Source organism: Bubalus kerabau, chromosome 17 (genome assembly GCF_029407905.1).
Source record: "Bubalus kerabau isolate K-KA32 ecotype Philippines breed swamp buffalo chromosome 17, PCC_UOA_SB_1v2, whole genome shotgun sequence".
Lineage (NCBI taxonomy): Eukaryota > Metazoa > Chordata > Mammalia > Artiodactyla > Bovidae > Bubalus > Bubalus kerabau.
Window position 1 is genome coordinate 42,434,302 of NC_073640.1, and position 482,264 is coordinate 42,916,565.

The 482,264-nt window shown below is 42.2% G+C and overlaps 10 protein-coding genes and 4 non-coding genes across 39 annotated transcripts; 7 read left to right on the top strand and 7 right to left on the bottom strand.

The window, feature by feature from the left end:
- Positions 1-18,617: 18,617 nt before the first annotated feature.
- AP1G1 (adaptor related protein complex 1 subunit gamma 1) lies at positions 18,618-99,800 on the top strand. Of its 2 annotated transcripts, none has more exons than XM_055553672.1 (23): positions 18,618-19,182; positions 44,362-44,565; positions 54,103-54,227; positions 58,389-58,530; positions 60,127-60,223; positions 61,347-61,423; positions 64,529-64,624; positions 65,074-65,154; positions 65,353-65,451; positions 70,657-70,712; positions 71,748-71,861; positions 74,718-74,858; positions 75,757-75,811; positions 86,046-86,168; positions 86,338-86,427; positions 86,722-86,849; positions 87,782-87,886; positions 88,561-88,702; positions 88,887-89,013; positions 93,715-93,822; positions 93,944-94,104; positions 96,985-97,083; positions 98,485-99,800. In XM_055553672.1, exons 2-23 carry the CDS (start codon positions 44,365-44,367, stop codon positions 98,584-98,586), a joined length of 2,469 nt encoding a protein of 822 aa, XP_055409647.1. In that variant the 5' UTR covers positions 18,618-19,182; positions 44,362-44,364; the 3' UTR covers positions 98,587-99,800. The 2 variants fall into 2 exon arrangements, with proteins under 2 accessions (XP_055409647.1, XP_055409648.1); XM_055553673.1 differs by lacking the exon at positions 18,618-19,182 and adding an exon at positions 19,195-19,297.
- LOC129632625 (small nucleolar RNA SNORD71) lies at positions 72,143-72,228 on the top strand. The gene has a single exon (XR_008704615.1). It is a non-coding gene; the product is annotated as a small nucleolar RNA SNORD71 (small nucleolar RNA).
- Positions 99,801-106,659: 6,859 nt separating the features above from the next.
- On the top strand, positions 106,660-169,896 carry PHLPP2 (PH domain and leucine rich repeat protein phosphatase 2). Its single transcript, XM_055554098.1, has 19 exons — positions 106,660-106,844; positions 115,596-115,873; positions 125,827-125,960; positions 133,705-133,895; positions 139,464-139,589; positions 140,737-140,891; positions 142,641-142,787; positions 143,171-143,401; positions 144,950-145,152; positions 147,001-147,061; positions 150,504-150,599; positions 151,902-152,057; positions 154,337-154,537; positions 157,817-157,979; positions 158,162-158,292; positions 159,400-159,510; positions 160,778-160,972; positions 162,328-162,559; positions 164,897-169,896. The coding sequence occupies exons 1-19, from the start codon at positions 106,746-106,748 to the stop codon at positions 166,049-166,051; spliced, it is 4,065 nt and encodes a 1,354-aa protein (XP_055410073.1). The 5' UTR covers positions 106,660-106,745; the 3' UTR covers positions 166,052-169,896.
- A 1,434-nt stretch (positions 169,897-171,330) lies between these two features.
- Positions 171,331-186,252, bottom strand: MARVELD3 (MARVEL domain containing 3). Of its 2 annotated transcripts, none has more exons than XM_055554360.1 (3): positions 185,755-186,133; positions 182,908-183,035; positions 171,331-173,305 (listed from the first exon to the last, which is right to left on the bottom strand). In XM_055554360.1, exons 1-3 carry the CDS (start codon positions 186,114-186,116, stop codon positions 172,668-172,670), a joined length of 1,128 nt encoding a protein of 375 aa, XP_055410335.1. In that variant the 5' UTR covers positions 186,117-186,133; the 3' UTR covers positions 171,331-172,667. The 2 variants fall into 2 exon arrangements, with proteins under 2 accessions (XP_055410335.1, XP_055410336.1); XM_055554361.1 differs by lacking the exon at positions 171,331-173,305 and adding an exon at positions 176,383-177,801 and having other exon boundaries at positions 185,755-186,252.
- Positions 186,253-186,271: 19 nt separating this feature from the next.
- On the top strand, positions 186,272-246,722 carry TAT (tyrosine aminotransferase). 6 transcript variants are annotated; one of them, XM_055554349.1, is made up of 13 exons: positions 186,272-186,409; positions 187,417-187,504; positions 238,098-238,344; positions 238,484-238,588; positions 240,565-240,632; positions 241,485-241,643; positions 241,866-242,004; positions 242,415-242,467; positions 242,764-242,916; positions 243,575-243,703; positions 244,018-244,101; positions 244,820-244,918; positions 245,659-246,722. In XM_055554349.1, the coding sequence occupies exons 3-13, from the start codon at positions 238,110-238,112 to the stop codon at positions 245,797-245,799; spliced, it is 1,365 nt and encodes a 454-aa protein (XP_055410324.1). In that variant the 5' UTR covers positions 186,272-186,409; positions 187,417-187,504; positions 238,098-238,109; the 3' UTR covers positions 245,800-246,722. The 6 variants fall into 6 exon arrangements, with proteins under 6 accessions (XP_055410324.1, XP_055410327.1, XP_055410329.1 ...); XM_055554352.1 differs by having other exon boundaries at positions 238,131-238,344; XM_055554350.1 differs by having other exon boundaries at positions 186,335-186,474.
- LOC129632652 (U6 spliceosomal RNA) lies at positions 223,431-223,534 on the bottom strand. Its single transcript, XR_008704639.1, has one exon. It is a non-coding gene; the product is annotated as a U6 spliceosomal RNA (small nuclear RNA).
- A 2,045-nt stretch (positions 246,723-248,767) lies between the features above and the next one.
- Positions 248,768-361,002, top strand: ZNF19 (zinc finger protein 19). Of its 3 annotated transcripts, XM_055554357.1 has the most exons (7): positions 248,768-248,978; positions 253,324-253,398; positions 349,975-350,119; positions 352,718-352,781; positions 355,419-355,545; positions 356,101-356,214; positions 357,330-361,002. In XM_055554357.1, the coding sequence occupies exons 4-7, from the start codon at positions 352,749-352,751 to the stop codon at positions 358,415-358,417; spliced, it is 1,362 nt and encodes a 453-aa protein (XP_055410332.1). In that variant the 5' UTR covers positions 248,768-248,978; positions 253,324-253,398; positions 349,975-350,119; positions 352,718-352,748; the 3' UTR covers positions 358,418-361,002. The 3 variants fall into 3 exon arrangements, with proteins under 3 accessions (XP_055410332.1, XP_055410331.1, XP_055410333.1); XM_055554356.1 differs by lacking the exon at positions 253,324-253,398; XM_055554358.1 differs by lacking the exons at positions 253,324-253,398; positions 356,101-356,214.
- Positions 288,099-295,118, bottom strand: CHST4 (carbohydrate sulfotransferase 4). Its single transcript, XM_055554359.1, has 2 exons — positions 294,873-295,118; positions 288,099-290,058 (listed from the first exon to the last, which is right to left on the bottom strand). Exon 2 carries the CDS (start codon positions 290,055-290,057, stop codon positions 288,882-288,884), a length of 1,176 nt encoding a protein of 391 aa, XP_055410334.1. The 5' UTR covers position 290,058; positions 294,873-295,118; the 3' UTR covers positions 288,099-288,881.
- Positions 340,233-340,305, bottom strand: TRNAG-CCC (transfer RNA glycine (anticodon CCC)). The gene has a single exon. It is a non-coding gene; the product is annotated as a tRNA-Gly (tRNA).
- Positions 361,003-372,608: 11,606 nt separating the features above from the next.
- On the top strand, positions 372,609-387,576 carry ZNF23 (zinc finger protein 23). Of its 14 annotated transcripts, none has more exons than XM_055551687.1 (6): positions 372,609-373,038; positions 373,447-373,547; positions 378,433-378,497; positions 380,891-381,017; positions 381,677-381,790; positions 385,178-387,576. In XM_055551687.1, the coding sequence occupies exons 3-6, from the start codon at positions 378,465-378,467 to the stop codon at positions 386,974-386,976; spliced, it is 2,073 nt and encodes a 690-aa protein (XP_055407662.1). In that variant the 5' UTR covers positions 372,609-373,038; positions 373,447-373,547; positions 378,433-378,464; the 3' UTR covers positions 386,977-387,576. The 14 variants fall into 14 exon arrangements, with proteins under 14 accessions (XP_055407662.1, XP_055407663.1, XP_055407674.1 ...); XM_055551686.1 differs by lacking the exon at positions 372,609-373,038 and adding an exon at positions 373,068-373,325; XM_055551688.1 differs by lacking the exon at positions 373,447-373,547.
- A 187-nt stretch (positions 387,577-387,763) lies between these two features.
- LOC129630618 (translation initiation factor IF-2-like) lies at positions 387,764-396,725 on the bottom strand. Its single transcript, XM_055551130.1, has 4 exons — positions 396,605-396,725; positions 390,328-390,428; positions 389,894-390,199; positions 387,764-388,003 (listed from the first exon to the last, which is right to left on the bottom strand). The coding sequence occupies exons 1-4, from the start codon at positions 396,723-396,725 to the stop codon at positions 387,857-387,859; spliced, it is 675 nt and encodes a 224-aa protein (XP_055407105.1). The 3' UTR covers positions 387,764-387,856.
- Positions 389,862-403,501, top strand: TLE7 (TLE family member 7). 4 transcript variants are annotated; one of them, XM_055551703.1, is made up of 10 exons: positions 389,862-389,923; positions 399,677-400,084; positions 400,198-400,220; positions 400,387-400,445; positions 400,900-401,112; positions 401,196-401,437; positions 401,617-401,758; positions 401,892-402,045; positions 402,776-402,849; positions 403,149-403,501. In XM_055551703.1, exons 2-10 carry the CDS (start codon positions 399,777-399,779, stop codon positions 403,251-403,253), a joined length of 1,320 nt encoding a protein of 439 aa, XP_055407678.1. In that variant the 5' UTR covers positions 389,862-389,923; positions 399,677-399,776; the 3' UTR covers positions 403,254-403,501. The 4 variants fall into 4 exon arrangements, with proteins under 4 accessions (XP_055407678.1, XP_055407679.1, XP_055407676.1 ...); XM_055551704.1 differs by lacking the exon at positions 389,862-389,923 and adding an exon at positions 390,271-390,411; XM_055551701.1 differs by lacking the exon at positions 389,862-389,923 and adding an exon at positions 396,960-397,118.
- Positions 403,502-407,938: 4,437 nt separating this feature from the next.
- TRNAM-CAU (transfer RNA methionine (anticodon CAU)) lies at positions 407,939-408,011 on the bottom strand. Its single transcript has one exon. It is a non-coding gene; the product is annotated as a tRNA-Met (tRNA).
- Positions 408,012-433,084: 25,073 nt separating this feature from the next.
- CALB2 (calbindin 2) lies at positions 433,085-461,308 on the bottom strand. Its single transcript, XM_055552763.1, has 11 exons — positions 460,184-461,308; positions 449,770-449,846; positions 446,899-446,988; positions 443,813-443,893; positions 440,355-440,411; positions 439,679-439,756; positions 439,133-439,188; positions 438,777-438,816; positions 438,567-438,620; positions 437,745-437,816; positions 433,085-433,764 (listed from the first exon to the last, which is right to left on the bottom strand). The coding sequence occupies exons 1-11, from the start codon at positions 460,275-460,277 to the stop codon at positions 433,648-433,650; spliced, it is 816 nt and encodes a 271-aa protein (XP_055408738.1). The 5' UTR covers positions 460,278-461,308; the 3' UTR covers positions 433,085-433,647.
- Between the last annotated feature and the right edge of the window lie 20,956 nt (positions 461,309-482,264).

Here is a 482,264-nt window from a genome sequence, read left to right on the forward strand (position 1 = left end):
TTCCTGGACCTCGGGAACTGACTTTGTGAAATCTTTTGGGAACCTCCCGGAACACTGAGGCGACCCAGGTCCGGGAGAGTATTGAGATTCCCCCTAGAGACCCAGGATGGAGAGGGGAGCTCTTTAAGAGTTGAGAAATGCCTCTGAGGGGGGACGAGAAATGGACCGGAACCAGGATCTAGAGGAAAGTGAAGTTAGTGACTTGAAAGTCTGTGAAGAATGAGAGGATGGGGGAAGTACAGTGGGAAGCAGCTTAGCGGGAAGAGGGCTTGACTACTAGATGAACTGTTTGGTCACCAATTATTGACAATTAACTTGTCGACTTGATAGTAATATGAACATCTGATTAACTTAAGTGAAAAAAGGGAATTCCTTGATGGCTCGATAGTTAGGATTCGTGGCTTTCACTGAGCAGGAAACTAAGATTCCGCATGCTGCAAAGCCCTGCAGCGTGGCCAAAATAGAAAAAAAAAAAAAAGGACACCAATTGATTTATGCTTTGATTACAACTATGTAAAAAAGTAGTTCTGCATACAGACAAAAGCTGAACAGAGGGAAAAAAAAAACTATTGGAGAGACTGGATTCTGAGTAGATTTTGTTCCTTTTTAGTTTCTGCAAACTTTGTTCAGTAAATAATCACTGATTTTTGTTCGATTTTGAAAGTTCTACTGGCTGGGCTCTTGCTATTAAGCCTTTGGAAAATCATTTTACTACTTTAGGCTTCAGTTTCCTTTTATGTGAAATGAAGAGCTTGAACTGGGTGAAGCTGCTGCTGCTGCTGCTGCTACTAAGTTGCTTCTGTTGTGTCCGATTCTGTGCGACCCCATAGACGGCAACCCACCAGGCTCCCCCGTCCCTGGGATTCTCCAGGCAAGAACACTGGAGTGGGTTGCTATTCCTTTCTCCAATGCATGAAAGTGAAAAGTGAAAGTGAAGTCGCTCAGTCATGTCCGACTCTTAGCGACCCCATGGACTGCAGCCTACCAGCCTTCTCCCTCTATGGGATTTTCCAGGCAAGAGTACTGGAGTGGGTAGCCGTGGCCTTCTCCCGAACTGGGTGAAGGGGCCGGAGTAACACATAGATAGGAGAGATCGCGAAACATTTTAAGTGAAAAAATAAGCGAAGATATACATTGTGAGATCATGTATTTATTTTAAACAACGTAATGTTACAGTTGCATATATTTATGTATTTGTACAGAAGAGGAGTGGAAGGATATGTATCAACTAGTTAACATTGGCTATCTCAGGAGAGGAAAGTGGAACTGGGTGGTGGCCAAGAGGAACAAAAGAGACTTTTAGTTATTGTTTGGATTTTTTTATTGAGAATATTACCTTAGAAATATTAAATGAGCAAGTTAAAATACAAATAAGGTATATGATCTCTAATGTTCTTTCTAGGAAACACTTAGGCCTCAAATTTGATATTTTCTCACCTGGGTGGGTCCAAAGAATTATCAAAATTATTGAATACTACACACACACACACACAGACACACGTGTGTGCACACACACACACACCCCTACACCCAAATGGGTAAAACATAATGACACTACTGATTCGTAGCCATCTAAATCAGCAGAAAACTTTGCTTTGTGAATATTAATATTATACATAACAATTATTTTCTCAGTTTGGCCAAGAAGGAAGTCCTGTGGTTACTCAGGGACCCTGTTTTAGTGCTAACTGGCAGAATGGTTTCTGGTTCATTTCTTCGCTCACAAAACTGGCATTGAAACTGCCAAGATCAAGACCTTTGGACCATCAAAGTGTATTCAACGATAGCCAGTTTCTCCCAGATCAAGATATGCAATCAGAGACCTGGTTTTCAGGCGAAATTGATGCAAGCAAAATGTTTTTTGGCTGCCAGTCATTAACATAATGACATGGTTCAAAGGTGTGTGTCTATTTTTGTTTAAGGGTGTTCTGAATGGTGAAACACTAGTGATTTCCTGGTTTGATGCTGCAGTCCCAAAAGGGTAGGTCATATCTGCTGTATCTTCTTCTAGAACTCTTTACTCCAAGCAAGCCTCATTTCTTTGGTTGTACATATTGATGGTTGTTGTTTAGTTGGTAAGTCGTATCTGGCTCTTTTGTGACGCTATAGACTGTAGCTCGCCAGGTGCCTCTGTCCATGAGATTTCCCAGGTAGGATACTGGAGTGGGTAGCTATTTCCTTTTCTAGCGGATCTTCCCGACCTAGAAATTGAACTCTCATCTCCTGCATTGGCAGGTGGCTCCTTTACCACTGAGCCACCAGGGAAGGCCCACAGGCAGGGTAAGCTCAGACAACTATCCCAACTGTTTGTGATGCTAAGGAATCAATCAGAGATAACTTTGGGATAAAAACTTGGGAAACCATGTTTGTCACAACAAGAGGAGTAGGTGGCTTTTTTTCATACTCTCTTATCTTCCTGCTTATATGCTTTAGCATACCAGGGTGTCGTTTTAAGAAAGGAACTTCAATCCTTAGATCCTATGGCAGAAATGACAACTAATCTTAAGCATATATTGAAATTATAGAAACCTTAGCAGATTTGACTTTCCCTAGAAACATGTTGGTTCCTGATATTAGATTATTTGGGAAAGTTTTCTAATTGTTTCCAAATGTAGGAATGTGCAGTTTTTAGGCTTCTGTTTTATCTACTTCCCTGTGTTCTCATTTCCACATGCCTTTAATGTTATGCAACCTCTCCAGGTTCCAATGGGGATTGCCCTTTCGAATTCATTAACATTTAGAAGAAGGTCTTATAACTTCTCCAAAGTGACTATTATGTCCTCTGGGGAGGAGAATATCCCTCTGTTGTCTACTTCCTCAGACACTTGTTAGAGACTTTCACTATTTGTCAGAAACTTCCGGCAGAACTCTCAAAAGTTGCAGTAAAAACACTGACGATTACAATAAACTGAAGGAGATCTAGCCCTTATTTGAATCACAAGCGTCGTATCTGGGGAACTGGTCCATAGAGAAGCAAGTGCATTCAGGCCAGTACTAAGCAGCCAGGAGTTCCTTACACGGGATTTGTTAAATAAATAAATGTGTGCGTGCTCAGTCGTGGCTGACTCTTTGCAACCCCGGGTACTGTAGCCCGCCAGGCTCCTGAATAAATAAAGTAGATGTGGAAAAATTAGAGCCTCTGATAACTCTCTCTTTGGCTAGGAAACTTCTCAGCAAGGTGATTTGCGAGCTGCTGTGCCTTGTGGTGAAATCACATTCAGCTTTGCCTTCAAAGCTTATGCCTTTTGCAGACAACTCGCAGCTGGTTGTCAGTCGCCTAGAATTCCTGGAAAAAAATTTTTTTTAGAGTGAGGGAGCATAGCAAGCTGCGCCTCAGATTCCTGTGCACTTCATGCTGCCACCTCCCAGTCCCATGGCATATCTCATAAGACCTTACTTAGCAACTCTGAAATTTAAAGGCATGTTCCTGAATTGTGGGACTGATTATTACAGTGATCAAATTGTTTAAAAATTTTCAAACACTCTCCTGTATCTTGGTTGTCTCAATACCAATCATGGTTTTGTAAGATGTTAAACCACTGGTGAAAACTGAATAAAGTGGGTCCTCGGTTGTTCTGTATTACTTCTTACAAACCACATGTTAACCTACAATTATGTCAAAATAAAAACTTTATTTAAAAAGAAGTTTCAGGCTTCCCTAGTGGTTCATTGGTAAAGAATCTGCCTGCCAGTGGCTCAGTTCAAGTTCAGTCCGTGAGCTGGAATGATGCCATGTGACTATGCACCAAACTATTGAGCCTGTACTCTAGAGCCCAGGAGCCACAACCACTAAGCCCACGTGCTGCAACGACTGAAGCCTGTGAGCCCCTAGAACTCATGCTCAACAACAAGAGAAGTCACTGCAATGAGAAGCCCGCGTACCACAGCTAGAGAGTGGCCCTCAATTGCTGCAACTGGAGAAAAGCCCATGCAGCAACAAAGACCCAGTGCAGCCATAAATAAATAAATAACATTTGTTTTTTTAAAAAAAAATATAAAGAGTTTTCCAGGGAATTCCCTGGTGGTCCAATGGTTAGGACTCTGCACTTCTACTATAGGGGGCTCAGGTTCAATCCTTGGTCAAGGAACTAAGATTCCAAGTATGGCCAAAAGAAAGAAAAACATCTCCGAAGGTTTAAGATGTAATGTTATGTCCAAATGACTGGACTTCTCTCCACCAAAGCACAGTGCTTTATCTAGCCAAGCCTTTTTTAGATGTGTAATAGCTATTAAGTTTGAGGTCCTGGGCAAATTTTTCTGAAAGAGCTTCCTTAGCTTTTTTCAAACACACACAGAAGATGCTCTTTCTTCTATCAGGTGACAGCTTAAGTCATGTTATATCCATGAATATGAGTAATAGCTGATTTCTATTGTCTTCTTTCTGTAATTTATGTTGCCTTTTGCTCTTTCCTTATTCCAGTGGGTCACATGTGCCATGACCCCCTCAGTAAACTGAGAAACTGAGGATCTCTGATTATGAGAAGGGTTCAAGTAAAATAAGTAATGCATGTAAACACAGTTTTCTCAGTGCTGCATAAATAGCACTGTTTATTATTGAATTACTATGGTCTATTAGATTATGGTAGCGGAGAAGCAGATATTACCCAAACTTTCAAGCTGATTTTTAGGCATTCTTTAACCAAATCTTGCAGAGGGTGTTTGGGCATTACTTATATAAGGAACCTATGGAAAGTATTCAAAACAAATGACGTATAGAGAAATCCAGTGGTACTCATTATTATTATTGTGAACAAAGAGAATGACATTGATGGTGTACATAGAACTTGTGAACTTTATCAACTGTATGTCCAAGTGTCCTTTAATTCTGACAATCAGGGATACATATTGATTTTTTTCAGTTTTTTGTTTTAAATAAAAACATTATTTCACACTATGTCATATATGGCCCTATTTATTAAAACACTCCTCTTTATCAGTTCATTTTCCTAAATGCATGCTTTGTGCTGCAGCAGAGCAGACCCAGAAAATAGGAAGGAGGCGATTTACTATCTGGCCTCTGGGAAAGAGGAACAAGCTCGGATCAGAGCACATTACCTGATAATCCTACTGCCGGAGGCCATGGAGATCTTGGAACTGTACTGGGGACCTGCTGCTGGTTTACTTTAGCTTGATCCAGGGCACAGAGTGAGACCTACTGAACTTGCATCATTTGTCAGGCTCAACAAAATTGCAAGGCATTTCTGCCACCTAGTGAGGGTGGCACTGGGCTCTAACTTGTGTGCATGCTCAGTTGTGTCTGGTTCTTTGTGACCCCATGGACTGTAGCCCACCAGGATCCTCTATCCATGGAATTCTCCAGCAAGAATACTGGAGTGGGTTGCCATTTCCTCCTCCAGGGGAATCTTCCTGACCCAGGGATTGAACCCACATCTCCTGCATTGGCAGGCTGATTCTTTACCAATGAGCCACCTGGGTATTTGGGACTGTGTCAAAAAGCACTGTCTCCACTTGGTAGAGAACTAGTCCTGCTTGACAAGAATATGTCAGCCACAGAACCATTTTTAAAACCAACTAGTTGTCTTTCCCCGCCCTGAGCTGTAAAGATGTAGTATAAATGTGTAGAAAAGTTAGGAAGTACAGACAGAATCTGGAGATAAGAATTTTGGTATATTTATTTCAGTCTGTATATGTTTATCTGTATGCATCTCTGTGTCTGTATATATACTTATTTATACTGATAGGTACATAAAGGTTTGTGTGCGTGCATGCTTACTTGCTAAGTTGTGTCTAACTCTTTGCGACCCCATGGACTGTAGCCTGCCAGGCTTCTCTGTACGCAGAATTCTCCAGGCAAGAATACTGGAGTGGGTTGCCATTCCCTCTCCATGGGATCTTCCCAACCAGGGATTGAATCGGGTCTTCTGCATTGAAGGCAGATTCTTTACCAGCTGAGCCATCAGGGAAGCCCAAGCACACATTTTCCTAGATATAACTGGCTTAGTAATATGAAAGAATCTAATCCAATTTAGCAGTTTCAACTTTTGAACATCTTAATCATGACTACATACTTAACTGAGGACTGATACTCAGCTGGGACACAGGGAGGTGGCCTCAGAAGTTGTTTTCAGGCTGGTGGACACTCTCATCATTCAGCGTGTCCATTCTGATTGGACTGTGCCTTGTTGAATATGTTGACTATTACCTCTGATATAATTCAAAATACTTATCATAAAATCAGATAATACTAATTAGAAAATAAAAATATTTTTTCTTGTGTCCCTCAGATAAGGCTGCCTTATGATACAAGCACAGCATCTCCTTGTTGTTGCTAAACTATACATCTTTTAAAAATTATGCATTTTACATAACAGAGACAAGAAAAATGAAGAACTATGATTCAAAACTGAAATACTACTTAAAACCTTTTTGTTTATTTCTTTGTAGGTATGTGTGTGACCAGATTTGTTCTGCTCTTTATTTTGCAGCTGATGTGCAAATTGAATGTGAACACTCAAACTCAGGTTCTAGTGGAGCAGTACCTATAGAAATGGCTAAGAACTATGTGTGTGTATCTCAGCCTGACTCTTTGCGGCCCCATGAACTATAGCCGCCAGGCTCCTCCATGGGATTTCCCAGGCAAGAATACTGGAGTGGGTAGCCATTCCCTTCTCCAGGGGACCTTCCCCACAGGGATCAAACCCTCATTGGCAGGTAGGTTCTTTACCACTATAATGTGCCATTTAAATCCAAAGCAACCTTTATGGTGAGTACTTTCAAGAAGAGAGAACTGACTTAAAGCTAAGATTTTTATTGTGCACTAGATTTTTTTTTTTTTTTTAACTTAAGAATGTGGCTTCCAGAGTTGTTCTGGCAGGATTGTAAACGGGTGACCTCTGCACCTTTTCTCCACCCACATACTTTTTCTAGCAGAGATGGACTTCTATGGTCAGATGACCCTTCTATTTAATAAGTTGTTAGCAATAGAGGAGAAAACAAAGATGAAGATATGTAAAGTGTTATGCCCAGAAGCATATTTAGTTCTTAAGATCTCTTTATCTGAGCATTATTTTACATTAAAAATAATCTACTATTTTTATATATTTTTTAAAATATTTATTTATTTTTGGTTGTACTGGATTTTGGTTGCTGCTCACAGGCTTTCTCTAGCTGTGGTGCATGGGCGTTTCCTTGTGGCTGCTTCTATTGTTGGGGGGAGAAGGCAATGGCACCCCACTCCAGTACTCTTGCCTGGGAAATCCCATGGACAGAGGAGGCTGGTGTGCTGCAGTCCATGGGGTTGCTAAGAGTCGGACATGACTGAGCGACTTCACTTTCACTTTTCACTTTCATACAATGGAGAAGGAAATGGCAACCCACTCCAGTACTCTTGCCTGGAGAATCCCAGGGACGGGGGAGCCTGGTGGGCTGCCGTCTATGGGGTCACACAGAGTCGGACACGACTGAAGCGACTTAGCGCAGGCTCTAGGGTCAGCTTCTGTATTTGAGGCATGTGGGTTCAGTAGTTGCAGATCACAGGTCCGGTTGCCCCATGGCATGTGAAATCTTCCCAGACTACGGATTGAACCACATCCCATGAGGTGGCAGGCAAGTTCTCAGCCACTGGACCACCAGGGAAGTCCTATTTTGCAATTAAATAAAGAGCTCTTGCAATAAAATCTACAAAATCCAAAGGCACAAGGTACCATCATTGAGCCTTGGTTCAGAGTTTGAGTTCAGTAGTAAAAGGACCCTTATTTAGATCCAGCATTTATTAACTGTGAGACTTCAAGCAAGTGACTTACCCTCACAAAGACTCAGTTGTCTGGACTGTAAGAAAGGGGGTAATAACATTTAAGAGCTATTAACAGATCTCAAAAGCATGTTGAGATGATTAAATGAGATAATATGTATAAGGAATTTATATGCAGGGCCTGGCACAGAGCAAACATAATCAAATTTTGCTTTTCATCCTCACATCATTACCACAGAGAATGGATTAAGCTTCCAAAAGGTGGTCATGAATTTTTTAAGGGCAGGAGAAATTTCTCCTTAATGCCTTCAAACTGACAGCATGGACCATGTTGGACTGTGGTTAAAGGGCACACTTGTCTTTTCTGATGCTTTGCTTCCGATGGTTTCCTGAAAAGGACTCTTTTACTCTTTTTTTTCTCTTCCAAAGAGTTATGTGGTTTGTTGAAAAATGACATGTAAAAAAAATTTAGACAATACAGAAAGGGACTAAGAAGAAGAAAAAGCCATATGAAATGCCACCAGAGTTGTGCCTAACAGCTCAGTATCTTCCTCCCTAGTCTCTAGGTGATCTCATCCAACATTGTGGGTTTTTTTTTTTAAATTTTAAAAATTAGTTATCTATTTGGCTGTTCTGGGTCTTAGTTGCACATGCGATATGTGGTAACTCGTTCCCTGACCAGGGGTTGAACCCAGGCCTCCTGCATTGGGAGTGTGATGTCTTAGCCATTTGACCTCGAGGGAAGTCCCCAACATTGTGGCTTTTACTCGCCTTTGTGGTGAGGACTTCAACATGTATATCACTAGCTAAGGTCTCTAGGCTGATATGAACGGCAAGCTGATGTATTTGCCTGCCTTCCTGATATCTCCTTGGATATTTCAGAGGCATCTCAAACTAACGTGTCCCAAAGTGCTCTTCCAAGAACCTACTCATTCTACAGTTAATGGTGATGCTATGCTAGGGACATATCTTTCTTGACTCTTGCCTTCCTCTCAATCTGACAGTACCCTGAGCTAACATGGAATAATCTCTGGCCTGGTATTCTTGCCTGGAAAATCCCTTGGACAGAGGAGCTTGGTAGGCTGCAGTCCATGGGGTCACGAAGAGTAGGACACGACTGAGTGACTTCACTTTCACTTTTCACTTTCATGCATCAGAGATGGAAATGGCAACTCACTCCAGTGTTCTTGCCTGGAGAATCCCAGGGACGGGGGAGCCTGGTGGGCTGCCGTCTGTGGGGTCACACAGAGTTGGACACGACTGAAGCGACTTAGTAGTAGTAGGATGATTGCAATATCCCCTTAACTGGTTTTTCTGCTTCTACCCCTTTCCCCCCATAAACTGATGTTCAGTGTTTTCTGCTTCTACTCCTTTTCCCCATGAACCAATGTTGGGAGATCTGGCTAGTACCTAGATTAGGTTGTGTATCTCCTCTGCTTTTTAAAAACCTCCAGTGACTTTTTAATCTCACTTAGGATAATAGGCACCAGCTTTCCTCTGAGCCAGGAGGCCGGCCACATCCACTCTCACCTCTTTTCTCTGGCCTCGTTCCCTCAGCTCTCTGCTTGTTTACTCTGCCTCAGCTACACTGGCCTCCCTGTGCTTCTTCAAACACACACCTGCTCCCTCCTCAGAACCTTTGTCCTTGGGGACTCTGTGTTTTCCGGCTCTCTGCCTGGTCCCTCCCTCACTTCCTTCTGGTCTGTACTCGAATGTTCTCTTCTCTGGGAAGCCCTCTGAAGCTACCTTCTCTTCCCTCCTCACCACTTTATATTTTTTCTCTACTGCTCTCATCTCTGAGATCTAACACACTGTATCCTTCACTTAGTGGTCTCGTCTGTCTCTCACCCTGCAACATCAGCTCCATGAGAACAGGGACTTTTCTCTGTTTTGTTCGCTGTGGCATCCCCAGCTCTGTGCCTGGTTTATATTATGTGGTCAACAGATTTTTGTCAAATGAATGAATAAATCCAGAGTTTACTAAAATAAACTAAATATGAGGCTAAAATATGAGAAACTTTCTTGTAGACATTGTTGTTGTTTAGTCGCTAAGTTGTGTCCGACTCTTTATGACCCCATGAGCTTTAGCACACCAGGCTTCCCTGTCCTTCACTATCTCCCTGAGTTTGCTCAAACTCATGTCCATTGAGTAAGTGATGCCATCCAGCCATCTCATCCTATGTTGCCCACTTCCCTTGCCCTCAATCTTTCCCAGCATCAGGGTCTTTTCTAATGAGTCGACTCTTCACATCAAGTGGCCAAAGTATTGGAGCTTCAACTTCAGCATCAGTTCTTCCAATGACATATCTATGCATATTGATATCTAGTTCTTAAATACTGGTGCACCACAATGTCTGACCTCACAGGTACTCAAAACATAGTCACTGAAACAGAGAGAAAGAAGTATGTAGGCCAGAAAGTCTAAAGTTTGCTTGAACTGTCATTGACTTACCCTAGACTCTAAGCTTCATGAAGGCAAGAATCATGTCTCCTTGGCTTGCTGTTTCTCCCCCTACAACCCCCTTAGGGCCTCTAAGGGTACTTGGCATATAAAAGTGGTAGGCAATAAATAAATGTGTCATAAATCGAGATGCCAATGTGATTCTTGCCTCAGGCTGAAGCCCCAGCGGACCGAGTCAATATTGGACTTTCTGAGGATGTCGAGAGGTACTCTTGACAAAAGCAGTGGAACTGTCACAGGACTGGTGACCTACTTGGGGCATCGCCAGATTAGCACCAGGGCCCTCACCTGTGTCATCTCCAGCCCCTTATTTCTCATCCCTTCCTCCTGAAAGGTCAATATGGTTAGGGAAACTGAATCTGGAATGGGACTACATATAGTGCTAGAATATATTTCTAAATGGGCTCTTGAATAGTAAGCCTGTCTGAAGTTATGTTTTTGTTTTTGACCCCACCACGAGGCATGTGGGAATCTTAGTTCCTGAGCCAGGGATTGAACCCGCACGTCCTGCAGGGTAAGCTTAGAATCTTAACTGCTAAACTGCCAGGGAAGTCCACTGTCAAGGTTTTTTTTAAGGCAAGGGGGGCATATTTGCAATCATATTGCTGATATTTGATGTATTTTTATGATGAATTCATGAGAAAATAGGGCTATAGTCTTTTATCTACCTCTTGACAATACCACAGTAGAGACTGCAAAGAACATTTTTAAGAGCTGGCCTATTTGAAGTGTTAATGTATAGTGATTTAGATTAGATCTGTTCAGTTTTTGTAGAATGAAAGCAATTTTCTCTTATATTGAAAATAGTATAAAAATCGCATTTATTTGTGTACATAATTCTGGAGAAGTAAAAAAAAAACCCTAAAGAACCATATACATTAATTTGTTTACTCTTTGTTCCTTCAGTATGAAGGAAACAAAGAGAAATTGTTTTGTTCTTTTCATCTTGTGAAGGTTTTCTGCCCCATGAAGTTCTCTTTTAAACGATTTTATATTTCGGTCGTAATTTAACTCTGGTTTTCCTTGTGAATTTACTTGCCTGAACCACTTTGTGTATTGCTCAGCTTCTACTCTTGGAATTCAAGTCCTCTGCTTTACAAATAAAGTGAAGAAAGCTTTATTATCGAAAATTTAAATGTACAAAATTAGAGCAAATAATAAAATGATCTTTCATGTACCCACCCCTCAGTTTCAATGTTTATCAATATTCTACTGCTCTTATTTCATCTACTTACCTCTTCCTAACACTCTTTTTGGAGACAAAAGGAACTTAATTTAAATCTCAAACATTATACTTGTAATTTTACCTGTAAATACTTCAGTTTATATCTATAACATATACCTTTTACTTTCATAATATGAAACAATGTTATTATGATGCCCAATAAAATGAAAAATAATTCCTTATTATCATAATACTCACTATCTCAAAAATGCATTTTTACAGTTATTTTGTTGAAATCAGGATCTCAAGAGACCCACACTTTGTATTTGGTTTATATGTCTCTCTCTTTTTTTCTTTTTTTGCCACACCAGGAGGCATGCAGGATCTTAGTTTCCCAACCAGGGATCAAACCCATGTACCTTGCAGGGGAAGCGTGGAGCCCTAACCAGTGGATCACCAGACAATTCCTGGTTTTGGTTTCTTTTAATTCTTTTCATCTCTAATACTTTCTTCTCCTCACATCTTCCTTTTTTTTCTTGCCACTTATTCGTTGGAGAAAGAAACCTCTAATTTTATTAAACTGAATCATCTTTCACAAGTAGCATCTTCAGACTCAAAGATAACAGATTTTCCAATTCTTGTACGAGGCCATAGGAGATAGAAGATGTAAAACCCATCATTGCGTCTAAGGCTAATTTCCCCAAGGCATAAAACAAAACAAACAAACATACACCCTTCACCTCAAATAAGAAGGAAGCTTGACTGTGTAACTTAAGTTAATTTTAGGAACTATTTATTGGAGGCTTACTGTGAACAAAATATGCACTTGGAACTCAAAACTAATTGCTTCCTAGTCATGTTTTTTCTTGCAGAATGACTCCTATAAGAAAAAATGATTTGCTTCCTTCAGTGGTTCTTGTGAAATAGAGGGAATGCTGGTAGAAGTTGAAATTGCTTAATATGCATGCTGCTACTGCTAAGCCGCTTCAGTCGTGTCCAACTCTGTGTGACCCCATAGACAACAGCCCACCAGGCTCCCCTGTCCCTGGGATTCTCCAGGCAAGAACACTGGAGTGGGTTGCCATTTCCTTCTCCAATGCATGAAAATGAAGAGTGAAAGTGAAGTCGCTCAGTCGTGTCCGACTCTTAGCGACTCCATGGACTGCAGCCTACCAGGCTCCTCCGCCCATGGGATTTTCCAGGCAAGAGTACTGGAGTGGGTCGCCATTGCCTTCTCCGTAATATGCATGAAGATATTTCAATTATTAAGACTATTCTGGGCTTCCTTGGTGGTTCAGGGGTAAATAATCCACCTGCCAATGCAGGAGACATAGTTCAATCCATGATCTGTGAAGATCCCACATGCCATGGAACAGCTAAGCTTGGGCGCCATAACTGTTGAGCCTGTGCTCCAGAGCCTGGGAGCCTCAACTGCTGAGCCCACATGTCACAATTACTGAAGCCTGCACACCAGAGAAGCCATCACAGTGAGAATCCTGAGCACCACATCTAGAGAGTCGCTCCCACTCGCCCCCCAACTAGAGAAAAGCCTTCGTAGCAATGAACACCTAGGACAGCCAAACAATAAATAAATTAATTAATTAAAAACAAAGTAAAACTTTTCCTCCATTGGTGAGAGAAGTTTATTAGTGGTTTACCAGAAGTACAGTGCATTCCTTTCTAGACGCTAACAGCTTTCAAAGTGGATGTGAATCTCAAAGAAATATTTAACACAAAAAAAATGCTTTAAAACTCCTACCAAAAAGAAAAATACTACCACACTAGATTATTCTGGCACATGTTTTGAAAAATTGTGCCTGTTTAGAGAGAACTTAAAGAACATAGCCAAACAAATGTAACCACAACTATCATTCGCATGATGGGGGAATTGTCCGGTTTTCCAGCCATATTATATGCTGCACTCTCAAAAGTGATTACAGCTTACTGTCTTTGAGGCTGGGGTTTCTTTCTGGGGAGCTGTATTGTTGTGACTTTTAATTACTTTTAGAAATGAACAAGTGCAGACTTAACGCTCAAACTTCTTCTAAGTCAGAATCTTTCTTAGTACTGAACTGACTGACTGGGAATCAGAGCTCCTGGGCACAGATTTTAATACGGCCACCTGTGTGTAGGTCTGAAGTTTTCTCCTTTATGATCCCTTCCATCTCTTGAACTTTATGGTTCTCTGCCTCTCCTTGGGCTAAGGAACCTCGTCCTAGCCCTTCTTCAAGTTCTGGTTCATCCTCTGGCGTGTGTGAGTGGCTTAGCAGAGGAGTTTGGTGTTTCCTGAACTGGGTACCAGGAACTGGCTGCCCCAGTTACTGTAGATGTCCCAACACTTCGTGGACTGCTCAAACTAATTTTAAAGCATCTCGTAGGACTGACTGATTTTACAGGAACAAGGATGGTGCTATACACTTAAAGGAAAACCAAACTATTTTATTGTGAATCCTTCCAGGCAAATGATGATGCCCATACTAAGGAAATAAAATTACTGGAGCAGGAAACAATGAGTCAGAAGCCCTGCTCTATTTCTGGATGGTACGTCCTTCTCTGGTGGTCTCAGTTTTTTTTTCTTCCAGTTTTACTGAGATATAATTACACAGCACTGTATAAGAATAAGGCATATAGCACAATGATTTGACTTATATACATTATGAAGTGATTATCTTAATAAGTTTAGTGAACATTGATCATCTCATATAGGTATAAAATTAAATTGTTTTTCTTTTGATGGGAACTCTTAGGGTTTATTGTCTTAGCCACTTTCACTATCATGTTAGGAGGTCAGAGTTGGCCGTTGGAATATTAATTTTTACATCATTTCTGGTTTCTATCATAACTGTAGGATTGACTCCTAAAACCTTTTCTCAGGATAGCAGAAACTGTGATTAGGGACCACCCTTAAAAGAATTGTAAAGAAATACTTTTTGTGCAAACATTACATAAACATCAGAGGGACTAATTTTACTCCACTTTCAGGCTTATTTATAGATTCCGTGACTCAAACGATAGCAAAACAGACCTGTAGAGCTGCTTCTTTGACTCATGTCAGTGCATCTTCTCTGGGATTGCCTGCCCCTTCACTCTCCTTTCTAGGCTGAGGTCTCTGGCAAGTGCAGGAGTAGGAAGAGTTCCTTATGAAGGACTGACCACGTTTCTGTAGAGAGGGCTTTCCCCATGCGCTGCAAGGTCATGTGGTTTCAGCTGCTGATACTGAATCAAATCCTGCTGATACTTAAAAATCCTGCTGCATCTAAGCCCAAGAGAATGGGTTCCCTTCTAGTCCCATGGATTCTATCAGACATGCCATGTCTTCCAGAAGCTATCTTTTCACTGCTCAAGCTCCAGTGACCTCTCATATTTCTGCTTCTTTTGAAACTAGGACTTATCTGCTGAGTAGTAATATCACTGATATTTTTCTGGATTAAAAAAAAAAAAACCTGTTTCCCTCAATGAGATTGTAATTATCTGCAGGGTAGGGACTGTCTCTTTGCAATGTCTATTACAGATTCTATGCACCCAGGTCAGTGTGTTGTAGTGGAAAGACTCAGGAAGTACATTCATTGAATGGTTACTGTATGGACTGAAAAATATATCCAAGGTTGGAAGATCTAGATTTGAATCTGATCTCTGCTGCATGAAGGTGTGACAAATCATTTAACTTTCATGAGTTTCTGTTTCCTTATATCTAAAATAGGGATGATAATATTTATCCTAAAGGCAGCTAATATCTATTGTGCCCTTATATCTACTGGCACTTTGTGCCAGTTGCTAAGTACTTTAAATGTATCTGCTCATTTGATGATCACACCAGCCTTAAGATGCTGATGCTATTTTTTTTTAGGTGGGGGGTGTGTGTGGAGCCCCTTGGCACACAGGATCTTAGTTCCCCTACCAGGGATGGAACTCACACGCCCTGCAGTGGAGGTGTGAAGTCTTAACCACTGGACCGCCAGTTAAGTCCCAAGATGTTGATGCTACTATTAATTCCATTTTACAGATGGATACACTGAGGTTCAGAAATGCTCAGAGATGTTAGGTAACTTGTTGCAGGCCACACAATAAAGAGAGGAAGAGCAAATTTAAATCCAGACAGTCTATTACCAGAAAACAACCTTTATTTTTTTAAACACTTTTAAAAATAATATTTTAAATTTATTTTTATTGGGTGTGCTGAGTCTTCATTGCTGTGCAGGCTTTTCTCTAGTTGCGGCATGTGGGGGCTACTTTCAGGATGTCGTGCTCGGGCTTCTCATTGTGGTGGCTCCTCTTGTTGCAAAGCACAGGCTCCAGGGTGCAGGCTTCAGTAACTGAAGCTTCCAGGCTCTAGAGCAAAAGCTCAGTTGTGGCACAGGAGCTCTGTTGCTCCATGACATGTGGGATCTTCCCAGCTCAGGGATCAGATCCGTATCTCCTGCACTGGCGGGCGGATTCTTTACCACTGAGCCACTAGAGAAGCCTGAAAACAACACTTTTAACTACTATGTTATTGTGTTTGCATGATTTACCAGCTCACGGTGGGTGAGGAGCAAATGAATCCATATATATGAAAATATTTTTGTAAACTGTAAGACAACACACAGGGGCTTCCCTGGTGGCTTAGCAGTAAAGAATCCTTCTGCCAATGCAGGGTACATGAGTTCCATCCCTGATCCAGGAATTATCCCACATGCTGTGGAGCCCTCGAGTCCGTGCTCAGCAACAAGAGAAGCCAGCGCAATGAGAAGCCCTCACACTGCAACTACAGTATAGCCCCTACTAGCCACAACTAGAAAAAACCTGAATGCAGCAATGAAGACTTAGTGCAGCCAAAAATAAACTAATTATTTAAAATTTTAAAAAATTGTTAAAAAAAAAAAGATCTGCCACGCAACTGTTATCTATTCCTAGAAGTTTATTGAATCCTTTCTGGCTATGGCTGTTTTAAAAACAAAAATCTCCTTTAGTATTTGGATCCATAAAACTGCATTATCTTATAAGACTTTTTCCCCTCAAAATGTGAAAGTCTTTTTTCCCAACTAAAAACACAATATGCTTTTGAAAAAAAATATAATAAAGATAATAAAAGTCCTCTATAATCCCACCATCCAAGATAATCATTTTTACATTTTATTCTTCAACTTCTCTGCATATACACATTTTTTGGCTTCCCTGGTGACTCAGATGGTAAAGAATCTGTCTGCAACGTGGGAGTCCTGGGTTCAACCCCTGGGTCACAAAGATCCCCCCCTCCCCCCGAGAAGGAAATGGCAACTCACTCCAGTAGTCTTGCCTGGACAGAGGAGCCTGGTGAGCTACAATCTATGGAGTTGAAAAGAGTTGGACAGGACTGAGTGACTAACATTTTCACTTTTTTCACTTCATACTTTTTACAAGCTCATTTTATAATACCATTTTGCAATGTTTTTGAAAACCTGCCATACCATGCTCATAAAGATAGTTGGAGCTCCAGTCTGGTCAGTGGCATGATATTCCACTTTATTGATTTGCTGTAATTTATCTGAAATTTGAGATTATGTTTGAATAGGTGGGGAATAAGTCTTCCCAATCTTTAATAGCTAGCCGCAGAGATCAAAGATCTCAGGAAAATAATCGTGCTTTATGTTAGGTCAATTGCTTTAAATTTTCAGTTGCATTAGGGGAGGAGTTTGGTAATTATAAAGATCAATATAAGTAAAAAAATGTACATGAAGGGGGTTTACATTTTATAATGTCTGTCATTTTCTCTTTGTTCTACCACTTGGCATGGTAGAATAGAAGCTCCTTCCTGTTTCTTAAGAAGCTAGTTTAACTTTCCTTTTGTGGTTTACAATGGGAAACACTTAAATTCAATTTCTAAGCAAATTTTTGTGACTCGCAAACAGAATGTTTTAGGTAACTGTTTTGCAACCTGCAAACTCCTTACTTTCATGGGCACTCCATATTGTACTTTAGCATGTGTTCATGCAGTGAAACAGTGAAATCTACGTTATGGAATGATTATGGTGTTCTAGTTTTACACTTTGCTTCCACCCCTGCGGCCCAGTAGTAAAAGAATCTGCCTGCAACGTAGGAGACTCCAGTTCGATCCCTGGGTGGAGAAGATCCCCTAGAGTAGGAAATGGCTACCCACTCCAGTATTCTTGCCTGGAAAATTCCATGAACAGAGGAGCCTGGTGGACTACAGTCCATGGGGTCCCAAAGAGTTGGACAGGACTGAGCTGCTGAGTTTTACACTTGACCTCCCCTGTGATCAAGAGCTGCACTGTGCATGAACAGGATATGAGGCAACTGAAATCCATAAGCATTCTGCTCCCCAAATCATTTGCTCTCGGTTTATAGCACTCTGAGTGTGGGGGAGGGTGAGTGGGTGTGTACCAAAGGGAGGAACCCCAGTGGGGGAGGGGAGAGGGAGGGTCGTTTAGCAAGTTTCAGCTTCTCTGAGCCTCAGTCTCCTTGTTTGTAAAACTAAATTCCTTACGCTTGTCTAGTCTGATTCAGGAGGTTGTCTCAAGGGTCAAATTAGATTATATATGAAGATGGGATATCAATATTTAATAATAAAAAGTGATAATTACTAGTATTAAGCCCTTGGCCTCCTTTCTTTACAGCTACTTGGCTCAAGAACGAAATTGCACAGGCGGGGCTACCCAATTCAATTTTTGTTAACTGTTTTGAAATTCCCTGCATGAAAATGACTAAGGACAAAATGTACGACCTCCTGCCTGTGACAGGTCCTAAACTCAAGATTTGTGGTTAGTTCTGTTTTCTTTGACATCTAGCTAGGTGCTCTGCTTTATTCACTTTTGGGAATACTTATTGCCATTTCATCTGAAGGAATAGTAGGTCACCTTTTCTTTGAAAGGGCAGTGATATCTTGGCTTTTTTTATGTTCACATGGAAAATATTCGTGTCAGGTGTTAGTAATTATTTATCAAGCCAAGACCTGTATGGTTGGGCTGTCTTCAGCTCAGGTCATTGGTACATGGAGTTACAGTTGCAAAGTCCATTCTGGAACGGTTTTAGCTACCACTAGTACAAATCTCTTTTTACAATGAGGAAACTGAGACCCAGAGAATCTAAATGTCTTGTTCAATGTCAAAGGTTGACAGGTGATGGTGTGCTTGAAATCTATTCTTCTGTGACATCCTCTCTTATTTTTATAAAATGCGTTGCAAAGATGACATAAAACTTCAGAATCCAAGACTACTTGGAGCATGATCCTAAAGTTAACCTACAGAGAAAGCTAAGGTCTCAAAAGTGATAGGTAAGAATTTGGGGTTCTGGTGGATTAGGACCAGCTCAGCCAGGCTCATTCTCCACCTCTACCTGCCTCGCCTCCCCATGTCCTCCGCTACCTTGCTAGCCCCACCCTTTTCAGGTGACCCCACCACTTCCTGGTAGCCCAGCTCCCATCCCACCGCAGGCGGAACCAATGTTCGTGGGCTCTGGGGTCCATCGGATCTTTCTCGCTCAGACTCTTCGCAGCGGTGACTCGGCAGCGGCGTCTCGCGTCATCAGTGACAGCCCCGAACCTTGCTACGCTTTGCGTCGCTCTTCCAGGAGCAGTCACCTCCTCCTTGGCAAATAGTCCTCGGTGGGGTCCGAGTTCTTGGATAATAGGAGAAGGGAAGCACGAGAAGTTGCAGTCTGGGGACGCGGGACCGACAAGCAGAGAGAGATAGGGACCTAAGTTTCTGTGATAGTGTTCAAAGTTAGTTAAAAACTCCTTCCCACCTAAGATCCCTCCGCCTGCAGTAGCGGTGGTGAGGCCGAGGGAGCCGCCATTTTGGATGTTCGGTTCCTGCTGCCACTGCTGCCACCGCCCCCGGAGCTGCTGGTTTCATTCGAGGTTTCGGGCCGGTGAGTGTCAGTCGCGGCGCTAAGATAATACTTCTTGTTTTACTCTGCGCCTGCCAGGAGCGCTCGGCCGGAAGTTTCCTGTCTATCCCAGGGGTCCGGTCCCAGATCGTGGAGGGTGAGAAGAGAAGACAGAGACTGGGCCAGGAGAGACCGGGAGCACAGGGGTGGTTCCGACTTTTTGAGGGCCAACCCCGAGGCCTCAGACCCGGAGGCTCCGCACGCGGCTGCGTCTGTGTTATGGCGTTGCCCGGCCGGTACGGGCCTCCTTGGACCCATTGACTTTCTCAGGCTGCACTCCTCCTTTGAGGACTCATTGAGAGAGCCTGGGGTTAGCGGGGCGGGTCCCTCCTCCGCGTGTCTTCTGTGTGCCACGTATCAGTGTTCTTGTATCTTGCATCCTAGTCAAGTCTTTCGTGAAACTCTCTTTTGTATTTCCAAATGCTCAGTTAGTTAATCGTTGTCTGCATCCGCATTGCCGTTCTCTTTGAACTGGACGTCGGCCTCGCCTCTCTCTAACCTTCCGACCAACTTTCCCAATTTTCTGGGGTTCCCCCCATCTTTTTTCTTAAACTCACCTGCGAATACATTGGTTACCCTTCTCTGAAAGTCCTGATCCTGCAGGCATCAGTTATTAATAATTCTCCCGATTTTCTTGGCGGTTTGACAGAGTCGGGACGGTTGGTTGTGTTTCTCAGTTAGGGTTTGGTGTAGGAGATTCGTCGAACCACTCGCTCAAGAGTGTGCTTCAACAGTACATGTTTATAAAACTGAGTAAAGGGTTTTTTGGGGGAAGATGGTAGGGAGAGGCTGTCAAATGTTTTCTCATTTGTATTTTCTCATCCCTTCCTGGGCTGAACACGTAGCTTCTGGGTACTTTTGGACACTTAACATATTTTTGTTGATGCTGTGTATCCCTGCCCAGGGCAATCTGCCTGTGAAGAAGAATCTTAGTCTGACATTGGTAGAAGGGAAAGTAATTTTTTTTTAGATACTGCAGGGATTAGTTAACAGAAGAGAGGAGTGACGATTTCTTAGTGATTTTAACTTTCAAGTGGTTTGTACAGTAGTGTTCTTCGATGATTAACTCCGAAAAAATACTTGGATTGACTTCGTGTATGGTATTTTTCTGGGGATAGTTGGATTTTAAATATTCACTTTTACTGTTCCCCATAATGCTTATCATACTGTATACACTTTAACCTTTGCTTTAAAAATAAAGCCTCTCCAGGCACCCATAGTTTCACCACTTTCATTCTATTCTTGAGGTATGTTTGCAGTATAGCATACTTGAATAAAAAGCATTTCACTATAATTCACTGATTATTTCCTATAATTCAAATTAAATGAGCGTGACTGAGTCACCTCTGTTGCATCTCAGCCTGGGTTTTCACATCTGCAAAAGAGAGATGTAAATTATTTGAGATGGTACCCTAGTGACTGCTGAAACTTAAATTTATAACTTGAACTTGACCAAATCTTTCAATACTTGAAATCCTAATCCCTGTATAAGTGCATTATTCTTATCAGGTTATTATCAGGTAGATTAATTCCTGTACTAGTCATATGATGTCTCAGTAGAAGAGTGAATGTTTCATTGTAAATAGTCAGTGTTCTTGGTATTTGTTTTCAGGAGACTTTTCAAAAATGTTTTATTTCCTGTTTGTATATCTACTTTAAAGCCATGGAGTCTCTTTTTGGTTTAAAGGGCTGTCTAACAAGATAAATGGAATCCTCACTCATATACTTGGGCTTCCCTGGTGCTTAGATGGTCAAGAATCTGCCCGTGATGCTGGAGACCTGGGTTCGATCCCTGGGTTGGGAAGATTCCCTGGAGGAGGAAATGGCAACCCACTCCAGTATTCTTGCCTTGGAGAATCCCCATGGACAGAGGAGCCTGGTGCGTTGCAAAGAGTCGAACAGGACTGAGCGACTAAACACAGCAGCACTCATATACTGAGTATCGCCTTGTAGTTGCTACTGAAATGTTGATTTCTGAGTTACACTATCAAATACTCCTAATATTAAATATTGGGCGAGCTATCAGATGGGTGTTAGTTCATTTCATGGCATTAAGTACTGGTATTTAAATGTCATTCATTCTTGGGTAGTTTGCATTCAGTTGGAGAAAGCATCCTTTTGCCTTGCAAATGATAAGTGTTGTTTATTTTAGTGCACCTTTGATTGATCATACTTGAATGTCTACTTGGTGTAAGGGATTGTTGGGGTTCCATACTTGAAATAAACATTGTTTAGGAAACATTAATTTCTTTTGTAGCAGTTGCTTGTTCTTTGATCTGTTTCACTGACAGCAATTCTAGATTTGAAGATGAATTTTAGAGTGAAAATATAAAGTACAAAAATTGTCAGCAATGCTTTGGTGATATTTCATCATACTATTTATTTTTAAAAGTGGTCTTGAGTCTTGAGATTAGTCGTGTGCAAAAACAAAAACTTATGTTTTTGTGATTTGTAATAATTCTATGCAAATTGAAAAAGTTGAACGAATATTTTCCAAAAGATTATTTTTAATTAAAAAAATGGAATTGGGAAAACACATACCAAAACAGATTATCAAAATGCTTAATCTCCTTATTTGCATTTGATGAGGATTTAAAAATTTTGTATATACAGCAGGATGTAATTGATATCAAGACTTTAAAACTAATTTGGATTTAGCTTCAGAAAATCTAAAACTATTACCTTTCTTCAACCTGCAGCAACTTGTTTTATCTGTTTTAGGGGCTTGTCTTTCGGTCTTCCTTTATGAATTGTTTTCAGTTCTTGATTTTGACTTTCATCCTTTTGTTACTTGTTCAGTTTCTTTCATGCAGGATGATGTTACAGTAGCTGTGTGTTTGTTGCTCAGTAGTGTCTGACTCTTTACGACCCCATCGACTAGCCCGCCAGGCTCCTCTGTCCGTGGAATTCTCCAGGCAAGAATACTGGAGTGGGTAGCCATTCCCTTCTCCAGGGGATCTTCCTGACCCAGGGACCAAACCCAAGTCTCCTACATTGCAGGTGAATTCTTTACCACCTGAGTGGTAAAGAATCTGCTTGAGCCACCAGGGAAGCCCATTAAAGTAGTAAGCAGTTTTAAAATTAAGAGAACATATAGATTTATGTAAGCGCTTATATTTGTTGGCTTACAGGTTTTGAAAATCATTTTTGGCAAAAAGTGATAGTTTGGATTCTTTTGGATTCTTTGATTTGCTTTTTTGTATAGAAAATTTTGTTTCAGTAAAGGCATCATTTCTACATTTAAAATACATATAAGGTTTTTCTTCACTGAAGGAGTCATTGAAAATACTTAATTTGCTATGAATTCTGGTCACTAGAACAATCTGTCAGAGTTTGAAGGGTCCAAAAGTGGAAGAAAAAAAAAACCCCACACTTGCCAAACTTGTTGAGTCAGTATTAACTAACACTTTTGTACAAAAAGGGCAAGGGTTAGGATAATATGATTAAAATGAGAAATGCTTTTTTTACTAGGTACTTTGAAGTTTAGCCTTTTTTGGTGGGGTTTTGTTTTGAACTACTCTAACTATTGGAGAAGAAAATTAATGAGTTATAAATGTTGCCAGTGAAAAACAGGCTTAGAAAGAAAAAAGATTTTTTTTAAAAGATGAAGAAAACATATGTGACCTTTGTACTTTATTAATAATTAAAGACATCTTAAAGGCAAGTAGTGTTCACCCCCCTTTCTTTGTTGTTACAGTGCAGCAGTCACAGTGTAACCTGATAATCCGTTGCTTTGCTCACTCCAGTTTGCCTGTGTAGCTGATTGTGTTGGGCTGAGCATCCTAGGCTGTGCAGCTTGTCTGGCTTTGAGATTAATGTTATAGATTCTTGGAAAGAGCAAATATGAGAAAGGCATGTGCTTATTAATCTTTGGAGATGTAAAACATTTGTAGTCTCCTTGTCAGCGTTTAGGTTAAAATTAAGAATATCATAGCATAGATGGTGTACACTATTTGATCGTAAGATTTAACTTTCGTAAATGATCACACAGTTGTACAACTCAAAAGAAGTTCCACTAGTGTTTTTACATCTCAGTTTAGTTTCTGCTTGCTAAACCTTACTCTTGGGAAATTGTTCAGTTTCAAGCTGAAGAGAAGGAAGGGAAGTTAATTTTTAAAATTCCTTTTTAAAGTCTGCACAAGAGATTCCCTTCCCACTTTTTGAAATTTTTGAAAACATGATACTTTTAAAATATAGTGAAAATACTGGTTTGAGATGGATGGGGAAACTGAGGAAGAAATAGGTACACTGTGTAGAGTTAATTGAATCTTTGTAGTTATTGTTAGGGGTTTTGGGGTCTGAGTATTGAAGGAAAACTATTGTAAGAAGAAAGAGCCTTGGGGTTCACTAGTGGACCAGTGGTTAAGACTCTTGATTGCACTGCAGGAGGCTTGGGTTCAATCCCTTGTTGGGGAACCAAGATCCTAGATGCGTCATGGTGTGGCCAGAAAATAAACAAGAAACAAATAAAAGAAGAAGGAAGAGCCTCTTTTTCTAATAGTCGCTGAGTTGTATCTGACTCTTTGCCACACCATGGACTGAATGAAGGCTGTCAGGCTCCTCTGTCCATGAAATTTTCCAGGCAAAAATACTGGAGTGAGCTGCCATTTCCTACTCCAGGGAATCTTCCTGACCAAAGACTTGAACTTGTGTCTGTTTTGTCTTCTCTGTTGGCAGGCGGGTTCTTTACCAGTGAACCACCTGGGACTCCTTTCTGTTAGTACTCAATCAATGTATGTAACTTTTGAAAATGTGTATTTCTATCAGTGAAGGCATGGGCACTGTATTTTCTTTAGAAGCTTTACATGATGAACGTTTAATAAATGGTGTTCATTATTTAAGAAAGTAGAATGAGGAAGTTGCTTATAATTTGACTCTGCTGTCATTTGGGTGTGTTATTTTATTTACGCACGCTGAACTTTTGTTGTTCCTTGAGCACTTAAGTGTTCTTTCATTCATTGTACCTGTTCGGCTTACACCTGGAATGCTTTTCTTTCTCCCTTCCAACTAATGAATCTATTCTTTCTTCCTCTCTACCCCAGGCAAAGGATTGTAGTATTTTTTTTTTTTTAGTGTTTGTGCAATTGTTTACTAGTCCTGATCTTCAAAGGACAAGAACTATCTTAATTTATGGCATCCCTAGTACATAGCACGTGTGTGCATGCAGAGTCCCTTCAGCCGTGTCCGACTCTGTGTGACCCCATGGACTGTAGCCTGCCAGGCTCCTCTGTCCTTGGGATTCTCCAGGCAAGAGTACTGGAGTGGGTTGCCATGCCCTCCTTCAGGGGATCTTCCTAACTCAGTGGTCAGACTCAAGTCTCTTGTGTCTCCAATATAGCAGGCAGATTCTTTATCCACTGAGCCACATGGGAATCTCATAGGAGTTGACTGCAGGTCATTTACTTGCGACTGATAGAGTTGATGTTATTGAAATTTATTTTCAGATTTAGAACATATACAAAACCTTATCTGTGTGTCTTTGGAAATATTATTTAGATATTTAATTCCAAAATGGATATTTTCCTATTCTACTTGTAATTTACTCAGACCCTTTGTTTTGCCAAAGTTTCAAGTGACAGCAAAGAAATTTGCTCTGCCTGCCATCTTTTTTCTTTCTTTTGAATACCTGTTATGTAATTCATTATGCTCAGGGAACTAATAGTAAGCTGAGAACTTCAGTCTTTTTCCTCAGAATGGGAATATGTTGATAGTTTAGTGATTTGTTATCGACTTTCCCACTGTTTTTGAAGGCTCTACTTTAACAGTGCTGAGGCGTTTTTAAAAAGTTCTTAATCTATTTACAAAATAATAGATGTCCACTGTAATAAATTAAAAAAAAAAAACTAAAGACACACTTCTAAAAAAAAACCTGTTCATTTCCCCAGCCGCTTTGTTGTTACTCCCCAACCATTTTACCAGGTTTTGAGTATACTCCAGTACCTCTCCACGCTTGGTTAAGTACTGTACATACAACATTAATGTACATACATGGCGTGCTTTGTTTTTACAAAGGGTAGATCATACTTTTTATGTTACTCTGTAACTGAAACTTTCCTTAACACCTCATGGTCAGTAAGTATAATGCTACCTTGTTTTAGAGGGGTGGGATGGGAGGGTGGAAGGGAGGCTCAAGAGGGAGGAGATACATGTCTACTTCTACTTACAGCTGATTTATGTTGTACAGCAGAAACCAACATGGCATTGTAATTATCTTCCAATTAAAAAAAGGAAACCCTATCATGTCTCCCAGTGTGGATGTACTCTACATAATTTATTCAGTCATTTTCTTGTATACGTTTGGGCTGTTCCGAGATTTTTGCACTACAAACAGTAGTGCACTAGACGACCTTTTACATGTCCCTTTATTTGCTGATGCTCTTATTTCTACAGAGTGGAATCTCTTAGGTGGGATTTCTGAATTAAAGGAATTATATTTTAAAGGTTACCATTGCTGGATTACTCTTTTAGTAGGTTGTCATAATTTCCATTTCCACTAGCAGTGGGTTCATAATGTCACATCTTTAGATGACATTACTTAATTTTATTTTTGCTGGTCTGCTAGTTGCTAAATGGTTTCTCAGTTTTGTCTTAATTTTAATTTCCTTGATTATTGCTGGAGCTAGTCTCTTTTACTATGTTTTGTGGTCTTTTGGATTTCCTTTACTGTGAATTGCCTGTTCATGCCCTTGCTTCATTTTTCTTTTTCTTGTATCTTGCAGGAACATCTCATGGTATATTAATTCTTTGTGTATAACACATGAATTTATTAATCTAGAGTTAAATTTTATCTGGTATAAAGTAAGGGGTCTTATATGATTTTCTTTTGTGTAGAGAGCCAGCTGTGTCCAGACTAAATAAACCATCCTTTCTTCAATGAATTGAATGCTGCCTTATCATATGTTACGTTCCCATATATGTTTGCTCTATTTCTGGATGTTCTGTTTTACTCTTCCTGTACCATTATTTTGCTGTTTTGAATATTATAGCTTTATATAGAAAGTTAACGCTCTGTTAAGCGCTCCTGTCACTGTACTTTTAAGTTTTTTTGACTATTCTTAAATATTTATTCTTATCTATATTGGTTGAATATAATTCTGTTGAGTTCAGAAAGCTTCAAAAAAGCCAAGTCACTGTTTGGAATTGCACTATATTCATGTATTAATTTTGGAAGGCCTGACATTTTTAAATAATGATAACTTTTCCATATTATAATGTTTCCATTTATTGAGGTCTTATTTTAGTTTCTTCAGTAAAGATTTCGTAGATTTAGTAGTTGTCTTCATCTAGTTCATGTACCTTTATTGCTAAATTTATTCCTAGATATTTTACAATTTTTGACTCGGTTATCAGTGGAACTTCAACCCCCACTCCCCCCCCCCCCCATTTCTAACTAATGTCAAACATAGGTTAAAAATGAATCTTTCATTTCCTATAGACCAGTGCTTCTCCTCTCCACCCACTTCTTGGCTATCTCAAATTAACAGAACTTGGATTCGTGAAGAATATGCTAGGGAAAATTTGTTGTCTTAGTATTAAGTCACTTTCTCATAGCTTTCTAAAGTCATCTGTAGAAAAGTGCCCATAGATAACTGTGACTCTAGCCTTTTAGGATGAGTGCCACCTTTTTATTTTGAAAGTTTGCAGTTTTGCTTTATTCATCCATTCTTGTGGTTTTTGTCAATTTGAATCTTTAAAGCAAGAATTCTCAAATTATGCATGTTCATTATATGAAATATATCAAAATATATGGAAGTTAAAGCACCTATATTCACATGAGGTACAGATATCTTCCTTAAGATTTATCTTACTTGTTCAATTCAGTTCAGTCACTCAGTCGTGTTTCACTCTGCGACCCCATGGACAGCAGCACGCCAGGCCTCCCTGTCCATCGCCAGCTCCCGGAGCTTGCTCAAACTCTTGTCCATCAAGTCGGTGATGCCATCCAGCCATCTCATCCTCTGTCGTCCCCTTCTCCTCCTGCCTTCAATCTTTCCCATCATCAGGATCTTTTCCAGGGAGTTAGTTCTTTGCATCAGGTGGCCAAAGTATTGGAGTTTCAGCTTCAGTATCAGTCCTTCCAATGAATATTCAGGACTGATTTCCTTTAGGATGGACTGGTTGGATCTCCTTGCAGTCCAAGTGACTTTCAAGAGTCTTCTCCAATACCACAGTTCAAAAGCATCAATTCTTCGGTGCTCAGCTTTCTTTATAGTGCAACTCTTACATCCATACATGACTACTGGAAAAACCATAGCTTTGACTAGACGAATCTTTGTTGGCAAAGTAATGTCTCTGCTTTTTAATATGCTGTCTAGGTTGGTCACAGCCTTTCTTCTAAGGAGGAAGCATCTTTTAACTTCATGGCTGCGGTCACCATCTGCAGTGATTTTGGAGCCCCAAAAAATAAAGTCTGTCACTGTTTCCATTGCTTCCCCATCTGTTTGCCATGAAGTGATGGGACCAGATGCCATGATCTTAGTTTTCTGAATGTTGAGTTTAAAGCCAACTTTTTCACTCTCCTCTTTCACTTTGATCAAGAGGCTTTTAGTTCCTCTTCGCTTTCTGCCATAAGGGTGGTGTCATCTGCGTAGCTGAGGTTATTGATATTTCTCCTGGTAATCTTGATTCCAGCTTGTGCTTCATCCAGCCCAGCATTTCACATGAGAGTTCATCTTACCCTTTAGGGCGTATCTTTAAAAAAATTAAGATTTTATTTGAAGCATTTTGTGACCGTTTTTGATAATTGAGGCCTCTATGGTATATCTTTGCTAATATTAGGGTTAAGAGAGTGAAAAATTGCTTTTTATTTTGTGTCAAATTGATCATGTTCATCTGTCATAGTTTATTTTGCCTTTATTACTTTTCATATGAATTAAGGTGACTGAATTGTTCAGTAGGCATATTTACATTTATATATATCTAATTTTAAAACCTCAGGTTTGGTGAGTTTTGCTTATGGATAATTAAGTTTAAAAGAAGATTCCTATAACACTGACAGTTGAGGGACAATTGAGCTTAAGATCTCATAGAGGGATACCAGGTGACTGCTTAGACAGGGTGTGGTAATATCCTAATGTGGTCACACATTTCACAGCCTTCCCCTTGAAGATCCAGAAATTCCATTTTAGTATTTCACCTAGGAATGATTCATCCTGATCAGACTTGCTGGTGTGTAAGTTAGGATAACAGTGTTGTAATTCATAAGGGGTTATACTTTTCTGTTGAATTACCTGTATCTACTTTGTGGGGTCCTCTGTTCCTTGTATGGAGGTGTTTGGGAGGCAAGGTGCTTCAGAAGGTGATTAATAATCAGAAAGTTGCATTGTGAGCCTGAAACCAGATCCTATAAAGTTGCATGGGCTTGAGTGTTTTATCATTCTAGGCCAAGGTGAAACTTGAAAGAACTGTCCCTGACAATGGTGTTTTGCCTCTCCAGAGACCAAAATACTTATCCCCAGATTTAATCTCTTCTATTCAAACAGTGATTTATTAACACTGGCCACCCCTTTTTCTTCACTCTGTAGAACATTTCCTTTCTATGAACACATTTCTTCATACAGGAGAAATAGATGTGTGCTGCTTCCCCCTCCCTGCCCACTTTACCCCAAAGAAAGAAAACCACAAGAACACAGACAGTGAGAGAGCACAGCTAAGTCAGATTAATGACAGGTAGTGTCTGTAATCAAGAGGGAAATGGCACCCCACTCCAGTATTCTTGCCTGGAAAGTCCCATGGGTGGAGGAGCCTGGTGGGCTGCCCTCTGTGGGGTCGCACAGAGTCGGACACTATTGAAGCGACTTAGCAGCAGCAGCTGCAGTGTCTGTAAGATACATTGTAAAGTAAAAATCTGGTTGAAGCATAATACTGTTGATTAGTTTGGTTTAAGTTTCTTACTATTAAGCTTTCTTACTATTTTGGTCATGGTATTTTTGCAAGTTTTAAATATACCAAAGCAATTCAAATATACATATGAGATAAAAATCTGAAATAGGGGTTTTGTGTGGAGTGTAATTTGAAAGTATAGGTCATATGGAGAGTGAGAGAGAAACATGGCAACTTCTGTTGGAGGGTTTTGCCCAGTGTTAATTTGGGTCCCTTGAGCACTCTCAGCCATACTTAGAAGTCTGTGATTGGTGGTAAAGTTAACATAAATTTTATTTCTTTTCTTACTGTTTATCAAGAAAGATTTCAAGTACAGTGGGTGTCTAGAAAAGGAGATAATTTTCATATTGAAAAATCACTTTTAACTTGGGATTTCTTTTTAGATTTAGAGTTCAAATACCTTTAAGTTTAGAGGAAGCAGAATCAGATAGCAGTGGGAATCCCACCCTTTATGTATTTGTCGGCTGTCAGCTCAGCGCTCACAGCCAGAGAGTGTGAGGTCAGGAGTGGGAAGAAAGTTAAATAAGTATGATAGAATAGAGGACTGGGTCAAGTCCTGATGCCTTTTCTATAGCTGTTAGTGAGGATCCAGTGCACTTTATTTTGTATTCTCTGGAAAGGACAAGTACATTTTCTTTAAATAAGGCTCTTCTACTCTTCAGAATTCAATAAATGCATTATTTGTTCAGTTCCTACTCTTCAGGCAAGGGGAATATAAGGATTAATAAAATAATCAAGAATCAGGCTTTAGGGAGCTTGTATATGAGTGGGAAAAATAGGTATTTCAGAGGAAAAAAAAGAGGTGATCATGGCTTGGAGATGGTATTGATGGTTTTATCCTACAAAGGGTTTTGTGGAAACTTTGGAAAGTAACTATTTTCTCCATTTTAGGGATAAGATTTAGGTGAATTGGAACATTTGCAGTCTTTTTTTTCCCTGGTCTCTTCTACTATTTAAAAATTTTCTTTTCTATATGAAGCATTTATAGTTTTGATTACTTTGATATGTAAAATAATACTAATTTAGTTTTAAGCTTCAAAACCCAATTTTGTTTAACCATTTTGGATAGAAATTTTTCCAAAATGAATTTTATACTTCCTTTTTTTGTTTTCATCCTTATTTATCAAATTATTAAATAGAATACATTTATTAAAAATAGAATATGTTAATAAAATAGAATACATTAATAAAATAGAATACATTTGTCCACAGCTCCTGTTCCTTAACAAATCAGACTTAATTTTTTTGTGTTTGCTTTTCATCCTTGTCGTACTAAGTGTTTTACTTTTTATTTTTAGTTTTTAAAAAGATAACAAAGAGGGACATTTTATTTTGAAAATATGTGCAAGCATGTACATATAAAACATGTGGATATTTAGGCATTGACTGAAACCATTGAAATACTAAATGTGTTAGACGTAAAAAGAGAAATTGACAAAACATAATCATGGTAATAGACTTAAATATATCTTTCTCAGTCTTTGATGGATCAGGTAGTTAAATGAATGAGAGTGGACAGTATTTGAACTATATAATTTTTAGAAATTGGTTATTCCATGGATACTGTTTTATTTTCATGTAACTGTTAGCTTTAGTTTTTAGGGCAGCTTTATTGAGATATACACAAAATTGTATATATTTAATGTATAATTTGGGCTTCCCTTGTGGCTCAGTGGTAAAAAATCCGCCTGCCAGTGCAGGAGAGTTGGGTTCGATCCCTGGATTGGAAAGATACCCTGGAGAAGGAAATGGCAACCCACTCCAGTATTCTTGTCTGGGAAATCCCATGGACAGAGGAGCCTGGCAGATTACAGTCCATGGGTTGTGAAGAATTGGACACAATTTAGTGACTAAACAACAGTGTATATAATTTGATGAGTTAGGATATAACTTTATATTCAGTTTTTTTCTACCTTCTGCCTTAAATGTTAAATGTTGATCTTTATGAGCCATTCCTTGATGAGCCATGATCTTATTTAAAAAAACTGAATATGGTACTGTTTTTAACTTGTTAATATTCCTAGGACTTCAGGGAGAGTTGAAGACTTTTTACTAGCACACTAAGTGTCCTCAGACTGCTATGCTCTGTGTGTGTCTTAAGTGTGTATAAGATAAATGCTTTAATTTTGGATTTTTTTTAAAAAGTTGTAAATCAAGGTAATTATTGTGGAAGTCAAAGGTAGAGATTTATCAGTGATTTGGTCTTTTCCTTTTTGATTAATCATCTATAATTTTTAATAAGAGAAATCGGTAAAGGGCACAATCTTTTTTCTAGATTGTGGAATTTTTAGAATATTTGTTTGTATTTTTTAGAATACAGCAGGCGCTGTCCTCTTGACAAATTTTCAGTTGCACAATATAATATTGTATAGGCACTGTATCGGAGAAGGCAATGGCACCCCACTCCAGTACCCTTGCCTGGAAAATCCCATGGATGGAGGAGCCTGGTAGTCTGCAGTCCATGGGGTCGCGAAGAGTTGGACACGGCGGAGCGACTTCCCTTTCACTTTTCACCTTCATGCATTGGAGAAGGAAATGGCAACCCACTCCAGTGTTCTTGCCTGGAGAACCCCAGGGACGGGGGAGCCTATGGGGTTGTACAGAGTCAGACACGACTGAAGCGACTTAGCAGCAGCAGCAGGCACTGTATTGTTATAGCAGATCTCCAGAATTTATGAATCTTGCTATTATGCTTTTGAATGCTTGCTTCAGTTAGATATAAATTTTATTTGTTTGTTTTGCAACCGTTTTTTTTTCCCCCTTGCTGTTAGGTGACAGTTTAACTATCATCAGTGTCCTTTCCCAAAACAACTTTCTCCTGGCTCCCACTCTCTTCAGTTTTTCTTCCAGTTTTCTAATTTGTTCTATTCTGGAAAAAGCTGAATAAGAACCTGCAAATAAAGTACATGTTCCAGGTCGATATGTGTTGATGTGAATCTCTCTGTTGGCTGCATGAGATTATAAAAATGTGTTTTAGATTCTCAGCTATGTTCTGTATAGCTGAGTCATTACTATACATTGTATCTTACGTTTTTATTTTAAAGGATAGAGTTATTGTTTTTTATGATAGATGTTTAACCTGTTATATGTTGAGGAATCTCATGGTTTTTGAGTATTTGAAAAGCAAGTAAACACTTTGAAAAAATAAGGAAATCTACATCGTAATTAAAATAGGTAATGTGGTCTACAGCATTCATTACATATGTCTAATACATGGATGTATTTGAATCTAATTTTTAGAAATATTTCAGATATAAAGCACATGGAAAATAATAATAAACATTCATTTACCTACTGCCTAGTCCAAGAAGTAAAATACCACCAATGTAGCTGAAGCTTCCTGTGTACTACCCCAGTCAGAGTCCCCTCTTTCCCAGATGATTGTCTTTGGCATACACATTCTTATTCTTTTACTGCATTTTCACAGTTGAGGTATGTTTTAGGTGTACAGCAAAGTGATTCAACTGTACATACACTCTTTTTTTTTTTTTAATATTTATTTATTTGGCTGCCCCAGGTCTTGGTTGCGGGATATAGGATCTGTTTCCCCGACCAGGGATTGAACCCAGGCCCCTGCAATGGGAGCACAGAGTCTTAGCCACTGGACCCCCAGGGCAGTCCCCAGTTACACATGTACTCTTACTGCATTTTTGTAGTAGATCTAAAGAATCTAGTAGATCATACTTTCATGTCTTTTAAACTTTTATAAATATTAATTCTGTGTGTCTTTCTGCAACTTGTTTTTACTCAAGATTATTTTATTCAGGGGTGATTTGTTCATGTAGCCAACATTCGTTTAGTGATTACTACGTGCTAGGCACTTTGCTAAGACTTTTATGTGTATTCTGGTTTGTTTCTTGTAACAATTCATTGAGGTAGATACTCTCCGCATTTTAGAGACGAGGAAACTGAATTCTGAGAGATTAAGACATTTACACAAGGACACAGCTAATAAGTTGTGGAGCTGGCATATAAACCTAAGTAATTTTATGTTGTTTTAAACAGTGATAGGGTCATTGAATAAGGGTACATCATCTCTTATCAGTCCTGAAATTGCCAAAAGACGTTCTTCATAATTCTTTTGGTGTTAAAGTCTGATCTGACCAGATGTGAGGCTGTTTATAGTATTTATTTCTCTCCTTGGTGTGAATATTCTTATGTGTTACTGCAGAAATATTGTTTGATAATAGAACAGATGCTCCAGACCTAATGGGCAAATTATAACGTATTGTGTAGGTACTATATTACCTTTCTAAAATCCAGAAAATTTATTTCCGTTCTCCTCTAAAGGTTTTGAATGAGTACTGGTACTGTGCTACGTAGGGGCTTCCCAGGTGGCTTAGTGTTGAGAAATCTACCTGTCAGTGCAGGAGATGCAGGAGATGAGGGTTTGATCCCTGGGTCAGGAAGATCCCCTAGAACAGGAAATGTAACTCACTCCAGTATTCTTGCCTGGAAAATTCCATGGACAAAGGAATCTGGCAGACTACAGTCTATGAGGTTGCAAATGAGTCGGACAGGACTGAGTGAATAAACGACTGTGCTACAAACCTCTTTCTATATATGTATGGGATTTTGGATTTGTTTGATTCAGAAATTGCTCAAAAAGAAAAAAATGTCTACATATATTGAGTTAGTTTGGCCATGACAATATTTGGCTTATCATAAATACAGTGTCCTGTCATTGATTAGCAATTTTTGCCTTTTATTATGTGGCTGGAATTTAAAAATCTGTTTTCTTCAGTAGACTTTGAGATCTTAAGGATAGAGGCTATGTCCTTGCCAGTCCCTAGCACCTATTACAATGCCTGGCATAGCAAAGGCTCAGCAAATATTTGTTCAATGAGTGATTGGCACTTACTGGTATAACATGTTTCCCTGTTACTTAGGTCATCTCTGGGGTAGTGTGACTAAGTGAATTGAACAAGGAAGAAAAAGAAGAGGTACATGAAGCTAACTTCTGATTCTGTATTTTTTACATTTTCCCTTTCCATTTTGAAATGGATTTAAATGATGCTTATGTTGATGTGTTGATGTTGTTTATGATATTGTAGTCTCTGTTTTATAAATGGGCCTTCAGCTATTCAACTTTTTTTGTTGTTCATTTTCTGTTTAAAGACCTTGATCTTGCTGCTTTCTCAGTTCAGAATTCTCAAACTTAATGTTAAGTGTAGTATATAATATTTTGCTCATTATTAAAGCTTGGTTTAACTTATTTTTTCCTTGTACAGAATTACCTGACTGTACAAGCAGTCAATTGAAGAGGCTACCTTTGATTTGTAAAGAATGATGCTTTTAAAATAGACTGAAAATAGAATGATATGTAGTATGATCATTAAATATTTGTTCTCATAGATTTTTAAAGCTGATTCAATACTCTTTATTTTTTATTTTAATTTTTCAGTTTTCAGTATTCAGTATTTATTCAATACCCTTATTTTACTGCTGAAAGAGAGGCTTAGAGAAGTCAAGTGGCTTGCTGTAGGTAGTTGGGCCAACAAGGGTGGTTAAGTACTAGGATCTTCTTTTTACTGTTTTTGCACTAACATTTCTTTTAAATCTGTTCTTTTCTTTATAGACACTGTGTCTGAGGGATATTCAACATGTTAAGAGTTTTTGTTTGAACAATTTAAGAAGTTTCTTATTCAAAATATAAAACCATAGTCGCTAAGGTTTATTAATGTAAGAAGACTTGGGGAGCAGGCAAGAGGAGAGGCTAGCTTACTGGGCCCAATTCTCTTCCCCAGTAATTTTTCCTTCACTTGTAACTCTTTGACTTCAATTACTATTGCTTCCAGTGCATAGTTCCTGTGGTGTGACTCCCTCCTTTTGGTGCCTTGGCCAAAACATAGACATGACATTTTGTTTTTCTCAATTTTTAGAATAGACCTTCTTACATATCTTAGGTAGAAATAAAGAGAAATACAAGTTCTTAAAGATTTGTCCTTGGCCTTCTCCATGTATTTAAAGCATTACCCTCTTAGTCTCAGTTCACTTGTTTGGAAGTCCAAAATAGCTGTAGCTTGACAGGCACCCTTTCTGAACTGCCTGGGTTTGAAAAGCACTCCCTTTCAACCTGGTACTCAGGATCTCTTTTCTAGATGGCTTGGTACTTCTATGGAGCTTAGCTCAGTAGAGCACCTATTAGTTCCCTGTCCCTCATAAGCCCCGTTTTTCTGTGATAAATTCCTAGATGTAGCATTGCTAGGTCGTATGGTAAGTGTATGTTGTAAGTTTATACGAAACTGTCAAACTGTTTTCCAGAGTGGCAGTACCATTTTGCTTGCCTTCCAGCGCTGTGTGAAAGAGAGTTCCAGTTGCTTTGCATCCTCTCCAGCACTTGGTGTGTTAGCCATTCGAGTAGGTGTATGTTGTTGCTGTTAAATTGTTAAGTTGGGTTCAACTCTTGTGACGCCATGGACTGTAGCCTGCCAGGCCCCTCTGTCCATGGGATTTCCCAGGCAAGAAAGTTATCTTATTGTGGTTTTAATTGGTATCTAATGCTTAATGTAGTTGAGCATCTTTTAAATATGCTTATTTACTATTCTTATAGCTTTTTGGTAAAGTGTCCATTTTTAACTGTTTTGAGAATTGTGTCTGTGTTCTAGATAAATACACATCCCTTGTTGATACGTGATTTGCAAATATCCCAGTCTGTAACTTGTCTTTTCATTTTCTTAACAGTGTTTTTCATAGTGTAAAAGTTGTGTATTTTTTATAAAATCCAATTTTATCATTTTTTTTTCTTTTATGGATTGTGCCTTTGGTATAACCTCCAAGAACTCTGCCTAACCCTAGGTCATGAAGGTTTACTCCTATGTCCTCTAAAAGTTCTATAGTTGTATGTTTTATATTTAGATCTAGGATCCATTTTGAGTTAATAAGGTGTGAGAGTTAGGTCAAGGTTCAGGTTTTTTTCTTTCTCTTTTTGCATGTGTATGTTCAGTTGTGATGTGCATTAAGTTGTTCATACTAATACCTAATTATCCTTTTAATGTTTGTTATAATATCTCCTTTCATTCCTAGTATTGGTAATTTGTATTGTTTCTCTTTTATTGTCTGGCCAGAGGTTTATCAATTTCATTGATTGTTTTTAACAACAAGTTTTTGGCTTCATTGACTTTTTTTTGTTTTTAATTTCATTGATTTGTGTAGTGTTTACTTTTTTGTAGTTCATTGCGGTTATTTTTATTTACTTTTTAGCTCCCTGACACGCAAATTCATGAAGCGTTCCATTTTTGGGGGGTTTCCCTGAGAGTTCAGTTGGTAAAGAATCCGCCTGCAATGTAGGAGACCCCGGTTCGATTCCTGGGTCTGGAAGATCTTCTGGAGAAGGGATGGACTACCCACGCCAGTATTCTTGGGCTTCCCTTGTGGCTCAGCTGGTAAAGAATCCACCCGCAATGCGGGAGACCTGGGTTTGATCCCTGGGTTGGGAAGATCCCCTGGAGAAGGGAATGGCTACCCACTCCAGTATTCTGGCCTGGAGAATTCCATGGATTGTATAGTCCATGGGGTTGCAAAGAGTCGGACACAACTGAGTGACTTTCACTTTACTTCCCTGACCAGGGTTGACCAGGGGTTGAACCCATGCCCTCAGCAGTGAACGTAAGGAGTCCTAACCACTGGACTGCGAGGGAATTCCCTCCAGTTTTTTTTTAAAGTAGAACCTTAGTTGTTAGATTGTTGACATGTAAGTCCTTAATGCTATACATTTCCCATTAACCATTGCTTTAATGTATAACCCAGATTTTGATGTGTGTTTATGTTTTTGTTGAGTTCGGCATGTTTACTAATTTCCCTTGATACTTCCTTTTTCACCCATGCATTATTTGGGAATGTATTGTTTAATTTCGAGGTAGATGGAGAGTTTTCCAGTTAGCTTTTAATTCCATTATGGTCAGAGGCCTTTTTTTTTTTTTTTTTTTTTAATTTCCATTCGTTTAACTTTATTAACTTTTTTTTTTTTTGCTGTGTGGCTTGTGGGATCTCAGTTCCCCAACCAGCAATTGAACCCCAGACAGTGAAAGCGCTGAGTATTAATCATTGGACTACTATGGAATTTCCTAACTTTTTCCCCCAAATGGTCTAGGACATGGTCTGTCTTGGTGAATGTTCTGTAATTAAGAAGAATGTACATTCTGTTGTTGGTTGTGGTGTTCTGTAGATATTCGTTAGATCCAGTTAGTTAACAATATCATTCAAGTTTTTTGTTTTATCCTTGGAGAACATGGTGAAGTCTCTTAACTATAATTGAGGATTTGTTTATTTTTCCTTTCATATTTGTCAGTTTTTGTCTCATATATTTTTTAACACTATTGTTGAGTATGTTTGCAATTGGAATTGTTATATTTTCTTGGTGAATTCACGTCAAGCAGTGAGAGGATAGGGAGGGATTACTGCGTGCTCGTAGGGTCTCAGCTCCTCTGGTCGAGAGGAGTTTTGCTTTTCCGGTTTTAGGCGCCTGCCTGGAGGGCACTGCCATTGCTTTTTTGCAGCAGCCACCAGCGGTGTTACCCCGGGGCAGGGGAGAGGGAAGGAAAACACGAAACAGAATTTCTTCCTTTGTCCTTTATCTTTCTTTTCCTGCTCCTGAGAAGGAGAGGGTTTTTCTTAGAACTTCTTCTCTGTACCCACTGAGCACTTCCAGATTTGGGGCTTCCCTTGGGTACAAGCTGAGCAACACTGGAGGAAAATGACAGCTTCTTGCCAGTTTGATGTAGCTTCAAATTCCTCTTGCTTTCTCTAGTCTGCTCACTGTCATTTGCTTTGCAGAGTCCTCAGGTAGCTGTGGCATGTATTTTTTCTAGGATTTATAGTTCCATTCAGAAGGAGAGAGGCAGGACTCCATGGAGTGTTGTTTACTCCCATTTTCACTGGAACCAGAACTTTTTGTTTAGTTTTGTTCTTAGAATATATTCTGAAATATACTAAATCCTTTACTTTTTCATTCATGCCTGTGTAAACCAAAAAAAAAAGTTTCAGTAAACAAGTGTTTCCTGCCATCAAGCCGTCAGCCACTGCTGCTACTGCAGCCATCTGGTGGTGTACCCTAAAGGGAATTCAGGATGGAGAAGAGAGAATACTGGCAGATAAGATGCGGATCAAAGGAATGACTTCAGTAAACCCAGACTCTGGCATTTTCACATACACAGAAAAGCACTAAAATCATTAACTTGAGATGTCTGGTTTTTGTGATTAGCAGTCATCTTGTGATGTTTGTTGGATTACATGTTTTTGGTTTTTTTGCCTCCCGCCGGTCAAAACTCATATGTCCTGACTCCTCCCTTATCTCTTTGGAAGGTTCCCTCTGATCTGTCTGTATCCGTGGCCTATAGTGAAAGTGAAGTCGCTCAGTCATGTCCGCTCTTTGCAACCCTGTGGACTGTAGCCCGCCAGGCTCCTCCGCCAGGCAAGAATACTGGAGTGGGTTGCCATTTCCTTCTCCAGGGGGTCTTCCCGACCCAGGGATTGAACTTGGGTCTCCTGCACTGCAGGCAGACTCTTCACCATCTGAGCCACTAGGGAAGCCCTGAGCTATGCTGCTGCTGCTGCTGCTAAGTCACTTCAGTCATGTCCGACTCTGTGTGACCCCATAGAAGGCAGCCTGCCAGGCTCCTCCGTCCCTGGGATTCTCCAGGCAAGAACAGTGGAGTGGGTTGCCATTTCCTTCTCCAATGCATGAAAGTGAAAAGTGAAAGGGAAGTCACTCAGCCGTGTCTGACTCTTCGCGACCCCATGGACTGCAGGCTACCAGGCTCCTCCATCCATGGGATTTTCCAGGCAAGAGTACTGGAGTGGGGTGCCATTTCCTTCTCCAGGGCGTCTTCCCGACCCAGGGCTTGAACTTGGGTCCTCTGCACTGCAGGCAGACTTTTCACCATCGGAGCCACCCGGGAAGCCCTGAGCTATAGTTTTCAGTAATTCTCCAAATAAAACATAGTTCTCAACTTTTTACGTCGTGCATTTTTTCAGTTGACACCTATTAAGATATTTTCTTGTGATACAGAAAGAAATCAAGTAGTAGTAAGTTGTCACAGCCCAAGGGAAAAAAAATCTTGTGTTTCTCTAAGCTAGAGGCAGCCTAGTATTGGAGGAAGAGTGCTGAATGGGGGAATCATGAGATATGAGTAATGCTAGTGACTAATTCTGTGACCTTGTACGAGGTAGTTAACATCCTGAATCCTCCATTTCCTCCCCCTAGCATTTACAAAGCTAGGGGCATTGCGACTTCCCTGGTGGTCCAGTGGTTAAGACTCCACACTTCTAATGCAAGGGACCATCCCTGGGTGGGGAACTGAGATCCCATATGCCTCACAGTGTAGCAAAAAAAAAAAATACTAGAGAAAAAAGCTAGTGGCATGAACTATATTTCTGTGACTCTGAGGCTGATAGCTGAGAAGTTGATCAAGGTAACTTGTTTTTCTCTCAGCTGTCTTAAACTTCTGTGATTTCCCTCATATTTTGGGACTAGATTTAGGCTTTTTCTGATAGTCTTTGTTGGCTTTGTAGAGGTCTTCTAGAGAGAAGTTACTTACTAGCAGAGTATTACCATTGATACTGATTTTTTTTAAAGTAGTTTTATTTATTTCTTTATTTGGCTTTGCTGGGTCTTCGTTGCCGCATGGGCTTTTCTCTAGTAGCAGAGAACGGGGGCTACTCTCTGGTTGTGGTGTACAGCCTTCTCTTGCAGAGGCTTCTTTTATTGCTGTGCACAGGCTCTAGGGTGCACGGGCTTCAGTAGGTGCAGTTCCCGGGCTCGAGAATGCAGGCTCTGTAGTTGTGGCGCGTGGGCGTAGTTGCTCCGCGGCATGTGGGATCTTCCTGGATCAGGGATCGAACCTATCTCCTGCACTGGCAGGCAGATTCTTTACCACTGAGCCACCAGGGAAGCCCTTGATTGATTTTAGATGTCTCTTGTTCCCCACACACCAAGTTAAGGTTAACAGTAAATAAGATTCTTTTTGAAAATGCAATTACTGGGCTTTAGACAGTCAACACCTGATTTTACATTTGGTTCTTGATCTTTCAGAGCTGTAATACCTTTATACTTTTCTTAGTTTATTTAGCTGTGTTGAAAGTAAGTATGTAGTACATTGGTTTTGCTTGCCTTTAGATTTTGTTTTGTCCTAAAGTCATTGATATTTATGATTATTGTGAAAGTAGTGGTTCTTTATATGGACCTCTATTAATATTTTTTATTATGAAAATTTTAAGGACTTAGATGCCTTGTTGAAGCTTTTTGATTTTTAAAAAGCTTTTGGTGATGAACAATTTCTAATACACAAGAAAATAGAGAATAATATAATGTATTGTCATGTATTCATCATATACCTTCATCAGTAATCAACATTTGCCCATTTTGTTTCATTTTTACCCCCTCCTCTTCTCTTTCCTTGATGTTTTTCCCCCAAGAGTATTTTATTTATTTATTTATTTTTAGTTCTACTTGTTTATTGCTATCACCCCATCTCCTTCCACCTTCCTCATGCATGTTCAGTCGTGTAGCCCCATGGACTGCAGCCTGCCAGGCTCTTCTGCTCATGGACTTTTGCAGGCAAGATTACTGGAGTGGGTTGCCATTTCCTTCTCCACCCTGGGAGTATTTTAAAACAAATCCTAGCAATCATATAATTTCACATAGATACAATATTTATTTTTGAAGTACTGGGAAGAACTTCTTGCATCTTAATACCAGGTTCAAGTGCCTAGCTCTGTCACTTGCCAGCTTTGTGACCTTAAGCAGGTTGAATAGTTGCTCTGAGACCAAGTTTTCTCAAAGGCAAAGTGAGGATAGTGATTTTCCATCCTTATTTTAAAATGATGTAAGGGACAAATGAAATAATGACGATAATAAACGTAAAAGTGCTTTGTAAACTACAGACATTAACCCGCAAATAGTTCTATTAAAAAGTGACAAAATGGGTTTAGCCAAGTGCAGGCAGCTGGAGGGGCGCCGCTGAACTGATCCGCTGAGCCTGTTGCTTCCACTGCCGACCCGTGCTCTGTGACCTGCGATTCCAGATCCCTTTTAGATTGGCCTAGGCGCCCCAGGCCCGGTCCTGGCGGTGCGTCTGGGGGATGAGCAGTGGGCAGCAGGCCAATGGGGCCCTGTCTGGAGCAAGGTGCTGCGGAGCGACACGGTCTGGGAAGACAAGGATGAATTTTTAGATGTGATCTACTGGTTCTGACAGATCATTGCTGTGGTCTTAGGTGTCATTTGGGGAGTGTTACCACTGCGAGGTTTCTTGGCAATAGCTGGGTTTTGCCTGATCAACGTGGGTGTCGTGTACCTCTACTTCAGCAACTACCTGCAGATGGACGAGGAAAAATATCGCGGCACATGGGACAGAGAAGGTTTATGACATCGTTTACCTTGTTCATGCAGAAGAAGGGTTTATGAACGTTTACCTGTTCATGGTCACCTGGTCATCTTCTGCACTGCCATCCACTGTGACTGACGGTGCACGACCCCACCTGCTCCCTGCCCGGTCCAGAGGACCCTCTTAGTCACAGCACAGAAGCATGATTGGTAGGGGCTCCCCAGCCACATGGAACCGGGAAGACCTATGTTTCCTGGACTGAAAGTCAGTGTGTTGGGCGTCAGTGTCTTCTGCAAGGGTTGCAACCTGAAACTTTAGAGAACCATCCACCTTTTGAAGAAGCACTTTTGAACTCTCTGTTGCCAACTGTTTCTTCTTGGAGACCATTGTGAGATATCTGTTTGCCGATTGGAGCTGTCCTTTGATTTGCTGCACCTCTGGATCTGGATGAAACATTAAATTGTCTTCCTTCTCCATCAGGTGTACAGTTTTTAAACTGCCATCATGGGCATTTCAAGTCTTCTGAAAACAGTATGGCAGTATGTGCATGGTCCATAGCATAGTACAGGCAGCATCTGATAACAGTTTTCATTGTAGAATGTTTTCAGATGTTTGAGTAAATCAGATCTTTAATTGAGAAAAAAAAATGACAAAATGGCATTATACAGGTAGCTTTGTGTAGTTTAGGACACACAGTCTTAAGAGGGCCGGTATGCTGGAGCTTATCAATACCTAGGGAACTTTTCTGAATTCCTAACGTACCATCCCTACCTTGAGGATTGATACCATAGTGAACTGATTGGAGTGGGATATCCTACGGGTTTATTAGATTAGAGCAACATAGAAGATGATTGGTTTAGGATTCCACAGCTAATAGGTACTGAAGGTGATTGTAATGATTGTCTAATTCTATAATTTTTATTAACATGGAGGTATAATATGTATAAAATAAAATGCACCTATTTTAAGTATACACTTTGGTGAATTTCATAAGTGTATACATCCATTTCTATCACCCCAAAAGATTTCCTTGCTGCCCAGTCCAGTCCCTCTCCCCACAGGTAATCATTGATCTCTTTTCCATCATTGTAGATGAGATGTGTCTTTCTTAAAGGTTTCATATAGGTGAAATCATACAATATGTGCTCTCTTGGTCTTACTTCTTTTGCTCAGCAGAATGTTTTTGAGACCCTTGTGGGTTGTGTATTGGTTCTGTTTTATTCTGACAAGTATACTTTTATATGGGTATGCCAGTCATGCTTCACCTGTTTATGAACATTTGGGTTGTTTCCAGTTTTTGGCAGTTACAAATGAAACTTCTTTGACCATTTTTGTTCATGTGTTGTTGAGAACACATATTTTCATTTCTCTTGGGTAAACACTGAGTGTATTTGCTGAATCATATGCTAAGTGTATATTTATATGAAATTGCCAAATTGTTTTAAAGTATTTGAGCTATTTTACATTCCCGTGAGCAATGTGTGAAAGTTCATTTGTTCTATATTATTGCTTAAAATTATAGGCATTCTAAGGGTGTAGAGTGTTATCTCCTTAATAGTTTTAATTTACATTTCTCTGTTGACTGATGACATTAGCATCTTTTCATGTGCTTGTTGGCCATTCATATATTTTATTTTGAGAAGTGTCTAATCAAATCTTTTCCCCATTTTAAACTATGATTATTTTATTTTATTTTTGAGTTATAAGATATGTATTCTAAATACAAGTCCTTTGTAAGATAGGATATAATGACATCTTTTGAAGGGTAAAAGTTCAAAATTTTTATGAAATCCAGATTATTAATTTTTCTTTTGTGCTTTGTTCTTATATATTAAATCATTGTTTAACCCACATTTCCAAAGATTTCCTTCTGGGTCCCATTTTGAATTAATTTTTGTATATTGTGTAAGGTTAGGGTGCAGGGTTAATTTTTATTTTTTCTCATGACACTAGTAGTCTTCTGGACAAAAAAATGTTGCCTGCCATTTCAGTAAACACAGAATATTATGACTGTGAAGACATCAGCCTGTGCAGCTGCCCCTGATGGTACACCTTGAGGGGAATTCTGGATGGAGAAAAATAGGATCCTGGCCCTGGATAGTTAAGATATATATCAAAGGAATCATTTCAGTAAGCCTAGACTCTTGAATCTTGTCAAACATACAAAAGCATTAAAATCGTTACTTTGAGATGTCAGTTTTTGTGATTAGCAGTCATCTTGTGATGTTCAACTACATGTGTGTTATTTTTTCACAGCAAAACCTATGTATCCTGGCTCCTTCTTATTTCTTTGAAAGACCCATCTGAGAGGCTGTATTCTGGGCTATAGTCTTCACTAATAAAACATAATTCTCGGCTTTTAGGTTGTGCATGTTTTTCAGTTGACGGTTTTGTCTGCTGAGATTGGTTTATTGGTTTTTTTCTGCCACATTTTCAAAGAATACTTAGTATATACTGAGATGATTATGTTTCTCAGATAGGTGTTTAAATTTGATATTTGATCTTTTCTCCTCATCTCTTATTTTGTTGAATTGAGCTTTGATTATGATATTCAGTATTCATCTCATACTTTGTTGAACTATGTTGAGTTTAACGACAGTTGAGCAGAAAATACCTATCTTCTTTAAGGTTAGGCATGGTCCTTTAGTTAATTTAAGGATTGTGTAAAGATTTGGCTTGATTTAGTTCCTAAGATATTTTGATATTAGTGATAGACTTTTCATTGTTAGTGTATTTTATTTCTTACTTTGCTTTAGTTACCACTTAACATTTTTATTAGTGTTCTTTACATAAATTTAATGAATTGAGGGGTTTGTATGTAATTGCTTTGCTGGAACATTGTATTACTGGACTTAACAAGTCTTAAATTCTTAAAAATCAGAAATGTGTGTGGAAAGTTGTGTATATGGTTTTGGTAGAATGTGAACATCTTTATTTAATGTCTTTCTATATCCAGAGGATGCCAGCCCCCATCAGATTGCGGGAGCTGATCCGGACCATCCGGACAGCCCGAACCCAAGCCGAAGAACGAGAAATGATCCAGAAAGAGTGTGCTGCAATTCGGTCATCTTTTAGAGAAGAAGACAATACATACCGGTGTCGGAATGTGGCAAAATTACTATATATGCACATGCTGGGCTACCCTGCTCACTTTGGACAGGTAGGCTGGGGTGAGACCACATCTAGCAAAGGGTGCTGTGCTCTGCTTAGTCGCTCAGTCCAGCTCTTTGTGACCCCATGGACTGTAGCCTGCGAGGCTCCTCTGACCGTGGGGATTCTCCAGGCAAGAAGTGGGTTGCCATGCTCTCTTCCAGGCTAACAAGGGTACTCTTATTTTAATGTCAGTAGGTCAGGGACTGTTAGTCTTTCCTGTCAAGGAGGACAGGATATTTTTGATGTCCCAGTAGTCTTATTATTATGGAACTGAGGGTAGAATTGAGAGAGAAAGCTGCTGACCTGGGAAGGCATGATATTGCCATCAGTTGTCTTTTCCATTGGGAATCTCTGTAATTATGTGGATTAGAGTATGTTTTGATGGTGGCAGTGTGTTTAAAGATTGACTGGGATTAACTGGTAGGTTGTGATTGTTCTGTCACATATTCTGGACTATGATGAGTACACTTTTAAGAAAAGTTTACTAAATGTTTTCTTAATTATTTTCTCAGTGCAGTAATATTATAACACTACCAACACTGTTGACAGTTGTGTTTAAGTAAAAGAAATTTGATGAATGCCAGGTAATGGCATTTAAGGATTTTGTCCTTAACCTCATTCCTTGATAGCTATAGCCACTGTGCAGTTCTGCCTCTTGTTTCACTCCCACACACAAACACATATTTCTTTTTAAAAAAAAAAAACACATATTGCTTGATACAGCCAGTCTGGGCCTGATAGTCTTGGTGATAAGTACTTTCTTCTTTCCACTTTTATACATGGTAAGGGAGATTGAGCTACAGAGAAGGGTGTAGTGGGTTGTTTTTTTATTCTTATGAATGCTATTAAATTTTATTTCACTTGAAAATTTAATTGTGTGGTAAGTAGTCTTTCTGAGGAAAAGACTGCAAAATTGAAAGAATGTAAAAAAAGTAAAATAAAAGAAAGAATGTGCAACACTAGGTACAAAGAGAAAAAATACCACCCATATTTGCATTATTCAACAATAATATTATTAATGTTTTGACATATTTGTCAGGAAAGATGGCCATCAGTTTATTTTCTGTTCAGCTCACTAACTTCAGTGGAAGAATATACCCGCACCATTGAGTTAAAATAAAAAAGTAATGGGATTGAATCTTCCCAGGCTGACTTGGGTGACTTTTATGCTCATTTTGGGGCAGGGAATAAGATCAGCCTCTCAAGAAATTCATGGTTAAGAGTGGGAGAGCGTTAATTCCCCAAAGGAAAATTGAGGTATTAATATCCGAGGAAAGGACCAGATACTAGGCAATCAAAAGCAACAGCTGTCTCCTATAAATAAACATTATATGCTTTTGCCATATCAGAAATGGATCTAGGTGGTTATCCATATAGCATGTGACATAATTAGTATAAAACAGATAGCTATTCATGTATTCTTTTTGGTTGATTTTAAGTAGACACATTAAGTTAGATAGTCAAGTGGAGGAAAGGCTCCTAATCCTTCCACTCAGAGAGTGCTGCTGTTAAAACACATCATGAGAACAGTAGATTTATATACTCCTAAGGCTGTTCTTTAAAGACAAACTCTTGAATTTAAAATCATAGGGTAGACTTTGGTGATATTTCATTTTGTACAGGAACTTTATATATATGTCTAAGATTCATTTCTATGACATATTTAAATAAAATATGTTTTCCGAGTCTATCTAGGCGGCATTTTTTAAGAGAAACTACAGAGGTCATTTTGAAAGGATTTGGTAGCCATGAGAGAAGGCTGTCTTGCCTCAAAATGAGAAAGTTTGAGCTTTAATAAAAGAGCAGTAATTGGGGACTTCCCTAGTGGTCCAGAGTTAAGACTCTATGTGTCCACTGCAGGGGAGGTAGGTTTGATCCCTGGTTGGGGAACTAAGATCCCACATGCCATGTGGTGCAGCCAAAAAAAAAAAAAAAGTAGTAATTGTAGTTGAAACATGCCAAATAAGTTTGTATCAATAGTTCATCATAATTAAAAAAATTTGAAAGTGTTATTGGCTGTTTTTGGAAAATACTAGGGAAATGACTCATTATTTTGAAAACTGGTAAAGAAAAAGAAAGAAATATTTATCCTGCCTTTTCTATCCAGTTGTTCCTTGTAAAATAATTATTGCTAAGTTCTTTCCGAAGGAACTATTGGTAATCCAATGGTATATATAGAGAAAGTTGCTCCTTAGAGGAATAGCCCAGCTAATAAATGAAGAAGGGATGGAAGAAGAATTAGGGTATTACCATTTTCAACCCCTGATGATCATCAGTGCTGCTGATGTCACAAAAGAGATAAAACCACCAGCAATAATTAAAGCCTCCTGTTAAAAGTTCATATCACCACCTGTGAATTATATTTGCTAAATCAAAACAAAACTGTTAAACGTGAATCTGATCAAGCTTCCTTGTCCATTTAAAAAGAGACATTTACAAGTGTTCATATTGGGAACAATCTGTATGTCCACAAAGAGAATAGATAAGTTGTATATTCATAGGTGAAATACTCTATAGCAATGAACATGCCTAAACTGGAGCTTCTTGTCTGGATGTAGGTAATGTTCAAAAGATGTTGGGTGAAACGGGCAGGAATACAATATGATACTTTGTGGAAAGTTTAAAGCATTCAAAAACAATTGTCTTTTTCACGTAGAGCTAAGGACATACGACATGACAGTGATCAACAGCAATTTTGAGTTTTGGTTACTCCTGGGATGAAGAGAGGGAACTTAGACTGAGGCAGACTATTCAGAGGGATTTAATTGAATTCATCATACTAAATTTTTAAAAATAAATGGGATAAAACGTTAAGATTTGTTGAAGCTTGTTGGTGGGTCAAATTTTTGAGTGAAATATTTCATAATAAATTTTCTCAAGAGAAAAAAAAAAGGGATACAATAGGAATGTTAATATGTATTTTCTTCTCAACCAGAAGAATGAAAAAACAGGCTCTGGTTCATATAGATTTTATGTTGCCAGTCTGTATAGTGGTAAAGCAATTATAACCTTGTTCTTCAAATGTGTGTGTGTTTGTAAACGAGAAAGTTATTTCTGAATATTAAAATGAAATAAAAGTAACTTTTAAAAAATACCTAACCAATCAGTTGCAGATCCATTAATATTTACAATATTTTTTTAATTTTTATTTATTTAATATAAATTTATTTAATTGGAGGTTAATTACTTTACAGTATTGTATTGGTTTTGTCATACATCAACATGAATCTGCCACAGGTATACATGTGTTCCCCATCCTGAACCCTCCTCCCTCCCCATACCATCCCTCTGGGTCGTCCCAGTGCACCAGCCCCAAGCATCCAGTATCATGCATCAAACTTGGACTGGCGATTTGTTTCATGTATGATATTATACATGTTTCAATGCCATTCTCCCAAATCATCCCCACCTCTCCCTCTCCCACAGTTCTAAAAGACTGTTCTATACATCTTTCTAAATTCCATATATATGCGTTAATATACTGTATTGGTGTTTTTCTTTCTGTCTTACTTCACTCTGTATAATAGGCTCCAGTTTCATCCACCTCATTAGAACTGATTCAAATGTATTCTTTTTAATGGCTGAGTAATACTCCATTGTGTATATGTACCACAGCTTTCTTTTTTTTCCTAGTTTTATTTATTTATTTTTAATTTGAATTTATTTATTTTAATTGGAGGCTAATTACTTTACAATATTGTATTGGTTTTGCCATACATCAACATGAATCCACCATGGGTGTACACGTGTTCCCCATTCTGAACCCCCCCTCCCACCTCCCTCCCCATACCAATATTTTAATTGCATCTTTTCATCGAGATGAGTGTAAACATCATAAAGCTTGGTGTTAAATTAAAAGCAAGTGTCATGTGCATTTGACCTTTTGGGAAATTATTCTAAAAGCTGACAAAATGAGTGCAGCTTTTTTTAAAAGGGCAACCAGGTTAAATGTTGATAAAAGGCAGTATTTCTGCTTGGTTCAGAAAAATGTGACAAAGCCAGAAACTTGGTAAAATTATCCTTTTAAAAATTGTTTTGCAATTCAAAGAAAATTGGAGGATTGCATCTAGAAAAAGTATGTAGAAAATTAAGTTGTTAGGTTTTCCATCTAATCTACTCCCTCCAAATCTACTGTATTTGTTGTAAAGGGGGACAATGATTTCATTCCCTTCAGGCTTGTTGCTAATGACTGTCTGGAGTTTCGGAATGCTTCTGCTGAGAAAATATTCTGCGAAAAATTCAAGGATCAGCTGGAGATAATTAGTAGCTATTTGCCTTGAAGACATGGCATGTAGGACAGCTGTTTGGGTGCTGTCTTCCTTGATGTGGCTGTTACCTTAGTGATGAGGAACTAGGCCCAGATGGTGAAACAACTGGCTTAGGTCTCTTAGCTAGAACCAGTCTTAGACTCAGCTCCTAACTCTGATTTCTTTCTCTTCCACTCTGTGTTATGTACAGAGAGAAACTTTTCTCAAATGTTTTCTTTCAATTACTAACCTGAATTTGGTGTCCTTCCTACCCTGTTTTCACAGTAGCTTGTGCATGACTGTCATGGTATATATATCATATTTTCTGATAAATATTCAAATGCTGGTTTTCTTTTATGTATCCTTCTAACAGTATCAGTGGGAATGACTGGTACATTGGTTTGGGCACAGCAGGAACTTACCAAATTAAAGCAAAACCACCAATGACTCAGAACACTTGGAAAGTAAATATAAAAAAAAATCAGTGAGTAGCGAAGAGTTGTGACAGTCAGCCCTTTGGCATGATAGTTGGGGAGACAGAAGGTTGCTGTGGATAAGCAGGTATATTGAGGGTGTTGTTAAAGGAGAAATTGATAGTAGGTGAGGAATACAAAATAACTCAGCAGAAAAAGCATAGCCTTCATGGAGTATAGAGATAAGAAAGGAGTACTTAACAGGCTCCGACAATAGCATCACAGATATGATAGATAGAATAGCACAGTAATTGCTCATGATTTTAAGTTATCTTTAAAAGGCTGATTGCTTCCATTTACTGAGTTATATTTGCATAGGGTTGTGGTCTTAAATTTTCGAAGACTTTTTCATGAAATGATTCCAAGACTTAAATGCTTTTTTGAAACATATGTTGTTTAACTTTGGAGGGAGAACAAATTATTTCATCTTTTTTTTTTCATTTTTTTTTTATTGTATTAACTTTTCTAACCCTAAGTTCTCTTTGTCCTGCAGTTTTTTTCTCCCAGCCCAATATTATTCATCTTTGTAATAAACAATGACAGTTCACTGATGCAAAATTTAAAAGATACAAAAGGATATATGATGAAAACTGTGCTTTCCATCCACTTCCAGTCACTTAGTTTCCCTCCTTACAGGTGACTTGGGGTATTCATTTCTTGACTATATTTCCAGAGATGCTTTATACATCTCCAGGCAGTGGACATATATATTTTTTAGTTCAGTTCAGTTCAGTCGCTCAGTCGTGTCCGACTGTTTGTGACCCCATGAATCGCAGCATGCCAGGCCTCCCTGTCCATCACCAACCCCCAGAGTTCACCCAGACTCATGTCCATCGAGTCGGTGATGCCATCCAGCCTTCTCATCCTCTGTCGTCCTCTTCTCCTGCCCCCAATCCTTCCCAGCATCAGAGTCTCTTCCAGTGAGTCAACTCTTTGCACGAGGTGGCCAAAGTACTGGAGTTTCAGCTTTAGCATCATTTGGTATATTCTTTCCTCTTCCAAAATTATATTGTAACATACTGTTTGCACTGTTCACCTACTAATCCATCTTGAAGATTAGTCCATACCAGTATATAACGAGCTTCCTTGTACATATTTTTTTTTCCAGCTTTGTTGACATGTTCATGGTAGTAAATCCAGCATGGTATTCCATTTATGTATGAATCATAATTTATTAAACTGATGTCTTATTAATGGACACTTATTTGCAATCTTACTGTTTGAAGTAATAATAGTACAGTGGAATAATATCCATTATCTTGCTCACGTGTGAATGTAAATGCTTTGTCAGTTCCTAAAAGTGGATTTGTTGAGTCAGAAAGATATGTGTGTGTGTAATGTAGACAGATACACTCTTTCTCACTACGTCTTGTGCCAGTTTATACTCTCATTACTAATGTCCTTGCACTGTTATAATAACACTTTTTAAAAAATCTTTTTTAATATAATAGGTTAAAATGTGATATCTCAGTCTGGTTTTGATTTGCATTTCTTTTTCTTTTCTAATAACTTCACTGAATCATATTTTGCATATCATATAACTCACCCTTTTCAGATGTACAGGTCCTTTTTTTTTTTCCCAGTAAATTTTCCTAGTTGGTTTTGCATTTGTTTTGTGAGGAGATTGAACTTCCTTTTGTACTTTAGTTATTTTTTTTAGTTTGAACTGTCTCTTCATATTCTTTGTCGGTCTTTTTTAAAAGTAAGTATAGAATCCTGTTGTACAGGATTTCATGTCTGGTTGCAAGTAGTTTTTCTAAGTTTGTCATTTGCTTTTACTTTGTTCACAGAGTTTGAGATAAAAGCAAAAGCTTTCTTTTATCTTGGTGATGGACTGTTTATGGTGGATTTAAAGGTAGATATGTGGGTTAGCTATGTTTCAGGTGGAAGTTTAGGTAGCTATAAATGAGGAGTAGAAGTACTGGGATGAAGTTGAGGTTGTTGTCTTAAGAAATGGATACATTTAATTGGTGACTACTTTTCTTCTGTAACTTACCTGTTGAGTTGTATTTTTAGTGAGGGCTGCTCAAAAGTGAATGCCCTCTCCTCACTACCCACATCCCATTGTGTTCTGCTTCAGTCATTTTCTTTTTCAATATTTGAAAACTTTGTAACAGTCTTAATAATGACACATGGTACATTATGAGTTCAGTTGCTGGCCACTGCCACGTAAGTGTGAAGTGTGATCAGAGTCAGTCCTTCACTTGAAGATGTATTTCAGAGACCATTTCCAGTATATAATCTTATATTTTCCCCTCAAATTTGTCACCTTCAAAAAAAAAAAAAAAAAAAAAGAAGCAGCTCATTCTTGAAGCAAAGTCACTGTACCAATGGAGAATATTTAAAAGAAAGAATTTAGTGTTTGTCTCTTTATTTTACTTTTTCTTTTGGTATTTAGTTAGTAGTTCTAACAGCTGTCACAAAAAAACAGCAAATTGTACTCACTAGTCATTGATGAATTTTGGTCTATCTTAAAACCTGGCTTCCCAGGTGGCTCAGTGGTAAAGAATCCACCTGCCCAATGCAGGAGCCACAGGAGATATGGGTTTGATTCCTGTTGCGGAAAGTTCCCCTGCAGGATGAAATGGCAACCTACTCCTGTATCGTTGCCTGGAAAATTCTTTGGACAAAGAAGCCTGGTGGGCTATAGTCCATAGGGTTGCATGGAGTCAGACGCAACTGAGCACGCAATGTGCGGTGTGCACACAGACACGCCCACGCACACACACTCTTAAACTTGGCCTTTAAAAATATGAAGTAATATTAATGCCTAAAAATGTCCTTCTCATTAGTTCATCTTAATTAAAAAAATTTGGGGTGGTTTATTTGTTTAATGCTTGATGTTTGTCAAAAGCATGATTCAGTAAGGATGATAAACATTTCGGTGATATCTTGATTCTTAGGACATTTTCTTTCACTGTTAAAATATTATTTATAGAATGATTAAGTGAGAAGATTTAAAAGCCTTCAGTTTGAAAAAGAGAAAGATTTTTCTAATAACATTTTAACTTGTGATTTTTCATTCACCTCAGCAGTTACTTTTCTGCTGACATTTAAGAATGACTTTAATCCTCTACTTCAGAAATTGTTCTTTGAAATATAAATTGTGTAGATAGAAAGGGTTGTTAGATAATCTTTGTTGATCTCAGAGGCATTTCAGTTTTCCTTGGGATCCTGGTTATTCTCTCTTAGAGGCTTCTTTGACTTGCTCATGATGCTATAGTCATCCCACAACCTCTTGGTGTTTTTAATGTAGGTACATTGAGAGAGCAGTTTTTAAATAGCTCAAGAGGGATTTATTTGTAAACTCTTTTACTTTCCTCAATTTGACTTTCATACTTACAGGCAGATTCTTGTGGGAAGTAGTATCATGAGATCTCACATTGCTATATACACTGGTCTGCATCTGAGCCCCTTTCCTTGGAATGCTGTGAGTCTAAATGGGAGCATAGTTTGAAAAACTCCTCTTAAAGAGTTTTAACTTGTGTATACCCTTTGAAAACCACTGCCCTAGAGGGAATGTTTGGCTTCTTCCTTGTTAGTCAAGATGAAATCATAAAGTATATATCAGTGATTATGAAGTTCAAGAAAGTCTAAGTAGAGAGACAGACTAATTGCAAGGACTTTTTTTTTAATTTAAGGATTTTTTCATTTATAGTATTGTCTGTATTTCCAGTGTACAGTGAAGTGACTGAGTTATATGTATGTGTGTGTGAGAATATATATTTCAGATTAGTTTCATTATGTTAAGATACTGAATATAGTTCCCTCTGCTATACAGTAATGATTGTTGCTTATCTATTTTATGTATAGCAGTTTGTATCTGTTAATTGCTCCTAATTTACCCCTCTCTCTCTCTTCCCCTCTGGCAACCATAAGTTTTCTACCTTGATCTGTTTTCTATTTTGTAAGTAGATTGATTTGTTTTACTTCTTAGGTTCCACATGTGATACCATGTACCATTTGCCTTTCACTTCACTTAATATGATGCTCTCTAGGTCCATCCATGTGGCTGCTAATGGTAATACTTGGTTCTTTAATACTCTATTATACACAGGTGCATGCATGTGTGCGCACACATGCGCGCATACCCCGCCCCAAACCTTAAACCAGTCATCTGTTAATGGGCACATGGGTTGTTCTGTATCTTGGCTGTTGTAAATAACTTCATGGATTCTTAAGCTCTGAGGGTTGTGTAAAGAAAGAATTATGTAAGAGGAAATTGTATAAAATATTTTAGGTTAATTCTATTACTGAGTTTTCCTGTGGCTTTTTGTTGTTGTTTACTTCTGTTTGATTCCTAAAACCTCTCCTCTTCATAGTTCAAGCCTCAAATGTAGCACTTTTCCACATAATGTTAAAGTTAGTTAATTGTTCTTCTTTTTTAATTGTACCTTCCATGATGTTTAGGACTGTTTGACACTTGGGTGCATTTCAGTTACTGAGCTTTTGATATTTCAGAATAGGAACCAGACATTAAATACACACATGTGTTAGGTGCTCATTTAATGTACCCTAGGAATTAAATTAAGAATAAGGTTTATTAAACCCTTATGATAACACTCCCGTAGTCTGTATGAATATTTAGATCTAACATAAACTTCGCAGATTATTTGGATGGCAAGTACGATAGGGCCTTAACTAGATACTGTATTCCAGAGCTTGATTATTATCTTTAAGATATTGAAAGATCTTAAGTCTTTGCCTTTTATTTTTGTGGTTTGATGATATAGGTTATACCTATGTACTTTAGTTATCCATTGAGTCTGGGTTAAAAACATTGTTTTCCTGATTGAAATTTCTTTTTTTTTTTGTAATTTGTAGTTGGAGTGCCTCAAGCTTATTGCCTCTCAAAAATTCACAGACAAACGCATTGGCTATTTAGGGGCAATGCTGTTGTTAGATGAAAGACAAGATGTCCATCTTCTCATGACCAACTGTATCAAGAAGTAAGTCTTAATTTCTCTCTTCTAATAACTGCTTTGTTTTTTTAGGTCTTTTTAATAATATGACATCAAGGCTTCTGTTTATTGATTTTATATTTGCTGTCTAGAATATAATTGAGTTGCTTTTGGTTCTGGAGCTTATATGTAAAGAGGATAAGGAAAGTTTTAAAACTTCTGTAGAAAAAAAGTAAATCTGTAGGGGATAATTTAAATGAAAGTATTGTTGTACATCCTGAGTCATAGCAACTATTTAGCAATAAATAAGCATTTGGACTTTGATAGAATAGAAAAAGCATTGGTAAATCTGAGCTTTCTTATCATAGAATTTTTTGAATACCATGAATTATGAGGCACTGTATTTATTAAATAATTACCAGTATATTCTAAATGAATACCATTTAAAGGTAAAAAGAGAGGTCTTGCTTGTCAGCAGTCTAATCCCAGATTTCAGTTGCTGACAGTTGTATTTAGCCTGTGAGCTTTTGTGCATAAGTCCTTTTTTCTCTAACAGGTGCTTTACTAATTTACTAGTCCAGTTATGTGTTTACCTTAGAAGCTGAGGAATGCTTGCCATTCTAGAAAAAGTAGAAGACCTGCGAGTAGGGAGTTAACAGTTCTTCTCAGTATCCCTCTTATAATAAATTTCTGTTAAAAAGCTATGAAAGTTCTGATGGCCTTATTGATTTAAGGTTCTTTTTGGGTTCTTTTGCTTTTGGTATGTCTACCAGTTTATCTCCCTTTTTAGATTTAATTTTTAATTTACAGTATTTGTGTAATTGACAGAAGCAGGGGTTTATAGGCGATCAGTTTGTAGACATTGAACTCATATATTTTGCTGTGGTAAATGTTGTAATTTAAAATTTCCCGATAATGAAAAAATTTTAAATGAGAATTAAGATTTGCTTGTAAAAATATAGTATCTCATTTAAATACATTGACTCTTCAGCTTTATTTGGGAAAATTTTGTTCTTTTTGGCCTTGAAATAAATATTAATAATGAAAATACTAAGTTGCTTCAATTTATTCAACAAACATTGATTGCATACCTGTTGTATGCCAGGAGCTATTGTAAGTGCTGAGGATGGAGAATGAAAAAAGTGAGCAGAAATCTTTGGTGTCATGGAGGTTACATTCTAGGTGTTTAACATGACTTTATACTCTTATTTTGGACAAGGCTCTGCAAGTTTCTTTAATTTTTGTTCTTACATGCTCTGCTGCCCTTATTACTCAAGCCTTTAGTCACATGCTGATAATTTGGCAGTTCTGCCTAGCATCAAGTTTTGAGCCAACTTAAGAATAGGTTTGTAGCTTGATTAAAATTAAAGAATGAGGCATATAGGCAATGAAGGAATCTGCGTGTATAATGAGACCCAGCCAAGCCCCAAGTGAATTTAGGAGAGAGCTACTAATAGTTGGGAATTGATCCGATACTTCAGTTTAAGTTCAGTCAAAGGACTTTGGATCATTCAGTTTTTTAAAATCTTTTAATGAATGGGTTTTTTGTTTATTTGTGAGGTTTCTTGCTTTTTGTTTGTATTATAGGGCATCATAGTGTACTAGTAGTTTTTCTGTTTAATGATGGCATGTTTACCTCATTGTTCATTGGTCCAGAAAAACTTTTAAGACATTAATGATCTTGGACTTAAATCTTTAAAAATCAGACACATTATTTTAAGAGCTTGCCTTATACATATATTCTTAATCATTGAAAAATGAATGAAGAGTTAACGAAATATTTTTTGGGAACCAGGACCATAATTAAGTTAAAGTTTATTAGTAATTTTTATCTTAAATATTCAAATTAGTAGAAAGTAGCAAACCTGACTGACACTTTGCTTTTGTTTCTTTTCCTTTCTTTGTTCTTCAGGAATTTATTCATTGGTTCATTAAAAATTATCATTAATGAAACCTTTACAGTGTTGACAGCAATACATTTTGTTATGAAATATAAGCTATTTTCCAGAACAAACAATTCAGAGAGAAGAATGGCATTATTTTACACTTTTGTAAATATCTTTAATGTCTAACCTAATAGAATAGGTTAGATGCTTGTGTTTGCTTCTGCATTCATTTTCTTATGTTTTAGTTGAAATATATGAAGATCTAGCCTTTCACAGATAATGTTTGAAAAAGGAAGAGGGCTTTAATAACCTTTCAGATAACTATGGATAATCTTCCATGATACCATACCAAACTCCACAAGTGGTAGTTTCATTAGGTTAGTGTAGAATCTGAAACTGTATCAGTGAAGTTTGTTTTTTTTTTTGTTATATTGAAACCCATCCATACAGTTTGACTCTTTTGTTTAGTTTTTAAACATCATGCTTAAAGCATTTGGAGAAAATTAGTTCACTGAGTTTTAAAGTATTAATAGACTGTCAGGTTCATGATGGCAATACAAATATTCCAAAATTCTAATTTTCACTTTCAAAGCTTAGGTTTATCATTGGCAACAAATATTGTCACTTGTTGCCCTTGAAGTGATAGGCTTACTTGGCTTTTCTTCCAGAAAATGTTTAAGAAAATAATCACATCTTAGTAATTATAATTGTTATTTTTCAGGTAAAAATGATGTTCATTTTAAAAACAGCTGGTTCGTAGTTTAGCTTGTAAATGAAACAGATACACAAGTGCTTTTCGCTGAGATTGTCCCTTATTTCATTATGCATCAGAAGTATTTCATGCATACTTTCCATTTTGTCACACAGAATATTAAAAAATGTGCACTCAGGAGTCAAGGTATGAGGGAGTTCCTTGGTGGCCTAGTGCTTAGGATTCTGGGCTTTCACTGAAGTGACCCAGATTCAATCCCTGATCAGGGAACTGAGATCCTACAAGTTGCATGGCATGGCTTAAAAAAGAAAAAAAGTCAAGGTATAATTAAGCTAGTTATTTTTACTGCTTTGTCATGAGTGACTGAACAGCAGACAACAACAAAATGGGGAGTATTAAGTGAAACTGCCTCCCTCCCTTCCTTCTTTCACCGTTAAGTGTATGGCAGTGAATTCAGTGACTGGTAATACAGTTTGGTGCCTCTTTCCTGATATGTGCTAGTGTGCCTTAGTTCTTCCCATTTACACTGATAGTGCAATAAAGCTGACAAATAATGAGTTAGTATTGTGAAAGTATTTGTATCTCATGGACCCCCTGAAATAGTCCTAGGAACTTCCAGAGATTCTCTAATCACCGTTCGAGAACCACTGAACTAAAGGATTTTAAAATACTCTTAAGGCTGGTAGAAGTAGCATAACTCAACATAGGAATTCAGCTTCTGCATAGTAAGAGTTGATTATAATATATAAATGCATTTACTATTCAAACTTTTAATGCTTCAGCTTTTCTGAAAATACTTCCTGGCTGGTTTAGAAATAGTTTTGTGCAGTAATCAGTGCCTGTTAGAATTTTTTGTATCTGTTCAATTCAGTTCATTTCAGTTCAGTTGCTCAGTCGTGTCCAACTCTGCGACCCCATGAATCGCAGCATGCCAGGCCTCCCTGTCCATCACCAACTCCCAGAGTTCACTCAGACTCATGTCCATCGAGTCAGTGAGGCCATCCAGCCATCTACTAGATATTGAGCCTCACTGTAACATCTACCTTAGTTTAAGATGGTTTAATTAGCTGTTTTTTTAGTTATTGTTTTTCTTCTTTTGAATAAATGTAAAAATTAATATCAAGGTTAATACTATGCTCAAAGATTTTAGAGTGTTTCTGTTGTGATGTTTGTCATCTTAAATGCTCTAGCAGTAGAGATTGTGTTTTCTAAATTTTTTTTTAAACATTTTGGTTAATATCTTACTTTTTTGTAGTTAGTAGTAGAGCATATTAAAATCTTTAAAGATAGAGTTGTGCTTCATATTCTGTCATTGCTAGTAAAGAAAGTTCTTTTGGCATCCCATAGATAGTATGTTGTATAGATTCTGTTACTCGTGGTGTTTGGAAACGCTGGGTTGTAAGCATGTAGAACAAACTGTCAGTTTACTGTGTTGTAATTTGTATTAATAATAAGGTTAGAATAAACTTTTTTTTTGCAAAAATTATCCTAATATTTTCCTTATGAGAGAAATCATGAATCATTCAGAGCTTTCTTGTTAGATTGTGAAGCTTCTTCATTGGGAGCACTGGGCAGGGCATATTCATTTCTGCCGCCTTCTGTCTTTTGCAGTGATCTCAATCATAGCACACAGTATGTACAAGGGCTAGCACTTTGTACCCTCGGCTGCATGGGGTCCTCAGAGATGTGCAGAGATCTTGCAGGAGAGGTAGAGAAACTCTTGAAAACCTCCAACTCTTACTTAAGAAAAAAGGTAACTTTCCATGAAACGGAATGTCTGTGTTTGGAATAGGGAGTATTATGGAGAGAAGGCACATTATTCATTCTTGAAAGCGCAAGGATAATATAACTTTCTCTGTGCATTAAATGTGTTTTAAATGACTGTATATGAATCACTTGTTCATAAGTCAAAATCTATTTTTTATACTAATTTTGGAGGTGATTTTTTTATTGCTATTTAACTCTCCAGTTGGTAAGTGATTGTGGACACTTTAATTTTCTTAATTCCTCACTTTTCAAGAAAATTGTTTATCAACAAACAAATAGATGGCATACCTAATTACTTTCTAAATTACCTGACTCTAACCAGTGTTAAACAAAGTGATAATGAACAGATTGTTACAAATTTATTTTAGTGCCCATGCCTTTGTATTAGGGCCTTTGAATCTTGGAAGTGCAGTTCCTTGGGACCTAGATAATTATTAGGGAATGATTTAGCACCTCCTTCCTAAAATTGGTATATCTAAGTGGAATAGTAATGGAAGACAGTGATTTTATTCTCTTATATGCTTTTATTTGTTAGTATAAATATTTTGTTGTTATTTTATTGTGCTTGAATCTTAAAGCCTTCATAAATAAGCGGTATAAAATTTAGGACTCTAGAAGGGACATAAAATCATCTGATTGTCATTGACTGTGCCTTTTGCATTTAATGGTGTGAGACAAAGCTGTTTAAAAGGGCCAAGCTGTTTTCCAGGATCATGTGCTGCTAATGATGGCTAAAGGCCAAAGCCAGTCCTTTCTCTTAAAGAATGTGTGGGCTGCTCTTGTTCAGAAAGATTACATAAATATTAAATAAAATATCCCTGCAGATTAGGAAAAAATTGTTTTCCTCAACTGTAGCATGGGAAGAATTAGTTGAAATCTTTTCTTATTAAGTACCTAAATTATGATATTCAATTCCAACAAGTAGTAGTTATGGTTCCTTTGCGGGGATGGGGGAGAGTAACTGAAATCAGTCTTTGAATGTCCCTTTCTTTACTGTCAACAAGCTAGGGCCATCTTTTCTTTAGTAGAGACTGGCTAACAGAGAGACTTAACTAAGATACTAAGTAACTTTCAAATGATTTTCTTGATTTCAGTAGAGGTTGAATGGAGAAAGTATAGGTATTATTAAAAGTAGCAGCAGATTTAAAGCATCTGCAATATATGTATCTTTCACCTGCATAGTGTTTTTATAAAACCTTTTGGTTTTCTTACTCAGAAGAACAATGATCACTGACAGAGTCTTTATTTTTTAACTTTGCAAAGCTGCAGGTAAATTATATTTAGCAAAATTGGTAAGCTCGTGTTAACAGATGGTCTGGTTGAAAAAAGTTGTTGTCCACTTATTTGGTAATATATGACCAAAGAGACAGGTGAGTTAGAAGTTCTCATTAATGCAGTAGTATAAATTGGACAGCCCTAAGCAATTAATAACTAATAAATCTGATAATCAGATCTATACCTCCTTTCTTTTTTCATGTAGGTGAATTGGTTGACAAGGTTCTTTTGTTTGTAAGATTGGTTGTCCTGACTTTAATTGAAATAAATCTTCTTTTGTCCTTTTATGTTTTTTTTTTTTTTGTAGGCAGCACTTTGTGCTGTTCATGTCATCAGGAAGGTTCCTGAACTTATGGAGATGTTTTTACCAGCAACAAAAAATTTGTTGAATGAAAAGAACCATGGTAATGTGATTTGGATGCACTCATGAAGTACTGAGGGAGAAGGAGAAAGACAATAGTCTTCAGGCAGTCTTGGCCTCTGTCTCACACAGTGGACTCAGCTTTCTGCTGTGCTTGGACACCTTTTCCAGGAAGGGCCAATGGGTTGAATTTCTCTTCTACTCTCAAATACTAGCTTTGTAATTAGAGATTGATTCCTTTATAGTAAGCTTGTTTTTCATTTCTGGTCCCCTTTTATTATATCAAAAATACTATATTAACTAATACTCAGTGTAATTGCAAATGATCCTAGCCTTGATTTTCATGTGTGAAACCTTTTGACTTCTTGGCTATTTCTTTATCTCTTTGCCATTGTAGTGTAAGATTTGTGAAACTCTTTGTAGGTTACTTGTAACAGGAATTTGTAATGGGTACTCAGACATATAAAACTTATGAGGAATTAGATGGAATGTATGTGGCTGTTCTTTACTGAACATTTTATTCTTGTTTTGAATTTAATGAAACAGATTCTGAGTGAAGAAAATTCTTGTGTCCTAAATGCTAAGAAAAAAAGTGGTAACATGTATTTAATTTGATCAATGCAGTCCTCTGCCTAGAAGATTCAGAATATACTTGTTGAATAAATGAATGTCTAGGGCACATATTTAGTGTTAAGTATGTGCTTCTTTTCACTCACTCTTGAACAAGCAAATTTACTTTGTCATTCATGCCTATATTTTGTCTGGAAATTTAAAGTCTTAGTAAGATTTTTCTTCTTGAAATATCTTTCAAAAATCAGCTAAGAGCTTAGTAAATTTGGAGCAGGTGATATCCAGTTTATGTTGACTGAGCATGTCTTTATGGATATTCTCAAATGGAGAGGCTTGTACATTGGATGTCATTTGTAAGCAATTATTTTGGCCACGTAACTTTAGAATATTCTGATTTGACAGATCATCTGTGTTAAATCAGCAGGTATCTATGAATACCTTCTTTGTATTCAGCTCAATGCTTAGATTCTTGGGAGATTAAAAAACAAATGTAGCAGCTACCTTTTTGGAATTGACCTTCAGAACTGAAAGCCCTGTGCTATGAAACTGAAGAATACAGCCTCATTTTTTAGTTTTCACCGGCTCTTTTCTTTCAGGTGTCCTTCACACTTCTGTAGTTCTCCTCACAGAAATGTGTGAGCGAAGCCCAGACATGCTTGCACATTTCAGAAAGGTAGGTGCCATTCTGTATATCTAAGCCTCTCTTGATTGAAAATGGTTTTCCTAAAGGACATGATTTTCTCACTTAGGAATTTTCTTTTGAAGGAAAGGTATGGAACTGAGTAAAGGACTTAACCAACCCTTCTGTGTGGTAGGAAGTCAGCTTTAGGCATAGAACTGACAGTAGTACAGTGTTTCCCCTTTCATAATAGAAGTCTTTTCTCCTTGGCAGACACGCCGATCTCTCATGTGCTTTATCTACTGTTTTCACATTGAAATTAGGAAGTGTAACCTGAGGTCGAATTACAAGCAGGAATTGTGTGTGTGTGTGTGCGTGTGCGTGTGTTTTAAGGCAGGTGATTTCTTTTTTTTTTTTTTACCCTCTTAAGGTGAAAACTGCAAACTGAGATTTGATATTACCTTTACCTAACAGAGAGTCCCCCTCTGTTCATTTTGTGCTGTGGTGACTCCAGTGGTGGATGTCTCTAGCTTTCTGAAGTCCCTCCCTCCCTTTCTTAGAGCATTCTAGAATGGAGATTTTTGTTTTTTTCCACTTACGTTCAGAAGGCACTAGTAAGCAGGACTCAGAGAAAGACTGTTTTTTGGATAATTACATGCATTCAGTTCCTTTTATAGGATGCTGACCACTTCATATATTGGGTTTACTTTGTACTTTAGATCTAATGAAGCTCTAATAGCAGCTCTTCGGGCGGTGTGGCCGGGGGGAGCTTTTTTTTCCTCCTTAGATGATCATGTCTTGATTAAAATATTATAAATATAGTATGAGGCCCGTATCTGTCCCTAATGCTTGCTTTGTATGTTTTGTTCCTGTTGTCTGTTTGGAATCCTGCTGTATGTTAGAATGAAAAGGTAAGAATTAACCCTCATTTAGATGGTGCATGCTGGCATTAGGTCCTTAGTAGCTTTTGTGTATCCATCCACAAATGTGGCTTAAAAAATATACTAATGCTGAATCTGTGCTTAATACTGTGTTATTTGTCATAGCATTTTTGGCTAACTCCTTAGTCCAGATTTGGTCTTGTCACTTAAACTCCTGATTCCACAGTCAGCCTTGGATTTCAGTTGCAGCCTTTCCTGATTTTTAAGCCTCCTTCTCTGCCTTTCCTTTATCTTCACCTGAGAAACTTTGAGCAGTTTCCCAGTGGCATTGGTGATGGCAGTCTAGAGCAATTTGGAACCAAAACACCAAACACTGCTTCTTTTTGAAGTAGATACACTTTAGAACCGTGTCTGGGTAACCTCATACTTTAAAAAGCTCAGTACTACTTCTGAACTTTAAATTCAGACTTAGAGCTTTAATTTCTTCTTGACTTGCACTCTATCTTGCCTTGAAGTTTTGGAGTGTTAAAAGATTTTTGAGGTAGAGTGGGTGGGCATCAACTGATTTTCATGGCTGCAGCTTTTCCCTTTGTCATTTTATTTTGTTTGTCTCGTCATCAGTTTTAGTAACTTGCTTTTTTGTCTGAAAAATAAAGCTTGGTTCCAAGAATTTGTATGCTGAACACTTAGAGATATTTGTGCTTTTTGTCCCAGGGTGCTCTTATGTGGTGTGAGCTTCGTAGCTGAAGAAAAAAGAATTTTTCCGAGACAGAAACCAGATTTAAAAAAATAATGAAGGATATGTGTAGTACAAAAAAGTAGACTGTTGAGAAGTATGCAAGGCGAACTACTTTTTAGTGCAGAGCTTGGTAACTAGATGGTTCCAGTTTTATTACATTTTAAAGCAGTTTATATAGTTACATTATTCTGACTTCTTATTGAATCTGTCCAGAGTTGAGAGATTTAATGAGGATTCTGTTTAGAATTTACAGGCCATTGTAAGCTTAGATTTGTTTGAATCTTGGAGTTGTCCAAATTAGATTTTTGTTAGGTGACTTAGGAAGTGCTAAATTCTGAAGTGTTATGGCCAAACCTATTCACACAGATTATGTTGTCTTATATTCAGCAGTAGATTTAGTATTGTGTTTTGAGTGCATTCCTTGAGCCCAGCTTGGCTTTTGTTTCAGTCTTGATCCACTTAGAGAAGAATCCAGATTCAATGAGAAAAAGATAATTGAGTTGCAGCAAAGTTGGGGCTGTTCTGATTGCCTCCAAGACAAATAAGATTCAGTTTGCTTTGGATGGTTCTTAATGTTAGGTGATTAGAGTTGTTTATATAGCTAAATTGAGTTTGTAGTTGGAGACTGCAGAGGTTCTTATTGTGGCAAACATTTTGAAATGGGGTTTTGATCTTAAATGATTTCTCAATGAAGTACAATAAATAATAGTATTTAAAGCATTTTTAAGTTCAGCTTGGCAATAAAATTGCCTCTACTGTGTGTCATCAGTCAGTCTAATGGACAGAGTTAAAAAAGAAGGGCATTCTGACCATAAGGAATGTATCATTTCATTAGTAAGATAAGATAGGCAACAAATGTATGATTAGGTGCTGAAATTGAATTTTATCAAAAATTGTGTCATATGAGTTAAGAATAGGACAGAAACAGCATTCATGACCTTGCTTTCTTCCTCAGGAGAAGGAGACAGTTTTTCATGTGTCTTGTCAGTGTTGGAGACTTTTGTATTCCCTGTTGTTTATTGGGAAAGGATATAACTGACAATATAATAAGAAGAGAGAGTTTTGTTTTCTTTATTTGAGATAGTTTGTTTTAAAACTAATTTTCATAAAATTACCAGAGTTTTGGATGTGGTAGCATTTTATATCCATATGTGTTAGATAGATTAAAAATTGAATATGTTTGTGCAGCCTAGGTGTGTCAAGTCCCATAGAAGTCCCCATAGGCATTTGTTTTACTCGGTTCTCTAGGCTTTCTGACCTACTGTTATTTGTAGTATCTTTGCATATATTACTCTGGAGTAAAAATGTCTGTTTTGGTTTTAATTCAGATAGCATACATACTCCTTCTTGAGTTCTGGGCCAGAATACTTCTAAGTTATGTCTATGAAACATCAACAGTATACTAGGATTTTGTATCACTAGAATTTGCTTGGACTCAGACTCTTGAATCTGTTTTTTTCTAAGCCAAGTTAACCTCTGCCTGTTCCTGAGAAATTCTTTGATGTTCACTGTTTTTTGATGCATTTCTCTTCCCTGCAGCTTGTGCCCCAATTAGTTCGTATTCTAAAGAACCTCATCATGTCCGGATATTCACCAGAACATGATGTTTCTGGGATCAGTGACCCCTTTTTGCAGGTGAGCTTAAAAGAAAGTTTAGGATAAATGATATATTTTGGAATGAATTTTTCCTTCCTCTTATGTTTGTGTTGAGTAGTTTTGGTAGTTAATTGATTAAGCTAATTACATTAATAAATGGTGACACAATTCTGTATTAGATTAATAGGATAAAATTATATTTGTAATAGTCAAATCATATACCACATAGAAACGTGATTTTCCAGTGTGCTATAGCTCTGCAGGTAATGGGATCCTTTGACTGTTAAGTGTAGATTGTCTAACAGCTTCATTAAGACATAGAACCATACATAACTGCTCTAAAGATCATGTTTAAAATTCTTCTGTTTGAATTTTGACCATTTCTATTGGGATCTAAGACTTCGTTTAAGTTATTTGAATTTCGTATCAAGCAAAGTTCCTTTGTGCTAGACAGAATTTGTTGATGTTTGTCATATTTTGCACATTAGGTACGAATTTTGCGGTTATTAAGAATTTTAGGACGAAATGATGATGACTCAAGTGAAGCTATGAATGATATATTAGCACAGGTGAGTAGAACAAAACTTGTGTTTTTGTAAACACCCATTTTAGTATAGCAGGGAGCAGATTGATTGTGATTATATGGAGCAATTTTTATTTGTGTTTTCTCATTGGTGGCTGAAAACAATCACAAAATGTCTCTTGTTACCTCTGGATGTTTTTTGGAAACATTGTTTTGTCACGTAACACCTTCTGTGTCTTTTCAGGTTGCCACTAATACGGAGACTAGTAAAAATGTAGGAAATGCTATTCTTTATGAAACCGTTTTGACTATCATGGATATTAAGTCAGAGAGTGGACTGCGAGTAAGTTTTTAATCTTTACTCTCAACATTTTATTTTAAAATAATTGACTTGGAATTTGGAAATTAACTTTAGGAAAGAATGATGCAGAATGTATCATGTTTTGGTACCTAAAGTATCATTCTATCCACTGAAGGATTAATGTTGATTATAATAGAAATTGGAAGATTTTACGTATGTTACAAATACAGATGATGTTGAATGAAGGAACCATTTCAGAATAAGCTTTTGTTTGGAACCGTGATTTGAGTTGGCCTCATTCACTTCAAACAAGATGGCAGCATATTTGAGTTAATCCATTTTTCTTAAATATTTATTTTTATTTAAAAAAATGAACACATAAAGTAAAAAAAATTCAATACAAAATGGTATCAGTTCAGTTCAGTCACTCACATGTGTCCGACTCTTTGCAACCCCGTGGACTGAAGCATGCCAGGCTTCCTTGTCCATCACCAACTCCCGAAACTCATCAAACTCATGTCCATTGAGTTAGTGATGCCATCCAACCATCTCATCTTCTGTCGTCCCCTTCTCCTCCTGTCTTCAGTCTTTCCCAGCATCAGAGTCTTTTCAGATGAGTCAGCTCTTTGCATGAGGTGGTCCAAGTATTGGAGTTTCAGCTTCAGCATCAGTCCTTCCAATGAATATTTAGGACTGATTTCCCTTAGGAATGACTGGTTTGATCTCCTTTCTGTCAAAGGGACTCTCAAGAGTCTTCTCCAACACCACAGTTCAAAAGCATCAATTTTTTGGTGCTCAGCTTTCTTTAAAGTCCAACTCTCGCATCCATATGTGACTACTGGAAAAACCATAGCTTTGACTAGACAGACCTTTGTTGGCAAAGTAATGTCTCTCCTTTTTAATATGCTTTCTAGGTTGGTCATAGCTCTTCTTCCAAGGAGCGAGCAAGCATCTTTTAATTTCATGGCTGCAGTCACCATCTGCAGTGATATTGAAGCCCAGAAAAATAAAATCTCTGTTTCCATCGTTTTTGCATCTGTTTGCCATGAAATGATGGGACCGGATGCCATGATCTTGGTTTTTTGAATGTTGAGTTTTAAGCCAGCCTTGTCACTCTCCTCTTACACTTTCATCAAGAGGCTCTTTATTTTTTCTTTGCTTTCTGCCATAAGGGTGGTATCTGAGATTATTGATATTTCTCTCAACAATCTTGATTCCAGCTTGTGCTTCATCCAGCCCAGCATATCACATGTTATACTCTGCATATAAGTTAAGTAAGCAGTGTGTCAATATACATCCTTGATGTACTCCTTTCCCAGTTTGTAACCAGTCTGTTCCATGTCCGGTTCTAACTGTTGCTTCCTGACCTGCATACAGATTTCTCAGGAGACAAGTCAGGTGGTCTGGTATTCCCATCTCTTGAAGAATTTTCCACAGTTTGTTGTGATGTACACAGTCAAAGGCTTTGGTGTAATCAACAAAGCAGATGTTTTTCTGGAATTCTCTTGCTTTTTTCTATGATCCAGTGGAGGTTGGCAATTTGATCTCTGCTTCCTCTGCCTTTTCTAAATCCAGCTTGAACATCTGGAAGTTCACAGTTCACGTACTATTGAAGCCTGGCTTGGAGAATTTGAGCATTACTTTGCTAGCGTGTGAGATGAGTGCAGTTGTGCAGTAGTTTGAACTTTATTTGGCATTCCTTTTTTTTGGAATTGGAATGAAAACTGATCTTTTCCAGTCCTGTGGCCACTGCTGAGTTTTCCAAATTTGCTGGCATATTGAGTGCAGCACTTTCACAGCATCATCTTTTAGGAATTCCATCACCTTCACTAACTTTGTTTGTAGTGATGCTTCCTAAAGCCCACTTGACTTCACATTCCAGGATGTCTGGCTCTAGTTGAGTGATCACACCATCGTGGTTATCTGGGTCATGAAGATCTTTTTTGTATAGTTCTTCTGTGTTTTCTTGCCACCTCTTCTTAATGTCTTCTGCTTCTGTTAGGTCCATACCGTTTCTGTCCTTTATCAAGCCCATCTTTGCATTAGATGTTCCCTTGGTGTCTCTAATTTTCTTAAAGAGATCTCTAGTCTTTTCCATTCTATTGTTTTCCTCTATTTCTTTGTATTGATCACTGAGGAAGGCTTTCTTGTCTCTCCTTGCTATTCTTTGGAACTCTTCTTTCAAATGGGTATATCTTTCCTTTTCTCCTTTGCCTTTAGTTTCTCTTCTTTTCTCAGCTATTTATAAGGCCTCCTCAGACAACCATTTTGCCTTTTTGCAATTCTTTTTCTCGGGGATGGTCTTGATCACTGCCTCCTGTTCAGTGTCACGAACCTTCGTCCGTAGTTCTTCAGGCACTCTATCAGATCTAATCCCTTGAATCTGTTTGTCACTTCAAGTGTATAATCGTAAGGGATTTGATTTAGGTCATACCTGAATGGTCTAGTGGTTTTCCCTACTTTCTTCAATTTAAGTCTGAATTTGACAATAAGGAGTTCATGATCTGAGCCACAGTCAGCTCCTGGTCTTGGTTTTGCTAACTGTATAGAGCTTCTCCATCTTTGGCTGCAAAGAATATAATCAGTCTGATTTTGGTATTGACCATCTGAGGATGTCAGTGTGTAGAGTCTTCTCTTGTGTTGTTGGAAGAGGGTACTTGCTATGACCAGTGTGTCCTCTTGGCAAAACTGTGTTTGCCTTTGCCCTGCTTCATTCTGTACTGCAAGGCCAAATTTGCCTGTTATTCCAGGTGTTTCTTCATTTCCTACTTTTGCATTCCTAGTCCCCTATGATGAAAAGGACACTTTTTTTGGGTGTTAGCTCTAGAAGGTCTTGTAGGTCTTCACAGAACCGTTCAGCTTCTTCAGCATTAGTAGTTGGGGCATAGGCTTGGATTACTGTGATATTGAATGGTTTGCCTTGGAAACAAACAGAGATCATTCTGTCATTTTTGAGATTGCACCCAAGCATTTCAGACTCTTTTTTGACTATGACAGCTACTACATTTCTTCTAAGAAATTCTTGCCCACAGTAGTAGATATAATGATCATCTGAATTAAATTTGCCCATTTCAGTCCATTTTAGTTCACTGATTTCTAAAATTCGATGTTCACTCTTGCCATCTCCTGTTTGAGCACTTCAAAGAAAATGGTATACAGGGAGGAAAATGTCTGCTTATTGATTTTACGTTTAGACTTAATTCTTCTAGTCAGCAGTTGTTACCATTTTCTAATGTACATTTTGGGATGGTATTCTATTCATATTTAAACATATCTCTATGTGTGTATTTCTTATCTTGCCCACTTTTAAACCTTTTTATTTAAAATAATTTTAGGCTTATAGAAAAGTTTCAAAAATAGTTCAGAGTTCCCATAATACCATTCAGTCAGCCTCCCCTAATGTTAACATCTTGTTTTCCTGTAGTGTAATTATCAAAACTAAGAAATTAATATTGTTTCAGTACCATTAATTGAATTACAGATTTTATTCAGATTTTACCAGTTTTTCTGTTGATGTCCTTTTTCCTTTCCAGCACCAGTCCTTGATCCCATGTTGCATTGATTGTCATGTCTCCTTAACTCCAATCTTGACATTTCCTTCATCTTTCCTTGTCTTCTGTGACAGTTTTGAAGAGCACTGATCAGTTATTTTGCAGAATATTCCTGAATTTGACAGTCTGATATATTCTTATAAAAATTAGTTTGTAGTTACGCTTTTTTGGTGAGACTACCCCAGAAGTGTTGTGCCCTTTACAGTTTCATATCTGGAGGTACATGCTCTTTATTTGTCTCATTACTGGTGATTTTAACCTTGATCTTTTGGGTAAGGTGGTGTCTGCTGTGTCTCTCCACTGTATAATTGTTATTTTTACTCTATGTAATTAAAAATATTTTGGAGGAAACACTTTTGACACTATGCAGATACTCTGTTCTCAGACTTTTGCCAACCAATTTTAGTATCCTTCTGAGGATCTTGTCTTTAACAGTTTTTTGGGTGGTGCTCTAATGATTCTTTTCTATTCTCACTTTTTCTTCTTTAAGTAATTGGAATTCTTTTGTAAGGAAAAACTCTCCTTCAAGTGTTTATTCATTCTTTCAACCACGTATTAATATAATGATTGCTAATCCATTGCTTTGTGAGAAACAAATATACTAACTACACCACAGTATTTGGGTACAGGTCTTTTGACATCTGGGTGGTTCTGCACCTTATGCTTATCATGTTAGATGAAAACATTATGTTGGAGCTAGTTTATATTCACATATATAGAGACCATTCTCATTTTAAAAAAGATTGGTACAATATGCATAACATAAACTCTATCATTTTAACCATCTCTAACTTTGTAGTTCAGTGGCGTTAAGTAAGTACCTTCAGACTGTTGTATAGCCAACACCCACCATTCATCTTCAGAACTTTTTAGTTTCCCAAACTGAAACTGTGTGCCCTTTAAACAATAATTCCCCATTATCCTCTGATCCCAACCCCTGGCAACCACCATTCTACTTTCTGTCTCTATGGATTTGCCTATTCAGGATATTTCACCTAAATGAAATCATATAATATGGGGTGTTTGTGTCTGGCTTATTTCACCTAATATAATATTCTCAGGGTACATACCTGTCATAGCATGTGTCATGATTCATTCTTTTTAATGGTTGTATAACATTCCATTGCATGAATGTGCCATAGTACATTTAGGAAAATTGCTATTAATGAACACTCCTATCATTTGTGATTACAGATAGTGTTGCAGTAGATTTTTGTGCATATGTTCAAGTATATTTGTCAGCTGAATTCCTAGACGTGAAATTGTTGAAGCAGGGGATATATTTTCATTTTGTAGTTTTAATTATTTATTAATTTTTTTGACTGTGTCATGAGGCATGGATTAAACTCGTGCCACCTTCAGTGGGTGCTCGGAGTCCTAACCTAACCATCCAGTGAATACCTTATTTTTATTATTTATAGTTATTGCCAGATTTCCCTCCAGTGAAGTTGTACCAATAGTATTTTCCTGCTAGCAATATAAAAACTTGAAAACATTCTTGCAGCTTTTACTGTTGAAATAGAATATGATTTTAAGAGTTTGCCTTCAGAGGTTTTTTTTGGCTAGTAATCCATAGAAGTGCTGATTAAACGACCACCTTTAAATAGTTTGCACTCATCAGAGGCCAGGAAGTGATCCTTAAACAATATAGATTTTTTATTTTCTTAAATTCTTAACTTGTGCTATTTTTCTGTAGGTCCTAGCCATAAATATCCTGGGTCGTTTCTTATTGAACAATGACAAGAATATCAGGTAAGTAAGCTGAAAAATATTTTGTATCTGGCTATTATAAATTCAGTGTATTCATGAGTGACTTTGCTCAAGATCACACATGTAGAGTGACATGTCTAAAACTTCAACTCAGGATTTTTATTTTTAGTCTAAAGACTGTTTTGATAAGAATTTGAGGATTTGCCTCATGAGTTAACTTTTAGTCCTTATTTATGCTTTACCTTTAGGAATCAGCAAACTTTTTCTGTCTGGGAACAGATGGTCTCTATTATAAACTACATGGGCCTTAGGGTCTCTTTGGCAACTACTCAGCTCTGCCTCTTGGTGTGAAAGCAGCCACAGACTGTTCTGCATTGCAATAAAAATTGATTTACCAAACCGGACAGCAGAGGGCTGTTCTAGGCTTAGTTTGCTGACCCCTCTCAATTAAGAAGAAAAATAGAATATTTCGGTTACAAATCTAGAAGATGTTTATAAACTCCAGCTACTTTTAAAAAGTGAATGAATTTATCAGTGTTATTTTTTTATTCTTTCTTATCATGTTATGATTGAAAAAAAAATGTGGAAATAATCATTATGGTACCCTGAATTATCTTCTCCTTCCAGAAGAATTTTTTATACTTAGATGGTAAATTCAAAGTTTTGTAGGGGCAGTTTTGGTACTGGTATCAAAAGCAGAGAAAATACAAATGATAAAATTTAAATAATTTCCTCTTGCATTTTGGGGCTCAGGCAGCCTGAAAAGGCATACTGTATGCTTATTTTGTTGTGGTATTTGAAAGAGTTTGGAAGAATCGCGTCTATCACTTTTAGAAGTTTAATGGAGTTGGCCATGAATGTAAATCTAAATCCCAGGCTTCTGGTTGCCGCAGTTTTTGATTATAGTGTTGTTTATGGGTTTGCAGCGTTTACATTTTACTAAGTCTGTTGTATCTTTTAAATATTTAACCATGTACGGTTTTCAGTAGTCATTGAACATCATCTTTGTCATTAAGCAGAGAACTATCCTGAATTTCCCGTTTTAATTCTGTTCTTCTGCAACTTTGTTTCATCCAGATATGTAGCTTTGACATCTTTGTTGAAGACTGTGCAGACAGATCACAATGCAGTACAGAGGCACAGAAGCACAATTGTGGACTGTCTAAAAGATTTGGATGTCTCCATAAAACGGTAACAGATAATTGAAAGTTGTGTGCTCCCCCCCCAATCCTCCGTCTGATAACTTTGTAATAGAGTTTTGAGAAGGAGAATGTTGACATTTATGTATTTAGTCATTATTTTGACAGAGTAAATCCTTTTTTCCAAAAGGATTGGCAGGGAGAAATTTAGATCAATGAAAGAGACCAGTAAGGAATACTTAAGTGCACCCTGAAGTTATCCTTGGTTCTTTGTTAAATAAAACAGGTGCAAGTAGGCTGGGCATACGTTTACTCATCAGAGGTACTGTGTTCTGTGTGCTGGAGGATGAAGATACGAAGTGATCCATCGGCTGAGTGTTCTGTCACTATGCTGAGACTCGAATGGCTGACAGCACACATTTTCTCGCAGTACTTATGCCCCAAGATACTAGAGGCAACCTGTTAAAACAGTGCATCTGGGAATGACTTTTAGGCAGCACATAGGACTTAAAAAAAAAAAAACAACTTGGAGTATGGCTGATTAACACTGTTCTGATAGTTCAGGTGAGCAGCAGAGAGACTCAGCCATATATATGCGTGTATCCATTCTCCCCCAAACTTCTCTGCCATCCAGGCTGCCACATAACGTTGATGTGGCATACAGTAGGACCTTGCTGGTTACCATTTTAAAATACAGCAGTATGTACATGTGGGTCCCAAACTCCCTATCTCTTCCCCGATCTTCTCTGCTGGCAACCATAAGTTCATTCTCTGAAGTCTGTTTCTATTTTGTAAATAAGTTTATTTGTATCATTTCTTTTTAGATTCTGCATATAAAGGATGTCATATGATATTTCTCCTCTGTCTAACTTACTTTACTCAGCATATGACTTTGAAAGGCATATATTTTTTTTCCTTGATCAATTAACTCTACTGGTCCTCCTCTTAGAATAACTGTACGTGTTTGTAAAACCTAGTTATAGTAGGCTTCAATGAACTTTTGGTTTACTGTTCAAACCAGAAAAAATTTAATTTGAACTGATCTCTGAAACTATTCACTTAACAAACATTTATTGATAATTGAGTTCCTTTTATTTGTAGAGGACAGGTGTTAAGTGCTTGGGCAAACTAAAAATAAGACCTGGTCTCAGTAATAATGACTTTTATATAAAGCTTTGTGAAGGATTTATAAGCACCCTCTCAGTTGGTTCTCAGAGCAAGCCAGTAAGAGAAACTAGACAATTACTTCTCTCCTCAGTTAACAGATTAAAGTACAGTCCCAGAGGAATCAAATGACTTAACTCTAAAGCTTACTCCTTGAACAAGGCAGTCTTCAGAATAGAAATCAGACTTTCTGACTCCTATTGTGTTGTTTCTCTATCGCTCTTGACTGGGCTTTGCATTTCAAAAGTAAAACCTGGGTCTTTCCACAGGTTGTATAGCAATGGCAGCTAAGACTCTGGAGCCAGAAGGCCTCATTTCAAATCCTAGCTTTGCCCTTAATAAACTTGGTCTGGTTAATTAGTCTTTCTGTGCTTCGGTTGTCTCCATGTACAGTGTAGATACAGGAGCACCCACTTCCAAAGGTTATGTGGGATTAACTGGACTAGCATATGTAAAGCACTTAACCACTGTATACGAATTAGCTATTATTGCATTTCTTAATGCAATCTTAAGGATTGAGTTTTTGTTGCTTGTAGATTAAGATGAAAGTATTTTCAACTTATTAAATTGGTATTTTTGAAAGTAAATTATATGCCATGGTTTGACATTATTGACCAAATATGAAAAGATGAGTGTAGTAACTAGCATATCCATATTTACCTTGGTTGCCAAATTTGATAGGCAGCTATTTGTTGTTGTTGTTCAGTCGCTCAGTCATGTCCAACTCTTTGCAAGCCCATTGCAGCACACTGGGCTGCCCTGACCTTCACTGTCTCCCGGAGTTTGCTCAAACTCATGTCATAGTGATGCTATTATAGAAACTCCTGTTTGCTCTCATACCGCATATCTTTTTTTCCTTTTCATGGCGCTTACTGTCTTTTTTTGTTTTTCTTTCCAGCTTTATTGGTATATAATTGTATGAGTCTAAGATGTGCATCACATTGCTTTGTCACACTTTATTGCAAAATGTAACTCCTGCAGCATATCACATAATTACCATTTCTTTTTTGTGGTGAAAATATTTTAAATCTACTTATTTTAAAATATTTAAAATCTAGCAGCTTTCAAGTTTATTAGTACATCATTATTAATAATAGCCATTATGCTATACATTAAATCTCCAGAGCCTGTTTATCTTACACGTGGAAGTTCATGCTCTTTGACCAATATCTCCCTATTTTTCCCACCCCACAGACCGTGGTAACCACCATTCTAGCTGTATGTCTATGCATTCAGCTTTTTTAGCTTCTACATATAAGTGATATCATACAATATTTGTCTTTCTCTAACTTATTTCACTCAGCCGTCAGGGTTTGTTTTTATTCTAATCACTTGTATACCTTTCGATGTATGTTACATCATCTTTGGGTTGAAGTGGATGTAGTAAAAGAGTTTGGTGACTATATATCACATTTTTAACTGTTGATGCAGAGAGATAGTATCTTTGAGTATTAATTTCTTTGCCTCTCTTTTTGAGCCTTTTAGGTATTCTAAATTTCAGCTTCATAGAACAGACTGTCTTTAGTAGTGTGTATCTTTTGGGAATTTTCGAAGAAAAGCATTGATGAAAGTTCAAAATAACTTTGTTAACTTTGGTTATCTCGTGTGCAAAGATTGGGATTACAAGATCACACAAAGACATCAATACATCCACTGGTGCTTGGTGTTCAGGGACAACATACCTGGGTCTTTGTTTCATTCCCACTGTAACTATCATAACTTTTTTTCCCTCCCTCCATGGAAGGCGTGCAATGGAATTGAGTTTTGCCCTGGTAAATGGGAATAATATTCGAGGCATGATGAAGGAGTTACTTTATTTTCTGGATTCATGTGAGCCAGAATTTAAAGCAGACTGTGCATCTGGAATCTTCCTTGCTGCAGAAAAGTAAGATTTAACTTTTACATTCATTGGTAAAAAATGCTTGGAACTTTTTGGAAAGCATCTTTAAAACATGAGGGAAATATTGTAAACATGTTTAAATATGTAACGTTTATTTCAGGCTTCCCGTTAGAAATTGGGTTTGAGAAGGTCATTCTAGTCAGTATTTATGTTAAGCATTATACTAAGACCAAAATAATCCCACTTTTATAAAATCTCCTCTTGTATCTGTTCTTTAACCTCTCTTCTATGATTCCCTTTTAATGAAGAGAATAGAAAAGTTACAACATTTGCATTGTGGTTCGTGTAAAACTTTCTGGGATGAAGTCCTCAGGATTTTGATAGTATGGTTATTTCTCCTCTTTTCACTGTTAATTTAAGGGGAGGCAAGTTCCTAGACCTGGTGTTACCTGGGTCTGGGAACAGTGTTCTTTCTTCTTTCTTCTCTGTCCTCTCCTGTCCTGACTTTATGATTTGTTTTCTAAGAAAAAAACTGGAGACAGAGTCCTCAGTTCTCAACTCAGCAACTCCTATTGCAGTATTTACATATGAATTTGACCATGTACTGTTTCATTATCCATTGAAATGGGATTTGGTGCTAGTTTAATTGCTTGTAGTTTTGAAGGTGAAATGCGTCCAGATACAGCCTCTTAACCTGTGAACCTCAAGACTATAGGACAGGAGTTTTGAAAGTCACTGTGTATGTGTGAATGTGTATAAGAGTTGCTTAGTCCTGTCCGACTCTTTGCAACCCCATAGATTGTAGCCCACCAGAGCCCTCTGTCCATGGGATTCTCCAGGCAAGAATACTGGAGTGGGTTGCCATTTCCTTCTCCATTAAAGTCACTGAGCAGAACTTAATTTACAGGTTCCAGTTTTTTCACCCGTGCCATTGTTTTCTCAGGTATGCACCTTCCAAACGGTGGCATATAGACACGATTATGCGCGTTCTGACAACGGTAAGTAGTTTTTTTAGGTAAGTGTGTACTAAGTGCTGGATGTGTCAGTTAATGAGACAGACAAAGCTCTTATTCTTATGCAGCTTATGTTTTAGTGGGGGAGATGGGAAATTCATGGGGAAAGAGGGATGCTCCTGTCAGGCAGGGGGGAATGCTGTGAAAAATACTAGAGCAGCATGAGGAACTATAGTGATGACAGAGGAGAATGGGATATGGGGCAGTGGGCCAGGTTCTTGGGTAGAATAGTCAGGGCAGGTCACTCAGAGGAGGTAACATTTGAATAGAGAACTTGGTAAAGTGGTGAGCTGTGCAAAGATTTGGGGGAAGAGTGTACAAACCAGAGGGAACAGTTGGTGTTGCAAAGCCTGAGGGTAAGTAACAAGCTTGACGTGTTTGGAGAGCATCAAGAAGGCCTGTGCAGCCAGTAGACGGAGAGAGGCAGAGAATGGTTTGAGGCAGGGGCTAGATTCTGTAAGGCCTCACAGGAGTTAGGATTTTATTTTGATATGATGGGAAATCATTGGGAAGCTTTGTTTAGTTTTGTTTTGGCTGTACTGTGTAGCATGCTGGATCTTAGTTCCCAGACCAGGGATCGAACCCATGCTCTCTGCAGTGGATTCGCAGTCTTAACCACTGGGCCACCAGGAAAGTCAAAACCTATCTTTAAGAAAATGCTCCAACTTTTCATTTTTCCAATGAGTTTATATTCTCTTATTATACGGTTATATGCCTTTTCTTCTTTAGCCTGTTGATGTACTAGGTTACATTAATTGATTAAAAAAAATAATTTAATTGAAGTTTAGTTGGCTTGCATTAATTGAATTTTTAATGTTGAATCAGCCTTCCATATCTGGAATAAATACGACATGGTTGTGGTGTATAGTTTTCTTTAATACATTATTAGATTTGATTTGCTAAAATTTTAAGGATATTTGCACCTGTGTTCATGAGATACTGGTCTATAGTTTTCTGTTCTTGATGTTTTATTTGACCGTTGTGTTATTTAGTAGTGTGTTGTTTAATCTCCACATATTTGGGGACTTTTCAGCTATCTTTGTATTGCTAATTTCTAGTTAAATTTTGTATGATTTCTGTTCTTTTAAATTTAAGACATTCTTAATGGCCCAGAATGTGATCTGTCTTGATGAATGCTCCATGTGAGCTTGAGAAGAATGTTTATGCTGTTGTTGAATGACGTAGTCTGTAAATGTCAATTAGATCATGTTGAAGCTTTCTCTTAAAAACATTCTGCTTTTTCCCATTAGGGAACAATATACATGTCCCAGTCACATCACTGATTACTTGCTTTTTAGTGTCTTGCCTTTCCTTTCTTCCAGTTTCTCCAAACTTCTCCCTCCATCTTTGTGTTTCTTAACAGGAGTGAGTATCCTACCAATCTGGGATTTTGTTTCTTTGTCTTTTTCTGTTTCCTCTTCAAAGTACACGTGTGTAGGCCAGGTCTTGGTCCTGTAAATCAGATCCACTCTTCTATCCAATAATGGGAGATTGACCAAGGTGGGCACAGCTTCCACAGTTTGTATGCCCTGTGCATCTTGGTTATCATAATGCTCTTGTGAGACCAAAATTTAGTTTCCTCATAGGTTAAATAGCTTTACTTTGTTTCCATGGTGGTAAATCTCAGATTCCATTTGTCAACAGGACAATAAAGAGATCATTGTGTGTTTTTTTTTTTTTGAAGTGTGGATAATGAAATACAAAACACTTCCCATTGCTGGGGCTATGTATTGGTTCTATATTTATAAACTCTAGTTTTTGAAGGACAGTTATGTTTTAAAGAAATTCGGATTTTTAGAAACTTACTGTTTATTTCAGTTTTATCTTATTTATTAAGCCTTTTTCAACTGTTCGTACACAGCCCTTTCTCCATATCCCAGAGTAGTGTGACTACCATAGCTGGCTTGTATGCTTTTATTTATTTATTTATTTTTTAATCTCAGTTTTATTTATATATTTATTTACCTTTACAATATTGTATTGGTTTTGCCATACATTGACATAAATCCGCCACAGGTGTACATGTGTTGCCCATCCTGAACCCACCTCCCTCCCCATCCCATCCCTCTGGGTCATCCCAGTACACCAGCCCTGAGCACCCTGTGTCATGCATCGAACCTGGACTGGTGATCCATTTCACATGTGATAATATACATGTTTCAATGCCATTCTCCCAAACCATCCCACCCTCGCCCTCTCCCACAGAATCCAAAAGACTGTTCTGTACATCAGTGTCTCTTTTGCTGTCTCGCATACAGGCTTATCGTTACCATCTTTCTAAATTCCATATATATGCATTAGTATACTGTATTGGTGTTTTTCTTTCTGGCTTACTTCACTCTGTTACAATAGGCTCCAGTTTCATCCACCTCATTAGAACTGATTCAACTGGATTCTTTTTAACGGCTGAGTAATATTCCATTGTGCGTATGTACCACAGCTTTCTTATCCATTCATCTGCTGATGGACATCTAGGTTGCTTCCATGTCCTGGCTAGTATAAACAGTGCTGCAATCAATATTGGGGTACCCGTGTCTCTTTCAATTCTGGTTTCCTTGGTGTGTATGCCCAGCAGTGGGATTGCTGGGTCATATGGCAGTTTTATTTCCAGTTTTTTAAGGAATCTCCACACTGTTCTCCATAGTGGCTGTACTAGTTTGCATCCCCACCAACAGTGTAAGAGGGTTCCCTTTTCTCCACACCCTCTCCAGCATTCATTGCTTGTAGACTTTTGGATCGCAGCTATTCTGACTGGCGTGAAATGGTACCTCATTGTGGTTTTGATTTGCATTTCTCTGATAATGAGTGATGTTGAGCATCTTTTCATATGTTTGTTAGCCATCTGTATGTCTTCTTTGGAGAACTGTCTGTTTAGTTCTTTGGCCCACTTTTTGATTGGGTCATTTATTTTTCTGGAATTGAGCTTCAGGAGTTGCTTGTATATTTTTGAGATTAATTCTTTGTCCGTTGCTTCGTTTGCTATTATTTTCTCCCATTCTGAAGGCTGTCTTTTCACCTTGCCTATAGTTGCCTTTGTTGTGCAGAAGCTTTTAATTTTAATTAGGTCCCATTTGTTTATTTTTGCTTTTATTTCCAATATTCTGGGAGGTGGGTGATAGAGGATCCTGCTGTGGTTTATGTCAGAGAGTGTTTTGTGTATGATTTCCTCTAGAGTTTTATAGTTTCTGGTCTTACGTTTAGATCTTTAATCCATTTTGAGTTTATTTTTGTGTATGGTGTTAGAAAGTGTTCTAGTTTCATTCTTTTACACGTGGTTGACCAGTTTTCCCAGCACCACTTGTTAAAGAGATTGTCTTTTCTCCATTGTATATTCTTGCCTCCTTTGTCAAAGATAAGGTGTCCATAGGTGCGTAGATTTATCTCTGGGCTTTCTATTTTGTTCCATTGATCTATATTTCTGTCTTTGTGCCAGTACCATACTGTCTTGATGACTGTGGCTTTGTAGTCGAGCCTGAAGTCAGGCAGGTTGATTCCTCCTGTTCCATTCTTCTTTCTCAAGATTTCTTTGGCTATTTGAGGTATTTTGTATTTCCATACAAATTGTGAAATTATTTGTTCTAGTTCTGTGAAAAATACTGTTGGTAGCTTGATAGGGATTGCATTGAATCTATAGATTGCTTTGGGTAGTATACTCATTTTCACTGTATTGATTCTTCCAATCCATGAACATGGTACATTTCTCTATCTATTTGTGCCCTCTTTGATTTCTTTCATCAGTGTTTTATAGTTTTCTTTATATAGATCTTTAGTTTCTTTAGGTAGATATATTCCTAAGTATTTTATTCTTTTCGTTGCAATGGTGAATGGAATTGTTTCCTTAATTTCTCTTCCTGTTTTCTCATTGTTAGTGTATAGGAATGCAGAGGATTTCTGTGTGTTGATTTTATATCCTGCAGCTTTACTATATTCATTGATTAGCTCTAGTAATTTTCTGGTGGAGTCTTTAGGGTTTTCTATGTAGAGGATCATGTGATCTGCAAACAGTGAGAGTTTTACTTCTTCTTTTCCAATCTGGATTCCTTTTGTTTCTTTTTCTGCTCTGATTGCTGTGACCAAAACTTCCAAAACTATGTTGAATAGTATTAGTGAGAGTGGGCACCCTTGTCTTGTTCCTGACTTTAGGGGAAGTGCTTTCAATTTTTCATCATTGAGGATAATGTTTGCTGTGGGTTTGTCATATATAGCTTTTATTATGTTGAGGTATGTTCCTTCTATTCCTGCTTTCTGGAGAGTTTTTATCATAAATGGATGTTGAATTTTGTCAAAGGCTTTCTCTGCATCTATTGAGATAATCATATGGCTTTTATTTTTCAGTTTGTTAATGTGGTGTATTACATTGATTGATTTGTGGATATTGAAGAATCCTTGTATCCCTGGGATAAATCCCACTTGGTCATGATGTATGATTTTTTTAATATGTTGTTGGATTCTGATCGCTAGAGTTTTGTTAAGGATTTTTGCATCTATGTTCATCAGTGATATTAGCCTGTAGTTTTCTTTTTTTGTGGCATCTTTGTCAAGTTTTGGTATTAGGGTGATGGTGGCCTCATAGAATGAGTTTGGAAGTTTACTTTCTTCTGCAATTTTCTGGAAGAGTTTGAGTAGGATAGGTGTTAGCTCTTCTCTAAATTTTTGGTAGAATTCAGCTGTGAAGCCATCTGGTCCTGGGCTTTCATTTGTTGGAAGATTTGTGATTACAGTTTCAATTTCTGTGCTTGTGATGAGTCTGTTAAGACTTTCTATTTCTTCCCAGTTCAGTTTTGGAAAGTTGTACTTCTCTAAGAATTTGTCCATTTTTTCCAAGTTGTCCATTTTATTGGCATATGGTTGCTGATAGTAGTCTCTTATGATCCTTTGTATTTCTGTGTTGTCTGTTGTGATCTCTGCATTTTCATTTCTAATTTTATTGTTTTGATTATTCTCCCTTTGTTTCTTGATAAGTCTGGCTAATGGTTTGTCAATTTTATTTATCTTCTCAAAGAACCAGCTTTTGGCTTTGTTGGTTTTTGCTATGGTCTCTTTTGTTGCTTTTGCATTTATTTCTGCCCTAATTTTTAAGATTTCTTTCCTACTACTAACCCTGGGGTTCTTCATTTCTTCCTTTTCTAGTTGCTTTAGGTGTAGAGTTAGGTTATTTATTTGACTTTTTTCTTGTTTCTTGAGGTAAGCCTGTATTGCTATGAACCTTCCCCTTAGCACTGCTTTTACAGTGTCCCATAGGTTTTGGGTTGTTGTATTTTCATTTTCACTCGTTTCTATGCATATTTTAAGTTTTTTTTTTAATTTCTTCTGTGATTTGTTGGTTACTCAGCAGCATGTTGTTCAGCCTCCATATGTTGGCATTTTTAATAGTTTTTCTCCTGTATTTGAGATCTAATCTTACTGCATTGTGGTCAGAAAAGATGCTTGGAATGATTTCACTTTTTTGAATTTACCAAGGCTAGATTTATGGCTCAGGATGTGATCTATCCTGGAAAAGGTTCTATGTGCACTTGAGGAAAAGGTGAAATTTCATTTTTTGCTGGTGAAATGTCCTATAGATAGCAATTAGGTCTAACTGGTCTATTGTATCATTTAAAATTTGTGTTTCCTTGTTAATTTTCTATTTAGTTGATCTACCCATAGGTGTGAATGGGTATTAAAGTCTCCCACTATTGTGTTATTGTTAATTTCCCCTTTCATACTTGCTAGCATTTGTCTTATGTATTGCGGTGCTCCTATGTTAGTTTGGGTGCGTATATATTTATAATTGTTATATCTTCTTAGATTGATCCTTTGATCATTATGTAGTATCCATCTTTGTCTCTTTTCACAGCCTTTGTTTTAAAGTCTATTTTATCTGATATGAGTATTGCTACTCCTGCTTTCTTTTGGTCTCTATTTGCATGGAATATCTTTTTCCAACCCTTCACTTTCAGTCTGTATGTGTCCCTTGTTTCGAGGTGGGTCTCTTGTAGACAACATATATAGGGGTCTTGTTTTTGTATCCATTCAGCCAGTCTTTGTCTTTTGGTTGGGGCATTCAACCCATTTACATTTAAGGTAATTATTGATAAGTATGATCCTGTTGCCATTTACTTTATTGTTTTGGGTTGAGTTTATAAACCCTTTCTGTGTTTCCTGTCTAGAGAAGATCCTTTAGCATTTGTTGGAGAGCTGGTTTGGTGGTGTTGAATTCTCTCAGCTTTTGCCTGTCTGTAAAGCTTTTGATTTCTCCTTCATATTTGAATGAGATCCTTGGTGGTACAGTAATCTGGGCTGTAGGTTATTTTCTTTCATCACTTTAAGTATGTCCTGCCATTCCTTTCTGGCCTGAAGAGTTTCTATTGAAAGATCAGTTGTTATCCTTATGGGAATCCCCTTGTGTGTTATTTGTTGTTTTTCCCTTGCTGCTTTTAATATTTGTTCTTTGTGTTTGATCTTTGTTAATTTGATTAATATGTGTTTTGGGGTGTTTCGCCTTGGGTTTATCCTGTTTGTGACTCTCTGGGTTTCTTGGACTTGGGTGATTATTTCCTTCCCCATTTTAGGGAAGTTTTCAGCTATTATCTCCTCAAGTATTTTCTCATGGTCTTTCTTTTTGTCTTCTTCTGGGACTCCTATGATCCGAATGTTGGGGCATTGAACATTGTCCCAGAGGTCTCTGAGGTTGTCCTCATTTCTTTTAATTTTTTTTTTTTTCTTTTTTCCTCTGTGTTTGTTTCATTTATTTCTACCACTCTATCTTCTACCTCACTTATACTATCTTCTGCCTCCGTTATTCTACTGTTGGTTCCCTCCAGAGTGTTTTTGATCTCATTTATTGCATTATTCATTATATATTGACTCTTTTTTATTTCTTCTAGGTCCTTGTTAAACCTTTCTTGCATCTTCTTGATCCTTGTCTCCAGGCTATTTATCTGTAACTCCAATTTGTTTTCAAGGTTTTGAATCATTTTCACTATCATTCGGAATTCTTTATCAGGTAGATTCCCTATCTCTTCCTCTTTGGTTTGGTTTGGTGGGCATTTATCCTGTTCCTTTACCTGCTGGGTATTTCTCTGCCTTTTCATCTTGTTTATATTGCTGTGTTTGGGGTGGCCTTTCTGTATTCTGGCAGTTTTTGGTTCCTCTTTATTGTGGAGGTTTCTCGCTGTGGGTGGGGTTGGATGGGGGTGGCTTGTCAAGGTTTCCTGGTTAGGGGAGCTTGTGTCTGTGTTCTGGTGGGTGAAGCAGGATTTCTTCTCTCTGGAGTGCAGTGAAGTGTCCAGTAATGAGTTTTGAGATGGTCAGTGGGTTTGCTGTGACTTTGGGCAGCCTGTATATTGAAGCTCAGGACTATATTCCTGTGTTGCTGGAGAATTTGCGTGGTATGTCTTGCTCTGGGACTTGTTTGGCCCTTGGGTGGTGCTTGGTTTCAGTGTAGGTATGGATTAATGTTATGTTATTAATCCTATGGATTAATGTTCCCTGGATTCAGGAGTTCTCAGGTGTTCTCAGGATTTGGATTTAAGCCTCCTGCCTCTGGTTTTTAGTATTATTTTTACAGTAGCCTTAAGACTTCTCCATCTATAGAGCACCAATGATAAAACATCTAGGTTAATGATGAAAAGATTCTCCACAGTGAGGGATGCCCAGAGAAGTACACAGTTACATGGAGAAGAAAAGAGGGAGGAGGGAGCTAGAGGTGACCAGGAGGAGAAGAGGGGGAATCAAAAGGGGAGAGAGCAAGTTAGCCAGTAATCACTTCCTTATGTGTGCTCCACAGTCTGGACCGCTCAGAGATGTTCATGGAGTTATACAGAGAAGAGAAGAGGGAGGAAGGAGACAGAGGTGGCCAGGAGGATAAAGAGGGGAATCAAAAGGAGAGAGACAGATCCAGCCAGCAATCAGTTCCCTAAATGTTCTTCACAGCCCTGAACACACAAAAAGATTCACAGAGTTGGGTAGAGAAGAAAAGGGGGAGGGCAGAGATAGAGGCGACCTGGTGGAGATAAAGGAGAGTCCAAAGCAGGAGAGAGCAGTCAAGCCAGTAATCTCACTCCCAAGTAAAAATGGGTACTGAAGATTTGGTTCTTAAAGGCACAAAGTTGATAACAAGTACCAAAAAGCAAAGATTAAAAATACAGAGTAGAGGTTAGATTCTCAAAAATACAATGTTAAAAAACAAAGTCACAAAAATTATAAAATATATATATATGAAGTTTGCTTTAAAAATAGGGTCTTTTTTTTTTTTTGCAAGGTAATAGTAGGTTATAAAAATGAAAATTAAAGGAGTAATAGGGGACTTAAAAATGAAAAAAAAAATTTTTAACTTAGAAAATGATAATAGTAAAAATATACCTAGGACTTTCTCTGGTGGTGTTGCGGACAGTGTGGGGTCAGTTCATTTTCAGATAGTTCGTTGGTCCAGCTTGTACTTCTCAAGGTCTATAGGCCCCTTCCTATGTCGTCATTGCTAACTACAGGGTTTTAATCTATTGCACCTGTCACTTCCAAAGTGGTTCCCTCTGTTTATTTTAGCTTCTTCTGTTTGCTGGTCTCTTCAGTGTCTTAATTTCCGCCCTGACACAAGGAGGGCGGTGGTGGTCACTTTTTTTAGCCTCACTTGTTCAGTCGTGTTGTGGGGAGGGAGGAACACTACAAACCAATATCACTGGCGTGTGCTCACAGTGATTCAGCCACACTGGGTTTGTCCCCACTCATGGCGTGTTGCTTTTCCAGTCTACCCTGTTCAGGCTCTAGGTTGCTCTGCTGGGAACTGTCTGATGCTGGCCCTGGGTTGTGTGCACTCCCCAGGTCTAAGCCACTCAGGTTCAGGTTTTCGGGCACTCCTCAAAGGCGCAGACTTGGTTGAGCCTGTGTTTTGTGTCCGTCCCAGGTTCAAGCAGCTCAGGTGACCAGGTGCTTGGCGAGCATGTCGCCCCCAGTTGAAGGCTGCGACTTAACGCCTCCCCCGTCCCAGTTGCTCGGTTTTCTGGGTATACAATGGGCACGCCTTCTCAGGTGTGCTGTGTGTCTCTTCTGGGAAGCTGATCTCTGGCTGTGACCCTCCCTGCGGATGTCAACCATCCAGAATCCCAAGAAGTCTTGGTTAGCAAGGAAGTCTGCTTGCAGTTTGGTGTAGGATGCCTCTCTGGGGCTGTGGTTGCCCGCTTCCAGCTCTGGCTTCCCTCTCCTGCCTATCTCCTGCGGGGGATGGGCCAGTCCTCAGCCTGCTAACTCTGCTTCATCCTTTGTTCTGTGAGTGGGCCTGGCAGTATCTTAGGTTAGGGATTTTCCTGGGATAACTATCCCACAGTCTGGGTTGCTGTCTCAAGCTAGTTCCCTCGGATTGCCCTCAGGGCATTCAGGCCTGGTCCTTACCGTAAGCAATACAACCCGCTCCGCCCTGTCCCTTCCCCACTTGCTAGTGGGGGATGCAAGAATCTGGGCTGCTGCTCCGATGGGAGTTGCTGTTAGCACATAATCTGTGGGTTTTAATTATTTGTTTATTTTTCCTCCTGGTTATTTTGCCCTCTGAGATTCCAAGGCTTGCCACAGACCCGCCAGAGAGAGTATTTCCTGGTGTTTGGAAACTTGTGTCTTTTTTAAGACTCCCTTCCTGGGACGGATCTCCGTCACTACCTCTTTTGTCTCTCTTTTTATCTTTTATATTTTGTCCTACCTCCTTTCGAAGACAATGGGCTGCCTTTCTGGGTGCCTGATGTCCTCTGCCAGCATTCAGAAGTTGTTTTGTGGAATTTGCTTGGTGTTCAAATGTTCTTTCAATGAATTTGTGGGAGAGAAAGTGGTCTCCCCGTCCTATTCCTCTGCCATCTTAGGACTGCCTCGCTTGTATGCTTTTAACACCTGTGTTGAGGAGTTGTGGGGAGGAAGAGGTTGTTCTAATTAAGTTCCCAGTAAATGTATTTCTTACATTTTTGCATTAGTAGACATTCTATTTTGAATAGAAAGGGCTTTTCTTGAAATTCTAAACCTTTATATTTTAATTTTACTTTGGACAAAGAAGATTTTATCTTTTTATAAAACCTTAGAACTTAGAATATTCATTTAAATAAGACTTTGAAATTTGAGCTGCTTCTGAACATGAGAATTGGAAACAACTTTATCTTGGAGGGTGTTTTGTAGTCATCTCCTCTGAGCAACAACAGCACTAGCTGACTTTTCTTATCATTACTGTGTGTTTCTTGGGGTAACTGTCTGCATTTCCTTTTAGGCAGGAAGCTATGTTCGTGATGATGCAGTTCCCAACTTGATCCAGTTAATAACCAATAGTGTGGAGATGCATGCCTATACTGTCCAGCGCTTGTACAAAGCAATTCTTGGTGATTATTCTCAGGTAAGTACTTTTACTTGAGGGGGGAAATTGCTGTTATTTTTCTGATATGTTCTTATTACTGTCACTCTTAGAGGTGCCTCAGTTGTGACCTTTATGGTTGGATGACCTATATGATTTGTATTAATCCTTTAAAGGATAAAAATCTTTTTCAAACTGACTCTTTTGACAGCAACCTTTGGTGCAAGTGGCTGCATGGTGTATAGGTGAATATGGAGATCTTCTTGTATCTGGCCAATGTGAAGAGGAAGAGCCTATTCAGGTACCCTTTGTCACTCGTGGTTAAGAAAAGGGAAGACAGTGTTTTTGGTTTTAAGAGTAGTATTTAATGAGTTGAAGTCGATTCCTTGAAAACCTTTTAAAGAAGCAGTGGTAGAATTATTGATTCATTGGAAAACTTGCTCATTTTTCAGTTGGAACCTACTGGGCCATTGTGAGATTTGAAACTCACCTTTAGGTCCCTCTCCCCACCCCATCATAGTGACTTACATTGTTTCTCTTACCTTCTGGCTGAAGAGAAGTGAGAATGTCATGTTTCCATTTTTTTTCTCCCCAGGTAACAGAGGATGAAGTGTTGGATATTTTAGAAAGTGTCCTAATATCTAATATGTCCACCTCTGTGACACGAGGTTATGCCCTCACTGCCATCATGAAGCTTTCTACTCGATTCACCTGTACTGTAAAGTGAGTATGGGGAAAAAGTAGGGTGAACGCATTTTATAATTTTAAAAAAACTTTTATTTTGGGAAACTTCAAGCAAAGCCAAAAGTAGAATAGTAAAATCAACTGCCTATATCTGTTACTCCTCAGTAACAGTCATCACTTCATGGTTAATCCTTATTATATACTTTGTTCCCTGTTATCCCTTCATCCCAACACTGCTTAATTTGAAGGTAAAAACTAATGTTTTTAAAATCAGTTATCTGATGTCTGTTTTCTTTTTTAAAGTACTGAAGTTATTTTCCCATGTAAGGGTTCTGGTTTATTATTATTTTGAGATATCTGAATTGGAAGAAAATCATTTTGGTGTTTAAATCTTTAAATTTTGCTTTTTTAAAAAAAAACACTGTTTTGAATAGAACTCAATTCTTGGGTCAGTTTCCCAGCCAATCATATTTAATACAGACTTGGTTCTCTCAGACCTGCTGCTTTTGTTTATAATGTAAAGCCTCATGAAGAATGATATTTTTTAGTGTTTAAATTGTGAAGTATAAGAATTTGGTGTTAGGCAGTGACACTTTGCTTATAAAAGTCTGATGCTATGACCCTTTTGTTGATAAAAGCTTATTACTGTAAAGTTATTAAAGAAGGGAATGAATACTATAAATTTGTTGTTTGTAGCAAATTAATAATTAGTACTTCTGTTTATGAAATTTGTATGAGATATTCAACAGACAAAGTCTAGCATTAGAACTAGAATAAATTCTGATGGTCTTGAGCTATCTATTAGATGACCGTAAAGGAAAGGTCTTTTGTTTTTGAAAAACTATGTACATTAAGAAAAGATGAACATTTCAAAATTTTAACCAGAAACCTCTGTTTTAAACACTGTTCTTTCTGCTTGTTTATGAATTTTCTTTTGGATGTTTGAATTTGTTTGTCATTTTATCCCAAAGCCGAATTAAGAAAGTGGTTTCCATCTATGGAAGCAGCATTGATGTGGAACTCCAGCAGAGGGCAGTAGAATACAATGCACTTTTTAAGAAATATGACCATATGAGGTAAGTAAAAGAAACCAAACAATGCATGTGCCTCTTAGCATCCCAAACACTTTGTTGTGATAACCCGTAAAGGAGTTTCATCCCTCATGCTTTATTGGTGGGACATCACAACCCCGTTCAGTTCTCACGGCTTGCCTACTTGTGTTTTGTTCGTCTTCTGTTATGCCTAGCCTCTAAAGAAATAAGTGAACCGTGTTCTTTTAGTCCCCTTTTCCCCTTCCTCTTGGTAAGGAAAGTTTTCTTCATTTCCATTTTATTTGGTGAAGAAGTGAGAGTTGTTTTATCTCAGGAGAATCTCATTGAGATACCATTTACTATTACCATTGTGTGTATCTTTTTTCCCCTTTCTGTTGTGCAGTATCTTCTTGATTGAAAACTGCTAATATGTACTTGTTTATCTTTCTTTCATTCCAATTTCTCTGTCACTTAGAATTCTCAGGCTCTTGGGGTTTAGATGGACAGTTTGTCCGTTCAAGGTTTCCTGCCTGCCCTTAATCCAGTCAGGAATGTAGGTCACATATTCTTGTAATCCAGCTTCTATTTTAGTATATGTGTTGGGATGTGGGGAGGGGAGATGTCTCTCCACATTTGGCTGGAGTATAGTTAACAGTGATTGTTTTGGGTAGGGAATCTAGGTTAACTGCCTAGAATTTAACCACTTCAGATTCTTCCAGGTCTGCCCTGCTTGAGAGGATGCCTGTCATGGAGAAAGTGACCACAAATGGCCCTACTGAGATTGTACAGACAAACGGAGAGACAGACCCAACTCCTCTAGAGACAAAGCCACCGCCCTCAGGGCCACAGCCCACCAGCCAGGTAGCTTTTCCCTTGCTTATCCTCATGATCTTTTGGTTCCTTAGACCCTATCTCTTAGGTGATTCCCTTCAGTGTTCCTGGGTTGATTGATAATTCTGTTCCCTGTTTTTAAGTATTGAAAGGGCTTTGTGTTAGATAACAGATTAGACAGTGACAATGAATAAGATATTATTTCCTTGTTTAGGCCAATGATTTATTGGATTTGTTGGGAGGAAATGACATAACACCTGTTATTCCAACTGCACCTACAAGCAAACCAGCTTCTGCTGGTGGAGAGCTTCTTGATTTGCTGGGAGACATCAACCTTACAGGTGAGGCCAGACTAGAGTTAATTTCATGCTTGGCCAGGGATAAGGGCCTTGAATGTAGACTTTCTGTCTAGCACATGAGACAGTTGAAAATGGGAGAGGGTAAGTGAAAAAAAAAAGAATCTTCACAACATCTGGACTATGTTGCCATACTAATACTCTAGAGGTAATTCATAGGGATTCCTCAAAGTCTAATTTTTAGTTTTTGGAGAGTAAATTACTCACAGTGTTTTAAGACAGAAAGAAAAGTCTCAGGCTAGAAAAGAAGCACATCCCAAGAAATACATTACTTTTTCTAGGTTTCTTTCTACTCATGGTTAGTTTCTAGGAGCTGTGGCCATTTGTGGAGAGTGGAAAGATGTTAACCTGTTTTCCTCTTTCCCTCTCCCCCTTTCTTTCTCCTTCATGTTAAAGCAATGGAAGGATAAAATTATCCAGGATTATAATATTCAAACATAACTTTTCATTTGGGGATATCTTATCTTTATTGACATGTAGTAGACATTTATAATTAGTGTGTTCAGAGATACTGTAAACACAGGAGTTCAAGAGAATATCACTGTAGCATATAATTTCTATCTTAAGTGACTTCTCTAAAAGTGAAATGCAGAGTTGCAGCATACATGACCTTGAGTGGAAAACAGCCATAGGTTAAGGATGTTGGATGCTTATCTAGACTGGCTATCACAGGCTTACAGGTTTTTTCCTAACATAACTGCCTCCCAGAACTTATGGTTTATATTTATGTCTTAACAAAATTTCAAAATATTGCTTGTCATTGCTTAGGGCCATTCACAGTCAGTTTCAAATCCCGGGATGCCAAAGCTGTCCTGGATATATGGAAAAACAAGAACAACCCCATTTGAAACAGTGTACGGGGACCTTCCTGGCAGTCCAGTGGTTAGGACTCATGTGCTTTCACTGCCAGGTGCCCAGGTTCAATCCCTGGTCAGGGAACTAGGATCTCACAGGCTGTGTGGTGAGGCCAAACAAACAAAAAACCGGAACACAGTGTATAGATGATATGCTTTACTTATTAACATATTAGCATTTCCATGTTAGTGTATAATCTTCACAATTTTAATTTTGAATGGTTGTCTAATATTTGGTTAGTTTAACCATTATTTATTCAGTTCCTTACTATTGGGCATTTTGCTTATTTCCAGATTTTTCTTATCATAACTGATGCCTCAGTAAATATTGTTATTACATAAATTTGCCCAAATTTATTTTGGGTTTACATTCTTAGGCTCAGTTAAGTTAGGCTTACTCTTTCTGAATCTGTTTAAAAATGATTCTTATCATCATAGGGTATTTGTGAGGAATAGTGACTTCGTGTGTGCATAACACATAGTAGGCACTTGGTAAATGTTACTTACTTTTTCCTCAATGTCTGTGAATTTCACTGTATAGTCATAAATAAAAAAGCCCTCACAGTTGAAAGATTGACCCTCTTATTAATTTTTATTTTTTCAATCTAGGGAATGTTTTATATTTGTCCATATTTGTATTATACATGAATTTCCTTTTTGCGCATTCCTTTTGTTTCCTTTAACTCATTTATTCTGGAGCCTTAATGTTTTGTTTTTGTTCTGACTTTCTTTTTTTTCTAGTGTTAACAAGAAAAAGCAAAATAATGAAATCTAGCTTTTTTTCCCCCTTATTCATAATGTATTTTACTTTTTTAATTTATTTTTTAATTAGAGGAACATTGCTTTACAGTGTTGTGTTGGTTTCTGCCATACAACAACATGAATCAGCCATAATTACACACACGTCCCCTCCCTGCTGTGCCTCCCTACCCTCACCCTATCCCACTTCTCTAGGTCATCACAGAGTACAGAGCTGGGCTCCCTGTGTTACACAGCAGCTTCCCACCAGCCATGTATTTTACATGTGATAATGTGCATATGTTGATGCTACTTTCTTCATTTGTCCCACCCTCTCCTTCCCACTCTGTCCATTCGCTACATCTTCATCTCCATTCCTTCCCCTCAAGTGGGTTCATCAGTACCATTTTTCTAGATTCCATATATATGCATTAATGTAGGATATTTGTTTTTCTGACTTACTTCACTCTGTATAACATAATGTGTTTTAAATGCAATTCCCCATTTTTTTTACAATATTAAGTAAAGTTTTGAGTTCTAGATTCTTTAGCCATCATTACAGTCAAATCCTGATGTACCATCATTTAAATCAGTATAAATTAGAAAATAAATTTAGTATGTGCTTTTAGAAAAACTTAAGCACTGAGTTTCTGTTGTTTTTTCAGAACTACCTATTGTACCATTATAGGAGGGGGAAAAAGCTACAATTTGAAGGACTAGGGACCAGCAGCAGCAGCAGGGACCCATACGTTGCCTCTGTGTCTTGGGTAGCCTATGATTTTCCATGGAAAGACGTTTCTAAAATTGTTTTGAAATGGAAATTGTGGGGAAATTACTAGATTAGTTTTATAAAAACTAGGATAGCTATCTGAATATCTGTTCATGTTCTTCATTGGTAATCTGACTGCACATCCTGTGGTGTCCTCCTCTGTTTTAGGTCTCTGTGCTTTGCTTAGTCATATGTATTTCTACCTTACTTGCTAATTTTTACTATATGATTTTTTTTTTCCTAGTGTACTTGGGTATTTTTTTTAAAGCTAATTCAACCTTTATTTCATTTTGTGAATTTTAAAATGGTGTAATTTCAGCTAATTTCATAAGTAGTTTGACACCAATTTAAGCATAAAATGCATTGTTTCTTTTGGTGAATTTTCTTATGCTTCTTCTTAGAATCTTGATTTCTGTCAGTTCATGGTCATGTTCTATCATTTGCCCTCCATAACTTGTTCTTACTTGGAAGGATCAAATAAAAATGATAGACTGACGATTTTGTTTCCCCACTTCATACCACCTTTCCCAGGATGTGTGTGTGTGTTAACATAATACTCTGCAATATTTAATATATGTAAAACTCAATAAATAAGTCTTGTCTTGATCTTCTTAGCTTGGTAGATAAAATGTTGCTAAGATTGTTGACATTCTCTGTGTACTACCGCCTTTTCTTATTCCCTCTTGATCCCAGAGGTAACTACTATCTATCCTAAAATAGTGTTAGCTTTGGTGTTTACCATTCCCATGTATTTTTGGAATGTTAGAGTGTGTAGTAGTATTTTGGCTTTTTAGAACTGGTATCCAATCGAATGTGTACTTTTGTACCTTGCTCTTTTGCTATGCATTGACTTTGTGAATAATCTATGTAAAGTGTATTTCTAATGCATTCACATTTTTATTGCTGTATGTGTATAGTATTTTGGGCTTTCATGGTAGCTTGGCAGTAAAGAATCTGTCTGTCATTGCAGGAGATATGGTGACACAGGTTCAATCCGTGGGTCAGGAAGATCCCCTGGTGAAGGAAATGGCAGCACACTCGAGTGTTCTTGCCTGGGAAATCCCATGGACAGAGGAGCCTGGTGGGCTACAGTCCATGGGGTTGCAAAGAGTTGGACACGACTTAATGACTAGAAAACAACAGACAGTGAATAGTATTTTATTTTGTCAGTGTACCACAATTTACTTACCCATTATTTTGATAGTGAACATTTTGATTGTTTCTAGAATTTCCTTGTTAGAAGTTATCTTGCCCTGCACATTTTTTGTATATGTCTCCATGTGTAAATATGCAAGAATTAAAGCATTCCTAAGAAAGGCAGTGGATCTCAATTGGGGGAGATTTTGCCCACCAGTGTCTGAAGATACTTTTGGTTGTCAGAACTGAGAGGATGCCAGTGGTGCTGAATCCTACAGTGCACAAGACAGCCCCTCACAGCAAAGTCTTATCCAACCTGAAATTTTGTTAGTTTTGCAGTTGAGGACCTTTAGTTTAAGGGTATACTTGTATTCAACTCTGTTGTTGTTTAGTTTCCAAGTAGTGTCTGACTCTTCGGCGACCCCATGGACTGTAGCCCTGCTAGGCTCCTCTGTCCATAGTATTTCTCAGGCAAGAAGACTGAAGTGAATTGTCATTTCCTTCTCCAGGGCATCTCCCTGACCCAGGGATCCAACCCACATCCCTTGCGTTGCAGGAGGATTCTTTACCGCTGATCCGCCAGGAAAGCCTGTATTCAACTCTGCTACTGCCAAATTGTTCTCCAGTTCACAACCCTGTGGCAGAGATTAGAATTCCCCATTGCTCCATAGTCTTACCAGTATCTGGTGTTATCAGACATTGAAGTATTCACCATGCTGGGGGGATGTGAAGTAACACCTCATCGTGGTTTTAAATTCCATTTCCCTCATTACTCATAAATTTGAGTATCTCTTTTTGAAATTTCATTCATGTTTGGTCTGTGAATTGCTTGTACATTTCTCTTTTTTCTTTTTTTTTGCTTGTACATTTGTCTTACCACTTTTAAATTGGGTTATCATTATTGACTTGTAGAAGATATTTATAGTTTTGGATACTCATCCATTTGTTATTTTGTAGCATACACTTTCTTCTGCCTTTGGTCCACTTTTTGGTGGTATTTTTTAGTGAACAAAAGTTACTCATTTTAAAGTATTTGAAATTTTTAATTCTGTGTTTTTATGGTTCATGCTTTTTGCAAATTGTTTAAGGCTTCCTTCCCTTAATTTGAGATCGTGGTAATTTTCTTATGTGTTCTCTTGGTGGCATTTGTCAGCTAAGATGGACTTAACTGTGGGATGTGTCATTTAGGTGCTCCAGCTGCTGCTCCTGCCCCTGCCTCAGTCCCACAGATATCCCAGCCCCCCTTCTTGTTGGATGGGCTTTCATCACAGCCTCTCTTCAATGACATTGCTACAGGTACCGTTACTGGTGTTATCATCATTAGACCTATGAGAAGTAGTTGTTGAAGAAAGGAGGTAGTGATTTGGCAAGCCTTAGGCTGACTGCAACTCGACTGATCTTCCTGTGCTCTCCCCAGGCATCCCCTCCATCACAGCGTACAGTAAGAATGGCTTGAAGATTGAATTCACCTTTGAACGGTCAAACACCAACCCCAGTGTCACAGTGATCACGATACAGGCCTCCAACAGCACAGAGCTGGACATGACGGACTTTGTTTTCCAGGCTGCAGTACCAAAGGTACTATAATTGTCTTCTTGGCCTTTATCCTTGAATTAAAAATTGCTGATTATTTTTTTATGCGTTTGGTAAGGGATATATTTTAGTGCCTAGAGATTAAATTTGCAGATTCAACTCAAACTAACAGTAATGTAACTGTTACAGTCCATTGGAGCATGTCATTTTTAATGAATACTTCTGCTTAGTCATAAATATTCTTACAGTTAGTATTATAGGATAAAGGAAGTACAGTCTAAAAGTAGTTAGTAAGAGAGTAGAATTCTACAAGGAGGTTCATTAATGCTCTGAGTATTGAGGATAGATTGCAGTTCTGTAATACAGCGGTGAAGACCTAAGAAACACAAATTCTAACATGGAATTAAAGTTCAATCAAGATGAGAGACTGCATATATTCTCTTCTAGTCACTGGATCAGAATTTAAAGTTTTTGTCTCTTGATGGTGTAAGTGAGAGAAACATTCCTCCTTCACTAACATATAGCTAACTATTGATGCAATGACTGCTTGGTTTTGTAAATTGAAGTTTTGTTTATACCAGTTCTTAGTTTAAGGAGTGTTTATGTTCATCGTTGAATTATGAAAAATTTTGAAAAAGGAGAATTCAGAATGAGGAGTGGGCAAGATTTATCTGTAAACGATGAGATAGTAAGTATTTTAGGCTATATGCTGTCAAAGTGCCATTACTGCGATAATACATAAAGGCGCATGGCTCTGTTCCAGTAAAACACTTGCAAAAACAGGTGTGGGTTCACTCTTGGCCCATGGGCCATATTTTACCAACCCCTGGGATAGATTAGGCTAATCGAATCTTTTCAGTGACTTGTGAGGTATGACATTCAGATAACACAATTTTGGAAATTGAAGACTTTTATTTGTGGTTATTGCTGCCTTTGCATCTGTCTTTATTTTCATTTTTAGGAGTTAGAAAAGTGTAGATGTTTTAGAAGCGGTAGAGTTGGTGGTTTCAGTACTAGTTGTATGACATTAAGCAGGTTACTTAATCTTTATGCTTCAGTTTCTTTATTTGCAAAGGGGGCCTGTCATCATGATATCTACTTCATAGGGTTTCTATGAGGAATAAATGAGTTTTATGTGCCAGGTACTGTCTTGTTTGAAGCACTTTTCATGTGTTAGCTTCTACAAATTAGGGTTTTATACTTATTACTTTAGGCTGCCGCTTTAACACATACCACCTCTGCTTTAAAGCATGGCCTTATTCTTGGTGCTGTACTATACAATTCCTATTTGCATGTTATGATGTATCTGGAACTTCAAAACATTGTATATTTCATAGATTCTACTAATAACTGATTTTGCTTTTTGTTCTGAAATTGAGGTACTTTTTTTTTTTTTAATTTTTTAATTGGAGTATAATTGCTTTACAATGTTGTGTTAGTTTCTGCTGTATGACAACGTGAATTGGCTATACGTATACATATATCCCCTCTGTCTTTAGCTTTCCTCTCACCCTCCCCGCCCTCCACCCATCTAGGTCATCACAGAGCACCAAGCGGAGCTCCCTGTGCTGTTCAGCAGCTTGCCAGTAGCTGTCTGTTTTATATATGGTGGTGTATATATGTCTGTGCTACTCTTGCAGTTCGTCCCACCCTCTTCTTGCCTCCCTGTGTCCACAGATTTGTTCTCTACATTGGTATCTCCATTCCTGCCCTGCAAATAGTTTTAATCCGTATGGGTATATTTTGAAATTGATGCTCTTGTCATAGTTTCATTGGCAGCCTTTCTCTCAGTGGTGTATAAAATAATGGTGTGGATTACAGTTGATGGCATCTAACATTAATCAATTAAATGTAAACAAATAAATATTTTAGTTTATGTAATTTATCTTGACAGTAGACTTATAAGTCCCAGGGTAGGTGTACCGTGGACCTTCCTCCCTTCTTTCCTCCCTCCTACCATTTCTTTCCCCTTTGCCCTTCTTGATTTTCTCTCTCTCCATTCCCTTCGTCCTCTCCCCCTCTTCTTTTTTTTTCTCTTTCTCTTTCTCTTATTCTCCTCTCCAATATTTTAGAAGACTAAACTTTAGGAAATTAAAAAAAATAAGCCTAGTCTATAAAATAGCAATATATATATATATAGACATGTATACTTTACTGTGCCAACTATGACTTACCTGTCTTGCTCATAGCACTTTTATCCCTCTTCCCTGTAAACACACAAACAAATCTACCAACACTCAACAAATTATGGTGTTTGCTTTTTCACGTCTTTCACTGTATAGACTAGTTCTGCACGTAATTTTTCTGCTAGTACTTGTGGTGTTTCATTGTGGAGACCCTGAGGTGTTTCACATCCGTGTGAACAAGCTGCCTCATTTCAGCCTTTCCTGCACCTCCGTCATGTAGGAGTGACCCTTGACACATTCTAGATTATATAGGCTTTAGAAAACAAAGTTCAAGTCCCTGATCTCAACTGTCCAAATACACAGAAGCATGAAGGCTTGTTGTTGGTGACTAGTGTGCTGGTTTACTATTTTTAGAATCCTTTTCATTTCTTTCTAGTTTTTTTTTTAGCCACAGTCACCCAGGTTTTTTGTTTTTTCACCTACATAGTTGATCAGTTACTATTCAGTGAGGCTACTAGAACAAGATTTGTTTACCTTTTGAAAAGTGCTTGGCTAAAGTTGCTTCTATCAGAAAGGAGAAGGTAGCTCGTTGCTGGAAACGATAGTGTTTTATAACTATGAAGTGATAGTCTGCATGCTGGGAATTGCTGATTATCTGGAAAACAAATAGAATTTAGTAGGAGGTATATCGGTTAATTGAACCATCATCTGGGTGTCTGACTTGACTTGTTGATATCTCTGACATAGTATTAAGCGTATTTTCTGAAGAGTGCTCTTTGTCTCCCCCACACCCCACCAGACATTTCAGCTGCAGCTTCTGTCTCCTAGCAGCAGCATCGTCCCAGCATTTAACACGGGGACCATCACACAGGTCATTAAAGTTCTGAACCCACAGAAGGTGAGTACCACATTCAAAGACAGTATCTGAGCAAGACATAAGCATTTCCCTAAAATAAAATTTACTTTGTTTCTCTTAAGTTGTTTTTTTTTTTTCCACTCATAGCAGAAAATATATCTGTTAAAATGTCTGGCCTTACCTCCTTGTTTTTTTGTAGACAATAAATGAAGCCCAGACACATAAAATAGTTCAATGGCATCTTATTAAAATACACATTTAAATATTTCTTTATTTAGAGGCTTAAAGATCTAGTCTTTTGCATGGGGAGGGTGGAAAGCTTACACATTTTAGTCTTTATACTAGTTGTTGTCTGAGGTTGAGAGCATTTGTTGAACCAGATATTCACATTTACTACAGTAATTATTAGGTATGCATAGCAGAAGTGGAGACATTTTTAATGAAGCAGCCCAATGAAAAATAACTTCAAACACCTGAAAGTAAGCAATATTTTTATTACATCGTCTCAAAGAAGTATATTGGCTCCACTTAATATTGATCAGTTGACTCATTTTCAGCAGTTTTTGAAAATGGTTCAGAGGATTTCTAGAAACTTCTGAGAGATCTCTAGTAGTGTCTCATAAATACCAGTATGATTTCCTCCTCTTAAAACACCTTGGTTCTCTTCTGCTGTCCACTGTATTTTGATTGTCTGCCCAAAGCACAAGTACAAATTCTTTTGATGATCTGATACAAAGAGTAAACATTTTCTTAGTATATTAATGTTTGAAATCTGCCTTATAAAGTAAACAGCACGTATAATTGAGTTCTCTTAAAATACAACTGTTATCATAGGTTAACTCTTCTTTTTTTTCTTTTATGCCTTGAGAACAAAATAAGTTGATATTCACATTTACTGTCAGTTTTACGGACAAAACATCCAGTATATCTGAATGTAGAGTATAATAGATGAGTATGTTTACCTCCTTTTTCTAGAAAATTGGATACAAGGGTTGATTCCTTGTGAAAAGTACTCAGCAAATGTTACTATGAAAATGCTCCCGGGTGGTTTGTCCTGTTAATGTGGTTCTAGGGCTGGAGCCAGCGCTGCATTCTGGAGGTCGTTTTCTCTACTTGACTGCGTGACGTTGGCCAGTAGCTGCAGTGCTAGGTGTTTGCTTTTGTTGTGGTTTGCCTATGTGCCACTTTTAAGAGACAGTTCTGCTTCAAAATAATTTGTGTTTTCTGTGATCAAAAGTCCATTTGTAGGACTTCCATGGTGGTCCAGTGGTTAAGACTCCATGCTTCTACTGCAAAGAATGCGGGTTTGGTCCCTACTCAGGGAACTAAGATCCCACATGCTACCCATTGTGGCCAAAACAGAAGAAAAAGTCTGTAGACTCTACAGATTCTGGAGATTTTATTTCAGTGTGTCATTTTTTATTTCTTTTTTCCTCTCTTCAGCAACAGCTGCGAATGCGGATCAAGCTCACATATAATCACAAGGGCTCAGCAATGCAAGATCTAGCAGAGGTGAACAACTTTCCCCCTCAGTCCTGGCAATGAGGGTCCAGCACCATTCTCATTCTTATCCCACTCAATCAAAGGAACTCTGGGAAGGAGGTTGTGATGGCTGGCAAGTCCCCCCCAACTGTACCATGGGCATGAGGAACTGAAGAGAACTGTTGAGGAGGATTTTTCCTGAAGTTATTGCTGACCTTGAAGCATTGTTAAAGACTAATCTCCTCTCCTCCACTGTTGAGGCCGGCTGCTTCTGGAGACTACTTTGCACTCTTCCTCGTCTCCTCCTGTTTCCGCACTTCTCCACCCCTCCTACATTTACAGCCAGAATCAACATTCCCTGGGCCCCCGAGGAAATAAGCAGCTGGTCTGGAGGAGAGGACTGGAATCCATGACAAGAAAACACTCACTCTGTCTCTGCAGCAAAGAGTTGCCCCTTCTTTCTGCCGTGTTTCTTTGTGGACTGGGTGAGGTGGGGTACTTACTCCTCACTAGCAGGGTTACCATCTTCAGGCGCTTCTTACATCTGGCATTCAGAATGGAAATGTAACAGTGGACATGAGGGAGCCATGCCTTTTTCTACTGGTTCCCCCGATGTTTGAAAGAGGCATTAGGCTCCTGGTAGCCTTTTCTGTGCATTGCTGTATATACACAGACACACACATGTATATGTATGTTTGTTACCAAGGACTGGTCAGACCTTGAGAGGTTATTTGTAAACACTGGACAGATGCAGTTAAGAAGAGCTTGTGTTGAGATTTGGCATGAAGGTTATGGTGCTCTATTTGTAATAGAAACTTCCAAGGCTCTTCCAGCTCCCCTTTCTCTCCATTCTTTTAGCTGTAGTCATGAATTCTCTCCATGATTTTTGAAACTGATTCCCCTTAAAGTACAAAGTGGACAACTTCTAAAAGATATATTAATAGTTATTAATGCCCCTGTTTCCACCACAAATTTTAAAGTTTCTCCTAAACCCATAACTTGCCTGATGAACTATGATAAATGGGTGGAAAGAGGAGTTTGCCACTTCTAAAGTACAGACTCCTCAACAAAAGCACCTTTGCCCATATGAAGAGTGAGTATCTGGACTCACCCTAGAGCGTATTGGAGTCGTCTTCTCCATCACTCCAAACCTCCCTTTTTATTTCCTGAGCCTGGCTTGGACCTTGGCATTCCGTTTGAATTCCTTCTTCTAACTGGAACATTTGTGTTGTATCTGTAACACTGGCACTGAAATAAAGACCACACGGTTAAAGAAATCTTTCCTATATTGTACTTTATGGTGTTGGAATGAAGCCTTGAAGCTTCCTTGTCCCCTCTGTCAGAGGAAGTCTCAGGGACACTGTAGGGTAGGAGTATCGTTTCCTGAGTCTGAGAGGTTGGTCTTTCTCTTGAGAGGCCAGTCTCATGAATATCTACATCAAAGCCTTGAGATCTGGAGCTTTTTAAACTAGTGAGAATGCCTAGTGCTTTTCGAAAGGCCCCTCGTGGTGTCCAGTCTTAATGCTGAGGTGCGGGCATGAGGTAAGGTGGCTCTCCTGTGGTGCATGTTGAATGCACCATGTGCCTTCAGGCGCACAGGCGCTATGTCTGATGTGCTAAAGAAGAGGAAAGGCCAGGCCCACCTTGCTCTTAAAACATTTTCAAATGTTACTGTATTGAGTACAGTATAAGGACTACTTTGGCTTTGATCTTAGAACTGGGTACAGATAGCCATTGTTTCCTTTCCATTTCACCAAGCCTTTACTGAAAAGCTTCAGTGTCTTGTCAAATCTAGCTCTGTATCAGATGCTAGACTATTCCTAACATTTGACAAGTAGGAGTTGAACTAAAGGCTCCAATGGGGGAACTTTCTGGTCTTATTTTAGTATATAAGAGCAAGATTTGCTAAAACTTACTCTGCTGGGTAAATGGTTGACTGAGTCAAGAACAGAACATTATCTTGTGCATAGTTTTCAGTAAAGTAAGTGTGGACTAGTGTACGTTTCAGACAACTGCTCTGCCTGTATGATGAAAAGTAACCTTTAAAGGTTTCTTTGTAGACAGATTTCATTGGATGGGCATTTAACGCTGTGAAACGTGATAGGATTAACATAATATTGGTGGATTTCTTGAATAGAATTTGTCTAACATTCCTTTTTGTGGTTGAGGGTTTATTTTCTCTCTCACGTTTATAGTTAACCAGCTCAAGTTTCTTTAGTTGAACCAAACTGAATCTCAGAAGTCTGCTGAAGATCATGCTATGAGACAGCACTATCTGATGGGGCTGGAAAAGGGGCTACTCTCAGAACAAAGTCTCCTTGGGTGAATGTAGTTTTGAGGTAGAGTTATGTGATCATCCATGGCTTCGTCCAGACAGAGTAAAAATTGGCCTTAACACAAAGGATGCTGTGTAGAATATGTAATGATTCCAGAGAGTGAACCTAAGCACCATATTGAAGAACTAGCAGCCAGATGACTTGCCTAGGACACTGATGGTTGTGAAGACTGTTTCAAATGATAGGATCTTGGAAAGCTTCAGCGTGCCTTAGTTTCTAGGATCAGAATTCATTCTCCTCTTACTTGGCCTCAGTGCTAAAGGAGAGATGTCTTACTTTCTATCAATACTTGCACATTTTAGTTCTTTCTTTCCCTAGTATAACCATCCAAGGGGGAGCAAATTTGGACAGACTTACAACTTCAGAGCCATTGTGAGGAAAGAGTGATTTCCATGGCTGCTCTAATAACTCTAGGGTGATAAGCCGTTGAGCCTACAAGCACTTACTTGGATAATTTCACAAGCACTTTTACCTCATTTTTTCTTCCTCTTCCAGAGTAGTTTTTATTCTCTATGTCCTCCCTGCCCTCACAGGAATCCTAAGGGATAATTCGTCTAAGTAATCTCAAAAAATTGTAAGAAGGGTGCTCTACCCAAGAAACTTTTCCCCCAGTGCTCTGGTGCTTTACCTTGAGGTGATTTGGACAGCCATGGAACGCTTCATGCTGTGTATAGTGATCATCTGTTCATTTTAAGGTCTTTCTCATTTAAAGAAACATTCCTCAGCATAACATTTGGGAGAGGGTTCTCCCCTCTTGCTAGGTTAAAGGGTGGTTTGTACCCCTTGTTTGTCCCATTGATATAAGAAAACTGTCAGCACTAATGGTTTGAGTGTTTCCATCTATCATATAACATGCTTTCCGTGTTGATGTTCTTATAAGAGGTTGAAAATGAGGGGACACTGTTTTTGAGGGTCAACTTCACTATCTTCTGCATTAGAAAATACCAGGCTATGAGAACTAAGGGATGGAAAGTCTGAATGCGTTAAATTTTTTTCTAGTAAATGTATCTTATCCCCACTGTAATAAACAGAGAGGGAGCTAGAAAGCAAAAAGTGGATATTCATGTACTCTGTGGTTGGTAGAGAGGTGGTACATGTCTGTGCACTTGGGTTTGGGAATGGGGAGGATCACCGAAGAGACTAGCTCAGAAAGTCCTCAAGTTGAAAACACTTTGACCATCTCTTGCTCAGGAGGGTGGGGCTGCTTGTAGAACTGGAAGTGAATAACTTCTTTCAAGCAATAGCAGAGAGTGGGTCCCATCTACAGGGTTCCAGGACCTGAAACATTCAAACAGAAGAAAAGGCTGAAGCAGCTTGCAGAGTTGCTTCACGAACTTCCACGAGGCTGATTCTGGCTTCCAGATGGAGCATTGGAGGTTTTTTCGTTGTTTTGTTTTTGGAACCTGCTGTTGCGCTTTGTGTATTTTTGTTTTTGTTTTCTCTTTGGGGGCCTCATGGGAAAGAGCTTCTGAACTCTTTCCTCGGTGAACTCCAGTGTGTCCGTGTATAGTCCCTTTTCTTTCATAATGTTGTAAGTTACATTTTCATTAAGCCCCATCACATCTTCTTTACTGTAAAAATATTAAAAGGCTGTTTCCAAGTGGGATGGCTAATGAAGTTCTAATTATTGCAGACATATTTTTGAGATGTAAAAAAAATTTAAAATTAAATGATAAGTCTTGGAGGCGAGTGAGGAATAAAATGGATGTAAACATTTACATGGGATGCATTAGAATTCTGCTGTGTGTATTGTCTTTTGGTTGAAACAAATTATGAACAGTGACTAATAATAAAAAGTCAATACTCAATGATTTAAATTTTGCTTCCTCACTTCTTCCAAGTGGGTTGGAGAAGCCCTGGATGGGTTCTTATTCCACAGCTTTGAGCTAAAACCCACTAACCAGTTAATGTTCCTTTTCCACAGAAAACTTACAAGAGAGAAATTTAAACAAATTAAAAAAAAATTTGTTCAGTTCTGTTGCTCAGTTGTGTCTTGACTCGTGACCCCAAATTCTCCAGGCCAGAATACTGGAGTAGGTAACCGTTCCCTTCTCCAAGAGATCTTCCCAACCCAGGGATTGAACCCAGGTCTCCCGCATTGCAGGCAGATTCTTTACCAGCTGAGCCACAAGAGAAGCTCACCCCCACCCCCACCCACCAAAAAAAAAAAAAAAAAAAATTTGTAGTTAACAGTGAAAAGTGCAGTTGGAAATTTTAACCAGTGACGGTTTTCATGCTGATCTTCTCCACATGGGTGAATTCTCAAAAGTAAAAATACTGAATCATGTCTAGATGAAGTATGTATTTGAAGGTGGTCATGGACTTTTAGCTATAAGCTTCTGTTTGTGGCTTTTTTATCTGTGACTAGGAAGAGGAAGCCTTGACCAGCCAAAATAAATTCTGTTTCCTGATCTATTTTATACAAACTCTTCCATAGAAGTGAGAGTGGTTGAAAGTTGGGAGCTTATACATGATCCCTGACCTTGACTGAGATAGGAGGAGAGTGTGATAGTCCCCTAATTGAAAAGTAGAAGGAAGTACGCCTTAGCAATTAATCTGGTTTATGCAGAAGTGACCCTTGGTGCTGTTTGATAAGTGACATTTCTATAATCTTTCCTTGTATGTGGCTTAGTTAAAATTCATATTTGTTTCTAATATTAAATTTACTTGACATTTTCATCTTTGTGTAATGAGATGAAAATAAAAGAATTACATTAGAAAATGTTAGGCAGTAATAGACTCCAGACATTTCCCTTACAATACAATGAAGAATAGCAGATTTGAACTTCCATCCAGAAGGACCAAATTAATTTTTATCACTTTTAAGTATTTTTCATGCTATTTCCTGCCCTAGTTCAATTGTCTCCAGATTCAAAAAATATAGAAATGTTCAAAGGAAAAAACAGTCCTATAAACCTGGAGGCCAGGTTAAGTCCACCTTGTTTATTCAAAACTAAAAGAAGGAATATCTACATCTGCTCAGCCTATGGTAGAAATAACAAAGGATTGAGGCCTAAAGATGACTTGTGATCATTGAAGGAGCTGGAACTAGCTATAAAGAAGTACATGTAGAAAGCTCTTAAGACTCCTTTACCAAAATCTGGTAGACATGAACTCTCCTTTCCCAGACTTCTCTTTACATTTTGTAGTGAGGATTAGGAAGAGCTCCTAGAATAAACTGTGTGTGTGTGTCCTGCCCCAACCCCTTTCAGGTGGAGAGAGGTATGCATAGCTGCTTATAGAAAGAATACAGAAAGGAGGTAGTCTAAAGACTTCTCTGTCTCTTGGCTTGATTCAAACAATGAATTTTATAATGATGAACCTGCAGTGAGGGCAGATGGATTTTTGCACAAAAAATCCCAGAGGAATTTATTTTTAGGGTTAGTCTCAGCTGTTTACCATTTCCAGAAACTGTAGTTACATAACCCTTGGCATACATAATACACACTGCCTTGAACTGAGGGGAGAAAATGGATATGTGACCCTTGAAACAGTACAAAATGTTAATGGCAATACATGATTTGAAAGGAAAACTCAGAATCAACTGGTTGTCACCACTCAACTGGATTGGATCTTAACAATGGAGACTTTTAAAGAGCTGTATCCTAAGTTACCCCTGCAACACCTGGGCTCGTAGCTTTTTGTTGTTCTGCTTTTGAAAGAGGTACTACTGTTGCTGCTGAAGAAGTAGTAAATACATAACTCAGCATATGCTGGTATTCTGAATTGATGCTTTAGCCCACTATTCCATTAATCATAACAACAGCAAACCCATCATCTAACTGCTGCTGTTTCCCAGCATGACTTCTAATGGAGGTCCTGGTAAGACCTTCTGCTCATGAAACGTGGAAAAGGTAGTGTGTAATACCTCAGGAAATGGGCTTTTAGAAACACCCTGAGCTGCATTCATTCTTTTTTCTGTCTCTTTGCCCTTGGTCAAGTCCACTTCTGTCCCCATATTGATGCCTATCCCTTACATATGGGTGTCCTTGCTGGAGCAAGTTACTCAATAAGCACTGAAATGGGAATCCCAACAACTCTTGAGTAGCTTTCTTAAAGGTAATTTCAGGATAGAAGGAAAACTCAAGAGGCAGATAACATAAGCTTTTTTTCATCTTATGCCAGACTGACAGACATTATTTTAAATTCACTAAAATGAAACATGAAGATAACTGGAGATTGGAGTTTTGGTGTATATATAAAGTAACTCAAGTGAAGGGAGAAAGTAGTGACCAAACTTCCACAGAAGAAATAATTTGCACAGAGTCAGAATCTTTGAGTCAAATTTTGTCTTAGAATTTAAAATGTCTATAAATGGAGCAATCTCCTAGAAGAGAGGGGAACAGTTTGCAGTGTTAGACCTCAAACTCTCTTGTACTAAACCTGTAATTAAAATATTCTTAACATATATTTGGTCTGGACTAGGTAAGCTGAAGGAGTGGATAATTGGTGAAACCATTTATACCAATTATTCAAAGGGTAAGAAACTTTTTTTTCTGCTTCATTCCTTAGCAGTTGCTTGACGATTCAGACCTGTGTAGGAGGGGAAGACCTAAAAATTCAGAGGTCTAGAGGGTTTCCTAGGAAAATATAGAGCAGAATTAAGAATAGGACTGAGGAATTGAGTGTATCTTCAATTTGAAAATTCAGAATAATGCTATGCTATGCTAAGTCACTTCAGTCGTGTGCGACTCTGCGACCCCACAGACGGCAGCCCAACAGGCTCCCCCGTCCCTGGGATTCTCCAGGCAAGAATACTGGAGTGGGTTGCCATTTCCTTCTCCAATGCATGAAAGTGAAAAGTGAAAGTGAAGTCGCTCAGTCGTGTCCGACTCCTAGCAACCCCATGGACTGTAGCCTACCAGGCTCCTCCGTCCATGGGATTTTCTAGGCAAGAGTACTGGAGTGGGGTGCCATTGCCTTCTCCGTCAGAATAATAGTGACTGCTATGAATCATTAGTATGTGTCAAGTACTTTGTATGCATTTGCAAAATCTTCAGACTTAACTACTAGATAGACAATTTTCTGTTTCACAGCTAAGAACCAAAGGCTTAGATCAAATAACTTGCACAAGGGTATAGAGATAATAAGGGGTAGAGCTGAAATTTGGAATCAGGCTCTCTGATTTGGCTCACTGGCCGGCCACAAAACTATCACTGCAGGAACTAAAAGAAAATTAAAAATTTCTGAATTAGAACTGCAAATAACAAAATAGAGATCAGACCACATTACTGTTTGAAGCAGAGAACAATATTCAGAAAATTCTACTACATGAAGAGAAAGGGAATTCAAATGTGGCTGGGAGGCGAGATGACATTTTGTACAGGAGGCGGGGTCGAATTTTCTGAAGAATTTTCTGTGACCATCTACAACAAAGAGAAAGGGCCTTGCTAAGGTGGATATTCTCAATTCGTCCAATGGCTTTGCACCCGTGAGGGTGACGGACCAGTTTTGGAGTAGAGGAAACGTCTGGGAGAGGTAAGTCACAAAAGCCACCTTCTGCAGAAGGCAGCATCTTCCCGTCTCTGTTGACAGGTGCAAACCTCCCTTGCCCCTTGTCCAGCCCCTACTTAGGAGTCGTGGAGAGCAGAAAATAACTCTCCCTGCGCCTCAGTCCTCCAAACTGAAGGCAGCTGACAGTAAAGGCCCAGCCATGCGGCGGCGCCGGGCTCCGCCCGTGAAGTTCCCGGCCGACTGCCGGCGGCTTGCGTCCCTTAGCGCCCGGGACGCACCCGGCCCGCAGCTACGCAGGCCAGGGAGGGGCGGGACTCGGGGCGGGGCCAGAGGGCTGAGTGGGGCGGGCTGCTGGGTGTTCGCGCGCGCCGCCGAGGCTCCGCGCGGCGTCGCGCCGGCCGGGCGTCCCTGTGCAGCCGCCGCTAGCCGCCGATGGGGGAGGTGGAGCCGGGACCCGCGGGCCCGCTCGAGCCCCCGGAGCCGCCTGAAGCGCCCGCGAGCCGTCGGCCGGGGGGGATTCGGGTCCTGAAGGTGAGGTGCTCGGGCGGGCTGGAGAGGGAGAGAGAGCAGGGAGAGGCCGCCCCTGCCCCGCCCGGTGGCTGAGGTAGCAGGCGACCGCCGCCTCGCGTCGGTCAGTCAGCCTCGCGGCTCGGTCGCCCCTAAGCCCGGCTGGAGGGGCCGCTGCACCCGCTGAGGCCTCTGGGCCGGGCCCCCGCCGAGGCCGCGGCCGCCTCCGTCCCCACCGCTGCCCATCCCTGGCCGCGCGCCACCCGCCTCACAGGCCCACGCCTTGGGTCTGGCGTCCACCCGGCCGCCGCCGCCCACTCGGCTCCTTCAGGACCTGGGGGCCCGCCTCTGCTCCCCCCGGCCGCGCTTGCGGCCCCGGGGCCGGCGTCTCCTGGCCCGAGAGCGGAGCTGGAAGTACGCAGGGCTTTCTCCCCGGACACCTGAAGACATCACCGCAGCGGGAGGATGGCGGCGGTGATTGGCCCGGCGCTGAGGTGTTCGGGGCTGCGCCGGCTGGCGCGGCAGCCTCTGCCCTCGGAGCTTCCCACCGAAGTTAAGACCTGCTCCCCGCACCCGAGCGCCGGCCTGGGAGCACGACCTGCCCCGCCTGCGGAGAGAATCTCCGGAGGAGCTTAATATCGGGGAAGCGCTGGGCGTGTTGCAGGAGGGAGGAGGGGTTGGACAAAAAGGGGACATTCCTGCTGGCGGGAGCGGGGCTGACAATCCAGGGACACGGTGATGGGGGAGCAGTTATGCAACAGGCAGCTAACGGGGCTTTTTGGCAGGAATTGGAATTAGGGGGAGTAGGAGGAAATGATGGCAGATGCCGGCAAGGTGTGGGGGGAATGGAGTCTTCAAGGTGATGACGAGAAGTTAAAAAGCACAAGGAATGTAGGGTGGGGTGGGGACAGTGAAGGTGGTTAGAAGGAGAGATTGTGGAAGATTCACTGGAGGGAGTTTTAGCCTTCGAAATATCTAGTTGGAGAGAAATTTTTCCGTAGGTCAAATATGTAAACTAGGTGTCCTGAAGAAGGAATGGAATTCCTTCTAAAGTTCTAGAAGAGGAATCAGCAGGATTTAAAACTTGCCAGAGAAAAGGAAGAGAGCAAAGAAAAATTAAATTTGGCGTGTTTCGAAAATACTTTGCAAGACAAGGGAAATACATCATGTTGAAAAATTTATTAAGTAATGATCGTTGGGATTGAGAGTGCGCACCAGGTACTCGCTACTAAGGTTATTCGTAGGACATTACAAAGATGGCAACACTGAAAAAAATAGTAGATTTGAAACATCTGGTGAATCCACGAAACCACATAAATTAGAACTCTGTAAAATAAAAAAAAAATTCTGCTACCTCCCAATCTTAATACAGGAACTTGAAATAACTTTTCATAGTTAACTTCTGCTTCCACATACACCTTTTACATATTTATTGTAAACTATTTAATCATGTTTTAAATTTAATTACTCAAAGGCTTTTGGATATTTACTGTAAGGTCACAAAAATGTAAATTGTGAATGAACTTTAAAAAATTTTGCTGGCCTGGCTTATCAGGAAAAGGGCAAGTCTGAGAGATAGGTAATGCCCTCTGGCCTTGAAGGTAAACAGCCTTTGCTATTTTTACAGCAACTATTTTTCCATGGGGAATGAGATGTGGGAGGGAAGGAATTGAGAAATAAGGATCTTTATTGAAGATTCCCACCATCCTACAGTTCCAGGAAAAGGTCCAGCCTACTACTGGGGTTCCAGTCTGGAGGCCATTAGAAAGATTCCAGAAATTGATACTTAGTCTAGTGCTGATCTGGTGGTATGGGAGGCTAACAGTGTCTTAAGACCTTTGCATCCTTGCAAATAAACGGGATTGACTGAAGAATAGGTGCTGTGTGTTTTTTCAACAAACAAAAGTTGACTTCAGTAGCTGAGTGGTTGAATTTTGTGCCAGGTGAAATGGGAAAGGAATATGTAAGTAGAAGACTTTCAGAATCTGTCATCTCTTAATACTCTTCTCCAAAAACCCTTTGACAAAGACATCATTCTTTTTTGTAACTCTTCTATTGCTGTTCAGTCACTAAGTCATGTCCAACTCTTTGCGACCCCATGGGCTATAGCGCGGTAGGCTCCTCTGTCCTTCACTGTCTTCTGGAGTTTGCTCAAATTCATGTCCTTTGAGTCAGTGATGCCATCTAATGGTCTCCTCCTCTGCCACCCCCTTCTCTAATACTTAATATCAAATCATGAACATCAATTATAGCTAAGCTGGTGTAACTTAGTCAGGTGAGATCTAGGGCTTCCTGGGTGGCTGAGCAGTAAAGATTCTGCCTATGATACAGGATGCAGGAGATGTCAGGTCAGTCCCTGGGCCAGGAAGATGCCCTGGAGGAGGGCATAGCAATCCATTCTGGTATTCTTGCCAGGAAAATCCCATGGACAGAGGAGCCTGGCACAGTATGATCCATGGGGTCACAAAGGGTAGGACACAACTGAAGTGACTAAGCACACACACACCACTGTATGGAGTGTTGGAAAATTTGATTCAGAATTTGGATTCAGAATCTTATTTAGTAAACTGCTATTTAGAATATAGTCCTTCATAACTGTAGTTGGAATATAAGTATGATGTTTTTAATATTCTTTAAGATTATCAGGAGTACACTTGAAGCAAAAATTTCCAGATGTTTGCTATAGTTAGGCTTTTTTTTTTTTTTAACTCAGTTCAGTCGCTCAGTCATGTCCAACTCTTTTACTTTTGTTTTTTTACTGAGTCTGTATAATAAATGAAGTAATAGTTCATCAAGTCAGTGACTGCTATGAGACCGGTTTTTTCAATAGTAGTTTCAAGTTTTTATCAAAATGATGTGCACATGTGGCTTTTAAAATAAATCACTAACAAAGATTTTAATGAACTGAAATATTCTTCCTCTCTTTATCTCTTCCATCCATTTCAAGATATTCCTTAGCATGTGTATTCTGAGATGAACCCGTATCATTCTGAACTTTTGAATGTGGGAACACATATCCTACTTTAGGATATTTCACAATCTAGAACTCACTGAGTGTGGTGAGTTACTTCAGTAGACCCTGTTCTACCATGCATATCTTAGAGTCAGTTGTGTGTGAGCGTTTAATAGTTTATCACCTTTGAACTAATCAGAGCCAACCCTCAATGTTGTCTTCATTTTTTAGAGGGTGGAAAGTGTAAAACTGAAGTAAGTACTTAGTTCATTGCTTACTCTGAAGATTTCTACTATCTAGAAGTATCTTTAAATCTTAAATGTGCTCTTAATACACTTGTTTGATGGGAGGATGATTATGGTTGTGTTCCCTTTTAGAGAAGCTTGTCAGTAGTTCTTAATTAAGAAGAGTAAGTGAGGAAATAAAGTATTTTCAATCTAGCAATTCCAGTGGAATAGTGATTCAAAAAGCTGCAGGCATCTTAGAGGAGAGAACTGACCTTCCCAACACTTCCTTGATGGTTTAGGTAGTGGAGAAGGAAGTGAAGTGAAGTGAAGTCGCTCAATCGTGTCTGACTCTTTGCGACCCCATGGACTGTAGCCTACCAGGCTCCTCGGACCATGGGATTTTCCAGGCAAGAGTATTGGAGTGAGTTGCCATTTCCTTCTCCAGGGGGATCTTCCTGACCCAAGGATCGAACCCGGATCTCCCGCATTGTAGGAAGACGCTTTACCGTCGGTAATTCAGCAGTGACTGATGATAGCTAAGGGCTTCCCTGATGGCTCAGTGGTAAAGAATCCGCCTGGAGTACAAGAGACTCAGGTTCAATCCCTGGGTTGGGAATATTCCCTGGAGGAGGAGATGGCAATCTATACCAGCATTCTTGCCTGGGAAATCCCCTGGACGGAGGAACCTGGTGGGCCACAGTCCATGGGGTTGCAAAAGAATCGGACATGACTTAGCGACTAAACAGTAATTATAGCTAAGCAGTTCATCTAGATTTTTCCCAGAAGGCTATGCCTTGGTATCTAGGCCTTTGAATGCCCATTGAACAGGTTTAAAAGAATGATACCTACTGAAGTTCTAATTCAGCAGTTTATTTTCATAGGGTAGAATATGTCATATAAAAGGAGATATATTCTTTGACCAACAACACATGTGTTTCAAGAGCGTAACTTTCTTAAAGAATTTATGTATAGTCTTTTAAGGGAAATAGATATTCACATTAAAAAATTACTGTTAAACATTCTTACCAAAGAAGAATCATGGGTGTAATGTAATACCTCCTGGGGTCTGCCTTGACTTTTCTAAGATTGAGAAGGTTAATGGGATATTGTTTGACCTTAAGTTTTTTTAAGGATTCTTTTTGATGGATTTGTGGAGTAGTGTCCATGGCCCTCTCGACAGCAGTGAACAAACTTTCTCTCCACTGAAAATGCATGGTTTCTTTGCATAAATGCAGCTGTACCATATGAAACACTGTTTTCAGAGGATCAGTTGATCTTTCCCAATTGATCTTTCCCAAAGAGTAAAAATAAGAAATACTTAAAATCAGTTGGTTAATTATGTATTGGTTAAGATTATTTAGTTGTGCAGATATGATGGTCCCTGTGTTTATACGTGCTTGTAAGCCCTTTGTTAATTCTGATATGTTCAGTGAGAAAATGCTCTTGATGAGAATAAAGAGACCTAGTTCCCACTTGTAGCAGGGCTTTACTCTGTTTATCTGAAGTTAGTATCAGTAATAATCCTCATGGTTTTGATTTAGCCATACTGCAATCCCTAAGATCTATAAAATGATCAATTTACCTATTATCCTAAATTTAAACAATGAAGCCACTCTCATTTCTTATTTTTCTTTCTCTCCACATGGGGAATATGTTCTTTTTCTGCCCCTGTCTTGATCATCTTCAGAGATTGAATTTTAGGTGCTACTGCTGCTGCTGCTGCTGCTAAGTTCCTTCAGTCGTGTCCAACTCTGTGTGACCCCAGAAACGGCAGCCCACCAGGCTCCCCCGTCCCTGGGATTCTCCAGGCAAGAACACTGGAGTGGGTTGCCATTTCCTTCTCCAATGCAGGAAAGTGAAAAGTGAAAGTGAAGTCGCTCAGTCGTGTCCGACTCTTAGCGACCCCATGGACTGCAGCCTACCAGGCTCCTCCATCCATGGGATTTTCCAGGCAAGAGTACTGGAGTGGGGTGCCATTGCCTTCTCTGTTAGGTGCTACACTTATCTTCAAATATTTAAGCTCAGTAAGTACAAGAATAATATCAGCTTTATTATAGATATTTCTGTTTTCCAATGAGGAATATTAGCAAAAGTATTTGCTTTGTGGCTGATACAAAGGAAAGATTATAAGGTTTCCTATTAAAAAAGGAGATTTTTTTTTCCCCCCAAGTTTATTCAGCTTCTTGCCAGAGCTAGTCAGGCTTCAGTAGGGACCAGGGATAAATTTCTGTGATATCAGCTGAGTTGTGCATGCATCTCTGTGCCACCTAGGCTCTAAGGCACTATAGTAGGTTCTCAGTGTATAACAGAGGAGAAAATACCAAATACATAATTAAAAACAAAAGTGATTTACATAGTAGTGGAAGTATGTTTAAGGTGAAAAAGTTCTACTGAGGAGAGAGTAATTAATTCTTTCTAGATCAGATCAGTCGCTCAGTCGTGTCCGACTCTTTGCGACCCCATGAATCGCAGCACGCCAGGCCTCCCTGTCCATCACCAACTCCCGGAGTTCCCTCAGACCCACGTCCATCGAGTCAGTGATGCCATCCAGCCATCTCATCCTCTGTCTTCCCCTTCTCCTCCTGCCCCCAATCCCTCCCAGCATCAGAGTCTTTTCCAATGAGTCAACTCTTCGCATGAGGTGGCCAAAGTACTGGAATTTCAGCTTTAGCATCATTCCTTCCAAAGAAATCCCAGGGCTGATCTCCTTCAGAATGGACTGGTTGGATCTCCTTGCAGTCCAAGGGACTCGCAAGAGTCTTCTCCAACACCACAGTTCAAAAGCATCAATTCTTCAGCTCTCAGCCTTCTTCACAGTCCAACTCTCACATCCATACATGACCACAGGAAAAACCATAGCCTTGACTAGACGAACCTTTGTTGGCAAAGTAATGTCTCTGCTTTTGAATATGCTATCTAGGTTGGTCATAACTTTCCTTCCAAGGAGTAAGCGTCTTTTAATTTCATGGCTGCAGTCACCATCTGCGGTGATTTTGGAGCCCAGAAAAATAAAGTCTGACACTGTTTCCAATGTTTCCCCATCTATTTCCCATGAAGTGATGGGACCAGATGCCATGATCTTTGTTTTCTGAATGTTGAGCTTTAAGCAAACTTTTTCACTCTCCACTTTCACTTTCATCAAGAGGCTTTTGAGTTCCTCTTCACTTTCTGCCATCAGGGTGGTGTCATCTGCATATCTGAGGTTATTGATATTTCTCCCGGCAATCTTGATTCCAGCTTGTGTTTCTTCCAGTCCAGCGTTTCTCATGATGTACTCTGCATATAGGTTAAATAAACAGGGTGACAATATACAGCCTTGAGGTACTCCTTTTCCTATTTGGAACCAGTCTGTTGTTCCATGTCCAGTTCTAACTGTTGCTTCCTGACCTGCATACAAATTTCTCAAGAGGCAGATCAGGTGGTCTGGTATTCCCATCTCTTTCAGAATTTTCCACAGTTTATTGTGATCCACACAGTCAAAGGCTTTGGAATAGTCAATAAAGCAGAAATAGATGTTTTTCTGGAACTCTCTTGCTTTTTCCACGATCCAAGGGATGTTGGCAATTTGATCTCTGGTTCCTCTGCCTTTTCTAAAACCAGCTTGAACATCAGGAAGTTCACGGTTCACATATTGCTGAAGCCTGGCTTGGAGAATTTTGAGCATTACTTTACTAGCGTGTGAGATGAGTGCAATTGTGCGGTAGTTTAAACATTCTTTGGCATTGCCTTTCTTTGGGATTGGAATGAAAACGGACCTTTTCCAGTCCTGTGGCCACTGCTGAGTTTTCCAAATGTGCTGGCATATTGAGTGCAGCACTTGCACAGCATCATCTTTCAGGATTTGGAATAGCTCAACTGGAATTCCATCACCTCCACTAGCTTTGTTCGTAGTGATGCTCTCCAAGGCCCACTTGACTTCACATTCCAGGATGTCTGGCTCTAGGTCAGTGATCACACCATCGTGATTATCTGGGTCGTGAAGATCTTTTTTGTACAGTTCTTCTGTGTATTCTTGCCATCTCTTCTTAATATCTTCTGCTTCTGTTGGGTCCATACCATTTCTGTCCTTTATCAAGCCCATCTTTGCATGAAATGTTCCTTTGGTATCTCTGATTTTCTTGAAGAGATCTCTAGTCTCTCCCATTATGTTGTTTTCCTCTATTTCTTTGCATTGATCGCTGAAGAAGGCTTTCTTATCTCTTCTTGCTATTCTTTGGAACTCTGCATTCAGATGCTTATATCTTACCTTTTCTCCTTTGCTTTTCGCTTCTCTTCTTTTCACAGCTATTTTTAAGGCCTCCCCAGACAGCCATTTTGCTTTTAATGGGAGACATGGAAAACTCCATAGAGAGGGTGACATTTGAGTAATTTTGAGGAATAACTACTCAGATGGACAAGACGGAGGAGGACTTTTCAGATAAGTCATGGAATTGTGAAATAGTTGGTGTTTGGGGGGAGTTGGATATGACTGAAACAAAGTGAAATGCAGTGGGGAGTGGACCAGGAGAGGTACATCAGGGTAGCTATTTGTGGAAATTGGTTTTTTTATTAAAGGGAATAGAAATGGCCCATTATAAAAATAGAGCAGGTAAGTATTGATCTTTAGGGACTTCTTATGTTGCTGCAGCAGTTATTTTTGCTTTGAGATGATATGATTTTACAATGTATATGCATACCTAAGTTTTCAAATGCAACAGGAATTTTTTTTTTTGAAACATGAGAATGGAAAGAATATTTGTGCAACTTTGTGTTGATTCTGTGCTTGCTTATTTGGAATATAAGGCAGAGAATGAGGACCCTCTGCCTCAGATGTATATCTACATCTCAAGTCTTCAGATGGAGATATACAAAAATGTTTATTGCAGCATTGTTTTTCACTGTTTCCAACAATGAAAAATTAGAAACAATCTAAATGCCTTTAGCAGGAGAAGGAATAAATTTTGATGTGTTCATGCAGTGGTATTCAAAAGAATGAGCTGGGTGTAATATCACAGATATATTTCTAAAGCAGTGTTGAATCAAGGGGGAAAAAAATGACAGGGTGAAACATACATATGTCAGGTTTTAGATACAGTTTTAAATTATGTAAAACAATGTTAGATAGAGTTTATAGATGTATACATACAGGGCAAATGTAAAAAAATGCATGGGATGATAAACACTAAGTATAGTGGAGTGTTTGTTTCTGGGGAGGGAGAAGGGAAATGGGGTTTTAGGTAGTGGGGGGCTTTAGCTATATATGTAAGGTTGTATATATGTTCTTTAGAATAATGATCTGAACTAAATCTGGCAAAATATAAAAGTTTGTGGAAGTTAGGTAGTGCATACTACTGTTGTTCTTGAAGTTTTTCTGAAAACAGAAAGAAAAAAGGGGTCAGAAAATGATGGGCAGCGACATGAACAGCTGCCAGTGAAGAGAATGAAATTTTCTAGTTGTAGGGGTGGCGTGACAGGTGCAGAAGGCTCCATGAGAGGAAGTAGTACCCAGCTGAGTATTGGTGAATAAGGAGTGGAAAGGTGGGATAAGGGCCAAATATGTCTAACTCAGTCGGACAGTTGGGCTAACGATTTCTTTTTCTTAACTTTTTTTTTTAGAGAAATATGAAGCGCAATGGGAGCAGAAATTGTTTGAATAGGAGAAGTAGGTTTGGTTCTCGGGAGAGAGACTGGCTGAGAGAAGATGTGAAGAGAGGCTGTGTTTACCTGTATGGAGCGGACACGACCACTGCCACTACAACCACCACTTCCTCTGCTGCCTCCTCCTCCTCTGACTTACATCTTGTCCTTTGCACAGTAGAGACACCAGCATCAGAAATTTGTGCTGGAGAGGGAAGGGAAAGTCTTTATTTGCAGCTTCATGGAGACCTGGTCAGGTGAGATCAGAGTTTTACCATTAATTCTACTGCAGTATAAAGTCATATGTGTTTCTGCTTGGAAGTGGGCTTTAGGATTTTATTCGTGCTGAAGCTGATGATGGTTATAGTCACAAGGCTTGAAAATAGACTTGTCCTTAGGATGCTGACATTAGAATCCTTGAATTTAAAAAGTATTAGAGGAGGAAAATTTGATAGTTACTTCATTTGGGTTACATCATAGGTTGAATATCTAAATTAACTATAAATAATTTTTTAAGTTTTATTTTCTATTTAAAAAATTGTTTATTTTTATTACTTTTGACTGTGCTGGATCCTCATTGCTGTGCACAGGCTTGCTCTAGTTGCGGCGAGCCGGGGCCACTCTAGTTGCGGCGCATGGGCTTCTCATTGCAGTGGCTTTTCTTGTTGTGGATTATGGGCTCAAGGCACATGGGCTCAGTAGTTGTGGCGCATGGGCTTACTTCCCAGATCAGGGATAGAACCTGTGTTGCCTATGTTGCAAGACAGAATCTTACACTGAACCACCAGGGAAGTCCCTGAAGTTTTATTTTTTTAAGTGATACAGGTAAATAGAATGAAATAAAAAAGTGTAAAAGGAAATAGAGAATGACAAGCACCTATGCTCATGCATGAGTATGTGTCACTATTTGTATATAAATTTTTAAAACTGATGGTGCTGTATGCAGCACCTTGTCAACTCACTATCTTAGATACCTTTCCATATTAATATTTTATAACTTTCATTTATTTAATGGCTACATAGTATTCCATTCTACAAGTCTACCATAAATTTAGCCAGTCTCCTATTAGTGGGCCTGTAGGTTGTTAGCAGTTGTTTTTACTACAGGCACTGCTGCAGTGAATATCCTTGTACCTGTGATATTTCTCCCACGTGGAAGTCATCTTAGGAATGGAATTGCTGTCTCAAAGGATATGTGCATTTTTTATTTAGATGGATATTGTCAAATTCCTCTTCATAGAAGTTATACTTTGATGAATAATGTAAAAGTATACCTATTTCCCCCTTACTTTCTCCAGAACATGTTAGTTTTAAATTTCACATGTTTTGACATCCTCACGCGTGAGTACATACTTGATTGTGAATAGAAATGATTGTCAACAGTTTTTAGAGAATTGTAAATTCAGCATTCCAAGGACAAATCTTTTTTGAAGCCTGAAAACTTAGATGTTTGGAAATCTGATAGGAATTTTGTTATTTTAATTTTCATTTATGTGATAGAGTGAGGTTGAGCATATTTTCATAAGCTTAAAAGCCATTTGTGTTTTCCTTAAAATCTTATATAAATGCGAAGAAACAAAGTAGTCTCAAAGTAGTCTTATACTGTGCATGTGAACTCTTTGATTCAGCTTTAAAAAAAAAACTCTATTAGCTCTTGAAGTTAGATCTCAGATAAGAGCTCCTTAAGTGCCTTTCTTGCCTCCCCTTTCTCAGTAATAAGTAAATGTCTCCAAACAGAATTTCAAAACTGTGGATTCAATACTGTTGAAAGTGAGAAAGGAGGCTCCTGCTTCCACCTAAAAATGTGGTAATTATAGTAACACATTTAGCTGAGCTAAAAATTGATACCATTTTAAAAGTCTAAACTGAGGTTTATTATGTGTTCCTTTTAGAAATTGGACAAATTCCTGAAAAAGTAGATTAGCACTTGAATGTTTTCCTTGTTCACCAGTTAACTACATTTCCTAAATCCATTTGTAAAACGAAAGGATCGGACTGGGTGATCCTTAGGCTTTTCTAAATCTTAACACTGATTCCGATCTAATTTTATCAGGTGGAAAGCCTTGACCTACATTATAGCTGGTAGTGACTGATGTAGTTCAAGTATTTAAACCTTACACTTACTCATCTGTATACCAATGTGTATGTATACAGAGATATTAGAAAAGTGGACAAAAGCCCATTAGAATTGGCTTGCTACTACTAATTGTATTGTTAGTTGTTAAGAGTCCAAATGCAATACAATTTACTTTTGTGAACCTAAACTGTTCTTAAAATGGAGAGCGTAGCTTTGATAATTTTGTAATGAAATAGCTCTTTGGAAACAAAACAATGAATTGATTAGAAAATAATGAAAACACTATTGAACTGTAGTTTGAAGATATGAATGTATTTTTTCCTTTTTCTAAAATTAAAAAAAAATTTAAATGTTTTATACAATTTTTAAAGGTTGCACTCCATTTACAGTTATTACAAAATATTGGCTGTATTCCCTGTGTTATACAGTACATCCTTATAGCATGTCTTATACCGAATAGTTTGTACCTCCTCCTCGCCCACCTCTATATTGCCCTGCCAAACCTCCCCCGAGCCCCTCACAGGTAACCACTAGTTTGTTCTCTGTGTCTGTGAGTCTGCTTCTTTTTTGTTACATGTTCACTAGTTTTGTTGTTTTTTTAGATTCCATATATAAGTGGTATCATACAATATTTGAGATATGAATATATTTACTTTGCTGGAGTAGGAGATAAAGAAGTCTTAGTTAGCCAAAGAAACAATAATGATAATGATAGATTTTAGCTAACATTAAGTGCTTTCTTTTGCTAGTTAGCAGGCTTACTAGGAGAAGGCAATGGCACCCCACTCCAGTACTCTTGCCTGGAAAATCCCATGGACGGAGGAGCCTGGTGGGCTGCAGTCCATGGGGTCGCTAAGAGTCGGACACGACTGAGCGACTTCACTTTCACTTTTCACTTTCATGCACTGGAGAAGGAAATGGCAACCCACTCCAGTGTTCTTGCCTGGAGAATCCCAGGGGCCGGGGGAGCCTGGTGGGCTGCCGTCTATGGGGTCGCACAGAGTTGGACACGACTGAAGCGACTTAGCAGCAGGCTTAGTGCTTTATGCATTTTTTTCTCCTTAACTCCTCATAGTAACTGTAAGAGAGGTAGGATTATTCCTTTTCATTGAGGAAAATTGAGGCTTTTTGAGAGGTCCGGTAGTATGTTCAAGGTCAGGCAATATCTCTTCTTTAATAACTTTTTTGCTGTTTATTGGAGTGTAGTTTACGATCACTGTAGAGATTTTGGAAAAAATGAAAAAATGTACAAAGAAATAATACTTTCCAATACTTAGACTTTTAGTAGATTATCTTATTTAATCCTCATGATAATTTTGTGTGGTAAATATTCTCCCCATTTTATAGATGAGGGAAATGAGTCTTAAAAGGGTTAATCATTTCATCTAGAATCACTCAGCTGGTGAGACCTGGAATTTGAACTCTAGATTCTGACAGTAGCTTCCATATATTGCCTTCCCCTTCCCCCAACACCCTGACATTTTTTTTCAGATCTTTTTCATAATTAGTAGGTATGTCTAATTTTTAAAAATTACATAGTTGGACTCATACCATTTATTTATTCAATTTTATTTACTGCTTACCTCAACTAATTTCCTGGTGTCATTAAAAATCCCTTAGATACCAGTTTTAATAGCTACAGAATACTCTATTTTATGCATATGTTGTAACTTATTTAAAACTTGAGAAGTAATATGCCGTAACGGTTTAGAGCTTGGGTTCTGGATTGAGAGCTTGTGGGTTCAAATCCTGGCTCAGACAGTTAACTATGCAAGTGACCTAATGCTTTGTCTTCAATTTACTAATCTATACAATGGAGGATGATAATATTTATGTTACAGAGTTATCCGAGGGTTAAATAAATTATATATGTTATGAAGATTAAATGAGTTTATACTTGTAAGGCTTCTTAAACTCTAATGTCCACCTGGGGAGCTTGTTCAAATACAGATTCTGATTCAGTGGCTCTGGGGTCTGTCTGTATCCTGTTAAGCTCCTACGTGATGTGCTACATTTTGAGTCGCAAGGAAATAAAGTACTTAAAATGATGCCTGGTCCTAGTTAGTGTTAACCTCTTTGGGTTGCTTCAAGTCATTCAACACTCAGAAGTAGTGTGATAACTAAACTTCGCCCATGAATTTTTTTTTTTTTTTTTTCCCCCATGAATCTTAAATTGTTGATTTCCGTGGGCTGGGTCCTAGAAATGGGATTATTGGCACTAAAATTACCCCATTATTTTTCCTAAATCATCCATGATTTTCTTCTTTGCTTACTCTTTTTTAGTTATGGACTTGTCACTTGAATTTAACTGAGGGGTTATGAATTTATAGAATTTTAGCACTCGAAGGAACCTGAGAGAGATGTCTACTAGGAAAATGAACCCGACCTAACAGCCCTGCCACCTCCTGCCCTTTCCATCTGGGAATATGTGTGGGGGCCTCGCTTTTGTCGTCACAACTACAGGAGAGAATTACCAGCATTTAGAGAACAAGGGCCAGAGAGCCTTAATATCCTCAATGTGTGGGAAAGTCTTGTACAGCAAAAATTGTCCTGCCTAAAAGGCTAGCAACTTCCCTATGGGAGTCACAGAAACCATTTTTCTTCGTTTTATAGATGTGAAACCGAGGTCTGGAGAGGTCAGGTCCACAGCACATTCCTGCAGCTGCTTGGTGCTAGAGCTATAGCTGGAACACAGGTGTCCTGTCTCCCAGTCCAGTGTTCTTTACATAATATTTGGTCTGTCTGTTTTATTGGACTGTTTAAGTGATAAATGACTCACTAGTGAAGCTTAGTGTGATCATTGCCTTCTCTTTGAAAAGTTGTAACAACATTACCTTAACAAAACGAAATGCCCTTTGGCTCATGGTCATATATTTACTTTTATTTTTAGTCATCAAAATGACTAAGATTTTGGTGGCTGATACACTATTTTTTAAGATAAGTTAATAATTGATAAGATATGTCTAGCAGAAAGTTATGCCCTTGCAATTTGGAATCCTGAGTTGTAATTCCTTTACTATCACTGACTTGCCGGGTGACCTCTTACAAGTGTCTGAAGTTTCGTTTACCATATTTTAACATTAAAAGGGGGAGTGGAAAGTCCTGTTTCAGAATACGTACTGAGCTGATCAACTCTGGGGAAGGAAAAAGATTATTTTTGTTTTGTTTCATATTTTTGTACTCTTTTAAACTATAAAAGAATGTGTTATACATTAAGTAATTTGTCTTTTATTAAAACTTTTGTTTTTACATTTTAGTTTTTCACTTCTGAAATTAGTGTGTATTTTACATTTGTTGGTAGGTCATAGTCTAATTGGCAGTGTTTTTTCTTAATGGTTATTGCAATGCCGTCTGGTTTACTGTGATACAGTTCTGACACTAACCACCCAGACTTTGCACAGACGTCCTTCACAAGTTAAAGGACATTACACCTGCAACTATCACAACGTTATTGCACCCCTTTAGGTTCAGGAATTCACTAGAATGTCTCACCGAACTCAGATCAGATCAGATCAGATCAGTCGCTCAGTTGTGTCCGACTCTTTGCGATCCCTTCTCCAGGGGATCTTCCCAAACCAGGGATTGATTCTCTATTGTCTGAGCCAAATGAATATACACATAGGGAGCATCCATATTACCCTCCCAGCCCATGAGTGTGTTCATCCACCAGGAAGCTTCAGTACAGAGTTTTTGTTGAGTTATAGGGTAGGATTGATTGATTTAATCATTGATCTTGTGCTTGAACTCAAATTTAAATCTCCAGCCCTCTCCTCCCCCAAGATTGGGCTCATGTCAAGCCCCAAGCCTCTCTTCAGAAGGTTGGGCTTTCTGTGACCAGCTCCGTCAGCTCATCTCTTAGCATAAACTGAGACGTGATCCAAGGCGCTTGTGAATAACTAAGACACTCCCATTACTCAGGAAATTTCAAGAATTTAGAATCCCCCTCACAGAAACCACGGACTACAAAGACTAGCAGGATTCTTATACAACAGTGATGCATAAAAATAGTGTATCTTTGAAATGAGGATGTATCAGACTAACGATGTATAGTAATTTAAAAACATAACTTTTTACATTCCTGGTATAAGTTAACATAGGAAGTACTTTGAGCTCTCTTCTGCATAAATTATTTTAACTATTTTTAAAAATAATATTGTTTGCCTAAAGGCGAGGCTTTGTAAGGAAATTGACAAAGGTTCAAACCCTGATGTCATATGTACTAATTATGCGACTCTCTCTTTTAGTTATTTCCTAGTTTTGTAAAATGTGAGATACTTCTAGCATAGCGTCAGATGTGGAGTAAACATTCATCAAAGTATCCTTGTTTTCTATATCATTATATGTATTGTTGGTCTTAAAAGTTTGCAGATTTTACATTATTGGCCAGAGATTGAGTTTTAACCTGACTTTGATGTATAAAATGCTGCTCTGTGCTGTGTTAGGGTCTTGGATACAATGAGTTGGGTTGCAAGAATGTACTCCCACTATTAACTAGAGTTCTTGTGGAGTGATTGTTGTTGTTTAGTCACTATAGACCTACTCTTTGGGACCCTGTGGATTGTATAGCACACCAGGTTCCTCTGTCTTCCACTGTATCCTGGAGTTTGCTCGGTTTCATGTTCCTTGATGTGGAGTGATCCCTGAAATGAAACTTACTCTTCTCCTTCCTGTAACTTAACTGTGGGCACTGTTCAGAATAACTGTTGGCTAAGAGCTACAAGGGCTACAGTCCATAGCGTTGCAAAGAGTTGGACATGATTGAAGTGACTTAGCACGCAAGAGCTACAAACACTGTTGATAGCATTACTGTATTGGTTGGCTGGTTTGAAGAAAAATAACCAGATGCACATATATTCAGATTTACAAGGACTATTGTAGCTTCTGGAAGCCCGAGAAACACAGTTAACAACAATAGTCTTATTGTCTCTTCTTAAAGCCTTAACGGAAGTATTTCAAATGATGAATGGAACCTTTCTTTGCTAACATATTCTGTCTTACACCTGTTTTGCAATAGATGTATTTCCTTTGATTTATGAGAGATTTAACACATAGCTAATTAGCAGCCTGTTAAACTTTTGGAACTTTGAAACACAGAACTGATCCATAAGCATATGATAGCATTTTCCCTCCCCCATACTCTCTACTGTCTTAAGCAGATGAGTTTAATGAGTAAATAGAATTAGTCCCTCATTTTACTTGTTTTTGCAGTTCTTGAAATATTTCTTGTTTGCTCATTTATGCTAAATTGATGAGAGCAGATGTAGAGATTCTCTTAGTTTTTTCCCTCTCTCCCAGGGAAAATACTTTCTTTTGGTGGAAATAGTTAAAGAGGGTTTCCAAAATCTACAGAGCCTTTTTAGATCAGGAAATCTGATGATGCAAAATATGTTAGGATATTTCCAATTCTCTTGGTTTTCCAGAGAGAAATAAGAAAATTGAGCTGATAAGATAGAGCTTGAAAGTAAAATTTCTTGGTCTTAATATGTGATCATTATAGTTATATATAGTCATATATATATACCATATATGTGGAATTATAGTTAAATACATTGAACTCTGTATCCAAAAATAATAGCAGTGTTTAGGTAGAATTTGTATTATACTAGGAAGATCTCTTGCCTGGAAAATCCCATGGATGGAGGAGCCTGGTGGGCTGCAGTTCATGAGGTTGCTAAGAGTCGGACACGACTGAGTGACTTCACTTTACTTTTCACTTTCATGCATTGGAGAAGGAAATGGCAACCCACTCCAGTGTTCTTGCCTGGAGAATCCCAGGGACAGAGGAGCCTGGTAAGAGGCTTTCTATGGGGTCACACAGAGTCGGACATGACTGAAGCGACTTAGCAACAGCAGCAGCAGGAAGATGTTTTAGATACATCATAGACCCCTAAATTGTAAAAGACCCTAAAGATCATCTGGCTTGACTTGATTCCTAGAGCAGACTCTTCTAAATTGTCTGTGACAGGTGGCTCTCTCAGAGCTATTTTGATGGACAGTCTGTTTCATTATTGGGCATCTCTAATTATTAAGGTTCTGCCTCATTTTTAATCCAAGTCTGCCTGTGCAACTTCTTCTCACTGGTCATAGTCCCTTTCTTTGGATCAGTCTAGACTAAATCTAATAACCATTCTTGACATGGAAAGACGGAGCTGTTTATGCCCGTGGTCACCCTGTCTTCAGCTTAATCCTTCAGCCAGTCTTCCTGTTACATGACTAATTGACCCCTCCAGGATAGTTTATTACAAGTCTCTTAAAATGTATCCTTCTTTGAAGGATTCTACCATTGTATGAGGAAGGTGCCCAATATTGTCACAGCCCTTTGTGGACTTTTCTTTATTTGATAGGAGATTCATTGTAACTGATGTTTTTATTCTGAAAAGTATATTTTCCATTTCTGTTAAATTCAGTATTTGCTGATCTTTGTAGGCTTTTAGTTTTTTGGTTATTCCCCATGTAGTAGTTCTGAGTTTACAGAAGCTGGAAGTCAGAACTGAGCCAGGAGGGTCAGGAGGGGCCACATCGTGGCTTTTATTTTTATCTTTTTTTTTTTTGGTATGCATCAATATGATTTCCATTTCTACATTATAATTTTTTTTACAGTTGTTTATATTTCACTTTGTAGTATTTTCATTTCATGTTTTTAAAAAGTAAATCTTATTGCCAACTAGTATTTTCTAGTTCTTGAACCACAAAACACAGATCCTTCATGTCTTTATGCCTTGATGGAAGGTGTATCATGTTTCTTGCGATTAATACAGGTCTTAAGTTTTCTAAACAGAATCCTTTTAAAGAGTGATGTTCTTCAAGATCTTTTAAACACATAGGCTTTCCTATACTTGTTTTTTGATTGTTGTTTCAGTTGGGGGAGACATTCTATTTTTAGTCTCATTAAAATTTTATTCCGTTCCTAAGAATTTTTTGAATAATAATTGTCAGTACGTTATCGAACACTACTACATGTGAAATAATTTTCTAAGCCCTTTATGTACTGTATGATATCTTCTTATAAGCAAATAAATAAATACTTCTAGTAACGACCCTGTGAGTTAGGCACTGTTCTTATTCCCATTAGGCTGCTGAGGAATAAGTCAGTGAGGTTAAATAATTTGTCTAAGAACACACATGAGCTGATAAGTGGCAGAAGTAAGACTCAGACCCGGGCAGTCTGACTTTTGGAGTTCATGCTCTCAGCTGCTGTACTTGTTATAACTGTTTGCTGTCTCCTAAAATAATTGTAAAGAAAGCATTAAGTTCGCGTGATTTTAAAGTATGCAGTATCCCCAGAAGCCACAAATGATTACTGACATTCTGGCTTTTCCTTGCTTTCAGTCATAACCATGAAACAGAATGATTTCTGGGTAATTACTGGGCAGTTTCATTCCTAACTTTTTTGGAAAAATCCATCTATGAAGCCAGAGGTCAGCAACCCAAAGTCTCCATTTTTAATTGTGTTCCAGCTTATGTGAAATCAGTTATGGGCGAGTATAATCTTTTACACCTCATAGTTTTGATGCCTTTAAGTTTGAACCAGAGATTCTCAAAGGACCCTCTGGGGTCTCTAAGATTCTTTAAAGAGGTTCATGAGGTCAAAACTATTTCATAATAATAATGGGGTATTAATTTTCTTTTTAATTCTCAGTCTCATAAGCATATAGTGGAGATTTTTAGAGACTACATATCTTAGAGCTTATCTGCCTTCTGTTATCCAGTTATTAAATAGATTTACAAAGTGCTGAACAGTATAAATCTTATCACCACATTTGTCCTATTTTGAAAATACAGTTTTCAGAAAATATTTGTTAACATGTAATGGGTTTATTGTTACTTAAAAATGAATAAATGTTTAGAAATTCTTAATTTTAGTTTCTCAGTAAATAAGTAGATAAATGTCAATAGGTATACCCCATGTAACTATCAGTAGATAAACCCCATGTAAACAAAAGCTCTTTGGGGGCTTCAAAGACTACGGAGGGATCCTGAGACCAGAAACTTTGAGCACCACTGGTTGTATCATAAGATATTAAAGAAAATTGATATAGAAGTAAAAATCTAGAGCATATTGGAAGATTTTAAAAATCAAATAAAGTGTGTTTATAACTTACCAAATATTTTTCTTCTGAATTGTGTAAGCAGGAGACTGGAACCTACCGAACGACCTCTTCAGATTGTTTATGATTACTTATCCAGGCTGGGGTTTGATGACCCTGCACGAATACAAGAGGAGGCAGCAAATCCTGACCTTGGCTGTATGCTCCGATTTTATGGTGGTAAGAATTTTTCAGTGGCTTTGTGAATATATTAACTGTTTTAAAAAAACGTTTTGTTTTGTATTAGGGTATAGCCAGTTAACAATGTTGTGATAGTTTCAGATGAGCAGCAAAGGCACTCAGTCAATCATATACATGAATCCATTCTTCCCCCAATCTCTCCTCCCATCCAGGCAGCCACATAACATTGAACAGAGTTCCCTGTGCTTTATAGAAGGTCTTTGTTGGTTATCCATTTTAAATATAGCATTAACTATTTTTAATTGATTATTTGTACCTGTAACTTCAGCCTTTTAAAAATATTTTATTCAAAGCTGCCTTAACTTAGGCCGTCAGAAAACAACAGCAAAAGTCTTCTCTTTTTATTTTTGCTCTTTTTGTTCTAGTGTTTTGCTGACTTCCGAATTATTATGTACCTTTGCCACCATGTTGATCAAATCAGAGCTTTAGTTTCAGATTTTTAAATTCCTTATAAGGTTCATGAACTTCTGGACAGTTCGAGAATGTTCAGAAGTAGGTAGTTATTATATATGACTTAACATTTGATGGACTCATCAGATGTGTATATTGTTGAATTTAGTAAGCTTTATTTTTTTTTAGGGTTGTTTTTCCTTTCAGTGTATGGGTCTTGCACCTCTTTGGTTAAATTTATCCTAAGTACTTTATTCTTTTTTTAAAAAAATTATTTATTTTTTTATTTTTGGTTGCATTGGGTCTTTCGTTGCTGTGTGCGGGCTTTCTGTAGTTGCAGAGAGCAGGGGCTGGTTTCTAGTTGTGGTGCGTGGGTTTCCATTGCAGTGGTTCTCTTGTTGTGGAGCACAGGCTCTAGGTACACAGGCTTCAGTAGTTGTAGCTCACAGGCTCTAGAGTGCAGGCTCAGTAGCTGTGGTGCATGGGCTTAGTTGCCCTACAGCATGTGGAATTGTCCTGGACCAGGGCTCGAACCTGTGTCACCTCTGTTGGCAGGTGGATTCTTAAACACTAGACCGCCAGGGAAACCCTGAGATAGTACTCTTTATATTGGCTGAAGCTGTATAGGCTTGAGTGGGCTGGAAGATTCACTTCTAACGTGGCTCACTCATGTGGCTGTTGGTAAAGGCCCCAGTTTCTCACCAGCTTTTGGCAGGAGATCTCAGTTCCTCGCTATGTGGACCCCTCTCTCGAGCTGTGTAAATATCTTCATGTTGTGGCAGCTAGCTGCCCCCAGCAATGAGACACACACACATGCACACGAGCGTGTGCATACATGTATATACAAACACACATACCGACTTCAGTTTTTATGACATAGTTTCATAAGTCACCATTCTTTTTACCACTTTCTGTTCATTAGAATTGTGTCACCAAAAACAGCATACACTGTTGAGTGGGGAATTAGGCCTCATCTTTTGAAGAAAGGAGTATTAAAGAATTTGAAGTATTTTTTGAACCAAATATTAATAGCTTATCAATCAGCTTTCAATATTTCATGTATAGAGCCTTTGGTGAGTTACCTTCGGTTAGAATATAGTCTTAATAAGGTGAGGGTCAGAGGGGCCCAAGTTCAGGCCAGTTAGTTTTGATGTGTTTGCTGAATATAAAAGTTGCTCAGTACTTCAAGGGCCGTTGTGCAAATGCCAGTTATCAGACTTGCTGGTGTGGGTGCTGGGGGAAAATGAGTAGAATGACTCAGTGCAGATTCATGATATAAAAGCCTTGAAATAACATATGTGACTAAAGATGAGTGGGTATTATGATTGATCACAGAGATTAAGAGAGTCAGTTAATCAACTCCTTATTATGTATGAGGAAGTGGAGTCTGGGAGGTGTGATTTGCTGGGACTGAATAGTTCAGATAGCATAGCACCCAGCCTGAGCGTTTTCTTTATGTCCCGTATACTCTCACAGGTTGTCTGAGACACTTCCATCCAAGTGGCATAAACACATACAAAAGAATCACATATTATGTTCCCATTCATTTAAAACTTGAAAACAAGCAAAACTTAGCCGTATTGTTTAGAGACGTGTGACAGGACCACAGTTTGTCCATCAGATCTGCTCTTTCCTTCTTCCGTGACAACACTAGGCTTGACTGCTCAGCTATACCTCATTCTCAGTCTTTTATGCAGTTAGATGTGCGCCTGTGACAAAATTTTCTTCAGTGGTAAGGAATGAAATTGTTGTGTGCCACTTTTACACCTGGTTCCTAAACCTTCCCATGCAGACTTCTTGTTCTTTTCCTCTCCTGTAGGCTAGGAGGGCAGTCATCTGAGCAACTTTGAAGTCATGTGTTGAAATGGCAAAGCCACCTTCAGCTGGAGTTTCTCAACAGAGTTGACTCCTGGCAACCCATACTGCCCGCCCTAGCAGAGAATTAGATTTCTGTTGAATTAGATATATTCTTTTTGTTACAGTAGTTAAAACTGTTATAACTAATACATAAGTAGCAAAAATACAAAGAAAACAAGGAAATGATTATTCTAAAAGTCAAGAGAATGGCTGACCTCTAGGGTTGAGGGAGGAAGTGATTCCTACAAGTGGTGTTTTTGAGTCAGTACAAGTATATACCAATAGTGGCTATCTATTAAGCAATGACATATAGTGTGATAATTATATGATATACTAATCAATTTGGTATATACTTGTTGAGAATATTCTACCTTTTATTCCTATCTAATGTGTATTTCTAGAAATATGGTTTTGTTTTTTTTACGTAAATCCTATCATTTGGTATTGGTCTTCATGCTTTTTTCTCCTAGCAGCATTTTGGAGGTCTTTTTTAAAACTCTTTTACATGCATTTCTTTACGTTGCATACTGTTGAATGTCACATATGTATTAGAGTTTATGTAACAGTTTCCCTAGTGATGCGCTATTTTACATAGCGTCATGGTAAAATTGCATCATTGTACACCTGTTCTTCAAAGTGTATCTTTAAACATGAAATTATTGGGACTTTTAATATTATTAGCATTTAAAGTTTTTACTAATCTGATGCATTAAATGATGGCCTCATTGTTTTAATTTTGCTTCCTTGATTTCTAGAATGGTGGAATATTGTTTCATAGTTATATTAGATCTTAGTTTCTTCTTTGAATTAGCCTTTATATATTTCTGTTTATCTTTTTTCTTACGATCGGAAAGACTTGTGTATATCTTCTGAATATAAATCCTCTGGATGCTGTATTTGTGACATATTTTTCTTCCAGCTTGTAGCTTGTTTTGTAGTTTTATTTATTGTTTTTTATGGTGCAGAAGACTTACTTAATCATATTTATGAATATTTTCCTTTAATACATTTACATTCCTTTCCTGTCCTAGGTCATAAACATCCTCTGTATTTTCTTGAAGTATTTTTATAGTTTTAAAATGTGATATGAGGTAGGAATCTAACTTTATTTTTTTTTTTCTCTACTGATAGCCAGTTGTCCCAACAATACTTATGAAATAGCTCATCCTTTTCCTACTGATCTGATGCATTGCCTTTATTAAGTTCCTATATAGGCAGAGGTTTATTTTTGGACTCTATCCTATTACATTGATCTCTTTGTCTAATGCTAATACCAACACTATTTTTTATTAATATACCTACGTGATAGATTGTAATAGATGATGGGGAAGTTCCCCTTTACTGTTCTTCTAGAAAATCAGGAAGGTCTCTAGAAACAGAGAAATCTTTCTGAAGAAGTAGTTTTTGAGTTGGTTCCTTAAAAATGGGCACAGTTTCAGTAATCACAAAGGAAAAGGAGGACAGAGGAAGGGTATTAGGAATTTCAGTGCATGTTCTGTGAATCAGATAATTTGAGTCCAGATTGTTCTGGGCCTTGAGTGCAATATCAGAAATTTGCCCTTCATTTGACAGATGGTAGAGGAAGTGATGGGATCCAAGTGGGGCTGAGAAAGATGATTCTGGCACCAGAATGGATAATAATTCAGGCTTGAATTAGGGATCTGAACTAGGGAATGGAAGGAATCATTCATATAGAGACTTTTTGAAGGAATAGTAAGTGTTGGTGGTTGATTAAAAAAAGGAGTTGAGGAAGAGATCCTAAGAGGCAAAACTGACTGAGGTTTTGAGCCTGGGTGGCTTTGGGAGAATGACAGGACTTCAGTTGTGAGAAGGATCTGGTTTCAGGCAAGTGTAACTGTAAGCAGTGGTAGACATCCAGTTGGAGATGTCTGGCAGGTAGTCAGATATGTGGAACCAGGAGCTTTGGAAATACAGATCTGGGAGTCAGGTACATGGGAGTGTTAAATCTGTGGAAGCTGTTAAAGATTGAAAGTAATACTTAAAATATAGGAAAAGAAGGAGGCTTAAGGCAGGACTTTCGTTATATTAATAATGACTATCTTTTATTATATACCCTCACTATGTGCTGAGCACATACTAAGGTGCTGAGCACTCTGTGTACTATTTTTCATTTCATCCTTACAAGCATTCAGGTAGATACTATTACTCCAGAGAGGTCTTAACTGATTCTAAATCTCATCTTCTTAACCTCTAAGGTACTCTTAGTATTTAGTTGATAGAGAAACAGTTTAGAGAAATAAAAAGGATCCATAAAATGTGAGACCTGGGCAGGACTAGGGATCATCTAATCCAGCTCCTTGGTCTTTAACTTGGGAAATTAAGGCCTAAAAATATATTAATAGAACTTGTTCAGGGTCATGAAACCAGATGGTGGGATTGCTTCACCAACCACTGCTTCCAAGTTTGAAATTTGTTTTGAAGTTTCCTGTTTTACTCTTGCGATGTAAGTAAATGTTTCATTTTTACCACCGATAATATCAGCCAGTGTTTATTTGTCGGTTTAACTTTTTATTTTGAACTAGCTTTAGATTTTCAGAGCAGTTGGAAAGATAGCACAGAGCGCTCCTGCACAGCCTTCATGCAGTTGCTCAAGCAGTTGTTCTCATATAAACAGTGCTTCATTTTCCTCTGGCTTCTTTAAAGATTTTCCCTTTGTCTTTAATTTTCAGCAATTTGATTATGAACTGTCTGGGCTTGACTTTCTTTGTGTTCAGCCTGTTTGGGGTTCTCCAGCGTTCCACATGTTCTGTCCAGGTTTTATAGGTGAATTCAGTGGGAGAGACAGGGCCGAGTGTACTTTCTCTAACTCAGAACCAGAACCTTAGTGGTATCTTTTGATTAAAAGAAGTATTTCATTTTGATGGAGTCCAATTTAGCAGTCCCTCCCTTTATTATTTTCTAGAAGTTATATTGCTTTACTTTTCAGTTTATATTCACAAGGTCTGTGTAACTTCATTTTTTATTGTCTGTTTTGAGTATCATCATGATCTCATGGGCTTATGTATATTTGTTTCAATTCATTGCAGACATTTTTCTTTCTGATGCTTAATTTGTCTCATCTCAGTTCCTGGGAGCTCTTTCAGGTTGCCTTCTGTGTCCTTCCAACATGACCCCAGTAGGGCTACGCAGTTGGCTCAGTGGTAAAGAATCTGCTTGTCAGTGCAGGAGCCACAGGAGATGCAGGTTCAATACCTGGATCAGGAAGAGCCCCCGGAGGGGGAGATGGCAACCCATTCCAGTATTCCTGCTGGGAAAATCCCATGGACAGAGGAGCCTGAGGGGATATAGTCCATGGGGTTGCAAAGAGTCAGACACGACTGAGTGACTAAGCCTAGCCCAGCACAGTCTTTGGTAATATTCCAGATTTTTCCATTAAGTTCTTACACAAAAAGATGTCCTAAGCTGATCTTGTCATCATCTGATTCACACCAGGAATAGGTGATTTTTCTAAGGACTCCTGGTTCATTTTAATGAAACATAATGTTTAGAGATTATACTATGGGCATTGTTAGAGAACTCTCCTTGATTTTTTAGAAACATTTTTTTTTCTTAAATTATAAAACAATCCATGTTCTTTATGAAAATGAAAGTGTTAGTTGCTCAGGCTATAGCACACCAGGCTTCTCTGTCCGTGGGATTCTCCAGGCAGAAATACTGGAGTGGGTTGCTAGACCCTTCTCCAGGGGATCTTCCAGACCCAGGGATCAAACCTGTGTCTCTTGCATCTCCTGCATTGGCAGGTGGGTTCTTTACCACTAGCACCACCTGGGAAGCCCCTATTTTCTATTTTCTTTATAGACATTTCAAAGTATACCATAATTTTCCACTTAGAGTCTTGACTTTTGAGATTGTAAGTCTGTTTTTAACTAGAACTATTAGTCATTCCAAACATTTATTAGAACTTCCTCATTCTGTTTTTTACCACTTTCAGAAGATCAGAGACTTAACAAACCCTCCAAAAATAATAAGACAGCATATTATTTTGTGTATAAATAACTTATTCCCCCCAAAATTGAATATTCCTTTCTGAGAGGAGCTACAGATAGCTACTATAGAAGCACAAATGAGAAGAAAAGAGCCTTAAAAGGATAAACTTATAGAGTTTCTTAAAATATTATTTGTGGGCCATCTGCATTTAAATTACTTGAGATACTTGTTAAAAACATGCTTTCCTTTGTTCCATCCCAGATCCTCTGAAGTAAATTCTCTGTGGGTAGGTCTTGGCGTTCTGCATTGTAAACTAATTCTCAGATAATTCTTGGGCACATAGAAATTGGAGAATCCCTGATCTAAAGGAATTCTACAGTTGAGACTGAGAGGGAACTGGAGAAAACTGGAGTGCTTTTGTAGCTTTGATAGAAACAATAGGGAGGGTGGAGTTGAAGAGTGAGAAGGAAGAAGAACCAAACTCCCCAAGGAACATGGAATTTAGAATATAGATGAAAGGATTGGCCTAGACTAGAAGGAGAAATGGTGGTGTTAACATACAAAGTTTAAAGCTTTGAAGTAAGCCAGACCATTTCCTCATTTTTTATACAGGAAACACACAGTCAAAAGGGTACCATGATGCCAAGGGTTTAATCAATTATGTAATAGTATTGAGTACAACCCAGTTTTTTTCACTTCCCAGTCTGTTGCTGTTTGCTCAGCCTCATACTGTTGCTACTTCTGTTCGTTTCTGTGTAGAGTTACTGTCTATTTCCAGTAGTACTTTAACCAAGAACATTTCTTCTGTCATAATGCTGTTTTGTTCACTGTTACCTGTCGTGTGAAGTTTTATAAAGGGTGGTAAAAGATAGAGACGCTCTTGCATGTCTGTATCAGCTTCTGCTACCGTGATTGGGATAGTTGATTGAAATATCAGCCAAAAGCTTTTCCTCACAAAGAGCAGGAAGATGGAGGATTGTGTACAGAACTAGTTATTAATTTCTTCCTTCTGCAGTAGACTAAGCACAATAGTTGCTGTCTCTTATTCCATACTTATTTTGTATCTAAAACCATGCTTACTACTTTACATTCATTATCTTAATTTTTTATAAGGACCTTCCAAAGGTAGGTAGTATTAAGATCTGAACTGTATAAATGGGGAATGTCAAGGTCAGTGAGATTATGTAGTTCAAGGAATCAAAGTAAGTAGCAGAACTCAAGTTTGAGTGTATGACTCCCGAGTCCATGATCTTAACTACTCTGTCATACTGCCTTTCTTTGAGCACATGGGAGCTATGACTGGAAGAAGGATTGACAGTGGCATCCGAAATTCACAGTGCTCCCATTATATAACTTCAGGGCTGAACAACATTTTAAGACTGAAAGCTTATTTTGTAATACTTATATTGCTTGGTTACTTAAATCTGTATTAGGGTTGCTGAATGTTGACATGTAATGCTTTCTTTTTCCCTTTCATTATTTTTGTACTACCTTAATGGTGGTTTCTAATGTACTCTTTTCTTTTCAGAAAAACCATGCCAGATGGATCATCTGGATCGAATCCTTCTGTCTGGCATCTATAATGTACGCAAGGGAAAGACCCAGCTGCATAAGTGGGCTGAACGCCTGGTTGTTCTCTGTGGCACCTGCCTCATCGTGTCCTCAGTGAAGGATTGTCAGACTGGGAAAATGCACATATTGCCTCTGGTTGGGGGAAAGGTAAGACCCACAAAGATAAATTACTCTTTCTTTGGTCATCTTAATTAAAAAAAAAAAAAAAATCACATATGCTTTTCAGAGTTTTTTCCACATCTTTTCAAAGAAGCCATTCTGAACATTATTAAAGATTACATCACAAAGTTTTTGCATTCTTAGGTTTAAATGAAACTGACTCAGGCTAATTTACACATAAAACAAGTTTTTTACATTACAGACCGCCTCAGAGGTCCAAAGACTATGTTGTTGATCAGTTGCTAAGTCGTGTCCGACCATTGTGACCCCGTGGACTGCATCATGCCAGGCTCCTCTGTCCTCCAGCATCTCTTGTAGTTTTCTCAAATTCATGTTCATGGAGACTATCCATGCCCCAGATTCTTCTGCAGAACCCGTCTGTTGAAGAAACCCCTGCTTCCACTGCTAGGCACTACATGCTGTCAGTAGCACCACCAAGAGTAGCCAGGGGCTGCTGCCGCTAGCAGCTGCCTTTGGAAACTAGAAGTAGTGGCTACTTTTGGAAACTAGGCTGCCTTTGGAAACTTAGCATCCTCCACCAAAACAGATTCTTTCCTATTTCTCCTTTTCCCCCATTAGACTGAAATTCAGAGTCTGGAGTGCTCATTAGCTCCTATCAAGCAGCCAGAGAGACCTTCATTTTTTGCATCTGTACAAGAGAATTCCCCATGATAGGAAAAGCAGTTCGAAGTCATCAGAGTGATAGATGACTGGAAACAGATAATGCTACTGAGAGAAAATAAATGTCAACTTGTATTTTATATCCAGTTGAAGTACTTTGTAAGAATGAAGGCAAAATAGAACATTTTCAGACATTTAAAAACTAATGAGGGACTTACCTGGTGGTCCAGTGGCTAAGACTCGGTGCTTTCACTGGGTTCAGTCCCTGGTCAGGGAACTAAGGTCCTGCAAGCCACGCTGCACAGCTGAAGGGGGTAAAAAAAAACAACTTAAAACAAATGAGCTGGCATATACCCTCACTGAAAGAACTACTAAAGATGTATGTCTAAAAAACAACACCCCTCCAAATAAAACAAACAGGGGAAAGAAGAAAACAACAAAGGATCGAAGGAAAGTAAATTCAAAGGAAGGTATAAGATATAAGAACAGATGATGAGTGGAAACACTGATAAATTATATAAGATATAAGAATAGATGATGAATCAAATACTGATAAAATATGGTAGTAAATTTAATACTGATTGTAAAAAGATTTAAATTTTTTAATATTTTAAATATAAATTTCAACAACTAAAGCTCAAACTCCTGAACAGCATTCAGGATGTGGTGATGTGTTCAATGAGGAACATGTGATGCAGTCTTTGGATAAGAGGAAAGAAAGAAACTGAAAGAACTCGCTCAGTCCTGTTGACTCTGCTACCCCCATGGACTGTAGCCTACCAGGCTTCTCTGTCCATGGGATTTTCCAGGAAATAGTACCAGAGTGGGTTGCAATTCCCTTCTCCAGGGGATCTTCCCAACCCAGGGATTGAATCCAGGTCTCCTGCATTGCAGGCAGACGCTTTACCCTCTGAGCCACCACCAGATAGCTTTACGCTTTGTTAGAAAAATGGTCAAGTACAAACTTAAAAATTTTAAGGATGACTACTAAAAGTAGAGTGGGAAAAGAAAATATAAACTCTGTAATGCTAAAAGAAGGCAGGAAAAGGGTTGAGAAAAAGGAGCAAAATAATTAGCATGGTAAGTTATTACATATTACAGTGACATGGAAGTAAATCCAAATATTTTCTACTAATTACTGTTTATAGGAGACACACCTAAAACTTAGAAGGTTGAATGTGAAATGATAGAAAAATCACACTAATCAAATAGCAACCAAAAGAAAGTTGGTATGGTTATATTAACATCATACGAAGCACATGAAAGTTTGTATGCAACATAGGACTTGTGTCAAGACATTTACAACTTGGTAATAGACAAATAACCTATTTTGGCAAAGTTGAGAAGCAACTGGGAACACAGTCACTTTGGGAAACAGGTTTTTTTTGTTTCTTATAGTTAAAAATCAGCTTTTCAGATGACTGAGCATTTCTCTTAGATACTGAGAAATGAACACAAGTATTTCCAAAAAGTATAAGTGAATGTTCATAGCAACTTTGGTTATAATTGACCCAAACTGGAAGCAACCCAAATGTTCACTGAGTGGTGAATAGATAAAACAGATGTGCTGTATCCACATGTGTTGTATTCACTGTGCCACTGAGCAGTGAAAAGACATGAGCTGCTGATACACACAGGAAAAAGGGTGAGTCTCAAAACATTAAGTGGAAAAAGCCAGATGTAAAAGCCTATTTATTGTATGATTCCATTTACGTGAAATTAAAAAAAACAAAACTGTAGTCATAGAAAAGAGACCAGTGGTTGTGCCAGGATATGGAAGAAGGGGATTGGCCGCAAAACAGCCATGAGGGACGTTTTGTGGGTGATGGGGTTGTCCAACTATGTATCTCATCAAATTGTTCACTTAGAGTTTATGAATTAGAAAAAAAACGTAAACTTTATGTAAATTATACCTCAGTAAACTTGTCTCCTGAGAAAGACATTAATGTGCAAAAGCGTTAATAGGGATAAGGAGGCTCACTGGAAACTGATGAGAGGAACATTTTATGTGTATTACCATGTAGTCTCAACATACATATTGCAAAACTTAACAAAATTACTCTGAAGTTGACAAATTAACTTCTAGTGGGAGATTTACAAGCCTTTCTCAGAATTTGACATTATGTGACTATTTTTCTGTGTCAAACATCCCATAAAAAATATTTAGAAGAAAAGATTATTCTAAAGCAATCAGTAATGCCTGTTCTTCATTTCAACAAAGTCCTTTATTTTGACACAAACTCATTGAATTGTGGTGATTTATTACTAATAAAAATAGCCTAGTTGTAAGCATCACAATTGAATGTTATGAATATTATTTAATTTTATTGGATCTTCTTAATATGATTCTTATTAGTTTAAAAGTATTTTGTGTTTCTGCCATTTGGTTCAGTCTTTACTTGGCACCAGAAGTCTAATGATTTATAACTTGGAAGTTTCCAGCTGACTCACCGAGATTCAGTAGCTATGACATACAGAAGTGAGATGTCAGACAAAGATGTAAGTGGTTCCATAGCTATAAAAAGACTTCATCTTCATCAATGGTATATAGGCTGGGTTGGTGAAGAAAGCTGTTGTTGTGCTATGAATCCGTACCATCACCCCAAGTGGGACTGGAGGAAGTTCTGACTCTTTCCTCAAGCCCAGTGAAAGAGGTTTCAAAAGAACCCATGGAATCCTGATTCAGGTTCCCTGCAGTAAGGGGGACATAGTGCACTGGTGTCCTGCCTTCTGACCAGGAAGTCTTGAGGATGAGATAGGCTGCTTTAGTGATTGATAGAGCACAGAGCCTAACTCAGGTGTTGGGATCCTTGTGTATTCCTTGGGTTTGTTAGTATGTGACCCAACTGGGTTAAGAGGAAACACTAGCCATTGGGTGGGTGGGTGGATTTTCATGTCTGGTGGGGCCACCTGGAGGGGCCAGCAGACATCACTGGAGGACAAGCTGTCAGTGGACCACCAGGTTCCTTCACGTCTGAGGAGGGAGTAGTCGCCTATTGGAATAGTATGCATTAGCCTGGTTAAGGAATCTGTAGGTGAGAAGCCGCTAATGGTTGAATTAGGGGGCTGGTATCCAAAGAACCTTCAAAAGGACCTATTGAGGAAGATTATCCCCTTTAAAATCTAGTAGGTCTGGAGAGCATGAAGTCAGGTTATGACTCTGCTAGTTTAGTAATAACCTTTGGGTTTGTATGTTCCCTGTTCTTCATTCTGCCCCATGTTTGTGCTGGACGGGGTCAGAAATGGCTTCTAGCCCATTACCTCGAAAGTAAGAGAGGGGGTGAGTCCAAAGAGGAGGCCAGGGTACCCCTTGCAGGCAGGCAGACAGCTATCTCCAGTGTACCACAGTGGTGGCGAAAAGGTATGGAGCAGTCTTATCTTTGAAGTGGAAACTTTGGCTCTTACCTTGTGGGCCTACAGACTCTCCTGTTCTGAAACTCCCCTGCAGTGGAAGCACAAAATCCTAACCACTGCACCACCAGAGAATTCCCCCTTTGGTTTTTTCTAAACAGCTTTATTGAGATGAAATTCATATACTGTACAGTTAACCCATTTAAAGTATGCAACTCAGTGGCTTTTAGTAAATTCACAGAGTTGGGCAACCGTCACCATAATTGATTTTAGAATACTTCTATGACCCTTTGAAAAGAAATCCTGCACTACTTAGCCTTCATCTCCCCATTCCTTCTCTAGCCCCAGGCATCCATTAATCTACTTTCTGTCTCTATAGATTTGCTCATTCTGGACATTTCATATGAATGGAATCATACAATGTATGGTTCTTTATGACTGGCTTCTTTCACTTAGTGTAATGTTTTCAAGGTTCATGTGGGTTGTAGTGTGTATCAGTGTTTTATTCTCATTTATGGCTGAATAGTATTATATGATGTACTACATTTTGTTTATACATTTACCTGTTGATGAACATTGAGGCTGTTTCTACTTTTTCCTATTATGAATAACTCTGCTGTAATTCACAGAAAATTTTTGTGTGGATGCATTTTTTCTTGGGTATATACCTAGGAATGGAATTGCTGGGTTACATGGTTGCTGCTACTGCTGCTAAGTCACTTCAGTCGTGTCTGACTCTTGAGACCCCATAGATGGCAGCCCACCAGGCTCCCCCGTCTCTGGGATTCTCCAGGCAAGAACAGTGGAGTGGGTTGCCATTTCCTTCTCCAATGCATGAAAGTGAAAAGTGAAAGGGAAGTTGCTCAGTCGTGTCTGACCCTCAGTGACCCCATGGACTGCAGCCTTCCAGGCTCCTCCATCCATGGGATTTTCCAGGCCAGAGTACTGGAGTGGGGTTCCATCGCCTTCTCCGGGGTTACATGGTTACTTTTAACCTTTTGAGGAACTCCCCAACTATTTTTCAAAGTGACTATACCATATTACATTCCCAGATTCAGTTTCCCTGCATCCCTGCTAATGCTTGTTACCCAACACTTGTTATTATCTGTGTTTTTTATTTTAACCATCCTAGTGGATATGAGGTGGTACCTTGTGGTTTTGATTAGCATTTATCTAATAAATAATGACATAGAGGGCTTCCCAGGTGGTGCAGTGGTAAAGAATCTGCCTCCCAATGCAGGAGACACAAGAGAGGCAGGTTCAATCCCTGGGTTGGGAAGATCCCCTAGTGTAGGAAATGGCAACCCACTCCAGTATTCTTGCCTAGAAAATTCCAAGGACAGAGGAGCCTGGCGGGCTACAGTCCACAGGGTCACAAAGAGTCAGACACGACTGAGCACACACTCAGTGATGTAGAACATTGTATCATGTGCTTATTGGTCATTCCTGTCTTTGGAGAAATATCTTTTCAGATCTTTTGCCTAGTTAAAAGACTTGAGTTGTTTGTCTTTGTTATTGTCCTGTGGTTTTTTGGATTGGAATTGTTTTGTTTAATTGGTTCTGGTTTTCTCCCCGCTTCTTCAGGTAGAAGAAGTGAAGCGACGTCAGTACTCCCTCGCATTCAGCTCAGCTGGAGCCCAAGCGCAGACCTATCTTGTCAGCTTTGAGACTTTGGCTGAGTACCAGAGGTGGCAGCGGCAAGCTTCCAAGGTGAAAAGCTGTCAGACGTCCTCATGGGGAGATGAGAGCAGAGAAACCAACAGAAAGATATTTTGAAACTGAACTTACTCCCAAGAGATTGAATTATAATTCTTATGTACATCACTCCAGGCTTTTCTGAATACATAGTGAATGAAATGGAATTCTCCCAGGTCCTTAACTTATTATTTATATTGGCACAGTGCAGAACGCTTTCAAAAGTGTTTTCAGGTACCAACTCTGTGAGGAAGGTAGGGGCTTGAAGGAGTAGAGACACAATGAGGTTCAAATGACTCTCCCCCCACCTTGGTGGTCCGTGATAGATGGAGCTGTCCCCTAAAGATGAAGTGCTCTAAAATTATATTTCATTTTCCAAATTCTCTTGTCTTCTTAGCCATCTTTTCAGGATTTAAACACATTTTTCTTTATGGGGCTAGGTAGTTGCATTAAAGATTGTTTCAGTATAATGACATGCCACCAAAACATGAATGACTTTTGTAGTGATGTTTTGTTTTTTTTAGATCCATTTTCACAGCCCATATTATATTAGTATACTATTATAGCAATATAAACCTTGTTTCAGTGTTATTTCTGTATTTGTGATAGTAATCTGTATGAATAAAACTAGTTTCAATTTTAAACAGCTTCTCTATTCGTCTGCCCTTGTAAAGACAAATTAATATTTTTTGAGCATCTTTTACATGCTAAGTAGCAGTGCTGCATACTTGGTTTTTTAATTTTCCTCATGACAGATGAAGAAACTGCGCAAGTTAGGAACTGAGCTTGTGTGGCTACAAAAGGCCATATTAAAAGATCTTTTAATATCACATTCTGTCCTGAAGTTTTGAACAGTTACTTGGAATCATCTTAACTTTACTTCCTGCATGAGCTGTTACTAACTTTCCATCTTTTGATTTTTTTTTTTAACTTTTACTTGTAGACACATTACAGCTTATGCCTGTTTTTCAAGCATCTTACAGTTTTGGGGAAAAAGTAAAAATTCACTGCTTCTTATAAATGAGTACTCAGATCTTATGACCTTTTTTGTCTTCCCCATCTTATTAATTGGTTCCTTGTTGTGTCAATGCTGTTCCATCCTCTGCTGGGTGGGAGACATTCAGCACTGGCTCAGATGGCTCTTCTCTGTGACCTCATCCAGGTGGTGTCCCAGCGCATCAGTACCGTCGACCTCTCGTGTCACAGCCTTGAGGAGGTTCCTGAGCATCTCTTCTACAGTCAAGATATCACCTACCTCAACTTGCGACACAACTTCATGCAGTTAGAAAGACCAGGGGGCCTTGACACTTTCTACAAGTATGTGGGGCACAGGTTTCCAGACCAACTTACTAAAATCTAATTGTAGTCAATATCTGTAGATAAGCATGTTTACCCATTGTGTACATATTTGAAAATTTCCCCTCCCTTTTGAAGAAGTAAGAATTTCTGTTCAGTTTTCCCACTCCCCCTTTTCCCTCTGTATAAGATATGATAGATGTAAAGTTTCTGACATGGAGGCAGCATCAAGCTGCCCTTGATCTGGATAATCTTTTTCTATAAGTCATTGACAGTGGAGCATGATCTGCAGCCAGGGTAAATAGAGAGATACCATATTTGGGAAGTTTTTAAATCAAAAGTTTCAGACTTAAATAACTTAAAGGAAATAGGCCAAATTTCAAGAATTCCACTCCCAGGTTAGGGCTTTTATCTTTCCTTTGCACCTGCTCTTGCCAACTCACAAGCCTTTTGTCAGTGATGAAACCTCTCTCTCCTAATAAAGGAACCATTTCAGTCCTAATTGACAATGACCCATATATTTTTCCATCTTCTTTGTTAGAATATATTCCCCATTCCCACCCTCCAACTTCACCTCCTTCCTTTATTTAAAAAATGGGTAGAAGTGAATAAATATATGGTGTAAGTAATTGGGCTTCTTGTGGGGAGGGGAGAAATTGAAAGTTAAAGTGTTCAAACTACATGGTAATCAAAAAGCTAAATACACATTGAAATGACATATTTTACATACTTCGTAACTAGTATTTCATAATTTTCAAAAAGTGTATGATTTTTACCTCATCTGAAATGCTTTGCAAAGTTTTCAAATATAAGCCTCTATGTCGTAATGAGATAATTATTTTAATAATATTGATGTTTAAAAATTAAAACAAGCTATAATTTTAAGGAAGTGGACTTCTAGTATTTCCTTCTGAATTTCTATGAAAATAGGGTTAATCTTGTTTGAGGGCTGGCTTAGGAAATTGGAAGTCAAGGTGCCAAACCAAAGGAACAATCAGTACTCGAAGTCAGGATATATGGAAGACAAAAGTTGAAATTTTCAAAGAAAAATGTTAGAGAGGGGTACCATGGATTCAAGTCTAGAAGCAGATGATACGGTTCATCATTGTGGAGATCGTCACCTTAGCCGTACCATCTTGCACTGGTATAATAATGAAGTGTAATACTCCTAAGTAGAATTACAGGAGTGACTCTTTAGGATCCAGTTTATGATGATACTGTCTATCAGTGAGACATTATATAGATACTTCTACAAAAATTTGAAGTGTTGAAAATGACTATTTTGTGTTGTGTATCATCACATTACAGTAAAACTGCATATCACCTACATATTTTTAAACTAAATGGCTCAGTCATTTACAAAAAGAGAAATTGCTGGTAATGAGATTTGATCCACAGGTTTGTTAGCTAGTCCTGTGTCCATGAATTGATTAATTGTAAGGTTTTTGTATATTCCATGTAGACATTTAATAAAGGAAATTATTTGAAGCATATCAATAATGGTATTGATTCAACTTGATAGAAAATAACTGTACCATTGTGAGTTTTCCAAGAGTTTCTGCCTTTCTGAGGAGAAGAGAGAACAGCTCCCATCTCACCAGACCTGGTTTCCTTGACAGCTCAGACTGGGCGTTAGTCATCCCGGTGTCTGTGCCACACACAGTTTGACACATACTGAATGTTCAGTAAATACATGCAGAACACATTCTTTGATGGACATTTATAACATCACTTTTTCATTCAATAGTATAATATGCCTTTGCTTTTTAGATTTTCTCAGCTGAAGGGCCTGAACTTGTCCCATAATAAGCTTGGGTCATTTCCTGTATTGTTATGTGAAATTCCTACCCTGACTGAGCTCAACCTTTCCTGTAATGGATTCCACGACCTGCCGAGTCAAATTGGCAGTCTCCTGAAGTAAGTACCTGATTTTTACTGGGTTTGTCTTTTCCTTTGTTTGCAGTGTAAGGAACTTGTCTGCTATTTGGAATAAAGGTAGTTCCATGAGCTCTTGCAGTGAAATAGATCATGTAATTATGAGAATTCTAGTCAGCAGCAATTACTTGCCTACAGAAGAGACTAGTCCCTCAGTTTTAACCACGGAGGCTCTGACTACCTTTGATGTTAAAGGGACCATCTGTATTTAAGTCATCTTAGTAAGTCTCTATAGATAGACTGAGGGCATCTAATCATATTGGACTTATAATAAATTAGTATCAAGTAAAAATCCATAATTCTAGTTCTATCCATTCCAGTTAAAACGTTTCATCAGGGAGTTTTGTGTTGTTTTCTTCTTGCAGTCTTCAAACCCTCTGTCTTGATGGCAACTTCCTGACCACTTTACCTGAAGAACTGGGAAATCTACAACAGCTGTCCTCCCTGGGAATTTCCTTCAACAACTTTAGTCAAATTCCCGAGGTTTATGAGAAACTCACTATGTTAGATAAAGTGTTTATGGCCGGAAACCGAATGGAAGTGCTAAACCTGGGGGTGCTGAACCGAATGAGCCATGTCAAACATGTGGATTTGAGGTGAGGTCATTCTTTTTCATTTTTGATTGCACTGAGTCTTCACTGCTGCTTGTGGGCTTTCTCTAGTTGTGGCAAGCGGAGGCTCCTCTTGTTGCAGAGCACAAGCTTTAGGCACATGGGCTTCGGTAGTTGCAGCATGCAGGCTCAGTAGTTGTGGCTCGTGGGCCCTAGAGCACCAGCTTAGTAGTTGTGGTGCACGGGCTTAGTTGCTCTGTGTCATGTGTCCCAGAACAGGAATCGAACTTGTGCCCTCTGCACTGGCAGGGGGATGCTTATCCACTGCATCACCAGGGAAGTCTGTTTTGGTCATTGTTCACTGCACTTTCTTTTTGTCTACCTCTGATGTTCCTTTACATTTTCTTTTTAAAAATAAAAATAAAGACTCTTGAAACCATTAGGATTTTAGAACAATGTATGTTTTTAAAGCTGTAGTAAAGCTTCATTTTTCACTTAATGGTAGAGAGATTTATGAATGAGGTAGGTGTACCATGTGGTAGAGATGAAGATTGTTCTGACTTACCTCCTAGCAACATTTTATGAGAATTCCCATTTCCTTTCATCCTTACCAATGTTGGATTTTAGCAGTCTTTTTCCTTGTTACTGTAGTAGGAAGAAAATAGTATTTCATCATTTTAATCAGCATTTATTATGAATGAGGTTGAGTATCTTTTTGTATGCTTATTGGTGGTTTGTATTTTTCCATAATAAACTTGACCATCTTTCTGTTGAATCATTGGGTTTCTTCTCGATATCTGTAGTATTAGAATTGAAATGTTACCAGTTTTACTAGTAATATATTTTAATGAGTTTTATTCCTTTTTAAAATTATTTATTTGTAATCTTTTCCTAAATGAAAGTAGTAAAACACACATACTGAATGTTCTGTCATTTACACTAATCCATTGATGTCCCTCATAAAGACATAGTAACAAAAATTTATTGAAGAATAGGAAAATGAGAACAAGCCTGCATGCATTCAATCATATACCTGTATAGAAGAAATCAAAGAAGTCATCGTTTTCTTTTACTTGCCCTTGAACTATTCCATATAGGTAACAGACTGTTTTCCTCTCCCTTAATTAATGTAATGGGAATCTTGGCAGTGGAGAGTAGCCAGATCAGTGAGAGGCAGTGTGGCTGTTTGCTCTTGCTTTTATGTGGTACTTACTCTATGACTGTCCTGCTAGTCCCAGCCCCAAAGGTTATCCTCATCTTCTCATTTCTTTGTTTTATTCCTTCATCCCTGCCTAACCTTACTAGGTATTTGGATGCAGGTTTTAGACTAACTGTTTGTGGACATGGTCCCCTTTTCTTTCTCTTTAATTTGTACATGTGTTTGCCAATCTACACAGTCTCTAACTTAGCTTGTAAACAAAGAACCCAAGGTACAACTGTCTGTGGTTATTTACATAGTACCTTGCAAAATGAGGCAAGGAGTAAAATTCTTAAGTTGTTTAGGAAAGAGACAAGAAGAACATCTGTTTTTTCTTTTGGTAAGCACATTTAGTAGAATTTATTCTAATGATTTTCTTATTTCTGAATATTAAGGATGAACCATCTAAAAACCATGATTATTGAGAATCTGGAGGGAAATAAATACATCACCCACATGGATTTGCGGGACAATCGGCTGACTGACTTAGATCTTAGCTCCTTGTGCAACTTGGAGCAGCTGCACTGTGAGCGGAACCAGCTGAGGGAGCTGACGCTCAGTGGCTTCTCCCTTCGAACTCTCTACGCCAATTCGAACAGTGAGTTCTCTACCCAGCCTCCTGTATTTCCTCTTGTACCTCTTGTCTGAGCTATCCAAGAACAGTGGCATATGAGGTGTTCCCCAGCCACTCTGCCAAGTGGAGTTTGAGGTTCATGGAGACCTAACTTTAAGTTTGCAGTCAGCACTTCAGTGGTTGAGATATGCATAAAAAGACATTGCAGGATTATTTGAGCTTCACTAAATAAACGTTATAATAATCAGGCATTTTGCAAAATGCCAGGATGTTAGGGTGGGCAAGCATGTTCAAAAGAGAATATCAGTAATAGTCTTGCAACATGGGTTGGCCAGCTGCAGCCCAGGGGCTAAATCTGGCCTGCATCTCATTTTGTGTGGCCCTTGAGGAATGGGTTTTTATGTTTTTTAATGGTTGGGTTTTAAAAAAATCAAAGGACAAATAATTTTGACATGGGTAAGTTATATGAAATTCAAATTTAATTGAATAAAGTTTGATGGGAACACACCCACGTTCGTTTGCATGTTAACCACTCTCCTGCTACAGTGGCAAAATGATTGAGTAGTTTTGCCAGAGACCACATGGCCTGCAAAGGCCAAAATGTTACTAAATGCTTAGCCCTTGACAGAAGATTACCAGTCTCTAGTCTAAAACCTTGTGCTGCCTTAGTTCCAGAATGAGAAGCCCTTCACTTCAATAGTGATTTATTTGCCCCAGGGCTATTTTTCAATGTAAAAGGCCTCATAGTTGTTGAGGCCATTCTGTTTATAGAGAATTCTTTACTAAGGAAGTTACACAGTTGACTCTTGGAAAACATAGGTTTGCAATGCACAGGTCTGGTTTTTGTTTGTTTGTTTGTTTTTGCTTTGTTTGGCCATGACATGGGGCTTGGGGGATCTTAATTCCCTGATCTGGGATTGAACTGGGGCCATGACAGTGAAAATGCTGAATTCTAATCACTGGACCACCAGGAAATTCCCTGCACAGGTATACTTAAACATGGAGTTTTTTCAGTAGTAAATACAGTTGGTCCTTGAATAATGCAGGGTTTAGGGGCATCTCAAACAAACCCTTTAGACAAAAATCTGAGTGTAACTTTACAGTCAGCCCTCTGTTTTCATGATTCTGTATCTGTGGATTCAACCAATCATGGATTGTGTAGTATTATAGTATTTATATATGCGTATATATATGTATATACATATATATGTATGTGTGTGTACAGATATATATATATATATATAAACACTACATAAAGTTTTGTATGGATTTTCAATTGCTCAGAGGGTCAGTGCCTGTAACCCCCACATTGTTCAAGGGTCAATTGTAACTGCTTTTCTGTGTTTAAAGAAGAAAAGATATTTAATTTCACTAAGTGTCAAAGAAATGCAAATTTAGATAATACCTTTCTATCACAGAACAGAGCAAAAGAATTGTTCTGTTCACAGAATCCTTAAATTCTACAACCTAGAAGAATTCACGCCAACACTTGAGGTTTTGACACCTTAAGAGTAAAGAACTCAGCTTTCAGCTTCACAGGATTTATCCAAATAGTCAGTTACAGAGGGAAAGGCCCTCCCTAGTCATCAGGGATGTCTTTTACTGAATTTATTACAGTATTGCTTCTGTTTTATGTTTTGATTTTTTGGCCATAAGCCATGTGCGATCTTTGCTTCCCAATCACAGATCAAACCTGTGTCCCCTGCATTGGAAGTCAGTCTTTGGACTGCTAGGGAAGTCCCTACTTACTGGTTTTTATCTTTAGTTCATCTCAGAAGATGACACAAATTTTTATCGATTTTCCCCCATGTTTCCTCTGAGTTACATTCTTCTTTGGAGAATGTCACTAACACCAATCTGTTCTCTGATTAGGATTGACAACAGTGAATGTTTATCCAGTACCCAGTCTGCTCACGTCTCTAGAACTCTCCCGGTGAGTGTGTCTCATGGAGTGGTAGTTGTTTCATTCCTATACTTAAGAGATGTCTGTGGGCACTCTGGCAGTTTTGAGATATAGGAAATCCCAATATGTTGAAATATTTGGATAATAGAGAAGGGCAAAAGGTTGGCTAAAGGAGTACATTTAATGGCCATACTATCTAGTCAAAGTACTGAAGCTGAAGCTCCAGTACTTTGGCTACCTGATGCGAAGGACTGACTCATTGGAAAAGACCCTGAAGCTGGGAAAAATTGAAGGCAGGAGGAGAATGAGATGACAGAGGATGAGATGGTTGGATGACCTCACCGACTCTATGGATATGAGTTTGAGCAAGCTCTGGGAGTTGGTAATGAACAGGGAAACCTGGTGTGCTGCAGTCCATGGGGTCGCAAAGAGTCAGACATGACTGAGCGACTGAACTGAACTGATCTAGTTAAAGGAAAGGTGCCTCTGAATTACTCATTGTTACAGTTTGTGGATTTAGAATGAGTTGCAAACAAAGACCTATTTCCCTTCCATGGGCATTGATTTTTCCAATTGGAATCAGATAATTCTTGGTTTTGAGTGACTTAAAATGTTATTCTCTTACTCTTGTGAGCCATGTCGATCTGATTTGCAGAACGATGTTAATTATATTCAGGATTTTATTTCTTCTGTCAGTGGTCAAGAATAAACATAAATGAGGTTTGCTTTCTTTCCTTCATTCATTTTTAACACTGTGTTAGGCATTCAGGAGTCAGTGGCTGAGTTTTACAGTCTCGTTTTACAGTCTAGCTTGTCTTGACAATCGGACAAGCAGTGAGAGGGCAGAATCATAAGTGCTGTGAGTATAGAGTGGTAGCAGCATGTGGAACGGGCAGTGGGCGGAGTCCTATATGGTCAGAGTTGCCACAAAGTTTAAATGAGACAATAAATGCAACATTATAGCCTAGTACCTCGCATAAAATAGTCTCTCAAGAAATATTAGCCACTATAGCCAGGTTTCCTTTTGTTGTTGTGACTTTATCATCATTATTATTAAGCTGTTGTTCTAGATTCCCTTCCATACATTTCTCTCTGTTGTCTTCCTGTCAGCAAAACCTCTGCATGGTTCGTGACGAAGATTTACCTTCCGCACTGAACTTGATCATTACTGAATAAAATCATGTGGACCCACCCTAAATTCACAGTTTCCAGCCTCATCTGGGGTTTCTTCTGTTGTCAGTTCTTTCCAGGGTCTTGGATCTGTTCCAAATTGCTTGGCTTTTTTTGACCCCTCCCCTTTTTATGTCCTCTGCTTTGAAGCTCAGCTTCCCACTTGACTGAGAAAATAGAGGTCATTGTGGGTGATCTCCCTTAGCTTCCTACCCCCTTGCTAAAATTCAGGTAGATCCATATGCTTTCTCAGCTTTCTTTATTCCAGGCCAGCCCAGCCATCTGTGCCTTTGATCGCATCCATTCCCACTGCCCTGAACCTTGCTGTGTTAGTCAGCCCTCCTTCTCTCCTTTCACATGTGCTCAGTGTCTTTTTTGGTTTCTGTGCACGTTTATATCTCCTGTCTTAACAAATAAACATTCCCATTATCTTGCACCCCTTCCAGCTACTATTCTGTTCCTTCATCTTGCTCATCCCTTTTTTTGTCCACATTTCTCAAGAATTATCTGTATTTCTTGGCACATTTTCCTGTTTCCAGTTGTTCACGACAGCTGGCTTTAGACCTCCTCTTGTGGAACTTTTCTATATTGACACTGTTCACCTTGCTCTCTTTTATTCAGCCATGCTGTTTCCTTGGCTGGCTGATACAGTCTGATTTTTTTCATGCCCCTCTGACCATTTCTCCTGTCTCTTCTTAGCCAGCCCTTTAAAGGTAACTTGTCTCAGGGTCTGTCCTTGGCTACTGCACTTCTCATTTGACACAATCTCATTTACTCCCAGGATCTCACTACACTTCAGTGTCAGCACCCAGAGCACCAGTCCAGACTCCCTTCTTTCAGCCTCAGACCTGTGTGTCCAATTTCATAATAGATGTTTCCTCCTGCATGTCTCCAAATACCTCAGATATGTGCAAAATGAGATTTATTATCCGCCCCTCCACCAGCACTTTAACTGGTTTGTCTTGTTTTCTGTTTCACCTTTTGGTGTTATCATGAGATGATCAGCTCAAGATGGACACTGCTGAAATTCATGATTCTCAGCCTCATTTGGAGCTTCTCAGTCCCTTCTCTGGATAGGATTTCCTCTCTGATGTCACTTTTGATTCTTCTCTCTGCTCTACTCACATGTTTACTCCATTTCTAAGTCATTTTAATTTTTGCCTCCTAAGTGTTTCTGGCTCCTTTCCCTTCCCTTCCAGGTATATCAGTACTCATTGAGGCCCTTATCATTTCCTTTTGGGATAAAATTGCCTCACAGTTTCCTGATTACGCTTCCTTTTAATAATACAGCCACCTCAGCCAGACCTCTTGTGTATTCAGAGAGTGAGCTCTTTAAAGTGCAAAACCGACATGTCTCCTCGATGCTCACAAACCCTTCAGCGATCCCCCTACACCTGCAGGATAAGGTCACAGCCTCTGAGAGATGATTAGGTCTTTCCAGCCTTGTTTCTTCTCACTCTGCTCCGTATTTGCTGCTCCAGCATCACCAAACTACTTACTATTCTTTTCTTGCCTCTGTGCTCTAGCGCATGTTGTCAACCTCTTGCTTGACATGCCCGCCACACCTCAGGGCATTGTGCAACATTCTACCACGAATGTCATGTTTCTTAGGGGCTTTGCCTTGAAGGGCTTCCTTCACTGAGTAGTCAGAGCAGCTTCTGCATTTCGCTTGCAGCATTTGCTTCATTCACTCTGCCTCATCATACTGATCCATCCATCAGTAGAGACTTTGAGGCTTAGGGAAACTAAGTAACATCTGAAAATAAAATTCCTGTGACTGAGGATCTGCCCAGTGCTCTACTAAGATTTGAATTCACATTCTGAATGATCTGGCAATTTCCCCTGACATGTTACCTTTTGTTCTTGTTTCCTCACTTTTATTTCTTTGGTTCTTTTCCCCCAGAATTCACTTCTCTTCTCCCCCAGTCATCATCACCTGGGGATATCCTCCTCAGCTTTGAAGATATGTGTACTGTGCCTCATCTTCCTTTAAGGCTTCCTCCCCTCTCTCTCCTCTCCCATCCTGCCACGTGTGTGCTTTTAGTGCTAAAGGTCTTCATATCTTCATTGAGTCCCAACATAGTTGATCCAGTATCACACACGTGTGTGCTTCTTTCTCTCCACCTTTCTGTCAGCAACAGTCATTGAGCATCTACTGTATTCCAGGCAGCACACCAGGGGTGCCCTGGGGATTGTGCTTCTGCCCTTGGGGAGCACAGGGGTGGATGTGTTACAGACTGGTGACACGGTGTGAGTTCCTCCTCATTCAAAATGATACCCTTTAATCATTTATTTTCTGCAGAAATCTGCTAGAGTGTGTCCCTGACTGGGCCTGTGAAGCAAAGAAGATAGAAATACTAGACGTGAGCTATAATCTCCTGACAGAGGTTCCCATGAGGTATTCATGTGTTAATATATATATTATTTATGCATTTAATTAAATAATTTTCCTATATTTGGGTTGCCTGTCAAGGATGCTTTGATTCATCTGTTCAGTAAACATTGAGTATCTGTTGAGTGCAGGACAGCATGAGTGCTGTAAGGAATACAGTAACACGTCAAGCCTAGTCTTGGCTGGCAAGGAACTTAGTAAGCAGACAGTAAGGGTGACCTGTGCAGAGATAACTGTGATACAGTGTACAAGAGTTGCTGGCAGAGGTCAGTGACTTGTTAGTGATAATAGAACATTTGTACTGAGTAATTTGTTATGAGCTGGGCAATGTGCTAAGAATTTTACTTTCATTATCTTATTTAATCCTGTGTTAACCTTATTTTATAGGTGCTGTTACTTCATCTTACAAATAAGGAAACTAAAGCTTAGAGTGGTTAGATAGTTTGTCCATTGTTAACTAGGAAGTGATAGGAGCTGGCGTTTAAATGTAGTCATTCTTACTCCAAAGCCTCACTTTTGGCCACTGTGCTGTATAAATAACATGCCTTAGAAATTCAGAACTTTGAATAATTAGGGGATGCTGTGTGGAGAATACCTGTTTGAATTGACCTTTATAAGATGGTGGGGTTTCTATATGTGGAGGGGAAAAATACAAACATTGGGGGATGAGGGGTGGTACCAAGATGTGTAATGTGAGGTCATTACCTAGCAGAATCTTTAAAAGTATACAGGAGGCTTTGTACATAGTAGGTATGAACATGGCATTAGAGTCAGCCTTTAATCCAGATCCTGAGTATACCATTTACTACGTGTGATGTGAGATCTTTGGCAAACCAAAGTCACTTAACCCTTCTAACCTAATTGTTAAATGGTCTGGCACATTTTAAGAACTGAATAAGTCATAGTTTTTGTTACAATAAATTTTTTAATGAACTTATTATAATTGATTATATTCATGTTGATAAATTCACTGAATTTTCGGTGCTGTCTAGACGTGAAATCTAAATTGATTTATGGCACAAATTGCTTTTTTTGTTTGGGGCTTTTTGTGTTTGGGGCTGTGTGCTTTCATTAGTTTATCTTTCCCCAGAATGACCTGAATGACTTCCTGGTGGGTGGTGGGTAAACATATGGTCGTGGCTGCTTTCTTGGCTCAGGTACCTGTCTGTGATGATACTGTCTAGAAGAACACGTTTCTGTACACTTCCTGATTTTAGTTAACTAGCCAAGGGCAGACTCAGGAAGAGAGATTTAATCCTGTTTTTTTTTTTGTTGTTGTTGTTGTTTCTTTGTGCTCTGTTCCCTTAGAATCCTTAGTAGCTTGAGTCTTAGGAAACTAATGGTGGGACACAATCATGTGCAGAGCCTTCCCACGCTGGTGGAGCACATCCCTCTGGAGGTGTTGGATGTCCAGCATAACCTGCTCACCAGGCTGCCAGATACTCTCTTCTCTAAGGCCTTAAAGTAAGTGCTGTAGATTTTATTGAGAAGAGCAGGACAATGGATAAGCAAACTACCTGGACTTGTCATTGGAGTGACCTTTGAAACTATCTTTACAGAGTGTTTACTTCATAGTCCGGCTACAGGTGGACTTATTTGCAGTTTGTATGGAATAAAATATGACACTGTCTTAGGAGGCAGGAAGCTTCAACTCAAAAGGTGAAATAACCATCAAATACTTGGGAAGTTATGATGTTGTAAACAGGTTTCAAGAGCTTGGGAAGGTTCAGGCTTTCATCTCAAAAAAGGAATACAGTTATGATCTTCAAAGAGAGGCTGCAGTGTTCTGATACAGCTTCTTTGGGCACTTTTCAGCTTTTGCCTTAGGAGAAAAGGACATACCACTGAAGTTAATTTAGTTTTTGCTTCTAGCATTGCCAAGCTATCATTAAATTACACTCTTTATCTGCAGGCCTTTTTTACTCCCTGCTTTGAAAACTGTGCATTTAAATGCAACATTGTTCCAAAAGTATTACTTGCTTTCTCATTGTAAATTAACAAATAGTAAATCTTCCTATTTTAATACCCATAATCAGGTTTATTTAACACGTATGTCACCATTCAATGAAAACTAGTTTTTAATTATAGTCTTCTGTAATATGGAGAAGGCAGTATTGTCTTCAATTTAGACATGGAGAAAGCAGGGAGAAGCAGTAGTAATTAACATAAGGCTGCAGGACGCGTACAAAAAGCATTTAGCCCACAAGCGTCTGGCTTGTTCTTTGTTTGGCAGCTTTGTTGTTGTTAAGTCGCTCAGTTGTGTCCGACTCTTTGCGACCCCATGGACTGCAGCATGCCAGGCTTTTGGCAGCTTATACATCTCTTAACGTATGATATATTTGGTTGGATTTTCCTAAAAATCTTTGGAAATTCTAAAAAATGCATGAAGGAAATTTTCTCTTTGAAAAGTTTACATGGAGTCTTAGTGCAGTAACATTTGTTAATTAGCAAGTATTTGTTAGTAATGCATTACAATGCCTTTCATTCTGATGAAATCTGAATAAAATTAGTTTACAGCTTTAGAATCTGCAGTAAAGAAGTTACCTAGAGGTTGTAGCAAACTGTCAATAATATTTACTAGTATCTCTGCACAGAGAATTTGGGACATACAAAGATATAGACACACAGTACCCTCAATAACTTAAAAGCTAACTGGAGATACAGATCACACAGTTTGAGGATGACTTAAGAACACATAAGTTTAATAATATATTAACTGCCTTTTATTGACCGTGTTCTATATGTACCAAACTCCGTGCTAGGCAGATTTTTAAAATCATACCATGTTTTACTTATTAGATAGGTGAAGGTTAAAGTGAATTATGATATTCAGTGTTGACAAAAGTATGAGCCAACGCATTCTTTGTATCCTTCTTGTGGGAGTATAGTTTGTTATAGCCTTTCTGGAGCTGATTTTGGCAATATATGTATAAAAATCTTAAAGATATATGTAGCCTTTAACCCCCGGAGAAGGTGATGGCACCCTACTCCAGTACTCTTGCTTGGCAAATCCATGGATGGAGGAGCCTGGTAGGCTGCAGTCCATGGGGTCGCTAAGAGTCGGACACAACTGAGTGACTTCCCTTTCACTTTTCACTTTCATGCATTGGAGAAGGAAATGGCAACCCACTCCAGTGTTCTTGCCTGGAGAATCCCAGGGACGGGGGAGCCTGGTGGGCTGCCGTCTATGGGGTCGCACAGAGTCGGACACGACTGAAGTGACTTAGCAGCAGCAGCCTTTAACCCCACAGCTTCTGCTCCTGGAAATGTAGCCTAAAGAAATAATTGGGTATGGGCTCAAAGATATTCATTACAATGTTTATAATAACAAACAATTGGAAATAGCCAATATGCCCATAATTAAGGGATTATAGAGGGAGTGGCTAAATAAATAATTCTATTAAAATCAGACAAAAATTTTTCCAAAGGGTGACTTCACAGTTCACATACTTGTGAATGTAATACTCAGCAGCATCCTTTCAGTGGACATACAGACAGAAAAACATGAAGCTGGCTTACAATCAAGCCAGTGCAGAAGCCCAGGAACTTAACTGGCATGAGTTGAGTAAAAGGAACTTTCATTGGATAAAGTCAAGCAGAGAAAACACCCTGGAGGAAATTATTTTGTCATCAGTTTGGGAGCATGGAAAGGCATTGTTACATACTAAGATGGCATGATGGTTTCCACATCAGAAGGCAGCAAATAGCCATAAAGGAAATGATGGTTTGCATGTGTCTGTCAGTCTCAGATACTTGAATGCGTCCGCAAATAGTCTGGAGTCTCTGCCATCTGCCTGTGCTGGGGAGGAGAGCCTGAGTGCGCTACAGCTGCTCTACCTGACCAACAACCTCCTGACAGATCAGTGTGTGCCCGTCCTGGTGGGGCATCCGCACCTGCGCATCCTGCATCTTGCAAACAACCAGCTACAGACGTTTCCTGCAAGGTAAACAGATCCAGACTCTGATCGTTTCAGACATGTAACATGATTCCACATTTGTCAGACTGTGTCACATATCTTTTACTGGGTGCTCTTACTTTATCTTGACCGACTTACCGATCCCTTACTTGAATGAGAAGGTCTGTTTGTACCCTTTTGTAAGTATCATTAACCACAGAGGTTGTGGTTAAAATGTGTTTAATTCTTAGTATATAGGTTGAATGTCTGCTGTATGTCAAGACCTGTGTACATACTAGGGAGACAATGATAATTAAGTTGCAGTCTCTGTCCTCAAGGAACTTGAATTTAAATTAGGGAAATAAACGAGTATTATAATATTGGCAGTTGCAGTTCAGTGTAATAAATGCAGGATGTTAAAGATATGTGCAGATAGCTGCACTGCAGAGATGAATAGTATTCAGCCAGGCTACATTTATAAGACATAAGAGAGACATTTGGTATTGTCAAAGTTTTAAACAGCATCAGTGGAGAAATAAGTATCTTCCAAAATACCTTTGACTAAAAAATTTTTTTAGAAAATTTGACGCCAGAAAAATTCATGAAGGTAGTTACTAAAAATCGTGTTTTCAAAACCTAAACACATAGGAAAGTGACATTTGATATAATTTGAGTGAAATTATATATATATATCATAAAATTATATCATTTGATAGAATTTGAATGAAAACTATTTTTTTCTAGTTTTGTTTTACAAATTTTCTTAGAAATGTGCTAAACACAGAAAACACAGAGATTGTAATTTTTGTGATTGTTTATAAAATATTTGGAGCTTATAGAAGACAAGCACAATAAACTTGATTGCTTCCTTGAAAGAACTTGAACAATAGCTTTTAAAGTGAATGCAGAATCTTAATTTCAAGATGTGATAGATCTCTTGAAATCCTAGCAGATTAGTTCACTTGGCCTCAAATATGTTCAGATAAAGTGAAAATGACACACCACTGAGAAGTTATATGAGTTTATGAAGCTCTTGGGAAATACCAGATGTAATACTCTTGAAACTTATGAAGTCCTCCTAATCTGATGATACTTAGTGCTGGACTAGTTCATTTCAGTTCAGTCGCTCAGTTGTGTCCGACTCTTTGCGACCCCATGAATTGCAGCATGCCAGGCCTCCCTGTCCATCACCAACTCCCAGAGTTCACTCAAACTCATGTCCATTGAGTCGGTGATGCCATCCAGCCATCTCATCCTCTGTCGTCCCCTTCTCCTCCTGCCCCCAATCCCTCCCAGCATCAGAGTCTTTTCCAATGAGTCAACTCTTCGCATGAGGTGGCCAAAGTTCTGGAGTTTCAGCTTTAGCATCATTCCTTCCAAAGAACACCCAGGACTGATCTCTTTTAGAATGGACTAGTTGGATCTCCTTGCAGTCCAAGGGACTCTCAAGAGTCTTCTCCAGTACCACAGTTAAAAAGCATCAATTCTTCGGCGCTCAGCTTTCTTCACAGTCCAAATCTCACATCCATACATGACCACTGGAAAAACCATAGCCTTGACTAGACAGACCTTAGTTGGCAAAGTAATGTCTCTGCTATCTAGGTTGGTCATAACTTTCCTTCCAAGGAGTAAGTGTCTTTTAATTTCATGGCTGCAGTCACCATCTGCAGTGATTTTGGAGCCCAGAAAAATAAAGTCTGACACTGTTTCCACTGTTTCCCCATCTATTTCCCATGAAGTGATGGGACCAGATGCCATGATCTTAGTTTTCTGAATGTTGAACTAGAGTAATCGGAATATAGATAATAAAACTAAATGGAATTCAGGAGCAGAGTTTTAAGGAAAATATGTGTTCTAACCTGAATCATAAGTCTGCTGTCATCTCCTGAACACCGTTATAATTGCATGGGCACAGTCCAAGGCTTCTGTTTCCTTTGGACTGTGTTCAGAATCCAGCACAGTTCTGGGTGCTCAGTAAGAGTCTGATTGAGATATAGATTCTGTGTCTCTGTGTAAGAGAAAAACATGAGGTTTGGACATGGGAACACCTTAAATACATATGATTAAGTTTTTTTAAAAGTTATAAAACAGTACATGTAATAAGCATCATGTTTTAATTAAAAAAAAATAGGGTTTCATGCATTTAAAAGGACAAGAATACTCACCACCAAATTGTCATCAGAGATTAAATCTGGTCATGGGGTTAAAAGTTTTTTTTTATGTTCAGCTTTATTTTTCAATATTTTTCAGCAAGTATTATTGTTGTAATAAGAAAGCAATTTTAATTCACGGAATTCAATTATTACAAAGTATTTATCAGTATTCTAGCAATGGAAATTATCTGTGATATATGAAAAGGGCAGAGTTAATGCAAAATCTGCTTATGAAAAATTTGACAGGAAATTCAGCAAAATGAAAATAACTTTTTCAGATTGGTGGTGGTACTTTGGATTTATTTTTTTTATTTTTCTGAACTTTCTGTTGTGGGCTTCCCTAGTAGACCAGTGGTAAAGAATCCACCTGCAATGCAGGAGACGTGGGTTCGATCCCTGGATCAGGAAGATTCCCTGGAGAAGGAATACCCACTCTAGTGAATCTTGCCTCTGAAATCCCATGGACAGAGGAAACTGGGAGACTGCAGTCCATGTGGTCACAAAGAGTCAGACTTGACTTAGCAAGTAAACAGCAATAACAAACTTTCTGTTACAGCAGTTTATTATCTTTACAGTTTTAAAAAATCTAGATAAAGGTGTTAGGCCCTCTGAAGCTATTCTGCTTACTGCATAGAAAGCTTGGCTTACTCCAGGGGGACAGTGTGAATGGCCTGCATCACAGCCCATGGCACAGGGTTGTGTTTATGCTCGGCACTCGATAATGTTTATGGAAGCTGGATTATGTTATGAATAACTATGGAAATTAAAACTGAAAGAAATGTTAGTGATAATTTAGTACAACTTTTTATTTTATAGCTGAGGATATTGATGTCCACTGACACTAACTTACCCAGTATTTTGCTACCAGTTAGTGGCAAAGCAGTACCGTAATTAGTCGACTGGTTAACCCTGGGAAGATGTTCCTGCCCTGAAGATCCAGCAGCTGCAGTAGAACCATGGGACACTCCAGCTCTCAAAGTGCACTGAGAGGGAGGCAAATGAGGCTGCAGATGAGGCTGAGGCTCAGTGGGAACATTCGTTCACCGTGGTGGCTGTTCATTATGGCCAGTTAATCAGGCCACAGGCTGGTCCTATCTGTACTCTGGCTACTGTAGAACTTGCTTGGCAGCTGCTTGTTTAGGTGCAGTATGGTATTTTGGTGTTTCTTTTTCAGCAAACTAAATAAATTGGAGCAGTTGGAGGAACTAAACCTAAGTGGTAACAAGCTTAAAACCATCCCCACGACCATTGCGAACTGCAAAAGGCTGCACACTCTGGTGGCCCACTCCAACCACATCAGTATTTTTCCAGAAATACTGCAGTTGCCTCAGATCCAGGTACTTCTGTTTGCTGTGTCCTGGGGTGATGGCTGGAGTGTGACTCCTAAGAAAGGGGCAGTTTGGGATCACAGTATATTTAATTGACTCTTGGGAAGAAATGAAATTCCCTTTGAGGATATAGTGGGAGGTTGAATGTTAGGGAGTTAAGAATTAACTTAATCTCTCCCTTTTCCTTTCAGTTTGTAGACCTAAGTTGCAATGACTTGACCGAAATCCTGATTCCAGAGGCTCTGCCTGCTACTTTACAAGACCTGGACCTGACTGGAAATACAAATCTCGTTCTGGAACACAAGACACTGGACACATTTAGGTAGGAAGACTTCTGAAGTTGAATCCACGTGTGCTCTTACTCCCACCAGCCTTGTGTGGTTCTTCATAATGACTGTGCAGACCTCAGTTTATTAAAGCTGTAGGATGACTTAGGTCATAAAGTCCCTCGGTTCTCGTCTTTGATCCAGTTTGTGTTGGGTGTTCTGTCCAACAGTCAAGCTCAGCATCATGTTTGCTGCTCAGCTGCACCCCAGTACCTTTATAGGGGACTGCATCCCACAGGCTTGCAAAGCCTATACTTGCCCAGCCTCACGACCAAAGAAAAAGCCCAGAGGTGGCAACAGAGACATCATGGTTTAAAGGGTAGGGGGTTCTTACTTGTTTGAACCAAGGTCCTAGAGCAACACCACCATGTGCAGCAGATGGCATGCAGGACACAGTAGTATCTACTACAGACGGGGAGGGCATCGGTTACCTGGGAAATAGCAGAGGAGCACGCCCCCTCACCGTGCCTTTGATAAACTGTCATAGTAGAGATAGTTCACATCTAAAGATCAGAACAGTCACTAGCTAGGGCTGGGTGAAGTGGTGGGAGGTCAGGGGTGGGGTGGGGCATTATGTATGACTTTATGATTAGGCTCTCTGATTAAGAGGGACGGTCAGTCGGGTGAGTAGGGTGTGAGTGAGACAGGAATTGGTCAAGCAGGGGAGGTACAGAGAGCAAGAGAACAGCTATCTTGAGTGGTCTGATCATATAGCAGGCATAGGTAATTTAGGTGGCACAATTACATTGTGTTACGTCTAAGACAGTGCAGAATCACTCACTGTACCAAGACTTCACTGTATCAAAATACTTCAACTAAGTAGACAGTTGGTTGAAACTAGAAATCTTTGTTGTGCTTAGTTTTTGAGTGAAATGAATGGCATCAGTTATTACAAAATTGGCCCGTATGTCTTCCTCCTACCCCTTTTCTTTCTTTTCTTCCTTCTTGGTCTGTGGGCCAGCATACTACTTTCTTGGGTCTCTCTGGAAATGAGTCTTAGTATGTCAACAGATTATTTTATAAAAACAAATTATTGTTGGGATAGCTTTTGTAAAATAGAGACACATGTAAGGTTTAAACCTCCCTTCCTCCAATTCCCACAGCCATATCACCACCCTGAAAATTGATCAGAAACCTTTGCCAACAACTGATTCTACAGTTACATCAACCTTTTGGAGCCACGGACTGGCTGAGATGGCAGGACAGAGAAACAAGTGAGTATCATGGCCATGAAGACTGAGAAAATTCTCTTGACATCTGGGAACAGATCTAATGCTGAAAGCTAGGCCATGTTGTTCTCCTGGTTTGACATAAATAAATCACAGAATGTCAACATCAGATAAGATTCCTCTGAGACCGTAATCCGGTAAGACACAACAAGATGAATGTGCACAGAACACTCACACCCCACCTCATGACTAAGATGGGTTACTGCTCCTTTCTTTATCAGTCACAGCTTTGTCCCATGCTAACCTTCTTTCCCTGTAGTTAAGATTTGTTGATTATCAACCATAGAATAGCCCTGCTTTTTTTTTTTTTTTAACTTTTTTAAACATTTTTTTCTCTTATTAATATGTATATTTTAAAATTTTTGGCTGCACCGTGAGGCAGGTCCCTGACTGGGGATCCTTGACTGTACTCCTTGCCTTAGAAGGCAGATTCTTAACCACTGGACCAACAGGGAAGTCCCAGAATAGCCCTGCTTTCTGACAGCACCCAATCTAGTATGACCCCTCACTTTGTTAGACTTTCCCCAAAGTGATCCAGCCAAACCCAAATCCTGTACTAGGTTTTTTCCAGTACCCACTAACATACTCCTGAGTCCCATGGTGTGCTTTCTCTTGTTGTTACATGATAAACCCAACTTGTTGAGCTCCAAGTGTGTTGTACACTTTGGGGAAGTCTTTGACTGAAGAGTGTTGATAGTAGGCCTTTATCACTACTGAGAAAAAACATCTTTCTAGCCTTCTGTAACATTGAAGTGAAGTGAACTCGCTCCGTCGTGTCCGACTCTTTGCAACTCCATGGACTGTAGCCTACAAGGCTCCTCTGTCCATGGAATTTTCCAGGCAAGAGTACAGGAGTGGGTTGCCGTTTCCTTCTCCAGGTCTGTTGCGAAGGTAATATACACTGCTCCTGAATGTGGCTGAATTCCCCCATTTCTTATGACATCAACTGTTTAAGATGTTGCTTACTTATCTTCTGTGTAACACTTTTTTTTAATGTGTAGATGGGGATTTACCACTATTCTTCTCCACTCTCAATCAGCACTTAATTTTTAATTTTTTAATTTTTGGGGGGCACCACATGGCATACAAGATCTTAGTCCCCTGACCGGGGATCAAACCTGTGTTCCCTGTGTTGGAAGTGCATCCTAACCACAGGACTGCTAGGAAATTCCCTTCCTTTTTTAAAGAAGGCTCCCTGGAGAAGAATGCTTTGCCACCGACTTTCTCTGTCTTTCTTCTGTTTCTGTGATAGGTTATGTGTATCTGCTCTAGCTGTGGATAACTTTGCAGAGGGGGTGGGAGCTGTGTATGGCATGTTTGATGGTGACCGGAACGAGGAGCTCCCTCGCCTTCTCCAGTGTACCATGGCAGATGTGCTTTTGGAAGAGGTACAGCAGTCAACAAATGACACAGTTTTCATGGCTAACACCTTCTTGGTATCTCACAGGTAAGCAGGTGGGTTGGTCTGGGTCTCAATTATAAGTACAGGAGCAAGGTGAGATCTTGATTTTTGTGTCATGACCGTTCTGTCCATCAGCATGGAACATGGGGACTGTGGCTCTTTAAAGAGCCTGTGGGAGCCATCTGTTTTCTCTCTTGAAACCAAAGGCTGCTGAGAATCTGGAAAGCCCAGACAGCATGTGTAATAGGTTATGTATGTGTTATGTGCATTTCGGGGAAGGAAGGTGGTTAAGCCTCTATATGATTCTCCTAAGGGTCAAAGACCTACAGAGGTTAAGCACTCATCAGATTCTTGTTTTTAAAATACTTATTATTGAGGATTTACCAACTAATCTCCTCGCTGATGCCTAAGCCACTTAAAGGCAAACACCCTATAAACCAAACTGTTGAAAATCTCTTCGCGGCTAATAGAGCATCTTGCCCAGCAGGTGGGCTGCTTAAAGCATATGTACAACTGAGAGAGTGACCCTTTGCATACTCAAGGTTCAGATGGAACAGCCCGGAGCCCAAGCTGGTTTCACCTGTCATTATAACATAAAGATGTTGGGAAAGAAGTCTATTTTTCAGTAATAGAATTGAGCCTAGGGACTTGGCAAAATAAAGCATTTGGAAAAGGAAACTCAATTTATGAAGCACTTCCCAAGAGCTGGACACAGTTTCAAGCATTTTTCATACTGTATCTTTAATTTTCTAAATAAGCCGAGGAGGTGAGTATTTTAATCGGAAAAATTTCTTGGAGCATTAATTTGCTGAAGATCTATAGCCCATAAATGGGAGAGCTGGAATCTGAAACCAGATCTTTCTGATAGCATCTGCTCTGTGCTTAGCATTGTGTACCAAGTGCTGGGGGTTAGGGGTAAACACCATGTGCATGGGAGAAATAGAAGGAAAACTGTGGGCCTTCTTTTGGGGAACTTACAACCCAAGTAAGTGGTTCAGAGTGTTGTTCTAGGACCAGAAGCCTCAGCATCACCAGAAGCTTGGTGGAATGTAGATTACTGGGCCAGCCCTTTGCCCACTAAATCAGAAACTTAACAAGCACTTCAGGTGATTCTGATTTGCTTCAGTTGGAAGCCACTGAGTTAGGTCATTGCCGATTATGATCAATCAGAAGCAGCAGAGAAAGTTACCTCTTCATTGCCTTCTTTGCCCCTACCCTTTTGGTAAAATTTCTTAGCTACGAGTAGAAGGCAAAGCTCTCTTCACCATCATCACTCATATCAAGATGGATGAGGGTGAGGTGGGTTCATGGTCAACAGAAAAATGAGGAAGTCTTGGATATGAAGGACCGCTGCTTTCTTCTAAAACTAGCCGTTTTCATTTTCTTTTATTTCTAAACAGGAAATTAGGAATGGCTGGCCAGAAACTAGGCTGTTCGGCTCTCCTTTGTTACATCCGTCCTGACACTGCTGATCCAATGAATAGCTTTAGCTTGACTGTGGCTAATGTTGGCACATGCCAAGCAGTCCTGTGTCGAGGGGGGAAGCCAGTGCCACTCTCTAAAGTCTTCAGCCTGGAACAGGATCCAGAGGAGGCTCAGAGGGTGAAGGACCAAAAAGCCATCATAACAGAGGTAAATCTTACACTCCACCAGTCACTTCTACTCCTTGAATCTAATGAATGCTATTCTACATAGAACAACGAAAGTCCATTTTCTTCCTATCAAGCCTTGTAAATTGTACTCAATCCAGATAATAGTTACAGAAGAAAATCTAATGAGCAGCTAATGACTAGCAGAAAGAAAGAGCAAAGTAATTAGAAATGAAAAATCCTAAATTGTGGTCTTTAGACTTACACCTAACATGTAAAATAAATGTAAATGTCCCCCTTGGTTAATTTTCATCTGGTTTCTTATTCCAAAACACAAGAAGAAAAAGTTTATAGTTTGACATCCCTGTTCTGAAGTGCAAAGTTTCAGAGTAGTTTTCCTGTTTATGGCTGAATATATTCTGGTATTGTTTTGGGTTTTTTTTTTAATAAAGAAGCATCAATATTTCTAGTATTTCATAACTCTCCTCCTTTTTCAGAAGTTAGCATAGGACTTTTGCTTTCAAAGAGACTTTAGCAATTACATGTGAACATTGTTTACTGCAAAGCAGAATTTTGTTCAGATCTTCTGCCCATATTTAATTGTTTATTTCTTGACTGTTGAGTTCTTTGTGTATTTTGGATACAAGTCCTTATCAGAAATGTTTTGCAAATATTTTCCCAGTCTGTGGGATGTCTTTCATTCCTTTAGTAGTGTCTTTTGCAGAGCAGAAGTCTTTAGTTTAATGAAGTCCCACTTACCAATTTTCTTCCTCATGGGTCATGCTTTTGGTATTGTATTTAAAAACTCATTGCCAAACCCAAAGTCACCTAGATTTTCTTCTGTGTTGTCTTCTAGAAGTTTTGTCTTTTACATTTAGATCTGTGATTTATTTTGAATTAAATTTTTTTGTAGTAAGTGTAGCTTGCTCCATGTCCAGATTTTTTTTTTTTTTTGGACATGTAAATGTCCAGTTGTCCCAGCAGCAAATTGCCTTAGCTCCTTGTCAAAGATCAGTGGACTCTTATTTGTATGGGTCCACTTCTGGGCTGTGCTGTCAGAATTTTACAAGAAGGACTGTCTAAAAGATTCCATCCAAGGAAGCACAAAACCAAAAAATTATCCTGCTAATGTGGTTGATGCTATGAAGATTCTGGAACTATGATCTTAGGAGGGTCTTTCAGTCAGAACAAATGAAAGATAAAAGATAATTTTTTATTTGATTAGTCTATTACAGAATTTAATTAATGCTGTTAAGATTTTTCTTAGGGAGTCCTAGACAAGTAGGAAACATTTTTATAATTATAGACATGTATTGTTTGTTACCTGCTTAAGCATTGTACTTTTTGTTTTGTTTAACCTTCACAATAACCCCCATGAAAGAAGTGCTTTTATTTTTATTTCACAGATGAGGAAAATAAAATTACAAATTTTTAGAGTTTGTGACAAGTTCTGATAAATAAGAGTGCCAGGATTTTCACCCAAAGAATGATTACAGCTATGAAATTAATATATTGAGGGTTTAGGTGGTTTTGTTTGGTTTTCTCTTAAGAAATCAGTATGAAGCATCTGGCAGATGAACATGCCCAGCTTGCAACCAGGGTTATTCCTTTTCCTCTGAGTTTAGAATTATATCATTCTTGATACGACCCTTAGAGAGTAGGTAAATTATGCCATGGATTCAGACTTTCCTTTTCTAGGCCAAATAACTTCAGGGATTATTCAGTGCTTTAGCTATAAAGATTCTCTTACCCAGTTAATATCTTCAGTCACAACTTTCAGTCCCAACTCTGCCTTTGTTATTTATTTATTTGGCTGTGGTGCATCTTAGTTGCAGCATATGGGATCCAGTCGCCTGACCAGGGATAGAATCTGGGCCCCCTGGATTGGTAGTGTGGAGTCTTAACCACTGAACCACAAGAAAAATCCCCCAACTCTGCTTTTAAATGAGAAGTCATTTTTAGTGACCCATCTGAGTTTTGGCCCCTGCCAGAATACGAGTGATGGAGAATTAATGATAGTTTTGCTTATTATTTTCCTAACAGATGTTTCTCTATTTAAGAACATGCTGAGGCCTATACTTAACGTTAGAGCAAATATCTTTTGAGATGGAGGTGCCTTTTAACCACTTAATTTTTATTGGTTTTAACTCAGTCCTCTCAACTATTTGTGGTATAATACCCATTTGATATTCTGTCCTTTTGGAATTCTATACATTTATTTCTTGTAAATCCACTTAAAATTGCACAGACTCTAGGAGAAAACCATATACCATGTCAGCTCTATTCTATTGTAGAGCCCTAAGTGTTGTGATCTGGAAAGATATAAAATTGTGTGTCACTGTTGCTTGTTTCTCAAAGTTTGCATTCTGCTTATCTCTAGGACAACAAAGTGAATGGGGTGACCTGCTGTACCCGGCTGCTGGGCTGTACATACCTCTACCCTTGGATCCTCCCCAAGCCCCACATATCTTCCACTCCACTCACCATTCAGGATGAGCTGCTGATTCTGGGAAACAAAGCGTTGTGGGAACACTTGTCATATACAGAAGCGGTCAACGCAGTACGCCATGTGCAAGACCCATTAGCAGCTGCCAAGAAGCTGTGCACATTAGCCCAGAGCTATGGTTGTCAGGACAATGTGGGGGCGATGGTGGTTTATTTGAACATTGGTGAGGAAGGCTGTACTTGTGAAATGAATGGGCTCACGCTCCCAGGTCCTATGGGATTTGCTTCAACCACCATCATCAAGGACCCACCCAAGCCGACCACTCCTTCCTCCAGTAGTGGTATTGCCTCTGAGTTCAGTAGCGAGATGTCCACTTCAGAAGTGAGCAGCGAGGTGGGGTCCACTGCTTCTGATGAACATAACACTGTTGGCCTGGATGCTGGCTTGCTTCCGAGGCCAGAGAGGCGCTGCAGCCTCCACCCAGCACCTACTTCTGGGGTGTTCCAGCGCCAGCCCTCTTGTGCGACTTTCTCGAGTAACCAGTCTGACAATGGCCTGGACAGTGATGATGACCAGCCGGTAGAAGGGGTCATAACAAACGGCAGCAAGGTGGAAGTAGAAGTAGATATCCACTGCTGTCGGGGGAGGGATCTTGAGAACTCACCCATCCTTCCAGAGAATTCTCCTGCCCCGTGCCCTGAGGACCGTGCTAGAGGATCGTTATTTGGGATCCGAAGACAGAACAGTGTGAACAGTGGCATCCTTCTGCCAGTGAGCAAAGACCGGACCGAGTTACAGAAGTCTCCCTCCACTTCCTGTCTCTATGGAAAGAAGCTCTCCAATGGCTCTGTTGTACCCCTGGAAGACAGCCTGAACCTCATCGAGGTGGCCACCGAAGCACCCAAGAAGAAAACCGGCTATTTTGCTGCCCCCACTCAGCTGGAGCCAGAGGACCAGTTTGTTATACCTCGTGACCTAGAAGAAGAAGTGAAGGAACAAATGAAACACCACCAGGAAAGCAGGCACGAGCCTGAGCCCAGTGAAGAGGATCGGACCGAGCTCCCGGAGGAGTTTGACACGGCGCTGTAGTCCTCCCCCAGGGGCCACGGCATCGCGCAAGGCTGCATGGTGTAGGGTAGGGGACCCTGCCAGGGGCATTCTGCCTCTGTATCTCAACCACAGATGAGAGGGGGCTGGATCTCGGAGGTGGAAATGGTGAGAGCTGTCAGGGTCTTGCTCTGGATAAGCTAGTCAACACCATCAGTGTTAAGTTTCATGTTTAACCTGCATAGGGATCCCCAGGTTCCTGGGGAGCGGGTGGGCATTACTCTGTATCAGTCTTGCCACCTGCCGTTAACCCTTTCTCTCCTAGGATAATTTTGAGAATTTGCCTGCCTGGGCAGGAAAGGGACTATTTCTGTGGAGGAATAACTGAAGATTGGTTCCTTTTACTGATTGCTGCTGATAGATCTCTGTGACAGAGAAATCACCTTCTATCTCAACCTGATGGGATGTGATGTGACTAGTCACATGGCTTTTCCTTCTTCTCTACGAGAATACAGCCTATTGAAATGATGTTTATTGGAAATGTAGAACCAATCAAACAGATAATTTATGTTTGTGATGTAATGAGAGCACTTTCCACTGACTGTGAACTTTTTATTTTCAAATCTGCACTCGAGCCAATCTTCTTAGAGGCAGCCCAGATCCTTTGTCCATAGGCAGGATGATCATCGGGAGTTGGGGCCAGCTCTGAGGGTACGAGGAAGGGCCCTGGGAAATGGACTGTTGGATGTCAGACTGTGAAAGTTCCTGAGAAACAGGGGAGTAGGATCTTCTTTGGGGGATGAAGATGGGGAAGGGGTGAGGAACAAGACTACTTCCCCCAAATCACAAAAAGAGAATAACTGACAAATGCGACACCTGATAGGAATCTCCCAGAAGATCACAAGAGAGGCATTTGGGGATTGGCCTCTTTCCATAACATGAGGTGGAGATGGCAGTCAGCCTTCTAGTATGCAGGGCCCAAGGCTGATGCTGCTGCTCACATCCAAGTAACCTTGAGTTACAGCAGACGACTCTGAACAGACTGAGGCTGAATGAGAACAGATGGATGGATGGATGGAGCTTCCAGTTAGACAAGTTCCTTCTCTCATTCTCAAGCCTAGAGATGGTTTTCTAAAACATAAGGAGTGAGTGGAAGTTTCAACTTTTAATGGTTAACAGAGTCTTCTGAAAATGCTTATCCACCTCACATGGCTTCACAGTACTGGGCTCAATTTCCAAAAAACTTGATTGAGAAAATCCTAAGCTTACAGAAAACCTGGTTTACTGATTTTTTTTTTTTTTTTTTTTTGCACATTCCATGTAAGCCTAGCAAAATGCAGTTCATTCCATATTTCTGTTCCATTGCCTTTTCCTACAAAGTTTTGACATTGCTTAATTTTACCCAGTGGGGAATGTGCTTTGAATTTTTAGAATACTTTGACAATTGAAAATAGAGTAGAATCATTTTTAATCTGTTTCATGAGAAATGAAATGTTAAAGATAGGGTTGATCTATACATACATATGTTGGGGGTTTTATTTTAAGTTTTGCTGAAGCAGTAGTAGAAAACCAGATGACCTCTCCACAGATAGTTAGGTATCCTCATCTTCTCAGAGGCCTGTACCCATGTGTATGTGTCAGTGAGGTACACACTCTTGGAAGATTCCATACCAATGAGTGTCTGGTGTTCACCCTCTCTAAGATATGAATTTGAGTCCCCAAATTGTCAGGAATATTTTTTTCTGTGTCAAACTACTTGTTAGCTACTGAAAAATTTTAGAACTCAGGTCTTGATTTGAAGTGAGGAACATAATATGGTTCATACAAAGTTCAGGTGCTGTAAGAAAGATGGGAACAATAGTGTGTTGCCGCCTTATTTTTTTATGGGAAAATGGGGGGAAAATGAAGGAAAAATGAAGGGAAAACCCAAGATGATAGTGATGAAAATTATTTTGGGACGATACCACTTTAATAATGTAGTCTTTTTAAAATTGTCCTTTATCTGTGAACTGTTTCTTGTCTCTTTGTTTCCCACCCTACGCTAATTGGAACCACTACAAAGCCCAGTCATGAAACTACTTAACTGAAAGTAAATGTATTTACTTTGTAATCAGAAGAACCTTCAAATTCCCAGTGTTCTTTTATGTTTATGTCCCAGGTTTATGTTCAGGAAACGTTAGGTTGTATGAAAATCTTTAATATAGGCTGTACCAAAACCAATCGCTCTTTTTTTTTGTAAGTTCCTTTGATTCATTTCCCTCTATAATTGCTGTTTGTTAAAACAGAGGATGAAAAGGCCATAGCCCATCACCAAAAATACACAGAACCCTCTTGACCTATGAAGTCATTTACACTTACTGTGTGAGCTGATTAGGTTGTCAGGTGGTGAAAGCCAGTAATCTGTCTCCAGGTGAATGTAATCTGCTTCCCAGGACTTTACCCAGAGGACGCGTTCCCCAGGTGGGCAAAGGCCCGTTGATCTCTAGCCCAGAGGTCCCAGCCTCTGCACGATACTCAGGTCCCTGTGTGTACCTCCCATTTAATGGAGCTGTTTAAGAGAGTTTCTGAAAGAACATCACTCCTGCTTATGGGAGTAGTCCAGGAGTCCCATGGAAGAAAGAAAACTATACAAGTCTTGGCAGCCATGGTATTTTTATTCTTATCCAGATGGATTGGAAATGTATTTGAAAATTTGAATGCTAGTATGTCATAGAGCTACCGTGATACCATAGAGTCATTGAATTATTACTCCTCATTCAAGTGAGGGCTTTCTTATACTACTGTAGAGTGTATGTGCAATAAGTTGATGAATTCATTTTCCTGATGTATAGAAGAGCCAACATGAGCAGCTTGGTAATCATTGGGTGCTATTTTAATTGTTTGTAGCGAGTGCTATTTTCTAGGAGATGGAGCCAGTTAGGTTTGGCTGATCTGCTGAATATCAGATGATGCCCTTCTTTCCATGTCAGCTCTCAGCAAAAGCAGGTACTTGGAAGCCACAGGCTCCCCTCCTCTGTCTACTCAGTAATCACTAATGAAGCGACCTCCACAAGGGAGCACTTGGCTGTTGTCGATAAACATACCAATTATTAAATAGTCTCCAAGCCATTCAGTGATGTCTGCAGCATCACTCTAGAACTGTCTTGTGTCACTTTTTTACTTCCCTCTGGGTGGGGCCTCTCAGACTCCCTCGTTCATGGAGGCAAGTTAATCTTTCTCTCCAGTTAGTGACTTTTGCCCCATAGTTGGGTAAGCACTTCCTAGACTGAGAAAAGCAGCTACAGTAAATCCTGCTCTGTTTCCCTCATTTGGTGACCATTCAATCACACATAAGCTCCTTGTGTTCTAAATTTCATGCACTTCTCCCAGACGCTATAGGGTTTTCTCTCGCTGTTGCCAGTGGAGGTCATCCAGACAGTGAGTTCATATCTTATGGTTTTGTGCAATCATTGTCGTATTGTAGTCCTAAGACTCATTATAGTGTATTTTTGATATTTTTGAAATGTGTTAAATTTTTTAATTCAATAATATGAGCCAGAGCATGTTGCAGCAAATCTATTGTTTGTAAAAAAATAAAAATAACGATAACAATAATAATAAATAAAATAAAATGGAATATCTTTTTCATGGCTTTGTTTTAAAATGGAATACCTGTTATTTTATAAGTACTTTATTTTAGCATGAAACTGTAATTTTCTCTAACTTGTATGTAGAATTAGTTTCTTAACCAAAAGCACCTTTAGGATTTTTCTGCTTTTTCTTGCTTTAGGGGAAGATAAGTGAAATCACATTCCATGACAAATATGAAGCTATGAGTTAAGGCAAGAATAAATATTTTTGATCACCTTTTAAGCTGAAATAGCAATAAAGTTTTTTACATTAAGAAATATTATATTCTGACTTGGTTTATATGTTTAAAGAAATCCCAAAGACAAGAAGCATGGTCCTTATTTCCATGCAGGTTATTAGCTGATGAAAGGGAACTCAACTTGTGAATAATCTACAGCTCCTCTTAAACCACAGAGCTACCGATGATACAGCGGAACTAAGTGGATAATCTGGCCATCATGTCTGTCCTAATGGCTTTGGAGTTAGACTTTAAGGCCGTGGGTTTTGGCTTACAATACCTCTGATCTAGGTAAGTCTCTAAATTGTTCCCCTCCCCTCCCCCTATTGGTTGTCTCCCATAATTTCTGGATGTCCAGGCAAGATTAGCTACCTCTCACTCCAAATAAAGCCCCAGTTGAAATAATTTTGCAGGTTTCCTCCTCATTTAGCAGAATTTATTACACGTCCCAATGTGCTGGGCCCAACGCCGCCATCTGTTTTCATACCTCAGTTCCATGACACACAAACCCACCTATTCCAGGGCGGCATAAGTGCTTCATGTGACATAATTTTCCTGGTACATCAAACACAAGAACACAAGTCACTCGGAACACGTTTCAATGTGTGATCCACGGGGTCTAAGTTTTGCCTCTGCTACTTAAAAAAGATTTAACTTTAGGCAAGTTCATCTCCCTAGGCACAGTTTTTTTCTCGATGTTAAATGGAAATAAGAGTCTCATCAGCTGAGTTAAAATGAGATGATGCCAACAAATACTTCTTAGCTCAGCACTGGACCTGGCACTGAGCAGTCGTGACAATGAAATGTCAACCATTGGGTGAGCCACTTAAGCCTTCCTGAGCCTTCGTCTCATCTGTAAAGTGTAAGAAACCTTGACCAACTGACCTGACAAGTGATAGTAAGGCAAGTTTGGCTAAGGCACTTTGAATGTGATGGAGTGTTACTGTAGTGATGAGAGGAGCTGAATTGATGCTGTATAGCTGGGCCTGGGCACCATATGGGGGTCGCAGAGGCAGAAGTCCTCATATTCCCAAGCCCCTGACCCAGACATGTCAAAGATCTACTCAGGACATAGTTGAGGGGATAAATCCTAGGTGAGAATAGTGTGTGTTCGGAAGTTTTGGTGGGGGGTGGGGGGTGCTTGGGGTAGGAAATGGGTTGTTTGATTTTTGCTGCTGTTAAACCTGTCTTACCACTCAGTGAAAACTGCCAGGGACTCCAGCCATTGCCTTGGGCTAAGGTGGTGGAGCGGAAGCTTCATTCTGTGGCCTAGGTGTTTGTATTTTAAGGTCACAATGTGGACTTTTAGTTGATTGTTTTCCTCCAAGCTTTACTTTTTGTAAAAGTATAATCTAGATCCCTCCCCCCCCCCCCCCCCCCGTTTCTGTATGAGGTTTAGTTTTGATCCTTCGCCTGGGATAGGTTTTATAAGAATTAAGAGTAGGATGGATTTAAGAGGTGAGGGGAAAGATGGTATATTCAGGGAGAAGAGCTAGCAAACATGCAGGAGTAAAAATGTCCAACCCATGTCAGAGGAGATGATGTTGACAGTTGTTTTCATAGTCATTTTGGCATATGTTGAAACAGGCTTATGTTGGCTGATTTCTAACTGTATAGACAGTCTGAGATTTATGTCAAACTTTCTGTTTTTAGAAATGTACTAAAAATTCGGTTTGAATTTATTTAATCTCATGAAAATAAGTTATGAAATAAGATGGCAACTAGAAAAAAAACTACATAATAACATTTCTAGTTGCATCCCACATGAACTGAATATCTGAGACTAGTTGTAAATTATAAGAACAGCTATAAAACTTTAGATTAAAATTATCAAAAGAACTTTATTTTTGAGATTCTGTGTTAATGAATTGTTACATTATGGAAACAATTCAGGATCATGAAGAATTTATAATTAACCTTTGAAGGCCTAATCTGTAGGGCACTGTAAGGGATGCAGAAATAAAGATGCCTCCAATATACCTGTATATTCCAGGAAAATCATCTGCTTTATCTTTGCATTCAGCTGTATAACATGTTTTAAGAAGTTTATGAATTATTTCTCACTATTTGGAGGCCTCATATTTCAGGAAATGATAAAATCTTCCAGGAAGTGAATTCCAGTCAAATAACTTGAGAAAGAAACTAACCTGGAAAGGTGGCAAAAACCATCTTCTCTGAGCCCTAACGCAGGAATCCTGAGGAGGACCATGTATGCTAAAAGCACTTGCCTTCAGGTATCAGGGATCCAGCCCCCCATCTCTAATAGAGGAAGGCTTCTTGGGGTCATGGCACACTATCTTATCTAGGGGGCAGGAGATTTTTCTTCTAGGGAGAGAGTCAGAATGGAATTACTCGTTTGAAATCTAACCACACAAAGGCTTTAAAATCAGTCCCCTGGGATCATATACAGGGGGAAATGGCATGTTTTTCTTAATGACTTTAGTTCAGACAGGCAAGATACTTCTACTGCCTGCTACTGCCTGACGTGTTATTTTCATCTTTCAGAATTCCTCTGGCTAATATTTAAGCTATTATTATTACCTTACCATTTGGCAAGAAAGCCAAACCATAAGCATATATGCAGACTTCCTAATGTTTCTCTTTGTAGTAAAGGTGGAGGTATTTTTTGCACGCTCTCAGCCAACAAAGACACGGATAGAAAAATGGGACGATCATCTAGCTTTGCATTGGTTCCAGAGGGAGGATTTATGAAATCAAATATGTGAAAACCACATCCGTGTAAAGTGTGATTTTAATGGACCCATCTTTTTGAGAGAAACAAGATGGGTTGACTTTAGGTTCCAGTGGATCTCAGAGTACTCCAGACCACACGTATTCTGGTGCATCATTGTAATTTCTCTGCTGTTCCTGGCTGGCCTTGTACTGCTTCTGTTCTCGGTAGCTCCGCAGGGCCAGCACCACGCTGGCGCCATACATCACCACCAGAAGACAAGCAAAGGTGGCAGCCGCTCCATCAGTGCCTGCCAGCTGGCAGTTCATCCAGGTGAGACCCTTGCGGGCATAGACCCTCTCTCTTGTCCTGCAAGTGTCTGTGGCATTGATCTGCAAGGCTGCGTGGAGGTAAATGCCGATGCCCACGCAGTAGCCCACTGCCGCCAGGAGGCTGAAGGCGGCCTCCAGGAGGAGCCACTTCCCCGGCAGTTTGTGTAGACTTTTGGCTCCTTGGAGTAAAACACCCAAGGTGAGGACACCGAGCCCCAGAGAAACAGCCACGCCGCCGTATATCAGGGGTGCCCGGAGGATTGTGTACTGCTGGTCCAGCTGCCGAACCTGCTCCAGCTCGGTGCCCTCAAATGGCGAGTAATAGTTGTTCCCAAAGCCGCCGCCGCTGGCAAAGCTGGCACTGAATCCGGCCAGGACAAAGTAGGAGGCCACGATACACATGAGAACCATCCCATTCAGTATCACCTCCACTATCTGTATCACACCTAGGAGGAGAGAGATGGGGGATTTAGCACTGCTCACTCACCCAGGAAAGCTCCCTAGGTCAGACAAGAGAAATAACATCGGTCAGCTGATTGTGAGGACACACATTCAACATTAACATCCTTGGTTTTGGGGGGTTTTTTGGCTCATCTTGGGGGGGTGGGTGCTTTCTTTTTTGGCTACACCATGTGGCATGTGGAACTTTCCTGACTAGAGATCAAATCCATGCCTCCTACAGTGGAAGCACGGAGTCTTAACCACTGGACCTCCAGGGAAGTCCCCGTTTTTTATTTTGTTTTAGCACTTGTGTTTGAAAAATCAAAATGCCACTGTGGAAAAAGTTTTGGCAAACTACACATACACTTAACCATGTGACTTTGCAACCCGTACCCCTGAGCATTCATCCTAAAGAAATGAAAACCTAGGTCTACACAAAAACATGTACATGGATGTCAGAGCAAACCCAAATGCCCTCCAATGGGCGAACAGTTAAACAAGCTGGTACAGCCCTCCCAAGGGGAAACTCTACTCAGCGGTGAAAAGGAACGAGCAGTTGATACTCGGAACAGCTCGGATGGATCTCAAGGGATTCATAATGAGTGGGAAAAAGAAAAAGCCAGACTCCAAAGGTTACATACTGTATGATTCCATTTACATAACAGTCTCAAAATGAGAACAGATTCATGGTTGTCAGAGGATGGGGATGAGTGGGGGTGGGGACGGGAGGGGTGGAACTGTGAGTGGGGGAGCCAGAGAGACGCCTGATGATGGGGTAGTTCTGCAACTGACTGTGGTGGTGCTCACACGAATCTGCACGTGCGATACAACCTCAGAGACCTACACTCACACAGATTCGAGTGCATATAAAACCGGTCAATCCTAAACAAAAGCTCTCAAGATTGGCAGTTTCCTGGCTGTGATACCGTACTACAGTCACCACTGGGGTAAACCGAGTTCATGCCATGCAGCGCAGCACTGTGCTGTATTAGCAGTGTTCCGTGAATGTATAATTATTTCAAATTTTAAGGTTTTAAAATAATAGAAGTGACATAAAAGCTTGTAAACTGAAAAAAAATTCACCCATGTCACTGTCCACCCTGTTTTCTACCCCCAACCACTTTCAGTGTTTTCTAATACAACTTTCCAGTGTTCCTTTATGCAAATAAAAATACTCAAGTCTGAATTTCATCCCCCCACCTTCCCCTGCGAGTGTCATGGGGACACCACACACACTGCTCTGCATCGTGCTTTTTTCATTGACTCATCCCTACAGATGTTTTCAGATCAGCTCCGACAGGGTCCCCGTGCCCTGTGACGTGGCCTCCAACCCCACCTGTGGGTGGACCAATCTACTCAACCAGGATCTTATTGCTGGATACCTAGCCTGTTCACCTGGGGCGTTCTTCCAAGTTTAAGGAACCCACAAATGCCACGAGGCAGGAGACACCAGCAGGTGAATGGAGATAAACGTCGTCTTGTCCAGAGTCACCTTTCACTTCTCCTTGAAGGGGACCTCAGCCTCTCGTGAGGTATATTCCTGGGAGAAGGTCTCCTGTGGTTCCCTCAGGTGTCAGGGATGAAAACAAAGAGGAGGCATAAGAACTTACGAGTGGGAGTGCAGGCTCACTTCCCCGCTCTTTGCTGCCTTGTGACTGTGCCCCTCGATGGCTCTAAGCCTCAGATACTTCATCTGACAAATAAATGAAGGTAATGCCTTCTTTTGTCTGTCTTATCCCACAGGGCTGGGGTGAGGCCCAGTTGAAAGCAAGTATCTGAAAATACCTGGAAAATCATAAAATGTTATGCAAGTGGACGGTGATGCTACCTAGTAACATTTATAAAATGAAAGAGGATTAGTAAGAGATTTAGGAAATGGGACAAGTTTATGAAAAGCATGAATTCCAGAAATCAGAAAAACCCTCTAATATACAAAGGGGTACCACAGTGTTTATAAACTGAGCAGCTAAACACCAGTGTGTCTACAGTACTTAGGCAACAGCTACTGGGCTTGCTGATTCTATCTCCTGCTGGGCCCACACAAATTCCAAAGAGGTCCACAGGACAGAAGTAGCAATAATTAAGGACTCTGAGAGCTGAGAAGCTACATTCTTCTAATTTAAATCTGAAAATAACATCAGGCCAGAACTGCATACTCCTACCCCAGGCACCATAAACTACTGGCTACTCTCTCCCTACAGCGAATTGACGCAGAGATCATTCTAATTCATGGAGAGTAGCTATCTCCCCTAACCATACCTTTCTCTGCCTTGGTTTTCCTTCTGCATGCAATTAATCTCTCACCCTCTGAAGGGAAGCAGGAATGCTGTGCTAATACAAGATGTGGGCAGCCCGAACCTCTCCTTCTGGGACAGATTCTGCCAAAACAGCAGAGTCATAATACACAGAGCACATATCTGCCAGCCTGGAATGGAATATATCTGGATCTTGTCAATCACTCCATTGACTAAAACAAGCAAGAGGAATAACGGTCTGTTGCCGGGTCCAATGATGAAGAAATATGGCCACTGAGTATTACTCAGAGCACTGGCCTACCCGGCTTTGCTGAAAACAATGAACAGGTTCAAGTATTTCCAAGCATGCGGTTAGTGCAGAAAGATTCAGACATCAGGAGAAAAGAAAAGGGTGGCCTACTAGGAGCCTGGTGGGCTACAGTCCATGGAGTGGCCATGGTTTGGACAGGATTTAGTAATTAAACCACAACCACCACTAGAGCCAGCAGTTAGGGATAAGCTGTAGAGGGAAATGAAAACTGAAACAAATAGATTTTTGTTGTAAAATAGCATCTTTTTTGGGTGAGGCTGCTTTTGTGGCTAATCAAATTAAAACTCTTCTCCAAAAGCAAATACTGTTAATACTTTCTTATATATTCTTCAAGAAGCTTTCTAATCATATACAAGCAAATATATGTATTTCCTTTTGTAAACCCAAATGGAACTCACCTTTTAAATGTGCCAAGTAAGGAAATAATATTATAAATGTAAAGAGAACCATCACCTCCAAATCAAAATTTTTTCTTTGGATTTTTATTGGTGTCACATAAAGCAAAGAACATATTCACTTCTACCAAGAATATATTATAATGGGCCATAAGTCCTAATTTAACATGCAGTAAGAACCCATGAGGTTGTCTGGCCAAAAGTAGCATTCTTCTGCTGGGAAAGATTTTACATTCTTTGATTCTGGATGGATCCTGAATTCTGGTTGTCGAGTTGAATCTGTCGTACAATGGTACATTTACAAGAGGTACAAAAAACGTATTGAGCTTTCAAGGCCATTGTAAGGGGGCTTGTTAGAAAACCTCTTTTGCAACCCAGTAAAATAATCTGATTCCTCTTTCCTCAGCCCACATCTCCTCCAACTTAAATCTCACAGAAGTGGTCTCCCCAGCATCCCCACCCGCCCTCACCCAGAGCATTAAAGAAGTGAAGAATCTAGAGTTCAGTGAGGAAAAAGTTTGAGGCTGAAATGTTTTTTCATGTCTATGTGGCTTTTCATGCACATTGAGGATAAGGTTCTTCAAGTACCCTTGGTTATCTCCCTTTATTCAACCAAGAGTGCATTTTGCCACAGCACATGCCTTTTCCTTGTGGCTCCTGGGCTCTGGTTTTGGTGTGTTTTTATTGTTTTATTTTCATCTTTGTTTTTTAAAGTCATTTTGGTCAGTCCCTCACCAACAGAGAGCTCCAGAACCAGGGTTTATTACATCAGGTAGTGCTGTTCCAAGTACCCTGGAATTCAGCCCAGCAAACCAAAGCTGGACTGTTTACCTCCTGAGGGCTGGCAAGTTCTACAACAAAGCATTCCACGAAAGACGGTAGTTCAGAGTAACTTCCATCACTCAAGTTTGGTGGAATGTTTTAAAAAGCCTAAAACTCCAATATTTCTGCAGGCTTCTCCTTCAGCTTTCTGACCTTTTGGTAACCCCTGATGGCCAGCGCGGCCCCCACTGCAAAGACCCCAATGCCCAGGGCAGCAAAGATTCCAGCACCAATGTCTCCCCCATGGAAACTGCAGCTGAAGCCACTGTATCCTTTGCTCTGGTACAGCTCCTCCCTCTCCTTGCACACGGGAGAGGCGTAGGCAGCCGAGAGGTTGTGGAAATAGAAGTACAAGGCCGGGATGTATGCCCCGGCAATAAGCATGTGCAGCACACCTTCAATCACCAGCAACAGGGGGCAGTGCCACGGCACCCGCAGAATGCCCAGGATGAGGACGAGGCAGCAGAAGGCCATGAAGGCTCCGCTGCAGGCCATCGCCACAGTGACCGTGGGCAGCTTTAGCTGGTAGAACTGAATGTCCAACTGCTGTGCTTTCTCCCCGTCAGCACCACTGAAACCACTGTAAGCCCCTCCATACTGGTAGTAGTAAATTCCCCCCAGGCTGGTGATGCCCGTGTAGCCCCCCGTGGAATTGTAAGACACAGAGCTGCAGGCCAGGATCAGCAAGTTCAGGAGAACCTCCAGCATTTGGCAGCAGGCTGCAAAAGAAGGGCGTGTTACCATTTTGAGAGATGCTGTTTTATACTTGAAGACTTCCACCTCAAGGCTTATCTTCCCCGTGGCAGCTCATGCCAGAGCCAGCTCCTTCTTCTGCCCCTTGGAAGGCCTTGAGCAGCCAAAGCTGCAGGATTAGCACTAGATGGTAGCAGGGAACCGTGGCCTCCAGAAACTATGTCAGAGGTACTTTGGACTGAAAAGGGTAACTCTAAAAACAGCAAAGCAGCCGGTCCAAGTGGCTGCAGGACGATGAGGGGAGAAGTCAGGTCAGGGAGCAGGAAGAAAGGTGTTGTTTATGGAAGGCAAGAAGATTCTCTGTCGTAGCCCTGCCCTGCCACAAAGGCTGAAAAAATAGTTATGTCCTCTTTAGATGTTTTGTGGCCATCTTCAATTTGCTTCCCTTGTGGCTCAGCTGGTGAAGAATCCACCTGCAATGCAGGAGACCCCAGTTTGATTCCTGGGTCAGGAAGATCTGCTGGAGAAGGGATAGGCTACCCATTCCAGTATTCCTGGGCTTCCCTTGTGGCTCAGGTGGTAAAGAATCCACCTGCAATGTGGGAGACCTGGGTTTGATCCCTGGGTTGGGAAGATCCCGTGGAGAAGGCAAAGGCTACCCACTCCAGTATTCTGGCCTGGAGAATTCCATGGACTATATAGTCCATGGAGTTGCAAAGAGTCAGACACAACTGAGCGACTTTCTTTCAGTTTGGAAGAGGAAACTTCTCCAAGTTTGAAAAAGATTATAACATAGTGCTTAAAAATTACAATTAAGTCAGAAAAAAGCATGGAAGTTATCCATCAAAATATTAATCGTGGTTCACAAGTACCAGAGATAGGAAAGATTAAGTTAATTAATTACTGAAATATAATTAAACAGTAAAACATAACTTATTGTTCTTAGACTTTAACTCAAGAAGTAGTAGCTCCGATGGTAAAGAATCTGCCTGCAATTCAGGAGACCTGGGTTTGATCCCTGGGTTGGGAAGATGCCCTGGAGGAGGGCATGGCAAGCCACTCCAGTATTCTTGCCTGGAGAATCCCATGGACAGAGGAGCCTGTGGGCTACAGTCCACGGCATCGCAAAGAGCCAGGCACGACTGAGCCACTAGCACTTTCACTTTCAAAGAGCAAATCTGGGCTGTGATACTTTCCCAGAGCTGGATTTTTTCAGGATCCTTGGCTGGACAATCAAAGAGCTCCAGCTTTTCTACCAAACCTGGCTGCTTTCCTTAAAGTCAGTTTTATTGTGATATACCTTATACACAACAAAATGAACCCACATTAAGCCCACAGCTTGACAGAGTCTGACAAATGTGTATGCCATGTAATCATAATCAAGATATAGACTGTTTTCATCCTTCCAGAAAGTTCCCTAAAACCCTCTGGGGTCAATACCTCGCCCTCCTCCTCAGGCCACCACTGATCTGCTCTCTGCCATTAGAAACTAGGTTTGTCTTTCTCGCATTTCATGCAAATGGAATCATACAGTTGTGTGCTCTTTTGTGTATGGCTTCTTTTTCTCTTCATAATACAAAGCTGGGAGTTGTATGTGCTTGCATGGTTCTGTGGGTCAGCTGACTGTAGGATCAGGCTGTTGCATCTCCCTGGCTTTTACAGAACCAGATTTTGGGCCTGGGTCCAGTTGGTCTAGGGTTTCCCTGGTGGCTCAGTGGTAAAGAATCTGCCTGCCAATGCAGGAGACATGAGTTCGATCCCTAGAAGTTGGGAAGATCTCCTGGAGAAGGATGTGGCAACTCCAATATTCTTGCCTGGAAAATCCCATGGACAGAGGAGCCTGCTGGTCTATAGTCCATGGGGTCCCAAAGAGTCAGCTGAAGAGCAAACACCAGGTGGTCTAAGCACGAAGGTGTGCTACACTTGCACACTCACTAATTGAAACCAAGCACTCTCAAGTATTATGTTTACACTCTGCCATTCCCCCTCCAAAATGCAAATGGCCTTACTGTTTTATTTAATTATAAAAGTAACACACAAGGATGGTAAAAAAAAAGAAAGAAAATCTAGATGAAACAGAAACATAAAAATGATCTAAAGTCCAATCAATAAAACTGGAGAAGCCACTGTTACCATTTTTTTTTCTTTTGGACTTTCCTACCACATGTGCATCATTTTTGCTGTTTATTTGTTTTTAAGTAAGAATAGGATTCTCTTCTCTCTACTATTATATAACCCATTTTCTCACTTAATATAGTGTGAACAGTTTTTCTACCATAGCAAATATAAATATATTATTAAAGGATTATAGGATGCCATGATGAATTTAAATAATTTCAATGTAAAGGATATTTAGGCTTTTTGCAGTGTTTTGCTATATGGGAGCAGATATATGTTATGTATTTCCTAATAGAGTTTGGAGAGGCTCCACAAACTCCTTATTCCTGTTGTAGCTTTAAATAGAACCAGAAAACAATCACCAGGGATAGGGGAGATGTCTGGTAATACGTTTTTAAAAATAAAAGCCCAGAGCCTCTCTAGGCCTTACTTGCCCCTTAAAGGATCTGGCTCACTGAGTCAGCACCTCTCTCTTAAGAAGCAGTTATGCACTTCAGGTCATTCATTCCTCTGATTCTGGCTGAATATTTCAGATCTGTTAATGAGTTAACACTCTTAGAGTTAGCCATGGTTTGAAATCTTGACATAGGCTCAGTCCCATAAGCACTGGGTAAGGATATTGAGAATGCAAGGGTAATGGGGTACTGAGAAAGCAAGTTGAGGAGCAAAATCTCCACAACTGTCCCCCTGAACCTTTTCAGCATGGTCACAAGTCAATTCCATAGGCAGCAAGAAGCCATCTCAGAACTAAACCTCTAGGCTCTGAATGACAGACACCACCACTGACTATAGAGATTATAACATTTGGAGAGAGAAATTAAATTTTAAAGGATGGTTTGCAAGTAAGGCTGCAAGCTGAATGCAAACATTACCTTTAAAAAAAACCACACACACTTTCCTTGTTATACTGGCCTAATTTTTCTCTTATGATATTTTCCATTATGATTTGAGCAACAGAGGTCTAGAGGAAGAGGAAAGGGACAAAAAGGGAAAGGAGAAGCTGCCCCAAATGCAAATCAGAGGGAGCCAGGAGGAAAGCAGGCGATGTATCTCCTTCCCAGGGAACCTGTAACTCCTCACCATCCCTCCAAATAATAAACCCATAGCACAATCTATACACACACAGGATTCCTAGTGATCTGATATGCACATGTAATATTTGTACTTGCTTATTATCTGATCTTTATCCTCAGCCTTTAAAGATTTTGGTAGCTGAGGAGTCTTGCCCCAAACCGTGAATTCAGGGCTTATCTCTTTTTGTCAGTGTTCTACTGAACTTCCTAAGGGTGACTCAGCCCAAACTGAAAGGTCTCCCTAAGAAGTCAGGGCCACAGCTGCCTCCCCTCTCTGCCCGTTTGCCGGGGGAGGAGGACGTGATTTCACCGATAAGGAAAAGAAGTCACAGAAGATCTAAGACAAGGCTGAAATTCTTCAGGTGACCTTTATCCAGGTGTGCCTTTCCTACTGAGACAAGTTCCTGGCGTTCAATGACTGCCGCTCTCCAAACAATACAACCTTGTGTACATACACGGGTCTCTGTGTCCAGAGATCTTTATAAGCGCTCATTTGTTAGCTTCTGACTGCTGAGCCATCCTTTCACTATCTTGACTCAGAAACCCAACCTCTAGGCCCAAAGCCAAATAACCAGAAGCAATCAAAGCTAAATCAGGGGCCTCAAGCTCGGCCCTCTCCTCTCTCTTGGTAAATCAATCACCAAAGAAGAATACCTCTAGAGAGAAACCTGTTAAACAGCCTCTGGCTTGTTCCTACTATTTATATCATCAAGAAAAGAAGGTCAAGCACATAAACCATATCAGGCCTTAGCGTTAGGCTCTAAGTTTCAATTCCAGCTCTTCCACTTCACAGCTGTGTGACTCTGTATAACTTACTGTACCTCTCTGAGCCTCAGGAGTTGTTGAGAGAATTAAAAGCAATGGGGTGTGCCAACATATGTAAACTAGAGTAAGGATTCTTGTACCCAGATTACCTAGAGCTCTTCAATAAGAGTTCTACGTAATCCTATAACAATGTATCTCACTGTAATCATTCCAAGGGACACTTTCAGGTGTAAGTTTCATGATTTCTCCCCCTCAGGCTGAGAAGTTTTCCCCTCTTAATCATAGGCAGCTGAGGTAAATTTCTCACCAAATCATGTGAGCCATAAGGACTCACCCTGAAAACCTGATTTTCTTCATTGTTGGCAAGGCCAAGCCTGGTGCTAGGATGGGAACTCTGGAAAACCACATTTGGAGCTGACACATGATATTATTTAAAATCACGGTTCTTCAAACTGTGGATTCTAAGTATGTTTTTTTTTAATATTTTATTTTACCTTTATTTATTTGGCTGTGCCGGGTCTTAGTTGTGGCACGCAGGATCTTCAGTCTTTATTGCAGCATGCAAACCCTTAGTTGCAGCATATGGGATCTAGTTCCCTGACCAGGGTTCGAACCCAGGTCCTTTGTACTGGGAGTGGAAGTCTTAGCCAGTGGACCACCAGGGAAGTCCCTTAAGTGTGTTTTTTTGTTTATTAATAACACAGAACAGGATAGAAGTTGGTTCATGATGTGTGTGTATTTCTTACTGTGGGTTTCGGTCAACAACATTTAAAAGCCATGATGGCATGTTTGGGCATCAGATCTGTCCTGTGGCATGAGCTCAACCTGTCTGCCATCTCCAGGTCATCTTCCCTCTCTAGTTCTGACCACCTTGCCTGATGAGCCCCACTCTGACAGCTGGCATCTCAGAGCTGGCTCTGCCTGGAGGTCCATCTGCAGCCTGAACATTGCAGGCATGGCTGCCTCATCACCCCTAGGCATGTCCAAGAAGAAACATGGGAAACCTGGCCACCTGTTTTTTGTTTTTTTAAAACATGTGATCCTCATGCGGGTATGAAAACAAAAATGCTAGGAAACCAAAAGGGAGGTCTGCTTGAATTTTTGTCCCACCAGCTTGGACCCCTTCCAGGACCACCACCAAAGGTAAGTAAATGGTCTGCCTTCAAAATGGCTCACCTCTCCCGGTGCACAGGTATCTGCACTTGTGGCATTCCAGGAGCCCTTCAGCCTCTGACTGGTAATATACCACTTCCTGTAGTCCAGGCCGGGGGTTCGAGAGAGGGTAACTCCCTGAAGTGGGTTCACTATAACCAAACACACACATGGCCATTAGCAGGCTTTAAATTCAATAGCTTGTTCAGTATTAGAGCTCTGGACACCTCATGCTGGGCCCAGAGGTTAAAGAACACACAGAACAGAAAATCTGCCGCAGTTTTCATACTCCAGAGAATTTTCTGGCTTAGTGGTTCCAAAGGGTGTTCAAACACTTGGCCCAATTCTGCTAAGTACGTCACTTATCCCGGTAATTCTGAGCCCTACCTCTCATGCTGGCTTGTTGGCCTGCTGGGGAAACGGGGAGGGTGGCTATTGAACAGGTAGCTGGGAACCACTTGGGGGAGCTTTTCAGTTCATTGAGGATGGGCTCTCTTCAATACTAGTTTGCATTCACAAGACTGATGTCCAGGCTGGGATTCTCTTCCTTCCCTTGTTACTTTGAAAAGAGGTGAATCAGCAGTAATTCTCTAGGCTCTGGTGGTATAGACAACTTTGCACATCATAGTTCTCCCTCTTCTTCTGACAGCCCTGGCATATTCTATTCTGCCCCTTCTTCTCATCCCCTACTCCCAACCTTCCCCATCACTTTATCCAGCACATCTTGGGCTTTTGTCCAAGATTCTGTGGTGAATGGTGGGGGCTGCATTCTACTACCTGGGCTCCAGGGATTCTTATAGAACACAGATCTCATCATGTACCTTTTGGGTTCAAAATCCATAAAGTCCAAACTTTAAGCACAGTGCCGGAGGGCCCTTGTTCATCACTCTCCACTCACAATCTCACTTTTACAGACCCAGCCCTAGTGAACTGCCCCTCTCCCTGCCCCAAAAGATGATCTGCATTCCCATGCCTCTAGATCACCGTGTCACCATGAGAGACAGCCTGGAGCTCCTTCTCCAGAACTCAGCTTTGAATCTGTCTCCTCTGGCAAACATCCAGAGCCCAATTAGGGCTCCAGCTCAGTTCTCTCTGAATCGGTTTCTCCTGGAGCAGCACATTTCACATGTGCTGCAAATTGGGCTATTTACTTGTCAGTGTCCTATGGATATCCTGAGTAGACCTCTGTAATTCCTGGCCCTGCTTCCCATCCATTAAATACATGCTTGTTATGTGGAGGAGAGTCAAATAAATGGCTTTTGATTTTAAACCACCAACTATCTGTGAACAAAAGCAGCAAAAGTATTCCCTTCACTAGCTTTGGGGCTAGTACGGGTAGTGGTGGTTGTGGTGGTCAGGGAGCCCAGGACACCATTTTAAAAGGAAATTAAAAAAAGAAGTTGTGGCTTCTCCTAGGTCTGCTGCTGCTGCTGCTAAGTCGCGTCAGTTGTGTCCGACTCTGTGTGACCCCACGGATGGCAGCCCACCAGGCTCCGCCGTCCCTGGGATTCTCCAGGCAAGAACACTGGAGTGGGTTGCCATTTCCTTCTCCAATGCATGAAAGTGAAAAGTGAAAGTGAAGTCGCTCAGTAGTGTCCGACTCTTAGCGACCCCATGGACTGCAGCCCACCAGGCTCCTCTGTCCATGGGATTTTCCAGGCAAGAGTACTGGAGTGGGGTGCCATTGCCTTCTCCGTCTCCTAGGTCAGGCAGTTGCAGCACAGTTTGGCTTTAGGTAGGGAAACAATGACCAGTGCCTGTGACTGTAACTGGGCACATCCTTTGTTACACTTTGGCTAATTAGTTCTAGATAATTTAACATAAACTCAGGATAGTAGCTTTCCCGCTTTGTGGACACAACTGGGAGAGAGACTGGGCTAAAGCCTCCAAGTCCTATAGCAGACAGGAGCCTGGACTCCTCCTAGGGATGAGGGCAAAAAACAGTAGGTAATCATCACTCTAGTACCTGCCTGTCTCCTGGCATCTAATCTGGGCATTCAGTAATATTTGTGGAGTTAGAACATGCAATGGGAAAAGGACCACTTCCCTAGAGAAAGAGTGGGGCCTGGGAATACTGCCTTTCCTTCCTTCCTTCCATCCTAACCCTCTCTCCCAGCTTACCAAGTCTTCTAAAACATCATGATGCTGTCACTCCACAGGCTTTGTGGGAACTCTGTTCTAAAGATAGGGATGGCAAAATTTGTTCATTCAGGAAGGTGAGGTCTGAGACAATCATGGGATTTGAATGAGAGAGAGACAGAGAGAGAGAGAGAGAGAGAGAGAGTGTGTGTGTGTGTGTGTGTGTGTGTAGGGGGGCGGGGTGTCGGGGGTGGTGGGGTGAGGGGGGTGGGGGGGTGGGGGTTGTATCAGGGAGGAGCCTCAGATTAACCCCACCCACTTAATCTCCTTCCTACTCCTTCCCCTTCTGGTCCTGCAGTCCTTTCTTCCTTACCTGGAACCCCGGCCCTTCCACTTTCAACGGGGAGTGGGGCGCCGGGGAGTGGAAAGGGGTAGTGGGTCTCTGCTTTGTTAACCGGGTTCAGGTCAAGAAGTGTGTGTGCGGGGGAGGGGAGAGGGTGTGGTGGTGGGCACTGTAAAGTCTTTCTTCCCTCCTTGCTGCTAAGTCGCTTCAGTCATGTCTGACTCTGTGCGACCCCATAGACGGCAGCCCACGAGGCTCCCCCGTCCCTGGGATTCTCCAGGCAAGAACACTGGAGTGGGTTGCCATTTCCTCATCTCTAAAAGCTCAAACGGGAAGAATGGCACTTTGTCTAAACCCGCTTCCTAGGACAAGTAGTCGGGACCGCAGGCGGGCCTCAGACCCAGGCTTCCTCAGGGCCGAGATCCAGGGCCCCCGCAGCCCCACCTCACCTTTCGGGTCTTCGGCGTCCGAGGCCCTCCTTCCGCAGGGGCTGTGGCTCCGGGGTTTCCAGCGTCGCGGGCCAGGGGGGCGGGGCCGCGTCCCAGGTCGGCCGCCGGGGTCCGTCCCGCGTCCGACTCTGGCGGGAGTTTTCCCAAACTCTTTGTTCGCCGCCGCGATGGTCCCCGGCCCTGGGCCTGTCCTGGCGAGGTTCCCGGTTCCTCTCCCTGTCCCGGTCCCCGTCCCTCCGCCCGCCCCCGTTTCTCTCTCTGTGCCGGTCCCTGGCTCTGTCCCGCTGTCTCTCGGGGTGGCGGTCTGGGTCCCGCTCTCTCGGCCGGGCCCGGGACTCGCGAGTCCCCGACGTCTGTTCCATGGCTTGGTTGCGCGTCCCCGCCCCGGAGCGACCCGAGGGCAACAATCCACAAGTTTCGACGGCAGGTGGCCAAGCTTGGGGGCGGGACGCTCACCTGCGCGCAGGCGCACTAATCCCGCTGCGGCCCGGGAGAGCATTCACCTGATGACCCGCGCCGGAAGGGGGAGCAGGTGAGCGCGGCCCGGGGTCTGGGCGCGCGTGAGCCCGGATTGGGTGCGGGCCTAGAGCGTCGTGCAGCTTTACACAGTGAGGACGCGACTACTGCCCGCCCGCCGTGCCTCGTCAACCGTGAGGTATCTGCGCCGTGACCCCTCAAGATGGCGGCCAGGGGGACTGTGCCCTCAACTTAGCACCTTGGGTTTGTTTTCCCAGACTGTTTCCATCTGCTTTCTCCCTCAGCCACTCAGCCAGCCAGCGGTTGTCCTCTTCCTCCCTCTCCTGCTGTCCTTACAACTGTGTTTTAGGGGACTTGAGGCCAATGCATCCGTTTATAAGAGTGCAGTACACTTGCCTGAAAAATCCCATGGACAGAGGAGCCTGGTGGGCTGCAGTCTATGGGGTCACTAAGAGTCGGACACGACTGAGCGACTTCACCTTCACTTTTCACTTTTAGGCATTGGAGAAGGAAATGGCAACCCACTCCAGTGTTCTTGTCTGCAGAATCCCAGGGTCGGGGGCCTGGTGGGCTGCCGTCTGTGGGGTCGCACAGAGTCAGACAAGACTGAAGCGACTTAGCAGCAGCAGCAGGACTTACAAAGCTTTTTTTTTTTTAATGATGACCCACACAGAATTGACAGCTTTTTTGTCAAGTCAGGATATTTTAAAACATAAAATTGCTGTCTGTTAATGAATTATTTCAACAAATATGTGTGAGCGTCTAGCTTAGTGGGCTTGAGAGATCCAGCGGTGAACTCTCCTAGGGCACTTCCACTGTACTGCGTAAGGAGAAGGAGAACAGGCAATCAAAAGACGAGACAAACTTTGACGGAGCAGGTTTCTTTATCTAGATCTGGGAAGGGGACACTTGAGTTCTGGAAGAGAAGGAGGCAGCCTTGGGAACAGCTGAGAGAACGTTCCAGAAAGAGAAAAAGCCTGCGTTATGCAGAGGGCTGGACAAGAAGGTCACTGTGAGGCTAGTGAGGTGGGGATGAGATGAGGCTGAGAAATGGAGCAGGAGCTGGTAGAGGACCTTCATGGTGAAGAGTCATTTTCAAAGAGCAGCGGGGAAACTTTGACATGTTTTGAGCCAGGAGAATGACTTCTGATTTGCTCTGACTTACCTGTTTAAAAAAAAATATAGATTGCTCGGACTTCTGTGAGGAAGATGGACTCCGTGGGCACAAGAACAGTGTCAAGAGATGAGTTAGGAAGCTACTGAAGCATTCCAGGTAAGGAGTGATGGCGGCTGAGTTGATGGTGACAAGTAGACAGATGTAGGTTGCAGTTTGGAGGAAGAACTTAAAAGATGAGTGGATGGAGGGATCATTTACTGAGATGGGAAGACAGGAGAGAAACAGGGTTGAAGAAAATTGGAGGGTTCCATTTTGGACATTGTTGAAACCACAGGACTCCACTCAGGACTTAATGAAGCTCAGATTCTTTATGTCTCAAGTCAGAGGGCATTCAGCGAGCGAGAGGCAAAGTGATAGGTAAGAAGTAGATTTATTAATATAGAATGCTTATGAAGGATACAGGTGAGCAGGCAAGAGGGCGCTGCTTCAGGAAATAAGTGGGCTACATTTTTATAATCAAAGGAAAAGTAGGAAAGAAGAGAAGACTACCTTCTTCCTCTTCCTTTGTCAAGATGTTGCGGGAAAATAGGACACTAGAGGATGATCAGGTCCCAGGTGAGTTCCTGGGATGGGCCACCAAATAGTGGTCCTTGGCTTCGCACAGGAAAGAATTCAATTCAAGAGCAAGCCATAGTAAAATGAAAGCAGGTAATTGAGATAGATGCACATTCCATAGGCAGAATGCCCTTCATCTCAGGAGAGAGCAGCCCCCAAATATGGGGTGGTTTGTTTTTATGGGCAATTCATAGGCTCATAGGGTAATTTCATAGGCTTAGGAGCAGGAGGATTGTTCAAACTATTTGGGGGGAAGGGGTGGGGATTTCCAGGAATTGGGCCACTGCCCACGTTTTTGCCTTTTATGAACTGTCATGGTGGATGTGTGTGTGCCATTTAGCGTATGTTAATGTAGTACAATAAGCATACATTATTGTACTACATTATTGTAGTACTTATTGTACTACATTAAAGAGATTCCAGGTCTATAGGAAAGAGAATCTTCTGCCGTCTTGGGCCTGGTAGGTTCTAACTAGTTTTTGTCATATCCTCAACAGCTATGTCATTCATTCTTTTAAAGGTTGTGCCTTGCCTCTTTCCCTCCTGTCTCAGTGTTAAATTTGAGATGGTATGCTTCATCCACGTGCCCAGGTGCAATGGAATATATGAAAGAGTCTGGAGTTGGGTGGCTGGGGGTGGGAGTAAAAGGACTCCTCTAAGGAGAGAGGGAGTTAGAATAGAGAAGGGCTTGGGCAGAGCTGCAGAAAAACTAACATTTAGACTTAAAAAGCAAGAAGATTAAGAAGTGAGGAGTGAGATAGAAAATCCAAGAGGGTGGGGTCACCAGGCCCATCTGCATAGACATCATCCCCCATCCCACAGATGGGATCCTATGAGCTCCGCCAGCCTTGCTTCCCAGAGTAGAGAAGATGGGCCAAATCCTAGGACTGTCTACAAATATTTATGTGAACAAACCCTTTGCTGAGCCTGGGACTGCTATGGCTATAGAAGAGTTTTGTGAACAGGCAGACACAGGATGATTTGTGAAGTGTCATGGTCCTTTCTCTTTCAAACCTTCCCTCTGGAAGCTTCTTTTGGAGTAAACAGACCCCCATACCAGCTTATCCTCTGTTCCATTTGTTTTTGTTTTATTTCATATCTTTACCTTAATAAGCTAATTGTTATTTTGCCACATTTGTTCTACAATTTTATATATAGCTATAAAATCTTTTTTATGAAACATATAAGTTGCAGACACATGAGTGTCCCCACTAAATACTTGCTTATACTCAACTTGAGTTTATTGGTCATTTCCTTATGATTAACTTCTAGTTTAACATTTTGGCAGGAATATTAAAATAGGTGATGCTATATCGTTCTTGCTGTGTTCTATCAGGAGGCACAAGATGTCAGTTTGCCCTACGATTGGTGATGTTAAATTTGATCACTCGGATAAGGTAGTATCCATCAGATTCTTTATTTTAAAGGAAGCACCCTCCATTTGTATTTAATAGCTTTGAGACTTTATGTTCCTTCTTAACCTTTCTTGCCTGAATGAATTATTACAATGGTGGTTGCAAACTTGTGTTTTTTAATTCTATCAATCCTTCTGTATTTATTGATTTATTGGCATTTTCCAATAATGCAGAACTTTCCCTTCCACCTACTGTGATCAACCTGCAGAAGTAGTTTCTATACCCCACCCCAAATTTAGTTCTCATGTCAAGACTGGTGATGCCAAAAATGCACCAGTTGGGTGTATTTGTTCCTTGCATAATGAGGCTTTCTGGTGAGAGCAGAACAGATTCCCAAGTAGATTTGAGAATGACTTGAGAAAGCAGGAAGGGGTGACTGGCCTTAGGGTTTTATTGTGATTAGGGAATAGATCTGGGTGAAGATTCTTGTGTGTTCACATCAAGAACCTGCCTGATGTGGACTTCTGCCAGTGTCAAGGACTTACCTACGCTTTCTTATCAGCTTTCTCAGTTGTGGGGCAGAAGGGGCAGGGGACTGGTGGGACTTGAAAAATGTCAGTAGTCAGGGTCAAAAGTGGTGTCAGACTATTAACTTGATAGACTTATTTCTCCCTGACAATGTGTCATAATGTATTAATTTTTTGATACTTAACATTGCCCACATTTGGCTAGTGGGAATCCTTTTACGCTGTCTCCAGTGTGCTTTTGACATCAGGAGAAATATGCTGATATGCTCATGGGTCTTTGTGGTTTCATCTTGTGCCTCTTTGCCTGATTTGCCCCTTTCCTGAAGCACTCACTTCTCTTTCTTTCTCTCGCTCTCTCTTTTTTATTTATTTATTTTTTTGAGCTCACTTCTCTTGATGTTCCCTCATTTGGAGAATGCTCACTCAACATCCCCATAGGAATGTTCTGTTAAGATCCACAGAATATCCTCTGTTCCTTCGAGGCTTGTCAGAGTTAGATCATAAGATGGGCTGGATGGGCCAGTGACCCAACGTAACAGTATCTTAAACATGACAGAAAGTTATTTTTCTCTTGGAAAAATCTGAGCCTATTTGGTGGCTCTGCTCTGTGAAGTTCTTGGAAGTCTAGGCTCCTTCTGTGCTGTTCTATCACCCTTCCAGATGCTGCCCTCTTCTACAAACTCCAAAATGTCAACCACGGACATTTCAGCCCACCGGAAGCAAAGAAAATTAGGGATTGGTAAGGGCTCTTCTCATTTCTTTAAGAGTGAGACCCAGAAGTTGGAGACATCACTTTCTGTTTATGTCTTGTTGGCCAAAAGATAATCACATGACAGTAGCTAACTGCAAAGGAAGCTGGGCTATGTACCCAGCTAAAAATTGGGGCATAAAACCATGAGAGTGAGGGAAGAATGGAAAACAGGAATTTCATCTGTTGGTCTCAAAATTTGAAATTATACATTTGTTTCTGTTGTCTATTCCTTTCTCTAGTCTGTCAGCTGCCTGGGACAACGCCTTTGCCATTATGCATGGCACAGTTGGTGCTCAATAAGTAATTGTTAAATATTTATTTACTTATTTATTTGGCTGCACCGGGTGGCACACGAAATCTTTAGTTTCAGCATGTGGGATCTAATTTCCTGACCAAGGATCAAACCTGGGCCTCCTGCGTTGGGAACTCGGAGTTTTAGCCACTGGACCACAAGGGAAGTCCCAGTAATTGTTGAGTAAATAATATTAGTTCTTAGATGAATTTGTCTACTCAGGAAGATGACAGGGATCTTATATTTTCCATGGCATCTTGAATAAGGTGTAAGATGGCATAAAGTGCATTAAAAGTAAAACAATCCTAATGTATATAATTTTTCTTAAATCCGTCAACAACACAGGTAAGGAAGAAATAAGTAAATAAGTAAGGTATTTGAGAGTTAAAAATATGATGCTCATTATTTAATTTAAACTTTATGTCCTTTTATCTTAGTTTTTGTAGAAGACTTGGAACCAATGCCCTGACCTCACTTTTGTCTTAAAAATGTAACATACTTTGGTCACTCCACTATTATTTCAGGAGTGCTTGGTTAGACATTATGCATATGGTAGAAGGTTTAAAGGCAGGGACCCTTTTCTGAGGAAACCCTCTTGAGTTTTCACCTAAAGCAAAGAGCACAGTAGCAGATGGCTGAAGAGTAGGGAGAAGGAAAATACTTGCCATTGGGGTATTAGAGATGATATTCCAAAAGAGGTAAAATTACAAGTCTTATTCAGATATAAAATGGCCACATTCTAAAGATTTTATTTAACTCAATATTCACTGAGGAATTCAGCCAGTGTTAGAGCAGGTTCAGGAAAAAATCTGAAGAACAGACTCATTATAGATCGGGAATAAGGAAATCAGTGTACAAAGGAGGAAAAACTTATTTCTTCCAGAGAGGGAGAGGAAAATCAATTAAGCCTCCATCAGACAGGATAGAATTTGTATGTCTACAGACAAGAATTTTCTTTTCATCACTATCAGTTACCCGCAATACACAGAGTTCTAAAAAATAGCTTAGTTTTCTAGTGAAGCACAAATGGAAAGGCATTGCCTTTGCTTAAACTGGAAAAGTGGAATGCTGAAGGGTCTTAGAGATCTGGGGGTTTGGGAAAATGTAGAATATGGAGAAATAGTAAAACACCAGTGGTTCTAAGGCTTGAGATGGAGCTTGGGGGTAAGTAATTTTCAGTTGTTCCATGGGGCAACCCATTGGCAAACCAATCTGTTAATACAAATTAGCATTCAATTCTCCATCCTAAAAAAGTTTAACTTAGAATAATCCAAATAGTTACCTAATTTTTTTCTTAAAAATAAACATTTGTGTTGGTTTTGTGTAAATTCTGTGGTGTTTGGTGGCAGAGAGTTTGCTTGCTCAGTTCTAACTCAGAGAGGTTTCATTCGGCTCCTCATCAGGGAGATGGCCTTTATGTGTGTGGATCAGGAGACATCTGTGCATATTCTCCGCGTGATCTTAGGGCTCCCTCTCCCCCTTGGAAAAGATCCTGTGCTTGTCAGAACCCAGGCTCAGGCTCAGGTAGCAGAGGGGACTTGGGAACTGGTTAAGCCTGCAGTGAGGGCAGATCTGGCCAGCAGGGGGCAGCAGAGGCCCAGGCTAGGGCTGCCCACATTTACTATACACCCTCTCCTGGGCCCTGGTGGCTCAGAAGGTAAAGCGTCTGTCTACAATGTGGGAGACCTGGGTTCGATCCCTGGGTCGGGAAGATTCCCCAGAGAAGGAAATGGCAACCCACTCCAGTACTCTTGCCTAGAAAATCCCATGGACGCCGGAGCCTGGTGCAGGCTACTGTGGGGGTCGCAAAGAGTCAGACACAACTAAGCGACTTCACTTTTCTTTCTTTCCTGGGCCTGGGTGACTGTACTCTCATCACAGGTAGATAGAAAGGATGCAGTTCAGTTTAGTCCAGTACTTCCTGGACTAAACTTTGCCTATTACATAAGTGACCTCTGGAAGTTTACTTAGTCTCTCTGTGACCGAGTGTCCTCATATGCTCAACAGGGATAATGATACCGTTTCATAGGATTAAATAAAGCAAATATGTGTACAGCAACTTGACTGGAGTCAAGTTAATATATAGCTGGCATATATTAACACTATAAAAATATTGGCTGTTATTACTGTCATTGTTATTGTTTTTAAGTCACTGTAGACTCCTAAGTGAGCAAGACAGTTACAGAGCTCACAGCTTAATGAGAGAGGAAGCGAGGTAAACATTGTGGGTTTGTTTATTTATTTATTTTTGACTGGGCCAGTCTGCATGCAGGATCCTTGTTCGCTGACCAGAGATGGAATCTGTGCTCCTGCCCTGGGAACACGGAATCCTAACCACTGGACTATTAGGGAAGTCCCCATGTTGTGTTTGACTACGAAAGAAGAGATGTGTATGAGGTGTGTTGATGGAGTATGAGGCAGAAGTAACACAAAAACAGCTTTCCAGAGGGAGTGCCTGAAGAATAAATAAGATCGAGGGGCTTGGGGGAGCCAAGGCAGGGGACAGCCTTCCAAAGAGGGCACGAAATGGAAAGCAGGCAGATCTGGGGAGCTTGAAGTTTAAATCCTTCCATTTGGACCACACCATTAGGAGTGAGAGAGGAAGCAAAGGGAAAAGAGACAGAAGAGACAGGCAGGAGCCAGACTGAGAGAAGCCTTGAAAGTCAACCATAAGTTCTTATATTTAACTGCTATGGGTCTGTATTTTCTGAGCAAGTGCACAAAACCCCTCCTGCACTGAAGGGAAGGGAGAAGGCAATGGCACCCCACTCCAGTACTGTTGCCCGGAAAATCCCATGGATGGAGGAGGCTGGTAGGCTGCAGTCCATGGGGTCGCTAAGAGTTGGACACAACTGAGCGACCTCACTTTCACTTTCCACTCTCATGCATTGGAGAAGGAAATGGCAACCCACTCCAGTGTTCTTGCCTGGAGAATCCCAAGGACGGAGAAGCCTGGTAGGCTGCAGTCCATGGGGTCGCACAGAGTCGGACACGACTAAAGCGACTTGGCAGCAGCACTTAACTTGTAAATGCTATTTCTTTGGGAATTTTTCTTCTATACTTAATTCATTATATATTAATATAAGCAATATATTTTTACAGTGGTGGTGGTTGTTTCAGTTGCTAAGTTATGTCCAACTCTTTTGTGACCCTGTGGACTCTAGCCTGCCAGGCTCCTCTGTCCAGGCGATAATACTGGAGTCGGTTGCCATTTCCTTCACCAGGGGATCTTCCTGACCCAGGTATTGAACCTGTGGTCCTGCATTGGCAGGCAGATTTTCTACTACTGAGACACCAGGGTAGGCTACATGGATATAATTTACAGTGGTACATGGATATAATTTATAAATAAATATTTGTGTATTGGCATGCATGCTAGGTTTGTGACCACAAGTCGTGCAGAACCCACAGATGGCTTTTTATGAGGAAGTATCTAGTCAAATTTGCTACAGAAATAACCTTTTAGAAGGTTTGGGGAGGAGGGCTGGTTCAAGCCAAGGCATTGTGGATGGAAAAGAAGTTGATTTAGGCAATGTTAAGGGGATTCCCCCGGAGAAGGCAATGGCAACCCACTCCCGTACTCTTGCCTGGAAAATCCCATGGACGGAGGGGCCTGGTAGGCTGCAGTCCATGATGTCGCTAGGAGTCGGACACGACTGAGCGACTTCACTTTCACTTTTCACTTTCACGCATTGCAGAAGGAAATGGCAACCCACTCCAGTGTTCTTGCCTGGAGAATCCGAGGGATGGGGAGCCTGGTGGGTTGCCATCTATGGGGTCCCACAGAGTTGAATACGACTGAAGTGACGCAGCAGCAGCAGCAGCAGCAGCAGCAGCAAGGGGATTCCCTGGTAGCTCAGCTGGTAAAGAATTTGCCTGCTGTGCAGGAGAACCCAGTTCAATTCCTGGGTCAGGCTACCCACTCCAGTTTTCTTGGGCTTTCCTGGTGGCTCAGATGGTAAAGAATCTGTCTGCAATGTGGGAGACCTGGGTTCGATCCCTGGGTTGGGAAGATCCCCTGGAGAAGGGAATGACTAACCACTCCAGTATTCTTGCCTGGAGAATTCCATGGACAGAGGAGCCTGGCGGGCTGCAGTCTATGGGATCACAAAGAGTGGGACATGACTGAGCAACTAACACTGTTGGAAGGAAGTATATAGTAAATGAGAAAGAGCAACCAATCAGTAAGTGCCAAGTGACCAAGAGCATGGTCACTCAATGAAAGATAAATACCCAAAACAGTGTCCAGTGCTCAATGAATGTCAGATATTGGTAGATATAAATATTTTTTTATTACAGAAAGCTAAGTGAATTCAAGATTGGAAAGTGTCTGTTGTATTTGGACAGTGTTAGTGAGTTTGGCTGGACTTTCCTGGTGGCTCAGTGGTAAAGAGTATGTCTGCTATGCAGGAGACACAAGTTCGATCCCTGGGTCAGGAAGAACCTTTGAGGAAGAAAATGGTAACCCACTGCAGTATTCTTGCCTGGAGAATCACTTGGACAGAAGAGCCTGGCAGGCTACAGTCCATGGGGTCACAACGAGTCTTACATGACTTAGTAAGTGCTGCTGCTGCTAAGTCACTTCAGTCGTGTCCGACTCCGTGCAACCCCATAGACGGCAGCCTACCAGGCTCCCCCGTCCCTGGGATTCTCCAGGCAGGAACACTGGAGTCGATTGCCATTTCCTTCTCCAATGCATGAAAGTGAAAAGTGCAAGTGAAGACGCTCAGTCGTGTCCGACCCTTAGCGACCCCATGGACTGCAGCCTACCAGGCTCCTCCGTCCATGGGATTTTCCAGGCAAGAGTACTGAAGTGGGTTGCCATTGCCTTCTCCAACTTAGTGACTAACCAACAACAATGAGTTTGGCTAGATCATGAGAGGGTTGCTAAGGAGGAACCAGATTGCATTCTCAGGTGAGAAGAGTAGGAGACAACACCACAGCCAGAAGGAAGGGAAGCTATTTTCTAGAAAGGAGAGACTTAATCATACCTATGGACTAAAGAGAAAGGGGATCAATAAAGGCATGAAAAACAGAAACGATGTCTCTTGTCTAGAACTTCAGGACCTGTTCTCCTAGAAGCACCTCCCCGCTTCCCCCCTCACCAGAGAAATTCCTTCTCTTGTCAAAAATACTCATCTTTAACATTTTTTTTTTTTTAGTTTTAAAAGTATGCATTTATTTGTCGGTGCTGGGTCTTAGCTGCGGCACATGGAATCGTCAGTCTTCGTTGGCTTGCAGAAGGGCTCCTGCATTGGGAGCATGGAGTCTTAGCCAGTGGACCACCAGGGCAGTCCCTTAAGTGTGTTTTTTTGGTTTTTGTTTGTTTTCAGTGACACAGAATAAAAGTTATCAGTGCGCTTGGACCATCAGGGAAGTCCTGAGAATCAACAGCTTTGGGCAGGCCTGTTAAACAATGTTCCATGTGATGTTGAAGACATACAATTATTTTTTCTTTACTTCAAAGTGTTAAATCATTTTTTTTATACCTCATCCACAAATACCCATGTCTCTAGAGGAAAGAAGAGTTGTCAAGGGCAAGCCTGGTCCTTTTGAACCTTGGGGGACTCCTCTTGATGTAAGCTGTCTACTTGCATAATTAAGATTTATCTCTCCCATAGTATCCACCATTTCCTAAGGTTGCAAAGGCTGTAATTCCAGGCCCAAATGTGGGCCCACCCAGATAATCGAGACTAGTTTCCTTATTTTAAGATCCTTAATTAAATCTGCAAAGTCACTTTTGCCATGTATTGCTGACATATTCACAGGATCCAGGGAGTAGGATATAGACATTTTTGGGGCGGGACATTATTCTGTTTACCACACTATGAGTCAGAAATTCAGCAATGACTGGGTTGGATGGGTCACGGGTCCCCCATGAGGTTGTAGCTGAGTCTATAGTTAGCCAGATTTTAATCCATCTGTTCCAAAGGTTGATTACTCACAGGGTGGCAAGTTGATGCTGCTGTGGCCAGGAGGCATCAATTCATCCCTAAGTGAGGCTCTCCACCAGACTGCTTGGGTGTCACCATGACGTGGCAGCTGACTTTTCCCAGAGCTGGAGATCCAAGAGACAAAGGTGGAAGCTGCAGTGCCTTTTTTGACCTTACCCTTGGAAGTCATACAGTATTCTATTGGTCGCACAAGTCACGGCTTATTGAATGTAGAAGGACCACACCAAGGCTTGGCTACCAGCAGGCAAGCATCACTGGGGCCATCTTGGATACTGGCTATCCTAATGGTTTTCACCACTCATCTTTGGGTGTATAGTGTCTGTAAGAATTTTCCCAGATTGTGAAGACTTTTTTCACAGCAGTCTCTGATTTTAGGAAAAGTCTATAGAGGCATGTGCATATGTTAATTGTAAAAGTAATGTTACATAAAAATAACCTGGCTCCTGACTATAAATTGCTTTTACTTTTGTGTGTTTTATTAAGGCTTTGCCTGCAAAAATATTTTTTACATGTTTAAGTATTGTTGGCATCCTAACATACATGAAATTTTGCAGTATGGTGGCAAGGTTAATTATATGGTCTCTGGAGCTGGATGGCCTGGGTTCAAAGCCTGATTCCACCATTTATTACTCATGTGACCTTGAGAAAATAACGTTTTTATACCTCAATTTTCTTATGCACAAAATGAGGATAATGATACCCCATAGGAATGTCTTGAGGACTGAATGAATTAGCATATCTAAAGCATTTATAACACTGATACAGGGAAAGAACTGAATGAGAGTTTGCTGTTGTTATTACTTCCCTTAGCATTGTGCCATAAAACACTATTATGAGTTAAGTTGTATCTCCCTTCAAAAAGAAAAAGAGGGGAATTCCCTGGTGGTCCAGTGGTTGGGACTTCGTACTTTCACTGCCAAGGGCATGAGTTCAGTTCCTGGTTGGGAGCTAACGTCCTGCAAGCTATGCGCAGTATGGCCTATATGTCTTAACCCCTAGTACCTCAGACTGTGACCTTATTTGGAGATAGGGACTTTACAAAAATAATCAACTTAAAATGCAATCATTAGGGTGTGACCTGATCCAAGATGGCTGTTGTCTTTATAAAAAAAGGGGAAATTTGGACACAGAGATAGATGGGTATAGAGGGACAACAATGTGAAGAGGCAGGGAGAAGATGACCAGTGAGAGAGGCCCAGAACAGACCCTTCTATGTATTTTGGTTGTTGAATCCACTCAGTCTATGGTACAGTTGGCCCTTGGTATCAGCAGGGTTCTGCATCCTCAGATTTAACCAACCACAAATCAAAAATATTGGGAAAAAGATTCCAGGAAGTTCCAAAACACAAAACCTGAATTTGCCACGTGCTGGCACTATTTACCTTGCATTTGCGTGGTATTTACAGCTATTTACATGGCATTTACATTGTATTAGGTATTATCAGTAATTAGAGATGATTTACAGTTTACAGGAGGATGCATATAGACTATATGCAAATACGGTACCATTTTATGAAGAGACTTGAGCATCTTTGGATTTTGGTGTCCGTGGGGGTCCTGGTACCCCTTGGGTACTGAGGGACGACTGTACTTTCAGTTTGTATCATCATAGTTCACTTAGTTGTCCCCCAATTGTGGGTATTTAGGATGTTTTCAACCCTTCAGTATTAGAGCTGAGGCAGAAATAAATTACTTCTTTGGAATAAATTCTCTGAAGAGGAATTCCTGGGGTTCAAGAATATGGATCTTTTGTGTCCAGTTGTGTCTTGCCATTTTCTTTTCTTAAAGAGACATTCTTGTAACGTGGCCGTGGCAGGCCAAAGTCCCGTGTAATTGTTTTTCTCTATTCCAGGCTTCTCCCTTCATGCTCTTTGTCATGCCCTCTGAGCATCACTGGACATAGTTTCCATTTTAGCATCCAGTGAAGAAGTCCACCAGGCACTAGCAAAACCTAGCCGTTCACTAAACCGTAGGATGTCAGGAATGTGTACACTAATCAAAAACAGGTTCCTCCGACTTTTTCATCTCATTAAACATTCAGTATGTTGCCTCCAAAAGTGACTCAGAAAGAAACCACTGCCTCGCCCGGAAATGGCACCTGCATCAGCTGACCTGTGTTTGAGGCTTTCTGTGCACTGACGTCCTGTCATCAGCCCCATCTTGGTCAGTAGTATTGGGTGGAGGTGATTGATAATGTCCCATGGATGGTGGCTGAGTGCAAAGGGCAGCCTTGGGCCAGGGAGAGTGGAACTCCGACTTGACTCCAAGAGCCAGCTTCAGGTAAAATGTATACACAGAGGAAGCACACTGATTACTACCTTCAGACCTCTTCACACATCATCCTTTCCTTCTTTGGGGCACGTGTTCCCTCCAGCAGGTGGCAGTCTCTTCTATCATATCACCCCCACCCCAGAATCTTCCCAAAGTAAGCTTTTGCACAGAGGGATGAATGACCTCTGCCTGATAATATCACCTTTCCTCCTTCCCTCATAGCTCAGTTGGTAAAGAATCTGCCTGCAATGCAGGAGACCCCAGTTTGATTCCTGTGTCGGAAAGATCCGTGGAGAAGGGATAGGCTACCCATTCCAGTATTCTTGGGCTTCCCTTGTGGCTCAGCTGGTAAAGAATCTGCCCACAATGCAGGAGACCTGGGTTTGATCCCTGGGTTGGGAAGATTCCATGGAGAAGGAAAAGGCTACCTACTCCAGTATTCTAGGCTGGAGAATTCCATGGACTGTATAGTCCATAGGGTTGCAAAGAGTCGGACACAACTGAGCTACTTTCACTCACTTCACTTCTGCATGGAATCTTCATAGGAGCTGTTGTTTTTACGTTATGACCGTGCCTGGCATGGAGTTAAGTGCTCAACAAACATTTGTTGAATAGACAAACATCTTCATCTTTAAAATCAATCATTATTATTGATGTCATTATCATTGTTCATTAGTAATATCATTATTATTTTAGATATTAGTGGAATATTATTAAATTATTAGTATTGTTAAATCTGGTTCTTTGAAAAGATAAATTGATGTAACAGAAAGTACCAGGCCCAGATGGATTCAATGGTGAATTCTACCAAACATTTATTGAAGAAAATTGTATTGAGTCTAGTTGTTTTCAGAGGATGGAAGCAGAGGGAGTACTTCTTCACACATTCTATGAGGCCAACATAACTCTAATACCAAACTCTGATAAAAAGTTTACAGGAAAACTACAGACAAATCTCTTTCATGGGCACAGATGTAAGAATCCTCAACAAAATATTAGCAAATCAAAAGAATTATGTGCCATGACAAAGAGGGAATTTTCTCAGGTATGCAAGGCTGGTTCAACACTTGGAAAATCAAATAATATAATCCATCACATCAGTGTAATTCATCAGACAAGTCCCTGGAGGCTCAGATGTTAAAGAATCTGCCTGTAATGTAGGAGACACAGGTTCGATCCCTGGGTCAGGAAGGTCTGCTGGAGAAGGGAATGGCAACCCACTCCAGTATTCATGCCTGGAGAATTCCATGGACAGAGGAGCTTGGTGGGTTACAGTCCGTGGGATTGCAAAGAGTCAGACACGACTTTGTGACTAACAGTTTCACTTTATCACATCAGTAGGCTAAAGAAGGAAAAACACATCATATCTTAGATGCAGAAAAAGCATTTGAGAAACTTAAACACCCATTTATGATAAAAAGTCCCAGTAAACTAGGAATAGAGGGGAATTTCCTGAATTTAGAGCATATCTATAAGAAAATTATAGCTCATATCATACTCAATGGTGAGAAGCTAGAAGCATTCCCACTCAGAAGTCCCCTCTCACCACTACATTTCTGTAATCCTACAGGTTAGAACCAAGGCAAGGATTTCCCCCCTCACTACTGCTTTTCAATATCATACTGAAAATTCTAGCTAATGCAGTAAGACAAGGAAAAGAAATAAAGGGTATACATATTGGGAAAGAAGAAATTAAACTACCTTTGTTCACAGATGACATGATTATTTATGTAGAAAATATGAAACAAAAAACTCCTAGAATTAATAAGCAATTAAGGCAGTAGTTATGGTAAAGTTTACTGGATACAAGGTTAATTTATAAAAATCAACTCTTTCCTATATGCAAGTAGTGAATAAGTGGAATTTGAAATTTAAGCATAAGTGAAAGTGAAGTCACTCAGTCGTGCCCGACTCTTAGTGACCCCATGGACTGGAGCCTACCAGGCTCCTCCATCCATGGGATTTTCCACACAAGAGTACTGGAGTGGGGTGCCATTGCCTTCTCCGTCCTCATAATACAGTTTATATTATTACTGCAAAAAAATGAAAAGACACAAATCTAACAAAGTATGTACAAGATTTATTTGAAGAAAATACAGAATTCTGATGAAAAATATCAAAGGAGAACTAAATAAATGGAGGGATATTCCATATTCATGGGAAGGAAGAGTCATTACTGTCAAATTGTCAATTCCTCCCAAACTGATCTAGTAGATTCAGTGCAATCCCAGTAAGTCATTTTGTAGATATTGACAAACCTGAAATTTACCTGGAAGGGAAAGACTGAGAATAGCCAGTGCAATATTGAAAGAGAACAAACTTAAGGAATGATACTACCTGACTTCATGACTTAGTATAAATCAACAACAGTCAGACAGTGTGATACTGGTGACAGAATAGATAAATAGATCAATGGGACAGAATAGAGAGCTCAAAAATAACCCACATAAATATAGGCAACTGATCTTTGACAAAGAAGCAAAGGCAATACCATGGGACAAAGATAGTCTTTCCAGCAAATGGTGCTGAAACAACTGGACATACACACACAGACAAAAAGGATCCTAGACACAGAACTTACACTCTTAACAAAAATTAATTCAAAACAGATCACAGACCTAAATGCAAAATTCAAAACTTTATAGTTTTATACTCCTAGTAGATAGCAGGAGAAAACCTAGATGTCTTTGGGTGTGGTGATAACTTTTTATCATCAGAGACGTGATCCATGAAGGAAATAATTGATAGTTGGACTTCGTTAGAATTAAAAATCTTTGCTTTGCGAAATATGAAGAGAATGAGAAGACGAACCACAGACTGGGATAAAGTATTTGCAAAAAATGCATATAATAAAGTATTGTTATCCAAAACATGAAGAATTCTTAAAACTCAACAATAAGAAAATGAGCAACCAGATTAAAAAATGGGCCAAAGACCTTAACAGGTTATCTCATGAAAGAAGATATACAGATGGCAAATAAGCACATGAAAAGATGCCCATATCATATGTCATCAGGAAAATGGAAATTCAAAGTGAAGTAGACTCAGGCCATCCCTACTATAATGACCAAAATCCAGAACAATGAACACTGAACACCAACTGCTGATGAGGATGAAGAATAACAGAAACCCCATACATTGATGGAGAGAATGCAAATGGTAAGCCATTAGGAAAATTTTCTTGGAAGTTTCTTACAAAACTAAACTTACTTTTTCATATGATCCAGCAATCACTCACCTTCTTCAGTATTTGCTCAAAGGGGCTGAAAACTTAGGTCCCACCAAAGTCTGAGGGCATCCCTGGTAACTCGGTGGTGAAGAATCTGCCTGCCAATGCAGGTGCCACAAGAGATGGGTTCGACCTCGGCTAGGAAAGATCCCCTGGAGAAGGAAACAGCAACCCACTCTAGTATTCTTGCCTAGGAAATCCCATGGACAGAGGAGCCTGGAGGGCTACAGTCTATGGGGTTGTAAAGAGTTGGACACGACTTAGTGGCCAAACAACAACAACAAAGCAAAACCTGCACAGAGATTTTATTTTATTTTATTTTATTTTTAAACTTTACATAATTGTATTAGTTTTGCCAAATATCAAAATGAATCTGCCACAGGTATACATGTGTTCCCCACCCTGAACCCTCCTCCCTCCTCCCTCCCCATACCATCCCTCTGGGTTGTCCCAGTGCACCAGCCCCAAGCATCCAGTATCGTGCATCGAACCTGGACTGGCAACTCGTTTCATACAAGATATTTTACATGTTTCAATGCCATTCTCCCAAATCTTCCCACCTTCTCCCTCTCCCACAGAGTCCATAAGACTGTTCTATACATCAGTGTCTCTTTTGCTGTCTCATACACAGGGTTATTGTTACCATCTTTCTAAATTCCATATATATGCGTTAGTATACTGTATTGGTGTTTTTCTTTCTGGCTTACTTCACTCTGTATAATAGGCTCCAGTTTCATCCACCTCATTAGAACTGATTCAAATGTATTCTTTTTAATGGCTGAGTAATACTCCATTGTGTATATGTACCATAGCTTTCTTATCCATTCATCTGCTGATGGACATCTAGGTTGCTTCCATGTCCTGGCTATTATGAACAGTGCTGTGATGAACATTGGGGTACACGTGTCTCTTTCCCTTCTGGTTTCCTCAGTGTGTATGCCCAGCAGTGGGATTGCTGGATCATAAGGCAGTTCTATTTCCAGTTTTTAAAGAAATCTCCACACTGTTCTCCATAGTGGCTGTACTAGTTTGCATTCCCACCAACAGTGTAAGAGGGTTCCCTTTTCTCCACACCCTCTCCAGCATTTATTACTTGTAGACTTTTGGATCGCAGCCATTCTGACTGGTGTGAAATGGTACCTCATAGTGGTTTTGATTTGCATTTCTCTGATAATGAGTGATGTTGAGCATCTTTTCATGTGTTTGTTAGCCATCTGTATGTCTTCTTTGGAGAAATGTCTATTTAGTTCTTTGGCCCATTTTTTGATTGGGTCATTTATTTTTCTGGAATTGAGCTGTAGGAGTTGCTTGTATATTTTTGAGATTAGTTGTTTGTCAGTTGCTTCATTTGCTATTATTTTCTCCCATTCTGAAGGCTGTCTTTTCACCTTGCTAATAGTTTCCTTTGATGTGCAGAAGCTTTTAAGGTTAATTAGGTCCCATTTGTTTATTTTTGCTTTTATTTCCAATATTCTGGGAGGTGGGTCATAGAGGATCCTGCTGTGATGTATGTCAGAGAGTGTTTTGCCTATGTTCTCCTCTAGGAGTTTTATAGTTTCTGGTCTTATGTTTAGATCTTTAATCCATTTTGAGTTTATTTTTGTGTATGGTGTTAGAAAGTGTTCTAGTTTCATTCTTTTACAAGTGGTTGACCAGATTTCCCAGCACCACTTGTTAAAGAGATTGTCTTTAATCCATTGTATATTCTTGCCTCCTTTGTCAAAGAGAAGGTGTCCATATGTGCGTGGATTTATCTCTGGGCTTTCTATTTTGTTCCATTGATCTATATTTCTGTCTTTGTGCCAGTACCATACTGTCTTGATAACTGTGGCTTTGTAGTAGAGCCTGAAGTCAGGTAGGTTGATTCCTCCAGTTCCATTCTTCTTTCTCAAGATCGCTTTGGCTATTCGAGGTTTTTTGTATTTCCATACAAATTGTGAAATTATTTGTTCCAGCTCTGTGAAGAATACTGTTGGTAGCTTGATAGGGATTGCATCGAATCTATAAATTGCTTTGGGTAGTATACTCATTTTCACTATATTGATTCTTCCAATCCATGAGCATGGTATATTTCTCCATCTGTTAGTGTCCTCTTTGATTTCTTTCACCAGTGTTTTATAGTTTTCTATATATAGGTCTTTAGTTTCTTTAGGTAGATATATTCCTAAGTATTTTATTCTTTCCGTTGCAATGGTGAATGGAATTGTTTCCTTAATTTCTCTTTCTGTTTTCTCATTATTAGTGTACAGGAATGCAAGGGATTTCTGTGTGTTGATTTTATATCCTGCAACTTTACTATAGTCATTGATTAGTTCTAGTAATTTTCTGGTGGAGTCTTTAGGGTTTTCTATGGAGAGGATCATGTCATCTGCAAATAGTGAGAGTTTTACTTCTTCTTTTCCAATTTGGATTCCTTTTATTTCTTTTTCTGCTCTGATTGCTGTGGCCAAAACTTCCAAAACTATGTTGAATAGTAATGGTGAAAGTGGGCACCCTTGTCTTGTTCCTGACTTTAGAGGAAATGCTTTCAATTTTTCACCATTGAGGATAATGTTTGCTGTGGGTTTGTCATATATAGCTTTGATTATGTTGAGGTATGTTCCTTCTATTCCTGCTTTCTGGAGAGTTTTTATCATAAATGGATGTTGAATTTTGTCAAAGGCTTTCTCTGCATCTATTGAGATAAGCATATGGTTTTTATTTTTCAATTTGTTAATGTGGTGTATTACATTGATTGATTTGCGGATATTGAAGAATCCTTGCATCCCTGGAATAAAGCCCACTTGGTCATGGTGTATCATCTTTTTAATGTGTTGTTGGATTCTGATTGCTAGAATTTTGTTAAGGATTTTTGCATCTATGTTCATCAGTGATATTGGCCTGTAGTTTTCTTTTTTTGTGGGATCTTTGTCAGGTTTTGGTATTAGGGTGATGGTGGCCTCATAGAATGAGTTTGGAAGTTTACCTTCCTCTGCAATTTTCTGGAAGAGTTTGAGCAGGATAGGTGTTAGCTCTTCTCTAAATTTTTGGTAGAATTCAGCTGTGAAGCCGTCTGGACCTGGGCTTTTGTTTGCTGGAAGACTTTTGATTACAGTTTCAATTTCCATGCTTGTGATGGGTCTGTTAAGATTTTCTATTTCTTCCTGGTCCAGTTTTGGAAAGTTGTACTTCTCTAAGAATTTGTCCATTTCTTCCACGTTGTCCATTTTATTGGCATATAATTGTTGATAGTAGTCTCTTATGATCCTTTGTATTTCTGTGTTGTCTGTTGTGATCTCTCCATTTTCATTTCTAATTTTATTGATTTGATTTTTCTCCCTTTGTTTCTTGATGAGTCTGGCTAATGGTTTGTCAATTTTATTTATCCTTTCAAAGAACCAGCTTTTGGTTTTGTTGATTTTTGCTATGATCTCTTTTGTTTCTTTTGCATTTATTTCTGCCCTAATTTTTAAGATTTCTTTCCTTCTACTAACCCTGGGGTTCTTCATTTCTTCCTTTTCTAGTTGCTTTAGGTGTAGAGTTAGGTTATTTATTTGACTTTTTTCTTGTTTCTTGAGGTGTGCCTGTATTGCTATGAACTTTCCCCTTAGGACTGCTTTTACCGTGTCCCACAGGTTTTGGGTTGTTGTGTTTTCATTTTCATTTGTTTCTATGCAAATTTTGATTTCTTTTTTGATTTCTTCTGTGATTTGTTGGTTATTCAGCAGCATGTTGTTCAGCCTCCATATGTTGGATTTTTTAATAGTTTTTCTCCTGTAATTGAGATCTAATCTTACTGCATTGTGGTCAGAAAAGATGCTTGGAATGATTTCTATTTTTTTGAATTTACCAATGCTAGCTTTATGGCCCAGGATGTGATCTATCCTGGAGAAGGTTCCATGTGTGCTTGAGAAAAAGGTGAAATTCATTGTTTTGGGATGAAATGTCCTATAGATATAAATTAGGTCTAACTGGTCTATTGTATCGTTTAAAGTTTGTGTTTCCTTGTTAATTTTCTGTTTAGTTGATCTATCCATAGGTGTGAGTGGGGTATTAAAGTCTCCCACTATTATTGTGTTATTGTTAATTTCTCCTTTCATACTTGTTAGCATTTGTCTTACATACTGCGGTGCTCCCCTGTTGGGTGCATATATATTTATAATTGTTATATCGTCTTCTTGGATTGATCCTTTGATCATTATGTAGTGACCTTCTTTGTCTCTTTTCACAGCCTTTGTTTTAAAGTCTATTTTATCTGATATGAGTATTGCTACTCCTGCTTTCTTTTGGTCCCTATTTGCATGGAAAATCTTTTTCTAGCCCTTCACTTTCAGTCTGTATGTGTCCCCTGTTTTGAGGTGGATCTCTTGTAGGCAACATATGTAGGGGTCTTGTTTTTGTATCCATTCAGCCAGTCTTTGTCTTTTGGTTGGGGCATTCAACCCATTTACGTTTAAGGTAATTACTGATAAGTATGATCCCGTTGCCATTTACTTTATTGTTTTGGGTTCGAATTTATACACCGTTTTTGTGTTTCCTGTCTAGAGAATATCCTTAAGTATTTGTTGGAGAGTTGGTTTGGTGGTGCAGAATTCTCTCAGGTTTTGCTTGTCTGAAAAGCTTTTGATTTCTCCTTCATACTTGAATGAGATCCTTGCTGGGTACAATAATCTGTGCTGTAGGTTATTTTCTTTCATCACTTTAAGTATGTCTTGCCATTCCCTCCTGGCTTGAAGAGTTTCTATTGAAAGATCAGCTGTTATCCTTATGGGAATTCCCTTGTGTGTTATTTGTTGTTTTTCCCTTGCTGCTTTTAATATTTGTTCTTTGTGTTTGATCTTTGTTAATTTGATTACTATGTGTCTTGGGGTGTTTCACCTTGGTTTTATCCTGTTTGTGACTCTCTGGGTTTCTTGGACTTGGGTGATTATTTCCTTCCCCATTTTAGGGAAGTTTTCAACTATTATCTCCTCAAGTATTTTCTCATGGTCTTTCTTTTTGTCTTCTTCTTCTGGGACCCCTATGATTCGAATGTTGTAGCGTTTAATATTGTCCTGGAGGTCTCTGAGATTGTCCTCATTTCTTTTAATTCGTTTTTCTTTTATCCTCTCTGATTCATTTATTTCTACTATTCTATCTTCTAATTCACTAATCCTATCTTCTGTCTCTGTTATTCTACTATTTGTTGCCTCCAGAGTGTTTTTAATTTCATTTATTGCATTATTCATTATATATTGACTCTTTTTTATTTCTTCTAGGTCCTTGTTAAACCTTTCTTGCATCTTCTCAATCTTTGTCTCCAGGCTATTTATCTGTGATTCCATTTTAATTTCAAGATTTTGGATCAATTTCACTATCATTATTCGGAATTCTTTATCAGGTATATTCCCTATCTCTTCCTCTTTTGTTTGGTTTGGTGGGCATTTATCCTGTTCCTTTATCTGCTGGCTATTCCTCTGTCTCTTCATCTTGTTTAAATTGCTGAGTTTGGGGTGTCCTTTCTGTATTCTGGCAGTTTGTGGAGTTCTCTTTATTGTGGCATTTCCTCACTGTGTGTGGGTTTGTACAGGTGGCTTGTCAAGGTTTCCTGGTTAGGGAAGCTTGTGTCGGTGTTCTGGTGGGTGGAGCTGTATTTCTTCTCTCTGGAGTGCAATGAAATGTCCAGTAATGAGTTATGGGATGTCTATGGTTTTGGGGTGACTTTGGGCAGCCTGTATCTTGAAGCTCAGGGCTGTGTTCCTTTGTTGCTGGAGAATTTGCTTGGTATGTCTTGCCCTGGAACTTGTTGGCCCTTGTGTGGTGCTTGGTTTCAGTGTCAGTATGGAGGCGTTTGATGAACTCCTGTCAATTCATGTTCCTTGGAGTCAGGAGTTCCCTGGAGTCAGGGTTTGGACTTAAGCCTCCTACTTCCAGTTATTGGTCTTATTTTTACAGTAGTTTCAAAACTTCTCCTTCTATACAGCACCATTGATAAAACATCTACATTAAAGATGAAAAGTTTCTCTACTGTGAGGGTCACTCAGAGAGGTTCACAGCGTTACATGGAGAAGAGAAGAGGGAGGAGGGAGTTAGAGGTGACTCAAATGAGATGAGGTGGAATCAATAGTGGAGAGAGTGGGCTAGCCAGTAGTCACTTCCTTATGTGCACTTCACAACTGGACCACTCAGAGATGTTCACGGAGTTATACAGAGAAGAGAAGGAGGAAGGAGACAGAGGTGGCCAGAAGGATAAAAGGGGGGAATGAAAAGGAGGGAGACAGATCCAGCCAGTAATCAGTTCCCTAAGTGTTCTCCACCGTCTGGAACACACAGAAATTCACAGAGTTGGGTAGAGTAGAGAGGGGTTAGGGAGGAGACACAGGCAACCTGGTGGAGAAAAAGGAGAGTCCAAAGGGAGAGAGAGCAGTCAAGCCAGTAATCTCGCTCCCTAGTGAAAAATGGGTACTGAAGATTGGGTTCTTAAAGGTACAAAATTGGTAACAAATACATAAAAGCAAAAATTAAAAATCTAGAGTAGAGTTTGGAATTTCAAAAATACGATGTTAAAGAAAAGAAGAAGGAAAAGAAAGAGAGAAAAAACGAACAAAAAAAACAAGGTCGCGAAAATTATAAAGAAAATACAGGTACAAAATTGATAACTAATACCAAAAAGCAAAAATTAAAAATCTAGAGTAGAGTTTGGAATTTCAAAAATACGATGTTAAAGAAAAGAAGAAGGAAAAGAAAGAGAGAAAAAATGAACAAAGAAAAACAAACAAGGTCATGAAAATTATAAAGAAAATACAGGTACAAAATTGATAACTAATACCAAAAAGCAAAAATTAAAAATCTAGAGTAGAGTTTGGAATTTCAAAAATACAATGTTAAAAAAAAAAAGAAGAAAAATAAAGAGAGAAAACAAACAAACAAAAACAATGTTGCAAAAATTATAAAGAAAATACAGGTATAAAATTGATATCAAATACCAAAAAGCATAAATTAAAAATCTAGAGTAGAGTTTGGAATTTCAGATATACAATGTTATATAAAAGAAGAAGAGAAAGAAACAGAGAAAAAAAAAAGTCACAGAAATTATAAAAAAAACTATAGGTACAAAATTGATAACATATACCAAAAAGCTAAAATTAAAAATCTGGAGTAGAGTTTGGAATTTCAAAAAAACAATGGTAAAGAAAAGAAGAAAAAAAAAAAAACAAGGTTAAAAAATTATAAAATATATATATATGAAGTTTGCTGAAGAAGAAAAAAATAGGGTCTTTTTTTTTTTTTGCAAAGTAATAGGTTATAAAAGTGAAAATTAGAGGAACAATAGAGGACTTAAAAATTTTTTTAAAAATTAAAAAAGAAAGAATGATCATAAAAATAGTAAAAATGTATCTAGGACTTTCTCTGGTTTTGTTGTGAGTATTGTGGGTTCAGTTCATTTTTGGCTAGTTCCTTGGTCCAACTTATATTTCTCAAGATCTATAGGCCCCTTCCTATGTAGTCCGTAGTAACCACAGGGTTTTAATCTATTGCCTGTAGCTTTCAAGGCATTTCCCTCTGTTATAGCTTCTTCTGTTTGCTGGTCTCTTCAGTGTCTGGTTTCCGCCCTGACACAAAGGGGACGGTGGAGGACACTTTTTTTTTTTTTTTTTTTAGGCTCACTTGTTCAGTCGCGCTGTGGGGAGGGAGGGAGGGATGCTGCAAACAAATAACACTGGCGTGCGCTCGCAGTGCCTCAGCCACACTGGGTCTGCCCCCGCTCACGGCGCGTGTAGCCTCCCTGCCCACACTGCTCGGGCTCTAGGTTGTTCCGCCGGGAACAATCAGAGGCCGGCCCTGGGCTGAGCTCCCAGGTCCAAGCCGCTCAGGTTCAGGCACTCGGGTAGTCCTCAGAGGCGCAGACTCGGTTGGGCCTGCGTTTTGTGCTCTTCCCAGGTCCGAGCAGCTCAGGTGATGAGGTGTTTGGCGAGCGCCAATGCTGCGACTTATCGCCTCCCTGCCACTCGGTTATCTGGGTGTAAAACCGGCGCACCTTCTCAGGCAGATGTTGGCCGTCCAGACCCCCAAGAAGTTTTAGTTAGCAAAGAAGCCTGCTTACAGTTTTATAGATAATGTCTCTTTGGGGCTGCGATTGCCCCCTTCCGGCTCTGGCTGCCTGTCACCAGAGGGGGAAGGTCTGCAGCCGGCTATCTCTGTTCAGTCCTTTGTTCCGTGCACAGGCCTGGCGGTGTCTTAGGTTAGGGCTGGCTTTTCACGTGGTAGATATCCCACAGTCTGGTTTGCTAGCCCGAATTATTTTGCTCAGATAGCGCTCAGGGTATTTAGGCCAGATTCTTACTCTAAGCGATGCAGCCCGCGCCGCGCCTCCCTGCCCAGCCCCCGCTTGCTAATGGCATGTGCAGGCGTCTGCGCTGCTTCTCCACTGGGAGTTACTGTAGGGCTCGCAATCTACGAGTTTTAATTGTTTATTTGTTTTTTCTCCCTGTTATGTTGCCCTCTGTGCTTCCAAAGCTCGGCACAGATTCGGCAGTGAGAAGGTTTCCTGGTGTTTGGAAACTTCTCTCTTTTTAAGACTCCCTTTCCGGGATGGAACTCCGTCCCTCCCTCTTTTGTCTCTTTTTTTGTCTTTTATATTTTTTCCTACCTCCTTTTGAAGAGTTGAGTTGCTTTTCTGGGTGCCTGATGTCCTCTGCCGGCATTCAGAAGTTGTTTTGTGGAATTTACTCGATGTTTAAATGCTCTTTTGATGAATTTGTGGGGGAGAAAGTGTTCTCCCCGTCCTACTCCTCCGCCATCTTGGCTCCTCCCCCCACTTTGAATCTGTACAGAGATTTTAAATAAAATTGTTTATAGCAATTTTGGGGCTTCCCTGGTGGCTCAGCTGGTAAAGAATCCGCCTGCAATGCAGGAGACCTGGGTTTGATCCCTGGGTTGGGAAGATTCCCTGGAGAATGACTACCCACTCCAGTGTTCTGGCCTGGAGAATTTCATGGACTGTATAATCCATGGGGTCCTCAAGAGCTGGATGTGACTGAACGACTTTCACTTTCACATAGCAATTTTATCAGTAATTCTGAAACCTGGACGCAACCAAGATGTTCTTCACTAGGTGAATGATAAATAAATTGGGGGATATATCCAGACAATGGCATTATAGTCAGCACTAAAAAGAAATGAGCCATCAAGCCATGAAAAGACAGACAGGAAACATAAATGCCTATTTCTAAGTGAAAGAAGCTAACCTGAAAAGGCTGCTTTCTGTATGATTCAAACTATATGGCATTCTGGAAAAGGCAGACCTATGGAGGCAGTAAAAAGATCAGTGGTTGCCAGGGATTAGGTGGAGAGGGATGAATAGGTGGAGCACAGAGAATTTTCTGGTCAGTGGAACTTCTTTTAATAATACTATAATGGTGGATACGTGTCATTATATGTTTGTCCAAACCCATAGAATGTACGACAACAAAAGTGAACCATAGTGTAAACTATGGACTTTGGATGATGATGATGTGTCCAGGTAGGTTCATTCTTGGTAAAAGAAAAAACTGTGTCACTCTGGTGAGTGATGTTGATAATGAAGGAAGCTATCCATATGTAGGGGCAGAGGATATATGAAAAATCTCCATACCTTATGGTCAATTTTGCTGTGAATCTAGAACATCTCTAAAAAAATATAACCTATTAAAAATATATCAGGGTACTTCCTTGGTGGTCCAGTGGTTAAGACTTTGTGCTTCCATTGCCAGGGGCAGGGGTTCAATACCTGGTCAGGGAACTAAGATCCCCCATGGTATACAGTGTGGCCAAAAGGTTAAAAAAGTTATATTAAAATAAAAGGAGTGATTTTTGTGTGATTAAAATAGTTGGGTTTCTTGTTCATCAGCTCCTTTTTCTCTACAAGTTTCCTTTATAATACATATATTAAATCTTTTTTTCTCAATAACATCAAGTTTAGAACTTTGCTTTTATGTCCCCTTTGATATTTAGATTGAATTGCCATGAAGTGATGTATTTCTGGGCTGGAAGAAGCACAAGCTGGAATTAAGATTGCCAGGAGAAATATCAGTAACCTCAGATATGCAGATAACACCACCTTTATGGCAGAAAGTGAAGAGGAACTGAAAAGCCTCTTGATGAAAGTGAAAGAGGAGATGAAAAAGTTGGCTTAAAATTCAACATTCAGAAAATGAAGATCATGGCATCTGGTCCCATCACTTCATGGGAAATAGATGGGGAAATAGTGGAAACAGTGTCAGACTTTACTTTTTTGGACTCCAAAATCACTGCAGATGGTGATTGCAGCCATGAAATTAAAAGACGGTTACTCCTTGGAAGGAAAGTTATGACCAACCTAGATAGCATATTCAAAAGCAGAGACATTACTTTGCCAACAAAGCTCCGTCTAGTCAAGGCTATGGTTTATCCTGGGGTCATGTATGGATGTGAGAGTTGGACTGTGAAGAAAGCCGAGCACCGAAGAATTGATGCTTTTGAACTGTGGTGTTGCAGAAGACTCTTGAGAGTCCCTTGGACTGCAAGGAGATCCAACCAGTCCATTCTGAAGGAGATCAGTCCTGGGTGTTCATTGGAGGGACTGATGCTGAAGCTGAAACTCCAATACTTTGGCCACCTCATGTGAAGAGTTGACTCATTGGAAAAGACTCTGATGCTGGGAGGGATTGGGGGCAGGAGGAGAAGGGGACGACAGAGAATGAGATGGCTGGATGGCATCACCGACTCGATGGACATGAGTCTGGGTGAACTCTGGGAGTTGGTGATGGACAGGGAGGCCTGGCGTGCTGCGATTCATGGGGTCGTAAATAGTCGGACACGACCGAGTGACTGAACTGAACTGATGTATTTTGGGTGATACATGCATTCATTCTGAATTGAGTATATCCTATGAGCTCAGTGTTGGAGATGTAGAGGTAAATATGGTTCCTACTTTCACGATTTTATAATTCAGTGAAGGAGGCAATGGAAAACAAAGAAACAATCACACCATAAATGTAACATCACACTTGCAATTAGGGCCAAGAAGTAAACTCTGGTCAGAGCAGACATAGGGCATGTTAGGAAAGATTTCCCCAAGGAAATGATGTTTGCAGTATGGTCTGTGGGGTAAGAGTGAGCCTTAGCTAGATGAGGAAGGACTGGGGAGTTCAAGGTGGATGAAAATGCAAGTGCAAAAGCCCTAAGATAGAAAGGAGATGGGGATAATCCCAGAATGATGGGAAGATCAGTGAGTCTAGGAGAAAGAAGCCCTACCATGGGCAGTTAGAGAACTCAGGTCTTCTGAGAGAGTGCTAGGGACTTTTTATCCTGAGAGCAGTGGGAAGTCAGTCAAAGATTTTAAGCTAGGGTGAAGGAGATAAGTGTGACATGATCAGAAAATACGTTTGGACCATATGAGTGGTTACAACATGGAGAACAGTTAGAATGAGCGTAGATTTCCAAAGAGATGATTACAAATAGTTCACTTAAGAGGTGATGGTAGCTGGGACTAGGAGGAGGTAGTGGAGATAAAGAGAAGGAAGTGGATTCCAGAGATCTATGACAAGTAAATTTGCTAGAACTGTGTGGTTGATTGTATCTGAGAGTAAGGGGAGTAGGACTTTGGATTGGCAGAGCGAGGAACGTGACAAATCCTCTCCCCTCAAAGCAATAACAAAACTGAATAAAATGATCAAAAACAACCACTTAGGGATTCTGGAAACTGAGCAGAAGTGTACAACAAATTGAGAAGTGTTTATTCAGGAAAAACTACTCAGCATCAGGTATGAGCAGTGAGAGTTTATAACTTCTTGTCTGGGACAGCTCCCACCCTGGGACCCAGTTCTTCAGGCTGGTAATTCCACCAGAGTTGTTGTTGTTCAGTCTCCCATTCATGTCTCACTCTTCGAGACCCCATGGACTACAGCTGGGCTAAGCTATAAAATAGCACCCTCATTGCCAGAGGGGACCAGTTGGATTTGGAGCAGGACACAGAGGAAACCCAATGCCCAAGGGTTTGTTAAAAAAAAACAGCAACGATCTTCTCTTTCTCTGTTAGTCCCTCAGTTGTGTCTGACCCTTTGTGACTCTATAGCTCTTCAGGTTCCTCATGGGATATCCCAGGCAAGAATATTGGAGTGGGTTGCCATGTCCTCCTCCAGGGGATCTTCCCAAACCAGGGATCAAAACTGGGTCTCCTGCATTGCAAGTAGATTCTTTACTCTGTGAGCCACCAGGGAAAGATCTTCAGTCAGCTCAGTCACTCAGTCGTGTCCAACTCTTTGCAACCCCATGAATCGCAGCACGCCAGGCCTCCCTGTCCATCACCAACTCCCAGAGTTCACCCAGACTCACGTCCACCGAGTCAGTGATGCCATCCAGCCATCTCATCCTCTGTTGTCCCCTTCTCCTCCTGCCCCCAATCCCTCCCAGCATCAGAGTCTTTTTCATGAGTCAAGTCTTTGCATGAGGTGGCCAAAGTACTGGAGTTTCAGCTTTAGCATCATTCCTTCCAAAGAAATCCCAGGGCTGATCTCCTTCAGAATGGACTGGTTGGATCTCCTTGCAGTCCAAGGGACTCTCAAGAGTCTTCTGCAACACCACAGTTCAAAAGCATCAATTCTTCGGCGCTCAGCCTTCTTCACAGTCCAACTCTCACATCCATACATGACCACAGGAAAAACCATACCCTTGACTAGACGAACCTTTGTTGGCAAAGTGATGTGTCTGCTTTTGAATATGCTATCTAGGTTGGTCATAACTTTCCTTCCAAGGAGTAACCGTCTTTTAATTTCATGGCTGCAGTCACCATCTGCAGTGATTTTGGAGTCCAAAAAAGTAAAGTCTGACACTGTTTCCACTATTTCCCCATCTATTTCCCATGAAGTGATGGGATTGGATGCCATGATCTTCGTTTTGTGAATGTTGAGCTTTAAGCCAACTTTTTCACTCACCACTTTCACTTTCATCAAGAGGCTTTTTAGTTCCTCTTCACTTTCTGCCATCAGGGTGGTGTCATCTGCCTATCTGAGGTTATTGATATTTCTCCCGGCAATCTTGATTCCAGCTTGTGTTTCTTCCAGTCCAGCGTTTCTCATGATGTACTCTGCATAGAAGTTAAATAAGCAGGGTGACAATATACAGCCTTGATGTACTCCTTTTCCTCTTTGGAACCAGTCTGTTGTTCAATGTCCAGTTCTAACTGTTGCTTCCTGACCTGCATACAAATTTGTCAAGAGGCAGATCAGGTGGCCTGGTATTCCCATCTCTTGAAGAATTTTCCACAGTTTATTGTGATCCACACAGTCAAAGGCTTTGGCATAGTCAATAAAGCAGAAATAGATGTTTTTCTGGAACTCTCTTGCTTTTTCCATGATCCAGCAGATGTTGGCAATTTGATCTCTGGTTCCTCTGCCTTTTCTAAAACCAGCTTGAACATCAGGAAGTTCACGGTTCACATATTGCTGAAGCCTGGCTTGGAGAATTTTGAGCATTACTTTACTAGTGTGTGAGATGAGTGCAATTGTGTGGTAGTTTGAGCATTCTTTGGCATTGCCTTTCTTTGGGATTGGAATGAAAACTGACCTTTTCCAGTTCTGCGGCCACTGCTGAGTTTTCCAAATATGCTGGCATATTGAGTGCAGCACTTTCACAGCATCATCTTTCAGGATTTGAAAGAGCTCAACTGGAATTCCATCACCTCCACTAGCTTTGTTCGTAGTGATGCTTTCTAAGGCCCACTTGACTTCACATTCCAGGATGTCTGGCTCTAGGTCAGTGATCACACCATCGTGATTATCTGGGTCGTGAAGATCTTTTTTGTACAGTTCTTCTGTGTATTCTTGCCATCTCTTCTTAATATCTTCTGCTTCTGTTGGGTCCATACCATTTCTGTCCTTTATCCAGCCTATCTTTGTATGAAATGTTCCCTTGGTATCTCTAATTATCTTAGTGGCAAACAAATAAGGAAGGCAAATGCCATAGCTATCCTGAGGGTTTGGGCAAGCAACAGGGCAGTAGATTGGTCAGAAAGTTGATAGTGAATTCAAAAACCGAGATAGGCATAGTGGGTCTTGATGAGCTCCCACAGACCTCTGGTGATCCAGAAGGCCATGTACGGGAACAGCTATCCAGTTGTTTCTAGATTAGTACTGAGTGTTAAGTTATCCTGATCAAGGGACAACTCCTAGGAAGCCAGACTTTTAAAGTAATGGAAAAAAATAACAAACCATCCATAGGTATCTGGGGCTGCATTTTGTAGGGTAAACAGACTACAGAATTAGTCCAGTCAAGTCACTATAAATAACCAAAAGAACAGCAATAGCAACAACCCGTAAGGTGAATAATCAGAGTTTAGAGTTTCTACAACATATCATATGAAGTGTCCAGCAGCTGCTGCCATCTGGCCTGACTACTAGGGACATGTGAACTCTGTTATGTCTGAGAGGACATAGAGGAGGCAGATGTAAATGCCAGATGATTGGAAGAAGCTGGAGAAATAGCTTGAGTATCATCGCAGGTCCCTAAGCTTTTGGGAGCTTCCATTCTAAGGTATCATGTTACCAAAATTCACATGACATATACGTCAACATATCAAATAACTTAAAGTAAGTTTTATATACTTTGAAATTTTCATTACTGTTTCATTTTTCCACGTGTGATTTGGCCATGACTTTTAAGAAGTTTTAGCGTTATTGTGCCACTTACTTAGCATGCAGGTCAGATCCACTCATGGTAAAGATAAAGGTGACCAGCAAATTCTTGAAGGGCTTTTTTCTGGTCATATATTAGTGGTTAAGACAGATCTGTGAGGGACTTCGTGGTGGTCCAGTGGCTATGATTCTGTGTTGCCAATGCAAGGGGTCCGGGTTTGATCCCTGGTCATGGAACTAGATCCTGCGTGCTGCAACTAAAGGATCTTGTGTGCCACAACTAAGATCCAGTACAGTCAAATACATATTTTTAAAAATGAAAAAAAAAAAGATAAATCTGTGAGTCAGAGTACCTAAGTTTAAATCCCAGATCCACTACCTGATAAATTTGGGAACTTGAGCAAGATATTTAATCTTTCTGGACCTGTTTCCTTCAAAGAAATGAAAAGCTTTCCTTCGTGAAAATGAGCATAATATTAAAACTGACCTCATAGGATTGTTGTAAGAAGTAAACAGATTAATATGCAAAACACCTAGAATTGGGATTGACATATAATAAGTTCTGTGTAAGTATTAGCTGTCATATTTATTTTTTCTGTGTCGCTTCACACCTGAACCTTCCTATAGTTTGTACAGAAGGGAAAGCACAAGTTTGAATTTTTTTTTTAAAGAAGGGGAGGGCTTCCCTGGTGGCTCAGTAGTAAAGAATCCACCTGCCAACGCAGGAAATATGAGTTCAATCCCTGATCTGGAAGATCCCACATTCCGTGGAGCCACTAAGCCTGTGGGCTATGACTATTGAGCCTGTGCTCTAGAGCCCAGGATCTGCAACTGCTGAGCCCACTGCTGAAGCCCTTGGGCCCTAAAGAAGCCACTGCAATGAGACTCCTGCATGCCACAACTACAGAATAGCCCCCACTCCTCCCCGAGTAGAGAAAGCCTGTGCAGCAATGGAGACCCAGCAGCCAAAACAAATAAATAAGCAATTTTTTTTAAAAAGAGGGAAAAATCATGGTAGACATGACTTGAAGATGCATGGAAAAGGACAGTTGGAGTCGGAATATTACCATTGTGCTGGAATGTTCTTCCAGTTCTGCCTACATCAGACACAAATTGTGGCTGCCAGTTTCGGACTGTCACTCCATGATGAAAAACCAAAATATACAAACTTGTCCAAATTGTCATTTTTATTAATGAGTATGTATATTTGGTCTGATTTATTTGGTACTTGTAAATTACATTTTTTATGAGTTTTAAAACATCAAAATGTTTGAATGTGTTCATATCTTACTTCCTCTTGGAAATGAACATTCACCTCTTGATTAAACTGGGTTGTTTAAGTACTCCCTTGAGCATGGAACTATCTAGAACTGTATTTAAAAAAAGTTAAACAAATATGGCCCTTGCCCTCAGAAATGCACAAACATGGAAAGAAACAGGGATATATACCCTTTCCTAGAGTCCACACTTTAGCAAAAGCACAGGCCAGGAACACGTTGATCAAATATTTACAAGACACATAACCATTACAGTTAATAATTTTCATGTTAGGGCACACTGACATCTAAGTGAGAACTTAGTGGCAGTTAAAAATCAATAGAACAGTAAAAATCAGGAACTTCTATAAGCAATTTCATTGGTCACTTTGATAGATTGATCATACATAAAATCTGAGAAAACACTACTGTATATATGTGTGTGTACCTAAAACTGTAACTTTATATTTTTTTATTTATTTTAAAGAAAGGAGACAGTGGTTCCTGGGAGACCCCAGAACAGCTAACATTTACATGCTTTGTAGTTATGGATTATTCCTTTGATGTCAGGCAATATTCATCACAAATTCCACAAGCCCTGGGTCCCTGTGGGTGGGAAACATTTGCAGGATCAATCTCCAGTCACTCTTTTTTGGTTCTTTCCTCACTCCCTGTGTCCCTCGGCAGCCTCTAATTATCCCGTCTCATTTACTAGCTCTGCCTCAACTACCTGATGCTCATTTGAGGGGTCTGGGGCAGGAGAAGAGATGTCTTCCATGGCACATGCAATAAGGTGCAACACTGGAGTCACTGAGTCTGATGTTTCTCAATATTTGCTCTGTGTCAGAGACAGGCAGCCAGAGCTGATCTCTTGTTCCAAGGCAGTGAAATCGTTTTGTAAAGAGAGGGGAAGGAGTCCACCCAGCCTCAGGTCTGAAGGCTAGGAGGTTTGCCTGGCAGTGAGTCTAGCCTTCCTTTGCTCTCATTTGGCAAACTGACCCCTCCCTCAAGCTTCCACTCAAGGTTTCATAAAGTCCTCTCCTTTCCTCTGGGCTCATCCTGAAGCTCCTTACAGACCTCCATGGTGACAATCATTGGTTTCCCAGCTTGTCTTACCTGTCTATCCCCAATACATACCACAGTGCTAGTCACATCAAGGGCATTCAACAAATGTCAATAGGACAAAAGTCAACCAAAGTAGGTTGTTTCACTTGATGATCATTGGCCAGAAAATTCAATGGCCTAATTAACCAGAGAGTAAGGGGGTCACTTTGGTTACAGAAGTTCATGATTTTTATTATTTTACTGGCAACCCACTCCAGTACTCTTGTCTGGCAAATTCCATGGATGGAGGAGCCTGGTAGGCTAGTCCATGGGACTGCAAAGGGTCGGACATGACTGAGCAACTTCACTGGTGGTGGACAGGAAAGCCTGGCATGCTGCAGTCCATGGGGTCACAGAGTCAGACATGACTGAACTGAACTGAACTAACTACCACTTGTGTGTGCGTGCTTAGTTGCTCAGTCATGTCCGACTCTTTGTGACCCCATGGACTGTAGTGCGCCAGGCTCCTCTATCTGTGGGGATGCTCCAGGCAAGAATACTGGAGTGGGTTGCCGTGTCCTCTGCCAGGGGATCTTCCAACCCAGGGATCTAACCCAGGTCTTCCACACTGCAGGCGGATTCTTTACCATCTGAGCCACCAGAGAAGCTCAGGCTACCACTTAAGTACCATAAATATAGGCTATTATAGTTGGTATGACGGAGAAGGCAATGGCACCCCACTCCAGTACTCTTGCCTGGAAAATCCCATGGATGGAGGAGCCTGGTAGGGTGCAGTCCATGGGGTTGCTAAAAGTCGGACATGACTGAGTGACTTCACTTTCACTTTTCACTTTCATGCATTGGAGAAGGAAATGGCAACCCACTCCAGTGTTCTTGCCTGGAGAATCCCAGGGACAGGGGAGCCTGGTGGGCTGCCATCTATGGGGTCACACAGAGTCGGACACGACTGAAGTGACTTAGCAGTAGCAGCAGTTGGTATGAAGCAATGTGGTCTGGCGGATAAGAATGCAGATACCTAGAATAGCTGCCTTGGTGTCAGTTTTGACTTTGCCATTAGTAGCTGTGTGACCTTGAGCAAATTCCTTAACCTTTAGGCACCTGGGTTTTCTCATTTGTAAAACAGGGCTCATAACAGTATGTACCTCATGTTGTTGTTGTGAAAATCAGATGAGTTAACATCTGTAAAATGTTTATGTGCTTAGTTGCTTCAGTCATGTCCAACTCTTTTCGACCCTATGGACTGTAGACTGCCAGGTTCCTCTGTCCATGGGGATACTCCAGGTGAGAATACTGGAATGGATTGCCTGGCGAATGGGCTGACACTGTACAAGTACTCAATTGATATTTGTTGATGAGTAAAATTATTTTAAATTCTCAGTACATTGTTAAACAAGATACTCATACTCTTTTTTTGGTTTTTCTTTCAGCTGCTTAATTTTATTTATTTATTATTATATGATTATATTTTGGCTGTACCATGTGGCACGTCATATTTTAGTTCCCCGACTAGGGATCAAACTTGAGTCCCCTGCAGTGGAAATGTAGAGGCCTAAACATTGGAATGTCAGAGAATTTCCCAGTTGCTTAATTTTATGTTCTGTTTAGCTTAGGTATTGAAAATATCACTCTCTGGGTTATTGCTGCATGCACATGTGCTAAGTTGCTTCAGTCATGTCTGACTGTTTGCAACCCTTTGAACCATAGCCCACCAGGGATCTAAACAATGAACAGAGTTAATATAAGCAAAGAGCTTTGAATGGTGCCTGACACCATTCAAATGGAGCCTGACAAGGGCTCCATTTTAGCTGGCATTATGTTATAATTTGTTCATTCAAAAAATATTTTCTGAGTGACTATTATGTGCTATAGCTCAGTTGATAAAGAATCCACCTGCAATGCAAGAGACCCCAGTTTGATCCCTGGGTTGGGAAGATCCGCTGGAGAGGGATAGGCTGGTGGTGGTTTAGTCACCAAGTCATATCTGACTCTTGCGACCTCATGGACTGTAGCCTGCCAGGCTTTTCTGCCCATGGGATTCTCCAGGTGAGAATACTGGAGTGGGTTGCCATTCTCCAGGGGATCGTCCCAACCCAGAAATAGAACCCAGGTCTCCTGCATTGCAGGCAGATTCTTTACCAACGGAGCTATGAGAGAACCTCATAGCTACGGGATAGGCTACCTACTCTAGTATTCTTGGGCTTCCCTGATGACTCAGCTGGTAAAGAATCTGCCTGCAATGCAGGACACCTGGGTTTGATCCCTGGGTTGGGAAGATCACCTGGAAAAGGGAAAGGTTACCCACTCCAGTATTCTGGCCTGGAGAATTCCATGGACTCTATAGTCCATGGGGTCGCAAAGAGTTGGACATGACTCAGTGACTTTCACTTTCTTTTCATTATGTGCTAGGAACCAGGGATACATTGGGGAACAAAGAAATCAACATTCCAATGAGGTAAAGGACAATAAATAGAACATGTAAAATTCAGATCATATTTCATAGATTTTAGGACACATGTTTTTATGTCTTAATATCTTAGAACTTGGGATGCATCTTGTAACTGATGGCATTTTGCCTTTGTAATTGCTGGCATTTTTCTTTCGTACATAAAATGGTGATACATGTTTCATGCAATGGCATCTTAAATTTGATGTTATATGAGAGCATGTTAGGCTTCCTCCGTGGCTCAGTGGTAAAGAGTCCATCTGTGATGCTGGAACAGCAGGAGATGCAGGTTCAATCCCTTGGTCGGGAAGATCCCCTGGAAAAGGGAATGGCAACCCACTCCAGTATTCTTGCCTGGAGAACTCCATGGACAGAGGATCCTGGTGGGCTACAGTCCATAGGGTTGCAAAGAGTTGGACGTGACCGAAGTGACTTAGCACACACACACACACGAGAGCATGTTAGATATAATCAATGATATAGAAAAAATAAGGCAGGATGAGGGTAGGGAACTTGAGAAGCTTTGCAACTTAAATATGGCATATACTCTTGTGTCTTTTTATATTCACATATTTTAGAAGTCAAAACCACAATTATTAAGTCAAATAATAGTTTAAAAACATTGTGCCAAATGCAATGTGGTATCCTGAATGGGACTCTAGAACAGAAATAGGATTTTGGTGGAAAAAGAGTGAAATCCAGATGAAGTTTGCAAGTATAATTAAGGGCTGAATCAATGATAATTTCTTAATTTTGATGATTATACTGTGGTTATATGTAATAACATTAGCAGGAACTGGGTAAGGATATATGAAAAATCTGTACCTTCTTTACAACTTTTTTGTATATTTACTTTTATCATCAAATAAAAACTTTAACAAAAAATGTTATTAGTGAACTTGAAGCCACTCTGTTTACCAAGAAATAACCTATTTGTTTGGACGCAATTTCTTTGTAAGATATTTTACCCAGTAGGCACATTCATGCATGCAAACAGTTTTGGATTACAAGGCTGAAAGGTAGAAAAGACAAGAAGAGTTTCGGGAACCAGAAGTAATAACCGCTAACAATTATCAAATATTTACACAGTTCCAGCATTGGTTAAAGTCCTTTATACATGTTAATTGACCAGATCTCACTGCAGCCCTATGATGTTGGTGCTATCATTATTCCCATTTTCACCAATGAAGAAGCTGAAGCACAAGGATTAAGTAATTTGCTCAGTTTAGGAAATGATGAAACTGTGGTCCAAACCTCACTAGGGCAGTGGTCCTCAGGTGGGGATGAGCTTCACTTGTTCAAGGACCCAAAGAGCCAGTGTGGCCAAGCTTGGAGAAGTTGAGGGGTGGGGCGTGTATGGTAGGATGTAGTGTTTTGTCCACAAAGGACACTTATGTTTCCTAAAAGAAAAACAAACCACACTTTAGGTGATGTCATCCTATCTGTTTCTGCAAAATTACTGTCAGTGACATCCTTCTCAGCACAGGTGTTTTGATTTGGGTTGGTTTTAGCTTTTTTTTTTTTTTTTGAGGTAAACTGTTGTTATTTTTCCTTAAAAAAAAAATTAAGATGTACTTTACAAACAGGAAAATTCACTTTTTTTTTTTTTAAAGATTTTAGTAGTCAAGAGCTTTTTTTTTTTTTTTAATTTTTTAATACAGTGGAGGAGAAACAACTGGAAACTCTCAAACAAACCTATGGATTTTTTTTTTTTTTTTAATATGGAATGCTTCACAAATTTGTGTGTCATCCTTGTGCAGGGGCCATGCTAATCTCTGTATTGTTTCAATTTTAGTATATGTGATGCCGAAGTGAGCTCTGGGTTATTTTTTTTTAATTGGAGTAGAAAATTCACTGTTTTGTGTGTGTGTGTGTGTGTGTGTGTGTGTGTACAGTTCTTCAGTCTTTGTCAAATGTGTACAGTCATATAGCCAGCACTACAAAAAAGATATGGACAGTGTCCTCCAAAATTCCTACGGCAGCCATCCCTTCCCCCACTTCCAGCCCCTGGGAAACCACTGAGCTGTTTTCTCTCCTTGTAATTCAACCTTTGCCAGAACATCCTACAAATGAAATCATACTATCACTTTTTCAGTCTGGCTTCTTTAACTTATCCTAATGCATTTGAGATTCATTCCTGGTGATGGTGTATTGGCAGTTCATACCTTTTTATTGCTCTGTAGTTTCTCTTTATTTGGATGTACTAATATTTGTTTACTAATTCATTAGCTTAAGGACATTTATGCTGTTTCCCATTTTTGACAGTTACAAGTATACTATAAACATTCACATCCAGAGTTTTGTGTGAAATAACTTAAAAAAAAAATCCTTTCCTGTAATACAGTAAGATGACTTTTAGTGTTGTATGGTTAAGTATGTGGAACTTCATGAAAAAACATTGTTTTCCAATCCAGAGTATTCATCTTAAAAAAAGAACATCAGTTTTCTTTATATGTATGCTCAAGAAGTTTCTGTTAGTATCACAATAATAAATGTAGTAGGGTTAATGGAGCATTAAATATTATCTTGAAGGAGCATTGAGATGCTTTTCTTTTTTCTTCGTCATCTATGACCTTCATTTGCCTTTTACTCAGAGTTGCTCATCTCACAGGGAAGACCAGGAAGTGTTACAGCAGAGGGAGAATCTAAGGTCAGCTCTGACTTCTAAAAAGGATTCTCAGTTTATTTTAAAGACATTAGCTGTGAGAACCAGAGTTTTTGATCCTCTTTATGAGAGAAAGGGAAAAGGCTTTTGGCAAATCAAATGAAAGGTCAGGGTTTATCTCTATGCAGTGGATTGAAAAGAGAGACAAGAGGAAAAAGCAAACTACCTTTCCTTGAGGAGGGGGTAAGAGTGGGAGGTGAGTGGGGGTGAGGGGGTCAAGGAGCCGGGAACTCTGTGGTTTTCTTTGCCTTTCCCTAACTTTCCTGCAGAAGACTTCCCACATAGAGACTGAACTTGGAGGTCCAGCCCTTCAGTTGCCAGTTATTGTTGCTCAGTCGCTAAGTCATGTCCAACTCTTTGTGACCCCATGGACTACAGTATGCCAGGCTCCCCTGTCCTCCACCATCTCCCGGAGTTTGCTCAAATTCATGTCCGTTGAGTCAGTGATGCCATCCAGCCATCTCATTCTCTATCATCCCGTTCTCCTCCTGCCTTCAATCTTTCCCAGCATCAGGGTCTTTTCCAGTGAGTCAGTTCTTCGCATCAGGTGGCCAAAGTATTGGAGCTTCAGCTTCAGCATCAGTCCTTCCAATGAATATTCAGGGTTGATTTCATTTAGGATTGACTGGTTTGATCTCCTTGCAGTCCAAAGGACTCTAAAGAGTCTTCTCCAACACCGCAGTTCAAAAGCATCAATTCTTCAGCACTTAGCCTCCTTTATGGTTCAACTCTCACGTCAGTACATGGCTACTGGAAAAACCACAGCTTTGACTCTGTGGACCTTTCTCGGCAAAGTGATGTCTCTGCTTTTTAATATGCTGTTTAGGTTTGTCATATCTTCTCTTCTGAGAAGCAAGTGTTTTTTGAATTTCATGGCTGCAGTCACTGTCTGCAGTGATTTTAGAGCCCAAGAAAAGAAAATCTGTCACTGTTTCCAATTTTTCCTCTTCTATTGCCATAAAGTTCCAGGGATACTCACTAAACCCTGGATATAAAAGGTGGGCCCATTACCTGGGGCAGGGAGAGGGGAGGAGGAAGGCTGGAGGCTGCTTCAGTGTGGGTGGGAGGAGGCCAGCCCCAGCACTTGGGAGCCATGCAGTCCAGCTTCCCGGGTGGTGTCCTTCCATGCTGTGACAGTCTATGACTGCCTAATAATTTCTAGAACCAGAGTGGGATATTTAAAAATAAATTAACAGCTTTTCCATTCCTTTTATAAAGCCTAGGGTCAGAGTCCTACCACCATAACTACTGATATCATAGTTCCCTCAAAGCAGCACTTTGCAGGACTCTCAGGTGACAGCCAAGGGAACAGCTCGATTGGAAGAGCCTTGGGAGAGATGGAGCAGGTTGCGTGTAAAGTCCCTTTGGGGTGGACTCACTTCCTGGGGGTGACTGCAGGGATCTCCCCAGCAGAGCCCCAGTTCTCTACAGACTCAACCAGAAGGATTACCTCCTAATTCCCCCTGCATCTCTGTCTGGTCCTCTGGCCTTTGCCCAGCAACTACAGAATGAGGTGATCCTGCTGACCCACCAGCAACAGCATGTGTCCTTTGCAGGTTTTATTTTAGTTTGCATGGGGTCAGCACTGATGCAGTTGACATTCCTAACTCCTCACGTCTAAAGACATCTATCGACAGTGAGTTGGGGCCAGAGGACCAGTCTGGGGCGGTGAAACAAATTTTCCTGTCTTAAACCAGTGTCCCTAGTTAGTCCTCTCAGAAGCAAGACTAAAGCACTTTCTCTCTTACTCCATCTGCTGCCGCCCTTTCCTTGGCTCACTCAGCCCACTGGCCTGGCCACACCCTGAACACACCAGGTGCCAGCCCACCTCAAGGCTTTGCCCTGCTGTTCCTTCTGCCTGGAATGCCTGTTCTCCTGTCATCCACTGCACTCATTCTCTCTCTTCTTTCCTTTCTCCATTAAATGTCACTGCCTCAGGGAGGGTGTAGGCGGTGGGGAGCTGTTCTAATGATCTTACACAAAATACCAGTAGTCTAATTTCATGCTCTGCCTCATTCTTATCTGTGATATTGATGCCTCCTGACATATGTTTCTTTGTTCATTGCTTCTCTTGCCCCACAGAAATGTCAGTTCCAAGAATGTAGGGGCAGGGCTTGCCTTGTTCCTTCACTGCCGTCTCCCCAGTATTAGGCATGTGTGTGGCTCATAGATACTTATGGAGTGACTTTATTAATTAAAATTGGTTGCAGAACTCTTGCTGTGGAAGGGCTTTAAGTGACAAGCAGGCACAATGCCCCACCTCTCTCCATGTTTTGGTTCAAACCTGAAATCCTATTATCCTGACTTGTTCTTTTTTTTACATTGAAATGTAGTTGATTTGCAATGTTAGTGTTAGTTTCTGGCGTACAGAAAAATGATTCAGTTATACATATATATCTTTCTCCTATTCTTTTCTGTTATGGCTGTTTATTACAGAGTATTGAATACAGCTCCCTGTGGTATACATTAGGACCTTGTTGTTTATCTATTTTATGTATAGTAGTTTGTATCGGCTAATCCCAAGCTCCTAATTTACCCTACCCCACCCTCTTTCACCTTTGGTAACCATGTTGTTCTTTTTTATTCTCTCCCTCCCAGTCCTCCCATGGAGGGTGATGTGTACCCTGTGGTACTCTTCTCAATCACTAGAGACCCCCATCATGTCTTTGTTTCGTCAGAGTCTCGCAGAAACTTGATGTTCCCAGACTTGGGTAATTCACTGTAGTTTGGCCCCTATCGATGGTTCCCTCCCTTTCATGGATCTGAGCAGTGAATCCAGATAAAATTTGCTGGGTTGCATCACCTCTGGCACTTATTTCCAGGCAGAAGAGCAAAGGAGTGTCCTTGAGGCCTCACTGGGGGATGAGAGCAGCAAACCCTTTAAACTTTGGGACATTTCTGTGCTTCTTGGCTGAGAGAGTTCTTCAGAACTGCAGACCCATGAAAATGTACTTGGAGTGAGACTTCCCTGGTGGTTCAGTGGCTAAGACTCCACTCTCCCAATGCAGGAGGACCGGATTCGATCCCTGGCCAGGGAATTAGATCCCGTGTGCTGCAACTAAAAAGGTCCCACATACTGCAGTGAAGATCAGCGATCCCATGTGCCACAACTAAGACCTGGTGCAGCCAAACAGATGAATATTAAAAAAAATTCTTGAGACTTTCTAAAACATTCACAGATATCCAGCATCCCAGTAGATGACCAAATATCAAGAATACGTGACCCATGGGCAAGAATAAGATTCAGGACCGACATTGAGCCTCATAGGGCTGGAAGAAAAACTGCCTAACTTTGAACAGCTTCAAAAATTTCTAATAGCTATTTAAATGTCTGTATAATTATTTGCTTAAAGTCTCTCATTAGACTTTAATAATAGTACTCTGAGAGCAGGGTTTGTATCCATCTTCTTGAATCCTGTATCTGTAGAACTTAAAACAATACTTAACCAATGGTAGGTACTCCGTAAGCAGAGATAAGTCAATTACTGAATGAATATGGTAGAAAAGTCTCTGATTTCTACAGAAGGGGTCATTTTCATGTTTTTTAAAATATATTCATTTTCAGTGATAGCCACTGTTGGCTACATTTTCATGGCAGCTGGAGGTAAGACATGAATGGGGATTAAGAATTAGGAAGATAAGGTATGACGCCAGGAGCTGCGGCAACTGGTAAATATTGAACAGCTATCAAAACACAATCAATTATGGAATGATTTCAATGTCTATCAGCAGATGAATGGATAAACAAAATGTCCTGTATTCATCCAATGAAAATTACTCAGCCATGCAAAGAATGAAATCCTGATGCTGTTGCTAAGGTGCTTCAGTCGTGTCCGACTCTGTGGGACCCCATAGATGGCAGCCCTCCAGGCTCCCCCGTCCCTGGGATTCTCCAGGCAAGAACACTGGAGTGGGTTGCCATTTCCTTCTCCAATGCATGAAAGTGAAAAGTGAAAGTGAAGTCACTCAGTCATGTCCGACTCTAGCGACCCCATGGACTGCAGCCTACCAGGCTCCTCCGTCCATGGGATTTTCTAGGCAAAAGTACTGGAGTGGGGTGCCATTGCCTGATACTTGCTACAAATGGATGAAACTTGAGGACATTATGTTAAGTGGAAGAAGTCAGACGTGAAAGACTACTTATTATACAGTTCCCACTTATAGAAAATGTTCAGAATAGGCAAGTAGATTAAAGGTTGCCAGAGGCAAGGCAAGATTGAGCAGTAGAGCGATACTGCTAATAGGTACAGGATTTCTTTTTGTAATGATGACAGTGTCTTGGAATTGGATGGTGGTGATAATTTACAACCTTATGAATATACTAAAACCCAGTGAATTGTACACTTGGAAAGGATGAATTTTGCAGAATATGGATTATATCTCAATTTTTAAAGACAGCCCAAAATAATATTTTTATTATGAGAAAAACAGTGAGAAATTGTAGTCTAGACACAGGCTGATGGATTGGAGCATAGTTTAGACACTAGGTTATTCTCAACATCAGAATAGCAAGAGCACAGAATCATTTCCCAAGAATCTAAGCTTATTTACCTGGTGACTCCCTCTGTAAGTACAAATGACACTCTTTCTTGATGAATGCCAAGAATTGGCGTGGGACTGAGGTCCTAGACATTCTCAAATGAAAGAACCCCAAGTTCTGAATAAAGGGAAATGACTGAGTTACTGTGAGAATGGTTTAAATGATTATGCAAAGTGTAAAATAAACAGGTTGGTATTATTTGCTAAGCTCCATGAAAGAAGTAGCCAGCAGGTGCTTCAACCAGCAAACAGATGAAAGCTTTGTTTTCTCTTTAGCCTTTAGTGTCCTGACATAAAGTGAATGGCCATAACGTTAAAAGCTCAACTTGCCTTCCCCTTTCACCATGAGAAAAACATCAGACAAACCCAAGTTGAGGAACATTCTATACAAAATTGCCAAGGTCATGAAAAACTAAGTCTGAGAAACTGTTCCAGATTAGAGGAAACTTGTTACTTGACCATTACATGTAAAGTGGTCTCCTGGAGCAGAAAAAGGATTTTAGTGGGAAAACCTAGTGAAATCTAAATAAAATGTGGAGTTTGGTGAATATTAATGGACCAACATTTATTTCTTAGTTCTGATTAAGAACATGCCATGGTAATGTAAGATATTAAAAATAAGGGGAAAACTTGGGTGAAGGTATGTGGGAACTCTTTGTACCATCTTCATACCTTTTCTGTAAATCTAAGTCTATTCTAAAATTAAATATTTACTTTAAATTTTAAAAGTTCAACCAGAGTAACCTCTGTGTTCTGACAGCCTTCTCTTTGTCTAGCTCGCAGGTCTGTGGTTTGTATGTGGGTTGGTTTTTAATTACATGATAGTGAACGTGGGAACAAACTGTGAAGCTCTCTCTGTGAATGTGAGATGGCGCCACGAATGAACAAAGCTCAACCTAGCCACCTATCCCCTTCTGCATCCCTCACCTCATCGTCTATAACTGAGCAAAGGCTTCAGTTTCGCCTCATTGATCACCCCTTCTGCCATTCCTCTCCCTCTGGTTTATGTACTATTCACTGCCAGCTGGCAGGCAAGCATTGGGTATGGCTGATAGAAGGTATCAGGCCAGACCTGAAGGAGGTTGTCAAGAAGTGGAAGGAATGCTCTCGATTTTGCACTTCCTCAGGGAGCTTACAGTCCACCAGGGGAGTTAAAACTTACGAATTCCTCTGTATCCTACAGATGAGTGATCACTGGGAATGATTCAGGATGGAAAGTTAGAAAATAACAAGCAATAAGTAATAAAAGGTGAATCCTCCATGCTTAATCCACATAATTGATTCACTATCTTCTTAAAGTTATCCCCAGTGACTCTCCATGGTGTTTTTTTTTTCCCTGTCTTTTTTGATTTTTTTTTTTCTATTTGAGAAAGAAAGGACTGTATTTCTCAACTCACTTGGTCCTGTAAAGTGGGGCAGACTTGGGTAGTGGAATCTAGAACCAGATGGTAAGATTGGAACTGCAACTCACCATTCACTACTATGGGACTTGTTTTCATCTTTAAAATGGAAATGAAACAGGCCTTACTTCTGGGAGGGAGGTGAGGATTATGAGTTGATTTGAATAGAATGTATCAAATAGTGCTGATTATAGGATAAATAGCCATGAGCATAAACTCTTATGCCTGGGTCAAGAAAAGAAGGGTGTGGCAAGAGATGTATAAAAATGGGGGGACACAGGGTTATAGGTGATTCCTAAAAACCAGGTTCAAAAATTTTTTTGGAGTCTTAGTAAGACCACAGTATCATATGGAATACCAAATTCTGATATATAAGGCCTATGGATGTACCCCTAAGGAAAAATATTTCAGAATATTAATTGTGGGCAAAATAGTTAACAGTGCTTATCTCTGGATGGGTGGGACTATTTTTAAAATACTTTCTTACTGGAAAATGAAAAGGTGGAAAGTAGAAAGGTGGTTGCCAAGGGCTGGGGGGAGGGGAGGGGGAGAATTGGTTTAATGGGTATAGAGTTTTAGATTTGCAAGATGAAAAAGTTCTGGAGAACTGTTGCACAAAGTGAATATACCTAACAGTGCTGAACTTTATTCTTAAAAATGATGAAGATGGCAAATTTAATGTTATGTGTTTTTTTTTTTTTTTTTTTTTTTGCCACACACAACCACTTTTCTAGGGCAAACACAATAGTGTCATATTTAAGAACAAACTCAGTGCAAGTTGTTTGATTTTTAGGTGAAAGCCTTAATGGTTGGTTGGTGTACCTTTTAGTGAGCGTTTCTATGGTTTACTGGACCCTGACTGCCCGGTGAAGGTTAGCTGGTGGCCGTTAGGCTCCATAAGCATGGTTGGGCCTTCTCTTTCATTTTCCCTGCTCCGCTTTCTATGGAGAGAAAACATGAACTACATAAGAGGGGTGTTACTGAAACTTGTTTGCTTTGTCTCTTTTCCCTTCTCATATGAGTTTGCTTGTCAGCTACTGAATGAGGGTGTGCCCAGGGATGGCCTTCTGACCTAGCGGCCCCTGCTCCCTTCACACACCCTCAAGCCCTGCTGGTTCTGCGTCAGTTGCACTATTTGAAGGACCACCCTCAAAAACCCCGTGCTGCTGGCTGTTCTTTGATCTGTAAACCTGAGTCTGAGCCAGCTGGATTGAGACAGAGGAGGCTAGGCCAGTGATCTCAGAGCTGTTTTGTTGCCTTGCAGTGCCTTCCTTGGCCCAGGTCTCATCCAAGAAAAAATCCAGCCCCCGGGCAAGACAGGTGAGGGATTGTAAACAGGTAATTCACAAAATGTGAAGAGCTGTTCAGTTCAGTTCAGTCTCTCAGTCGTGTCTCACTCTTTGTGACCCCGTGGACTGCAGCACTCCAGGATTCCCTGTCCATTACCAACTCCCGGAGCTTGCTCAAACTCATGTACATCGAGTTGGTGATGCCATCCAACCATCTCATCCTCTGTCGTCCCCTTCTCCTCCTGCCTTCAATCTTTCCGAGCATCAGGGTCTTTTCCAGTGAGTCAGTTCTTTGCATCAGGTGGCCAAAGTGTTGAAGTTACAGCTTCAGCATCAGTCCTTCCAATGAATATTCAGGACTGATTTCCTTTAGGATTGACTGGTTTGATCTCCTTGTGGTCCAAGGGACTCTCTAGAGTCTTCTCTAACATCACAGTTCAAAAGCATCAGTTCTTTGGCACTCAGCTTTCTTTATAGTCCAACTCTCACATCCCCATAGCTTTGACTAGATGGATCTTTGTTGGCAAGGTAATGTCTCTGCTTTTTAATATGCTGTCTAGGTTGTTCATAGCCTTTCTTCCAAGGAGCAAGCATCTTTTAATTTCATGGCTGCAGTCACCATCTGCGGTGATTTTGGAGCCCAAGAAAATAGTCTGTCACTGTTTCCCTTGTTTCCCCATCTATTTCCCATGAAGTGATGGGACCGGATGCCATGATCTTAGTTTTCTGAATGTTGAGTTTTAAGCCAATCTTTTCACTCTCCTCTTTGACTTTCATCAAGAGACTCTAGTTCTTCTTGGCTTTCTGCCATAAGGGTGGTGTCATCTGTGTATCTGAGGTTAGAGATATTTCTCCTGGCAGTCTTGATTCCAGCTTGTGCTTCATCCAGCCTGTCTTTTCGCATGATGTACTCTGCATATAAGTTAAATAAGCAGGGTGACAATATACAGCCTTGACGTACTCCTTTCCCAGTTTGGAACCAGTCTGTTGTTCCATGTCCAGTTCTGACTACCTGAAAAATGACCACCTCACTAAAATAAAAAGGAACAGAAATAACAACACCTTTAATACAATTTTTTTTTTCTGTTGATCAATTGAGTAAACATTTTTTCCAGAAAATAACTCTCAGGGTTTGCAAGCAATTACTAATAGGAAGGCAAATGGCCATTCTGAAAGGAAGCTGGCAATGTGTGTCAAGAACTGTACAATTTTTCATTCTAGAATATAATTTTCCATAAAGGGTTAGGAAGATAGAAGAATTTAGTACGAGATAAAGGTGACATTTCAAATTAACAAAGAGAGACTTTCATTTTTTGTGATATTGAGGTCTGGAGGACCTGGAAGATCTCCAGTTATAAAAATATCTGGAAATGTTGGGTTAAATGTAACAAAATGCCTAACTGAGCTCCAAAGATAAAAATGGAATGCCCCAGAGGCCAAGCAATGAGAATGACTGAAAACCAGAGGCACAGATGAGCTGACACTGCTGATGCCCCACCGAGATTATCAATTTGAATAGTTTAAGACTACTGGTTTAATGTTGAGGTGGGGACAGGACACCAAGCCTATTGGCTGTGTGGGTGTGTGGAAGAGCGAGTTGAACCTGAGTCTTCAGTGTAGTTGGGATCTTTGAAAGTTTAAACCTGGAGTGGCAGAATAGTCACAGTAGCCTTTAACTTTGAGACAACCTCATCCTTGCTTGACTTAACTCTTGCAAAGGCTAGTATCAAGAGGAAGGGCCTTAACCTCTGAGATTCTCTCCACCTGGAAAACCCCTGCCGTAACACTCAGTTGATTCCCTGTATCACCCTTCAAGTTCTAACAGCTGGTTTGAACTCCAAGAAGTTGTCATGATAAGATATATTTGTGTTCTCTCTTCTTCCTATAGTCCATTATTTGATCAATTTGTCAGATCTATCAGTGTTTGAAATGTGATCTTGCTTCAAGGAAATTATCCCACAAATTGCAGGATACTCATAAAAATTCCCAATCATAAATAATAAGTGTATGCAATATGATTTATTTCTAATAGAAAGAAAAATTGGAAGCTACCCCATGTCCAAAAGGAGTGGAGTGGCTAACTGAACATAATATAGCCATTAAAAGGAATTAAGTTGATCTCCATGTATGAAAATGAAAAGGATGTCCATACGACATATTATTGAGTTTTTAAAAAACAAGCTATAGAATAACATTGTTCAATAGAAATGGGATGCAAACCACATAGTAATTTCAAATTTTCCAATGGGAATATTTTTAAATGTCAAAAAAAGAAAAATAGATGAAACTAATTTCAGTAATATACTTTATTTCACCCAACAGATTCAAGTATTATTTAAGCATGTAGTCAATATAAAATTATTGGTGAGACATTTTACATTATTTATATAAGTCTTTGAAACCTGTTGTGTATTTTGCACCAATGACACATCTCAATTCAGATAAAGCACATTTCAAGTACTCAATTACCACTTAAGAATAGTGGTTACAATAAGAGACAGTGAAGCTGCAGAATGAACATATAGTATATATATAATTTTGAACAACTCCAAAACCAGCTGTACAAGCCCTGTGTAGACATAGAAGACACTTGGAAAGATAACCGAGAAATGGCTAAACTGGCTGTCTCTATGAAATGGGATTATGGGGAAAAAGTTTAAAGAGTTTAGTTCATAAACATCTGAATTTGAATGTATTATATGATTGTATATTATACTTTAATTACTAGAAGAGTGAAAGCAAAATGTTTGCTGTCTTCAATGCAGTAAGTAAAATTTCCATGTATAGTAAAATTTACATTAGGGAGATAATAACATGTAAATAAGTAAGTAAGTGTTAGTCACTCAGGCGTGCCCGACTCTTTGCGACCCGATGGACTGCAGCCCACCAGGCTCCTCTATCCATGAGATTTTCCAGGCAAGGATACTGGAGTGGATTGCCATTTCCTTCTCCAGGGGATCTTCCCAACCCAGGGATGAAATCTGGGTCTCCTGCACTGCAGGCAAATTCTTTACTGACTGAGCTACAAAGGACATGTATGAACTGATATTTATATACAATGATGCTCTTGGCAGCATTTCTTACAATAGTAAAAGCTAGACTCCACATCATGTCCAACAACAGGAAAATTATTCAATAAATTCTGATAATTCTCTATGATGGAATGTTTTTCAGAACATGAGAAAATATTCATGATATAATTTAAAAATTCATAATGCAAAACTATCCATAATATGGTCCAGCAGCTCTACACCAAATATTCAAGAGAACTGAAAACATATATTCATACGAAAACCTGGATCTAAGTGTTAATAGCAGCATTATTTCTAATAGCCAAAAGGTGGAAACAACCCAAATGTCCAGCAGCTGATGAACAGATGAACAAATGAATATATTCACACAATGGACTGCTATTCAGCCATAACTAGGAATGAAGTACTGAAACATGCTACAACTTGGAAAAACATTTGCTAAGTGAAAGAAGTCAGATATGAAAGATGACACAGTGTATGATTCCATTTGTGTGAAACATCAGGAATAGGCAAATCCACGGAGACAGAAAGTAAATTAGTGGTTGCTGGGAGCTAAGAAGAGGAAAATTGAGAGGGGCTAGTTAATCGGTGGGAGAAGGCAGTGGCACCCCACTCCAGTACTCTTGCCTGGAAAATCCCATGGACAGAGGAGCCTGGTAGGCTGCAGTCCATGGGGTCGCTAATAGTCGGACACAACTGAGCAACTTCACTTTCACTTTTCACTTTTATGCATTGGAGAAGGAAATGGCAACCCACTCCAGTGTTCTTGCCTGGAGGATCCCAGGGACGAGGGAGCCTGCTGGGCTGCTGTCTATGGGGTCGCACAGAGTCGGACACGACTGAAGCGACTTAGCAGCAGCAGCAGCAGCAGCAGCAGTTAATCGGTATGGAGTTTCTCTCTGGAACAATGAAAAAAAATGTCTTGAAATTAGATGGTGGCGATTGTTGCACAATGTTGTGAATGAACTAGAAATCACTGATTCTTACACTTTGAGATGGTGAATTTTATGTTATATAATTTTTTCCCTCAATTTAAAAAATATGTACACAGAACAAGACCCCAACTTTGTAGGGAAAAAGTAAAACTAATGTATTAAGAGTGGTGGTAGATTATAAATGCTTTTAAATTTTTCTGATTTTCTCCAGCACACATATATTTTAAATGGAGTTGGTGGTGGAATAAACGTGTTTAGGAAAGGGTGGTCTTCTCTCTTCACAAGATCTATGTGTTTTGGAAACAGCACCATGTTCTCACTTGGCAACGTCACCAAGGGTAGTAGATCCAGCCTGCGAAGCGTGTGTCTATCTGTAAAATGGTTAACTGTATTTAGGAAAACGAGCCATTTGTCTATGTATAGGGTGCCAAGTAGCAAACCTAAACCTTTCCTTTTCTGTCTTTTAGATGTTTTAGACATAGCTTTTTGAAATAAAGCAGTCTGTGTTGTCCAGCTCGGGGCTCAGGGCTTCATAATTAACCTAGTTTTTCTTTGACCTGGCTGGCTTCCTGCACCTGCCTGGTGCTTCTGCTTCTCCACTGGTGAGATGAAGTGGTAAATGCTTGCTTCAGTGAAGTGGAGGAGCGACTGCATTAGGTGAATTTTTCAAAGCACTAAGAGTTGGAAGGGATATATGTATACATATGGCTGATTCTCATCATTGTATGGCAGAAGGCAACAAAACATTATAAAGCAATTAGCCTCCAATTTTAAAAATAAAGACATAAATAAATGGAGGGAAAAGAAGAAGATGGAAGGACCTGAGAAATAAAAGGTTATTCAACCCCAGTGGAGACTCAAATCACCAATAAACAGCTGAAGAAGACAGAGCTTATGAAACAACTCTCTGTCTCTCAATAAGTAAACGATAGGATTTGAGCCATGGGGTCACTGAGGTTTCTCTTAACCCTTGGGTGGATGATACTTTTCATAGGCTCACAGGAATTCTGAGATGTCTGCTGTGCTGGCTTAGCAAAGGTTTTTGTTTAGATCTCACCTGACATCTTATTTTTCCAATAACTCCATAACAGGAAAATTAAGAATTCACAGCATAAGGATAAAATTGCACAGGTTTTGGTGGCCTTAGATATCCTGTACTTTTTAAATGCTTATGGAGTGGGCCTTCATTTACTCTAGCTGCATAGTTTTTTCTAACTGGAGTAGAACTTTGTGGACTAACAAGGAAAGGAGCCCCAGATGTAGGAATTAAATAAGCATACTGCTGAACAAGTTTTAGAGCATGATCTCAGCTGTGTTTTGAAAATATTTACAATTCTGTATCTATATATCCATCATCTAATCTATCTACTGTCTATCACCTATCTATTTATCATCTGTAGATCGATTGATCTACTATCATCTATCTATCTTGATGAATGGATAGAAATGGCCAGATCATTACCACTGCCTGGCCCTTGCAAGACTCTCACTTTTTACTCTATACATTTCTGTACTATTAACATTTTAATAGGTCATTTTGTCACAAAAAAAGATTTAATAAAAATTACCAACTGTAATCCTAACTACCTCTCTGACAGTCTTTTCAAACATCTCGCAAATTACCTAGAAAGAGTTAACACAGATAATTCCAGAAGGCTGAAGTGTTCAAATTCCTGATTTGGTGGTGGAGGTGGAGGCAGGGTTAGAGGTAAAAAGCACCAAAAAGTGAGGAGGGGAGGAAAGAAGAGGGCTGGTTGCTCCATTCTTACCTGAGCCAATAGCATGAGACTTTCAGGCCCAACGCCCATTTGTGGGACTATTTCAGGCATCAGAGGTTGCATCTGAATTCACCGTCACTATCATTTGTCAAAGAACTTAGGCAACTTCCTGGTTTGGCTGCTTGGGGGCTGCTTCTCCTTTACTGGGAAGGTAAAATCTCAAGCCTCAGCTAACCTTGTGATTTGCGGTGCATTGTGGGGTGATTTGTGGTGTATTGACTTCTTTTTCCACAGGGCAGTAAGCTGCTTATAGAATAGGGCTTTATTTTTACTAATGATAATGTTAACACTAAATTTCTAACAATATGGAATAGTTCTTCCTGGTTTTTCTTTGCACAGGACAAGACACAGTCTGTTGAAGTTTAAGGAGACTCTTCCTTGCATGGAAAGGAAGGGATACCTATGCTTTCCTTGTTTAACATTAGTTTTCATGTCATTCTTCCTTGGTTTTGCTGACAGCATGGTTAAATTTTCATGGTGATGATGTAGCACATAGTCAATCTCACAGTAGATAAGCATTCAATGGAACACTCTGCTAATATTGTAGAATGGTTATTTTGCTTATTTTCCATCTGAGTGAAAAGTCTTAAAATTGCCCTCATCCATTCAAAGCTACTTTACATGTGAAAGGAGTTTGAAAAGAGATGTCTGGCCAAGTCACCCCAGTGTTTAGGTCGAACTGTAGCTGCTCCACTGGACTGTATCTGTTCTTAGAGTCACAATGACCCCTTCTTTTCCCCATAGTCTTTGCTAGTCATGGACCCATATGTGATTCAGATGCAGGATCACGGCAGCCTCCGCTCAGTTCTGGATGTGCATGTCAACGTTGCTGGGAGAAGCTCTGTGCTGGGAAAAGTGAAAAGCAGGAAGGCCAGATGGTCCGTGAGGCCCTCGGACATGTCCAGCAAAACTTTCAATCCCATCCGGGCCATTGTGGACAACATGAAGGTGAAGCCAAATCCAAACAAGACCATGATTGCTTTGTCGATTGGTGAGTTGAGTACACTTAACCAAGAGGCAGGCATTGTTCCTCTCACCCCATCCTCATGGGTTGGGCAGAGAGGATGGAAGTGGAGGGTGGGTCTGGGTACTGGGCGTGGAAGAATAACCTCTTGGTGGTTCTTGAAAAGGGGACCCTACTGTATTTGGAAACCTGCCGACAGATCCTGAAGTTACCCAAGCAATGAAAGATGCCCTCGACTCAGGGAAGTTTAATGGCTATGTCCCCTCCATTGGTAAGTTCCCCCTGAGACTCTAATCTGGCAGTTTCCAAATCTTCTGTGCTCTTCTGACAGGAATAAATTTCTAGCAGCTCTCTTTGCTTTCCTGATGCATAATTCCTAAGGAGAGGCTAAGATAATATGACTGTTGAATTTGGGGAAAGGAGTCTCAGAATGCTTAACCTCAAGCCATGAAGGTCCAACTTCTTTCCTGGCTTCCTCTGGCATTATGGCACCTCCCTGCTCTAGGTTCCCATTACACACTCTGCTCAAATAACACTCCTATCCTATCATTGCTCATTCTCCACGGAGGCCTTGAGTTTGGCTGCAGCTGCTGCTTGACAGAGCCGTTTGGCTCCTAAATCAATTTACTTACTGCCCTATGTAAATACTTCTTGGTGTTATTTCTCCTCCTCTGCACATTCAAGATTTATTTTAATTATGGTCCTGGTCACACTCTCAATGTAACTGTGCTTGTTTCAAGGCAAAAACAAAAACAACAGCAAAGAATGAGTTGTTCTATTAGAGGACAGAAGGTTAAAACAGGAATAATTTTATTTAGGTGTAACTCTTGCCTGGCAAATCCCATGGATGGAGGGGCCTGGTGGGCTACAGTCCATGGGGTCCTAGGAGTAGGACATGACTGAGTGACTTCACTTTCACTTTTCACTTTCATGCGTTGGAGAAGGAAATGGCAACCCACTCCAGTGTTCTTGCCTGGAGAATCCTAGGGATGGGGGAGTTTGGTGGGCTGCCGTCTCTGGGATCGCACAGAGCTGGACACGACTGAAGTGACGCAGCAGCAGCAGCAACTCTCTCCATGTATTGAACATTCTTACCCTAAGCATTTTGATAAAATAAGTGACTCCTTGACTTTGTTTCAGTGTCACACACTTCCCCACTGTGTGTATGTGCAGAATAAAAATCAGCTTCATGCTAAAATAGAATTTAAAAACACTTTAAAGAGATATCAGGGACATGATTTTTAGGTTGATTATTTACATTTTACACAGCTTCATAAATAAAAATCAAAACAAAATAAGACCAAAAGTTAGTTATAAAAAGTTTATACATAATGAAAGGGAATATGAAAAAGAATATATATATGTATAACTGAATCACCTTGCTGTACAGCAGAAATTAACACCATATTGTAAATCAACTATACTTCAATACAATTTTTTTAAATGTTTATTATGACTTTTATATTCAAAGTATTAAGAAACTGATTTAACCTGAAACCTAAAACCAAGTCTCCATTTGACAGATACTCAAAGGATATGAACACTTCATACCAAAGGAAACACAAATAATGTTTATGTTTTTTCTTAGCAATTAAGGAAATGCTGATTAATTTCAAGATAATTATCTGTACCTATTAAGTTAACAAACATTAGGAAATATTGCCTCTAGTTTTGGTAACTGAAGATAATCTTTTTGGACAGCAATTCTGTAAAACATAATAATTGGTATGAAACTCTATACTTCAAGCTTGTAGGCCAACATTTGGAAACATTGCATGAGAATATAATTTAAAAGGAAATATTTTAATTTGAATATAATATAAAAGGAAAATACTAATAGGTATACAATACAATGTGAAAAAGTTAAAATGAACTCAGTGTAATGAACTCATTGATTACAAGTTTTCAAATATAATCCCTGAAAGGGATTTAAGAATAATCTAAATCCTGTATTTTAGATTAAATAATCGAAAAGAAAATAAAACATAATCACAGTAACCAAGATGCTGCAGAATACTTTATAGTTTTGTGAACTCTTTTTGTTATTATTTATACATTTGTGTGCTCATTATAAAATTGTAAGGTACAAAGTTAATCTTCTTTAACTATAGTGACTGAGAGCTAAACCGAATGCTACGTGCTGTGATCTGGGACAGAAGGTAGCCTTAAAGCCCTGTGACTTAAGGGCATTGCTGTCAGTTGTGGGATGAAAACTTCTAGCTTTCTCCTTCTGCTCTTTTCTCTCAGGCTACTTATCCAGTCGGGAGGAAGTTGCTTCTTATTACCACTGTCCCGAGGCACCCCTGGAAGCTAAGGTGAGCCCTAGACAAGGTGCCAGCTCTAAAGCAATGCCAGGCAAACTCTACCCTTTGTTTCTATTCCATGAGGAATAATGGTTTCAAGGGAAATAAAAACTAAGAATAATTTCCCTTTGGCAATCCCAGGACTTTTTATATGGGGAGGCCACTAGTCAGTGATTATATTTAATGTAATTATAGTATGATAATAACATTGCATACAACTTATATGATGTCTGTCTCAAGGAGGCTCAAAGGACTCAGAGGTCACCCTATATTTGATTATCTGAAAAAGATCATTGAAAAACTAATTCATAAATACCAAATAATTGGAAAATTTAATTTTGCCAATAGGATCTTTTATTAATCTGTAGTTCCCTTCACTTACCTAAGGTCACTTAGATGGGAGGATCAAGTTTCCATGGCATATTGGACTGATGGCAGGGTCAAGTTTAAATGCCCTCCACTCTGTTGTTTATAGGGTGGAGGTCAACATTTCTTAACGTTAAGGGGAGCCCTTTGTATTTCAGAAGAGAGCCATGCTTCAAATCTCTGGTCAAAAGTAAACAAATAACCAGGTGAAAAAGTCCAAGGTCATAATGACCTCTCATGGAGGTCTGCTGAGTCACAGTCAACCTGTCCTTTTTAAAGTGATTTATTTCTTTTAAGTGGCCAGCATTTTCAACAACCTCTAGATATGGACATATATAAACATATTCATTTCTTTTAATTTTGGCCTAGTATAGTCCCCACTACTTTACATAGGATTTTTAAAAGTGAGCTTATTTTTGCTTCCTACTCACTCATCTGATAATCCCTTTTCTCCTTTTGCTGTTGGAACCCCTAACAAAACAAAACTTTTCTTCACAGGATGTCATTCTGACAAGTGGCTGCAGTCAGGCTATTGAACTGTGTTTGGCTGTGTTGGCCAACCCAGGGCAAAACATCCTAGTTCCGAGACCCGGCTTCTCTCTCTACAGGACTCTGGCTGAATCTATGGGAATTGAGGTCAAACTCTACAATTTATTGGTAAATGACTTTTTAATTTTAGATACAAATTAGATAATTTTAGATACAAATGCTAAATTACTACTTCATAAAAATACATGACCATTATCTTAGCAGAGAAAGATCTGAATAGTCTGAGGCCACAGACACATTTTGTGACTTATATTATACCTTTGAGTGAAGTGAGTAGTCTTCCTAAATTTTTCAGAATCATCTTGATCTCACTGTGTTTTCCCTCCCCAGCCAGAGAAGAATTGGGAAATTGACCTGAAACAATTAGAATCTCTGATTGATGAAAAGACAGTTTGTCTTATTGTCAACAATCCATCAAACCCTTGTGGGTCAGTGTTCAGTAGACGTCATCTCCAGAAAATTTTGGCAGGTAAGTCCAACAGATTTCACTTGACAGGAAAGGAGACGGGGATGGAATCCTTTAGCTGTTTCCTGGAGTGAGAAAGAAGTCCTTCACTAAGTTCCAAGACTAGGATAGAGGTTGGAGGGCTCCAGTGGGGTCCCTAGTGAGTGGTGTGCCACTGGAAAGGTAGAAAGAAGGAGAAAAAGAGTTGCCTCTTTATCACTCCCATCATGTGGAAGAAAGGATTTGAAATATCTAGTTAATTAAACAGCAAATTTAGGCTTTGTACCCTGAAAGAGTATGAGAAGAATTTGTAGTTCTTAAAGAGGAAGACAAAACCCAGAAACATGAAGTGTAAAGTATAAGCCCAGGTAACTATTTAAGTGCTAAGGCAATTCATATTAAAAATGACATCGGCATGTTTCTTTTATTTTCAGTGGCTGCAAGGCAGTGTGTCCCCGTCTTAGCTGATGAGATCTATGGAGACATGGTGAGTCTCGGGTGGGATCTAATTATTTCATTCATTCCCTAGAGTCAGGCGTTGCACATATTACTGGGCTGGGACCAGTTTCCTCATTTTAGGCTTCTTTTAACCCAGACAAGACACCAGGTTAAATGTTTTTGGATAGTTCCTTTTGAAGCTTCTTGAGATCCCAGTCATGCTTCAGGGTAGAAAGAACCTGTAAATCTGAGGCCCTGTGCTTAATGATATAAGGAAAATTTGGGGAGGCATGGGATTTGGAGGGAAGCCAGAAAACAACTGTAAGAAGCACCTCTTCTCCTCAGGTGTTTTCAGATTCCAAATTTGAGCCTCTGGCCACCCTCAGCAGCAATGTCCCCATCCTGTCCTGTGGAGGGCTGGCCAAGCGCTGGCTGGTTCCTGGCTGGAGGATGGGCTGGATCCTTATCCATGACCGAAGAGATATTTTTGGCAATGAGGTGAGAATATATATATTCTAAATATTTATTTATTTGTTAACTTATTACTTGCTTGCTTTATCTCACAGTGGTGGTATAGATGTGAGATTTTCCTTTCTTGGCCCTGTAGTTCTGTATGCCTGGAAAGACACTGGATAAAGATAGTACTAGTTATTTCTCTCCAGAACTCAGTTTTTCTGTGTTGGTGAGGAAGTTCCATCTACCTCCAATTTTATTACCACAGAAAAAGAAGCAACAAGCAGTAATGATCCCTAATACTGTTTGTGGGCTTACAAGGTGCCAGTGCTTTATGTACTTTATTTCAATGTAATTCTCCCAACAACCCTGTGAGGCCAATATTGGTATTATCTCCATGTTACAGCTGATAAAAATGAACTCAGATAGGTTGTATAATTTTCTCAGAGCCACACAGTCAGGGTGTGGCAGAGCTGGGCTACAAACCCAGGTGGTCTGATTTAAGAATGACACGAGGCACCACCACATCTCCAGAGATGAAAAACTAACCCTAACTCTGCCTAGATAGAAGATAACAACAACCACAACAAAATTAAAAGTAAATAAAAATGAACACTTTATAGAAGGAATGGTCAGAACAAAAATCTCCACAGCAGGGATGTTTAAGAAAGGCTAAATAATGTGTTTGCTGGGGGGCTTTTAGATCCGAGATGGGCTGACGAAGCTAAGTCAACGGATCCTGGGCCCCTGCACCCTTGTCCAGGGAGCTCTGAAAAGCATCCTGTGTCGCACCCCTCGTGAGTTCTACCACAACACTCTAAGCTTCCTCAAGGTAAGGGCAGCCTGTAGCCTTCCACTCTGGGAGTCAGGGAATGCCTCCAGTGGAATTTTGTGCCATGATGGGGCTTCCAAGCCAGAACGTGGCATCATTGTCAACATTCATCCATACATTTCTCTAACTTCTGGCAATCCACTCTGCTCCTGGCCTAAAGCTGTGAGTGGGCAGAGTTTTTTTTTTTCTTGTTAACTCCTTATGCCAGCAGAGCAAACCTAGTTTCCCCGCCTTTGATGTGGGCTCTCTTTTTAATGACCCAGCTTTTCTTTACCTTAAGTTTTCATCCTTGATGTCTCTGCCTCTTCTCATAGTCCAGTGCGGATCTTTGCTATGGGGCATTGGCTGCCATCCCCGGACTCCGGCCCATTCGCCCTTCTGGGGCCATGTACCTCATGGTGAGTATGTGGGTGGCAGGTGAGGGAAGCCAGTCTGCAAGGCTCACAAAGACAACCAGATGGGCTCCTGAGCCAGTCAGTTTAGGAACTGTCTTTTTCTGAATTGTCCCACTGACGTGGTTTAAACTCAGTGCTAAAAAAAAGAAAGAAAGAAAGAAAAAAAACACAAAAAACCTCTTAAAATGACAACTTTTCAATACAGAGAATTATTTTATATGCAGATACAGAGATGATATGACACAAATAAGAGGCTTTCCACACTATTGTAGCTCTCAACCAGGAGAGATCTGGTCCCCTTGGAGTGTTTGGGGATATATAGGAATGTTATTTGTTTTTAGAAGGACTGAAAGGTGCTATTGGCATCTTGTGGGCCAGCAATGCTGAATATTTTTCAATGGTCAGGGTAGTTCCATGCAATCAAGACTAGCCTGGCCCATAGTACCAATAGTGCCTTTTTTAAAGAACACTAGGATCCTATTTTCAGCTTTCATTTATCAGCATCCAAGAAGGAACCCTTCAGTCAACTAAAATATTAATATGAATATATCCTCTCTTCCCTATGAGAAAGTCCACAAGCTCATAAGAGCAAGAACTCTTAGTTATAAGTAGTGGAGTTCCAAGATATTTTTTAGAGCAGTCCCTGCCTTGATTTCTGGCATAGGGAGTGGCCTGTTTTCCCTCCTTATGATCAGTTTGCCTTTCCCTGTTATTGGTATAGGTTGGAATTGAGATGGAACATTTCCCAGAATTTGAGAATGATGTGGAGTTCACAGAGCAGTTAGTTGCTGAGCAATCTGTCCACTGCCTCCCAGCAACGGTGAGTGCTTACATCCCTCTCAGGTTTCTCTAGAAACTCTCAATGGCATATGCCTTGGGAGCTCTCCCTGAGCTGGTCTTTAGCCTTTCCTCCCCCAACAAAGTGTACAGTTGGCCTTTATATGTGCAGGTTCTGCATCCAAGTATTCAACCAACTGGGGATGGAAAAATATTAGAAGCAAAAAATTCCAGAAAGTGCCCCAAAGCAAAACTTGAATCTGCTGCAGCCTGACAACTATGTACATGGCATTTACATTGTATTAGGTATTATAAGTAACCCAGAGATTATTTAAAGTACACAGGAGGATGTATGTAGGTTATGCAAGTACTATGCCATTTTATATACGGAACTTGAGCATCCTCGGATTTTAGTACTCTCGGTGGTTACGGAACAAACCCCACTATGGATACTAAGGGACTACTGTATTCTCTTTTGAAAAGATTCTTACTGTTGGGTGTCATGACCTCTATTTAAAATTTGTTTCTTCTTCATCATTATCCCATCTGATTCAGGAATAAAAATTATAGTTGGACATTCTAAGTGAGAGGAAATCAAGCTTGTTCCACAAATTCCTTTTAAGATAAATTAACTCAGTTACTGGTTCAGCATCCCAATGGTGGGAACTGATAGCCCTGGGTAAATGGTATTGCTGCCTCTTGCTGATTAGGGCCCTGGCCATACTAGGGTGGTCTAGTCACTGATTCAACTGCTCTGAGAATAATAGGCTTTTATTTTTGCAGTGCTTTGAGTATCCAAATTTCTTCCGAGTGGTAATCACAGTCCCTGAAGTGATGATGCTGGAGGCCTGTAGCCGGATCCAGGAGTTCTGTGAACAGCACTACCATTGTGCTGAAGGGAGCCAGGAGGAATGTGACAAATAGGATGGAGTCAATTCTCCAGAGTATGTGTCCCGTCTGGCTGGGGAAACTGGACTGAGCCCTGCTGCCCCTCCAGGAATCAGGTGCTCCTGCTGGGAGAGGAGCCTCACAAACACCACATCAAGGGCAGAGAATTGCTCTGGCTTTCCCCAACTATTGCCGCATACACACACTCTAAACCCCAGATTTCATCTCACTGTGCTCTACTGGAGGGACTCACTAATTCATTAATCCGTCCCTCTCCCATTTGACTTCCTCCTTTTATCTTGAGAGTACCAGGTGAACAAAGTTGCCCAGGAAACAGCAGGGACAAGAAAATCAAGAGCTTAGGATTCGAGAAGCAAAAGACTGAGGGAACACGTGCCCCCAACCATTTCCTCTTATTCTAAGTAAGAACACACTCTGTCTAGTCAGGTTTGAAGCCCAGCTCTTCTGGCTCACTTCAGGTATACCTCACTGTATGTAATAGTGCTAGAAGGAAAGAAGTTGGGGACACATGTATTTGGTTAATTCTAAACACATTAAGAAAATTTGACAATTTGAAGGATACATTACAGAAACTTGTTGATTTTTTGGTAGAGAATTATTTTGTGACACAAATAAATTTAATTGATAGAGTTTCTAAATATAGATATATGTATTATCAGGCTTTCTTAAAATGAAGGCATATCTGTACTAAAAAAAAAGGAGGAATTGGAGGACCTTCCAGAAATGCTGCTGTGTAAGGGCCAGAATTATCCTCACTTGTCAGTGTTATACAATCATTATTACTTTTGCTGTAACATTGATACTGATTTATTGATATATAAATTATATTCTCTTTTCATATGTTTTCTAAGAAACATTTATATTGACAAGATCTTTTATTTTGCCAAGGGCATAAATTATTGTTTTTCTTTTTTTATTTTAATAAATTTTACTAAGTATTCTCTTCTGTGATGCCATTTTTATCCTCTGTGGGGAATTTCTATCCCCAGGTGCTGCTTATTGCTCAACCTGGTTGATGTACTACCCACTAGGTTTCATTTATTCCTTTGTTGCCTAGATCCACTAACCACTTACTGGGTAACAAGTTAAACTGGTTCAGCTAACCAAGAGAATGAGGTGTGTCCAGGATCTTTTTTCAATATGAGATTTTTGTCTGCAAATCCTCTTAGGCACAGTCGCCTACTTTTTTTCCCTCACCATTCCCTTGGAGGAGGGAACCTGAAGTTATCTTACAAGGTTAGGGGAAGGAATGTATCATAATCATCCTGGAGAATCCTTACTAAGGGATGTTTTCCTTGTCTAGAATAGGAACTTCGAGTCCCAACTCTGCCAACCACACTCAATTAACTTCCTTTACAAAAATAAACATCAAATGTTCCCCTTCCAATCTAGTTGGGCTTTAGTGAAATCAACTAAAATTTACCCTTCAATTTTCTTCAGCAAATCCAAAAGGAATATACAAGTGATTTGAGATGATGAAAATTTGTTTCCTGTATGCCAACCCTGCCGACTTTTCGAAAATTCCTGGCTCCTCTTTTCCTGTACTTCCCGCCCCAATTCCCAAGGATGTTTGTCCAGAAATAAACAGGAAAACTTAGTGGTTTACACAAAACGTTTTATCTTCACACATAATGTATAATTCTATCTAGCATTAGGGCATCTAGACAGACGTCTTAAGTTTCCAAATTTCTTTGATATCTACATTTTGGTAAGGGAGTCAAATGAACATTCAAAGATTAAAACACACACACATATTGGACACATTTCAAACGATGCAAAAAACCACAAAAAACCCAAAACATTCATGCCTATCCTTCAGCCACCCATTTCTCTCCTGAGGTAATCACAGTAGCAGTTGCTGTCCGGTTCTTCAAGATTATTCTATGTACACGTAAATGTTTACATGAATTTTTCCTTTTCCTTTTTCTTCAAAGTTAACTATTACTTGGTCTTCCCTGATGGCTCAGACGGTAAACAATCTGCCTGCAATGCGGGAGACCTAGGTTCGATCCCTAGGTTGGTAAGATTCCCCTGGAGGAGGGCTGCTGCTACTGCTAAGTCACTTCAGTCGTGTCCGACTCTGTGCGACCCCATAGACGGCAGCCCACCAGGCTCCCCCGTCCCTGGGATTCTCCAGGCAAGAACACTGGAGTGGGTTGCCATTTCCTTCTCCAATGCATGAAAGTGAAAAGTGAAAGTGAAGTTGCTCAGTCGTGTCCGACTCTTAGTGACCCCATGGACTGCAGCCAACCGGGTTCCTCCGCCCATGGGATTTTCCAGGCAAGAGTACTGGAGTGGGGTGCCATTGCCTTCTCCGTGGAGGAGGGCATGGCAACCCAACTCCAGTATTCTTGCCTAGAGAATCCCCATGGACAGAGGAGCCTGGTGGGCTCGAGTCCATGGGGTCGCAGAGAGTCGGACAGGAATAAGTGACTACGCACAACTTTCTAATTCAGCTTCTTATGGAAATCAAAGGAGGGATGACATTTCTGAGGTGTCCATCACGTCATGGGTGATCCTAGAAAAAAAAAAAAAAGGAACCACTGGCCGGGGCTGCTTCCAAACAAAATTAAAATTCTCAAGAGACAATTTCTAGCCGCCTAGCGGATGGCGACAGCAGGACGTCCGAGTATCCGAGGATAAAACGAAGGATGCGTTAACAGTTCGGAAACAAGGGCTCGCGGCTGTGAATTCTAACCAAAGCATCGTTTACCCGGTAACTGGCGAGTTATCACTGACCCAATATACAAACCACCCCAACTCTAGTCCCTAGCAACCACGAACGCCCGGGTATGGGCTGGGTGGCGGCTTTTGAAGACCCGGGTTGGGGAGTGAAGTGGATGTTGTGGATAGTGGGGGGGGGGGGGGGGGGTGGGGCCGCGCGCACACACACAAAAAAACCAACCCCACGCCTGCGCAGGCGCAGATGGCGGGGGGTGGGGGGGGGGGGCGCGCGTGCCCCACTGCTCAGGGCGCATGCGCGATCTTGGGGCTGGGCGCTTTGCTCTGCTGCAGACGACGGCCATAATTCATCTCTGTTGGTGAGGCGGTTACTTCTCCTCAGTCTTCGGTATTGTTTCCTCTTTAGCCTATTTCCTGACCGCACGCCTTGAGAGAATCCCTTCCTCCCCGCCCCCTCCCTTTCGGATCCCGTCAGGCGGGAGGCTTCCAGCAAGTCGACAAGTCATCCCTAGGTATTGTGAACACCTGTTAACCTATTTCTAGCTCTGGGCAGGTGCCAGCAAGTTCCTTGAGTTGTGAAACGGAAAAAGAAATTCCCAGTAGCTGTTGTCAGTTTTCAAACGTATGGTCCCTGGAACTTTTTTTTCAAAGAATCTTGCTTTTCACGGTCCCGAGTACCTGACATACGTGTTTGGATTTCTGCTGAGCCAGAAAAATGAATCCTCCGCTGAACTCCACGCACACCACACATTACTGTGCTTGGGGGGCTGAATTTTAAGTACCCCAAAGGTTGAATTATTGAGTTCTTTGGAGAAGTGAATTCCAGGAACATGTTATTCATACTCTTACTTTAAACAGTTTGCAGATGGGTTTCAGGTGGTGACATAGAAATCTCAAATCTGGATTCTCTCTGTGGGTCAGATTATTGCACAGCACCTTCTGTAGAAACGGTCGCTTTCTGATAGTCCAGTTGAGGTGTATTATGTAGGAAGGAGGGATGCCAGTTCTGGGAAGAAAAGTCTGCAAACGAGCATGTGGGTCTTAATTTTTGTCAGCGTTTCAGGCATAGAAAATAATTCTTGCTCCTTGAGACATTTACTCGTTTGAAAATTGAAATGCGAAAGTACATTATCCCCTATTTAAAAAATAAAACCACAGGGACTTCTTGCTTTAGCAGCACATGTACTAAAATTGGAACAATATAAAGAAGATGAGCACAGGACCAGCAACCCGAATTCAACAGCAGATTTGACCAAGTGGGATTTATTCCTGGAATATGAGAATGGTTCAACACATGAAAAAAAATCAATGAAATAAAGCACAGTAATAGAACGAAGGACAATCATACCACCATTAACTCTATTTTAGAATATCCCCCAATGCCCCTTCTGCTCATCTTTTCTGTAATTAAAACTCCTGGAGTAGGACCACTTCTCATGTGAATTTCTCAGCTTGGGATTCCAGACCATTCAGGTAGGTAGAATGCAGTTGAACACTAAATCCATGTGAAGGAATGCCTATGGTTACAGATTCTCATGGGAGAGGTTTTTTTTTCTTCCAAAAGGCAGACCAAGGGAGATTAATTTTTAATTCATCCTTGTGTTCAAGCTTAGCATTTGAAGGGTCCTGATTTCATGCAGAGTTTAAATTCCGACTCCCTGCCTTACTTGGGCCTAAGGCCTCCTTTCCGCATCTTAAAACCCAAACCTCTTGATTACTGAGATGTGTGCTGGGTTCAGTTGCTCAGTTGTGTCTGATTCTTTAGGATCCCACGATCTGTAGCCCACCAGACTCCTGTGTCCATGGGTTTTGTCTGGCAAGAATACTGGAGTGGGTTGCCATTTCCTCCTCCAGGGGATCTTCCCCACCCAGGGGTCAAACTGGTGTCTCTTGCGTTGGAAGGTGGATTCTTTACCAATGAGTCACTTGGGAAGCCTGGTTACTGAGATAGCACCAGCATAACCATACTCTTTTAAAAAAAAAAAAATTATTTTTGGCTGCATTGAGTGTTTGTTGTGGCATGCAGGGGCTTCTCTCTCGTTGAGGTAGGCAGGCTTCTCTTGTTGCAGAGCACAGGCTCTAGAGCAAGAGAGCTTCAGTATTTGTGGAAAGTAGGCTCAGTAGTTGTGGCATGAGCAGGCTTAGTTCCTGGACCAGGGATCAAACCCTCATCCCCTGTTTTAGAAGGCAGATTATTAACCACTGGACCTTCAGGGAATTCCCAACCATACTCTTTTTTTTTCTTCTAGTTTTTAGTTCTCTCTTTGTGATCCTTTGGAGAAGGCAATGGCACCCCACTCCAGTACTCTTGCCTGGAAAATCCCATGGGCGGAGGAGCCTGGTAGGCTGCAGTCCATGGGGTCGCTAAGAGTCGGACACGACTGAGCGACTTCCCTTTCACTTTTCACTTTCATGCATTGGAGAAGGAAATGGCAGCCCACTCCAGTGTTCTTGCCTGGAGAATCCCAGGGACGGGGGAGCCTGGTGGGCTGCCGTCTATGGGGTCGCACAGAGTCGGACACGACTGAAGCGACTTAGCAGCAGCAGCAGCAGTTGTGATCCTTGAGAGGTACCTTTACCCTCTTGAAAAAATTAGCTCTGAATCTGAAAGTATGTCTTTTAGATTTGATTTAACATATCTAGGTGTTTTGAAGCCCACATATTTATTTTCACTTTATGTGGTTTGTGATGCTACTGATGCTGCTAAGTCACTTCAGTCGTGTCCGATTCTGTGTGACCCCATAGATGGCAGCCCACCAGGCTCCCCCGTCCCTGGAATTCTCCAGGCAAGAACACTGGAGTGGGTTGCCATTTCCTTCTCCAATGCATGAAAGTGAAAAGTGAAAGTGAAGTCGCTCAGTCGTGTCCGACCCTCAGCGACCCCATGGACTGCAGCCTACCAGGCTCCTCCGTCCATGGGATTCTCCAGGCAAGAGTACTGGAGTGGGGTGCCATTGCCTTCTCTGGTGGTTTGTGATATTGTTATAGAAATTCCCATACTTTTTGGTCCCTCCCACCTCATGCTTCCTCCTTCCATTCTTTTCCCCTGGAATTCTTCCATGGCGGATAAAATTCTGTGCCATTCCCAAATTGTTGAGAATATTTCCTTCACCTTTTTTCCTTAAGTGTAACTTGGCTGTTTCCTGAAAGACAGTGCCATCCTTACAACCTGTTTGAAATTGGTTTTTTTCTCAGTCTAGAAGTCTCATTTGAAAGGACCTTGATGCTGGGAATGATTGAAGGCAGGAGGAGAAGGGGACAACAGAGGATGAGATGGTTAGATGGCATCACTGACTCAATGGACGTGCGTTTGAGTAAGCTCTGAGAGTTGGTGATGGACGGGGAAGCCTGGCGTACTGCAGTCCATGGGGTCGCAAAGAGTTGGACACGACTGAGCGACTGAACTGAACTGAGAAGTCTAACATATTGATTGTCCTCCCAGGATCTCTGTTCTCTGAGTCACACAATAACTATCCTTTAACATATAGGCTATAACACAACATTGTAAATCAATTATACTCCAGTAAAAATTGAAAAAAATAAAATATAGGCTATATTACTTTATACCCTTTCTGTATACTCTGTTTACTTAGGGCCTTGACATGTGGGAAGTTTCAGTATTTCTGTGGATAATCCAGCCAACACCTATTAAGGCCTCCTGCCTATCTCAGACTGGAGGCACTGTAAATACCACCCCTATTATGGCCACCCACTCCCACAGCCACACCTTTGTTCCTTATGGTGATCTTGAACTAGACTATTTTAGGAATCTTAAACCCAGATATATAAGTAACTCCCTACACTTTGCTTGCCCTCCAGCTTGATCACAATTTATACTTAGACATTATTCAACTTTCTGATCTCTCCACACTTTTCTCCCAAGTCCATCAACTCCCCTGCATTGTTGTTGTTCTATTTTTTTTGATATTCTACTTTTTTCCCCAGCATTTACTCCTTGGTGCAGTACTCAGCCACATTCTTGCTAGCTACTTGAACTTCTCAACTTCCTTAACTTTGGGTAGCATCTGCTGTGGGCAGTCTTTACCAGAAATTAATCTAACCCTAAACCCTCTGCATTTCTATACCCCACTCCCCGCCAAAAAAAGGGTAAATTGGTGCTATTGGTGCATGGTCTCCAGCCTCACTTTGAAAACCCTTTTACTAGTGCTGCTTTAGAAGCCTTCAGTTGAAGATGGCAGAGAAGAGAATGGAAGGAGCCCAACTGCCTGAATTACTGCTTAGAGGAGAGGACCACGTCAACGAGGATGTTTACTGCCCCCATACGCTTCACCAGGGGGGATACAGTACTAGTTTGTCCCAGGATTGTTGATGCTGAATTCAATCACTTAGTTAAAGTGGTGTTACCTAACAGAGCTGTGATGGGGGATTAAATGAAAGACCCAGGGGGCCTGGTTCATAAACCTTACTCTTTCCCCATTCCCTGTCAGTCTTCATTTTGGGCAGATACACATTTTTGACTACACTTTTCCCACCACAAATGCCTCTTGGTGGGACTGGTAGTTATCAATAACTTGAGATTACTTAAAAAAAATTTTATTATGAAACTTTCAGGGGACTTCCCTGGTGGTCTAATGGCTAAGACTCCCAATGCAGGGGCATAGGTTCGATCCCTGGTTGGGGAACTAAGATCCCACTTGCTACACAGTGCAACCAAACAAGCAAATACACAAGTATAATTAAAAAAATATTCTCCTAAAAAAGTTTTAAAGTAGAGTAGTTTAATGAATCTCAGTGTATTCATTAAAAAAAAAAAAAGATCACCATTTTGCCAGTAAGTTTTGTAATTACTTTTGAGTTTTATCCTTTGAGCCTGTCTTTTCTTTCCCTAATACACAGGTCCTGAATTCTACAGGGGGCATTTGGGAAAACGTCACTTTTGAATTCTCCTTGTTCCAGTAGTCCAGCTTGTAGGTAAGGGCTAATGATCAGTACATTGGAGATGCTGGAGATAGCAGCACTGGTTCAGCATGTCCAGAATTGCTACGTACCTCTCGAACTTGCACTAGTCACCTGGGGCTCTTGTGATGTGACACATTCTGTGCCTCTGAAATGAAGTCTGAAATCCTGCATTCCAAACACACGTCTAGGTGCTGCCAGTGATGCTGGTCTGAGAAAATTCATTGAGTTGGGAAGTGTTCTTAGAAGGTGAAATCTTGATATTTGGGGTACAAACGATAAGAAAGAAACATCTGATAAGAAGGAAACCAGCTAAGTAGTGCCCAGAAGTTCCTTCCAGAGCTTAAAGTCTTTGAGTCTTTGCTCCTGTCCTCTAGCAATTGCAGAAGTAACTAAGCACAGTGGCCCCCGCTACTACTGGGAAGAAAAGCATGCTTGAATTAAGGACTTAAGAGCCCTGAAAAAAACTGCAGTAAGTTTGATCCAGTTTCTGCTGTATAATTAATAGTCCTAGTGTCTAGTTCAATGACTAGTGTCTAGTGCCACTGAAGCACGGGCCAGGCTGTCACACAGACTTTTCCTTACCTTTTAAAATATTTGTTTCTGTAGGCAGGCAGATGTAAAGCACAGATGAACCAGTCTGTGGAGGTGTGGCCCCCAAATTTTTAATTCTTTTAAACACCCAGGTGATGGAGACTAGGCAGAGTTTGTTATAGTCATGAGAAATGAGACGAGTGGCTGGAAAGTTCCAAAATATTTGCTTATGATTTCATCTTTGATTATCATGTTGGTGTGGAATTTGGTCAATCAGCCACCACATATTAAGCATCTACTATGTGGACAAACAAGACAGAAATGTCCTAGTGATAGGGGAGACAGAAAATAAACATGTAGCAAACAAATAACTAAGACAATTTCAGGTTCTGAGATGTGTACTAAAGAATTGAAACAGATCCTGCTTTTCCTTGTTTCAGTCTTTACCTCCTTTTGTTTTAATTTAAAAAATTTTTAAATTTTATTTTTGGCTGAAAAGCATGTGGGATCTCAGTTCCCTGACAAGGCATTGAAGCCAAATCCCCTGCATTGGACACTTGGGGTCTTAACCACTGGACTGCCAGAGAAGTCCCTTTACCTCCATTTTTCCTTTCTTCTTTCTTTTCTCTTTTTTCTCCTGTCAGTCCTTCCCTTGAACCTTAATTGACATTAGATCTTCAACATGGCTTACAAAGATAGCTCTCAAAAGAATCCTTTGAACTGCAACCAAAGTACTGTCATTTATGACAAAGAGGCATAAATACCCCAACATATCCCACCCTTTTAAATTGCAATGTTTGGCAGCATTTATAGATAAAGAAAATTGCAACTTGGGACAATACCATAACCATATACCCCTCTCTTAACCATATACCCCTCTCTTCTCCCGCTGTATAAAAACTCCTATTCTGCTTCAGCTCAGGGACTTAACTAATTTTGAGGTGCCACCTGACATGCATCAGCTGAATAGCTGAATTTATTTTTTTCCCTGAACAGAATATAAAAGAGACCATTTTCAGGGGGAGAGACTGCTTTAATTGGGGTGGTCAGGGAAAATGTCTCTGAGGAGGATTCACTTGAATTGAGAGTAAATAATAATAATTTCAGCTTGAGATAATTTGGGATAGTATGTTCTAAGTAGGAACCATACTTACAAAGTATAGGAAATTTGACAGAAAGAAGAGAACATGGATACAGGTGAGTGAGTGAGGAAAGAAGGGCCATGTGGGTTAGAAACCTAGAGATTTATGTTTTGTTTTTTTAAATGGCTTTATTAAGACATAATTCAGGGAATTCCCTGGTGGTCCAGTGGTCAGGATTCTGTGTTTTCATTGCCAAGGGACTGGTCAGGGAACTAGGAACCCAGTGAGCCATGTGGCTGCCCACTCTCACTGCAAGCCCTGTGCTCAGCACTCAGTCATGTCCGACTCTTTGTGACTCCATGGACTGTAGCCTGCCAGGCTCCTCTGTCCATGGGGATTCTCCAGGCAAGAATACTGGAGTGGTTTGCCATGCCCTCCTCCAGGGGATCTTCCCAATCCAGGGATAGAACCCAGATCTCCCACATTGCAAGTGGATTCTTTACCATCTGAGCTACCAGGGAAGCCCAAGAATACTGGTGTGGGTAGCCTATCCTTTCTCCGGAGGATCTTCCCAAGCCAGGAATCGAACCGAGGTCTCCTGCATTGCAGGTGGATTCTTTACCAGCTGAGCCACCAGGGAAGCCCACCTCCAGTCCTAGTGAAGTGAAGCGAAAGTCACTCAGTCATGTCTGACTCTTTGTGACCCCATGGTCTATAGCGTCCATAGAATTCTCCAGGCCGGAATACTGAAGCGTGTAGCTGTTCCCTTCTCCAGGGGATTTTCCAAACCCAGGGATTGAACCCAGGTCTCCTGCATTGCAGGCAGATTCTTTACCAGCTGAGCCACGAGGGAAGTCCAGTTTATTTTCTGTGTGTATGAATATGCCTATTCTTGCCATTTCATATAAATGGAATAATACAATATATAGTCTTTTGTAAATAACTTTTCACTTAATAACATTTACAAGGTTCATCCATGTTGTAGCATGTATCAGTACTTCATTCCTTTTTTTTTGCAGAATAGTATTACATTGTGTAAATATACTACTTGTGTTTATTCATTCATCAGTTGAGGAATGTCTGGGTTGTTTCCACTTTTTGGCTATTATGAATTATGTTGCTATGAATATTTACATATAAGATTTCATATAAAAGTGTTGGTAATGGTTTTATTTCTCTTGGGCACGTAACTAGGAGTGAAATTGCTATTTCATGTGGTGACTCTGTGTTTAATGTTTAGAGGAACTGTCAAACATTTATCATATTTTCATTTCAGCAGTCTTGGTGGATATCTCATTGTGTGTGTGTGTGTGTTTAATATTATTTATTTATTTGGCTGTGCCAGGTCTTAGTTGCAGCATATGGGATCCAATTCCCTGACCAGAAATCAAACCTGGGCCCCCTGTATTGAGAGTACTAAGTCTTAGCCACTGGACCACCAGGAAAATCCCTGTGTTTATTATACTGTTTTCTTTTTTTTAAAATAGTATTATTGAGATGTAATTGACATACAGCACTGTATAACTTTTTAAAAAATTGAAATATAGTTGATTTACAGTGTTGTGTTAGTTTCAGGTGTACAGAAAAGTGATTCAGTTATACATGCATATTTAAACTAGAGTATTTATCTTTTTATTGTTGAAATATAACAGTTCTTCATATATTCCAGATACAGGTTCCTTATCAGATATATGATTTGCACATATTTTCTTCCATTCTGTGAGTTGTCTTTTCAGTTTTTTTATTAATTTTTTTTTATTGAAGGATAATTGCTTTACAGAATTTTGTTGTTTTCTGTCAAACCTCAACATGAATCAACCATAGGTATACATATATCCCCTCCCTTTTGAACTTCTCTCCCATCTCCCACCCCATCCCACCCCTCTAGATTGATACAGAGCCCCTCTTTGAGTTTCCTGAGCCATACAGAAAATTCCCATTGGCTATCTATTTTACATATGGTAATATCAGTTTCCATGTTACTCTTCCCACACTCACCCTCTCTTCCCCTCTTCCCATGTCCATAAGTCTATTCTCTATGTCTGTTTCTCCATTGCTGCCCTGTAAATAAGTTCTTCAGTACCATTTTTCTAGATTCCATATATATGCATTAGAATACAGTATTTATCTTTCTCTTTCTGACTCACTTCACTCTGTATAATAGGTTCTAGGTTCATCCACCTCATCAGAACTGACTCAAATGCATTCCTTTTTATGGCTGAGTACTATTCCATTGTGTATATGTACCACAACTTCTTTATCCATTCATCTGTCGATGGACATCTAGGTTGCTTTCATGTTCTAGTTATTGTAAATAGTGCTGCAATGAACAATGGGACACATGTGTCTTTTTCAATTTTGGTTTCCTCAGGGTATATGCCTAGGAGTGAGATTGCTGGGTCATATGGTGATTTTATTCCTAGTTTTTAAAGTAATCTCCATACCGTCTTCCATAGTGGCTGTATAATTTACATTCCCACCAACAGTGCAAGAGCGTTCTCTTTTCTCCACACCCTCTCCAGCATTTATTGTTTGTAGACTATTTGATGATGGCCATTCTGACTGGTGTGAGGTGATATCTCATTGTGGTTTTGATTTGCATTTCTCTAATAATGAGCGATGTTGAGCATCTTTTCATGTGTTTGTTAGCCATCTGTATGTCTTCTTTGGAGAAATGTCTGTTTAGGTCTTTTCCCACTTTTTGATTGGGTTGTTTGTTTTTCTGGCATTGTGTTGTATGAGCTGCTTGTATATTTTGGAAATTAATCCTTTGTCAGTTGTTTCATTTGCTATTATTTTCTCCCATTCTGAGGGTTGTCTTTTCACCTTGCTTATAGTTTCCTTTGCTGTGCAACAGCTTTTAAGTTTAATCAGGTCCCACTTGTTTACTTTCGTTTTTATTTCGGTTTCTCTAGGAGGTGGGTCATAGAGGATCTTGCTTTGATTTATGTCATCGAGTGTTCTGCCTGTGTTTTCCTCTAAGAGTTTTATAGTTTCTGGTCTTACATATAGGTCTTTAATCCATTTTGAGTTTATCTTCGTGTATGGTGTTAGGAAGTGTTCTGATTTCATTCTCTTACATGTAGCTGTCCAGTTTTCCCAGCACCATTTATTGAAGAGGCTGTCTTTGCCCCATTGTATGTTCTTGCCTCCTTTGTCAAAAATAAGGTACCCATAGGTGCATGGGTTTATTTCTGGGCTTTCTATCTTGTTCCATTGGTCTGTATTTCTGTTTTTGTGCCAGTGCCATACTGTCTTGATGACTAGCTTTGTAGTATAATCTGACGTCAGGAAGGTTGATTCCTCCAGCTCCGTTCTTCTTTCTCAAGACTGCTTTGGCTATTTGGGGTCTTTTGTGTTTCCATATCAACTGTGAAATTTTTGTTCTAGTTCTGTAAAAAATGCCATTGGTAATTTGATAGGGATCACATTGAATCTGTAGATTGCACTTGGTAGTATAGTCATTTTCACAATATTGATTCTTCCTACCCAGGAACATGGAATATCTCTCCATCTGTTTATGTCATCTTTGACTTATTTCATCAGTGTCTTATAATTTTATGTGTACAGTTCTTTTGTCTCCTTCAGTTCAGTTCAGTCGCTTAGTCATGTCTGACTCTTTGCGACCCCATGAATTGCAGCACGCCAGGCCTCCCTGTCCATCACCAACTCCCGGAGTTCACTCAAACTCACATCCATCGAGTCAGTGATGCCATCAAGCCATCTCATCCTCTGTCATCCCCTTCTCCTCCTGCCCCCAATCCCTCCCAGCATCAGAGTCTTTTCCAATGAGTCAACTCTTCGCATGAGGTGGCCAAAGTACTGGAGTTTCAGCTTTAGCATCATTCCTTCCAAAGAAATCCCAGGGCTGATCTCCTTCAGAATGGACTGGTTGGATCTCCTTGCAGTCCAAGGGACTCTCAAGAGTCTTCTTCAACACCACAGTTCAAAAGCATCAATTCTTCGGCACTCAGCCTTCTTCACAGTCCAACTCTCACATCCATACATGACCACAGGAAAAACCATAGCCTTGACTAGACGAACCTTTGTTGGCAAAGTGATGTGTCTGCTTTTGAATATGCTATCTAGGTTGGTCATAACTTTCCTTCCAAGGAGTAAGTGTCTTTTAATTTCATGGCTGCAGTCACCATCTGCAGTGATTTTGGAGCCCGGAAAAATAAAGTCTGACACTGTTCCCACTGTTTCCCCATCTATTTCCCATGAAGTGATGGGACTGGATGCCATGATCTTTGTTTTGTGAATGTTGAGCTTTAAGCCAACTTTTTCACTCTCCACTTTCACTTTCATCAAGAGGCTTTTAAGTTCCTCTTCACTTTCTGCCATAAGGGTGGTGTCATCTGCATATCTGAGGTTATTGATATTTCTCCCGGCAATCTTGATTCCAGCTTGTGTTTCTTCCAGTCCAGCGTTTCTCATGATGTACTCTGCATAGAAGTTAAATAAGCAGGGTGACAATATACAGCCTTGACGAACTCCTTTTCCTATTTGGAACCAGTCTGTTGTTCCATGTCCAGTTCTAACTGTTGCTTCCTGACCTGCATACAGATTTCTCAAGAGGCAGGTCAGGTTAGGTCTCCTTACGTAAGTTTGTCTCCTTAGGTAAGTTTATTCCTAGATATTTAATTCTGTTTGTTGCAATGGTGAATGGGATTCATTCCTTAATTTCTCTTTCTGATTTTTCATTGTTAGATATAGAAATGCAAGTGATTTCTGTGTATTGATTTTGTATCTTGCAACTTTGCTAAATTCACTGATTAGCTCTAGTAATTTTCTGATACTATCTTCAGGGTTTTCTATGTACAGTATCATGTCATCTGCAAACAGTGAGAGCTTTACTACTGCTTTTCCTATCTGAATTCCTTTTTCGTTTTCTTCTCTAATTGCTGTAGCTAGGACTTCCAGAACTATGCTGAATAATAGTGGTGAGAGTGGACACCCTTGTCTTGTTCCTGATCTTAGGGGGAATGCTTTCAGTTTTTCACCATTGAGAATGTTTGCTGTGGGCTTATCATATATGGCCTTTACTATGTTGAGGTAGGTTCCTTCTATGTCCATTTTTTGAAGAGTTTTAATCATAAATGGGTGCTGAATTTTGTCAAAGGCTTTTTCTGCATCTATTGAGATAATCATATGATTTTTATGTTTCAGTTTGTTAATATGGTGTATCACATTGATTGATTTGCATATGTTGAAGAATCCTTGCATTCTTGGAATAAACCCAACTTGATCATTTTTGACGTGTTGCTGAATTGTGTTTGCTAAAGTTCTTTGAGGATTTTTGCATCTATGTTCATCAGTGATATTGGCCTGTAGCTTTCTTTTTGTGTGTTGCCTTTGTCTGGTTTTGGTATCAGGGTGATGGTGGCCTCATGGAATGAGTTTGGAAGCATCCCTTCCTCTGCAATTTTTGAAAGAGTTTTAGAAGGATAGGCTTTAGCTCTTCTCTAAATGTTTGATGGAATTCTTCTGTGAAGCCATCTGGTCCTGGGTGTCAGGACCAGCCCAACAACGAACTGACCTGAGGGAGGGGTCCCACAGAACAATAAGGAAAAATAAGACTCAGAAATAAAGTGGGGATCAGGGAGCTGATGCCATTCTCAGGCAAAAGCCCAGATCCTAATCCTTGCATGCCTTTTAAATCTCAGATCAGTGATAAAGATATAGAATGTACAGTCCTCAATGTCAAACTTTCAGGTCTTTCATGACTTTGTTTAGCCCTTTGGCTAGTGATGCCCTTTCTCATGGAGAAGGCAATGGTACCCCACTCCAGTACTCTTGCCTGGAAAATCCCATGGATGGAGGAGCCTGACGGGCTACAGTCCATGGGGTCGCTAAGAGTCGGACACGACTGAGCAACTTCATTTTCACTTTTCACTTTCCTGCATTGGAGAAGGAAATGGCAACCCACTCCAGTGTTCTTGCCTGGAGAATCCCAGGGACGGAGGAACCTGGTGGCCTGCCATCTGTGGGGTTGCACAGAGTCGGACACGACTGAAGTGATTTAGCAGTAGCAGCAGCAGCAGGGTTTATCTGGAGAAGGCAATGGCACCCCACTCCAGTACTCTTGCCTGGAAAATCCCATGGATGGAGGAGCCTGGTAGACTGCAGTCCATGGGGTCGCTAAGAGTCAGATACGACTGAGTGTCTTCATTTTCACTTTTCACTTTCCTGCATTGGAGAAGGAAATGGCAACCCACTCCAGTGTTCTTGCCTGGAGAATCCCAGGGACAGAAGAGCCTGGTGGGCTGCCGTCTATGGGGTCGCACAGAGTCGAACACGACTGAAGCGACTAAGCAGCAGCAGCAGCAGCAGCAGCCCTTTCTCAGCAACTCCCTCAAGGCTCTGGTTATGGGAACAGTCACTAATGGTTTTCCATCAGTCACATCAGTACTTCAATATCTTGTTTTCAAGATGTCCACGATGTACTTTTTACTGCTCCCAGCCCTTTGCCTGGGGGTGATGAAAAACACATTCTTATTTTTCAAAGAGGCCCTGTTAATTATAGTACAGGCCTGTGCATAGCATATTCTGTACACTGGGCTTTTGTTTTTTGGGAGATTTTTGATCACAGCTTCAATTTCAGTGCTTGTAATTGGGTTGTTCATAATTTCTATTTCTTCTTGATTCAGTCATGGAAGGTTGAACTTTTCTAAGAATCTGTCCATTTCTTCCAGGTTATCCATTTTAATGCCATATCAGATCAGATCAGATCAGTCGCTCAGTCGTGTCTGACTCTTTGGGACCCCATGAATCGCAGCACGCCAGGCCTCCTTGTCCATCACCAACTCCCGGAGTTCGCTCAGACTCACATCCATCGAGTCAGTGATGCCATCCAGCCATCTCATCCTCTGTTGTCCCCTTCTCCTCCTGCCCCCAATCCCTCCCAGCATCAGAGTCTTTTCCAGTGAGTCAACTCTTCGCATGAGGTGGCCAAAGTACTGGAGTTTCAGCTTTAGCATCATTCCTTCCAAAGAATGGAGAAGGCAATGGCACCCCACTCCAGTACTCTTGCCTGGAGAATCCCATGGATGGAGGAGCCTAGTAGGCTGCAGTCATGGGGTCGCTAAGAGTCAGACACGACTGAGCGACTTCACTTTCACTTTTCACTTTCATGCATTGGAGAAGGAAATGGCAACCCACTCCAGTGTTCTTGCCTGGAGAATCCCAGGGACGGGGAAGCCTGGTGGGCTGCTGTCTATGGGGTTGCACAGAGTCAGACACGACTGAAGTGACTTAGCAGCTTCCAAAGAAATCCCAGGGCTGATCTCCTTCAGAATGGACTGGTTGGATCTCCTTGCAGTCCAAGGGACTCTCAAGAGTCTTCTCCAACACCACAGTTCAAAAGCATCAATTCTTCAGCGCTCAGCCTTCTTCACAGTCCAACTCTCACATCCATACATGACCACAGGAAAAATCATAGCCTTGACTAGACGGACCTTTGTCGGCAAAATAATGTCTCTGCTTTTGAATATGCTATCTAGATTGGTCATAACTTTCCTCCCAAGGAGTAAGCGTCTTTTAATTTCATGGCTGCAGTCACCATCTGTAGTGATTTTGTTCATAATAGTCTCTTATAATCCTTCGTATTTCTGCATTGTTGTAACCTCTCCTTTTTCATTTCTAATTTTGTTGATTTGACTCTTCTTTTTTTCTTGATGAGTCTGGCTAAAGGTTTGTCAATTTTGTTTGTCTTCTCATAGAACCAGCTTTTAGTTTTATTAATCTTTACTATTGTTTCTTTCATTTCTTTTTCATTTATTTCTGCTCGAATCTTTATGATTTCTTTCCTTCTACTAATTTTGGGGGTTTTTGTTCTTCTTATTTCAGTTGTTTTAAGTGTAAAGTTAGGCTGTCTATTCGATGTTTTTCTTGTTTCTTGAGGTAGGTTATTGCTGTAAACTTCCCTCTTAGGACTGCTTTTGCTGCATCCCATAGGTTTTAAGTTGTGTTTTCATTGTCATTTGTTTCTAGAAATTTTTTGATTTCCCTTTTGAGTTCTTCAGTAACCTGTTGATTATTTAGAAACGTGTTGTTTAATCTCCATGTGTTTGTGTTTCTTACAGTTTTTTTCTTGTAATTGATTACTAGTCTCATAGTGTTGTGGTTGGAGAAGATGCTTGATAGGATTTCAGTTTTCTTAAATTTACTGAGGTTTGATTTGTGGCCCAAGATGTGGTCTATCATGGAGAATGTTCCATGTGCACTTGAGAAGAAGGTGTATTCTTCTGCATTTGCATGGAATGTCCTGAAGATATCAATGACATCCATCTCATCTAACGTATCATTTAAGACTTGTGTTTCTTTATTAATTTTCTGTTTTGATGATCTGTCCATTGGTGTAAGTGGGGTGTTAAAGTCTCCTGCTATTACTGTGTTACTGTCAATTTCTCCTTTTATATCTGTTAGTGTTTGCCTTATGTATTGAGGTGCTCGTATGTTGGGTGCATAGATATTTACAATTGTTATGTCTTCCTCTTGGATTGATCCCTTGATCATTATGTAGTGTCCTTCTTTATCTCTTGTAATCGTCTTTATTTTAAGGTTTATTTTGTCTGATATGAGGATTGCTACTCCAGCTTTCTTTTGCTTCCCATTTGCATGGAATATATTTTTCCATCCTCTCACTTTCAATCTATATGTGTCTTGAGGTCTAATGTGGGTTTCTTGTAGACAGCATATATATGGATCTTGTTTTTGTATCCATTCGGCCAGTCTGTGTCTTTTGGTTGGAGCATATAATCCATTTACATTTAAAGTAATTATTGATATATATGTTCCTGTTGCCATTTTCTTAATTGTTTGGGATTGATTTTGTAGATCTTTCTTATTTTCTTGTATTTCTTTACTATATAAGTCCCTTTAACATTTTTTGTAAAGCTGATTTGGTGGTATTGAATTTTCTTAACTTTTGCTTGTCTGAAAAGCTTTTGATTTCTCCGTCAGTTCTGAATGAAATCCTTGCTGGATACAGTAATCTTGGTTGTAGATTTTTCCCTTTCAGTACTTTAAATATATCCTGCCATCCCCTTCTGGCCTGCAGTTTCTGCTGAAAGATCAGCTGTTAAGCTTATGGGGTTTCCCTTGTATGTCACTTGTTGCTTCTCCCTTGCTGCTTTTAATATTCTTTCTTTGTGTTTAGTCTTTGTTAGTTTGATTAGTATGTGTCTTGGCGTGTTTCTCCTTGGGTTTATCCTGTATGGAACTCTTTGTGCCTCTTGGACTTGATTGACTATTTCCTTTTCCATGTTGGGAAAATTTTCAACTATAATCTCTTCAAAATTTTCTCATACTCTTTGTTTTACTCTTCTTCTTCTGGGACCCCTATTATTTGAGTGTTGGTGTGTTTAATATTGTTCCAGAGGTCTCTGAGACTATCCTCAGTTGTTTTCATTCTTTTTACTTTATTCTGATCTTCAGGAGTTATTTCCACCATTTTATCTTCCAGCTCACTGATTCGTTCTTCTACTTCAGATATTCTGCTGTTGATTCCTTCTAGAGTATTTTTAATTTCAGTAATTGTATTGTTTGCATGTTTATTCTTTAATTCTTCTAGGTCTTTGTTAATTGATTCTTGCATTTTCTCCATTTTGCTTTCAAGGTTTTTGATCATCTTTACTATCATTATTCTGAATTCTTTTTCAGGTAGTTTGCTTATTTCCTCTTCATTTATTTGGACTTATGTGTTTCTAGTTTGTTCCTTCATTTGTGTAATATTTCTCTGTCTTTTCATAATTTTTTTTAAACTTATTGTGTTTGAGGTCTCCTTTTCCCAGGCTTCAAGGTTGAATTCTTTCTTCCTTTTGGTTTCTGCCCTGTAAGGTTGGTCCAGTGGCTTGTGTAAGCTTCTTATAGGGTGAGATTTGTGCTGAGTTTTTGTTTGTTTGTTTTTCCTCTGATGGGCAAGGCTCAGTGAGGTGGTAATCCTGTCTGCTGATGATTGGGTTTGTGTTTTTGTTTTGTTTGTTGTCTAGATGAGGTATGGGGTGCTACTGATGGTTGGGTGATGCCAGGTCTTGTATTCAACTGGTTTTCTTTGTGTGAATTCTGACTATTTGATACCCCCTAGTCAAGTGGGCCTTAGAAAGCATCACTACGAACAAAGCTAGTGGAGGTGATGGAATTCCAGTTGAGCTCTTTCAAATCCTGAAAGATGATGCTGTGAAAGTGCTGCACTCAATATGCCAGCAAGTTTGGAAAATTCAGCAGTGGCCATAAGACTGGAAAAGGTCAGTTTTCATTCTAATCCCAAAGAAAGGCAATGCCAAAGAATGCTCAAACTACCGCACAATTGCACTCATCTCACACGCTAGTAAAGTAATGCTCAAAATTCTCCAAGCCAGGCTTCAGCAATATGTGAACTGTGAACTTCCTGATGTTCAAGCTGGTTTTAGAAAAGGCAGAGGAACCAGATCAAATTGCCAACATCCACTGGATCATGGAAAAAGCAAGAGAGTTCCAGAAAAACATCTATTTCTGCTTTATTGACTTGGCCAAAGCCTTTGACTGTGTGGATCACAATAAACTGTGGAAAATTCTTCAAGAGATGGGAATACCAGACCACCTGATCTGCCTCTTGAGAAATTTATATGCAGGTCAGGAAGCAACAGTTAGAACTGGACATGGAACAACAGACTGGTTCCAAAGAGGAAAAGGAGTACATCAAGGCTGTATATTGTCACCCTGCTTATTTAGCTTATATGCAGAGTACATCATGAGAAACGCTGGACTGGAAGAAACACAAGCTGGAATCAAGATTGCCGGGAGAAATATCAATAACCTCAGATATGCAGATGACACCACCCTGATGGCAGAAAGTGAAGAGGAACTAAAAAGCCTCTTGATGAAAGTGAAAGTGGAGAGTGAAAAAGTTGGCTTAAAGCTCAACATTCAGAAAACGAAGATCATGGCATCCGGTCCCATCACTTCATGGGAAATAGATGGGGAAACAGTGGGAACAGTGTCAGACTTTATTTTTCTGGGCTCCAAAATCACTGCAGATGGTGTCTCCAGCCATGAAATTAAAAGACATTTACTCCTTGGAAGGAAAGTTATGACCAACCTAGATAGCATATTCAAAAGCAGAGACATTACTTTGCCAACAAAGGTTCGTCTAGTCAAGGCTATGGTTTTTCCTGTGGTCATGTATGGATGTGAGAGTTGGACTGTGAAGAAGGCTGAGCGCTGAAGAATTGATGCTTTTGAACTGTGGTGTTGGAGAAGACTCTTGAGAGTCCCTTGGACTGCAAGGAGATCCAACCAGTCCATTCTGAAGGAGATCAGCCCTGGGATTTCTTTGGAAGGAATGATGCTAAAGCTGAAACTCCAGTACTTTGGCCACCTCATGTGAAGAGCTGACTCATTGGAAAAGACTCTGATGCTGGGAGGGATTGGGGGCATGAAGAGAAGGGGATGACAGAGGATGAGATGGCTGGATGGCATCACTGACTCGATGGATGTGAGTCTGAGTGAACTCCGGGAGTTGGTGATGGACAAGGAGGCCTGGCGTGCTGCAATTCATGGGGTCGCAAAGAGTCGGACATGACTGAGTGACTGAACTGAACTGAACTGAACTGAGGGTTAGTTCTCTGGTAGTCTAGGGTCTTGGAGTCAGTTCTCCCACTCCAAAGGCTCAGAGCTTGATCTCTGGCTTCATCCTCAAAACTCCTGAAGGTCAGTGAGATGGTGAGGTTCACAGAGGTGAAATGACCAGCCCCTGGCCACCCAGATAGCATTAGGCAGAGCCAGGATCTGTCTTTTGAGTTCAGTGATTCAGCCAAAAGTAAAAACTCTGCCAGCCTTGACTGGGTGCCTGGTGCTGGGCACACAGCAGTGAATGAGACAACCAGAGAACTCCGCCTTGTGAAGGGACTTGCTCGCTGATACACATGTAGGTGTGAGGTCTCGCACTCCTCTTTCAGAATTTCAGCATCAAGACCACTTCTGAACAGAGCTATAACATGGTAACACTCTCTGAAATACATCCCGATATGCCCAGATGAACCATGGGCCTCTCTGTCTTGTGGGGAGAAGGAATTGGCACCCCATGACAAATCCGGTGACAAATCTCCATCAGTGAGGGCTGGCACCTCCTTTTACTCTGTCTTTTCAGTTTTTTGTTAGGATGGTGTCCTTTGAAACACAAGTGTTTAATTTTAATTAAGCTTGACATCTCTTTCTTTCTCTAGTTGCATGTGCTTTTAATGTCATATCTAAGAAACCATTGCCTGACCAAAAGTCATGAAGACTTGCTTCTATGCTTTCTTTTAAGGTTTTACACTCTCAGCTCTTACATAAAGGCCTATGATCTATTTGAGTTCATTTTTGTTCTGTATGTGGTGTGAGGTAGAGGTCCAACTTCATTCTTTTATATATTGATGTCAAATTACCCTAGCACAATTTATTGAAAAAATTACTCTTTTCTTATTGAATGGTCTTTGCACCGTTTCAAAGATCATTTCACCGTTTATGTGTAGGTTTTTTAGGGGCTTTCTATTCCATTGATCTAGTTGTCTGTCTTCATACTACTACAACATTGTCTTAATTTCTGTAGCTCCAGTAAATTTTGAAATCAGAACTATTGTTTTTTCCTGTACTATTTTAGCATCAGCTTGTCAGTTTATGCAAAAAAAAAAAAAAAAAAGCCACCTGGGATTTTGATAGGAGTTACTTTGAATCTGTAAATCAGCTTGGGGAGTATTACCCTTTTAACAATATTAAGTCTTCTGATCAATAAGCATAGATATTTTCCCATTTATTTAGATTTTTGATTATTTCAATATTTTTATGCTTTTCAACTAATAGATTTTACACCTTTGTTAACTTTATTACTAAGTACTTTATTTCTGATGCTATTGTAAATTAAATTGTTTTTTGAATTTCGCTTTCGTATTGTTCGCTAATGTGTACGAGTAGATGTGTTATTTGCTTATTCATTTGTATCCTACAACCTTGCTAAACTCCATTATTGGTTCTAATATTTTTAAAGTGAATTCCTTAGGGTTTTCTCTACATAATACCATGTTATTTTCGAATAGAGATCATTGCGCTTCTTCCTTTTCAATCTTTTTGGCTTCCTGGTGGCTCAGATGGTAAAAAATCTGCCTGCAATGCAGGAGACATGGGTTTGATCCCTGGGTTGGGAAGATCCCCTGGAGAAGGGAATGGCTACCCATTCCAGCATTCTTGCCTGGGAAATCCCATGGACAGAGGAGCCTGGCAGGATACAGTCCATGGGGTCGCAAAGAGTCGGACACAACTGAGTGACTAACACTTACTCATTTTCAATCTCTATACCATTTCTTTCTTGCTCAATTGACCTGGATAGAACTTTCAATATATTATTGAATAAAAGGGTAAGAATGGACATCCTTATCTTGTTCCTGGTCTTGGCGGGGAAAGTATTCATTCCTTCACCATTATGATTAGCTGTGGGTTTTTCCTAGATGCTCTTCGTTTCAGTTTAAGGAAGTTTCCTTCTATTTTTAGGTTACTAAGTATTTTTAATCATGAAAGGTTTTCAGATTTTTGTCAAGTACTTTTTCACCCCTTGTACCTATTGAGGTGACCAAATGATTATTGTTCTTTATTCTATTAATATGGTGCATTAAATTAATTGATTTCCCAATGTAAAGTGAACCTTGCATTCCTAGGATAATTCCCACTTGGTTTTAGTGTATAATTCTTTTTATATGTTACTGCATTCAGTTGACTAGTATCTGTTGAGGCTTTTGCATCTATATTCATAAGAGATATTGGTATGTAGGGTTTTTTGGTAAACATGTCTTTCTGGTTTTTGTATTAGAATAATACTGGCCTCATAGAAAAAAATTGAGACGTGTTTCCTCCTTTCCTGTATTCTGAAAGAGTTTGAGAGCATTCATATTAATTCTTTAAATGTTTTGTGAAATTCACCAGTTGAGCCATTTGGGTTTGGGATTTTCTTTGGTGGAAATTTTAACTTACTAATCCAGTCTCTTGTCTTAGGCCTTTTGAGACTTTCTGTTTCTTCTTCAGTTGATTCTGATTGTTTGTTATGTAATTTGTTGGCATATGGTTGTTCATGATATTTTCTTATAATTCTTTTTTTCTTATAAGCTCAGTAGTAATGTTCCTTCTTTCATTTCTGATTTTAGTGATTTTAGTCTTCTCTCTTCTCAATCAGTCTAGCTAAAACTTTGTCACTTTTGTTGATCTTTTCAAAGAATGAAATTTGGTTTTATTTTCTTCCCTCATTCCCCGTTCTCCATGTCCACAATTTCCACTCTCATTTTTATTGTTTTCTTCTTTCTGCTTTCTCTGAGTTTTGTGTGCTTTCCCTCCACACCCCCTCCCTGTTACTTAAGGTGGAGATTTAGTTTATAGATTTGAGTTTTTTTTGTGTGTATTGGCATTTATAGTTAAAAATTTTCCTCTAGGCACTGTTCTATCTCCATCCTATAAGTTTTAGTTTTTTGTGTCTTCATATTTATTTGTTCTTTTTTTTCCTAACATTTTCTATGTCCCTTATTGGTATTCTCTGTTGGATAGGATATTGTCAACATCAGTTCAGTCCAGTCACTCAGTCATGTCCGACTCTTTGTGACCCCAGGGACCACAGCACGCCAGGCCTCCCTATCCATCACCAACTCCCACAGTTTACCCCAACTCATGTCCATTGAGTCGATGATGCCATCTGAATGAGAGGGTAACAGGCAGGAAGGCCAGGGGTCTCCAAAAGGAGGAAACAGGCTGCAAGTGTCAAACATTTTTATCTCTCTTAAGTGGCAGGAGAAAACAAACTAGCGATATTTTTTTCCTTCTATACAAATTTAAAAGGAGGTTTCTCTTAAAATACTGTGTTGCCATAATGACACCTGGTTTCACCTGAAGTTAACTGTTCTCAAACCTTGAGTTAACCAATGCATTTTTCTTATGGAAATGTTTGTCTTAAGCTATGTTAATGTACTATGCATTTACCCCAGACTCTGTCTTCAAGTCGGTTCCACCTAATGGCTCAGAACCTACTTGACAAACCAGTGTGTTATACTCAGATATTGTTCCCCTAATCTATGTAAACCAAACTATTTGTATGGTAATCTGCCCTTCTACAAGATTCAAGTCAATCGTTTTATGGCCCGGGATGAATCATCTGGTGCTAAGATTATCCCAAAATGCATCTTCTGGATGGGGGGCCTGGTGCCATTCTGAGTTTTAAGACATTCCTTTCTGGCTCAGAGGTTAAAGTGTCTGCCTGCAATGCAGGAGACCTGGGTTCGATCCCTGGGTCAGGAAGATCCCCTGGAGAAGGAAATGGCAACCCAACTCCAGTATTTTTGCCTGGAGAATCCCGTGGACGGAGGAGCCTGGTAGGCTACAGTCCATGGGGTCGCAAAGAGTCAGACACGAATGAGCAAATTGTTGTTATTGTAGTGACTATATAACATCCAGCTGAAGACTAGCAGGGGGGTACTCTTTCTGTCCCCTTCTGATATGATTAGGCCCAGATATCTAACAGATTGCTGACAAAGCTGAGCCTTTTCTCTTGATGCCTTGTAACCGCAGCCTGCCAGAAAGTTTAAGAAATCTTCTGAGGCTCGTGAACTAGCTTCCTCTGTCTCAGCATAGAGCAAAATATCATCTACATAACATATTGTAACACCAGTGCTTCAGAGCTATTAAAGTTTTGTAGATCCCGTGACAAACTTTGTCCAAATAAGTGAGGACTGCCACGAAATCCCTGGGGCAAAACTGTCCAGGTTAACTGAGAAGCTGGCTGTGTAGGGTCTTCAAAGGCAAATAGAAATTGACTTTCCTCCGCCAAAGGCACTGAATAGAAGGCATCTTTCAAATCAATTACTGAGAAATATTTGGCTTGTTCAGGAATTTCAGACAATAGAGTATAAGGATTAGGTGCCATGGGGGTGTAAAGGAACTACAGCCTCATTTATTGTTCATAAATCTTGAACTAGTCTCCATTTACCATTTGATTTCTTTATACCCAAAATAGGAGTGTTGGATGCACTGTTACAGGGAACTAATAGTCCCTGCTCCTTTAAATTTTTGATGATGGGTTTTAACCCTTCCTTAACCTCAGGTTTCAGTGGATACTGCTTCTTATGTGGAAATAAGTTTGGGTCTTTGATCTTGAAAACTACAGGAATAGCATTTTCTGTTCAACCCACAGATTTTCCATCAGCCCATACTCTAGGATTTACATTTTAACTAAAGGGAGAGAAAGGGAGGACTCCATATTCATGAAAACAGAGGCATGGACCTTGCTCAGTATATCCCTTACCAAAAAGGGTGAGGGAGACTCTGGCATGATCAGAAACTCCTGTGAAAATAGCACAGAATCCCAGTCAGAACTTATAGAAAAAATACCTTTTGACTCGTCCAGACAGTCCCATTACAGAAGCAGATCAGGAAGAAAGTGGGCCAGGGGCTTCAGTAAGCACATAGTAAGTTGCCCCAGTGTCTAAAAGGATATCGACAGATTGGCCTCCCACAGTTATTAATACTCAGGATTCCTCAGGTGTAATTAGGATGGGAGCTTGTGTGGGGACCCCCGAGCACCTTCAGTCTTGATTGTCTTGAGGGTCTGACCCCTGAGACCTATGCCTCTGGGGGCAGTCTCTCTTCCAGTGTGGTCCTTTGCAGACCGGACATGAAGCTGGGGGCAGCTTAGATGCCTGAGGGCAATCCCGCTTGAGGTGCCTCTCCTTTCCACAGTAATAGCAAGCCCATCCCTTTTCACCTGGGTCCCTCTGGGGATTTTTCTCAGGCTGTTTAAGAACGGTTTTCATAGCCATTGCAAAGGCTTCCACCTGTTCCTTTGTCTTTCTCTGCCTTTCTTTCTTTTCCTCATATTCCCTACCATAATAGACTGTCTGAGCCAGTTGTAACAGATTATCTAAAGACTGATTTGGTCCATACACCCATTTTAATAGCTTACGGTGGATATCTGGAGCCGATAGAGTGAGAAATCTATCTTTTAAGATCACTTTCCCCTCATTTTCTTCAGAACCGGTCTAATTGTAAAACAATATTATACTTAAGAGACCCTCCAACTGGCCACTGTTCGCCGTCCTCCAGTGGGTACTGCGGCCATGCAGTATCACATAGGAAGACCAGGTGTGTCTTCTTTAAGCCCTAGAGATCAAATCTATCCCAGTTTTTCAAGATACAGTTCAAAGGAGTGAGGCTGGAATTGTTAGCTCCCATCTGTAAGAGAGAAAAAAAGCGACCAGTGCCATCTTTCTACTGGAGGCATCCCTCTCTGCTGTAGATGGGGGTGTAGACAGACTTTACACCAAAACCTTTTCCTTCCTGGTCAGACTTAGTCTGTCCCTGCATGACTGATGCAGGCGTCATACTCGTCCCTCCCGGTTCTACCACTGAGACGGGGTGGGGATGCAGCAGGAGTAGACCTGATGGCATGCCTGACTGACGTCCAGCTCTTCACCTTTAAAACCTTGCTTGCCTCTGATGCCGGCTGGGGTGCAATCAGAGTAACCTTCCGGAATACCTCCCAGGCTAAACTGCTGGGGGAAACATTTGTCACCTGAGTGCCTGTGCACGACCCTGAGTATATTCCTGACCACAATAAGACCAATACAAATATAATACTGAGATGTTCCTTCCAAGTGTCACCACACCAGTATAAGAGCCTCCTCTGGTCCACGAAGAACCAGTGATACCAAAGGAAAAAAAAACCATTGCAGTTCCAATCTGAGTAACCTTTAACCTCAGAGATACTCTGGGAGCTAGAGCTCCATCTAGCTTCTGAACTTTTGATTCCCAGCGAGGCTAGGCACTTCCTGACTACCAATCCAAGTTTCGGACCTAAGTCACAGTACATGGTAACAGCATAGATCACAAGTCCCTTGAAAGTCTATGGTCCGATAGATTAGGTTAGTACTTCTAATTCCCAAGGAGTTATGAAATGGTCAAAGAGACTGAAAAGTTTGACCGAGAAAGGAGAGTTCAGTCCACACACTTTGCCCATTTCTGGTTGGTTCCCGAAGGAGACATTTGGTGCCTCTTGGCATTGGCAGGTTGGTATAAACCCCCAACAGGTTTCTGCCATAAGCCATATGAGATCACCGCAGAACCACAGAGCAGGGCTCCTCACTTGCTTCATGCAGGGCGTTTCATTCATTCACTCAAGCACACTGTAAAGTTAGTAAAGTACAGCAGAAAATGTGTTCACTAGGAGAACAAAGAACTAGAGCTCCAAGCATCCTTAACTTGTCCTAAAGGATCCTGACGAGCCCCCAAGATGAAAGGTTGTTGCTGAATGAAAAGACCCTGGGATTCTTGGCCTCCGGAGGAGAAGGATTCAATCCGGGGCCAGAGACGAGGCTTGATTGCTCGGCGCTTTTGTGTAATAAAGTTTTATTAAAGTATAAAGGAGATAGAGAAAGCTTCTGACATAGGCATCAGAAGGGGGCAGAAAGAGTACCCCCCCCGCTAGTCTTCAGCAGGATGTTATATAGTCACTAGCAGTCTGTTAATGAAAGAAAGGAATGTCTTAAAACTCAGAATGGCACCAGGCCCCCCATCCAGAAGATGCATTTTGGGATAATCTTGGCACCAGATGATTCATCCCGGGCCATAAAACGATTGACTTGAATCTTGTAGAAGGGCAGATTACCATACAAATAGTTTGGTTTACATAGATTAGGGGAACAATATCTGAGTATAACACACTGGTTTGTCAAGTAGGTTCTGAGCCATTAGGTGGAACCGACTTGAAGACAGAGTCTGGGGTAAATGCATAGTACATTAACATAGCTTAAGACAAACATTTCCATAAGAAAAATGCATTGGTTAACTCAAGGTTTGAGAACAGTTAACTTCAGGTGAAACCAGGTGTCATTATGGCAACACAGTATTTTAAGAGAAACCTCCTTTTAAATTTGTATAGAAGGAAAAAAAATATCGCTAGTTTGTTTTCTCCTGCCACTTAAGAGAGATAAAAATGTTTGACACTTGCAGCCTGTTTCCTCCTTTTGGAGACCCCTGGCCTTCCTGCCTGTTACCCTCTCATAACCATCTCATCCTCTGTCGTCCCCTTCTCCTCCTGCCCTCAATCTTTCCCAGCATCAGGGTCTTTTCCAGTGAGTCAGCTCTTCACATCAGGCAGACAAAGTATTGGAGTTTCAGCTTCAAGATCAGTCCTTCCAATGAATACTCAGGACTGATCTCCTTTATACTTTCCTTTAATTCCTCAAATATAATGTCCTTTAATTCTTTGAACATATTTACAATAGGGGGGCTTTGAAATTTTTGTTAAGTTCAACATATAGGCCCCCACCAAAGCAGTTTCTAGAGCCTACTCTATTTTCTTCTTGTCATGGGTCACACTTCCTGTTTCTTTGCATGTCTCATGAATTTTTTTGTTGAAAACTGAACACTGTTACAGTAACATATTGTAGCAACTCTGGATTTTGACCCCTCTCTTACCTGGGGCTTATTTTCTTATTTATTTCTTCAATGACTTGGCTGGAACAGTTCACAGAAATCTCTTTTTCCCAGTGTGCAATCTCTGATGTTATTCCCCAAAGAGTGACGTTTTGATCATGTGCAAAGTCTCTCTGACCACCAGGGATTATATTAGTTTTAGCAGTATTCTGTCTGTTTCCCTGGTCTCCCTGTTAAGCTACTAGTTAACCTGACTTGACTGTAACACTCACAGCCTTAAGCCTCCAGTAGTTGCTAACTCATTACTCTATTGTTTTTGCAAAGTCTGGGGCATAAATTGTTCCACAGTTTAATATAACTAAAGTTAGGCCCCTTTGTTTACTGCTCTGAGCTCAGAAGGGCTCTTCTTACCTGTCTCTTTCCCTGCTTTACTCTCTTAAACTTCTAGAGAGTAGAAGAGCCTCTACTACCATTTTGTTTGCTGCTACTGGTTTAAAGCATCTTAGCTGCTGCTGCTGCTGAGTCGCTACAGTCATGTACAACTCTGTGCAGCCCCATAGACGATAGCCAACCAGGCTCCCCCGTCCCTGGGATTCTCCAGGCAAGAAAGAACACTGGAGTGGGTTGTCATTCCCTTTTCTAATTCATGAAAGTGAAAAGTGAAAGTGAAGTTGCTCAGTCGTGTCCAACTCTTTGCGACCCCATGGACCACAGCCTACCAGGCTCCTCCGTCCATGGGATTTTCCAGGCAAGAGTACTGGAGTGCGTTGCCATTGCCTTCTCTAAGCATCATCTTAGAGACTCCTCCTAACTGTTTACCACCAAAATCTCCATTGATTTTGACAACATCCCATGTTGTCTTCCAGTAACCTTATGTCCTCTTAGGGAGAGCTGCTGAATTCTCTGTTCTTATGGCCTTCCTCTCCCCCATCCCCTAAGCAGAAACTGTACTATCGCATCAGAGTAATGTGGGAGTGAGGACCATGGTCCACTGCTAAATGATAAACTGTCTTGCTCCACGAGTAGGGCATTGGATGTGCATGGTAGCCCTAGTCTTTTTGGCTTGCCCTCCTGCCACAGAACCTTTGAGTGAGTTGGGGTAGTCGGGGGAAGTTGGGACCCAATATTCTCAGCTTTTAGTGGCTAGCTTCCACCCTATGAGTGGGACCTGGGATTTGGAAGGGAGTCCCAGTCCAGGTTCCTGCCTGAAACAGGGATGATATGCTGGCCACCTGCCCTTCCTTGGGTGGAATCCATAGTCACAGACTAGGAGCTGAGGGGAAAGGGAGCCCTGTCTTCTTTGACCTCCCTGCTTGAAGTAGAACTTCTGTCATACTGAGCTGAGAGGAGATGGGATCAGAGAGTGGCTCAAATACCATAGACTCTTCCTGTTCTTATCAAGATTTACCAAACTTTCTTGAATAAATGTTTCTTCATTTTCTGTATACTCTTAGGACAATATCCAGAAATTATAAATGATTGTTTAAAAAAAATGATTTTCACTAGTTAAATGTATGTTTCATTGGGGAGATGAGCTTCTCACACTGCCATTCCAGAAGTGTGGTCACCTTAGGAAGTTTTATCTCCCCATCACTTTTTAGTGTGAAAAATTCTAAACAGCAGAGTTGAAAGAATTTTGACAGTGAATACCCATACTCTCCTTACCAAGATTCTACCATTAACATTTTGTTATAGCTGTTGTATCATATATCTGCCCTATTTGTCTATCAATCACTCTGAGGTATTTTTGGATAAAGTGCAGAGTTACTGACGTCAGTAACTTCTAAATTCTCCAGCATGTATATCATTAACTAGAATTTAGTATTTGTTTACAGCTTTTTCTTGTGAGATTAAATTTGCATACAATGAAGTACATAAATCTTAAGAGTATAATCATTGAGTTTTGATATATTCATGCACCTGTGCAACCCAAACTCCTCTATCCTGATATGAAACATTCCCATCACACAACAAAGTTCCCTCATGTCTCTTCCCAGTCAGTCACCACCACCTCTCTGCCCCCAGAGGCAACCGCCGTTATGATTTTTTTCCTACCATTTATTAGTTTTTTTCCTGGCTTAGAACTGTACACATTAAGACATTATAGAGTATGTACAAATTAGGACATTATATATTACATGAACTCTTTCATGTAAAAGTTCTTTCATTTAACCTGATGCTTTTGTGAGGCATCCATGTTACATGTATCAGTAGTTTATTCCTTTTTATTTCTGAATAATATTACATGATATGAATTTAACAACTTATTTCTCCATTATGCTTTTACAGTCACCTGGGCTATAATTTACTGGAGGACTTTATGCAGAGAATTGACATTAATTTACTCTTAAGATAGGTCATTCTGGTTATTAAATTGGAGGCAAACCATGAAGGCAGGCAGGAAGAGACCTGGTAGGGGGTTCTTGCAGCAGTTCAGGTGAGATTTGAGGTTGGTTTGGATGAACATTATCATTGGAGATGATGAGAGGTGACCTGATTCAGAGTATATTTTGGAAGTCAAGCTAATAGGATTTGCTGATGGACAGGATGTAGAAAGTGAAAGAAAAGAAAGAATCGAAGAGGACTCTATTCCCCCAAGCCATTCCTAAAACCAAACTTTGCCATTGTGAAGGTGGAGAAGCAATAAAAAAACAAGCCATGAACTTTCTGCTTAGAGATTTGGCTAAAAAGCAGTTGGAAGGTAATCACTAAGCAAGTATTTGCCAAATGCTTCCAGGGGCAATCGATTAGTTCATATGTTACATTCTGTGAACACATGCAGCTCGTTAGACAACCAGCATAATTTTCAGCTTCTCTTTCTATGATAATATCACTATTAAAACTACAAGTCAACTTAATTTTTGAACCTCTGTTTCATCCACCCTGCCACCTGCCACCTCACTTGACCTAACACTTCAGAGCTGTTGACTTTAAGATTCAACTTCCCTTATTTCTCTCTTACAGGAAACTCTTAAATGTTGGTTATTTCTTATCTGAATCTTTAAATATGTCACTGTGTTTCATGATTGGCCTTTTAAAAAGTATTACGTAAAGAATTATCCCTTTACATGTAATGAGGCTGAGATCAAGGTTTCATTAAATAAACAAGTATTTATTTATTGAGTGCCTTCTAGATGCTGGGAACTGTACTAGACCTTGGTTATACCACAGTGAATAAGATAGACCTTACCCTAAAAGAGCTCAAATTGGGAGGTTTTATTACAATGTGATAAACACTTTAATAGAAAGAAAGCCTGTAAAAGTTGCACTCAGAGGCTTAAGGTTCAACCAGGAAAAATTCCAGAGGATCTATTTCAGTTGAGGACTGAGGGATTTAAAAAAAAAAAATGAGCCAGAAAAATTGAAGGTGGAACAGAACAGGATATTCCAGGTGGGAGAAGCAGCATGATTTAAAATCCAGACATATATGTGGTACACTGGTAGAACTTCAAATATGAGATGGGGGAAGTCAAGTCTAAGAGGGGGTTACTAGAGAGGGATGTGAGGGGACAGATCATGAAGGCTTCCTAAACTCTACTAAGGAATCTGGACTTTCCGAGTTTTCAATAACAGTGTAGGTATTGGATTGATGTGTGCAGCATTGGAGGCAGGAAGACCATTCAGTGGTTCAGGAAGGAGATGATGGTGGCATGAACAAAGTAGTGCAGAGAAGCTTCAGCGGGGAGGAGATGTACATGAACTTAAGACATGTTGATGAGGTAGCATTGGTCAGCAGGAGAAGTCAAGGGCAAAGTCCAGGTTTTTGATATGGTAGTGGGTTGAAAACGTGGAAAGGAGACCCAGGAGAGATGATATGTGCCGTGATTGAAGGTGGAAGGGAAACTCATGAACACAGTGTTTGGACATGTTGAGTCTGAGGTGTCTTCTGAGATGTTCAAGATATGTTGAATTGGTGGTTGGACTTATAGATATAGAACTCAGAGAAGTCGCCACTGGTGAATATACATTTGTGGGTCATCTATATGTAGGTGGTTTTTAAAATTGTGGGCATGGTTGAGATAGTCTTAAGAGAAAGCATACAGTGAAGAGAGAAGAGAATCTGTGCTGAGTCTATGTTAAGTAACTGCAACATTTAACAGCTAGATAGAAGAGAAAAATTCTACAAAAAAACTGAGAAGGGGCCAGAGGAAAACCAGCATAGTATTTCAAGGAGATATATATATATTAGAGTTCCAAAGAATAGCAAGGAGACATTAGAAAGACTTCCTAAGTGATCAACGCAAAACAATAGAGGAAAAAGATAGAATGGGAGAGACTAGAGATCTCTTCAAGAAAATTAGAGATACAAGGGAACATTTCATGCAAAGATGGGCTCAATAAAGGACAGAAATGGTATGGACCTAACAGAAGCAGAAGATATTAAGAAGAGGTGGCAAGAATACACAGAAGAACTATACAAAAAAGATCTTAATGACCCAGATAACCATGATGGTGTGATTACTCAGTTCAGTTCAGTTGCTCAGTCATGTCCAACTCTTTGCGACCCCATGAATCGCAGCACGCCAGGCCTCCCTGTCCATCATCAACTCCCGGAGTTCACTCAAACTCACGTCCATCGAGTCGGTGATGCCATCCAGCTATCTCATCCCCTGTCATCCCCTTTTCCTCCTGCCCCCAATCCCTCCCAGCATCAGAGTCTTTTCCAATGAGTCAACTCTCTGCATGAGGCGGCCAAAGTACTGGAGTTTCAGCTTTAGCATCATTCCTTCCAAAGAACACCCAGGGCTGATCTCCTTTAGAATGGACTCACCTAGAGTGAGACATCCTGGAGTGTGAAGTCAAAGGGGCCTTAGAAGCATCACTATGAACAAAGCTAGTGGAGGTGATAGAACTACAGCTGAGCTGTTTCAAATCCTAAAAGATGATGCTGTGAAATTGCTGCACTCAATATGCTAGCAAATTTGGAAAACTCAGCAGTGGCCACAGGACTGGAAAAGGTCAGTTTTCATTTCTTTCTTTCGCAAAGAAAGGCAATGCCAAAGAATGTTCAAACTATCACACAGTTGCAGTCATCTCACACGCTAGCAAAATGATGCTCAAAATTTTCCAAGCTAGGCTTCAACAGTACATGACCTGAGAACTTCCAGGTCAAGCTGGATTTAGAAAAGGCAAAGAAACCAGAGATCAAATTACCAACATCCATTGGATCATAGTAAAAGCAAGAGCATTCCAGAAAAACATCTGCCTCCGCTTTACTGGTAAAGAATCTGCCTGCAATGTGGGAGACCTGGGTTCGATTTCTGGGCTGGGAAGATACCGTGGAGAAGGGAACAGCTACCCACTCCAGTATTCTGGCCTGGAAAATTCCATGGACTGTATAGTCCATGGGGTCGCAAAGAGTAAGACACAACTGAACGACTTTGATTTTCACTTTTTCTGCTTTATTGACTATGCCAAAGCCTTTGACTGTGTGGATCACAACAAACTGTGGAAAATTCTTCAAGAGATGGGAATACCAGACCACCTTACCTGCCTCCTAAGAAATCTGTATGCAGGTCAAGAAACAGCAGTTAGAACCGGACATGGAACAATGGACTGGTTCCAAATCAGGAAAAGAGTACGTCAAGGCTGTATATTGTCACCCTGGTTATTTAACTTATATGCTGAGTTTATCATGTGAGATGCTGGGCTGGATGAAGCACAAGCTGGAATCAAGATTTCTGGGAGAAATATCAATAACCTCGGATATGTAGATGACACCATCCTTATGGTAGAAGCTAAGAAGAGCTAAAGAGACTCTTGATGAAAGTGAAAGAGGAGAGTGAAAATGCTAGCTTAAAACTCAACATTCAAAAAACAAGGATCATGGCATTGGGTCCTGTCACTTCATAGCAAATAAATGGGGAAACAATGGAAACAGTGACAGACTTTATTTTCTTGGGCTCCAAAATCACTGCAGATGGTGAGTATAGCCATGAAATTAAAAGACGCTTGCTCCTTGGAAGAAAAGCTATGACCAACCTAGACAGCATACTAAAAAGCAGAGACATTACTTTGCCAACAAAGGTCCATCTAGTCAAAGCTATGGTTTTTCCAGTAGTCATGTATGGATGTGAGAGTTGAAAGCTGAGTGCCAAAGAATTGATGCTTTTGAACTGTGGTGTTGGAGAAGACTCTTGAGAGTCCCTTGGACTTCAGGAAGATCAAACCAGTCAATCCTAAAGGAAATTAGTCCTGAATATTCATTGGAAGGAGTGATGCTGAAACTGAAGCTCCAATACTTTGGCCACCTGATGAGAAGAACTGACTCATTGGGAAAGACCCTGATGCTGGGAAAGATTGAAGGCAGGAGGAGAAGGGGACGACAGAGGATGAGATGGTTAGATGGCATCACTGACTCAATGGACATGAGTTTGAGCAAGCTCTGGGAGTTGGTGATGGACAGGGAAGCCTGGCATGCTGCAGTCCATGGAGTTGTAAAGAGTTGGACATGACTGAATGACTGAACTGACTGATTTCAAGCAAAGTAAAAGTGAAAGTCCCTCAGTCATGTCCAACTCTTTGCGACCCTAGGGACTATACAGCCCGTGGAATCCCCCAGGTCAGAATATTGGAGTGGGTAGCCTTTCCCTTCTCCAGGGGATGAAATGGTCAATAAAGTCAATTGTTGCTGAGAGTTAAAATCAAATGAAAATTGGGAAGTGTTCGTAGGGTTGAGTGAGCAAAATGGAATTTAATTTTTGTTGTTAGAGCTGTTTAGATAAGGAGGAAAAATCCAGATTGAAGTGAGTTGAGGAGGAAGTAGAAGGTAAGAAAATAAAGTCAATGAATGCAGATAATTCTTTAGAGAAGTTTGGCTGTGAAGGGGCTGAGAGAGTGGCCAGTGTTTGGTTAAGGATGTGGGAATGAGGGAGAGTTTTTCCAAGATGGTAGAGACTTGAGTAAGTTAAAAGCCAGAGAGAAGGATTCAGTTGAAGAGAAGCTGAGTTAGAAGAGAGGCAGTGAATAATAAAAATATATAGTTCTTAAAAAGGTGAGAAGGGGCTGAAATACAAAACTATGATGGTCTTAACAGGAGATAGACTAACATCTATATTGTAACCCAAGATAAGAAGGAAGACAGAATGCTAAGGGGGGTTTGGTTATTTGTACAGAGTGGTTGAGAAATTGGTATCTGATGGTTTTCCTTTCTCTTGGGAAGGACGGGAAGGCATGTGGTCAGAAAATGGTTGTGGGAAGTTCTTCTGGAGAGGAGGGAAAGGGTTGCAAGGTTGCAAGTGAGTGTTGAAGTGACCATGAACTGATGGAGGTGATTCTAATTCTTTGTGAACTAAGCTGCCCTCCTGTGATTTTCTCCATTCAGCTTTTGCCTGCTTGGGTTTGGCAGGAGGCAAGTTGAAGCCAGAGTGTTGGGGCCATCCAGAGTTATGGTGGCTGAAGACAATTCAGCATTTCTCTAACTGGTCTTTCTCAAAATATTCCCCTGACAGATGTTAACAGGAGAAAACTTCCTTGGTCAAAGAAGTTTGGGAGAACTGCTGTATACTCCAATCCCTTCTTAATATGCATATTAACATATTTGAAGCTCTGAGGGTCTCACATTTGAATACTCAGTTAAATTTAGTGTAGTCAACTTTTTCAAGCTTATTTGCATCTCAAGTGGTGTGTGTGTATTGCATCTGCTAAGGTCTTACTTTGGTTTAGGTTGGGTCATTCACCTCACTGCCATATAAAATGGTAGGAACTTTTCTTTTCATTCAACATGTTTAAATGATCTGCAGTTAGCCATTTAGATTCACATTGATTTAGGGTACAGCAATAGCTACTATTTTCTGAAACACTCCTCATTCTTTATGAACCTATTTCATGTGCCTGTTCCATTTGTTACCAACTCTTGTTATAAACTTTAAAAACAAACAGACTGTAAACTGGCTTCCTTATTGTTCTTCCAGGACCATAAGAAGTCAATGTGAGAACTGGTAAGGAAAGCCAGACCATCCCCAAATGATTAGGATTAGGGCTTGCAGGGAGGACAACAGTCAGAGTTACTTGTATTATTATTTTACTACTACTGCTAACCAAAATTTTCATGGTCTTTACAGTTTACAAATTGTTCTTATATGTGTTATTTTTCAAAACCATATTCAGTCATTACTGAGCAAGGTCAGCTATCATTGGTGAGCACAAGGAACATAGTTTGGGGAGATGACAAATGAAAAGATATGATGAGGAAATAAAGAGAGGAGCTACATGGAATGGAGCTTAAAAAATACTGGGACAGTGGTCTAAAGCATGCATTCTCAGTGAAGATCAAAATTACCATGGGTGTAAAAAGTGGTTTCGGAGAAGGCAATGGCACCCCACTCCAGTATTCTTGCCTGGAAAAATCCCATGGATGGAGCAGCCTGGTAGGCTGCAGTCCATGAGGTTGCTAAGAGTCGGACACGACTGAGCGACTTCACTTTCAGTTTTCACTTTCATGCATTGGAGAAGGAAATGGCAACCCACTCCAGTGTTCTTGCCTGGAGAATCCCAGGGACGGGGGAGCCTAGTGGGCTGCCGTCTATGGGGTCGTACAGAGCTGGACACGACTGAAGCGACTTAGCAGCAGCAAAAAGTGGTTTAGGGGGAGGCAGAAAAATGAGTAAATATTACGGTGCTTTGGACCCTCCAAAGGGCCACCATAAAAAAATAGACACACCATGTGTTAGTGGTATTAACATTTCATGGTGGGGGTGGCAATTAGGGGGAAAAACATTTCAGATGGCTTGTTGGTTAGGGGTGGTGATGGTGGTAGTGATGAGGTATTGTGGTTTAAATTCCGTGGTGCCTATGGAACTTTTTGACAACTGTCAGTGTGTCTTCTGTTCCCATAAATGTTAGACAATTCATTTGTCTAGCACAGAGTCTGCGTCTGGCTTCATTCGTCTGCCCGTCTTGCCCAAGGCCCTGTGTGACCTTGTTTTGTGCCTTTAAACTCTCCTCTTCAAGCCACAGCTAACTGAATTAGGGTGGACATGAGTGAAGATCACTTAAGGCATAGATTGGCCTGTGAATGACTGGCTGGTCTCGGGAAGCCTGGCTGTGGTCACTTCCTCGTGTCAGACTTCTGTGGTGCTATTCTTGTTGTTGTAATGTGTCTACCACTTCTCCCTTTGAGATAACTTGAGTGGGTCTCGAATGAGCCCAGGTTATAACATCACTGCATTCATAACACTTGGCCTGCTGGTGTCCCATTTGAGTGAGACTGAATGTAATTGAATGAAGGTGGAAGAGAAATTTATTTGAATCTTCAGCTCTTTGTCCTTCATGTGTTAATCATGTGTTAGTTAAGGGAGGGCTTTCCTGTACATTGTAGGTTTAGCAGTATTTCAGGCCCTTCCCCACTAGGTGCCAGAAATGCCCCCTCTGCAAAGTGTGACAACCAGAAATGTCTCTGGATGTTGCCACATGTCCCTTGTGAGGCAGAGTCACCTCTGGTTGAGAACTACTGATACTGAAAAACTAGAATATCAGAAAATTATCAATTTCCTAATGGTATCATGATCAGAAATGCCTTAAATAAAGGGTTTTTGATCTGCTGTTAAATTTCACCTTAATAAGGATGTTACCAGAAATGTTGGAAGACAATCCTTGAGAGCTGAGACCAGTGTTGTTACCAAGATATTCACAGCTTGCAGTAATGAGCTCCAGATGCTTTCTAAGCAGGTTCTGTATATCCACTCATTAGCTATCCTGGCAACTCCAAAGAGTCAGTACTGCTATTATTATACCCACCCTACAGTTAAGGGAACTGAGACATAAGATGTTGAGAGACTTGCTGAGGTCACCCAACTGGTAACAGCAGAGTCACCCATACAACCCAGTTCTAGAGCCCACATGTTTATGAGCACATAACCTCTTGGTCATACTGTTCTTTCTGTAACATCTGTACTTATTTATCCTCCACAACACTCAGCATACTACCAAGCATATAACAGGTTCTCACTGGACCCTGATGGATCCTGTCCATATTGACATTGGCATTTACTGGGGCACTTTGTCCCAGATCTCTGCTCCACAAATGCCTCTGCCCAAATATCACTTTCTCAGCAAAGATATTCCTTATTTCCCTCTTTAAAATATTACTCTCCCTCACCTCCCAAACACTTACCCAGCTTTATTCTTCCCCACAGTACTTATCACCATCTGACATGTATTTATTGTTTATTCCTCCACTCCCCAACAGACCGAAATAGAAGCTTCATGAAAGGAGGGGCTTTGCCTATGGTGTTGGCTGCTATAATCCACAGCACCTTGAACATTCCTTGGCATGCCCATCAAATGTATGAGATGAATGAAGAAATCCTTTAACTTAATGCCATATTCAATATCCTTGCTTTGATTATCTGTCCTTACTTTTTCCTCAGTACTGCTTTTAGAAAATAATCTTTCTCTGAATAAACAGGAATATTTATGCAGGAGAGGGGCCTAGCCCTCAGTAGAAATGCCAGGGTATTGGGGATCCCCCACTGATACTGACCAGACGTATACTGGTGGCCTATGTCACTTACATATGTTTATTTTTAATTTAGCTTTGCTGGTCTGTGAAAGTAATTCAATAGAGTCATTATAATATGCATACTCAGAGAAATTAACTTATGTTTTGCTTTATATTTACATAGAAAAATTATAAGCTATTCTTTTAAGAAAGATGTTACATACTATTCAGTGACAGATTTTGCACAAAAATCTGATTCTACCTTCTCATTTCTCCCTATAACTACTATTCATAAGCTGAGAAGAATATAATTTTAATTAAAAGTAATTTAAAAATGTAGCAATTGCTCTCATTATATAGAAAATGTAGCCACAGAGAAACACGGTCAACACCACTTTGTTTCCAAGCTAACCTTTTCTCACCCTCCAAACACATATTTAAAATTTTGGGGCTCCTTTCTCTCCCCAAATTGGTGGGCTTAGAGCACTTACCCAGTATGTCTTTTTATAAAAATCATCAATCACTTTCCTGCAATTAGGCATTTCAGGCCATTATGTTTCTCTAGATGTGAAATAGCTCATTCCCCAAGCCTGATTACTAGCCCTAAGAAATTTAGATCACATTCAACCCTCATCTGTGTTCAAACTCATCCTTGGATCCTATGCAGCTCAAATAGGCTTGGCAAGCAAACAAATACCTCCCTGTTTGGCGGAGGTGGAGGGCTGGAACAGATGCCTCCAGAGTAGTAAGGCTGTTCTGCAGAACACAGTCCTCTGTACTCATCATGGTTCTCAGCTTCCCAAATTCCCGATGTCCCATAATTGATTGTACTGCCCCTGGCACCCCTGAACTCCAGTGCCAGCTTCCTGAACACTTCAGTAGAAGACATTCCATTGCTCTTTAAATATTGCTCAGCACTGGGTCACAGTTTCAGAGGTAATATAGCATGATTTTATACTACACATTCTTACATAAGAATGCCCTTACAATATTATATTCTCCAAACTTTTTTTGGGGGGGTTGTGGTTTGAGGTTAAGAATATGATACTGCAAACAAATAGAAATTAATTTAGACCAGAGCTATCTGATAGAACTTTTACAGTGATGGAAATGACCTATATCTGTGGTGTCCAGTACAGTAGCCATTAACCGCATGTTGCTGTTAAGTACTTGAAACATGGCTAATGCAACTGAGGAACTGAATTTCATTTTAATTTTAACTTATTTAAATCTAAACAGCTACCAGTGGCTCCTATATAGCAGTGGTCCTCAACCTTTTTGGCACCAGGGATTTTGGCACCAATTTCATGGAAGACAATTTCATGGACCGGGGTGGGGGTGCATGGTTTGGGGATGCATCAAGTGCATTACATTTATTGTGCTCTTTATTTCTAATCAAGTGCTACTGCTGATCTGATAGGATATCTGATAGGATATACCAGTCTGTGGCCTGGAGGTTGGGGACCTCTGCTATATAGGGTCATGTATAAGACTGTCCTTCAAGAAGATGGACCTCATCTGACATCAGGACTTGGAATATAGGAAATTTAAAACTATTTTAAAGTAGATCTTAATTTTAAATAAGATCCTGAGATTTCACTCTGTCCTTGTCTGGGGATGGGGTGACTCTTTTGGAGATGGAAAAGCAAACTGCTCTGTACTCTGGCATTCCATAGAGATGGTTCCTAAGGAAGTTGCTAACTTTAAGACAGAGGTAGAGGCTGGAATTTCAGAGGGAAAATCAGAGATGGTCGTCTATCACTATCTCTTCCTCTCACTGACCGTCTTCTCTCTGTTTCCACCATCACCTACTGCCATGGCCTTATTTTCAACGTTGGGGAAATTTTTATAGTTTTGAAAGGTTTGTAGTGGCAAGAAGCACATGCCTGAGAGATTCCAGGCGCTTGAGGAGGGTCTAGAGTGGCATAGGTTTAGATATTAGAATAAATTCACTCATTTAAAACCCATATAAATTAACTTCAAAGACCCAGATGGCAAAGGTAACTATCTACTCAAGCATCTCAGGGGTGGCACAACCCAGGAGCAAAATGGAGTGGGAAAATTCCCATCTGATGTGGAGGGAGCTTCATGAAGTGAGGACCATGCCAAAAGTGGGCCTGGGAACAAAAGGAATGGTGAAATGATGGTACCTCTCAGATGTGAACAAAGAGAAATGTTTATAGAGTCAGGACTCAGACACAGAGTTTCAGACCCACAGGGACCTTCTTCCTATTCCTTCCAACCTAAGGATAGCACCTGTGTTGTAAGTAAGTGCTTAGATACTCTGCAGGCACTGGAGAAGTCATCTGTCTTGGAGCAAGAAGGCCAAGAGTGCTGCTGCCCAGGGCAGGGGGTACCACTGTCAGACTGGCTGTGGAAGAGTTACAGAGTCATGTGATAAACATACAGAATCCCAGCTTCTTCAGCAGATCTGAAGTCAGACGTGACAAAACACATCTTTAACAGGTGATTCTGATACACAACTAAATGTGAGGAATCCTGCAAAGACTGAAGGAAACAACCTTTCTTGTTAGGGGAGGTGACCAGGAAGAGCTGAATGGCACCAATTATATTATAACTGAGGTCCTCTGGCTGAGGTATGAGATTAAAAGAACTGTAGAACCTAGAGTTGGAGAAGGCAATGGCACCCCACTCCAGTACTCTTGCCTGGAAAATCCCATGGATGGAGGAGCCTGGTGGGCTGCAGTCCATGGGGTCACTGAGGGTCGGACACGACTGAGCGACTTCACTTTCAGTTTTCACTTTCATGCATTGGAGAAGGAAATGGCAACCCACTCCAGTGTACTTGCCTGGAGAATCCCAGGGATGGGGGAGCCTGGTGGGCTGCCGTCTGTGGGGTCGCACAGATTCGGACATGACTGAAGCGACTTAGTAGCAGCAGCAGAACCTAGAGTTATGCATCCTGTATTATTACAGCCTACATCTCACATGAGAGTGGGCTTAGCTGTGGTTGTCTACTTTCTACAAGTTCTTGAGAGGGCAGTGTATAGGTCAGTATTGACCAAGTTAGACTTAGTCCATCGTCTGAACCAAACACTGTCTTAACAATTTTGTTCTATGTGTGGGTGATAGATGATAACAAAAGTATTTTTTAAGAATCTATAAGTATATATATATATATATATATATATATATAAAACTGAATCACTATACTGTATACCTGAAAGTAATACATGGTAAATCAACTATATTATAGTAAAAAAATTTTTTTTAATTTAAAAAATAAAATATTCCAGTAAAAGAAATCTATAAAGATGATTAAGCTGTTAGTTAAGATCCCATAAGAATGAACATTTACTACTAACTAATTAGAAAGCATAAAAAGGTACACTCCAAACAGAATCTTATTTTGAAATTTTAGTGTTAACAGACAGCAGTTTCACAGCTTAAAATAGGAAAACACTGAGGGGAACTGATGTCCAAATTGGGTCCAGCCACCCCATGAATTTAAAAGCTTGCTCTCTTGTGCAGAGGTTTTCTTCTGTATTTGTGGTAATTGACAGTTGTTATGGCCAGGCTCACAGGTAAGCATCCAACCCTGATCCCTGCTCTCTTTTTAATCCAATGGGAGCTCTGAGGGCTCAGAGTTCACATGCCTATTGAACATGTTGGTGGGCTCTTTGGCAGAAGACCCATTTCCCTGTTTTTTTCCTGTTTCTGTCCTTTCCCATTGGGCAAGATGTGGACAGAGGAGTTTATGGATTTCCTCCAGTGATACTGCTTGTACTATGTAGGACCCAGGCCACAGAATCTCTGAGGTATACACGGGTAGGAAGGCCAAAAAGAGAAGAAAGGCATCACTTCTGTTTTGTTGGTTGGTTCTCACATAAGGTTCCCAAGTCTCTTTTCTAGAAATGAGCAGAGACACAGAGATCTCTCGATTTGAACATGTGTGGGCAAACCCGTTCTCATGCATACACTGACACATACTGTCAAAGCTCAGAAATAGCCTTCAGTTAACGTGGCTGAAGCTGGTGCTGGGTGGAGAAGGAGCCTCCTTAATCCTCTTGGTAGACCAGCTCATAGGGGCTCCAGGTAGACAGAAGATCCAGCGACAGGTTTTTCTGCTCTTGGTCTGATGTGACAAGGTGGTAGCCCAGCAGGTTCATGGTATTCCTGCAGACTTTCTGAAGTCGAAAAACCTTTTTATAAGGCAGGGACCAGCGCCAGGCCTGAGAGACATTGAGCGCATTCCTGGCATTTGTGTGGAAGGCGTGCTTACCCATGCCCTTGCCTCGAGTGATATTATGTACCCAAGTCTGGAGCCGGGGCAAGAATTTCAGCCCTACGTATTCATACATTCGGGCAGTTTGGCCCAGGGGGTCCCGGACCAAGTCCTCATAGCGCACGAGCAGGTAGCGCTGCCTTAGGGCTTTGGGCAAGGACTGTACAGCTTTGAAGATCTCCAGCTGGCTTTGGCAGATGACTTGCATCGCATAGTAAGGTTGATCCTCCTTCTTGAGTTTCTGCCAGTGCTGCCCCATCACAATGTGGCTGTCAATCTTAAGTTCATTCGTGGTGTGTTCTCGGGACCGGAACACTGCGCGGGGGTCCCGGACCAGGTGCACAATGTGCAGGTTGAGGGAAGGGTCTCTCAGCAGAGGGTAGAGCACCTGCAGGTTGAAGAAGCGCACCTCCTTGAGCACCACGTGGCTGTAGGTGCGGCAGGCCTCCTCCACCACCTCGAAGGGCTGCTGGTGGCACAGAATCCTGCAGTGGGCCTGGGGTATGATCTTATCTCGCGGGAAGAGGTTGCAGGCAGGTGGGGAACACAGGGCCCGGCTGCCATCCCACTGGAATAGGCTGGACTGTTTCCGGGGGCCAGGATTCATGTAGGCATCAAAGACACTCATGTCACACAGAAAGATGGCCCGAATGAGGTCCCGCACAGCCATATGCAGCCTCTGGGCTGTGCTTTGTGTGAAGGTCATCCACACGTGCCAGGCGGGCTCCATCAGGTAAAAGACATCTGGGTGCTGTCCAAAAAGCTGCCCTACAAAAGAGGAGCCAGAGCGCCACGAAGACAGGACCAGCACATGCGTGTGCGGGGACTTGGGTTCCTCCTTCACCTGCAGGGAGTTGTCATTGTGGGAGTACACAAGGATGAACAGAATGAAGATGGCCATCTGGGAAGCCAGGAACAGCAGGAGCTTCATTCTTTTGGGTGGTATCATGCTGAAGTGGAAGACCGTGGAAGAACAAACAGAGGGGTATCTTAGGCTATCACAACATAGAATTTTATTGTACAGATGTACCACAATTTATCAGTATTTAACCAGTGTCCTCATTGGTGAACTTTGGGGTTTTTCCAGTCTTTGGCCATTTCAGAGCTTTCAGTAATGACCTTTATGTTCGCACATCATTATCCAAGCATGTAAGCTAACTCCCAAGAAGTGGAATTGCTGAGTCAGAGAGTATGGGCGTGTGTACCTTTGGTATCTGTTGTCCAGTTAGGCTTCATACTGGTCATAAACCACTGTCTGTGTCTAGAGCTCCAGAGATTTTAGGGAGCAGATTTTAGAGGAGGAGTTGGACAGCCACAGATGTGCCTCTTGGAGTTTATGGCTTGCTTCCTGAAGAGGTAGAACATGCTTTGCCAGCCCATGGGCTTCCCTTGGAAGTCCCCTGAACCTTCTGGGAAGTGTGTGATGACCTCAACCAAACCTTAAGTGGCAGTGGCCCAGAAACCTTTCTCTTCCATTCATGACAACAATACATTTCCTCCACATGTGCCAACAGATCCAGTGAGAATCATCTCTCCCATGTGCCAAAAAAAGCACATTGTTATGTGCCAGGAACATATCAGTGAATAGTAATTCCTGTCTTGGCCCTGAAGGTTACAGCAGGACCAGCTAAGAAGAACAGGACCTAATTCTTTTGAACTTGAGCCCAAGAGGAAATGATTAGAAACTAAGCCATGTTTGATAATGACTCAAGAATTGAGCCAAGTATTGAGGAACTGACCTTCTCCCAAAGACAATTTGAGTATGAGGAAAAGTTTAGAACAAATATAGGAATTAATGGAGCAAAAGAGAAAGGAAAGAACTTGACCTATGTAGAAATATAAGGATAGAATTTTATAGGCAGGGCGTATAATCAGCTCAGGAAAAAGAACATTTCCTAGGGACTGGTAACATGGACATTTCAAAAGTCCACCTCCTGCCCCCATGTGGCTTTGGGCCAGCTCAGGGTCCAGAGTGGGCTTCATGCTCTGAGCACTCCTTTCCTGCCTGTGGCTCCTGACCTCATGCCCATTCTCACCCAGAGCTGGTGCCTGGCCTTCAGACTCGTCCTCGGTTGTCCTCAGGCTTTAATTGGCCACAGTTTTCAGGGACTGTCAAGGGAACCCTCTCACTTTCTCTGTTTTTTCTTTCCATGAGCACTTTCCCTGGCCAGCAGGAAAGTGTGCTTTTGTAAAGTGAATCCCATCTCTTGTCACTGAGATCTGGATACAACCTGGATCTAAGCAACCCATGATGGGGCTGATGAGCTCAGCCAGAGACCCTTGAGGGTGTATCTCAGGGAAAGATCATCTCTGCAGTCACTGGAATCAGTGTAGAGGCGGCCCAGAAAGAACAGAAAACTGAAGGCTTTTCATGGCAATCTCCTCTCATCTAACCATCACCTCTCCTCGGCTGTCCTACACTACCTCCTCTGTAGACTCTCCTTGAGGTTGGGAAGCATTTATGAGAGGTCCCTAGTGCACCTTCCTGAGTGTTCTTTTCTGGCTATTTGATGCATGCTTGAACCCTGCCCTGCCTGTTATCAAAATGAGTCTGCTCATCTCTAGCCTGGCTTCTATAGTAAGCCTCTCACTTCTGTCTCTCAGTTCTCTCCCTCAGCTCTCCACCTCATTCACTGCTGCCAGAATCTATCTTTTTAAAGCACAAGCCTGTCATTCCCTTCCTTAAAGTCCTTCAGTAGCTTTCTGACACATATAGGATTAAATCCCCAATTCTCATGTCTGGGGGCCCTACATAATCCAATCTTAGATCTTCTGTCACTCCCTTCCCTTTCTGACACCTTAGGTTCTGAATTTTACTTCCAGTTCTTCCAACTTGCCCTGTTATTTATTTTTAATAATTTATTTATTTATTTTTGGCTGTGCTGGGTCTTCGTTGCTGCGAGAGCTTTTCTGTAGTTGCAGTGAGTAGAGGCTACTCTCTAGTTATGGTGCACAGGTTTCTTATTGTGGTGGCTTCTCTTGTTGTGGAGCATGGGCTCTAGGGCTGGTGGGCTTCAGTAGTTATGGCTCCCAGATTTTAGAGTACTGGCTTAGTAGTTTTGGCACATGGACTTAGTTGCTCCACAGCAAGTGGGATCTTCCCAGACGAGGGATGGAACCCTGTGTGTCCAGCATTGGCAGGTGGATTCTTTACCACTGAGCCACCAGGGAAGCCCCTGCCCCATTGTTTACAAGCTCTGAGACATTTGCAAGACAACCACTCTTTCCTCAAGATTCTGCCCACCTCTCGGCTTTCTCCCTGAAAGGTATCTTATCTCCTCCCAAGATTTAGTTTTCCCCCGAACTTTCCATTCCCATCCATCCCTCTCTCTGTAGTACAGTTAAGGGAAGTGAAAGTTGCTCAGTTGTGTCTGACTCTTTGCGACCCCATGGACTATAGAGTCCATGGAATTCTCCAGGCCAGAATACTGGAGTGGATAGCCTTTTCCTCCTCCAGGGGCTCTTCCTAACCTAGGGATTGAACCTAGGTCTCCCACATTGCAGGCAGATTCTTTACCAGCTGAGCAACAGGGGAAGCCCCTGTAGTACAGTGGAGGATGAATATCTCCACTGGGCTGCTATTACTTAAAGGTGAACGCTATATCTTATCTTGTTTACAGGCACATAAAACACACAACTGATTAGGGCTCATTAAGTACTTGTTGGACAAATGACTAAATAAATGAGTGTGAGAAGTGGCATGTGTGCATACATACTAAGTCACTTCAGTTATGTCCACTCTTTGCAACCCCGTGGTCTGTAGCCTGCCAGGCTCCACTGTCCATGGGATTCTCTAGGCAAGAATACCGGAGTGGGTTGTCATTTCCTCCTCCAGAGGATCTTCCTGACCCAGGGATCAAACCCATATTAGTTACTAAAATTTAGATGATTTTACTGAGTATTGAGCACAAAACCAATACTATCTCAACTGCATGGAGCAAGATATTAAGTCAGAACCATAGTTTAGAAGCAATATGGCACAGTGAACCTAACTCTAAAAAATTAAGTTCTATACAGAGCATGTATTATTTAGAACTAAGGGAGTAAAAACCATGAGCATCACTAAAAAAATATGTTTATTAATAAGAAATTAAAGCCCCATTGAGGGGCAATAGACTACTCACAAAACTTCCCTGGGTCCATTAGTAAAAGAAGAAAATAGAAGGAAAAAAACACTCACAGCACAACCTGTCATCTCCTTCAAAGAAACGTAATTTAAAAACATACTGGGGTCTTTCCTGGTGGTTCAGTGGATGAGAATCAGCCTGCCAATTCACAGGACATGGGTTTGACCCCTGATCTGGGAAGATTCCACATGCTGCAGAGCAACTAAGCTTGTGTGCCTCAACTACTGAACCCAAGCTCTAGAGCCCGACACCTCCAACTGCTGAGCCAGTGTGCCTCAACTACTGAAGCCAGCATGCCTAGAGCCTGTGCTTTGCAACAAAAGAAGCCCCCACAATGAGAAAGCCTGAGTACCACAACAAAGAGTAGCCCCCACTTCTGCAAGTAGAGAAAGCCCAAGTGCAGCAACAAAGACCCGGCGCAACCAAAAATAAATAAAAGAAAAAACAAACACTATATTGGGACTTCCTTGGCAGTCCTGTGGTAAAGACTTTGCCTTCCTAGGCAGGGGGTCAGGTTCGATCCCTGGTTGGGCAGCTAAGATCCAATAGGCCTTGTGGCCAGAAAACCAAAATGTAACACAGAAGCAGTGTTGTAACACATGCAATAAAGACTTTAAAAATGTTCCACATGGGGCTTCCTTGATGGCCCAGTGGTAAAGAATCCACCCGCCAATGCAGGAGACACGGGTTGGATCCACTGATCTGGGAAGATCCCATAGGCATTAGAGCAACTAAGCCAGGGTGCTGCAACTACTGAACCTGTGCTCTAGAGCCCATGAGCCGTGACTGATGAGCCCCTGTGCTGCAACTGCTGAAGCCCGTGCCCCTAGAGCCTGTGCTCTGCCACAAGAGAAGCCACCCCAGTGAGAAGCCCAAGCACAACTAGAGAGTAGCCTGAAGACCCAAAATAAATAATTTTTTTTAAGGTATTTTACTCACAGTTAGAAGTTCCAGACTTGTCCACAGCCTTACAAGACAGAAGTCTCTTCTACCTTGGCTGACTCACTGGCCTCATAATTTAATCTTATTTTACATCGGAATGGAGCTCCACAACTTTGAAAGCCCTTCTAGTCACAGTAATGACAACACTCCAATTAAACACATCACATAGAACAGTGATGAGCCACACCTCCGTGTTTCAGAATAAGTGAACTTTAATTCTCAGTGATAAAAACAGCCCCGCCTGATTAGACCTGGATGTTTTGGGTCCCAGATCTGAGAATTCAGTTATCACACTAAATGTCAGCTGAGCTAGAGAAAATCTGTAGCTCTTAGCACCTCTGGTCCTCACTTCCCAGCACCTGAGCAGAGGAGAAGCTACAGGAAACACAGAAGCCAGCATCGGAATAAGTAAGATGAACCAGCTATAAAGTATACATCAGAATAGCCCCACTCACTTTCTAGGCTCTTTCTTAGGGATGGGGGTGGGTAGGGTTAGGAGAGCTGCTGGCAGGCAACTTATGCTTTTGGGGAATATTATCCAGGTGATTCTGATCCATCCCCTCTCCAACACCTCCTCTCTGCCATTCACAAAGAAATGCCCAGCTTAGTTGTCCCATGTTATCTGAAACTCTGCTCCAAGGACCTGGGAATAATGGCCCTGCTCTGGAGGTGTACACGGGAAATTCTCTCCTTACCTTGTCAACAGCTTGGGCTTCTCCACCACTCTGAAGGCTCTGCCAGCTAAGCTGTACAGCTTTTTTCCTCTGACTCACCAGCTCCTCTCTCAGCTTCCTTCTCCTCCTCGAATCTTGCATAACCATCCCTACTCAGAGCACATTTCACTGTCTTCTTCCTCTGGTAGAAATCAGCTACCTTCCAAGACCGGGTTAAGAAAGCACTGGCTGCCAGGGAGATGTGATCCCAGCAGCTTTAACTCTAAGAGACTCGAGGGGGTGGGGAGACGCTGCTTGAATGGGCTGGGCCTGGAGAAGCAAAGGAGGAAGTATTCTCTCCCACAACTGGAAGGTGATGCTGGATGCTAACTTCCTTGAAGGCAGTGGAAGGGTTAACTCTCTTAGGGCAAAGTGGAGAAAGGAAAGGGACTCCAGAAGTACTTGAGGTTGATAGGGAAGTCACAGGACAATGACAGCCAAAATAACCCAATGTGATACCTTACTCTTAATCTCTGTTGCAAAAAGAGGAGAGAAAACCTAGAAAGTATTTCTGGGTTGTACCTTCCTGCTCACCCCACAGTATTTAGGGAGATAAGTTTTTTTTTCTTTTTTTTTGGCCTCTGTTTTTTTCAACATCTTCACCCTTCTTGTGCGAGGTAATAACTAGATGTCCTGCCTAGATGTAGTAACTCATTCTATGGGAGGATGTAGATGTATTGGCCTTTAGTTGGGGTATGGGAAATTTCCCCCTTAAGGAAAAAAAAAGTTATTGTAAAAGATTATACCTTTTAACTAGCTGTGTGTACTTGGGCAAATCATGCAACTACTCTGAACTAATTTACATGATTGTTGTGAGTATAAAGCAATAGGCAAATTGAAAAAATTTTTTTAATTGAAGTATAGTTGGATTTACAGTGTTGTGCTGATCTCTACAGCAAAGTGACTCGGTTTAGCTGAATATTTTTATTCAGTTAACTTAAATGTGAAAAAATCAGTCACCCAAATTATTAAATAAATTAATATGAATTAATTTTAATTAGTTAATTCAATTTACTAAGTAAATTGAATAAAAGTTATTTTTTAAAATGATCACTACCTTCCCCCACCACAGTGCGTAGGAACCACAGACTTTTCTGTCTGAAAGGGGCTGGGAGGTGGAGTGCGTTCAGTGGTTGTTAGACTTCTCTCCAAAAACAGTGTCAGTGACCTCAGAGTTTGGGCAATATTTTTTTTTTGCTTCCTTATTTTTAACACTGGGTTGTTTATAGGTGTTTGTTAAAAATGGGTTTTAGTTGCCATTTACAAAATATTCTAAAGAGAAAGTAAATTATAAAATATCCCAAAATAACTAAATAAAAAATGCCTCAGGAAATTACGGGCCTGTCATGATGGCCTGTTATCTAATCACAGACACTAAGAACAGTATGAAGCAGGGCAAAGGCTAATAGAGTTTTGCCAAGAGAACACACTGGTCATAGCAAACACCCTCTTCCGACAACACAAGAGAAGACTCTACACGTGGACATCACCAGATGGTCAACACCGAAATCAGATTGATTATATTCTTTGCAGCCAAAGATGGAGAAGCTCTATACAGTCAGCAAAAACAAGACCAGGAGCTGACTGTGGCTCAAATCATGAACTCCTTGTTGCCAAATTCAGACTTAAACTGAAGAAAGTAGGGAAAACCACTAGACCATTCAGGTATGACCTAAATCAAATCCCTTATGATTATACAGTGGAAGTGAGAAATAGATTTAGGGGACTAGATCTGATAGATAGAGTGCCTGATGAACTATGGACAGAGGTTCGTGACATTGTACAGGAGACAGGGATCAAGACCATTCCCATGGAAAAGAAATGCAAAAAAGCAAAATGGCTGTCTGGGGAGGCCTTACAAATAGCTGTGAAAAGAAGAGAAGCGAAAAGCAAAGGAAAAAAGGAAAGATATAAGCATCTGAATGCAGAGTTCCAAAGAATAGCAAGAAGAGATAAGAAAGCCTTCTTCAGCGATCAGTGCAAAGAAATAGAGGAAAACAACAGAATGAGAAAGACTAGAGATCTCTTCAAGAAAATTAGAGATACCAAGGGAACATTTCATACAAAGATGGGCTCGATGAAGGACAGAAATGGTATGGACCTAACAGAAGCAGAAGATATTAAGAAGAGGTGGCAAGAATACACAGAAGAACTGTACAAAAAAGATCTTCATGACCAAGATAATCACAATGGTGTGATCACTGACCTAGAGCCAGACATCCTGGAATGTGAAGTCAAGTGGGCCTTAGAAAGCATCACTACGAACAAAGCTAGTGGAGGTGATGGAATTCCAGTTGAACTGTTTCAAATCCTGAAAGATGATGCTGTGAAAGTGCTGCACTCAATATGCCAGCAAATTTGGAAAACTCAGCAGTGGCCACAGGACTGGAAAAGGTCAGTTTTCATTCCAATCCCAAAGAAAGGCAATGCCAAAGAATGTTCAAACTACTGCACAATTGCACTCATCTCACACGCTAGTAAAGTAATGCTCAAAATTCTCCAAGCCAGGCTTCAGCAATATGTGAACCGTGAACTTCCAGATGTTCAAGCTGGTTTTAGAAAAGGCAGAGGAACCAGAGATCAAATTGCCAACATCCGCTAGATCATGGAAAAAGCAAGAGAGGTCCAGAAAAACATCTATTTCTACTTTATTGACTATGCCAAAGCCTTTGACTGTGTGGATCACAATAAACTGTGGAAAATTCTTCAAGAGATGGGAATACCAGACCACCTGATCTGCCTCTTGAGAAACCTGTATGCAGGTCAGGAAGCAACAGTTAGAACTGGACATGGAACAACAGACTGGTTCCAAAGAGGAAAAGGAGTACGTCAAGGCTGTATATTGTCACCCTGCTTATTTAACTTCTCTGCAGAGTACATCATGAGAAGTGCTGGGCTGGAAGAAGCACAAGCTGGAATCGAGATTGCCAGGAGAAATATCAATAACTCAGATATGCAGATGACACCACCCTCATGGCAGAAAGTGAAGAGGAACTAAAAAGCCTCTTGATGAAAGTGAAAGCGGAGAGTGAAAAGTTGGCTTAAAGCTCAACATTCAGAAAACGAAGATCATGGCATCCGGTCCCACCACTTCATGGGAAATAGATGGGGAAACAGTGGAAACAGTGTCAGACTTTATTTATCTGGGCTCCAAAATCACTGCAGATGGTGACTGCAGCCATGAAATTAAAAGATACTTACTCCTTGGAAGGAAAGTTATGACCAACCTAGATAGCATATTGAAAAGCAGAGACATTACTTTGCCAACAAAGGTTGGTCTAGTCAAGGCTATGGTTTTTCCAGTAGTTATGTATGGATGTGAGAGTTGGACTGTGAAGAAAGCTGAGTGCCGAAGAATTGATACTTTTGAACTGTGGTGTTGGAGAAGACTCATGAGAGTCCCTTGGACTGCAAGGAGATCCAACCAGTCTATCCTAAAGGAGATCAGTCCTGGGTGTTCATTGGAGGGACTGATGCTGAAGCTGAAACTCCAATACTTTGGCCACCTCATGCAAAGAGTTGACTCATTGGAAAAGACCCTGATGCTGGGAGGGATTGGGGGCAGGAGGAGAAGAGGATGACAGAGGATGAGATGGCTGGATGGCATCACCGACTCAATGGACTTGAGTTTCAGTGAACTCCGGGAGTTGGTAATGGACAGGGAAGCCTAGCGTGCTGCAATTCATGGGGTTGCAAAGAGTCGGACATGACTTGAGTGACTGAACTGAACTGAAGTACAGTCAGCTCACCTTGTCCTTAGCTTCTGCATCTGAGGTGTCAAACAACCTTGGTTAAAAATGTGCAGAAAATTTTTTTTTCCAGGAAGTTCTACATAGCACATAGTAAAACTTAAATTTGCCAGGCACAGGCAACTATTTTTGTAGCATTTACAGTGTATTTACAGCTGTTTACATAGCATTTGCATTCTATTACAAGTAAACTCGAGATTATTTAAAGTACACAGGAGGATGTGTATAGGTTATAAGCAGAGACTACACCATTCTCTATAATGGACTAGAGCATGGCTTCAGTGAGAGTCCTGGAACCAGTTCACCTGTGGATATGGAGGAAGAGATGATTGTACAGGTGAGAAAATGCAGATCACTAAAGGGAACCCTTCAGGTCAAAGGCTGAATTATATAAAGGAACACACCAGATTTCCCAAGCCTGTATAGGTTCCAGGAATTTAATTCAGAAACCATCTGACAGACAGCTGCTCCCTTTCGTGGAGAAGGGAGATCCAGGAGAGAAGTCGTAGATAGTGCAGCACTAGGACAGACTGACTGACTTCTTTTTGTTGGCAGGCAGAGGGCCTCTTCCACTATATATTCTTTGTCAGATAATCATAGGTTCAGCCACTGGATTTGTCACATTATGAATTCCACAATCACTGTGTAATTGACACAGACCTTTAAATAGTCCCTTCTTCCTGGTGGCAAGTTTGTTGTTGTAATTAAATGAGCTGTCACTCCCTGGGGAAATGGAACCTACGTTTCACTTGGCTCATCTTGGCTAGGAGTAGGGGGAAAAAGATGAGGAAGCTCTTTACAACATGTACAGGAGTAAAGATAAATCATGGTGGAGTGAGAGCAGCTGGTTTGGAGTCAGACATCTGGACAAGTCGTTCCACCTCCCCAACCCTAGAATATCAGCACAAAATATATAGTAACCTAATAGAATGCTTGTAAATGTTAGGATTGAATTAATGCATGTAACACCCCTAAGACAATATTACACCATTCCCTTCTCCAGGGGATCTTCTTGACTCAAGGTTCATACCTGTGTCTCCCACATTGCAGGCAGATTCTTTACCATTTGAACTACCAGGGAAGCCCTGTTATGACAATAATGAGTTTTAAAGTGGTAGTTATTATTGAATCGTAATAACGTCTCTTTTTTCTTTCTCAGCTGTTGGCTCATTTTCCAAGGCCTTGAAAGAGAGAGAATAGGCAGAGTTGTGTGGGTTCTGGGATAAGACAGGCAGTAGTATCTTTTCTGGTTTCCATCAGCTGAGCCCCCTGAAGGCCTATCGTCTACATGAAGAAGCAGACCTGTGGTGGTGCCTTGTACTGATTTCAGTTGTGTGGCCCTTGCTCCCTTCCTGTTTCTCTCTAGCAGATGTCAGAGACTTTTCTCTTCCTCAAAGTGACTCTACCACTGCAGAGATACAAATTGAAGAGCAAAACTGGTGGTCAATAGTTCTGCTTTTATTCTTATTGTAAAAGTAATACTCATTAATTATAAAAAATCTGAAAAATGCGAAATGTATAAAGAAGACAGCATAAATCTCTTTACATTTTGCTGCCCAGAGAAGAGCACTGTTGATCATTTTTCCCGTGCCTGCAGACATCTGTATAATTGAAATAACACTGAAAATGTAGTTTTATATTTATTTTCCTTTTGTCTTTATTTTAAAATATTTTAAATTATGAATTAAAATTAGGGCATAAAGGTACAATTTAACAAATAATATAAAGGAACTACCACTCTGGGAGGAAAAAAAAAAAAAAGAAACAGAACATTGCCAAAGCTGCCCCAATATCCCTCGCCTCATCACTCAGAGGTGACCACTTCCATGGTAGGCAGTTCCTTGTTCTTCCTTACAGTTTATCACCTTAAGCAGCACAATTGAATTTTCCCCAGTTTGACCTCTTTCTAGGTAGAATTATACCACATGTATTCTTTTGAGATTTGCTTTTTACATTTCATGTTATTCTTGTAAGATTCATCACATTGTTACATGCAATTATGGGGCTTTTTTGGTTTGTTTTTTTGTTACTGTGTAATATTTCCAGTTTTTCATTATTACATATAACACTGTGGCAAATATGGTGATCTTAATGATTTTTTAAAAATTTTTGTTTATTAATATTTGCCCATGCCAGGTCTTAGCCACGACACATGGGGTCTTTGATCTTTGTTGCAGCATGCAAGATCTTTTAATTGTGGCATGTGGGATCTATTTCCCTGACTAGGGATCAGACCTATTGGGATCTGTGTTCCCAATGCAGATCATTCCCTGCATTGGGAACACAGAGTCTTAGCCATTGGACCACCAGGGAAGTCGCACTGATTTCAACGACTAATGAAGCACCTCACATAGTCCTGGGTACAAGTGGCCGTTCTCGCCTCCTTCCTTATATGTATCGATAATACAACAAATCTTAGTCTCTTTCATTTGTGACTCATAAATCTGTTAGGAATAACTTTTAGAAAGGCAGGCTGGAAGCAGTAGTTAAGAAATAGGTATTCACAGTAATTAATCAAAAACTTAGGGTATCCAAAACAGAGGGCATTCCCAATAAGGAATTATGGAGCATGAAGACTATGAAAGACCATTGTAGCTACCACTCCTTGAGAGCTTGCTACAAATCAGGTACTGTACTTTACACTTATTTGAGTTTTCACCTTTAGTCTTTGCCATGGCCTTGGGAGATAAATTTCGTTATTTCCAGGTGATGAAAAGAGGTTTGGAGAAGCTAAACAATGTATCCACAGTTACATGGTTTATCCTGGCAGAGCCTGGACTCCACCCTGAGTCTGAGTTCAAAGCCTAGGCTTATTCATCAGGTAATATTACCTTCTTATTATCCCATGGACCATTTCTTTAAGGCAGCACTGTCCAATAGAACTTTCTGTGGTGAGGAAATGTTTTTGCACAGATATGGTGATCACTACCACATGTGGACATTGAACACTTGAAGTGTGACTAATTCTACCATTTTGGAAAATGGAGTTAAGGTTGTACAGATCCAGTCTCTTTCTTAAGTCGCAGAGAATCTGATAATGACCTTCTCTCTAAATAAAGTGCACATGTGCTCATCATACAAACAGAAAATCATATTCAATTTCAAGGAGGTCCCAAGTTAAGGATCCCTACAGAAGTCTGCATGCCCTTCAGGTGTTTCTCAAACTGTAATTTGCGGGGCCAGTTGTCTCCCACAGACCATATACAGCAGAGCTCTGAGCTCTAACAGTTGCTCTTGGATTTTTACAGTCTGGGGACCCACCTGAATGGTGAAGAGATCCTGGGTCAGCCCCTGAAACAAAGTCTGATTTTCTCAAGAGATCAAGGAGAAGCCCTATGCCAGCTACACTACCCATACTTGCTACCTTTACCCAGACCATCACTCCTTGTATACTAGGGTTGGAGTTTCCTCACTGATGTACTTGGCTACTTGTTTTTCCTGTCCACGGTGACACTGAAAGGACAGTCCAGCTTTCTTTGTGTTCCTTTTCATGTGGGGGCTCCAGCTCGCCTCTTTTCACTCAGTATGCAGCAGCCTGCAATGTGGATGTTAAGGTCTGAAACTTAAGTGATGTTAAACTCCCTCCATTGGTCAACAGCCCTGTGTGGCTTACGAAAGCCTGATGTCAGTCCCAATTAGGATATTGGCTAAGGGGTTGGGTTTAAAGAATGAGTTCTAGAGGACTAGAGCTTTCTGTTTTGGCTAAGCATGTATAGACTATAGTAGTTGGACCTTAGCATCCTGGGAAGCCAAGACCTTCTGAAGAAGTATGCCAGGAAGGGAATCTTTACTATAAATCCTATTATCAAATGGACAACTGCCATCAATAGCACTTGCTTCCTTGAACTGGGCCCTAGGTGGGGGGCGGGGGGGGTTCCCTGGCAATAGGATAGCCCTTATCTCTCTGCATCTGTGAAGTAACTATGTCAACAGTGGGAGAAGAAGCTGAATTAAGGTAGGTCAGTAGAAGGTAAAAAGTAAACACGGTTTTAAGTTTCTTGGTGGTTCTTGCTTTCCAGAATTTCCTTAACAGGGCAGACAGAGTGGGTGAGAAAATGGGAAATAGACCAGGAGTTCCTGGTAAAGCCCAAACCTGTAAATTCTTAGTGGTTCAGGAGCTTGACGTTGTTAGACAGTGCCTTACCTGGAATCAAGACAGGGTGGGATTTAAGAATTCTAGCTCCAGGCTTTCAAAAATCTGCAGAGACTGCTACAGGTGATCCATAATGGCCCAGTCTAGGGGTTTCTGGGGATGAAATCTGGGGAGAATAAAAGGGTGTCTTCTGGTGGGCTGTATTCCACATATCGCATTAATCACCAGGGTCTGTCTCTTCTGCCCCTAAGTAACTGTCAAATTCCCTCCCTTTCTCTTTATGTCCATAGCCTCTGCCTTTGCTCAGCTCTCAATTTTTCTAACTTGAATTTCTGCCAACATCCTCTCAAGTATTCCTTCCACCTCCAATCCCACCCCTCCAGTCTCTGCTCTACCCTGTGGCTAGACTGATCTTTCATTGTCCAGCTCTGATCCCTGTCACTCTTCTGATGGAAACGCTGCAGTGGAGCTCATCATGGACAAGATGAAAACTCAGCATGCCATTAAGCATTTTCTAAAAAGTGCTGTTGTCTCTCAACACTCCATCATAATCTTCATGTAATATATTCCAAAAATAATTTTTGGGTATCTCTTACACTCTAGGCACTACTCTAGGCCCTGAAAACAGCAGGAAACAAATCGGAAAAAATTCTCTCTGACGGTGGAGTTTGAAGTCTGTTGCGTGGGAGACAAACACAAGTAAAATGTGTAGTGTATCAGCTCGTGATAAGTGCTATAGAGAAAAATAAGGAAAGAAGAGATTGTGACCAACTTTTATTTTTTTAAAAGTTTATTTGTTTATTTTTGACTGCACTGGGTCTTTGCTGCTGATCACGGGCTTTCTCTCGTTGTGGTGATTGGGTACTTTCATTGCAGCTCACAGGCTCTAGCGCTCAGGCTCATTAGTTGTAGTGCATGGGCTTAGTTATTCCGTGGCATGTAGGATCTTCCCGGATCAAGGACTAAACCCGTGTCCCCTGCATTGCCAGGTGGATTCTTAACCACTTGACCACAGGGAAGTCCCAAAATTTTAATAGGTCAGGAAAAGTAACATTTTGGTGGGGACCTAAAGGAGGTAGGGAAAATACCCGAAGAAAGACCATTCTGGGCAAAAGGAACAGGCAAGTGCAGAGGTGCTAAGCCGGGAATCACAAGGAAAGCTGTGTGACTGATCAGAGTGAGGAAGCAGGACGGTATGAAAGAGGAGGTTGAGAGGTAACAAAGGCAGGATGGAACAAATTGTGTAGGAGTCCCTGTTAGTTGGAGTTTGACTCTCACTTAGGGTGAAATGGGAAGCTACTTAAGGGTATAAGTTTAAGAATAACATATTCTAAGGGGATTATTTGGGTTAGAGGGAGGGGAATAAACCATAAGAGGATCAAGGGCAGAACTGAGAGGTCAGCTAGGAGGTGAATCAAGAGACCAGTGTGTCAGATCAGGGTAAAAGCAGTAGAGTTAGTAGATCCTTAAATATCTATTAAAACATATATTTTAAAAGTAGAGTCAACCAGTTCACTGATGGATCATATATGGGAGTGAAAGCAAGAGAGGAGTCAAGGCTGACTCAAGGATATGGTTGCCATTTAAAAAAAAAAATGAATTAGGTTTGGGGATAGAAATCAGGAATTTGCATTTGGATGTGTTAAGTTCAAGATGCCTATTGTACAACCAAGTGGGAATGTTGATCAGGCAGTTGGATATACATATATATATATATATTAATATATATATGCACACACACATATAATGCCATGGAGTATGTGTGGTGCCCTGGTAGCCAAGAGAAGAAAATGTTTCAGGGAGAAAGGAGTAATCAATTGTATTTAAACCTTCAGAAAGATTAAGGATAGATATTGACCATTAGATATAGCAATGTGGATGTCATTAATGACCTTGACAAGAGGACATTCTGTGGAGTCAAAAGGATAAAAATCTGATAGAGGAAAGGGTTGGAGATGCCAATTTTTATTGTCTACAGGGGAGGAGAAATGGGGTTGTTGTTAGAGAAGTGAGGTCAAGAGTCAGTTGTTGTTTTTAAAGATGAGAAAGTAACCACTTGTTTATTTACTGATGGAAAATGGTCCAGGAGAGAGAGGATGGTTGGAATGATGGAACCAGGAGTACACAGGTGGAGGAGTTGGCCAAAGTTAGGAGCACATACTGTTCATCATCGCTGCAGTCCATGGGGTCAAAAAGAGTCAGAAACGACTTAGCGACTAAACAACAACAGCAAATGTTAATCATTATTAATAGGAGGGAAGGCAGAGTGCATGAGCATGGATGCAGGGAGGTGGAGACCTTATGGACTTTCTCTTCTTTTTGTTGTTTTTTTTCCTTGGTGAACTAAGAGACAAGGTTGTCATCTTAGGATAAGGAAGATGTTATGGAAATTTTCAAGAGAGGGGGAGTTGTGGAATGGCTGTCTGTGAGAATGGTTTAATAACTGTGCCAGGATAATGTAAGTAGAATTGATGAGTGACATTGAAGGCCTTTTTAAGGTGAGCGGTCGTAAACTGAAAGTGAGAGCAGTTAGCAGAGAGATGTGAATTTTCCAGTCACATTCAGCTGCTACACTTGTGCATGTATGGGGGAAGAAGGTCAGATTTAATTAAAAGGCTTATGTTCGATCAGGAAAGTACAGCGAAGTGTACTTGGAAAGAGAACCAAGGTTGCATTTGAGTGAGTGATTATAATAACAGACACAGAATCTAAGTGAGATAGGAGGAAAATCAAGGATACAAAGGGAATAAATGGGCTAAAACGAAGGACAGATGTTTGGAGGAGAGGAGGTCAAAGATTTTAGAAATTAGTGTTTTGGAAGGATTGTCTATAAGGGTATGAGATCATGTGGGAGCAGGGTTGGAGAGTGATAGTGGCTACATGACAGCAGTGAGGGCTTCCCAGGTGGCACGCTAGTGGCACAGAACTTGCTTGCCAGTGCAGCAGACATTAAGAGATGTAGGCTTGATTCCTGGGTCAGGAAGATCCCCTGGCGGAGGGCATGGCAACCCACTCCAGTGGGTAGCATAGTCTGGTTAATGTCAGAATCAAAGCTAGGCATGTTTGGGAAGGAGGAAAGCAGAATGGCCTGGAAGTAGCAATAAGGACAAGGTGGACACCTTTTCCATTGCAGGGTGTGGGAGAAGCACAGCCATCCCATGAGAGGGCTACAGAGGAAGCATTGTCTTCAAAGAAGAGCCAGATTTCCTTTAGAGCAAGGAGAAGGGAAAATTAAAAGACAGAAAAGAAGGATTTTACTGATCCCAACAACCAATTCCTGAAGAGTTTCAGAAGATAGGGTATGAAATTGGATTAGAAAACAGGATGTAAAGGACCATTTGGGATGAAATGTAATGCAAGGGATAAGGAATGACCTAGAAACCTGGGCTTCTTGTGTGACTAGCATAAACCAGCATAAAGAGAATCATGATGACAAATAATGATGATTTCAAGGCAGGTAACGCTGGCCAGACTTTGGGTACTGAGGAAAGGGAAGTGTGAAGGACCTGCCAGGAGAATCCAAAGTGCACCTATCTTTACTCTTGTCAGTGATGAGGCCTGGGGAGGGATGTTGTCTTATCCAGAGCACCTGACATTCTAGAAATTTAGAAATGTCATTCTGGAAATAAATTCTCTGGAGAGAAATGTCACCACTGCTGCAAATGATGCAAAGTTTCTGGAGTTGGCTTGACTAAAGGAATGGGGGCTCTGACTGAAGGAAGAAAGGGAAGTCATGGTGGGGTGTGAAATACTGAAGAACAAGGTAATAATTCTTCAGGGGATTTTATCAAGTTCCTTTTGCTGACACAGTTTTTATTTATTTATTTTAGTTGGAGGCTAATTACAACATTATAGTGGGTTTTGCCATATATTGATATGAATCAGCCATGGGTTTACATGTGTTCCCCATCCTGAACTCCCCTCCCACCTCCCTCTCAATCCCATCCCTCTGGATCATCCCGGTGCACCAGCCTTGAGTGCTCTGTCTCATGCATCGAATCTGGTCTGGAGATCTATTTCATATATGATAATATACATGTTTCAATGCTATTCTCTCAAATCATCCCACCCTCGCCTTCTCCCACAGAGTCCAAAAGACTGTTCTATACATCTGTGTCTCTTTTGCTGTCTCGCATACAGGGTTATTGTTACCATCTTTCTAAATTCCATATATATGTGTTAGTATACTGTATTGGTGTTTTTCTTTCTGGCTTACTTCACTCTGTATAATAGGCTCCAGTTTCATCCACCTCATTAGAGCTGATGCAAATGAATTCTTTTAATGGCTGAGTAATATTCCATTGTGTATATGTACCACAGCTTTATTTTTTTTTTATTTTTTATTTTATTTTTAAACTTTACATAATTGTATTAGTTTTGCCAAACATCAAAATGAATCCGCCACAGATATACATGTGTTCCCCATCCTGAACCCTCCTCCCTCCTCCCTCCCCATACCATCCCTCTGGGTCGTCCCAGTGCACCAGCCCCAAGCATCCAGTATCGTGCATCGAACCTGGACTGGGCAACTCATTTCATACATGATATTTTACATGTTTCAATGCCATTCTCCCAAATCTTCCCACCCTCTCCCTCTCCCACAGAGTCCATAAGACTGTTCTATACATCAGTGTCTCTTTTGCTGTCTCGTACACAGGGTTATTGTTACCATCTTTCTAAATTCCATATATATGTGTTAGTATACTGTATTGTGTTTTTCTTTCTGGCTTACTTCACTCTGTAATATAGGCTCCAGTTTCATCCACCTCATTAGAGCTGATGCAAATGAATTCTTTTTAATGGCTGAGTAATATTCCATTGTGTATATGTACCACAGCTTTCTTATCCATCTGTCTGCTGATGGACATCTAGGTTGCTTCCATGTCCTGGCTATGATGAACATTGGGGTACTGCTGTGATGAACATTGGGGTACACATGTCTCTTTCAATTCTGGTTTCCTCGGTGATTATGTCCAGCAGTGGGATTGCTGGGTCATATGGCAGTTCTATTTCCAGTTTTTTAAGGAATCTCCACACTGTTCTCCATAGTGGCTATACTAGTTTGCATTCCCATCAACAGTGTAAGAGGGTTCCCTTTCTGTTTGTAGATTTTGGATAGCAGCCATTCTGACCGGCATGAGATGGTACCTCGTTGTGGTTTTGATTTGCATTTTCTGATAATGAGTGATGTTGAGCATCTTTTCATGTGTTGGTTAGCCATCTGTATGTCTTCTTTGGAGAACTGTCTATTTAGTTCTTGGCCCACTTTTTGATTGGGTCACTTATTTTCTGGAATTGAGCTGCAGGAGCTGCTTGGATATTTTTGAGATTAATTCTTTGTCAGTTGCTTTGTTTGCTATTACTTTCTGCCATGCTGAAGGCTGTCTTTTTGTTTTGCTTATAGTTTCCTTCATTGTGCAAAAGCTTTTAATTTTAATTAGGTCCCATTTGTTTATTTTTGCTTTATTTCCATGCTCTGGAGGTGGGTCATAGAGGATCCTGCTGTGATTTATGTCGGAGAGTGTTTTGCCTATGTTTTTGTCTAGGAGTTTTATGGTTTCTGGTCTTACATTTAGATCTTTAATCCATTTTGAGTTTATTTTTGTGTATGGTGTTAGAAAGTGTCTAGTTTCATTCTTTTACAAGTGGTTGACCAGTTTTCCCAGCACCACTTGTTAAAGAGATTGTCTTTTCTCCATTGTATATTCTTGCCTCCTTTGTCAAAGATAAGGTGTCCATAGGTGTGTGGATTTATCTCTGGGCTTTCTATTTTGTTCCATTGATCTATATGTCTGTCTTTGTGCCAGTACCATACTGTCTTGATGACTGTAGGTTTGTAGTAGAGCCGGAGTCAGGCAGGTTGATTCCTCCTATTCCATTCTTCTTTGTCAAGATCGGCTTTGGCTATTTGAGGTATTTTGTATTTCCATACAAAATTGTGAAATTATTTGTTCTAGTTCTGTGAAAAATACTGTTGGTAGCTTGATAGGGATTGCATTGAATCTATAGATTGCTTTGGGTAGTATACTCATTTTCACTGTATTGATTCTTCCAATCCATGAACACGGTCTATTTTCTCCAACTATATGTGTCCTCTTTGATTTCTTTCATCAGTGTTTTATATTTTTCTATCTATAGGTCTTTTGTTTCTTTAGGTAATTTATTCCTAAGTATTTTTTTCTTTTTGTTGCAATGATGAATGGAATTGTTTCCTTAGTTTCTCTTTCTGTTTTTTCATTGTTAGTGTATAGAATGCAAGGGATTTCTGTGTGTTAATTTTATTCCTGCAACTTTACTATATTCATTGATTAGTTCTAGTAATTTCTGGTCGAGTCTTTAGGGTTTTCTATGTAGAGGTTCATGTCATCTGCAAACAGTGAGAGTTTTACATCTTCTTTTCCAATCTGGATTCCTTTTATTTCTTTTTCTGCTCTGATTGCTGTGGCCAAAACTTCAAAACTATGTTGAATAGTAGTGGTGAGAGTGGGCACCCTTGCCTTGTTCCTGACTTTAGGGGAATGCTTTCACTTTTTCACCATTGAGGATAATGTTTGCTGTGGGTTTGTCATATATAGCTTTTATTATGTTGAGATATGTTCCTTCTATTCCTGCTTTCTGGAAGGGTTTTTTTTTTTTTTATTATAAATGGATGTTAAATTTTGTCAAAGGCTTTTTCTGCATCTATTGAGATAATCATATGGTTTTTATCTTTTCATTTGTTAATGTGGTGTATTCCATTGATTGATTTGCAGATAGTAAAGAATCCTTGCATTCTTGGGATAAAGCCCACTTGGTCATGATGTATGATCCTTTTAATATGTTGTTGGATTCTGTTTGCAAGAATTTTGTTAAGGATTTTTGCATCTATGTTCAGCTGACACAGTTGACAAAGAAGTTGGAGCATAGTCAGTTAGGGCTGTTACAGTGACTTGATGTTGCTGTTAAGTGCCATCTTCCTGCAGACCTTCAACCTGACACTTATTGCCTTCATGGTCATAAGAAGGTTGCCACACATATAGAACTCACATCTAAATTCCAAATGGGAAAGGAGGAAAAGGTTCACAGGCAAAGGATATATGCATCTGTGAGGCAAACATGTGGAGTACTTACACTAGCTTATGTGGGTTGCTCTGTTTAAAGCATCTTCTTTATTCCCTAGCTAACTTTCCCATCTTCTCTTTCAAAATTCTGCTCAAGTCATGCACACACCTTCTTGGAAAGCCATTCCTTATCTCCCTAGGCTGAGTTAGGTGCTCTGGTATTTGTATTCAGAACCTGCAGTAGTTTGCAGTGACAAACCCAATTCTCCATCTCTGATCTATGCCCTGTGCTGTATAACTCTGATTCCAGTCTCAGCCATGCAACTTTCTTTGACCAATGGAATAGTTTAAAGCAGAAGCTTAAAAATAATTGGTGCAGTTAGTTGAGCATGCTCTTCTCTTGTGTCTAAGCCAGTGCCATGAGAACAAACCTGCTAGAGGATGAGATCCTTGAAACAGAGATGAATCAACATGGTGAGTCCATCCTAGATCAGCCAACAGCAGCTAACCCCTGGACACTTCATTGAACCCAACCAAAATGGGCAGGACTGCCTAGGCAGCCACTCCAGATGCATAAGAAATTAACAGTTACTGTTTCATCCACTAAAGTTATGGGCTTGGTTGCTACTCAGCATTATTATGGCATTGGATCACTGACACAGAGCCCCTTGGCTGTAGCTTTGTCACAAGCCTTAACCCTGTCTCCTGAACTAATGTTAAAGAACTCGTTTAGGACAGGACACCTTTATCTTTATACATCTGGCACTTAGCACGGTGCCTGGCACATAGAAGGTGCTCAGTGAAAGCTTGTGAAGGCATGAATGAATGAACCTTTGTTCAGCCTTCACAAAGGGCCTCACTGCTTTATGCACAACAGTTGCAAAATTCCCCAAAATTAAACAACATAATCAAACAGACACACCATAGAAAACCTGGTTCAACAAGATATGTGAAGCTACAGTACCTAATAAACTCTCATCACAGATTAAAGCGCTTTTCCACCTCAAGTACAATGGCATTTCTTAAACATTGGGCAATCGATTTTATAATTTATTATGTTTTTATAGATCAATCTAAAGATAATCTAAAATCCTACAAGTACACTTTAAAGGTTAGAGTGTAAGTAAGTGGATATGACTCGATCTAGAGATCCTTGCTGTTCTCTTCAGTACATAATACTAAACCATTGTTAACTACAGACATTTCCGAAATCATGTCAAGAGACTTGCATTTCTTAAAAAAAAAATTGTATGAGTATAAAAAAGAGAGAATTTCTGCTAGGAGTCTACAGAGGAAAAATATCTAATAGCCTAGTCAAGTATGGGGGTGGGAAGGCAAGAATATTGTTGTTATGAAGGTCAGCAACAATCATATGGTAGGGCATGTTTTGTGACACTGAGCAAACTAGTTTTGCCAAAGAAGAGAGTTTTTGCAAAGAAATAGTAAAACAACAAAACTAAAAACAAACAAAAAGTCTGGGAGTAGTAGAGCAGGATGGAACCCAGTTGTGGAAATCCATGAATATAAGGTTAGGGGCATTTTCACATTATCTTTTTCTCATCAGGGGTAGTAATTTTTGAGCAAGGGAGCGACATAATGAAGGATTGGGTCAGTCTTAGCTGCTGGATTCTAGCAGCATGGTGTATGGATGGTTTTTGCAGGACATATGGCTAATAGTCATATTAAATTATTTAATACAAAGTACTGTTATTCAGATCCAGTTCCCATTTTTAAATTAATTATGTGGGCTTTCTCTAGTTGTGGAGAGTGGGGGCTCCTCTTTAGTTGCAGTGCTCGGGCTTCTCATTGTGGTGGTTTCTGTTGTTGAAGCGCACAGGTTCAAGACACACAAGCTTCAGTAGTTGTGGCACATGGGCTCAGTAGCTGTGGCTCATGGGCTTAGTTGTTCTGCAACATGTGGAATCTTCCCAGACTAGGGATCACACCTGTGCCCCCTGCATTGGCAGGGAGATTCTTATCCAGTGTAACACCAGGTTAGTCCCTGTTCCCGTTTATTTTTAAATCCCATGTCTTGAATAAGTCTGGATTTCTGCTGGATGCAAATGACCAAGGAATTATTTTGAGATCAGAAAGTTTGCTATTCTCTCCCTGACTGTCTTAGCCTTTGTCCATTGGAAGTACATGAATTGTCCACCCCACCCCACCCCACCCATCAACCATTGGGATGTCTCATTTTCTTCTATTTTGCCTTTGATACACTCTCCTGGCTCCTGCTGGTCTAGTTCTGTGAAAAACTAATGATAGTCAGATGTAAGGATGAATGAGACTCCATGTAACCAAAACCAAAATCAACATTGGAAGAAACTATTCTAAGCTCTTAAGAGCACATCTCACCTGTGTTGTGGTTGCATTTACCTTTCAGGTGTGAGGGTGTCATTTTGTCCTCAAAAGGTGTTTCATAATCCAATGATTGTATTACCAGATAGGTGTCACTGTTTATTCAGGCAGAACTTAGAGTCAGGAAGGAAAAATATCAAAAATCTTATGTTAGTGATGTGTGTTAGTTGCTCAGTCATGTCAGACACTTTGCGACCCCATGAACTGTATCCTGCCAGGCTCCTCTGTCCATGAGATTCTCCATGCCAGAATACTGGAGGGGGTAGCCTTTCCCTTCTCCAGGGGGTCTTCCCAACCCAGGGATCGAACCCAGGTCTTCAGCATTGCAGGCAAATACTTTACTGTCTGAGCCACCAAAGAAGCTCCTGTTAAGCCCTCTAAACCCTGTTCAGACATGCGTTGTCTATGCAACGTTTCCTTATCCATGCTCAGTTCAGTCTCCTCCCCCTCCCCCACTGAAATGATCATTCTCTGGGCTGTATGAATTTCTGTAATTATGCACATTATTTTATATGTCTTTCTCCCCTGTTGGACCACAGGGGTGTTGAGGGTGTTGTGGAATCCATGGGGAGAGAATCTAAAGGCCAAGTAGAGAATTCTAAATTCAGCTAACAGTCTAAGCACAAGATAAAGAGGAAACACCTAAAGCCATCCCTAGTTAGATTCATTTTCTTCCTGCTTTTTTAAACTGTTTGAGAAGGAGTTTTCACAGCCCTCCAGTAGCCATCAGGGGAATGGTATTCACTGCAGGGGCTCCCATGCCAACTTGCTGTGTTGCTTGCTTCTCACCTGCTTTTCTCTCCTCATGCCACCTGGACCCCTCCTGGGTGTCCCTCAGGGCACAGTTGATTTTTCTGCCTTCCTGTGTTTCCAGCGTGGATGCTCTCTCCTCAGTTCACTTTGCCCTTGTTTTCTCACATTTCTGTCACCCAGGAACTTACCTTTTACCGAGGAGGTCTGTCTGTCTTCCCCTCCACATCCTCCTCCACCCACTGCCTCCTGAGCAGGCCCCCCTGGGAGAGTGGGCGGAGAGGGCTAACTCCTCTGGGCCCCAGGGTGTGTTTTATTTTACATGGTGACCGATCCTTCCAACTTGTCAAATCTGCAGTCAGGCATGAAATGTAATCAACAGGTGGTGAGGACTGAATGAAAATGAGCACAATTTACTTAGGGGGTGAGGAGGAAGTCTCCCCTGGCAGGCCTGCTCTTCCAGCTTCTTCAGGTTCCCTGTGGACAGAACCACTGGTCAGCTGGTTTAGGGCTGAAATGAGCAGGTGGACCTTCGGAAAGCTGAGTCCTGAAGCTTCACACACGTCCTGTCCTCAGGATGCCGAAAGAACCTGGCACAGGTGTGCAGCTCCCCACTTGAACTCCTCAGATCTGTAACAAAGCTGGGCCCAAGTGGCCCCAGCTGCTCCAACTCCAGGGTCTCCTTCTAGTAGATGATGAGAATGGATGGAGTTGGGAGAGAAATACACCAACCTTTCTCTCCTCCCAGCCTCCAGTTTCTAACAGGTGCCTCCTAATGGCTGAGCCCAGCTGGAAGCCAGAAGACAAAGAAGCCCATTCATGCAGTCCTTAGGGACCAGCCCACCCAGGGGGAACCAGAACTGGGCAGAGGAGGGCAGAGAATAGATCTGCTGGAAAGAGGGAACATACAGGGAATAACTGAGCACAGTCAGTGAGGCTGAGTTGGGGCATGCACAGGGGTGGAGCCTGCCTTTATTTAAAACTTAGGTATTGTATTGAAAGGTTGTTGCTGAACGAAAAGATACCGGGATTCTTGGCCTCCGGAGGAGAAGAATTCAATCTGGGGCCAGAGATGAGGCTTGATCGCTCAGAGCTTTTGTGTAATAAAGTTTTGTTAAAGTATAAAGGAGGTAGAGAAAGCTTCTGACATAGGCATCAGAAGGGGGCAGAAAGAGTACCCCCTGCTAGTCTTCAGCAGGATGTTATATAGTCACTAGCAGTCTGTTAATGAAAGAAAGGAATGTCTTAAAACTCAGAATGGCACCAGGCCCCCCATCCAGAAGATGCATTTTGGGATAATCTTGGCACCAGATGATTCATCTCGGGCCATAAAACAATTGACTTGAATCTTGTAGAAGGGCAGATTACCATACAAATAGTTTGGTTTACATAGATAAGGGGAACAATATCTGAGTATAACATACTGGTTTGTCAGGTAGCTTCTGAGCCATCAGGTGGAACCGACTTGAAGACAGAGTCTGGGGTAAATGCATAGTACATTAACATAGCTTAAGACAAACATTTCCATAAGAAAAATGCATTGGTTAACTCAAGGTTTGAGAACAGTTAACTTCAGGTGAAACCAGGTGTCATTATGGCAACACAGTATTTTAAGAGAAACCTTTTAAATTTGTATAGAGAAGGAAAAAATATTGCTAGTTTGTTTCCTCCTGCTGCTTAAGAGAAATAAAAATGTCTGACACTTGCAGCCTGTTTCCTCCTTTTGGAGACCCCTGGCCTTCCTGCCTGTTACCTTCTCAGTATCATCCTGGACTTTCTTTACAATAATTTTGATTTTTTTAAAAACTAAAATATTACTGATTTTTTTTTTTATTGCCTCCCCTTCCTCTTAAATTTTACACCTGAGGCAAAATTCACCTCACCTTAATCCTGGCCCTGAAATGGTGCTCTCTGGATTAGGGGTATTATGTGAGGTTCTTATTTTCTCATTTTTGCTCACCTAGTTTTAGTATATTCTAGTTTTTTTCTTTAAGTGATCATCTATTTATTTTTTAAAATTTATTTATTTATTTATGTTTATTTCTGTTTGCACTGGGTCTTCATTGCTGCACGTGGACTTTCTCTAGTTGCAGTGAGTGGGTTGCTCATTGTGGTGGCTTCTCTTATTGTGGAGCATGGGCTCTAGGTGCATGGGCTTCAGTAGTTGCAGTATGCAGGCTGAGTAGTTGTGGCTCTTCGGCTCTAGAGAACAGACTCAGCAGTTGTGGTGCACAGGTTTTGTTGCTTGGTGGCATGTGGGAATTCTAGACTAGGGATCGAACCTGCCTCCCCTGCATTGGCTGTCAATATCCGCTGTACCACCAGGGAAGTCCCGATCATATATTTTCTATAAAAACAGTCATGTGCAAGATATCTTCTTTGAAAGGAGGGATCCTTAGTTTGTACAACATGGGGAAGACTTGGCAGAAAAATCAAATGTTTGTTGGATGAGTAAAGAGTGTATGTTGTTGTTCAGTCCCTAAATCATGTCCTACTCTTTGCAATCCCATGGACTGCAGCATGCCAGACTCCTCTGTCCTTCACTACCTCCCAGAGTTTGCTCAGATTCATGTCCATTGAGTCAGTGATGCTATCTAACCATCACATCCTCTGTCACCCCCTTCTCCCTTTGCTTTCAATCTTTCCCGGTATCAGGGATTTTCTAGTTAATTGGCTCTTCACATCAGGTGGCCAAAGTACTGGAGCTTCAGCTTCAGGAACAGCTTACAGTGAATAGTAAGGATTGATTTCCTTTAGGATTGACTGTTTTGATCTCCTTGCAGTTCAAGGGACTCTCAAGAGTCTTCTCCAATCACCACAATTCAAAAGCATCAGTTCTTCAGCTGTCATCCTTCTTTATGGTCCAACTCTCACATCCACACATGACTACTAGAAAAACCATAGCTTTGACTATAAGGACCTTTGTTAGCAAAGTGATGTCTCTGCTTTTTAATACACTGTCTAGGTTTGTCATAGCTCTTCTTCCAAGGAGCAAGCATCTCTTAATTTCATGGCTTCAGTCACCATCTGCAGTGATTTTGGAGCCCAAGAAAACAAAATCTGTCACTGCTTCCAGTTTTTCCTTGTCTACTTGCCATGAAGTGATGGGGCTAGATGCCATGATCTTAGTTTTTTGAATGTTGACTTTCAGGCCAGCTCTTTTTGCTCTCTTTTTTCATTCTCATTGTCAACTCTGTTCCCAAACCCTACCTCTTCTCAGATTCTAACTCAATGCCACTTTCTGATAAAACATTTCCTTATATTCCAGATCACACTGGCCTACCAAGACCTACACCATGTGTCCATGGGCCACTCCCATCTCTCCATATCCCTGCTTACCTCCTGCTACCCCTTTTCTCCAATATACTGGCCTCCTACTAGCTATTACTCCTGGAACACAGGAAGCAATTCATTAATATGTGTTGAGAATGAGTGGGACCACTCCCTCTTTCTATCATTCTTGACATAAGATTTTGTTCTACAGTTATATATTTATTTTATCTCCCCTATTCTTAAATGACTCAGGCTATCTTACTTTGATATGATTCTTGGTGCCTGGCACAGTGCAGGCAAGTGCAAGTATTGTTAATATCAAATATTAACAACAGTATTAGAAGAGCCATCATTTGAGTGATTTCTCAAGCACTGTATTAAACACTTAGGAGTATCATCTAGCTTATATATTTTATTTATTTTTAATTTTTTTTGTTTAACCTCTTGAATTTATTTTTTTTCCTTTTTTTAAAAAATTTATTGGAGTATAGTTAATTTACAATGTTGTGTTAGTTTCAGGTGTATAGCAAAGTGAATCAGTTATATCAATTCACATTCACTTTTCCTCAGATTCTTTTCCTGTATAGGTGATTACAGAGTACTGAGTAGAGTTCTCTGTTCATAAAATAGGTTCTTGTTAGTTATCTATTTTTTTCTTTTTCCAAGAGTTTATTTGTTTGTTTTGTTTTAATTTTTAAAATTTTAATCAGAGGCTAATTACTTTACAACATTGTGGTGGTTTTGCCATACATTCATATGAATTAGCCATGGGTTACATATGTTCCCCATCCTGACCCTCCCTCCACCTCCCGCCCCATTCCATCTCTCAAGGTCATCCGAGTACACCAGCCCTGAGCACCCTGCCTCATCCATCCAACCTGGACTGGTGATATATTTCACATATGTTAATATACATATTTCAAATCTATTCTCTCAAATCATCCCACCCTTGGCTTCTCTCACAGAATCCAATGGTCTGTTCTTTACATCTGTGTCTCTTTTGCTATCTCATATATAGGGTCATCATTACCATCATTCTAAATTCCATATATATGTGTTAATATACTGTATTGATGTTTTTCTTTCTGACTTACTTCGCTCTGTATAATAGGCTCCAGTTTCATCCACCTCATTAGAGCTGATTTGAATGCATTCTTTTTTAATAGCTGAGTAATATTCCATTGTGTATATGTACCACAGCTTTCTTATCCATTTGTCTGCTGATGGACCTCTAGGTTGCTTCCATGTCCTGGCTATTGTAAACAGTGCTGTGATGAACACTGGAGTACACGTGTCTCTTTCAATTCTGGTTTCCTTGGTGTGTATGCCCAGCAGTGGGATTTCTGGGTAATATGGCAGTTCTATTTCCAGCTTTTTAAGGAATCTCCACACTGTTCTCCATAGTGGCTGTACTAGTTTGCATTCCCACCAACAGTGTAAGAGCGTTCCTTTTTCTCCGCACCCTCTCCAGCATTTATTGTTTGTAGACTTTTTAATAGCAGCCATTCTGACTGGCATGAGATGGTACTTCATTGTGGTTTTGATTTGCATTTTTCTGATAATGAGTGATGTTGAGCATCTTTTCATGTGTTTGTTAGCCATCTGTATGTCTTCTTTGGAGAACTGTCTATTTAGTTCTTGACCCACTTTTTGATTGGGTCATTTATTTTTCTGGAATTGAGCTGCAGGAGCTGCTTGGATATTTTTGAGATTAATTCTTTGTCAGTTGCTTCATTTGCTATTACTTTCTCCCATTCTGAAGGCTGTCTTTTCATTTTGCTTATAGTGTCCTTCATTGTGCAAAAGCTTTTAATTTTAATTAGGTCCCATTTGTTTATTTTTGCTTTTATTTCCATTGCTCTGGGAGGTGGGTCATAGAGGATCTGGCTGTGATTTATGTCGGAGAGTGTTTTGCCTATGTTTTCATCTAGGAGTTTTATGGTTTCTGGTCTTACATTTAGATCTTTAATCCATTTTGAGTTTATTTTTGTGTATGGTGTTAGAAAGTGGTCTAGTTTCATTCTTTTACAAGTGATTGACCAGTTTTCCCAGCACCACTTGTTAAAGAGATTGTCTTTTCTCCATTGTATATTCTTGCCTCCTTTGTCAAAGATAAGGTGTCCATAGGTCTGTGGATTTATCTCTGGGCTTTCTATTTTGTTCCATTGATCTATATGTCTGTCTTTGTGCCAGTACCATACTGTCTTGATGACTGTAGCTTTGTAGTAGAGCCGGAAGTCAGGAAGGTTGATTCCTCCTATTCCATTCTTCTTTCTCAAGATTTCTTTGGCTATTTGAGGTATTTTGTATTTCCATACAAATTGTGAAATTATTTGTTCTAGTTCTGTGAAAAATACTGTTGGTAGCTTGATAGGGATTGCATTGAATCTATAGATTGCTTTGGGTAGTATACTCATTTTCACTGTATTGATCCATGAACGTGGTCTATTTCTCCAACTATATGTGTCCTCTTTGATTTCTTTCATCAGTGTTTTATAGTTTTATATCTATAGGTCTTTTGTTTCTTTAGGTAGATTTATTCCTAAGTGGAAGTGAGAAATAGATTTAAGGGACTAGATCTGATAGATAGAGTGCCTGATGAACTATGGAATGAGGTTCGTGACATTGTACAGGAGACAGGGATCAAGACCATCCCCATGGAAAAGAAATGCAAAAAAGCAAAATGGCTATCTGGGGAGGCCTTACAAATAGCTGTGAAAAGAAAAGAAGTGAAAAGCAAAGGAGAAAAGGAAAGATATAAACATCTGAATGCAGAGTTCCAAAGAATAGCAAGAAGAGATAAGAAAGCCTTCTTCAGCGATCAATGCAAAGAAATAGAGGAAAACAACAGAATGAGAAAGACTAGGGATCTCTTCAAGAAAATCAGAGATACCAAAGGAACATTTCATGCAAAGATGGGCTCTATAAAGGACAGAAATGGTATGGAAGCATAACAGAAGCAGAAGATATTAAGAAGAGATGGCAAGAATACACAGAAGAACTGTACAAAAGAGATCTTCATGACCCAGATAATCACGATGATGTGATTACTGACCTAGAGCCAGACATCCTGGAATGTGAAGTCAAGTGGGCCTTAGAAAGCATCACTACGAACAAAGCTAGTGGAGGTGATGGAATTCCAGTTGAGCTATTCCAAATCCTGAAAGATGATGCTGTTAAAGTGTTGCATTCAATATGCCAAAATTTGGAAAACTCAGCAGTGGCCACAGGACTGGAAAAGGTCAGTTTTCATTCCAATCCCAAAGAAAGGCAATGCCAAAGAATGCTCAAACTACCATACAATTGCACTCCTCTCACACGCTAGTAAAGTAATGCTCAAAATTCTCCAAGCCAGGCTTCAGCAATACGTGAACCGTGAACTTCCTGACGTTCAAGCTGGTTTTAGAAAAGGCAGAGGAACCAGAGATCACATTGCCAACATCCGCTGGATCATGGAAAAGGCAAGAGAGTTCCAGAAAAACATCTATTTCTGCCTTATTGACCATGCCAAAGCCTTTGACTGTGTGGATCACAATAAACTGTGAAAAATTCTGAGAGGGATGGGAATACCAGACCACCTGATCTGCCTCTTGAGAAATTTGTATGCAGGTCAGGAAGCAACAGTTAGAACTGGACATGGAACAACAGCCTGGTTCCAAATAGGAGAAAGAATATGTCAAGGCTGTATATTGTCACCCTGTTTGTTTAACTTCTATGCAGAGTACATCATGAGAAATGCTGGACTGAAAGAAACACAAGCTGGAATCAAGATTGCCAGGAGAAATATCAATAACCTCAGATATGCAGATGACACCACCCTTATGGCAGAAAGTGAAGAGGAACTCAAAAGCTTCTTGATGAAAGTGAAAGTGGAGAGTGAAAAAGTTGGCTTAAAGCTCAACATTCAGAAAACGAAGATCATGGCATCCGGTCCCATCATTTCATGGGAAATAGATGGGGAAACAGTGGGAACAGTGTCAGACTTTATTTTTCTGGGCTCCAAAATCACTGCAGATGGTGACTGCAGCCATGAAATTAAAAGACGCTTACTCCTTGGAAGGAAAGTTATGACCAACCTATATAGAATATTCAAAAGTAGAGACATGTTGGTCTAGTCAAGGCTATGGTTTTTCCTGTGGTCATGTATGGATGTGAGAGTTGGACTGTGAAGAAGGCTGAGCGCCGAAGAATTGATGCTTTTGAACTGTTGTGTTGGGAGAAGACTCTTGAGAGTCCCTTGGACTGCAAGGAGATCCAACCAGTCCATTCTGAAGGAGATCAGCCTTGGGATTTCTTTGGAAGGAATGATGCTAAAGCTGAAACTCCAGTACTTTGGCCACCTCATGCGAAGAGTTGACTCATTGCAAAAGACTCTGATGCTGGGAGGGATTGGGCGCAAGAGGAGAAGGGGACGACAGAGGATGAGATGGCTGGATGGCATCACTGACTCGATGGGCGTGAGTCTGAGTGAACTCCAGGAGTTGGTGATGGACAGGGAGGCCTGGCGTGCTGCGATTCATGGGGTCGCAAAGAGTCGGACACGACTGAGTAAGTGATCTGATCTGATTCCTAAGTATTTTATTCTTTTTGTTGCAATGGTGAATGGAATAGTTTCCTTAGTTTCTCTTTCTGTTTTCTCATTAGTGTATAGGAATGCAAGGGATTTCTGTGTTAATTTTATATCCTGCAACTTTTTTATATTCATTGATTAGTTCTAGTAATTTTCTGGTCGAGTCTTTAGGGTTTTCTATGTAGAGGTTCATGTCATCTGCAAACAGTGAGAGTTTACATCTTCTTTTCCAATCTGGATTCCTTTTATTTCTTTTTCTTCTCTAATTGCTGTGGCCAAAACTTCCAAAAGTATGTTGAATAGTAGTGGTGAGAGTGGGCACCCTTGCCTTGTTCCTGACTTTAGGGGAAATGCTTTCAATTTTTCACCATTAAAGATAATGTTTGCTGTGGGTTTATCATATATGGTTTTTATTATGTTGAGGTATGTTCCTTCTACTCCTGCTTTCTGGAGGGTTTTTTTTTTTTTATCATAAATGGATGTTAAATTTTGTCAAAGGCTTTTTCTGCATCTATTGAAATAATCATATGGTTTTTATCTTTTCATTTGTTAATGTGTATCACATTGATTGGCTTGCGAATATTGAAGGATCCTTGCATCCTTGGGATAAAGCCCACTTGGTTATGATCTATGATCTTTTTAATACGTTTTTGGATTCTGTTTGCAAGAATTTTGTTAAGGATTTTTGCAACTGTGTTCATCAGTGATATTGGCCTGTTGTTTTTTTTGTGTGGCATCTTTGTCAGGTTTTGGTATTAGGGTGATGGTGGCCTCATAGAATGAGTTTGGAAGTTTACCTTCTGCAATTTTCTGGAAGAGTTTGAGTAGGATAAGTGTTAGCTCTTCTCTAAATTTTTGGTAGAATTCAGCTGTGAAGCCATCTTGTCCTGGGCATTTGTTTGTTGGAAGATTTCTGATTACAGTTTCAATTTCTGTGCTTGTGATGGGTCTGTTAAGATTTTCTATTTCTTCCTGGTTCAGTTTTGGAAAGTTGTACTTCTCTAAGAATTTGTCCATTTCTTCCAAGTTGTCCATTTTATTGGCATATGGTTGCTGATAGTAGTCTCTTATGATCCTTTGTATTTCTGTGTTGTCTGTTGTGATTTCTCCATTTTCATTTCTAATTTTGTTGATTTGATTCTTCTCCCTTTGTTTCTTGATGAGTCTGGCTAATGGTTTGTCTATTTTATTTATTCTCTTGAAGAACCAGCTTTTAGCTTTGTTGATTTTAGCTATGGTCTCTTTTGTTTCTTTTGCATTTATTTCTGCCCTAATTTTTGTGATTTCTTTCCTTCTACTAAGCCTGGGGTTCTTCATTTCTTCCTTTTCTAGCTGCTTTAGTTGAATTAGGTTATTTATTTGATTTCTCTCCTGTTTCTTGAGGTAGGCTTGTATTGCTATGAACCTTCTCCTTAGCACTGCTTTTACTGAATCCCGTACATTTTGGGTTGTTGTGTTTTCATTTTCATTCATTTCTATGCATATTTTGGTTTCTTTTTTGATTTCTTCTGTGATTTGTTGGTTATTCAGAAGTGTGTTGTTTAGCCTCCATATGTTTGTATTTTTCATAGTTTTTTTTTCCCTGTAGTTGACCTCTAATCTTACTGCATTGTGATCAGAAAAGATGCTTGAGATGATTTCAATTTTTTTGAATTTACCAAGGCTAGATTTATGGCCCAGGATGTGATCTATCCTGGAGAAGGTTCTGTGTGCACTTGAGAAAAAGGTGAAATACATTGTTTTAGGGTGAAATGTCCTATAGATATCAATTAGGTCTAATTGGTCCATTGTATCATTTAAAGTTTGTGTTTTCTTGCTAATTTTCTGTTTTGTTGATCTATCCATAAGTGTGAGTGGGGTATTAAAGTCTCCCACTATTATTATGTTACTGTTACTTTCCCCTTTCATATTTGTTAGCATTTGCCTTACATATTGCATTGCTTCTATGTTGGGTGCATGTATATTTATAATTGTTATATCTTCTTCTTGGATTGATCCTTTGATCATTATGTAGTGTCCTTCTCTGTCTCTTTTCATGACCTTTGTTTCAAAGTCTATTTTATCTGATATGAGTATTGCTACTCCTGCTTTCTTTTGGTCTCCATTTGCGTGAAATATCTTTTTCCAGCCCTTCACTTTCAGTCTGTATGTGTCCCTAGGTTTGAAGTGGGTCTCTTGTAGACAGCATATATAGGGGTCTTGTTTTTGTATCTATTCAGCCAGTCTTTGTCTTTTGGTTGGGGCATTCAACCCATTTACATTTAAGGTAATTATTGATAAGTGTGATCCCAATGCCATTTGCTTTGTTGTTTTGCGTTCAGGTTTATAAACCTTTTCTGTGTTTCCTGTCTAGAGAAGATCCTTTAGCATTTGTTAGAGCTGGTTTGGTGGTGCTGAATTCTCTGAGCTTTTGCTTTTCTGTAAAGCTTTTGATTTCTCTTTCATATTTGAATGAGATCCTTGCTGGGTACAGTAATCTGGGTTGTAGGTTTTTCTCTTTCATCACTTTAAGTATGTCCTGCCATTCCCTTCTGGCTTGAAGAGTTTCTATTGAAAGATCAGCTGTTATCCTTATGGGGATCCCCTTGTGGGTTAATTGTTGTTTTTCCCTTGCTGCTTTTAATATTTGTTCTTTGTGTTTGATCTTTATTAATTTGATTAATATGTGTCTTGGGGTGTTTCACCTTGGGTTTATCCTGTTTGTGACTTTGGGTTTCTTGGACTTGGGTGGCTATTTCCTTCCCCATTTTAGGGAAGTTTTCAACTATTATCTCCTAAAGTATTTTTCTCAAGGCTTTTCTTTTTGTCTTCTTCTTCTAGGACTCCTGTGATTCGAATGTTGGGGCATTTGACATTGTCCCAGAGGGTTCTGAGGTTGTCCTCATTTCTTTTCATTCTTTTTTCTTTTGTCCTCTCTGCTTCATTTATTTCCACCATTCTATCTTCTGCCTCACTTATCCTATGTTCTGCCTCAGTTATTCTACTATTGGTTCCCTCCAGAGTGCTTTTGATCTCAGCTATTACATTATTCATTATTGATTGATTCTTTTTTATTTCTTCTAGGTCCTTGTTAAACTTTTTTTGAATCTTCTCAATCCTTGTCTCCAGACTACTTATCTGTAACTCCATTTTGTTTTCAATATGTGGGATCATTTTTACTATCATTATTCTGAATTCTTTTTAAGTTAGACTCCCTATCTCCTCCTCTTTTGTTTAGTTTGGTGGGCTTTTATCATGTTCCTTTACCTGCTGAATATTTCTCTGCCTTTTCATCTTGTTTAGGTTGCTGTGTTTGGGGTGGCCTTTCTGTGTGCTGGAAGTTTGTGGTTCCTCTTTATTGTGGAGGTTCCTCCCTGTGGGTAGGGTTGGATGCATGGCTTGTCAAGGTTTCCTGGTTAGGGAAGCTTGCGTTGGTGTTCTGGTGGGTGGAGCTGGATCTCCTCTCTCTGGAGTGCAATGAAGCATCCAGTAGTGACTTTTGAGGTGTCTATGGGTTTGGTGTGACTTTTGGCCGCCTATATTTTTGTGCTCGGGTTTATGTTCCTGCTTTGTTGAAGAATTAGCTTGGTATGTCTTGCTCTGAAACTTGTTGGAACTTGGGTGGAGCTTGGTTTCATGTAGGTATGGACGCTTTTGGATGAGGTTTTGTTGACTAATGGCCCCTGGAGTCAGGAGATCTCTGGTGATCTCAAGTTTTGGATTTAGGTCTCCTGCCTCTGGCTTTCAGTCTTATTCTTGTAGTAGCCTCAAGACTTCTCCATCCATACAGCACTGATGACAAGACATCTAGGTTAATGGTGAAAAGATTCTCCACAGTGAGGGACACCCAGAGAGGTTCACAGAGTTACATGAAGAAGAGAAGAGGGAGGAGGGAGAGAGAGGTGACCAGGGGGAGAAGAGGGGATCAACAGGGGAGAGAGCAGTCTAGCCAGTAATCAATTCCCTATTTTCTCTCCACAGTCTGGAACACTCAGAGGGGTTCATGGAGTTCCATAGAGAACAGAAAAAGGAGGAAGGAAGGAGATAGAGGTGACACGGAGGAAAGGAGGGGGAGTCAAAAGGAGAGAGACCAGTCTAGCCTGTGATCAGTTCCCTAAGTTTTCTCCACAGCCCAGAACACCCAAAGAGATTCACAGAGTTAAGTAGAGAAGAGAAGGGGGAGGGGGGAGATAGAGGTGACCTGGGGGAGAGAAAGAAGAGTCAAAAGGGGAGAGAGCAATCAAGCCAGTAATCACACTCCTAAGTAAAAATGAGTACTGAAGATTGGATTCTTACAGGTACAAAATTGATAACAATTACCAAAAAGCAAAGATTAAAAATCTAGAGTAGAGGTTAGACTCTCAAAAATACAATATTAAAAAAAAAAAAAAACAAAATCGTACAAGTTATATAAAAAATATGAAATTTGCTTTAAAAATAGGGTCTTTTTTTCAAGGTGATAGTAGGTTTTAAAAGGGAAAATTAAGGATTAATAAAAAGCTTAAAAAGAAAAAATTAAAAAGAAATTAAAAAATGTTAATAGTAAAATATATCTAGGAATTTCTCTGAAGCTGTTGAGGGCAGTGGGTGGTCAGTTCAGTTTCAGATAGTTCCTTGTTCCACCTTATACGTCAAAGTCTATAGGTCTCTTCCAATGCAGTCTATGTTAACTACAGGCTTTTAATCTGTTGCATCTGTCACTTCCAGAGCTGTTCCCTCTTCTTGGTTTATTTTGGCTTCCTCTGTTTGCAGGTCTCTTCAGTATCTAACTTCTGCCCTGACACAAGGGGGCAAAAGTGGTCATTTATTTAGACTCACTTGTTCAATTGTGCTGCAAACAAATATCACTGGTGGGTGTGGGGAGTGCTTTGTGTCTGGGTCACACTGGGTTTGCCCTGCTCACGGCGTCTGTGCTTTCCCAGTCTACACTGCTTAGGCTCCAGGTTGCTGTGCTGGGGAACTTTCTGGGGTGGGCCCTGGGTTGCGTGCACTTCCCAGAACCAGGGCAGGTTCCCAGATCTACGCCGCTCAGGTTCAGGTTCTCAGGTACTCCACAAAGGCACAGACTCAGTTGGGCCTGCGTTTTGTGCCCTTCCCAGCTCAGAGCAGCTCAGGCGACCAGGTGCTTGGTGAGCGCACACTCCCCAGGTGCGGTGCGTCTTATCACCTCCCCAGTCCCAGCTGCTCGGTTTCCTGGGTGGTGTACTGTGTGTCTCTTCTGGGGAGCTAATCTCTGGCTGCAACTCTCCTGACAGATGTCAACCGTCCAGGATCCCAGGAAGATTTGGTTAGCGACTGAGAACCTGTGCGCAGTTTGGGAGGAGATGTCATCTCTGGGGCCGAGTTTGCCCTTTTCCTTCCAGCTCGGGCTGGCACTGCCTGCATCCCTGCCTCCAGCAGGAGATTGGCCTGTCCGCAGCCAGCTAGCTCTCCTCTGGTATTCCACTCAGTCCTTTGTTCTGTGAGTGGGACCAGCAGTACCTTAGGTTAGAGCTTTTCGCGGGAAAGTTCTCTCTCTCTTTTTTTTTTCCCTCCTCTCTGGCTATTCCACGGTTTGGGTTGCTATCTCACTTTAGCTCCCTCAGATTGCCCTCAGGGCATTCAGTGCTTACCCTAAGCAGTGCAGCCCATGCCTCCCTGTTCAGCCCCCGCTTGCTGGTGATGGAGGCAAGCATCTGGGCTACTTCTCCTCTGGAAGTTGGAGTTAGAACCGTAATCTGTGGGTTTTATTTATTTATTTTTTCCTCCCTCTGAGATTCCAAAACTCCCCACAGACCCACCGGTGGGAGGGTCTCCTGGTGTTTGGAAACTTCTCTTTTAAGACTCTGCCCAGGACAGGTCTCCATCCCTAACTATTTTGTCTCTCTTTTTATCTTTTATATTTTGTCCTACCTCCTTTCAAAGACAATGGGCTGCCTTTCTGGGTGCCTGGTGTCCTTCACCAGTGTTCAGAAGTTGTTTTGTGGTATTTGCTCAGCATTCAAATGATCTTTTGATGAATTTGTGGGGGAGAAAGTTGTCTCCCTGTCCTCTTCCTCTGCCATCTTAGGACCACCTCCTCACTTATATATTTTAAATGACTATGAGGAAACACATTTATAGGAATCCACACAGTCATAAAAAAGACTATTTTAGTCTAGCTTCACACCTAAGGAAGCTGAGGTGTAGAGAGATCAGGTAACTTGCTGAAGGTCACTTTGCTAATAACTGGCATTAACAGAAAGTGTAATCCTAAATTACATCAGACCGGTAGTTCTCAAACTGTGATCCAGGAACCTCTGAGGTTCCCAAGATAGTTGAGTTTGTACATTCAAAACCGCTCTTGTATGTATATAGGGTTTTCCCTGAGACTCCATGCCGTGTGATAGCAAACACCTTGAATGCAGAAGCAGAGGTGTGAATCCAGCTATCTCTTGTTAAGTCAGCCACTCAAAAGATTTTCAAAAATAATGCCAATCTTTTCACTTATTTTTTTCTGTTTTGGAAAATATAGTTTTTTTAAAAACCTAGAAAGTCATACTTATGTTAACATGCAATTTGCTTATTATCATTAAAAAATTATATTGATAAATATTTTTAAAAATCCATCAGTGTCCATTTTTAATATGGTAAATGTCCATAGATACAGCCCACATAGTCAAAAACTCTTTGAAGTTCTCAATATCTTTAAGAATATTATGGGCCTTGTTGCTCAGTGGTAAAGAATCCACCTGCCAAAGCCCAAGATACAGGACTGACCCCTGGTCCAGGAAGATCCACATGCTATGGGGGAGCAACTAAGCCCATGTGCCACAACTACTGAGCCTGTGCTCTAGGGCCTGGGAATTACTGAGCCCATGTACCACAGCTCTGAAGCCCACGCACCCTAGAGCCCATGCTTTGCAACAAGAGAAGCCACTGCAATGAGAACCCCGCGCACTGTAACTAGAGAGTAACCCTCGCTTCCCACAACTAGAGAAAGCCTACATGCAGCAACGAAGACCTAGCACAGCCATAAATAAATTAAGAAATAATAATAAAGTATTATGGAGCCCTGAGACCAAGTTCTTTGAGAACAGACGTGTTAGATAATTTCTAAGTTTTTTCTCAGCTCTAGAATTTAAGAGTTCTCTATCCATTAAGCAGTTTTGGTGGGCAGGGACAGGAGCTCAAGATCATTAATCAGTGTCAGAAAAGAGGGGCAGTCTTGAGACCTGACTCCATGCTGAGGTTCTACATAGTCTGACTAGTCTTGGTTACCTGGATTTATTCTTAACTGCTTAACAGCAGAACTTAACTGCTCTGTAGACTGCTGAAAACTCCCATTCCTGCCTTGGACTTATGGATATCTTGCAGTCTTACTATTTCATTCCTTTATCCTTCATCCTCTTTTCTGCTTGTGTGCCGTGGCATTTTTTATCTCAACCCTGCTTCCAACTTTCTATACTTAGTCTTCCATAACCAAGGTTTTATAGTACCCAAACACTTCCTGGGCTTCAGATTAACCCCAAATGGTTTATCTCATGTTGCCCCTTCCATGGACAGAATTACAACGGATTTCATGTTTTAAATTCTTTCTCATTGATTACCTCTCGCAAAAGGAACAGGGTGGAAGAGAAAAAGAGTGGACAAGAAACCTCTTTTGTAATACCTTTTGCATTACTAGTCAAAAAATAAATGAAAACTTTGTTTCAAGTGAAGCAAAAACAAAAACAAACAAACCCCACCCTCAAAGTCTCCTGAAAAGTAATTATTTCTGCAAACTTCCTTGTTTGGTCAGTGGCATTCCTTGCAGCAGGGGCATCACCTTGCAGGGTGGTGGCAGAAATAGGAAATGTGTCATAGATCACTGCACAATCAAGAATGAATGTGCATTTGAGGACAGAGACTACCTTTTCCTGTCTTCAGGTTTTTGTTTCTTTTCCTTTTCAATTAAATGAGTCATGCTTTGGTGGAGTAAACTGAGAAAATATTTCTTGGCCTCTGTTACTGTTAAGAAAATGATTTAAAAACAATTTGAGTGGGAAGATTTGGGAGAATGGCATTGAAACATGTAAAATATCATGTATGAAACGAGTTGCCAGTCCAGGTTCGATGCACGATACTGGATGCTTGGGGCTGGTGCACTGGGACGACCCAGAGGGATGGAATGGGGAGGGAGGAGGGAGGAGGGTTCAGGATGGGGAACACATGTATACCTGTGGCGGATTCATTTTAATATTTGGCAAAACTAATACAATTATGTAAAGTTTAAAAATAAAATAAAAAAAGAGAGAGATTTTGGTCAATAAAAAAAAAAAACAATTTGAGTGTAGTATAAACTTAGCTCTATGTAGGTATCCTATGTGTTGTCTAGAATATACATGCTAGATATGCTTCATACTTTGTGTGTATTTGCTGGTATTTAATTTAATTGATGGTTTCCTTGGGCTCTGCTTTTGTTGTTTTCTCAGTATTTTCCCATGCTGATATATTTGGAGAAAGGAGGTGCTATTCCCAAAGAGGTCACTTATTGGCTATGACATCTTTTAAAAAAAAAAAAAACACTTTTTATTTTTCATGGGAATATAGCCAATTAACAATGTTGTGATAATTTCAAGTGGACATCCGAGGGACTCAGCCATACATATACATGTATCCCTTCCCATCATGAGATCTCTGGCAAGACTTGTCCTGCGTCTCCATGACTCACATCTTTGAAAGCCAGTTAGGAGGAAAGCACAAGGTCAAGACAACAAAGTCTTTTAGAAAGTTGAAAGAACTATTCAAAACCTGAGTGGTATTATTAACTGCTCCTCTTGATTAGTTCTCCAAATATCATGGGAAGGAAACAGGTCACTAGATATTGATTCCACTTTTCAGATTAGAACAACAAAGCTAAAGACTGTTCCATGAGTTCCAAAGCAAACTAGTGGTCAAGTCTGCTATATCTACTTCTTCCCAGTCCACAGAAATGACTGCAGAGCTAGAGGCCAGCACTTAGTGTTCTTCTAAGTGGGGGCAGCAGCATGGACAGTCCTAAGGGAACCCATTTCCAGATTCTCATCTCATGCTTCATCTGTGAAAGCAGGCCTGCTTGCTCAGGCGGCTTTTCCCTTTCCAAAGTCTCTTTCATAATCTGACCTTCTCTTAAATACTCTTTCTCTGCCCTGGACTGCCCCCAGGAAAACCTCTGAGGCACCACACCATGGGACACTTGAAAACACAGATTTCTGAAAAGGCTCCTTGAGTAATTAGTCCAAGAGTGAAAACAAACTGCCCACAATATGTCTTCCATTGTCTTGTATTTTTTTTATTGGAAGGAATTAGCCTGCATTGGAATATTCTGAATTCAGATATTATGGAGTATGATAATAGAGTAGGAATGACTTCATCTCTTTTGTCTCTAGTTTATTATTGAAGAAAGCCTCACGCCTAACAACAGACTCATGGAAGCAAAGCCAACATCAGATCCTTAGAATGCCTTTCCTGTTTTTTAGGATTCCATTGAATCCTCAATCCAGGACATGTCTTTTATGGAAAGGATTGGTACAAGTTAAAATGCTGATTTTTTCAATGAGACGTGTGTTCTGAGACTAATAAATTATTCAAGATATACTGGATAAACTTACCAACAAAAGTTTTATGTGATTTCTCTCAGATTTTCTGTGCATCAGTCTGGTAGTTCATGAAGGCAATTTTTTCAAAACATATCATGAAATATTTATTCCAATAGCAGTCAATCCTCATCTTTTTTTCTCTTATAAAATGTTAATGATACAAAGGCTGGACAAATTAGTGCAATATATACATTTCTCTTTCATAGTAAAAGTTCAATCTTGATATAAAGCAAAATTAGGAAAGTTAATTGTGATACTTATACATCATTTTATTTAATTATTTTCAAAAGCTGAACACCTAGCATTGATATACACACATGCAAACATCAAAGAAATGCCATATTTTCCCTTATATTTCTTGCTTTATAAATAACTTACAATGTTAACTGCATATTACCTTAAAATATACTTGATGACAAATGCATGATTATGTTGTTTTTATAAATTATTCTAAATGTGAATAAATTATATAAGAGTTATTGAGGGGCTCGTATAATTTATTCACATTTAGAATAATTTGTAAATCTTAGTGTTTAGTAATGTATCTTATAAAATCTATTTCATGATTTATTTTACAGCAATTTTTATATATTCCCCCAAAATGCCTATTAACACATTTACTTGGATATTAAAAGTCAGAGAAATTATCTCTGATTTAGTTTATGGATTTCAAAATGAAGATCAGAGTTGCCAGTTAGGTTTTATGATGAATATTTTCCATAAATAGGATGATATAAATCTCTTAAGATTTTTTGACAAAAATGTATTTTAAATGTGGGGTGAGATAAAATTATTTTTATTGGAAAAATGTTGAGTTGGTTGTGATGCATTAGAGTTAATATTTTTATTTTCTCAATATCTTCTGAGTTTATCAAATTAAACAAGATATCTCTTAAGTGAAGGAGTAACATATAATACATTATGATTATATAATCCTCAACATTAATAATTATGTATAATAATTCTTGAAATTTTAAAAGTTATGCTAGTTTACAGGAATTAAAAAAGTGAATGAATCTAATAAGAAGGCAACAAATTCTTTTGCAAGTTAGTGATTTGTTTTCATCAAAATCAAAGGAGGAATTTGTAACGAAATGATGGATCTAAGAAATGATCACTAGTGACTGCTAAAACCATTAGATGAAAAGCTGATCGGGACCTTGATAAGAGTGGATACACTGAGCCCACTGATTAGTACTGTCATGAAAAAAAAGACATATTCAGACTTTACGTACTTGCAGTGAAACCAGAAGCATGCAGACACCACCTCTGAAGCATTTTTGCTAAAGTATCAGCTCAGAATCTGACCAAGCCTAAATATCAATTTTCAGGAAATACAGAGGCCAGAGAGATACAATCAGTAAAATCCAGAATGTGGAAAACCATACAAGAAGAATGATCCAAATATTGGTTTTTCAACAAACCATTTACAAGAGGAAAGAAAAACAGGAAGAAGAGTCTACCATTAAAAGAGACAAGGGAAATATCAGCCAAAAGCAATTCGTGGGCATTGTTAGGATCTTGAGCTGAAAAAAACCACACTGAAATCCAAACCAAAACAAAAAACAAGAGCACATATGAGACAACCAGAGATCTGAATGTTGGCCGAATACTGGATTACTCACAGTTTTTAGGGATACTAGTTTGTTTTTAAATGAGTCCTGATTTCTTAGAGCTATCAGTTCAGTTCAGTCGCTCAGTCGTGTCCGACTCTTTGTGACCCCATGAATTGCAGCACACCAGGCCTCCCTGTCCATCACCAACTCCCGGAGTTCACCCAAACTTATGTCCATCGAGTCGGTGATGCCATCCAGCCGTCTCATCCTCTGTCATCCCCTTCTCCTCCTGCCCCCAGTCCCTCCCAGCATTAGAGTCTTTTCAATGAGTCAACTCTTCTTAGCACTATATATAGAGGTATTTACACATGAAATGGCATGATACTTGGGATTTGCTTCAGAATAATCCAGCAGTGGTGAAGGGTGGAAGTTGGAGAGGGGAGAGTGGAGAGATCAAACAGGACTGGCCATAGGTTGATAAAATTGTCTAAAGCTTGATACTGGTCACATCGAGGTTCATTTTATTATTCTTCTACATTTATATACATGAGCTTTTCAATAACAAAAAATGAAAAGATAGATTAAAAAAGGGAGTCTAAAAAAATAAACTCACTGAAGGAATACCTAATTTAGCTGTCAGCAGATAGGTCACTGAAACTAATATTTTGATGATTAACACTGAGTGGCTTTTGGCACATACCTTGGAAGGGCTGAGTGACTGACACTGATATAACAAAGCTGTATTCCCATCCACTTGTTTATGTGAACAGTGCTTGAACATATAGAGGCAGAATCAAGAAATAGGAGTTTATGTTGAATTCTTTCATTTGGCAAGAGGTAATAGTTACCCATGAATTCATGAATAAACAGGAAAAAAAACTATCCATCTATTAAGAGATCTGTATTGTCAACAATTTTTTGTGTTTAATCATTGTATTATATATCAAAATGTATAATACTTATGCTGTTTTGAAAAATGTATACTAATACCAATTATTATAATCCAATCCAGAAGAAATTTTTAATATTTGGAGCCCTTAGTATCAGGAAACTATACCAAAAACAAAAACCTTAAAAAATTCACAAGTTGGGGAATTTAATGGCAGTATCATTTTAAGGAGATATAGGAATGATGCAAAATATTGATAGTTCTTTTTTCTTATATGTATGAGCCATACATTCTGGTTTCTTCGTATATATAAGTGGCTTTTTGTTGTTGAAAACTGAATATTTTAAGTAAAATAATGTAGCAACTCTGGAAACATAAAATATTTGAGAGTTAAAGAAAAGTTTATGTATTTTTACAAATAGATGATGGGGTATCAAGTTAGAGCATTAAGATTGTATGGATATATTTAAAAGAATGATGTAACAGTTTTATTTTAAATTATCATTATTTATAGTATACCAGAGAGCTGCCCTTTTAGCACAGCCAACAGAGCATCAGTGAAGTATAATACACCAGAAATTACATCTTTTGTAACTCTTTAAAATTCAGAAATGTTAAATATTAGCTAAAAATGAGTAAAATGGCTTCCCTTGTGGCTCAGCTGGTAAAGAATCTGCCTGAAAGGCGGGAGATCCTGGATTTGATCCCTGGGTTGGGAAGATCCCCTGGAGAAGGGAAAGGCTACCCACTCCATTATTCTGGCCTGGAGAATTCCATGGACTGTAGTCCATGGGATCGCAAAGACTTGGACATGACCCAGCAACTTTCACTTTCACTTTGGGGCTTCCCTGATAGCTCAGTTGGGAAAGAAGCCGCCTGCAATGCAGGAGACCCCAGTTTGATGGCTGGGTTGGGAAGATCCACTGGAGAAGGGAAAGGCTACCCACTCCAGTATTCTGGCCTGGAGAATTCCATGGACTGTATAGTCCATGGGGTCGCAAAGACTCAGACATGACTGAGCAACTTTCACTTTCAAAAATGAGTAGGGAGACTACTTAGGTCTTTTTTTCCTTTTATTTATTTCTTATTGAGTAAAATTCACAAAACATAAAATTAACCATTAACCATGTTAAAGTATGCAATTCAGTAGCATTTAGTATGTTTACAGTGTTGTACAACCATCACATCTATTTCCATCACATCATTTTCATCATCTCAAAAAGAAACTCTGGACCCATTAAGCAGTCAGTCCTCCTGGCAACCACTAATCTGTTTTCTGTTTCTGTTGATTTAATACTCTTCATATAAGTGGAATCATACAACCCATAACCCTGACTAGCTTCTTTCACTTACTGTAATGTTTACAATGTTTATCTAAGTTGTAGCATGTATCAATATTTCATTCCCTTTTTATGGTTGATTAATATTCCACTGAGTGGACATATCACATTGTGCCTATTCATTCATCAGCTGATGGACATTTGGGTTGTTTCTACCTTTTGGCTGTTATGAACAGTGCTGTTGTTATGAACATAGTTGTACAGATATTTGTTTGAATACTTATTTTCAGTTCTTTTGGATCTATACCTAGCAGTGAAGTTGCTGAGAATTCTATTTAAACTACAATTAGAAAACAAAATCTAGGGACTTTCCCGGTGGTTCAGTGGTTAAGTCTCTGCTTCTACTGTGGTGGGCATGAGTTCAATCCCTGGTTGGGGAACTAAGATCCCACATGCAGCACGACAAAGCCAAAAAAAAAAAAAAGGCAAAGAAAACAGAATTTTCTTTCTTTGCTGCTTACTAGATTAGCCCTTTTCTGTTTTGATGACATCCTTATAAATGCTAAGCTTCCAAGCCTCTATGATGAAATAACGCCAGAGTTAGCTAGCCCCTTGCACATAGCGACCTTTCTCCATGCTGATTTGTTAGTTTGACATGACAACCGGAAGAGACCTCTGGCTGTGCTGAACTGTGCTTCTCATAGACTGAGTGGGCGTGCTAAGGGAGAGACATTTCTGTGTCAGGATGAAGGAAAATCACTGCACTGGGGGCAAGACCCAGGCATCACAGTTTTAAAAAATCTTCCCAGGTGATTCCAGCGTGCATCCCAGTTTAAGAGCTGTGTTGATGGAATTTCCTTTGGGAAGTGTATCCTGGTGGAAAGTCCCAGGACTTTTGGAATGGGTTTTTATAAACTGATTTAATATTGGTTCAGTAAGGATGGATATATTCTAAGTCACATGAGCAGTTCCATTCATCCTATGTAGTAAGCATCCGTTTCTTTCAGTTAAGGGGACTTTGGAAAGCAAAGAGGCTGTGAGTATGGTGAGATGTCAGCAAAGCCAGCTGAGCCTATAACTTAACAGGGTATCTTTACAGTGAGCTAATGAAAGGGACCTGAGCAACACTTGCGGACCATTGGGTTGTGTACCTTATTGGTGCCAAGGTAGTATTTACCACTGAGCGGAGGAGCCCTGTGGGCAAGGATTTGTGTTAGGGGATCTATTTGTGTGTGTATGCGTGCTTAGTCACTTCAGTCATATCCAACTCTTTGCGACCCCATGGACCATAGCCTGCCACATTCCTCTGTCCGTGGGACTTCCCAGGCAAGAATACTGGAGTGGATTGCCATACCCACCTCCAGGGGATCTTCCCGACCCAGGGATAGAACCCTCATTTCCTGTTTCTCCTGCATTACAGGTGGATTCTATATTGCTGAGCCATCGGGAAGTCTAGGGAACTCTATTTACATGTCATCAAATAAGAAATCTAAGTTAATAATAATCATAATGAAAGAGACTGAGTGAAGGAGTAGGTATGTTAATACTTTTGAAACATATTTTAAACCTAACTGGTGTACATAAGCATTTACACATTTCAAGTGTGCTTCTATTGTGGAGGGAACTGTAGGTTGGCTCAAACCAAACCCTTTCCATTTTCTTTCTGTTATGGAAGCCAAAAAGCTAAAATCTTTGCCTTCCTAATTCCTCTGCTGTTGGAAATAGCCATGTGACATAATTTTGGCTGTTAAGAATGTAAGACTATGATGCCAGGGATTTTTGTCTCTTTCGTTCTCTGCTGGTCAAAACTCATCAAATTATACACCCTAAAAATGTCCAGTTTGGTGGGAGGATGACAGATGTTGTTTAAAGCTACAAATTTTCAACAAGTAGTAAATAGGTCCCAGAGATTTTATGCACAAATAGTGAATTTGAAAGTGTTAGTCGCTCAGTCGTGTGCGACTGTTTGCACATGGACTGTAGCCTGACAGGCTCCTCTGTCCATTAAATTCTCCAGGCAAGTATACTGGAGTGGGTAGTCATTCCCTTCACCAGGGAAATCTTCCCAACCCAGGAACCCACGTCTCCTGCATTGCAGGCAGATTGTTTACCGCCTGAGCCACCGGGGAAGCTGTGGTTTTTCCAGTAGTCATATACAGATGTGAGAGTTGGACTATAAAGAATGCTGAGTGCTAAAGAATTGATGCTTTCTAATTGTGCTGGAGAAGACAGTTGAGAGTCCCTTGGACAGCAAGCAGATCAAATCAGTCAATCCTAAAGGAAATCAACCGTGAATATTCACTGAAAGGACTGATGCTGAAGTTCTGATCCTTTGACCACCTGATGTGAAGAGCTGATTCATTGGAAAAGACCCTGATTCTTGGAAAGACTGAGGACAGGAGGAGAAGGGGGTGACAGAGGATGAAATGGTTGGATGGCATCATTGACACAATGGACATGAGTTTGAGCAAACTCCAGAAGATAGTGAAGGACAGGGAAGCCTGGTGTGCTGCAGTCCACAGGGTCACAGAGTCAGACACTATATAGCAACTAAACAAATGAATGAATAATGAATATAGGGCTTCCCAGGTGGCACTAGTGGTAAAGAACCCTTCTGCCAATGCAGGAGATATAAGAGACGTAAGTTCAATCCCTGGGTCAGAAAGATCCTCTGGAGGAGGGCATGGCAACGCACTCTAATATTCTTGCTTGGAGAATCTCATGGACAGAGGAGCCTGGTGGGCTATAGTCCATAATGTTGCAAAGAGTCCAACAGAACTGAGGCAACTTAGCATGCACGCATAGTGAATATAAAAATATACTATATAACCATCAAACTTTCTGAGAGACTAGAACTTAAAAATTCCAACCACTAAAAAGAAAGGATAATTATGTAATCTGGAAGAGGTGCTAATTATCACTATAATAGCAATCATATGACAATATATAAAAGTCCCAAATTAACATATACCTTCATGGGAAATAGATGGGTAAACAGTGGAAACAGTGTCAGACTTTATTTTTGGGGGCTCCAAAATCACTGCAGATGGTGACTGCAGCCATGAAATTAAAAGACGCTTACTCCTTGGAAGGAAGGTTATGACCAACCTAGATAGCATATTCAAAAGCAGAGATATTACTTTGCCAACTAAGGTCCATCTAGTCAAGGCTATGGTTTTTCCAGTGGTCATGTATGGATGTGAGAGTTGGACTGTGAAGAAGGCTGAGAGCCGAAGAATTGATGCTTTTGAACTGTGGTGTTGGAGAAGACTCTTGAGAGTCCCTTGGACTGCAGGGAGATCTAACCAGTCCATTCTGAAGGAGATCAGCCCTGGGTGTTCTTTGGAAGGACTGATAAAACTCCAGTACTTTGGCCACCTCATGCGAAGAGTTGACTCATTGGAAAAGACTCTGATGCTGGGAGGGATTGGGGGCAGGAGGAGAAGGGGACGACAGAGGATGAGATGGCTGGATGGCATCACTGACTCGATGGACGTGAGTCTGAGTGAACTCCGGGAGTTGGTGATGGACAGGGAGGCCTGGCCTGCTGTGATTCATGGGGTCGCAAAGAGTTAGACATGACTGAGCGACTGAACTGAACTGAACTAAGTTTACACAATGTTGTGTCAAGTATATTTCAGTTTAAAAAATTTAAATGTTCAGTCTATTGTATATCAATTTTATTTCAACAGTGAAAAAAGAACAGATGTTAAGAAAATTAAAAGGCAAATTAGAAAATGGAAAAAAAACAGAAACAAATTTCTCAGCCCTACAGTAAGCTGAAGTCAGAATCCTGAAAGGAAAGGAGGCATCTGTTTCTCTGAATTTCAAGTCAGTTGCAAGGCTGGCTGAGACTTATCTAGCTAACACTAGGTGTCACCATTGTGCTTTTAAAAAAAAAATGTAGCTGATGGTCATGTGTGCTATTTAATATTCAGGACCAAGGAAGGTCTTAAAATCCTAAAAGATGATGCTGTGAAAGTGCTGCACTGAATATGCCAGCAAATTTGGAAAACTCAGCAGTGGCCACAGGACTGGAAAAGGTCAGTTTTCATTCCAATCCCTAAGAAAGGAAATGCCAAAGAATGCTCAAATTACTGCACAATTGCACTCATCTCACACACTAGTAAAGTAATGCCCAAAATTCTCCAAGCCAGGCTTTAACAATACATGAACTGTGAACTTCCAGATGTTTAAGCTGGTTTTAGAAAAGGCAAAGGAACCAGAGATCAAATTGCCAACATCTGCTGGATCATCGAAAAAGCAAGAGAGTTCCAGAAAAACATCTATTTCTGCATTATTGACTATGCCAGGCCTTTGACTGTGTGGATCACAATAAACTGTGGAAAATTCTGAAAGAGATGGGAATACCAGACCACCTGACCTGCCTCTTGAGAAACCTGTATGCAGGTCAGGAAGCAACAGTTAAAACTGGACATGGAACAACAGACTGGTTCCAAATAGGAAAAGGAGTACATCAAGGCTGTATATTGTCACCCTGCTTATTTAACTTATATGCAGAGTTCATTATCAGAAACACTGGGCTGGAAGAAGCACAAGCTGGAATCAAGATTGCCGGGAGAAATATCAATAACCTCAGATATGCAGATGACACCACCCTTATGGCAAAAAGTGAGGAAGAACTAAAGAGCCTCTTGATGAAAGTAAAAGAGGAGAGTGAAAAAGTTGGCTTAAAGCTAACATTCAGAAAACAAAGATCATGGCATCTGGTCCCATCACTTCATGGCAAATAGATGGAGAAACAGTGGAAACAGTGGCAGACTTTATTTTTTGGGGCTCCAAAATCACTGCAGATGGTGACTGCAGCCATGAAATTAAAAGACGCTTACTCCTTGGAAGAAAAGTTATTACCAACCTAGACAGCATATTAAAAAGTAGAGACGTTACTTTGCCAACAAAGGTTCATCTAGTCAAGGCTATGTTTTTTCCAGTAGTCATGTGTGGATGTGAGAGTTGGACTATAAAGAAAGCTGAGCACTGAAGAATTGATGCTTTTGAACTGTGGTGTTGGAGAAGACTCATGAGAGTCCCTTGGACTGCAGGGAGATCCAACCAGTCCATCCTAAAGGAAATCAGTCCTGGGTGTTCATTGGAAGGACTGATACTGAAGGTGAAGCTCCAATACTTTGGCCACCTGATGTGAAGAGCTGACTTATTTGAAAAGACCCTGATGCTGGGAAAGATTGAAGGCAGGAGGAGAAGGGGACAACAGACAGTGAGAGAGTTGGATGGCATCATTGACTCAACGGACATGAATTTGAGTAAACTCTGGGAGTTGGTCATGGACAGGGAGGCCTGACGTGCTGCAGTTCATGGGGTTGCAAAGAGTCAGACAGACTGAGCGACTGAACTGAACTGAACCAAGGGAGGCCATCCATTGTTTGAAATTGTTCCATTTCTCCCCTCTCCTTATTGCAGGATGTGATTGCTGTGGCCTTATTAAAACTCCCTGAACCCTGACTGTGTCTTATATATGATTCATTCTATATCCCTTGAGCTGGGTAATGCTTGAGGCTATCCATGTTGGAAGGAAGAGACCAGGGAGGGCACTGGCCTCAGTGCTCCTGGTGGAGGGCCTCTCTGGTGCAGTGGTTTCCACCTTGGAGTCCCTGCCTCAGCCCTGGGAGATGAACAGTCCCCTGGGTTCTGTTACCAAAAACTAAGGCTTTAACCACAGTTGTTGAAGTGTCCAGTGGTCTTGGAGCATCCAAACCCACCAGTTTGGTACAAGAATCCACATGTAACACAGAAGTTATTGTCCCCAAAGTCTTTAATGATTCCTGGGCTTTGGCAAGAAATACGTATTGCATATGAAATATAGGAAAATGGTTCATGAGACCTCACATTTAATTTGTTGCATTAGTAATTTAGAAATTTATGTTTAGGATAGTGTAGTTCATGAGTATATAGGGTCTTGCCTTCAGTGAAAAGAGTAAGGGCTTTCCAGGTATTAGAAACAGAAGTGCTCGGCTTGGGAGGGATGCCTTGATAAAGGCTTATTCACAGGCTTATTTACCTTTGGATTTAAGGAAAGTAGCCCCAATCATCTAGGCAGAGTATGTTTCATCTGTTTTCTGTATTGATGCATCTAAGAATTTTTAACCCACTTTTTTTTAAATTTGTTTGACTGTGCCTGGTCTTAGTTGTGGCAGTCACGATCTTTGTGGAAGCGTGTGGGATCTTTAGTTGTGGCGTGTGGGATCTAATTCCCTAACCAGGGATCGAACCCAGGCCCCTTGCATTGGGAGTACAGAGTCTTAACCACTGGACCATCAGGGAAGTCCCCCAACTTATACTTGTGATAAATTTTGGTCTGATGTCTGTCATCTTGAATGCCTTTAGTTTGTAATGATTACTTTTATCCTGTTTTGTGTCCCTTTTGCTTTTTCATCAATTTTTTTAAAAAAGATATTTCTCCTGGTTTTATTCTACTAGTAAAACTGTTGAGGTTTAAAAAAAATTCTTTAAAATATTTCAGGTGTAGGAAAATAAAGAGAATAACAAACACCTGTGTACCTGCCCTCAGCTTTGTTTCTGACCATTTTGTCATGGCTGTTACGTTATGTTTTTTAGAACTAAACCATTGCAGATGGAATTGAAGTCCCCTGTATACCTCTTTTGAATTGCTTTCCCTCTCTGTGGTTCCAGAGGTAGTTACCTTATGAATTTGGTGTTATTCATGCCCATAGATGCTTTTACACTTGTTATATATGCTTATTTCCATAAGCATCATAATACTATTTTACATGTTTTGAATCTACATAAGTAGTAAACTTGATGTTTTCTTCTGCAGCTTACTTTTTAAAAAATATCACTTTTAATTTCTGGCTGCTCTGGGTCTTCATTGCTTCTTGTGAGTTTTCTCTAGTTGCGGCAAGCAGGGGCTCTTCTCCAGTTGCAGTGTTCAGGCTTCTCATTGCGGTAGTTGTGGAGCACAGGTTCTAAATGCGCGGACTCAGCAGTTGCAGCTTGAGGGCTCCATAGCACAGGCTCAGTAGCTGTGGTACACAGGCTTTAGTAGCCTTATGGCATGTGGGATCTTCCTGGACCAGGGATTGAACCTGTGTCCCCTGCACCGCAAGGTGGATTCTTAACCACTAGAGCACCACTTACTTTTTAAATTCAACTTTATAGAATTGATATTTAACCGCATAGCTCAAGTTCATTCATTTTCACTGATGTTTAGTATCGTGGTTTCATATTTTCCATCTCTGTCTAGCTGTGCTATAGTCTAGGTCTGTATTCAGTTTCACTTTCTCATTGACTGCGCTCTGTTGTCCAACCCATCCACTGAGGGTGTCTGTATTCACTTGTAAAATCTATTTAGTTCATTTTCACGTCTGTTTATAAAACATCACTTTCCTCAAGGTTTTGATTTCTTCTTTTATGTCTTTATTTTACATTCTCTTTTCTTATTAACCCTAGATCTTGGACTTTGCATTTTGTCTCATCCACTTAACCTCAATCAAAACTGGTTGTTTTTTTTTAAGTTTGTGTGCTTATCTCTAGTGGAGTTTACTTTTTCTCGGGGTCCTCTGCTACTCTGAAGAGATAAGGAAGGAGGAGCCAGTATATATATATATAAACTTCTGCTGGGGGTAGCAGACAACAATAACAAAAAAACCATATCAAACATTAAAAGATTACTGCTAAACACAAAGCACAGGCACCTCAAGTTAATGATTTTAATGCTTTTCTTTGTATGGAAAGATTCAAGAATTTGGGCTCACTGAAAATTTTCCTTGAATATGTATCTATGTATACAGTCAGCAAAAACAAGACCTGGAGCTGACTGTGGCTCAGACCATGAACTCCTTATTGCCAAATTCAGACTTAAATTGAAGAAAGTAGGGAAAACCACTAGACCATTCAGGTATGACCTAAATCAAATCCCTTATGATTTTACAGTGGAAGTGAGAAATAGATTTAAGGGCCTAGATCTGATAGATAGAGTGCCTGATGAACTATAGAATGAGGTTCATGACATTGTATAGGAGACAGGGATCAAGACCATTCCCATAGAAAAGAAATGCAAAAAAGCAAAATGGCTGTCTGGGGAGGCCTTACAAATAGCTGTGAAAAGAAGAGAAGCGAAAAGCAAAGGAGAAAAGGTAAGATATAAACATCTGAATGCAGAGTTCCAAAGAATAGCAAGAAGAGAAAAGAAAGCCTTCTTCAGCGATTAATGCAAAGAAATAGAGGAAAACAACAGAATGGGAAAGCCTAGGGATCTCTTCAAGAAAATCAGAGATACCAAAGGAACATATCATGCAAAGATGAGCTCCATAAAGGACAGAAATGGCATGGACCTAACAGAAGCAGAAGATATTAAGAAGAGATGGCAAGAATACACAGAAGAACTGTACAAAAAAGATCTTCACGACCCAGATAATCACGATGGTGTGATCACCGACCTAGAGCCAGACATCCTGGAATGTGAAGTCAAGTGGGCCTTAGAAAGCATCACTACGAACAAAGCTAGTGGAGGTGATGGAATTCCAGTTGAGCTATTCCGAATCCTGAAAGATGATGCTGTGAAAGTGCTGCACTCAATATGCCAGCAAATTTGGAAAACTCAGCAGTGGCCACAGGACTGGAAAAGGTCAGTTTTCATTCCAATCCCAAAGAAACGCAATGCCAAAGAGTGCTCAAACTACCGCACAATTGCACTCATCTCACACACTAGTAAAGTAATGCTCAAAATTCTCCAAGCCAGGCTTCAGCAATATGTGAACCGTGAACTTCCAGATGTTCAAGCTGGTTTTAGAAAAGGCAGAGGAACCAGAGATCAAATTGCCAACATCCGCTGGATCATGGAAAAAGCAAGAGAGTTCTAGAAAAACATCTATTTCTACTTTATTGACTATGCCAAAGCCTTTGACTGTGTGGATCACAATAAACTGTGGAAAATTCTTCAAGAGATGGGAATACCAGACCACCTGATCTGCCTCTTGAGAAACCTGTATGCAGGTCAGGAAGCAACAGTTAGAACTGGACATGGAACAACAGACTGGTTCCAAATAGGAAAAGGAGTTCGTCAAGGCTGTATATTGTCACCCTGTTTATTTAACTTATATGCAGAGTACATCATGAGAAACGCTGGACTGGAAGAAACACAAGCTGGAATCAAGATTGCCAGGAGAAATATCAATAGCCTCAGATATGCAGATGACACCACCCTCATGGCAGAAAGTGAAGAGGAACTCAAAAGCCTCTTGATGAAAGTGAAAGTGGAGAGTGAAAAAGTTGGCTTAAAACTCAACATTCAGAAAACGAAGATCATGGCATCCGGTCCCACCACTTCATGGGAAATAGATGGGGAAACAGTGGGAACAGTGTCAGACTTTATTTTTCTGGGCTCCAAAATCACTGCAGATGGTGACTGCAGCCATGAAATTAAAAGATGCTTACTCCTTGGAAGGAAAGTTATGACCAACCTAGATAGCATATTCAAAAGCAGAGACATTACTTTGCCAACAAAGGTTCGTCTAGTCAAGGCTATGGTTTTTCCTGTGGTCATGTATGGATGTGAGAGTTGGACTGTGAAGAAGGCTGAACGCCAAAGAATTGATGCTTTTGAACTGTGGTGTTGGAGAAGACTTTTGAGAGTCCCTTGGACTGCAAGGAGATCCAACCAGTCCATTCTGAAGGAGATCAGCCCTGGGATTTCTTTGGAAGGAATGATGCCAAAGCTGAAACTCCAGAACTTTGGCCACCTCATGCGAAGAGTTGACTCATTGGAAAAGACTCTGATGCTGGGAGGGATTGGGAGCAGGAGGAGAAGGGGACGATAGAGGATGAGATGGCTGGATGGCATCATTGACTCGATGGACGTGAGTCTGAGTGAACTCTGGGAGTTGGTGATGGACAGGGAGGCCTGGCCTGCTGCGATTCCTGGGGTCTCAAAGAGTCGGACACGACTGTGCGACTGATCTGATCTGAACCAGGGGTTCTACCCAAAGCACAGAATGCTTCCTATTTTTCCCCACCCTAAATTGCCCTCGGGTGCATTATGGGTAGGAGTCTGCAGTGGCTAGTGTCTTGATCCTTGTAGAACTGAAATGGCAGGCAACATTATTTCTTTACAGTTGCTAGGGTATCTGAGTTAGCCATGTGGTGATGCCAAAACCATAGGAGACCTTGCAAGGAGATGGGAGGACCACCTCATGGGGTAGGCTCCAAGAAGACCAGGTGCATGTGGAAGAAAATACAGCTCTAGGAGGCAGTGGACCCAGTTCCTAGATTCCCCATTAAGGCTTAGTGGCAGTGTGGCACCGGCATTTTTGTTGCTACACTATTCGAAAATAGTGTCTTTATAGTAAGTGTCTGAGCCAGAGAGCTGGACCCCCGAGGTGCGTTTCATTTCCGAGGCACTGGAGTAGCTCCATCTTCCTGGAACTTGAGCACCTAGCAGATTATCCATGATATGTGACCTAGGTGCCACTGCTGGAGGCCCTCTCCAACTGATTTACCATCTTTGGCTCAGACTTGGTTAGGTTCACATGCATATAACTGAAAATCCAAAAGAATAGAGCTTAAAGTAAGACTGGAGTTGATTTTTTCCTTTTTAAAAAAGAGATATGGAGATAGGCAGCTGCACACCATCAGCAGGAATCCTGGTTCCTTTAGGTTCACCACACTGCCATCCATCAGATGTGGCCATATTCTCATGGTCTAAAGCAACAACTGGAGCTCTAGCCATTCCAGGATGTGGGATGGAGGGAAGGAAGAAGATCATGTCACCTTCCTTTCAAGGGAATATTCTATGAGTACTGAAAATACTCCCATTTCATTGTGTAGACCTTGGTCCTGGGAGACCCACAGACTTAAAAGGGTGGCAAGAAATGTCCTTGGCTGAGAGGCAAGGTGCCAATCCCTAATTCAGTTTTCTGTTACTAAACAAGATGGATGAATGGATGTTCGTGTAGGCAACCAGCAGCCTCTGACACTACCAGTATGTCTTAACTTCAGATGTCTAAAGTAGTTTGCATGTGCTGCCATGACAAAACATCACTGACTGTAGGCTTACATAACAGAAATTTATCTTCTCACAGTTCTGCAGGCTGGAAGTTCAAAATCAAGGTGTTATCAGGTTTGATTTCTCCTGAGGCTTCTCTCCTTGGCTTGCAGAAGGGCAAGAGGGGCAGTCATAGAAAACAACCCAGACCATGAAGAGGTTATCAGTCCCACTGGGTATTATGGCACAGTAGGCAGCAAGTGGGTAGAAGCATGTACAGGGAGGCCATGTGAGATGCCTCTGAATGCACATGTCCGTCTGCTGGGAGTGCTGGGGTGTAGCTTGAGCAGCCCTGTGTGGAGGTATCCATTACGGGGTTCAGAAATTACATGTGGGGACAGACAAGATAAAGCACATTGTAGAAATCATATTGCCCATACTTTCTTTTTTAAAAAAGTTATTTATTTTGTCTTGGCTGTGCTTGGTCTTTTGTTGCGTGCGGGCTTTCTTTAGTTGTGGCGAGAGCTCTTTGTGTGTGAGCTTCTTATTACAGTGGCTTCTCGTGGCAGAGCACAGACTCTAGGATGCTCAGGCTTCAGTAGCTGTGTGCACAGGCTTAGTTGCCCCTCCACATGTGGAATCTTCCCGGACCAGGGACTGAAGCTGTGTCCCCTGCATTGGCAGGTGGATTCCTATCCTCTGTACCACCAGGGATTCTGCCATTACTTTCTCATTAAGGATGTAGATTTGTCACAATCAGATTTTTCTCCAAACTAGAATTTATTTTTAAATTTTTTATTGAAGGATAATTGCTTTACAGAATTTTGTTGTTTTCTGTCAAACCTCAACATGAATCAGCCACAGGTATACATATATCCTCTCCCTTTTAAACCTCCCTCCCCATATCCCACCCCACCCCTCTAGGTCGTTACAGAGCCCCTGTTTGAGTTCCCTGAGCCATAAAGCAAATTCCTGTTGGCCATCTATTTTACATACGGTAATTAAGTTTCCATGTTACTCTTTCCATACATCTCACCCTCTCCTCCCCTCTCCCATGTCCATAAGTCTATTCTCTATGTCTGTTTCTCCATTGCTTCCCTGTAAATAAATTATTCAGTACCATTTTTCTAGATTCTGTATATATGCATTAGAATACGATATTTCTCTTTCTGACTCACTTCACTCTGTATAATAGGTTCTAGGTTCACCCATCTCATCAGAACTGACTCAAATGCGTTCCTTTTTATAGCTGGGTATTATACCATTGTGTATATGTACCACAACTTCTTTATCCATTCATCTGTCGATGGACATCTAGGTTGTGTCCATGTTCTAGCTACTGTAAATAGTGCTGCAATGAACAATGAGATACATGTGTCTTTTTCAATTTTGGTTTCCTCAGGGTATATGCCTAGGAGTGGGATTGCTGGGTCATTTGGTGGTTTTATTCCTAGTGTTTTAAGGAATCTCCATACCGTCTTCCATAGTGGCTGTATAATTAACATTCCCACCAACAGTGCAAAAACATTTCCTTTTCTCCTCACCCTCTCCAGCATTTATTGTTTGTAGACTATTTGATGATGACCATTCTGACTGGTGTGAGGTGATATCTCATTGTGGTTTTGATTTGCATTTCTCTAATAATGAGCGATGTTGAGCATCTTTTCATGTGTTTGTTAGCCATCTATATGTCTTCTTTGGAGAAATGTCTGTTTAGGTCTTTTCCCCACTTTTTCATTGGGTTGTTTGTTTTTCTGGCATTGAGTTGTATGAGCTGCTTGTATATGTTGGAAATTAATACTTTGTCAGTTGTCTCATTTGCTATTACTTTCTCCCATTCCAAGGGTTGTCTTTTCACCTTGCTTATAGTTTCCTTTGCTGTGCAACAGCTTTTAAGTTTAATCAGGTCCCACTTGTTTACTTTTGTTTTTATTTCGGTTTCTCTAGGAGGTGGGTCATAGAGGATCTTGCTTTGATTTATGTCATCGAGTGTTCTGCCTGTGTTTTCCTCTAAGAGTTTTATAGTTTCTGGTCTTACATATAGGTCTTTAATCCATTTTGAGTTTATCTTCGTGTATGGTGTTAGGAACTGTTCTAATTTCATTCTTTTACATGTTGCTGTCCAGTTTTCCCAGCACCGTTTATTGAAGAGGCTGTCTTTGCCCCATTGTATGTTCTTGCCTCCTTTGTCAAAAATAAGGTACCCATAGGTGCATGGGTTTATTTCTGGGCTTTCTATCTTGTTCCATTGGTTTGTATTTCTGTTTTTGTGCCAGTGCCATACTGTCTTGATGACTAGCTTTGTAGTATAATCTGAGGTCAGGAAGGTTGATTCCTCCAGCTCCGTTCTTCTTTCTCAAGATGCTTTGGCTATTTGGGGTCTTTTGTGTTTCCATATGAATTGTGAAATTTTTGTTCTAGTTCTGTGAAAAAATGCCATTGGTAATTTGATAGGGATCGCATTGAATCTGTAGATTGCATTTGGTAGTATAGTCATTTTCACAATATTGATTCTTCCTACCCAGGAACATGGAATATCTCTCCATCTGTTTATGTCATCTTTGATTTCTTTCATCAGTGTCTTATAATTTTATGTGTACAGTTCTTTTGTCTCCTTCAGATCAGATCAGTTGCTCAATCATCTCCAACTCTCTGCGACCCCATGAATCGCAGCACGCCAGGCCTCCCTGTCCATCACCAACTCCCGGAGTTCACTCAGACTCACGTCCATTGAGTCAGTGATGCCATCCAGCCATCTCATCCTCTGTCGTCCCCTTCTCTTCCTGCCCCCAATCCCTCCCAGCATCAGGGTCTTTTCCAATGAGTCAACTCTTCGCATGAGGTGGCCAAAGTACTGGAGTTTCAGCTTTAGCATCATTCCTTCCAAAGAAATCCCAGGGCTGATCTCCTTCAGAATGGACTGGTTGGATCTCCTTGCAGTCCAAGGGACTCTCAGGAGTCTTCTCCAACACCTCAGTTCAAAAGCATCAATTCTTTGGCGTTCAGCCTTCTTCACAGTCCAACTCTCACATCCATACATGACCACAGGAAAAACCATAGCCTTGACTAGACGAACCTTTGTTGGCAAAGTAATGTCTCTGCTTTTGAATATGCTATCTAGGTTGGTCATAACTTTCCTTCCAAGGAGTAAGCGTCTTTTAATTTCATGGCTGCAGTCACCATCTGTAGTGATTTTGGAGCCCAGAAAAATAAAGTCTGACACTGTTCCCACTGTTTCCCCAAATATTTCCCATGAAGTGATGGGACCGGATGCCATGATCTTCGTTTTCTGAATGTTGAGTTTTAAGCCAACTTTTTCACTCTCCACTTTCACTTTCATCAAGAGGCTTTTGAGTTCCTCTTCACTTTCTGCCATGAGGGTGGTGTCATCTGCATATCTGAGGTTATTGATATTTCTCCTGGCAATCTTGATTCCAGCTTGTGTTTTTTCCAGTCCAGCGTCTCTCATGATGTACTCTGCATATAAGTTAAATAAGCAGGGTGACAATATACAGCCTTGACGAACTCCTTTTCCTATTTGGAACCAGTCTGTTGTTTCATGTCCAGTTCTAACTGTTGCTTCCTGACCTGCATATAAATTTCTCAAGAGGCAGATCAGGTTAGGTAAGTTTATTCCTAGATATTTAATTCTGTTTGTTGCAGTGATGAATGGGATTGATTCCTTAATTTCTCTGATTTTTCATTGTTAGATATAGAAATGCAAGTGATTTATGTCTATTGATTTTGTATCCTGCAACTTTGCTAAATTCACTGATTAGCTCTAGTAATTTTCTGATACCATCTTTAGGGTTTTCTATGTACAATATCATGTCATCTGCAAACAGTGAGAGCTTTAGTTCTTATTTTCCAATCTGGATTCCTTTTATTTCTTTTCCTTCTCTGATTGCTGTAGCTAGGACTTCCAGAACTATGTTGAATAATAGTGGTGAAATTGGACACCCTTGTTAGAGTTTATTTTAGTATGGCGTGAAGTAAGAATCTTGTTTTCTTTTCCTATTGTGATATCCAGATGTTTCAGTATAGTTTACTAAGAAACCCCTCCTTTCTCCACTGCTTTTTTTCAGCTCTATCAAATGATTGACATACAATTGAATTGAATCAGTTTGTTGATTTCTGTTAAAGGGTCTTGCTGGGGATTTTGATTGGATTGCTTTAAATACATAGAGCAATTTGGGGATAATTGACATCTTAGTACTGGTTTTTCAATCAGTGAACAGAGTATCTCTCTCAGTTTATTAGGTGTTCTTTCATCTCTTCTATTATAATTTTCATCCTGTGTATCTTACACATATTTTGTTAGATTTATACCTATTTCATGTTTTCTGTGCTGTTGTAAATGGTACTATTTAAAAAATTTTATTGGAGTTGTATTACAGGAAATTTTATTGCTGCATATTTCAGTTTCCACAGTTTTATCTTTTTGCACCTTTAACTCTGTGATCTTGCTAAACTCACTTGTTCTAGCAGTTTTGTAGCTTTCTTTGGATTTTTTTTTAATGTAGATAATAACGTCCTCTGCAAATCTTAACAGTTTTATTTCTAATCTCTATGCCTTTTATTTCCTTTTCTGGCCTTTCTGCACTTGCTAGGACTCCAGTGCGATGTTGAATAATAGTGGGAAGAGCCGTCATACCTGCCTTGTTGCCAATCTTAGAGGGAAGGCATTCTGTCTCTGACCATTATGTTTTCAGCAGCAAAGACATAATCACGTCAAATCATATCAATGTACACACTGCAACAAAACAGTTTAAATACTTTTTGGTCGGCTAAGGCAAAAATGATCGTGCATGAAACTGAAGTTCCCCTCTAACTGCAATTGTAATGTGATATGAAAACGTAGGATTCCTATTGCTGACAAAGTCAGCACTGCTGATACTGTTTTGGTCCTCGCCAACACAAAATTGAAGGAAATTCTAAATTTCAGCTAGAGATTAGCTTAACGATAAGCTTTTTCTATTTGATGTCTCCAGTTAAAGTCGCGCGCCTGGAGAGGAAAGCCAGGGACCACAGAGACGTGCGCCGTGGCTTCCTAGAGAGGAAGTTCGCGATACTTGGGTGCCACGGCCGACACAGTGACGCACTTCTGCTCACACCACATATTGCCCTTTTCCTGAGGTGAGTTTCTGGGTCTTGTCGCCTCAGCGAGCCTGCTGGGTGCACACCTTTCACCCTGGAGAAGGCTGTCCGCTTAGTCCCTCGTGTCCAGGTAGAGGGAGTCGGGCGGCGCCACCTGGTCCTGGGAGCTAACGCGCCCGCCGGCCAGTCTCCCCCCGCCCGCGGTGCCTTCGCCCCAGTCCTTAGCGGCCGCCTTGTGTAAGGCTGTGGATGAAAAGGGGACGCCGTTTGATCTCACACAGCCACAGCCTCCCCTGCTCCCTGGGCTGCTGCTGCTAAGTCGTTTCACTCGTGCCCGACTCTGTGCGACCCCATAGACCGCAGCCCACCAGGCTCCCCCGTCCCTGGGATTCTCCAGGCAAGAACACTGGAGTGGGTTGCCATTTCCTTCTCCAATGCTTGAAAGTGGAAAGTGAAGTCGCTCAGCCGTGTCCGACTCTTCGCGACCCCATGGACTGCAGCCCACCAGGCTCCTCCGTCCATGGGACCCTCCAGGCAAGAGTACTGGAGTGGGGTGCCATTGCCTTCTCCCTGGGCTAGCAGCTACTAACTGAGCCGCTAAATGCTAGTTGCTGTTCTAGGTTCCCAAGATGCAGCTGCGAATGAGAGGGCCGTGGGCCCCTCTCCCAGGGACCTGTCAGTTTAATTAAAAGTCCTCTGTTAATCCAGTGCGATCATTCTTGACGTGCACAAGTCCTTGCAGGACTTGATCTCTTACAACTTCTTCACCTTCGTCTTAAGCACATTCCCCTTGATTCTTTGGACTTTCACTTCAAGAACATGTTTTTGCACATACTGTTAACTTTGGAAAGATTTTCCTTTCAACTTAAGTAATTCCTATTCTTAAGTTTCCGCATCTAGGATAAGGTATCCCTGTCACTAGTCACGATTGTGGTCTTAAAGCTAATTCTGAGGATCTTTGATTCTTATTTGTGTTTCTTTTAGTTTAAGCCCCATGAAGGAAGGGATCACACCCTTCTTTCTCTACTGTTTGTCCTGTGTCTCGCACTTGGCCTGGAATGAAATAAGTTTGTGATAAATGTTGGATAAAGAACACACAGTGTCTTAAACGGAGAGAGGTGGCATACAAGAAAGAGAATACAGTGCTAGTGGCGTGTGTAACCTGCGGCCCTGGCCTGGTCTGTAGAGACAGGCTGTGGTGAGCTGGCAGTTACCTATATAAACAGAGGGCCGACTTCGGAAAAGTACTGCACACAGTCTATCAGTTACAAAGGTTCTAAAGGTTGGAGAAGAGTGGTTCATGCAGAGGAAACAGCAGGTACAAAAGTCCTGAATTAGCATAATAGAGAAGCTGAAAGACCAGTGTGGCAGATGAGGCTAGCAGGAAATGGCCACATGCAGTGAATTTCATTTGGGAGAATCCTGGCTTTTTGGTAGGATATGACTGCGTAACAAGAATACAAAGTGTCTATAGGGGATCAGCCCTGGGATTTCTTTGGAAGGAATGATGCTAAAGCTGAAACTCCAGTACTTTGGCCACCTCATGCGAAGAGTTGACTCATTGGAAAAGACCCAGATGCTGGGAGGGATTGGGGGCAGGAAGAGAAGGGGACGACAGAGGATGAGATGGCTGGATGGCATCACTGACTCGATGGACGTGAGTCTGGGTGAACTCTGGGAGTTAGTGATGGACAGGGAGGCCTGGCATGCTGCGATTCATGGGGTCGCAGAGAGTCGGACACGACTGAGCGACTGATCTGATCTGTAGGGGATGATATAATTAAAGTGGTGACCCAGACATTTTTGCCTGTTGAAGTGGTCTTTTCATGGTCTTTTGCTAATTGGTTTCTGGTTATCACTGGGTCCTAGAAGAGGGTGGTGAACAAAAAAAGATGTGTGCCCCAAGATCAAGAAAAGGAAACCTTACTCTAAGATGATTTTTCTGATTTGGGGGGCTACCTTTATCTGTTTTTTTAGCCTTAGAATCCCTTTATTGAGTTCTAAAAGAAAAAATCCTGTTGGGATTACTGTTGGAAGCAATTTGATGTAGTTATTAAAAGCTTGGCCTCTGGAAATCAGGCCCATCTTGTTTGGGATCCAAGTTCATCCATCCACTGGCTGAGTGACCTTCATAGAGAAAATTATTCTCTTAAGACTGTTTTCTTATTTGGGAAAAAGAAAAGGTTTAAAGAATTATTGAGGTGATTGAATGAGTGGATATATATTTATCATCCAAAAACATATTTCTTTTTTTTAACCATTTATGTTTCTCAGTAAAATTTTATTTTTAAAAATAAAGGTCTAGGTTCCTTCTTACGGGGTTTGCTTTGAGTTTTCTGATGTCTTGCTTGTTTGCTTTTTGTGTATTTGTGTTCCCCTGTTCTCATGTCTTAGGACAGACAGTGTTGCACGATGTTGGTGAGTACAAGTTCTGGTACCCAAGGTCAAGTTACTTACCTTTCAAAATCTTAATTTCCTAGGAATTCAAACCTCATGGCATATTGTGGGGAAATATTCATATACCATTTACTCAATGGCATGTAGTAAATGGTTGTTGCTATTATTGGCAGATTTGTTTTAAAAAAGAGCCTTTGTCTGGATTGGCTCACTCTTGTTTCTCTTTGCTTCTTCCCTCAGCCCCTGCCCTTCATTGAGAGAGAGCTCAATAATGGCTGTCATGCCCCTGAAAGTCTGGCACCAGGTGAGCTGTGATTCTCTCAGGTCAGCCTTAGAGAGATCTGATGTGAAGAAAGAGGGGGATGAGAGAGATGATTCTGGCAAGAAGTCTAGAGCCAAAGCAATCGGAAGACCCTTGTTGATTCTCATCAGTAGGACTGGATGCTGGGGGAAAGCTGATGACGCGGGAATGAGCAGCCAGAAGTCCAGCAACAGTGGGTGCACAGAGTGTCCAGGGATGCAGAAGGATAGTCTCCTGTACTCTGAGGATCTCTGTTGAGCTAGTGGGTTCCCAGGTTTAGTGGTTCCTCCTGCAGAGGGCCCTGTGAGAATGAGGGACTCAGATTGGCATTATAGGTGTCCATTACACAGTGGGAGTAATCAAGATCAGGGACATCACAAGGTTCTTGGGAAGCAGGGGCAGAGCAATAGCGAGAAGAAGACAAGAAGAAGGGAGCTTGTACCATTTATTCAGAAGTTGACTTGGCTAATCAAGGCAGGGCCTATGACAGGAAAAGTCTGCACTAGGACAAAACACCTGAAGTTAGGGATCCTGTAAAGCCTCTATGACATTGCGGCCTTGAGCCAGTCACTTAGCTTCTTTGCACCTTAACTTCATCTGTGAAGTGAACATTAAATACATATATGGGATAAGGAAATTGATTTCTTGAGTTGATTTCACTTTTTGAGACTGATGAATTTCTGGGTGTTCCTTAACTATTTCCTTCTTTCTGGGACTTATTTATCTACTAACTCAGCATCTATGAACTATATCCCAGGTCCCTGTCCTGGATTTCTGATATCTGGCTTGTCCCTCTGCCTGACATTGTCTACCCTGCTGCTCCCATCTTCTGATCTTACAAAAGTTGTCAGTTACTGATATCACCGGGTCACAATCCTGACCACTCAGTTTCTAGGTTGCTGAGTAGTTGTTGACTCTGTTCTCGCTTGATACCATTTTCAGAGTCTGACTCTTTCTGGCTCCTCTATCTTCCATTTGTCCCATCTTTTATATTGACCTCCTTCAGGGTTTATCATTCCTTTTCTTTTTTTTTTTTTTTTATCATTCCTTTTCTTAGATTTTGTTTGCAGAGCTTCCTAGATAGTTTCTCTGTACAGTCTTGTGCTTTCCCCTCATCATTTGTTACCTGATAGAGCTTGGTTTCCTGAGCTCAGATTTTATCCTGTAGTCCAGGGTTCTTGGACTTTAGTGCGCATAAGAATCACCTAGAGGGCTTATGAAAGCACAGATTGGACTCAGATGGGGCCTGTGAATTTGCCTTTCTGGCAGGTTCCTAGGTGATCCTGCTAGTGTGGTGGGGTACCACACCTTGCGAACCATTGTTGTAGGTCCTGATGACTCATTCAAGGAAGTCATTCAGTTGACTGAGTCAGTTTGTCGTTACAAGTCCATGATTGTATAGCTGGCTGAGGATGGATTCAATGCAGGACAGGCCTAGAATTGGAGTTAAGTATTCCTAGCAGGTACTAGTGAACTGATTGTATGATGGTGAAGAGGAATCAGATTCCAGAAGTATTTAGAAAATAAAATTGACAGGATTTGATTACTGACTACTTATTGGAAATGAGCAATGAGTAGGGCAAGTTAGTCCTGGGTGAATCTCAGATTTCTAACTTAGGAGACTGGGATGAAATTCGTACTATTTCTGTGTTGAGAAACAACACTTTCACTCTCTGTGCTGGTTAGTTACATGAAGATAGAGCCAGTTTGGCAGGAGGCAGATAGAGTGGATGCATTTGGTGTTAGAGGGTGACAGTGCTGACGGGATCTGCAGAGTCAAGTTGAGGTGTTGAAAGGTGGGAGGGCATTCCCTGCATATTTAGGTAACCAAGTTTGATACCAAAGTCTGGGGAATGAGTAAAAATTCTAAGCCAGATCCTGAGCTTTCTGGCAAGGTAGAGTGGGGCCATCAGGAATGGGAAAGGGTGGCTATTGAAAAAGCATGATACTTAGTTGACAGAAACATTTACAGATTGTTTTGGAGGTGTATGAAGAAAAGCAGTTAAAAGAACTACCCAGCAGCAATTTGATTCCAGAAGCATATTCTCCCAGGAAAACCCATCAGGAAGCAGAATACACTGTCCCATGCAGCACTGAGTTCTCTCTGCTGGACATTCTTGAGCACAGGCTGCACAACCCCTTCTTCGAGCAGGAGATGAGGGTTGGATGAGGCCAGTCATCAGGGCAAACCATGACTCTGTTCCTGTCATTTGAACTTGAGGTCTGGGGTAGAATGAGCATGCGTGGGGAGCATATGGATTGATTGGGCACTTGGGGCAATGAAGGGGGAACGGGTTGGTCCTCCAATGTCACTTCTGAGTGGGTGTCTGAAGAGATTAAAGCTAACTGTTAACTTGTAGGTACAACAATAAAAGATTGAAAGTTGTATAGAATCAAAGAGATTTTGCTCTAGGGATTTTAATTCATGGGAGACTTTCCAGGGTTTTCAAAACATGATGTTAACATTTCATGAGACTAAATTTTGTGTCCAAATGGAAGCTCTAACTTTTAGTGAGAGAAGTTCCAGATTTTTTGTTGTAGCAACAGTCATTTAACAATCCGCTCACTGTCCCTGTCCCCTGTGCCCCGCACTCTGAGCCAGAGAATTGGCTCTGGCATAGCAGGAACCTCTTGTTTTAGGAGGTGGTGACCTTTGAGGATGTGGCTGTTTACTTCACCCGGACAGAATGGGCTGGCCTTTCTCCTGCACAGAGGGCCCTGTACAGAAGTGTGATGCTGGAGATCTATGGGAACTTGACATCCTTGGGTAAGGCCGCTTTTCTCCTGGTGCTCAGATCTGTGCTTTCCTGTTTCCTTCCTTTTTTCCTCCTTATCAGCCAGGGGTGTGGTGTGGAAAGTGGGGAGTTATCTCTTGCACCCTCCATGGTCCTAGGACTGAGACCAAATGACCCACTTGAGAGGTTATTGGGTAGGGACAAGTCTTGGGTCAGTTTGGTCCCAATGTAGGGAATTGTTGTCGCCTGGTATGAGTATGCTCCATCCTCCCAGGGCCTCTGCAGGGTAAGTAGTGTCTGTTGTTGGATAAGTTTTTGCCTTACTTTTGTCTCCCTGTAGTCTAGGGAAGGGTATGACCCCTTCCCTTTGTTTGCATATGTCCCTCAGGATCACTAACTTACTCGTGGGTCTAGTTTTAGGAAGCGATCACAAATGCTTATTTTCCACTTAAGCAAAAATCTTGGCTTTCCCCAGTCCTGAGCCCTTTACTGTGGATCTGTTCTAGTCTCACTGAGACTCTTGAGCTTTTCATTCTTTTGACACAGCAGACACAGGACTGACAGGTGCCATTTTCTGCCCTTTTCAGGATACCCAGTTCCCAAACCTGCGTTAATCTCACTTCTAGAGAGAGGGGATTTGCCTGTGGGCCTGGAGACACAGGATAATCCTCCTGCACAGGGTACCAGAGACATCTATAAAAGTAAGTGAGGCAGTGACTATAGAGCTTTACAGAGCAGTATGTTTTAAATGAACCATGCTGGGAAGGATTTAAATAGATGATTTCTCAAAATAGCCAAATATGAAACCATTTCCACCAACCATAACTCTTTTCCACATATTTCTGACTAATGCATCTCATAATTCTCAAATCTATTTCCTTGTCAACTGTTCTCTACCTGTAAATATTTGACACTTTCATTTTATTAGCCTTATCTGAACAGCAGGCTGATGTTGGGAGTAGTAATCTCTAATATCTCTGTTGTGAAAGTGAAAGTGTTAGTCACTCAGGTATGTCCAACTCTTTGTAACCCCATGGACTGTAGCCCACCAGGCTCCTCTGTCCGTGGAATTCTCCAGGCAAAAGTACTAGAGTAGGTAGCCATTTCCTTTTCCAGGGGATCTTCCCAGCCCAAGGACTGAACCCAGGTCTCCTGCAATGCAGGCAAATTCGTTACTGACTGAGCCACCAAGGATAGTTACATGTGGGGCATATGTTTTCAGATCCCCAATGGATGCCTGAAACTGCAGGTAGTATCAAACCCTATGTAGTTATCCCTGGGTATCCACAGGGGTTGACTCCAGGACCTTTGTAACTGTGGGGTCTGCTTTCTTGGGTACAGAAAATCAACTATGTATCTATCATGTCTTTTTTTATATATGCATACCTGTGATAAATTAGACACAGTAGGAGAATATCCAGGTTGCCAGTGTCACTCCTCTTGCATGTTGGAGCCATTATGAAGTAAAATAAGGGTTACTTGAACACAAGTACTGAAATCCTGCAAAGGTCTATCTGATAACTGAATCAGCTACTTATTAATAGGCAGGTAGCATATACAAAAGGATGAGTTACATCTGGTTGGAGTGGGTTGGTGCTAGGTTTCATTATGCTATTCAGAACAGCGCACAATTTAAAACTTAAGGATTATTTATTTCTGGAACTTTACGTTTAATATTTCTGGATTGTGGTTGACAAGGAAACTGAAACTATGGAAAGAGGGACTGCAGATAAGGGGAACCACTATAATTTTCAATATTCTTTTGTTTTTGCTATAATTCTCAGGTGGCATTTTTGTTTTCTATTTGTTATATCAGGTGCCAGGACCCACATGGACAGTGAGTTAACAACAACATGGGGAATTTCTGAAGAAAGAGACTTGATGATGTCACATGGGCCACAGAAGAATGTTCTTAACAAAAGCAGCTTCCTAGAAACATGTGAACTGGAGCAACACCAGGAAATCCCCACAGTGAAAAATATTAGAGGAAAGGTTCTAAGAATCCACTATAATAGGAAACCCTTCAGATGTGAGGAGTGTGGGAAATGCTTCAGCTATTTTTCTTACTATGTTAGGCATCAAAGAATCCACACTGGGGAGAAACCCTTTGAGTGTAATGAGTGTGGAAAAGCCTTTAATGGCAATTCTTCATTAATTCGACATCAGAGAATCCACACTGGTGAGAAACCCTATCAGTGTGAAGAGTGTGGGAGAGCCTTTAATGATAATGCAAATCTGATCAGGCATCAGAGAATCCACAGTGGGGACAGACCCTATCTCTGTAGGGAGTGTGGAAATGGTTTCACCAGTAGTTCTGAGTTTATTATACACCAGAGAATTCACACTGGAGAGAAACCTTATGAGTGTAATGAGTGTGGAAAAGCTTTTGTTGGTAATTCACCACTTCTGCGACATCAGAAAATCCACACTGGAGAGAAACCATATGAGTGTAATGAGTGTGGCAAAAGCTTTGGAAGGACTTCTCATCTTAGTCAGCATCAGCGTATTCACACAGGGGAAAAGCCTTACTCTTGTAAAATATGTGGGCAAGCCTTCAATTTCCATACAAAACTAACTCGGCACCAGCGAGTCCACAGTGAGGTGAAACCTTTTGACTGTATATGTTGTGGAAAAGTGTTTAGTACTCAGGCTCAGTTGAAAAGGCATCTAAGAATCCATATTCAGGAGACCTCCTGTGATGAGTGTGGAAAAGTCTTCACTAGCAAAAGAAATCTGCTTCTTCATCAAAGAGTCCATACTAGAAAGAAACCCTGTGAATATGTCAAGTATGAAAAAACCTTTAGGACATCTTCCCAGCTAGATTGTGTCCACCCTGGAGAGAAGCCTGTGCTGGATGTTGGTTGTTTTGGGCTCCCAGAATTTTTTACCCCCTTTTACTGGTAACAGTACACTATATTTCTTTTGCCTTCCATCTTCCACTCGGGTAGAATGTGTGACACAGGCCCAGCTTAGCTGCAGATTCTTTCCCTCAAGCTATAGCTGTTGGTTCATATGTCAGTAGATGACCCAGGATAGTCCAATTAGAATCCCAGACTGAGTTAATAACCCTCCTAATGTTGAGCGTGGCCCTGGCCACAGCAACCAGACAGCAGACTGTGGCCCTGTAATCCTTTCACCTTCCAGTTGTTGCAAACTTGTGACATTTGTACTTGTTAAGAGTCAAAGATATGTGAACAATGTGGCCTCCTAATGGATGGTTTCACAGGCTTCTTGGTGTTTGGAGACCCATGTGCACCCATGTGGACTTTGGAAAGCCTGCCAGTTATGAATTCCATGGTATTGAATAATCCTTGAAACTCCCAGTTCTTCATTGAGCAAGGATTTCCTTACACCCTTAGCATTTGGTGTCTGTTCTTTGTAGCACAGGGAGAAGAGGCTGGAGAAGTGAGCGGTTTGGGGGAGTGGTTGATTAATGTGGCCAGGGGTAGGCTTGAATCCTGAGCTCCCACCTCCCAGGAACAAGACAGGTCTGTGGGCCTTGCAAGGGCACAAGGCCTGTTCTGAGCCAGTCTCTTGAGATGCAAGAACCTGATGTTCAAGGCTGGAGCCTGGAGTTTATCACCATCATCATCCTTGCTCTTCAGCAAATGGAAGAACTTGCTGTGGCTGGATAGCAAGAGCATTTGACAGGTAGCTGTAGGCACCGACTCTTAAGTAAATCCCTTTTTACCTTGTGCTTCAGATTCTGTGCTGTGCAGTGGGATCTGCTGCTTTCATCAAGCCAGAATCTGTCCACATGTCCAAGTACAGCACCTCAGCTTTCCTTAAGGAGCTACATCTCACGTGCTTGCAGTCCAGACAGTATCAGAGGGCTGACCCCACACTCCACCCATCTGGAAGATGGTTATATGATGCATGTCTAGCCAGCTCCGTTTTCTGTCCTCTGATTGCTATGATTGCTATGAGGGCGAGAATGTTATCCAAGCCAGGCCAAAGGCATTCCAAGTCATGAGTTTTCATGGAACCCTAGTGAAGGAGAAACCATTCCCAGTAGAATGGACTTTGAGCTCGTGTCATCCTGGAGGTGCTGGGTGAGAGACTGCCTGAGTGGAGTCACTGCAAGGCACTCAGCAGGACTGACAGAGAGGGGCCAGGTCGCACACTATGTGAGCCCTTGGATCTGACACTTCTGAACCCACTCTTCAACTTGTCTCTTGTAAAGATTGCTTTCTATCATCCATAATATAATATTTATTTCACTTGAGTGTGTCTAGGCCCTTGTAATCAAAAAAGCCCTGACACATCAGGATCATTGATTGTTGAGGCTTCCTCTGGCATGGTGTCTCTGATGGGTGGGGCATGTTTAGGGGAGGTGAAGACACTAGGTGCAGTCAGGTCTAAGGGGAGCTGCCAGACAACTCTTCCTAATTTCTTGACGTCCCAGAACACTGAGAGGAGAATTAGCAGGGAGAAAGGGCCAGAGGATGGTCAGTTGGTCTGTTTGTATTTTCCATATTTTAGGGTTTATTTTGTTTGTGTCTTTCACCTGTTGAAGTCTTTCAGCACATCTGCCAGAAACTCATGACAGCCTATTTACTTATTGGCTTCTTATACTGTATTTCATGAAAATCGATCAACTTTTTTTTTACCTCTACCCTGAAACAACTGGTGATTCTTGAAGGACAAACATTTCCAGATTTCCAACAGAGTCAGTCATGATTGTCGCCAGGCCACTTTTATCAGCCTCATTGCCTTTTGTTTTTGAAAGTCCCTGTCTCTCTACCTCCAGAATCTTTTTGTTAAAATGGGAAGGTAGCTAGATATGGCAACCTACTCTACTATTTTGCCTGTGAAATTCCATGGACAGAGGAGCCTGTGTCCATGGGGTCACAAAGAGGAGAACATGACTGGGCAGCTAAACAACAAAAAAAGCTAGGTATGAGCAGAGAAAGGGGAGCATGGGTCAGATGGCGGGAAGCTATGCATCTTGTGCAGAGCAGAGGGGGATCCTTGGAACCTCCATACTGGAAACCATACATTTGGAGATAAGTGTCCTGGAGGCAGAACAAAGAAATGTGGGGAAATGCAGGAATCTCTGGTGTCTGAAAGTAACCTTTTGCTCATTATGCTTTCATTACAATAAAATAAGCCTTGCAGATAAGTGTCCATCCTGCACTGATGCCATGACATTTCTGAGCAATGCTAAATAAGGACAAAAGTCCTTCTTCCCTCCAGGAAGATGGTGCTGCGATAAAAATCAGATAACTTGACCCCCAAACCCAGTGAATATTATGTTCCACATACCTGGCTTGCCAAAAAAACTCAGGGCAGCTATTCACCTGAGCCTGTCTCCTCTTCCCACTGAGAGTGTACTTTAACTTAAATAAATTCTTGATTTCTCTGTCTTATCTCTGAATTTTTCTGGGATAAAACAAGAACCTTTCACCAAGAACACTTTCAGGGTTACCTCAGTCTGTCTTCCGAATAGCAATTCTTAAGACCCCAAATAAATTATTTTGTTTGTTGTCTCCTGCATTATGTTATTTTATATTTTAACACTTAGCAATATATATATGTAGATTCATCTTTGTCTCTGCTTGGGTTTGTGGTTCATTTCTTTCAATAGCTAAACTATTCCATTGCCTGTGTAGGATGGGAAAAATGATTTTCCCTGTACTTTTCTTCATTCTTGGCTGAGGCCCCCTCTGTAATGACCTCATAAAAAGGTAACTTCTGATGGATTTATAGATATGTGTTTGCAGTTTAAAAAATTAATCAGCCTAAAATAATTCTTACATTAAACAGGCATATTTGGGGTGCATATGCTCTTGCCCTTCACATGTCAGTGCCCCAATATGCTTATGCATTCACCTACAGAAGAACATCCTAGTATCTTTAAGCTTTTAGCCATTATGAATAGAGCTGATGTATATAATTTATGGCAGTTTTGTTTGAACACAGTTTTTCAAAACAATTGTCTAAATACTGGAGGTCTGATTTTTATATCCATGGTAGGACTTGTTTAGTTAAAGGAAAAACTTCCAGACTGTCTTCCAAAATTATTGTACTTGTACTCCACCAGTAGAGAAGTAGAGTTCCTGTTCTTCCCCCCTCCAGCAAGAGATATTGTCATGTTTTGAAGTTTAGCAGTTCTAATAGGTGTGCAGTACTGTCACGTTCTGATTTGTATCTCCCTAATGGTATGTGATAGGGAAGGAAATGGCAACCCATTCCAGTATTCTTGCCTGGAGAGCCTCATGGACAGAGGAGCCTGATGGGCTACATACAGTCCAGGGGGTTGCAGAGAATCAGACATGACTTACCAGCTGAACAACAACAGTTTTTCTGATGTTGAGTGTATTCTTGTGTGCTTATTTCTGCTCTGCATATCTTCTTTGGCCAGGAGTCTGTTCTGATCTTTGCCCATTTTTAATGAGGTTTTTTGTTCTAGAGTTCTTAGGACAAAATGAGAACAAATCCTTTACTAGATATGTGTTTTGCAAACATCTTTCTATTTGTAGTTTGTCTTTGGCTTTCTGAATAAGATCTTTCACAGAATAGAAGTTTCTAATTTTATAAAATCCACATTATTAACTTTTTTGTTGATAGGCTTTTGGTGGTGTGTGTTAAAGTCATCCCCAGATCCAAGGTCATATAGATTCTTTTTTTTATGTTTTCTTTCAGAATTTTGATAGTTCCCTAATTTAAGTTTGTCTGTGGACAATTTGGGGTAAGTTTGGGTGTAAGTTGTAAAGTTTGTCTATATTCATTTCATCACATGTGTTTTCTAATTAATTACTTGGTGTGGTGTCTAGTTTCCCTAACACCATTTTTTTCAGGGGACTGTCCATGTTGTATGTTCTTGGCCCTATTCTCATGAATTAACTATCTGCATGTGAGTTTTTTGCTGGGCTTGCTCTGTATTCTTTTCCTTTATTGCACCTCTTTGTTTGTGACAGTTCCACACTGTTTTTGTTACCTTAGCTCCACGATATAGTTTGAAGTCGGAGGGAGACTTCTGACTCCCAGCTGTTTTCTTTTTTCTCAGGATTTCTTTGGCTGTTCAGGGTCCTTTGTGGTTCCATACAAATATTAAGATGATTATTTCTAGTTTTATGAAAAAAGCCTTTGAAAAGCTGATCAAGAATGCATTGAATCTACAGATGGCTTTGGGTAGAATGGACATTTTAGTAATAGTAATTCTTCCAGTACATGAGCTCAGAATATTTTTCTATTTATTTATGTCTTCTTTCATTTTTTAAATCAGGGCTTTATAGTTTTCCAAGTACAAGTAGGAGTCTCATATCCTTGGTTAAAATTATCCTAGATATTTTTTTTCTTTTCTATGAAGTTATAAGTAGGATTGCTTTTTAAATTTATTCTTCTCGTGGTTCGTTATTAGTGCATAGAAAGTTAGCTGATTTTTATATATTAATTTTATATTTTGCAACTTTATTGAATTTTATTCCAGCAATTTTTTTTTAATATGAAGTAAAGTGGAAAATTGTAATTCTAAAATCCCACTGTTGGGCTTTCCTGGTGGTTCAGTGGCTAAAACTCTGCTCCCAATGCAGGGAGTCGAGGCTTGTTCCCTGGTCAAGGAACCAGATCCCACATGCCACAACTAAGACCCGATGCCTCCAAATAAATTATTTTTAAAATTATTAAAAAAATAAAATCCCACTGTTTCTACTGTATTTCAGGTCATCCATAATAGCAAAGACATGGTGGCTCCTAATGTAATCTTCTTATGATATGTCTTACTAACATGTAGCCCCTACAAGGCCAGTTAATATTACAACTTTGCTTAAACTGGATCTAGGTAAGTCTCATTTATAACAGAGTTAAGGTCTTCTGTTTTTCTGGCATGGTATTGACATGGTTGTTTTGAAAAGTAAATTACCTTCTAATAATTTCAAACAAAATTTCATAGCAGTAAAAAGTATTCACATTTGCCACTTCACACAGAATACTCTAGTATGTTTTACCCACAACAGAAATTCTCTCCTCAGATGACACATAACCCTCCAATCAAGAAATTCTGTGGTTCCCACATTATAATTTAATCCACAAGCGCACTTCAACTTTTAACAGTTGTCCAAATTTGTGAAAATAACTTTTTCTGTTCTGATCCAGTTTTCTTGTTTTGGAATGATTACTTAGATTTTCCCTTATTTTTATAACCTTGATGGATTTAAAGCCCACAAGATGAACATGTGATCTGGGTGGCCTTCTCTATATGGCCTTTTTTATACTGAGAACATTTTCAGTGTTCATCCATATTGTAACAATTATCAGTACTTAATTCATTTTTCTGTATTGTGATTAAAAATATATAACATGACAGTTACCATTTAAACATTTTAAGTGTACAGTTTTGTGGCATTACCTACCTTTATACTGTTGTACAAATATCCTCACCCTCCATCTCCAGAACTTTATCTTTCTCAAGTAAAACTCTTTATCTGTTAACATGGTGCCCTCAGCCCCTGGAAACCACATTATTTTTGTCTTCTCTGGATATCTGTGTAAGTGGAATTGTACAATATTTGTATGTCTGTGACTGACTTATTTCACTTAGTGTGGTGACTTCAAGCTTCATCCACGTTGTGGCATGTTTGAGAATTACTTTAGATTTAAAGGCTGAATCATATCCCATTGTGTTTATTCATTTGTACTATATCTTGTTTTTCATTCACCTTCATATCTTCATTTTCATTCAGTGGGTAGTTGAGTTTCTTCCACCTTTGTCTATTGTGAATAATGCTGCTATAAAATGGTTGTACAAATATCTGTTTCAGTTTCTGCTTTCAAATATTTTGGGTATTTATACTGGAGTGAAATTGATATATTAACTTTAAGTTTTTAAGGAACTACCATATTGTTTTCCATAGTGAGATTAGTATAGCTTTGCAAAAATCTTCCCAAATATCTTGCAAAGTAGCTGTATATCCATTTCACCCGCAGTGAAGGATAGTTTCTGTTGTTTCTCACACTTGCATCAATTGGTAGTATCATTTTTTTTTTTGAGTTCAGCAGTTTTAATAGTTGTACAGTACTTCCTCATTGTTTTAATTTGTAATTCCCTAAAGGTATGTGATACTGAACAGACGGTAAAGTGTCTGTCTACAATGTGAGAGACCTGTGTTCGATCCCTGGGTTGGGAAGATTCCCTGGAGAAGGAAATGGCAACCCACTCCAGTACTTCTTGCCTTGAAAATCCCATGGACGGAGGAGCTTGATGCAGGCTACTATCCATGGGGTCATAAAGAGTCGGGCACAACTGAGCGACTTCACTTCACTTACTATCTTCACTGGCCAAGTAGGTCTCCTGTTCAGATATAAAGCCATTTCTAATGGGGCTGTTTGTTCTATAGTTGTTGGTATAATTTGAGTACAAATCCTTTATCAGGTAAGTGTTTTGAAATTCATTTTCTTTCCATTTGTGGCTTGTAATGGAATTTGAGTTTTGAAACTTAGTGGATTCATCAGACCTCTCAGATGGGCACAGGGCCTCAACTGAAAGGTTTGAGTGGATGAAGCCTGCACTTCCCAGCAGGCAGAGCCAAGTCTGCCTCTCTGACTTTTGAGGTACCTGCATGTTCATCTGGAGGACTTGATTCCATGCAGCTGACAGGAGCTTGGTTGTCTCAGGATTCGCCAGGGCTTTGACTTCCAGACTGTGCCTGGCTGAGTTAACGCAGACAGAAGTTCAGTCTCCTCAGGACACACTCACATGTGCAGACAGGAGTTCAATGTTTTCAAGACCTGCTGGGAGGCACTGCTGCAGGAGTAAAAGGCAAAGAAAAAGTGGGGTGAAGCTTCCTGTATGTGGCTGACTCCTGGGTGGTGGGCAGTGATCCATTTTCACAGGAGCCAGAAAAGGACTTGATGTGGAAAATTGTGGCTTTTTTTTTTTGTGTGTGGTGTGGACAGTTTCCGGTGTCTTTGGTGTGTAGTATCTACTTTCCTGGGCATCAGTTTATTAAGGGGACTTGATCCTAGTGTATGTCCTTGAGTTTACTTCTGGGTTCTCTGTTCTGTTCCTCTGGTAGGTGTGCCTGTTTTTGTGCCAATTCCACACTGTTTTGGTTCCTGAAGCTTTGTGGTGTAATTTGAAGTCAGGGAGTGAGTCGACTCCAGCTGTGCTTTCTTCTTTAGAATCGCTTTGGCTCTTTCAGGTCTTTTTTGGTTCTACGCACATGGTAGAATTGTTAATTCTGTTTCTGTGAAAAATGCCACTTTAATTGTGTTTGAATTGAATGTGTATACTGCTTTGGCTGGTGGAATGTTTTAACAGTAGTCTTCCAATGCACAATCATGGAATATTTTTGTTTATTTCTTCTTCAGTTTCTTTATTACTGTCTTCCAGTTTTCATTTTGCAAGTGTTTCATTCACATCATTGGTTAAATTTACACCTAGATATTTTCTTTTTGATGCAGTTGTAAATGCGATTGTTTGCTTAATTTTTCTGATACTTCTTTATTAGTGTGTTAAAAATTCAACTGACTTTTGTGTATTACTTTTGTATCATACAGCTTTACTAAATTTATGTATTACTTGTAACTTTTGGAAGTTTGATGTGGAAAATTGTAATTCAAAAATCTCATTATTTCTACCACATTCTAAGTCACCCACAACACCCAAGACATAGTGGCTATTAATATAATCTTCCCACAGTACCTCTTAATAATATTTGGATTCCTATAAGAGTAATTAACTTAACCATTTTAGGAGAGCTGAATGTGGGTAGGGCTTGGCACCTGTCATGAAGTTTGATGTCTTAATACCGTGTCAGAAAAGTAGATGACGTGTTTGTTTTGAAAAGTTATTTACTTTCTGCTAACTTCAAACATATAGAAAACTTGAAGTAGCAGTATAATGTATTCTTTATCTGTAGGTTCACATTCCCTGGGCTTCCCTGGTAGCTCACGATATCAGGGATAGGCTACCCACTCCAGTGTTCTTGGGCTTCCCTTGTGGCTCAGCTGGTAAAGAATCCACCTGCAATGTGGGAGACCTGGGTTCTATCCCTGGGTTAGGAAGATTCCCTGGAGAAGGAAAGAGCTACCCACTTCAGTTTTCTGGTCTGGAGAATTCCATGAGCCATATAGGCCATGGGGTTGCAAAGATTTGGACATGACTGAGCAACTTTCACTTCACATTTCCCAGTCATCACTGATTTGCCACATATGCCAGTTTAAATGATAATTTTCTTTGTGTTTTATCCCCCAAAGGGACACTGTCCCAGGGAACACCCCTATAACCCCAGTATGAGAAATCATTATGATTTTTACCTTCTGATACAATCTACAGGCCCACTTCTACCACTTGTCCCAAAGTATGAAAATGTCTTTTTCCATTCTGTCCAGTTTTCTTTTTCTGGAAGTGATCTTGAGACTTTGATTTTCACAACCTTGATGGATTTAAAGCACACAAGACGAGTATGATCTGGGTAGCCTTTTCTATATGGCTTCTTTAGGGTATTTTCAGTGTTCTGCATGTTGTGACTTGTGTCAGTACTTCAGTCACATTTTCCATTGTGATTAAATCTATTGAACATAACATTTACCAGTTAAACCATTTAAAGTATATAGTTCTATGACATTCACTACATTTTCATTGTTCAAATGTGTCCTCACCATCCATCTCCCATACTTTTTAAGTTTTTCCAAGTGAAACTGCATCCATTAAACATTAACTCCATTTAACCCTTGACAGCTGCATTCTACTGTCTCTGAATTTCACTTCTCTGAATACTTCATAGAAGTAGAATCATATAATATTCATCCTTTTATGCCCAGGTTATTTCACTTAGCATAATGACTTTAAGGCTTATACATGATGTAGCATGTGTTTGAATTTCCTTAGTTTTTAAGGCTAAATAATACACCTTTGTATATCACATTTTGCTTATCAGTTCATGTATCATGGACACTTGGGTTGCTTCCACCTTTTGGCCAGTGTAATGCTGCTATGAATATGGGTGTACAAATACCTGTTTCACTCCATCCTTCAAACCTTTTGGATGTATATCCTAAAGTGGCATTGACAAATCATACATCAATTTATGTTTTTGACGAACCACCATACTGTATTCTTTTCCACAGCAGATGCACCATTTTACTCTATTTCTGTGTATGGCAGAATAATATGGAACTTTATAGATCCACCCTATGTCACTTATCTATTCATCCACTGATGGGTTATTTGAATTATTTCTATCATTAGGCCAATGTCAACAATGCTGCTATGAATATTCATCTATAAGTTTTTGTTTGAACAACTGTTTTCAGTTCTTTGTGGCATATACCTAGGCATGGAGTTCTTAAACCAAACTCGAATTGTATTTTACCTTTTTTGAAGAAATGCCAAACTGTTGTACATATTGTCCACACCATTTTACACTTTCACAAAAAACGTGTAAAGGTTCCATTTTTCTACATTGTTGCCAACATCTTTGTTCTTGATTATAACTATTTATTGTATGTGAATGGATGTCACTTTGTGGGTTTAATTTGCATTTCTATCATAACATGAAAGAAGTATACGTAAGAAGGTTTTATTAGAATCTCAAACCTCAGGATACTGCTCAGTAGACATAGCTGTTGTATAACCAAACAGTATTAAACATTCCCCTTAAAACTATTAAACATATTCCCCTTAAACAAATTTTAAAAATCATTAAGCACAAAACAATACACCAAAATTTATTACAGTACACAACCACTTTATTAACCCATAGAAGTGCATGCTCACTTGTGTCTGGCTCTTTGCAATTTCATGGACTGTAGCCCGCCAGGCTCCTGTGTCCATGGAATTTTTCAATCTAGAATACCCAAGCCCACAATAAATTTGTGAAGGGTTTGAAGAAAAACCTACAAAACTACCAAAATAGTACTTAAAGCAAATATAATGTGTGTCATCATTAGTCTTACATGCAATGTAATCATAGCCAATGACTTGAAAAATCATTGTGTCCCAACTGTAGTAACACTAATGACCAACATTAATTAAATCCCACCCATTTATCAAAATTGTTAACAATGCATTTACTGATCTACTAGCCCTATCAAATAGCTCAGTCAGTCAGTCACTCAGATCAGTCACTCAGTCGTGTCTGACTCTTTGCGACCCCATGGACTGCAGCACGCCAGGCCTCCCTGTCCATCACCAACTCCCAGAGTTTACTCAAATTCATGTTCATTGAGTTGGTGATACCATCCAACCATCTCATCCTCTGTTGTCCCCTTCTCCTCCCACCTTCAATCTTTCCCAGCATCAAGGTCTTTTCAAATGAGTCAGCTCTATGCATCAGGTGGCCAAAGTATTGGAGTTTCAGCTTCAACATCAGTCTTTCCAATGAACATTCAGGACGGATTTCCTTTAAGATGGACTGGTTGGCTCTCCTTGCAGTCCAAGGGACTCTCAAGAGTCTTCTCCAACACCACAGTTCAAAAGCATCAATTCTTTGGCACTCAGCTTTCTGTATAGTCCAACTCTCACATCCACACTTGACTACTGGAAAAAATATAGCCTTGACTAGACGGACCTTTGTTGGCAAAGTAATGTCTCTGCTTTTTTAATATGCTGTCTAGGTTGGCCATAACTTTTCTTCCAAGGAGCAAGCATCCTTTAATTTCATGGCTGCAATCACCATCTGCAGTGATTTTGGAGCCCCCCCAAATAAAGTTTGCCACCGTTTCCACTGTTTCTCCATCTATTTGCCATGAAGTGATGGGACCAGATGTCATGATCTTTGTTTTCTGAATGTTGAACTTTAAGCCAACCTTTTCACTCTCCTCTTTCACTTTCATCAAGAGGCTCTTTAGTTCTTTCACTTTTTGCCATAAGGGTAGTGTCATCTGCATATCTGAGGTTATTGATATTTCTCCCAGCAATCTTGATTCCAGCTTGTGCTTAATCCAGCCCAGCGTTTCATTATTGCAGTTTTAGCAGTTCTTCACCTATTATTCCTTCATGAAACAGGCTCTAATAGTCCAAAATGGATCTCATCCTGAATGAACAATATCACATTTCATCTATACTATACTATACAATTAAAGATATCTTGAGTGCCTTGTTCCTATTTCTAATCTTAATCTTACTAATACTAGTCTCACCTGACCTTCTAGGGTACCCAGAGAGTTATACTCAACCTAATCTCCTCAGTGCTCTCCCTCACATCAAATAAGAATGATATTTTTTATTTTCATATGCAATTGTTACCCATTTACAACAAATACGAGGTGTACTAGCATTAACCATCTCATTCCTAATTTTATCAGTGGTCCCAATACTTCATATAGTAAAACAACGAAGTATAATATAATAACCTCTTAGCCAGTGTTTATCCTGAGTACTTGTTCAGTTCAGTTGCTCAGTCGTGTCCGACTCTTTGCGACCCCATGGACTGCAGCACACCAGACTCCTCCGCCCATGGGATTTTCCAGGCAAGAGAACTGGAGTGGGTTGTCATTGTCTTCTCCGCCAGGCTTCCCTGTCCATCACCAATTCCTGGAGCTTGCTCAAACTTGTCCATCTCATCGGTGATTGCCATCCAACCATCTCATCCTCTGTCATCCCCTTCTCTTTCTGTCTTCAATCTTTCGTAGCATCAGGGTCTTTTCCAATGAGTTAGTTCTTTGCATCAGGTGTCCAAAGTATTTGTAGGGGATCTATTAACAGCATACTTGTAGGGGACCTCTTAACAGTGACATGAATTGACAAACTGTCAATCACTCATTTATTATCATTTGACAAAGAGGATCTGTTCTGCATTTTCCTACCACTAACAAGCATTATTATAGAGAACCTCCTAAAATGAAGCGTCTTTGTAGTGTATTTATTAGTTTGTTCTTCTAAAACAGAAAAGGAAAATAACATTTTTCTCTAAGACTCAAGGAAGATGTTCCAGCCCTCCATCAACACCCAAAGCTGAACTCTACTTCAATGATTCCCTGAACAACTTGCTTATGGAACATGTTACATTATCTTTAAGTACTGTGTGAGTATTTAAAAATGACATCTAAAAACTAATATTATGGTGTGCTTTGTGCATTTTGTGCCCTTCCACTAATGTAAATAAATATATATGCCTTCTCATGCATAGTATATGATATGTATAATCATGAATCATTTATGTATCCTACGTATATAAGTATGTACATCAGCCTGTTGATATTACATACACATTAACAATTCAACCCACATTAGGTTCCAGTCCCCACAAACATTCACAGGGGTAACTGAAGTGATTAATATTGCAAAGGACATATTTTTTAAATCATGCATAGCACATAAAGCTAATCATTCCCAGTCATCATGCTTATCATAATTACTAGGCAGAGCATTATTATCAAGCCGTGATAAATCATCAGCTCACCCACAAATGTGCCTCTTTCCTTGTACTAGGCCAATGAAGCATGAGGATTTCTATAAATGAACTATATCTGGCATCTGGTTCTTACTTCAAGATTATCTCACTTAAAATCACCCACTCTTTCCCCTTCAGTAATACACCTCAATAGATTAATGATTAATCAGCCATGCTCACTCGTTTCATGCTTCTGGCATTTTTAAGTTGAGGGGGATGCTGGGACTCAGCTATAGCCATCAGAGGCCTTAACACAGTCAAGAATCTTGTGGCTGAGCTTTGAGAGTGAAGGTGAAAGTTGATCAGTCTTGTCCAACTCTTTGCGAACCCCATGGATATACAGTCCATGGAATTCTTCATGCCAGAATACTAGAGTGAAGTATTCCTTCTCCATGGGATCTTCCTAACCCAGGGATTGAGTCCAGGTCTCCCACATTGCAGGCGGATTCTTTACCAGGGAAGCTGAGCCACCAGGGAAGCCCAAGAATACTGGAGTGGGTAGCCTATCCCTTCTCCAGTGGATCTTCCTGATCTAGGAATTGAACCAGGATCTCCTGCATTGCAGGCAGATTCTTTACTAGCTGAGCTGCAAGGGAAGCCCTTGTACAAGAAGTAGCTGAGCTTAAATTGAGTATTATTTTCCAACATCATCTATCACAATGTGTTACTGTGTCAGTGGTCACAGGATACAGAGCAGTTACACACATACCACACATGCACACTTATATCTACATGCACACTTATATCTGATAAATAGCTTGCCTAACTAAACCCCTACCATCCTCCCACTAATTCTCATACTTTATATACCATTATCACCCTGCCAAACCCCCCAAATAAGTCAAAGCATATAAGATTCTGCTAACTCACCTAACATACTGCCCTCAATTCACCAACCCAAAGTTAGTTGAACTCCAAACTTGCCTCCTAACTACACCATTGAGTTATTTACGTATATAAGGCTTATATAGACAGACACCTACCTCAATCTGCCATTTACCTTGAACAAAATTAAAAGTAAAAATTACATTTTAATGATCATTTTGGAGTTTAACAGGGCTATTTTTGTCACAAGATTTGGCAGTGTTGATTGGGAGCCAGGAGTAACAAATCCTGCAGTGCACAACACATACCTGCCTATGAAAAGTGTTCACAGGCTTTCATACGTCTTGATGGACATAAACATAGGTAAAAACTGCTTACTGATGACCTGAATCGAGAGCTTTTTTTTTTTTAATCAGAATAAACAGTGTATTTTTGCACAGTTTTGACATAGCTGATTCTCCAGAAATCAAACTACTGTGTATGTGTAATCAGGAGATTCTGTGATCAACCATTTTGGATCATACCTTGTAGTTTTTTGAAATACCTATAAGATACAGCATTATGGCTGTGGACCCTGCATGTTCTATATGTAGAGGCAAGTTTTCTGAGGACTTATTAGGTCTACGGGCTTCCCTGGTGGCTCAGATGGTAAAGCATCTGCCCGCAATGCGGGAGACCTCAGTTCAATCCCTGGGTGGGAAGATCCCCTGGAGAAGGAAATGGCAACCCACTCTAGTACTCTAACCTGGAAAATTCCACGAAGGAGGAGCCTGGTAGGCCACAGTCCATGGGATCCAAAGAGTCGGACACGACTGAGCAATTTCACTATTAGGTCTACAGCAGACTTACCAAACATTTACCTACTGAAATACATACACTTTATAAATTATTTCTCCTTTATTACTTAACATTACTTTGTAAAGAGTAGGTTGTTTATACTGTCTATGGTCTTCTAAGCTATTATCTATGAGTTTCATGACAGGAGCTTATGGTGGTCATTAGGAAATATTTGTTTTAAAAAGGGGGCCTTAGGTTTGACATCGTGTGATCAGGGGTCCAGTCCGGAAACTCCCAAATCTGGTTATACCTGCAGCTTTACTACGATAAAGATCCCCAACGCCAGCCCCTGGTTTGGGTCCATCGCTCGCCTCATTCTTGCCTTCCCTATCCCACCTCGAGGAGCACTGCTTTCCCTATTAGATCCGCAGCCGGGAGAAAGAAGTCAGGCTAGAGTACCCGGGATTCCGCTGCAGGGGGCGGGGGCAGAGCACATCCGAGAAAGAGCGATGCTGCTGCTAGAGAGACTCGGCCGCGGTCTAGTGACGTACTTCCGGCCGCGCCGCGGAGCGGCCAGCTTCGGAGGTGAGTGTGGGCTGCGGGAGGCGGGGGCGGTGCCTGGTCAAAACCTCTGGTTGCGGTTGTGATGCTCCCATCTCCGTTGAGGTGGATCTCCTGTGTCTGTGGGCTTCTTCCGCTCCTCTTCGCGCCTGCTTTAGATTTAGTAGCCGATTACGTTCCGTCGGGTAGAAGGCGAAGTCTGGGTTATTGTCACAGCCGCGAATCCTCGAGCAATTAGCACTTTGGAGAAGATGCTACTGGCCTTTTGGGAGCTTGTGTTGGAGCGGCCAGAGGGTGGAATATTTGCAGAGGTGAAGAGGCCTAAAATAGTATCACGAGTCTTTCGACGTGTTGGGTTAGTGCAGGGGCTTTTATCTGTATGCGTTTCAAGTATAAGCTTTATGTGCCTTACTTCCTATGAATCGAGGTCAGTGGGGGAACAGAAAAAGCCAAGACCCTCCAGTGCACCCGAGAGCGGAAGAAGCCCGGATTTTGGAGGGCACTGTCTTCTGGAGCGATGTTAGTTCCAAAAGGTAACCTGGCCCCAACGTCTCTGGGGCTGTGGGATGACGATGACCTGGGAATGATTTTTACAATGTGGAATATACTGATTTTCTCAGTCCTAGAATACCCATAAAATAGTTGTTGAATTGCTCATTTATACCCTCAGGAAAGCATGTTTACTAAAAATGTAGTAATGAAGACACACACAAATATATATACATATATATATATATATATTTGAAAAGCTTTTGGAATGTGGTTTGTAGTGTATTCAAAGGAAAATTTGTGGTCTTAGGTTTTAACTGCCAAATAGGGAAGAATGGAAATAAATTTAAAAATCATACAACCTCAAGAAACCTTTGGGTACAGGTCTTTTTAGCCTTACAGTATTTAGTTAAAATATTATTTTTCAGGGCCATCACTTCCCATTACTGCTTCAGTGCAGTAATGTTGTGGTATGGTTAGGCTCACTTGCTGCTGTTTTTAGTTTTTGGAGGTTGTCACCCCCATTCCATCACTGATTTTTTTTTTTTAATATATGTATGTGTGTATATGTGTGTGTGTGTGTGTGTGTGTGTATTTTGATATGCAAAGCAGTACTATGGTTAGAAAGAACAAAAAGACACATGCAGGTGTCATTTCCTGTCACCCCTTCTACTTCTACACCCCAGGTTTCCTTCTATCCTGTTTTCATTCCCTGAGTTGCTTTCACCGACTTCGATCCACACCTGAGGCACCCATTCTCCTTAGTTTCTGGTTTTGCCTTTTATTTCTTTTTGCACAAATCACCAGATACATATATATTTTTTCTTACAGTTCCTTTTTGTTTTATACAAAAGATAGCACAGTACCTTTTGCACGTTAAAAAGTATTTCATATCATATAGATAAGTATATATTTTAAATGTAATTCATGTATTCAGAAGATTGATCTAGCATGGCATTTATGAAGCATAGTAGTGATATGAGCACCCATGAAACACTCCAATAAAAAGGAGAACATTGCCAATATGGCTGCATGTGTTCGTATGCTCCTCTCCACTCCAGCTCCCACTTTCTGTCCCCTAGAGGTACTCTCTTGAATTTTGTGTTAATCATAGCCTTTGCTGTTGTTGTTTAGTTGCTAAGAGTCATGTCTGACTCTTGCAGCCCCAAGGACAGTAGCCCTTCAGGCTCCTCTGTCCATAGGATTTCCCAGGCAAGAATACTGGAGTGGGTTGCCATTACCTTCTTCGAGGGATCTTCCTGACACAGGGATCGAATCCAATCCTGCATTGCAGGCAGGTTCTTTACCACTGAGCCACTAGGGAAATCCATCATTCCCTTACCTATTTTAAAAAATAATTTTATCACATATACTTGTTTCTGTAAATAATGTGATTAATTCTGTTTGTTTTTGAGTTTTATGAAGGTAGTGTCATGGTGTCTGTAAGTCTTCTGGGCAAGTCTTCTGAGACTTACCTAACTCAGTATTATGATCCTAAATTCATCCAGATTGTGTTTGTTGCTGAGTCATTCGTTTTTGCTACTGGGTGATGTTCCATTGTAAAAATAGTATGACAGCTTGTTTTGCTGAAAGTCTTCACTTCATCTCAGGGTCAAAGGATTTGTTAACAAAATAAGCCACTTGTTACATACAAGTAAACAATAGCACTATTAATTAGAGAATTATATAGCTTACTTTTAATATACTAACATTAAAAGAAAAGAGAAACAGCAGAGGATACATCACCAATTTGGTTTTGTCCAACGTCCAGACTCAAACAGCACTGAGAAGTCCCGTGTCACAGCACATCTGGAGTCCCAATTGGGAAAAGGTCCCAGGCAGGACATCCTCTCCATGGGTGAGACTTCAAAGATTGCAGTTTGGGTTCTCCTTTATGATCCCGGAAGCAAACTGATATCATTGTCAATCTGAGCAAGACTGCAGCACTGGTAGTGATGTTCATTTTTTTACAATGCTGTTTGCTTTGTTCTGCAAATCTTGGAATGTTGCTAAGTCTGGGAGTGTTTGGCCAGACCTCCTCCAGGGACTTACCAGTTTCCAAGACCTGCTCCCTATCTATTGTGTTTCTCTTCTGACACTCAGAGCAGGTGTGGCTGGCACCCACAGCAGTAGTCAGGGCAGTGTGCAGGTAGGTCAGAAGCGAGGTCAGAGGCCTGCTCTGTTTTGTCTCTGAAGCCTACACAAGATTATTTATTTAATTTCCCTAACACTGCTTGTTCATGTATTCTCAGTGGACATGTAAGGTGTTTCCAATTATTTTGTTACTAAAATACTGCTGATAATGAATAATTTTGTATGTATACCCTACATATGAGAGGTTCCCTAGGGTATTAGTTTTAAAATTTAGGCATGAATGTTGAATTTTATCAAACATGTTTGACACCCACTGAGATGGAGAGTATGTTTTTATTTCTTTGATTTATTAATGTGAAAAGTATAACCTGTATGCCAGTATTGAATTTTACTTGCATTCATGGGATGTTCCCTCTTCGTCATGATGTCCCGTTAATAAACTACTACTAACTTATTTTGCTGGTATCTGCTACAGTTTAAATAGTGTTAGAATTATTCATTTTTTAAAGATTTGAAAGGATTTGCCCATGATATATAAGGACTCAGTTTTGTGAGAGTTCACTCTTTACTGGGTCTCTAAACAATTAGGTAAAAGTAATCATGGGTTATGGAGAAAACGTTATGTAATAAAATCGGTAGAACCTTTTGTAGTTTAGCATTCCCTAAAAGCAGAACATTGGACAGAGGCTTGTGGGCAGGCTGTTTATTTGGAAATTTAGTCCTGGGACAGAGTTAAAGACAAGGGGAATGAAACAGAGAAGGAGGGGCCAACACAAGGGTGCGTTGCCAGGCTGGCCTCTCAGTGGGAGAGTGGCGCTCTGACTTACAAGGCCTTTGAAGAGCCTTGGAGTCTCATGGCTGCCCACCTGGGAAACTAAAGGGGAAAATCTTTATCCATTGACCTCTATCTGCTGTTGGTCAAGGGTGGCATCACAGATTTTAACTCCCCTGTCCTTCAGGACCCTGTGGATGTGTGCAGATGTCCCACACAGGACAGAGAAGCCCCAGGGCAGGAGCCACTACCATGTGTGGTATAGACCCTTGAGGAAGCATTGGTAGGTTGTACTTGTGCAAAGCTGGTCAGAGCCTCTGGAACTGGATTAAGAGTGGACAAGAGGATTTGGTAAGGTGCATAAGGTATCTCTTACAGAGCTAGAGAAACAAATTTTACAAAGCAGAGCTTAGGGGGACATTTGTGCACCCATGCATTCATGTCGATATATGGCAAAACCCAACACAATATTGTAATTATCCTGCAGTTAAAATGAATTAATTAATTTTTAAAAAAGCAGAGCTTAATTAAAAAGTAGAAAAGGAAGTGGTGTTCAAAATTAAAAAGCTGGTTGTTTAAAAATAAAAGTTAACATAGATAAACCACAATTCAGCCTAATGTTTTTAGTCTGCCTGGGTTGCTGTAACAAAACACCATACACTGTTTGCTTAAACAACAAAGTGATTTCTCTTAATTTTGAAGGCCAGAAGTCCAAGATCAAGGTACTAGATAATTTGATTCTTGGTAAGGATTCTTTTTCGTTACAGATGGCTGCGCTTCTCACTTGTGTCCTTACATAGCAGAGACAGAGCGCTCTGGAGTCTCTTCCTCTTCTTAGGGCACTGGTCCTATCAGATTATGACCTCGTTTAACCTCATTATGTCTTCATGAGTCTTGTCTCCAAATATAGTCACATTGGAAACTAAGGCTTCAACATTCAAATCTTAAGGGGAGACACTCAGTCCATAACATTAACCAAAGCTAAAAGGTCTCAAGAACACATATATCAAAAGAAACAGGAAAAGCAGAGAAGCTTCAGGTATGGAAAAAAGTGGAAAAAAAAAAAAAATCACAAGCCAGTGTTTCCCATAATCCTACATTTGTTTAAATTCTGAAAAACATGGACAATATTTTAAGAAAATATAACATCTCAAGACTGACTTTGGAATCAGTAAAAATCAGGAAATAACCAGTCCATGTTTGTGTGTACAGTATATGTCAGAATTGTAAAAATCCCAGAGTTCCTGGCAGTGAGCATTGATGTCATGGCTGGGAGGACCCCTGGGCACAGAACCATTGAACAGATCACTCCTTTCATTTGGAATATAATGAACAAGGAGTGCTACGTCATGGGACCCTGGATAGTATAGTGACTCCCTCTCTCAGGCAGCTGAGGCCTTGGCTTCTTTACCATCAGAAGCCTGGAAGGTATGAGGAGCCAGCCTGGTATCTCACTTGCAGCCCAGCATCCTCATTGTAATGCTGGGCCTGGCAGGAGCCTAACTTCCAAGATCTGTACAGAGATATCAGTACTCTTGAGGGCTCTCAACTGTATGGGGGAACAGGCACATGGGAGAGAGCGGCTGTACCTTTCTCCATGAACTGCCTCCCTGGGGCCTGACTCAGGCCTCTGTATGGGGGCTGCAGCCTCTCTATATTGGCTTCTCTGTAAAATAGAAGGGGAAGCTTATTTAGAGAAAGACAAATAAGCCCAAGACCTTGGGAATATTCTGTCCCTTGATTTGAACTGTTGCTACATGAGTCTTTGTTTTAGTATTCTTCAGGCTCTACCTCCATTTTATGTACACTTTTATGTGTACAATATATGTCAGAATTGTAAAAATCCCAGAGTTCCTGGCAGTGAGCATCGATATCATAGCTGGGAGGACCCTGGGCACAGAACCATTGAACAGATCACTCCTTTCTTACCATGGCTGGTAGCTTCTGCTCGCACGTCTGTCTGGATGCTGGCTCCCTGTGTCTCAAACCTTCTGTGGGGGTCTATATGGTTCCTGGTGGGGGTGACTGACTTGTCTTGTACTTGTTCCCCTGTTTTCCCTCAGCTCCAGTCCTCCTCTGAGAGGGAGATCAGGTGATGGCAGCCATGCTCCTGACATCCTGGCCCGAGGTGAGCTGTGGGTCCTTCATCTCTTCCTCTGAGCAGTTTCACATTGAAGAAAACTGAGAAGGGAAGCCGGTGAGCCTTGCTGTGAAAGCTGGAGGGGGCCTCCATGCTTCCGCCTTCTGGGCTGGAGCTTGTGGAAAGAAGGGTGATGTGGAGGGATGGGGTCCAGAGACCAGGAAAGGAAAGACACGTGTGAGGGGAAGGCAGAGAGAGGTATAGCGTTCTGCACAGCGGTTTGTCTTGCTCTACCAGCAGAGGGCTCTGGTGAATAAGAGAAGTGGAAGCTGCCTGTGAATGGAGGAAAATAGCAGAGGACTAGGATTCCAGGAAGGGGAATATAGATAAAGAGGGATAGCAGGACCAGATCCACATAATGGTTATGCCTATAATTCCAGGGCAAGCAGAAGATGAGAGTGGGGTCAAGTGAAGTAAAAAAGAAAGGATATACTGTGGGGTGGGATGTTTCACTGTGTCCTGGAGAGGCTTTCAGGGCTTGGGGTGCAGTGGTCAAAGTTAAGTTCTCTGTTAAGAGCTGTGGATACTCTCCCCCAGAATAACAAGCAAACAGAATTTTCCATACAATTTCAGGGATTTCACGGACCCCTTGATGTTCATCCATGGACCTCCATGGACTAGCAGTTCAGTTCAGTTGCTCAGTTGTGTCCGACTCTTTGCGACCTCATGATTCGCAGCACACCAGGCCTCCCTGTCCATCACCAACTTCCGGAGTTCACCCAAACTCATGTGCATCGAGTCGGTGATGCCATCCAGCCATCTCATCTTCTGTCATCCCCTTCCTCTCCTGCCCCCAATCCCTCCCAGCATCAGGGTCTTTTCCAGTGAGTCAACTCTTCACATAATTTGGGAATAATCATAGTCACAGTGACTCTAGTTACACCATTTGAAGCACCATAGTAAGCACTTTACATGGATCACTCAGTCCTGACTGCAGCGCTGGGAGATAGGCACTGTGTTGTGTTCATTCTGCCACAAAAGAAACAAAAGGCAAAGGGGATCGAAGTGACATGTCCACAGTCACACAGTCATTGCATGACTCTTTACTGTTCAGCCCTGTGTCACATGTGGGACCATAATGTATTCAGATTTCTTATGGCTATATAGGGAATAGTTTTGAGGGGAGATTTGAAAGCAGAGTGACCATTTCAGAAAAAATCCCATCAGTCTAGGTGATGTAGGCTTCATTAAGACAAGTGGTTGCTAAAGAGGAGGATGCTTAACATAATTCAGGTAATGCTTAACATAAAAATCTTTAGGACAGTGAGTCAAAGGATTAGGGTGGGGTAAAGGAGGGAGGAGCCAGGAATGAATCACCAGGTTTCTTTTTTATGCGGATTATGGTGGGAGACACCAGCTGAGATTTGAATTCAGGGAGAAGCACCGGTTGTGGGATAAAGTGGGTGGTGGCTGGTGTTGAGGGCATTTCATTTTGTACTGCGAAGTTATTTGACTTATCCAGGTCACACAATGAGTGACTCACAGAAATGCTTACAGGTTGGACTACAATGGTTGATGGGTTGGAGGCCAGTACAATTGAACAAGACACATCCTGGTAGAGAATAGTTGAGGGGCAGATCACGCCAGTGTGTCCCAGAGGTGTTTCAGAAGGCTGAGGAAGGAGCCTGTGCTGAGTGTGGAGTGATGCAGAGGAGTAACTGAAAAGATGGTGACCCTCTTTCCCAAACCTCCTTGGAGAGACAGTGAAGTCTTGGGTGAAGTTGGACAGGATGAGGCTTGAATGGGAGAAGGTAACAGAAAACAGGCTTTCAGTGAAACCCATTTGGAAGCAGAATGGGCAGCCTCTTCCCTACTCTCCACCCCCACACCGGCCAGCTGATCTGGGCAACACTGAGCTTCCTCTGCTGGAGGTGCTGGAGCAGAGGCTGTGCATCCTCTCATAGAGGGAGCATGATAGAAATCTGTGGCAGGTGGGGGTGGATGGGATAGAAGCCATGGATATGCTTTGGAGCTGGCTTGAGGGTGAGGGTGAGGTGTGGTAAGCTGGGCGCAGAAGGCAAGACCTCAAGGCCAGGAGTGTGAAGCCTGTGGGTGGGTCCAGTGCTGCTTCTGCCAGTGAGGGGCACGGTAGCTTAACTGAAAGAAAGCAATTGCATTGGGAGAACTCATTCATGCGAATTTGTTTTCTTTCATTTCAACTTAATGTCATCTTTTGTAAGTATGAAATATGGCATGAGGTTTCTCTGCTGTGAGCCAGATATGCCATGCCTTACTTTCCAGGTATTTTTTGTAAATATTTTCCCCTATTACCTCTGTGCTCTCCACAAGCGCCTCCTCAAGCCCTCATACTGCCCTCTGCCCCTCACCTAGGGCATGAGCCATGGCATTGGCTGTAGGGCAGCAGGAACCTGTTGTTTCAGAAGTCGGTGACCTTCGAGGACGTGGCTGTGTACTTTACCCAGACGGAGTGGGATGGCCTGTCCACTGCACAGAGGGCCCTGTACAGGGATGTGATGCTGGAGAATTATGGGAATATGGCTTCCCTGGGTAAGCACTTTCTCTCCCCGGGGCTCAGACTGCTTATTAGGGTTTCCTGGCTTCCTTTCCCTTTACTGGTTGCAAGGGGGCTTCTGGTAATCCTTTACGGAGTAGGAACCTTAGGAGCTTATTCCTAATCCCCTAGACCCAGGGGTTGCTGGGAAGGATGAACCCTAAGCCCTTTTGGGGCCAATATAGGACTCTGCTGGGACTGGCATGCACTCTTGATTCACCCTATAGGCTGTTCTGGATACAGAGAGGAAAAAAAGTAGCTTCCTGTTCTGCGGTATTACCTTCAGGTTCCCCCTCACCCAACCTGCATCTCTTGAGTCTTTCTAGGAATCTCAGTGTACTTGGAATATTATTTAGGCCAATGGTCAAAAAATGGTATCTGTCCCTTTAGGCAGAATGTCTTTATTTGCCCTCCATGAAGTGTCTCAGTCTGGCCCTGCCCAAATCCTCCCACATCTTCTCAAGCTTCTGCCTCCCACCCCACCCTACACATACACCTTCCTACCCATACACCCCACCCCCTTTCCCATAGTTCTTAGACACAGGACCACCCTAGGGCTTCTCTCCCCATTACTGACACAATATGAGAAGAGGTTTAGGAAATCAGCTGTGGGAGATTATTAATCTGCCTTTCCTTTTTCCTTTCCCTGAAACAGGATTTCCTCTTCTCAAACCTGCTGTGATCTCTCAACTGGAGGGAGGAGGTGAGCTGGAGGGCCCATCTCCACTGGCCTCTGCAGCAGGCACAGGCCTCCAGGGCCTCTGGACTGGTAAGGGAGGCACACATTGCCCTTATGCTGGAAAGTAGTTTAACCCTTTAGGAAGAAAGTCAACTTCAGCAACATAGAAGCATGCCATGTTTATTGGCCAGGTGTACAGAGTAACATTTAAATAAATTTTGATTTCTAGAGATAGGAACATTTGAGACCTTTCTGTTTTTGTAGTTCACTCTTTCTTTGTAATTCCAAGAACAGATCTTTTTTTGAATGCTTCATTCAAATTCTTTTCAATCCTAATTTTGTTATTCTACCTTTCTGAAACAAAAGGAATGGATTCAATACTTCTTTGGGTCCTTGCTATTTCCTGTGCACTATCCACTTAATATGAAGGATACAGAATTAAGTCTTTTAACCTAGGCTTTGGAGTAGACTTTCTCAGATCCAGTCCTAACTGTGCTACTTCATAGTTGTGTGACTTTGAGCAGGTCAGTAATTTGCCTTCTCTAATAGTATTCTCACTCTTGAAAATGGAGTAATAATTATAAAATGAGGTAATAGTCTTGTGGGTTGTGGATTGGTGATAAAAAGAGAACATGTACCAAGCACCTAACTTATAGTGTGTGCTCAGTTAAATTTGGTTTTATTATAAATATCAATAACTTCAGATATGCAGATGACACCACCCTTATGGCAGAAAGTGAAGAGGAACTAAAAAGCCTCTTGATGAAAGTGAAAGAGGAGAGTGGCTTAAGTTGCTTAAGCTTAAGTGAGCTTTAAGTTGGCTTAAAGCTCAACATTCAGAAAAGTAAGATCATGGCATCTGGTCCCATCACTTCATGGGAAATAGATGGGGAAACAGTGGAAACAGTGTCAGACTTTATATTTTGGGGCTCCAAAATCTCTGCAGATGGTGATTGCAGCCATGAAATTAAAAGACGCTTACTCCTTGGAAGGAAAGTTATGACCAACCTAGATAGCATATTCAAAAGTAGAGACATTACTTTGCCAACAAAGGTCTGTCTAGTTAAGGCTATGGTTTTTCCAGTGGTCATGTATGGATGTGAGAGTTGGACTGTGAAGAAAGCTGAGTGCTGAAGAATTGATGCTTTTGAACTGTGGTGTTGAAGAACAGTCTTGAGAATCCCTTGGACTGCAAGGAGATCCAACCAGTCCATCCTAAAGGAAATCAGTCCTGGGTGTTCATTGGAAGGACTGATGCTGAAGCTGAATCTCCAATACTTTGGCCACCTCATGCGAAGAGTTGACTCATTGGAAAAGACCCTGATGCTGGGAGGGATTGGGGACAGGAGGAGAAGGGGACGAAGAGGATGAGATGGCTGGATGGCATCACTGACTCGATGGACATGAGTTTGGGTAAACTCTGGGAGTTGGTGATGGGCAGGGAGGCCTGGCGTGCTGCAATTCATGGGGTCACAAAGAGTCAGACGCGACTGAACTGAACTGAATGTATTTAAGCAGAAAGCTGTATATAATAAGCTGCAGGAAGTAAGGTGGGAGGAAGTACTGCTATCAGTTTGGCATTTCTCAAAAGAAGAATGAATGCATCACCTGGGCATCTTGCAGATGTGCAGGTTGTCATTTAGTTAGTTTGGGGCAGGGCCAAGATTCTCTCTTGAAGTAATGAGGTTCTCATGGGCTCACACAGAGTAGCTGCCAGGTGATTTCCTATTTCTCATGAGGCCCAGCTTTAATTCCTGCCTTTGCGGTCCACAAGATAGTCTTGCATCCTTTTGATAAATCTTTTTTTTAAAAAAAAAGATGGTTTTATTGGATTTTTGTTCCTTGTGATTGTACAACCAGATGTTTACTGACCAAGGAAGACATATTTTGGAAATGAAATGGAGAGTTTAAAGTGTTTGACCAAACAGAGGGGTAAGTCAGTGATGTTGTGGAGATTCTCAGTCAGAGAAGTCTAGATTTCATTCTGTAGGCAGCCCACAGTCCTGAAGTCTTTGAACAACCCATCATGATGTCAGCAGAGGATAGAAACATTCATCTCATCAGTGTATGTAGGTTAATTGGGATAAGGAACCAAATGGGTTCTAGGCAGGCAGAAGGGGAAATCATAGGGCACAAGACCTATGTCAGCAGAGTTGACTTCCTTTTTAATTAATTAATTTATCTCTGCACTTGGTCTTTTGTTGCTTCATGTGGGTGTTTGCTACTTGTGGCAAGCAGAGGCTACTCTTTATTGTGGAGCATGGGCTCTGGGCTTTCCAGCTTCAGTAGTTGCAGCATGCAGGCTTAGTTGCCCCATGGCATGTGAAATCTTCCCAGACAAGGGACTGAACCCATGTCCTGCAGGAAGAGAAAGATGACTTGGGATTACTGTTTCGCATTATGGTCTTGGTATTATAATGAAATACTGGGGTAGGGGGCTTATTACATGTGATTGAGAAGAGATGAGACATGAAAAAATAGAGGCAACATTTTGGGGCCAATTTTGAGAATAAGTATAGAGATCATTAGTTCTACTAGGACTGTGGGGATTATAGAAGAACTAATAAGATGACAGAAAGAATGTTGGAGAGTGACCAATTTTAGGATTGTAGGAGGTATGAGGAAAGACAAGGTGAACGCAGCAGTGTTCTGGTGTGGGTGGGAAGAGGTTGGGTCAAAGGGATCAAATGGGCCTGAACAGAGCCATTCACAAGTACAGAAAAAAGAAGTTAAAGGAGAAAGTTTGGAAAGCCTAGAAATTCAGTTCTAAGAAAACAAACAAAATTCATTCCCACTTGCTTCCTAGTGCTGTCAATACTTGCCATCCCTTGTTGCCACATGTTGGATTCTGTGCCCTTTCCTTCTTAAGCAATTTCCATTTTTATTAACAGAAACTGCAAAATGTAGTAACATATGATGTGATAGAAGGAATCTTGATCTGGCAGATAGGACCTAGAATTTTGTCCCACTGCTGTTACTCTTAACCTTCTTGTTATTGGCTTTTGGTTTAGAGACTGGTGATCTTTTAAAATCATTACTTTACTATTTGTAGTATTTGCACATGCTCAAAACAGTACAAAAAGTGCATAAAGTGGAAGCAGTGGGGAAGGTTCCCAAAATTCCTGTGCCAGTTTGTTCAGTTTCTTGTGTATTCCTGCAGTAGATTTCTAGCCATATTCAAATAGACGTATGTCGGCCCTTTTTACTTTCTGTACACAAATGGAAGATATTTTACATACCATATCTCAAGTTGTTTTTCCAGTAAAAAATGTATCTGACATCTTTTCACATCAGCACACATGGGTTTATTTCATTTTTTTAAATAGCTACATATTATTCCAGCTTTAGATTCTTTGGCCCAATCTGATGATTTTAAAGAGCCTCTCAATTACTTTGATCATGTATTCTGTCACAGTTCTTTTTCTTTTTTTTAACATGGTTCTTACATGATATTTTATGTTTTGTTTTTTATATTAGATATTGATATCCAGACTGACAATAATTTGACAGAAGAAATGTATGAAGAAAAATATAATATATCATACGAACTTCAGAGGAACTCTTTTAAGGAAACAGACTTTTCAGAAACCTATATTCTAGAGAAACAGCAGGACGTCCACTCAGTAGGAAGTGTGAAGAAAGAAAACAGCAATGTCATTGACAGGATGGTGAAAGACAGTACTAGCCCCATGGAGGAGTGTTTCTTTAGTCAGAGTCCAAATTTGAATCAGTGTCATATCATCTCCACTGGAGAGCAGCCCCCTGAGTGTACAGGACTGGAGAAAGCCTTCAGCTTTGACACAAAACTTATTCAACAGGAAATAATTAATTCTGGGGAAAGACCTTTTAAATGCAAAGAATTAATGGAAAACTTTAGCTATAACTCTCAACTTAATCAGGGTCAAGATAGCTACACTGGGGAGAAGCCCCATCAGTATAAGAAGTGTGGCAAAGCCTTTAGCATCAATGCAAAATTAATTTGGCATCAAAGACTTCACAGTGGGGAGAAGCCCTTCAAATGTGTCGAGTGTGGTAAAAGCTTCAGTTACAGTTCCCATTATATTACACATCAGACAATCCACAGTGGGGAGAAGCCCTATCAGTGTAAGGTGTGTGGAAAAGCCTTCAGTGTTAACGGGAGTCTAAGTAGGCATCAGAGAATCCATACAGGAGAGAGGCCTTATCAGTGCAAGGAGTGTGGGAGCAGCTTTAGCTGCAGTTCTGCATATATCATACATCAGAGAATCCACACTGGAGAGAAACCTTATGAGTGTAATGACTGTGGGAAAGCTTTCAATGTTAATGCAAAATTAATTCAACATCAGCGGATCCACACTGGAGAGAAACCTTATGAATGTACTGAGTGTGGGAGAGGCTTCAGGTGCAGTTCCCAGCTTAGGCAGCATCAGAACATCCACACTGGAGAGAGGCCCTTTCAGTGTAAGGAGTGTGGAAAGGCCTTTAGTAGTAATGCAAAACTCATTCAGCATCAAAGAATTCACACAGGGGAGAAACCCTATGCGTGTACTGAATGTGGAAAAGCCTTTGGCGTCAAAGGGAAATTAATCCAGCACCAGAGAATCCACACAGGTGAGAAACCCTATGAGTGTAAAGAATGTGGCAAAACCTTCAGATGTAACTCCCAGCTTCGGCAGCATCTGAGAATCCACACCGGGGAGAAGCCCTATGAGTGTAATGAGTGTGGAAAGGCCTTCAACGTTAATGCGAAATTAATGCAGCATCAGAGGATTCACACTGGGGAGAAACCGTTTGAATGTAATGTGTGTGGGAAATGCTTTACTTCTAAAAGAAACCTACTCGATCATCACCGAATCCACACTGGAGAAAAGCCCTACCAATGTAAGGAATGTGGGAAAGCCTTTAGCATCAATGCCAAACTAACTAGGCATCAGAGAATACACACTGGGGAGAAACCTTTCAAATGTATGGAATGTGAGAAAGCATTCACCTGTAGTTCTGACTATATTGTACATCAGAGAATCCATACTGGAGAGAAACCCTTTCAGTGTAAGGAGTGTGGAAAAGCCTTCCATGTTAATGCTCATTTAATTCGGCATCAAAGAAGCCACACTGGGGAGAAACCCTTCAGATGTGTGGAGTGTGGCAAAGGCTTCAGCTATAGTTCTGACTGTATTATACATCAGACAGTTCATACTTGGAAGAAACCGTTTGTGTGTAATGTGTGTGGGAAAGCCTTCAGGTTTAGCTTCCAACTTAGTCAGCATCAGAGCATCCACAGTGAAGAAAAGTCCTAATAAAAGGGATGTAGAAAATTGTCGGCATTAATGCTGAACTGGATCAAGTGTCCTCAGATTCACCATGGTGGAAAACCCTGAAAGGGAAATTAATATGGCTGAGTCTTCATAAGGAAATCTTTTTCATTTTACTCAATTTTAAATCAAGAATGATGACCAGTTTTCAAATAACATCCAAAAATAAATAGTTTGGTTTATACCAACAACCAATAGAAAATATAATGAAGGAAAATATTCCATTGCCAATAGCATCAAGAAGAGTCAATTTTCTGGGTATAAACTTATTATGTAGGACTTATGTGGAGAACTTACAGATCTCCACTGAGGGCCACAGAAGGGAAGTTAAATAAATGGAAGAGAGCAATACCGTCTTCTTAGATAGAAAAACTCTAACTACTTACCTGAATTAATTGCCGTTTAATTTTTGACAACAAGCATGCATCAGTTTGTAAAGAGGTATAACAATAAAGCTTTCCTTAAGGGAAAAATATGAGTAAATCTTTTTATTTTCATGGAATGGAGAAAACCTTTCTAAGCATCAGATGAAAGCTAGAAACCAACCATGAGAGAAAATACTAATAAATTGGCTTTTCAAAATTGAATCTTTATGCTTCTGTTTTGAATAACTCCAAATAAAAAAGCACCAAAAGTGGGAATACATTTGTAAAATTTGTGTTATTAACATGTAGTACGTAATTTACAAAGAGATCTTACAGTTAAGAGAAATTCTAAAACCCAGCAAACAACAATAGCAAGCAGCTTTTAAAAAAGATATAAAGGTGACTAATAAAGGAAGATGTTCAGTCTCAGGAGTACTCTAAGGAGTAAAAATTAAAAGCATACAGTCACACATAGTAAGCCCTCAAACCTCTGTCCCATATCAAGATGAACACAGACTCTCAGACACACAGTATACCCCACAGCACCGCTTTCCCCATACCTGCTCCTGCACTCTGTAGCTCAGAAGACCAGTGTTTTCTGGGAGTACTGTCTTGTGTATCTCAGAGGAACCACTCCTGCCAGAAAGCTAATGACATGGTGTAGCACCTCAGCAGAATGTCCAGGACCACTGTGTAAGTGACCCCTCCCCACCCAACTCCAGCTTCTGGAAGCTGCACATGGGTGGAGGCAGACCCTGGAGGCCCCCGGACACGGGAGAGCATAGTCCTTCACCCAGTCATCTTGGCCTCCTGCTCTGGGCAGATCTAGACCACACAGACCCAGAAGTGCCCCAGGCCATAGAATCCAAGTTCTTCATTTATTTACAGAAATACTGAAAACCAGAGACAGATGCCACTGCCCCTGGTCACACAGCAAATCAGTGGCTAGCTAATGTGTCCCATTACCCAGGCCAGAGAAGAGGGTAGAAGGCCGTGGCTCACCCCACCCCACCTAGGTCATGAATATTCTCCAGCTAGTCTCTGGATGTGACAGGGGAGATGGGGACAGGAAGTCCTGCAGTCCTGGCTCCAGGTAGAGTCTTAGCACCGTCTCTGCTGTGGCAGGACCAAGGCAGGGACTCTAGGAAGGCTGAGAATCACTGAGGACAGAACCTATCTTCCAGATCTGCCCCCAAATCCTGTGTGAACTTGGCCTCTGGGTCTCAAGGTTATTGATCTGCAGGTTTGGGGCTGGACCTAGGGCGTAAGGCCCATCTCACCCAGACAGCTCCTGAGAGTTTTCTCCCTCTCTGTAGCTTTGTTACTATCCATGGCAAGTCCCCTGCTTAGATCCCAAGGATACGGGGGTGAAGAAAGCAGATAACCGCAGTCTCATGAAGTCATGTGGCCTCTATGGCCCAGAAGTCCTGACACCCTGTCGCCTCGATGTTCACTACTCCAGTGAAGAAGCTGCCTGGGTCCAGTCGAGGCCTTCCAGAGACTAAGAAGAGCCATGGCACTGGAGACCTCGCAAAAGCGCTTCTTTTCTCAATAGGAGCCATGAGCCTGGAAGGGTCAGGATTAAATCAAGTGTCTCTCTCAGTCCAGGTAAGCATGTTCCATCCCTGCAGCACAGGGCACCCTTCTGCCCAGGCCTGTCACACTGGAAGGGACCTCAGAGAATACCTGATCCTGTTCTGTCCAGATCAGGAGGGAAAACTGAGGCTCAGAAGAAAACATGGCTGCTTCAGGGCATCCAGCAGGGCTGGGAAGCCTGGTGAGCAGAGGCCCAATCAGGGAGGGAGGGTGTGTGCAATGGGTGGAGGCAGGGCTTCTGTGACATCTGGTCGGGGTGGGGTGGGGGTGGGGGGACAAGAGACAGCACAGCTCCCCCTGGGTGGCAGCCCTCTCCTTGTGGTGGGGCCGGGGGTTCTGAGAAGAGGCTCCTAAGATGTTCTGCTTCCGCCTCTGACATCCCTGTTATTCCCAGACCATAACGCCGCTCTGATGTTCTTTCTCCTGACAAGGAACTGAGGACACCCCTTCCCTTACACAGTCCACTCAGTTCAATTGAACATTTGCGGACTCATCCACAGGCCAGGGTTACCGAAGTGCCTGGGGAATCCGAGAAGAGCGAACTTCAGTCTTCGCCGCCGCGAGCTCCCTGAAGCCCCTTCCGCCTTCTCTCGGGCCCTATTCGCACCACAGACCACGTGGTCTCAGCAAATTCCCACACCTCACAGGGTTCCTGGGGCTTCCGCCCGAGGTCTGAGCCCGCTCTGTGGGGGCCCGGCGTTCTCCGCCTGCTCCTAGGCTTCCAGGGCCGACTCTGAGTCCCGCTCCGGCTCTGGTTTACACCCTCCCCTCCCCGCTCACCAGCCCCTACCCTGCGCAGGTCGGTGCTCAAGTGTTTCCAGTGCCCCCGAAGCCTGCCCCCACCCCCCCACCCCCCTCCCCTCCTGGCCACTGAAATCCCACCCACACTCAGCCGAAGCCCAGCCTCCAGGAAGCCCTCCCAGCGGCGCGACCACACTCACCTCTCTCGCCCCTCTCCTCGGCTCGCCAAGGTAAGGGGTTGTCCTGCCCAGGGTTTGACGCATCTGCCGGCCGTGCTGGCCGGGGCTCCGGGGCCCACCTGCTGCAGGTGGGGGCCTGAGGCTCTGGGTCCCATTCGTCCTGGGCCATAGACGTGCGGCGCTGGCAGCCGGTGGCCGCCTCCAGTGGTTGCCTCCCTTCCTGTCTCCCTTGGGCGCGCGCCTCGTCGCCCTGGGACTCGGTTTTGCCCTCGAAGTGAGAGAGAACGGAGAGGACGGGCCTGCGGGTCCAGGGCTCGGAGGCCGGCGCTGTGGGCACGAGGAGCCAGCCATTAAGACGCACAGACCTCCAGCTTGGCCCCTGCTGCCCCCGGCGGCCGGTCTGCTAACTGCAGGGCGGGAAGAAACAACTAGGAGCGCGAGGTTGCCGGGGTCACCTTGGCGCGGGCCGGCTCTCCCTGCTCTGGTCCTGAGGAGTCTCCCGGGCGGAGTCCTGGGGCAGCCGGTCTGAGCCCTTGACGGTAAGTCTCCTGTTGATCTGCGGAGCGGGGATGGGGGAGGACACGATCAGGGCGCGGGGGTGGGAGTCGGGGTGGGGTAATGCTGGGGTGCATGAAGCCGCGGAATTGGACTGTGTGCGGCAAGGATCCCGAGTTCTGCAGGTCAGTCAGAAGGACGCATAGAAGGCGTTGCAAACATTTCTTAAAGAAGCACAATCTATTTCCACCCCCACCCTCACTCCTACCCCGCATGAAAACTGACTCGAGGCTTATATTGTGAACACAATATAGAGCTTCTGTAGGACTGCGTGCTGTGCTTAGTCGCTCAGTCGTGTCTGACTCTTTGCGATCCCATGGACTGTAGCCCGCCAGACTGCTCCGTCCTTGGGGATACTGGAGTGGGTTGCCATGCTGTCCTCCAACCCTGGGATTGAACCCAGGTCTCCCATGTTACAGGTGGGTTCTTTACCATCCGAGCCACCAGGTGAATGCAGGTAAATAGAACTGCTGTAGGACTTCGAGGAGGAGGCAGTTCCAGGCCCCTGGGAGTAAGGGGAAAGGGCTTTGCTTAAACATCCCTTGGGAGGTAAGAGGTCGTTCCATCAGGAAAAGTGAAATGCAGAATTGAGAACACAAGCGTTCAGTAGCCAGGCTGTGGGGGTGAGATGGGTAGGAAGAACCTACAAGATGGGGGAGGTGGGATCCACCACCATGCTGTCCTGGGAAGGACTCAAAGTAAGGAGTGGTGAGTTGGAGGCTCCTGACGACAGGAAGGGAAGAAGAGAGAGGAAGCAAAGGGACCCAGGGAACTGTGAGCAGAGTCCTTTACCTGGAGAACTTTTCCCCTCCCCCTTCACACACCTCAGCCAAAGGCCACCTCCCCTTTGCTGGCCTCCCTGATCTCCTTGATTGGTTAGCACTGTGTCCCCTGTTGTGGGTCCTCACCTCACCTCTGTCTAATTGATATCATTTTCTGCCTTCTCTACTTGGAGCTGCTGGTTTACTGACTCACCTTGCAAACCGCAAGCTTATTGTGGGTAACTCTTTGGGTGAGGCCGGAACTTCAGTTCAGTTCAGTCGCTTAGTCATGTGTGACTCTTTGCGACCCCATGGACTGCAGCACACCAGGCTTCCCTGTCCATCACCAACTCCTGGAACTTACTTAAACTCATGTCCATTGAGTCAGTGATGCCGTCCAACCATCTCATCCTCTGTCGTCCCCTTCTCCTCCTGCCTTTGATCTTTCCCAGCATTAGGGTCTTTTCCAATGAATCAGTTCTTCACATCATGTGGCCAAAGTATTGGAGTTTCAGCTTCAGCATCAGTCCTTCCAGTGATATTCAGGACTGATTTCCTTTAGGATGACTGGTCGGATCTCCTTGCAGTGCAAGGGACTGTTAAGAGTCTTCTCCAACACCACAGTTCCAACACCACCTCCAACATTCACAAGCTGGGTGGAACTTGCCTGTGAATAATTTATGTTGAGTGGAAGATGTCAGTGAATTAGTAAGAGAAGAAGTGTTTCGTGCCTATGTTTATATGGTTTATACATTTTCATCCACAACAGGGGCCCTAGTCAGTTCTCCAGAGGCTGTCCTGCAGAAAGAGAAATTCCAGGGTGGGGGAGTGGCACCCTGAGTACAACCATCAAGTGCTTTGGGATGTGACTACAAATATCTTCAGTTCAGTTCAGTCGCCCAGTCATGTCTGACTCTTTGCGACCCCATGAATTGCAGCACGCCAGGCCTCCCTGCCCATCACCAACTCCCAAAGTTTACCCAAACTCATGTCCATCAAGTCAGTGATGCCATCCAGCCATCTCATCCTCTGTCGTCCCCTTCTCCTCCTGTCCCCAATCCCTCCCAGCATCAGGATCTTTTCCAATGAGTCAACTCTTCGCATGAAGTGGCCAAAGTATTGGAGTTTCAGCTTCAGCATCAGTCCTTCCAATGAACACCCAGGACTGATCTCCTTTAGGATGGACTGGTTGGATCTCCCTGCAGTCCAAGGGACTCTCAAGAGTCTTCTCCAACACCACAGTTCAAAAGCATCAATTCTTCGGTGCTCAGCTTTCTTCACAGTCCAACTCTCACATCCATACATGACCACTGGAAAAACCATAGCCTTGACTAGACGGACCTTTGTTGGCAAAGTAATGTCTCTGCTTTTGAATATGCTATCTAGATTGGTCATAACTTTCCTTCCCAGGAGTAAGCTTCTTTTAACTTCATGGCTGCAATCACCATTGCAGTGATTTTGGACCCCCCCATAAATAAAATCTGACACTGTTTTCCCTGTTTCCCCATCTATTTCCCATGAAGAGATGCTAAGTGGTTAGATTTGGGTTGCTCTTCGATTGCCCACCAGAGGGCGAACAAACCCTTGCCCCTTAGGCTGTCGCTGGCCAGGGTCTCTGGGCATGGAGGGGTACCTACCTGCATCTTGCTGGTTCTTCTCTTACCGAAGCAAAGGTGAGAAAACTACCAGCTAAACTGTTTGGGGTTTGGTGGATGAAGAGGAAGAAGGGGAAAATGCTACTGGGACTTGCATGGCCTCTAACTTATTGACACAAAGTCTGTTTTCATTGGTTTTCTAATTGTGGTAACATACACGTAACATGAACTTTACCGTTTTAACTATTTTAAAGTGGCATTCGTACTTTCACAGTGCACTGATCACTACTATCTAGTTTCAGACCTTTTCATCACCCCAGAAAGAGCCCCATGACTATTAAGCAGTTGCTCCCTGTACCCCCACCCCCACCTTCCAATCCCTAGAAACCAATAATCTGCTTTCTCTATATATAGATTTGACTCTTCTGGGTATTTCATGTAAATGGTCTCTGATCTCTGTTATGGCTCAGATGGTAAAGAATCTGCCTGCAATTCAGGAGACACTGGTTTGATCCCTGGATCCGAAAGATCCCTTGGAGAAGGGAATGGCAACCCACTCCAGTATTCTTGCCTGGAGAATTCCATGGACAGAGGAGCCTGGTAGACTATAGTCCATGGGGTCACAAGGAGTCAGACACGACTGACTGAAGAACACTTTCATTTTCATTCTGGGTATTTCATGTAAATGGCCTCATACAATATGGAGCTATTGTGTCTGTTTTTTTACTTAGTGTAATGTTTTCAAGGTTTATCTAAGTTGTAGCATGTATGTGTCCTTCCTTTATTTTTATTGGTGACTGATATTCTAGTGTATGGATATACCACATCTTGCCTATCCATCCGTCTGTTGATGGACTCTTGAGTTGTTTGTACCTGTTGGCTATTGCGAATAATGCTGCTGTGAACACTGGTATACAAAAATCTTTTAGAGCCTCTGTTTTCAGTTCTTTTAGGTATATACCTAGGAGTGGAATTGCTGGGTCATATGGCAATTCTGTGTTTAAGTTAGTGGTTTTGGCTGCTCTGGGTCTTTGTTGCAGTGCACAGGCTGTTCCTTGCTGCGCACAGCTGTTCCTTGCACACAGCTGTTCCTTGCACACAGCTGTTCCTTGCTGCGCACAGCTGTCCCTTGCTGCGCACAGGCTTTCTCTAGTTGTGGTGTGCGGGGTCTACTCTCTAGTTGTGGTGGGCGGGTGTCTCACTGTGGTGGCTTCTCTTGTTGCAGAGCACAGGCTCTAGGGTGCATGGGCTTTAGTAGTTGTGATGCATGCGTGGGCTTAGTTGCCCTGTGGAATTTTAGTTCACCAGCAAGGATGAAACCCACATCCCCTGCCTTGGAAGATAGGTTCTTTACCACCAGGCAAGTCCCCACTTCCATTCTTATCAGAAGTTGACAATTCAACTCTTAGCATTCTCATGTCTGTCCTGAGAGTGCCCAGAAAGCACCCCTCCAGGCTGCTGCAGCCAAGTGGCCCCTGTTCCTATCGTCCTCCATCTCCCTGCACTCCAATAGAAGGCTGTGTGGGGTTGTGCAAACCTGGTCTCAAACTCTTAACTCTAGCCCTTCCTTGCTGTGTGATCTTGAGCAAGTTATTCAAACTCTCAAAGCTTTAGCTCCCTTCAGTGTAAACCTCCCTCCTGGGTCAGCTCTGAGAGTGGGCTATGATGATGATGCAGAAAATGAACATCTAGTGCCCAGCAGTGCTCTGGATTGTGATCCCGACCCTACGCCCCTTCTATGAACGCTCTTCTCCAGGGGCTGCCTCGCTGACCACTGGGGTCCTCTCACTGGCCTTTCTCAGGCTGGCAGGTTGTCTGAAAGTGACAGACTTGGTCTTTTTTTTATTTTTCATAATTTTTTTTTTTTTTTCAAAACAGAGGTCCTAGATGAGGGAACAAACAGCATGAGGGTGGAAACATGGAGTCTTGACAGGGACAACTCTCTTTTTTAAAATATTTAGTTATTTAGCTGCACCTGGCCTTAGTTGCAGCATGGGGGATCATTTAGCCGCTGCATGTGGGATCTCGTTCCCTGACCAGGGATCAAATCTGGGCCCCCTGCATTGGGAGCTGGGAGCATCAAGTCTTAGCCACTGAACCTCCAGGGAAGTCACCTAGGGATAGACCTTAAATACAGGCATTATCTAGAAGACTATCAGTTCAGTTCAGTCGCTCAGTCGTGTCCGACTCTTTGCGACCCCATGAATCGCAGCACGCCAGGCCTCCCTGTCCATCACCAACTCCTGGAGTTCACTCAGACTCACGTCCATCGAGTCAGTGATGCCATCCAGCCATCTCATCCTCTGTCGTCCCCTTCTCCTCCTGTCCCCAGTCCCTCCCAGCATCAGACTCTTTTCTAATGAGTCAACTCTTTGCATGAGGTGGCCAAAGTACTGGAGTTTCAGCTTTAGCATCATTCTTTCCAAAGAAATTCCAGGGCTGATCTCCTTCAGAATGGACTGGTTGGATCTCCTTGCAGTCCAAGGGACTCCCAAGAGTCTTCTCCAACACCACAGTTCAAAAGCATCAATTCTTTGGCCCTCAGCTTTCTTCACAGTCCAACTCTCACATCCATACATGACCACTGGAAAAACCATAGCCTTGACTAGACCATGGGCAGCAGTAATAGTTTTGGAGACAAGGGCTGTGTTCATGAGTGCGGAGAGAGAAAGGGAGAGACAGAGAGCTTTGGATATTGGAAGTCAGGGGTGGTAAAAGATTTCTTTGTAAGCAGCAGCAATTTCAGGACTTACACTTCAAAAGAAGGAAGGCAAAAAGAAAAAGCAGAACAGAAGTGAGTGTGTTCAGTGGGAGGGGTGGGCCATGACTGGAGGTGAACAAGGGGAGCAGAGCAGGAGAGGTCCGGGCTTGTCACCCCTTCCCCTCCTGCCAGAAAAGGACCACCAAACAGAGGGATTTAGGCGGTACCTCTCCAGTGGGGTCCCCAGACTGCCAGCAGCAGCGTCACCCTCACCGGGGAAGTTGCTAGAATTATCAGGCCTCAAACCCCACACCAGTTCAGTTCAGTTCAGTTCAGTCCCTAAGTTGTGTCCAACTCTTTTCGACCCCATGGACTGCAGCACACCAGGCTTCCCTGTCTATCACCAACTCCCGGAACTTACTCAAACTCATGTCCATTGAGTCAGTGATGCCATCCAACTATCTCATCCTCTGTCGTCCCCTTCTCCTCCCACCTTCAGTCTTTCCCAGTATCAGGGTCTTTTTAAAAGAGTCAGTTCTTTGCATCATGTGGCCAAAGAATTGGAGTTTCAGCTTCAGCATCAGTCCTTCCAATGAATATTCAGGACTGATTTCCTTTAGGATATATTTCCTTTAGGATGTGAAGAGAAGCGCAAGGCAAAGGAGAAAAGGAAAGATATACCCATTTGAATGCAGAGTTCCAAAGAATAGCAAGGCTAGATAAGAAAACCTTCCTCTGCAATCAATGCAAAGAAATAGATGAAAACAATAGAATGGGAAAGACTAGAGATCTCTTCAAGAAAATAAGAGATTACCAAGGGAACGTTTCATGCAAAGATGGGAACAATAAAGGACAGAAATGGTATGGACCTAACAGAAGCAGAAGATATTAAGAAGAGGTGTCAAGAATACAAAGAACTATACAGAAAAGATCTTCATGACCCAGATAATCGCAATGGTGTGATCACTCACCTAGAGCCAGACCCCACCCCAGGGCCACAGAATCAGAATCTCCTGGGGTGGGCCCAGTGCTGGGTTTTAACAAGCCCTCCAGGTGTTGAGCACTCCAGTTTAAGAATCACTGGTGAGGCCTCCGCAGAGAAGAGTTCCCTGATCCTCACTTTCCGAGCGAGACTGGTGAGAGATGAGAGGTGACAGGGCTGGCCTCCCCGTGCCCAGGGGGTTCACCTGGAGATGAGAATGTGAAACTGCTTCCGGGTGTAGCTCCACCCTGCTGTCCATCTTTGCACAAACTCTGCCTCACATGGGGTGCCCCGAACCCATCCTCTGAAAAATGTATCACTGCACCTGGCCTCCTGCCGTGAATTTATTGGGCAGATCCCAGTCTTATCCCAGGACTCTTATCCCAGCCTTATCGGTAAAGGCAGCCCAGCTCTGTGGTGGGCGGTGGCCGAGGTCACGCCCAGTAACTGATGAGCCATCCAGGGCCCTACACCTGACCCAGGTTCTGACCCAGGGCTTAATTATCAATTAGTCTAAACTAGCAGCCTGCAGCACAAGGGGCAGTGCCTGAATGAGGGAGGGGTGGACGAAGCTGGAGGAAGAAATTCCCATTACTAACCAGATGTGTGCAGTTCTCACCTCCTGTCTCCAGGGTCTGACCTGCCTACGGAGGTGAGTTGCGTGCTGCGAGGGACTGGTGAGTGCTCGTCTTGCTGCCAGGGTGAATCTCTGCTCTAGCATTTTGTGTTGAAGCTTGAGAAAGAGAGTTGCCTTTATTCCCAGTTCTGAGGGTGGAGCAGAGAAGGGAAATGGTGATGCTGACTCTTCCTTGGACACTTCAGAAAGCCTTGTCTTATTCTTAGCATGTAATCCTTCTCATCCATGAAATCCTGTCTACATGGCTTCACTGCCTTTAAGCTTTACCCACACGTGGGCCTGGGCTCATGCCCATCTCTCTCTGCGCATCCCCATCCCCCTGGCTGGGAAGGTGTGTGCTCTGCCCTTCCACCACCCTCAGGGCCAACCCAGACCTGGGGTCCCAGTTAAAGGAGACTGCTGCATGTCTTGGCAAATTTGCTGAATTATTTAAAAAAGTAATTAAGAATTGGGCTTCCCTGGTGGCTCAGTGGTGGGAAATCCGCCTGCCAGTGCAGGAGACCTGGATTTGATCCCTGGGTGGGGAAGATCCCCTGAAGAAGAAAATGACAACCCTCTCCAGTATTGTTGCCTGGAGAATCCCATGGACAGAGGAGCCAGGGGGGCTACAGTCCTTGGGGTCTTAGAGTTGGACACAATGTAGCAATTAAACAATAACTAAATAACAACAATTAAGAATCATGAGAACTTCAAATTGCCAGTTGGGGAAAGTGACAAAGAAAGGACCTGGTTGAGGGAAAAGGCTCATGGTCCAACAATTTTAATTTAGGTCTAAAGAGCCACAGGCATGCAAAATATATCCCAAGTTTTGCAGTGACATCCTCCTGCCATTCCTCTTTCCTGCTTGCCAATTTCTATTCCTAAGGGCAGCACCCTTCCTAATTTCTTAAGTCTATACAAGCATATGCAAAGATAGGCTCTAATTTCCATCCTTTTACACCAAAGCTGTGCCTGATACACATTGAATCCACTCCTTCCCCATTAACTTCCCTTGGAATTTTCCACATCCAGACGGCAGTGTCCTTGTTCTTTTTCACAGTTGGGTCACATTCCGCTTTACACAGATTACTGTGACTTATTTTACCATTCTCTTCTTACGGATTTTGGGTTTGTCCAGTCATTTATCACAAGCAATGCTATAATGCTTCTGTTTAGACATAGATTATTTAGCTTATATTTGAGGGCAACTTGAGGATAAATTGCTGAAAGTGGAACTGCTGGGGGTTAGGTAACTACATCGCGACAGTGGTGGATAGTACCCTCCTTCCTCTGATGGGAAGGAAGGAAGGAGACGGTGGAGAGCCAAACACGGCAGAATTTGCACCTCTTCTCCATGCTTTCTAGCTGTTTGCTTACCCACTCAGAACCTCAGCGTTTAAAGCCTGTCAAATGTGGCCCGCACAGGTGTGTGGATGAAATGGGACCAGCTATGTGAAGTATTTGATTCAGGGCCACGGGCACAGTGAGACCGCCAAGTGTCAGGAGGAGCTTCCCAAGGGCAGGCAGCCTGGGTACCCCATTGTATCTGAGAGCGGAGGATCGAGCCTGGGTTTCAAGGCATTGGTTCTAACTGGAAGATCCCGTCTTCAGCCCTGCCTGTTGTCTTGTCCCTACAGCTTCTGATCTGTCCTGTCAGCGGAATACTGGGTCTCGCCTGGGACTTCTGGGGTTGGCTTTTGGGCAGCCTGAAGGAAGGCCTTTGGTCTGCCTTCAATCCTCAAAGCTCTGGTCCCTGGCACAGCCCTCAGATAAACGCCCTATCTGCCATGTATTAAGTGTTTGCCACTGGCCTTGTATCATTCTGAGTATTCCACATGCATGTTTGCATTCAGTTCTCAGAATTAACTCCTAGGATGGGAAAGATTAAATCTCCACCAGCCAACCTCTTCATCCTTCTGCAGCCTCGCCCAAGGCTTCTTGCCTGACCGCTGAGTTCTTCCATGCTGTCCCCTCTAGGGGAGAGAGACCCTGTGACGTGTGTGTGGTTTCCTGTGGCCTCATGTGTCTTTTACTCGGTGGATGAACCCTCACTTGAAAACGCTATGCAATGGTCAAGAATCTGCCTGCCAGTGCAGGAGACACAAGAGATGTGGGTTTGATCCCTGGGTCAGGAAGATCCTGTGGAGTGGGAAATGGCACCCCATTATTCCAGTACTCTTGCCTGGAGAATCCCATGGACAGAGGAGCCTGGTGGGGTACAGTCCATGGGGTTGCAAAGCGTTGGACTCTACTGAGCACGCAAGTACAGTCGTTGCTCAACAGTGTGTATGTGCCTAATGCCACTGACCTGATCTGTATGTTCAAATCGAAGGGTGAGTTTGATTTTAGAGGATAGGAAGTACAGTCTGTGTGTCTGGAAGGAAAAACAAAACACACACCTGGTACTATTGTAACATCTCATAGTGTCCAAGTGACGTTTCACCCTCAGCACCATCGCTGCCAACATTTAGTATCACAAGTGAATCTGTGACCAATTGCGAATCCTCTCTCTCAGAGGAGTGTTCTCACAGTCTTCTCAATAGACCCCAAAGATCGCATGCACATGTCAGCATCTCTTCTCTCTCTTGCTGCAGGGGATCGGGACGAATTGGGGACTCAGGATCTGTGTGGCAAACTCATTCATTTCTCAAGCCCTGGAACCAGGTGGCTCAGGCACTTCATTGACCGAAAACCATGAGTGAAGAGAAGGAAGAGACCTTGTTCTATGTGCTCCCAATTTATGATGAGCCTGAAAAGTGGAGGGACGTACCAGAGAGCCCTGATGCTTCCTCCCAGCCAGAGCACCATGCACGGTCTCAGCTGGGTGAGATGTGCAGTCCCCCGGAGCAGCCCCTGGGCTCCCCGAGGCAGCACGGCCCAGCTTATCAAGAGATGACCTGTGCGAGTCCCCAGCAGCAGGCCCCCCAGGCCCTGGATGGATCTGAGCTGCCAGCCACTCGGCTCTCCAAGGCAGAATCCGAAGATGCAGCATGCGGTTTCAGGTAAGTCTCCCTTGAACCAGGCTGGCCTGGGGCGGTGAACTTTCTCAGGAGAGGGAGTTTCCACTCATCTCACTTCCTGTCTGTCTCCTCCCTCTCTCCTCCCTGTGTCACAGCCCCCCACCAGGAGCAGAGTTTGGTAAGTCCTAGCTGGGACGGTGTGAGCAGGCAGGGTGCAGCCAGCGGCTGGGCTTCAGAGTGGGGGTTCCCTGGGGTGTGAGAGCAGCCTTCTCCCTGGGTCCTGTGATGCTGTTGCTGCCAGACCCTACCTCTCTGAGCAGGTGGCCACTGGTCTCTCCCTATAGGTGAGCCTTGTCCTTCACCTGGTCCCAGTGAAGAAGTCTTGTCATTCCTCAGAGCAATTGTACGTGTCTTTTTTGTTTTTTAAACCTGGCATCTTTCCCTTCCTATTCCCCTCTCCCGCCCCAAAAAGAAGTTAGTACGAAGAGGGTGAGGGCGTGGGGTGTGTCTGTCCCCCATAGGTGGTGGGTGCATGGAGCCCCTGCTTCTTTGGACCCGGGCTGCCCTCCTTCTGTCACCAGTGTGTAGGGCCTCAGCTCTCAGGGTCACATCCTCAGAGGGACTCTGAGCCAGGCTCTGCTGTCATCGCTGAACTCAGAAGTGTATAAGATATGGCCTGTTTGTCAGAGAGGCCACCCTGGGCTGGTGCAAAAGTATGTCAGTGGTCTGGGGACCCCAGTTGAGGACACGGTCCTGCCTGGGGATCAGAGAGGAGCTGGTGGATGCAAGCTTAGGAACAGGCTGGCCCCTATCGATGAGAGCAGGTCAAGGCTGTGACCCTTTCGTGCCTACCCCAGCCTCCCGTTCCAGATGACGTGGTGGTCAGGCAGAGGGCCCCACATAAGTCCTGGAAGGTTGGCCGACTCCGCCACGGGAAGAAAGTCTATGCAGTGGCCATCAGCGGCTCGACTCACCATGTGTACACGTGTGGCCATGGCTACATCAGAGTGTGGGATGAGAGTGCCCTGCATGCCTGGGACCAGGCGCCCCAGGCCCAGCTCAACTTCCAGGTGAGGGGTCCTCCAGAAGGCTGGGGGAGCTTGGGGAGCTGTGCTTCCTAGAGACCATTTGAGAATATTGGCCCTTCCAACAGGACCGTGACAGCTGTGTCTTCACCTGCAAGCTGTTCCCCGATGAGCGGAGCCTGATCACGGGGGGTCTGTCCCAGAGCCTGACACTTTGGGACTTGGCGCCCACCCCCCGTGTCAGGGCACAGCTGGCCTCCACTGGCCCTGTGTGCTATTCCCTGGCTCTCTCTTCCAACGCCCAGATCTGTGTGGCTTGTTTCAAAGGATTTGTTGAAATTTGGGATTTGCAGAACCAAATCTTGATCAGGTATGACCCCAGGGGGTGGGGTGCAACGGTGAGGCTTTTGGGCTTGCTCTACCTCATTTCCTCCTCTGCAGTAGGACAAGGTGAGTCCGTGTGGAGGGCTGCGTATCTAGGGACTTCCTGGGCCCCAGACTTCTAAGGGTTCAACCAATGCACAAACCTCTGAGTTGTTTTCCCACCAGGAAGCATGAAGTCCCCATATATGGATCCCAGTGTGTGGACATCACGGACAATAAATTCTGGACGGGAGGTGAAGACACCAAGCTATATTCCTGGGACCTGAGGAGCTACCAGAGGCTACAGCAACATGATTTACGGCATGAGGTGCTCGCATGGCTACTGCGGGTCTGAGTGTGGTCCCTGGGGCCCGGGAGCTGTGGGTGCCTGCAGAAGTGGGGTGCGACGAATGATGGGCATGGCCTCTTTGAGTGCTGACCCCAAACCTCCTCCCCAACAGATCCTCAGCATCACCCATGACCCCAGTGAGGAGTGGTTGTTGGTAGGCTTGAGAATGAGTGACATCGTGATTGTGCACACACACCGGAAGGAAAAGTTTAAGGCTGTCCTACAGAAATACGTCTACCGTCACAATCTCAAGTTTGCCCCCTGTGGTGAGTGAGCAGGCCCGGGACACTTCTGGATGCCCCATCACCTGATAAGCTGTCTGCTCATCTGGGGAGTCTGGGCCCAGCCTCTTTTCAGACTGTTTAGTTCCCTCCTCTTTGGCCCCAGAACTGGCTGGACCAAGGTCTCGGGCCACCTTCCCATTGCCTTCGCCTCTGCTTCCTCCCACCACCAGTTTTTCTCCCCTGCTGGCATGGCTAAGTTTTCTTCTTTCTTCCTCATCTTCTCATTATCACTTATTTCTTTGGCTGTACCAGGCCTTAGTTGCGCCAGGCAAGCTCTTAGTTGCAGCATGTGGGATCTATCTAGTTCCTTGACCTGGGATGGAATCTGGGCCCCCTGCGTTGGGAGTGCAGAGTCTTAGCCACTGGACCACCAGGGAAGTCTCTTTCCTCCCTTCTTTCTCTGCTTGTTCCCTCTGCTTCTCTGACTTTGTCTGTAATGGTAGCTTCCTACACAGAACCACAGCCCAAAGACAGAGGAGGAATGAAGCCCCTTGTGATCGTCCTGATGTTCAGGGACTCTCCCTGGGATCCTGGGTGTGGCAGGAGGGAGCAGACTGAAGATGGAATGATTTGGGTCATGTCTCTGAGTTTTATAGATGGGGGAAGCTGAGGCAGAGAAAGAGTGGTTCCTTCCCTGGTCTCGTTGGGAGCAGAGCTGGGGCTGGAAGGCAGGCGTGGTCTTTGGCCCCTCCATCTGTCTTTTCTCTGCCAGGGAGCTTTTTTGTGGCCACAATGAATGAGACGATCCGCTGCATAGCTGCACCTTCTCTGCATAGATTGTTTCAGGTACTGGGTGGAGGGGTGTTCAAACCCAGGTACTTGGAGCTCACAAACCCCAGACCCCAGATGGTGGGGCCCCAGAGATAGTGCTGGAGAGTACCTCTGAGATGGAAACCAGGGCCATTGAGTACATCAAGGGGAATGAGAACTCAAGGCCCTGGGAACACATGGGCTCCACCGTGAGCCCCGAACCGAGTCTGGCCTCCGGACCAAGCCTCAGGTCTACATGGAGCCTTGAAAAGAGCCCTGTATGACGCCTGAAACACCCTGCATGTCGCTCCTCCGCGGCCTCTCTTTCCCTCCAGGTAGAGGAGTCCGCACACATCCTGTGTTGTGACGTATCTTCTGACAACCAGTATGTGGTCACGGGCTCCAAGAATAGTGCCGCGGTTTACCAGCTCTTGTATTGAAGGTCCTGCTGGTGAAGACCCAAAGAAGGCCAGCGTGCTGGGAGGGTGACCTTGGGGTGCTGGGCCACTCTGCCACTCCCCCTCCTTCTCCTCATGTGTTGGTTATCTGTCCATTCCCCTCTTGCCCAGCACATGCCTAGCCTGCCCTCTAGGTTTTTATTATACAGCTTAAGGATTTTTCCTTTGTTATTTTTCTACCACTGATTTCTGGATTTTGTAATTAATAAAATAGAAAAGCAAAAACCAAAGTGGCTTGGGTGTGTGGTCAGTTGTTTCAAATAACAAACTCATCATGATGGATTGCTTACACCCCCTTTCAGCAAATTCCTGGGTGGGTAAAACATTTTAGACCGTACTTAGTTTTGTTTATAACTCTTTTTGGGGGTGTCAGGGAATTCTTGGACTCTTAAGAAAGCTCAGGAAGCAATGTATGTCCATGTACAAACTTTCAGTTTGTATCAGGATGCTGGTAGACCAACAAAACTCAACTCGACGCAGGTTAAGACTCCAGGAGCTGATCTAACCATATCCAAGATCTCGATTCTCAATCTGGCATCTGGAGCCAGTCAGAAGCTGCCTGTCTGTTTCAGGGCATCTTCTCATGTTGGTGGATGTGATATTTTGTGTGGCCTTCACCAAACTGAAAAAGACCCAGCCCCCTGAATCAAGCCATATAGGCCTGCTTTACTCTAGCCTCTGCTTGGAGTTGGCATGGCTGAGACAGCTGTTGCTGCTAAGTCGCTTCAGTCATGTCCGACTCTGTGCGACCCCATAGACCACAGCCCACCAGGCTCCCCTGTCCCTGGGATTCTCCAGGCAAGAACACTGGAGTGGGTTGCCATTTCCTTCTCCAATGCATGAAAGTGAAAAGTGAAAGTGAAGTTGCTCAGTCGTGTCTGACTCTTTAGCAACCCCATGGACTGCAGCCCACCAGGCTCCTCCGCCCATGGGATTTTCCAGGCAAGAGTACTGGATTGGGGTGCCATCGCCTTCTCCGGGCTGAGACAGCTAGTAGCCTACTAAAGTTTGTAGGTTAAAATTCACCTGGAAGAGGCACGAAGACTGGGACCAATTGTACCATCCTTTGCATTGAGATACTGTCCAGTACTGGTTCTTGCTGACAGATAACGAGTGAAGAATGTGCCTCCTTTCTGGGCCAAGACTAAAGGAGTAGGGGGATGTCCCCTCCAGGCTGTCTGTCTCCTCCTACCAGCTCTAGGCAAGTGATGTGAAGGTCCAAGGGGATTATAAAACAATGAGATGAAAGCATCCTGTGTCCCCAGATCAAACATGGACAAAAGCTTCCCCCTTTGGAATATTTCAGGGGAGAGAAATAAACTTGTATTTGAGTTGTTATACACGTTGAAGTGTATTTGTCACTATAACTCTGGAAATAACAAACTTTTACTTAAAGGGCCAGATAGTAAATATTTTAGGCCTTGTTGCAATTGCTCAGCTCTGTTGTAGCATTCACATATGTGAATGTGACTGTGTGCCAATAAAACTTTGTTTATAAAAATAAGCAGTGGGTCACATTCGGTCTGCTGGCTGTAGTTGGCTGACTCCTGCTATAGCCATTGTGCCTCTCAATAATATATTTATTTAGCTTCCATGGAAAAATATACAGAGAGTATGGTCCAATAGTAGTCCTGTCCTGTGCTATAGTAACAATTAGACTCCAAGTGTCTATATGTTTTTTACACAGTATTTTTAAAAGGTAGGGAATTCTAAAGATCAAATTCACAAGATGGGTAATTTCTGGAGACTAAAATAGAGAAACTGGATCATAAAAGGATAAAAAGAACACATTCAACTCTACATGCATTGTTTATTTCTTCAAGGTCAGTTCAGTTCAGTTCAGTTCAGTTGCTCAGTCGTGTCCGACTCTTTGCAACCCCATGAATTGCAGCACGCCAGGCCTCCCTGCCCATCACCAACTCCCGGAGTTCAAACTCACGTCCATTGAGTCGGTGATGCCATCCAGCCATCTCATTCTCTGTTGTCCCCTTTTCCTCCTGCCCCCAATCCCTCCCAGCATCAGAGTCTTTTCCAATGAGTCAACTCTTTGCATGAGGTGGCCAAAGTACTGGAGTTTCAGCTTTAGCATCAGTCCTTTCAAAGAACACCCAGGGCTGATCTCCTTTAGAATGGACTGGTTGGATCTCCTTGCAGTCCCAGGGACTCTCAAGAGTCTTCTCCAACACCACAGTCCAAAAGCATCAATTCTTCGGCGCTCAGCTTTCTTCACAGTCCAACTCTCACATCCATTCATGACTACTGGAAAAACCATAGCCTTGACTAGATGGACCTTTGTTGGCAAAGTAATGTCTCTGCTTTTGAATATGCTATCTAGATTGGTCATAACTTTCCTTCCAAGGAGTAAGTGTCTTTTAATTTCATGGCTGCAATCACCATCTGCAGTGATTTTGGAGCCCCCCAAAATAAAGTCTGACACTGTTTCCACTGTTTCCCCCTCTATTTCCCAGGAAGTGATGGGACCAGATGCCATGATCTTCGTTTTCTGAATGTTGAGCTTTAAGCCAACTTTTTCACTCTCTTCTTTCACTTTCATCAAGAGGCTTTTTAGTTCCTCTTCACTTTCTGTCATAAGGGTAATATTTGTCAAAAAAGAGTTGGCTTCAAGAAAAACCATTAACAAAGTGAAGACAGCCTACAGAAGGGGTAAAAACCTTTGCAAAGATATTTCTGGTATGGGATTTATATCCAAAATGTGTAAAGAATTCTTAAAACTCAACAACAAAAGACAAAACGATTTTAAAAAAGGGCAGAAGATTCGAATAGCTGTTTCTATAAAGAAGGTATACAGATGGCAATAAGCACAGGAATAAGCTCAACATTATCAGAGAAACACAAACCAAACCCACAGTGCAAAGGAATAGTGCATGAGCAGGATGGCTAGAATAAAGAGGACAGACAGTAACAAATTTGCTGGGTTTATGGAGAAACTGGAACCCTCATAACTTGCTGGTGGGATTGTATTAATAGAACACATTGAAGCCACTTTGAAAAACAGTTTGGTAGCTTTTTAAAATGCTAAAGGTAGAGTTATAAGACTCATAAATTCAATTAGATGTATACCCAAGAGAACTGAAAAAAAAAAAAAAAGGCATGTAAGTTGGGAGAGTAAGACTTTGAAAAGATAAAATAAGAGAACTGTATACTTTTTCTTCTTTTGTGGAAAGAAGGTCAAGTCCAAGTTAAGAGTAGTCACGATAAGTCAAAGAGTAGTGTAATTTCAAGGCTAGTTACTAAAAGAATACTAAACAAGGGTACAGCTTCCAAGTTAATAGAGGAAAACTACTGGAATAATAGAGTATAATAATATATTAATAAGTTTTATTATTTATATTTATAATTTATTAACTCAGTACATTAATTTGATGTTACTCTAAATAAAATTATGTAATAATGACAAACAGAAGATGTGACTAAATACTGAGCTATAAAGTTCAGAGTATTTAATCCTTACAGAATATATTCTAAGACCATAATGCAATTAAGATAGAAATAAACAATAAAAAGGAAACTTTTTGGGGACAAGAAATTTCCTTGTTTTGGAAATTAAGAAATATATGTCTAAATAATTAGCAGAGGCAAAATCACAAAGAAACTGGAAGCTGTTGTCAACTGAATAATCAAAAATTGAAGGATTAAAAAAAAAATCTAAAAAAAATGGAAGGATTTAGCTAAAGCTATAGTTAAAGTTTGGCCACTCCTAGGTCCTCAATGCCAGCCTTCACCTTGCTTTCCGGGGCCACGTGGGCGACTTGCACTGACAGCCCAGTTCTTCCCAGAAACTGAAACTGGTCTGGACTGGAGAAAGGATACAGTCTCCGGAGACAGCAGAAAAAGAATGTGGAGACCCGGCCTTGATCCGCGTAGAGGAAGGCGGTCGTGTTTTAGTTGCTAAGTGGTGTCTGACATGGACTGGGGCCAGTTAGGCTCCTCTGTTCATGGGATTCTCCAGGCAAGGATAGTGAAGTGGGTTGCCATTTCCTTCTCCAAGGGATCTTCCCCACCCAGGGATTGGACCCGCGTCTCCTGCGTTCCAGGCGGATTATTTACCGCTGAGCCATTAGGGGAGCACACAGAGGAAGTTGAGGGAAAGGAAGTCAGAAGTGGTATGCTGCTGCTGCTGCTAAGTCGCTTCAGTCGTGTCCGACTCTGTGCGACCCCATAGACGGCAGCCCACCAGGCTTCCCCGTCCCTGGGATTCTCCAGGCAAGAACACTGGAGTGGGTTGCCATTTCCTTCTCCAGTGCAGGAAAGTGAAAAGCGAGAGTGAAGTCGCTCGGTCATGTCAGACTCTTAGTGACCCCATGGACTGCAGCCTACCAGGCTCCTCCGTCCATGGGATTCTCCAGGCAAGAGTACTGGAGTGGGGTGCCATCGCCTTCTCCGAGAAGTGGTATAGGAAACAGATTTTTCATAGATGTTGCGAGACGAATTTAATCGCACAGCTGCGCTGTATCCATTTCCCCGCAGGAAGATGGGACAATGATCAGCCCTGGTGGCTGTGGCTGAATGGGCTCTCTATGGACCTAAGCATTTACTTCTGTTCTCTGGCAGCACGTGGGGATCCCTCTACCTGCCGAGTCCGCGGGGCCTCTGTAAACGCGATCCCGGAAAGCAGATTATTTTCTGTGAATGGCAGCAAAACATTGTGCCCTCTCTGAGGCTCGAACTCAGGACCTTCAGATTATGAGACTGACGCGCTGCCCACTGCGCTAAGAAGGCCGACAAACATGGGATCTTCTTTACCGCTAAAGGGAAAGTGCCTGCAGCCGCTTCCTTTGGCCTAACAGCCTCACAGGAGTCGGTGTTTGCCGGCAGAGCGCCAGTGGGTCCCGGGACAGCTGGGGAAGGACGGCTCCTCTCTTCTTCTGGGAATGGAGCCGTCTTGCGGCGGGAGGGAGTCCCGCGCCTGCCTGGAGCTCAGGGGGTCGAGAGAGGAGGTGGGCTCGTGCAGCCGCGCTCGCCGGGGGTGGAAGGGCGCGCGCGGCCGGTGGGGTTCTGCGGAGCGAGCAGGAGTAGGCGCGGCAGAACACGCGAGGGTCCCGCGCTGGCACAGGCTCCGAGGGAAACCGGAGAGCACGCGCCTGGCTTTGGCGGGAGGACGGGCGGCAGGGATGCGCAGAGCAGGGAGGAGGCGGCGCGAGCGGCGGGCGGCGCTGGGGGCGTCCGCCCAGACGGCCACCGTCGCCGGAGCGCTAGGGGCGTGAGTTCGGGCTTGTGTTGCTGACAAACGGAGGGTGTCCGGCTGGACGAAGGCTGGAGGGGGCGACACCCGCTGCAGATGGGCATGGGGAGGGGGGAGGAGGGGCATCCCTGAAGGGTGGGAAGGGACCTGGGGCCAGGGCAGGCGGGCGGGAGGAGGAGAGAGGGGTTCGGAAGAATTTGGGGCGTGAACTTTCCAGCCCTGAGCCGGCCTTAGGAGTGGGGATGAGTTAGGAGAAGGGAGAGAAGATTCCAGAAGACTCTTGGATGTGAATTCAGTTGGAAAGACGGAGGAGAAACCATGATTGCCTTGGACTTGGCATCTTACTTGTTTATTCAACCTTGTGGTTCTGCTTTCTCCTTCAAATCATTTTGTGTCCTTATTACATATCAGATCAGATCAGATCAGTCACTCAGTCGTGTCCGACTCTTGGCGACCCCATGAATCGCAGCACGCCAGGCCTCCCTGTCCATCACCAACTCCCGGAGCTCACTCAGACTCACGTCCATCGAGTCGGTGATGCCATCCAGCCAACTCATCCTCTGTTGTCCCCTTCTCCTCCTGCCCTCAATCCCTCCCAGCATCAGAGTGTTTTCCAATGAGTCAACTCTTCGCATGAGGTGGCTGAAGTATTGGAGTTTCAGCTTTAACATCATTCCTTCCAAAGAAATCCCAAGGCTGATCTCCTTCAGAATGGACTGGTTGGATCTCCTTGCAGTCCAAGGAGCTCTCAAGAGTCTTCTCCAACACCACAGCTATCTAGGTTGGTCATAACTTTCCTTCCAAGGAGTAAGCGTCTTTTAATTTCATGGCTGCAGTCACCATCTGCAGTGATTTTGGAGCCCAGAAAAATAAAGTCTGACACTGTTCCCACTGTTTCCCCATCTATTTCCCATGAAATGATGGGACGGGATGCCATGATCTTCGTTTTCTGAATGTTGAGCTTTAAGCCAACTTTTTCACTCTCCACTTTCACTTTCATCAAGAGGCTTTTTAGTTTCTCTTCACTTTCTGCCATAAGGGTGGTGCCATTTGCATATCTGAGGTTATTGATATTTCTCCTGGGAATCTTGATTCCAGCTTGTGTTTCTTCCAGTCCAGCGTTTCTTATGATGTACTACTCTGCATTATTACATATAGAGCATTGCATTTCGGAGAGCGGAAGAGCAGCAGCGTTCCCTCTATGCAGGGTTTAAAATCTTATTGTTACAAGAATGCAGGGTGGATGGATAAATGAGTGGATGGGCAGAACATAGAACATGTAAGTCAGAAGGCATTTCTTCCTTACTTCTTCACGGGAATTTCTGCTGCCGATGCCCAGAAGGCATGAGTACCGAGGAATAACTACCCCATCCCGTTTATCCAACGATTATTACGAGGTACGATTACTGCCTTGGGCTGGGTGGCTTATTCTTTCTCTCAGCCCTTGTGGAATTATTGTTTTCACCAGGGAACAGTGTATCTGGTGAGTCTAGCCCCTTGCCCCCACTGACCCCTTTCAGGGCTTTGGTGCTCAGCTGAACGCAGGTTTCAGGTCATCTCTTGGACAGTCGTTCACACTGGTTCCCTCTTGCTGCTCTGATTTCCCAGGGCACTTAAGTGATTGTATTGCATCCTGTGGTTCCAGGTTGTTTTCAGTTGTTCCCTATGTGTCTCCTCCCTTGACTGGGTGTTCTGTAATGCAGGGACAGAATCTGAACCACCCCTGGGAACACCACATTCAGAAGGATGGTCGAGGAGGTTCTGGACCCCACCCCTAAGCCCCTCTACTGCCACCTCCTGCCTAGACTCAGTGCGCCTGTTTAGTGAACAAAGAGTTCACTTGGCCGGGAGTCAGGGCTTGGCATTTGTTCTCTCTCAGCCACTACCCAATCTTGACCTTGTGGCTTCCCCTCCGGGTCATCCTAGCCTGGTACGAATTCTGCCCCGAGAACAGGAAGAAACCTGCTGAGGTACAGGCAGCTCCTCCAGCGGGCCAGGTTCTCGGAAGCTATGAGAGGTGTGTGGCCAGAGCTCCCTGCAACCTTCCCTTCCCTTTCCTCCCTCACTGCCTCCACCTCCCCCACCGACCCCGCCTCCCCTCCCCCCGCCTTCCCCTCCCCTCCACCTCCCCTCCCCCCTCCCCGCTTCCCCTCCCCTCGACCCTGCCCCGACGTCCAGTCTTGAGAAGCTGTAGAGCAGAGGACACGGTTTGTTCCAGGAATCTCTCTAAACACATTTTTCAAAGTATCCCTGCGCCCAATCTTGAATGGCACCTCACAACATTTGGGGAAATAGTTCTCAGGGCTCTGCAGCTTGGTCTCTCAGCTGGAAGAGTTAGGCCATGCGCCATCCTGCACACCCACTCGGAACCTTCCAGCCCCCCTCCCAGCCTTTGCTCCTGCCTTCCTTCCACCTACCCACACATCCTAATCCGATGTTGGTCACCCACAAAGCCCTTCTGTCCTGAACTCCTCTTGCTCAGCGGCCCAGAACCAACAGAGAATGTTTCCCTGTCCTTCACTTTCCTGAATCTTTACTCTTCCCTTGAGATGATTCCTTTACCTTTGTGGCAGAGGTTGCTCTGAAATTTTCTAAATCCTCCGCAGCAGATACACAAGAACTAGTTTTAGCTTATTGATTGATTACCTAGAGACTTCTCTATAGAAAGGCCTACAAAGGACTGGGAGATCTGAGGATTTGGGGTTGAGGTTGGGAGATGTGACCAAGGGCATGGGGGGAAGGAGGGGAGTTAGGAAGGGGTGTCTAGAGTGCCCAATAGGATCCTGGATTGGCTACTGAAACTTGAAAAGGGCATCAGTGGACAACTGCATAAATTTGAATAAAGTCTGTAGATGAGTTTATGTATCTATTAATTTCCTGGTTTTGATTATTGCATGACAGGTTAAGTGTTAATATTTGGGGAAGCTGGGTAAAGGGTATATGGGAACTTTATTATTTTCAAACTGTTTTGTAAGTCTGAAAAGTACTTTAAAAGGAAAAGTTAAAAGTTGAAAACAAATGAATCACAGTGGAAGCCCTCAGACCTTCCTTTGGAGATTCTGATTCAGTAAATTTTGGGAATGGGCTTAGGGATTGTACTTTTAACAAACTTCCTAGGTATTTCCAGTATTAGGTTGTAAATTCTCCTGGATCAGGTAACCATTAACATCTCTTTGATTCATTAGCTCAAGAAGTATTTGAATAGTCCACACACATTAGTGGGTGAAAACAGAAATAAATGAATAAAAACAGGTCAGGTGTGCAATGCAAGGGCCAGAGTGACCTGGACTGTGGGAGTGGGCAGTTTTATAAGTTTCTGTGTCATAAATACATATAACTTCCAAGTTGTTAGTTTTTTTTTTTTTTTAATAAAATGCTCCCTATGAATCAAGACACTTTCTGCTTTAACTGAATCCCCAAATTCTTTTATTCAAATATATTATAGTGGTTTTCTGTGCTAGTTACTGTAATCTGTGTCAAGGGGACAAAAATTTAAAAGACACAGCTCCTGCCCCCAAGGAGTTTATGGTTCACTGAGTAAGACACATAATTGGAACTAACTCTTACAGGGGCCAGAGAGTGGACCAAACTGAAAGCGGGCTTGGATTTGGCCTGAGCTTGCAGGAGGGCAGGGAGCAGTTGGGCTTCTGGAATGTGGGGGAAGGGAACAATCTAAGAGGCAGTTGGGAGCCAGTTCTGAGTTGAGAAGACTGTTGGGGGAATGAGAAGCCTGCTGGAAAGGGATGGTCCAGGAAAACTTGCAGATCTTAGGCGACCTGATGAAGGAAGGATACAGCGCTGTGATTCAACATGGGAGCGCAGGGAGGGGACACTGGTTGGAGAGACAGGTAGGCCCTGTGTTGAGTGTGCTCGGGTCTTTGAGAGGCGGCGGGAGACAGTCTGTCCTCCAGGACCCCACCCTGGGAATGGAGACCAGCATGAAGTTGGGAGGTACAAGGCATGAGCTACCCAGGCTCAGGCTAGAGGAGGGAGTTGGGAACTTGGGACAGGTTAGGCTTCAGAAGAAGACAGACATCCATGTAGATACTGGCCTTTGGAAACGTGGGTCTGTTGATTAAAGAAGACGAAGGCCAAAAACAAAAAAATTGAGATTGGTCCTTACAACTGCCAGAGGAGGAGTTATTAAGGGAGAATGTGTAGCTTGAGAGTCATGGAGGAGCCACAGAGTCCTGGGCCATCTCATTAGGAGGCTGTATGGAAGTGTGGTTAAGAGAGGGATGCTTGATCCTAACCCAATTCAAACCCTTATTGGGTGCATGTAAAACTCTGTCATTGAGTTTTCTCACCTTTAAATCAGGGAATGAATAGAACTGATCTCAAAGCATTATTGAAGGCTTAAAAGAGCTTGTGCTTTGATATGGGTGTAGTACTCAACAGATGCTAGCATTAATTAGGGGAAAGAGATTGAAGGAGTAACTCAAAGAGATAACCAAGGCAGTGCTATCTTACCTGGGAAGAACAAGGGTTAAGAAGTAGAATAGAGTCGTCATGATACGGAGCACCAGCTAGACACCAGGTGTAGAATGTGTCTTATCACAGGCAATTCTTACCTTATGAGGGAATTTCTGTTATGGTCCCCACTCTATGATGGAACAAGCCCAAGGTCACAAGAGCATTGACTTACATTTTCTGTTCTGATCTAGACCTTGAGTCTTAAATGGCCTCTGTGTTGAAGGCTGGCCTCCCATGGATATGGTCAGCTAGAGGAGACCTTTCAAGGCCAAGACTCTACGAAAATGCTGGTGACCCTGAGATGAATGAGCCACTAGTCTTGCCCTCAGCAAGCTCCCAGGGTAAGGGTTTCTATAGCCCCTTCCTCCATTGAACCATGTCCAGTACATCCCAGAAGGCCTTTTAAAGGCCCAGACTTCCCTCTGGTTCCAATACCTTCTATGGCTCCCTGTGGCCTCCAGCCCAGGATCTGAATCAGCTCTACCAAGCAGCCCTCTGTCTACTTTCAGGGTCTTGTCTATGTTCTGAGCCACTCCCCCAGTGAGTGAATGAGTGAAAGCCGCTTATCATATATGACTCTTTGTGACCCCCATGGACTATACAGTCCATGGACTATACAGTCCATGGAATTCTCCAGGCCAGAATACTGGTGTGGGTAGCCTTTCCCTTCTCCAAGGGATCTTCCTAACCCAGGGGTCTCCCACATTGCAGGCGGCTTCTTTATCAGGTGAGCCACAAGGGAAGCCCAAGAATACTGGAGTGGGTAGCCTATTCCTTCTCCAGGGGATCTTCCCAACCCAGGAATCGAACTGGGGGTCTCTTGCATTGCAGGCAGATTCTTTACCACCTAAGCTATCAGGGAAGCCCTGAGCCACTCCCCCAATCCAGCTTTATCTCTCACAGCTGCCCAACACTTACTTGGTTCCCTGGTCTTACCAAATCCCCTTCCTGACCTGTTAATACCCTTCATTCATCTTGGCCTTTTTGCCTGAAACCTGCCTCTCCTCCACCAGCCACTGAAATCTCACCCACCCCTCTCACAAGCCCAGCCTGCAGGAACCCTTCCCTGGCTACACTGTTGTTCACACTGATGTTTTTCTCTTCTCTGTTTTCCTAGATTTAGAGATGGTCCCACAGCGTCACTCAAGGTGAGAGGTTATATTTGGGTGATATCATGTATGTGTGTTGAGTTGTTTATTTGGGTGGAAGTTCCTTGAGCCAATGGTACTTTCGCCATCTCTGGGATACCCACTGTCCTTGCACTAAGAGCTATGGGGAAGTTCCAAAACCTCATCAAACTCCCACCACCATTTATGGCCATCTGATGCCTAAGCCCAGTTCTGGGTGCTGTGGGAAAAAGAGTACTAACTGGGAGTCAGTGTCTTGAGGTCTGTGGCATTCCACCCAGTGCATGGCCAGTGATGCTGAGAAAATGGATTTTTCCCTCTTGCTTCAATCTCTGCATTTCTAAACTAGATTTGGCACTGGACTAAGACCACCCACCCTAAGGGCCCTTCTGGTTACTAGGGCCAGCATTCCTCAAACTCTGATATGCACACAAAACCCCTGGGGATCTGGTTAAAATGCAGATTCTGATTCAAGAGATTTGGGATGAGTCCTGCGTTTCTGCATTTCTAACAAGTTCCCAGGTGACGTTGATGCTGCTGGTCTGTGAACCACGACTGGGTTACAAAGGCTTAACTCAGTGGTTCTCAACCCTGGCTGAAAAAAGTAATCTGAGAGGTTGCTGCTTCTCCTTCTTTATTTTTTCCCCATTAAACAAAAATAAAGATTTTGTTGGGAGACCAGAACGTGTGATGCTAGGATTGCACCCTGGGACAATCAGAATTTCTGGGGGTGGGATCCTGGCGTCACTGTTCCTATAAATCTCCCTAGGTGAATCTGATCTGCAGCCAAGGTACGGAACCACTGCTCCACCTCGTGGGCAGACAATGTAACAAAGGAGCTGTTTTCTGATCAAACTGTGGTCTTCTGCTGCCCTCTGCTGGCAGCACAGATTTCTAGCTCAAACTGATTTCCCCCAGATGAGATAGGAATATCAGAAGGCTAGAGAAAACAATCCCATGGACGGAGGAGCCTGGTAGGCTGCAGTCCACGGGGTCGCTAAGAGTCGGGCACGACAGAGCGACTTCACTTTCACTTTTCACTTTCATGCATTGGAGAAGGAAATGGCAGCCCACTCCAGTGTTCTTGCCTGGAGAATCCCAGGGACGGGGGAGCCTGGTGGGCTGCAGTCTATGGGGTGGCACAGAGTTTGACATGACTGAAGCGACTTAGCAGCAGCAGAGAAAACAATGCTGTTGTCCAGGGTGACCGAGTTTCCCTGCACCTTCAGGACCCACCCTGCCATGAGTGAGGACGTATAACAACAGTTAACAGCCTGCAGGGATCTTGCTCCTTCCTCTGAACCAGCAAAAACACTTCTTGGCATGACACCTTCACACTTTTTCTCCTTTCCTGGGATGAATTCTGTTTCTTAGGGACAGAGGATGGTTTAGGCTTTGCTGAATCCCCTGCATAAGAAATATTTCCCACGTATTGAATTCTCAAGTGTCCAGATTGTGGACGGGTTTGTGAGTGTTCATGGGCAGGGTCAAGGTATAGGGGCTGGGAGAGTCACAGGAATCCCACTGGAGACAGACCTGGTGGGAGAGGGGAGCTGCAGCCAGGAAAGGTGGGTGGCTTCTCTAGGTGGACAGCCACTGTGACCCATGGTGAGTTAGGATGGAGGGAGGGAGGAAGAGGAAGCAGCTGGGACATGGAACTAGTGAGAAGCGGTATTGGCTATGTCTGTTCCACCCCCCACAGGTGCCTTCCCCTCTCCCCACATGTGTCTACCTGTTTCCTCCTCAAAACTCAGCTAAAACACCTTGTCTGTCATTAGAGCCCCTGTGATCCATGTCCATGGTACTTGGTCCTCCTTTCTACCCCTTCCATCCCACTGCCTACCATCAGATCTTTGTTTCACTGTGTTTCTTTTTCTGCCTCACTCAAGCATTTCCACGGAGGGAAGAACAGTATCTTGTTTCCAGTCCTCCAAGTACTGCATCCAGTGGCTGGTCATATAACGCCATCAATAGAGGATGCTGGGTTAGGGATGCAGTAAGAGAGAAAAAGGGTCTTGTACACGATGGATATGATTTTATCATCAGTTGGAATCCTGGGGATTCTCCCAAGGGTAATCTAGAGAAAAAAGGAAAATCTCTCCAGGAGGGGGCCTGCCCTGAATCCAACCCTCAGCTTTCCTGGGTGGGGATAACAAGAAATCTTAGGGGTAGACCTAAGGTTCGGAGAAGGCAATGGCAACCCACTCCAGTACTCTTGCCTGGAAAATCCCATGGATGGAGGAGCCTGGTAGGCTGCAGTCCATGGGGTAGCTGAGGGTTGAACACGACTGAGCGACTTCACTTTGACTTTTCACTTTCATGCATTGGAGAAGGAAATGGCAACCCACTCCAGTATTCTTGCCTAGAGAATCCCAGGGACGGGGGAGCCCGGTGGGCTGCCCTCTATGGGGTCGCACAGAGTCGGACACGACGGAAGTGACTTAGCAGCAGCAGCAGCAGCAGCAGCAGCAGCAGCAGCAGACCTAAGGTTTGGGTTACTTAGCAATTAGCCAGCAGATGGCGCTCTGGCTCCACCTAGATCTTAACTTGGGTGCCCTAGTCCTCTCCCTCATGACCAGAAATGCTGTCTCCAGCGGAATTTTAGCAGCTCAGAGCCTCAGGCCACGACTTCCTGTAGCTGGCTGGCTGCTCTCCAGGCTGAGTGCAGTGGGGAAGGAGGGCCCCGTCCACAGAGCCCACTCTCTGTGGGATGGAGAGGAAGAAGGTTCTGATGATGTCACCAGATCATGAATGCACCTTGGCCCAGGCCAAGAGCTCAGGTCTACTCCCTGCCTCGCCACTGACTTTGTGATCTCGACATGTTCAGTTCTCTCTGGGCCTGTTTCTCCTCCATCAGATGTCAGGGTTCATCCCATCCAGCCTGAAATGGAAAAAGCCATCCTTGCCCAGTTGCAGGCATCCGATATCCAGTCAAGAAAAGGAGCTGGGGCTGTTTTAGAATGAGTCCATTAGGGTCCAGATATGGGCAGTATAATGCTTTTTCTGTAAGTTGTCAGAACTCACTGGGCAGGTATGACATGCTGATCTCTGGCTACACTAGTGTCCCATACCAGTAAGAAATATCCAGAGAAAGGATGCTCTGTTGACTCATATAGTGACTGTCCCAGAGTAGGGGTGGATTACGGAAAGGAATAGCAGGGCAGTGGTGGTGGGAGAGTTTTAGAATAACGTTTACTCATTTAAAAAACTGATCTGGTGCACACAGGTCAAAGGGGTAAATATCCATTAAATCTGTTTGGCTGTTGTTTTCTGAAACACAAATTTTAGATCTGAATACATGTAAAGTAGAAGAAAAAAATGTGCCTCTGAACAGTTTCCCCAAATGCCATTTCTTGACTGTCACAGGCCTCTGGATACAAAGGCGCCCTGCTGGGTGGTTTTCAGCAGGAACCCCGTGATCAAATTAAAAGCTCGACCACCAGGAAGTGAGGACTCAGGACGAACCCAGGGGCATGAATGTGCTGCATCATTCCCAGCCAGAGGAGGAAAGTGAAGTTTCCCCCTGCAGGACCGCTAGCCCGCCTCATCCACAAGCAACCTCTTCCTGTGAAACAAAAGCAGAGACAAACTGAGGGAAGCAAGGAGAAGTTTAATGAAGGAAAAATAAGGAAACCTCAGGGGTTCGCCACTGCTCATTGATTTCTAGGTATTGGCTGGCTTCTGGCCTCCAAGGAACACAGAAAGGGTCCTAGCGGATGGAGTGAGCAGGCAAGTTTGGGGGACCCTAAATGCACAAGTGATGGGACTTGGCACTGACTTGCTCCGTGAACCAGTAGCTCCGACAGGTGCCACAGGCAGGAGTGGTTGCAGCGGAAAAGGAGCGGCCAGCCAGAGAGGCACCTGCGGAGACTCACACCGTGGGGAAGGTCCGGACAGGGTCTTCTCTGTGCAGACGCAGCGCCGGCCCGTGGGAGGAGGAGCTGCCCATGCCCCACGCTGCGTGTCCACGTCAATGTGTCAACGTCAAGTCCGCACGTCCTGTCAACGTCCTCACGTCCACGTTCTTGTCTCCGCATCTGCGCCGAGAGCCGCCCCCCGTAGTGCGTTGGTGCAGGAGGGCAGGGTCGGGCCTTTCTGAGGCTTTTACCTACCCTAAGGGGAGGGCGGCCACTGCGGAGGTGCGAGCTGGGTGGAAGCCAGGCTGGGGTCGGCGCGCCCCCCAGCCCCGCCGTGGGCTGGGATCCTTCCGCGAGTTCCCACGTGGCTTCGGAACCCTAAGGCTCCCGGCCTGCGGGTCTGCCACTCGCCGGCTGTGTCGCTTTGGAAAAGTTGCCTGAACCTTTTTGTGTACTCCAGTCTCCTCTGTCACATAGTGACTCCGAGTCCCGGCCTGACAGGATGACTATGAAGTTTAAATGAGGTAATAAGTGCTGAAGCTTGTTTTGAACAGGTTTTATTTATTTATTTAAATTTATTTAGAAGTATCTTTAAAAGTTTTGGAATACACTCTGAAAAGAGTATCTGACCTGAGTATCCTTGGGTGCCTGGCATTGCAGGGTGGGGTGAGGGAGAGTGGTCACGAATGGCCATCAGGGGTTGTTGACGTCCACCACCCCTTCAAAACGGCAAAGCTTGGAGTCTTTGGGTACAGTGTTTCCTCTGCCAGGGAGACGGTCTCCAGACTAAGCTGCTCAGAGGGGTTGTGACTCAAGAGTGGATGCCTTGGGGATTTCAAGTGACTTTTGGTTGGGAGTTTTTTAGCCTCTGAAATACACTTGGGGCGGGATTGTTCTTTGTCGCGGTGGGCAGCGTGCCGCCCTGTGCATTGTAGGATGACTAGCAGCGTCCCTAGCCCTCCCCACGAGATGCTAGTAGCATCCCCTCCAGTTTGTGACAATCAAAAATGTCTCCAGACATTGCCAGATATCCTCAGGGAGGAGAGATGGGGACAGGATTGCCTCTGGTTGAGAACTACTGCTTTGCAACATTCTCTGTGGAGTGAGCCCTCAGAACATGGCTGCTAGGTGCTCTTGCAAGATTATTTTTCTGAACCTTGGTGGTCTCTGCCCACTTCTCCTGTGCACCGTCTGGAGGGTCCAATGAAGACACGGCAAAAATGTCTTCAAAGGCGACGGACACAGACTTTTTAAACCCTAGCCCTTTTAGATGTGAATTACTGGTTCCTAAATCTGGTTGGGTATCGGCATGGGCTGGAACTCGGTTTTTATTGTATTTCTTTTTACTCAAATCCAAAGGGTTTTTATTAGAGCATTATAGGTAGTGCTCTAAATCCCTAAGTCCTTTACTATTAAAATAATTCTGTGGGGAATAAGGTCTTGAGATAACCTTGTGTAATGAAGTGGGAGTTGCTTATTCAGGCGAGAGACCAGAGGAGAAGGGTTTTAAGGAGAAGGCCCAGCAAGGAAGAGATGTGGAAGATGGAATTGGAAGCATTTGAGGTCTCCACTATTTAGGAGGTGATGTAAAAGCGCCATGTACTTGCGGTCATGCTGGGGCATCCTGGATGTCATGAGGATCTTTGGCCTTTTTTTTTTAATGATGATTTGTCCTCCGTAGTCGAATCAGGCTTTCTTTTTCTTGCTTAATTCTTTGTATAGCTACTCCAGCACTTCCCCAGGAATTCCAAACCCCAGGATGTGTTGCTGCTCAGGAGTGAGGAATGTTCCTCCAGGCTTTGCAAGTTTTTTGTTTGAATGCTCATGTGAGGCCTGGTTCGGGCAGTCCTTCAGTTGTAGGTCTGCCAGCCTGCTATTCCCTCATTGTGGGACTGTGATGTCTGGTACCAGGCAGCAGAAGCAAGTTTTGGAAATGCTCAGGGCGCAGCAGGGAGCCCCTCGGGTGCAGGACTGAGTGCCGGTTTTTGCCTTGAGTCGCTTCTGCACTCTGTGGGATTTGGGGATTTTGACAAAGACCCCAGGCGTAAGAACTGGCATCAAGTCAGGCTCTGGGAGGTGCGTGTCCGTAGCGTTGAGTGTGGCCATTTGAGTCGCTCTTCCCATTGTGTGTACCTGGATGGTCGTCTGCAGAGCTGTCCCTGTGAGTTCGATAATGAAGATTCCAGCCAGCGCCTTGTGACGTCACGGCCGTGGTGCGACAGATGTCATGTACATGGAGGTACATTGGGAAAGATGTACCCTGGCAACATTGCTGGGTGCTTTAAAGCATGGAGGTGGTTCTCTGCGGAGCGAATATGGCCGTTATCATGGAGTCTCTAAAGATGCCACTGGGATGTTGAGGGCTGCGTGTTATAGACCAAGTCGAGGTTGCGGCTCATCCCAGATGTGTAGGTTCAGAGATTCTGGTTTCCCATGTGAGAGGTAGCCATGAAGCCAGGGCTATCAGTCTTGGCGTTAATTGCAGACGACACCTCTTCACGCTGGTCAGACTGCGCCAAGGATTGTGCTGTGAATAGTTACAAGAGTGTGGAGCCCTGTGATTTGCTCTGTAGACAGCAGAGCCAATGGTGGAGTATGCCCAGGCTCCACGGGGTGGGGGGCCCCATCTTAGAATTCTCACTTGGAAGAGTCAAGGAGGAGGCTGAGGAAGGTGATGATGGGGTTGGCCCGGGACTGGCCATGCTTGTGGAATCGAGTTGGTTCCCCTTTGATGCTATGGCACTATGGCTCTTCTACACGGATCTGCAGAAGTGAAGGGTTTCAGCAGAGCACAGCAATGTGACCAGAAGAGACCTTGGAGGAGCCCAGGACAAGGTGTAGGGGCTTCCTCTGCAGGCCAGGACCCCAGTTCAGGCTGCCCTCCTCCAGTGAAGGGCTAGGAGGGGCTCATGGGCTGTCTCATTGTTGGTAGTGGGAAGAAACAGTTCAGCCGGTGGTCTTTACAGGGGTCAGATAGTTGTTTGAAACCCAAACCTCAGATTGTCGTCTGCGTAGACTCTCTTGGGCCAAAGGAAGTTCTTACTAGGTGGGGGGCGGGGGAGAGCACAGGTTGTATTTTCTCAGTAGGTCTGAGGGGAACCATAGGTGGGAGGATGCAAGGGGGTGCAGGGGGTCTTCCTGGTGGCGTGGGTGTCTTTGTCTCGGTGTGACCATGGAAATTGTGGAAATGACAGGCAGCCTGTGGCATCCAGCTCCCTAGAAGACGAGGGTTTGTTGCATCTGTGGAGGGACCCAGCTGAACAGCCAGGAGGTGGGTGCCACACTAGAGGCCTCAGGTGACCCCTGGGAGTGGTTGTTGGGGCTTCCAGTCCAGCCCGGGGTCCTTCAGCAGGGAGAGAGCCCCCACCCCCCCCATTGGCCTGGGGAGCCAGATTTCACCTGTTTTGATGGTTGGACAGATCACAGGAACCTCTGGTCATCGCAGGCATCTTCCAGGAAGTTTCTGGCGGACTGCTTACATCTTGGAACTTCTTGCAGAGACAGCTTGTTGGAGAGTCTCTCTTTTTCTTGGTGTGTTTGTCCTAAAACATGTCTCAAGTTGGCAGTTCCCACCTCCTCTGTGGCAAGAGCTCTTTTAACATCCTGTGCCCAGAACAGGAGTTTGTAGCTTTCCTATTTAGATGGCAAATGTAAATTTTAGAGGATATTTTTTTGTTTTTCTAATTTTTTTCTCCAGGTCTTGGATTTTTTGGTTATCCATTTTCAATTTCTCAAGGAGCGTCTGCTCTTTCTCCTTCCCAATGGGCTGGCTGTACACCAGCGCAGCCTCGTGGCCCATGGCCTTCATTAGGTCCTGCGTGGTTTTGGCTTCATCTGTCAGGGGTGCGTCGATTGGCCAGATGCAGGGAACTCTTGCCTCCTTCACTGCTCCCTTTCCTCTTCCAACACTGGCCCTCTGGGACACATCATCTCACCTGGGATTGGGAGGCTGCGTCTTTTTTCACACCATTCCCTTTCTTCCTGATTTGTTTGTGTTATGGAGCCGTGACTTGCTGCTGATGGCCTCTGAAGGCCTGTGTGACTCTCCTCTTGATTTTCTGGTAGAATGTGGCCTGTGCGCCTTCATTGTCTCTCTGCTATGACACAGTGGTGTCCCCTGTCTCCATTTGGATGGGAAAGAGGCTACCTTTTTTGAACCTTTGTGGGCAGTATTTTGTTCTGGGATCGTTTGATCATGATCGAACTCATCAGACTTCTGATTTTCTCACCCTGGGATTCAGTTGCTTTCTGGCTTGTGGTGCATTGGATGCTGGGGTTGGGGGCATGGGGTCAGGGGTGGGGTGTGAGCCGCAGGAAATGGCACCAGGAAGCTGGGGTATTTACTTGCCAACTCCAGTCTCTCCTTGATTGAGGGATGCTCCTCAGGTGATAACCCTTCCGATTGTGTGGCCTCCCTGCCTTTTGGGATCCATTTCTTTCCCCTTTATACTTTTGCCTGGGGCTCTTCAGCTCTGCCAGTTAACCCAGCTGTGGTTTCAGCTGCTTAGCCTTTGATACAATAACCTACTTCAGAGGAGTGCCTCCTGACGTCAGTGATCTTTTCAGGAAAGTAGAAGCCAAGAGAGGGGAGTCCGGAGCAGCAGCCTCCTTCCTTCAGGACTTAGAGAGGCTGCCTTGGGGTGAGGGGGGCACAGCTGGCACCCCTTCAGTTTCATCTCTGTGTTTGCTGACAATATCCCCCCTGAGGACGCACTGCCCTGACCACACCTGTCCCAAAACCAGGCCTGCTATGCAGGCTTTTGTGATTAAGAGTGTAGTTTTGTGGTCATGAAGCACCCTTCACAACTTCAGTTTGGTTTTTAAAATTAACATTCAGGAGCCTTGCTTTTCTTTAACTGTTAAGTTTCATTTGCAATTTCTGCTCTAACAAGTGTTAGCGATTTCTTTTATGGGGAGTTGGTGAGATTCTGGGTCCCGCTGGGGACAGTCAGGGATGAGAACCCATCCCCTGCTTATGACAAGCTAAGGGGTCACAGACTGATGGCTCTCTTCTGCCCTGGGCTGATGGTCAGTGAGCTCGTTTCTGAATCCATGTCGCAGGGGTATGGGCTGGCTTTTGGAGTGCACAACTTGAGCAGCCACAAAGGGCCCCTTGCTTGGTTTAGTGCTCTGCTGTCGTTGCCTTGTTCTTCCTGATCTTCTGAAGTGGGAGACCCCCTGTTTTCTTTTAGCACTGATCAGCCCTGTAAGCCATTTGCCCAGTTAGTCCTGAAGAAGGGCGGTTACAGACCACAGTGTGCCCCTGGAATATTACTGGGGGCAGTGAAGGAAGAGGGAACGGGTCATCAGAGAAAGAGTTGTGCACAGGGGCTGGGGTTGAGGAGAGAGAGTGGAGGGTGAGCATGGAGGGAGTGGAGGGGGATCAATGGGATGAAGAGTATGAGAGATTAGCATTTTGTATGGGACTCAAAAAAGGCAAGGACACCCCTGCAATCCAAGGGCAGGACAACCCCTGGAAGTATTTGCTGTCTCCTCCACTAGGAGCCCGATATGGGCAGGTCCTTCATGATATAAACTCCGGTGTGAGTGGAGCTCTCAGCCTGTGGTTATTGCTCCAAACAGTAGTTGTCAAGTGATGACAAACTTGATAACTGAGCTGAGCGACAGTGAAATCCCTTGATAAACAGCCAGGTCCTGATCGGTCAGGGCCCTGATTAAGCGGAAACCAGCTGGTGATTTGGCGTTGATCACTGGTATTTCTATTGTTGGTTTAACGTGATGGAGCATGTACCCTTCAGGACATATCCATGGGATTTGAGCCTGTGGCGCCGACCCCGTGGATCTCTCTGCACCTTTTAAAGACCTTTCTTCTCTCAGCTGCTGGCCCTCCAGTCGGGATTCTGTGTGTCTCTCCTGGGTTCTTTTTTCTCGCCCACCTCTCACTGTGGGCACCGTGGTGCTCCAACTCATGCACCTTTTAAAGACGTCCACTTAACAGGATGACAGACGGTGTGGTTGCTCCCTCCAGCCACTTCTGTCACTTCCTGCCTATGTCCATGTTAGGTACACGCTTCCCACCTGGCCAGTGTTCCCAGCCTTATCCCTGCAACTATACAACCTCTTTGGTCAATGCAGGTGGTCCATACACGATTAATTCGCTTGCATTGCCTCTCTGGTATACACCCAGTCCCACCTGCCTTCCCTCTCCTGGGAGCTGCTCCCTCCAAGGCCAGCTCTCCCCTGCTCTCTCCGTGTGTGGATTGCTGGAGAAAGTTCTCCAGGACGAAGCACCTCTAGGAAGGTGATGATGCTCAGAGCCCAGGACAGGGGTCTCTGTGTATGTCCTGGGCAGCTGCAGCTTCCTTTGGGAGGGGGCGTGGGAACCTTCAGGGCCTAGGGTGAATTTCAGCACACTTCCTAATCGGTTTCCTTTCTCACCTAACACAGCTTTCAGGCAAATGTGGTCTTCCACTCTACATTCTTAAAACTCATTGAGATTACCCAAAGAGCTTTTGTTTATGTGGGTTAAAACTATTGGTATTTACTGCATTTGATATCAGAATGGAAACATTTTGAAAATTATTGAGTCATTTGAAAATAGCAATGATGAACACATTGTGTTGACATAAATAACATTTTATCACTATTATGAAAATAGTTTTGACCTCACAGACTCCCTGTCCCACAGTAAAGGGTCAGGTTGTTCCCCAAAGTGAAAGGTCTGCCTTTTGCTTGTATGACTTTACACTCTCTCTGTCTGGAAATAAACTGTGCAGTGCATTCTACTTTAGCAAAATTCGCTCAGGTTGGATGGGCGAACTTGCCTCCTTGGTTTACCGATTAATACCATTGCCTACAACATGGAAGGCTATTTTTGACAGCAGAGATGCTGTGTCCACCAGAAAACTTTTTGGTGCTTTATGTTGAATTTATTTGTTGTATCCTAGAACAGACCATTTTATAACACAAAAAATACAAACTCCTTATTTGGTAAGTGATTTTTAGTATCTTATTAGGTTGTGCGACCGTCAGCACTGCCACTACGATGTCATTCTGCCTCATTCCAGAACATTTTCACAACGAAAGCCCACACCAGTTAGCGTTCACTCCCCAACACCCTTCCTTGTCCCCAGCCACCGCCCCAGTCCCTGACAACCGTTAGTCTGCTTTTGGTATCAGTGGATTTGCCTGTTTCGGACATTTCATATGAGTGAAACCATATAGCACGTGGCCTTCTGTGTGTAACTTCTTTGTGTAACGTTTTTGAGGTTAATCCATGTTGTAGCCCGTATTAGTACTTCATTCCATTTTATGAGTGATTAATATTCCAGTGTATGGATATGCCACATTTTATTTATCCATTCATCAGTTGATGGGCATTTTGATTTGTTTCCCCTTTTTGGCTATTATGAACAATGCTGCCATGGACATTTGTGTGCAAATATTTATGTGGACTACGCCTTCAATGTTCAGTATGCCAGTATTCTGGTCGCTTGATGTGAATCGCTGACTCATTGGAAAAGTCCCTGATGCTGGGAAAGGTTGAAGGCAGAAGGAGAAGAGGGTGTCAGAGGATGAGATGGCTGGATGGCATCACTGATGCAATGGGCATGAACTTGGGCAAACTTCGGGAGATGGTGAGGGATCTGGAGGCCTGGCATGCTGCAGTCCATGGGTCACAGAGTTGAACACAACTGGGCCACTGAACAAAAACGAACAACATGCCTTCAATACTCTTGGGTCTGTCTACTTTTCAATGTTATTTAAATGGGTAACCAGGGATTGTTTCTCAGGCACCCACAATCATATATTAATCAAGTGTCTATATCTCTTCTGATGACTCTTTGTAGATTTTGTCTTTTCAAATAATAAACATAGTAAAAGAAGGAAACTTTCAGGATATCATTTACATGTACTGTGTTCTTTGACATTTATTTCTCAGAGCAGCCCTGGAAAATCACAAAGATTTATTTTTGCATCTTATTAAAAGAGAGTTGCCAGAATGAATTAGGTTTATTTAATATATTACTATTTTAAGATTTGCATAAGACTTGTCAGATCAGAGAGTGTTTTTGGCCTTCTTGTGGTTATGCTTATATAAATGAAATGTTAATGTGAGTGTCTTAGAAATTATATGGTTTATGGAAGCTCCTGGCGACTTGTTGGTGCCTCACTGCCCGTATATTTTTACCCTTAGGGGCACGGTTCATCTGAAGTCTCATCTAAAGATTGTTCTGTACTATAGTCTGAGAGAGAAGTGTACTCTCCTCCGTTCTGATCTTATTGGTTAGCATAATACTTTAACCGCAGCCATGAAATTTCTGTCATCTTAGAGACGTTTTTGTTTAGTCTGGTTTAGTCTTAGTTTAGTCTTAGTCTTAGTTTGCTTAGTCTTAGTTTGCCTGAAGGCTCTGCTCTAAGCTGCAGAGTGCTTGAGTCTTCAGTTAAAAAGGATGGTCTTAGAGCCTCGTAATAAAAGACTGTACCAGGTACTTCAAACTGCCCATACTTTATAAGAAGAACAGACTCTTGGGCTTCTGAGTTGACTTCAGTTAGGCAGCTCTCATACTATCCCCTTGGACTGAGTTGGGATTTCCAGGACTTTTTGGTCCAGAAGCAGGTAAGAATGAGTTACAGAGCACTGCATGGAGGGATGTGGGAATTTCATTGTGGTTTTTTTTTTTTTAATTTTTGGTAATATTTTATAACACTGTGCTTACTGGCTCTATGAGAAAGCCTTTTTTCTTCTTCAGCTCCCTGTCATCCACAACAATTCTGTAGATTTTGCTTTTGTAAATGGGAATAAGACACTTAAAAATGATACTCCGTTTTTCACAGTGACATTTCCCTAATGGCTGATGATGTCAGTCATCTCCATATGTTTATTTGCATTTATAAATACTCTTCAGTGAAATGTCAGGGGTAAGAATTGGAAGGACGCTTGCACGCTGTCCACTCCAAGCTTCCCATTCTACAGATGGGGAACTTGAGAGCAAAACCAGGGACGTCTGGCCGGGTTCTCTTGGTTGACCGTGATCTCTGCGTGGACACAAAGGACTGGCATAAGGAGGACTGAGCGCCCCGAGCCAGACTTCTGGGCAGTTTCTGGGACCCTCATGGGCCTGGGGTATGAGGTCAGCTGCCTGGCCACAGCAGACAGAACCATCCCCTTGGCGTGTCCGCCAGGCTCAGAAGACTCCCACCCCGAAGGAGGAGGTGGTACACCGGGGGGGACGCCTTCTCTAAAAGGTGAGACTTTCCAAATTTGGAGCCAGCTGGGTCCCCGTGAGTCCTGGGGCAGCCCCAGTCACACAGCGTGAAGCAGAGGAAGCTTCCTGTGTGCCAGCCACAGCAGACATCATTCCCACAGCTGCCAGTTAGAGAGGCTCCATGCTGGGCACCATGCAAAGCGTGTGAAGCCAGGATGATCTGGACCCTCACAGAAACACTTGCAGGATTACCCTATGTCATAATGTGCCAGGAACACAAATGTGGAAGAGGTGGGTCTGTTTTTGCCTGTGTTTCACTTCATGTTGCTGCTGTGTATTCACTTCCAGTTACTACAGACTTGGCTGCTTAAAACAACACAGATTTATTACCTTACAGATCTGGAGGTCAGAAGTCCAAGTTGTGTTAAAATCAAGGTATTGGCAGGCCTGTGGGGTGGCTCTAAGAAAGAATATTCTCCTGCTTTTCCTAGTTTCTAGATGCTTCTCACTTATGCATCATTTTCATTCTGGGTTTGGCCACCATCTTTCATCTCCAGGGACCTTTGTGATGACTTCAGGTGCACCTGGATCATCTGAGATAACCTCCTCAAAGACAGCTGATTAGCAACCTTAATTCCTTCTACAAGTAATTCGCCTTTGCCACATAATATATTCACTATACATCCTGGGATTAAGACTCAGACATCTTTGGGGCCACTTTTCTGTGGAGCTAGGGACACCAGGTGGGGAGGAGGCTGGGAGGACTGGTGCCCCCAGGTATGTGGTGGAGCAGGTATGGGCGGGGCAGTAGAGTGAGAGCTGCCCTGGAGGACTTGCCTTCTAGCTGGGGAAGCGCCTGAATGCACATCAGGGCGTGTGGTCATGTGCTGTGGAGAGAAATGTTCCTGGGGAAGGGGTTATGGGGTGCGGGGTGTGGATGAGTGGGTTGCAGTTTCATCAGGGTGGGCCTCATTGAAGAGGTGACAGTTGAGCCACCTCCTCAAGGTGGCTTCTCAGCAAGATCAGAAGGAAAAGAGAGAAACTTCAAAGCAGCCTGGGGAGAGATTGATGACTAAGCCTTCAGGGCTGCGGGGCCCTACAAGAGCTGGTCCTGTCTGGTCTTTGAGCTTTATCCTCTGAGCTTCTCCCTTCTCAGCTTCAGCTCCCAAGGGATTAGCATTCACCACCAACCCACTCTCCAACCCACTGAGCCTGGCTTCATCTGGCTCTGGTGCCTGCCAGGCATTCTCACCAAGGAATTCCTCCACCCTTAGGGGCCTCTTCTCTGCTTTTTTTCTGACCCACCACTCACCAGGATGAATTGCTAGTTTCCTCGTCTTTCAGGCCTGGGAGCCTTTAAGCTCTCAGCAGCCAGGAACTGGTCTGTTCGCTCCTGTGTCCCCAGCACCTAGCATTTGTTTATCTTGCAGATGTTTGTCAAAAGCAAATACCATGAACCTGCAGTCTGTTTTCTGTTGGTGTCCTGACAGACACCTGATATCAGGCAGCATGTCCCACATCCTGGTTCAGTCAGTTCAATCACTCAGTCATGTCCGACTTTTTGCAACCCATGGACTGCAGCACGCCAGGCCTCCCTGTCCTTCACCATCTCCCAGAGTTTGCTCAAACTCATGTCCATTGAGTCGGTGATACCATCCAACCATCTCATCCTCTGTCGTCCCCTTTTCCTCCTGCCTTCAATCTTTCCCAGCATCAGGGTCTTTTCCAATGAGTCAGTTCTTCTCATCATATGGCCAAAGTATTGGAGTTTCAGCTTCAGCATCAGTCCTTCCAATGAGTATTGACTGATTTCCTTTAGGATTGACTGATTTGATCTCCTTGCAGTCCAAGGGACTGTCAAGAGTATTCTCCAATACCATAGTTCAAAAGCATCAATTCTTCGACACTCAGCTTTCTTTATAGTCCAACTCTCATCTCCATACACGACTACTGGAACAACCATAGCTTTGACTAGACAGACCTTTGTTGGCAAAGTAATGTCTCTGCTTTTTATTAATATGCTGTCTAGGTTGGCCATAGCTTTTCTTCTAAGGTGCAAGTGTCTTTTAATTTCATGGCTGCAGTCACCATCTGCAGTGATTTTGGAGCCCCCAAAAATAAAGTCTGTCACTGTTTCCATTGTTTCCCCGTCTATTTGCCATGAAATGATGGGACCAGATGCCATGACCTTCATTTTTTGAATGTTGAGTTTTAAGCCAGCTTTTTCACTCCCCTCTTTTACTTTCATCAAGAAGCTCCTTAGTTCCTCTTTTCTTTCTGCCGTAAGGGTGGTGTCATCTGCATATCTGACATTATTGATACTTCTCCCAACAATCTTGATTCCAGCTTGTGCTTCATCCAGCCCAGCATTTTGCATGATGTACTCTGGATATAAGTTAAATAAGTAGGGTGACAATATACAGCCTTGACATACTCCTTTCCCAATTTGGAACCAGTCCATTGTTCTGTGTCCAGTTCAAACTGCTGCTTCTTGACCTGCGTACAGATTTCTCAGGAGACAGGTAAGGTGGTCTGGTATTCCCATCTCTTGAAGAATTTTCCCACAGTTTGCTGTGATCCACACAGTCAAAGGCTTTATTGTAGTGAATGAAGCAAAAGTAGATGTTTTTCTGGAATTCTCTTGCTTTTCCTGTGATCCAGTGGATATTGGCAATTTGGTCTCTAGTTTCTCTGCCTTTTCTAAATCCGGCTTGAACATCTGGAAGTTCTCGGTTCACATAGTGTTGAAGCCTGGCTTGGAGAATTTTGAGCATTACTTTACTAGCATGTGAGATGAGTGCAATTGTGTGATAGTTTGAACATTCTTTGGCATTGCCTTTCTCTGGGATTGGAATGAAAACTGACCTTTTCCAGTCCTGTGGCCGATGCTGAGTTTTCCAAATTTGCTGGCATTTGAGTGCAGCACTTTCACAGCATCATCTTCCAGGATTTGAAATAGCTCAGCTAGAATTCCATCACCTCCACTGGCTTTGTTTGTGGTGATGCTTCCTAAGGCCCACTTGACTTCACACTCTGGATGTCTGGCTCCAGGTGAGTGATCACACCATCGTGGTTATCTGGGTCATTAAGATCTTTTTTGTATAGCTCTTCTGTGTATTCTTGCCACCTCCTCTTAATATCTTCTGCTTCTGTTAGGTCTATACCGTTTCTGTCCTTTATTGTGCCCATTTTTGCATGAAATGTTCTCTTGGTATCTCTAATTTTCTTGAAGAGATCTCTATAGTCTTTCCCATTCTGTTGTTTTCCTCTATTTCTTTGCACTGATTACTGAGGCTTTCTTATATCTCCTGGCTATTCTTTAACATTCTGTGTTCTGATGGATATATGTTTTCTTTTCTCTTTTGCCTTTTGCTTCTCTTCTTGCCTCGGCTATTTGTTAAGTCCTCCTCAGACAACCGTTTTGCCTTTTTGCATTTCTTTTCCTTGGGGATGGTTCTGATCGCCTCCTTTGATACGGTGTTTGGAATCTCTGTCCATAGCTCTTCAGGACTCTTATCAGGTCTAATCCTTTGAATCTGTTTGTCACTTCCACTGTATAATCATAAGGGATTTGATTTGGGTCATACCTGAATGGTCAGTGGTTCTCTCTACTTTCTTCAGTTTAAGTCTGAATTTTGTAATAAGGACAGGGGCTCTGGCTGCAGCAGACCTGGGAGGTGCAGCGTGTGGCATAATTCCTCTTGGAGGAGGTGGCTGTTAGCCCCACCATAGAGCCACTGAGCATTGCCCCACAAACTGGAGAAGAATTACACCAAAGAAGGTCTTGAACTGTTGAAAAAGTTCTAGGACCCACCACAGATATCCCAACCTGGGGATCCGGCAAAGGGACTGAGAACCTCCAGGGCATTTGACTTCAAAGGCCAGTGGGTTTTGATTACAGAACTTCCACAGGACTGGGGAAATAGACTCTTGGAGGGCACGGACAAAACCTTGTTGTGCCAGGACCCAGGAGAGAGGAGCAGTGATCCCACAAGAGACTGAGCCAGACTTGCCCGTGAGTGTCCAGGAGTCTCCGGCGCAGGTGTGGGTCAGCAGTGGCCTGCCACGGGCTCCGGGGTGCTGGGAGCTGCGGCGTACTGGTGTGCTGGTGTGAGCCCTCTTGAGGGAGGTCGCCATTACCACCGTGACCCCTACCATAGTTTGGCCTCAGGTGAAACTACAGGGAGGGAACGCAGCCCCACGTCAACAGAAGATTGGGTTAAAAATTTACCGAGCACGGCCCCGCCCATCAGAGCAAGACCCAGATTTCCCCACAACCAGTCCCTCCCATCAGGAAGCTTTCACAGGCCTCTTATTCTTACCCATCAGAGGGCAGACAATGAAAGCCACAGTCATATCCCGGCTACCCCTGCCCCATCCCCAAATATGCTGTCTGCCTGCTGGGTTACTGGCGTCCACCATGTACCCAGTTGCTCCAGTTAATAGCCTTGGACCCATTCCTGACTCATTTTTCTCCCATATGACTTATCCAGTCTTCAGCAAGCCCTTTTGATTCAATCCTAGAAATAGGTCCAGACTCTGATATTTGCTGTCACCTCCCATCACTTCCTTGGTCCAAGTCATCAGCGTTTCTCAGCGGCCCTAGTGCATTGGCCTCTTAACTGATGTCTCTGCTTTCTCTCCTAAGTTTAGTGTTGACGTAGGAGTCAGAGTGACCTTTGAGATCATGTCACTTCTCTGACATCCCCCCTCTCTGCGGCTTCCCTTGACACAGTCCCTTTTGTTCTGGCCTTACCCTTTCACCCAGCCCTATTTACTGTTCACGCCCTTCCGTTATTCTGCTCTGGCCCCAGTGACCACATTTCTGAACTCTCCCTCTTCAGGGCCTTTGCACTTGCTGTTTCCTCCATCTGGACTCCCCCCGCCCCACGATGGCAGCATGGCCACTCCTCTCACTTCTTTCATTTCTCTGAGAACCTGAATAGATTCTCTTTCCAGAGAACCTAAAATAGATTTGTATATCTGACCCAGGTATATCTACTCTGGGGGCTCTGTTGCTCCAGCTGGGTTCCTGGTTATCAAATGGACACTTCCAAAGTTACTTAATGTCTTTGAACTTTAGTTTCTTCACCTGAAGTAATATTCATTGCAAGGACTGTTGGGGCATGAAATGAGGTAAAGTCAAAACTCATCTTGTAGACAGTCAAACCTGATAGCATTAAAAAAACAAAACCACACGCACACAAAAACAGTTCTCTCTCTATTCTGAGGTCCCAAAGAGTTCTCTGCACCCAAAGGCCATGCTGACCCTGGGGCACCTGATGTGTTGTTGTGGGGTAAGTTGCATTTTGTGGGGAGAAGTTAAGTTTTTGGTGTTTGGAACTCCTGGGTGGAGGTCACCCCTACTCAGGGGACACCTAGTCCCATTACCACAGACTATGGTATCCCTGTTGTGAAGATGGTGGTCCAGTGGTCAGAACGCCATGCTCCACTGCCAGGGACATGCATTCAATCCCCAGTCAAGGAACTAAGATCCTGCAAGACATGCAGCATGGCCTATTAAAAAAAAATGTGGATCCGACGCTCAGGAGTCATACCCTGGCTCTGCGCCGCTGACTGGCCCTGAGACACGGGGCTCATTACTTAACCTCTTTAATCTTGAGTTTTCCTCATCTGTTCAGTGGAGACGGTCCCAGCACCCCTCTCCAGGGACTGAGAGACACTGCGGGTGAACTGTTTTGCACAATAGCTGGCATTTAGTAAATTTGCAGTGAACTGATAACTGCTCTTATGATCTCAGAAACCTAGAAACAAACACAGAGCTAAAACGACAGGTTGATGGAGAGCAGGCGGCGCGTGGCAAGGGTGAGCCCAGAGTTCTGGGGTCCTGTGCCCTCGCTTCCAGTGCTTACACCCCAGTTGGCTGGTTCCCCCCAGCCTCCCTACTCACTTGAGAAGAGGCTCTCTCTCTGTCAAGAGTTGGCTGTAGAGAGAAAGTTGACCACTTGGCCAGAACTGGGAGAGCTTCCACAGGAGAACATTTTATTGTCTGTAAACTCTTCTTTGGTAAACAAGAAACCCAAAGGGAAAAGGCGTACACTGCATCAAGAAAAGGACAAGGCTGACGCCCACCACGAACAAGGAGTTCTGAGAGACGGCTACACCATTAGCGAGGTGGGGCCATGGGGCCTGGGGGTTGGGGTGGCCGGTGGCATGGGGGAGAGGCGGAGGAGAGGGTCCACTCTGTTGGACGTAGAAGTCTAAATCATACAGCAAGCGAGCTCATGCATCACAGCAAAGAGAACCAGGGACCTCCTGTCCGTGCCCCTGCCCACCTCCCACGAGGTTGGTGCCCCCCTGCACACAGAGTGCTGTGCCCAGTCAGCCAGGGTGGGGTTGCGGGGGGCTCCAGGGGGCCCGGCAGCAGCCCCTTCTCCATTTCTCCTTTCCTGCTCTGCAGGCTGGTGTGTGCAGGTGGCAGGGACAGTCACAGGGATGATCAGGATCTCTGGGTCTGGGTGGCAGTGGCAGGGCAGCAGGGGCAGGTTTGAGGGGGAGGTGGAGAAGCAGCCCCCATCCCCTGTTTTACAGCGGGGGCTCGCTGCAGAGGACAATCTCCAGGTCCTTGCGGTAGAGCTTTCCCGCCTCAGCCAAGGACATGACGCTCTTTCTGTAGCTGGTGAGCTGTTGGATGTTCATTTCCTGGGAGACAGAGGGAGAGGGTAAGAGCAGATTCAGGGGAAAGTGCCCCCGCCCCCCCTCCCCAAATGGCCCTCGTGTTCATTCACCAGAAACTTTCCCTTATCCCATCTCAGTGCAAGTAGCTGAGAGGCATACAGAGCATGGGCTTTGGGGTCAGAAAGCCCTGGGTTAAAGTGCTCTCCCTGTCACTTACTAGCTGCATTGCCTTGGGGAAAGTATTCAGCTTTTTCTAAGTCTCAGCTGCCTCATCTGTAAAATCAGTACAGGAATAAGTCTGCCTTACTGAGGTGTTATGATGATTAGATGAGAAATGAATGTATGAAACGAGTTGCCAGTCCAGGTTCGATGCACGATACTGGATGCTTGGGGCTGGTGCACTGGGACGACCCAGAGGGATGGAATGGGGAGGGAGGAGGGAGGAGGGCTCAGGATGGGGAACACATGTATACCTGTGGCGGATTCATTTTGATATTTGGCAAAACTAATACAGTTATGTAAAGTTTAAAAATAAAATAAAATTAAAAAAAAAAAAAAGAGAAATGAATGTAAACAGCATCAAGCACAGTCCCTGACACTCAGCATGCACGCCAAACAGCAGCTATTGACACCAGTCATTATCTACATACAGCTTCGCTAAATTCCTCTACCTCACTGGGCTTTCACCCACTCAGTCTGCTGGGTCCCTTTGGGTGAGAAAGAGAATGCCAGGGAAACTCCATGGTTTTGTCTTTGCCCTAAGCCTCACCCAGTGGAACAAGGAATTCTAATTCCTCTCGCCAGGGGCAAAGCCTACCAGCCTACTTCTTGTTCACTGGCACCTTGAGGCCTTCAGAGGCTCTAAGACAGGCGACTCACGGTCTCATATAAAATGGAAAACTGAAAGTGACAGTCATCCAGTCGTGCCTGCCTCTTTGAGGCCCTATGGACTATAGTCTGCCAGGCTCCTCTGTCCGTGGGGTTTTGGAGGCCAGCACTGGACAGAACACCAGCATCTGAGATGCCTTGTGTTGCTTTGGATGCAAATGGCCAGTATTACTGCAATACAGCAAAGCCATCATTGCGGGAAAATCACTTAGCACTTTCTTTTTCCTTCCCTCCTCCTTCCCCTCTGCACCTCTTTCCTTCCTCCTCCCTTCCCTCCTTCCTCCCTTTTTTTTCCTTCCCTCCTTCTTCCCCTCTACACCTCTTTGCTTCCTCTTCCCTTCCCTCCTTCCTTCCTTTCCCCTCCTCCTCCTCTTGTATTGAACCTGTTGGCAGATCTTTTTTTTTTTTAAATACTTCTATGCTAATGGGTCATTATCCCCACGAGAAAACTGAGGTGTGAAGACTAAGGTATTGGCTAAAGGATGGAACCAACCCCACAGCCATGAACAGTCTTAGTCCCCTGAGTCCGGAAGGCTGTGTAACTCTTTACCTGGCTCACCTGTACTCAGTGCTTGAGGGTCAGTCTTTCATTGCATTCTTTGGTGACATCTCCTCACATGACTGATTTCTGGGTTTGTGCCACCAGCGAGTCCCAAGGCACTCTGCAAACATCTCTAACTTCCCTAAAGTTGTGAAGTTCCTGGAAATGTCACCTCGTCCATAACACTGAGGTGTGCCTGAGCGACCTATCCCTACATCAGGAGCCAAGGAAGGGACCCCATATATCAGCCATGAGCCTGAGAAAATCCTCTGATTCAGCATGGCCTGAGGAGTTCAAGCAGAATGAAGGGAGGAGGCTGCTTCCTTTCTGTGTCTGGAAGCACTGTGTGTGAAGCTGGGGAAGGCTTTAGCAGTTGCAGTTGCCTTAGGAATGCTAAGAACATGTCAGCGTTTGAGCCCATCGGCCTGTCCCGCAGGAGCCTCACACATTAATCTGTTTCGAAACCGATTCACTGTTCATGTGCTGCTGCTGCTGCTAAGTCGCTTCAGTCGTGTCCAACTCTGTGCGACCCCATAGACGGCAGCCCACCAGGCTCCCCCGTCCCTGGGATTCTCCAGGCAAGAACACTGGAGTGGGTTGCCATTTCCTTCTCCAATGCATGAAAGTGAAAATGAAAGTGAAGTTGCTCAGTTGTATCTGACTCTTCACGACCCCATGGACTGCAGCCCACCAGGCTCCTCCGTCCATGGGATTTTCCAGGCAAGAGTACTGGAGTGGGGTGCCATTGCCTTCTCTGCTCTGTCCATGTAGGCACCATCAAAATGGCATGTGCATCTGCCATGTGGGGTCACCTAAAAATGGTCATTCCCTTCCTAACTCAGGTTATTTACAGGCATGTAGCTCTCTCTACTGATTCCTTTTTCTTGATCTCCATGTGCTAAGTCTGGAACTTAGTACTGGTGGAAGGTTCCCAGGTAAACAACTTTATTAATACCCTTGTTCTCTAACTTTCAGAATTTTTCTTAACCACAACACCTGACTTTTTGTTTGTTTGTTTGTTTGCACATCTCAGAAAGTCAAGCTGTGTAGCCATATGAGTTGTCTTTTGTGGGAATTAGGGAAGAGCCTAGTTAGATGATGACCATGGAATTCAGGTCTCTCCCAAGATTTAATGCCTGCCCTCAAGGCCCATCAGTCTCAGGCATAATGTAGGGCCATATGGAGAAAAACTATATACCTCATTATTCCAATTACAGTTAAGCATATTTTTCATTATGATGCCCAACATCCCTTGAACACATAAGGATACACAAACAATTTTCTCCTCGAGTTTGGTAGCAGGAAAAGGTTTGCCAAGTTCAAGCACGTGATGAGTAATTCCTTCTTCCTAGGAAGTATTTGCACATGATTTATTTTCTGCCTCTTTCAAAAAGCTATTATAGGTAACATTAAAAAAAATAAACTTAGGGTGAAAGAAACGGATGCTATTCAGGATAAAGAGGTCAGAAGACAACTGGAAAGGGAGTCAGACAGACTCAGTGGCCACGATGAATTTTTTTCCCTTAAATTAGGAGTTAAATTTAGTTCTTGCCTGACTTCCCAGGCAGTTAGACAATGCAGGGAATTATAGATCACTCATCATCTAATTAAAGAAAGCAGCAAAAAAGCTATTTGCTCAGAGGTGGAGGAAGACACTGCCAAGACTTGTCTTCTGGTTCCTTTTTTGCCTGTGTCCTCCCATCCAGGGGCAGATGAGCCCCTGACGACTGCCCAAGAGGCAACATGACCAGGCAAAGTAATGGAGTCCAGTTCCCAGCCTTTCCTTCCAGGGAACAAATTTGTCAGGGACTTCTGTTAGCCCCTTCCCCAGCTCAAGTTTCTAGAGTCAATTCAGAATACCCTCAACTCCTACTGGCCCTTCTCCAAATCTCTCCTAGTGTAAAAGTTTTTTTTTTTTTTTTTGGCCACGTGACTGACACTTCCAAGAAGTGTGCCACGTCAAAACTGCCGTGGCCTCATAGCTGCATTGTTTACGTCAGTCAGCAGGTGGGGGCAACCCACGTGTCTGTCTGTGGACGAACAGACAAAATGTGGGATAGACACACTACGTTACTCAGCCTTAAAAAGGATGGAAATTCTGACATATACCACAACATGGATGAACCTTGAGGAAGGTACATGAAGTGAAATAAGCCAGACACGGAAAGACAAATGCCGTATGATCCCACTTGTATGAAGTATCTAGAGCAGTGAGGTTCACAGAGACAGAATGTAGAATGGTGAGTGCCAGTGGCTGGGGGGAGGCAGCAAGGGGAGTTATCATTTACTGGGTACAGACTTTAATTCTGGGAAGACCAAAAGAGTGCTGGACGGTGGGGATGGTTGCAGAACGCTGTGAGTGTACTTGATGCCACTGAACTGAACACTTAAATGTGGTTAAGGTGGCAAACTTTGATATGTGTATCTAAAAAAAATCAACCATGAAAAGAACCCAAAAAACTGCTGTTTCCTTGTTAGGGGTTATCAGAGGGGAGCAAGATACACTCCTTGGCCAGCCTTCCCACTTCCACACCACCCCCATGGCAGCACCCCACCTCTGGGCTCAGCCCCTCACCTTCTTGTTTTTCTCATACAGATCCTTCAGGAGGGCGTCCAGTTCATTCTCATCAATGTAGCCACTTCCGTCCTGGAAGGGAGCCAAGGGTCAGCACAGAGCCTCAAAACTCATGCTAACCCCTGACCAGAGTCTAGCTTTGCTAAGGGTCTTTACTCTGAGCAAAAGAGGTGCCCAAATAACACGTCACTTCTGACTTTGCCAGTCACTGCAGCAATGTGAGGGCGCAGGGCAAACTGTTGGCAACCTTCCCTTCTGGTATTTTACATTTGCGTTGAAAATGTAAATGAGGTTCAAGAAGCATTTAGCTAACTCCCTGGGTGTTGAATCCCACAATAATATGTCAGGATAACATGGGGCTATTTACCCCACACCTGTAGTTCTGAGGAAAACCACTGGAATCACCAGGCAAGGGCCGCTAAGAGAGGGGTGACAGTGGCACAGAGGGCCTCTCCCCACTTCCTAGGACGGCAAGGTGATGACCTGGCACCAGGGGCAGTACTAAGCACCTCCTGCCTTTGGGCCGCAACAGTGTAACCGCGTCCTAGTCCTGGCCATGACCCTCTTCCCTCCCACGAGCTATTCTCTCCTGTACTTTGAAGGAACCAAAACCTTGGGTCCCACAAGCCACACGTTGTTAAGGACATTTGTCTTCTCATACAGCAGAAGATGCTGCAGGGAATCCAGAGGGGCAGGAAGGAACTGCATGGCCCAGACTGCTGCTCCAACAGCTTGTTTACTTCTAAGGACCAAGGTGAGCGTTCTGGTGGGGTGACTGGGAAGGGCCTCCTGCTTTTCCATCCACACTGTCCTCTATCTTACCTTGTCATAAAATGTGAAGATCGCGTTGAACTCCTCCGAGGTCAGCTTCATGCCCTAGAAGGCCCAAGGTATTAAAGACAGAAGCCAAAGCCCTGCAGGGTGTGTGTGTGTGTGTGTGTGTGTGTGTGTGTGTGTGTGTGTTGAGGAAGGGTGAGCTCAGCAGGATGAGGGGAAGGGAGGAATTGAAGAAAAGCAAAGTCGCTCTTTTACCTGAAATTTAAGCAGGAAGTTTTCCTGTACAGGCAAGAGTCTGGAAAGATAATGTTAGAGCAGTAATTAGGAGACAGAGCAGAGGCAGGAACAATGAGGACCTGGGGGGATGCAGAAGTAGCATCTGTAGTTACAGAAATGATTTCTGAGCACTTCAGAGGAAAGCTCAAAAAAGAGGGAGACGAAACATTGAGGGGATGATGGTCACTATTTGATCTAACTTTGATTGGAGCTTCGGGACACCTGACCAGTCCCTTTCCCCACTGGTTGATCTTGGTGATGGAACGGTAGCACAGGGATTATCTGCCAGGGTCTTGTGAACAGCGATGCTGGGGTGAGTGAGGTTGGGCACTTACCGGGACATCTCCGAGAGGCCCAGTTTGCCATCCCCATTCAAGTCAAACATCCGTAGCTGTTGGGGACAGAAAGTGTACTTGGATTATTTGCTTTGACCTTCTCTCATGTGAGACCTTGACCCGCCATCCCCTGTACTGGAGAGGGGGCAGAGCATGCTCATGTGTCCTCTGAGGTCGCCTGGAGGCAGGGAGCAGCATGGGCTAAATCAGCAGGGACTTGGTCACGGCTGTCCTCTCCCCTTTCTGAGGGACAGGGCTGCAGAGGACAGAGGCCAACACTGAAGGCCCCCCCCCCTCCAACTTTTCCCTCTCCTGGAGCTGTGGAGGCTGCCACACAAACAGATGCTCTGGTCGTATTCTGGCCCAGGAGCATCTGGCTGAGTGGGAACCTCAGAGAGAAGGTGCTGGGGCCATGAACTGGCATCTGTCTTGCCAGCTGCTGCTGGGAGTCACTTCTCCCCAGCCTGAAGAATCAGCCAACTAATGACCCCAAAAACCCCAAATCCCACCGATTTGGGTCCCATGTCCTGTGCCCTGGCCACTCACTATGGTTTGGGTGTACTCTTGGAGCTTGGGTTCATCATATGGTCGGTTCGCCTTCTTCAGCAGATCAGACAGGAATCCCTGGAATATGAAAGGCCTCTTCAGAGCTCTTGACCCAGTCTCTCTGCCCCTGACTCACTTACTTGTTCCTTCAGACAGTTACTCGATCTTGTTTTCTGAAGCCCATTGTTTGCATAGCTTGCAGCCCTCATAATTCCCTCACCCCTTGATGCTTGTGGAGTAACCCCAAAGGAGGCAGGAGCTGCTAAATGCAACCTCATCCCATAGGACAGGTGGTAGAAACCAGCTCTGGCTCCTCAGAGAGCCCAGAACACATACTAAGTCGTGCCTGGAGATCCCTGGGTCTAGAGGAGTTTGTTAGACGTACAAGCCAGAAGGCCAAACTGCTGGAGGACTGAGGATGCCTGTTCTGGGCACTGATGTGCTGAGGCGTGTGGACTGGTTGTACTCTGGGACCTTGCAGCTCCAGGTTGCTGATTTCACATGGCCGAATACGTCCAACCATTCAGAGCCAGGCCTGGGTATCCCTGATCAGGCCACATGCCCAACTTCCTCACCCAACATCTCCTCCCTCCCCAGGTTCCTTAAGCCCACCACCACTTGGGCCTCAAGCCCATTCTCCATCTTTCCACACCCTCCCTGACAAGGCCCATCCTACCTTGAGCTCATTGGCTTCAATGTAGCCGCTTCTGTCTGTGTCATACTTCCGCCAAGCCTGCAACAGGAATGTCAACCTATTCACAAAGATTTATCCACACCTATAAGCTTCCCTCCCTCTCCGTCTAACGGACCAGGCTGGGTCTTGATATTCAAGAATATCACAGTGGGACGGGGACATTGAGATGGTTTAGCCCAGTGCCTTCCATGTTGCAGATGAAGAAACCAGGGCAGGTGTCTTGGCCAAGGTCACATAGAGGAGGAAGAAACCCTGCTGGGACAGGGTCTGCCTACTCTAACTGGCTTCACGATCATCTTGTAACCAGGGTTACAGTTTTCTTAGATACCAGCCAGGCAGATGTTGCCAGGACTAGCACTAGGATCTGTGGATCCTGTTTTTGTTGTGGGTGTATTGAGTGTCCTTTTACTGTTCTGGAAGCCTCTCATTCTCTGCGTGGGCCCTGGGGGCAAGGGTAAGACCCCTATGGAAGGGGCAGAAACAGATTTTGGTCACTCCTCACTGTACCATGTCCTGTACCCCTCATCACGATGCCTGTGACAGCCATGTCTGAGGATGGAACAGAATTGGTAGTGTAATCAGTTTGTTCAGACTATCCCAAGGCCACTCTGCCATCTTTCTGTGGCACATCCCCCTTTTATTGTGAGGTGTGTGAGGATCTTTCTTCCATACCACCAAACTGGGCTGTGACTCTCATGGTATAAGTCTTGTCTCGTTCAGTCTCTCAGTTGTGTCCAACTCTTTGATATAGTAGTGACTCAAAAAATTTGATCCTGGTTTTTTGGAAAGTTATGTTGCTTGTAGACTTATTCTACATGAAACTTGGATAGATAGCTTTTGACTTGGGAAGAGAACTTTCTTTGGGGAAAGAAATGCCCAGCTCCATCAAAATATTCTGTCTCATGCTCCGAAAATGCACCCTTGAGTTAAGCACGAAGAAATATGTGCAGATTTTCAAATATGACTTCACCAACCACCTGCGTGCATTGAGTGCATTAGAATTTGGTTTCTAGGTTGAGTCTTGACTGGGAGAAAAGTCAGATGCCCCCCCAAATTGCCTGAGGGGGGGATAACCTGAAGGGACTCCAGGGCTCACAGAAAGCAAGGCATTCAGCTGCCTTCAGAGTGAGGGCCTCCCAGCAGGTCTGCCTTCCCTCCCTGGGTGCACCCCAGCCCCCTGACCTCATGCTGGACTTCCCTTCCCTCGCAGCACTTGGTGCGCTGCCATCAGCGGGTCATTATTCTCTTCCCATTCAAGGAAAAGAGTTCAAGAGACCTGGGCTTTGTGAAATCTCAAAGAAATCCCGAGATGTCACTAAAATTAGAAATTAAAATGTTGTTCTGAGCAGTGGGATGGAAACCATCTGACAGCACAAGGCTTTTGGGGCTACAGAGGGGCCTTTTCAGGTTTCCAGCTGACAAAGATGGAACCAATGCACGACCCCAGGAGGGGATGGTCCTGTAAGGCAGTGGGGTTCCAGGAAACTCGTGGGATGGGGTGGGGATCAGTAGTTACGCTGGGCTTAGCTTAAAGGATAAAGACAGGTAAAACATGGAACCAAGTCAACTACACAGAAAGAAACCACTGATGATTTAGAGAGGGGCGGGGTTTGGGTTTTGGTTTGCTCCTCTTTAAGCATCTCTATACCCTGTAAGCTATCATCCCCATTTTCCTGATCATAAGTGGAACAGAGCCAGTGTCTGGTTGCCTCCCTATCAAGAAAGGAGCAATCAGGTATAAATGCTCCCTTTTCTTTTCTCTTTTTTGGCCACACGGTGTGGCAGGTGGTATCTTAGCTCTCTGATCAGGGATGGAACCTGTGCCCCTGCAGTGGAACCACAGAGTCTTAACCACTAGACCACTAGGGAAACCCCTTATCTATAGACAGAAAATTGACACTCACAAAAGTAGCCCCCCTGACAAGTTCTATGTATACGCGACTTCTCCTTCTAGATAGGCAAGGGGGGCTAAGAACAGAATCCAGCATGTCAAATTACCAGCTTATGGGATTTTGCCATCTTGAAAAAACTGGAGAAAATCCTTTAAAGCACCATAAAATTAAACCCATATCTAATGCTTAGGCACACTGCCACTTAAAAAAATGAGTCTTCTACCCTGAGAAGCCATTATTTCTAACTGACTTTCCATCCGTGTGGGGAACTCACTTGCCATGTATGTTTCTGGACTGGCTCTCCAGTCATTTTTAAGCACGAATCACAGACAGGAGATTACTGGTGGCTGGAAATGGATTTAACATGACAAATGGCAACTGGAGTTGTGTTGAAGGCCAGTTAGTTATCACAGCAGGCAGTGTGTGTGTGTGTCTGTTGGGATGATGAGGGGATGAGTTGAATCTCACCTTGACGGACACATACGTTGAGTGGCTAGGGTGCAGAGCCCCAGAAAAATAGGAGAAAATTTTTGGTAGTTTGCTGGGTTAGTAATATATTTGGTTAAACTGTAAGGAATTTCCAGTTTTTATAAATAAAGAATGATTAAATACGAGCAGTTTCTCATGGTTCAATCTATTTGAATATTACTCAGAAGACACTTAAGTTTCATTGTCCTGTTCACATGAAGATCTCAAAGAATCCCTACTGCAGAGATGGCCACGTCCCTTTGAAGACGGACAGTGAAGCCATGACCACAGTCAAAGATCAAGCCTGGAAACTGGAATTCTCACTGGCCTTTTTCAGTTTTAGAATGGTAGCTGAATCCATCCTATCCAAGAATGCTTCTTGGAACTCTGAATTCTAGGAACACGAATGCTATTGAGTGAGAAGAAAACATGAAGGAGTCTAGAAGCAAACTGAGTAAAACAGATTTGTTTACTGCAGGACTTCCCAGAGCCTGTAATATGCAAATGTCTATGTCAGATACCCAAACGGCAAGCAGAGTGTACACATGATTTCCCAAAGATACTCTGAAGTGAAGTGAAGTGAAAGTCGCTCAGTCGTGTCCGACTCTTTGTGACCCCATGGACTACACAGTCCATGAAATTCTCCAGGCCAGAGTACTGGAGTGGGTAGCCTTTCCCTTCTCCAGGGGATCTTCCTAACCCAGGGATCAAACCCAGGTCTCCTGCATTGCAGGCAGATTCTGTACCAGCTGAGCCACACAAGGGAAGCAAAAAGGTACTTTACCCAAGCTTACTTCTCACCATATCCTCCACACTTTAATGCACACACACATCACCTGGGGATCTTGTTAAAATGTAGATTCTGATTCAGCGGGTCAGGGACTCAGCATTTCTAAAAGCACCCAGCTAATGGTAACACTGATGCTCCTGGCCCACAGACCACGCTTTGAGTAGCTCAGCTACTCAGAAGGGGTTTGGTATCTTACTGAGACCATTACAGGCATAGGGTGGGCCTGTCTCTGAATGTGAGAGAAAGGCAGGCCCCAGCGTGCAAGAGAGAAGGCAGCGCCTTGGTCTCACCTCCATAAACTCGGTGCTGGAGCCCACGTGCTGCCTGAAGCACAGAAGGAAGTTCTCCTCGGTCGGCAGGATCTGTGCCAGCTGTGGGGATCAGAGAGTGACAGTAACGTTACAGTCGTGCCGGGGAAGGACGGAGAACAGCCAGTGCCAGGCTGCGATGGGGGTCACGTTTTGTTCCATTCTGCTTCCTTCCTTGAAAATAGGGGCTGGCAGCCCTTTAAATGGGAAGAAGGATTTTCTAAGAAGCGCTTCTGGGTGCCCCCCAAGCCTCTGGGTATGAGTAGCTGAAGGGACCAAAAGTGGTGCCACTTTAAAATGCATGTATTAGGACTCAAAGGAATACTTAATGATTCCATAGATACGCAATTCTAGAAAACGCAAAGCAATCTGAGACGGGTGGTTGCTGGTGCTCAGAGGACCTTTTGGGGGTGATGGAGATGCTGTATTTTGATTGCAGCTATATACAGCTGTCTAAACTCATGGAATTTTACAGTTCAAATTGATGCTGCTTACTGTATATAAATTATACTGCAAACATCTGGTTTTCAAAAAAATGCAGGATGTGCCACCGCACGCCCCCCACCCCCACCCCCTTCTCTGCTCCCAGCATGCTGGAGTCACAGGCAAATCCTAATCAGTCTGTTAAACATAATAATCTCATTTCCCTGGCCAGTGATTGGCTTCTGGGTAGGAGTGACCTAGTCCTGGCCAATGAAATGTGAGGGGAGGTCTGCTGAGGGCACTCCTGGGAAAGGTTTCCTTGCTTTATTCAGGGACCAGTGAGGTGGGCCCTTTCTGTATCTGGATGTGATGTCTGGAACTGCTGTAGCTAGCTTTCTTATCCAGCCTGGGGATGAAGCCATTGTGGGGCAGAGAACAGAACCAGGAGAACTGCAGAGAAGCCAGGCTGGAGACCTGGCCTCTTTGACCACCCGCCAACCCTTCTAATGGCCTTTCTCCTTAGGAGTCTCTCACAGTTTAAGCCAAGAGGCAGTATATTACAGCCCGTGAGCCAAATCTGGCTCTCCACCCCCAAAAGGGTCCTCTGTGTACTAGCAACCACCCGTCTCAAATTGCTTTGCCTCTTTCTGTAAAGAAACTTGTATTGGAGCGTGGCTGCTGCTGCTGCTGCTGCGAAGTCACTTCAGTCGTGTCCGACTCTGCAACCCCACAGACGGCAGCCCACCAGGGCCCATTTATTTACATACTGTTTGTGGTTGCTTTTGTGCCACAGTGGCAGAGTTGAAGAGTCATGACAGAGATTGTACAGCTTGCAAACTCTGAAACATTGACCACAGTCTGTTTCTTTACAGAAAAAGCCTGCTGACCCCTGCTTTGAGCCCATTTGAGTCAGGATGTTCCAACACCTGCACTTTAGGCGTCGATAGTGGATGGTCTTGGTGCCTTTTGCAGATCCCCTTAGCTAGGCTGGTGGGCCATCCCTCAGCTGCAGAGAAGGCTGTGAGCTCGTGGCTCATGGCTGCCCCCTGCAGGACTGCCCTGCACCAAACGGGCTGCCTCAGCCACCCTCTTCTCCAACCCCCATCCTGGAGTGGGCAGCCTGCATCCAATACCTGATTGACATAGGGGTTCAAAGGACCACCCTACTACCCCTTACTTCAAGGTGGGACCAGCTCTGTGGCACAGTCCACCCTCCAGGGGCCCCCATGAGATCAGCTGAGACCACACCCTTGCTTAGCTTCTTCCTCTGCCCTTTCCTGCTGCTCTCTCTTCCCTTCTCTTGAAGTCCTACCCACTCGAATCTCTGTCTCAGTATCTGCTTCCAGGGCACTGACCTGAGGCACCACGGTAACCAGTCCACCCCAGAAGAACTGTGTCCTCCTTTGTGTGCCCAGTTGTCATTCTGGATCCCTTGACCATGGGTTGCAAATTGATTTCCAGAAGAGTTTGGTTAGGCCTGCACACATGTGCACATGTATGCTGCTGCTGCTGCTAAGTCGCTTCAGTAGTGTCCGACTCTGTGCGACCCCATAGATGGCAGCCCACCAGGCTCCCCCGTCCCTGGGATTCTCCAGGCAAGAACACTGGAGTGGATTGCCATTTCCTTCTCCAATGCATGAAAGTGAAAAGTAAAAGTGAAGTCGCTCAGTCGTGTCCGACTCCTAGCGACCCCATGGACTGCAGCCCACCAGGCTCCTCCATCCGTGGGATTTTACAGGCAAGAGTACTGGAGTGGGGTGCCATTGCCTTCTCCGGTGCACGTGTATATGTGTATGTATAAGTGTGCATATGAAAAGTGAAAGCGTCACTCGCTCAGTTGTGTCCGACTCTTTGCAGCCCCATGGACTGTAGCCCGCCAGGCTCCTCTGCCATCGTTAAACAGGAAGTCTTTGGACTGAGGTGGCCTTAATGCCTTAGTAGCCTACATAAGCAAACCAAAATCTAAACACCCAACCAAAACAGCCAACTAGGCTTTCCCAAATAATGTAACCACTTAGGCTATAGCCCGTCAAAGAACTTCTTTGATTGCTACTGTCTCTTTACAGAAGTCTCCCTTAGCTTCTGTTGGTAGAGTGTTCCTAACTATTTCAGGTTGGTACTGCCCCATTTGAATTGATTTTTGCTTAAATAAACTCTTAAAATTTTTAATATGCCTCAGTTTATCTTTTAGCAATATGTGTGTATCTATGCATATATAAACACATGTGTGTGTATATATATAAATGTTATACATACTACATATGTAAATTATACACACATACACCCTCCTGTGGATGCCTTAGGTGGGGCACGAACTCTCCTAACTCCCCAGTGCTCACCCTGTTTTCTGCCTTAAGTTCATCACATGTTTACAGTGCCTATGGGACCCTGAGAGCATTAAAGTTCTTTATCCCTGTCTTAGGCCAATGTTTGTTCCTCTTTCTTTGTGAGACAAAGAAAAAGTTCCATCTGTTCTCTTTGATCAGCCTGAGTGCTAGGGGCTTTAAGACCACCACCTCATCAGACTCCTGGAAGGATGCTCGTGCATGGGAAAGATACAAGCAACTGATGACCCTTCCCACGTAGCTCTTAGCAGCTAAGACTCAGGTCTGATGACTATAAGCAGCTTAGACACTAGGACTCACCTCTGCCATCTCAATTTTCCCATCTGAGTTCTTGTCATACTTCTGCATGAATTCCTTCATCTTCTCCCCTAAGTTGTCACTCTTTGATACCTGTAGAAAGACAAAGGGGACTGATTTTGCTACTAGGTCCCCTTCAAACCAGGAATCTCTCACCCTTTTGGTGTGGCAATGATGGAGAGTTATTTTGCACCCCAAATATGCAGGTTGAACCTGTGTTCAACTGGGTTGAACCAGTGGTCTGAGTAATCAAGGCTGTACTCTTTCCTTTTCAGGGTCCTTCCTTTTCATTGTTCTCTTCTTTGAGGCTTGTGCATGCCTGCTAAGGTGCTTCAGCTGTGTCTGACTCTTTGTGACCCTGTGGACCATAGCCTGCCAGCCTCCTCTGTCCATGGGATTCTCCAGGCAAGAATACTAGAGTGGGTTGCCGTGCCCTCCTCCAGGGGATCTTCCTGACCAAGGGATTGAACCCGCGTCTCTTCTATCTCCTGCCTCGGCAGGCAGATTCTTTACCACTTGTGCCACCTGGGAAGCCTTCTTTCAGGCTCAGTCACATAATTTGCAAAGGGGAACAGGACATGTGGAGATGCTGTGTACCACATAGGTAAACACACCCTCTGCCTTTGGAATGGAAGGGTGAGGCTTTATTCCCATTGCAGATGTGAGAACTCAGGTCCCAACATTTTACTGAGGCAGCTTCTAATAAGCCCAGCTTATTGCAAGGCCCCCCAGTAGGTTCTAGGCACTCCACCAGAGCAAGGGGAATCGCTCGTTTTCTTCTTTAAAGACTAATTGGCAATTCTACAATGCTTTTCACTGTGAATTTAGGCCAGGAAGAATGTGAAGAGAAAGTCTATATTAGCTGAGGGATCATTTAAATAGTCCACTAGATGAGTGTGACTACTAAAAAGCATAGAACTTCAAAAGTTCTGTTGGGCCATCGTCACCTAACTTAAATTTAAGCCCTTCTTGAAGTTCTCAGAGCTTCTCTTGGTTTGGGGTACTGCTGATTGATTATTTCCATTAACAAGCTCTTCCTTATACTTAATCAGTGATGAATTATTTTGGGACTTGATGCCTTTTCTTTGTTTCGCTGAAGGTTTTCTAGTGGGTGTGTGTTTCCTAGGACTGGGCCTAGAAGAATTCTACCAATTCTCACAGTCTTTTCTGAATCCCTTCTGTTGTCTTTTTTTTTTTCTTTAACCTTTGGGACTGGTCTCAATTTGCCAATATGTGTTTGTTTATCGATATTTATTGCTTTACATTTGCAGATGTGCATGGAATGATCCTAGACCCTTATCACAAGTAAGGGTCTATTTACCCTGTTCATATTTCACAACAATCCCCATGAAGCTAGTAACCTGACTGTTTTACATACAAATGGAGGCTGAGATGCAGTGGCTTCTCCTGAGGTCACCAGTTAGTATAGCCAGAATGTGAACTCATGATTCCTGTTTCCAAGACCAGTATTTTTCCTGCCATGTAACAGCTGCTCTGAGAACCAGTCCAAGATGATGTTAATTGAGAGTGTTGTTGACAGACTTGAAAATCACCCCTGATGCCATCTGAGGAAGGGAATGACTAAGAGAAGGATTTCAGATTTGAAGCACTTCATAAAATCACATTCCTCCATCTACCTCAAGATCCCAGGACCAGCTGAGAAGCCTGTGTTTTCCATGATCTGGGCTTCATTATCCTAGTAATGAGGAGTGATAGAGGACTGTTGATAAACAAACCCGTGAATCACCTCCACCACTTAAGCCCATCTCTTGGACATCCTCCTCACTGGGGCCCACTGCCGAGCTCAGAACCGAGTGCCCACCGGTGGGCTTGTGACTCATCTCCCAAAGGCTCCATGAAGACTTGCTAATAAGCAGTGGATTAGCCAGCAGACACGCATAAGGGGAGAATGGAGAGACCTCCCGTGAAAAGACCCACAGGAGCTGGAGGGAGGGAGTTGGTCTGACTCCATATATTTGAGAGCCAGACATGAGAATCACAATGGACTAGCTCCAATCTCCTTACCTTTTCAATATGTTAGACTCCCCCCAAAGGGCTTTCGTGTCAGTAGTGCCAGGTTGGCACCAGGAGGGACAAGGTACCTGCCATTAAGGGGCTGGGATGTGATCTGGAGTCACTCCAGGCCATGAAGGGCCGTCCGACACCTGCGCAAATGAGCCAGTGCGATCCAGCTCAGATACTGGTTTGGAGCAGTCCTCCATTCTTCTCTAAGTCCTTGCTGAGTTCCAGCCTCGGTTGGTCTAGAACAGTGGTTCTTAAGTGGGGACGATTCTGCATCCCCTGAAGGGGATATTAGCAGCGTCTGGAGACACTTTTGATTGTTCCAGTTTGGAGGGGTGTACTAGGATCTCATGAGTAGAGGCCAGGGATGCTGCTAATCACCCTACAGTGTCCAGGACAGCCCCCCATGATAAAGGGTCGTTTACCCCAAATATCAGTAGTGCTCAGGCTGAGAAACTCTAGTCTTGAATAAAGGCACTGGAAACCCCCTAGGCATCCAATCTTGAGTCATGATGCCTCTAAGCATATTAGGTAGGCTATGGACTCTTCTCTAGGAAAAGATAATGTTTATAGACACAGGCACAAAATTTGCAGTTTTGGGGGCATTTATCAACCTATGGTAGCCATGAACACCCCTCAGTTCCAGACACCCAAGGATAGTGAGGTAAAGTACCCTTTTTAGGGACTATATCAATTTAAAAAATCCTTCCAAATAAAAGAAAAACTCTAAGGGTCAAGACGAGAGATGTCAGGCTGCTGATGGAATGCATGACCTAGGACAGATAATACTCAAAGCCATGGTCAGGATGACAGAAAATTCCAAGTAGTAATGGGAGAGGGGACTGGGCTTACCATGCCAGAGCCTTTTCTTGCTTTCTCCAATTCTTGGAAAAAGTTTTCTAACTCTTTACCTTCAATATACCCATTTCCTGCAAAGATAGCAAAGAAAAAAAAAAGCAATGAATCTCCAAGCGAAATATTTACAGTGGGTGGGGTGGGGAGGTCGGGGGCTTCACGGAGAACTTGTTCTCCTCACTGGTCATTAAGCAGGTGTCCGGGCCAACCCTGGACTGTTAGGGATGTGGGTCCTGTCCTCTAGGCATTTGCAACCATAGAAATCCAAGATGAATAACGGTGTTGTTTGGAGTGTACGTTTAGTAGTCAGAAAGCACTGGGAGGGGCCGGCGTCAGGACCATGCCTCAGAGGGAGCAGGGGCTGGCAGCTGTCCCTCTGTTGCCCGCTGGGCAAGCAGCAGGAGCTGGAGCTCTAACAGGGGACAACAGGTCATCGGCCTCAAGGTTTGTGGGCAGGTGCCAAGCCCCGGTCACCAGGGTGGATTGGGTGGGAGGCAAAACTTGAGTCTTTGGTGTACTCAAGTTGGAGGCTATACTGAATTGAAGGTTGTCCACCTGGAACTCAGAATGTGACCTTATTTGGAAATAGTGTCTTTGCATATGTAATTAGTTAAGATGAGATCATACTAGCCCTAAATCCAGTGACTGGTGTCCTTAAAAGAAGTCCATGTGAAGACACAGAGAGATACTCAGGAAAGGAGGCCACGTGAAGAGAGGCAGGGATCAGAGTGGTGCATCTCCAGACTAAGGGGTGCTGTGGGTTGCTAGCCACTACCAGAGCCAGGAGAGGGACGTGGGACATGCTACCCCTCAGAGCCTGGAACCAACCCTGCCTACACCTTGATTTCGGGCTTTGCGCCTCCAGGACTGTCAGAGGATAGATTCTTGTTGTTTTAACCCCAGTTTGTTGTACTTTGTCATGGCAGCTCCAGGAAACTGATGCAGAGGGAAGAGTGGAAGGAGAAAGGCAGAGTGTCTATCCCATGGTATGGGGGCACCTGATGTTTTAAAAAGCTCCCCAAGTGATTTTCATGCCTATAGCAAGAAACCACTGGCTAAAGGTCAAGTTCCAAATCTGAACTGAAGCAGTTGAGGAAGTTTCTCATAGAGAGTATTCAACTTGAAAAGGAAAGGGAGGTGGTAGCTTGTGTCAGGGGCGTACAGAGTTACACACTAAACAGAATAAAGAAGACGTGTTTACCCTGGCCTTGGTGGGGGCTTTTGGGAGGGTGGAGGGGGATGTCAGAGTGGGAGTGTGTGTTCTTCCCAGCCTCCCCTCCAGTGCCCCATGATAATAAGTAACCTTACTGGTGCCCTCTAGTAGGAAAAATGCCACAATATGGAAAGTGCATGGAGGGCATCATGTGAGATCAATTATGTATTTTTATCTGCAGGGAAAAGATACGATTGTTACTGCAGGTTGGGGAGTAGTGCATGGTGGGGAAAGATTTGAGTTACCTTTTTCCCTTAGGCTAGGGAGGTCATCTTTCTTCTAGGATGTTCTGCAAAGCTTCTTAGGAGAGCTGAAATTTCACGAGTGTGTGCCTACTGCCAGCGAGGCCAGCTGGAGTGGGGTGGCGGAAAGGGGGGCGGGGATGAAGGGCTTTCAAGACAAAAAGGCAGTCGCCTGAGGACAGTGACTCTGAGTTGGAGGAACCAGTACGTTGTGTCTCCCTGGGTCGCTCCCTGCCATGATCTGGCTGTTCCTATATTTCTCAGGCAGGAAGCTGAGCTCACCTCTGGGTCCAGGAGAAGCCCGAGGCTGAGGTTGCAGTGGGGTGGTGTGTGTGGAGCTCGTACAGTGAGCACGCACTGGGGTTAAATGTAGCAGAGGCCTCAGAGGTGGGCTGGCCCCGGGCTGGATGGACATGTGAGTCAGTGGCTGTGAGTCTGTTTCACGAGTGGACTAGGAGGAGGCTGATATAACTATGGGGCTACTTGGACAGCATGGGCGGGAAGGCCTCGCGGAGAAACCCCAGCTACTAGCAGAGGCAGCAGGGGGCCAGGAGCCAGCCAGCGCCCCCATGGAAAGAAACTCCTTGAGTCCGACTTGTGCAGGCTGAGTAGCAGGGGGCTGCATGACCCCTCTAGCCACCAGTACCTCATTCTGTGCAGAGGAACAGAAATGTGGTTCAATTCTACAGCCTTTGTGTTTTTTTTTTTTTGAACTGAATAACAAGTTCAACACTGTGGGAACTATAGCCAAGTTTAGATATAGGCCTGTTCCCTAAGAGCATTTAATGGTCTCCTGGGGTGAGGGAGCCACACAGGAACAGAGGTATCTGCCAGCTGAAGGGAGAGGGTGAGGAGCAGAGGTTAGGTAGGCTGCAGGGGGCAGACAAGGCATCTTCCATCACGGACGTGGGAGAAGGGCCTCCGCTACCCTGGCTTCCCTCAGAGCGACTCCCTGCCCATCAGGCAGGAGGCACCTGTTATCCAAGGTGGGAGTAGGGGACAGGTTGGCCTGCCAGCTTCCAGGGAGGACTTCAACACTAGGCAGGTGGTTTGCTTTTTCTATGACCATCTTATATGGGGGTGGGGTGGCTGGCCACCCCACAGACCTCGAGGATTGGCATTGATAAGGATGTGGTTAACACAACAACCATCCCTTCTAATCTCCACATCAAACCATACCCTGTGAACATTAGGGAGGGGCTGGGTGGAGCCAGGGACCCTGCATCTTTCCTCATTCTAGGGTCGCTACCATTCTTCACCACCACTGTACCTCGGTTTCCCCAGATTCTGAAGTGAGTCAGCTCTTCTTCACAGTTGATCTGGCCACAGACACTTGGAAGACCTTGACTGAAGAACGGCCTGCCCCATGGCGGAAAGGGGTCTGTTTCTCACTGACGTTTGTGTGTACAGATTTCCTGAGCGTTGAACAGCTAAGAGGAGCCTGAGTAAGAGCTGTAAGGCTATCATCATTTCTGTGACTGTTCATGTGATGTTGAGCCAGTCAGTCTCTCTGAACTCTTGATTTTTCTTGATCTCTAAAACGGCTGAAACTGTTTATGTTCAAAACTACTTATGCTTTTTTTAAAAAAAAAAACTTTATATAGAGTCATTGTGACAGCCATACAACACAAAGCTGTGATAGCATTCTGGAAAATGTAAAATCTCACATAACTGAAAAGCATCATTTTATATTCTGTGCTTTTAAGGTCTTCCAAACCGATCCATGGCTATAAACCCTTTGGCCCAAAGAGTTGCAGCATTACTGCTCAGCTTCAGCATCCTGGTTCTCAGCCCAGGCTAGGTATTAGAATCACCCAGAAAGCTATTAAACCAGCACCGTTGCCTGGACCCTACCCCCAGAGCTCCCGATTTAATGGGGTGGGGGTGTCTCACGGGCATGTTTTCAAAGCTCTCTGGGCAATTGTGAGGTGCAGTCAGGACTAAGGACGGCTTTAGAGCAGCCTGTCTCAAATTTTAAGGTATGTGAGAATTACCCGGGGAGCTTGTTAAAATGGAAGTTCTAACTTGGCAGATCTGGAGTATGAGAGCTTGACATCAAAGTGTGGTCTGTGGAATGGGAACACTGGAATTACATGGTAGCTTGTTAGAAATGCAGAATCCCAGGCCCCACCCCAGCCCTGCTGATCAGAATCTGCATTTTAACAACATAGGAGCATGAACATTTGGGAACCGCTGCTTTTGAATGTGAGCTCTCCTCCCTAGAGAGACCGTGCCTTTGGTTTCACCTTTGAGGTCGAGCTTCCCTGGTGGCTCAGATGGTAAAGTGTGTGCCTATAATACGGGAGACCCGGGTTCAATCCCTGGGTTGGGAAGATCTCCTGGAGAAGGAAATGGCAACCCACTCCAGTATTCTTGCCTGGAAAATCCCATGGATGGAGGAACCTGGTAGGCTACAGTCCATGGGGTCGCAAAAGAGTCAGACATGACTGAGCGACTTCACTTTCACTTTGAGGTTGAGGTGGAGGGCTGGTGTGAAGCCTGAGGTGGTAGACCAGGGTTTCCTTTTAAGCGACAGCACCTCTTTTGACAAGAGTGGCCTAGACCAGCACTATTCAGAGAGCGGCCGGGGCCTGATAGTGTCAATATCACCTGGGAGCTTGTTAGAAATGCACATTTCTAACCAACCCCAAACTGGCTGAAGCACAGTTGTTGGCAGTGAGTCCTGAAAATGTGCTTTTGAACCAGCCCTCCTGTATGCTCATTTGAGAAGCGTGGAGCTGGGACTGTGGCGGTGCGTGCTCACCAATCTGTATTATTCTGTGTCCCTTCTGTTTAAGGAAATCAAAAAGGGCAATTAGGCAGTTTCAAGTTAGCTGCCCAAGAAAGCATCCAGGAGGCCATGCCTCCTGGCTCCCTGTCAGGAGCTCAAATTTATGAAAGAGCAAGTAACCTTCTACCCTCAGCCCTGGTTTTCTTGGAACACATCTCACCCTTTGTGGCAAGAAACAGGCTTCCTCTGGCCCTGCTCCAGTATTGATAATATACCTTTGCACAGTGTACACCATACAAAGAGCTCTCCAATTCCTGTCCCATCTGGTCTTCAGGACCCTGCCAGGTAAGCAGACGGGTGCAATCGACCTCACGTTAGAGAGAAGGAGTTTGAGGGGAAAGAGACCGAACCACAGCTTACAGCCTGTTTTCCTTTGACTTGCTCCAGGGACAACCTTTGTCCATATCTCTGTTTTGTTTTGGTTTCTCTCTTGTTCAGTCTTACACAGACACAGACAGACAGACACAGACATACGTCTCCCAGAGGCTCCTGGGGGAAGAACCCAGTGCGCACAGCTACTGGATGAATATTCAGACACTTGACTTTATCTGTGTTTCTGCGCCGAGCTGCTTCTGGAACACTGGCTTTGGAGCTGGGTCCCCTGAATCTGTGGACATCTGGCAGCCTAATGCTGGGCCAACTCCCAGGGGTGGAGGCCAGAAGGATGGGACAGATTGGGCGAGAGAGGAGGGGAGGCAGAGGGCCGAAGCCAGAGGCCCCGGCTGGGACTGGCTGGGCAAAGGTGGGATCTGATGCAATCTGCCAGGACAGCCCCGTGGGTCAGAGCTGGAGAGGCTCAGTTCTTGAAGAGCCGCATGCCTGCTCTATTAATTCTGGCTCCCTGGGTACTAGAAGAGGTTTCCCCAAGAGGTCTCCTTAGCCCTGGAAACCTCCCCCAGGGGCTCAGCTACTGAAACTACTCAAGTCTAGAGGGAGATAAACAAGGCGAGTAGGGCAGGGATGCGGGATCGCTGCTGGCTGCCCTGGTGAGGCGGGGCAGGCTGAAGTGTCTTGTTTGTGCAAACGTCCCCATAGCTGCCTCCCTGGGGAGCCCCAGCTCTTCTCAGACACAGCTGCCTCCCCACTCAGCTGACACCATCACCCTCGGAGAGGTTGGGCCATGGGGCACGAGTCCACACGAAGGGCACCCTGTGCAGGGCTGGCGCGCTGTGGCCATCCACACCAAAGGGCACTGTAGGCAAAATAAATGGGGGACTTGGGGGTGAAAGCGGAGGTGGGGTGGGGGCCTTATTCTTAGGGCTTACCCAGGTGGGGCGGGACGCCCCAAAGATCCCCAAAGAACCCCAAATCCCGACCTCAGGTGCAAACGGGACACGTGGACCCCACAGAAAAACAAACACCGACAGGGTTAAAAGAAAACCGCCTTCAGACAGCGCTGGCTCCCTCCTGGCATCAGACCCTCTGACTTTAATGTTCTAAGAAGCAATCATTTTTATAAATCCTATGGAGAAGGAAATGGCACCCCACTCCAGTACTCTTGCCTGGAAAATCCCATGGACAGAGGAGCCTGGTAGGCTGCAGTCCATGGGGTCGCTAAGGGTCGGACACGACTGAAGCGACTTCACTTTCATGCATTGGAGAAGGAAATGGCAGCCCACTCCAGTGTTCTTGCCTGGAGAATCCCAGGGATGGGGCAGCCTGGTGGGCTGCCGTCTATGGGGTCGCACAGAGTCGGACACGACTGAAGCGACTTAGCAGCATGATCATCTTGTGAACAGCACAGTTGTGTTGCACAGTAACAGTGGTTGTGTTTGTGTAAATGCCTAGGTACAGGATACTCTGTAACCCTTTCTGGGCAAGTCTTTTTTTTTTTTCCTTTTATCGAGTTTGATTGGAGTATAGTTGCTTTACATTGTTGTATTAGTTTCTGCTGTGCAGCAAAGTGCATCAGTTATACATATATCCACCCTTTTTTAGATTTCCTTCCCATTTAGGTTACCACAGAGCATTGAGTAAAATTCCCTGTGATCAACAGCAGGTTCACTGTGCTGTGCTTAGTTGCTCAGTCATGTCTGACTCTTTGGGACCCCATGGACTGCAGCCTGCCAGGCTCCTCTGTCCATGGCTATTCTCCAGGCAAGAACATTGGAGTGGGTTGCCATGCTCTCCTCAAGGGGATCTTCCCAACCCACAGATCGAACCTAGGTCTCCCGCCGTGTAGGCAGATTCTTTACCGTCTGAGCCACCAGGGAAGCCCTATTTTATGCACAGAGGTCTTCTTTTCAGTATCTCAAAAGCCTTCTTCATTGAGAATTCCAGGGCAAGCTGCCCAGGCCTCTCTCCACCTCTGAGAGGCACTGCTGTTCAGCTTCCCCATCAGGGACACAAGCTCATCAGTGACTGAGAGCTGGCCTGGCCACTCTCCGTCTGGCCGGCCAGTGTTCCCTGTAGGGGGTGGGCTGGGAGGATGCTTCTGTTATTACCCCTGTGGAGAGAGGTGGGAAGACTGGGCAGGGCCTTCCTTAGTTCTTGGTGGTCCTCCCTGTCAGTAATTTTCAGTCCTTGGGGCCACACCGTATGGAGCAAGGCTCAGGCCCTGTGCAAGGCTTTGAGAGTCTCCTGCATCACCAGGGCCATCTGAAGGCAGACAGAGGCCTACAGAACTCTGGGCAGAGGCCCACAACTGGAGAGAGAGATGTATTTCTTTTGGGGGGGCACTGCCCATAAAATTATTTTCTTCTTGACTCTTTTTATTATTTTGCTAGTTATACAAGAAGCCCAGGCTCTTGTAAAACACTATAGAAATTAACATCAAAAGTTAAAGAAAATGCCTTTTAATTTGACATCATCTACTCTGCAGAGAAGACCACTATTGTTATGTTCTTTCTAATATTTTCCATCATACTTGTTTCATTAATAGTAAAAATGGGCTCATACTATAACAGTGTCATGCTGCAATTAAAAAAAATGTCGGTAATACACATTGGACGTTTTTCCATGTATAGAAGCCCCATCTCAGTCCCATTGGTTGTATAATATTCCACTGTAGAGATTAGAGGATTCATTTTCCTGTTCCCTAGGGAAGCACATTCTTTCTCAAAAGATCAGTCTCCCAAAGAACTTGGTAATAGACCCCTGTGTTCACACAGCTTTATGTATACGCATGAGTGTATCCGTGTAGGATGCTTCCTGGGATGAGTGGGATTCCCTGTGCTGACTTGTGAATGTCTGTTGGCCTCTGGGAGAGAAAGGATCCCAGGCTTGCACCAGCTTCCAAAGAGTAGCAAAGGCCAAGGGCAGATCTTGGCTCCTCACAGACCCCCTCCTGATGGTCAGCAGATTAGGAGCCTGGTGGCCGTGTGGTCAGAACCACAGACAGGACAGCGTCAGCTTGGAACTGGGCATCTCTCTGAAGCCCGAATCTTGCACAGTGAGAAAGGTTCTGACAAACGAGTGACCAGGAAACAACAAAACAGTGGACTTAGTCGTGTAGGGCACGTAAAGGTTGTTCAGCCAGGCTCGCAGAGCGCACTGGACTGCTGTCTCCTTCACCGCTGCCTTTGAGGACAACACCTGAACCCTGCCAAGCACCTGGCCTTGTGTGGCCACTGAGGAGGGGTGGGAGGGGGACCAGGAGAGGAGTCATGGGCCCCCCCACCCTCTCATTTAGCGATGTGGTATTGTGAAAAGAATGGTGCCTCTTTGAGGCCCAGTTTCCCCTCTCCAGACACCTGCTCCTTCCTTTCTCCACAAGGCTGATGATAATCTTGGATTTACTCTCTTTGTGCAAAGTCACCAGGATGCTGCTGGCTTTCCCTCCTTGTTAGAAATGGGCAGAGTAAGGGTTAGATCCCCTGCCTCGTCCTCACTCTCCTCAGAGTCCAGCTTCTCCTCGGACTCCTGGCCTCTGTTTACTAGAGTCCAGGAGGGGTGGGTCGGTGCTCCCTAGTGGCTGGGACTAATTGGGCTCCAGTGAGCTCACTCCAGAGACCTGGTGAGCTGAGTCTTCCAGAGGTCTTTAACTCTCTGAGTGGCAGGAGAGTCGGGAAGAACCCCAAGATAAAAACAGAAGCCAGAGTTAGTAAGAGGAGGCCCGGCCAGGGCAGGGAGCACCTCAGGGATGAGAGGGAAGCTCACTGGCAGCCTTGAGAGTTCAGGAGGGGACTCATGCTAGCTTAGCTATGCTCCAGCCATGTGAAGGACCCCTTTCTAGTATTAAAGGAACTGCCTATCACCTCCAGGGCTGGGTCAGGGGCTCTTCTGTGAGTGAATGGCAGGGGAAGCAGGTGTCCAGAAATCAGAGTAGGGAAATCAGAGTGGCCAGGGGCCACTTTGCTCCATGACCTTAGAAAAGTCACACTTCGTGTCTGTTCCCTCATCTGCATGAGGAGAGTCATGATCTGCCCAGAGCCTCTCTGTGTGGAGCTCAAGAAGGTGTGATTGTGTTTTGAAAAGTACAAAGTCTCAGACATGTGTGAGGGTTTGCCTGATTATCGAGAGTGCTATTGGTTGTCCCTGTGAGAACAGGGGGAGAGGAGAACTGTGGAGTCCTCTGTTTATAGCTGACTCATCTGGCAGGAGGCCGGTGGTATAACCTTGGCCACTTGGTAACTTTCCTTGAATCGTGCAAGTCTCTGGTGCAGATAAACTGGCAGGAGAAGCCTTAGGGACTGTCATGTCACCTGGAATATGAGACAATCTTCTCATAGCCCTTGCCCCCGAGGGAGTTTTATGGCACCAGCCATGGACTGGAGACACAACCCCTCCTTAGCCCCATTTTACAGATTTAACAATCTACCCTCCTCCTTCAGTAATTCTTAGGCAGATCACATGGCCTCTCAGCCCCAAATTTCTTGTTGGCTCCTAGGGAACAAATCTTCACTCATCAGCATACCTGTTAACCCCTGCCTCTCCACAGCACTCTGGGGCAAGGTACCTGCTCAGCCACCTTTCCATCCACCCTGCTGAGGCAAGGAAGGGAAGGGAGAAGAATGGAGGGACCCTCCACCTGATCCTCCTTCTGGTTCCCACCCACTTCGCTCTTAGTCCCAGGATAAACACCCTAGACCACCATCCTGCCAGTGGTGTGAGATACCAGAACATTTCAGATGCCCACCCCAGGCAGGACTTCTGAGAAGGAAATAAGATCACTTAAGTTGGGGTGGGGGTGGGGGTGGTGGTTTAGTCGCTAAGTTGTGTCCGATTCTTGCGACCCCATGGACTGTAGCCTGTGAGGCTCCTCTGTCCATGAGATTCTCCAGGCAAGAATACTGGAGTGGGTTGCCATTTCCTTCTCCAGGGGGAGTGGTAGAGAAAAAAGTCTCTAGTGATATCTGAAGCCTCTAAAAGGGAACCTCCCTTTATGCCTGAGTCAGACCATCCTAGACCCTTGGAATCCCTAGAGCCAACTTCCAAAGGTCATTCAGTCCAGCCCTTGGTTTTTGGTTAGTCAGTATCAAGACCACACAGACCAGAGGGTCAGTCACTGAGGCATTTAAGATGGTGCCTCCCCTGACCCACGGAAGGAAGGAGTCACCCAAAGCACCCAGGATTAGCACCCTGAAAGAATGCGTCAGGCTGGCACCCCAAGCTTGCCCCCACCACACCCACTGCTGCTGTGAGTGGGACCTGCATGCCAGTGAGGGATGGAAAATGACAGAGGAAGCCCAGGGGATGCTCACTGCCCGGCTGTCCTCTCCATTCCTCCTCATACCAAACAGGCTGGGGAGGCCAAGGGTGTTCCTTCAGCACCCCGCAGCTTGCCCCAGCCCCCTGGATCCCTACTTGGCTAACCTGGTATTCAACAAAAGGGGAACTTGGGGGAAGAAATGAATGGGCTTCTGAGACCTGTGGCTGCAGCCGCTGAAGGCAGGCTGTTACCTTGAAGGGGAAGGTGGGGGAAGATAAAATGGCAGGGGGAGTCTTGGGGAGCCTTGCCAGCACAGGCATCCTAGCTGGGGAAGCCCCAACTTGCCCAGAATGAGGCTGCAAAAGCCGGTGGGCTCTGTCAGGGGAGAAAAGTTCCTGACAGTTGTTACTGGGCAGCGAGGTGTCTTCCAAACTCAGGACCCCGACCTCAGCAGGTTCTGCGGCCAAAACATGCCCTAGGGGCAATCTAACACCTGCCCACATCATGACTGACCCCTTCCCTCCACTGCAGGTCCCCTGGGGGCGAGCGGGCACACACGTTGGAGCTTTACTGACCGTCTGCATCGAAGTGCTTCCAGATCTCCAGGAACTGGGTCGCGGTCAGCTCGGCCAGGTGCAGGTAAGGTGGCTGCTGCTGTGGGCCAGCCATGGCGAGCCGCTCAGAGACCTCAGGCAGCACCGCGCTCTCCCTGCGCGCCGGCTCCGCTCCAGGCACTCGCCAGGTCCTGCGCGCCACGCTGCCTTTATATACAATCCAGAGGCTGCGCCCGCGCCCTGCAGCCAGCAGAGGGCGCGCGTGCTCAGAGAATCGGCTTGCGTCTCAGCGGGGCGGCGGCCGCCCAGGGGCTCTGCAGGGATTTTCTGGGTGGGGATGCCTGTCTGTGCTGAGACCACTGTGGACCTGGACAGGGAGAAGGCCCTCAAGTGCAAAGGAGAGGTTGACCTTGCCTTCCCTCTCCCACTCTCTGATCATCTTGAGAGCAGCCACCACGTATCCTCACTAGCAGCGGCAATAATAAATAGCTGTAGTAACAACACCACCACCAACACCAATAATAAAAGTTTGACAAACCGTTAGCCCTGGCACTTCGGAGTCCTTCTAGGACTCTCTCATGCATTGTCTCGTCTGACCCTTCCTCAGCAGGAAGACCAGGGACCACTTTTCTGATAGGGGGACTTGAGACTTCAAATGACTTGCCCTGCCCAGCCCTCTTTCCTTGCTATCATGGTCTCTTAATGGCCAAGGCCTGGGAAGAAGCCGAGGTTCTCTAGGCTTTACTGGGGTTGGCTGGAATCAGCGACCCCCAGGGAGTGGAGAAGGGGCTACCACTGATTGCCCTCACCTGGGTACCTCGATCCACCCTCTGATGCCTGCTAGCACCTAGGACAGGCCCTGGGGGCTGAACTAGAGCCTCCTGTCCCAGGTCTTAGCCACTCCCACCTATGGGCATCATGGGAATTTGCTGAGGCTGGTGGGCCCAGAGGGTCCCACATTGACCTAGGAACGATCTCAAAATGCTGATCTCAGAGAAGATGGAGACAGCTGCTGAGGGTACAGCCCGAAAATATTGACAGGTCTCCCCCAGCTGGGAACTGGGCTCCCTCCCATTCTCCTGGGGAGCCTGAACCTGGGGGGCTGCCCTGTCCTTGTGAACCATCACCCCCAGAGTGGCAGCTTGTCCCCACCTTTCTCTCCTCTCCCGCTGAGTGACTGAGAAATGAATTGATGCTCATTAGCATGTGCTAATGAGTGTTAGCTGAACTGCCTTCCAAAGGGAGAGCAGAGGCAGGGAGGTGAGAATGAAAAGGAGGACACCAGGGGAGAGAGGAACGCCAGGAGGAGACAGAGGGGCAGGCTGCCCCTTAGGGGAGGGATGAGCCCTGAGTGAGCAGGGCTGAAAGAGGCAACACAATGAAGAGTCCAAAACCACTTGTGGGTTTTTTTTTGGTTTTTTTTTTGCCTAGCACAGAAGTGTTTTGAGTTACTTGCAGGAACAGAGTAAGAGAAAGAAGTTATCATAAAAAGCCAGCTTTCCAGGCCTGTATGCACTCTCTGCCCCCATGCTGTCTGGTCCAGGGCTGAGGAATTCACCAAAGCCGCTGGGTCTAGGGTGGTAGGATTGTTCAGTGGTTAAGAGCAGGCACTCTATAATCAGGCTGCTTGGATCTGAACCCCAGAATAAGCTGTGTGACCTTGGGCAAATTACATAACCTATCTGTGCTTCAGTTATTCTCTTTTAAAACATGGGAATGTAGGTATCTACCTCACGAGAATTGTTGCAAGGATTAAATGAGCTCACACTCCAGCTGCCCTTTGTGGAGACGGAGATCAGCGGCAGTTGGCTTGGCAAGAAATTTCTTGGCCAGCATCCCTCCTTGAGGGAGCCAATAGCTTCTAGAGGGGCTCACCCCAGAGTGAGACCGAGGAAATGCTGAGCCAGACTCTTTAACGTTACACTGTGCTGCCGGCCCCTCTTGGCTCTGCCACTGTCATCTGGGCTCCTCAGCTCACCTCCTGTGCCCTCCCCTGGCCCAGACAGGGGCGAGAGATCTCAGCTCCGGTTCTCTAAAGATCCAAACCAGTACCTCTTTGCTGCTGGTCTTCCTGGCGAGAAAGAGAGAGTGGAACTCATGCCTGCTACTTTTCAGAACTGCTGAGATGGGGGAAGATGTTGGCCTGACTAGGAGAGGTCCTGAGTATGACTGCAGGGTTCCACAGTGGCCTCCAAACCCAGCATTGGGACAGCCCTGCGTTGTTCATTTTCATGCATGCTTGGAGTCTCCTTCTGGGAGGTGCACCCCTCCCAGATACAAGCCCGGGAGGGGTGGCAGAGCCCAAGCAAGTCCCTTTGTCCCCAAGGTGAGTCCTGCAGAAACAGTCATGTTTAGTACTGACAAGTCCCTGCCCTGGGATTGGAGAGATGTGGGTGCAAAACCTACTTTGAGACCTGTGCTCAGTCGTGCCTGACTCTGTGACCCCCATGGACTGCAGCCCACCAGGCTTCTCTGTCCATGGAGTTTTCCAGGCAGGAATACTGGAGTGGGTTGCCATTTCCTCCTCCAGGAGATCTTAGACCTTGGGCCAGCTATTTAACCTCTCTGATCCTTAGTAGAAATACAAGTCATAATAATACTGGTGGTGCAAAGTTAGTGTAAGGTCTAAAAATAATGTACTCAGGGAGTTAGTTAGCAAGAATCTGGCAGCAATAAGTGCTTACTTAAAAAGTAGATATTATTATTAATATAGAACGTTAGAAATTGCCGGGGTCCAGCCCCGGCTGATCCAGGGTATTCGAAGGAGAGACGGCTAGGCGGCCTATTCAAATGTTAATTAGAGATAATAAAGAGGAATAGAATGAGGATAGCTCAGTAGGAAAATTCAGTGGAGAAAAGAAGCTGAGTGGCTTGGTTTACGCGGAAAATCAATATAACCCGTGACACCAGGTTAGCTCTGACCACGGAGGCCGCAGGCGCCCTCTCGAATAGCGGAAGGTGCCCCACCTTAGACACCTTCTCGAGTGGGTCTTAGAAGCCCAGGCAAATAAATGGTCGCAGAGGACATCCACGCTCCAGATGGACACTCAGCTAGAAGTTAAAGGGAAGAATGACATGGGGAGACCAAGCGTTGGTGAGCAAGGCCCATAGCTTTATTTTCAACAGGGGCTTTTATACCCTAAGTTACACATAGAGGACAATAGGGGATGCAAAATCAGCAGTCTTTGATGCTTATCAAAAACCAGGGTTTCTTTCCTGCAGATTTATCGTATACAAATGGTTTAGGTGATTTACATCATCTTCTGGCCAGAGGCCTATTAACATTTTATGACTCTTGACAAGGACTTATCAACAAAGACTTATTTTCTCTAAGAGTAATTATTTTAAGGTTTGGCGCCATCCTCCGAAGATAAGATTACGTTCCTATAGGGTGGATGTGTAATGGGTTTACAAAGGAAAGAATTTACTACCTTAAGGGTCTAAAGTTACTAACACCAAGCCACTACTTATTTTTTCTACATACCAACTATATTAATTAATGCACATTCAAGGATATAATTCAGGGGATGTGAAAACTTGGCAACAAACATTGGCTCATCAATGAAATCTTTTACTAGTTTTATTCTGACAGTTTCTAATTCTCTGAGAGGCTCTAAGCTATTTGAATATCTTAAGCTTCCCGTGCCTCTGGAGGCTGGGAGACTGTAAACAATCGTATGCATAGCTGTAGGTGTCCGGGTAAACTTGTCAGGCGAGTTAGAGAGCCATCTGAGGGGTTTGGATTTAAACACTCCTAATTGCCCAGGAACTTTATTAATTGGAGCTGTAAGTTAACTCTTTGACAGAGAGAGTGAGATGGTGGTGGGGGACAGCCCCCAGTAAAGTCAGAGGTGAGAGCACAAAGCAATAAAGTAGGCAGACTCTGGTTTTTGGGGGGTAGATGCTCGAGAATATCCGGGGGCACTCCCGAGGCTCGATCCCGCCTTTGCGTATGCCGAGCCCCCTTCCTCATGACCTTTGTCACGAGTGGAATGTCTCTCGCCGGCTCCCGGCAAGAAATTTTTTCTTGTTGTTCTGAAATAGTAGCACACAAGGGACTGAGTACCCCACTTGCAAAGCTCCTCCCCAGGAGCCAAATATCTTGTGTTCTGTCTGCTGGGCTGCCCTCTGCTTCCAACCAAAGCCATGGGCTGTGAAAGGAGAAGCTGCCTGGGGGAGAGGGAGGAACCTTAGTCTTCAGGGAGTGCAGCATGTGTGGTTTCCCTGAAGCCACACTCTGTTGGGGAGACTCTAGAAAACTTCTCCAGGTCACGAGGGGTGCCATCTGTAAAGGGACACTGGCAGGCCCGCCTCTTCCCCGAGCAGAACTCTGGAGTCTGCACGTGAAGACAGAACTGGTGCTTTTGTCTGACTCAGAGCTGTCTGAAGGCTCAGGCTGTCCAGTCCTGGGCCTAGAAGGAAGATGGGAGTGATCACACCCCACCCCGTTCCTGGTCTCTGCAGCCCCTGGAGGTCACTGTGTTTCTGCGAAAGGTGCATGGAGTTGAAAGGAGGAGCAGAAGCCAGATACTGCTGGTTGATTCTTGGTGTTGAAGGAAGCTAGGGTAGAGCTGAAAACAGCTCAGATAAAACCTTCATTTTACTGTGCAAGGGGCCCTCAAACTCCCTAGAGACCAGCCCACAGTTCTGCAACCTGAAGGTGACTGGGTAGCTAAGATCTCCTCCTGGCCCCGGGCCCCCTACTCACTGAGGGAGGAGACATCTCCAAACCAGCCCACCCCTCCTTTCCATGATCAGCCCCAACCCAAGACTCTCAAGTCTCTTATCCAGTTTGCGAAGGGGGAGGAGGAGAGCTTTGAATAAGAGCAGAGTCTGGAGTTTTAAGCTGGACCTAACCAAGTTTAAATACCTGAATGTGAGAAGAAGGGCATGGATACAGAAATTACTCAGGAATAAGAAAGCGAGTCAATGAGCATAGTTGAAAGCAGTGACTATAGAAACAAAATTCTTTTTATGTTTATTTCTAAATTGAGTCTTGTGATCATTTTTGGGCATCTGAAGTTCTGCTACTCTTCCAGAATCTCCGCACACGATTTATAATGATGACAATGAGGACCACAAGGATACCTTTAGATGACTTTAAAAAGAGGGCTTTACTGTGTCTTGCTTGGTGAAGTCTTCACAGCTATCTTATCAGTGCAAGAATTGGGCCCATTTTAAAGATAAGGAAACCAAAGCTCAGAGAGATTAACACCCAACCATGACCTGGCAGGAGTGGGATATAGGGAACATTCTGGCTTCTCTAGTATATGGAGACCTTGTGGACCAGGTGGCAAGGCCCTGACGTGCTTAGTCACTCAGTCATGTCTGACTCTCTGCAACCCCATGGACTGTAGCCTGCCAGGCTCCTCTGTCCTTGGGATTTCCCAGGCAAGAATACTGGAGTGGGTTGCTATTTCCTTCTCCAGGGGATCTGTCTGACCCAGGGATTGAACCCATGTGTCTTGTGTCTGCTGCACTGCACATGGGGTCTTTACCTGCTGAGCCATCAGGGAAGCCACTGGGGAAGACAGTAATAACAAAATACTCCCCATCTTCTGACCACGGGAGCTGTAGGGCGCATCCTAGGGGCAAGGAACCTTGCCATGTTGCTGTTCCGAGATGCCCCGGTGCTCAGCTGATGGTTGCTCCCTCCTTCTCCAGAGGGGCAAACTGGGTACATCTGCCCTTTTGCACCCGCAGGCCACCAGCTGCATCGTGAGTGCTGCAGTCCCTTGCCCTCTGCCTCAGACCCCAGACTTGCACCCGCAGGAAGGGAGGGCGGCCTGTTGACTGAAATGGTGAGATGCAGGAGAACAGATGACAAGCCACGTTCCAGCCAGTATCCACTGGGCCGAGGTAATTGGCAGAGCGGCTCAGAGCACCTGGTGCTATTTTGGAGACCATCAAAGGAAAAAATCAGAAACCCCGTTTGGTTCTTCCCTCTGCCTGGAAATATTTCTTCCAGATATTACCTCTTTGGTCTTAATAATGGTTAGGCCTGGCTACTGGGGTGCCCGAGAGCTGGCCTTGCTTCCCAGGAAGAAGGATGAAAGGGATGCAGGAGCCCAGCAGTTTCCATGGAAACGGATCAGGTGGAGGGAGAAAAGCGTCCAGAGGAACCCAGAGGTGGGAGCAGGACTTTTGAGTAAATTTGGTCTGAAGCCAGAGAATCTGTGGACAAAATACTTCCCTCTGAACCAAGGATTTGGGTCACCAGGATAGCAATATGAAGTGGAATGACAGTAGCTGGGGCTGTTGAGTGACACCCTCCCCCAACAGGCAGGGACACACAAGAGGCTGAGAGCTCCGGCCCCAAGATCCCCCGGTCCCTTTTAGCTCTTGGTTTTGCTGCTAATCAGCAGCTCTGCCACGTGATGGCCATGTGACCCTGGGCAAGGCCTCTAACCTCTCTGTGCTTTGCTGTCCTCATTGGTAAAATAAGGATAATTCTAATAACTTCCTCATTGACTGTTCTGAACGTTAAGAGTTGGAATGCACGTAAAGAGTGATGAGGGCCTGGGACATAAGGAACACTCCAATGTTGTTATCATAGGCGAGTAAACGGAAAGCAGATGCTAAGAGGTCTCATCGAGTCAGGGCAGCCCACTGCTTGGCCGAAGTGCAATCAAAGATAGGCAGTAAGAGATCGCATTCCAGAATGGGAGGGAGCTACTGGAAGGGATGCCCTCTCTATGGCAGACAGACTGGATGCAGCTGTGAGGTCTGGAATTGCTGCAGCCATCTTGACACCATGAGCTAAGAGTCTAGAGTGGCCCAGGGTGGGGAAGGGCATGGAGTGGGGGTGAAGTCCAATCACAAAAGGCAAGGCAGAGAAACTGCAGGAAATTGGATCATATGTAACATCATTTGAGCTGCTGGATTAAGCTGAACCTGAAGCATCTTGACCTTTTTAGTTATATTAATTGATATGTACCCATTGATGTTTAAACCCATTTATATTAGATTTTCTTTCATTTGTAACCAAAAAAAGCTTAGCTGATAATCCAAGAAGAGGATAGTTTTTCTCATGAGACCTGGACTTGGGAAACCTTCAGGGACCGAGGCCTCTCCCTTTTGTTTTATCTTATGGCAGCAAGCCACTCCTGCCAGGGTTCTGTCTACACAGCCAGCACAGTTCCTCCGGTTTCTTCTGTCCCACAGCACATGTCCTTATCGCTTTGCCTTTCGTTGTCTGTCATACCCACCCGGTCTCCACTTGTCCTCAAGAGTCACATCTTCCATTTCCCCTAGTGGCCTGGGTCTCTCAGTTTCCCTTTCCTAAACGCCCACGAGAAGGATCTGATTGGTCTCGTTCACTTTTTTATATCAAGGCATTCATATCATAGGTTACTGCCCAGCTGTGGATGACACCCACCCCTTGATCCCATTAGCTGTGGATCTAGTCAGAAGAGGGTGAGGGGAGTTGAGGTGTGAAGCAGCACAGAGAAAGGGCTGTTGCTCTTAGAGGGAGTTGTGGGCACAGTGGCATTAATGAACACCTCCAGGCTTGGGTGCTCAGCGTGGAAAACTCAAACATGCAGTGGGAGGTGTTTGCAGTAAACCTGCATATAAAACACTCTGACCAATGAGTCCAAATGTGAAAAAGCCCAGAGAGGGGATGTCATCTAGAACAGGGGTTGGCAAACTTTTGTGGTAAAGGGCCATATAGTAATATTTTTGGCTTTGCAGGCCACAGAGTGTCTGTCTCAGCTACTCTGCACAAAAGCAGCCAAGGATGGTATGTAAACAAACATGGCTCTGTTTCAATGAAACTTTATTTACAGAAACATGCCCTGGGCCAGATGTGGCCTGTGGGAGGTAGACTGCTGACCCCTGAATGAATGACTCCTAGGCTGTCTCTAACTTCTTGAAGCCCCAGTTTCTTCTTCAATGAAACAGGGACACTAATAGAATCTCCAGAGAAGAATAGTAATGATTCAGTAAAATGATGCATGTAAACTACTCTGCACAGTGTTTGGCACGGAGTAGATAGATACTGGCTGCATTTATTCTCTTTATCGCTGGGTGGGATCTCAGAATAACTGGATTCCGTTTATTTATTGGCTGTGGGTTTTCGTTGCTGCGAGAGGTCTTTTCTCCAGTTGCGGTGAGTGGTGGGCTACTCTCCAGTTGCGGTGCTCAGGCTTCTCACGGCAGTGACTTCTCTTGATGCGGAACATGGGCCCTAAGTGTGCAGGCTTCAGTAGCTGGGGCGCACGGGCTTAGTTCTCAGCGGCACGTGGACTCTTCCCGGACCAGGGACCCAACCTGTGAATTGGCAAACAGATTCTTAACCCCTGGACCACTGAGAAAGTGCCATAACTGGATTCTAGATCCACTGGTTTGCTTTATGAACCTACAAGAGTCTCTTCATCTTTTCTGACCTGGTAATTCCTCCCTATAGAAGATTACAGATCACTAAAGGACTGGGGTGAAGGAGATGCAGAAAGACAAGGCTTGGGAGGAATGCAGAGGGAAATATAGCTGCATAGGAATCTGAAGCTGCAGGGCCTCTGGGTGAGGCTGGTTTGGCCTTCGTTTGGGGACTTGGCAGGGAGCCCTGGCTTGATTTGCAAACAGACCTGCTCTGTTTCCTGATGAAGGGGACTTCCTGATGACTGTGAGTTTGGATCCTTTCTCTAAGGATAGGTAAAGAGTGCCTAGGAGAGCAGGGTCCCACTTCCAGGATTTTCCAGGATGTAGCAGGCAGTTGGAGTGAAATACTGAAAGCCAAAGGATATCTTCCATTTATTCATAAGCTCATTTAAAATCAGAATTGTTCATGCTCTCAAAGATATATTTAATAAGCCCCAGCTTTGTGCCAGGCACTGTAGTAGGCCCTAGGGATTCACTGGTTAGAAAATCAGAAATAGTCCCTTCTCTTGGGAGTGTCAATTCAAATGTGAGAGACAGGTATTGATCAAACTACACAATGGAATGTAGAAGGTCCCCAAAATATCTAGTGTTTAAGAGAAGTCATTCTGAGAGGGAGTTAGCTGAGAAGGGAGGTGGGGAGCATTCCTGGGGTTTGAACCCCCTGTTCCGTGGTGGAGGAACTGTAAGAAGACCAGTGGATTTGGAGCATAGGGGGTGTGGGGGGTGTGATGGGGAAGACCCTGGAGAAGCAGGCATTGGCCAGGGTCCATCTCCAGGGGAGATGGGTGCCTTCCTTCCATCAAGGGCAATCCCTGGAGAAGGGTCCTGGTGTGACAGGTTAGCAGCTGTGAGGTGGGAGCCCTGGTTAGTGAAGGGGGTGGATGGGGACCCAGCAGCGGCTGCTGCACCCCCGACAGGACAGGAGTGGCGGAGCTGTCTAGGCAGTAGCAGACCAGGCCAGCCACTCAGGAGCAGCAGCCAGCAGGGAGGACCCAGTGTTCCTCCAAGCGATGTCCACCCCTCACCGCTAGTTATCCAGTTATCACTGCCCTCCCTCACCCTCAGACACTGCCCTGGAGATGGAGGTGAGGAGAGGATGGAAAAGACTGCACGCTCTCCAAAGGAAACCAGCTCCTTCAAATCGCCCTTCTGCGCAAAACAGCAGGGCGGTTCCACAAACTGGCGATTTTAAAGTGTGCTCCCCCGTTCCTGCTCCCACTTCCAGGCAGAGCAAAGGCATTTGAGGAAGACTGAACCAGTTACGGGATACAGAGAAACTGTTTCTTCCTTGCGCATCTATCTGAGTGATTTGTGGCCTTACCACACACAGTCCTTCCTTGTCACCCTCACTAGAATGGAGGTGAGGACCCTGTCTATTTTGTTCATCACTTTTCTGCAGTGCTTAGCACAGTGTGTGGCCCATATACACTCAATGAATAACTGCTGAGCAGATGAATGGACGAATGAATGAAAGGCAGCAGGGAGGAAGAGATATATCTACTTAGAGACTCACAACCCTCTGAAAGCCCTAGAAATGACCCCTTGTACCAACGTGGCCAGTGCAGCTCCTGGTGATCAAGTGCCAGGCAGCAGGCCTCAGCAGGTCACCTTCGAGGGGGCAGCTGCTCACCCTGCTAGGGGCTGAAGCACCATCTCGGGAGGAGGAGCCGCCTGCTCTTGTCCTCTCCCTCATTCGTTAATCCCCAGGCCTGGCTCATAGCTGCTCCCCACCCATCATGTCAGTGGAGATGCCCTTACAGGCAGAACACAGATGGGGCTCTGGGGAGAAGGCTCAGGCCGGAAGGATCTCATTGGGCACTTCTTGGAAACTTCAGATCCAGCTGTGATTCCTGATGGTCTCAAACAGGAGCCAGAGCCTGGGCCAGGCGCAGCCCAGCCAGTGCTGGATGGTGACAAAGGAGGAGGTCCAAGGGGAAGGGAGCAAAAGGAGGAGCAAGGGGAGGGGAGGGAAGGAAGTGTGGTTTTCCAGGAGTCACAGAGACGGATAGGTTGGGCCTCCAGGGTCACTTGCCCAGAGTACATGCCAGTTGTGTCCCGCTGAGGACCCTTCTAACTCTGGGACTATGCTCCCTGGCTGCTGTGAGTGTTGACTGCCAGGGCTCAAAGCTGCTCCATTCTCTGGAGAATTGCCACCTTGCCCAGAGATGTTCCCCCATCCCCACTGGAGGACAACCCATGATCAATGACTGACAGATGCAGGGTATCACAGTCTGGCCCCTTTCCTCAAGATGAGAGAACTCTGTGGTCCATCCCAGCTCCACTGGGGAGCTCCGGAGCTCGCCAGAGGTCAGACTGAGGCCAGACTTCAGCTGAACCTATACCTTCTCCCCTCGCTCCTCAGGGTTCCTCCTGGGCACCTCCCTCAATAACTCCTTGCACAGAATCCCTGTTGCAGGCTCTTCTTTTAGATCAGACCTCAGACACACTCTTAGAATAAGATAACAAAGATTCCTCTCTCACCACTCTTTGAAAGGCCCCACTGTTTAGTCTAGGACCCCGGTTTCTGACACTATCTAGAAATGCTATGTTTTCACAAGAGGGCAGGATATTTCCAACATGTCAGAGGTTCTAACAAAGGGTTTTACCACTGCCATTCATCAGCTGCATGAACTTGGACCAAGACTTGAGCTTCTCATGGTTTATATTTCTACATCTGAGGAACTGGGATCATGACACAATCTTGGAGTGTGGCTGTGAGACAGAGAGGATCAGGGGAGCTGGCGACAGAGAAACCGGCTTTAGAATCAGATAGAACCCGCACCCCCCGCCCCCACCCTGCACCAGCTCCATGCCTTGGGTGTGCTGTTAACACCACTCTTCTCTGTTTTCTTATCCATAAGATAAAAGTGATGTTGGTACTAAAGTCATATGTTCCTGAGAGCCCTAAGTGCTTGCCAGGCACTTGCAGCAGAGCCTGGTCCATCCAGGGAGTATTAGCCATGGAAGGTTTATATGGCACCTGCCCAGACCGAGCTCCCAGTACCCAGTGAGTGTTGATTGCTGTTTTGGTAATGGGGTGGTATGTCTAAAGTCAGATGCGATAACAACAGATACCTTTGGTAGTTTGGGAGAGGCATCTAAAGAGTGGCCCATAGTGTGGCAGATGGAACCCTCAGGACTTGACAGCATCGGAGGTGGGCTGAAAGGAGCCCACCCCCATCAGCTGGCGTGAACCTGAGGCCGCTGCTCGTCAGCAGCCTGCCGCCGGTGGCTTGCCAGCATGCCAGCCCATTTGTCACCCTGTCATCTCCTCCACACTTGAAAGCAGATCCCCAGGGATCACAGACAAAGCATGCCAAACAAGGAACCGATTCTTTTTCTCGAGGGCTGGAGAGGGGAGGCAAGGATGGCGAACAGCAAAGAATGACCACGGGCTTGTCCTTGCAGAGGGGATGGTTTGACAAGATGGAAAAAGCGCAAATTCTGTCTTCCGCGAAGGACTGGGCAGCAAGCTACAGCTCTCGGGCAAAAGCCAGCCACCTCCCATGTTTGCCTGGCCTTCAGGCTAAGAATGGTTTTTACATTGTAAGTGATGGGAAAAAGTTAAAGAATATTTTATGAAAACGATACGAAATTCAAGTTTCAGTGTCTGTAAGTAAGGTTTTACTGGGATACAGCCATGCCTGCCACTGCATCCACTTACATAATGTCTGTGGCTGCCTTCATGCTGCCATGGCAGAGTCCAGTGATCACAGCAGATATTCTGTGGCCAGAAAAGCTGAAAACGTTTACTCTCTGGTCCTTTTCAGAAAAAGCTGGCTGACTTCTGACTCAGAGCACCAGGCTGGATAGAAGAGAATGATGCTTCACTCTTGCTTACATTTGCTTTCCCTCCATGATTCCATCTCTTTTGAATAACCTTTCCCTTCAAATGCTTGGTATTTTCTTAACACCTGGCTAAGGCAGAAGGAAGAATCTGATTAATAAATTCACACTAAGGTGTTGGTGACTTAATGTATTGCACCCTCCTTCTCCCAGGAGATTGGACTGAAGGAGTAAGTCTTTGAGTGGTGAAATTTGGGAACAGTTGACCCTGTGTGTGTGTGTGTGTGTGTGTGAGTGAGTGAGAGAGAGAAAGAGATGGGGAGAAAGAAGGAGTTAGGGAAAGAGAAGGGGAGAGTAAGAGAGAGGGGGAGAGTGAGAGAGAGATGAGTAATGACAAAGGATGGCAGCTGTAGAGCCCTGGCCCTAGGGTATAATAGATCAGTAACTTTCTTGGGAAGGGCCTAGCTGGGAATGAGCAGTGAGAGCCCCCATTAGTGGCCCCCAGAACTTCTGAGGGCGGGTTAGAGAAGGTGCAGTGCTTCTGATGTGTTGACCATCACATCAGATGTGATGACCATCCCGTCATCAAAGACACCTTGCACCATCAACCCAGATGGTGCAAGGTGTCTTTGATGACCGGATGGTACTGGGAGTCTGTGAACAAGTCAGGGCAGTGGGGGCACCACCTCCTCTCAGGTGCTGCCCAGGAGGTCAGACCCCCACGGCATGGCCAGGGGACAGGTGACAGCTGGCTCTGTGCATGTGTTGGCTTTGACACTTGCTCTGCGGGCTCTGGTGCCCTGGGTACCAGATGCTTGCCTTTATGCAGAGGCATACTTTTGTTCTCCTCTTCTCTCTGCTGCCTGGATCTGAAGGTCAGTCGCAGCCAGAGGGCAGAGTCAGCGCAGCACCACTGCTCAGCTATCGCGCAGACTGCGGACTCAGCCACCCTGACTTCAGGCTCTGAGTGGCTGGTTTCACCCAGCCCGTCGCCTCTGGTTTCTCCTACCAGAGCCACGGAGAGCTTACTGAAATGCTTACTGGTATGGGCTGAATTGTGTCCCCCCACCCCAATTCACATGTTGATATTTGAACCCCCAGCACCTTAGACTGGGGCTGTATCTGGGGATAGGACCTTTGAAGAGGTAATTAAGTTAAAACAAGGCCCTTGGAGTGGGCTCTAATCCAGCCTCACTGGTGTCTTTCTAAGAAGAGAAAGTTTGGACAGAGAGAGAGACCGAGGATGTTCAGAGGATAGACCATATAAGGACACAGTGGGTTTTCTGTGGGGGTTTTGCGTAGCATCCCTGGAGAACTAACACCCCAGCCGAACTGCGGAGCTCGCCGTTTGAAATCTGCATCGGCCGTCCATTCTCAGATCTGCTCTCTGTGCGGCCTCCGCGCCCTGGACTCTTCTTCCACCGCCCCCAACTCAGCCCGCATCCCCCCTCACCAAAGCCCTCACAGTTGCCAGAGTGTGTGTTGTTCCCTGTAGGCCAAGCCCTTGCCTGTGTTGTGTTCTGTGTCGGAAAGCTTGTTCCCCAACCTGGCAACTCCCATCTCTTCTTCGAGACTCCTTCCCAGGGTCACCTCCTCCCACCTCTGTGATGGGACTGCCAAGCGCTGTTCTGGTGGAAGTTACATGCTAGGTCCCCCGGCGACCTGTCATGTTTCTCCTAGACTAGTTTCGTTCATCTCTGTGGCCCCAGAACTCAGCACACGACCAGATACAGTAGCACCTTTTTGTGAGCGCTTCCTCCGTGGCAGGTGATGGACTGAGCATCCCACCTGGATGACATCATCTAACTCTCAGCTACGACATGAACATCATGTACTTAAACCTCCTACCACTGCACCAAGGAGTCAACACTGAAGTGTACCCAGAGTGCTTGACACAGTGCCCTGTGCCTGGGATTGCTTCTGTGGGCTTTGCTTCAGCTCACACCTGCTGCCTTCCTCAGGGACCATCTGAACCACACCACGTTCAAGGGAAGTGCTCACGTGGGGCTCAAGCCAGGCTGGGGCTTTACCTGAAGTCATGCCCTGGCTTGGCCTCTTTCCCTTCCCTGGCCTGCTCCTTCCACCCCTGTACTGGTCCCTCCCGGCAGCATTCCCTTGATAAATCACTTTCCCCAAATCTTCGTCCCACTTCTGGGAGATTCTAACGTACGATGGGGTCAGCAAACTTTTTCCGTAAAGGGTGAGATAATAAATACTTAATCCATGTTTTGAACTTTGTGGGCTGTCATAGTCACTCACCTCTGCTGTCCTAGTTGAAAAGTACCCATAGGTATTCCATGAATGAATGTGCCTGGTCGTGTGCCAATAAAACTTTATTTAAAGAAATAGCACGTGGGCTGTATTTAGTCTGGGGGCCATGATTTGCTGACCTTAGACTAAAGACAACAGCCTTGGACGCTTGGTGCTCTGTCACATCCTCATTATTTTTATTTTTTATTTTTCCAGAGAGAGTTTATTTTTATTTTTTGGCTGTGCCACTCGGCTTGTAGAATCTTAGTTCCCCGACCAGGGATCGAACCCACACCCCCTGCATTGGAAGCACAGAGTCTTAAGCACTGGACCACCAGGGAAGTCCCCACACCCTCATTTTTATAGACAAAAAAACTGAGGTGCAAAGAAGTAAAGTAGCCTGCCCAAGGTTACATGCTGGTGAGCGGCAGGGCCTGCAGCCTGGCTCTGAAGCCTGTGCACTAAACTCCCTGAAACCGGGGGCTGGTGGGGGCAAGGCAGGTGCCTTCCAGGGTGAAGGAAACAGGGAGCAAGTGAGAAAGGTCTGTTTGGCTTCACTCCTTCCATCTCCAGAAAGAACAGTGGCAAACATATCCCCGGGGTGAGGGTGGGGTGCTGTGTCTCCTCCATAGTTCTGGGCGATTTCTACTAAATCATTAACTGTTTCATTTGCCTTCCTAAAGCGCTGGGTGGACTGAGCGGGACTCCTGGAATTCTCTGTGAAACTATGAGGTGGAAAGATTTTAAAAATAGCCCCAGATTTTTTGACAAGTGAAGTGTTAATTACCCTGTCGATCCAGCACCCTGGCCCGGGTGCTGCCGCCACTGTCTGCCCATGGGCTTGGGGCTCTCCCCCAGCTTTGAATCCTGAAGTCTTTGTTGGGGAGTGATGTGAGGCTGTCACTGTGTCCTGGATTTTCTTGTCAGGTCAGGGAGCTGCATCATAATAAGAGCTTCCAACCTGAATGTGATTCTGATGGGGGTGTGGCAGATTCTTGCTTTCTATACACTCCAGGGAGTAGGGTGGAGGCTTGAGGAGCCCAGGTTGGTTCCACCCAGTGACGACCAGCCCAGGAAGCTTTCTGGCTAGCTTTCTGTGTGTTTGTGTATATGCAAACTTTTCCTGAGCAAGAATATTTTATATTCATTGTAGTAAATGCTGCTAAACAAAAAGAAAAACCACCCACAATCCTATCCCCTGGGATAGTGATTTATCAACATTTTGGTTTAATTCTTTCCAGTCTTTTGCTTATACTTATACACGTTATTTATTTATTACAAAAATGGGGTCCTACTGTGCAAATGGCTTTGTTTCAAAGACATAGTTTGACCATCTTTCCCTGTCATTGCATATTCTTCCCAATGTCTTTTAAAATGGCCACGCATGAGACACTTCATGCATGCATCCTAACTTTATTTATCAAATCCTGCTTACTAGGGAAAAAGGTATCATTTCCAGTTAGTTTGCTTGCATAAATAAAGTAGCTAAGTCTTTGTTCATCTTTGATGATCCGCTTATAGTTTTAGGTGTGGAATCTCTGGGGCTTTGGGTAACCTGGAGGAGGCTGGAGTCTTATTAATCTGTTCTTAGTTACCTACAGTTTCTTGACAAGACATTCTAAGGGAGCAACTGGGGTATGCGTTTTAGATTGGACCCCTGGGTTTGATTCCCAGCTCTGTCTGGAAAAGGTTTGAGAACATGCGTGTATATTACTTAACCTCAGTTTCTCTGTCTGTAATGTTTGAACAAGAGGGCTTGACTTTTTCGTGTCACGGTTGTAAAGATCTGATTCTCTTCCGTTGGTCTGGCCTGGTCCCCTCACTGCCTCAGTTCTCTCAGGTCGTGGTTCAGATGAGAAGAGTGTGACCTGTTTATTTTCGAAATGCAGTTTTAATGAGGTGATTCAGTTCCTCTTTTTTCATGCTCCTTTCTGACCATCCACTGTCCATCACTCTCTCTCACTTTACTGGGTATGTTTCTTAGACCACTATGTCTTCTTGACATATGACATGTCTATTTTCTTTTGTCTATCTCTTCCCCCATCCTGAAAATACAAGTTCCTGGAGGGCTAGGAGTTTCTTTGCTCATGGCCATGTCCGCAGTATCTGAATTACATTGTTTGCCTTATAGAAGGTGCTCAAACATAATTTTGGGGATGACTGAATTTTGCATTTTCAAGTACTGAGTACAGTGCCAAGCCCGAACCGATGTACAGTAAATTGTTACTTATCTCTTAGGAGAGCTGAATGGAATGAACGAGAAGTTGAAAAGGTGTGCTCCAGGCGTCGAAGCAGTGGGGACGCTCTGAGGAGGCGGGAGGCGGGAGGTAGGAGGGATGTCCTGGTGACAGGCAGCCCTCGGTGGGACAGGAGCTGGCGCTGGCTGGGGTGACGGGCATCGGGAAGGCATGGCCGTCCCGGCCTGCTGTGTCCTGCCGGTGCCCTTCCTCTCAGGGATGCTGGCCCTCCTTGCCCCGATGCAGAGCCACCTCTCAACTAATCTCTTCCTTTGCTGTTTGGTTTTAAGGGAGAGTTGAGTAGCTGGAAGCCCATGGAAAGCCAAGGGACTTTCCCTTTCCTCCCTTGCTTTCTTCTTGAGCTACATTTCTCCTCCTCTCTTTCACCCTCATTCTCCATGCCACGTACAGCTGCATTGAACTGCTTACTGCACCCCGAAGGCTCTCTCCCATCCCTAGGTTTTTGCACATGCTGTTCACTCTGCCTGGAGCACCTTTCTTTCATTCTGTCCATTTGCTCCCTCCATCACAGCTAACTTTTGCCCAGCCTTCAAGACTCAGCTTAGGTTTTGCCTGGAAAGTACCCAGCGCCCCTTCCCCCAGTCTGGTGCCTCCCTGCCCCCACGCTTCTGTTCTGCCTGCTTTTCTCGCGCAGCGCTGTAACTGTTTTCTTATTGGCCTCCCTGACTGCACTGCCTTAGTGAACCCAGCAACGCTCACCATTTATCCTCAGTGCCTTGCTCAACACAGAGAAAGTGTTTGGTGCTGTTGAATGAGTGGATTACTATTAAAATAGGCACCATTAAGTGTCAGCAGGGGACATCTCTTGGGCGGGGATGCCTGTTTACAGTCACGTGGTTAATTCATGCCAGGGCCCGGAGTCTCAGGTTCTTCTCCCAGGCTGTTACTGAATTTGGGTTTGGGTCTGTTTGCCTGATGTGAAGCGAAGCCAGTCTCCTGACACCAGGTTGTGATGAAAGAAAGAACCGTGTTTATTGTGGGGTGCCAAGCTAGGAGAACAAGCAGCTAGTGCTCAGAAGACCTGACTCCCCAACAGCTTTCAGGGAAGGTTTTTTAAAAGCAACATAGAGGTGTGGGTTACAGGGTGTCTGACCAGCTTAGGGACATTCTTCTGATTGGTTGGTGGTGAGATAGCAAAGGTAATGTTTGAGGAATCAACATCATCAACTTTCCGGTCCCAACTGGTCTGTGACCTGTGTGCTTGTGATCAGCAGTTTTCATTTCGTGGGAGTCTGGTTTCTGTAAAAACAGCTTAGGAGTGTGCATCAAACGTTGTTATTTGTGTCTGTATCTGTTAGGGAGGAACTAAACGCTCTGTGACTGCTATATGGCTGATCTATTGTTTAAATTATTACCAGTTTCCTGGCCCAATAGCTATACGTGTTACAACATGTTCACACTTTCCTAATCATTAATTCAGACTTTTGAGATTCAGGGGGAGCCTGAAGCCTTCATATTTATAGCAACTGGCTACTTAAAGAGACAGGGGACTTGGAGGGCATGTATACCAGAGAGCATCCTGAAAGGTTCTGCTTGGTTTCAAGACCGGTACTTCCACAGTTTCTGGATAAAGCATCCTTGGGTGTCTGGGGGAGCGACATTCTCTGCTTGGTGTGCTAGTCCTATTAGATTCAAATGCTTTGGCCACTTTCTATAAATGTGAACATTTGAATCAGGCAGCAGCTGCCATGGTAACTGGGTGAATCTTAGAACTTGGGGACTAGAGCAGACAAGAGATCAGATGACTTTTAAGGGGCTCTTTTTGAATCGTACTGGTGTTTGGAAGCTCACCAGTGAGAACTGACATTGCTCAAGTGCCCCAGGATGCCGGGTCTCTGCACTTCCCTCTCTTTGGGAAGGGGTCTTTAAGGACTTTCACTGTTGGTGGCCTCATCATCTTGACCTCTTGGATCCCAGGTTGTTTGGGGCTCAGATGAGGCAGACTTAGATTTTCTTTGGTACACCGAGGTGGCAAGACTGGGGAAGAGATATGGTAAAACAGGGGGATGATGTCACACATACCTTTCATATTCTGTTCCAGTCAAACTTCCCAGTAACAATCTCATGGGTGCCTCTTTTTGAAGCTTCCTAAGTGGCAGGACAGTATTTTTGAAATATTAACTAATGGTATTTCCCCATGACATTTTTTCTCCTCCTCATTCAGACTGCATGAATGTGTTGTCAACATTTTGAAACACGCACAGCCGTGGGTATGCATACAGCTGTTCAGGTTGTGCATTAGTTCACCTGGTGCTCCCTGAATTGTGCAGTGTGATAGCCCTAAAAAAGGATTTAACAACAAAAGAAAGTGGAGCTGCCTCAGGGACTTTGGCATTCAAAAGCCTTGGCCTTAGGGGAACAAAATGAACTCCAAGTATAGATAAAAAGGGTAAGAGAATGCTGGATAACTAGAAACAAGAATTCTTCAGCCTCAGTCTAAATAAAGATAGATTCCATCAGCTGTCAGAGGCCCAAGAGACAAGTGCATAGAAGTTAGCGGCTCTCTGGGAAGAGGACCCTCACTTCGCTCCCTGGCCAAGTCCTGGTTAGGGCAGAAGGGTGTGGCGAGAACCTCAGGTCAGTTTGCAGAATGAAGAACCTGTGATGTGTACTCCATTTCCCTGTGGAGCCCGCAAAAGAAAGGGCTGCATGGCAGTTCTAGGTAGGCAGGACCTTCAAAAGCCGGGGCAGTGGGATGATTTCAGTGCTTTGGGCATAGCATCTGAGCTGGTCAAGGAGTTGTTGAAACTGACCGAGCCCGTGGCTGGGTCAGTTTTCTGGGCCATCTTCTGTGTGGATCAGCGATGAAGGTGGATGGGCTGATGGCCTGAGTGGACAGGGAACAGCCAGAGTCAGGCCTTCCTCCACTCCCAGACCTTGACACTCCTGGGAACTTGGATGCCTGTTTGTGGGGAAGTGGAGTTGGGATTCTCATTTTGGCCAAGATCTCTACTCTGGTCGGGTGAGAGGTCAAAATAGAGATTAAGTTGCATTAAAGAAAAACAAGGTAATGTTTCTTGCAGTCAGGCCTGAATCTTGGATACAAGACTTTTTCCTGCAACAACAAATTGCTTCAAGATTCAGGAAGAGAAGCCTGATTGGCTGTCACTGGCTTATGTTGGTAGTTATCCACCAGGGCTGTTTCTTAGAAATACCTAGGGAGCTTGCAAAAACACACAAGTGCTTTTAGGTTTAGAGAAGCAGACTGTCTCAGATGGGGTTGGTCTTTATATTCTGTTGGCTAGATTAGTGCCTAAAAAATAACCAGAGAGAATCTTTCTTTGTGGAATTTGCTGTGTGCTTTTGGAAAAATTCCTTATCCTTTTTCTTGTTTTGTTATTTATAAAAGTGGGTAAATCTCTCTTCTTGGGAGTGACTCTGAACACTCAGAAATCCTCAGAAGAGAGATCTTAAAAGAGATATATAGTAATGCTGTTCATTAAAAAAAAGCATTCTGTTATTACTGTTTAAAAAGTAGTCTTTGGCACTTAGAAATTCATTCTTTAATATTAACAGATGAAGTAATAAAATTATGATAATAGTAATAAAACTAGTTACTTATAAAGGGAGAAGAAATAGATGGAGGGAACAGGGTCCAAAGCAGAATTTTTCAGGTTGTACCTTTTCTGTGCATTTGACTTGGAAACAATGTAAATGTTGTACATGATTACAGAACAAAATGAACTGAAGAAATGGGGAAAAAGCCCCGAAGTAACTGAAAAATGAAAATAACCGTAGTTGAATATTGAGAGAAACATGAAACACTGGAACCTGATTGTGTACCAAGTTGGAGGCGCACAAAGATAAGTTATTTCATAGGACTTTTAAAATACAATAATTGTATATACCCAATAGAATATATCCTAAAAACAAAACAACTAAAAAAATAGATCTTCCACTGTTTTAAGTAAAAATATCATCAGGAATAATTATTGTTCAAAACTTTCTGTCATGCACAGAGTAAAATAAAGTAAATAAGTAACAATGTTATTAGAAACTAAGATTTTCAGCATGAGAAAAGATACAAATGTTAAGTGTAACACTTCAAGGAAAAATTCTGTAATTTAAAATTTGAATTGGAAATATTTTAGATTTATGATATATTTTCTCTTAAAATACACACACACGTGCACACTATTTGTGTTTCTTACATCTGTAAGCCCCAGAAGCCTAGAATAATGACCAATCCCATAGCAATGCAAGGCTCAGACTCATTTTTCAGTCTCCAAATCCCATTCAACACTGGAAGGGGTGCCATTTCAACCAAATGCAGCATGTGAAACTTTAGATCCTAGTTTGAGCAGAACAACTATAAGGAAACACTTCTGAAATAATTGGAAAAATTTGAAGACCTGTTTGATATTTGATGAAATTAAGCCAATTATGATAGTATCTGTGTTTTGGCTATGCTTTTAAAAAGAGGCTTTATCATTTAAAGGTATATACTGAAGTATTCACAAAAGACAACTCTTGGGTTTGCTTCAAAATATTTCAGTAGGAATGAGGGAAAATTAGGGGAAGGTATAGAAAAAAAAGAAGACTGGACATGCAGAGATCATTAGTTACACGGGCATTCATTGTATAATTCTCTGTCCTTTCACATACGTTTGAAAATTTCCATCAAAAAATTGCTTTAAATTGAAAAAAAGGAGTAGGAAAAGAAAGAAGAGGGGATCCCACATATCTCCCAAGTCAGAAGATTCTTTGGTTGTCCTCCAAGAGAGAAGTCCAGGCACCTCCACACAGCACAGGCACTCCCCTCTGCCCAGAGGTCCCAGCGCCTGCTGGGCAGGGGGACACATGACTGGTGACCCAGGCAGTGATTCGAAAACCATGGCAGTGAGTTGGATAATCCATTTAGAGCAGCTGGCTGAACTGGCCTGGTGGGAGGGCAGCCGGGAGCATGAGCAGAGGGAACCGAGGGGCCATGGTCCCTCTTCTCTCTGGCCATGGCTTTTAAAGGGAACAAATCCTATTTTTAAGGCACTATGGTCCTACTTAGAAGATATCTCTGCGAAGGGCTCACCTAAGTCAGGCTCTGGAGACACTATGTGATTCCAGCTTTAAAATACTTTGTAATGCAAATTTGTTTTTTTATTTTTTTCAGATTTTAAAAACAACATATTCTTTTTTTTTTAATTAATTTTTATGAGAGTATAGTTGCTTTACAATGTTGTGTTGGTTTTTACTGTACAACAAAATGAATCAGCCCCTTCCTTTTGGACTTCCTTCTCATTCAGGTCACCACAAAGCATTAAGTAGAGTTCCCTTTTTGATATAGTATGTTCTTATTATCTATTTTAAAATACCATATTGTTAATATTCAGTTCAGTTCAGTTAAGTTGCTCAGTCGTGTCCGACTCTTTGCGATCCCATGAATTGCAGCACGCCAGGCCTTCCTGTCCATCACCAAAACCATCTTGAACATC

What these genes read in the sequence shown, in the direction of transcription:
- AP1G1 (XM_055553672.1), top strand. Translation starts at nt 44,365, where the DNA reads ATGCCAGCCCCCATCAGATTGCGGGAGCTGATCCGGACCATCCGGACA. An exon ending in ATCTTCCTTGCTGCAGAAAA is followed by an intron (nt 74,859 to 75,756) that starts GTAAGATTTAAC and finishes TTGTTTTCTCAG; the next exon opens with GTATGCACCTTCCAAACGGT. An exon ending in GGCCACAGCCCACCAGCCAG is followed by an intron (nt 88,703 to 88,886) that starts GTAGCTTTTCCC and finishes TTCCTTGTTTAG; the next exon opens with GCCAATGATTTATTGGATTT.
- PHLPP2 (XM_055554098.1), top strand. Translation starts at nt 106,746, where the DNA reads ATGGGGGAGGTGGAGCCGGGACCCGCGGGCCCGCTCGAGCCCCCGGAG. An exon ending in CTACAGACGTTTCCTGCAAG is followed by an intron (nt 154,538 to 157,816) that starts GTAAACAGATCC and finishes TTTCTTTTTCAG; the next exon opens with CAAACTAAATAAATTGGAGC. An exon ending in AAGACACTGGACACATTTAG is followed by an intron (nt 158,293 to 159,399) that starts GTAGGAAGACTT and finishes CAATTCCCACAG; the next exon opens with CCATATCACCACCCTGAAAA.
- MARVELD3 (XM_055554360.1), bottom strand. Translation starts at nt 186,116, where the DNA reads ATGGAACAGACGTCGGGGACTCGCGAGTCCCGGGCCCGGCCGAGAGAG. An exon ending in GGACGCCGAAGACCCGAAAG is followed by an intron (nt 183,036 to 185,754) that starts GTGAGGTGGGGC and finishes GTTTGGTTATAG; the next exon opens with TGAACCCACTTCAGGGAGTT. An exon ending in ATACCTGTGCACCGGGAGAG is followed by an intron (nt 173,306 to 182,907) that starts GTGAGCCATTTT and finishes CTCTCCTCCTAG; the next exon opens with GTGTGATACAGATAGTGGAG.
- TAT (XM_055554349.1), top strand. Translation starts at nt 238,110, where the DNA reads ATGGACCCATATGTGATTCAGATGCAGGATCACGGCAGCCTCCGCTCA. An exon ending in ACACTCTAAGCTTCCTCAAG is followed by an intron (nt 243,704 to 244,017) that starts GTAAGGGCAGCC and finishes CTCTTCTCATAG; the next exon opens with TCCAGTGCGGATCTTTGCTA. An exon ending in TCCACTGCCTCCCAGCAACG is followed by an intron (nt 244,919 to 245,658) that starts GTGAGTGCTTAC and finishes TTATTTTTGCAG; the next exon opens with TGCTTTGAGTATCCAAATTT.
- CHST4 (XM_055554359.1), bottom strand. Translation starts at nt 290,057, where the DNA reads ATGATACCACCCAAAAGAATGAAGCTCCTGCTGTTCCTGGCTTCCCAG.
- ZNF19 (XM_055554357.1), top strand. Translation starts at nt 352,749, where the DNA reads ATGGCTGTCATGCCCCTGAAAGTCTGGCACCAG. An exon ending in CCCTGAAAGTCTGGCACCAG is followed by an intron (nt 352,782 to 355,418) that starts GTGAGCTGTGAT and finishes CTCTTGTTTTAG; the next exon opens with GAGGTGGTGACCTTTGAGGA. An exon ending in TACCAGAGACATCTATAAAA is followed by an intron (nt 356,215 to 357,329) that starts GTAAGTGAGGCA and finishes TTGTTATATCAG; the next exon opens with GTGCCAGGACCCACATGGAC.
- ZNF23 (XM_055551687.1), top strand. Translation starts at nt 378,465, where the DNA reads ATGGCAGCCATGCTCCTGACATCCTGGCCCGAG. An exon ending in TGGGAATATGGCTTCCCTGG is followed by an intron (nt 381,018 to 381,676) that starts GTAAGCACTTTC and finishes TCCCTGAAACAG; the next exon opens with GATTTCCTCTTCTCAAACCT. An exon ending in CCTCCAGGGCCTCTGGACTG is followed by an intron (nt 381,791 to 385,177) that starts GTAAGGGAGGCA and finishes TTTTTATATTAG; the next exon opens with ATATTGATATCCAGACTGAC.
- LOC129630618 (XM_055551130.1), bottom strand. Translation starts at nt 396,725, where the DNA reads ATGGACAGCAGGGTGGAGCTACACCCGGAAGCAGTTTCACATTCTCAT. An exon ending in GAGAGCCGGCCCGCGCCAAG is followed by an intron (nt 390,200 to 390,327) that starts GTGACCCCGGCA and finishes TCGTGCCCACAG; the next exon opens with CGCCGGCCTCCGAGCCCTGG. An exon ending in CGAGGAGAGGGGCGAGAGAG is followed by an intron (nt 388,004 to 389,893) that starts GTGAGTGTGGTC and finishes CCATGTCATTAG; the next exon opens with CTTTCTGGCAGGAGTGGTTC.
- TLE7 (XM_055551703.1), top strand. Translation starts at nt 399,777, where the DNA reads ATGAGTGAAGAGAAGGAAGAGACCTTGTTCTATGTGCTCCCAATTTAT. An exon ending in CCCACCAGGAGCAGAGTTTG is followed by an intron (nt 400,221 to 400,386) that starts GTAAGTCCTAGC and finishes CTCTCCCTATAG; the next exon opens with GTGAGCCTTGTCCTTCACCT. An exon ending in CAGAACCAAATCTTGATCAG is followed by an intron (nt 401,438 to 401,616) that starts GTATGACCCCAG and finishes TTTTCCCACCAG; the next exon opens with GAAGCATGAAGTCCCCATAT.
- CALB2 (XM_055552763.1), bottom strand. Translation starts at nt 460,277, where the DNA reads ATGGCTGGCCCACAGCAGCAGCCACCTTACCTGCACCTGGCCGAGCTG. An exon ending in CAAGAAAAGGCTCTGGCATG is followed by an intron (nt 446,989 to 449,769) that starts GTAAGCCCAGTC and finishes GTCTTTCTACAG; the next exon opens with GTATCAAAGAGTGACAACTT. An exon ending in TGTATGAGAAAAACAAGAAG is followed by an intron (nt 433,765 to 437,744) that starts GTGAGGGGCTGA and finishes TCTGTCTCCCAG; the next exon opens with GAAATGAACATCCAACAGCT.